This window comes from Schistocerca gregaria, chromosome 8 (genome assembly GCF_023897955.1).
Source record: "Schistocerca gregaria isolate iqSchGreg1 chromosome 8, iqSchGreg1.2, whole genome shotgun sequence".
In the NCBI taxonomy this organism is placed as follows: Eukaryota; Metazoa; Arthropoda; class Insecta; order Orthoptera; family Acrididae; genus Schistocerca; species Schistocerca gregaria.
In genome coordinates, this window is record NC_064927.1 from 456951236 (window position 1) to 457527951 (window position 576716).

At 43.0% G+C, this 576716-nt stretch overlaps 1 protein-coding gene across 3 annotated transcripts; it reads right to left on the reverse strand.

Moving 5' to 3' along the window:
- Positions 1-23446: 23446 nt before the first annotated feature.
- LOC126284582 (fatty acyl-CoA reductase wat-like) lies at positions 23447-249702 on the reverse strand. 3 transcript variants are annotated; one of them, XM_049983603.1, is made up of 10 exons: positions 249493-249702; positions 163622-163669; positions 96811-97151; positions 83732-83971; positions 74911-75062; positions 63618-63727; positions 54003-54195; positions 49363-49614; positions 33160-33417; positions 23447-25203 (listed from the first exon to the last, which is right to left on the reverse strand). In XM_049983603.1, the coding sequence occupies exons 3-10, from the start codon at positions 97126-97128 to the stop codon at positions 25104-25106; spliced, it is 1623 nt and encodes a 540-aa protein (XP_049839560.1). In that variant the 5' UTR covers positions 97129-97151; positions 163622-163669; positions 249493-249702; the 3' UTR covers positions 23447-25103. The 3 variants fall into 3 exon arrangements, with proteins under 3 accessions (XP_049839560.1, XP_049839562.1, XP_049839561.1); XM_049983605.1 differs by having other exon boundaries at positions 49363-49611; positions 249493-249597; XM_049983604.1 differs by lacking the exon at positions 163622-163669 and having other exon boundaries at positions 249493-249597.
- Positions 249703-576716: the final 327014 nt, after the last annotated feature.

The following is a 576716-nucleotide window of genomic DNA, read 5'->3' on the forward strand; positions in this document are numbered from 1 at the left end:
ACACTGGGCACAAGAGAAATTACGGGGCGATGACAGATTTATTACACGCCTTCTATTCAGCGACGAAGCGTCATTTACCAACAGCCGTAACGTAAACCGTCATAATATGCACCACTGGGCAACGGAAAATCCACGATGGCTGCGACAAGTGGAACATCAGCGACCTTAGCGGGTTAATGTATGGTGCGTCATTATGGGAGGAAGGATAATTCGCCCCCATTTTATCGATGACAAATCTAAATGGTGCAATGCATGCTGATTTCCTTGTTCTACCGATGTTACTACAAGATGTTTCACTGCATGACAGAATGGCGATGTACTTCCAACATAGCTCGCGTGCGATTGAAGCAGTATTGAACAGCATATTTCATGACAGGTGGATTGATCGTCGAAGCATGGCCCGCACGTTCACCGGATCTGACGTCCTTGGATTTCTTTCTGTGGGGAAAGTTGAAGGATATTTGCTATCGCGATCAACCGACAACGCCTGACAACATGCGTCAGCGCATTGTCAATGCATGTGCAAACATTACGGAAGACGAACTACTCGCTGTTGAGTGGAATGTCGTTACACGTATTGCCAAATGCATTGAGGTTGACGGACATCATTTTGAGCATTTATTGCATTAATGTGATATTTACAGGTAATCACGCTGTAACAGCATGCGTTCTCAGAAATGATAATTTCACAAAGGTACATCACACTGGAACAACCGAAATAAAATGTTCAACCGTACCTAAGTTCTGTATTTTAATTTAAAAAAAAACCTACCTGTTACCAACTGTTCGACCAAAATTGTGATCCATATGTTTGTGACTATTACAGCGCCATCTATCCGGTCCCTATCAATGGACCACCCTGTATATTTTTATAACATATTACATATATAAATATGTATGTAAGATCTAAATGGGACACATTGTTACAAAAATCTTGAAAATATCTTGGCGGGTTTACGTCAAATTTTTACACGATACTCAATTCAACACTCAGAGGTGGGAGAGGAACAGGTGGACAGAGAGAGGGAGGGAGGATGTTTCCTCACCTCCCTGCTTGTTTCTCCCCCCCCCCCCCCATCTGTTCAATTTCCCCCCCCCCTCTCCGTCTGCCCTTGGCTATGATGTGTCATCTTTGTGCCGACATTTTAGTGCAGTGTTTACAGTGAGTGTTCAGTGTTGTGTGTCTTTTCCGAAGTGTTGCGAACGGACATCATTCTGTCGCTGGGTGTGATTTTTATATCTCTTGCGAACAGAAACCAGACTGTCGCCATGTTTTTTAATTGTCTGTCTACTATCTTCCCTGTCTGCTTCCTGCGTATTTTATTAGCTTTGCCAACCCTTTGCTTTATGTTTTAACTTTCTCCAATTTTCCGCCGTTTTACAATTTAAGTCGCCGTTTTATCGCCTGCTTTTATTGTTTCTTACCTTCTTCTTACGTTTTAAAAAAGTCTGTAGGCTGCAGAGCAGCAAATAAGCTGCTGCCAGCCCGCCCACCTTCGGGGGGGAATCGAAATACAATAAAGGAAAAAGAGAGGATGTAAAATGTCGACAGATGGAGGGGGCAAGGAATTTAGGATGTATATTCAGCTCACATACATGTTTGGCAACTACCATTGCTATGTTCGCTACTTTATATATAAATGAGTAATGCGAATGTGAACTGATTCGTTCCGAATCATTAATAGTACAAATGAGTCATGGAACATGAAACTAACTAACTAACTAACTTTGGGCCTAGATTGATACCAGGTTCTTTGATTTCTGAAAAGCGTTCGGTTCAGTTAGAATATTTTACACTGTATCATGTATGAGGTGTTCTCCCCCTTTCATTCGTATATAGAGCACGGCAAGAATTCCTCTGTGCACACATAAAAAGTCTGGAATTGAAAGAGGAAGCTATATATATGTAAATTCCTCACTAAATACTAGTTTTTCAAACTTCGTAAGTAGGTTTTTGCTGAGTATTTCCGTTTAAGGACTTCCTAGTAGACAGAAGTCATTACGTACTTCTTAACAGAGAGAAACGGTCAGAGGTGAAAGCAATTTCTGGAGCATCCCATGGGGATGTTATGGGCCTGTTGGAGTACACAATAAATACATTGCGTTAAAAAGGAGTATACTACATTTTGGGAGGTGGTAGTAGGGGACAAATAAGAAAAAAAACGTGTAGTAAACATTCACTCTAAAATGCGTACAATAAAAGCTATGAACACTTGTTCATCTTCGCTGCTGTGAAAATCACTGCTTCTACTGCAGACTTATAGCTACTACGAACGGCCAAAGAACTGTAATAAACAATGAGCAAAAAAATGAGAGAATATTATTCTGTTAGCGTAAAACAGAAGAGCTTCTATTGTAATGTGCTTGCTCGATGGTTGCTTCCATTCGCCTGACCATAACAGAAGATCATGTTTGTCGTTTCCTTGGGGAACAATAAGAGGCTTCCATTTTGATAAGATCTAGATAAAACTGCAACGTATAAGCATTTCAAAAAGCATAAACTGGCTTCATAACCACTAATATAGTCGTTGCTCTTACGCAGAACTTTGAGTACGGTTAACAGAGCAGCAACTCTAAAAACTAACAGATGTTTATGCTGTATAATTCGACAACAACAGAGAAAAGAAACATCCTGCCAGATTCAAACTTTGTGCCGGACCGAGACTCGAACTCAGGACCTTTGCCTTTCGCGGGAAAGTGCTCTTGCCCGCGAAAGGCAAAGGTCCCTAGTTCGAGTCTCGGTCCGGGACACAGTTTTCATCTGCCACGAAGTTTCATATCAGCGCACACTCCGCTGCAGAGTGAAAATCTCATTCTGAACAGGGAAAAGAGTCTTCCTTTGTTTCTGTATTCTGTTGATCGTTCGTAAGAGCGAAGATCTTGCAGCAGAAGAGACGTGTTTCGGTAGCGAAGATGAACTAGCGTTCATAGCTCTTGAGGTATTTATTTGGAGCTCATGTTTATCGGGCGATGTTTTCTTGTTTTGATCCGTACTACCACCTTTTAAAATAAGGAATAATTTTTAACATCTTTTACAAGAATAGCTGTGGAACGTGGTTTTAGGTTGTTCGCTAATTGTCCTTGTGTATAAAGAAGACGCCCGAAAACTTCAGCTATACGCCGAAAGATTCGATGTCGATCGACACTTAGCGCAGAATGGTGAAATATCAATATAAACAAGTGTGACGTATTTTGTGTAAATTAGTTTAAAACCTAAATATTTTCAGTTACAAGATTGTCAGCTAGTTACTGGAGTTTTTTTTCTTTTTTTTCTTTTCTTTCTTTTTTTTCTTTTAAGAGAAAGATGTTATTGGACCAAACTGCTTAGGTCATCGGTCCCTAAGCTTACACACTACTAAATCTAACTTAACTAACTTACGCTATGGACAATACACGCACCTATGCCCGAAGGAGGACTCGACTCTCCGACGGGGAGTTATGTGTTATGTAACCAGAGCGACTTCGAGTGTAGTAACCACAGGAAATTATTATACTGAAGTCAGATGCAAATCAGATTCATTGGAAAAATCTTAAGAACATGCAATTTTATCTGTAAAAGTGGTAGCTAATAGAAGCCACCTATGACCTACCTTTGCATATTACTCGGCAGTGTGGGGCCGTTACCAGGTAAGACTGTGAGAGAAGACAAGGAAGAGTGACGGTCATGGAGATTGCGTCTCAGCATACAGACCACGTCGTTCTTTCCCACACATACCTCGTGAAATATTCACTCCGTTCAAATCTTATAAATACGACTTCATAAGGCGGTTTACCCGAGTCATGCATCTTAACACTGCTTCTTTGTAACGATGTTTGCCTGGATCAGCCATTCTGACATGGGTATCATGAAGCTTCGCAAGTTACTGCAGCTAAACGCCGGGATGGTTATTAACGATGGGCTATGCCTGTACCTTTCCCACCACACTGAAGGGTCAGTTTCTCCGTGCAATCACTCACTAAAGTAAGATGCACATAGAAACTTAATGGCAACGGCTTGCGAAGGTTTTTGACAGCTGTGTGAAGGTCGACCACTGACAAAAACAAAGGCCCTTGGGAACACATAGACCCCAAACTACAGATACAGTTTGACGCCACACGCAACCAAACTGATGTGGAGTAAATAAAGGCTCACATCTTGTAGAGCTCCCCAAGGACTGGACTGACTCACCTGCCACTCACTATTGTTGGTCATGGGTATGTATTGACGCTAGGCAACACCATGTTTTGGTGTCTGAATGTTTGGCACTAGTCAGATTAAACTATTGCTTTTAATCAGTCATAGTATAACATTATTTGTTTATGGTACATTTAAATTAAAATTTTTTTTTTTTAAATTTTCGCATATTGGTACTGTATTTTCTGTAGATGTAAAGTAACGTGTGCTATACTGGACTTTGAAGTTCTTTGCATTGTATGTGAGTAATATAAGTAAAATACTATGTAAATTGTCTATTACGTTGAATAATTTTCTGATGACATTTTGTATTTAAAAATATTTGTGTGTATAAATTGATCATGTTGATGTAAATTTGGCAGTTGAAGAAATGGTCACGCTTAGGAACAATGTAAGAAATAGGTGTTATGTAAAAACCAGTGTGCTTTTGTTTGAAATGAATGTGGCTCTGGGGAATGGAAAAGTTGGCAAGGGCGAATTAGTGCGTTACCTAGAGCAAGCGCGGGAAGTAAGTCACACAGTCTGTAGGCAGCAGTGATTGAGGCAACACCGTTGTGGAGCAGGGGAAGCTTTGCCTGCAACTTTGCACAGAATGCCTCGGATGTATACTGCAAACGGTTTGCGGCATATCTGCGGGTTGTTAGGCTACTGTATGTAAAATTGAACGACGCCAAGAAGAGAAATTGAGCCCATACAGCAATGTACTTGCAGGCCGTACCATGGGTAGCGTAGCCGTCATAATTGCTCACCACACCCAAGCCTTCAGCCATCACATAAGATTTTTTTGTATTTTTTCTTTTGCACAGCGTGAAATATTAATTTAAACTGTTTAATAATCACTCTTGAAATTTAAAGAAACTGGTTCTCCCTGTTATTTCATCCTAATCATACACTTATATAGGGTTCCTTCCTGGTGTTTGATTAATCCGCGTATCCTGCTTTACAGACTTCCGAAGTGCCAAGTTAATATAAAGAGCCGCCATTTAAATTGTTTTTATGTAAATAATAAAAAAGTTTTCTTAACTACTACAAAGTATAGTAGTAAAAGTTTGATTACGTAAAATTCAATCTGAGTGAAGCCAAGTTACTAGAATCTCTTAAATGACTATACAGAATTTATTCAAAGAGTAATAGCATTTGAAAGTAAAGACGTTTACTTGAAGTGAAATGTCAGGTATAAAAAGTGTGTGCTTTAGTGTCTAAGTATTTTAGTATTTAGGTGTGTTTATTATGGAAAGTTCTTTTCTTTAAGGTCCCCCCTGGCCAATTTTTTTAGCTTCCTTGAAGTTATCTACTGGGCTTCTACTCTTTTACTTATCCATTAGACACAACACACTGTCAAATCCTGTAAAAAGGGTGGATTTATTGATTAGCTTTTCCTTTTAACAGGACTATCCTCATATAGTGTACTTCATTTGGAAACTAAACTAAATTGTAGTGAGAGAATTATACGTGGCAACGTAGAAACAGGGTTTCTGTTATTTAAGTAAAAGCATGCTCAATTACAATAGTAGTAGGAGAGTTATAATAAGCTTTTTTAAAAAAAGAGTATTTCAGTCACATGTGTGAAACAACTAACATGATTACGGCTGGCTATAGTCCGTATAGTCCGTATTTAGTTATACGGGGTGAGTCAGGAGCAAACGTACATGCTTTTGGGGGGGGGGGGGGGTAACAGTATTGGTGATTCTGAACAAAAAACTTCAAATGAAGTTATGCCCTTTCCTTAACCGTATCTGTCATAGAGCTGTTTGAAAAATCACAGGTGTCAGTTCTTCACCAACACTCACATGAGAACAGAACCAAAGCGACATTAGTCTACGTAGTGTTGTCTTTGCTGGGCATTTCAATGCACACTTCTCTTGCGCGTATTATCAGCGACGAGTTCATGGAGTCATTTCTTAGCCAGCGATCTCATGTGACATTATTCCACTAGATTATTGTGTGTGTATTTGTCTTAAGAGCGTAGTCTATAGACAAAAAGTGGACACTAAGGAAGAACTTGTCGCTCGTATTTTACATGCGTGCGCTCAAGCAAAGGACTATACGAATGAGTTCAGATCAGCATCACAGCTGCTTGTCTAAAACAGCTGCAAAATACATTGAGTTTCACAGTGGACCTTTTGCACATCTTTTGTGACGAAATTTTCACAACTAAACAAGACATCAGATCACAGTATTTCCTTCACTATCATCTGTTTTTGTCCTGTTCCCCATTATTTTCGTCATTTTCCTCGGATATTATTAAGAACAGGGCACGTGTTCATATGACGTTTGTGTGCTTGAAACAGAGCGGGCGTGAGTCTCGCGTGTATAACAAGCAGCATGGGTGGGGGTAGGTGGAGGGGGGTGTGATGAGATTCAGAGTAGAGTTCCGCCTTTGTCGTCATCGCAAGTGGGCTTGCTTACCAGCGACCCCAGTGTGTGGACGACGCACCAGATGGAAAAGTACTTACAGCGAACACCGGACAGTTGGCTGACCCAGTCGAGGTTAAGTATCATGCACTGAGGGGACCAAAGACATGGGATACGTCCTAATATCGTGTCGGACCTTCTTTTGCTCGGCGTAGTGCAACAACTCAACGTGTCTTGGACTCGAAAAGTCGTTGGAAGTTGCCTGCAGAAATACTGGGCCTTGCTGCTTCTATTTTTTTATTTACTTATTTTTGATTCATCATTTTCCTGACTGGTTTGATGCAGCCTGCCACGAATTCCTCTCCTGTTCCGACCACTTTATCTCAGAGCAGCACTTGTAACCTAAGTCCTCAATTATTTCTTGGATGTAGACCAATCTCTGTCTTCTTCTACAGTTTTGATCCTCTACAGCGTCCTCTAGTACCGTGAAAGTTATGCCCTGATATCTCAGCAGACGCCGTATCACCCTGTCCCTTCTTCTTGTCATGTTTTCTGTATGTCCCTTTCTTCGCCGATTCTGCAGAGAACCTGATAGTCCTTACCTTATCAGCCCACCTAATTATCAACATTCGTATGTAGCACCGCATCTCAAATGCTTCGATTCTCATCTGTTCCAGTTTTTCCACAGTCCACGTTTCACTACCATACAATGCTGTGCTCCAAACTTACATTTTTAGAAATTTGTTCCTCAAATTAAGACCTATGTTTGATACTAGTAGACTTCTCTTCGCCCGGAATGAACTTTTCACCAGTGACAGCCTGCTTTTGCTGTCCTTCTTTCTCCATCCGTCATTGGTTATTTTGTTGTCTAGATGTTAAGTTTCTCGCTGTTCTCATTTCTGCTACTTCTCATTACTTTCGTATTTTTTCCATTTATACTAAATCCATATTCTGTACTCATTAGACTGTTCATTCCATTCAGTAGATCCTGTAATTTTTCTTCACTTTCACTGCCGCTATAGCCGTTCATAAATTCGGAAGTGTTTCCGGTTCAGGAAGCTGTGCATAAACTGACCTCTCGTTTATGTCCAATGACAATGTTTAATGGGATTCACATCGGGAGATAAGGGTGGCCAAACCATTCGCTCGAATTGTCCAGCATTATCTTCAAATCGGTAACCTGGTGCACTGTCATCCTTAAAAATTGCGTCGTTGCTTGGGAATATGAAGATCATTATTCGCTGGATATGGTCTCCAGCTAGACGAACATAACCGTCTCCAGTCAATGATCGGTGCCGCTGCACCAGACAACACAGTCCATTCTATCCAAACACAGCCCACATCATTACGAAGCCACCACCAGCCTGTACAGTGCATTGCTTGGGTCCATGGCGTCATGAGGTCTGTGTCACACTCGAACCCTATCACCAGCTCCTTCCAACTGAAATCGATATTCATCTGGCCACGCCACGGTTTTCCATTTGTGTACGGTCCAACCGATACAGTCTCGAGATCAGGAGAGGCGTTGCAGGTAATGTTTACATCTACATCTACATCCATACTACGCAAGCCACCTGACGGTGTGTGGCGGAGGATACCTTGAGTACCTCTATCGGTTCTCCCTTCTATTCCAGTCTCGTAGTGTTCGTGGAAAGAAACATTGTCGGTATGCCTCTTTGTGGGCTCTAATCTCGCTGATTTTATCCTCATGGTCTCTTCGCGAGATATACGTAGGAGGGAGCAATATACTGCTTGACTCCTCGGTGAAGGTATGATCTCGAAACTTCAGCAAAAGCCCGTTCCCAGCTACTGAGCGTCTCTCCTGCAAAGTCTTCCACTGGAGTTTATGTATCATCTCTGTAACGCTTTCGCGATTACTAAATGATCCTGTAACGAAGCGCGCTAGCAAAGGCACTCGCGTCGGTCGTCTGCTGCCATAGCCCATTAACACCAACGTTCCCCCACACTGCACTAACGGATACGTTCGTCGTTACGTCCCACACTGATTTTTGCGGTTATTTCACGCAGTGTTGCTGTTCTGTTACCACTGACAAGTCTAAAGATGCCACTGCTCTCCGTTGTTAAGTGAAGCCCGCGGCCAATGCGTTGTCCGTGGTGAGAGGTAACGCCCGAAATTTAGTATACTTGGCACACCCTTGAGACTGTAGATCACAGAATGTTGAATTCCCTAACGACTTCCGAAAGCCGGCCGCGGTGGTCTCGCGGTTCTAGGCGCGCAGTCCGGAACCGTGCCACTGCTACGGTTGCAGGTTCGAATCCTGCCTCGGGCATGGATGTGTGTGATGTCCTTAGGTTAGTTAGGTTTCAGTAGTTCTAGGGGACTAATGACCACAGCAGTTGAGTCCCATAGTGCTCAGAGCCATTTTGACTTCCAAAATAGAATGCCCCATGCGTTATCTCCAACTACTATTCCACGTTCAGTCTGTTAATTCCCGTCGCGCGGTCATGATCGCGTGGGAAACCTTTTCACATGAATCACCTGAGTACAAGTGACAACTGCGCCAATGCGTTGCCCTTTTATAGCTTGCGTACGCGATGCTGCCGCCATCTGTACATGTGCATATCGCTTTGGAGTGACTTTTTTTCAGATTAGTGTACATTGGCTACGCATATTGAGATTCGGACTCCCTTGTGGCCAGGAGCGACTGAACATGGCTGATACAGCTAAGTAGTCGGCGTAAGATACTGGATTAAGTGTGATCGAAGTAGCGTACTTCTTCTCTAATAAAATTTACACATTACATAAAATAAAAACAAACACACTTTTTGAGTAAGAGGTCATCTTCATATTTAACGGAACATTTCATTGCAGAAGCAAATAGTAGGAGTTCAACAAAGTAACGGTTCTAGAATGAAATATTCACTCTACAGCGGAATGTGCGCTGATATGAAACTTCCTGGCTGATTAAAACTGTGTGCCGGACCGAGACTCGAACTCGGGATCTTTGCCTTTCGCGGGCAAGCGCTCTACCGACTTTTTCTTTATGATTATAAATCAAGATACTCTATAGAATTTTCACCGAAAACAACTAAAAAAATTTCTGATTAATTTACTTTTTTAAATTTATTCACCAGACAGACAGTTATTAGACGAGCAAGGACAATGTTATTTCAACATACAAGGAAAACATTCGTGTCGTAATCTTCTATGGACACGGACAGATAAAAATAAAAAAGAAAGATTGGTTTTGAACACGTGGTGCAAAACTGTGAAACCACGATGCTAGCAACCTTTTTTTTTTATTTTATTTTTTAATTATGTGGAATTACCATCAGTAACATATAAAATAGAAAGGGAATTATAGGAATTAAAGAAAACGCCCTCCTGGCAGAACAGACAAAGCAGCATCCGCGTCCCGCCAACTTGTGGGTAGACGCACACCGAATCCCAAGGCAGTCAGGCATGTTCCAGGCACGTCTTCACGAAGAATATTGCATTTTCCGGTACATGGGACTGAGTCCTGGTATTACACACTCTCATTGAAGTCATCTTCTCATACCTGGGACACCCCAGCTGCAGGGGGGATCGAAGAAGGCACTACCCAAAAAGTTGGCATAGTACTGACGGTATCGCGGATGGTGCATGAGAAAAGTAAAGCGATCTTGCAGGAGTGTCCAAAAATAAAGAACACTCTTATCACCTTCATGGAACAAATAAGAGATCGAGAGACCTTTTATCCAGATCACAGCGTTGGTCTTCGTACTTGGGAAGTATGTCTCATCTGGGAACAGAAGAGATTTCGGTGTAATGGCATGGGGAGCCGTACGTAGAAGAAAGGCAAGTATCTTCTGAATCAGCTGCCACATCTCTGCAGAAGATCCACACATCAGTCGATGTTCGTCCGTATCAAGCGTTTGACAGCGAGGACACAGCGGCGAATCTGTCATTTTTATGGCATGTAGACGAAGTTGTGTCATGTATTTTCCATTAACGACCAAATACCAGGTCGCACGTGCGCTCGTGTCTAGGTATATATGGTGTACAGAACGCCATACCACGGGCCATGCGATCGTAGGATATCGCCTTTCCACAACATTCCGAGTGTGATTTCTCATCATGATTCGGTAAACATCACGTGCCATACGGGGTCTGGTACTAGGCAAGTCGGCATGGACATAACTGTATTCGATGAAAAAGGTCCGGATATGTGAGAGAGGGGAAGAAACATGGGCTACTGCAACGGGTGCCACTCGAGAGGGAGGGGCCACTTCATCAATCAGGCTTCCCGATAATCCGTTTCGGCGGCGGATCCACGATTTAACCATCGTACTTACATAAAGGGCAGCTGCTCTCGCTCGGACGTTGACAAGGCCGAGGCCGCCATCTCGAGGAGGAAGTGTCAGCGTGTCGTAGCGGACTTTGAAGATAAGACCCGCGCTAACAAAGTAGCCGAACGCCGCCTGAAGTCTGTGTGCCATTGCCTTTGGCATCGGTAAAATCTGTGCTAAATGGGGTAGTCGCGAGACTAGATGAGTGTTAACAAAATCCACCCTTTGTAACATGTCCAATGCTCTCAGGAGGTTGCCACGAACGTTCGTGCGGATAGCTTGAAGCAGGCGTTTGTAGTTAAATGAGATCGTGCGCTGTATATCACGCGTGAAGGTGATCCCCAAACATTTGAGCTTGTCCACTAATGGCAATGGTGCCACACTCTCAGCTGGAAGGCCTCTACCGACGGACATAGCACTAGATTTCGTCAGGTTCACACGGCTGCCCGCAGCAGCCCCGTACTGGTTGATCCACGCCAGTGCCTCTCGCACTTCATCCTCCGATAGAACCAAGAACACCAAGTCATCTGCATAGGCGCGGCAGATGAAAGAAGTCCCCCTCATTGTTATGCCTGTCAACCGGCTCCTCAAACCGTGTAATAGTGGCTCAAGGGCAATGGCGAAAAGCAGCGTCGACAGCGGACATCCTTGACGGACCGACCGCATGAAGTTAATAGGGCCCGCCACACGGCCATTGACCAGCACCCGCGACGTGGCACCTCGGAGAAGCCGCAAGACGAGGTGTATAAACCTGTGGGGAAAGGCCATCCGTCGGAGTACGTTTTCGAGAAAGTCATGACTCACTCTATCAAAGGCGTGGTCGAAGTCCACTGTCACTAAGGCACCACGACTGCGACATGTCATGGTCAGGGCTATAACGTCACGGTAATCGCTGAGTGCCGTCTGAATGTTACTATCACCTCCAAAGCACGTTTGATCCAGAGAGATAACTTGAGGGACGACGCGCCTAATGCGAGCGCCAAGAATCCGGGTAAAAATCTTGAAGTCACAATTTAACATGGTCAGCGGCCGATAATGTTCCACTCCTCGACCTCCCGATGGCTTGGGGACCGGGATAAGCAAGCCTTCTACGAATTCGGGTGGGAGAGGAAAGTCAGGGTTCATCAGTTCTTCATACATCGCAGTCCAGCGTGAGCCCATGATGTCATGAAATGTGTGGTAAAACTCCAGCGGGAACCCATCTGGACCTGGGGCTTTGTTTGCCGCACCCTTATGAAGAGCATCGGCGACGTCATCAGCCGTAATTGTCGCCGTGAGAATCTCCGCAGCAGACTCGTCCAGGGTATCTGTCAAGGAACGGAGGACATCAGACATTACCGCCACGTTCCGGTCCTCTGCTGCATAGAACTCGTTGTAGTGATCCACAAAGGCTCTTACGATGTCATTCTGGGACGTCAATCGACGACCATCTGGCATGTCGAGGGCGTTGATCAACTTTCTACGACACCGCTGCTTCTCTCGGATAACATGATGCATGGACGGGAGCTCTCCTGGTACACATTCGTGACATCTTGCGCGTACTACTGTGCCTTCAAGGCGGTGACGCATAAGAGAAATTATCTTCGCCTTAATACGTTGAATTTCAACCTGTCGTTGAACTGAGGGGGCAAGGTTTGAGAGTTCCCGGAGAATTGTGAAATAGTATTCCATGGTATGTCGGTGCCATAACATTTTATCGCGACCGTAATTCATCATAGAACGACGTAAAGCAGGCTTGGCGCAGTCGATCCACCACCGAAGTGTTGAAGGATACGCTGGAAGGCGTCTCACACAGTCGTTCCACGTCGTCTCTACGACCTGCCTACATTCCGGATCCTTGAGATGGGCCACATTCAGCTTCCACAGGCCTCGACCGCGCCACACCTTCTGCCTCTGGAGCGAAACAGTGCAAATGTAGGCGATATGGTCGGAAAAGGCGGTAGGCCATAACTCAGCGTCAAGCGTGGCAGTTACGAGTCCTGGGGACACGTAGACACGGTCAAGACGACTTGCTGAATGGCTGGTGACGTACGTATACCCAGGCCGATCGCCATGCACGCGGTCCCAAGTATCGGTGAGTTTCAGTTCATGCACAAGCAGCTTGAGTTCCTGGCATGTGGTGAAATGGGGATGTTGGTCCTTTTGGGATAACACACAATTGAAGTCGCCGCCAAGAACAATATGGTCGTAGCGTCCGACAAACAAAGGAGCGATCTGTTCTGAATAGAATCGCGACCGCTCCCGTCGCTTGGCCGTGCCCGAGGGAGCGTAAACATTGATGACTCGAACACCGTGGAAAGTCACAGCAAGACCCCTAGCTGATGGTAGGTAAATCACGTCATCTACGTCAATGCCTTCCGTTAAAAGAATAGCTGTCCCACTGCCACCGTCGGCACACGGCGTGAGGTAGGAATCATAGCCATAGACATTAGGAAACGTCGCCAGGCGAACTTCCTGCAAAAGGGCAACATCTAGGTCCGACGCCCTCAACATATCACGGAGCAATTGTAGTTTGACAGGGGTGCCAATGGTGTTGACATTGATGGAGCCAATCCTGTAGGCTTGTCGTAGAATTGGGACTACAGGGACGCTCATGGAGGCACGAAGAGCAGCAGCGAACAAGAATGTTGTCCCAGTAGGCTGCACATCCCCATCCTGTAACCCTGTCGATGAGGAGTCGTGGGCTGGAGCAGCGGCATTCGCGGCTGTCTCACTAGTTGGTGTTTCGTCGGCTACATCGTCAGACCACGCAAGGGTGCGTGGATGGTGTGCGTCCAGTGGAGTACCAGCAGAGTCCTAAGGCAGTGTCACGTCGGTGGTGGAAGAGTTGTCCTGGCTCAGCTGTTGTTCAACGTCCATAGGTACAGCGCCTGGTGCATGCAAGGATGGTTGTACGTCCGACGGAGTGCAAGTTGGTGCTTCCACCACGGATTCGTCCTTCGGGGGAATAACTTGATAATTTTGATCTTCATCGTCTTGAGACTGCGTCCTGCAGGTGTCAGACGGGGCGATCCGCCGTTTCCGACGTCTCTTCGGCGATCGTTGCTTGCGCACGTGATCTTCAGTGTCCGAAGACGCCTGGGGATCCGGATGTTCAGGCACAAAAGCATCGGTAGGCACAATCATGGAGTCAAGGGCCATCCCCTGTCCTTGAGATTGCTCACCACTGCACACGTCGGGAGGAGGAGGCAAGGGCGTCGGTCCGTCCGCAACAGCCTGAGGCAGTACCGGAGACGACGATGTACCAGTAGTAGGAGCCAGTGGTGTTCGCGGTCGGGGGTCGCTATGGAGAGCTTCGACAAACGTCAGCGGTAGCGACGTCGGAGCGGTCATGGCCGGCAGGTCCCCAGGCGGTAACTGTGTGATTCTGCGCTGCAGACAGCTGGAACGGAGGTGTCCTTCTTTGCCACATCCCGAGCATGTCTTCGGCTGTCCATCATAAATAATAACTGCACGGCAGCCACCAATATATAAGTAGGACGGCACATGTTTGGTTAGTTCTATGCGGATCTGCCGTACTCCATTGAGAACCGGGTATGTAGTGAACTGAACCCACTTCTCAGCTGTGTGGCTAATCACTTTTCCATATGGATGGAATGCAGATACCACTACCTCTGAAGGCACCTCGAAAGGGAGTTCAAAAACACGTATCGTGCGCAGTCCAAGTCCCGCATGTTCCACAGTTACGTCACCAATGTGTCCATCAGAGTGACGGAACTTAAGACCACTTCGAGTTGCATCTAGAATATTTTCACATATGTCTTCGTTGACCAATTTCACGTATACCACACTGCTCACTATAGAAAGGTGGATGCCAACAAGATCGTTGCAGTCAATCTTGACTTCATCTCTGATAAACTGTTCGATTTCCAGTGCTTTTGGTCGGGCATATTCAGGTGCAAAGCTAATCTTCAATGTCGATTTTCGGTGGGCATAAGCCATTCTCTGTCGAATGAAATATAGCGCGCTAAGACGGCAGAATCACGTAAACAACTCCGCGAGCGAGCTGCGCGGCGAGGACGTAAACAAGACGTCCGTGCCGCTAGCGTGCCGAAAGGCGACTGCGCCGACTGAGCTACCCAAGCACGACTCACACCCCGTCTTCACAGCTCTAATTCCACCAGTACCTCGTCTCCTACCTTCCAAACTTCACAGAAGCTCTCCTGCGAACCATGCAGAACCAGCACTCCTGGAAGAAAGGATATTGCGGAGACATGACTTAGCCACAGCCTGGGGGGTGTTTCTAGGTACTGGCGGAAATAAAAGCTGTGAGGACGGACCGTGAGCCGTGCTTGTGTAGCACAGTCAGTCGGCTTTCAGCCGTGATACCGCGCGGACGGGCTCGGCGCGCCGGGCAGTGCTCCGCAGGTGTTGCTGTTTACCCGCCAGCGCGCGGTCGCGTCGTTCTCTTGCCGTATAGTACCTGTACTGACCCGACATGGCGTTCTCATATCGAAAAGCTACAATCAAGCTAACGCATCGTACACGAGACCGAAGGCCCATGAAATTGAACGATTTCTCAGAGACATCATGCACATAGAAGCACAAGAACTGATAGGAATTCATCTGTCTATTGTAACCAGCACAGTGTACCTCAAACTGATTGACGATGCGGCCTGCGACAGATTACTCCAACGATCTGCGAACGGCTTTCGCTCCTGTCACGCAGACGGTAACGTGAGCGTGGTAGGAGTTGACCATGCTGGTCTGGGGGTGCGTACCGTGCGCGTCTTTGAACTACCGTTCCAAGTTCCTGCCAACCTAGTCGTTGATGCGCTGCGGCCATACGGCACAGTTCTGAGTCACACAGAGGAGAAATGGAACACATTAGAAACGTACCCTGTCCTTAACGGGGTACGACAAGTGCGCACAGAACTTAAGAAGCACGTTCCATCATATATTTTCGTTGGTGGCTGCCGCGCAATTGTTATATATGATGGACAACCGAGGACCTGCTCCGGCTGCGGCCAGAAGGGCCATGTTAGAACTGAGTGTCTGCAGCGACGCCTCGTTCAGGTGCCCCGCAATGAACTTCCCCAACGATCCACTATGACCTCTCTCCCGCTAACGTATGTGGAGGCGGCACGACATGATGTGATGGATGATCAACACATGCCACCTCCTCAAGCCGCTGCCAGCTCCGTTGGAGAGTCAACCCCGTCGACGACGACGCACCCCAACGGTGTAGAGGTTCCTACAGCCTCTGCCCACCGCAGCGTCGTGGGTGCCCAGCCACCGTCACTGTCGGGATCGGACACAGGGGTTCCTAGCGACCGATACTGTGTCGAGCCCCGCCCTCCAGTGGATGTCGAATCTCGGACCCGAAAGCAAAAATCACCCAAGCGACACAAGAAGAGGCGATTGTCAGCTGAAGAACAGGACAGGGATGTGCAGCCGGCGGAAGACATCGACTTCATTGACTCGCCCACAAGTGCAACGCACGCCAGTGGCATCATTCCCCAGAAGGTGCCTGAAGACAAGGAACACACTCCTAAATCTGGTGGCCCAGAAAACGAGCCGCACTGCGTCGACTCCCAAAATGTGGGCTCCTGTGAAAGCGACCAGCCCCCAATGACATCACAATCGTCTCTTGGTGATTGGGCAGACGATATGGAGGCAGATGATGCACAGCACACATCGATATCTCCACCAGAGCCCATGGCTGACATTGATTCCGGAGGGCTCTGCCAGTCAGGGACTCATACGGCACAGTAATGCACAGCGTGCTGATGGATGGCTGTGTGGTGTGTGAGATCACTATGGGATTGCACTGCCACACTGCCTCCGCCACTTGATATGTCTCAGTCATACCGAGTGGGAACAGTCAATGTAAATGGTGTCCACTCCACTGTCAAGACCCGCATGTTACACGACATGATCAGAGCGGCAGACTTGGACATTGTCCTTCTCCAGGAGGTCCGTCCCGAGCTGCGTTTAGACCTATATGGCTACACCATGTACAGCCTACCCGTAGGCGATGGCGCAGGAGGAACGGCCATCCTTCTCCGAGATGGCATAGACGCAACGGACGTGACGTACTTGCCGAACGGGCGAGGCATCGCGCTCACACTTGGCGCAGTCCGCCTCATTAACGTCTACGCTCCCTCCGGTAATTCGCACCGAGGTGACAGGCATGTCTTCTATTCGGAGGAGGTAGCCCCACTTTTGCAAGGAAATATGGACCATTACATAGTGGGCGGCGATTTTAACAGTGTTCTGCGGCCCGAGGACCAGATACCGCATTTTGTCCCATGTCCGGCTCTACAAGCATTGATACGTGACCTCGCGCTCCACGACACATGGCTCTTACATCATGGGACCCAGAGTGGATATACGCACTTTACCAGCCATTCTGCCAGTCGTCTGGACCGGATATACGTCTCGCGTGCCCTGCGCACAGCAACCCGTGATGCAGAACTCTGGCCGACGGCCTTCACGGACCATCTCGCGTACATCTGCACTGTCACCTTACCCCGACAACTCACAAGGCGCAGCAGGGGCCCGTGGACGCTGAACGTCTCCCTCCTTCGCGAGGAAGCATGTCGGCGAGCAGTCACTGACACGTGGCGTCGATGTATCAGGCGCCTGCCCATGTATGCTTCCACGTTGCTGTGGTGGCTGGGATGTGTCAAACCTGCACTCCGAAAGACCTTGATGGTCTACGGGCGTGACAGATCGAACTGGCAAAGGGCAACATCGGAATTTTACTATACAGCGTTACGTGAGCTGGCGACGCAACCACCGTCTCCCGAACGTCAGATGTCCGTACAACGTATCACAGTTCGTCTACTTCGCATCAGGACGGAGCAGCTAGAAGGTGTCCGCATCCGTGCGCGAGTGCAAGACTATATCGCCAACGAAACAGCGTCAGTGTATCACATTGTGCGCGAGAGGCGCCACCGCAAACGTCAGCTCATTACGGCGGTAAACACGGAGGAGGGCGGCCGCGCAGTGACACAAACGGACGTCGCACACACGTTCGCCAGACACTATGGGACCTTGTACATGGAAGATCCGCGGAATGTACGTGATTATGACGAGCTGTTGCACGATTTTCCCGCCCCTAGGGACGTGGCGCCCGATGATAGTCTGCTGTTGCCCATTACACCCGACGAGCTGACATCGGCCTTGGCACGTGGAGCACCGAACAAGTCGCCTGGACCTGACGGTTTACCCCTGGAATTCTACCGCACTTTTTACCACCTAATGGGTGACAAGTGGGTCCAAATGTTTCAAGACCTGATCCGCCCTGATTTCACTGTCCCCACAGAATTCACAGAAGGCATATTGATCCCAGTACCGAAACCGAATGGTGGTTGTAGGTGGCAAGATTTTCGCCCCCTCACGCTCCTCAACAACGACTACAAGATCTTCGCCCGTATCCTCCGCGCGCGTCTCCACACCGTTATCGGGAAAGCCATTCACACCGATCAGACATGTTTAGGTGGTGTCAGCAACATTCATACGGCGTTAGCAGCATACCGCGACGTAATTGCTTTGACGGCGACCTGCAAAATACGAGGCGCCCTTGTCACCGTCGATTTTGACCACGCATTCGACCGCGTCGACCACGGCTTCTTACGCGCAGTTTTGCAACACATGGGCCTCTCTCCGGAGTCTGCACAGGTGGTCCTTCGACTGGTCCACGGAGCGCGCTGCCGCATGATGGTCAACGGTTTTCAGGCTGGTCACATTGTTGTTGGACGGTCAGTGCGACAAGGGTGCCCCCTGTCGGGTATATTATTTGCTGCAGCGCTTGAACCAGCTTTACATGGTCTACGGCAGCGATTATCTGGTATCTCCTTACGGGACGTGACCTTTCGTTGTGGTGCATTCGCCGATGACGTGGTGTTCCTGGCCAGATCAGAGGATGAAATGCATATGGCGCTACAGTGGCTACGCCAGTACGGGGCGGTCGCTGGGAGCATCATCAACGTGAAGAAGACAAAATACATGGATGTCGGAGGGGGGCTTTCCCACACAACGGCAGTGCCCTTTGACAAGGTGCCCGTACTCAAGTGTTTAGGAGTGCAATTCTATAGCAATGTCCGCCGCACGGCGGCGGCTACGTACCGTCGGCTCCTACACCAGACACGTGCTCTGCTGCAGGACAACAAACTGCGGCGCTTGGATATGCTCCTCAGAACACGTTATGTCAACACCTATCTTGTCTCAAAACTGAACTATTTTGCGCATATCCTTCCCTTGACGGCTACGATGGCCGACAGATTTCAAGCAGCATATGGACATTTCGTAAGCACCGGTCTTGTTTTTAAAGTCCGATACGCCACCCTGACACTACCGCAGCGGGCTGGCGGTAAAGGTTTAATTCATGTATATAGCCGCGCGCGATCGCTTTATCTCAACACTATGCGTCGCAAGTTGACCGCTGACCACGCCACTCTGACGGGCACCCTGATAGCGGAAGTGGCACCACACTCTCTACATCCCCCGGTTTCTGTAGGACACATTTCACCGGCACTCACCCACATCAGAGAGTTCTTTCTTGACTTCAGCTACTTAGGGTCAGAACTTCCGACGACACGGAAGTCCGGCACAAAAGACTATTATCGCCTCTATCAACAGCGGCAACCTGTAAATACGGTCGTCCACAGACATCCTGAAGTTGCCTGGAACACCGTGTGGCGAACGGTACACACGCCTTTTCTACCTACGACGGTGCGTTCATTGTGGTATGTGGTTGTGAATGGGAAGTTCGCAACTCGTCAGAGGCTACATTCCATACATCTGACGGACGACCCCTTGTATCCGACATGCTCAGTTACTGACTCGGATGCGCACCGTCTGACGTGTGCCGCGACCAGCGAGTGCTGGCTACTGACGCAGCGCATGCTCGCATTACTCTTGCGGCGATTACCGGAGTCAGTCTCCCCTGACGAAATATTGCGCCCCGACGACGCATACTTTCCATCAACCAGAACGAACGCCCTTAACTGGCTAAAAGGCATGGCCGTTTACTACATATTTTGCGATGCTCCCAAAGGCACACTCGACTTTTGGTCCCTATTGATGACAACACATGCAGCTTTCAGCCGCCACCCGAAGTACAGAACTCGTTTCGCAAATTATTTAGGTTCATTATTTGCGGATCCTCCTTCTCACTGGGGCGTTCCGGGTATGAGACGCTGAAAATGAAGAATCCTGGAGCATATTGATCCTCTACGGACGGAATAGGGGGGAACCCCTCCCAACAGACGAGAAGACGACTCGGACGCTCGGCTACGGCAGCTGTAGGATCTTTCTTTGTCATGAAAAAAAAAACAAATAAATAAATAAAATAAAGAAATAAATAAATAAAACTTCGACAAACCCACTACATCCTCTTCCTGATCCTTCGATCCTCGAGGAAAAAAAAATAGCACACAGTTTTAATCAGCCAGGAAGTTTCAAAGTAATGGTTGTATTACATTGGATAAGGAGTAGGTTTTTTCGATAGATATATAGTCAGGAGACCATAGAGGATGTAGAACATGCCATGAAACAAGAATATGTGATACATGTTTACAAGAAAGGCGAGACACTAATGTTTCTTGCATAAATCCGAAGTTAAATGGTCTTCATGGATGTGGAATAAGTCAAAAATGTCTAAAATATATTTTCATTCCAAAGATAATAACAGACTTTCAAAAAACATGGAAATGTATAATAAACTGGTGTGAAACACTCTGGCAGTTTAGCACTGCGAGCCAGACCAGAGTCGCGCTGTCTGTGGCGCCCTGTCACGGTTCGCGCGGCTCCCCCCGTCGGAGGTTCGAGTCCTCCCTCGGGCGTGGGTGTGTGTGTTGTCCTTAGCATACGTTAGTTTAAGTTAGATTAAGTAGTGTGTAAGCTTAGGGAGCGATGACCTGAGTAGTTTGGTCCCGTAAGACCCCACAAATTTCCAATTTGCCAGATCAGGACTCCACTCCAACGTGGAATCTGAGCTACCAAAGCATGACTAACGACTTACCCTCAAAGCTTTACTTCCATCATTACCTCATCTCCTACCTTCCAAACCCCACAAAAATTCTGCTGCACGCCTTGTGTCGCTATCACAAATGGAAGAAAAGATGCTGCAGAGACATGGCTGAGCCACTGCCTAGTCTATCGTCTCACACATGTGGGGAGGAGGGACGGGAAGCGATTGGGGAGGGCCTCCATATTTGTGACGTAAGAGAAAACTGTGCTTAGATGTGTGTGTACGCTTTGTCCGAAAGCACATAGACCAGCCGAGACTTGTTCTAAATTTAGGAGTGATAACAGAAGTGAAATCATAATTAGACTTGCTGACGACTGTGCATGTACATTGGTGCAGTTTCCAAGTACGTCGTATTTTTCTGTGCAGCAAATGGATGTTTACTTTCTCGTACATATTGAAACTTGTTCACATCTGCAGTTCGTTGGGGGGTAGATTTTGATAAATAACACAGAAAGTTTTGGTTTCTTTTAGTTAGATTATAGCACGCACTCTCTTACCTTCTGAGTTTACAACACAGTTTTGAGTTTCAGTAGCTCACGTCCACTGTCAGCTTATGGAACATATACTGTCAGCTCCTGGTGTTGAAATATGAGTTGTGATCCAGTAGCTGAAACCCACCGCCACAACAGTCGTTTTTCTAATGTATTTAGGGTTACAATAGTCACCGTATTGGGGTAATAGTAGTCACCTTGTCAACTGACCTTCACTGTCCAGCGGCATCCACCATGCACTTGTGGCAGTGGTAGTCATCATGACTTTGGTAATGGCTGACAACTTGTCAACTGGCCACCGTTGCCCCAGTACTGTCCACCATGTGTTCACAACATATGGAGAAGTTTGTTACAGTTTCCTGTAATGATGGTGGCGTAAGGGGCGATTTGATACGATTTTGCTGTACCACTGTGTCGAACAGTGCAATTTGCTACACTTTTACTTTAACATCTCGATGTATGGGGCATTATGTTACAATTTTTCTGTAACATGCGAAATATGGGGCAATCTGTCGCTATTTCATTTTATGCTTATCTGTAACCAAATATAAAACGGGATATTTTGTTACAATTTTGCTGTAATGTGACCATGTATGGGAACAAAGTTCATTTAGTCTCCACTACGCAATGCTCAAGTTAGGGTTATCAACAGAATTTGACAATCGTTTTATATTGCAAGGTAAAGTTAATGCTCTAACACAGAGTTGCTGTACTGTTGGGGTGACTTTGAAAAGTATTTGAAAGTGGGTAGTTGAAAGCATGAGAAACCTCATTTTTTGCCTGTACGAATGTGAACTACTAATGTCCACTACCCTATTTTATCCTAGTGTTATGTAGTATCCACTGTGTGACTCAACGTATAAGGCAGTGTTCAACAAGTGCGCATGAAGTCGTAAATTAGATCGCTAGTACCAATAAGTGAGCCAGGCGTGTCTTTATAAATAATACAGACAATTTTATTTAAGTTTGGTAAAAAGAGCGAACTATTCTCACCGACAAGGACAGCTTGCTGGAACGGCAGTGGAGTGGGCACTGTTATGAAACTTCTTAGCAGATTAAAACTGTGTGGCAGACCAGGACTCAAGCCCGGGAGTTTTGTCTTTATGGGAAGATGCTCTACCAACTCAGGTATAAAAGCATGACTCAGATCTGCCGCCGCAGATTTAGTTTCTACCATACCTCAACTCATACCTTCCAAAATTCACCAAAGTTCCAGTCATACCTTGCAAGGTTAGGATTCCTGGAAGAAAGTTAAATGATAAGACGTGGCCTAGCCACAGAATGGCGGATTGTTTCCAAAAATAATTTGCACTTAGCAAAGGAGTGTGTGCTGATCTGAAACTTTCTGGCAGATTAAAACTCTGTTTTTGATCTAAAAAGGCCATGGTTCCTTGTTCCAGTCCCGGTCAAGCACAGAGTTTCAATCTGCCAGAAAGTGCCAATCAACACAAACTCCACTATGCTCATGTGAGGTACGTGTATTCTCTTCAACTGAAAGTCCTTTCAGTAACAGAAACTGTATGCTACTGATAATTTTTCTTAACTACTTTTTATTGCGTTTGATCAGGTCAAATACTTTTAAAAATTTAGGCAGTAATATTATTAGTCGGTAGTACATTATTATTGTTTTGTAATAACATCAGTGTAATGTATAATAGTAACTGTTTCCTTACAGATGAAGTCCATTATTTTTATATCACTGTAGGGCAAATGTGGATTAATATTCATAAACTGCAGTACTTTGTGAATGGTGATTACATTTTATCCAACACTTAAGCTCTGATGTGCACTTCGCTACAAAACTGACATTTAGTGAACTACAGTTATCCATAAATGGATTTATGTTGACTGTTTGCAAAGGAGAGTGGCGATATGAATTACATTTAGCATGCCATACTTTTGTCTACCTCCTGCAATTATTTTGGTATACAAACCACAAACTATCGAAAAGGAAAATATGTTGCTGCACATTTAACAAATAAAATAATTCATTTGAAACCAATAAGACCTGACACAGAAAACTGAAAGAAATAATAGAAAAATGCCATATGCTGTGAATACCCATCATCTTTTATTTCCATTGCTAATCGAAACATAGGTCTGACATATTGTTATTTAATATGTGCAAAGAGGCAGAATACAGGAAACCAAAGAGTATTCTGGGCTAATAACTATATTATAAAGTGATGCATACAGTTAAACCAAATAAGAAATTCACTTCACGGCCAGTAACAAAGATCACAAGGGTATTGTATTTCTCAGAGCAAGTAGATCAACAAGATGATGGGCAGAACAGGATAAATACAGTTTGTGATATAATTTAATTAATTTTATTTTGCAATTAAAATAAGAATTGTGTATTAAACTGTACAATTTAATTTACAGCATACGATGTATATAATCCTTACAATGATTTATGTCACTAATTTTGGGCAATGTACTACAATTTTTGGGTTTCAAGATATTTACACCTACTTAAATTACACGCAATAGAATACAAGTTATGTTTAAGGATATAATGAAACATGGAGGACTCAAGAGAGTGGTGATCAATACAAGATATTTTTGTTGATTATAGCGATATAACTCAGTACTTGAGAGATAGTCAACAGAAAAAAAATCTTCTTCAGGTACTGTGTAAACGCACAGCATGCTGCCAACCAACGGCTAAAAAAAAAAGTGCTTCTTGAAATGTTGCACATAGTCAGTGGATTGAACCAATTGGCAATCCAAGAAGAGTTTAATGATTGTTTATTTTTCCATATACCATCAAGAGACAAAACATTACACAAAAAAGCATTTCTTTAGAAAAGGGCATTTTGTAAAAATTTCTTGTATATTCTATAGACAACCTTGGCTTATTATACCAACTGACAGCCTCATGTTGCACAAATCTTACTTTTAACTCATAGTTTTAATGTAATCATATATTGGTTATATTGTACAGCTGTTTTTAATTTAACTGTGGATAGTAATTTGTTTCCTTTAAAATTCAATTTTCTCCAGGGCTTTAGTGACTACCTAGAAAAAAATTCAGGCAGTAAATTGATTAATTATTTGTTGTGAGCTTTGTTCTGAATAATGCACGCTTGTAGTTGATGAAATCTATAGAATCCATTGTCTGTGTATGTAGGGTGTAAGTTATTTTTCTGTATTGAAACTGACTTTTCAGATTGGGTGATATTTACTATCAACTAAGAAAAGTTAATATAGCCACATGACTATTTTTTTCTCGTCGCAGTAGAAGTAAGTTTTGAAGAATGCAGTGAAACATCATACAAAACGTATAGCTGCTATTCAGTGGTAAATGCATGAGAATAAATTGACAAAATCATGACAAGAATCATCAATGATATTGCCAGAAGTGAATCTGGACCAAATTAATGAATGAAGTAAACGTATTTAATAGTTCGTTTATCTAGGCTCACCTGCGTTATCTATTGAGTTTTGTCAGCTCAGAATGAGTAATCACTCTGCACTAGTGTGTTTCAGTGTGGTAATGTGTGAATCTTGCCCGTGTGTGCTACTAGGCGACACACTGTAACTGAAGTCCTCTCAGCTGAGTACAGTTTTTCTTGCTGATTAACTTCGAGGGACAGAAACAATAGCACAAATTCCTTCAGCAGTAGGGTCGCGTTTTCCTCTCTTCCTCCACCATCATCAAGATTATTTTCGGCTGCTGTTTCTTTGTGTTTGCCACAGAATATTATCACGCTTTTAGTCAATAGAAAAATTGAGTCTTCAGTGCTTCATTTCATGAAATGTTCCCGAAAACGTTTAGTACAGAAGTCTATGTAGCTCCACCTGCCCTTTGTCAGCGGATGACGGAAATGATGCTGTTACCGGCTCTCCACGCGATGCTAGCCAGTAACAGGAATATCAGTGTGTTTACTGCTCTGTGTAACCACAGCAACCTACGAACAAAAACAAAATTTTAGCTGAGAAATAACAAAATTACTTATTCAGTCATAGATCCATATGTAAATTAAGAATTAAGTTACAGAAACAAATGGAAAGGCTATTTTGGCTGCATTAAACTTGATAGAACCACATTTCATGAAACCAGCAGATGCAACAATAAAAATAGCTCCCAAGAAAATAGTTCTCTCTCATATTCAAATTTGTACAGCTACAGACTCATAACACTCTATGTTACAGATGATAAAACCTCATGTGCAGATGAATTAAGTAATGTTTGTAAAAATGACTACTACACTGAAGTGAGTCGTATTTTGCACTTTAAAAATTAATGTTTACAAATTTCGAACATGACAATTACGTATGGCAGTATGATAAACAATGCGTTAGGCGAGAACTTTGAACGTTTTGAATTTGGAGTAGTATCGTTGCGAAATAAGGAGTGAGTGCCACGAATATGATACATGAACTGGAGTGGCAGTCATTAAAACAAAGGCTTTTTTCCCTGCGGCAGAATCTTCTCATGAAAGTTAAATCGCCGAGATTTTCTCCGCTCAGGGACTGGATGTTGTGTTGTCCTAATCATCATCATTTCATCCCCATCAACGCGCAGGTCGCCTAAGTGGCTTCAAATCGAAAGACTTGCACCAGGCGAACGGTCTACCCGACGGGAGGCCCTCGACACACGACATTCATTTCATTTTTCCTCAGAGTGTGAAAACATTTTGTTGGCGCCCATCTATATGGGCGAAAATGATCATCAAAATAAAATAAGAGAAACCACAATTCACGTGCTAGGATTTAAGTGTTTGTTTTTCCCGCGCGCCATTTTAGAGTGGAACGGTACAGAAGTAGCTTCAAGCTGGCTATGCCAGGAACTTAATTGCGAATTCCAGAGTAATCATGTAAATGTTGATGTAGAGATAGTAAATGATTACGGTACTACTACACTGCTTATAAACAGAGCGAGCTGTTTAATGGTGTGCTTTCGGGTGCCCTGTCGACTTGTCCTTGTTTTATTCACAATGCTAGGTGACAAACCCGGCATGGTCCGGGTATGCATTTTGTCACTTTTCTATTACAAACGAAAACAGAACAAAAGTGAATTTTCTTTGTAACGTAATATCGAATAACTTTCATTTCCGTGTTTTCGCGAAAACACCTTTGAAAATGGGAAACAGTTTCTGTACGCGGGGAGCAGCTGCCTCGCGTGTCTCCCAATGCTATTTTGTAAGCGTCTCTGTGCCAACTCCTCGTCATGGCTCTATAGTCAGCCATGTTCTTGCCTACAGACGTTTGCGCTTAGCATTGAATGCTGGCGGAAGTTCTACCAGGTGTCAGGGGTTTCCGTAAGTTGACTTGACTGTAGGAGTATCTTAATGGTAAAGATTAAATGTATTAAAATTTCATGCATGATGCGGCATTTTTTCATGCATTTCAGTGTCTGTGACGTCACATATATTCAACTACGTGTCGTACTATGATATATTTATGTGTGTATATGTATAATACCTCGGCGAAGATCAGTTTGGATTCCGCAGAAATATTGGAACATGTGAGGCAATACTGACCCTACGACTTATCTTAGAAGAAAGATTTAGGAAAGGCAAACCTGCCATTCTAGCACTTGTAGACTTAAAGACCGCTTTTGACAATGTTGACTGAAATACTCTCTTTCAAATTGTGAAGGTGGCAGCGGTAAAATACAGGCAGCGATAGGCTATTTACAATTTGTACAGAAAGCAGATGGCAGTTACAAGAGTCGAGGGGTATGAAAGGGAAGCAGTGCGTGGGAAGGAAGTGAGACAGGGTTGTAGTCTCTCCCTGATGTTATTCAATTTGTATATTGAGCAAGAAGTAAAGGAAACAAAAGAAAAATTCGGAGTAGGTATTAAAATCCATGGAGAAGAAATAAAAACTTTGAGCTTCGCCGATGACATTGTAATTCTGTCAGAGACAGCAAAGGACTTGGAAGAGCAGTAGAACGGAATGGACAGTGTCTTGAAAGGAGGATATAAGATGAACATCAACAAAAGCAAAACAAGGATAATGGAATGTAGTCGAATTAAGTCGGGTGATGCTGAGGGAATTAGATTAGGAAACGAGACACTTAAAGTAGTAAAGGAGTTTTGCTACTTGGGGAGAAAAATAACTGATGATGGTCGAAGTAGAGAGCATATAAAATGTAGATAGGAAATGGCAAGGAAAGCGTTTCTGAAGAAGAGAAATTTGTTAACATCGAGTATAGATTTAAGTGTCAGGAAGTCGTTTCTGAAAGTATTTGTATGGAGTGTAGCCATGTATGGAAGTGAAACATGGACTATAAATAGTTTGGACAAGAAGAGAATAGAAGCTTTCGAAATGTGGTGCTACGGAAGAATGCTGAAGATTAGATGTGTAGATCACATAACTAATGAGGAGGTACTGAATAGAATTGGGGAGAAGAGGAGTTTGTGGCACAACTTGACAAAAAGACGGGACCGGTTCGTAGAACATGTTCTGAGGCATCAAGGGATCAAAAATTTAGCATTGGAGGGCAGCGTGGAGGGTAAAAATCGTAGAGTGAGACCAAGAGATGAATACACTAAGCAGATTCAGAAGGATGTAGGTTGCAATAAGTACTGGGACATGAAGAAGCTTGCACAGGATAGAGTAGCATGGAGAGCTGCATCAAACCAGTCTCAGGACTGAAGACAACAACAACAACAACAACGTATATTCAGCGGAATATGCAGATACTGCCTGCGAAACACGTTGCGAATACAATTAATAGCACAGAGGTAGTACATTTAATCGTTATGTGATACAACATACGAGTATCTCCTGACTATGAGTTAGCAGTTGATGGCTGAAGTGCTGACATCACAGTTACAAATAATCTGCGTAAATCTTTTATGTTAAACACTGACGCAGCGTATGTATGGGTCGTGATAATACCTTTAGCATCAACTAAGCACTGCAGATGTCGCACTGTAGTGGCGGAACTGGTAGCTACACAGTAAATAAGATCATACGCACGGCTGTAGGTGTTTCATTTTCTTGCAGCAGTGAATGTTCGTGGTTCCGAAGATGTGCAGTCAAAGGATGGACATGCAGACACGTGACTACGGCACAGCGATTGTTGCCTTGCAGTAAGGGATGTGGGTACCAGGTTTGATTGAAATCGGCCCAACAGTTTAGGAGGAGAGGTGGAAAACACACGAACATACATACAATCGTTTTTATGATACGTGTGTGGATACTGACTACCGACCCATTCTTCACGGGCAGAGTTTTGCTGTTATGTGATACTCATTGGCTGAACGTTAACCACACGTAACTATTATTGTCCTCGCGCCACTATATCTGAGTTCGATTCACGAGACCCATCACATCCTTTGACGCTCTTTTATTTTTTTTACAGCCCTCACTGATGTACTGTGAAATGAAAACTGTCTCTGCCATTTCCAGCTCTGGTAGATGTGATGGCCGGCGAGATCTTAATAAATAAATTGATTGCTGGACCCGAGGCATAGTTTAAATTGAAACCTCTGTTCCCGTTTACGAGATATTCAGGTATTTTTATTTCGTTAGACTCCTCGATTATAATACTGCCGCCGGTCGAAGTGGCCGAGCGGTTCTAGGCGCTTCAGTCTGGAACAGCGCGACGGCTACGGTCGCAGGTTCGAATCCTGCCTCGCGCATGGATGTGTGTGTCGTCCTTAGTTTAGTTAGGTTTAAGTAGTTCTAAGCTCTAGGGGAGTGATGACCTCAGCTGTTAAGTCCCATAGTGCTCAGAGCCATTTTAACCATTTTTTTATAATGCTGCCCCATAAACTTGTCGTTTTTACCAAATCGTCAGATCTAACGGCCGTTGCTGCCAAAGTCAAGAACGAGATTGAGATTGAGACTGATAACGAGGAAGAGAAGCTCATCTGCCTTATGCTGGCCCAATATCCGAGAATGTCGGTAGACACCTCCGGAAACACGACATCCACTAAGAAAAAAAATGTTAAAGTGTGAGTGAATGCCTAAGGGACCAAACTGTTGAGGTCATCGGTCCATAGACACACTCGCTACTTAAACTAAATTATACTAAGAACAACACACTCACCCATGCCCGTGGAAAGACTCTAACCTCTGGCGGAAGGGGCCGCAGAATCCGTGTCATGGCGCCTCTAACCGCGCGGTCACCCCGCGCGGCCTCAACTAAGATAAAAAGTCTTGCTTGCAATATTAAAGGCAATCTAGGTCTCCCTAAACTGGACGTGTATCGCATTCCATGAGATTGTGGTGTGCCTTACATGTGGCTGTCAAGCAGAAAGTAGATGGGAGATGCAAGTAACATCATTGACACAATCGATCAAAACAACCAAGCAAATTAACTGTCGCGGGGCGCTGCCTCGAATATAATGACGAAATAAAACACTGAGACAGGTATCGAGGTGCAGACTCCAAGTTTCTGAGACCCCACAATCGAGAAGTCTATCGGAATAAATAAATAAAAATGTGAACCAAATTAATAAACAGGGAGGGGGGTTTAAATTTATGCAAGGCTTGGGTCCACACATTCAGTTTATTAAGATCTTGGCGACCATCCATTCACCAAAAATGGAAAACGATGATAGAATTTGCGCTACACGGAATATCAGTACGTGACCTGAGAAACAAAGGAGTAGGAAAGGACGTAGCGGATTCGGGAATCGAACTCGGCTATAAATAGCAGCGCGAGGCCAAGAACAGTCGACAGACTGGTTGTGGTCCAGGCGACGAGTACACGTAGTAGCAAAACTTAAGGCCACCTGAAGAAGACGTATGTCGAACAGGATTTCTGTTTACGTGAACTTTTAAAAAAATGGTTCAAATGGCTCGGAGCACTATGAGACAGACTACGTAAACCTAACTAACCTAAGGACAACACACACATCCATGCCCGAGGCAGGATTAGAACCTGCGAGGGTAGTAGCAGCGCGGTTCCGGACTGAAGCGCCCAGAACCGCTCGGCCACAGCGGCCGGCTTACGTATACTTTCACTTCATTCAGTTCCCCACAAAGTGTCCGGCTGTCTGAGGATAAAAAAACCCTCTTCAGCCACAGCCTAGATATATTTATAAGATGATTGAAACACGAATGAAGAAAGACAATAAATGGTGTTTTTTTTAAGCACGTGGTCGTCAATATTTACGATTCTTACATGAAATGGATAACAATAAACAATTTTTTTTTTGAAAAAGGTCATAGTCTTGGAAAGTATCTATGATTTTCAAAACTTGGTTGATGATTTTATATTACAGTTAAAATATACAGTAGTTACTGGTGATAATGCGAATAATGCTATGGTGTAATGGAGAATATGGTGATACATGAAACTGACGATGATCATGACGAAGGTGGAATGATGACTGTGACCATGGGGGCTTCCAGAACGGTAGATAGCAACTAAAAGTGAGCAAGGGGGAGGAAGAAAATGGAAGGAAGGTGTAAGGTGGAGGACTGTAGACCAGGGATGGGAAGAGAGGTATATCTCGGGACGGATTTCGTCCTGGAGAGTGGGAGTTGTTGATATTCCGGCGTGATATGATGGACACGACACGTAGGCGGATGGAAGGTGTTATTATGGATGTAATGGCGGAGTAGGGTACGTGCATTGGTAATTAGTGGATGGGACACTGGTGCCGCGACTGAGATCTGAGGTTTATGTATTGGATTAGAAAGTGCTCTAGGAAGAGAGGAAGATTTGGCAAGTGCAGGAGTTGATACAGGATGCAAGGTGAGAAAGGTAGGCGGATGCAAAAGGCGAGGCGAAGCGCGTGTCTTCCCAGTATTTCAAGGTACCTATAGAACTTAGGAGGGCGGAGATCCAAGCTACGGGGAGATATAGGAAGATGGGGCGGATGAGGAATTTATAGGCAAGTATATTGATAGAAAGATGTAGACCCCAAGTACGACCTGTTATTAGTTTTAGTCGGTTTCGAGATTTGTGCTACATGGTACGGATGTGTTGCACTCCATGTTAGTTTTCTGTTAGGGTTAGTTCTAAACGCTTTATTGCGCTGTTCAGGGGGCGAGTTGGTTGCTGATACAGAGATGGAAACTGCACGTTTGGCATGGAGGGAATTTGCATGCACATGCATGGTTTGGTTTAGCGGTGAAGCCCACCTTCACTTGGATGGGTTCGTCAATAAGCAGAATTTGCATATTTGGGGGACTGAGAATCCGCATTTCGCGATCGAGAAGTCTCTTCACCACCAGCGGGTGACTGCGTGGGGTACAATGCCCAGTCACGGAATAATCGGCGCGATATTCCTTAACGGCACGGTGCCTTGGCTCAAATGGCCCTGAGCACCATGGGACTTAACATCTGAGGTCATCTGTCTCCTAGAACTCAGAACTGCTTGAACCTAACTAACCTCAGGACATGACACGCATCCATGCCCGAGGCAGGATTCGAACCTGCGACCGCAGGGGTCGCGCAGTTCCAGAGGTAAGCGCCTAGAACCGCTCGGCCACACCGGCCAGCCGCACGGTGACTACCAACCGGTACGTGAAGGTTTCGGAAGATGATCTCATCCCCATTATCCAAAGTGACATTGATTTTCACGAGATGTGGATCATGCAAGTCGGAACTCGATCCCAAGGAAGCAGGAGAACGTTCGATATCCTGGAGGAACACTATTCCGGCTCTGGGGCAGCCAGAGGCCACTGGAATGAGCCTCCATTGGCCGCCATATACTCCGGATCTGAACATACGACTCCTTTTTGTGGGACTGTATTAAAGGCAAGGTGTACAGCAATAAACCCAAAGCAATTGCTGAGCTGAAAACAGCCCTTCAGAAGGTCATAGACAGGATCGATGTTCCGAACCTCAGTGGGTCATGCAGAATTTCGCTATTCGTGTACGCCACATCCACATCATCCCCAATCTCGGCAGGCATATCTAACAAGTTATAACCTAAATCCGAATACCAGTAGTGACGAAACTTCCTGGCAGATTAAAACTGTGTGCCGGACCGAGACTCGAACTCGGAACCTTCCCCTTTCGTGGGCAAGTGCTCTACCAACTGACCTCGTCTACTACCTTCCAAACTTCACAGAATTTCTTCTGCTAGACTTGCAGAACTAGCATTCCTGGAAGCAAGGATATTGCGGAGACGTGGCTTAGCCACAGCCTGGGTGATGTTTCCAGAATGAGATTTTCATTCTGCAGCGGAGTGTGCGCTGATATAAAACTTTGTGGCAGATTTAAACTCTGTGCAGGACCGAGACTCGAACTCGGGACCTTTGCCTTTCGCGGGCAAGTGCTCTATCAACTGAGCTACCCAAGCACGAGTTGGTAGAGCACTTGCCCGTGAAAGGCAAAGGTGCCGAGTTCGAGTCTCAGTCCGGCACACAGTTTTAATCTGCCAGAAAGTTTCAAATCAGCCCACACTCCGCTGCAGAATGAAAGTCTCATTCTGGTATCTGTAGTGACGTTTAAATGTTGAATAAAGTTTCAGCCCGCCGAAGTTTGTAACTAATTTTCTTTTCCATATAGTTCAATGATTGTCACCCTGTAACGTTAGTGGGAAGAGTGGTCGGTCAGTGAAGTAGTAGTAGCAAAAACCAGTCTTGATAGCACAGTCATTTGTTAAAATATGACCGGTTTCGGCCTGTAGTAGTAGGCCATCTTCAGGTAATGCACCACCCGGCTGGCGATGATGGCGCTTGGAACAGCTGTGTTGAGCCCAGGCGCAAAACTGAGTATTTTTGCTAGTGGGGCGGCACAGCTGTTCCAAGCGCCATCGTCGCCAGCTGGATGGTGCATTACCTGAAGATGGCATACTACTATAGGCCGAAACCGGTCTTACTTTAATAAATGACTGTCCCATCAAGACTGGTTTTTTTACCAGTTATGCTACAATTTTGGACATCAGATGGACGGCCGTTCCTGAGGACGGGAGCGGCGAACCGCTCGAACTCCAGCGCGAGCTGACCTCTTCCAGCGCCTCCTGGCGGCGGGCACCGTGTCCATCTCGTCCTTGAGCAGCAGGCGGCGCGCGCCGCGCACGTAGTGGTAGAAGTACTCGTCCCAGTTGAAGCCGCGCATGTCGAACGGCAGCAGCCGGCGGTCCTCGCTGGACAGCCGCGCCCACAGCGCCTTCGTCTGCGAGTTGTCAAAGTCCCAGTGGTGCGTCGCAAACGGCGCGCAGACGTCGATGAAGCGGTGGATCTTGCGGTAGCCCCGCATCAGCCTGTTGTCGGGGCAAAACACAGGGGCAACGAACACTGCTGCCGATCAAAAGTCATTGGACAAATATATTATAATACAACTGACATGTGATTATATTTTCACGCAGTTTGGGTGCATAGATTCTGAGAAATCAGTACCCAGAACAACCACCTCTGGGTGTAATAACGGCCTTGTTACGCCTGGGCGTTGAGTCAAACAGAGCTTGGATGGCGTGTACGCGTACAGCCGCCCATGCAGCCTCAACACGATACCACAGTTCATCAAGAGCAGTGGCTGGCGTATTGCGACGAGCCAGTTGCTCGGCCACCATTGACCAGACGTTTTCAATTGGTGAGAGATCTGGAGAATGTGATGGCCAGGGCAGCAGTCGAACATTTTCTGTATCCAGAAAGGCCCGTACAGGACCTGAAACATGCGGTCGTGCATTATCCTGCTGAAATGTAGGGCTTCGCAGGGATCGAATGAAAGGCAGAGCCACGGGTCGTAACACATCTGAAATGTAACGTCCACTGTTCAAAGTGCCGTCAATGCGAACAAGAGCTGACCGAGACGTGTTGCCTTGGCACCCCATACCATCAAGCCAGTATGGCGATGACGAATACACGCTTCCGATGTGCGTTCACCGCGATGTCGCCAAACGCGGATGCGACCATCATGTTGCTGTAAACTGAACCTGGATTCATCCGAAAAAAAAAACACGTTTTGCCATTCGTGCCCCCTGGTTCGTCGTTCAGTACACCATCGCAGGCGCTCCTGTCTATGATGCAGCGTCAAGGGTAACCGCATCCGTGGTCTCCGAGCTGATAGTCCGTGCTGCTGTAAACGTCGTCCAACTGTTCGTGCAGATGGTTATTGTCTTGCAAACGTCCCCATCTGTTGACTCAGGGTTCGAGACGTGGCCTCACAATCCGTTACAGCCATGCGGATAAGATGCCTGTCATCTCGACTGATAGTGATACGAGGCCGTTGGGATCCAGCACGGTGTTCCGTATTACCCTCCTGAACCCACCGATTCCATATTTCGCTAACAGTCATTGGATCTCGACCAACGCGAGCAGCAATGTCGCGATATGATAAACCATAATCGGCATAGGCTACAATCCGACCTTTATCAAAGTCAGAAAGGTGATGGTACGCATTTCTCCTCCTTACACGAAGCATCATAACAACGTTTCACCAGGCAACGCCGGTCAACTGCTGTTTGTGTATGAGAAATGGGTTGGAAACTTTCATGTCAGCACGTTGCAGGTGTCACCACCGGCGCCAACCTTGTGTGAATGCTCTGAAAAGCTAATCATTTGCATATCACAGCATCTTTTTCCTGTCGGTTAAAATTCGCGTCTGTAGCACGTCATCTTCGTGGTGTAGCAATTTTAATAGCCGGTAGTGTATATCATCTTTTTCCTTCCATCACAATGATTCTATCGTAAACCTTCTCTTAATCTAAAAAAAACCGCAAAACAATTTTTCCTAAATTGTTTGACATAATATCTGTATTAGAACACGGCCTTCACTTTCCGAATAAACATTTTTCTTCCTGTAGGATTTTCTGCTATTGATTAAATTTTTTATAGAGGCATTGGATTTGTGCATGACATTAAGCATTGATACTCATGCGGTCTTCAGTCCAAAGACTGGTTTGATGTAGCTCTCCACGCTCCTCTATCCACCGCAAGCCTTTTCACCTCCGCATAGCTACTGCAGCCGACATCCATTTCAACCTGTTACTACATGCAAGCCTAGTTATCCACAATTTTTGCTCCCAGCACTTTCTTCCACTATCAGATTAACTATTCCTTGATACATCAAAATGCATCATATGTATCTATCCCTGAGCCACAAATTTCACTTTCCTCTAATTCGATTCAGTACCACTTCAATGGTTGCTGAAACTACACATATAATCATCAGCATTCTTCTGTGACACCATATTTCAGAAGGTTCTCTTTGTGTGTGAGCTTCTTGTTATCCATGTTTACTTCCACGTAAGGCTGCACTTCAGATTAACGCCTTCAGAGAACACTTGATGTAATTCGATGTTAACAATTTCATCATTTCAGAAACACATTTGTTGCTATAGTCAATTCGCATTTTAATAGCGTCTCTACTTCAGCCATCACCACTTAGTCGTCAATTACAAAAATACAACTGCTACTATTAGTGTCTAGTAACCTCTTATAACCCCCATAGCAGTGTCTGATTTAACTGGACGCATTCCACTATTCTTGTTTTAATTTCGTTGATATTCATCTTGTAAACTAATTTCAAGACACTGTCTATTCCATTCAGATGCTTTTTTAAGTTGGTTGGTTTGTGGGATTGAAGGGACCAGAATGCTGCGATCATCGGTCCCATTTTTTAAGTTCTTTGCCATGTCTGACAGAATTTCAGTAGTATCGGCAGATCCTAAATTTCAATTCTATTTCTTCTCGCTTAACTTTAGCCCCCTTTCCAAATTTCTCCTTTTTTTACAGCTTGCTCATTGTACTAATTGAGCAATATCAGGGGTAGGTTACAATCCCGGTTGCTTCTCTTTCCAGCCACTGCTTTCTTTTCGTATCCTTCGACTCTCACAACTGCAATCTGGTTCTGTGGTAGCTGTATATAGTTCTGGGTCCCCTGCATTTTATCCCTGTTACCTTCGCAGATTCAAAAAGTGTGTTCCAATCAACATCATCAGAAACTTTCTCTGAGTATACAATGCAATATACAGTGGTATGCCTCTGTCCCATTACTTATTTTTAGCTACCTTTTCTATTTATATTAATTATGTTAACTACTCTGCGTTCATTAAGAATATTATTAGTCACCAGATGTATACATATTGTATAAAACTCTGTCCCAGTTTCAGATTTACGTATTTTATAACTTCCATGTTAACATTATTTCCAGATGCTTTTCAGTTTCTTCAAATACGCCACACTTAAGATCTCTATTGATATAAATATACTGAGGACTTCAACTGAGACCTATTTTCACCTGCAGCATAAAGGAGATTACCATACTGAGGTCCCACTCAGCTCTGTCTGTTTACTTTATCTGCAATCGATTTCTAGGCCATTAAGGGTTCATCTCAGGCATCACCCTATCAATACAAAATAAGTTACAGTTTTAAATATCGTATTTAAGATATATAAAGTACAGAGGTACATATAAAGATAACATCCCTTCAACGGTAGCAAAGGTCTAAAGCTGTTTCAACACCTCACCTTATGAAAATAGTATATTTAATAGTAATACATCAATGACGTGAAAATGGTGGAGAGTAAAAATGGTGGAGAGTAAAAATGAGTAAGACAGCATTGCAAACCCAGTACTCTAATCAATGAATTGTACAGATTGAAAGAAGATTCAAAGTGCCAACAACACCTCCCACTGAGGTCTCGCTAGCCATATGCAAAAAATAATGTAATTATTAATGGTTAGGGTGCTTTACCTTTAATTAGGGCTAAAACATCCCACACGTCTTTTGTTTCTACATCTATGTATATACTGCAAATACGGTAAAGCGTGCTTTAAGCATTCTACTTGTATCGAACGACGTTTATCGTTAGCTTGCAGTTCCGTTCACACAATTCATTTGACAAAAGTAACATGATATTGCTGTGTGTATAATATTTTCTATGGCCAGTATCTGAAAGGAGGATAATGGAATGTAGTGTAACTAAATGAAATAACGCTCAGGGAATTAGTTTAGGAAATGAGGCACTTAAAGATGTGTTTTTCTACTTGGGCAGCAAAATAAGTGATGATAGCCGAAGTAGAGAGGATATAAAATGTAGACTGGTAATGGCAAGAAAACTGTTTCTGAAGAAGAGAAATTTGTTAACATCAAATATAGATTTAAATGTCAGGAAGTCTTTTCCGAAAGTATTTGTATCGAACGTAGCCATGTATACAAGAGAGGAAAAAAAATAAACTCCACCCGTACAGGCCGTGAAGGCCCAATGGTACCGACCGGCCACCGTGTCATCCTCAGCCAATAAACGTCACTGGATGCGGATATGGAGGGGCATGTGGTCAGCACACCGCTCTCCCGGCCGTATGTCAGTTTCCGAGACTGGAGCCGCTACTTCTCAATCAAGCAGCTCCTCAGTTTCCTTCACAAGGGCTGAGTTCACCCCGTTTGAAGCCAGGTGTTACAGAATAATTCTGAAGATGAGATGCGTAGATCACGTAATTAATCAAGAGGTACTGTGTAATATTGGAGAGAAAAGAAATTTGTGGCACATCCTGACTACGAGAAGGGATAGGTCGATAGGACACATTCTGAAACAGCTGAGGCAGGTATCAGCAATTTAGTACTGGCTGGAAGTGTTGGGGATAAAAATCCTAGATGGAGACCAAGAGACAAATACAGTAAGCAGATTCAGAAGATTTTACGTTGTAGTAGTTATTCGGAGACGAAGAGGCTTGCTTCTGATAATGTAGTATGGAGAGATGTATCACACCAGTCTTAGGACTGAAGAACAAAACAGCGACAACAACAATATTTTGTATCCTAAATAACGCAGTTTTTGTCGGAGCTCATTCCTTTTATCTTCCCTGAAAAATAATTATTATACACTGAAGCGAGAAAGAAATTGGTGTAGGCATGCGAATTCAAATACAGAGATACGTAAACAGGCAGAATACGGCGCTGCGGTCGGAAACGCCTGTATGAGACACAAGTGTGTGGCGCAGTTGTTGATCGGTTACTGCTGCTACAATGGTAAGTTATCAAGATTTAAGTGAGTTTGAACTTGTTTGAGTCAGTGTACGAGCGATGGGACACAGCATCTCAGAGATAGCGATGAAGTGGGGATTTTCCCGTACAACCATTTCACGAGTGTACCGTGAATATCAGGAATCCGCCAAAACATCAATCTCCGAAATCGTTGCGGCCGGAAAGAGATCCTACAAGAATGGGTCTAACGACGACTGAAGAGAATCATTCACCGTGACTGAAGTCTAACCCCTACGCAGATTGCTGCAGATGTCAATGCTGGGGCATCAACAAGTGTCAATGTGCGAACCATTCTACGAAGCATCACAAATATTTGCGTACCGTTGATGACTGCACTTCACAAAGGTTTACGCCTCGTTTGGGCCCATCAACACCGACAGTGGACTGTTGATGACTGGAAACATGTTTCCTGATCGGACGAGTCTCGTTTCAAATTGTATCGAGTGGATGGATGTGTACGGGTATGGGGACAACCTTATGAATCCATGGACCCTTCATGTCGGCAGGGGACTTTTCAAGCTAGTGGAGGCTCTGTAATAGCGTGGGGCGTGTGCAGTTGGAGTGATATGGTACCCCTGATACCTCTAGATACGACTTTGACACGTCACTGGTACGTAAGCATCCTGTCTGATCACCTGCATCCATTCATGTCTATTGTGCATTCCGACGGACTTGTGCAATTCCAGCAGGACAATGCGACACACAACGCGTCCAGAATTTCTGCAGAGGGGCTCCAGAATCACTTTTTCGAGTTTAAACACTTCTGCTGGCCATGAAACTCCCCAGACATGAACAAATTGAGCATATCTGGGTTGTCTTGCAGCATGCTGTTCAGAAGAGATATCCACTCCTCATACTCTTACGGATTTATGTTCAAATGTTCAAATGTGTGCGAAATCTTATGGGACTCAAGTGCTAAGGTCATCAGTCCCTAAGCTTACACACTACTTCACCTAAATTATCCTAAGGACAAAGACGCACACACGCATGCCCGAGGGAGGACTCGAACCTCCGCCGAGACCAGCCGCTCAGTCCGTGACTGCAGCGCCCTAGACCGCTCGCCTAATCCCGCGCGGCTACGGATTTATGAGCAGCCCAGCACGATTCATGGTCAATTCCGCCCAGGAGTACTTCAGACATTAGTAGAGTCCATGCCGCGTCTCGTTGCGGCACTTCTGCCTGCTCGTGGGGCCCCACACGATATTAGGCACGTGTACCAGTTTCTTTGGCTCCTCAGTGTAATAAGTAGTGCATTTTGGGCGCAGCAAGGATAAAATATCAGAGATGCCAAAATATTGATGTTCATTAACGGTTAGACTAAAATAATGAGATTATTGTTGTTATTATCGTCATATCATCACCTTTCCCATGGTCGATATTTGAGCTACGCCCTTTATCAGTTAAGTCAAATGGCACATATTTATGTAAGTAATGGATGCATATTAAACGCGAAGGGAGCCTCTCAATCATGTCACACCAAACACAAAATGGCCGCGTGCTATGGCTGTGATATGTACGCCAATTTCCGCCGACGAATTTTACTTGCTATGAGACGTTGACACTGAGGTCGTAATTCCTCAGCCTAGCTATTCGGCAACCCATCGTACGGTACTGGTCTACAGGTTTCGGTTAAGGAATGTGCACAGCCGCAGCCGTAACGGTTTGTATCCATACGTGGCGTTGAATACGCGATAAAACACAGCCTGAGAATACGAGCCTGCTGTGTGTTTAACGACTTTGATTACCGCTACAAAAACCTTGGGTCCCGGTATCGTTCCCGGGCGCTGCTCAGAATTTGAATAAAATCAACAACGGGTTTGATGGCCGAAGAGCATATGGGACGAGTCATTCCCATTCTCTCAATAGCCTTGTCAAAAGAGGGAAGAAGAGCAAATAGTTACAAGATACCCTCTCACCCTGGGGATCGATTGATCAGCAATGATAGTCTGCGTGAATATACAAGAATCAAACGACATCAGTAAATTAAAGACACATAACGTGTATACACAGGATATTCAACACAATATATTCATGAAGGGCACTTTACTGGCAAAGAATTTTGGGGCGATAAATCAGCCTCGCATTCAGACCTCTGAGGGGGACGGTTCGCAAGGTATTGTCAGAAGGGTGACCAATAGTGCTGACGCTTTACGTATTGCAGCGTAGAACGTCAGAAGAACGAATTTCGCAGGGAAACTGACGAATCTGAAAAGTGATATGAGAAAACTAAAGTTAGAACTTGTAGGAAGAAACTGAAAGACAAAGAGCGTAGATTTCTGCACAGATGAATGTAGGGTAATAACAACAGCACCAGCGAATATTGTTTTAGGTGTTAGCAAAATTATGAAGAGATAGGTATGCTATATGCTGAGTTACTCTGAATAACTCAGCGACCGAACTATTTTTCTGAGGACTGAAACTAAGCAGACATCAGTTATTATTTTACAGGCTTACATGCCCACACCAGAAGTAGCTGATGAAAAATAAATATACGGAGTAACAGGGGTACTCACAAAATACTTGATGTACGTTAGAGGTTTGACAGTTCTGCGGCACTATAACGCAACTGTATCAGAGGAAATTGAACGCAAATTTAGTGGGGAATGGGGTGGGGGAAAGGAATGAGAGACGAGAAAGATTTACAGAACTCTGCCATAGGTTTCAACTGGTTGTAGCGACCACATCTTCCCAAATTCAGAAGGGTGGAAGATTTATACGGAATTGTCTTGGAGACAATGGGAGATATCAACTGGACTACGTCAGTGTTAGACAAACATTTGGCAATCAAAACCTATAAAGCAAAGAAAACCCAAGTGAGGACATAGGCCATAACCTTGTAGTGATTAACATCAGGCTGAAACAGAAGAGAATAAGAAGAATGAGTGTACAGTGAAATGGAATATAGGAAACTTAGCGGCGGTGATATGAAGTGAAAATTCTGTGAGGCAGTGTGTAACTGCCTCAGTAAAAGTGTTGAGAGTAGCTCAGCAGAAGACGAGTCGAAATAATTCAATCAAAACAGTCCGAAATGAAACAGACAGTATTCAGCTGCATTCTGTTGACGGCACTAAGAACACCACATTCCAGCAACTGTCAAATCGGCTGACGGTAAAAACCAAGGAAAAAAGTCCGTAATATACAAAATGCACCAAAGGAACTCCGTAACGTAGAAGAAGACGAAAGAAAGAATTTCCCGCTCATAAGGAACGTACGGTATTGCTTCACGTGCCTAATGTAAAAATAAATGTCACAGTTTTGACATCAGCGTGTCCATCTTCAGCCGGCTGTTGTAGACGAGCGGTTCTAAGCGCTTTAGTCTGGAACCGTGCGACAGCTACAGTAGCAAGTTTGAATCCTGCCTCGGGCATAGATGTGTGTAACGTCCTTAGGTTAGTTAGGTTTAAGTGGTTCTAAGTTCTAGGGGACTGATGACCTCAGATGTTAAGTCCCATAGGGCTCAGAGCCAGTTTAACCATTTGTGTCCATCTTCCTTTATCATGTCGGGCGGCGAAACACTGAAAATCTAAATCATCATTGGCTTGACGTCATAGCTCTGTTGCGGTGAAACAGTTACGCAAACGACCCCGCTCACCAGAGGACGTACGATAATGCACAGTTGTATCGAACAACTGTCAACTCCTTTGCGAGAGGCTGATATTTCTCAGGTAAGTCCCGGTTCGGAGGCGCGTGCGGTTTTGGGAAACAGCCCGTGTGCACAACCCGTGAGCAGAGAATGAGTTACTATATCCCAAGTATACTACACTGTGCAACAGAATAAAAGGACAACATTTACAAAATTCTGTATCTCCCTCCCATTCCGACGCTTAAGTGCGAAATTTGGTTCAAAGCTATGGACAACCTTTCTCTGTAAAGGTGCAAAAGCGTGGGGCCCTGTGACGTCACCCTCGGGCTCTACGAGGCTTCAAAAAGCGAGGTGTCAACACATGCGGAAAACAGCTCAGAAGTTCATTTGATGTGTAAGGTTGGTTAATGCTCACACACTGGCACCAAATCTCACCAGATTTCTGCCCAATGCCGCCATGGACGTGTCTCCCGATCGGAAGGTCGTCGTAGCTCCTCTTATTTACATTTTATTTTTGACGCCTCTGCGATGAGGGTCAGACCCACGACTATCAACATTGAAATCACGCATTTTTCTTACGAGTGGCCAAGGAAAACATTCCAGATAGCCACTCAGAATCGACACGAAAAGGCCTCAGGGGGTGGCATAAAGAGCGTTGATTCTCCCACATTTTGCGGTCGGAAGCTACAATTCTCTATGCGATAAGAAACAAGGCGATGTTCTTGAAAGCGTTTGACACAGCTGACCATCCTCCCCCCGCCATCCCTGGGCGTTTCATTCCTACTCTGAGGACATCGTGCGGAGGAAGGAGGTTGTAACCCCTTTGAACGTGATCTGAGTCCTTTTGCGTGCAGTTCGAATGCTCCAGCATACAGTGTCGAACCACTATAGACCTTCTACATTTACATCTACATACATGCTCCGCAATCCACTATATGGTGCGTGGCGGAGGGTACCTCGTACCACAACTAGCATCTTCCCTCCCTGTTCCACTACCAAACAGAAACAGCGAAAAATTACCTGTATGCCTCTGTACGAGCCCTAATCTCTCTTATCTTATTTTTTTTTTGTCTTTCCGCGAAATATAAGTTGGCGGCAGTAAAATTGCACCGCAGTTAGCCTCAAATGCTGGTTCTCTAAATTTCCTCAGTAGCGATTCACGAAAAGAACGCCTCCTTTCTTCTAGAGACTCCCACCCGAGTTCCTGAAGCATTTCGTAATACTCGCGTGATGATCGAACCTACCAGTAACAAAATCTAGCAGCCCGCCTCTGATTTGCTTCTATCTCCTCCCTGAATCCGACCTGATATGGATCCCAAACACTCGAGCAGTACTCAAGAATAGGTCATATTAGTGTTTTATAAGCGGTCTCCTTTACAGACCAACCACATCTTCCTAAAATTCTACCAATGAACCGAAGACGACTATCCGCCTTCCCCGCAACTGCCATTGCATGCTTGTCCCACTTCATATCGCTCTGCAATTTTACGCCCAAATATTTAATCGACGTGACTGTGTCAAGCGCTACACAACTAACGGAATATTCAAACATTACGGGATTCATTTTCCTATTCATCTGCATTAATTTACATTTATCTATATTTAGAGTTAGCTGCCATTCATTGAACCAGTCACAAATCCTGTCCAAGTCATCTTGTATCCTGCTACAGTCACTCAACGACGACACCTTCCCGTACACCACAGCATCATCAGCAAACAGCCGCACATTGCTATCCACCCTATCCAAAAAAAAACATTTATGTAGATAGAAAACAACAGCGTACCTACCCCACTTCCCTGGGGCACTCCAGATGATTCCCTCACCTCCGACGAACACTCACCACGAGAACAACGTACTGGGTTTTATTACTTAAGATGTCTTCGAGCCACTCACACACTTGGGAACCAATCCCATATGCTCGTACCTTAGTTAGGAATCTGCAGTGGGGCACCGAGTCAAACACTTTACGGAAGTCAAGGAATATGGCATCCATGGTTCGGAAGATATCATGTGAAAAAAGGGCGAGTTGCGTATCGCAGGAGCGATGCTTTCTAAAGCCGTGCTGTTGCATGGACAGCAATTTCTCTGTCTCAAGGAAATTGATTATATTCGAACTGAGAATATGTTCGAGAATCCTGAAACAAACCGATGTTAAGGATATTGTTCTGCAATTTTGAGGATCCGTCCTTCTACCCTTCTTATATACAGGCGTCACCTGCGCTTTTTTCCAGTCGCTCGGGACTTTACGTTGGGCAAGAGATTCGCTATAAATGCAAGCTTAGTAAGGAGCCAATGCAGTAGCGTACTCTCTGTAAAACCGAATTGGAATCCCATCAGGACCTGGAGATTTATTTATTTGCAACCCATTCAGCTGCTTTACAACCCCAGGGATGTCTATCACTATGTCCTCCATATGGGAATCTGTACAAGACTCAAACGGCGGTACGTTTGTACGATCCTTTGGAAACCATTCGATGAGAACTGAACTTGAGAAAGAAACGTTTTTATGCTTTTTCATCCTTCCTTTTTTATGCCTTTCTATGGTGTGATCAAGGAGGTGGGCACATTAAAATGTGTGTGAGTGAAACGGCATAGTGTCCCTCTAACACCTCCCCCCCCCCCCCCCCTACCCAATTCGGCAACACCCTCGTACGTCAGTTGCGCATAATACACAATTACCTTCAGAAACTTCGGTACGCATTCTTTCTTGCGTCTGCTACAGCAGGTTAACACCATCTGAGGGGTGTCGAAGAGGTTTCCCAACCCATAGGCGCTACAGCAGCTACGAGGCTCAATGTGCGTTGAAATTTCTGACAGGTACAGAGTGACATAGAAAAACGAGAGCATTTCTACAATCCAAAAAACTAGAAGTGATGAACTTAAGAAATTGGGTTCATAGTAATTAATATCTTACAACTTTGCCATTTACGAAACATTAATGCATTTCTCACTTTCTTTAGATGGCGCCCTCCTGTAGGAATACATTCGTGAAATCTGCAACTGAGATTCCTCATTGACCGCTGCAACATCTCAGCTGGGATACTATGAACTGCATCCCGAATTCTGTTTTTTAACTCATCTAGGTTTCCTGGCCGAGTCGTGTAGAATTTGCTCTTGTGGTAGACTCACAAGAAAAAATCACAAACGTATAAATCTGGCGATCTAAGGGGGAAGGGAATGTTACCGAATCGTGAGTTCACACGGTTCTCAACCAATTCTCGCACATATACCATTGATTGCCGTACAATGTGTGATGTTGCCCCGTCCTGTTGAAACTAGGCTTCTTGAAGATTTAGTAAGTTGTTCACCGCAGGTGTAACGAAAGTTCGTAACATCTCCACGTAACGATCGGCATTGACAGTTATTGTGTTTCCCTTTTCATTTGCAAAAGAATTCGGTCCGATAATCCCATGTGATGAAACACCACACCTTACTGTCACTTTACTACCGTGTAAATGGCGCTCATGAGCATTATTATTATTTGTGTTTGCTCAGTAACGGCAGTTCTGTTTATTCACATACCCTGTGAGATGAAAATGCGCCTCATCTGACATCCACAACCTGCCTAGAAATTCATCGTCATTACTTATTTTTGTTATCATTGGTTGACAGAATCCTAATCGTGACCGGTAATCGTTGTCCTTCAGTTGTTGCATCATATGTAGTTTGTACGGATGGAATTTTAAACCAAAATGAAGAATTATGCGAACACTCTCCTGGGTCCTGGGACATTTTAACCACTGCTGCATGCCTACTAATTGAATGCCGTAGGCTCCGTAAGACAGACTCGCGTACAACATCAATGCTCGCTGGAGAACGCACACTTCTTGGACGTCCTGTTGGTTTCTTATTGAGGGCAGATCCAGTCTCTTCAGAGTTATTAATCCAACACTTTATCGCGTGTTTCGACGGAACGACATCATGACGTCCTAAATTATGAAAACGTCGAAACTACCAAAATATCCTTGTTTTTATAAAACATCTTTATGGCTAACGCCCGCTGTTGTCCGTTCGACTGATCCATGATTACTGAAACGGGAGACTGTTTAGTCGCTAACTGTCACTAACACGCAGTGCTGCCACCTGTCCAACGGCAGGCACTACGCATTTCAAACATTCCCGGTATTCTGGGTCACTCTGTACATTAGTAAGGTGCTCAAGTAATGCGGGTGGGTGGTGCCGAGCGCGTTGCCGAACAGGGTATCTTAGACTGACACGTCGCCCCTTCTCTATTCACACACATCTTAATGTTATCCTCCTGCCCCCCTCCCCCCCCGCCATCCCACTGATTACGCTGTAGTAGGGCGCGAAAAAGGAGGGATGAAAAAGACTATGATCCCTTTGCTGCTTCGGGTCATGTTGAGATTCCATCGAACAATTTTTATCAGTCGTTAGTGATTCCAATCAGTACAGCAGAGCAAAAACTGCGGTTGCGCTACGCTCCGAAGGGGTCACATCACGTTCAGTGAGGCTGCAGCCCCACGATATCATCAGAGTAGGTTTGAAACGTCCAGGGGTTGGCATCAGTGTCGGACGTTGTCAAGCACGTCGTCCTGTTGCTCACTGCGCTGCGAACTGTTGTTTTCGACCGCGAAATGTGTGGTAATCGATGTTCCAGAGGCAGGGGTGGTTTCACTGATGCCATTTAAGACACCTGCTAAGTATCGGTGTGTCTGAAATTTCTTCCTCGGCCACCCATAATAACTCTGGACCATTTCAACTCTGGGTATCGACGTTTTGACCTCCTTCCCAGAGGCGTGAAAAGGAAGGGTGAAACGTTAGATCTGGAGTGAAGACCTTCCCTTCGTGTAGTATTGGGTGAATTTTTTGTGACATTATAAACCCATCTTATATCGTATACGAACTTCTGAGCTGTGGCCTCTTTTCTTGCATGCGTCGCACCTTGCCGTTCGAGCTGTCGCCGAACCCGAGGGTGACGTCGATGTGCGCCACACTTTTGCACGATTATAGAGGAACGCTGTACGCATCTTTAAGCCAAAATTCAAACTTACGCGTCTCAATGGGTGACAATAACGTGGTTTAGAAAACGTAATCCTTTTGTTTTGTGGTGCAGTGTAGACAGCCAACAGCAGAGTATTGGACAGGGACAAAGTGTTTTAAAATAGATGGAGGAGAGCTACAAGCAACAAAAGGGAACTGTTGGGGAGGTAGTGGACGACGTAGAAGACCTTTAAGCTCAGCAACACACGTGCGTACAAAGTGTGGAACGCAGCGTGAGTGAAAGCAACTGAATACTCAAAGCAAAAACCTCATAAAAAAGTTTCTAGCTGTTGTGACTCATCTTCAAGAGAAATGTTTTCAAAAATTGCTAATTATTAGGTTACATGTAGATGTTTGGAAGCTATGAACCAACAATGTGAACTTTTTTCTGGGAGTGATGTTGAACCCGTTAGTGAACAGAAAACAGTGATTCTTCGTTCACTAAAGAATTAGACGACTCTAGAAGGAAGAAGAAAATATTATGTCATGTTAGTACTGACTTAAAAGTAAAATGGGAACAACGAAACTATCCCAGCATTCACAAAAGTGCTGTGATCTGCATGTCAACGTCTATTACCTGTTCAACTTATATAAGGCTATTTTATATGACTATATGGAAATATTGTCTTGTAAAATATATAGTTTGCTCCTCACAATGCTCCTCTATCAGAATGGATCCTGACTCCAGAGGAGAGTCTCGTAACTATATTTTCCATTTTCACATCACACTCATCCATACACGAGGCAGGATTCAAACCTGCGACCGTAGCGGTCGCGCGGTTCCAGACTGAAGCGCCTAGAACCACTCGGCCACAGCGGCCAGTACATAAGAAGGTCTCATTTCTAGTCCCACAATTTTGTTCTTCCTGCAGCAGTTACTACTATTAAAACTTATGTAACAATTACTTAGACTAATACTTGTACTACGACGACTTATGACAGTGTTACGTTTTCGAACCTCAGAGCACATATAAGTAATGTATTTTGTAGTGTAGCTCCATTTAATTTCTTCCCCTTCTTGGGTGAGAAAGCCACACACATTTTCCTATTGTTTTTCTAATCATTATGAAACAGATCGCCGTTCATGCTGGATCCAGCAATATCAGGGTGTCTTCACATCGTATAACAATGGATCAGAGTGCGTCACACACGTCATTGATTCTTCTCAGGTACTGTTTTGCACGCACACTACATTTCGCTGTTCCCACTGTTAGCGAGCCAAGTGACTGTAGGGCTATCGGGCACATTCTCGATCGCTACGATGGTGATTTGACAAGTCTCGTAAAAAAGCAAGACAATTGTTTGTTTCTTAAGCAACTCACCTTACTTCTCGACATAGTTTCCTTTGACGGATATGCACTTGGTCCAGCGATCGTACAGGTTTTTCATACTATTGGGAAAATGAGCTCTGTCAAAATCTGCAAAATACTCAGTGACTGCAACTATCACCTCTCAGCAAGCCAACATTTCAAGTTAGGGAACCGGCAGAAGCCACATGGGGTAAAGGATGGTGAAAAGGGTGGACGAGGTGCCAGTTCGAAGCCCAGCTCATGCACGTTCCCCATTTTTATCGCTGATACGTGGGATGGCGCATTATCCTGTTGAAAGAACACCTTTCTTCATACCAACCTTGCTCTTTTTTCAGGCAACGCAAGTTTCAAACGATCCAGCAATGGAACAGAATAGGATCCAGTTACGGTTCTGCCTTTTTCCAAGTAATCTGTGAGGATTATGCCTTGAGAATCCTAAAAACACTGGCCATCACTTCACCAGCTGACAAAATGGTCTTTGCCTTCTTTGGTACACTTTCACCAGCCTTTGTCCATGTTTTAACTGCCATTTTGATTCTTGTGTGTAATGATGGATCCTGGTTTCTTAAACAGTCAAAAATCGGCGCAAAACGTCTTGCGGACTGCCAGTAACCATCTCTAGATGTTGTGCTGAAATGTTGTGTCGGATGCACTTCCGATTGAACGTGAGCAATTGCAGCACTCATCTCGCACATAACTTCTTCATAGTGAATTCTTCTTGCTGGATATTACAAACTCGCTCAGTTGAGATGCCTACTCTTTCAGAAATCACACGAATTTTTATTCAGCCGCCTTGCAGTACCGTATCATAGATTTTGTCAATCGTTTCCTTTGTGGAGACCACAATTGCGTGGCCGAAGAGTGCTCCATATTTAGTTCTTATCTGAACACGTTTAAATTCATTAATCCGAAAGCAAATTTACCCAGCGGTCGAATCCCTCAAATGAAACTGTTTAATAACAGTACTAAAGTCTGTTTTCACCATTTTAAATCACAGTCGGCACACTCACCAACTGAGACATATGTCAACAGTGAACTGTACGCTATACATTGTTGAATTTCATTATACGACCATAGGAATAATCAAGCTTGCCAACATGAAGGCATGACAAAAATGTTCATTTCTTTCATGGAAATTTACTAGTCTTATCAAACCACCTACCATTCTCAACCTCTAAGCTCGTCTAACAATGTAACTTGTCTTAGCTATTGTGTCTGTTGACTACAGTTACGCCTTGCCATTTCAGATACAGCATAGGCTAGAACATTTAGAGTAGCTAAGTCCTCTTTGGAATGTGTTTCTACTTTACAATTTGGATACTCACATGGGCTTCTTACCGACGAGCAGGAGGGCAGTGTCGACGAGCATGGCGGGCACCAGGTGCAGCATGGTCTTCCAGAAGAGGAAGAGGAACCGGTTGGCGACCAGCATCAGCGAGACGTACCACATGGCGTGCACCGTGGGGATCTTCATGCCGTGCCGCATGAAGCTGGCGCGGTACTCGTACCACGTGAGCGGGCAGTCGGCCGACGACACATGGTGGTACACCGGTTGCTCACCCTCGTTCTTGTTCCTGCTGCAGAGAGCGCTGGTTACTCACACGGGCATCCTGGGTACGGGGGGGGGGGGGGGGGGGAAGCGCTGGAAGCGAGGTAGTCCCACTACTGACCAGCACAGAGCTGTGGGAAGGGGAGAAGAAACAACAGTGTGAGGGAAACATTAAAGAGGTGTACTGTGTGCTCCACACATGTGGAACCCACCTTCTAAAACAAAGCAAAAAAGGGATCAACAGAAATTGAAAATCAAGAATGGAGAAAACTAATGACGCTATGTTACCAACACGGCGGCCAATTCCGAAATCGCGATCGTACTTAAGATTCGCATTTATCAAAAGGGTAGAAGGCCATGTGACACGTAAACAATTACACAAGAAAAGCAATTATTATAAATACTAGACATTGTCAACTGGAGAGCGATCATGTATTTAGTGTAAAGAAAGCTTCCGCTATGAAGTTTTTATTGCCGTGATCGCATTTCCGTACACTGGATTACTAGTTTCGGCAGGCCTAAGCTGCCATCATCAGATTCTCACTGTACAGGTTATGAAATCATGCTGTGCGATAAATAGCAGTGGCCGAGCGGTTCTAGGCGCTTGAGTCTGGAACCGAGCGACCGCTACGGTCACAGGTTCGAATCCTGCCTCGGGCATGGATGTGTGTGATGTCCTTAGGTCAGTAAGGTTTAAGTAGTTCTAAGTTCTTGGGGACTGATGACCTCAGATGTTAAGTCCCATAGTGCTCCGAGCCATTGTTGATAAATCGCACGTTTGTTTCTGTACCGTCGTAACGAACTCGTGAGGAAATATAACTCTGTTCTAATGACAACACAGAGTTATAGAGGTGTAGCATGGTAAGAAGTGCCGCCTGTGTCTGAGTTGACAGGTTAGTCCTGCTGCAACTAATAATCCAGTGTACCAACATGTTATCAAGGCAATAAAAACTTCATACCTGGAGCTTTTTTTGGATTAAAAACAACGATGTCTTCCATTTGAGTTTAGCTTTATTCATTATTGAGTTATATCGAATCTTTGCAGAATGACACAAATACTGGTGGTAACACATCAAGGCTAAAGGATGCGTCCGACACATTCTAAGGTTTGAAAAAAATGATTCTGGTTACTAGAACACGACATTATGAAACACTAAAATACTAAAATTGTTTTGATCGAATCTGCGGCGGTCCTTTTCAGGGCGGATACTCGCTGGATTCTGATGATGGTTTTCCACTGTATACTGTGTTATGCTGGTTGTCAGGTGGCTGTAGACTTGACATTCTAGGATGCCATTGGACAATAAAAGATTGCTATGGAACGAGCGCTGTTGCCTATGCTACACTGGCAGGGCGTTGGTAGGCAATAGTGAGTCGGCAGCCTGTATCCAGCTGGTGTAGCTGGATAAAGCCCATCGGTAATTCGTAACCACCCTGCTTGTAACCATCCTCCAAGTTCCTGCTGTTTGGGCTTCCACTTGTTTCGATAGCTTAGACGAGGTTCTTGAAAATTAAGAGTTCGGCCACACTCGTGGTGGTGTTGAGCCCTAGCTGATTCGTTGTGTCACTCGGTACTAAGCAGCGTTCATGTTCTGATACACCAGGGATAATCGGTCCCTTGGTTGCACCACCATAGACTTCATTGCATTCACATCTCTGTTCGTAGATGCCTGCCCTACGGAGAGCATGTACGGAATCTTTCGTGGGCCTCAACAAATCTTGGATCTTGAGGCCAGCCTGGAATATTGCTTTAATGTCTCCGCGACGCAGCACCTTGCCTACACGGTCACTCTTCATTTGTATGTTGTATCTCGACTGTACTCGTAGCTCACTGTATGTCCTTGTTGCTACACCCATTCGTAAGGCATGTTCTTCCGATATCGTTCATTTTATGTTGGACGTTGTCAGTGTTGCTAATCCGGTGAGATTGGGCTCTCAACACCAGTGTTCTTTTGTAATGAAAATGTAACGTGCGTGAAATCTTATGGGACTTAACTGCTAAGGCCATCAGTCCCTAAACTTACACACTACTTAACCTAAATCATCCTAAGGACAAACACACACACCTATGCCCGAGGGAGGGCTCGAACCTCCGCCGGGATCAGCCTGTTCTTTAGTACTGGATGGTAGTGTGACACTGCATGCAGATATCTGTTAGTGTGCATCAGTATTCTGTACACTTTACGTCCAAATTCGTCCCTACAAGCTCTGTACACTTCTATATCCAGAAAAAGAATCGCTTCATTACTATTTAATTCTAGTGCGAAGTGTGTGGTTTTATAAGAGATGTTGAGGTGCAGAAAAAATACACTTGGTTCTGTTTCCCAATATGGCCATATGACGAATGTTGTCCACGTACCTCTGCCCGCAGTTTGGGTGCAGCGGTTCAGAACTATTACCAAAACCGCCGGCGGTCAGACAGTCAGATCGGTACTAACCGTTGTACATCGACGAAGTATCAACCAAAACTGCGAAATAGTTTGTGCTATGTGCTGTCGTCCAGGAGAACGTGCGTGAGTACTTGTGATCACCTCCCCGTTCATGTTGTTAGGGTTTTAAATACTTAGATACCTTCTCTTATTTTCCGCTGCTGTATCCACAGCTGAGGACAAGGAACGCGAACTTCCTCAAAATTAAGAGTCCTGGTGGTGTTCACCTATAGCGGTATGCTGTGCTATCGCTGTATAGAGTGAAAAGATGTACATTCGTAGAACTGGCATGCTTCAATTCTCGATTTCTCGTAATTTTTTTCGTTCCTTACACTTTTGACGTTTAACCTCGGGTACACGCGAATGGCAGCGCAGGCTAGCAAATGGAAATTCCATTGTTGTTGTTGTTGTTGTTGTTGTGGTCTTCAGTCCTGCGCCTGGTTTGATGCAGCTCCCATGCTACTCTATCCTGTGCAAGCTTCTTCATCTCCCAGTACCTACTGCAACCTACATCCTTCTGAATCTCCTTTCTGTATTCATCTCTTGGTCTCCGTCTACGATTTTTACCCTCCACGTTGCCCTCCAGTGCTAAATTGGTGATTCCTTGATGGCTCAAAACATGTCCTACCAACCTATCTCTCCTTCTGGTCAAGTTGTGCCACAAACTCCTCTTCTCACCAATTCTATTCAGTACCTCCTCATTAGTTATATGATCTACCCATCTAATCTTCAGCATTCTTCTGTAGCACCACATTTCAAAAGCTTCTATTCTCTTCTTGTCTAAACTGTTTATCGTCCATGTTTCACTTCCATACCTTCATAAAAATACTTTCAGAAACGACTTCCTGACACTTAAATCAGTACTCGACGTTAACAAATTTTTCTACTTCAGAAACGCTTTCCTTGCCATTGCCAGTCTACATTTTATATCCTCTCTACTTCGACTATATCAGTTATTTTGCTCCCCAAACTTCCTTTACTAATTAAAGTGTCTCATTTCCTAATCTAATTCCCACAGCATCACCCGACTTAATTCGACTACATTCCATTATCCTCGTTTTGCTATTGTTGATGTTCATCTTATACTCTCCTTTCAAGACACTGTCCATTCTGTTCAACTGCTCTTCCAGGTCGTTTGCTGTCTCTGACAGAATTACAACGTCATCGGCGAACCTCAACGTTTTTATTTCTTCTCCATAGACTTTAATATCTACTCCGAATTTTTCTTTTGTTTCCTTTACTGCTTGCTCAATATACAGATTGAATAACATCGGGGAGAGGCTACAACCCTGTCTCACTGCATCCCTTTCATAGCCCTCGACTCTTATAACCGCCACCTCGTTTCTGTACAAATTGTAAATAGCCTTTCGCTCCCTGTATTTTACTCCTGCCAGCTTCATAATTTGAAAGAGAGTATTCCAGTCAATATTGTCGAAATCTTTCTCTGAGTCTACAAATGCTAGAAACGTACGTTTGCCTTTCCTTGATATAGCTTCTAAGATAAGTCGTAGGGTCAGTATTGCCTCACGTGTTCTAACATTTCTACGGAATCCAAACTGATCTCTCCCGAGGTCGGCTTCTACCTGATTTTCCATTCGTCTGTAAAGAATTCGCGGTGGCTGTGACTTATTAAATTGACAGTCCGGTAATTTTCACATCTGTCAACACCTGCTTTCTTTGGGATTGGAATTATTATATTCTTCTTGAAGTCTGAGGGAATTTCGCCAGTTTCATACATCTTGCTCACCAGATGGTAGAGTTTTGTCAGGACTGGCTCTCCCAAGGCTGTCAGTAGTTCTAACGGAATATTATCTACTCCCAGGGTCTTGTTTCGACTAAGGTTCCCTACAGACATCAGTGGCTGTCTCCAGCTCCCTCGTTCGTATTCGTTGCCATTCGCTCAGAGTCATTCTGAAGGTGGTTCGATGAAGTCTTAGGTTAAAGGCTTCACGGCAGAGCGCTGGGCAGGCGGCGCGGTTGGGCCTACCGGTTGGCTGCGAGATCCCAGGCAGCGGCGATGGCCAGGTTGACGCTCATGTCGCAGGGCACGATGTTGGCCATGGCGCGCGAGTCGCACTGCATCACCCGCAGCAGCCCCGTCGCCGCCCCTACCGACACGCCGGTGGGGCCGTACAGGTTGTCGATCCAGCCCGGGTACGGCTCCGTGTTCGTCGACGACACTGCAACACCGCCGCACCTGCGCTGCACCTTACTGCTCTCCAAACATGCACTACTGGCCATTAAAACTGCTACACCATAAAGAAATGCAGATGATAAACGGGCAATCATTGGACAAATATATTATACTAGAACGGACATGTGATTACATTTGCATGCAGTTTGGGTGCATAGATCCTGAGAAATCATTAACCAGAACAACCACCTCTGGCCGTAATAACGGCCTTGATACGCCTGGGCAATGAGTCAAACAGAGCTTGGATGGCTTGTACAAGTACAGCTGCCCATGCAGCTTCAACATGATACCACAGTTCATCAAAAGGAGTAACGCGAATTGTGGCGAGCCAGTTGCTCGGCCACCATTGACCAGACGTTTTCAATTGGTGAGAGATCTACATCTACATGACTACTCTGCAATTCACATTTAAGTGCTTGGCAGAGGGTTCATCGAACCACAATCATACTATCTCTCTACTATTCCACTCCCGAACAGCGAGCGGGAAAAACGAACACCTAAACCTTTCTGTTCGAGCTCTGATTTCTCTTATTTTATTTTGATGGTCAGTCCTACCTATGTAGGTTGGGCTCAACAAAATATTTTCGCATTCGGAAGAGAAAGTTGGTGACTGAAATTTCGTAAAAAGGTCTCGCCGCGACGAAAAACGTCTATGCTGTAATGACTTCCATCCCAACTCGTGTATCATATCTGCCACACTCTCTCCCCTATAACGCGATAATACAAAACGAGCTGCCCTTCTTTGCACCCTCTCGATGTCCTCCGTCAATCCCTCCTGGTAAGGATCCCACACCGCGCAGCAATATTCTAACAGAGGACGAACGAGTGTAGTGTAAGCTGTCTCTTTAGTGGACTTGTTGCATCTTCTAAGTGTCCTGCCAATGAAACGCAACCTTTGGCTCGCCTTCCCGACAATATTATCTATGTGGTCCTTCCAACTGAAGTTGTTTGTAATTTTAACACCCAGGTACTTAGTTGAATTGACAGCCTTCAGAATTGTACTATTTATCGAGTAATCGAATTCCAACGGATTTCTTTTGGAACTCATGTGGATCATCTCACACTTTTCGTTATTTAGCGTCAACTGCCACCTGACACACCATACAGCAATCTTTTCTAAATCGCTTTGCAGCTGATACTGGTCTTCGGATGACCTTACTAGACGATAAATTACAGCATCATCTGCGAACAACCTAAGAGAACTGCTCAGATTGTCACCCAGGTCATTTATATAGATCAGGAACAGTAGAGGTCCCAGGACGCTTCCCTGGGGAACACCTGATATCACTTCAGTTTAACTCGATGATTTGCCGTCTATTACTACGAACTGCGACCTTCCTGACAGGAAATCACGAATCCAGTCGCACAATGAGACGATCTGGAGAATGTGCTGGCTAGGGCAGCAGTCAAACATTTTCTGTATCCAGAAAGGCCCGTACAGGACCTGCAACATGCGGTCGTGCATTATCCTGCTGAAATGGAGGGTTTCACAGGGATCGAATGAAGGGTAGAGGCACGGGTCGTAAAACATCTGAAATGTAACGTCCACTGTTCAAAGCGCCGTCAATGCGAACAAGAGGTGACGGAGACGTGTCACTGAGATGTATAAACAATGGAACCCCATACCATCACGCCAGGTGATACGCCAGTATGGCGATGACGAATACACGCTTCCGATGTGCGTTCACCGAGATGTCGTCAAACACGGATGCGACCGTCGTGAAGCTGTAAACAGAACCTGGATTCATCCGAAAAAAATGACGTTTTGCCATTCGTGCACTCAGGTTTGTCGTTGAGTACACCATCGCAGTCGCTCCTGTCTGTGATGCAGTGTCAAGGGTAACCGCAGCCATGGTCTCCGAGCTGATAGTCCATGCTGCCGCAAACGTCGTCGAACTGTTCGTTCAGATGGTTGTTGGCTTGCAAATGTCCCCATCTGTAATCTTAAGTATCCAATCTTTTCTGAGGTATTCTTGCATTAGCTTTTTCGTGGTCCATGTTAACTTCATTCTCTGCACTGCTTTTAATCAAACTGATACAGTAATAGTTTGTTATTCATGTATGCCAACAGAGGTAGTTGCAATAAATAGGGGTCACCGTAGACAACGATCACTATTTCATTTCATAGTTAGATGAACACCGGGTTTGTTATCTTGTGTGAGTTACAGCACACATCTCCCATGTTGCCTGGGGCCAACCCCCTCTGTTGTTAATTATCTGTTACACGACGTCTTTTTCATCAAATGCTCGTGTGTCCAAGGACAGCGATCAGACTACAGGCGAGGTCAACCAATGCTGATCGTTGAAGGTGCATCCGTAACCTCAGTTGAAGCATTGCTCATAAATGTGGAAAGCGATCCACTGATGTTCGATACACTATTGGCGACAAGTCACTGGGGGTAGTAGCTACCGTAAAACGTCTAAAAGTAGTTGGAACGATCACCTCAAAGAGATAAAAGGAGAAACTGATGACAGGTTGAAATTCATTAGGAGACTCTTAAAGAAATGATATATTTCTTTATTTATCATTTTGTGCAAAAAACACATCATCATGGCTGTATTACTACACAGTCCACAGCATTAATGTGACCACCTGCATAAAGCCTGAATAACCACCTTTGCAGTGCAGACCTGCAGGAAGAAATTCATCGAGGTTGACAGGGCTGTGGAGCCACACCAGCTACAGTTCCATAGGCAGCTGCGCTACGTTTCACGTTGAGGATCCAATCGAAGTGGTCACATAGATTCTCAACTGGGTTTAAATCTGAGAAGTTTGTTGGCCAGGAGAATACGGTAAACTCGTCCTGGTGCTCTTCTAACCATGTCCGTCCTCTGAGGGCTGCGTGACATGTTGCATTGTCCTGCTGGTAGATGCTATCATGCCGAGGAAAAAACTACCTACATATAGGGGTGGACGTGGTCCGCAAGGATGGATGCATACTTGTTTTGCTCCATTGCGTCTTACAGATTGAGGAGATCAACCAGGGACTGCCACAGTTACGTTCTCCAGACCATAACAATCCTTCCTCCGCCTGAGCCCTTCCTACGGTTGTTACAGGGGCGAACTCAACAATAGTCATATGTTCGATGGAATGTACATCTACATCTACATGATTACTCTGCAATTCACATTTAAGTGCATGGCAGAGGGTTCATCGAACCACAATCATACTATCTCTCTACCATTCCACTCCCGAACAGCGAGCGGGAAAAACGAACACCTAAACCTTTCTGTTAGAGCTCTCATTTCTCTTATTTTATTTTGATGGTCAGTCCTACCTATGTAGGTTTGGCTCAACAAAATATTTTCGCATTCGGAAGAGAAAGTTGGTGACTGAAAATTCGTAAATAGATCTCGTCGCGACGAAAAACGTCTTTGCTTTAATGACTTCCATCCCAACTCGCGTATCATATCTGCCACACTCTCTCCCCTATTACGTGATAATACAAAACGAGCTGCCGTTTTTTCACCCTTTCGATGTCCTCCGTCAATCCCACCTGGTAAGGATCCCACACCGCGCAGCAATATTCTAACAGAGGACGAACGAGTGTAGTGTAAGCTGTCTCTTTAGTGGACTTGTTGCATCTTCTGAGTGTCCTGCCAATGAAACGCAACCTTTGGCTCGCCTTCCCCACAATATTATCTATGTGGTCTTTCCAACTGAAGTTGTTCGTAATTTGAACACCCAGGTACTTAGTTGAATTGACAGCGTTGATAATTGTGCTATTTATCGAGTAATCGAATTCCAACGGACTACTTTTGGAACTCATGTGGATCACCTCACACTTTTTGTTATTTAGCGTCAACTGCCACCTGCCACACCATACAGCAATCTTTTCTAAACCGCTTTGCAACTGATACTGGTCTTTGGATGACCTTACTAGGCGGTAAATTACAGCATCATCTGCGAACGACCTAAGAGAAATGTTAAGATTGTCACCCAGGTCATTTATATAGATCAGGAACAGCAGAGGTCCCAGGACGCTTCCCTGGGGAACACCTGATATCACTTCAGTTTTACGCCATTGATCTGAAAAGACCACCTGCCGCTACGCAGTGGACGAGCAGTTGTGGTACTGGCGTGCAAATTCCAGCCTTTGTCGCCGACGAATAGTAGTCAAGATGGGTGCATGAACCATGTGTAGGAGGCGGAGGCCCACGCAGTTTCTGAACGGTTGTTGAGGAGATACTGTTGGTACTGCTATGGTTCACCTGAGTGGTCAGTTGCCCAACAGTTGTACGGCTCCAGAATGAGATTTTCACTCTGCAGCGGAGTGTGCGCTGATATGAAACTTCCTGGCAGATTAAAACTGTGTGCTGGACCTTTGCCTTTCGCGATCAAGTGCTCTACCGACTGAGCTACCCTAGCACGACTCACGCTCCGTCCTCACAGCTTTACTTCTGCCAGTATCTCGTCTCCTACCTTCCAAACTTGTAAGTAGGCTGTTTAGGTTTTTTTATTGGTAACGCCACATAGCGCTCTGTATGAAAAATCACTGGCTGTGCTGTGTGCAGTCAGTGACTGGTTGACATTGTTGTAATACTCGCCGTTGTAGTGTTGGGCAACTGGATGTTAACAGCGCGTAGCGTTGCGCAGTTGGAGGTGAGCCGCCAGCAGTGGTGGACGTGGGGAGAGAGATGGCGGAGTTTTGAAATTTGTAAGACTGGATGTCATGAACTGCTATATACATTATGACTGTTAAGGTAAATACATTGTTTGTTCTCTATCAAAATCTTTCATTTGCTAACTATACCTATCAGTAGTTAGTGCCTTTCGTAGTTTGAATCTTTTATTTAGTTGACAGTAGTGGCGCTCGCTGTATTGCAGTAGTTCGAGTAACGAAGATTTTTGGTGAGGTAAGTGATTTGTGAAAGGTATAGGTTAATGTTAGTCTGGGGCATTCTTTTGTAGGGATTTTTGAAAGTCAGATTGCGTTGCGCTAAAAAATGTCAGGGCCATTCTTTTGTAGGGTTTTTCAAAGTCAGATTGCGTTGCGCTAAAAAATATTGTGTGTCAGTTTAAGCCCAGTCATGTACAATTTTTCTAAGGGGACGTTTCAAACTTTACAGAAGACGTTTGGAAGGTAGGAGACGAGGTACTGGCAGAAGTAAAGCTGTGAGGACGGGGCGTGAGTCGTGCTTGGATAGCTCAGTTGGGAGAGCACTTGCCCGCGCTAGGCAAAGCTCCCGACTTCGAGTCTCGGTCTGCACAGAGTTTTAATCGGCCAGGAAGTTTCAGTTGTACGTCTTTTCGCCCGTACACATCTCCGCAGCCGTCGTTCGGCCCTGTCATCTATGACCCTTGGTGTGTCACAGTTGCCTCGGCGTTATTGTTTTGTGTAGCGTCATTTTGCCATGCACCGTGTACCTTAAGCAGTGTGGCACGTGAACCTTTAGAAACTACGACGCTTGGCCTGAAAACCAATAGTCGTGCCTTATTGGACGTCGAATAAATCGCTCCTTTTCCGCAGTACGCAGCACCTGCACTTGTTGAGAAGACGGGACATTCACAACTGTATACATGATAGTAGGAAAAGGAAGAGAAGGAAACGTAGTAGGTGAATATGGAATGGGGGTAAGAAATGCAACAGGAAGCCGCCTAGTAGAATTTTGCACACAGCGTAACTTAATCGTAACTAACACTTGGTTCAAGAATCATAAAAGAAGGCAGTATACATGGAAGAGGCCTGGAGATACTCGAAGAAATCAGATATATATTATATAATGGTAAGACAGAGATATAGGAACCAGGTTTTAAATTGTAAGACATTTCCAGAAGCAGATGTGGACTCTGACCACAATCTATTGGTTATGAACTGTAGATTGAAACTGAAGAAACTGCAAAAAGGTGGGAATTTAAGGAGATGGGACCTGGATAAACTGACAGAACCAGAGGTTGTAGAGAGGGGGAGCATAAGGGAACGATTGACAGGAATGGGGGAAACAAAATACAGTAAAAGAAGAATGGGTAGCTTTGTGGGTTGAAATAGTGAAGGCAGCAGAGGATAAAGTAGGTAAAAAGACGAGGGATAGTAGAAATTCTTGGGTAACAGAAGATATACTGAATTCAGTTGATGAAAGGAGAAAATATAAAAGTTCAGTAACTGAAGCAGGAAAAAAGGAATACAAACGTCTTAAAAATTAGATCGACAGGAAGTGCAAAATGCCTAAGCAGGGATGGCTAGAGGTAAGATATATACTGCCTACAGGAAAATTATAGAGACTTTTGGAGAAAAGAGAACCACTTGTGTGAATATCAAGAGATCAGAAGGAAACCCAGTTCTAAGCAAAGAAGACAAAGCAGAAAGGTGGAAGGAGTATATAGGGAGACTGTACAAGGATGATATGATTGAGGACAATATTATGGAAATGGATGAGCATCTAGATGAAGATTAAATGGAAGATATGATACTACGTGAAGAGTTTGACAGAGCACTGAAAGACATAAGCCAAAATAAGGCCCTGGGAGTAGACAGAACTACTGACAGCCTTGGGAGACCCAGCCGCGACAAAACTCTACCATCTGGTGAGCAAGATGTATGAAACAGGCGAAGTACCCTCAGACTTCAAGAAGAATATAATAATTCCAATCCCAAAGAAAACGGGTTTAGAGACATGTGAAAATTACCGAACTGTCAGTTTAATAAGCCACGGCTGCAAAATACTAACACGAATTCCTTATAGACGAATGGAAAAACTGGTAGAAGCCGACCTCGGGGAAGATCATTTTGGATTCCGAAGAAATACTGGAACACGTGAGGCAATACTGAACTTACGACTTACCTTAGAAAAAAGATTAAGGAAAGGCAAACCTACGTTTGTAGCATTTGTAGACTTAGAGAAAGCTTTTGACAATGTTGACTGGAATACTCTCCTTCAAATTCTGAAGGTGGGAGGGGTATAATACAGGGAGCGAAAGGCTATTTACAATTTGTACAGAAACCAGATGGCAGTTATAAGAGTAGAGGGGCATGAAAGGGAAGCAATGGCTGGGAAGGGAGTGAGACAGGGTATTTAACCTGTATATTGAGCAAGCAGTAAAGGAAACAAAAGAAAAATTCGGAGTAGGAATTAAAATCCAAGGAGAAAAAATAAAAAATTTGAGGTTCGCCGATGTCATTGTATTTCTGTCAGAGACAGCAAAGGACATAGAAGAGCAGCTGAACGGAATGGACAGTGTCTTGAAAGGAGGATATAATATGAACATCAACAAAAGCAAAACGAGGGTAATGGAATGAAATCGAATTAAGTAGGTTGATGCTGATGGTATTGGATTAGGAAATGAGACGCTTGAAGTAGTAAATGAGTTTTGCTATTTGGCTAATGGCAAGGAAAGAGCTTCTGAAGAAGAGATATTTGCTAACATCGAGTGTAGATTTATGTGTCAGGAAGTCGTTTCTGAAAGTATTTGTATGAAGTGTTGCCATGTATGGAAGTGAAACGTGGATCATAAATAGTTTGGACAAGAAGACAACAGAAGTTTTCGAAATGTAGTGCTACAGAAGATTGCTGAAGATTAGAGGGGTAGATCACATAACTAATGAGGAGGTATTGGACAGAATTAGGGAGTAGTGAAATTTGTGGCACACCTTGACTAGAAAAAGGAATCGGTTGGTAGGACATGTTCTGAAGCATCAATGGATAACCAATTTAGTACTGGAGGGCAGCGTGTATTCATATCCCTTATTTATTCAGCAACTGAAAAGCTGAGTGGATTAACGGAAGATGGTCAGCGAGTGGCTTACGAAACACTTGTTCTAACGACCTTGAGTGTTGTTTATCAAATAAGAGTAATATTACAGAAGTTGCAGCGAAGAGTGGCGCGTTTAGTCACGGTATAGTTTACTCAGAGCAAAAGTATCATGTGGCTGCTCAAAAGAACCCAGTGCCAGTACCGATTTTCATGAAAATTAGTTCTTCAAGCAAAATTTGTATTCATCGTTTGAAAATTAATAGGAGTGAAGATTGACGAATTGCTATCCTGAGTCCATGAATTCAGCAGTAACGAAAGTCGAACAAAGCGGGAAGCGAAAATTTACAAAGCAGAACTGGAAATATTCACTAAACACGATATTCCACTTTATGCAAATCTTACGCACGCGGATGGATATTACCTTCTTTAATAAATGATAAGTTGCAGAAACACTTTTGGAAATCAGGCGGTCAACCAGCCCAAACATCTGCCTCAACCAACGCTCGGCAACGAAGTCTAGCCTACACGCTGACTGACTACTTGACAATATACACTTCAGAATCCAGAGAGTCTCCTTTTTTACATGTACTCAGGAAAAGTGTATATGCTGCCCAGTATCACAGTCAAAACCGCAACTTCTCATAATGTAATAATTTTTCATATACAATAATATTGTACTGTTCTTCAGTGAAACTGCGACAAACGATAATTGACCTCTCAATCAAACTGTCTGTCACTGTAAGTACTCTAAATATTATTTACGTTTTTCGATATGTTCCCCACGTTCTTCGCCTGTAAAACGCGAGAAAAAAACCGATGTAACTAAAATGTTCTTTTGTATCTATGTGGACAAAATATTCTGTGATGTGTTGTAATTAAACAACTGACTACATATTCCTGACATATGTATGGTTGGTAGGAGCTGCGACCGATACGATTACAAGAATTTTATTTATTTATTTTTATCGTATCTTTTCAAATGCTTAACGTTTTCGGCAACAAGTACCATCATAGGTCCTTTCCATGGTTCACAATCAATCTCTCTTACCCTGGTAATTGCATAAGTACTAACCGATAGTTAATTGACAAAACATACACGCTACTTTGGACTAAAGCAAATGATATTTCTAAATAACAAACAATATGAACATAGTTAATGTAATTCATAGTCACTTGTCACGTATAGTTATATTTAGAGTGGCAATCAAGCAACACTTCTCACAAACCATTAGTATTCTCTTCCACTAATTTGACAGGGCTGTCCACCTGAAGAAGAGGAAATAAATCCTTCGAAACGAAGCGTGGAACTAATAAACCAGCCAGCAGCTGATGAGTGCAACAGCTACACGAGATAGAAGAACTGTATTCAAGACTATAGGAATGAGAACTATGCTTACAATGTATAATTCATTCACTTTATTTAGGTTTAAAATCAGAGGTGGCTATCTATGGTTTTTACACACAGCACACAAGTATTGATTGGTGTACGTTGCTTCAGTTTCAAGCTGGCTAGCTGAAATCACTGCTATTTTTGGTTTGACATTTAGAAGAACGATCTACCAACTTTTTTTCTTGAACTTCAAAGAGATAGATAGTACAACAGTATTACAATGCATTATGGAGTATAAAGACTGTATTTAGTACTTTAAATAACTTCTGTACTGTTAATTAAAACACTGACGTTACATCCATGACTGATGTTGTGGATACTTACCCATAGCAGGTCGGATAACTGCTACCGGAAGATCTGAAAATTCCTGGGACACCATTTCTTCCGCCACTGCTTTCGTGAAGACGTATGTGTTCGGGTAGCCACCGAGTAACCTTAAAAAAGACGAAGAAGAATGTAATCATGCGATACAGCTCGACGCTGTCGATCAGTGAATAAGATAGTGGCTTACGGGATACTGAATCCGCATTATAGAAACTCTTCCTATAAGAATTTATTACAGTTCCTATCGTTATCATTTAACCTAATTCCTACAGCAAACTTCACAACTAGGGTAGCAAACTCTCATAAACAGCCCTTGATAATACCTGTAGAAAAAGGTATAATGAACAAAATTATGTTACAAAACCAGCAGTGAATGATAGTTGTGATATATAGGTTAACTGTTAATACTAATCAGAATACAAAATCTACCAACTATGACTTCAAATGGGCAGTCAGTAAGCCAAAAATCTATTACTTCAGGGAAGAATTCAGACCTGAACTGGAATGATGTGCTCATGACATGAATGGTACACGTATTAATAATGTTCCTACCTTATTTGAAAACTTTCACCCAGCGTAACCCACATTAGGCCAAAGCCTGCAAAAATGCAAAAGAAAGTATACTATACGACAAAAAGGAAACATTATCTGTCGGGAACCGAAGGTTATAATTCATTACAAGGTACATTGCAAAATACTGAAGACAGTAACAAAACATCAAAGTAAAGGTATTATGAGAGAAGGATATATCAGGCAAGATAATAATGACAATATTGGACGTAAAGAAGGAGAACCAGAGAAAATGAGCAGATACCTTCAAAAGTGAATGATGTATTGGTAAGAGATACATGTAGTGTTGCAAAATTTTTTAACAAATATTTCGTAATTGTTACTGAAAAAGTGGGGTTTTCAGGTTGAGTAATTGCTGCCGGGGAATATTTCATGCGACTCATCATAATTAACTTAGTAAAAGGAATACAATTACATTAAATTCCTACGGCTCAGTGGCCGGGAGCAGGTCATTGTAGAGGACGCTACTTCAGCGACTTGCGTGTCCCTAACCCATCCCAGTTATCCAGCCGGAGAAAGACGACCTACAGTTTAAAATGGAATCCGAGCCACATGTCGTTCCGGGCAGCTCATCACATCGTCGAGAGGTGAAGGGAGAAGGAAAATTTCCGTGATATGACCGGGAATCCTTCCAGCAGGTTGTCGGTTGGCAGGCATGCACTTTACCGCTAAAGCACCATGCTTGACAGTAATTTGAATATGACCCTCGCCACACCTGAAGTGGTAACGAACAGCATAAAATCTTTAAAATAAAACTCTATCAGCATATTAAATTATTTGTATAACCAGTCGTTGTCACCGGAAAATTTCCCATTCAGCTACAATATCATGCACTTAAGCCTCTTTGTAAGAAAAAGAAATGAACAAATAACATCAAGTTTCAGTTCAGTTTCACTTTTAAGAGGCTTCTCGTCTATTTTAGAAAAAGTAATAAACAAAGCCAATTGACTATAGATGTGTTGTTGTCAGTCACAGATTGGATTTACGAAGAGTTTCGATTTAAAGTAGGCTAGTTATGCATAAGTCCACAGCTCGTGGTCTTGCGGTAGCGTTCTCGCTTCCCGCGCACGGGGTCCCGGGTTCAATTCCCGGTGGGGTCAGAGATTTTTCCCTGAGTCGAGATGACTGGGAGTTGTTGTGTCGCCTTCATCATCATCATTCATCCCCATTACGGTCGGAGGAAGGCAATGGCAAATCGCCTCCGCTAGGCAGGAGTATGGGACCTCATCATTATCATCAGTTATGCATAAAGCGAGAATTTACTTTATTCGTTAGACCAGAAATTACAGACTGACTTTGTAAATCACAGTATCCATTGAATAAAAAATTAGCATATCGGGGCACAACAGGAAATGCTGCAAAATGGTTCAAAGTTTGTCTCACTGACAGGAAACAAAGGGCGTCAGTAAAAAAAAGTCCTGTGTTACCAGCCATCGTCCAAATGGAAACTAATTACATTTGGTGTCCCACAAGATTCCATCTTAGGGCCCTTAATTTTCTTGTGTCAGCGTTCTTTCATTAGCAACATTACCGGATGGCAAGTTTCATTTGTTTGCAGATGATACAACTATTACAATGAATAACAAAAAACGTATAGTATTACGAGAGATCGGTTAATGGAACTCTTCAGGGATATTAATAAACGATTCCTTCCCAGTTTGTGCCACTAAACAAGGAAAAATACTCTGTGCGCAGTTCACAACATGTTGAAGGCTTTCTCCCAGTCCACTTCCAAAATATGAGGACAAGAAAACAGAAGACGTTGACGGTGTCTCGTTTTTGAGATTACTGCCTGATAATAAATTCAACTGGGAGGAGCATAATACTGAACTGCTGTCTCTGTTTGCAATGGAGATGTTGTCAGACGCAGGTGAAAAAAACTCGCGTCTTCGCTTCCACTTCTTAGTATCATGCGGAATCATTTTTTGGGTTACGTCACCAACCCAAGCTCAAGTTTTCCGCTTCCAAATGCGTGTAATACGAATTATTTGTAGTTTGAAATCAATAAAATCCTGCAGAGGCTTGTGCAAGGACCTGATGTTACTATCAACTACTTCCTATTATATTTATCCCATAATAAAAAGCCTCATAAATATTGTATCTCTTTTTCCACACTAACTATTGAATCAATGGTAGAAATAAAAGCAATCTTCACGAAGATTTGAAGTCACTTACTCCAAAATTTGTCCATTTATAACGAGCAACCGTTACCATTAATTCGCCAGCTGCCATAAGAAGTTCAACTACTAACGAAGTTCAGTTAAAGGAGAGTGTAAAGAACTTATTGGTGCATAGCTCCTTCCACTCCATTGACAAATGTCTTAGTAGAACCTACTGGTTCGTGTATTTTAATTAAAATAACTTGAGTGTTACATAGGATCTGACTTCTGGACATTCTCATTGAAGTAATATGATGAATATAAATAAGTGTTGTAAAATGGTTTTGTTTTTCATACGTAGCTACAATAGCATAAGAATTATCGTATGCCCCGCCGCGTCCTGTACATTCAAATGTTTTGTGACTAGTTTATTATCCATTACACTAAAACATGTTCAAGAATTTTTAACTTATTCCACATCGAAGACGACTAGTCAGCTCTGGGTTTGTGGGAGATACATTGGTATACATCTTTCTTTATTTTCTTCTTTTTTTCAATTCGTGTTATGTATTCTGGTTCTATGAGGTGTTCTACATCCATGAGGATCTCCTCACTAGGGGGTCTCACGAACAAAAAGGATAGCTCGTTCTGTTACCATGTGGACTGCAGGAAGAATGTTTGAATGCCTCTGCTCTTGACTTCGCGGTCCATACGGGAGCAGTCTGTGGGGCGCTATAGAATGTTCCTAGATTTCTGACAATACTTTATCTTGAAACTCTTTAAGTAGGAGAAGTTGATGTTTGCCAACTTCAGGTATTTCTCAGCGACGCTCTTCCAAGGGCCAAACAAGGCTGACGCGATTCGTACTGTTCTTCTTTGCATGTGTTCATCTCCCCTCCTGTTAGACACGTTTGGCTGTGTGTAGTATTTGAGGATGGGTCGCACCAGCGTTTTGTAAATAATCTGCTTTTTACACTGATTGTCTTTTTCAACTATCCTACCAATGAACTGTCACTTACTTTACCAACTACTGAGCCTATGTGATCATTCCATTTCGTTTCCCTGGAAACTGTTACACTCAGGCATTTTTATCAGTTGACTGATTCCAGTTGGAGCTCTCTGATACCATTGACTTAAGATACTATGCTCAGTCCTTGTCTGGGGTACAAAATTCATTTTTGACCAAGATTAAATTTAATTTTTGTCCATTCAAGCCCTGACTCTGTTACTGTTGTCAGAATAATGTAAAGAAAAAGAGCCGCCTTTAATTAGATAACGCGAATTTACGAAAAGATTTCGAGCGCTATAAGCTCATCTCGGGGAGTTTGTTATTGGTAATACATACATACATTAATTTAATTAAGTGTATATCAGCTAAAAGATGAAAACTGTGACTACAATTGCTATTGTTACAAAAATTTGTGTTTGGTTCTATTGGTTGATATATTGTCATGTTGTTTATCTACGTCTCCGTACGAGGGCTGTTCGGAAAGGAAGGCGCGTTCGGTCGCGAAATGGAAACCACCCTGAAAATCAAAACTGTTTTATTTGCAGCGATTAGCTACACCTTCCAGCTACTTCTTTACACAGTCGCCGCTCAGACTTAGACATCTGTCATAGTGTTGTACCAACTATCCAATACCCTCGTTATAGAAGGCAGCCGCCGGTGCTTTCCGACAATTTTCTATTCCGGACTGCAGCAGCTCGTCTGTGCCAAAATGTTGCCTTCATTGCCAGCGGTTCATCTGGGCAGAGATTAAAATCAGATGGAGCTAAGACGGGGCTCTGCAGTATGTGACCAAACAGTTCCCATCAAATACGCTGCAGGGAAGTCCTCACTGCCCTTACAATGTGCATGTCATGAAGAAGGGAACTCATGACTGTTACGTTATGTGGGCTTGTACGAAATCAAGCAATCATACTTGGCGGGAGACACTACTGTTCTTGAATCTTTACGTGCTCACTGTGTGCTCAGAACTGAAAATAATGACGTAACGCGACCGACAGGCATGCTAGAGACACTGCCCAACACATATGTACAAAGCTCCATCGGATTTCTACTGTAGTTTCCATTTCGCGGTCGATCGTTCCTTACTTTCCGAATAACCCTCCAGCATGCTCCACGGTGCAAGGCGGATGGTACCACATACTATTACTAGTCACTTCTTTTCTCGTTCCACTCGCAAATAGAGCGTGGGAAAAAAAGACTGTTATAAACCTTCCGCATGAGCTCTAATTTCTCTTATCTTCGCGGTCAATAGGGGAAGTGAACGTTTGCAGCAGTAGAATCGTTCTGCAGTTCACATAGTTCCTCCTCACTTTTCATAAATGCCAGACAAAGAGTATTCTGTCTTCTCCAGCTTTCCTCCACACTGCTAACTGTATTTATCTCTTTGCTCATTGTTTTAACACTTTCGTCGTTTAAATTACTATGCATGTCCGCCTACGTACTGTGCGGTCAGTGTGTGGGAGATTTTTTCTCCACGTGTTGTGTTTTCCTTACGTTCGTATCGTCACAATGGACATTACTATTGAGCTATTGAAATGGCTCAATGGACAAGACCAGAAAGTCAATCAGCTGATAAAAAGAGAACTACAAATAATGAGTGTGCTCTACGACTTACGCCTGCAAACACATGTACAGGCAGACTGTGTACCCGTGCAGTAATGCGGGTTGCCTGCACGGACTGGCGAGGTCAGCTCATACAGTTCCGCCCATCGCATCGGGAAAGGTTCAAACAGCAAACTTTCTTGGGGTAGACGCGTGAAGCATAGGGGATGTTTACTATTCCACGATACTAGCGGTCTCACTGATCTAGGCACTTCATGCATTATCCAATTAGAGCCCATATACTGAACGTGGTTTACTAGTGGCAAGCTTTGTTTCTGATTCCCAGTCATGTAAAGATACCACTGCCGCTGCGACACACCGCTAGTAGTTCAGTATGAACAACAGCTTCATTCAGTTTGTATTCGGCACTGCAGTAACATGCAACGCAGGGGCATACAACACTTTGAAAGAGTCAGGTTAGTGGTTTTACTTTCAGCAGGTCATACAAAGCAAGATCTTGCCGATCGGTTACATGTCGTTAAAAGTGTTGTGTCTAAAGTGTGGAGACAGTACAGTGAGACGGGAAATTTGAACGACAGACCTCGCAGTGGTTGTCGCGTATGACAACACCAATTCAGGATCGTTTCCTCCTACTGTCGGCTGCCAGAAGTATTGGAAATGACTTTTACCGAGCAACAGGGGTTCGTATCTCAGAGCTAACAGCGCGGAGAAGATTGCATCAGGGTGGTGTTCATTCCAGAAGACCAATGAGAAGTTGTGTATTGAGCCAATGGAGCCGACACACTCGAAGGATCTGGGCTATTATTTATATACAATGGACCATTGCAGAACGGAGTAATGTCAAGTTTGCTGACGAGACCAGGACTGGTTTGTGTCACGGCACTAGACGCGTTACGGTTTGGAGAAGCGCTAGATGACACCAGAAACGCCGATACGTTCAGGAAGTCCATCCATTCGCAGGTGAAACTGTAATGTTCTGGGCGGCAATAAAGATGGGACGGCGTAGCCATCTAATTTCCATCTACGGCAATCTTACTGGTCTCCGACACCTCCAGAGACCCTACAAAGGACTGTATAAGGAAATACAGACATGAGTCGGGCGTCCATTCTTTCTGGTCGATGACAATGCAAGACCACGCCGTACTCTAACAGTGTCTCGGTATCTTCAAAGACGCAACATCAACCGAATGCATTGACCAGTGCAGTTCCCAGACAAGAATGTAATTAAGCATGCATGGGACCTGTTGAAGGCGGCCATCGAACAGCGTCGGAATCCACCTGACAATCTTCAGGACTTCATTGAAGTTGCCTTAGAGGAATGGGAGCTCATATCTCAGGATAATTTTGATGGTCTCATCCTGTGGATGCACCGCAGAATAGAAGAACTCATCCATATGCAGTGGATACCTCGCAGAATTGAAGAACTCATCATTTTGAAGCACCTCGAAGAAAACGATTTATTGACACATAGTCACCACGGATTCAGAAAATATAGTTGTTGTGAAACACAACTAGCTCTTTATATTCATGAAGTAATAAGTGCTATCGACAGGGGATGTCAAATTGATTCCATATTTTTTAGATTTCCAGAAGGCTTTCGACACCGTTCCTCACAAGCGTCTTCTAACCAAAGTGCGTGCCTACGGAGTATCGCCTCAGTTGCGAGACTGGATACGTGATTTCCTGTCAGAAAGGTCACAGTTCGTATTAAAAGACGGAACGTCATCGAGTAAAACAGAAGTAATATCCGGCGTTCTCCAAGGAAGTGTTAAAAGCCCTCTATTGTTCCTGATCTATATTAACGACATAGGAGACAATCTGAGTAGCCGTCTCAGATTTTTTGCAGATGATGCTGTCATTTACCATCTTGTAAAGTCATGAGATGATCAAAATGATTTGCAAAATGATTTAGATAAGATATATGTATGGTGCGAAAAGTGGCAATTGACACTTAATAAAGAAAAGTGTGAAGTTATTCACCTGAGTAGTAAAAGAAATCAGCTAAATTTCGATTACACACAAATCTGAATGCTGTAAATTCAACTAAATACTTAGGGATTACAATTACAAATAACCTAAATTGGAACGATCACATAGATAATATTGTGGGTAGAGCAAACCAAAGACTGCGGTTCATTGGCAGTACAGACACAGGTCTACTAAAGAGACTGCTTACACCACTCTTGTCCGCCCTATTCTGGAGTATTGGTGTGAGGCGTGGGATCCTCATCAGGTGGGACTGATGGATGACATCGAAAAAGTACAAAGAAGGGCAGCTCGTTTTGTATTATCGCGAAATAGGGGAGATAGTGTCACAGATATGATACATGAATTGGAGTGGAAATCATTAAAACAATGGCGTTTTTCGTTGCGACGGGATCTTCTCATGAAACTTCAATCACCAGTTTTCTCCTCCGATTGCGAAACCATTCTGTTGCCACCGACCTACATAGGGAGAAATGATCATCACGATAAAATAAGAGAAATCAGGGCTCGCACAGAAACATTTAAGTGCTCTTTTTTCACGCGTGCCGTTCGAGAGTGGAACGGTAGAGACACAGCTTGAAGGTGGTTCATTGAACCCCCTTCCAGGCACTTAATTGTGAATAGCAGAGAAATCACGTAGATATAGATGTAGGCGCACATGTAGCTGTGGGGGCAGGACATATTCACTACTAAAGACTGGTAACCATAATCATGAGATAAAGATTTTCCTATTTTTGTTTTCAAGATGTACACGAGATGTACATTACAGTTCCATCTGCAAATGGATGGACTTCCTGAACGTATCCGCGTTCCTGGTGTCGTCTAACCTACTTTGTTTTGTAATGATTTTTTTTTTGCAAGTAACCAAAATCGTTCTTGTTTTCAGAAGGAACTATGTTTATTTGGTATTGTACAAACCTCAGTCGGTGTACTATAAGAAGTCATTGTAGTAAACTCTTTGATATTCCAAACTTTTGTTGAGGTGTGTATTTTAAGTCACTAATTCTGTTTTTGTAATTTTTTGCCTTTCTACAGACTTGACTCTAGTGGGAGTACGGAAACATCAGAATGAGTGATAAAAAGTATGATGATAGCCCTATGTAGTGAGGAATTCAGCGTTAGACGACACAAGAGGCGGATTTGCCAGTATAAAAGGAGGCGGAGAGCGTGGTGTCGTTAGTAGAGAAGTAGGAACAGAAGAATGGATCCTTCAGGGCAGTTTAGTGACTTCAAACATGGAGTAGTCATTGGTTTTCACTTGAGTAACACATCCAGCAGGGACAATTCAGTCCTTCTAGCGCTGCCCAAGTCGACTGTGGTTGATGTCTTTGTGAAGTGGAAAACGCGAAAGAACAGCAATAGCTAAACCAGCACCAAAGAGACTTCGCGTATTGACGGACAACGACCGCTAAGGAGTGGGAAGGGTAGCTGTATAAAAATCCCATGACGTTAGCGACAGGAAACAAGCGTGAATTCCAAAGTGCTACAAGCCCTTCAGCTAATACAATAACTTAGCGTAGGTGGTCTCTTCAGCGACGAGTGCAGGATTAGCCTGACCCCTGTTGATCCCCTTACAAGGGTGGGAAGGCAGCCAGGTGCTAATCCCAGTTGCAGGAGTGCAGCCTCGGGAGAAGCAGTGGACTGGTCAAGAACTTCTCGTTCCAGTGTCATGTACAGATGCTGGACACCTCCCTCCGCTATAGTGGGTGATTTGAAGTCTCTGCAGTATCTGGATAGGGTGCTACAAACCTACTGCCCAACTCTACCGTCACGTATTTGGTGACGGTTTGGTTGGTTCATTTGGGGGAGGGAAGTGGTTCACCTGTAAAGGAGACCGCATATAAATATCTTCAAAATTTCGCGGCCCCGTCAGCAACTGTACAAATATTAATTTTAATTTTAATAGTTAACAGCCTCAGTTCCACCGTTTACCTAGAATTTACCTAGGTTTCAGTCGGGCTAACCGAACCTTCTTCAGAATAATAGTGACTAGCGTTTGTCCATAGTGGACATCGTCAAGTTGAAACTAAAAATCCACAAATCATCGTCAGACCATAAAACTTGTCTGGAACTGCCTCGGCCCCACTTCGCGACCGCGATGCGGCAGCCAATAGTGCTGTACAGTTTCAGATAATTTTTATAGTCTAACGATGATTTATGGATTTGTAGTTTTAGCTTGACGATGTCCACTATGGACAAGCGCTAGTTACTGTGATTCTCAAGAAGGTTGGATTATCACGGCTGAAACGTAGGTAAATTCTAGGTAAACGGTGCAACTGAGGCTGTTAATTATTAAAATTAAAATTAATAGACCGCGTATAGGTTGCTGTGCGACCTATTCTTGAGAACTGCTAGGGTGTTTGGGATCCGTATCAGGTCAGCAATTCAGAGGCGGGCTGTCAGATTTCTAACCGGTAGGTTCGAACAACACGTAAGTATTATGGAGATGCTCTGGGAACTCAGATGGGAATTCCTGGAGGTGAGGCGACGTTCAATTCGAGAAATACTTCTGAGAACATTTAGAGAACTGGCAGTTCAAGCTGACTGCAGACTGATTCTGATGCCTCCAACATACACTGCGCGTAAGCGCCACGAAGATACCAGAAATTTTGGTCTTATGTCAAAGCGGTAGGCGGATCGAAACAAAATGTCCAGACACTCTGTGACCAAAATGGTACTCAAACAGAGGATGACAGACTAAAGGCCGAAATATTAAATGTCTTTTTCCGAAGCTGTTTTACAGAGGAAGACTGCACTAAAGTTCCTTCTCTAGATTGTCGAACAGATGACAAAATGGTAGATATCGAAATAGACGAGAGAGGGATACAGAAATAATTAAAATCACTTAAAAGAGGAAAGGCCGCTGGACCTGATGGGATACCAGTTCGATTTTACACAGAGTACGCGAAGGAACTTGCCCCCCTTCTTGGAGCGGTGTATCGTAGGTCTCTAGAAGAGCGTTAAGTTCCAAAGGATTGGAAGAGGGCACAGGTTATCCCCGTTTTCAAGAAGGGACGTCGAACAGATGTGCAGAACTATAGACCTATATCTCTAACGTCTATCAGTTGTAGAATTTGGAACACGTATTATGTTCGAGTATAATGACTTTTCTGGGGACTAGAAATCTACTCTGTAGGAATCAGGATGGGTTTCGAAAAGGACGGTCGTGTGAAACCGAGCACGCGCAATTCGTCCACGAGACTCAGAGGGCCATAGACACGGCTTCCCAGGTATATCGAGAGGTTGTAACAATGGAAAATTGTACTGAAACGCAGGAGGATCTGCAGCGAATTGACGCATGGTGCAGGGAATGGCAATTGAATCTCAATTTAGACAAGTGCAGTGTGCTGCGAATACAAAGAAAGAAAGATCCCGTATCATTTAGCTACAGTATAGCCGGTCAGCAAGTGGAAGCAGTTAATTCCATAAATTATGTGGGAGTACGCATTAGGAGTGATTTAAAATGGAATGATCACATAAAGTTGATCGTCGGTAAAGCAGATGCCAGACTGAGATTCATTGGAAGAATCCTAAGGAAATGCAATCCGAAAACAAAGGAAGTAGGTTACAGTACGCTTGTTCGCTCACTGCTTGAATACTGCTCAGCAGTGTGGTATCCGTATCAGATAGGGTTGATGGAAGAGATAGAGAAGATCCAATGGAGAGCAGCGAGCTTCGTTACAGGATCATTTAGTAATCGCGAAAGCGTTACGGAGATGATAGATAAACTCCAGTGGAAGACTCTGCAGGAGAGACGCTCAGTAGCTAGGTACAGGCTTTTGTTGAAGTTTCGAGAACATACCTTCACCGAAGAGTCAAGCAGTATATTGCTCCCTCCTACGTATATCTCGCGAAGAGATCACGAGGATAAAATCAGAGGGATTAGAGCCCACACAGAGGCATACCGACAATCCTTCTTTCCACGAACAATACGAGACTGGAATAGAAGGGAGAACCGATAGAGGTACCTTCCGCCACACACCGTCAGGTGGATTGCGGAGCATCGATGTAGATGTAGATGTAGTAAGGGAGCCGTGAGACCGGGCTGCCGGCCAGGGAGACTCACTTGCTGGCGAGCTGGAGGTCGTGCTGCTGCCCCTCCGGCAGCGCGTCGCACAGTGCCAGCAGCTTGTGGGCGCTGATGGGCGCCTCGTAGAAGCGCTCCAGCACGCGCGGCCGGACGTACTGCGAGTACGCCGTCGACGTGTGCACCACCACCTGCCACACGTCACCAACATATAGCAGGTAGCCAGGCGACACAGCAGACTGTTCGACGAAATGTCACAGACAACAACACATTCAAATACACTACTGTTTGGAAAAAGTTAAACACGAAGACTACGATATGTGATCATATATATATATATATATATATATATATATATATATATATATATATATATAAATCGCTGATATTCTGCCTGGTTTGATACGCCCGCCACACAAATTCCTCTCCTGCGCCGAACTGTCCATCTCAGTGTAGCACTTGCAACCTACGTCCTCAATTACTTGCTCGATAAATTCCAATCTCTTGTCTTCCTCTAATAGTTTTTGCTCTCTACAGCTCCATCTAGTACCATTGAAGTCGTTTTCTGAGGTCATAACAGATGTCCTACCAACCTGTTCCTTCTCTTCTTCTCAGTGTTTTCCGTACATTCCATTCGTCGCCGAATCTGCGGATAACCTCCTCATTCCTTACCTTATTAGTCCACCTAATTTACAAACATCCTTCTTTACCACCACACCTCAAATGCTTCGATTCCCTTCTGTTATGGTTTTCCCATTGTCCCAGTTTCAAAACTATACAATGCTGTGCTCCAAACGTAAATCATCAGAAATGTCTTCCTCAAATTAAGGCATATGTGTGATATTAGTACCCTTCTCTTTGCCCTGAATGCCCTTTTTGCCACTGCTAGTCCCTTTTAGATGTCCTCCTTGCTCCGTCCGTCATTGACTATTTTGCTTCGTTGGTAGAAGAATTCCTTAACGTGATATACTTCCCAAAAAACTATCCTAATGTTAAGTTTCTCGGTGTTTTCAGTTCTGTTAATTCTCAGTACTTTCGTCATTCTTCGATTTATTCTCTATCGATAATCATTACACATTACACATCAAGTGTAGCTATCACTAGAAAACAGTGTTAACTTTCTGTGCCTTAATAACTGAACCTAAAATATTATCTCTGGTTGAAATTTTATTCTGACCCAAATGCAATAACGATCTTGTATTTTACAATTTGTTGAGTGGTATTGTTATTTAGTACTGGCTGTCACATTCCATTCAGCACATCCTTTAATTCTTCTTCACTTTCACTGAGCATATCAATGTCATCAGTGAATCTTATCACTGATTTCCTTTCACCTTGAATTTTAATTGCACCCTTGAACTTTACTTTTATTTCCCTCTTCTGTTTCTTGAATGTATAGACTGAACAGCAGGGGCGAAAGACTGCATCCCTGTCTTATACCCTTTTTATTTTGAGCACTTCGTTCTTCCTTGCCAGTCTTTTTGTTCTCTCTTAGCTCTTGTACATATTGTACATAACCCGTCTTTCCCTATTGTTTACCACCATTTTTCTCAGAATTTCGAACATCCTGCACCATTTCACACTGTCCAAGGCTTTTTTCAGGCCGACATATCCCACGAACGTGTCTTGATTTTTCTTTGGTCTTACGTCCATTATCAACTGCAGCGAAAGAACTGCCTCTCTGGAGCCTTTATCTTTCCTAAAGTCAAGCTGATGGTCATCTAACACATCCTCTATTTTCTCCTGAATTCTGCTGTATGCTATTATTGTCAACTTTGGACGCATGTGCTGTTTAAGATGATTGTGCGATAGTATGGACGTGACCCAATACAAATGATTTACCTTACAGACCTGTGCAAGCGCTGTGACAGCGGCAAATCTGTACGGAATAGCGCCACCACGTGCTGCAGTCACATCGGCTAGACGCCGTGGCATGGGATCAAAGAACACCTGAATATGCTGCTGGGGAATATTCCACCACGCTGTTTGGAGGTCGTCCAAAAGGTATCGAATGTGGCTGCGGGAGGACCTGGATGAACAAATTACCGATCGATCACATCCCAGACGTTTCGATAGGTTACTTACCACACACGAACGGGCAAGCCAGGGAAGCAGTGCCTTAGACGAAGGCTTGCCTATTTCTTGCCTCATGCTGCCGGGCGTTGTGCTGTTGGAATATGGCCCCCAGGAGGGCAGTGCCTCGGGTTTTAAAACCTCCTTTATGTAGCGGTAGCGGGTCATATTTCCTAAGAGTCGAGATCGCGTCTTTTAAGCATTGGCGCCCCAAACCGTCACATTTGGTGCCTGTCCGCTGTGCTGGTCAATAATGTACACTCTTCCCGATCGTATTCGGCACGGCGGCATCGAACACGTATGCGGCCATCACTGTAGGATAAGTTGGAGCAGGCCTCATTTGAAAACACGACATTTTGCCACTCAGCACCCAGAGTCGGCGTTCAAGTGTCCATAGCAGTCTGCTGCGTTGGTGGGTTCTGGTCAGTGGAAGTAGACGGAGGGCCATGCGTGCCGCCAGTCCAGCCCGCAGTTAAAAACCGGCCTTTCTTGCCGCTGTGTGTTTTATTTTTTCCAGAATAGTTTCACCTTTTAATATAAGGCATCTTCAGTGGAATCTGAAATGATAGTTTTCTTTTGATATACGATATTTGTGGATTGTAAAACAGTTCACGGCTTGTTTTTTACGTATTACTCATAGGTTTTGCGTTTTTGGCTGGCACCTGCGTTTAATCGCATCTGGTCTCATACTGGAGGTCGCACTGTAACTTCACTTGCGAAATATAAGCGTGTCTTCGAAGTTACGAATTTTTTTCTTCACAATTTTCATATTGTTAGCGACTACGTAAATAAACATACAGTACGTCCACATATTTCGGCTCCAACGTTACTTCAACACTGTGGTCCAAGCTGTTCCGCCCGTTACAACCAAGCGGACAAAATGACAGTCATCTCGCGCTGTGGTCACCTCGTGTCTTCCATTACCCTGTCGGCGCTGTGTAGGGCTGTCTTCTCTCAACTGGTTCCACGCACTACTCACTGTTGAAGCAGCTTGCCCTGTCCGAGCCTCAGAGTCGCGGAACGGCAGACCCTCCTCCAGGAGACCAATCATTCCGCTCAGGTCGAGCGCGCTCACAAGCCGATGTTCGACCCTGCGATGTCGGCTGGGTATAGTGGCACTTTGCTACACGTTTTCATTTCCTAAGACGACTTCGCAACGACTGAGAGTTGCGAAACACTGACCTGTACGGCCACACAAATGAGGGTACCTTTGGGTCTACGTTCACGCCACCTCCCTGCCATTTAAATCACTTATTATGGTTCTGCTGTTCTAAACGTTCTCCTATCGTGGTATGTTCGAGGCCAGCTCTTCTGTGTGTTTCGCTTTTTACAGAGAATTACTTAAATTCATACGCACTACGCAAAAAAGTATCACTTTTTCGAAACCGTGTAACTTTTTCCTGTTGCACTGCCCGAGCTTGAAATGTGGTTTAAAGATGAGTTCAACCTTCCTCCAACAATACAATCCCAATCGCCGTTATTTAGGTTTTATTTTTAGGCTACCAGTTTCGACAGTACATTATGTCATCTTCAGGCCCGCTTAAATGGAGCAACCTTCGTGTTACAAAATACAGCAGCACTTTTAACTGGTCTCGTGAAGATTATTTCGGGCGTACGTGCTCCTTGGACATCTGTCAGCAACGTAATAATCTTCACGACACCAGCTAAAAGTGTTGCTGTATTCTGTAACACGAAGGTTGCTCCATTTAAGCGGGCCTGAAGATGACATAATGTACTGTCGAAACTGGTAGCCTAAAAATAAAACCTAAATAACGGTGATTGTGACTGTATGATTGGAAACTGATCAGCCGTAGTCCCACACTCCAGACAGATGACGGAGTTACATTCATTCCTCTGTCATGGTACAAAAGTATGGCACCCTGCGACATCACTCTCTTGCTCGACCATGTTTCAAACAGCAAGGTGTCAACATACGCGAAAAAAAGCCACAGGTCAGAAATTCGTTTGATGTGTAGGGTGGGTTAATGATGTTACGTTGGCACCAAATTTCACCACAATTCTGTCCTACGCCACCGTGGACGTGTCAAGCGATGAGAAGGCCGTCACACTCCGTCTTACCCATATTTCACCCCTTCTTTGACGCCTCTGCGGTGGAGGTCAGAACCGCGATGCCCAGCGTTGAAATCACGGGAATGTCTTATGAGTGGCCGAGGAAGATATTTCGTGAAACCATCCCTGTCCTTGCGGCGCTGATTCCCACACTTTTGGCTGTCTAAAACGCCAGTTCGCAGTGCGACGAGCAACAGGACGACATTGCTGCCATCCCACGGGTGTTTCAACCCTACGCAAGCGACATCGTAGGCCTGCCACCGCACTGAACATGATGGACCCATTTGGATTGTAGTGCGGCCGCTAGGGACTGCTCAAAATTATTCGGCAAAATTTGAAGGTGATCAAAAGCAGCAAAGGATGTTTACGCTTTTGCAGCCTCCCCCTCCCCCCCCCCCCCGCCCCCCTGTTTTAGCGTCTTCCTGTAGCATTATTACGGAGGGGTGAAAAACTGACACGTAAGTGGTGTCTAAGAGACTACTTGCCGTCTCGTGCTAGAGCAGCTGCGAGGTACCACTCAGCTGAATGTGTGTCGAAGCGTCTGTCAGGTACATTTCTAACGTGCTCAACGAAGGGGTGTGGGTGGCGGCGAGAACGTCACCGAACTGCGGGGTCGTAACTATTGCCACCAGGAATAACTCCGAAAGTATGATAGGAGCTGAAACTTTTGTGGGACAAAAGTTGCATCGGACAACGGGGGCCATAATACATCGTTGGATTTTTGTTGCTAGGTGGGGTCGCTTCAGAGATACGAAGGTCAGTTTTTTCTTTCTTTCTTTTCTTTTTTTCTTTAATGGGATGTTATAGATTGGTACTTATTGTCTGATAGCGGCTATGGAGACGAATTCAGTCATGTATAAGAGTAAGGTCTTTGAAGGTCAGTCAACGAAGGTTACATAGGTGGCATGAACGTCCATTTGCAGAAGGTGTATGAAGTGATGACCATTGGTATCAATGCAGTTCTACAATCTTCTTATCATGGATTGAGCAGTATTCCTTATCGCGTCACCACATATCGAAGGACATGCTCTGATAATTCTCTCACGCATATATACAGGTGTAGTTGGAACGTCTTTATAAACAATGTCCACTCCTGGAAATGGAAAAAAGAACACATTGACACCGGTGTGTCAGACCCACCATACTTGCTCCGGACACTGCGAGAGGGCTGTACAAGCAATGATCACACGCACGGCACAGCGGACACACCAGGAACCGCGGTGTTGGCCGTCGAATGGCACTAGCTGCGCAGCATTTGTGCACCGCCGCCGTCAGTGTCAGCCAGTTTGCCGTGGCATACGGAGCTCCATCGCAGTCTTTAACACTGGTAGCATGCCGCGACAGCGTGGACGTGAACCGTATGTGCAGTTGACGGACTTTGAGCGAGGGCGTATAGTGGGCATGCGCGAGGCCGGGTGGACGTACCGCCGAATTGCTCAACACGTGGGGCGTGAGGTCTCCACAGTACATCGATGTTGTCGCCAGTGGTCGGCGGAAGGTGCACGTGCCCGTCGACCTGGGACCGGACCGCAGCGACTCACGGATGCACGCCAAGACCGTAGGATCCTACGCAGTGCCGTAGGGGACCGCACCGCCACTTCCCAGCAAATTAGGGACACTGTTGCTCCAGGGGTATCGGCGAGGACCATTCGCAACTGTCTCCATGAAGCTGGGCTACGGTCCCGCACACCGTTAGGCCGTCTTCCGCTCACGCCCCAACATCGTGCAGCCCACCTCCAGTGGTGTCGCGACAGGCGTGAATGGAGGGACGAATGGAGACGTGTCGTCTTCAGCGATGAGAGTCGCTTCTGCCTTGGTGCCAATGATGGTCGTATGCGTGTTTGGCGCCGTGCAGGTGAGCGCCACAATCAGGACTGCATACGACCGAGGCACACAGGGCCAACACCCGGCATCATGGTGTGGGGAGCGATCTCCTACACTGGCCGTACACCTCTGGTGATCGTCGATGGGACACTGAATAGTGCACGGTGTTTGGCGCCGTGCAGGTGCAGCAAATGATCCGTAGACTTTGCACAAGCGTTTGTGAATATTCCTCACTGTTTCTTTCTATGCAATGAGAAATTCAATGGCCGCACGTTGCTTGTAGCGTATATCATGTACAGAAGCAATTTTGAAACTGTCTTGCAGCTACGCTATCTGTTGGAAGTGACGGAAAATTCGCGCGCTCATTCAGGGGCCTTCAGATAATACATAAGTATCGTTTCGCATTCACAGCAACTTTTTAGGCTGAGAAAAATTATGCGGTGCATTACTTTCTGGGCAAGACTCATATAACATACTTGCAAGTCTACTGATGAGTCAAATGGTGCACCATGAATGATGGGAAAAATAATGTGTAAATCAATATGGATCGGCCTACGCTGTTGTTGTTGTGGTCTTCAGTACTGAGAATGGTTTGATGTAGCTCTCCCTGCTACTCTATCGTGTGCAAGCTACTTCATCTCCCTGTACCTACTGCAACCTACATCCTTTTGAATCTGCTTAGTGCATTCATCTCTTGGTCTCCCTGTACGATTTTTACCCTCCACGCTGCCCTCCAATACTAAATTGGTGATCCCTTGGTGCCTCAACACATGTCCCACCAACCGATCCCTTCTTCTAGTCACGTTGTGCCACAAACTTCTCTTCTCCCCAATCCTATTCAATTCTTCCTCATTAGTTATGTGATCTACCCATCTAATCTTCAGCATTCTTCTGTAGCACCACATTTCAAAAGCTTCTATTCTCTTCTTGTCCAAACTATTTATCGTCCATGTTTCACTTCCATACATGGCTACACTCCATACAAATGCTTTCAGAAACGACTACCTACCTGACACTTAAATCTATACTCGAACTTAACAAATTTTTCTTCTTCAGGAACGTTTTCCTTGCCATTGCCAGTCTACATTTTATACCTTCTCTACCTCGACCATCATCAATTATTTTGCCTCCCAAATAGCGAATCTCCTTTACTACTTTAAGTGTCTCCATTCCTAATCTAATTCCCTCAGCATCACCCGACTTAATTCGACTACATTCCATTATCCTCGTTTTGCTTTTGTTGATGTTCATCTTATATCCTCCTTTCAAGACACTGTCCATTCCGTTGAGCTGCTCTTGCAAGTCCTTTGCTGTCTCTGACAGAATTACAATCTCATCGGCGAACCTCAAAGTTTTTATTTCTTCTCCATGGATTTTAATACCTACTCCAAATTTTTCTTTTGTTTCCTTCACTGTTTGCTCAATATAAAGATTGAATAACAACGGGGAGGGACTACAACCCTATCTCGCTCCCTTCCCAACCACTACTTCCCTTTCATGTCCCTCGACTCTTCCAATTGCCATCTGCTTTCTGTACAAATTGTAAATAGCCTTTCGCTCCCTTTATTTTATCTCTGCCACCTTCAGAATTTGAAAGAGAGTATTCCAATCAATATCGTCAAAAGCTTTCCCTAAGTCTACAAATGCTAGAAACGTAGGCTTGCCTTTCCTTAATCTTTCTTCTAAGACAAGTCGTAGGGTCAGTATTGCCTCACGTGTTTCAACATTTCTACGTAATCCTAACTGATCTTTCCCGAGGTCGGCTTCTACTAGTTTTTCCATTCGTCTGTAGAGTATTCGCTTTAGTATTTTGCAGCTGTGACTTATTAAACTGATAGTTCGGTAATTTTCACACTTGTCAACACCGTTTTCCTTTGGGATTGGAATTACTATATTCTTCTTGAAGTCTGAGGGTATTTCGCCAGTTTCATACATCTTGCTCACGAGATGGTAGAGGTTTGTCAGGAATGGCTCTCCCAAGGCTGTCAGTAGTTCTAATGGAATGATGTCTACTCCCAGGGCCATGTTTCGATTCAGGTCTTTCAGTGCTCTGTCAAACTCTTCACGCAATATTATATCTCCCATTTCATCTTCATCTACATCCTCTTCCATTTCCATAATATTGTCCTCAAGTACATCGCCCTTGTATAGACCCTCTAAATACTCCTGCTACCTTTCTGCTTTCCCTTCTTTGCTTAGAACTGGGTTTCCATCAAAGCTCTTGACATTCATGCAAGTGGTTCTGCTTTCTCCAAAGGTCTCTTCAATTTTCGTGTAGGCAGTATCTATCTTACCGCTAGTGAGATAAGCCTCTACATCCTTACATTTGTTCTATGCTTAGCCATTTTGCACTTCCTGTCGATCTTATTTTTGAGACATTTGTATTCCTTTTTGGCGGATTTATGTACTGCATTTTTATATTTTCCCCTTTCATCAATTAAATTCAATATGTCTTCTGTTACCCAAGGATTTCTACTAGCATTCGTCTTTTTACCTACTTGATCCTCTGCTGCCGTCACTATTTCATCTCTCAAAGCTACCCATTCTTCTTCTACTGTATTTCTTTCCCCCATTCCTGTGAATTGTTCCCTTTTGCTCTCCCTGAAACTCTGTACAACCTATGGTTTAGTCAGTTTATCCAGGTCCTATCTCCTTAAATTCCCATTTTTTTGCAGTTTCTTCAGTTTTAATCTACAGGTCATAACCAAAAGGTTGTGGTCAGAATCCACATCTGCCGGTGGGAATGTCTTACAATTTAAAGACTGGTTCCTAAACCTCTGTCTTACCATTATATAATCTATCTGAAACCTGTCAGTTTTATGTACGGCCCACGTATAGAATAGATTTTGAAAGGCAGGAAACGTGGATACAGTTGGAGTACGCTGAGACTGACCTTGAGCTTGGGCATGTCCCGGCAGAGGCGCAGCACTTCCATGGTGCCGCGGACGTTGATGGAGGCGGCGACCCTCATGGCCTCGTCGAACCTGACGGTGGCGGCCAGGTGGAAGACCACGGACACGTCCTGGCACAGTCGCGCGCGGTCCTCAGCGGAGAGGCCCAGCCCCGGCTGCGAGACGTCTCCAGCCACCGCCACCAGCCGGCGCCGCTGTTCCTCGCGCAGGTGCATGAACACCTGCCACACGCCGCGCGTCACACCTTCAAGCACTTGCGTTACTGCTTCCTAAGCCACACGTTTTAAGCAAACTGGGAAAGCATTCAACTAGCAAACCGAATTTTACTTTTCTATGTATTTCTGCACGAATCAAAGTTTGTAAATTTGTCTGCTAACGTCTGTATGATGAAATGGAATGTTTCCCAATTGTAAAGTTAAATAAATATTAGTTGTAAGCTGGTGTAAGAAAGCACGATGGATTAGGCCGATACGGTATTGTCAGAGAGTATTGTGAACTGGCAGTTGCATTATCTCTGGGCTCGCAAGCGTGTAATCGGTTGGGAAGAGTGCAGAGCAGAACGTAGGAAAGTGTTGAGAGAGAGACAGTCGAGTAGACTCGCGCTGCGCCTCTTGTGTTGAGAAATGGTCGTAAAACTGTGGGGCCAAAGCAGGTAATGGCCCGCCTTACACTTGGTTTATAAGGTCGGATATATGACATTAAATGGGTACGGTATAATTACCATAAGAGGATACTAATTAACATGATGAGAACTGCGATCCCATTTGTATTTGTTACAGAGATACAAGAAGAAGAGCCTGTACCACACATTGTCAAGAAAAGATGCCTTACATTTCACCTACGACGTCTGTAGCTGACGTAAGATCCAACTAATTACTTGATCAGACTTGTATACGGATGGCCAGCGCGGTAGTTCATACCGATTTATACCAAAGTGATGACTTTCACTTTATCATAGACAGAATACATAAGTAGGATACCTCCTAGCCATTACTGATGATCTAAGAGAGTCCTGATGATTCAGAAACTATCATGTTGTTTTATTAAAGAAATAATCATAATTAAAATTTAAATAATTCAAAACAATAATTAACTCAAGTGATTCAGTCTAATAAACAGTAATTTGTAAGGCAAAAGGCAGTGATTAACAAAGTAAAGTAGAAGTCCGCGTTACCAAGTAAAACTCATTAAAATATATTTTTGGTTGTACTTTTTCATGGTTAGGTAAGTTTTATTTTTACGCTGTTGCAATCAGTCAGAAATGTGTGTTAATGTCTTGAGCCAATAATAATAGTACTTGCACAATGTCATTTCACCTGTTGTTACTGAATAGTAATAAAAGTAGCAGTCACAAGTAACCAGTAAGTCCGCCCGCCCGGCTAGCCGTGCGGTCTAACGCGCTGCTTCCCGAGCGGGAAGGAGGGCCTGGTCCCCGGCACGAATCCGTCTGGCAAATTAGTGTCGAGGTCCGGTGTGCCGTCCAGCCTGTGGATGGCTTTTAAGGCGGTTTTCCATCTCCCTCAGCGAATGCGGGCTGGTTCTCCTTATTCCCCCTCAGTTACACTACGTCGGCGATTGCTGCCCAAACACTTTCTCCATGTACACGTACACCGTAATTAATCAACTACGCAAAGATTTGGAGCTACACTGGTCTGCTATGAGACGTTCCTGTGGGGGTCCACTGGGGCGGAAACGCACAATAACCCTGGGTTAAATGTGGGGTGGCAGTGGGGTGGGTGGACCAATGTGACCTGTCGTGGGGTTGTGAACCACTGAGGGCTACGGGGGAGGAAGCCTGTCCGTCGTTTCTAGGTCCCCTGTTCAATACAAAACACACAACCAGTAAGTCAGTAAAACCGTATCACCAACATTATCATTCTTTTACAATCGAAAATTGTACTTTGCAAATTACGTAACTATAACTCACAGGGAAGTGATTACTGAATGACGCTACATCATTCACATACAGTTCAAGCTAAATGACACTATTCAGTACTGAATAAACATTTATATTACGTTCTGAGTAAAATTAAAGACAGTAAACATTACAGTGAGTGACGTCACTAGCTTTTAGATTTAGATAACTGTTACTAGTGACGAGCATTCATTGTTCTTTGATTGTTAATAATTGATTTCCATGCGCTGCTACATAACTGAAACGTATTTCTTCACTGTGACGTATTCATTTGAAATCGCGCTAGAGCGATATTACCAGTTATGTGATGTTTAGCACTGCAACAAAACCAATCATTCTAACGTAAGTTTTTCACCAATAACAGACAGTGATTATAATGAAGTAATTTTTCTCCCGTAATGAGCTGCAACAGTTGTTTCCTATAATTCACTAACTAAAAACATAACGTTTCCAAATTTAACTAAATAATGTAAATCCATTCTACTTTATTTTATATTCGTTTAACCTCAATTCAATATTCAATTTTTGTACGGAGCATTCGAGATTCAGTTATAACTGTATGTAATATCTCTTTATATTCGACGAATTACTGTGATACAATTCTACCCTTGAATGACGTTTACAAAATTTCTATCTTCATACTCGCAGAATCCATGCGCAAAATAGTTTCATACAATAGCTATGCCATGAGCGCATAATTATTCTTTGTAGTACTCTCTCTGGTGGTTGTTAGAAGGAAGCTTCCGAGATTGTCTTCATGGCGATTAGCCTCAGCTTTGTTTGAAGAACTGTAATCTGATTATTAAGATTTATGACGGAAGATAACTGATACGAAATTGTACGATTAAAAGGGAAATATATATATATATATATATATATATATATATATATATATATATATATATATATATATATATATATTGCTCCTTCACACAAAAAGTGTGTATTAAACAATTGATAATTAATTATATTCATCGATGTATTGCATAGTTGTTAATCAGAAGGGAACTTCCGAAAACTGGATACGAGCCTGCATTTAATAATCCAAGGGCTCCATTACTTCTTCGGAAGCTTAAACTTCATCAAAGCCGAATATGCGCTTGATCTGAGGTTTCCCGACTGATCATACAACGCTCCCAAAATTACGAGGCATTTTATTTGTACAAATTAGCAGACTGCCGCAAAGCACGAACTTGCAGAGAAGAAGAATCATCGCCTGATTTCATTCTAACAAGTAAAATTTCTGAATCATTTTGAGTGACTGAGCTATGACTGTGTTTCCTATCATGAATGAGTGATTGCTCGGACGAATTGAGAACTAAATAGGTAGGAGGAAAAATTACATGTACATACATTTCAGATATTACATTTATTCTTCAGAGCAGATGCAACAGGAAACTTTAAGTACACGGTCCATTTAAGCCATAATTAGCCGGAAGTGTAGTGGGTGGTTATAAGCTCAAACAGCAAAATCATAACTAGTAGTCAAAGAAGTGATTAGTGACAGAAAACTGCTACTGCTGGCTGCGGACTCAGCGACACATCTCTGTACTGGCAGGCTCATACGTATCCCTTTCCCTGTAGGTCAGTAACTACTCATTTACTCACCAATGGTTCTCCTTCTTGACCTGGTTTCTCTGGTACTCTGTCACTCTCTTCGTCACCTTCAAACGCACCACTCTCGCATCCCACCAGTCAGAACCTTTGTGTCGTTCATGGCACTCCGTCCTTCCACTGCACAAAAGTTTGTGACTACACCAATTATTTCCGATAATCGAGCTTTTTTGGTCTCCATTGGCTGGCACATTAATACTTTCACTAAATCCGTGCGTGAACAAAAAATGGCTCTAAGCACCATGGGACTTAACTGCTGAGGTCATCAGTCCCCTAGACTTAGAATTCCGTAAATCTAACGAACCTAAGGACATCAAACACATCCATGCCCGAGGCAGGATTCGAACCTGCAACCATAGCAGCCGCGTGGTTCCAGACTGAAGCGCCTAGAACTGCTCGACTACAGCGGCCGATCCCACGCGTGAACACTACATTGTAAGAATGTGACAGATCGTATAGATGCGCCGGGGAAGACACAAAATAGAGCGCAACATTTTTATATTTTACATTTCGATCTTCTAAAATTTGGAGAGAAGAATGCTTGCAGTATGCATAAATGAACTTCATTAAGGCTCTCTAGGTACTTACGGAAAAAAATATATATTCGAAATAGTAAATGCTGACCACTTAACAGAATCTATGAACAGGGGCGCCTTCAGGATTTTGGGGTAAGGCGTTGTGATAGCGCATTCAACGGAAGCCTGTGTCGGAGCGCTCAATAGGAAAACGATATTTTGGAGCCAGTCCCTACAAAGGGTCCAGGAAAGCTGTCACGTTATTCTCGTGTTCTTTCGTGATGTATTACGCCGACGGCAGTTCCAGTGTCAGCGAAGAATTCCGAAGCTGATCCAAAACCAACCCTACGCAGCTCCATAAGTTGACCTCACACGTAAACCTTTAACGGGTAAGAATTTCGCCTTTTCGTGTTATTGACGGTAATATTTAAACCACTGATGACAGCTGGATCGCGATAATTAACATTATGCTGAACGTGCTGTAATGCATGGTGAGGTACTGCGAGCCGTGAATTAATATGTATGGCCCACAAGGCATAACCAAGTATTAAGTTGTCAGTGGAATCTCTTTCAGTTTGGTGACAGGCGCTAGTGAACTGGGTGGAAGTCACCGCCGTTCTAAGTAAATTCTGTTTCCTTTTCCATGCTAAATGTGTTTTGGTTGCCCCAGTGATAAAAATTCTTTCCTGATTAAAGCACTAATTTTCCCATCTTCGCCCGTGTAATGGAGAGAGCGCATCATGTGCTCGTTTTTGCTGACAGTAACCAGCAGGTTGGTGTTGCAGAAATCCACCTTCAAGTCAGCGATGCGACAGGCAATACCAAGATAAGTGCGTTTAAGAAAATGGCTCTGAGCACTATGGGACTTAACATCTATGGTCATCAGTCCCCTAGAACTTAGAACTACTTAAACCTAACTAACCTAAAGACATCACACAACACCCAGTCATCACGAGGCAGAAAAATCCCTGACCCCGCCGGGAATCGAACCTGGGAACTCGGGCGTGGGGAGCGAGAACGCTACCGCACGACCACGAGCTGCAGACTGCGTTTAAGACGACGATTATTTGAACACTACACTATCTATCACAAGTGCCCAAGCATAACTCGGAACTGATGTGACTACGAAGGCTTTCCCGGCGTAATAATTGATAATATTCTTCTCGGGTATGCAGCCGGATCATGACGTCTTCATGACACAATATTTCCGCGGTCCAACTGGCCGCCATCTTCAGGTGAGAGTGCTGGTGCACGATCTCGCCGGAACTGACTTCCCAGCGCAAGCGGCGGCCCCTATATAGGCCGCAGAAGACCCACAACGCGTGCGCGAGAAGGTGCCGTAACCGCCCTCTAGCGCAGTAGACATACCCCGCCGCCAGTGATGGAAAGAGGCGAAATCGAGATATCGCTGTCAAAAATTAAAAAATTAAAATAACTAAAACGCGTTGTGCGTCTTCTGCGGCCTATATAGGGGCCGCCGCTTGCGCTGGGAAGTCAGTTCCGGCGAGATCGTGCACCAGCACTCTCACCTGAAGATGGCGGCCAGTTGGACCGCGGAAATATTGTGTCATGAAGACGTCATGATCCGGCTGCATACCCGAGAAGAATATTATAACTCGGAACTGACAACTAGATGTTACGACCGACGGAACCACCACTGTGAAAGAAGGCGGGCAGAATTGTGTCGTCAACAGACGAGTGGTAACAGCAGAAAGGGGCGTTCAGCGTAGCTCAGTAATTTGGAATAAGGATCAGTGATTGGATGTTACATCAGGGACATTCCACTCAGTATAAGGGCAACATGACTCTGAAGTAAACTGTAAACTGCGAAGGAATAACCACAAGTGAAAAAAAAAAAAAAAAAAAAACAAAAAAAACAGGTAGACCTCACGAACTACCGGACAGATACCGTCTAGCATTGCAGTGTCTGGCTGTAAGAAATCGCATATCGTCAGAGGAAGCGCCAAAGTGTTATCAGCTGTCAAGCTAGCTCAGTGACAGTGAGTAAGAAATTCAAAAGAATGCAGAACACTGGCCGAGCAATTTCTCATAAGCCACATATGAGGGGCGTTCAGTAAGCAATGCAACACATATTTTTTTCTGAAAACAGGTTAGTTTTATTGAAGTTTTCAGTATACCAAACCCTATTTTTCCACATAACCTCCGTTTAATGCAGCGGCCTTACACCACCTTACTGGGAGGAACTGTACGCCCGCACGGTACCTCTCTACTGGTCGACGTTCGCACCAACGACTTGCTGCATCAGTGACCTCCCCTTTAGATGAAGAGGACACCATCGGGCGCACACAATTGAGCTCTCTAACTGGAAGAGGACTGTGTCAGCATTACTAACAGAGACGTCCCGTTGTGCAGCGACACGTTTGACAGTGATCTACTTATCACCTCGATTGAGAGTGTCCACACGTTCTAACATCACAGAAGCCACAGCTGTATGTGGCTAAATGACAGCTCTACGTCACAGCTCTCCATCACAGGCGCCATTTTGAAGACTACATACAGCGCCGCCACCTATCGGGACTCCATGGAACTATATGGGATGAATCGGGAATATTGCATGATGTTCCACAACAAATTTAGCATTTTTAAGCGACTCTGGAGAAGAAAAAAGTGTTGGATTACTTGCTGAACTCCGCTCGTATTTATGTAGTCAATGCTAAACGATGCTTGCGGTGATATAGAGAACTACGCCACTCGACCGTGGATGACGGGAAACGAGCGATCGGAGTTACGAATCACGCTGTACCCTGTGACAGTCCGATGGAAGGGTTTGTGTCTGTCTTATGCCTGAGAACGTTAGCTAGGTGCAATGCCGACAGTGCAGTGTGGAGGAGTTGGAGTTAACGTATAGGGTATTATAACAGTCGCTGAGTGCACCCCCTTTCCGAATGGAAGGTAACCGCCGGCTGCTGTAGCCAGGCGGTTCTAGACGCTTCAGTATGGAACAGCGCGACCGCTTCGGTCAGAGGTTCGAATCCTGCCTCGGGCGTGAATGTGTATGATGTCCTTAGTTCAGTTAGGTTTAAGTCTAGGGGACTGATGACCTCAGATATTAAGTCCCATAGTGCTTAGAGCCATTTGAACCATTTGAGAGGTGGCGATCCGGATGGAATAACAAGATTTCCCATGTGAGGAACCAGCCCACCAGTTGTCTAAAGAAAAAATAATAATTTTAAAGTAGCTGCTTTGCTATTTCTTCACATCGACATTCTTACAAAAAGATTGTTGAAAATGACGAGCAAAAATGTAAATGACAAGACGGGTCGTTCCAGTGGCCGGAGACTTGTCAGGGGAAATGATGACGTAATCGGCTAAGGTGGGTACATCACGTAAGTAATCAGGAGGTACTGAATAGAATTGGGGAGAAGACGAGTTTGTGGCACAACTTGACCAGAAGAAGGGATCGGTTGGCATGACATGTTCTGAGGCACCAAGCGATCACCAATTTAGTATTGGAGTGCAGCGTGGAGGGTAAAAATCGTAGAGGGAGACCAAGAGATGAATACACTAAACAGGTTCAGAAGGATATAGGGTGCAATAGGTACTTGGAGATGAAGAAGCTTGCACAGGATAGAGTAGCATGAAGAGAGCTGCATCAAAACAGTCTCTGGACTGAAGAACACAACCACAACAACAACAACAACAACAACAATCGGCGCCTGACGCTACCAACGGCAACTGCGATATTTAGCTTCCCCACGCAATTTTGACAATACAGCTGCTAGGTTGCTGGCGTTTGCACAAAATAAAAAATAAATAGGGAATAAATAAAAAGAAAATAAAAAAACAGGAAGTCAACACATTGTGTGACGAAATCGAACTATAGACCCTTCAGACACCTTTTATTGTAATTGACTGAGCAGTTGAGCGTCGTGGGTCGGCGCAGCTTGCTCCATGAAGTCCACATGCCGTTCTGGAGTCTGAAGATGATCCTTAAGGATTGAAACCGGTCACTCCGATAAAAAGAAATTTGCGATCAAGACTGTTTTTTAATTATATTATATAAGATAGCTCATATTGTTTTCAAAAATTTTATTTACCTTTTGTTGTGCCATTTACGTGCAGTTATGATTGTTAGCAAAGTGGTTATCGCCATGCTTGAGCGTGCATGGTTTTCCTTTGAAGTCTTGCTTTAAGGGGGATAGGTAGGCTGCTAGTTTGTTGATTTACATAATGTGTAATAATAAATCAATACTTAAATATACAGCTCTAAAACCGACAATAGCTTTACAATGTGCAGCTGATATTTTTAGAGGCAGTAACGTCATTTTTCTTGTCTCCGATATATCGATACTGTTTTCCGATATATCGACAGCAGTTAGTGACACCTTTCATACACAGGGTAGTCCATTGATAGTGACCGAACCAAATATCTCAAGAAATAAACATCAAACGAAAAAACAACGAAGAACGAAACTCGTCTAGCTTGAAGGGGGAAACCAGATGGCGCTATGGTTCGCCCGGCCCGCTACATGGCGCTGCCATGGGTCAAACAGATATCAATTGCGTTTTTTTAAAAATAGGAACCCCCATTTTTTATTACATATTCGTATAGTACGTACAGAAATATGAATGTTGTAGTTGGACCACTTTTTTCACTTTGTCATAGATAGCGCTGTAATAGTTACAAACGTATAAGTCGCTGTATCACGTAACATTCCTCCAGTGAGAACGGTATTTGCTTCGTGATACATTACCCGTGTAAAAATGGACCGTTTACCAATTGTGGAGAAGGTCGATATCATGTTGATGTATGGCTATTGTGATCAAAGTGACCAACGGGAGTGTGCTATGTATGCTGCTCGGTATCCTGGACGACATCATCCAAGTGTCCGGACCGTTCGCTGGATAGTTACGTTATTTAAGGAAACGTCAACCACGACTTGCAACAAATGATGATGCCCAAGTAGGTGTTTTAGCTACTGTCGCGGTTAATCCGCACATCAGTAGCTGACAAATTGCGCGAGAATCGGGATTCTCGAAAACGTCGGTGCTGAGAAAGCGACATCAACATCGATTGCACCCGTACCATATTTCTATGCACCATAAATTGCATGGCGCCGACTTTGAACGTCGTGTACAGTTCTTCCACTGGGCACAAGAGAAATAATTGGACGATGACAGATTTTTTGCACGCGTTCTATTTAGCGACAAAGCGTCATTCACCAACAGCGGTAAAGTAAAACAGCATAATATGCACTATTGGGCAACGGAAAATCCATTATGACTGCGACAAGTGGAATATCAGCGACCTTGGCGTGTTAAGGTATGGTACGGCATTATGGGAGGAAGGATAATTGCCCACCGTTTTATCGATGGCAGTCTAAATGGTGCAATGTATGCATATTGTTCTACCGATATTACGTAATGTTCTACCGATGTTGCTACTAGATGTTTCACTGCAGGACAGAATGGCGATGTACTTACAACATGATGGACGTCCGGCACATAGCTCGCGTGCGGTTGAAACGGTATTGAATAGCATATTTCAGGACAGGAGGATTGGTCGTCGAAGAACCATACCATGGCCCGCACGTTCACCGGATCTGACGTCCCCGGATTTTTTCCTGGGGGGAAAGCTGAAGGATATTTGCCATCGTAATCCACCGACAACGCCTGACAAATCCGTCAGCGCATTGTCAATGCATGTGCGAACATTACGTAAGGCGAACTACTCGCTGTTGAGAAGAATGTCGTTACACGTAATGCCAAATGCAGTGAGGTTGACGTATATCATTTTGAACATTTATTGCATTACTGTGGTATTTACAGGTAATCACGCTGTAAGAGCATGCGTTCTCAGAAATGATAAGTTCACAATGGTACATGTATCACATTGGAACAGCCGAAATAAAATGTTCAAACGTACCTACGTTCTGTATTTTAATTTTAAAAAACCTGCCTGTTACCAACTGTTTGTTTAAAATTGTGAGCCATATGTTTATGACTATTACAACGCCGTCTATCGCAAAGAGAAAAAAAGTGGTCTAATTAAAACATTCATATTTCTTTGAGAGGCACCCACATGCCTTGCTCATACTGTGGCATCAAGCAGTCAGGCCTGCAAGATGAGTGGTCTGCCAAGCGAGTGGTTTATTCTTATTTCACAAAACATCAATGACTGATTATGAACTCTAGCACTCACAATTAAGCTACAAATTATTCTCATATTTGAACATTACGCACCGGAAACGGATAACGCACATCTGACTATCAGTAATTTACACAACTCTGATTGTTCACTACGCACTGACAATACCACATTTTCTTTCTTACTCAACGACTTTGATCAACACGTGGCCATCGCACTGAATGTGAATGGCGCACACATTATAAATTCTGGATGTGATGACTAAACACTATTCGAAGAAATTTTTCTTTATTCCGATAAATTCTATTATTCTATTATTACATTTTTATACAGTAATTACACATGAGAAACTCCGCCCAGTGGACATGGCTTTACATTGGTGATTCTCTATCTTATGGTCTTGTAATTATCTAACGCTACAGTGCACTTTCTGGAGAGGATGGTGGATCTTTTGCTATATCTCATACTTCGACTCTCATACCCATCATCACGAAAATTTACTTCAGACTGAGCGGTACAAATGGAACATGCATAATCCACTGTCTCTGAACCTATCTTGCTACTCTACCATGCAAACCACACATACTTATATTACATGATATACATCACACTGGCAACATACAATACAACACAAAGAATAGTCACAACGTTAGAATCACATCACTTTCAGCTTTCCCACTTCAATCAGTACTGATCCCAGTTTCACACGACGTTGCCCCACTTCCTAACTTTTCTTTCCTACTACGAACTCTGGAGGATATATGCACGTATTCCTGTGCAATGCAAGCCAAGTGGCGTTGCTGGATAGAGGGCTGACTCACCTTGCTTCACTCTCAGAATATTAGAGTTTGAATCCAGCGTTACACGGAAATATAACACGCAAAGTAATATTAAGATCATATTCGTCACACATGCGAGTCCTCAACTGATACCATGGACGAGTACTTCTCTTTATCCTTTGTCTCACACACGGATTGAGACTCACATAGTACTCACCACGTGGAAGTGCTCGTCTCTAACTTCAAGTCCTGCACACGCCATTTCTTAAATATTTCCAACTTATAGTACACACGCCAGTAATTCAGTTTAACTTTAGCACTCGGAAGTATTTCAACTTATTGCTACACGTGGTTTCATTGTGACCGTTGGTCACTTCCGAAGATTGCTACGATCCCCTTAATATTACCTGCCTGACATTTAATTCTCCCCACAAAAGTTCCTGAAATAGAGAAATTATTATTCCAAACTACTCTTAAGTATTCCACATGCATACCATTCTATCCACCCTTTTGTCTTTACGGAGCACACCTAAGACAGATCTTACCAACACAAGATCAAGCGCCAGAATGCTGAAAACATGGCCGTTCTTCAGGTCATCTCGCACCTCGGCCGAAGTGGGGGAGCACCTTGCTACCGTATTGGTCAGCCACATTTCAGGCGCTCAAAGCTCAGGTAAATTTCATGTGTTTGGTTCCACCAAAGGTGACCAAAAGGCCGTCTCAAAGATGATCATATATTGCACATTGACTATCTGCGGTTAGTAGACGACCATACATTCATTCATTTCGCAGATCTCACCAAATTGGATGTAGGGATTTATTTTGTGGGAGTGCACATGTGATCAGTTAAATAAATAAACTGTCCTTCTTTCCTACACTGGTATCCGGCTTGGGTGTATTAAGTGAAATTGAGTTATTTTTACAAAAAATGTGTTGTTCTGACAAGAATAACGAAGAATGTTGTACCTATTTTCAATGTCGGGCGGTACTGTACCCTATCATGTTTTTCGTACTACACGAATATGCATCTGGTTTCCCCCTTCAAGCTAGACAAGTTTCGTTCTTTGTAGTTTTTTCGTTTGACGCTTATTTCGTGAGATGTTCGGCCCGGTCACGATCAACGGACCACCCTGTATATCGATATATCGGATACCCGATATTTTAAAAAGTATCACCAGTGCTACGTTAGACAAGAGCAAAAGTAAAGGTCCTTAGCAGAACAAGTGAAAGCTTTGACTTTAATAAAGGTGTGAAGCAAGGGGATAGTCTCTCCACTGTCGTATTCAACATACCCCTGAATAGTGCAGTAAATAAAATCAACAAAAGAGGCACCATATTTATAAAAACTAGCCAGTTATGTGCATACGCTGACGACATTGCTGTAGTAGGAAGAAATACCAATACACTCCTAGAAACATACAGGGCAATGGAAACAGAAGCCTTAAAAATTGGCATCATAGTAAATGAAAACAAAACAAAATATGTGATAATGTCACAATCTGAGGCCAGAAGAACCCATAAAAACCTAAACATCAATGAGAAATTTTTCAATGGAGTGTCCTCTTTTAACTACTTGGGAGCCCTAATAACAAATGATAACTGTATTGGAAAGGCTATAAGGAAAAGAATACAAGCAGGAAACAGAGCTTACTTTGCAAATATGCAGCTTTTCAAAAGTAGCCTTGTTAGAAGAAAAACTAAAATGCTAATACATAATTCCCTAGTCCGCCCAGTTATCACATACGGCTCAGAGGTATGGACGTTGACAGAACAGGATAAAATGCTCTAAGAAGCATTGAGCGGAAAATACTACGCAAAATCTGTGGGCCAATACGGGAGGAAGAAGGCTGGAGAATACGCTACAATGCCGAGTTACAAGAGTTAATACAAGGCAGGGACATAGGAAACTTTGTGAAATCACAGCGAATACGATGGCTAGGACACTTGGAGAGAAGGGCAGAGGATGGAATTCCAAAGAAAATGATGAAAGGTGTGATCCATTCAGTTAGGCGAAGAAGATGGATCGATAAGGTAATAATGGATGTCAGCAATATGGGAGTCCGGGGGCTGGAAAAGAGCAGCAAATAACCGAGAAGTGTGGTGGACTGGCGGCTGTGCGGCGGCTCACCGAGTCCTTGAACATGTCGTCTATGCGCTGCTCGACGGTGCGACCCTTCTTGGAGCGGATGACGGCGTAGACGGTGTGGACGGCAGGGCAGCAGCGCAGCAGCTTCTCGACCAGCACCTTGCCCATGAAGCCGGTGGCGCCCGTCACCAGCACGGAGCGGCCGCGGAAGAACTGCTGCACGGCGCTGGCGCCGCCCACCTGGTGGAGCGCGCTCGCGCCCGCCGGGTCCGACGTGGCGCCGCCCTTGTAGCGGGGGCCGCTGCCGGCCGCCGCCTCCGCGCCCTCCGACACCACCGGCTGGTAGTCGCTCCGCGTCATCCTCGCCACGGCCGTCTCGGCACCTGCAACGCACACACCCCGCTGTCGTAGTTTAGCGGGGCCGAGAGCTCTGACCTTTACGGTTACGTCACCAAAGTCGCGGCACAGTGATGCCCGCAGTATCGCGGACGCACGCTACAAAAGGGCAGCGCATTGGCGGAGCAGTCATTTATACTCAAGTGATTCTTGTGAAAAGATCTCCAACGTTATTATTGCCTCACGGCGCGAATCAACAGACTTTGAACGCGGAATGGTAGCTGGAACTACATCTACATCCATACTCAGCAAGCCACCTGACGATGTGTGCAGGAGGGTACCTTGAGTACCTCTATCGGTTCTCCTTTCTATTCCAGTCTCGTATTGTTCGTGGAAAGAAAGATTGTCGGTATGCCTCTGTGTGGGCTCTAATCTCTCTGATTTTATCCTCATGGTCTCTTCGCGAAATATTCGAAGGAGGGAGCAATGTACTGTTTGACTCCTCGGTGAAGGTATGTTGTCGAAACATCAACAAAAGCCCGTACCGAGCTACTGAGCGTCTGTCCTGCAGAGTCTTCCACTGGAGTTTATCCACCATCTCCGTAACGCTTTCGCGATTACTAAATGATCCTGTAACGAAGCGCGCTGCTCTCCATTCGATTTTCTCTCTTTCTTCTATCAACCCTATCTGGTACGGATCCCACACTGATGAGCAATATTCAAGCAGTGGGCGAACAAATATACTGTAAGCTACTTCCTTTGTTTTCGGACTGCATTTCATTAGGATTCTGCCAATGAATCTCAGTCCGGCATCTCCTTTACCGACGATTAATTTTATATGGTCATTCCATTTTAAATCACTCCTAATGCCTACTCGCAGTCAATTTATAGAATTAACTGCTTCCAGCTGCTGACCTCCTACATTGAAGCTAAATGATAAAGGATGTTTCTATGTATTCGCAGCACATTACACTTGTCTACATTGAGATTCAATTGAAATTCCCTGCACCATGCGTCAATGCGTTGCAGAGCCTCCTGCATTTCAGTACAATTTTCCATTGTTACAACCTCTCGATATATTACAGCATTATCGGGAAAAAGCCTCAGTGAACTTCCGATGTCATCCACAAGGTAACTTATATATTTTGTCCTACGACACTCCCCTGCGGCACACCTGAAACCACTCTTACTTCGGAAGACTTCTCTCCATTGAGAATGACATGCCGCGTTCTGTTATCTAGGAACTCTCCAGTCCAATCACACAATTGGTCTGATAGTCCATATGCTCTTACTTTGCTCATTAAACGACTGTGGGGAACTGTAACGAACGCCTTGCGGAACTCAGGAAACACGGCATCTACCTGGGAACCCGTATCTATGGCCCTCTGAGTCTTGTGGACGAATTGCGCGTGCTCGGTTTCACACGATCGTCTTTTTCGAAATCCATGCTGATTCCTACAGAGTAGATTTCTAGTCCCCAGAAAAGTCATTATACTCAAACATAATACGTGTTCCAAAATTCTACAACTGATCGACGTTAGAGATATAGGTCTATAGTTTTCCACATCTGTTCGACGTCCCTTCTTGAAAACGAGGATACCTGTGTTCTTTTCCAATCGCTTGGAACGCTACGCTCTTCTAGAGACCTGCGGTACACCGCTGCAAGAAGGGGGACAAGTTCCTTCGCGTGCTCTGTGTAAACTCGAACTGGTATCCCATCAGGTCCAACGGCCTTTCCTCTTCTGAGCGATTTTAATTGTTTCTCTATCCGTCTGTCGTTTGTTTCGATATCTACCATTTTGGCATCTGTGTGACAATCTAGAGAAGGAACTACAGTGCAGTCTTCCTCTGTAAAACAGCTCTGGAAAAAGACATTTAGCGTTTCGGCCTTTAGTCTGCCATCCTCTGTTTCACAGGACACTCCATTTCGGAAATAGTTTGGTAACTCTGCGATCCATAGTGTGCCGCGAATACACAGTTTCACCAGGGACCAGTCAGTGACCGACGGCCTTCACTTAACGACCGTGAGCAGCGGCATCAGCGTACAGTTGTCAGTGCTAACATACAAGCAACACTGTGTGAAATAACCGTACAAATCACTTTGGGAGGTACAACGAACGTATCTGGTAGGTCAGTCGGCTATGGTTGCAGACCCCGACGCGAGTGCCTTTGTCAACAGCATGACTTCGCCTTGCAGCGCCTCTCCTGTGCTCGTGACCGTATCGGTTGGAGCTTAGACGACTGGAAAACTGTGGCCTGGTCAGATCAGAAACCGATTTCAGTTGGTAAGAGCTGATGGTAGGGTTAGAGTGTGGTGCAGACCCCACGAAGCCATGGACGCAAGTTACCAGCAAGACACTGCGCAAGCTGGTGGCCGCTCCATAATGGTGCGGGCTGTGTTCACAATGAATGGATGGTTGCTCTGCTCCAGCTGACAGGAAATGTTATGTTCGACTATTTGGAGACAGTTTGCAGCCATTCTTGGACCTCATTTTCCCAAACAACGGTGTCATCTCACTGGGCCACAATTGTTTGCGATTGGTTTGAAGAACATTCTGGACAGTTCTATGGGATGATTTGGCCACCCAGATCGCCTAGCGTGAATCCCATGGAACATTTATAGGACCTAATCGAGAGGTCAGTTCGTGCACACAATCCTACACTGGCAACACTTTCTCAATTACAGAGGGCTATAGAGGCAGCATGGCTCATTAGTTCTGCAGCGGACTTCCAACGACTTGTTAAGTCCTTGCCACGTCGAGTTGCTGCACTGCGTAGGGAAAATGGAGGTCTGACACGATATTAGAGTGTATCCTACGATTTTTGTCACCTCAGTGTAAACATTTCGCTAATCAGTCGGAACACTCATCACAGCCTCTAACTTCTGACATAACGTTACAACCGGCTCCATAATGCTGTATTTACATGGAACTGACTGGGTCCTCTGGTCCCATTGAGCCGATCATTGACTGGAAGTGGTTATGTTCGGCTACTTTGAGACAATTTGCAGCAATTCATGGGCTTTGTGCTCCCAAAAAACGACGCACCATGTCACGGGGCCACAGTTGTTACCGATTACTTTGAAGAACATTCTGGACAGTTCGAGCTAATGAATTGGCCACCCAACTTGCACGTCATGAATCCCATGGAACATTTCTGGCACATAATCGAGAGGTCAGTTCTTGCGGGAAATCCTGCAACGGCAACACTTTCGCAATTATAGACGGCTGCAGAGACAGCATGGCTCAACATTTCTGCAGGGGACTTGTTGAGTCCATGCCACATCGAGTTGCCAGACTAAGCCGGACAAAAGGAGACGGATCACGATATTACAGCGTATTGCTTGACTTTAGTCACCTCAGTGCATATAAAAGGCAATGTTCTGACTGACTGACCCATCATAGACCAGCCCAAACACATAAGAATAGAAAATTGAAATCTGGATAGGGTGTCGATCTTATACTGTAGGTGTCGTTTAGGAAGAGATTTTCGAAATTCCACTCTTAATTTCTAGAATTTGTAGACTTAGAGAAAGCTGTTCACAATGTTGACTCTCTTTCAAATTCTAAAGGTGGCAGGGGTAAAATACAGGAGGCGAAAGGCTATTTACAATTTGTACAGAAATCAGAAGGCAGTTATAAGAGTCGAGGGACATGAAAGGGAAGCAGTGGTTGGGAAGGGTGTGAGACAAGGTTGTAGCCTGTTCCCGATGTTATTCAAACTGTATATTGAGCAAGATGTAAAGGAAACACAAGAAAAATTCGGAGTAGGTATTAAAATCCATGGAAAAGAAATAAAAACTTTGAGGTTCGTCGATGACATTGTAATTCTGTCAGAGACAGCAAAGGACTTTGAAGAGCAGTTGAACGGAATGGACAGTGTCTTGAAAAACGAGGATAATGGAATGTAGTCGAATTAAATCGGGTGATGCTGAGGGAATTAGATTAGGAAATGAGACACTTAAAGTAGTAAAGGACTTTTGCTATTTGGGGAGTAAAATAACTGATTATGGTCGAAGTAGAGAGGATATAAAATGTAGACTGGCAGTGGCATGGAAAATGTTTCTGAAGAAGAGAAATTTGTTAAAATCGAGTATAGATTTAAGTGTCAGGAAGTCGTTTCTAGAAGTATTTGTATGGAGTGTAGCCATGTATGGAAGTGAAACATGGACGATAAATAGTTTGGACAAGAAGAGAATAGAAGCTTTCGAAATGTGGTGCTGCAGAAGAATGCTGAAGATTAGATGGGTAGATCACATAACTAATGAGGAGGTATTGAATAGAATTAGGGAGAAGAGAAATTTGTGGCACACCTTGATTAGAGGAAGGGATCGGTTGGTAGGACATGTTCTGAGGCAACAAGGGATCACCAGTTTAGTACTGGAGGGCAGTGTGGAGGATAAAAATCGTAGAGGGAGACCAAGAGATGAATACACTAAGCAGATTCAGAAGGATGTAGGTTGCAGTAGGTACTGGGAGATGAAGAAGCTTGCACAGGATAGAGTAGCATGGAGAGCTGCATAAAATCAGTCTCAGGACTGAAGACCACAACAACAGCAACCCTTAAGTAGTTGAAACAAGGGATAAAAGATTTTTCTAAAATATGTCGCAATCAAGACAATTTGGAACTCGTCCTACAAAAATTGGTATTTTTTTCTCGGTCATAAATAAAGAAACACTTATTTCAGTACTTTTGGTAACTTAAGTACTATGGGAGTGAAATAGTGGGTGAATGTTTTTTTAAATAAACCATTATTAAAGAACTGGTAAGGTAGTTTAAAAGGTACATCTTTGAAAACTGGTATCTGATTTCTTGGTTACAAATAAAAAAAAAACATGATATATTTCATTATTCAATCATTCTTAAGCGAAATCTGAAACTTTGAATTTAGTTTCTGATTTAAAAATACATAACAAAAATTTTAATTCAGCCCATATAGTTGTGAAATAGGGGATGAAACTTTCTATGAAAATATTTCATTGTGCAAGCATTTTTGAAGCTAAATGTATGAAAGTTTGTGTTTGCCTTCTGTGTTAGAAATTTAAAAAATATGTACTTCTCGGTTTTTGGAAATTCAACCCCCTAAGAGATTGAAATAGAGGGTGGACGTTTTATGAACTTTTTCATTGTGCAAGCTTTTTTAAACCTAAATCTATGAAAACTTGTATTTTGTATCTCCGTTAAGGAAAAGGGTTTCACTGTTTCTGGAAATGCACAGTCAAAGAGGATGAAATTGGGGATAAAAACTGTTTCGTTATGTGAAAGAATTTTTAAAGCTAAATCTTTGAAAATTTGTATTTCACTTCTCGTTTACATTTAAAGGAACATGTGTTACAGAATGAAAATTTCTATAGAAACATCACCACAAGAACCCAAATGACATTATTAACAAAAGGCATGGAGTCCAGCTGCCAGAATAGCTTTTTGTTCAGAAGTAATTTTGAAAAGACTTTTCTTTTACGGCCTTAATTAGCGCAAAAACTTTAAAACGTGTTGCATAACTCACAGTTCTTACAGAAGCTCGAAATACAATGCGAGATGCTTTCAATAGTTTCCACAACGACACACTGTTTGGAAATATGGCAGGAAATATCAAGAGATTCTGATCGCATGGATAGTAGACCAGAGGTAAGACACAGTCAATACCTCCATTTCGCGATAGCGATGGTAATTTTTCTGATGACAGTCCCACAAAAGCTGAGTTACTGACCACGATTTTCTGAAATTGCTTTGCCTAGGAAGACGAAGTATGTATTGTAAAATTCCAACCAATAACATATGGAATATGAGAAACTTAGAAGTCGATAATCTCGGTATAAGAAACCAATTCAGATCATTAAACAAAAGCAAATCTGCTGCTGCAGACTGTATACCAGTTACATTCCTTTCATAGTATGCTGCATACTTAGCAATCACATTCACATGCTTGCTCCACGAAAGATCAATACCTAAAAGCTAGAAAACTGCACAGGGTCACATCAGTACCCAAAAAAGGAAGTAGGAGTAATACGATGAATTACAATTAAAATCACTCACGTCGATTTGCAGTAGGATTTTGGAAAAAATGCTGTGGACGAACATTATAAATTACTTCGAAGAAAACTATCTGTTGATACATAGTGAGCTCTGATTCAGAAAATATGGCTCATGTACAATTTGGTGAGTTATCTCGACATGGGATCTCAGACTGATTTCATGTTTCAAGATTTCCAGAAGGATTTTGATACCGTTGCTCCCAAGCAGCTTCTAATCAGACTGCGTGCGTATGGAATATAGTCTCAATTGTGCGGCTAGATTCGTCATTTCCTATCAGAAAGGTCACAGTTCGTAGTAACTTACGGAAAGTCATCGAGTAAAACAGAAGTGATATCTGGCGATCACCAAAGAAGTGTTATAGACCGTTTGTGGTGTCTAAACTGTATAAATGATTCAGCAGGTCTTAGACTGTTAACACATAATGGTGTCCGTTACCGTCAAATAAATATATTAGAAGATCAAAATCACAATTTGAAAATGATTTAGACAAGATATATATGTCTTCGTACATCCAAAGTTGAAATGGGGGACGGTGGGACGTCAACTGGTATAAATTTACATTAAAAATGAAGAAATTCCTCCAGGTGGTTACTAACCACCTTCTACACGGAGCACGTCCATATCTCACCACTGACTTCTAGTATCAGCGGCACGCAATTGTCGTCAACAAATGTTGAAACTAGTTGCCAAAATAAAATCGACACCTTAAATACAGCTTTAGGAATTTCTTCATTTTTAATATGAAGATGTATATGTGGTGGGAAAACTGGCAATCGTCCGTAAATCTTAAGCTTGAATACTAAAAGGGACCCGTAAAATTTCGGCTACACGCTAAATTGCACAAATCTGAATGCTGTCAGCTCCGCTAAATACCAAGACATTGGTGAATTGCAACGATCACACAGATAACGTCCTAGGTAAAGCGAAATAAACACTGCGTTTTAATGGCAGAAGGCTTAGAAGATACAGCAGGTCTATTTCTGAGATTGACTGCGCTGCTCCTGCCCGTCCTCTGTTATGGTACTGATGTTTGGTATGGAGTCCTTACCAAATAGGATTCACAGATGAAGTCGAAAAAGTGAAAAGATGGGTAGCTCATTTCCTGCTATCGCGAAGTAGGGGAGAGAATGTCACGTGTGCGATACCGCGGGCTGGGATGGCGATCGTTAAAACAAAGGCGTTTTTCGCTGCGACGAGATCTTTTCTTGTGATTTTGATCACCTGATTTCTCCTCCGAATGCGAAAAGGTTCTATTGACGCTCACCTACACAGGGAGGAATTATCATCGTAGTAAAATAAGAGAAATCAGAGCTCACTCGGAAAGTTTTTCAGTGTTCGTTTTCGCTGGCTCTGTTCGAAAGTAGAACGAACGGCAGAGAAATAGTGTGAAAGTTTTTCGGAGAACCGTCTTCCAGGAACTTAAGTGTGAATTGTAGAGTAGTCGTGCAGATGCAATGAGGAGTACCTCCAATTAGATCAGCGATAAGCTTAAATCAGCGATGAGCTTAACACTAAAACTGGAGAACACAAAGTAGATAATGTTGAGGTATTCTGCTATCGTGGACGCAAAATAACGTGTGAGGATGATGCAAGGGGGATATAAAAAATACACTAGCACAGACAAAGAGCACATTCCTTGCCAAGAGAGGTCTAATGGTATGAAACATAGGTCTCAATTTATGGAAGAAATTTCTGAGGATTTACAGTTGGAGCAAGTAATTGTGAGGAGGACGGAGAAGACTCATGGACTGTGTGGCGCTGGAGAAAGATGTTGAAAATTAAATGGACTCACAAGAAATGATTTGGCACTGTACAGAATCTGTAGAGAAAGGAGCATTTGGAAAACACTGACAAGAAGAAGGGATTGGATGACAGGACCTGTGTTAAGACATTATGGAATAACTTCCACGTTACTAGAGGGAGCTGCAGAAGGTGGCGTCCTCACAAAATACCGTGGCCAGTAAATGCACAGACAGCAGGGTGCACACGGTAGAGCAGACTCCGCAGGGGAAATGCTGAGCGCTGGAGCGGACAAGGGGCAGGAGTCTAAGCGCATATTTTTGTAATTATTAAGTTGGTCCTCTCCACGCCCACATTTGCAAGGTGTCCATTCAAAAAGGTCTGTCGCCTTTGCTTTCGTTAGTATCTAACAAGAATTCCGCCGAAAACGCAGCGATTCATTTTCGTCTGGCTTTTTAACCATTTCAAAGAAATATCATAAGTGGCGAATTTTGAATAAAATCTATACATTTCTCTTGTTGCATTGTTAAACATTGCTCCTTTTTCCAAAGCGCAGCAGACTATAAATAGTCTCACCTCACCAACATGTTGTGCAGACACAACTGCAAGAGAATCCTCAAACAGTGGTTTATTAAGTTTTTTAAGTGAGGAGCTGAGGAGAAGTAATGTCAGTATCTTACGAAAAAGCACATCTTTGGTACAAAATGTCTTCACTTATGTTGTTCCAAAACTCAAAGCATTCCTCGTTTCACCATCTACAGGTGGTCCTTAAAAATTACATTCTTTCAGCGAAAAAGTCTGTAATTATTGGAATAACGCTGCAGATACTGAAGTTTTGCGTAACACCTGTATAGAAAAATACTCTCCTCTTTGTGTGCTATCATGTGGCAAAATTTCATTTTGATACCTCAGACGATTTATGAAATAAGACGAATGTTGTGGATTTTCCACTCTGGCTTTATCACTTGCGCGACGTGATGGCCAAAGAGTGTGCTGTGTCGGATCAATTTTCTTGAGACAGATGAGAAAGATACTGAGGCAGAGACAGAGAGAGAGAGAGAGAGAGAGAGAGAGAGAGAGAGAGAGAGACAGACAGAGACCTCCACCCAAGTCTCAAGAAAAATTCTGTATGTTAGATAAATTTGATACACAGTAACATATTGTGTAATATGCGCCAAACGCAAAATCATAGTGACCCCTATGTTGCATTGAAAATTTTTTCGAATGTATTGCAGTGTCTTACTGCCACATAAATATTACAATGACCATGATCATTAACGAAATGATGGGGATATCATCATGAACCTGATGCATAAAGCTAAAAGTCAGCTTTTTTTTGCCGAACATTTTCTGTAAAATCGTTTGAGGAAGATTGCACAGAGCGCGACTCGATTCTGCCATCGCCCACCGACTGAAAGGTGGAAAACACTGCCGGCCTCCCCTTCCGAACAAATGAATGAACTCGCCCAGAGCGTATCGGCCACCTTACCGCGCGCGGACTCTAAAAGGTGTAGGAGAAGAAAGAGGCTGGAAAACATCCAACAAGTAGGACATTGGGTGCAGGCTGTACTATAAAATGAAAAGGTTGGGAAAGGAGAGAAATTTGTGGCGGGACGCCTCAAACCAGTCAGAATACTGATGAGACAGAAAAAAAAAGATCTGTATCATCTGCCGCAAACTGCTGAGTGGCTTCTGGAGTATCGATATGTACGTACGAGGGTGTTCAAGAAATAACTTACACATTATTGTGGTTGGACAAATGCTGCTCTACAGTTCAAAGTTTCACCGTGACATTACACTATTTTTCAACATACGCAACAAGTCTCTGTAAGCAGCGGTCGAAATGTTTTCGTAATCTTTCAGTTCCTAGGCACTAGAAATTCGCTCCTTGGTCGCTGAAGCATTAAAGGAGAGCTGTATGAACGTCCTCTTCCTTGTAAAATCTTGAAACGTCTCTGTGAAGTCGTTTCATAAGGCGCTCGTCGAATTCGGTACAACCTATTCATTTTACTACCTGATTTTAGCTCACTTCATGAACTCTTCCTGAAAGACTGAGCACTCAAATAAGGCCTATTGATTATTATATGTGTGTTTTAATCTGGGTTTCAGTTTTGTTTTGTTGGAATCGCTGAACTGGTCATCGTCTGCTGGGAGCAGACGATGTTGCTTCTCGTTCAAAGGAGAACACAGGATGACCAACTTATGTTTCCAATACCTGAACAGAGTGGTTTACCCATCTTAATCGAGGGCTGTGTCGAAGGCTGTTTTTGTGTGTGAGGTTGGTGACGGGGGGCTACCCCTCTGGTAGCTTCCGCTGCACGAGATGTTAGGTAATCTGGAAAGAGAAAGGGGCACTCTTCGATGAACGCTTGGTGGGTACGGATCGTAACTCTTAAGGGGAGTTTCAGGTGATAGGAATCAGGTTGAGTTAGGACTTCGTTATGTTTAACTGGTGAAATACTTAAGAACTTTAACTTATCTGAAGCGTGTGAAGCGAGTTATTTTTTTAATGATTTTTAATCTTATATTTTGTGGAAATTGCTTTTGTCTTCGTGTGTCGATTTTGTGCCACGCGTTTGGTAATCATTGACCCTTCTGGTCCACCACGGCACCGCAATAGGCTTTATTTTAACAGTTTGAATGTTTAATGAGCTACAATTTCTGCAAGAATATCTTTTCTTTCGTGCGCTTTCTACGAAGCAGCACAACAATTTGAGTCAGAATGCACCACGTGCTCTAGTTCGGCCGTTTGCAAGCAGCAGACACAGCTAGTATGTTAAATAATTATCCCACAGCCTTGTGTATTGGTTAAACCTCTGTCCAGAACAGAGCATGCGTAGAATCGTAATGCAAATCTCACTTAGATATTTTTATGGTATTAAAGCAAAGGAGATGATAGTATAAGTGTCTCCCACCCCCGTCTTCTGTGTTTCTATTTGGTGTAGTGAAATTGTGCTCTGTTTCATTCTCACGTAATTCTTACTTAAATATTTCGAGTCAGGCACCAGTCATGTGCAGTTAGGATGCGCAACCAAATATTTAGTTACAATAAATAATTTATGTGAAAGATAAATTCTGTGGTGTTGATCTTACCCCCTTACTCTGATTTCCAATCCTGAATTAATCACGTTGCTTCATGCACGACATGGAGTGCTATTTATCTGGCTGCTTAAAGAAATTTGGGTACTTTTAATTAAATTATTAAAGTAATTAAAGTAATAATTTTCTAGCTCCGTTTTTTGTAAATGGTTAGGAAGGGCTTGGACTGGTGGCGACCCTGAATTTCTGAATTTTTATCATTATTTGTGTGAGAGAAGCAGCTAGACATGCGGGATAACGTATATAGCTCGACGAGCAACGTCGTAAACATAGTAATACATTACTATCTGTTTCACCCGCATATGTTCTTTCACCCTGCCGACAGAATGGAAATCTCCTTCCCGATCAGCATCACATAGGTCTGTGCGGCCGTGATCAATCTATTGGTACAATTTCTCTACGGCTAAATGCGAATCTCCATTTGGTCCATATACTGTCAGAATTTCACGGTGAATCTGTGTGCAATGTAGGCGTTTTGCCCACTAGGATGTCCAGTGTACTTAATCTCTGGAGTATGTGTTCCAGTTTACTCTCGTTCACTGACGCACCTGTTACCTGTACCGTAGTGGAACTGGGTCTGGAGAAGCCCCGGAACATGTGCTCTCTTCTGACGCTGCGCTTTGTTGCACATGTGGCCTGCCTTAGCATGTGACGACGTGTGTCTTTTACTTTCTGAAATCCCTACGCAGGACGGAACGGGTTTTCACTCTCCAGCGCTCACTCCACTTTATTCTGGAAATATTCCTCCAGGTAACCGTCCTCACCTCACAAGGGAAGGGTTAGCCAACATTGACGTGGGGCTGTACGAGTTTTGTGAGGTCACTTCCTGTTGTTCCGGTTGGGGAGCCACTCCCTCACGCGAAACCGAAAACAAGTTCCGCGACGTTTCGGCAAGTGCTACGGAAGGTCCACCCATTAAGTGGCAAGAGCGCTCTTTACGTTACAACCTGTACTTGCGAGACGCCATATTGAATTTCTCGTTTTCAGCTGAAGCCCACATTTGTTGGCTGTTCGATTATAACATAGAATCCTATGCAGAGACGATGTTTGTAAGCACCAAGCCAGCCGGGGTGGCCCAGTTGTTCTAGGCGCTACAGTCTGGGACCGCGCGACCGCTACGGTCGCAGGTTCGAATCCTGCCTCGTGCTTGGATGTGTGTGATGTCCTTAGGTTAGTTCGGTTTAAGTAGTTCTAAGTTCTAGGGGACTGATGACCTCAGAAGTTAAGTCCCGTAGTGCTCAGAGCCATATGAACCATTTTTGTAAGCACCAACACATTGAGGGTATATCGAAAACTCGTCGTTAGTGGTACCATTTATTACAATCAAATGACGGGATACATCATATTGGTTGTTAGAGAATTTTCGTAATTAGTTACTTTCGTGTTACAGCTCACGTGGTTTTAAAGTATGCCGTTTTAAGACAATGGATCCATCAAAACCTTTCGTTCATTATATTTGTTATAATTAAAAGTCACTTAATAACATGTCGGGAATTAAAGTCTGCAGAAGATCTTATCATAAAATAAACGGTCGTTTGTTGCAGAAATGTAGCATAGCGTGGTTTGTGGGGGGTGCCAAGTTACGAAACAATGTGAAGCGGTTTTGTATCTTGCTATATCCAGTTCTTTTTTATTCTCATGTTCACGTTTTCTAGAAGACTGTGCAAGCTCCTTATTCAATTAGTACAAATATTTGCTGCAGTATTCAGGATTATGTAAATATAAGTGCACCCCGTCGAAAGACTGTGTTTGCCCGACTTTCTGAAGTTTCATAACCTGAATTCTTTACTGACTGGACATGGAACTTTCTTTATTGTCGTATAACATGGTCATGGATATTGAAGTTTTATATACTAGCTGACAAACCAGATATTGCGTGGATGTTTACTTGTATCTGTTCCCGAATGTTCGTGCTTGTGGAATTTATTTTGGCGTTATAAAGCTTCTTTATATACAACTTTTGGAGTAATATGGTTCGGGACATGAGTGAAAATCATCTTCACTTCACCGACATGGGAGAGAGCTATGTAGAGTTGGCAGTACGAAAAGCAACTCACGCAGAGGCCCACACTCCCAAAATGTAGCCTCATGCTTTGTTTATGCCCATGGTGTAACATAAGCGTACTGGGAATTGCATATATTTAAAGTGAAATGGTAAATTTTATGAAACATTCTCGGACTTTTTGACGCATCAGTTCAGGGTAAACCTCGAGCTTACGACAGTTACCTTCATCAGCGTTGTCGGGAGCAACTGACTGTCAAAACTGCTGTTGTGGTGGCCTTACATAGCCCAAAGACAACTTCTGATTGGCCCGTCACGTGGCTGTTTTTATCGATCTGCGACTTTTTATGCTCCGGCCGTACTTTGCCTGGTGCCTTTTAATCCTTGCAGAGCGTGTTCTTTTTTTTTGTCAAATATTTTTTAGATTTTTACCTCCGTTTTACATTCGCCGCTCTTCGTTTGCTTTCTTCTTTTATGTTCTGGCTTTTGTTTTTTCCTTTGTTCCGCCGTGTTTTCTTCTTTATATTGTTTTAAATGTCAACCTCTCTACATTTACTGTCTCTAGGCTGAAGAGGAGTGCATATGCTGCTTCAGGCCCATCCCAGATAGGGAATTGAAAATACAATAAAGAAAAAAAAACACTTCTGATTGATCGGTAATTGCGCCATGCTACTGCAGACTGTGTCAGCGTCTGCGCTGGTGGCGCCACCGCTCGCGCTGTAACGTAAACAACGACTGTCTCTGCCTCTCCTCTGTATCGAGAGCTCGCTTCCATGCACCGATAAAATTACATTCGTTTTCACCAATGAAGATCTTCTCCTACATTCTTATTTCTATAGCCTCTCTGATTACAGAATCCCAGTCCATAGGAGCGTGGGATAGAACTTTTGTTTCGCCAAACAATGTTTTATGTTTGCTTGTGAGGCTATGCTCAGCAACAGCTGATTCTTCCAGTCCTCGATTTTTAATATGCTGTTGATGTTCTGTACAGCGGTCGGAACCGGGCGGACGGAGTGACCAGTGTAATTGCTTCCACACTCATCTGGATAATGTTAAGTTCAAGGGATTCTGAGGTTTTACCTTGAATTGTCGCCGCGGAAAGTCCGAGAATTGTTTTATACAACAGTGCGCCATCCGGAAAAACTTCATTCTCGAAGTGGTACATTGTTAGAATAAGCGGTGTAAAAATTGGGCCGCCTGTGTCATTTGCTTCTATGATGTTCGTTGCAGATAATGACCGTTAAACCCCTGTGAGAGACTATTTCTCAGGAATGAGATCAGAGGAACGCCGCTCATTGCTTTTGGAAGGAGTTTCCAAACAGCGAATTAAAGACTGATGTTCTCAAGGTACAGAAGTTTCAGCTCACGATCTTCAACGTATTATTGACACTACGTAGTCCATAGTCTTTCAGCTGTTCTGGTTTATTCAGAAAGACTCGATCGTTTTCTAGGCATTTTTATTCATTAAAGAGAAACGGAGTAGGCAACCGAATCACAAAGCAACTTTAGTAAATTTTCTCGTAGTAAAGTACATAAACAATACCTATGGAAAGAAGCAGAGGAAATTTTGAAATTTATGCTAAGGTCCGACGGCACCAAACTGCTGAGGTCATCGGTCCCTAAGCTTATACACTACTTAACCGAACTCAAATTGATTTGCGCTAAGGACAACACACCCACCCATGCCCGAGGGGGGACTCGAACCTCCTCCCTCCGACAAGGAGGGGGGGGGGGGGGGGGGGAGAGCCGCGCGAACCGTGACAAAACGCCTTAGACGCGCGGCCAAGAAGGAAAGCAATGTTGTAATGTTTTAAATATTTCGAGCGAATTCAGTCAATCTGTATATCTGGCCAACCTTAGCAGCTGAGATTGTGACACTTAGTTCTGACACTGATATCATCTTCCGAAAATACATGTGTTAGCAGTTAAAAAGAGTGGCAGCGACGTATATTGGTTCTTAAGTGTACTACGGAACTACTGGCTCTTCAGTGGACTGTACCTTAATGATTAAACAGCTAAACTATAAATCTGAATACATGGTTTTAGATAAAACTTTAAGTTACAGTTTTACATTCTGATTTTGATGAAATAAAGCCTATAAGTTGCCCAAAACTACGTTCAAGTTCCCTATCAAAACCCCATGAAAATTCGTCAAGTAGATCTGGTAATTAGACAAACAGACTGGCACAACCGTGTTACAGATTTATTAGTACAGATAGAGATCCTACACATGTAAAGGCATGACGAGCATATAGAGCCGGCCGGAGTGGCCATGCGGTTCTAGGCGCTACAGTGTAGAGACGAGCGACCGCTACGGCCACAGGTTCGAATCCTGCCTCGGGCATGGATGTGTGTGGTGTCCGTAGGTTAGTTAGGTTTAATTAGTTCTCAGTTCTAGGCGACTGATGACCTCAGAAGTTAAGTCGCATAGTGCTCAGAGCCATTTGAACCATTTGAGCATACAGATAAAGGAGGTACTGTGCGTTTTAATAAAGCCCTAATGTTGAAACCGACTAAACGAATAGAGAGAGAGAGAGAGAGGGAGGCATTAGGAGTGATTTAAAATGGAATGATCATATAAAGTTGATCGTCGGTAAAGGAGATGCCAGACAGATTCATTGGAAGAACCCTAAGGAAATTCAATCCGAAAACAAAGGAAGTAGGTTACAATACACTTGTTCGCCCACTGCTTGAATACTGCTTCACCAGTGTGGGGTCCGTACCAGATATGGTTGATACAAGAGATAGAGAAGATCCAATGGACAGCAGCGCGCTTCGTTACAGGATCATTTAGTAATTGCGAAAGCGTTACGGAGATGATAAACAGTGGAAGACTCTGCAGGAGAGACGCTCAGTAGCTCGGTACGGGCTTTTGTTGAAGTTTCGAGGACATACCTTCACCGAGGAGTCAAGCAGTGTAGCTTCCTCCTACGTATAACTCGCGAAGAGACCATGAGTATAAAATCAGAGAGATTAGAGCCCACACAGAGGCATACCGACAATGTTTCTTTACACGAACAATACGAGACTGGAATAGAAGGGAGAACCGATAGAGGTACTCAAGGTATCCTCCGCCACACACCGTCAGGTGGCTTGCGGAGTACGGATGTAGATGTACAGGTGCTTGCTCGGCTGCGACGTGTACCTCTTCGCTTCCAGACATTCCAGAGCGGCCCGGTGACGTGTTACACGCAGTCCTCCAAAGTGGGGCCTGCGAAACTGGTTATAAGCCGGCCCGTACGCGACTGGCTCTGCGTGGCTTAAAGCGGCCGGCGTTGGCAGCGGCGCGTAGCACGGGCGAGAGTCCGCACGCCTTTAACAGGCGGGGTTCGCGAATAAGGCCCGCCGAGGCCGACATCAGCATGCCGCTCAGGGCGAGGACAGGCCATGCCGTTCCTGCCGGGACAGCACGGCGGTGCGACAGCGTGCGTGGCAGCTTCGGCACCGTCAGAATACACCCTGCACTCGGGGGGCGCCAGTGTCGAGACTAGCTGGTACATGGCTACGAAATCCTTCGCGACGGAGTCACCGAATGAGAACATCTCGGCATACATGCCGCCTCATATTCGGATAAAATTCCAAGCATTCGATGGCTGCCTCCATTATCGTCGTCAAGGGCTATGTCTGGCCACAAAACATCAAAAGTCAGAAGTGCAAGGCCCTTGTTACGATACGGAAACAGATACCGACAGTAGCGCTTCGGGTGGCCTGGCAGTGAACTTCGAATTCGGGAAAATGTGGAGCGATAAGCTGTATTCCAAAGAAAACAGTTACGGATACGTGTGAGAATTACCTAACTACCAGTTTAATAAGTCATGGTTACAAAATACTAACGCCAAACCATCACAGAAGAATAGAAAAACTGGTAGAAGCTGATCTCGAGGATGATCCTTTTCGATTCCGGAGAAATGTAGGAACACGGGAGACAATACTAACCCTACGATTTATCTTTGAAGACAAGTTAAGGAAAGGCAAATCTACGTTTACAGATTTGTAGGCTTGGAGAAGCTTTCAAAATGTAGTGCTACAGAAGAATGTTGAAGATTAGGTGGGTAGATCACATAACTAATGAGGAGGTATTGAATATAATTGGAAAGAAGAGGAGCTTGTGGCACAACTTGACCAGAAGAAGGGACCGGTTGGTAGGACATGTTCTGAAGCATCGAGGGATCACCAATTTAGTATTGCAGGGCAGCGTGGAGGGTAAAAATCGTAGAGGGAGACCAAGAAATGAATACACTAAGCATATTCACAAGGATGTAGGCTGCAGTAGGTACTGGGACATGAAGAAGCTTGCACAGGATAGAGTAGCATGGAGAGCGGCATCAAACCAGTCTCAGTACTGAAGACCACAACAACAACAACAACAGGCTTGGAGAAAGCTTTTGACAATGTTGACTAAAATACTCTAGTTGAAATGCTGAAGGTGGCAGGAGTACAATACAGGGAGCGAGGCGTCTGAGGCGCCTTGCCACGGTTTGCGCGGCTCTCCCTGTCGGAGGTTCGAGTCCTCCCTCGGGCATGGTTGCGAGTGTTGTCCTTAGCGTAAGGTAGTTCAAAAATGGCTCTGAGCACTATGGGACTCAACTGCTGTGGTCATCAGTCCCCTAGAACTTAGAACTACTTAAACCTAACTAACCTAAGGACATCACGCACATCAATGCCCGAGGCAGGATTAGAACCTGCAACCATAGCGGTCGCGCGGTTCCAGACTGAAGCGCCCAGAACCGCTCGGCCACTGCCGCCGGCGTAAGATAGTTTGAGATAAGTGGTGTGTAAGCCTAGGGACCGATGACTTACGCACTTTGTTCCCCAAGTAGCTTACCACAAACTCAAACTCAAAATAGGGAGTGATACTCTGTTTACAACTTTTAGAGAACCCAAGCAACAATTACACCCGTCGAGGGCATGAAAGAGGAGCCGTGGTTGAGAAGGAAGTGAGACAGAGTTGCAGCCTATCCCTGACGTTATTCAATCTGTACGTTGAATAAGTAGTAAAGGAAACCGAAGAAAATTTTGGCATCGGACTTAAAGCTCATGGAGGAGAAATTAAAACTTTGAAGATAGCTGATGACATTGTAATTCTGTCATTGACTGCAAAGGACTTGGAAGAGCAACTGAACGAAATGAACAGTGTGTAGAAAGGAAGCTATAAGATGAACATCAACAAAAGAAAAACAATGATAATGGAAATCAGGTGGTACTAATGGAACTATATTAGAAAACGAGAAAATTAAAGCAGTAGACGAGTTTTGCTGTTTTGGCAGCAAAATAACAAACGATGGTCGAAGTAGAGAGGATATAAAATGTAGACTGGCAAAGGCTACAAAAGCTTTACTGAAGAAGAGAGATTTGTTAACATGTATTTGTCTGGAGTGTATCCATGTACGGAAGTGAAAGAGTTTAGAGAAAAAGAGAATAGAGGCTTTCGAAATTTTGTGCTACAGAAGAATGTTGAAGATTGTACGGGTATACCTCGTAACTAATGAGGAGGTACTGAGTGGAATTGGAGAGACAGAAATATGTGGCACACCTTGAACAAAAGAAGGGTTAAGTTGACAGGACACATTCCTAGACAATTTAGTAATGGGGGGAGGGAGGGGGGAGTAAAGGGGGTAAAAGTCGCAGAGGGAGACCGAGAGATAAAGATACTAAGCAGGTTCAGAACGATGTGGGTTGCACTAGTTATTCGGAGATCAAGAGGATCGCACAGGATGGAGTAGCATGGAGAGCTACATCAAACCAATTTTCAGATTGAAGACCACAACAACAACAACAATCTGTATTCATTTTGGCTGTTATCAAGTGGAATTTGTTGCTGATTGTGACCTTATTGTGTGAATTGCATCGTTTGAATGAAATATAAATAGGTAGCTCGTATGCCTTTCAATTTTTGTTCCAATCCGTAATACTGGGTAGAGTAAATGATGCCTTATTTGTTTTTGTTTCATATGAAAGAGACGTTGCTTTCGGCATATGGTTTTCTGTGGACTCATGTCTATTTGTAACTGCTTACGAATCCGTGTGTGAACTGCTCGATTTAAATGCTCTCTATCGCTCGTATTCTACTTTATTTTTCTTCCACCGGTTTTTCCGTGCTCTCACATTTAAGGGAGGCCACCGAAATCTTCATTGACTTTTTCTGAAATGTACTACTTTTGGTACCTGCTAATAAAGTGCGAAACATTTGCGTTACTACTGTCACATTTTTAGCACTTGCAAGGAAGAATGCTCTAGGCGCCAAGACTACAAATTGTAGGGCCTGCTCATCTACATCTGTATCCGTACTCTGCAAGACATTATGAAATGCATGGAACCCAGCGGCACAAAGTTACGGAATTCTGCTACCAAGGCAGCAAAATAACCTCTGTCGGACGGAGTAAGGTGGACGTAAAAAGCAGACTAACACTGGCGAAAAAGGCATTCCTGGCCAAGACAAGCCTGCTACTATCAAATACAGGTCTCAAATTGAGGAAAAAATTTCTGGGTATGTGCCTGTGGAGCACATCATTGTGTGGTAGTGAGACATGGTGTGCGGGAAAACCAGAACAGAAGGGAATCAAACCATTTAAGATGTGGTGCTACAGACGAATGTTGAAACTTAGGTGCACCGGTAAGGTAAGGAATGAGGAGGCCCTCCACGAAATCAGTAAGGAAAGGAAGAGATCAAAAACACTGAAGAGACAAAGGAAGAGAATGGTAGGACGTATGTTAAGACTTCAGGACGTAACTACCGTGGTACTAGAGGGAGCTGTATAGGGTAGACGAACTGTAGAGGACAACAGAGCCTGGAATACATCCAGCCAATACCTAAGTGCATAGTGTTCAACTGCTACTCAGTCAGAAGACTAATAACTCAAAAAAAGTGAGTAATATACTTTCAATGCATTGAAATCGAGCATATCACAATAAGATTCGTAAACAGTGAGACAGGGTTGTAGCCTCTCCCCGATGTTATTCAACCTGTATATTGAGCAAGCAGTAAAGGAAACAAAAGAAAAATTCGGAGCAGGGATTAAAATCCGTGGAGAAGAAATAAAAACTTTGAGGTTCGCCGATAACATTGTAATTCTGCCAGAGACAGCAAACTACTTGGAAGAGCAGTTGAATGGAATAGACAGTGTCTTGAAAGGAGGATATAAGATGAACATCAACAAAAGCAAAACGGGGATAATGGAATGTAGTCGAATTAAGTCGGGTGATGCTGATGGAATTAGATTAGGAAATGAGACACTTAAAGTAGTAAAGGAGTTTTGCTATTTGGAGAGCAAATTAACTGATGATGGCCGAAGTAGGGAGGATATAAAATGTATACTGGCAATGGCAAGGAAAGCGTTTCTGAAGAAGAGAAATTTGTTAACATCGAGTATAGATTTAAGCGTCAGGAAGTCGTTTCTGAAAGTGTTTGTATGGAGTGTAGCCATGTATGGAAGTGAAACACGGACGATAAACAGTTTACACAAGAAGAGAATAGAAGCCTTCGAAATGTGGTGCTACTGAAGAATACTGGAGGTTAGGTGGGAAGATCACGTAACTAATGAGGAGGTATTGAATAGAATTGTGGAGAAGAGGAGTTTGTGGCACAACTTGACAAGAAGAAGGGACCGGTTGGTAGGGCATGTTCTGAGGCATCAAGGGATCACAAATTTAGCATTGGAGGGCAGCGTGGAGGGTAAAAATCGTAGAGGGAGACCAAGAGATGAATACACTAAGCAGACTCAGGAGGATGTACGTTGCAGTAAGTACTGGGAGATGAAGAAGCTAAGCACAGGATAGAGTAGCATGGAGAGCGGCATCAAACCAGCCTCAGGACTGAAGACCTCAACAACAACAACAACAACAAGCAATACAAGTCCACAGAACACCATGTAACGAAAGCAGCTTGTGTTTTACATTAAACAAAAACAAATATTGAATCATTTACCCCACCCAGTATAACGGATGCGAGAAGAACGAAACCAAAATACGAGCGACATACGTACAATGTAATTCAAAGAGTGCATTGCACACGAGAAGCCACAATCAGAAGAACAATGTGATGGAGTCGATTTCTATTAATTATGAAACGAGAAAACATGGACGACTAAAAATCATCCAATAAGAAAGTGAGATGATGGATTCACAAGATTGCAACACTCCAAGTGGCCTGGTAGCGAACCAGTGTCGTGTTACTGGAAGTCAGTATATGAGCTTCACCTCGTAATGTCCAGCTGTCATGAAATTGGAGCGGATCCCGCTTTTATACGCAGCGGATGGCGTCTTACTGGCTGAATTACGTCAGGATGACATCACGGAAATGGCGCTTACTGAGGTGGCACCCTCTACGTCTGTGGATCATGTCTGCACCCTCTATTCGGCGTCGTTTGTAGCGCCATCAATCGCATCGGATGCTACATTGAGAGAAGTCTTCCTCTGTGTTCGTTGTTTATGAAATCCACGCTGTCATGTACTGCTAACAATAAGTGCATAGCCGGTGTCTCTATTGACGTTATCAGCACAGGAACTACACTACTGGCCATTAAAATTGCTACACTGCGAAGATGACGTGCTACAGACGCGAAATTTAACTGACGGGAAGAAGATGCTGTGGTATGCAAATGATTAGCTTTTCAGAGCAGATTGGCGGCGGTGACGACACCTACAACGTGCTGACATGAGCAAAGTTTCCAACCGATTTCTCATACGCGAACAGCAGTTCACCGGCGTTGCCTGGTGAAACGTCGTTGTGATGCCTCGTGTAAGGAGGAGAAATGCGTACCATCACGTTTCCGACTTTGTTAAACGTCGGATTGTAGCCTATCGCGATTGCGGTTTATCGTATCGCGACATCGCTGCTCGCGTTGGTCGAGTTCCAATGACTGTTAGCAGAATATGGATTCGGTGGGTTCAGGAGAGTAATACGGAACGCCATGCTGGATCCCAACGGTCTCGTATCACTAGCAGTCGAGGTGACATGCATCTTATCCGCATGGCTGTAATGGATCGTGCAGCCACGTATCGATCCTTGAGTCAACAGATGGAGACGTTTTAAGACAACAACCATCTGCACGAACAGTTCGACGACGTTTGCAGCAGCATGGACTATCAGCTCGGATACCGTGGGTGCGGTTACCCTTGACGCTGCATCACAGTCAGGAGCGCCTGCGATGGTGTACTCAACGATGAACCTGGGTGCACGAATAGCAAAACGCCATTTTTTCGGATGAATACAGGTTCTGTTTAGAGCATCATGATGGTCGCATCCGTGTTTGGCGGCACATTCGAGGCGTGTATTCGTCATCGCCATACTGGTGATGGTATGGGGTGCCATTGGCTACACATTTCGGTCACCTGTTGTTCGCATTGACGGCACTTTGAACAGTGGACGTTACATTTCAGATGTGTTACGACCCGTGGCTCTACCCTTCACTCGATCCGTGCGAAACCCTTCATTTCTGCATGTTTCAGGTCCTGTACGCGCCTTTCTGGATACAGAAAATGTCCGACTGCTGCCCTGGCCAGCACATTCTCCAGATCCCTCACGGATTGAAAACGTCTGGTCGATGGTGGCCGAGCTACTGGCTCGTCACAATACGCCAGTCACTACTCTTGATGAACTGTGGTATCGTGTGGAAGCTGCATGGGCAGCTGTATCGGTACACGCCATCCAAGCTCTGTTTGACGCAATGCCCAGGCGTATCAAAACCGTTATTACGGCCAGAGGAGGTTGTTGTAGGTACTGATTTTTTTCAGTATCTATCCACCCGAATTGCGTGAAAATGTAATCGCATGTCAGTTCTTGTATAACATATTTGTCGAATGAATACCCGCTTATCAACTGCATTTCTTCTTGGTGTAGCAATTTTAATGGCCAGTAGTGAATTTCCACTCCTTCTGTAAACGCAATTACGGATGCGCTCTTCTAAAATTACGGCTCGGTAGTTTAGACGCAGTATATAACTGGCGTAGTAAATGGGAGGGTTGCCGGTAGTATTGGTAGCAGTGGAAGGGAAAGAAAGAAAAATGAATGTGCGAGAGAGGAACTGGGAAAGGACGGCTTCTCTTTGTTTGTTTGTTTTACACGTAATAAGAACCGCGCATCCGTCAGTATTCATCATTGCATATTTTATATCCTTACAAAATATAAATAGCACTTTATAAGTAAACAAAATTGGCTGCTCGCGTAATGTCTTCGCTTTTATGTAACGAGAACAATTACTTTTGACGCAAGTAAAGTTTACAGGCACATATACAACAAAATATGTAATTATTGATGTTATTTTGCACTCAAAAGTAAGTGGCCGACATGTTAAAGACCCTACCATTTGAAGCCTTTCGGCGCTGATACCAAGAGCAACGATTCCGCTGGTATGTAGCTGCCGGAGAGAACTATTTTTATGGGGACATACTGTTTGAAAAAATAAATAAATAAAAGCTTTCGCAGATAAAAAATCAGTTTCACTACTTTTCACACGCACGTCGTATATTGATTTTATAACTGTTAAGCTATATTTTAAGAGACTGGTTATTTCGCCGTGTTATCAAGCTGTTAAGCTCATTTGTACCCTCGAGAGATCTGGGTAAATGATTTGTGAATTTTGTTTCTACTGTAGTGTTTTAAGGTATGGTTACTGGAGATGAAATTACGTGTTTTAGAAGTGGTTTTGTTATTTGAATAAATGTACAAGATATATAACTGGTCATCCAGTTTAACCGAGTTGTCCTACCTTCTATCCTTCTCTCCAGTTCGACCACAAAGTTTTAAAATAAAGTCCGTTGGAACGATGTCTTTCTTCAACAATGCAACGGATGCGGTGCCGAACTTGACGGGATTTTCAGGAGGGCGCTCACACGTACGGTGTGTGAATTTTGTCCTGGCGATACTTTAATCTGGGTCGGGCCTTACACGTGAGGCACCGCGTAGCGGGGGAACTTTGCACGCTGCTAGCGACTTGGCGGCGCGAGCGCCGGAGAAAGTGGTGACGCGGTTCGACCTTGGAGGCCTTGAGGCGGGCACCCAGGAGCGCTAACGTGGCGCTGTTCTACCGCAGGCGGCTCAGCCGGCGCAGCCCGTGTTGATACTTCTGTGCGGCACGTGTCACGGAGTCAGCACGAGCACGTGATATACACCACGTGATCAAAAGTATCCGGGCGCCTGGCTGAAAATGACGTAGAAGTTCGTGGCGCCCTCCATCGGTAATGCTGGAGTTCAGTACGGTGTTGGCCCACTCATAACCTTGACAGCTTCGACTCTCGAAGGCATACGTTCAGTCAGGTACTGGAAGGTTTCTTGGGTAATGGAGTGCTTCACTGAGGAGAGGTAACGACGTCCGTCGGTGAGACCTGGCACGAAATCGGCGTTCCAGAACATCCCGTAGGATTCAGGTCAGGACTCTGTGGAGGCCAGTACATTACAGGGATGTTATTGTCCTGTGACCACTCCGCCACATGCAGACAGGTGCTCGATCGTGTTGAAAGATGCAGTCGCGTCCACAGCTCGTGGTCGTGCGGTAGCGTTCTCGATTCCCGCGTTCGATTCCCGGCGGGGTCAGGGATTTTCTCTACCTCGTGTGATGTCCTTAGGTTAGTTAGGTTTAAGTAGTTCTACGTTCTAGGGGACTGATGACCATAGATGTTAAGTCCCATAGTGCTCAGAGCCATTTGAACCATTTTTGATGCGGTCGCCATCCCCTAATTGCTCTTCAGCAGTGGGAAGCACGAAGGTGCTTAAAACATCAATGTAGGCCTGTGCTGTGATAGTGCCACGCAAAACAACAAGTGGTGCCAGCCCTCTCCATGAAAAACACGACCGCACCATAACACAATCGCTTCCGAATTTTACTGTTGGCACTACACACGCTGGCAGATAACGCTCACCGTGCATTCGCCATACCCACACACTGCCGTCGGATTGCCACATTGTGTACCGTGATTCGTCAATCTACACAACGATTTTCCACTGTTCAACCGTCCAATGTTAATGTTCCTTACAGCAAGCGAGGCGTCGTTTGGCACATACCGGCATGATACAGGGTGTTTCAAAAATGACCGGTATATTTGAAACAGCAATAAAAACTAAACGAGCAGCGATAGAAATACACCGTTTGTTGCAATATGCTTGGGACAACAGTACATTTTCAGGCGGACAAACTTTCGGAATTACAGTAGTTACAATTTTCAACAACAGATGGCGCTGCAAGTGAAGTGAAAGATATAGAAGACAACGCAGTCATTGGGTGCGCCATTCTGTACATCGTCTTTCTGCTGTAAGCGTGTGCTGTTCACAACGTGCAGGTGTGCTGTGGACAACATGGTTTATTCCTTAGAACAGAGGATTTTTCTGGTGTTGGAATTCCACCGCCTAGAACACAGTATTGTTGCAACAAGACGAAGTTTTCAACGGAGGTTTAATGTAACCAAAGGACCGAAAAGCGATACAATAAAGGATCTGTTTGAAAAATTTCAACGGACTGGGAACGTGACGGATGGACGTGCTGGAAAGGTAGGGCGACCGCGTACGGCAACCACAGAGGGCAACGCGCAGCTAGTGCAGCAGGTGATCCAACAGCGGCCTCGGGTTTCCATTCGCCGTGTTGCAGCTGCGGTCCAAATGACGCCGACGTCCACGTATCGTCTCATGTGCCAGTGTTTACACCTCTATCCATACAAAATTAAAACGAGGCAACCCCTCAGCGCCGCTACCATTGCTTCACGAGAGACATTCGCTAATGATACAGTGCACAGGATTGATGACGGGGATATGCATGTGGGCAGCATTTGGTTTACTGACGAAGCTTATTTTTACCTGGATGGCTTCGTCAATAAACAGAACTGGCGCATATGGGGAACCGAAAAGCCCCATGTTGCAGTCCCATCGTCCCTGCATCCTCAAAAAGTACTGGTCTGGGCCGCCATTTGTTCCAAAGGAATCATTGGCCCAGTTTTCAGATCCGAAACGATTACTGCAACATGCTATCTGGACATTCTTCAGGAATTTGTGGCGGTACAAACTGCCTTAGACGACACTGCGAACACCTCGTGGTTTATGCAAGATGGTGCCCGGCCACATCGCACGGCCGACGTCTTTTAATTTCCTGAATGAATACTTCGATGATCGTGTGATTGCTTTGGGCTATCCGAAACATACAGGAGGCGGCGTGGATTGGCTTCCCTATTCGCCAGACATGAACCCCTGTGACTTCTTTCGGTGGGGACACTTGAAAGACCAGGTGTACCGCCAGAATCAAGAAACAATTGAACAGCTGAAGCAGTACATCTCATCTGCATGTGAAGCCATTCCGCCAGACACGTTGTCAAAGGTTTCGGGTAATTTCATTCAGATACTACGCCATATTATTGCTATGCATGGTGGATATGTGGAAAATATCGTACTATAGAGTTTCCCAGACCGCAGCGCCATCTGTTGTTGACAATTGTAACTGCTGTAATTTCGAAAGTTTGCCTGCCTGAAAATGTACTGTTGTCCCAAGGATATTGCAACAAACGGTGTATTTCTATCGCGGCTCGTTTAGTTTGTATTGCCGTTTCAAATATACCGGTCATTTTTGAAACACCCTGTATGTGGCTTAGGAGTAGCCGCTCGGCCATGAAATCCAAGTTTTCTCACCTCCTGCCAAACTGTCATAGTACTTGCAGTGGTTCCTGATGCAGTGTGGAATTCCTGTGTGATGGTCTGGGTAGATGTCTGCTTATTACACATTACGACCCTCTTCAACCGTCGGTGGTCTCTGTCAGTCAACAGGCGAGGTCGGCCTGTACGCTCTTGTGCTGTACGTGTCCCTTCACGTTTACACTTCACTATCACATCGGAAACAGTGGATCTAGGGATGATTAGCAGCGTGGAAATCTCGCGTACAGACGTATGATACATGTGACACTCAATCAAATGACCACGCTCGAAGTCCTTGAGTTCGGTGGCGCGCTCCACTCTGTTCTCTCACGATGTCTAATGACTACTGAGGTCGCTTATGTGGAGTACGTAGCAGTAGGTGGGAGCACAGTGCACCTAACATTAAAAACGTATGTACTTGTGAGTGTCGGGATGCTTTGAATACAGGACTCGTCACTCCTTCCATAAATCCGAGATCGACCTCGGCTACTGGTCGCACCTACAAACGCATTGCTCTGTTTTACATCTATGTTTATACTCTGCCAGTTACTGTGAAGTGCACGGCACAGGGTGCGTCCTGTTCTACCAGTGAGTTGTAAAGCTACCGTAGACTGTCACAAGTAAGTGTAGACTACAGTAGTTTTCCTAGTAGTGTGGGTCAGTTAAGGTGTAACCGTGTTACAGTTACGTAACGCGCACTGCCTACCTATCAGGCGTTAAAGCATATTGATCGCTTTGTTTACATAAGTGACCAGTGTCTTACTAGATTATTCTAGAAACTGGAAGCGATGAACCATCTATAAACTGAGTGATGGCATATAAAGGGCCACATAACCTACTGATTTTTTTCTACATAAACAACAACATGGTATTGTGGGTCTGCCTTGATGCAAAATACTTTTCTTATTTACTTATTTATTTCCAAACTAGTTTCAGCGACAAATATCCCCATAATCAATGGATTCTTTGATTCTTATTTGCTAAACGTCACAGCATGGTTTTACAGTTGATGCTGCCGTTTCTGACATATTTTCTGCTTTTTTTGTTTTTCCTTTTTTTGCCATTTCTCTCGAAATACAGGGTGAAGATATGCAAATATTTTAATTTGCTATTCTACAAGTAAAACTAAAGAAAAAAGTTCATATTAACATAGATCTGCAAATGTTATTTATGGAGTTATGGCTAATAAAAGATTCTGCCTAAAATTTAGAAACTTTGCTAATATGAAGCCATAGCAAAACTGTACGAGGTTAAAGTAAAGTACGATTTCCATTTATTTTGTTGTTATTGGTCTGGTGAAACTAATAAAACATGTCCCAGACGTGTATCTGCAGTAGATTTCTAAAATAAATGGAAATCGTCCTTTAATTAATACGGATGAATAGGAAAAACAAACCCACAGTTTTCTGATACAGCATAGTGTTCTGCTTGACAAACGTCGTTTAAATATCTAGGCACAACCTGCAATGCGATTTGAAATGGAACGAGCATGTGAGGATTGTGGTAGGAAAGGCGAATGGTCGATTTCAGTTTCTTGGGAGAATTCTAAGAAAATGTGGGTCATGTGTAAAGGGAGCGCATTTAAGACGCTAGTGCGACCTACTCTTCAGTACTGTTCGAGTCTTTGGGATCCGGACCAGGTTGCGTTAAAGGAAAACATCAAAGCAATTCAGAAGCGGGCAGCTAGATGTGTTACTCATAGGTTCGAACAATATTTCGGGAATTCAAATAGGAAACCCTGGAGGGAAGAAGACGTTCTTTTTGAGGAACACTACTGAGAAAATTTACAGAACCGATGTCTAAAGCTGACTGCAGAACGGTTCTATTGCCTCCAACATAAATTGTGTATAAGGACTGCATAGGAAGGAGAAATTTGGGCTCATACAGAGACATACAGACAGTTGTTTTCCCCTCGTTGTGCTTGCCAGTGTAATAGGAAAGGAAATGATTGGTGGTGGTGCGGGGTTCCCTCCACATACTGTCATGTGGATGAGTATCGATGTAGATGTGGACGTAGGTTAATAAACATTCATTACTCCTTTCCCATGCCAGCTAATATGAAAGTCAAGACCTACAACGGATAACAAAGAGAAAAATTAATAATGGGAACACAGGAATATGCTGGTGTATGGTTATTTAGCCCATGAAGTACAGCATTATGAGGGCTGCGGCTGTTGATGAATACAAATAAAAGATTTAATTTTCTCATTTTGAGAAAAATAAAGGGCAATTTGTTTAACTGTTAAAAAGCATTCAACAGCTAATATGGCATAAAATATTTATTTATTTAAGACAACCGGTTTAAACACACTATGCTGTCATCTTCAGGTCTTAAAATCTTTTTGTTATGAAGGAAATTAATTCGTTGTAAAAAATGTTCATTTTATGGTGACTCCATGCACAAGATGTCAAGTGGGCAAAAATAGCACGTTTTACAACAAAAATATTTTAAGACCTGGAGATAGCAGCACACACCGTTGAAACCGGTAGCCTTAAATAAAGAAATATTTTATGCGATCCTGGCTATTGGAAATGGAAATGCCGTGTGGCTATGGTCTCCCGTCGGGTAGACCGTTCGCCTGCTGCAAGTCCTTCGAGTTGACACCACTTCGGCAACTTGCGCGTCGATGGGGATGAAATGATGATAATTGGGACAACACAACACCCAGTCCCTGAGCGGAGAAAATCTCCGATCCAGCCGGGAATCGAAGCAGGGCCGTTAGGCATGACATCCTGTCGTGCTGACCACATTTTTGGCGTGTGTGATCTCATTTTGTTCTACAATGTTCGTTGAATTTGTTCGTGGCGGATGACGGATGACACCAGTTCAGGTTGTTCGTTGATCCGTTCACTCAGTTTTTTTATTACAGAGGGTCGCTAAACCCTCTGACCGAACACGCTGGACCGAACACGCTGAGCTACCGTGCCGGCATCACTCAGCTACCATGGACGTTGAACGGTTATTAACAAATAAAACAATTTTCTACGTCAGACACTTGTTTATTTGGCACTACGCGTTTCCATAGTTCACACTATTATCTTCAGGTGGAAAACTGTTTATTCACATAGCTGACATTGCTGAAGATTACAGACATTCTGTCATAGCAGCAGGCCAAGGACAGTGTATATTATGTCACGTCTCTTGAGGGGCGGTACAGTGGCAAAACGTCTGCGTACTGCTGCCTGACGTATGTGCGCTCCACTGTATGTTAAGTTTAAACTGTCAAAGTGATGAATTACACAGAGATAGTGAGCAGCTAAACGATGTCTCTAGCGAGAATTCTGTTACCACCATCGTTTCGGTTTACCTCCTCTTGAGCCTTTTAATTATTCTGATGGCTTTTGAGAAAGGTTTTGCCACTACGAAAGTAAAACAAAGTTCGTCAGATTGCGGTTTGTTCATAGACGGATCAGACTTGGTGTAATGAATAATGTTTCTGGGTATTAACAACCCGCTTCATAGTCTCTTATGAGTTAGGGTTTAAGTAGTCCAAAGCTGTCACGGCCGAAGGGGAAAAAATGTCTTTTCCAAATTTTGCACTGTTGCTATTGCCTGAAACTGATCGTGCAATTGGCGTCGCGGTGCTAAGTTCTGCCGGAGGTCGCGGACTTAGAGCAACACCGACTCAAAGGAAGGCCTCGGTGCTTGTTGGTGACGTCACGTCAGCTAGGCACGGTCTGTTGCCGGCAGAAGCGCCTGGGCGTGCTTATCACTATAAATCTCGTAAGTAGGCTGTTTAGATTTTGTATATTGGTAACGCCACGTAGCGCTCTGTATGAAAATCACTGGCTGTGCTGTGTGCAGTCTGTGGCTAGTTTCCATTGTTGTCTGCCATTGTAGCGTTGGGCAGTTGGCTGTTAACAGCGCGTAGCGTTGCGCAGTTGGAGGTGAGCCGCCAGCAGTGGTGGATGTGGGGAGAGAAATGGCGGAGTTTTGAAATTTGTAAGACTGAATGTCATGAACTGATATGACTTTTGAAGACTATTAAGGTAAATACATTGTTTGTTCTCTATTAAAATATTTCATTTGCTAACTATGCCTATCAGTAGTTAGTGCCTTCCGTAGTTTGAATCTTTTATTTAGCTGGCAGTAGTGGCGCTCGCTGTATTGCAGTAGTTCGAGTTACGAAGATTTTTGTGAGGTAAGTGATTTGTGAAAGGTATAGGTTAATGTTAGTCAGGGCCATTCTTTTGTAAGGATTATTGAATGTCAGATTGCGTTGCGCTATAAAATATTGTGTGTCAGCTTAAGCACAGTCATGTATAATTTTTCAAAGAGGCCGTTTCAGTCTCTTATTTTTTGGACAAAATGTTTGGTATTGTTTTGGATTGTGCAGTTTTATTTAGATGAAAGATTTTCTTACTATCGTAAAGCTACAAATGAAGATCATAGTTCTGTATTACTGAATCCTGTCGAAACAAACGTAGATCAATATGAGAAGACGCTTTGCCCCATTGCAAGCTTCGGAAATTTTACATTCAAATAACTGTATTTACTTGATCCATTTTGCTATCGAAACTTACCCCAACCCTCTTACAATTATCTCGTTTCTTTTATTTCTTTATTTATTTTCGTTTGACGTCGTCACTGGAAATGTGAACTAATTCACATGTGTAAATGTCCAACTGTTGCCAGTCATTAGTTTACAGTCGTTTTCAACGAAAGTAATTCTAAACAGGAAACAAAATAGCTTCATACATCGAAAATACTGCTGAGCTTAAACTTTTTTTTAAACATGCACATTAGAAAAGATAAATATTCCCCTCTTGCAACTGAAAGGGGAAATTAAAAAAAAAAACATTTTACTTCATAAAACAAGTATCTCTCTTTTGCCTCTTCTTCTGTCCCCTACCCCTCCCGAAACGTGTAAAATATTTCAATGACATTCAGTGCTCCTCACTTCATAGTCAACCAAGATACCTAAAGAAGAGCACCAATATGTACACAGTTTCTCGTAAGAGCAAACCAGTACAGACGTAACTTACTCAGATTTACAAATAAGGTAAAGCAGCACGAATTCTTTTGCTGCTGGACCATGAAGTTGTTTTCGTATGTCAATCCTTAAAACAGGTGGAAATTTATGTTCAGGATTACACTACTTGTTAAGAAGTGTAATGAATTGCACAATTAACTGATTGCAGAAGTCTCACAGAACGATGCGTGTCGGTCAATTACCGCCAATAGTTTCACATTTTCCTGTGCCACAGAGGGAGACACAGCCATTATGAGGATGCCTGCAAGAGACCGGGCGTTCGCCGCGCCTAGCTGACGTGACGTCACGAACAAGCGCCGAGGCCTTCCTTTGAGTCGGTGTTGACTTGGTGGCGGCGTCCCCTTGAACTTGTGGCTCGGTGTGACCCTGCTAGCAGGTGTCTCGGCCGGAGTCCAGCGCCGGTGAAAGGCAGCGCGCAATGCCAGCGTCCGGTAGGGCCCCGCGTGGACGCGTGAGCACGCGTCGAAAGCGACACACACACACACACACACACACAGCGCGGCGTGCCTGGGCGGCGCTAACCCAGTGTCGGCCGGCGCTTCGCGACAACACGACCGAGGACCCTAATCGGCACCTGGGCGAAAGCTCGAGCACTACCTCCATTCACGACAGCAGTGGACGCCGAGTCGTATCGGGTACTCAGGATCCGTAAACTGGTGAAATCTGCTGCTGTTGTTGTGGTCTTCACTCCTGAGACTGGTTTGATGCAGCTCTCCATGCTACTGTATCCTGTGCAAGCTTCTTCAGCTCCCAGTACCTACTGCAGCCTACATCCTTCTGAATCTGCTTATTCATCTCTCGGTCTCCCTCTACGATTTTTACCCTCCACACTGCCCTCCAATACTAAACTGGTGATCCCTCGATGTCTCAGAACATTTCCTACCAACCAATCCCTTCTTCTAGTCAAGTTGTGCCACAAGATCCTCTTCTCCCCAATTCTATTCAAAACCTCCTCATCAGTTATGTGATCTACCCTTCTAATCTTCAGCATTCTTCTGTAGCACCACATTTCGAAAGCTTCTATTCTCTTCTTGTCTAAACTATTTATCGTCCACGTTTCACTTCCATACATGGCTTCACTCCATACAAATACTTTCAGAAACGACTTCCTGACATTTAAATCTATACATGATGTTAACAAATTTTTCTTCTTCAGAAACGCTTTTCTTGCCATTGCCAGTCTACATTTTATATCCTCTCTACTTCGACCATCATCAGTTATTTTCCTCCCCAAATAGCAATACTCATTTACTTTTTAAGCGTCTCATTTCCTAATCTAATTCCCTCAGCATCACCCGACTTAATTCGACTACATTCCATTATCCTCGTTTTGCTTTTGTTGATGTTTATCTTATAGCCTCATTTCAAGACATTGTCCATTCCGTTCAACTGCTCTTTCAAGACCTTTGCTGTCTCTGACAGAATTACAATGCCATCGTCGAAACTCAAAGTTTTTGTTTCTTCTTCATGGATTTTAATACCGACTCCGAATTTTTCTTTTGTTTCCTTTACTGCTCGCTCAATATACAGATTGTATAACATTGGGGCGAGGCTAAACCCTGGCTCACTCCCTTCCCAACCACTGCTTCCCTTTCGTGTCCCTCGACTCTTATAACTGCCATTTGCTTTCTGTACAAATTGTAAATAGCCTTTCGCTCCCTGTGCTTTACCCCTGCCACCTTCAGAATTTGAAAGAGAGTATTTCAATCAACATTGTCAAAAGCTGTCTCTAAGTCTACAAATGCTAGAAACGTAGATTTGCCTTTCCTTAATCTGCCTTCTAAGATAAGTCGTAGGGTCAGTATTTCCTCTTGTGTTCCAACATTTCTATGGAATCCAAACTATACATACATTCTGTAATATTTCTGACTTAGTCAGCCACCATGTTAGGCTCTAAGAAGCTGTTCCCAGAGCAACGGAGATGCAAGAAGTATGTAGATGACGAAATGTGGTGTGAGGTACCTGTGACAGATGTTAGATTCGGTACCATTCCCGTGAGAAAGAACGCCTGCATTATGTTACTGCTCTGTGATTGGCTGCTGTGTTCGGAGCAGGGGCACCATAACGTTAAAGTATAGTAGTTATTATTATTAGTTAAACTACTCATTGGAATGACTTCACTTTTTAATATAATGTCTCACAACTGCTGACAATCAATCAGTCATTTTAGAATTATTAAAAACAATTTAAATCAAAAACAAAAGACTGACGAAATTGCAGACGAAGCACTTCGGAAGCGTTCGGGTCACGCCTTTACTGGTATGGCGTGCGAAGTGTTTCGGGCTGTTCGTCCCTCTGGATTATGCAATCGAGATGTGCAGACATGTTGTCTGTGGCAGGATGTGTTTGCCAGGATTCAGTATTAAAAGATTCACTCCGGTAGTCACGAGGCACAGACACGTGCCACAAATAGTGTAAAGATACATTTTCGTAAACATTGTGTTTGATCATATACTTTGCTGTTTCAGAAGGTGTTGCATTAAGATCATGTAGTCTTGTCGTGTGGTTATATTAAAATACGCGAATGGCATCCCAAAGAAGTGATACATTATTTCAGAACAGGACCTCGCTAAAAGTCAGTTCCAGCCTCAAGATACGGAACCTACGACCTGCGTGCTCTTTTCAGCGTTGGGGACAGCAACTTGAAGACGGCAGGTTAGTGAACTGTAACAGAATCTTCGTATTCCACACAGTGCAGTGGAAACAACCAGGCGAATCACGTGCACTGCATGCACAGAACAAATGTGCACAGTGACACGTCATCTACAGTAATGCAGAAGAGTTAGAGGAGGATGTTTATTATTAACACCAACAATCAATTCATTCTTCCTTTCTTGCCGTAATACACATATCAAGAAAATTTTTGCATCGCGCAGGCTCCCAGAACTCCTGAAGATAGACGTTCACTGTGGATTTTGTATCACAGACACAGTCACTTTGACTGTTCACAGATGCCACTAAACCCGCCCAAAGATGAAACAACCGTGTATGAGCAGCTCCTATTAGACGGAGGGGGTCGACTACCGATCAGTTCTAGTCATTCCACCAGAAAAAAGCTACATGGCTCGTGTTGTCTGTAGTTCAACCATGCCTAGACGTCAATTTCGTTGTTCGATCGCCTTCGCGTTGATTCTTTGTGCCAGGAAGGGCTCTCAACAAGGGAAGTGTCCAGGCGTCTCGGAGTGAACCAAAGTGATGATGTTCGGACATGGAGGAGATACAGAGAGATAGGAACTCTCGATGACATGCCTCGCTCAGGCCGCCCAAGGGCTACTACTGCAGTGGGTGACCGCTACGTACGAATTACAGCTCGGAGTAACCCTGACAGCAACGCCACCGTCTTGAATAATGCTTTTCGTGCACCCACAGGATGTCGTGCTATGACTCAAACTGTGCGCAATACGCTGCTTGATTCGCAACTTCACTCGCTACGTCCATGCCGAGGTTTATCTTTGCAAGCACGGCACCATGCAGCGCGGTACAGATGGGCCCGACAACATGCCGAATGGACCGCTCAGGATTGGCATCACATTCTCTTCATGGATGAGTTTCGCATATGCCTTCAACCAGACAATCGTCGGAGACGTGTTTGGAGGTAACGCGGTCAGGCTAAACGCCTTAGACACACTGTCCAGCGAGTGCAGCAAGGTGGAGTTTCCCTGTTTCTTTGGGGTGGCGTTATGTGGGGCCGACGTACGCCTCTGGTGGTAATGGGTGGAACCGTAACGGCTGTACGATACGTGAATGCCATCCTCCGATCGATAGTGCAACCATATCGGCAGCATATAGCCGAGACATTCGTCTTCATGGACGACAATTCGCGCCCCCGTCCTGCACATCTTGTGAATGACTTCCATCAGAGTAACGACATCTCTCGACTGGGGTGGCCAGCATGTTCTCCAGACATGAACACTATTGAACATGCCTGGGATAGACTGAAAAGGGCTGTTTATGAACGACGTGACCCACCAACCACTCTGATGGATCTACGACGAATCGCCGTTAAGGAATGAGACAATCTGGACTAACATTGCCTTGATGAACTTGTGGATTGTATGCCACGACGAATACAGACATGCGTCAATGCAAGAGGACGTGCTACTGGTTATTAGAGGTACCGGTGTATACAGCAATCCGGACCACCAACTCTGAATGTCTCGCAATATGGTGGTACAACATGCAATGTGTGGTTTTCATGAGTAACAAAAAGGGCGGAAATGATGTTTATGTTGTTCTCTATGCGAAATTCCTTTACGGATTCCGGAACTCTCGGAACCGAGGTGATGCAAATCGTTTTTTGATATGTGTATTATGAAGTCCCATGTCGTGTTTATGGCTAATATCTGGCACTATAGCAGGGATTTTGACAGGGTTTTCACTTATAGACAAACTGATTCACGAGAAACTTTTGTATATATCACTACTTAGCTCTACCCGCGCGAAGATGGGGCGGATAGTTAAAAATCAGTAATTAAGGTGTTTCGTTGGGAATATGGAATTTACGTCCGCGGATCAGTAAAGAGTCATATTAAGCTACTGTGCCATGTACGACCAGAACGGTCTGTATGAGGGGATGCACACGCGATTCTATTTCCACCAGTATCCAGCCTCGGATCTCTGATATTTCCGAAAAGGGGAAAAAACTTGATCGTGGTGCTCCCATCCCTCACCTTCGAGCGTTTGTGGTGTGATATGTAACATTTAAATAAAAAAATCGTTTTTTTTCAAAACTATGTTCATTTTGTAGTGCACATGTTTCTGAAGAGTTTGATATCTGAAACAAATATGTTCGAGGAATGGTGTTAAGTGCGCCACGTCTTTTCACACAGCATTCTTCTATCGCACGTCACTGTATTTCGCTCTTTGGTGTTCAAACGTGTATATTTTGTAATGGAAGCCATCAAACCTATATTCATGACAGTGGAAATTAAAATATCCAGCGGTGTCTCTCCTGTTTCCTGTCGGCCGATTTGACGTCCTAACCTCTTTTGAAGAAATCAGAATCAATACTGGGTGGGATTATTTGTGACCAGGAGAATAAGAGCTCTTCATAAAATCTGCGCTCTTTATTTCATATCGTCTAATAACCTTCTATTTTGCGTGATATAAAATTAAATATAGGAAACGTAAAAGTAGCCGTTTTTTCTCCATAATCTTGTTACAACTTTGCACGGCGAACTTTCCTTTCTGCGAAAGAATATATTACCTCATCAAAGTTAGTCAAACGTTTTGCTACGTAAAAAATCAAAATGTCGTTGTCTAATACTGAAAAAGCTGTTAACACGCATAGTACCCAAGACTGGTGTGGTTTCACGATTTGATTACGTCTATTTTGTCACTGCCTGCTAGATAAAAGGAAATAGGCCTTTCTAATATTACAGCAGTTGTAACACACTTCAAACGCTTTTGGTACAAATGATCATTCTTATGTTCTCCATTTACATAAGCAACATGACAGAATATAATTCACGAAGTACCAATATCAAATGCCTTTTAGGCCTACTAGAAGCAAAATCATAGGAAATAGTTTCACATTTCATTCATACGCTCCAGTTTCTCAAGCTTGAGGTCGAAAAGTAGTAGTATGAAATTTTTATATAAATATTCTCCCATATAATTTGTGTGATGTCACCGTTTTTCTTTCTCCTTCCTCGTTCTAACAAACAATCTTGTCATCACTAATTCTGCAACTATTCTTGCCATTGCCATTGTCAAAACTTATTCTGCTGTTGACTTCGCTAACCCTGTCAGTATCACCGGTTTATTTATTCCGCGTTTATTCTCCGGCTAGGCATTATTACGTGTCCGTAAAACACGTTTTCCGCGGTGTTCCCAGAACAGGAGTTATGCTGTTGTTAACCGGGGACTGTACAAAAATGGTTCAAATGGCTCTGACCACTATTGGACTTAACTTCTGAGGTCATCAGTCCCCTAGAACTTAGAACTACTTAAACGTAACTAACCTAAGGACATCACACACATCCATGCCCGAGGCAGGATTCGAACCTGCGACCGTAGCAGTCGCGTGGTGCTAGACTGTAGCGCCCAGAACCGCTCGGCCACCCTGGCCCGCGGGACTGTACAGCTGGCCCTTAGCAATGGAGAAATCTGGCAAAAATTTCCTGTCAGAATTTCATTTTCTTGGATATACCGAGAAGATAAAATGTATTCTTTCTTACCTGTTATTCGTGTTAGTCGTTTATTTTCACTCAGGTAGTTTGAATCTGTGGATTTGGCTAGTAATTATAACAACAATCATCATTCCCACATACAGTCAACCCCATAAACAAACAGCTATTGGCATTCACCTGTTCGGGTTATTCAGCTCAGCTGGTACAGCCCCGCCCCCTTTTTTTTTCTTCAAGAATTTCAATGCAGATACCAGATACCCCGGTCGCCCCCCCCCCCCCCCCCCCCACGCCCCTCCCCCCTGCAACATGGATTCCGGCAGGTAAGAAAGACAGAGACGGCATCCAGTGGAGCAAGATATGTCGGACTGAGACGGAAGTGTATTGCTACGCTAGGTAAGAGCTTTGTCTAGCAGTGCATGCTGAATGTTTGGTGATGTGAACTTATGATAAACATTTAAGAGATGGTGTTTAAGAGAATCGCTCGGAAGAATCAATGTGGAAAGAAGTCAGACGCTGAAGTACAGTGGGATGACTTTGAAGTTATATAAAGCTGTAGATACTACGATAATGAATATCAGAGTAGACAGATCAGTTTAAGAGGAACAGGCGTATGTGAAAACGTCAATCACAAAGCTAGGAAGACAGATATACGTACAAGGAAGGTAACTGCGAAGAACCTTTTACTAACAGAAGAAACCAATTCAGAGATGAAAGAAGAATATACAAAAATGTTCTGGAAAAGACAGGAATGCAGTATTGCAAATCACTTAGGAATCAAGTAAATACGAAACGCAGGGAATTCAAGATGTAAAGAATACAGAAAAATGAGAGGAAAGTGACAGAAAAATGATCGCTGGAAGGACTCATTGAGTTTATGGAAAAGTCAAAACAACCATCGGTGAAACGAAAAGCAAGAGCTTCAAAATTAATAAGAGTACAAAGGAGAGAGCGGATGGGTGGAAAGAGTACATCGAAGGCCTGTAAGAGGATGAGGAGTTGCTAGATAAGGCTATAGAAGAAGGAGTGGAAGTCGATATGAAAGACCCAGAGCATGCAGCATTATTGTTTAACAGAGCTTTGGAAGACCTGCGATTACAGAAGGGATAGATAACATTCCTTCGGAATATCTAAAGTCATTGGGGGACGTGGCTTCCAAACGACTGTTCAAGTTGGTGACATACCTTCATATGTTCGGGAAAAGATGATCCATTCAGTTACGAAGATAGCGAGAATAGGTAATTGCGAGAACTATCACTGATTCGGTCTAACAATTCATACATCCAAGTTGCTTACAAGCATAATATACAGAAGAAGGGGAAAAATATCTGAGGATCGGTTAGATAACATTTTCCTAAGCTTTCGGGAATGTAAAGGCACCAGGAAAGTAATTCTGACGTTGCGCTCAATAATGGGAGCAATCCGTAAGAAAAATGAGGACACATTCACACGATTTGTCGTCCTATAAAAACTATTCGACGGTGTAAAATGGTGCAACGTGATCGAAATTCTGATAAAAAGTAGGAGCAAGCTACAGTAAAAGACGAATAATATGCAAGAACAAGAAAGACCACCAAAAGAGTGAAATATCAAGAACGAAGCGCTCGAATTTAGAGTGTAAGACAGGGATGTAATCTACTGTTCGATTTATACATGGAAGAAATAAAGGAAAGGTTCAAGACTGGAATTAAAATTCAGGAATAAAGGATATGAATCATCAGATTCGCTGATGATATCGCTGCACTCCATGAAAGTGAGGAAAAATTATAGAATCTACTGAATGGAGCGAGTACAGAATATAGTTTAAGAATAAACCGAAAAAGACTGAAGTGACGAGTAGTAACTGACACAAGATTAGTGATATCATCAAAATTGATGACCACACGGTAGAAGATATGAAGAGATCCTCCTACCTTGGAAGAAAATAACACATGATGTGGTGCTATAGAAGGCTGTTCGAAATTAAGTTCACTAATGAGGTAATAAATGAGGAAATTCTCATCAGAATCAGCGACGGCGTATGGTGAACAGCGACAAAAGGACGAGACAGAATGATAGGATATCTGTTACGTCATCAGCGGATAGCCTCTGTGGTATATACATCCAACACATAACTATGAACGTTGAGTGCATCCGCTTTTCTGAGAGGTTGTCGCAGGAGAGAAATTTGTGGCTAGCGGCATCAAACCAGTCAGAAGCCTGAGGTAAAAAATTTAAAAAAAACTATCAAGCAAGGAATAAGAGAGTCTCAGGTACATATTGTTTTAGTGACGGACATCTATTAACGGCCATACCTAATTTAGCAGCTAAGTGAAGATGGTGTTTTGATGATTGTGTAGTAAGCTTACGCCAAATTCATCTACTGTTCACATCTAAGTGTGCTCTCAGAGAAGAAAAGGTAGAAATCTAAGGCCATTTTACTAGTCGTAATATGCAACTTGACCGCTGTACTTTCTTTCGGCTCATACTGGACTAAGCGGTTTAAAAACGAAGTTGTTCCTCGTCTGTTTCGACTACTTCACTGGACAGTTAAAAATTTAACGTCGTATTACTATATTTCTTGTATTCCAAGACAATAGGGCTTATGAGAGAGTTTGTTTAGCCTTTACAGAATATGGAAGGTGATTCAAAATTATATCTAAAATTATGTTTTACTAAAATGAGGTAAATATGTGGCTATTAACAATGCACCTAACGTGTATGACAACATTAGCGCAGCATAGTTTCTACGTGTTACACATGACCACAAACAAGTCGAGACCACTATGAAAATTAATATTATGGCAATTTTTATTTAAAATCTTATAAATACAGGTTTCATGACCAAGAAAATATACTCCTGGAAATGGAAAAAAGAACACATTGACACCGGTGTGTCAGACCCACCATACTTGCTCCGGACACTGCGAGAGGGCTGTACAAGCAATGATGACACGCACGACACAGCGGACACACCAGGAACCGCGGTGTTGGCCGTCGAATGGCGCTAGCTGCGCAGCATTTGTGCAGCGCCGCCGTCAGTGTCAGCCAGTTTGCCGTGGCATACGGAGCTCCATCGCAGTCTTTAACACTGGTAGCATGCCGCGACAGCGTGGACGTGAACCGTATGTGCAGTTGACGGACTTTGAGCATGCGGGAGACCGGGTGGACGTACCACCGAATTGCTCAACACGTGGGGCGTGAGGTCTCCACAGTACATCGATGTTCTCGCCAGTGGTCGGCGGAAGGTGCACGTGTCCGTCGACCTGGGACCGGATCGCAGCGACGCACGGATGCACGCCAAGACCGTAGGATCCTACGCAGTGCCGTAGGGGACCGCACCGCCACTTCACAGCAAATTAGGGACACTGTTGCTCCTGGGGTATCGGCGAGGACCATTCGCAACCGTCTCCATGAAGCTGGGCTACGGTCCAGCACACCGTTAGGCCGTCTTCCGCTCACGCCCCAACATCGTGCAGCCCGCCTCCAGTGGTGTCGCGACAGGCGTGAATGGAGGGACGAATGGAGACGTGTCGTCTTCAGCGATGAGAGTCGCTTCTGCCTTGGTGCCAATGATGGTCGTATGCGTGTTTGGCGCCGTGCAGGTGAGCGCCACAATCAGGACTGCATACGACCGAGGCACACAGGGCCAACACCCGGCATCATGGTGTGGGGAGCGATCTCCTACACTGGTCGTACACCTCTGGTGATCGTCGAGGGGACACTGAATAGTGCACGGTACATCCAAACCATCGTTCTACCATTCCTAGACCAGCAAGGGAACTTGCTGTTGCAACAGGACAATGCACGTCCGCATGTATCCCGTGCCACCCAATGTGCTCTAGAAGGTGTAAGTCAACTACCCTGGCCAGCAAGATCTCCGGATCTGTCCCCCATTGAGCATGTTTGGGACTGGATGAAGCGTCGTCTCACGCGGTCTGCACGTCCAGCACGAACGCTGGTCCAACTGAGGCGCCAGGTGGAAATGGCATGGCAAGCCGTTCCACAGGACTACACGAGCATCTCTACGATCGTCTCCATGGGAGAATAGCAGCCTGCATTGCTGCGAAAGGTGGATATACACTGTACTAGTGCCGACATTGTGCATGCTCTGTTGCCTGTGTCTATGTGCCTGTGGTTCTGTCAGTGTGATCATGTGATGTATCTGACCCCAGGAATGTGTCAATAAAGTTTCCCCTTCCTGGGACAATGAATTCACGGTGTTCTTATTTCAATTTCCAGGAGTGTATATACTGTTTGCCTGGTATCATAATGTTGACTCACCAAGTATAAGTGAATGATGATCTGCAATCTGGGGTGGTTAGGGTAGATAGTATTGCAATACAAAAAGAAACTGCGAAATTATTTTACAGTACTGGCAGATTTCTAAGTGGCAGACAGAAGCTGCGAAAACAAAAGTTGGGAAAAGCATGAATAACGGCATAAGTGATTAACTAAATAAGAAAATACTGGGCCAACTCTTATCAGAGGAATGTTAGCAACGAATTAAAATACTAACCAAATAAATGTCCCAACAAACTGCTGGATACCTTCCTGCACGCAGGAGAAACTGAACTGCTAAACAGTAACGGCGGTCATCTATGCCTGACGCTTGAAGTACGTTCGAAGTAACTGTGCTGCTTGTCCTCGTTCACGGTTAAGGTTACGGTCATCGACAAGGTTATAGCGTGCAAGTAAAATGCCAACATTAACTTACGTACCTCGCCCTTCCTGTTATCGCAAGCTACGCAAGTACCAGACGTTTAGCAAACAATAGGCATACAATTCAAGATACGACAAACCTATCCCAAACCTGCGTCAGATTAGTTCCTCAGAAAGTCCGTAATTTGATCTCTGAAACGTTCTTCTAAAAATTTTGGAGTAATCTAGCATTCCGAAGATTTTCCATCGGCTTCTCAATGGGAGCTAATGACGTCGTTCATAAATGGCTGGGAACATCGAGTCCAGCTTCTTAGAGCAATTTAGTCATGCTAATACATCCCTCAAAGTATAATGCGCTCTATTGTGTTACAAATACACTGACCAGCCGGAACACTATGACCACCGCCGGCCGCGGTGGCCGAGAGGTTCTAGGCGCATCAGTCCGGAACCGCGCGACTCCTACGGTCTCAGGTTCGAATCCTGCCTCGGGCATGGATGTGTGTGATGTCCTTAGGTTAGTTAGGTTTAATTAGTTCTAAGTTCTAGGGGACTGATGAACTCAGATGTTAAGTCCCATAGTGCTGAGAGCCATTTGAACCATTTGAACTATGACCTCTTACCTAATAGCCTGTATGTCCACCTTTGGCACGAGTAGCAGCGGCGACGCATCGTGGCATGGAAACAATGCGGTCTTGTTAGGTCACAGGAGAGAATTGGCACCACATCTGCACACACAAGTCACCTAATTACCGTAAATTCCAGGGAGCGGTGGGGTGAGCTATTATGCTACGTTCAATCCCATCACAAATGTGTTCGATTGTGTTCTGATCTGGCGAATCAGGGAACCAGCACATCAACTGGATCTCGCCACTGTGTTCCTCGAACCACTCCATCACACTCCTGGCTTTGTGACAAGGCGCATTATCTTGTTGAAAAATGCCACTGCCGTCCTTATATATGATCGTTATGAAGGGGTGTACGTAGTTTGCTACTAGTGTACATACTCCTTGGCCATCACGGTGCCTTGCACGAGCTCTAATGCCCACGTGAATATTTCCAGAAGCATCACTGAGCCGCCGCCATCTTGTCTCTGTCCCGCAGTACAGGTGTCAACGAGTTGCTCCCCTGGAAGACGACGGATTCGCGTCCTCCCATCGGCATCACGAAGAAGGTATCGAGATTCATCGACCATGCAAAGCTGTGCGACTGCGCCAACGTCCAGGTCACGTGCCCATTTCAGTCGTATTTGCGAAAGTCGTGGTGTTAACATTGGCACATGCATGGGTCGTCGGTTGCGGAGGCCCTTCGTTAAGAGTGTTCTGTGTACTGTGTGTTAAGACACATCTGCACTCTGCCCAGCCATTAAAGTCTGATGTTAGTTCCGCTACTGTTCGCCGTCTGTTCTGATTTACCTGTCTGCCCGACCTATGACGTCCGACATCTGTAATGAGGGATGGCCGCCCAACCACACAACGTTTGGACGTGATTTCACTTAGGTTTCGTTACGTGTTGAAGACAATCACCACAGCACTCCTCGAACACCCGACAAGTCGTGCAGTTTCCGAAATTTACATGCCAAGCCTTGGGGCCATCACTATCTGTCCTCGGTCAAAGTCCGATAGATCGCGCGCCTTCCCTATTCTACACAAGGACAGCATTCACCGTGTGGTGTCTGACTGATAGTCATTCTTCGCCAAGTGACGCTGCTATCTCCTGTGCGGGTTTATATCGATAGCACGTCGGTGGACGTAATGTACCAGCTGATCAGGGTATTTATACTAAAACTAAGTATATAAGGTATATAAAAGGAATACAAACGTCTCAAAAATGAGATCGACACGAAGTGCAAAATGGCTAAGCAGGAATGGCTAGAGGACAAATGAAAGGTTGTAGAGGCTTATCTCACTAGGGATAAGACAGATACAGAAAAATTAAAGAGACCTTTAGAGAAAAGAGAACCACTTGTATGAATACCAAGAGCTCAGATGGAAACACAGTTCTAAGCAAAGAAGGGAAAGCAGAAAGATGGAAGCAGTATATAGTGGGTCTATACAAGGGCGTTGTACTTGAGGACAATACTATGGAAATGGAAGATGATGTGGATGAAGATGAAATGGGAGATATGATACTGCGTGAAGAGTCCAACAGAGCACTGAAAGATCTTGGTCGAAACAAGGCTCCGGGAGTAGACAACATTCCATTAGAACTACTGACAGCCTTGGGAGAGCCAGTCCTGACAAAACCATCTGGTGAGCAAGAGGTATGACACAGGCGAAATACTCTCAGACTTCAAGAAGAATATAATAATTCCAATCCCAAAGAAAGCAGGCGTTGACAGATGTGAAAATTACCGAACTATCAGTTTAATAAGCCACAGCTGCAAAATAATAACTCGAATTCTGTACAGACGAATGGAAAATCTGGTAGAAGACGACCTCGGCGAAGATCAGTTTGGATCCCGCAGAAATGTTGGAACACGTGAGACAGTACTGACCCTAAGACTTATCTTAGAAAATAGATTAAGAAAAGGCAAATCTACATTTCTAGTATTTGTAGACTTTGACATTGCTGACTGGAGTACTCTCTTTCAAATTCTGAAGTTGGCAGTGGTAAAATACAGGGACAGAAAGGCTACTTACAATTTGTACAGAAACCATATGGCACTTATAAGAGTCGAGGGGCATGACAGGGAAGCAGTGGTTGGGAAGGGAATGAGACAGGGTTGTAACCTATCCCCGATGTGATTCAATCTGTAAATTGAGCTAGCAGTAAAGGAAACAAAAGAAAAATTCGGAGTAGATATTAAAGTCCATGGAGAAGAAACAAAAACGTTGAGGTTCGCCGATGACATTGTAGTTCTGTCGGAGACGGCAAGGGACTTGGAAGAGCAGTTGAACAGAATGGACAGTGTCTTGAAAGGAGGATATAAGTTGAACATCAACAAAAGCAAAACGAGGATAATGGAATGTAGTTGAATTAAATCTGGTGATGCTGAGGGAATTAGATTAGGAAATGAGACACTCTAAGTAGTAAAGAAGATTTGCTATTCGTGGAACAAAATAAATGATGGTCGAAGTAGAGAGGATATAAAATGTAGACTGGCAATGGCAAGGAAAGCGTTTCTGAAGAAGAGAAATTTGTTAACATCGAATATAGATTTAAGCGTCAAGAAGTCGATTCTGAAAGTATTTGTATGGAGTGTAGCCATGTAGGGAAGTAAAACATAGACGATAAATAGTTTAGAGAAGAAGAGACTAGAAGATTTAGAAATGTGGTGCTACAGAAGAATGCTGAAGATTAGATGGTTAGATCACACAAGTAATGAAGAGGTATTGAATAGAATTGGGGAGAAGAGGAATTTGTGGCACAACTTGACTAGAAGAAGGGATCGGTTGGTAGGACATGGTCTGAGGCATCAAGGGATCACCAATTTAGTACTGGAGGGCAGCGAGGAGGGTAAAATTCGTCGAGGGAGACCAAGACATGAATACACTAAGCAGATTCAGAAGGAAGTAGGTTGCAATAAGTAATGGGAGATGAAGAAGCTTGCACAGGATAGAGTAGCATCAGACCAGTCTCAGGACTCAAGACCACACCAACAACAAGTATAGTGAAACAGAGTTATTAAAAAAGCGGGATTTCAGAAAGTATCTTCATATTTATTCGAAGATATTTTATTTATCTTTGACAAAAGAAAAGTGATCTTCCCAACCTCGGCGTTTTCATACAATCTGAATGCCGCTGTTCAGTGCATGACCGGCGTTACTTTATGGAAGAACTAGTAATTAGTAGGTGCCCGCCAGTAGCTATGATTATACTTATTTGCTTTGTGACGGCTTCGTGCGATGAAAATCCTGAGTAGTGCTACATATACATCTACATCTACATCTACATGACTACTCTGCAATTCACATTTAAGTGCTTGGCAGAGGGTTCATCGAACCACAATCATACTATCTCTCTACTATTCCACTCCCGAACAGCGAGCGGGAAAAACGAATACCTAAACCTTTCTGTTCGAGCTCTGATTTCTCTTATTTTATTTTGATGATCATTCCTACCTATGTAGGTTGGGCTCAACAAAATATTTTCGCATTCGGAAGAGAAAGTTGGTGACTGAAATTTCGTAAAAAGCTCTCGCCGCGACGAAAAACGTCTATGCTGTAATGACTTCCATCCCAACTCGTGTATCATATCTGCCACACTCTCTCCTCTATAACGCGATAATACAAAACGAGCTGCCCTTCTTTGCACCCTCTCGATGTCCTCCGTCAATCCCACCTGGTAAGGATCCCACACCGCGCAGCAATATTCTAACAGAGGACGAACGAGTGTAGTGTAAGCTGTCTCTTTAGTGGACTTGTTGCATCTTCTAAGTGTCCTGCCAATGAAACGCAACCTTTGGCTCGCCTTCCCGACAATATTATCTATGTGGTCCTTCCAACTGAAGTTGTTCGTAATTTTAACACCCAGGTACTTAGTTGAATTGACAGCCTTGAGAATTGTACTATTTATCGAGTAATCGTATTCCAACGGAGTTCTTTTGGAACTCATGTGGATCATCTCACACTTTTCGTTATTTAGCGTCAACTGCCACCTGACACACCATACAGCAATCTTCTCTAAATCGCTTTGCAGCTGATACTGGTCTTCGGATGACCTTACTAGACGGTAAATTACAGCATCATCTGCGAACAGTCTAAGAGAACTGCTCAGATTGTCACCCAGGTCATTTATATAGATCAGGAACAGTAGAGGTCCCAGGACGCTTCCCTGGGGAACACCTGATATCACTTCAGTTTTACTCGATGATTTGCCGTCTATTACTACGAACTGCGACCTTCCTGACAGGAAATCACGAATCCAGTCGCACAACTGAGACGATACCCCATAGCTCCGCAGCTTGATTAGAAGTCGCTTGTGAGGAACGGTGTCAAAAGCTTTCCGGAAATCTAGAAATACGGAATCAACTTGAGATCCCCTGTCGATAGCGGCCATTACTTCGTGCGAATAAAGAGCTAGCTGCGTTGCACAAGAGCGATGTTTTCTGAAGCCATGCTGATTACGTGTCAATAGATCGTTCTTTTCGAGGTGATTCATAATGTTTGAATACAGTATATGCTCCAAAACCCTACTGCAAACCGACGTCAATGATATAGGTCTGTAGTTAAATGGATTACTCCTACTACCCTTCTTGAACACTGGTGCGACCTGCGCAATTTTCCAATCTGTAGGTACAGATCTATCGGTGAGCGAGCGGTTGTATATGAGTGCTAAGTAGGGAGCTATAGTATCAGCGTAATCTGAAAGGAACCTAATCGGTATACAATCTGGACCTGAAGACTTGCCCGTATCAAGCGATTTGAGTTGCTTCGCAACCCCTAAGGTATCTACTTCTAAGAAACTCATGCTAGCAGATGTTCGTGTTTCAAATTCTGGAATATTCCATTCGTCTTCCCTGGTGAAGGAATTTCGGAAAACTGCGTTCAATAACTCCGCTTTAGCGGCACAGTCGTCGATAACAGTACCATCGGCACTGCGCAGCGAAGGTATTGACTGCGTCTTGCCGCTTGTGTACTTTACATACGACCAGAATTTCTTCGGATTTTCTACCAAATTTCGAGACAATGTTTCGTTGTGGAACCTATTAAAGGCATCTCGCATCGAAGTACGTGCCAAATTTCGCGCGTCTGTAAATTTTAGCCCATCTTCAGGATTTCGCGTTCTTCTGAACTTCGCATGCTTTTTCCGTTGCCTCTGCAACAGCGTTCGGACCTTTTTTGTGTACCACGGGGGATCCGTTCCATCTCTTACCAATTTATGAGGTATGAATATCTCAATTGCTGTTGCTACTATATCTTTGAATTTGAGCCACATCTCGTCTACATTCGCATAGTCAGTTTGGAAGGAATGGAAATTGTCTTTTAGGAAGACTTCTAGTGGCACTTTATCCGCTTTTTTAAATAAAATTATTTTGCGTTTGTTTCTGATGGATTTGGAAGAAATGGTATTGAGCCTAGCTACAATGACCTTGTGATCACTAATCCCTGTATCAGTCATGATGCTCTCTATCAGCTCTGGATTGTTTGTGGCTAAGAGGTCAAGTGTGTTTTCGCAACCATTTACAATTCGCATGGGTTCGTGGACTAACTGCTCTAAATAATTTTCGGAGAATGCATTTAGGACAATCTCGGAAGACGTTTTCTGCCTACCACCGGTTTTGAACAAGTATTTTTGCCAACATACCGAGGGTAGGTTGAAGTCCCCACCAACTATAACCGTATGAGTGGGGTATTTATTTGTTACGAGACTCAAACTTTCTCTGAACTGTTCCGCAACTGTATCATCGGAGTCTGGGGGTCGGTAGAAGGAGCCAATTATTAACTTAATTCGGCTGTTAAGTATAACCTCCACCCACACCAATTCGCACGGAGTATCTATTTCGACTTCACTACAAGATAAACCACTACTGACAGACACCAACACTCCACCACCAATTCTGCCTAATCTATCTTTCCTGAACACCGTCTGAGACTTCGTAAAAATTTCTGCAGAACTTATTTCAGGCTTTAGCCAGCTTTCTGTACCTATAACGATATCAGCTTCTGTGCTTTCTATTAGCGCTTGAAGCTCAGGGACTTTTCCAGCGCAACTACAACAGTTTACAACTATAATTCCGACTGTTCCTTGATCCAAGCACGTCCTGTAATTGCCAAGCACCCTTTGACATTGCAGCCCATCCCGCACTTTCCCGAGGCCTTCTAACCTAAAAAACCGCCCAGTCCATGCCACACAGCCTCCGCTACCCGTGTAGCCGCCAGCTGAGTGTAGTGAACTCCTGACCTATTCAGCGGAACCCGAAACCCCACCACCCTATGGCGCAAGTCAAGGAATCTGCAGCCAATACGGTCGCAAAACCGTCTGAGCCTCTGATTCAGACCCTCCACCCGGCTCTGCACCAAAGGTCCGCAGTCGGTTCTGTCAACGATGCTGCAGATGGTGAGCTCTGCCTTCATCTCGTAAGCAAGACCGGCAGCCTTCACCAAATCAGATAGCCGCTGGAATCCAGAGAGAATTTCCTCAGATCCAAAGCGACACACGTCATTAGTGCCGACATGTGCCACCACCTGCAGCTGGCTGTACCCTGTGCTCTTCATGGCATCCGGAAGGACCCTTTCCACATCAGGAATGACTCCTCCCGGAATGCACACGGAGTGCACACTGGATTTCTTCCCCTCCTTAGCCGCCATATCCCTAAGGGGCCCCATTACGCGCCTAACATTGGAGCTCCCAACTACCAGTAAGCCCACCCTCTGCGATTGCCCGGACCTTGAAGGCTGAGAATGATCCTCTGAAACAGGGCAGGCGGCTGCATCTGGCTCAGCCAGAGACAGTGCCTGAAACCGGTTTGTCAGACGCACCGGGGAGGCTTTCTGATCAGCCTCTGGGGACGCCTTTCGCTGCCTGCCACGCCTTGGAACGACCTCCCAATCAACCACAGGCGAGGGCTCAGCCCCACTGCGGGCAGCAACCGGGGCAACCACAGCGGCAGACCGATCTGGGGACAGACGGGATGAGGTTGACATCCCCGTGATACCCGAGTCCGACTCCCCACAGTGGTGCCCATTGGCAACAGCCTCAAGCTGCGCGACCGAAGTCAGCGCCGATTGCAGCTGTGAGCGAAGGGATGACAAGTCAGCCCTCATCCGAACACAGCAATCGCAGTCCCTGTCCATTCTAATTGATGTTTAACAACAGTTACTGAAACACGAGTCCGTGCCTAGATAACGCAAGCGGAACACACAAAGAATGTATCAACTAACCTGTACAAATGCCTAACGACTGCGCTACAATCTGCTGAATTTACGATTACAGTAACTAAAACTCGAAATTGCACCTCCTATACGAAACTCACACGCAATTTAAATAAGAATCTACGAAGTAAACACTAAAGAGCGATGCTACAACTGTCAAATACTATAATACGCCCGAAATATATGAATTAAACAATGCAAGTACCCAAAAACACGCAAAGAAATTAATTAAACTATCTAACAAATAAGTAAGCTAGGGTTATACGACTGGCTGCAGCGGCTGCTTATCCAACGGCGGCAGGGAGCACACTGACTGGCCAACCGACACTGGCCGTTCACAACAAAAACAGAAGACAGACGACTACGCGAATTTGCACTATTCAGGTACTAAGGCGCGATGCTACAACCCTCAAATATATATAAAGGTGGAGTCACCTGTTGTAGGATTAGTGCATTTCATTTGTTTGTGTTTGTACAGTGGTATCCTATTATCCTTGAATATGTATGAAACTTTTTATGTTTCACTGCGATAATATGAAAATTACATTAATCACTGCTTACGTAGGGCAGTTTGTACTTTTTGTAGTCTTTTGCCTCATCGAGTCCAAACAGAATTTAATTTGCACAAATTATCTCTTTAGGTGTTACTTCGTTGCAACTCCTCATTAATCGTTTAGCTTGTATTGCCACTAAGAATTCTGTGACATCACTGCAGATACAGCCCGAATGCTATTCGCATAACGAGTACATTAAACTCGCTTCCTAGAAGAGCGTGAGTTCACAGAAAATGTTCAAATGCGTGTGAATGCCAAAGGCACCAATCTGCTGATGTCTTCTGTCCCTAGACACTCCTTAAACTAACTTAATCTAACACGCTCAGAACAAACTCACACCCGTTCCCGATGGAGGACTCGAACCTCCGGCGGGAGGGGCTGCGCAATACGTAACATGGCGCCTCCAACCGCGCCGTGAAAGTCCACAAGCGACTTCCTCCTCATCTTTTCCTGTTCGTGTGCTTTCTCTGATCTTGAAAACGTCAAACTCTAACTGCACTTCTTGCTTATTTCATTCTCTTCTGCTCATCCTCTGGTGCTGCACTAATACTTGACTGTCTTTCGACAGTCTTCGTAGGAAACGTGAATGCGAGCTCCCTAAAGACAGCAACACTGTCCGTGAACAAATTCTACGAAACTTAACTGATGTTATCTCGTGGTCATACGTTTTGAAACTGTTAAAATTATGTCGCACCCAGGAAATGGAGATTCGAAGCCTTTGAATGTTTTCTCTCCTGTGCCAGCCTCGCAAATTTCTGTTATTTGTCATCTACAACATTCCATTCTCTGACAATCCCAACAACTTTTCTCATCGATGACTTTCCCTGGAACCACAGATGTCTTAACACATGTCCTACCATCATGCCAATGTTCATGTACGGTTTTTCTTGCCGACTGTGCAGAACACCGCTTAATTTGTGCTTATCAGTGCACCTACTATTCTGTAAGATCATACGTCAAACACTTCGATTCTAGCCGTTTACGACTTTCTCGCAGTTGATCGGATATCTCACATGGAGGACATCGTGTCTTTGTTCACATTCTGTTTGATTCAGAGCACGTGGTGATCTGATGCCATCTTCGGATTAGGGCTACGTATATCCAAGGGACCTACGAGTAGAATTTCACACTCACTTCCAAGTATTCATGGTATTTATAACATTATTTCGTTGTAAGATTTGTTTTTATTTTTATTCGATGTTTATCTGTTCTCACTCTGGTAGAACTGTATATCTTATCCACTGGTAATTTTTGAATTATTTCTTGTATTGAAATCTCGTGGTTTCATTAATTTATACATTTTTCTAGTGTAACCAACTTCAGCGACTCGTATTGGCCTCGAAACTGGAATTTTCATGCAGTCTTGTGAAACAGTAGGTCTCCTGCTTACGCTTCAAATTGACTGTTACTGCGAACACGAGTTCCCTGTTACGATTTTGTATAATAAACAATTTCCAGCAACCAGGGTAAGTCGTTGCTGATACCATTAATTCGAAATCGAGCGCTGGGGCTACCTAACTGCGGGTCACTGAATTTAAGACGCATGCTCCATGTTATTGAGTATTAAGCAAATTAGTTAACACTTGAAGGAGACATTTGTCCATGCACATATCAGATCTACATTGTATTCGCAAAGTTGCTGTGCAGTTACAACGTGTGTTGGATACGACACCCAGAGTGGCTATACATGTCTGAACCCGCTTAATTTTACTGGAGAACACTTTCTGTGGATTTGTGATGTGCTTCTCATGTATGCAGTGATTGCAGTTTTTAAGTAAAAAGCGTTGACATAAAGGATGCGTAAACGACTGCGGAACGCTACAGATTTTGCTGCTCCCCAAAGAAAAAAAATCAGGTGAAGTAAGTTCTGGTAATCGAGGGGTCCATAGGTTTTTTGAGAAGACATGTTCCCCAAAAAACTCTTCCGGAACAGGCAGTGGCGCCATGTTGCCTAAACCGCAAGTAGTCGATTTCTTGTGCCTTTACCTGGCCAGTGAAATCGTGGATCATTAAACAAAAACCTCTACTGCTGCGGTTTCACCAAAAGATAAAGGTCCAATGAAGCGCCGTCTGGATATTGCTACCAGTACTCCAGTTTTATGATCTTGCGACGGTGTTTCAAGCACGGCACGAGGATTCTCCGTTGACTACAATCATACGTTGTGTGTGATAACATGACGACAGAGCTGGAACCAGGCCTCGTATGCACAGAAGTTGACGTCAAGATTATCAGTGGTATTCCTCTCAATAATATATGTAAAACATTTGTAGTAACGGATTAACTTTTCATGATCCGTATCTTTCAATTCTCGCACTGCTGTCTCTTTGCACGAGACCAGTTACTGTGTTTTCCTAAACACTTTATATGCGGTTGCAAGCCCGATATTTTTTCGCTTTCCCAATTTGCGCAATGATTTTGCGGGGCTCTGGTGCATAAAGTCGGAAATATCTAACAACTTTTTGTTTAGTTTAAGTGGTCTTGCACTTCGTTCGACATCTAATACTGAGCCTGTCTCTCGAAATTTCTCAGTAAGTTGACGAACTGCATTATGATGAAGAGCAGCTGTTTCCGGGAATGTTTCAGAAAATGCCTCCTGCACTAAATATGTGTATTTATCGCCTTATCGCAACACATGGTCAATAAGAACAATACGTTCCTCAGATGAAAACACCACAATTTAAAAACAAACTGAAGATCTGAACACTACACATCACATTTAGTTTCCATCAACCGAACCAAACAGTTATATGTTACTCAAAAGTAGCGCTAATCGTGAAGCAACTGCGTATGTATCCAAAAAAAGTGTTGTCAGCTTGCGTTCTGCCAGTCTTTCTTCCGAACTACCGACCTAACCTACTTCCGTAGTCCGTAATGCATCGTACAGCACTTTCCATCATGTTCTGTATAACGTACGAATCAAACACTTGTAGTAGTGCAAAGTGCATTTGCGTTCCTTGCGAATAACCTCGCGCCTCCTCCTTTCGTTGCGCTTGGTGTGAAATACCTTTCACCTATCGGCAATGACAATATCAGATCGCTTTATGCATGTGTCAAAGTCATATTCTGGGGTTTAAGTTCAGGGCACACAATGTATCTATTGCACGAGTACTTGTAATTTCACAAGACAGGTGGGAGGCATACACAGTCCGCTCTTCATTTCCGTCCAATACTGTGCTAAAGAATACAGAGTCTCAGAAATTTCTTTCTGGAATTAGCGTCTCAGTTTGATGCTAGTATTCTCGCGAAGTGAAATGTTTCTTATGTTCTCTTTGGATCGTACGTCGCATTTTACTTTACTAGGTGGTTCCAGTATTCATTACCTTTGTTGCAAACATCATTTCTGATGCTCGTCTATACTTCCATCTCTCTTTGGTTTGCTCTCAATCCACAATCTATATTCTTCATCAAGGATAACAATGTCATCGTCGAATAATGCTCATCACGTGTTTATATTCGCATTCGACAGAGCGATGGGAAATTAGTTTAGTGCGGTATTCATTAAGTCGGATAGAAAAACGGGAAGACTAACCAATACACCGAGCGAGGTGGCGCAGTGGTTAGCACACTGGACTCGCATTCGGGAGGACGACGGTTCAATCCCGTCTCCGGCCATCCTGATTTAGGTTTTCCGTGATTTCCCTAAATCGCTTCAGGCAAATGCCGGGATGGTTCCCTTGAAAGGGCACGGCCGATTTCCTTCCCAATCCTTCCCTACCCCGAGCTTGCGCTCCGTCTCTAATGACCTCGTTGTCGACGGGACGTTAAACACTAACCACCACCACCACTAACCAATACACTGACAGCGACAGTGTATCTGGCATGCACACCTCTGTCTGCTATAAGCAGTTTCTTTTGCAAGCTCCTAGGCTTACTAGATATACACTACTACCCATTAAAATTGCTACACCAAGAAGAAATGCAGATGATAAACGGGTATTCACTGGCCAAATATATTATACTAGAACTGACATGTTATTACATTTTCACACAACCTGGGTGCATAGATCCTGAGAAATCAGTACCCACAATAACCACCTCTGGTCGTAATAACGGCCTTGATACGCCTGGACATTGAGTCAAACAGAGCTTGGATGGCGTGTACAGGTACAGCTGCCCATGCAACTTCAACACGATACCACAGTTCATCAAGAGTTGTGATTGGCGTATTGTGACGAGCCAGTTGCTTGGCCGCCACTGACCAGACGTTTTCAGTTGGTGAGAGATCTGGAGAATGTGATGCCCAGGGTAGCAGTCGAACATTTTTAGTATCCAGAAAGACCCGTACAGGACCTGTGACATGCGGTCGCGAATTATCCTACCGAAATGTAGGGTTTCGCAGGGACCGAATGAAGGGTACAACCACGGGTCGTAACACATCTGAAATGTAACGTCCACTTTTCAAAGCGCCGTCAATGTGAACAAGAGGTGACCGAGACGTGTAACCAATGACACCCCATACCATCACGCCAGATCATACGCCAGTATGGCGATGACGAATACGCGCTTCCAATGTGCGTTCACCTCGATGTCGCCAAACACGGATGCGACCATCATGATCCTGTAAACAGAACCTTTATTCATCCGAAAAGAAATTACGTTTTGCTATTCGTGCTCCCAGGTTCGTCGTTGAGTACATCATCGCAGGCGCTCCTGTCTGTGATGCAGCGTCAAGGGTAACAGCAGCCACGGTCTCCGAGCTGATAGTCCATGCTGCTCCAAACGTCGTCGAACTGTTCGTGCAGATGGTTGTTGTCTTGCAAACGTCTCCATCTGTTGACTCAGGGATCGAGACGTGTCTGCACGATCCGTTACAGCCACCCGGATAAGATGCCTGTCATCTCTACTGCTAGTGATACGAGGCCGTTGGGATCCAGCACGGCGTTCCGTATTACCCTCCTGGACCCACCGGTTCCATATTCTGGTAACAGTCATTGGATCTCGACCAACGAGAGCAGCCAGCAATGTCGCGACACGATAAACCGCAATCGCGATAGGCTGCAATCCGACCTTTATCAAAGTCCGAAACGTGATGGTACGCATTTCTCCTCCTACAACGAGGTATCACAATAACGTTTCACCAGGCAACGCCGGTCAACTGCTGTTTGTGTATGAGAAATCGATTGGAAACTTTCCTCATGTCAGCACGTTGTAGGTGTCGCCACCGGATGTGGATGCTCTGAAAAGCTAATCATTTGCATATCACAGCATCTTCTTCGTGTCGGTTAAATTTCGCATCTGTAACACGTCACCTTCGCGGTGCAGAAATTTTAATGGCCAGTAGTGTAGTTATGGTAATTCACCATACCCGCAAAGGTACTATTTGGTTGTAAAGAAAATTTGAAAATAATATCACTTTGAGGTCTCCAGCTTTACAGCACGCGCTACAGGAGCTCGAGGCATGCCAAGTGTTCAAAATTGTTCAAATGGCTCTGAGGTCATCAGTCCCCTAGAACTTAGAACTACTTAAACCTAACTAATCTAAGGACATCACACACATCCATGTCCGAGGCAGGATTCGAACCTGCGACCGTAGCGGCCGCGCGGGTCCAGACTGTAGTGCCTAGAACCGCTCGGCCACCCCGGCCGGCCGCATGCCCAGTGTCTCGAGTACTCACAGTCCGTGGAGCACCACAGTCAAGAGCTGATGCACGCGAAGGAGTCACGGCTCACACGTAAAGTCACTACGTGTAAAGAGTGATTGCATGCTTATGCAAACACACCACTTTCTGGCAGCTGCTGTTGTTGTAGTCGGACTGTAAAGGTATGTGATGTAACTATTGGGTTGGTGTGTAAGTTCGTAGCGTCTTAGTTTCGCACGTTGGGATTCCGGTTGCTAAGGGTGTTCTTATCGATTGTCATTTTTATTTGTATTTCACTGTTGCTATTTAAGTTTACGTATTTTCATTTCGCCATTGGGAGATAGCGAGCAGAGCTGAGGACGCTAAAAATGGAGTGCCTAGCAGAGGAATCGGAACATTTCCGTTACATTCTTCTGTTTGAGTTCAATAGAAGGGAAACAGCAATGGAGGCAGCCGGAGACCTTTGCACCGTGTATGGGGATAATGCCATTGTACAGAGCACGGCAATGAAATGGTTTTCCGTTGAAAGGAGGAGCATTTTGACATTTGTGACTGTGCACGTTCAGGAAGACTCCCGCGGTTTGATGAAGATCGCTTAAACGCTTTGATCTGCAATGATCCGCATCACTGTAAACGAGAACTCGCAAATGTGATGAACTGCCACCACTCCACCTTCGTGCGGCATTTGCATGCTATGTGGAAGGTTCAAAAACCGCTTGTAGGGGTGCCGCATGCTCTAAGCTGGGTGACCACATGTGCGTTTCTGCTCGCTCGTCATCAGCTGGCTCGTGAGCAACACCGATTCTGCATCGTTAATGGTGACGAAATGCAGGAAGATCTGCAGCGGATAGGCACTTGGTGCAGGGAGTGGCAACTGACCCTTAACATAGTAAATGTAATGTATTGCGAATACATAGAAAGAAGGATCCTTTATTGTATGATTATATGATAGCGGAACAAACACTGGTAGCAGTCACTTCTCTAAAAAATCTGGGAGTATGCATACGGAACGATTTGAAGTGGATTGATCATATAAAATTAATTGTTGGTAAGGCGGGTGCCAGGTTGAGATTCATTGGGAGAGTCCTTAAAAACGTAATCCACCAACAAAGGAGGTGGCTTACAAAACACTCGTTCGATCTATACTTGAGTATTGCTCATCAGTGTGGGATCCGTACCAGGTCGGGTTGACAGAGGAGACAGAGAAGATCCAAAGAAGAGCGGCGCGTTCCGTCGCAGGTTCATTTGGTAAGCGTGATAGCGTCACGGAGATGTTTAGAAAACTCAAGTGGCAGACTCTGCAGGAGAGGCGCTCTGCATCGCGGTGTAGCTTGTTGTCCAGGTTTCGAGAGGGTGCGTTTCTGGATGAGATATCAAATATATTGCTTCCCCCTACTTATACCTCCCGAGGAGATCACGAATGAAAATTAGAGAGATTCCAACGCGCACGGAAGCTTTCAGGCAGTCGTTCTTCCCGCGAACCATACGCGAGTGGAACAGGAAAGGGAGGCAATGACAGTGGCACGAAAAGTGCCCTCCACCACACACCGTTGTTTGGCTTGCGAAGTATAAATGTAAATGTAGATGTAGATGAAAGATGGCGTCTCTGTGTTAACCTAATGGAAAGAAAGGAATTGCTAAGCCAAACAAAGTAGCAACCGCGTCCATAAAGACTTCCGCGCATCTACAAAAGATAATGTTGTGCATCTGGTGTAACAGTGACGGTGTGATGTGCTATGAACTGATTCCATCACTGCTCAAATTTATTGTCAACAACTGACACGTCTTGCAAATTTTTGGAAATTTGTGGTAAGATCTACGGGATCAAACTGCCCAGGTCTTCGGTACCTAAGCTTACACAATACTTAACCTAACATAAACTAACTTACGCTAAGGACAACACACACACCCATGCCCGAGGGAGGTCTCGATCCTCCGACGGGGCTAGACGCGCGAACCGCCACAAGACGCCTGAGACCGCGTGGCTACCCCGCGTGGCACACGTCTTGCAGACGCAGTCCAAGAACAGCGATCACAAAGACTGCGTGGAGTGATGCTACTCCACGATGGTGGGTGCCTGCATTCTGCTAGACTGACAGAAAAGTACTATAAAGGAGTGAGAATGGGAAAATCATTCCGCAGCCACCTTATTTTGCCGACCTTGCGCCCTCACATTTTGACCTTTTCCGCACTCTATCGAACAGCATTCAAGGAACTTTCTTTCCGGACAAAAATGCGCCCCGAACACGGCTCGATGGGTTCTTCACCTCAAAACCACATCATTTCTACAGTCGAGGAATCGAAAAGTTACCCCAGAGTTGACATACTGTTGTAAATAGTGAAGGAGAATGTACTACTGATGTCTAACGTCTCTGTTTTGTGTATCTGTTGTCATTATTAAAGACATGGAAAAACTCCACGAACTTAATACACCACCCAATACAACAGGGACCGGCGCCCTCTTGTCAACGAGAGATTTGAAAGAACTACAGTGTTAAAACTTACTTTTTATCGAAAAGTGTGTTCTCTGTCAAAACTTTATCTATTAAGACACAGCCACTAGAAACCTGCAATAGGAATTGTGAAACGTTCTGTATATCGTAATGCTTCAAAGCTGCTGGAGTACTGACCAGTCTTTCAGTTCTGGCGTGCCTGTTAATATGTATAGTTAAATCGGTAATCGGTCTAGACTAATTTCGGATAGCTGTATGGAATGCGCATGTAAAATTTTAAGACATTTTGTTTGTAATGAGGCACAAACAGACGTGTTCAGTGAACGCTCAGCATCGCGTTAAACCCACAATGAGCAGTTTTGTTTGGGCTGGCTCTACCTACATATTCCACAAATGAAATAGTGAATACTTGCAGAAAAATCAAAGAAAAAGCTCCTGATGACCCAGTATACATCGCAAGTAATCGAAACCCATGATACTAACTGGTGGCATGGAAGGAATAGACACAGTAATTTAATTGTTGTACACTCGGACACGGTAAGTTCTCTTGAGAGTAGTATTGCTCTGTATCATAGTGACGATATGTTTTACGTCGTAAATTCACCAACGGCCGTCTTATTAGGCGGTTAACGTACAGTCTTTCAGGCGTCGCTCCTAAAATTACTGGATTGCAGTTATTTCTTGAGTCGTTACAAAAGGGCTGTACCTTTGTCAACAGAGCAGATCCTGATACAGACGGATGTTTGCTTACAGCATGTATTTAATCGTGGAAATTTCTGATAAATATTCCTCCACTCTCGTAAATCGTCTTGTTTGCGCGTTCCCTGCGCTAAGAAAAGCAACGGTTAGTGCCACAGAGTGATAGCGCCATACATCTCAAAAGGAACGTACGTCCCCTGTTGCCTGCACACTTTTACGTGGCGATAAGTCGTTCAGCAGTGTGACTCACACCATCAGCCCATTATCCAGATTTCTGTTTTATGAGGTATCTCTATACCGATTAACAGAAATGCCAAGGCAGTTCCTTAGAAAAGAAAAGGCTTATTTCCTTCACCGTTTGCGCTTTCGAACGTCATCGTTGAGCGTTCCGTGTTCAACGTGTTGCTAAACGCTCAGAAACGATGCGACTTGTGCATACGGCGGGTGTGCCTCAACGTGTTATATGCAATCCCAGTGCGCTCCAAAGGCAGTTGTTGGCTGTATCTGGCTTGCAAATCACACTGTTCCGAAATAAACGAGCGTAAAATTATTTTTCAGCGCTGTTAAACCGCACATTTCCTCCCTTGTCCATCAGCTAGTCATATTATTCTGTCTATATATATATATATATATATATATATATATATATATATATATATATATATATATAAACTTAAGTATACATGAACATGTAATAAGGCAAAAAAGAAAATACCATGTCCAGTTAGTAAGGATATCGGGCTATAAAAGTTTCGTTACAAATAGTGCAATACCAATTTACAATCGTTCTACACATAAGATAAAAATTAATTCATAATTTTGACTTTTTAGTACAACCCTGAGGTAATATCCTTGATCATTGTTCTTATCCAGCAACAGAGTCCTTATAACATGTGAAATACAGTGCTCGAAACAAGAACGTGCAAAATATTATGATTACCTGTTTAATAGTGTGTTGTTCGACTTTTCAAAGACAGTGATCGTGTGTGACATAGCTTCTACAAGTCCTTGACAGGATTCCAGAAGCAGAGGCACCATATCTCTATGCACAGGTCCAGAAATTCCCGTAAATTATGGGATGGTGGTTTACAGACATACAGACACGCAGCTGGCGCCTGATGTGTCACAGTGGATGCAGATTACGCAGATTTGCTGACCAGGACAACAATGTGAGCTCACTACAACGCCCCTCAAACCACTGCAGCACGATTCCGACCTTGCCATACGGACAGTTATCCAGCTGGAACACGTCATCACCGTAGGAGGGGGTTGGGGAGGGAGAGAGAGAGAGAGAGAGAGAGAGAGAGACTTCAAACATGAAGCAATGCAGGGATCTGCAACAATGTTCCCGTAGTTCACTGCTATCACAACGCGTTCCATTACCACCACAGATACAATGGAAGCCCAACTCAACGTACCCCATAGCATAGTTCTGTCCCCATCGAACAGAGCCTGCGGCGTAACGAATGGACCCATCCATCGACCTGATGTAACAACAAAAGAAATTTATTCGACAGGTGACACATTTCTAATGACCCACGGTGAAAACTAAGTGATTCTGTACCCACTGCAATCATAATTGAAGATGTCGTGGGGTCGAACAGGAACACGTAGGTGTCGTGTGATGTGGAACTCCATGTTTAACAATGGCCTTTGAACGATGTGATCCGAAACACTTGCGCCTGCTCCAGCATTGTGCTCTGTAGGCAGATCTGCCACCAATCACTGTCTATCCCGGATTACACAGTGATTGATACTCCAATCTCAGCGTTTTGTGGCGAGACGAGTTCGTCCAAAACCATATGGCCTAATCGTTATTTCACCATCGTTCAACCATTTCCCACAGGTGCGTACGCCAACTGGTGACCAGCTTCCCCGTTTCAGGAGTTCTCATTTCCAATCGCAGTGCCACAATAAAGTGCACTTTGTCAAAACCGCTTATTTCAGTGGATTTCCACATTTGCGTCTCGTATATTCGTTATAATGACTGCCCATTCATCTCTGCTCTGCTTACATTCCTTCCTTACTGCATAACGTATCCGCATCACGACCAGGAGGCATTCAAACTCGCGGTGAGCAGTGGTCATAATGTTTTGGCTCACCAGTGTATCTTAACTCCAAGCAGTGCAAGCTTTCTTGTAGAAAAAGGGAAATCAGACAAACTTACTTCTCAGAGGGAATGCAGTTAGATTTACAAAACAACTGTTATGTAGACTATAATATTATAGAATATTATGTGCTGCAAAACATTACGAAGTGCTTTCCTTTATAATATTATTATCATCATGTTCTGGCTGCTATTCTCCCATGGAGACGATCGTAGAGATGCTGGATGTAGTCCTGTGGAACGGCTTGCCATGCCATTTCCACCTGGCGCCTCAGTTGGACCAGCGTTCGTGCTAGACGTGCAGACTGCGTGAGACGACGCTTCATCCAGTCCCAAACATGCTCAATAGGGGACAGATCCGGAGATCTTGCTGGCCAGGGTAGTTGACTTACACCTTCTAGAGCACGTTGGGTGGCACGGGATACATGCGGACGTGCATTGTCCTGTTGGAACAGCAAGTTCCCTTGCCGGTCTAGGAATGGTAGAACGATGGGTTCGATGACGGTTTGGATGTACCGTGCACTATTCAGTGTCCCCTCGACGATCACCAGAGGTGTACGGCCAGTGTAGGAGATCGCTCCCCACACCATGATGCCGGGTGTTGGCCCTGTGTGCCTCGGTCGTATGCAGTCCTGATTGTGGCGCTCACCTGCACGACGCCAAACACGCATACGACCATCATTGGCACCAAGGCAGAAGCGACTCTCATCGCTGAAGACGACACGTCTCCATTCGTCCCTCCATTCACGCCTGTCGCGACACCACTGGAGGCGGGCTGCACGATGTTGGGGCGTGAGCGGAAGATGGCCTAACGGTGTGCGGGACCGTAGCCCAGCTTCATGGAGACGGTTGCGAATGGTCTTCGCCGATACCCCAGGAGCAACAGTGTCCCTAATTTGCTGGGAAGTGGCGGTGCGGTCCCCTACGGCACTGCGTAGGATCCTACGGTCTTGGCGTGCATCCGTGCGTCGCTGCGGTCCGGTCCCAGGTCGACGGGCACGTGCACCTTCCGCCGACCACTGGCGACAACATCGATGTACTGTGGAGACCTCACGCCCCACGTGTTGAGCAATTCGGCGGTACGTCCACCTGGCCTCCCGCATGCCCACTATACGCCCTCGCTCAAAGTCCGTCAACTGCACATACGGTTCACGTCCACGCTGTCGCGGCATGCTACCAGTGTTAAAGACTGCGATGGAGCTCCGTATGCCACGGCAAACTGGCTGACACTGACGGCGGCGGTACACAAATGCTGCGCAGCTAGCGCCATTCGACGGCCAACACCGCGGTTCCTGGTGTGTCCGCTGTGCCGTGCGTGTGATCATTGCTTGTACAGCCCTCTCGCAGTGTCCGGAGCAAGTATGATAGGTCTGACACACCGGTGTCAATGTGTTCTTTTTTCCATTTCCAGGAGTGTATGAATGAGGTGGTTTTTTTGTCCAGACAGATACCGAGATGGTGATCGCTGGAGTGTATATTATCAGACAAGCAGTCTGGTCACACATAGCCCACGACGCAACCTCGTGATAAAATTGCTGAATTTTGAAAGTGGTTTGGCTACGGAACGTAGTATGTAAGCGGTATCTGCGACTCCCTCACGCCACCCCAGCTAGATATTTCTATAATATCTGTAACGTATTCTGTCTGAATAACATGTCAGAGGTTCTGTGATATATCCACTGAGTAATAAGTGATGACTGTTTGAGAAGGATCACAAACAGCAGTAGCAGGGTGGGTCACTCTGCAAATAGATCTTCGCTGGACCGCAGGTAGTGAGAGGGATGACGTTGGCAGCAGTGAACACTTATGCGTTTGGTCCAGAGGATGACATGACACTTATTTTGATAGACATGTGATGTTAGTATAGCAGTTGTAGAACTTTTCACATGCTGTCAAGAGAGGCATGAGGATGATGGCTCACGCTGGTTTGTGTCCAGCAGTGGCTTGCGCCCTTTGAGCGTCTGTACCCTCCAAATAGGTCTTTGGTCCCATCTGGTCATGTCAGCAAAGGTGTGTAGGTGATCACGTACTTCTAGTGGTATTTCTCAGGTTTCAATATGAGAGGGATGTCGCCATCTCATGCTTGTGGGCACCTGTGCATGGTTTGACAGTTTCCGGTGCATTTTGGCGTCTGGGAACGTGTGTGGTAGCCTCATGTGTGGTCGAGTGGATAGGGGAGGCGGGCAACGTCTGTGCACGTTGTTTGCAAGTCTGTTGCATTATTTTGCGTGCAGGCCTGTATGCTGTGCTATGTGTTATTTGGACAGTTTACGAGTTGATTTCTTGTCTGCACTATTTAGGAGGAGTTTGCATGTCTGTACTGAAATTATTTCGGTAATTTAGGAGTTATCTGCATGTGTGCATAGCATTATTTAGGAGTAGCTTACATGTCTGTGGGCTCTGTGGTGTGACCCCAAGCATGTAAGAGAGTGTGTTTTGTATCAGTGTGATAAATATACTATCTAAACTCCATCGCTAAATATATTGCTCCAAAATAAATAAAGTACACTCCTTCCTTTTCAGCAGCCCAGCACAGGCTAAGTCATTTCCCCTCCAGCCAGTCCACGGAATGGACGACAGCATCCACTGGTTGCAGTATTGTGCACTTGGCCTATACCTAGTGGAGCCATACTGTTTTTGCCATTCCATTCCCCCCCCCCCCCCCCCCCCCCACTGTCTTGGGTTACATCGTGGAATGAAAGACATCAATCTCTGGTGGCAGTACTGTGTGCTAGGTCCAGACCTCATGGTGACCACACTGTTTCCTGCCAAAATCCGCCATCTTGGATAATGGTACTTGGGTCATCGGCTGAGGTCATGATCACCATCTTGGATTAAATCACAGAACAGATGACAGCGCCCTCTGTTGGTGGTACTGTGTACTACTCCTGGACCCTTGTGGCAATCACATTGTTTCCCACCATCTTGGGTAATGGTACTTGCATCATCGGCTGACGTCATGACTGCCATCTTGGATTATGGTACGGATGAGAGCACCCTCGGGTGGTGGTACTGTGTACTAAGTCAGCTTGAGTCCAGACCTCGTGGTGAACACTCTGGATGGCTGTACTGCATCAAACTGTCTAAATAAATAGTGCATGCAAAATAATAAAAACTTATGTGTGGCACAGGTCGAGACCTCTCCCTGCCATTTCCTAGGACAAGGTGGTGGTCGGATGGCTTAGGTTAGAGGAGGTAGCCCAAGTGCCCTTTCTTACCCACCATTTTCTTGGGTTAGTAGAGATAGCTCGATTGACCTATCTTCCCTCCAATATTCAGACTTCCTGCCTATCCCTAGGAAGAGGTGGCGGTTGGATGACTTAAGTTGGTGGAGTTAGTCCAATTGACCTATCTTCCAGCCATTTTCTTAGGTTAGTAGAGGTGTGTTGCATTGTCCTGATGGAATTTGAACTTGCTGCCATTTTCTGGGGAAGGGGGATAGGTTAGTGGAGGCGGCTCAATTTACCTGTCTTCCCACCAAAAATCAAACTTCCCGCTAAAATCAGCCATCTGGAATGATGTCATGGCTGCCATCTTGGGTGACGACATAAGCTGTTGCCATGCCTACACGCCGCCATCTTGGATGACGTCATCGCCGTCATTTTGGAAACATCTGACAACAATGCAGAGTGTACCAGAATCTCACTTGCCCCAATACTCAGGTTTGTTGGGAGTTTATTATTTGCATTTCCAGAATTTGTACATACTATGGATATCTCAAACACTAAGCGACAATTCTGAATTGCTTCCTATTCGCACGCAGCTGCGTCGCTGGGAGACGTGCTTTTTTCGTCATCGCTGTTTGGCAGTGAAGAATGCGAAAGTTCTATCGTTACAGGATTAGTGAGGCAGGAGCCAAGCACAGGACTCGTGGCAGTGCAGACGTAAAGTGCATCTGTGTTTAATTAAAATGATATTTATGTACGAATACTGTGAAAGAGAATAGATGGAATCGATCAGTGATTTAGAATGAAATGTGCTGTAATGAGATTAGAAAAGCATATGTAGAGGTACTATATTTTATTTACTTGCACTGCATTCGCGAGTAGTTCGGAACCAGTGTTGAATGGGACATCCATATCAGGGAACTTAAGATTTTTCATTAAAGATTGAGTAATTTTCAGCTTAAGGTATTTTTCATGTTTATTAATATTTTTCTGACCTTTGTGAAAGTAAGTGATTGATATCAATGTTACTCTTTGTCAGTGTTAATGACTGTTGTAATATGAATTTCGTACAAGTAATATTATGTCAGATAATTTAAAAACAAATTGTTAACGAAATATTTCACCTAAGAGCTCTGTCCAAATCCTAGATCCAATTGAGTTTCACTCAATGATGTGTGTAAAATAGTTTACTTGTTGTATGGAGCGTGACACTAAGCTCTCAGCAACTGTAGTTACAAATTTGCAGCAAGCTCACAGAGAGCAGCGAACATTAAGTTTCCAAGCAAATACACTACAAGACAGCATTGCAGGATCCGTTTGCTACGAAAATTGTCAACGCACAGGGGCCATTTCATGAATAGCATGATTAAGGAGATTACTCATGAAGTTCAGGATTTAATCAGTTTACTATTTTTCTGGAAAGATTGTGAAACAGGGCCGAATTCATGATATACTCTCGCAGGATGATATTTGTTTTCTCTTGCAGTTGGAAATGCACAAAGTCACCCAAAACTACAGAGAAGTTACAGCCAACCAATCAAGGCAGTACGAGTTCAAAACGAAACGAAAATAAATTTTTAAACAAAACTTTCAATCTCCGAATAACAGTTCCAACTCCTTCGTCCTATTACCAAGCTGTCGATTCGCTCATATCGCAGAATGTGCAATATCATTTTTCATGCCGCGGATTCATGTGCACGTACACGGGCACTTATCTGCTTCAAAACCTGGTGTCACTTCTCAGCGGGCTGGCGTAACACATCTGAGGGGGCAACTGAAAGTTATGTCCTTGTTAACAAGTCGCCCGAGCTTTGGCGAGACTCCAGGGACCAGTAGGAAGTTTGGCGACAGAAGTGATTCGCCAGGCGCAGTGGCCGCCAGACGTAACACTCACTCTTAGCTGCCTCTCGTTGCCGCGCAGTGCACCAACTGGCTCCGAAACCTGGACATAACAGAAAAATGGATACAAAATTCTACAAAACTGTTTTCCTTTTAGATTCATTGTGTCGCTGATTAAAAATCCAGTGTCGGAGTTACAAAATTAAAATTAGTGAATCCAACATAGCTGATCAAAAACTATAAATTTAAGAGATTCTAGTAAAACGTCAGGTATAAAGTATTGTGAGGTCGCCGATAACGAATTAGATATCGAAATTGCCGTTATCTTACATTTTTCAATCGAAATCATAATGACATCTGTCGCTGTCGGGTTGTCCAGTGGGAGACGGTTCGAAAAACAAATCTTTTACATCAGGTGGCAGCTGCTCATTTTCTTCAATTGTCATTTTCTGGACTCTCGAGATGAATGGATTGGAAGATGCCAGAAGCCGATGGAATATGACACGCATTGGTTTCTGACGGCAATATTTGGGTCTAAAATCTTCTCGATAACGCCGAGTATCCTTATTCCGAACTTCGTTGCCCACGGCGAGAGTTTCTGCTCCTATTCTACGTAATTTTCAACTCCTACCTTGACCGGAAAGGTCGCTGGATCTCCCTCAACAAAGAACGTTTGGAACATCATGGGCTGTGCCCTCTAACCAGCTCGGGATTTTGTCGATCAAACGCACCAATTGGACAGAATTTGGCACGATGTCTCTCAGGAGGGCATCTATCACCTTTATCAATCAATTCCAACCCAAACAACTGTTTCCATAAGGGCCGAAAGTGGAGCAAGACATGCTCAGTTTGTGAAGCTCTTTCTCCTGAATAAATCATCCATTTTTTTTAAAAAGGTTGTAATTATTTGTTTGTCTGTACATGTGCATCTCATCTACCGATTTCCGTTCCATTCGGGTAATTCCTTCGTTCGTCTTAAAGTGGATTTGTCGCATCTTCACTAGCAAGCTCACTTTCGTGAATGATGTTAGTTCTGCATTAACAACAGACCACGCTTATAAATATTCTTCGTAAAATATAAGGTTCAGTCCGTATCACGTTTCCCTAATGCCATCTACTTCACCATTGTGTTATGATAGTACTGTAACCGTAGTTTTCATATTAAAAATCCACAAGAGTCTGAAGAGTTCCAGTTCATTAATGAATTCTTCCAATTATTCCACTTCCAACAGTGGTGTTTAAGACATTACCTCTAACTGTAGCTAATGAACTCTGGAAACGTTTTGGGTGATTCTCATTTTGTAACGAGTCAGCTGAAATGTCTCCTTTTCCTCATCGTACAGAGATTCTGGTTTTCTGTTGTGAGTCCATCGTACACCTGTCTCTTGAATCGGTACTCATAATATTACGCCCTAGTAGCCAAACGTATCCTATTTCTACCACAACATTTTTCACGACAACGTTATCCCACTACCAGGTGCTATAAAGCAAGAAAACTGATCAATACAGCGCAGTACTGTGTCTACTGACAGCCATATAAAATATTTATATAGTGCTGTAGTATAAGATAACTTAACCCTCCAGTGCCCTGCTTGACATATAATATATCAAGTCTAACAGAGTCCCTCCATGAACCATGGACCTTGCCGCTGGTGGGGATGCTTGCTTGCCTCAGCGATACAGATGGCCGTACTGTAGGTGCAACCACAACAGAGGGGTATCTGTTGAGAGGCCAGACAAACGTGTGGTTCCTGAAGAGGGGCAGCAGCCTTTTCAGTACTTGCAGGGGCAACAGTCTGGATGATTGACTGATCTGGCCTTGTAACACTAACCAAAACGGCCTTGCTGTGCTGGTACTGCGAACGGCTGAAAGCAAGGGGAATCTACAGCCGTAATTTTTCCCGAGGGCATGCAGCTATACTATATGGTTAAATGATGATGGCGTCCTCTTGCCCCATAGTCCCCCATTCGGATCTCCGGGCGGGAACTACTCAAGAGGACGTCGTTATCAGGAGAAAGAAAAGTGGGATTCTACGGATCTGAGCGTGGAACGTCAGATCCCTTAATCGGGCAGGTAGGTTAGAAAATTTAAAAAGGGAAATTTGGTTGAAGTTAGATATAGTGGGAATTAGTGAAGTTCGGTGGCAGGAGGAACAAGACTTCTGGCCGGGTGAATACAGGGTTATAAATACAAAATCAAATAGGGTTAATGCAGGAGTAGGTTTAATAATGAATAAAAAAAATAGGAGTGCAGGTAAGCTACTACAAACAGCATAGTGAACGCATTATTGTGGCTAAGATAGACACTAAGCCCACACCTACTACAGTAGTACAAGTTTATATGCCAACTAGCTCTGCAGATGAAGAAATTGATGAAATGTATGATGAGATAAAAGAAATTATTCAGATAGTGAAGGGAGACGAAAATTTAATAGTCATGGGTGACTGGAATTCGAGAGTAGGTAAAGGGAGAGAAGGAAACATAGTAGGTGAATATGGATTGGGGGAAAGAAATGAAAGAGGAAGCCGTCTGGTAGAATTTTGCAGAGAGCACCACTTAATCATAGCTAACACTTGGTTCAAGAATCATAAAAGGAGGTTGTACACATGGAAGAACCCTGCAGATACTAAAAGGTATCAGATAGATTATATAATGGTAAGACAGACATTTAGGAACCAGGTATTAAGTTGTAAGACATTTCCAAGGGCAGATGTGGACTCTGACCACAATCTATTGGTTATGAACTGTAGATTAAAACTGAAGAAACTGCAGAAAGGTGGGAATTTAAGGAGGTGTGACCTAGACAAACTGAAAGAACCAGATGTTGTCAGAGTACAGGGAGAGCAAGGGAACAATTGTCACAAATGGGGGAAAGAGGTAAAAATCGTAGAGGGAGACCAAGAGACGAATACACTAAGCAGATTCAGAAGTATGTAGGTTGCAATAGGTACTGGGAGATGAAGAAGGCTGCACAAGATAGATTAGTATGGAGAACTGCATCAAACCAGTCTTAGGACTGAAGACCACAACAACAACAACTACAGAGTCAAATACTCGGAGAAGTGACACATCGTGAAAAAAGTCGGGCACGGCCTTTCTGTTATACGTTCCCAGAGTGACGGACAGAATCGGCCGTATATTGCGCAAATACTGCTTAAGGATTACTTATAAACCGACAAACGCCTGTATGGTTGGTGTTGATCTGATGGACATACTACCATCACTACACGAACACCACATAAAATGAAGGAGGTGGTATTTATACATCTTCTGGCACGTTATTAATGTTGAGGTAGTCAACAGATGGCTCAACTACCATAAGGACTGCAAGTTTCTTCAAGCGGAATTTGTGGGTGGACTAGTTTTGAAAGAGTAAGAGAAATCAAAGTGAGAACGCCCAAATAAAGATGACATGTCGAGAAAGAAGTGGAAGCCTTCCACCACAGTTCTACCAGTTGTAGACTGCCAGAAAGAGACTATGATCATTGTCCTGTGTTGAAGTAAACAAGAGAATGAGGCAAGATGGTATCATAGGTTTTATGCGAGAAATGTGATGTATTTTTGTACTTAAGTAAAGACAGAAATTGTTTCAGAAGATTTCACACACAAAAACTGACAGATTGAATTGTCTAGTAATTTAATTTGCTTTTTTCTGTTTTATCGTGAAAAGAAACGAAAAGTTTTGCATAATGTACTCTTTAGTGAATCAGCTAATGTTTTGCAGCATATATCTACGTTACAGTGCAGAACTGAGATATATATGGTAACTTGCTGCTGTATGACAACGATCAGTCATGGACATCATTCTACAGGTATTAATTACAAATAAATGCATTTAAAAGCAAGCAAGTATTAACTGATCTACTAAAGAGACTGACAACATTACTCTTGTCCGTCCTCTTTTGAAGCGTTGTGGAATCCTTACCAGATGGATTTAATATAGTGCATCGAGAAAGTTCGTATAAGGGCAGCACGTTGTGTATTATCGAGAAACAGAGGACAGAGTGTCACGGACATGATGCACGATTGAAACAAAGGTAGTTGTTGCTGATGGAAGTTGTCACGAAATTTCAGTCACCAACTTTCTCCTCCGAAAGCGAAAATATTTTCCTGTCGGCGACCAGTAATGTTCATCAGAATAAAATAAGCGAAATTAGAGTTTGCATGGAAAGATGTAGCTGTTCGTTTTTTCCGCGTGCTATTCGAGAGTGGAATAGATAATTATAGTGCAGGTGGTTAGTTGAACCCTCTGCCAGACACTCAAGTGTGATTTATATCCAATTAGATGTAGATTTACATGAATGTATTCATTCTTCAACACAGACTTCCTTATAAATGAGAATGAAAGAGATTTTGCAACTAGAACCTATAAATCAAATTAAATAGAAACCTTAATATGTCCTGCCTTGCAATTTTTTATACTGTCTATTTTTCAGTGTGACAAATATGTCACATTAAAAGTTTAGGGCGAAAAGATTCAATAATAAGAGGCTTTAGGCGAAATAAAAATTTTTGAAACTGTGGGGAATGGTGTTGGGCATTAAAGGGTTAAAACATCTATGCTATTAGGCACCGTCAGACGTAAAAACCCAGCAGCAAACATGCATTATCAAACATAAAACTCTTTCTTGGACATCTCTTATTGTCGTGTTTCATTCTCAAGGCTAAGTTGTAAGCTAAAGACAGCTGCTTTCACATACCAAATATAGTATTTTCCCGCAACGTATCTGTCGCAGTCCCCAACGATGCTACTCACTATCATAAAGTCTACGAACGTTACACGTTAAGTCCTAGTAAATTCTAAAAACAAATTCTTCATCTGTGTTGCAACATGTGGTTCCATATTTAATGACCATTCGAAAACATTAAACATAATGCCGCTACTTGTAAAAATATCACACGTTTGACAGTTGGTGCGTAACATTCTCAGTGCCGGTAGACAGACCCCTTACACAGATATCTGACTCTGGTACATTCGCTTAACTCACTCTTAGAGACATTGTTTTCACCATCGGCCGTCCCAAACTACACATCTGCCCGAACAGCGGATGCAGTGTAGTAGTACTTAGCGACAATTTACACAACATAGATTCTGTGAATTTCTTTTCTCGAATTTACAAAGTACACAATGCTCGTCATTCCCTCTTCCGTTGTAAGAGCGTGCAAATTGCCTCCACAAATGTTGGTCGCTTATGCTACGAAAGTGTGCACAACACGGAGACTGTCGCCCTGTTTATTGAATGGTTAGTGTGCTGCCGCTTTATGACAGGGACATAGCACTTTCAATTTTGGCTTCCGGAGAACGTTTATTCTCAGTGATTAGTAGCCACACTGACGTCACCATCCACCTTTATGCTAACAGCTCCACGTATACTGATTTGCACGTCTTGTCAGCATTTCACACAACTCTCAATTCGGGTAAATCAAAAAAGTTCCTATGTCGGCATACTGTGCACCTTTTTTTTGACAGACACGAAAGTACCGAAAGTACCCTGGACATTGCACTGCAACTACTGTAATTGTCTACTTTAACTTAAAATTTTACTGCCAAGTCTGCTAAAATCTCATGGTATAGTTGATATGCGAACGAAATTGACCGGTCAATCAGACTACGATTCATCACATGCCAACGAGAGTGTTTGATCAAAATAATAACGTTTGCAATAATCGAGAAGTTAAAATATCACTGTGCAAGATGTAAGAATGGGCAGCTGGAACTGCATTGTTCATCTGATGGCGATGACCATATTACGGGAGATGTCAGAAATTATGACTCCATCAAAAGTTTTAAAATGAAAGCAGCAAGATGCACTTTTATTATGTTATATTGATAGTTGGGGAGGGGGGGGGGGGCTTGATTTGGGGGAGGATACAAAAATGTGAGGTTGTCGGTCTCATAGGATTATGGAAGAATGGGGAAGCAAGTCGGCCGTGCCTTTTCAAAGAAACCATCCCGGCATTTGCCTGAAGCGATTTAGGGAAACCACGGAAAACGTAAATCAGAAATGGCCTGACGCGGGATTGAACCGTCGTCCTCCCGAATGCGAGTCCAGTGTGTTAACCAGTGCGTCGAGTTGATAGTTACAACAGTACACACAGAGGTGACAAAAAGTCATAAGAAAGCGGTATGCACATATACAGATGGTGGTAATATCGGGTACACAAGGTATAAAGTGGCTGTGCATTGATGGAGCTGTATTTGTACTCAGGTAATTTGTGTGAGAAGGTTTTCGACATTATTACGGCCGCAATATGGGAATTAACAGATTCTGAACGCGTAATGAGTTGAAGCTTGACGCGTGGGACATTCCATGCCGAAAATCGTTAGGGAATTCAGTATTCCGACATCGACGGTGACAAGAGTGTGCCAAGAATACCGAATTTCAAGAATTACCTCTCACCAAGGATAACGACCTTCACTTAACGACCGAGAACAGGGGGGTTTTCATTGAACTGTCAGTACTAACAGACAAGCAACAATGAGTGAAATCACCGCAGAAATTGAAGTGGGACGTAAGACGAACGTATCTCAGGTTACTGCTCATTCGGAAAGTGGGTGCACTCAGCGACTGTTATGTGGCTTATAAATTGTGGAGTGCAGCAGTCAGTCGTCCTTTTCTTAGATTTTATTACTCAAATCCAGATTTCGGTGAGACGCTAGCCATTCGCAATGCACTATTTTCTATTCTCGATGCATGCAAGTCCCTGTTGTTCGGGCGTCAGTCACTCTTCTTTGAATATGAAGAAATGTGACTGACGCGCCAACAACAGGGACTTACATGCATCGAGAATAGAAAATAGTGCATTGAGAATGACTAGCCACTAACCGAAATCTGGATTTGCGTAGTAAAATCTGAAATAGGACGACTGATTGCTGCGCTCTATAATTTATAAAACTAACGTATCTGTTAGGACAGTGCGGCAAAATTTGGCCTTAATGAGTTACGGCAGGAGGCGACAGAAGCGAGTGTCTCTGCTAACAGCAGGACATCGCGTGCAGCACTTGCTCCAGAGCTCGTGACAATACCGATTGGATCCTATGCGGCTGGAAAGCCGTGGCCTGGTCAGATGCGTACCGATTTCAGTTGGTAACAGCTGATGGAATCTTCGAGTGTGGCGCAGACCCCACGAAACCATCGATCCAAGTTGTCAACAAGGTACTGTGCAAGCTGGTGGTGACTCCGTAATGGTGTGGGATGTGTTTGCATGGACTGACTGGGTCGTCTGCCAAACTGAACGGATCATTGACTAGAAATTGTTACGTTCCGCTCCTTGGAGAGGACTTTAGGTTTTCGTAGCAGTGCTCCGTGTAACCGGACCGCAACTGTTCAGGAATGGTTTGAAGAGTAAACTGGACAATTCGTGCCACCCCGGTTGCCCGACGTGAATCCTATCGAATATTTATGCGACATAGCCGATATGTCAGTTTGAGCACAATATCCTACACCGGCAAACCTCTCACGATTATTGACAGCTGTAGAGGCAGTGTGGCCCAGTATTTCTGCAGCGGTTTCCAGAGACTTGTTGAGTCCATACCACGTTGAGATGCTTCACTGGGCTCGGCGAAAGGAGGTCCGTAACGATAATAGGAGGTATCCCGTGACTTTTGTTACCTCAGTGTAGTGTTTTCTGTAACTAAACTACATTTGTTGTCATCTAGAAGGTTAGTATGAGTACAGCAATGATTTTGAACACGTGGTACTACCTGAGGTGGTGATGAACTGATTCGCCCAGTCAGCTATGGGGGACTACAGTTTAGCGTATTGTCACAACTAGCTTAGCATTTGTCATAAATACGAATTATTTCGAGGCTTGACTTATGTGAAAGAAGAAAGAAAAGATACTTGGATCAGAGTATGCTATAAACTACACTACTGCCCATTAAAATTGCTACACCTAGAAGAAATGCAGATGATAAACGGGTATTCATTGGACAAATATATTATACCAGAACTGACATGAGATTACATTTTCACGCAATTCGGGTGCATAGATCCTTAGAAACTAGTACCCAGAACAACCACCTCTGCCCCTAATAACGGCCTTGATACGCCTCAGCATTGAGTCAAACATAGTTTATACGGCGTGTACAGGTACAGCTGCCCATGCAGCTTCAACACGATACCATAGTTCATCAATAGCAGTGACTGGCGTATTGTGACGAACCAGTCGCTCGACCACCATTGACTAGACGTTTTCAATTGGTGAGAGATCTGCAGAATGTGTGGCCAGGGTAGCAGTCGAACATTTTCTGTATCCCGAAACGCCCGTACAGGACCTGCAACATGCGACTGTGCTTTATCCTACTTAAATGTAAGGTTTCACGGGTCGTAACACTGTTCAAAGTGACGTAAATGCGAACAAGAGGTGAGCGAGACGTGTAACTGATGTCACCCCACACCATCATGAGAGGTGATACGCCAGTATGGCGATGACGAATACACGCTTCCAGTTCACCGCGATGTCGCCAAACACGGATGCGACCATCGTGGTGCTCTAAACAGAACCTGGATTCATCCGAAAAAATGACGTTTTGCCATTCGTGCACCCAGGTTCGTCGTTGAGTACACCGTCGCAGGCGCTCCTGTCTGTGATGCAGCGTCAAGGGTAACTACACCCGTGGTCTCCGAGCTGATAGTCCATGCTGCTGCAAACGTCGTCGCACTGTTCGTGCAGATGGTTGTTGTCTTGCAAGCGTCCCCATCTGCTGACTCAGGAATCGAGACGTGGCTGCACGATCCGTTACAGCCATGCGGATAAGATGCCTGTTATCTCGACTGCTAGTGATACGAGGCCGTTGGGATCCAGCATGGTGTTCCCTTTTACCCTCCTGAACCCACCGATTCCATTTTCTGCTAACAGTCATTGGATCTCGACCAACGCGAGCAGCAATGTCGCGATACGATAAACCGCAATTGCGATAGGCTACAATCCGACCTTTATCAAAGTCGGAAACGTGATGGTACGCATCTCTTCTCTTTACACGAGGCATGACAACAATGTTTCACAAGGCAACGCCGGTCAACTGCTGTTTACGCATGAGAAATCGTTTGTAAACTTTCTTCATGTCACCACGTTGTAGTTGGCGCCATCGGCGCCAACCTTACTTGAATGTTCTGAAAACCAAATCATTTGCATATCACAGTATCATTTTTCTGTGGGTGAAATCTCGCGTCTGTATTATGTCACATTCTTGGTGTAACAATTTAAATGGCCAGTAATGTATTTTATCTGCGAGTGCGACAGTTACTAATTGCCTAAGAAGCCGAAGTCGGTTCGTGAACACACAGAAATCGTTTCGGAACAAAGAAGAAAATGTATACGTCTGTGATATCAATAAATTGTCAGGGAAGCAGAACATTAAACGAGCTCGATGTGTTTCGTTCATTACTAGGTTGCTTATTAACAGCGAACAGCGTCTATACTGAAAAGGTTAAGTCTGCATAAAACATGCCAACAATGTATAATCCCTTGAGGCCATTCAGACACCGTTCCTAAATACTTCTTTTACTTGTAAATGAGACACCCTACGTTTCTATTCCAGAAATAAGACAATAATTTATCGCCCGGCGTATGAAAATGGCACCTCTATCCGTCAGGTAACGAACATTGGCAAGAAAGAGACGTCAGTGCCTTTAACGAGCTGCAAACAAGATTCACCGGGTTAACGCACGTGCATAGACAATAGCGCTTTCTTGGAAACTACGTGTATGCCGCCATACGACAGCTTCAGGACTTCACATAAGCAATCAGAATTTCATAAGGGACTTGCTAATAGCTGTTTACAGACGGCTGCTGTGCTAGATAAGAGACAGCAGGTGTGTGTCCACGTGAACAGAAACATCGTCATGATAGGTTGTCGACTTTCTCGGGCAATATTCCAGTAGTATATGACTCAGAAGAAGTAATAAAGGAAACAAAAAATAGATTCAGGAGTGTAATTAAAATTTAGGGTGAAACAATACCAACGACAAGATTTCGCTGGTGATATTGCTATCATTAGTGGAAGCGAGAAAGAATTACGGGACATACTGTTCGAAATGAACGCCCTACTGAGCACAGAATATAGACTAGAGTGAGATGAAGAAAGACAAAGGTGATGTGGAGTAGCAGAAATGAGATAAATGATGGAATTTGCATGAAAGTTGGGGACCACGATGTAGATGAAGTTAAGGAATTTTCCTATCTCGGAAGCAAGGAGGGCGTAAAAAGCAAACCAGCACAGGCTTGACGGGCATTCCTAGTATCAAATATACGCTTCAAATTAATAGAAGAAATTTCTAAGAATGTACGTCTGGAGCACAGTATTGTATGGCTGTGAAACTTGGACTGTGGGAAAACCGGAACAGAAGAGAATCGAAGCATTTCAAAGGTGATGCTACAAAAATAATATTGAAAATTAGGTAGACTGAATAAGATAAGAAATGAGAAGGTTATCCGACCAATTGGCGAGAAAAGGAACATGTGTAAAAGACTGGAAGAACAAGAGACAGGATAATAGTACATCTGCTGAGACATCAAGCAATAACTTCCATAGTACTCGAGGTAGCTGTAGAGGGTAATAGTATAGGGGATCACAGAGACTGCAATAATCCAACAAAGAATGAGTCGTGCTCTGAGAGGAAGGAGAAGTCAGGGCATGTCGCATGAAACCAGTCTGATGATTGATAAAAAAAATGTAGTTTAAAAATTGAAACTGTTCGATTTCTTGTCGCCGTTCACATCTTTTGAAATGTTCATTAATCAGTTATACATAACGCTGCTTGAATGGAATTATTTATTGTGATTTTACACTTTTGATGGTGTATAGGCCTTTCACTGATGTTTTCATTATTTTGTGAACCATGAAATTATTCTAGATAAGCTTAAGTATTGTGGTATGAGTGGGACAGCGCATAAATAGTTTAATTCATATTTAACTGGAAGAATGCAGAAGGTTGAAATTAATAGTGATGATAGTCTGCAAAATTCAGCAGAGTTCTCTAACTGGGGAGGTATCAAGAACTGGTCCCACAGGATTCAGTCTTGTGTCCCTTATTGTTCTTAATATCTTATTAATGATTTACCGCGCTATATTCGTGAAGATGCAAAGCTAGTTCGTTTCGCTGATGATACAAACAAGAATTAGCGGAGGGAACTGTAAATTATGCCTTTCAGAAAATTATTAAATGGTTCTCTGCAAATCGGCTCTCACTAAATTTTGAGAAAACACAGTCTATACTCGTACAGTTCTGTACAGAAAATGGCATAAAAACATTGATAAATTAGATTTTGAACAGGAGTCTGTTGCTAACGGAGAATATTCAAAATTTCTGGGTGTATGCATTGATGGGAAATTCAATTGGAAGGAAATGATTGATGATCTGATTCAACGTTTGAGTTCAGCTATTTATGCAGTTAGAGTTATCGTAAATTTTAGTGAAAAAGCTATTAATGCTTACTAAGCCTACTTCCATTCACTGCTTTCCTACAGCTGTGTATTTTGAGGTAATTCATCGCCAAGAGAAAAATTATTCATTACACAAAAGCGTGTAATCAGAATAACAGCAAGAGCCCCTCCTCCCCAAGATCATTTATTTAAGGAACTAGGGATATTCACAGTACCTCCACAATATTCACTTATGCAAATTCTTATTAATAACTTATTGCAAGTCAAAAATAACAGCAAAGTGAATAGCTACAACACTCTAAGAAAGGTCGATCTTCGTTACTATGGATCAAATCTGACTTTGGCACGGAAACGGATGAATTATGCTGCCACAAAAGTTTTGAGCCATTTGACAAATAGCATTAAAACACTGACAGGTAGCCAACCAGCATTTAAAAACGAATTAAAAGAATTTCTGAATGATAACTCCGTTTAGTCAAGAGTCGAATTTTTAGATATGAAGTAGTAAATGTAAAAAAGGAAAAAAGAAAAAAAAATCAATTATATCCTGTAAATAAACCTTATGTTAATCTGAGATGTTCTACATCATTACGGAAAGTCGTGTTCATTATCTGTGGGGCAAGTATTAATATAAAGTAATGTAATGTAATGATATTTCGTCTGTTCTGTCACCCTGTCAATATCATTTTTATGTCTATGACCTCCACTTTTACCCAAGAGCTCGACCTGAAGATGTCAATATTATCATCGTCCATATAGATTACAGTGTGCCTTCAGCAGTCAGATGGGCGCAAAACCTAGAACATTAACTAAATGAGAAAAATTTTAATATTCTACCAAAACTTAAATTGTCCCTGTAAATACTTTAAAGGAAGACACTTTCCTAAGTACGTGTTATGGTTGTGTAAAACTCATATTAGGGCCACCATTACATGCTGCTGTTTCCCACACTGCTGAGTGGAAATAATATGTTGTAAGAACTGGTACTCCAATGGAGAAGTAGCCTGGTAATGTCTAACGTGGCCGGCCGGAATGGCCGAGCAGTTATAGGCGCTGCAGTCTGGAACCGCGCGACCGCTACGGTCGCAGGTTCCAATCCTGCCTCGGGCATGGATATGTGTGATGTCCTTAGGTCATTTAGGTTAGGTAGTTCTAAGTTTTAGTAGACTGATGACTTCAGATGTTAAGTGCCATAGTGCTCAGAGCCATTTGTCTAGCGGGACGAATCAGCAGTCTTATAATTGATTAAATAAAATACTTTTAAAAAAGAGGAAACTATACACGAAAATACTTACTCTAAGCCTTAAAAACAGTTTTATATTGCAGAAGAGGACGAAAATAGAAAGAATTCTGTAGTCACTTTGAGTATAAGTATTAATTTTAGGTTGGCGCATGAGTTAGTAGCGGTTCTGTTTTGCATGTTGGCATCCCAGTTGTTACCGGTTTATTTATCGATTCTCATTTTTTAATTTGTAGTTAACTGTTGCTGTTTGAGTTTACATATTGTCACTGTGGACATAGTGAGTGGAACTTCAGATGCTACAGAACAGAGTGCGAATTGGAGGAATCTCAACATTTCCTACATATTCTTCTGTTTAGTTCAGTAGAGGGGTGACAGAAGCGGAATGAGACAGAGACATTTGCGCCGTGTGTGAGGATAATGCCATTGATCAGAGCACGGCAGGAAAATGGTTTTCTCGTTTTAAGAAGAATTGTTTTGACATTATGACTCTCCACGTTCAGGAAGGCATTTGGGGTTTGATGAAGATCGTTTAAACGATTTAATCCTCAATGGTCTACGTCAATGTACTAGAGAACCGAGAACTGGTAAATGCTATTGAACTATCGTGTGACGTTTACATGCAGTGGGAAGGTTCAAAAATTGAGTATTAGTACCGTATGCTCCAAGCCAAAATCACAAAAATCAGCGGGTGCTCGTATGTATCTCTGCTCGCTCGTCATCAGTTGACTCGTGAAGAGCAACAGCCATTCCTATCCTGTAACGCTATTGGTGACGAGAAATGGTGTCATTATGCTAACATAAGGGAAAGAAAGGAATGGTTGAGCCCAAGCGAAGCAGCAACGTCCCCTGTAAAGACCTGCACGCATCCACAACCAGATAATGTTATACTACGCTAAAAGAATCTTCCGTCGGTTCTTGGTAGAACAACATTATAATAAATGAAAAGCACCAGTTTGCTTTTGTTCTACAATATTACTTTTATTGTTAACCGGTTTTCGGCTTACATCTTCAGACATTTACTGACTATTATCACCAAAGAAGTTACAATGTTTGCAAACAACGTCGGAAGAGAAGTAACATTGTCTGTGTCTGCTGTGTCTGGTCATTTAGGATGACCAGACACAGCTCAACACTTCCCCTCCCCTAAACTTCATATAATCATCTCTATTTTTCATTACTTCCCACACTGTCTCTTCCTACATATTCCCATTTTCCTGTATTCATTAAGTTCTTTTGTTTTGTTAAAGTTGTCTTTGTATTCCACATAGATCGTAGTTTCAATAGTTAAGGCTTTCTTATACCTGGTACTTGTATTACTGTCCATGTTTAAAACCCCGTGTAGTTGTCTCATCAAATATTGTTCATAGTTTACTTTGTTCATTTATTTAATGCAAACTGTTACACAGGCACTGTTTTGATGATAATGTTAACGTTAAAACGCAGTACCACTACATTCTCAAAGATTGTATTTACTGTAGGTTCACTCAAACGCCTCCATTTTTCTGCATTTATTTATTTCTGTTTATCTTTTGATAATGCTTACGTTGCTTATGTATTCTGTAGGTACATTGATAACTGTCTCTTCTATTAATTAGTTTGTGTATCACTCTCCATGTTTCATACCTCCTGATGTAGCCTTGTCTAGTACTAATGTTATTTTATTTTGTTAGTTTTGTTTATTAACAGTAACTGTTATATAGGCATGCTATTCCTATTTTGTGTTAAGGGTTTTCCTGTCTACTCCATTGTTATTTATGTACTGTTCAATTTTCACTCTTTCATTGCATTACCACCAGACTGTCAAAGACGTTACTGTATTTTTCTACATCTACATCTACATCTACATGCATACTCCGCAAGCCACCTGACGGTGTGTGGTGGAGGGTACCCTGAGTACCTCTATCGGTTCTCCCTTCTATTCCAGTCTCGTATTGTACGTGGAAAGAAGGATTGTCGGTATGCTTCTGTGTGGGCTCTAATCTCTCTGATTTTATCCTCATGGTCTCTCCGCGAGATATACATAGGAGGGAGCAATATACTGCTTGACTCTTCGGTGAAGGTATGTTCTCGAAACTTTAACAAAAGCCCGTACCGAGCCACTGAGCGTCTCTCCTGCAGAGTCTTCCACTGGAGTTTATCTATCATCTCCGTAACGCTTTGGCGATTACTAAATGATCCTGTAACGAAGCGCGCTGCTCTCCGTTGGATCTTCTCTATCTCTTCTATCAACCCTATCTGGTGCGGATCCCACACGGTTGAGCAGTATTCAAGCAGTGGGCGAACAAGCGTACTGTAACCTACTTCCTTTGTTGTCGGATTGCATTTCCTTAGGATTCTTCCAATGAATCTCAATCTGGCATCTGCTTTACCAACGATCAACTTTATATGATCATTCCATTTCTACTTCAGTCTAGACGTGTTACGTCTCTTCCAATGTTGTTTGCATAGATTGTAACCTCTTTGGTGATAATACTCAGTAAATGTCTAAAGATGGCCTTGTAAGTCAAAAACCGGTTAACAATAAAACTAATATTGTAGAACAAAAGTAAGCTGGTGCTTTTCATTTACTTTAATATTATACATCTGGTGGAACAGCAACGATGCTGCCCCTAAGTGTAACTATCGTCAGTGACATTTATTGTGAACAACTTAGATGTTCTGCAGACGCAGTCCAAAACCAACGACCAGGAGAACAGCGTGAAGTGATTATACTGCTCGATAACGCTCTCCCGCCTCCTACACTGACAAAAAGCACTTATAGGAGTCGGACTGAAAATTCATTTACCACCCACCTTATTGACCTGACTTGACCTTCAGATTTTCACCTTTTCCGCTCTCTGTGGAACAACCTTCAAGAAACTTCCTTTCCCTGGATGAAAATGCTCTTCGAACATGGCGCGACGAATTCTCCTCCTCGAAACCAGATGATTTCTACAGCCGATGAATCAAAAAGTTGTCCTAGCGTTGGCAGACTGTTGTCAATAGTGAAGGAGGATGTATTATCCATGTCTAAAATCTTTGTTATCTGTTTGTGTTGTGTTTATTAAACTTACTGAAGAACGCTATGAACTTACGCCGCAAGGAAAAACGCTACGACATTACGAACATGCAAATAGGCGGATATTAAGAAGAAATGGGTGTACTTCAATTTGTGAGCAACATTTATTTATAGTTAAATAAGAACCACATGTGCAACGGCGTGCCCAGTTTTTGAACAAGAGAGCCGGCCGTTGTGACCGAGCGGTTCTAGGCGCTTCAGTCCGGAACCGCGCGACTGCTACGTTCGAATCCTGCCTTGGGCATGGATGTGTGTGATGTCTTTAGGTCAATTAGGTTTAGGTAGTTCTAAGTTCTAGGGGACTGATGACTTCAGACGTTAAGTCCGATAGTGCTCAGAGCCATTTGAACCATTTGGACTGCCACAGGTACATGTATCCATAAGAGCCCTAGTTCCTCTTATCTTCGTGGTCCTTACGCGAAATATACGTAGGTGGCACTAGAATCGTTCTTAGTTAGCTGCACATGACGGTTCTCTAAATTTTCTCAGTAGTGTTTCGCGAAAAGAATGTCGTCTTCTCTCCGAGGTTCCTCATTTGCGGTCACGAAGCATCTTCGCACTACTCGAGTGTTACTTGAACTTACCGCTGAGACATCTGATGTCCGCATTCGAATTGCTTCGAAGTCTTGCTTTAATCCGGCCTGGTTTGGATTCCAAGCACTCAAGCTGTAGTCGAGAATGGGCCACACTAGTCTTCTATACGCTGTTTCCTTTTTATATGACCTACACTTTCCTAAAATTCTCCAAATAAACCGCGAAGTCGACCATTCGCCTTCCCTACTATAGTCCGTATAGGAGGGGCGTTTGGAAAGACTGTGCAAAAATAAAAACTACTTACGTGTTTGGGATAAACCTTCTTTGCTTTTAACCATAGTCTCCTTTTAGACTTATACACTTCGTCCAACGCTGTTCTAATTTGTTTATCCCTTCCGAATAATAGGAATTGTCCAACTCTGCAAAATAGCTATTAGTTGCTGCAATCATCTCCTCGTTTGAATAAAATCTTTGTCCCGCCAGCCATTTCTTCAAATTGGGGAGCAAATAGTAGTCCGAGGGAGCCAAGTCTGGAGAATAGGGGGCACGTGAAACGAGTTGCACCATTAATTTTGCGACCACAACTGCTGAGGTGTGTGTTAGTGTATTGTAGTGATGGAAAAGGACATTTTTGCGGTCCAGTAACCGGCGTTTTCTTGCTGCTCAGTTTTCAAAAGGTCCAATAACGATGAATAATATTTACCTGTAATAGTTTTACCCTTTTCCAGGTCGTCGATGAGGATTATCCCTTGCACATCCCAAAAGACAGTCACCATAATCTTTCCGACCAAGTGACTGGTCTCCGCCATATTGCTGCAGATTGCCACCTTGGTAGCCCATTGTTTAGATTGTTGTTTGGTCTCAAGAGTACAGTAACGTATCCATGTTTCATTCACAGTGACGAAACGATGCTTAAAATCTTGCGGATTCTTCCTGAACAGCTGCAAACCATCCTTGCAACACTTCACACGATTCCGTTTTTGGTCACACGTGAGCAATAGTGGAACCCATTTTGCGAGATAGTTTTCTCATGTCCAAATGTTTATGTAAAATATTATGTACCTGTTCATTCGAGATGCCCCCAGCAGTAGCAATCTCACACACCTTAACTCTTCTGTGATCCATCACCATATATATCATGGATTTTATCAATGATTTCTGGAGTCGTAACCTCAACAGGGCGTCCAGAACGTTCAGCATCACTTGTGCCCATATGGGCAATCCGAAAATTCTGAAACCACTTATAAACTGTTCTAACCGAAGGTGTAGAATCACCATAATGTTTATCAAGCTTCTCTCTAGTGTCATGAGGCGTTCTGCATTTCATAAAGTAATGTTTAATCACCACACGAAATTCTTTTTCGTACATTTGTTGACAGTCACTCGGCTTCCTTGATTTACACGAATGCCTAACGCAAAGTAATATGGTTGAAACTTGGTGTGCGATCTTTCCAGAGAGGCTACTAACTAAACATGACCTCGATACGCGCCGGTGGTGCCATCTCTTGGACTTTGCTCGGACTTTTCAAACGTCCCTCGTATGACCGTTTGATTTCATATCGCTTTACAACGTTACGCATATTCAATTAATCGACGTAACTATGTCAAGCAACACACTACTAATGCTGTATTCCAATTTTCCAGTATCGTTCTTCCTATTAATCTGCATTAACTTACATTTTTCTGCATTTAGAGCAGGCCCCCGTTCATCAAACCAACTAGAAATTTTGCCTAAGTCATCCTGTATCCTCCTACGCTCACTCAATGACGACACCTTCCCGTACACAACAGCATCATTAGCAAACAGCTGCAGACTGCTGCTCACCCTGTCCGTCAGCGGCATCATTTATGTACATAGAGAACATGTCTTCCTCAACTGTAAACACCCCGCATGCTAACAGTGAGTTGCACTGCCGTCATGTCTGAGCCACGTCTACCGCTGCCATGCAAATGACCAGCAACGTAAACAGCCTGCTGACGTAGGAAGGGCGCCACAAATGGTCTACATAATGAATGCTCTACGACATGCCCTCTTACGTACGTATTAACTTTTAAACCCTGATTTTCCTTCTTTCATGATGCATGCTATCTTTCAATATTTAAAAAGAACATGTTTCGTATTTTCACGTTAAAATGTTTTTTGGCTTGTTTCTACGTAAGATGTTTTATGGTGTGCATTCTGTAGTTTTAAATAATATCTTACTACACAGTTTTCTATTGCTGTTATCCTGACATCCAAAATTAAAGCAACAAACCGCTATTTTAGCGTCCTTTGTCTAATTCGTAATATAATCATACAAACTATCAGTAGATGTCCGTACGGTCGTGTTCTCCACGGAGGATGGTATTCCTGTCAGCGGACAACCATGCAAACGATGACGTCAGGGTAACTATTCTAACAACCCTACCACAACAAAAGTCAAAAATTAATTATGATTGTAGTGTTGCTCACGCTGCTAAATATTCGATTTTCGGTCAACAACAAAGTTATATTATGTGGCAGGTGTCATTAGAGCACAGTTAATAAAGTCATTTCTTGAAATAATGGATAAACTAAGCACTGGTCTTTTCGTGTTTGCCACGCTGGTCTCGTTGTGAACTCATGGCTCAATCGTCGAAAATCTAGGTAGTGATGATTCCAAGCTCGGATGCAAAGAGGCGTAGGTGTTATTCTGCGATATTCAAAAGTTTTATAGGTCTGTTTCATAAACCATTCTTGAGCATTAAACTTTTGCAAGTTAGGACAATGGTCATGTAAAAAAAAGTAATCAGCACTCCGAATTTAAGTTACACTTCTTTTTTTATTACTTTTGTTGCAACATCACTTCACAGTATAAAACATACTTGAAAATATCTTCCTCACTGTTAAAGTTCTCATTTCACAAACTGTCTACAATTTGCGTCTTTTCAACATGGCGACCAAACCTTGACTCTCTAATAACCGCTTACGCGCCCAAAAATCAGAGTTACAAGTACGCCAAAGATCATAGTGACAAAAGAAAGAATACACATAAGAATAGTAGCATTGCAATATAAACATATCGATGTATCAAAGTACCTCTACATTAATGAAATCAAATCCGAATGTTGTCACAGAAATATGTTAATTATTTTACAGAACCACAGTAGAATATTGCTGGTATCGAGAGGTTGAGGTGAAGTGCCGTAATGGTTACGGAATTCAAGTACCACTATACTGTCAAATGGGGTAGTGCTTTCGGATGACCCTACATCCAGAATCTCTGAGTGTACAGTCATAGGCGATGCAGTATGGCACAGAGAAGACGCCTATCAGACTGTCTGTGGAGGGCCATAGGAAGAATGGAAGCAGGACTGATGCGGCCACATGGCTTGATGTGAATCGTTCTGTTGTTTCTCGGGTGTGGCGACAGTTTATAGAGAACGAAAACGTATCCCGAAGAACAAGGCAGGGCCGACAACTTGTGACCTGAAAACGAGAGGACCGTTATTTGGCTGTAAGGGCATAACAGCATCGCGTTAGTACTTCACGGCAACTGGCATTTGACCTCGCAGCATCCATTGAACGTGTTGTATCGAGGCAAACGGTGTACAGACGGCTTCGGCAGAGTGGTCTTTATTGTCGAAGACATGCTCTATGTGTACCTCTAACGCGTACTCAGAGAAGGGAGCGTCTAGAGTGGAGTCGCCAACAGGCGACCTGGAACGTCGAACAGGAGCCATTTTTCTTTTACATATGACTCCCGATTTGGTCTGGAGAGAGAGTCTCAACGGATTTGCACTTGGAGGGAACGCGGAACACGATTTTTCGACCAAAAATTGTGGAAAGAGACTGATATCGAGGAAGATCCCTAATGGCGTGGGCAGCGATTGTGTTGACCACTCGAACATCTCTTCATGAAACTGTACACGTGAATCGGCAGGGTTTAACTGCTGTCAGCTATCTTGATTCCGGAACATTCGTAATTTCGCGCCAACAACGTGTTGGAGCGAAATGCTGTTGGCATCCCTGCACACACCCGTCTTGGGTGTGTAGCTGCCAGAAGTTTCATTGTTGTATATCTGTTGGTTCTTGAACAGTGCTGTTTGAGTAGAATGTTGTGTCACATAGTTTGGAAATTTAGAGATAGCAAATGGCTCTGAGCACTATGGGACTAGAACTTAGAACTACTTAAACCTAACTAACCTAAGGACATGACACACATCCATGTCCGAGGCAGGATTCGAACCTGCGACCGTAGTGGTCGCGCGGTTCCAGACTGTACGAGATAGCAGCGTTAGAACAACAAGTCTGCATTAAATTGTGTGAGAAACTAAAGAACATCTTTACACAGACTCATCAATTGATGCAGGGAGCCGATGGTGATGAGTGCTTAAGCCGTACTCGGTGTTACGGATGGGATTTAAAAATAGCAGGACGGAAGTTAAAGATGACCCTCCTTCAGGACGCCTTCCGATTTCTACATGTCAGGAACGTTAGCGAAATTGTGCGTGCCAGTCGAAGACTGATTGTCCGAGAGATTACAGAAGACTGTTACATTTCAGTTATATCGTGTCATGAAATCCTTACACAGCATCTTAGAAGGCATCAAGTTCCCGCAAGGTTCGTCTCACGGCGCGTGAGTCCAGACCGCAAAGACATTCGCCTCGCGGTCTGAGAAGGGCTTTTGGATCGAGCAGATGAGAACGAGATGCTCCTTATGAGACTCAGAACTGGTCATGAGACGTGGGTCTACGGTTATGATGTTGACACCGAGCTTCAGTCTTCACAATGGTTCTGGAAAGGTTTTCCGAGACCCAAAAAAGCTCGTTACGTCAGGTCAAATGTCAACGCCATGCTGATAGTTTTCTTTGACTTCAAAGAATGATAATCGATGGTAATACCGGGGCGTATTGCGACGCCTGCGAGAAAATGTGAGAAGGAAAAGGCCTGAGTCTAAGGCGCTGTACTCATGGACTGTGCGGCTGGTCCCGGAGGAGGTTCGAGTCCTCCCTCGGGTATGGTTGTGCGTGTTTGTCCTTATGATAATTTACGTTAAGTAGTGTGTAAGCTTAGGGACTGATGGTCGTAGCAGTTAAGTCCCATAAGATGTCACACACATTTGAACATTTTTGAAAAAGCCTGAAATGTGGCGAGACAATTCATGGCTCTTGCATCAATATAAAGCACGGGCACATTCATCCCTGTTGGTGCGTGACTGTTGCGGCAAAAAACGAAATCACTGTTCTGCCTCATCCTCTGTAGTCTCAAGAACTGGTCCCTGCAGACTTTTTTTTACTTCCAAAGTGGAAGACCCCGTTGAAAGGACGAATATTTGCAGCTATCGACGAGAGAAAAGAAAATTCGCAGACGGCGCTTCGTGCAATCCAGCAAGAGCCGTAGCAAGCCTCCTTCCGGAAGTGGAAACGGCGTTGGGAGTGCTGCATCAATTGTGGACGAGTGTATTTCGAAGAAGACCAGGGACAATAAGTAAAAGGTAAGCGTAGAAAAATTTTGTGGACTATGTTCCGTCACTACATGTCTCTTCACGCGAGACAGTACGATGATCTGCACAGTAATACAAGAAATAATCTCATAGTCACAGGCAATGGCCTTTCCGCAGTGGATGCTCTGGTTCCCGTCAGATCACAGAAGCAAAGCATTGTCGGGGCGTGGTTGGCACTTGGATGGGTGACCATCCGGGCCGCCACGCGCTGTTGCCATTTTTCGCGGTGCAGTCAGCCTTGTGATGCCAATTAAAGAACTGCTTGAGCTACTAGTACCGGCTCCGGTCACAGAAAACCATCGTAACGTGCGGGAGAGCGGTGTGCTCACCACCCGCCCCTCCTACCCGCATCCTTTTTGAGGATGACACGGTGGTCGGACGGTCCCGATGGACCACTTGTGGCCTGAAGACGGAGTGCTTCTCTCACAGTCACAACGAAGGGCGAAGTTCAGCAACAGCTAAATCTGACGCACAATAAATAAATAAATAAATAAAACAAATGAACAAAAAAATGGTTCAAATGGCTCTGAACACTATGGGACTTAACATCTGGGGTCATCAGTCCCTTAGAACTTAGAATTACTTAAACCTAACTATCTTAAGGACATCACACACATCCATGCCCGAGGCAGGATTGGAACCTGCGACCGTAGCGGTCGCGCGGTTCCAGACTGTAGCGTCTAGAACCGCTCGGTCACCGAGGCGGGCAAAACAAATGAACACATACTACTTCTACGCGCTGTGTATATTTACTGATTTCGTTTATTACGTAGGTTTTATGCAACTATAATAAACTGAAGAGCGAAAGAAACTGGTACACCTGCCTAATATCGTCCAGGGCCCCTACGAGCGTGGCGTGGCATGGACTCGACTAATATACGAGTGCTGGAGGGAATTCACACCATGAATCTTGCAGGGCTGTCCATAAATCCGTAAGAGCACGAGTGACTGGAGATCTCTACTGAACAGAACATCCTCAATAATGTTCATATTTGGGGATTTCGGTGGCTAGCGGAAGTGTTTAAACTCAGAAGAGTGTTCCTGGAGCCAATCTGTAGCAATTCTGGACGTATGGGGTGACGCATTGTCCTGCTGGAATTGCCCAAGTCATTCGGAATGAACAATGGGCATGAATGGATGCAGGTGATCAGGCAGGATGCTTACGTAAGTCTCATCTGTCAGAGTCGTACCTAGATGTATCAGGAGTCCCATACCACTTCAACTGCACACGCCTCACACCTTCACAAAGCCTCCACGAGCTTGAACAGTCCCCTGCTCACATGCAGCGACCATGGATTCATGAGGTTGTCCCCATATCCGTGCACCTCCATGCGATCGACACAATTTGAAACGAGACTGGTCCGATCAGGAAACATGTTTCCAGTCATCAACAGTCCAATGTCGGTGCTGATGCTCCTAGGCGAGGCTTAAAGCTTCGTGTCGTGCAGTCATCAAGGGTACAAGAGTGGGCATTCTGCTCCGAAAGCCCATATCGATGATGTTTCGTTGAATGGTTCGCACGCTGACACTTGCTGATGGCCCAGCGTTGAGATCTGCAGCAATTTGCGGAAGGGTTGCACTTCTGTCACGTTGAGCGATTCTCTTCAGTCGTCGTTGGTCCCGTTTTCACAGGATCTTTTTCCGGTTGCAGAGATGTCGGAGGTTAGATGTTTTTACGGGATTCGTGATGTTCACGGTACACTCGTGAAATAGTCGTAAAGGAAACTCCCCTCTTCATCGCTACCTCGGAGATGCTGTGTCACATAGGTCGTGCGCCGTTATGACACCACGTTCAAACTCACTTAAACCTTGATAACCTGCCATTGTAGCAACAATAATCGATCTAACAACTGAGCCAGACACTTGTTGTCTTATATAGGCGTTGCCGACCACAGCGCCGTTTTCTGCCTGCTCAAATATCTTCTTATTTGAAGAAGCATGCCTATACCAGTTTCTTTGGTGCTTCAGTGTATATTGATGATGTCGACGAAGACTCAATTGATGCGATGTTTCGAGCAAGCTACAAAGATGCACAAATCATTGCGACAGCTGGAACGCCGTTCTCAGAGGGTCCCTTGGTGAAATCACGCCTGCTCGCCGTCGTCGAGTGCTTAGCGCCAGCAAAAATTAAGAAATCTGAAGGAGTTTGCCTCTCCAAGAAAACATGCTCTCTTCGGATCCGCGATGTGGGCACAGATTTGAAAAATCTACTAAAGCAGAAGTGGCAGACTTTTACAAATTTTTCGTTAGCCCTTGACGAAACCACAGATGCAAGAGACATTGCTCAGCTCACAATATTTGTGAGGGGCTTTAGTCCGGAACTATAAGTTTTCGAGTATCGATTACACAACCATAGGCCACGACGTAAATGACGTTGATGATGATGTTTTAGTTTGGTGGGCGCTCAACTGCGAGGTCATCAGCGCCCGTACAAATACCCAAATTTTATACAGTCAAATATTTTTTCTCAGTCCAGTCTAGCCACTATTACGAATGATGATGATGATGAAATGATGAGGACAACAGAAAAACCCAGTCCATGGGCAGAGAAAATCCCCAACCCGTCCGGGAATCGAATCCGGGACCCCCGTGATCCAGAGGCAGCAACGCTAGCCACTAGACCATGAGTTGCGGACATATCTGACATTGTTTTTGAATTTGTAGAAAACATGTGCTTGCCATGGGACAAGCTCTGTTCTGTGGAAGCAGAAGCTGCACCGCAAATGGTTGGGAGCCAGCAATGTTATGTGACTCGTCTGAAGGGGAAAAACCAAGGGGGAATTTCTGAACGAAATATCAAACATACACTGTTTTGTGCACCAGGAAGCCCTTTGTGCTGAAAGTGCGATATGCACCGAAGTTATGCACGTTGCAGTGAAGTGTTTAAATTTTGCGGGGCGCCAAGGTATCAACCAACACCAGTTCAAATGCTTTTTACACGACCTGGAAGCAGCATGTAGTGATATTCCTTGTCTCTGCGGAGTACGGTAGCTTAGCAGAGGAAGTTCTCGGTGTGTTTTACGCAGTTCTGGAAGAAATTGCACTCTTGGTGCAATTAAAGGAAAGAGGCAACCATCACTCAGTTACGAGACATCGGTTGCGGACCTAGCCTTCCTAACTGACATTAAAAGTCATTTAAATAGCAGGGATGCCTCACTTCAAGGAAAGGATCTATTAATTGTTGAAATATGCGATAAAAGTAATGCATTCGTGAACAAGCTTAATCTTTTTGAAAGGCAACTTCGTAGCGGAAACGTAATTCTTTTTCGAGCGTCCTTCATCCCTCCACGACTTAAAGAAATACGTTTTGGTGATTATCAACGCAACATCGTGCAACTACGTCAAAGATTTGAGGCGATGCTTCAGGACATGCGATCCCAACAAAAAAGTTGAAACTGATTATCACTCCATTCTCAGTTTACCAGATACAGTTTTTGCAACTACAACTAATAGGTGTGCAAAACAGCACACTGCTCAAGGACAGATATTACAACGCCACGAATTTGGAAAGACGTTTGGCCCAACATATGATTGTGAACAACTGTTTTTATAGGAAGACTTAAAAACTGTAGAAAGGTCCCAGTTGCACGACCCAAAACTTAAGAGAATTCTGCGTCTTGATTCAGCTCGAGGACTGACTCCCAATACTTCATTAATCTGGAATAAACGAAAATGTACACTACTGACCATTAAAATTGCTACACCAAGAAGAAATGCAAATGATAAACGTATATTCATTAGACAAATGTATTATATTTGAACATTTTCACGAAGTATGGGTGCATAGATCCTGAGAAATCAGTACCCAGAACAACCACCTCCGACCGTAATAACGGCCTTGATACGCCTGGGCATTGAGTCAAGCAGAGCTTGGATGCCGAGTACAGGTACAGCTGCCCATGCAGCTTCAACACGATACCACAGTTCATCAAGAGTAGTGACTGGCGTATTGTGACGAGACAATTGCTCGGCCACCATTGACCAGAAGTTTTCAGTTCGTTAGAGACCTGGAGAATATGCTGGCCAGGGAAGCAGTCGAACATTTTCTGTATCCAGAAAGGCCCGTACAGGACCTGCAACATGCGGTCGTGCATTATCCTGCTGCAATGTAGGGTTTCGCAGCAATCGAATGAAGGGTAGAGCCACGGGTCGTAAAACATCTGAAACGTAACGTCCACTGTTCAATGCGAACACGTGGTGACCAAAACGTGTAACCAAAGGCACCCCGTACCATCACGCCGGGTGATACGCCAGTATGGCGATGACGAGTACACGCTTCGAATGTGTGTTCACCGCGATGTCGACCATTATGATGCTGTGAACAGAATCTGGATTCATCCGAAAAAATGACGTTTTGCCATTGCTGCACCCAGGTTCGACGTTGAGTACACCATCGCAGGCGCTACTGTCTGTGATGCAGCGTCAAGGGTAACCGCAAACATGGTCTCCGAACGGATAGTCCATGCTGCTCCAAACGTCGTCGAACACTTCGTGCAGATGGTTGTTGTCTTGTAAACGTCCACATCTGTTGACTCAGGGATCGAGACGTGGCTGCACGATCCTCTACAGCCATGCGGATAAGATGCTGTGATACGAGGCCGTTGGGATCTAGCACGGCGTTCCGTTATACCTTCCTGAAACCACCGATTCCATATTCTGCTAACAGTCATTGGATCTCGACCAACGCGAGCAGCAATGTCGCGATACGATACACCGCAATTGCGATAGGCTACAATCCGACCTTTAGCAAAGTCGGAAACGCGATGGTACACATTTCTTCTTTTTACACGAGGCAACACAACAACGTTCACCAGGCAACGCCGGTCAAATGCTGTTTGCGTAAGAGAAATCGGTTGGAAACTTTCCTCATGTCAGCACGCTGTAGGTGTCGCCACCGGCGCCAACCTTGTGTGAATGCTCTGGAAAGATAATCATGTGCATATCACAGCATCTTTTTCCTGTCGGTTAAATTTCGCGTCTGTAGCAGTTCATCTTCTTGGTGTAGCAATTTTAATGGCCAGCAGTGTATTTCTCAAATTAAATAAAATGTTTTTGTAAATAATGATGAGTTATCCTGTACTGCCTTGTACGTGGTTTCCTCCCTAGCCAGTGTTTTGAGCACAGTGCAGCGTGTAAGCTGCATGCCCAGCCGTGTCCACCTGTGACATTGCGCACGTGCGCAAGCTGTTTACTCGCTCCTGCTCGCCACTGCCCGCGAGTGTCCGGCTCATCGCAGATGAGCTGTCGAGCTGGAAGAGTCTGTAGGCCTATTAGCCTTCCGCATTTACCATTTTCTTAAGCGCAGTAAGATGGCAACACATCCGAAACACAAGAAACACCTCTCCCCTCCACCACTTCTACAGTACCTCTACATCTACATTTATTCTCCGCAAGCCACCCAACGGTGTATGGTGTTCATTGTTGGAATGACACATGATGGCAGGTAACGTTCTCAAGGCATTCGCCACACCCAAATGCTTCCATCGGATACCACCGGGTATACCACAAATCTCTCTTTTCTATTCATCCACTGCCCAGCGGCTTTGCTCTGTACGCAACCTCAAGGTTCGGAAGTCATCCAATACAGAAATGCGTGGCTTATTGAGAAGCTGTCCAATCACTGTACCCCAGTCTTTTTAACTACCTACACACAGTCACTGTGCTGGCTGGGTTGATCATAGCACTTTGGAACTCGCGAGTGGTTCCTTCCGCTAATTTCATGCGACTTTCTACTACCACCCTCCGCAATGTTCGACGATCTGCTTGGTGTCGGTTTAGCCACGGTTGTTCACGTTTCCCGTTCACAATCACGTAACCAACAGTCTACTTGGAAAGCTTTAGATGGGTTGGAATGACCCTTACGGATATGTTAATCAGGTGGCATCGAGACTAGTCAAATTTCGAAGTCACTGACCTACCCATTCTGATGTTACTCCTTCTCTCTTGACAACACGAACTGGCCGACGATTTTTGTTTTTACAATGGCATGACATATGGCTCCCGATTCTGCAATACACATGGTGCCGGGATACTTTTGATCATATAGTGTACATGCAGAACACTGGTCTTTCAGTTCGTAATACAACGCATCTTGTGCATGTTGCTTATACCATACGCTGATCCACGGGTATTGGCCATATTTTATTTTATATTTGTCACGTAAAGGAGAAATGGTTATAATTTTTGTGTGTTAAGCTGTAGTTCCTGAGGATAAGGTATTACATAAAGGGAATTGTGATTTCGTCCGATTTTTAATTTCTTTAGACTGCAAAAATTTTGGCATCACTTTTCTACTCAGGCAGGATGAAGTGATCCTTTCAATCCTCCGAATCGGGCACTGTTCCCTAACAAGTAGCTTCTAACTCCACTGAGAAATTCCCGCCACCCTCCTGCCGCCCCCAAATTATGTGACGCAGCGTGCAAATCGCTGTATGCCATATTTTAATTGAGTGCTTACTCTATCTTAATTAGAGGGTGGAAGCGAATTTAGGTTGGTGGTATCCGTCCTCTATTTTAGATGGGAAGAGGCGAGTGTCGTCCAGGTGTGTAAGGTTTTGTGATGTGTCCAACTCCGACCTCGGCTCTTAGGCTGGAGGTTTTAGTGCGTTGCCGAGTGACTGGCTCATCCATTTTCTGCGTGCGATCGACCAGCCATCGCCTCCTACTATGTTGTTTTAACTCCTTCTACCACTTTCTCTGGGTTCAGTTTAAGTTTCAATTCTGACACGGTACTTTCTTTTCGTCCTTCATTGTGGGTGCACATATGATTCTCTGCGATTTCGTTGCGCCGGCCGGAGTGGCCGTGCGGTTCTAGGCGCTACAGTCTGGAACGCGTGACCGCTATGGTCGCAGGTTCGAGTCCTGCTTCGGGCATGGATGTGTGTGACGTCCTTAGGCGAGTTAGGTTTAAGCATTTCTAAGTTCTAGGGGACTGATGACCTCAGATGTTAAGTCCCATAGTGCTCAGAGCCATTTGAACCATTTGATTTTGTTGCTTTTAATTTCTGTTGCTGTTTCTGCTCTTGTTTAATCTAGTTTGCTGCCACTCGTTGCTTACTACTTTCGTCCGGGCACTAAAAGACGTTGCGCTGTGCTTCCAGACCCACCTATCCATCCATTCATTCATCTGTTCTTGTTCGATCATCGCCATTCCTTTACATCTGTACACAACGCAACCGGTTGGACCAGCTGTGGAGTTTGTTCAGCGGGTTGAGTGGGTCATTCGTCGAACTTTTCTGGGTGCAAATTTCACAGGGAGCAAATCACACGGGGCGCAGTTAACAGGTGACCATCTAATATACGAGGGGCGTTCGAAAAATCCGTGCAAAAATAAAAACTTATTACGTGTTTGTGGTCAACAATTTTTATTTTTCGACATATTCTCCTTTTATACTTATACACTTCGTCCAACTCTGCTCTAATTTGTTGATCCCTTCCGAATAATAGGAATTGTCCAAGTCTGCAAAGTAGCTACTAGTTGCTGCAATCACCTCGTTTGAAAAATCTTTGTCCCGCCAGCAATTCCTTCAAATTGGGGAACCAATAGTAGTTCGGGGAGCCGAGTCTGGAGAAGAGTGGGGATGTGAAATGAGTTGGAATTCTATTTCCATTAATTTTGCGACCACAACTGCTGAGGTGTGTGCTGGTACATTGTCGTGATGGAAAAGGACTTTTCTGAAGTCCAATCGTATTTCATTTCGTCCTTCATGTGGCAACTTAACTAATTTTATCACAAGCTCGGGTTAGGAGAGGAGGGGGCAGGGAATAGACAGTGCCCTTTTCAAAGGAAGAATGCCGGTTTGACATGAAAGATTTAAGGACTCCACATCTGAATGACAGAAGAGAGGTTTGAACCTCCTTCCTCTCTGATGTGAGCGCATAGTCTTACCACTACCTCACACATACCGCTCGTTCTGGGTTCCGAGACATGTCTTAGAGGTATCGTCACACATTCAGCAATAGATGAGAGTACATTTCGTGAAGGACATTCAGCAGCGTAAGTGCATAGAAGTTATGAACGTGTTTTTAAGCATTTACCTATTACAAGACATTTTATGCCACTGTTTGGATCAGACCCGTGAAGTAGGGGGGACTAAGGGAAGCAGAAACTGCCAGAGAAGGTTTTTCTCTGACAGATATACAAGGAGGGTTTAATAAGTAATGGAACTTAAGTTCTTTTTCCCCGGAAAATTTGGGTTTAAAAATGTAATTTTGTTTGCGAGATCCTTGAATATTCAACATTCCCACGTCGTTTCCTGTATTTTCAGTAATCCCGGTAGATGGTGGCGCTATTACGAGTTTTCACAATAGCGTCTGCAGCTGAGGTGCGTTATTGAATTTCCTTTCGTGGTAAACCATACTATATCACAAACATTTGCAAGCATTCACAGAACTTCTACGGACTCCGAGCAGTGGATAAACCCACGGTAAGGTGGTGGGCGAAGCGTGCGTCATCAGTAAGGAGAAGGAAATCTGTACGATCTCCCACGTGCAGTAATAACAGACTTGTTCGCTAGCGATCGTAGTCAAAGGTTTGTGGCAGTTGAGTTCCCCGAAGCCGCCTCCAGCGGCTGAGTCATGGGGTTTTCCTTGTTGCGCCGCTGCGGCGTGCAATCACAATTTAGGCAACAGGCAGTAACAATCATAAAACAAACAGAGCCCCGGCACTAGCAGTGACATCTCATACTAAGAACTAGTAATACGGCAAACGACTCTTCGGAGGAGAAAGCTCGAAGAACTTTTACTCCCGAGGCTCCTTCTGCCCCACGACACGTTGTATCTTGAACACTGCACAGAAGCAGTAATGTGTGGGTCGTTGGTAAAGGGACCAAACAGCGAGGGCATAGGTCCCATCGGATTAGGTTCAAATGGCTCTGAGCACTACAAGACTTAACATCTTATGTCATCAGTCCCCTAGAACTTAGAAGCACTTAAACGTAACTAACCTAAGGAAAGCACACACACCCATGCCCGAGGCAGGATTCGAACCTGCGACCGTAGCGGTCTCGCGGTTCCAGACTGAAGCGCCTAGAACCACTCGGCCACAAGTGCCGGCCCATCGGATTAGGGAAGGATAGGGAAGGAAGACGGCAGTGCCCTTTCAAAGGAACCATTCTAGCATTTGTCTGAAGATATTTAGGGAGTTCTCGGAAAAACTAAATCAAGATGATCGGACGCGGGTTATAACTGTTGTCCTCCCGGATGCGAATCTAACGTGCTAACCACTACGCCTCCTCGCTTGGTATTAATCTTCTTACAGTGTGTAGACTAAAGTGCATTCTCTTCTTTGTGTAAAGCTATAATCAAAGTATTTTATAAATCAGATGTATTTTCCGTATACCCCATGTATAAAACTAAAAATGTAATCTATTAAGTTGTTGTTGTTGTTGTTGTTGTTGTTGTTGTTGTGGTCTTCAGTCCTGAGACTGGTTTGATGCGGCTCTCCATGCTACTCTATCCTGTGCAAGCTTCTGCATCTCCCAGTACGTACTGCAGCCTACATCATTCTGAATCTGCTTAGTGTATTCATCTCTTGGTCTCCCTCGACGATTTTTACCCTCCACGCTGCCTCCAATACTGAATTGGTCATTCCTGGATGCCTCAGAACATGTCCTACCAACCGATCCCTTTTTCTTGTCAAGTTGAGCCACAAAGTTCTCTTCTCCTCAATCCTATTCAGTACCTCCTCATTAGGTATGTGATCTACCCATCTAATTTTCAGCATTCTTCTCTAGCACCACATTTCTAAAGCTTCTATCCACTTCTTGTCTAAACTATTTATCGTCCATGTTTCACTTCCATACATGGCTACACTCCATACAAATACTTTCAGAAACAACTTCCTGGCACTTAAATCTATACTCGATGTTAACAAATTTCTCTTCTTCAGAAACGCTTTCCTTGCCATTGCCAGTCTACATTTTATATCCTCTCTACTTCGACCATCATCAGTTACTTTGCTCCCCAAATACCAGAACTCATCTACTACTTTAAGTGTCTCATTTCCCAATCTAATTCCCTCAGCATCACCCGACTTAATTCGACTACATTCCATTATCCTCGTTTTGATTTTGTTGGTGTTCATCTTATACCCTCCTTTCAAGACACTGTCTATTCCATTCAACTGCGCTTCCAAGTCCTTTGCTGTCTCTGACAGAATTACATTGCCATCAGTGTACTTCAAAGTTTTTATTTCTTCTCCATGGATTTTAATACCTACTCCGAACTTTTCTTTTGTTTTCTCTACTGCTTGCTCAATATACAGAGTGAATAGCATCAAGGAGAGGCTACAACCCTGTCTCACGCCTTTCCCAACCACTGCTTCCCTTTTTATGTCTCTCGACTCTTATAACTGCCATCTGGTTACTGTACAAATTGTAAATAACATTTCGCTCTCTGTATTTTACCCCTGCCACCTTCAGAATTTGAAAGAGAGTATTCCAATCAACATTGTCAAAAGCTTTCTCTAAGTCTACAAACGCTAGGAACGTAGGTTTGCCTTTTCTTAATCTAGCATCTAAAATAAATCGTAGGGTTAATATCGCCTCACGTATTCCAATATTTCTACGGAATCCAAACTGATCTTCCCCGAGGTTGGCTTCTACCAGTTTGTCCATTCGTCTGTAAAGAATTCGCGTTTGTAAATGCATAGAATACGCCCGCCCGGTTAGCCGGGGGAAATCGCCCGGTGGACTGGTGTCGAGGTCCGGTGTGCCTGCCAGTCTGTGGATGGTTTTTAGGCGGTTTTCCATCTGCCTCGCCGAATGCATGCCGGTTCCCCCTATTCCACCTCAGTTACACTAAGTCGGCGATTGATGTACAAAGACTTTCTCCACGTACGCGTACACCGTAATTACTGTACCAGGAAAACATTGGGGTTACACTCGTCTGGTGTGAGGCGTCCCTTGTTGGGGGGGGGGGGGGGGGGGGGGGGAGTGGACTCCACTGGAGGCCGAACTGCATAAATAACCCTGGGTTCGGCGTGGGGCGGCGGTGGGGTCAGTGGATTGCTGTAGCCTGTTGTGGGGTTGTGAACCACTGTGGGCTACGCCGGGGGCGATGCCTCTCCGTCGTTTCAAGGTCGCCGGTTCCATACAATACAATACAATGCAAAACAATGTACAGAATAATGTACTCAACCAGCAAAGAACTATATTGTATTTCTGTTAAATTTATTCTTCGTGTAAAGCTAAAGTCCATTTGTTCCATGTCTCATCTGCTCAATCAGCTTATAATCCGAAAAACACCTGGTGTCTATGTATCTCCGGTGTCACACAGAATATACCACAACAACCATTAGTTAGACAAACAAACAGGTATTTAAATATCATGTAGTTTTCTGAGATGCAACGCTCTAAGTACTATATCGATACAAGGAAACACAACAAACCTACATAAACACACATCGTATCAGATGAGAACAGCTCGAACTTCTACTGACACCTTCTCGTCTGAAATAGATAGAAATAGGCTAGTATCAACCAACAAACAAGTTAGACTATATCACACGTTTAAATGTTGCATATCAATTCCCTCTACGTATCGCAACTTATTTCTAGCTGACTTAGTGTATTACATTTTTTCTTTTTTTTTTTAGTGTATACGTTGTACAATTTGTATTATCCTCCATTACGCAGAACCAAATTTTATAGAACCACTTTAACAATCGCCAAGTATTAAGTTGTCTGTGACTTACAGATATTTTTATACACAATGTTCTTTTTATTGTTTGAAATAACATTAAAAACTGCATACCATTAAGACTGTAACAATAAGGAGTCTTTTGCGGTTAGATTCAGTAGCATCCGACCAACCTTACATTTAAAGGCGATGGCTTGCTCTGTGCTGTTAATGAAATAAATAAATACGCAATGTAGAGGTTCTTATTGGGCTGTGGTGGACAGCCGAGTGCAGTTGTATTCCATTTAGTGTTCTCCCACGTAACGGAGATGCTTGGAGGAGTTCGCTTCGTTCTTCGACCGTTTCTTTAGTAGCAGGCAACTTAACTAATTTTAGCACAAGATAAATTGAGCATCGGCTAGAGTGTTACATTCTACCACCAGTAGTAAGATGTTTCTTGTTGTACGTCTTCGCATGCTGACGCCTATACGATTTTGCACGGAGTTTAGTGTAATTTGTGTTCCTAGTTAAACATGTGCATCGTGAGTGTTTCCGCAATGACGTAGGTACTCGAGTTGAGTTTGTTTCATATGCGTATGGCTTGCAGTATTAGTCATTAATATTTGTCGGCTTGATGTGCACCAGTGAGCCCTCCGGCTGGGGTTAGACCCCATGTCCAGGGGAAATCGGTTTTCGGTCGCTGTACGAGGTTTACACAGTGACGTGCGCTTCCTAACGGGACATTTACGGGGTGACAGTTATTGAACTATATGAAAAAGGCAAATTAATTACAAACTACGGTGTGCACACACTTTATTCAACATGTAAATGTTACTACTGATATTCGGATGTAGGTTACGACGGGTTCGATATGCGTGCCATCATTAGCGATGAAGTGGCGCAGACGAATAGCGAAGTTCTGCATGACCCGCTGAAGTGTCGGACCGTCGATGCTTTCGATGACCTCCTGAATGGCTGTTTTCAGCTCAGCGATGGATTCGGAGCTCCTGCTTTACACTTGGTCTGTAATGTAGCCCCACAAAGAGGGGTCGCATGAGGTCAGCTCCGGAGGATATGGTGGCTAATCGAGGCCCATTGCCAGTGGCCTCTGCGTACCCTAGAGCTTGTGCTCCTCCAGGACATCACTCTCCTGCGTCGATGGGGTCGAACTCCGTCTTGCATGAACCACATCTTCTCGAAATCAGGAACACTTTGGATAATGGGGATGAAATCATCTTCCAAAACCATTACGTACCGTTCGGTAGTCACCGTGTCATCGAGGAATACCGCAGCGATTATTCCGTGACTGGACAGTGCATACCACACAGCCAAGCGTTGAGGGTGAAGCGACTTCTCGATCGCGAAATGCGGATTCTCAGTCTCCCAAATGCGCCAATTGTGGTTATTTGCAAACCAATCGAAATAAAAGTGTGGTTCGTCGCTTATTCAAATCGAATAAACCACACTAATTCCCATCATGCCCTGCGGCCAGCCGTGCAGTTTGAGCGTCCTAACGCAAACCTTTCAGAAGTTATGAAGATTTTATTTCATATAGTTCAACAATTGTCACCCTGGAGGCTTAGAACTCGACAGTTCATTTGCTGATACTTTGTACTGTCAGCTGTATACTAATATCTGATTTATGCAACCTGATTGAAATCGTATATTGGTTTTATGTAGCAGTGATCGAATCATTCGCATAGTGTGCTTCTAGGCACATGCAACGGAACCAGCACAGAATCAGATCCATGTAGTATGCCCCTGGAACTGTTGTTGATGAATTATTGCCACATTGGTCACATGCCTTAGTATCGCACTTACAGGTGCTCGGTGAGAGCTGTGTCTGAGAGAGAATTAACAAATTTGCTTGCTGTTTCGTATTAAATTGTTTTAATCTCTTGATTGTCCGTTTATTCGACGAACGTTCGTGCATTTAGTTACGTTGACTCTTTGTGCTAGTCTGTGTTTGCCTGCAGTATTTGCGTGGTTCAAAGGAACAACATCCATGCTGCTTGTGCTAGGTAAACCTTTCGTACTCCCAATAGGTCTGTTCATTGTACGCAAGGGCGTGAATTTTCGGTTGTGCTTTTCGTTGCGTCTAAGGGACAACGGACGTGTGTTCGTTTTCGTAGCTATCCGCTGTCCTCAGTACCTACAGCGTGGGTGTTTCTAAGTAAATTAGCCTAGAGCGCTGATTATTATAGAAGGCACCGCCGTGCGCTTGTGTTATAATATTCAGTTTTGAACAGGGAAGTGCCAGTCTACTTATAAATGGGTTAAGTGCTTGCTGTAAACTGAAAACGTAGATTAAGCTTCGGTTAGTATCTGTTGCCGTAAGAGGGGTACCACCCTAGAGTTGAGGAATATTGAACGAAAAATGCGTACTGGCAAAATTTTAAATCACTTTTACATTGAGGGCTCTGTCTTACGTATCCAGGGTATAGCTGAGAGCATGGTCGCCATCGTCTTCTAATATGTAGTGAATTTTAGCGCTATCTTTGTACGTGGAAGTGTTCTGTTATCAATACGGTTTCGTAATAGTAGTGCGTGATGCCTTCCCCGTTCCCATTTTATGAGGTCAAAAATTTTGAATTCTTTATTGAATGATTATTCAGTGTATTTAGTTCAGGTCTAGAATATTGTTCGATGGGATGGTTGTCGGAAAGTGGTGTTGGGTGAAGTGAGATCACCTTGGTTGCACAGACTTCCGCTTCAGAGCTTCCGCTTTCCACTGGTCGCGTTCTCTCAACAACTCAGTTTCGCGTATCGTCGTTTATGCCGACGCTGTGCTCGACGAGATGGTCAGGTTCTCACACCTCTCAATCCAAGGACGTGGGGTGTTACTAAGCGATGTCACATCGCAAGACTTGTTAATGAAATCTGGACTGGCAAAATTAAAATAAAAAGACTGAAAAATAAAGTCGTAAACGAGCCAGTGCTCCTCTCCCCAACCACATTTCTTGGCGCCACAATGGATTCTCTACTTTGAGCCTGAAACAAAGTCGCATTCCATGTAGTGGTACTACACAGCGTCTCTTCCGAAGAAGAAGTATGGAACAGGACTCGTTGCTGTTGTAAGGTCGTGACAACAGTCCTCTGAGGTTGTCCTGTTCCTCGTCCTCCCTCGTGCTCAAATGATCAACTACGGAATCTGTTGTGAGTCTCTCAGGAAACTGAAGAAATGATTACAGCTTCCTCGTGTTAGCAGAAATGTGAACTCACTTTTTCTCTACTATAACAGGGCCACAGACAAGCCTGCGCACCCGAGAGGAGATCGCAAACCTTCGTTGGACCTATCTTCCTCCTTCGCCCTAGAGTTCGCTTGCCGCCCTTCTTCTTTGACCCACCGAAGGATGGAGCCCGGGGGCGAATCACTGCAACTATGACGGCGATGTCACTGGCGCAGCAGGAACTTATCTGAGGCACATACCAGCGGGGTAACCGTGACGGTACACAAACAGGCTCTCACAATAAAGTTCGATACGGCCACAGCATTGAGTGCAGATAGAACAGAAAACCTAGGTTTTACATAAAGTATTTGGGAACAATATGGTATAAGCATACCGCTTAGAGAAAAAAAAAGTGTTCCGTTAATTATTGAAGTACCCTCGCAGTATTCTTCATTCGGAACGACCTTCGTCAGAGGTCACTTCAACAGTTGCAAAATTCGAGCCTTGTGTACTACAATACGCAACGTATCTAGATATTAAATGCACCTGACGGTCGAGAATAGTGGACTACCTCCCCAAATCACCGTAAAATTCTTCAAAGTAGAGGTACAGGAAAAAAGTCAACAACAAGGAAAAACAGAGTACTCACGTAGAGCAGAAACACTGATGCCACGATAATACGCATGTAACGCAACGGAAGTAGGAAATCGGAAGTCGAACGCAACTGACATTTCGACAAGACCTCACAATGACCTGGTGTTAGCACATTCGATACGGACACACGCAAACATAATCATTGTGTGCATATAGGCGGAACTGCTTTTAGAACATCGCTTTTCCCAGACCTGCGGCCAACGAACTTAGTCGGCCTTCAGTAGAAAGACGGTAACCATGCTTGTTGCGGTTATGTGCCTGCTATTCGCCAAATCATTCCCGACCTTTATTCATGGCGAGTAATTCACCTTACATCTCACCACATCCGTTTCTATTTTACGATACTTTTAATTCTCTTTACTCACTCATAAAGCCTACACAGGCCAAACCATATCAAGATAATGTAGTTATATGGAATCAATGTCTTCTCTCCCCAAACTACCAACGTTTCTGCTTGAACTGAGACGAGGTGAGGAAATTCTAGCTTAAATTTAAACTTCTTTAAAAATGCATTCGCTTAAAAAGTCTATAGACCTTTTGTGCACTAGGAAATTGAAATCTTCCACCACGAACACACCGTGCGACATCTATATCTACTCCGACAAATGCCCAAAAGTGTTGGCGGAAGCTACCGCTATCATTTGTTCCCTTTCGCGAACGATGCGAGAGAAGAACCAATGTCGGCAAGCTTCAGTGTGAACTTCAGTTCATCCGACATTCTCGTCGTGGTAAATCCTCGAGATCTATGCGGAATGTAGTAATACTCTCCCCCGCTGATTTTTTAAGGAATCGAGCTCCCATGATTAAATAGTTCCAAGCGTCTGAGTACCTTCGTATGAGTTTAAGCACGTATAATATTTATGGCTTAAGATGCAGCACCCTAATTATGATGATTTTGTTAGTTTCATGGCCTTGCCTGGGCGCTACAGCGTGGAACCGCGCGACCGCTACGGTCGCAGGTTCGAATCCTGCCTCGGGCATGGATATGTGTGACGTCCTTAGTTAGGTTTAAGTAGTTCTAATTTATAGGGGACTGATGACCTTAGAAGTTCAGTCCCATAGCGCTAAGAGCCATTTGAACCATTTTGTTAGTTTCAGATTATTCGCTGGATACGTATTTTAAGAAAAGCTAATTTTCCTCGCATTTCAATGTTTATTACGACACATCTCCAGTGATATTACGAAAGATTCATTACAATTCGCTGATGAACAACTAATTTTGGCACAAGATAAAGAAGGACTACAGCACATTACAATGAAGTTAATAGAGAAGTTTAAGAAATGGTGATTTCAGGTAAACTGGAATATCGGTAAAACAAAATATGTGGTAATAGGAGATACAAATCAGGATTTGATACTGGAAGAAGGGATGGGAACTATGAAACACACTGGGGAGTACAAATATCTATGAGTCAATATCACACAAGGCGGAAAACCAGACACAGAAATTAATTCAAAAATAAATGCTTCGAAGTTTTCTATTGGAACAGTAAATGGTATTTTATGGGAGGAACAGATTAAAAGGAAACAAAAAGAAAAATCATCAACGCAATTGTCGGAAACATTACGACGTATAGCTCAGAAGTATGGACAGGCAAACTGCAAATAGTAAAAAGCCTGATGGCAACGGAGGTTGACTATTGGAGGCGGTCCGCAGAGATATCTAGGCGAGAAGGAATCAGAAAGGAAGCCGTCAGGAAGAAAATTGATGTTAAAAATTCAGTTTCAGATTTCATAGAAAAAAACAACTGTTATGGTACGGACACACGAAAAGGTTATCAAAGGAGACATTATCACAGAAAATTATGGAATGGGAGCCATTAGGAGGAAAAAAGGAAGACCGCCGATCACATGGATTTAAGGAAGTCACAACTTTATCAGAACAAGAAATACTGCCCGCATCTCGTGGTCGTGCGGTAGCGTTCTCGCTTCCCGTTCCCGGGTTCGATTCCCGGCGGGGTCAGGGATTTTGTCTGCCTCGTGATCGCTGGGTGTTGTGTGATGTCCTTAGGTTAGTTAGGTTTAAGTAGTTCTAAGTTCTAGGGGACTGATGACCATAGATGTTAAGTCCCATACTGCTCAGAGCCATTTGAACCATTTGAACCAAGAAATACTGAAGAAAATTTATGGACAGATAGACAAAAATGGAGGATGCAAATCAAATTTAGTCTGTAATCTTGGGGTACCGGAAAACGTAAAATGTTACATTGTAAAACCAGATAATAAATATCTCCAGAAAAATGTGTCTTACAGGAACGAAGACAACAAGCAGAAAACTCATCGAAACTATACAAGTAGCCCGTTTGGAGACTTTGCAGAGGATGTTGTCGTTTACAGTCTAGTAAAGTCATCACAACATCAAACTATATTGCCAGATCATTTGTACAAGACAGCTGTACCAGACGAAGTGTGAAATTCTCCGCATCAGTACTAAAATGTATCCGTTAAATTTCGGTTACGCGATTAACCACAGAAATTTAAAGGTTGTCGGTTCAGTCACATACAGCGTCAACTGAAACAGTCACATAGATAACGTTGTGACGAAGGCGAATCCGAGGCTGCTTTTTATTGGCAAAACACTTAGAAGATGCAGTAGGTCTACTAAAGAGACTGCCTACACTACGCTTGTCCGTTCTCTGCTAGAGACTCGCTACTTCGCGAGTTTCACCGCCGCGCGGGCGGCGCTGAGGATGAAGATATCTACTTCGCCTCCGCCAATTGTCGCCCGAGTACAGTCCGCCAACGAGCAGACGATAATGGACAGAAGCCTAGTAGGAACACAGAAGAGCAGCTCTCGCCCATTTGGTTATAGTTCATCGGCCAGGGCTGACAGACAGGGAACGTCGTTTAGCGAACTTTTAGAAGTGAAGAGGTAGTTGTTATAAACCGCATTTGCTATGTACTGTGAAGTCTACCTACGATATTTGCACTTAGCCATTGAGGGACTTTTTTGTGTTATATTACCTACAGTTTTGCAGACTTCATTATTCAAATAGTCTCAAAGATAAGAACTCATAGACGCATAGACTATGTTACTAATTTTTTGGAGTATTGTAGGAGCTTTGTTCTCCTATCCTGTTACCTAACCCCAGGGCATAGGTGTGTAATAGTGGCAGGGAGAAAATGTCTTAGCGGTGTACTGCACCGGAAGCCGTTACACGAACTCACAAACTCGGCCTACCGTAGCAACACTGGCAACTCGGCATCCACAGCAGTAGCAATTCTATTCAATACCTCCTCATTAGTTATGTGATCTTCCCACCTAACCTCCAGCATTCTTCAGTTGCACCACATTTCGAAGGCTTCTATTCTCTTCTTGTGTAAACTGTTTATCGTCCATGTTTCACTTCCATACATGGCTACACTCCATACAAACACTTTCAGAAACGACTTCCTGACGCTTAAATCTATACTCGATGTTAAGAAATTTCTCTTCTTCAGAAACGCTTTCCTTGCCATTGCCAGTATACATTTTATATCCTCTCTACTTCGGCCATCATCAGTTGTTTTGCTCCCCAAATAGCAAAACTCCTTTACTACTTTAAGTGTCTCATTTCCTAATCTAATTCCCTCAGCACCACCCGACTTAATTCGATTACATTCCATTATCCTCGTTTTGCTTTTGTTGATGTTCATCTTATATCCTCCTTTCAAGACACTGTCCATTCCGTTCAACTGCTCTTCCAAGTCCTTTGTTGTCTCTCACAGAATTACAATGTCATCGGCGAACCTCAAGGTTTTTATTTCTTGTCCATGGATTTTAATTCCAACTCCGAATTTGTCTTTTGTTTCCTTTACTCCTTGCTCAATATACAGATTGAATTACATCGGAGGCAGGCTACAACCCTGTCTCATTCCCTTTCCAACCGCTGCCTCTCTTTCGTGTTCAACGTCTCTTATAACTGCCATCTGGTTTTTGTACAAATTGTATGTAGCCTTTCGCTCCCTGTGTTTTACCCCTGACACCTTTAGAATTTGAAAGAGAGTATTCCAGTCAACATTGTCAAAAGCTTTCTCTAAGTCTACAAATGTCAGAAACGTAGGTTTGCCTTTCCTTAATCTATTTTCTAAGATAATTCCTAGGGTCAGTATTGCCTGAGTCAATCAGCCAGTCAGTATTCCAGACATAAAGGTACATAAGACAGCAAATTTAACACTGGCGAAATAGATCGTTCAGTTCCCTTTGGTAAGAACAATGCCGATTTGATGCCAAGCTAGGGGGATGTTCTCAGTCCGCAATGATATCGCCCTCAGTGGGATGTTACATTTAAATCTTGATTTCTTCCTTAATAACGAGATAAGTGAAATATACAGAAGCTATCTTGCTAAAATGTACCACAGTCTCCTGCGGAAATTAAGCGATAAGGTTTAAATGTGGACGACGTGAAGGAACTGTGACGTGACTGAGGAAGAATGCACTGTCGGTGGCTGCGAGTTGTTGATGGCACGCCGTCTCTCGTAGACCGCACAATACTGCGAACGTTTCTCGTGATTGTATGCAGCTGAACATCGTTAATAGGTCACTGGTCTGCAGACGAGTGCCGAAGCGTCCCGGGCGTTGTGTGGCTACCAAATATCTGTCACGTTATTTGTTGTTTCGGGAAATGTGTACAGCTTTAGAATACCAACAAATTTCTAAACTACCTGTATACTGCAGCCAACATAAATTTTCGATTGTCTTAGCAACCATAAGCGTTGACTATTTTTCGGGAATTGGAAATTTGTGGTAGGTCCTTTGGGACCAAACTGTTGAGGCCATCGGTCCATAAGCCTACACACTACTTAATATAACTTACACTAAGTTAAACTAAGGACAATACACAGACACGTGCCCGAGGGAGGACTCGAACCTCCGACGGGTGGCGCCGCCCGAACCGTGACAAGGCGCACGGCTTCCTAGCGTGGCACAATATTTTTTTTTTTGTATATCCAAAATTATCTAGGAGCACGTTGCTCTAAAATATGTCGCATTAGTCTGCTTCTGAGATCTACATGATTTTGTGACAAGAGATCACTTATTCTGTAAAACAGAGAAAGAGTTATACGACGCTTTTATTTATTTATTTATTTATTGTTCCGTGGGACCAAATTAAGGAGAAGTCTCCATGGTCATGAAACGAGTCAATACATGGAATTATAACACCATAGTAGAAACAGATAAAATGAAATATATAAAAAAAACATATTCAGGCGACAAGTCGTAAGCTTAAATAAAGAAAATCAACAATGTAACACTGGAATTTGCTTAATTTTTTAGCTCTTCCAGGAGCTCCTCGAGAGAATAGAAGGAGTGACCCATGAGGAAACTCTTCACTGTAGACTTAAAGGAGTTTCGGCTACTGCTAAGATTTTTGAGTTCTTGTGGTAGCTTATTGAAAATGGATGCAGCAGAATACTGCACTGCTTTCTGCACAAGAGTCAAGGAAGTGCATTCCACATGCAGATTTGATTTCTGCCTAGCATTAACTGAGTGCAAGCTGCAAACTCTTGGGAATAGGCTAATATTGCTAACAACAAACGATATTAAAGAAAATATATACTGTGACGGCAATGTCAGAATTCCCAGACTATTGAATAGGGGTCGACATGAGGTTATCGAACTTACACCACATATAGCTCTCAGAGCCAGTTTTTGAGCCAAAAATACCCTTTTTGAATCAGAAGAGTTATCCCAAAAAATAATACCATACGACATAAGTGTAGGAAAATATGCAAAGTAGACTACTTTTCGTGTTGAACTGTCACTTATTTCAGATACTGTTCTAATGGTAAATAAAGCAGCATTTAGTTTCTGAACAAGGTCCTGGACGTAGGCTTTCCACAACAGCTTACTATCTATCCGAACGCCTAGGAACTTGAACTGCTCCGTCTCGCTTATAATATGCCCATTCTGTCTGATCAAAATATCGGTTCTTGTTGAGTGAAGAAATGGCTTAATGGGAAGAAAATGTTAAGCATTTTACCAACAAGAACGAAACATTGATTCTAGTACAGTAGCACATAAATGCACGTCGAAAAGAGCTGTCAAAATTTCAAACATCTGCCTGAACGGTTCCAGATGTAAAGGCACATAAAGACAGCAAATTTAACACCGGAGAAATAGACCTGGAGTACCCTGTCCTTCAGCATGACAATTCCAGACCACACATGAGATCTACTACATGTTCAACAAGCCGTCGCCTTGGATTCACTCTAAGCGATCATTTCAAATTGTTATAATTTCATTAGTAGTTACATAACTACATCGAAAGTTAGCCGTTACACTCTCTAGGCCTCCAGGTTTTGAGTGACAGTAGCTAAAATTTCAAATAAACCCACATACATTTTCGCAACCTGTTTGGTACTTTGGCAACTGCTGCTCTCAACATGTCACTTGGAACAGTTTTGAATAGAGCAGTGATTATTGCTTCGAATTCATCTGTGTGTGTACATCTACATACATTCGAGAATTAATTTGCAGTTAGCGGCCGAGTGTGAGCTGATTTGAAATTTACTGGCAGATAACAACTGCGTGCTAGACGGGGAGTCGAAGCTGGCACCTTTGTGTTTTGCAGGCGAGTGCTCTACCGACTGAACTATCCAAACACGACTCGCGACACTCTCAGAGCTTAACGTTCGCCAGTAACTCTCTCCTACTTAAAAGAAGTTGTCCTTCCTCCTAACTTAAAATCAGGATTGATGATCACAAAGTAGATGAAGTTAAGGAATTCTACAAAGTTAAGGAATTATACTACCTAGTCAATGACCGACGGAGTAAGGTAGACATCAAAAGTAGACTAGCACTCGTGAAAAGGGCATTCCTGGCTAAGTGAAGACTATCAGTATCACATATAAGTCTTAATTTGAGGATGACATTTGTGAGACTGTACGTTTGGAGCACAGCATTGTATGTTAGTGAAACATGGATTGCAGGAAAACCCGAACAGAAGAGAATCGAAGCATCTAAGATGTGCTGCTACAGACGAATGATGAAATTTAGGTGGACTGATAGATAAGGAACGAGGAGGTTCTGCAGAGAATCGGAGAGGAAGGGAATATGTGGAAACCATTGACAAGAAGAAGAGACAGCGTGTCAGGACATCTCTTAAGACATCAACGAATGTCTTCCAAGGCACTAGAGGTAGCTGTCGAGGGCAAAAACTGTAGAGGAAGTAGAGGAAGGCAGAGATTGGAATAGATTCTGCAAATAACTGAGGATGTAAGTTGCAAACGCTACTCCGAGATGAAAAGGTTGGCACAGGAGAGAAATTAGTGTCGGGCCGCGTCAAACCAGAGAGAGGCTGCTGACACACACACACACACACACACACACACACACACACACACACACACACAAAGAAAATGTCGTCTGGTGATGCCCAGTCGTCGCAGGAAACAGCATCACCACTGGGGAACATTGTACGACAGCATGGACGTGATAAGCTAGAATGGCCACAATCCTTGACAGTAGAGTGATAATGCAGAGTAACCATGGTTTGGTTCAAAATGGTTCATATGGCTCTGAGCACTATGGGACTTAACATCTGAGGTCATCAGTCCCCTAGAACTTAGAACTACTTAAACCTACCTAACCTAAGGACATCACACACATCCATGCCCGAGGCAGTATTCGAACCTGCGACCGTAACAGTCGCACGGTTCCGGACTGAAGCTCCTAGAACCGCTCGGCCACATCAGCCGGCGCGGTATCTATGGTGCTCATGGAATACCGCGATATTACAGATCAAGTCATTACCGAACAGCCGGCCAACGTGGCCGAGCGGTTCTAGGCGCTACAGTCTGGAACCGCGCGATCCCTACGGTCGCAGGTTCGAAACCTGCCTCGGGCATGGATATGTGTGATGCCCTTAGGTTAGTTAGGTTTAAGTAGTTCTAAGTTCTAGGGGACTGATGACCTCAGAAGTTAAGTTCCGTAGTGCTCAGAGCCATTTGAACATTCGAACCATTACCGAACCTTCGCCATGTTTCACACTTGGGAGCTTTCAGTCTGCATCGTAGGCTTGGGACGGCGTACACTGGACTTAAGTTCGACCAGAAGTTGAAAACAGCGTGAAACAAGACCCACCCAACCGAATGACTTTCTTCCATGGTTCCATAGTCCCGTTTTTATGGCTTCGACACTCCGTTTTCCCGTTACGGGAGTTTGCAACAGAGATGTGTAGATCTGGGATTCCAGCTCGCCATGCAGTTCTCAGCTAATGGATCTCTCTTCGTGTTGTTCTCGTGCTGATAGGGTTCGTGAATGCGACATTCGGTTCTGCAGTGACTTTGACAGCTGTCGTCCTCTTAGTTTTCGTTACAGTCCCCTTTAGTGACCATCTGTCATTTAGTGGATGATTTTTTTCCGCTTTCCCTGTATGTGGTATAAGTCTTCGATAGGTTGTCTCACGAAACATCACACACTTAGGCTACGTCGGTTACGGACGCAGTCACCATACGAGCGCCAGCAGTTTTCCCACGTTCGAATGCAATGAGATCTCAAATAACACACAGATCTGACCGCGAGGGACACTGGCAACGTCTTGAGAGCATTGCACAGGTTTTGTTTGTGGTCAAATACAACAGCGCAATTTGCTTGATTGGCTAGCATCTTGCGTTTACGTTCAAGCATGCACACTTTTGTCCATCCTCCTATCTCAATGATTGTGGGCTCACTGAAATCGTAACTGACAATGTCGTTGTGTCAGCGCTACAAAATTTGGGGTTCAGCTTTCTGCGGAGCCCCATGTACAACATTATGTTCGGAGCGGTGTGGTCTGAAACGTGCCAGCACGAACATTGTTCTCTGTCTCAGAACCGTCACAGGTCGCCAACTATCCTTCTTCGTACAGGGCGTTTCAGGATTGATAGCCTATAATTCACGCTTGGACAGTACAGGCCAAAAGTAGCTAAAAGGCTCCAATAAACAAAGGACAGTAAATCAACAGTTGCCGAGGTATCGCATTACTTCGAGTTAGGAACCAGCTGTAAGCGACCGTGATACTGCGGCATTTACGTTGGTGTCTCAAGGTTTGGGATCAACCATCAGTTTGTTTACGTACGCGCAGCTACTTCCGTTTCCCCCTCCGTGCACTGTGCCGTAACGGCCTCACAATCAGTTACGAGCGTGAAGGCACCATGGACAGAGGTTACACCGATGAAGAGTACGCTGACATGCATTTCATGCATGGCAAATCGAATGGCAGTGCCCTTGAGGCTGCACGATTGTATGAAGAAGCTTTTCCTCTCCGCTGGCAGCCCAACAGCCGTACATTTAACCGGTTACATCAGCGCCTTAGAGAAACCGGGAGTTCTGTACTCCATGTACGACAAGGTCGACCCAGGTCCATAGCACCCGATGTTGAGGTTCAAATGGCTCTGAGCACTATGGGACTTAACTTCTGAGGTCATAAGTCCCCTAGAACTTAGAACTACTTAAACGTAACTAACCTAAGGACATCACACACATCCATGCCCGAAGCAGGAGTCGAACCTGCGACCGCACGGTGTTACTCACTGTACACGAACATCCGTGTACTTCAACAAGGAGGACTGCTGCCCAAGAGCGTGTCTTGAGTCAAAGCAGCGTGTGGTGTAATTTAAATCGGCAAGTACTTTATCCAAATCCGTTGGAATTCGATTACTCGATAAATAGTACAATTCTCAAGGCTGTCAATTCAACTAAGTAACTGGGTGTTAAAATTACGAACAACTTCAGTTGGAAGGACCACATAGATAATATTGTTGGGAAGGCGAGCCAAAGGTTGCGTTTCATTGGCAGGACACTTAGAAGATGCAACAAGTCCACTAAAGAGACAGCTTACACTACACTCGTTCGTCCTCTGTTAGAATATTGCTGCGCGGTGTGGGATCCTTACCAGGTGGGATTGACGGAGGACATCGAAAGGGTGCAAAAAAGGGCAGCTCGTTTTGTATTATCACGTTATAGGGGAGAGAGTGTGGCAGATACGATACACGAGTTGGGATGGAAGTCATTACAGCACAGACGTTTTTCGTCGCTGCGAGACCTTTTTACGAAATTTCAGTCACCAACTTTCTCTTCCGAATGCGAAAATATTTTGTTGAGCCCAACCTACATAGGTAGGAATGTCATCAAAATAAAATAAGAGATATCAGAGCTCGAACAGAAAGGTTTAGGTGTTCGTTTTTCCCGCTCTCTGTTCGGGAGTGGAATAGTAGAGAGATAGTATGACTGTGGTTCGATGAACCCTCTGCCAAGCACTTAAATGTGAATTGCAGAGTAGTCATGTAGATGTAGATGTAGATGTAGATGTCTATACCGACTGCAAGACGTCAATAATGCAGACTACCCTCATAGAGGAAATTTCTGCCAATGGGTGCAGCAACAGTGTATCCTGAATCCACTATTTGTAAGCAGTATTCTATTCACGGCAGAGGCTGAATTTACCCGTGACGGTATTTTTAACTACCATAACTACCACATTTGAGGTGATGTCAATCATAACGCGACACACTTATCACGACATCAACAGCGTTGTTCGTCGAACGTCTGGGCTGGACTGTTATGAGTCTGTATAATTCGACCACACTTCCACCACAGAAACTAACAGGACAGTAGTACATGCTGTTTCTGCGGACTGTAGTTCCAGATGTACACGATGATGTCCCACTGAACCAACATCTGAACGTGTGGCTCATGCATGACGGTGCTCCAGCATATTTCCATTTACGAGTGCGCCGTCTTCTACCTCGGACGTATGGTCAACACTGGATAGGTAGAATAGGGCCTGTGACATGGCCTCCCAGCCCTCTGGATTTTAAATCCCGTGGATTTCTGTGGTGATGGTGGTGATAAGTTCCTCGGGGACCAAACCGCTGAGGTTGTCGGTCCGTAGACTTACACACTACTTCGTCTAACTTAGACTAACTAACGCTACGGACAAACATATACCCATGACCGAGGGAGGACTCGAACCTCCGATGGGGGGAGCCGCTCGAACCGTGACAAGGCGCCTTCAGACCGCACGGCTATCCCGCGCGACTGGGTTTCTGTGTGTGGGTCTACGATACCGAGGTCAACTGTCCTGAGGAATTATGCTTGCGAATTGAAGCAGCCTTCCAGCATTTAGCCTACATAATTCCACAGGTTCGCCTGAGAGGATTCGCAATTCACTTCAGAGGCGAGATCAATGTTGCATTCAGAAGCATGGACAACATTTCGAACACCTACTTTAACTTTTAGAGATGCCTTGTCTCCCTAGACGCTGATTAACCGCAACAGAAAATGTGTTGTATCTCGACAACGGCTGATTTGTGGATTCGTGTTTATCGCAGCTTGTTAGCTACTTTTGGCCTTTACTTTCCGTGTGTGAATTATTGACCAGCACTTCTTATCCACCCTGTGTAGTGGTTATCCCTCCGTCCTCCAGGTTCTGTGATGTGGTAGATGTCCAACATCTTGTCGCCTGCTTGTGATTTCACCGTCCTCCAACCGCTTACCATAGATGGCGCAGACCCGACCAGCTTCGTCGATTCCGACATCGTAACTCCCTTTAAGTCGAAATCAACAGTCGAGATCGCAATAGTATTTCTTTATTGACCGGTTTCGGCTTACATACAAGCCATCTTCAGAATATTTTTGCTCCATATGGCTGGTGCTGACGGCTCTTCGGATTTGTCGTGGTACCACGACCCAGTTCTGAAGATGGCTTGTATATAAGCCGAAACCGGTCAAGAAAGAAATACTATTGCGATCTAGACTGTTTCCCCTTGCTTCCAGCCGTTCGCAGTACCACAACAGCAAGGCTGTTTTGGTTAATGTTACAAGGCCAGATCAGTCAATCATCCAGACTGTTGCCCCTACAACTACTGAAAAGGCTGCTGCCCTCTTCAGGAACCACACGTTTGTCTGGCCTCTCAACAGATACCCCTCCGTTGTGGTTGCACCTACGGTACGGCTATCTGTATCGTTGAGGCACGCAAGCCTCCCCACCAACGGCAAGGTCCATGGTTCATGGGGGGAGGCAGAGTCATTACGTGCCTGCTAAAGTAACAAGCAGCAGTGAATGTCGTGGTGAGCGGTGGTCGTAACGTTTTGGGTCATCAATGCATGTGCGGAACACATTCACAGAACTCATCCGATACACGGTAGTCAGTCATTCGTCTTTCCTACGGCGGATCTTATGTGCTCGCCGCATTAAATGCATTAATGCCAGGCCAGGCCAAAAGTAGCTAAAGAGCTCCAATAAACATGCGACCGTAAATCAATCGATGCCGAGGTATCGCATTAATTAGTGTTAGGAGCCAACTGTAAACGAACGTAATACCGCGGCTCGCCTAGATATTCAGTCGACGTGACTGAGCCATGCTCAGTTATTAGTGGTGCATTGGATCATAATGTTTTTCCTTCCCATCCTTCGTCTTAGTTTTTTGATTTCTGTTACTATACGTCTTCCTTGCCACCAGCTGACGCCGTGACAACACACTGTGATCGTATTTTCCTGGACGGCAATTTCTCTACGTGTTCGGCCGTCCAGATCGAGGTTATCCGTGATATCCTTAAACCCCCTGCGGTAAATATTAATACGGTCCTTTGCAAAGGAGATGGCGGACTTACTTTCCCACTTCGAGATTCTTTGGCCCTCTACTTCAAGGGACCAGAACTCGACCTTAGGTCTGAGCAGCATGGCGATTATTCTCGTCGGAAACGATAGTGCGCTGTTGGCGACATCATTAGAGAAATATAAGGTGCACCAACCACACTATGCTTGACAATTGCTAAGGACTCTCTGACACTTGCTAAGAACGACTGTCAATTGCTATGGAGCAACCGACAACTGTTTAGAACACCCGGTCAGTGACAGCAAGAGGAAGTGTAGATTGCGAGACGTTTCATCTGCAGCGGAGACTGTGCACGAACGCTTTGTATGCATTTGACAGTTCACGAAGTATTGAGTCTGACGAAGGCTGTTGTGGAACCGATTAGTGCGACATTCCGGGTGGTATGCACCTTGTCTCTAAGAGTGCTTACGATCGTAGACGAGCAATTCTCGAAAACGGCCAAAGTGGCAGTATTGTGGCCATCGTAAAGGAGGTGTCCGAAATTGTCATCTCACGATCTAACAAGGCCGCTAAAGGTGGAAATGCGATGCCAAAGTATGCCAGTGTTCATAGACGGACCACCATACCGGACGGGGATCAATGTTTAGCCCTAGTGGTGAAAATGAACAGATATCTGAGTCCTACGCAGGTCACGCACACTTCGCAACCGCTAGAGTGTCCATGCCAGAACCACTTCGCTGCAATTAAATGAGGCTGATTTGTATTCTCGGATGTATGAAAAATACATCCCACTACCAATACGTCATTGTCGTAAAATATTCCTTTGTTTAGAGAACATGTTGGTTGCGGTTAGCAACGGTGGTAAAGTTCAATGTTCTCCGACGAATACAACTTCACTGTAGCACGTGATTCTGGCCACCAGTTAGTGTGGAGAGTCAGAGAAACGGGAACACGTTACACGCCACATAAAAATACCTACGAACGTCATCGGTATAGCCTAGGCGTTATGGCGTGGCAGGCTTTACGCACAATGGCCGAACACCGCTGCATATCTTTTTTGAGGAACCGTTAGAGCTTAGCGGTACTTCAGGGAGATGATTTTGGATCATGTCCGTTTGTTTAGGGATGCGATAGGTCCCCATTTTATGAACAACTTGCCTACCCACTAAGGACCGCTGAGGTGTCGGACACACTGAAAAGTGAAAATGTTGAACATATGGAATGCCTGTGTACTCACCATACCTAAATCCTATATAGCGTGCCTGCGATGCTCTTGCCAGACGCGTTTCTCAACAGACACCCCCTCCCCCAACCGTGCAAGAAATGGTAACCGCCTTGAGAGAAGAGTGGGACGATATCACCCAAGAGTTACTCCACAGTTTGGTAGCCAGCATGAATAACAGGTGCTTTAGTGCTCGAGGAGGGCATAATCCTTACTGAGAGTCCGATATCGACCTTTATATTGTGACTCTGACCTTTGTCAAGTATGAACGTTATTTATAACTCTTACACTGGTTTTCCATGTCGTGAAATGTAAGCCATTTTTCGTTATAAATATGCTACTTTGCCTCTATTATGTATGTGCTGTGTTTCGTGCTAGCAACTGTCAAGCAGTGTATTATAAACACCAAAGTATATCTGCTACGTTTTCCCAACCAGACAACTAAACCGACTTTTTACGAACTTCCAGCATGGTGGAGTGGCTTGTGTCAGCAACTTCTGTTAATCAGTAGAACGAAAAACCAGTCCAAAGTTGCAAATTTTTACTTTTTATTCACTCGATGACTAGTTTCGGGCTGAGACCAGTTTTCAAATCATCGTAACACAGTCGAAAATGGCATTTCCGATTATGTAAAAAATGTGCAGTGAACGCTTACAATGCATACAGAATTGTCTTTATGCACTGTAACTGTTCATTACACATTTTTGGCAACTTCGGAAATGCCATTTTCTACTGTGTTAAGATGATTTGAAAATGGGCCTCGGTAAGAAAGTAGCAATCGAGTAGATAAAAAATAAAAATCTGCTACTTTGGACTGGTTTTTCGTTCTGTTGAACCGATTTTCATGAAATGTGGTATGGAGACAGCTTGAACTCTGGGTAAGAACGCAAGCTGCTTTAAGAAAAACGAACGCTAGTAGGGTGAAGCAGGAAAAGTGAACATAAAATATGCTAAGAATTATTAAATTTGTTGTACAATGTATAGCTGCCTCAATAGCACGATGCATAGATGCGAGGTCCTTCAGTATGTTATACGCGAGTAGGTTGCAGAAGACGCTTTCGCGGAAGTCACGACTTGTGATGTTTATTAATTATTCCATGACCGCGCGAATCCAATATTTTCCCGTGCGCTGCCCATAAAAATCCAGTAGCAGACGCTACAAAACGGGCTTTGTTCGCCGAGGAGAGATCACAGGAAAAAATTTGTGAACGCAAGTACGAAGGAGAATGTTACTTTCTTCGACATACATACCGCGAAAAAACTGGTATAAATTAGGCTATATATTAGAACTGCAGTAGATGTACACTGGTCCGTGGAATTTTGTGGTACTAATAAAATAAATGAATAAATGAACATATGGAGATATAGTCAAAGATAAACACTTCTATTTCTGTGTAACATGTCACACAATGCGACTTTTAATAGCTCCGGAGTGTGAAACTCGTAAGATACACAGACGCTAACCTTGGTGTACACTTCACCTTCTCTACCTGAGGTATCTGCATAGCATTAATTGGCGCCGTCAGTTCAGTTCTGCGTATAAGACCTTCCTCCAAGGTTTCACAAACACTCAAATAAGCGCTCGGCCTGCTCTTAGCACCTTTGTGGCAAAAGTGACTGCTGCTGTTTTCTTGTATACAGGTACCCCCGGCGGCCTTCAGTTTGGCAAGTGCTTCGAGAAAGATGATCTTTCATCTGACCACATCTGAGATCCGTAAGCTGTACTTGTTTTATGCTCAGCATGTATTATTTAAGCTCTCATCTACATGTTTCAGCTATATTACGCACAACGTCCAATGTGAAAAGTCCACCTTAAGTCTTCGTTTTTATTTTACGTTGACGTCTTTCGCAACCTTGGGCGCCCACTCCTTATGATGTACAAGAGCCTAGAAACTTGTTTTGATGTGAAATTATAAACCTATGACGCTTGTGTTCACGCGACAGCTGCAGACGTCACTTTGTGGTTTCATGGACTCCTTAAGTTTCTCGTCTCAATCGCCTGCAAGAAAACCACATTGCTTTCTCAACATCAGGTAGGTTTTATATTGCACCAGCCAGAAAAAGATGAGTGGATAGAGCTTTTTTTCGCAGGGACGTACTGCAAGGATCTGTTCTCAACAAAGTTTTAAATTTAATTTAGTGTTCGTGTGGCAAAGAGTCAAGAAATTACGCGAATATTTTAACCAAAGTGATAAACAAACAAAAACCGTTCAGAGTGCTTAGTGCAATAGTTTTCGGGGTGGGAGGATACGAGCTCTATTCCGGGTATTGCTCAGATTTTTTCTGAACTAGGAAGGTTACCAACAGCGTCCCCCAAGCCCCGTGAGACCAGATAAGGATGGTGATGATGATGATGATGTTTTGGATTTTGGGTCACTCACCGGCGTGGTTATCAGCATTCGTACAAATTCCCTAACTTTTCACTGTCCGGTCTCGCCGTTTCCGGAATGATGATTAAATGATGAAGACACCCAATCCCCGGACAGAGAAAATTCCCTACCCAGCCGAGAATCGAACCCGGGACGCCGTGATCCAGGAGCAGCAGCGCTAGCCACTGGACCATGAGTTGTTGACACCAGGCGAGGAGCTACTTGAATAACCACAATAGGACTTGGTGACATGCTGATCCATGTCTCACGACCATAGATCGCTCTTCGTACTTCGTACTGACTCTTAGGCAGAAATCCGACAGTCGTAACAGACCTAAGGCATAATGTGTGAGTGTTGTTTACCTTCACGACTCTACCAATCCTATGATGTAAGAGTGTTGCATAATATTTCGACGATTAATGTAGTCACCTTCTTCAGGAAAGGAGGGCTCTCTGTAATCTGCAGTGACGTGTGGGAGGCCCTCCAGATGACCACGCCTCCTTTTCAGCACAGCAGCGCTCTCACACAGTGTCGAGCATGCAAGAGCTCCTCAATCCAGTTGGCGACCTCATCAGAAAGACTCAACATTACAGTGTCCCCTAGAACTTAGAACTACTTCTTTTTTTTTCTTTAACAGTAAGGAACTGAAAACTAGTAAGTGCACTCGTTGCGTCGAGTTGGGGACGCACGTAACTAAAACCATGCTAATAGTTGTAGAAAAAGGCATAAAGAAAGATAGCAAAGTGCGGGGCGAAGGAAACCATGAAACAAAACTGAAGGGTGGAATCCATACCACCGTTAACCAGTGCTACAACTTGCACCGGATGGGAAAACTAAAACTGCGAAGAACTTTTCGCACCGGGGACAAAAAGAGGAAAAGGGACAAATACTGCTACAGAGTGTGAGGGTTCACAACGAAACTCTCCATCTGCTGTATCATCCAGGTATGACTTCTCGTAATGATGAAAGTAGATCCCACGTTGTACCGTTTAGTGTTGTATTATCGCATTGTAATTTTAGCTTCTCTTACCCGTGATGTTCCAGCTACGTGGAGGGTCGTGGAACGCACTCCACAAAAAATTGGAAAAATATTGTCGGTACTTTGGATTACGGAGGATCTTGCAATGTCGTTCCTGCAAATAGTTCCAAAAGTCTAAAGTGTCCTTAGTGCCGTCTTGAAACAAATAACGCACTGCATGTCCACGAAGCCGCGTCGTTGCATTAGTTTTAGTGCGTGGGTAATACGTTTCATCCGGGAATAAGATAGTCTTGGGGTCGATATGATTTAAATCGGCCGCGGTCCGTTAGTATACGTCGGACCCGCGTGTCGCCACTATCAGTGATTGCAGACCGAGCGTCGCCACACGTCAGGTCTAATCTAGAGAGACTCCCTAGCACTCGCCCCAGTTGTACAGCCGACTTTGCTAGCGATGGTTCACTGTCTACATACGCTCTCATTTGCAGAGACGACAGTTTAGCATAGCCTTCAGGTACGTCATTTGCTACGACCTAGCAAGGCGCCATATTCAGTTACTATAAGAACTATCTTCAAGAATGTATTCTGAACAGATAATATTCTGAATCATGTACCGTCAAGAGCGACGTTCATCATTAATGGATTAAAGTTAAGTATCAAAATAATTACGTCCGATTTCTGAATTCTAATGCCTTGTCATGTTCCAGACCTCAGGTCAGTATAGTTCTTCCCTCCTCCCGCCAGCCTGCGTGAGCTAAAACGCGTGCATTTCGGCCTCCAGTCGTAACACGGTGTTGGCTCTTCTGCTAACACAAAACCACATCATACCAGTAAGAAGACTGATGACTCAAAAAATGTAAAGTATAATATGTGGTGGGTTCCTAGGATCCTGTCCATATTTCACGAACTAGACGTGTACTCTTTTAGCCCGCTACCTTCTGAAAGAGAAGTGGTCATCTGTTACAGGCTTCACTGTCGCTTCCTACGTATCCTAGCGTTACAGCAAAACTTTCAGTAGACCAAGTTCGTGAAAGTCAGCGAAATACAAGAAGAATTAACAGTTTCTAATCGTAACACTTTGCGAGCAGGGATAATCAGAAGAATGTCCAGAGAGACGTTAATTCATACTGTCATTGCCGCGACAGAAAATCCTTAAGTGTCTCTTAATGTCATGGAAATATACTCCTATTGCTCGCTAGTACATGCTAAGATGATCATCTCTCACACGCGGGCTTCGTCGGTAGCAGACACGCATTAACATGTGACCACTCGCGTTGACGGAGGACAGATAGCGTTGTAACGTTGGCTCACGTATCTATAATTACTTCACAAAGTGCCCGAGGGTGCATAATTATGGAAATTCTCGTCATTTTCCTACTGCCGGCAGCGTCTCCACTTTCGTGCAGTGTAATGACCACGACTCACATTCGAAGAAATACACAAACCGTTGTCATGCCAAGCCTGGTTCATTGGTTACGCTTGAACCATTATTCCGAATATGACTCTTCATATCTGTAATTTTAGTTACGGAGTATAAGTATCACTTTTGCGCGAGATCAGTCTTATACCATACTGACTTTGTACCCGGATAGGGCGAGCGCAATTAGTTGCACCACGTGAACTGAAAAGTGGTAGTGTGTTAAGTTTAACAGGAGAAATGTCGTATGTTGTGAAATGTATGACGCCATTCAAGGGGAGACACTGTAAGAGAGACAGTCCTTAGTGATGATGACATTCGAATGTTGAAGTGCACTGAAAGAACCGAAGGCCAGAATTTACACATGCCTAACAGGCTGTTTCTTGCAGCCACAGTCCGAACTTCACAAAACTAACACTTGCATCCACATTGCAATATACAAAGCTGCAATCACTACAGAGAGAACGTTAGAAGAACATAGATACTTCATGCAACATAAAACCAGTGGTACTTGAAACAAAGTCATATACCTGACAAACAATTGGGAACGTAAAAGCTGACACTTGCGTCTGTTTTGCCCATTTATTGTTAAACATGGAGGTACTTTGCCCACCAGTAATTATGTGCTATCCCCATAGAGCGATGTTATCTCTCTATGCACGGTTTCCACGAAGGATTTCAGACTTCCGAATTTCCCCCGCGACTGATGCCTATTCATTAAATGTTCTGTTAGGCGTTTTGACTAATCTACAAACGAAAAATGTGTAGTTATTTTACGTTTTTCATATACATGAGGTCCATATCATGTAGGGTCTGTTGAATTAACAATAGCTTATCAGTTCCTTCTTTTAAAATAATATGTGCAGTGTTCATATTTATAGCGTGTTCCACGTCTTCCAGGATCTCCTGTGTGCCGATGGAACCAACAGTGATCTAACCCTAATGTCTGCAAGTAGATATTGCCACGCTCAGGCCGCTAGCTGATGAACTAGCGAAATTACGCCGCTGTCTTTTTCCGAACACAAGGAGTGACTAACAAGTTTCCGTCTGAGGATGTTGTCCCACCTTATATGCGAGTATATGAGTACCGACATGAAGACAAGGGATTAGTGTGACATTCGTGCCTTTCCGACGTGAATGCGATAAATGCGGAAACGTGAACTATGCCGACATTATAACCAAATGCGTCCAAAGCGGACCATAGTGCTGTTACTCTTTTCTTGATCGGAGAACGAAGATTGGGAATGGGGCAGCGTGTCCGTCGAAAGACACTGTTGTGGAATGGTGCGCAACTAGGGTTGATACTGCTTCATGATAACGTACGTCCTCATATCGCAAATGTCGTAACGCAGAAACTACGCCAACTCAAGTGGGAGAGCCGCGCGGGATTAGCCGAGTGGTCTAGGGCGCTGCAGTCATGGACTGTGCGGCTGGTCCCGGCGGAGGTTCGAGTCCTCCCTCGGGCATGGGTGTGTGTGTTTGTCGTTAGGATAATTTAGGTTAAGTAGTGTGTAACCTTAGGGACTGATTACCTTAGCAGTTAAGTCCCATAACATTTCACACACATTTGAACATTTTTTTTTTTTTTTTTTTCAAGTGGGAGGCGAGCCTCCGCCCTACAGCCTTGATCCCTCCGCACGCGGTTATCATGCCTAAGATTCCTTAAAAAAGGTTTTGAAGGGTCGACCATTCGTGTCGGACGAGAAGATGCGGCAGGCAGTTGTAGACTTCTTCACGCAGTGGGACATGCGTTTTACCAGACAGGTATAGTGAGAAACTGAATAAAGAAAAGTGTGAAGTTATTCACATGAGTACTAAAAGAAATCCGCTAAATTTCGATTACGCGATAAGTCACACAAATCTGAAGGACGTAAATTGAACTAAATCCTTAGGAATTACAATTACAAATAACCTAAATTGGAACGATCACATAAATAATGTTGTGGGTAGAGCAAACCAAAGACTGCGATTTATTGGCAGAACACTTAGAAGTGCAACAGATCTACTAAAGAGACTGCTTACACTTGACATGTTCGCTCTATTCTGGAGTATTGCTGTGCGGTATGGCATCCGTATCAGGTGGGACTGACGGATGATATTGAAAAAGTTCAAAGAATGGAGTCTCGTTTTGTATTATTGTGAAATAGGGGAGATAGCGCCACAGATATGATACGTGGGTTAGAGTGCAATCATTAAAACAAAGGCGTTTTTCGTTGCGATGGGATATTCTCATGAAATTTCAATCATTAGTTTTCTCCTCCGATTGCGAAAACTTTCTGTTGGCACCCACCTACGTAGGGAGAAATCAGGGCTCGCACAGAAAAATTTAAATTCTCGTTTCTCCCGTCCGCCGTTCGAGAATGGAACGGTAGAGAGACAGCTTGGAGGTGGTTCATTGAACCCTCTGCCAGACACTTAATTGAGCATAGCAGAGTAATCATGTAGATGTAGATGTATCGTCTGCCTGGTAAGTCGTTGGGATGATTACTTCAATGCCCACCGTTATTTTGCCGGATACCGGTTGTGGCTTGTACGTCATTGGAACGGAAAGTTTTTGATAGCCGCTTATTAAACCACGTGTAGGCTGCAGTTTGAGCTGCTGTTGATACCTCAAACGTTTTTGCCGTTTTTGCCGTTGTGCTTAATTCGAGGTCGGACGACTCCATAACTCTAGTCTTAACCTCCTTGTCCGGTGCTAATCTTACAACTATGTCTCCAGTTGCAGAATCAGCGCGTCAAACCCGGCAATTAGTACATTCAAATTTGTATTACCGAGCGAGCCCTTGCAAGTCTGCTGTCCTGGAGTCGTAAAACTGATCACTATGCTTCCCGTATTGAATAAATCACCATCACAATGACAGAAGAAAGGTTTGGTAGCAGAAATGTTCACCCTGTAAATTATACAATTCGTTAAATTCTAATGCCTCAGGACCCGCACGTGGACATAGCTTTTGCACAACCTCGTACAAACTACTGCTGGTGCTAACAAGAAGAGATCCCCGATCCCCAGCGGTGTAATGATGCAGTTTAAGACCGCAGGTATCAAATGGTTCAAATGGCTCTGAGCACTATGAGACTCAACTGCTGAGGTCATAAGTCCCCTAGAACTTAGAACAACTTAAACCTAACTAACCTAAGGACATCACACAACACCCAGCCATCACGAGGCAGAGAAAATCCCTGACCCCGCCGGGAATCGAACCCGGGAACCCGGGCGTGGGAAGCGAGAACGCTACCGCACGACCACAAGATGCGGGCAAAATAATTAATAGCTAGGCTGAAAGGCTCAAGGCAAACGTGGATAGAACAAACATATGTGTGAAATCTTATCGGACTTATCTGCTAAGGTCATCAGTCCCTGAGCTTACGCACTATTTAACCTAAATTATCCTAAGGACAAACACACACACACCCATGCCCGAGGGAGGACTCGAACCTCCGCCGGGACCAGCCGCACAGTCCATGACTGCGGCGCCTTAGACCGCGAACAAACATAAAAGGTGCAGTACCAACGGCTGAAGGCCACAATTTTAAATTTTAAAATTTTAAAATATATTACCATAATCATTTAAGGCATAAGGCCGCATTGTTTTCGCTTAAGGGGATATTTTAAGAATAAGGCCCACAGATGATTTTCAGAAAATTCAAAATACCTTAAACCTTTAAGTTTTAAGTGGCTGACAGCACAAGATAGCACAACAACAGTAACTTTCGGCAAAATATCCACTTGCCAGAATTCAAACTTATTTATACGGGTCGAGGCCCCCTTGATTTACATAAATCACAATAATTTTTTTTTTCCTTTAAAGCATTGGCTATAATAGATTACCAACAGACCATTAAACACCCGCGAAAAGGACAGTATACTGCACGGTACTCTGACGCCTCTGGGTGGGGGTGGGGGGGGGGGGAATGGGCCTTCCCTCGAAATATTAACGTTCACTTAGGTGAGACAGGTGGTGGGCCCAACCACAATTGATCCGTCAATAACCCAACCAAGAGACAGTCGCGAACCGACGGCCATAGGACTCGCTGGCCACCAATCTGTACATGAAAACTCGAAGACCAAACTGTTATGGACGTGATTATCCACAATAAAATATGTATTAAGCTGTCAAAACTACACACCGTGTTGGACAGCGACAACAGGTAAGGAAAGGACACTGCCTAAAATTACGTTAGTGGCCAGGGTAGGTAACGAGAACACTAAAGGCCTCAAGGCAGAAAATTCCGCTGGTGCACCTGAATTATAGTGAACCAATATAGTTAATTCCACGACACAGTGGCTCGATGTCACCACTACAAACACTCGGTGTTGCTCACGGGAAAAGCTTCCCAACAGCGAACCATCGAAACGAATTACACAACATGAACGGGTACTTAAGACACAACTCAACTTTGACATCCTGGGTCAGTGAACCACGAAGCCCGTAGCAATCGGGCAGCTCCACACACGCTCCGGCACTGCGCAGGGACCGCCAGCGGACCCAGCCGACTGCGCTGTAAGGAGATACCCTCCCAGGTCCGCACCAACCGACCGACTGCCCAAAAACCCCCCGGCAGGAAACTATATCCACAAGACCAATGATGGTACACGGTGCAAATATCGATACACATCGCTGCTGCCACACTTGGAAATGAGGAAGAACCACAGCATAACCGCAACAACGGCGGGAAACAAGTTCAAGGAAACGCATAGTTCGGAGTGAGCACGGCTTAGGCTGCAGTGTGTGATACCTGCGATCTTAAATAACCGTATACATTCTGGAATGAAATTTTCACTCTGCAGTGGCGTGTTCGCTGATATGAAACTTCCTGGCAGGGTAAAACTGGGTGCTGGATCGAGACTCGAACTCGGGAATTTTGGCTTTCGCGGGCAAGTGCTCTACCACCTGAGTTACCTAAGCACGACTCACGACCCCTCTAAACAGCTACAATTCCGCCAGTACTTGCAAGTTTCTCAGGAGAGATTCTGTGAAGTTTGGAAGGTAGGAGATGAGATACTGGCGGAATTGAAGCTATGGGGACGGTCGTGAGTCTTGCTTGGGTAGTTTAGGAGGTAGAGCACTTGCCCGCGAAAGCCAAAGGTTCCGAGTTAAAGTCTCGGTCCGGCACACAGTTTTGATCTCCCAGGAAGTTTCAACCATATACATTGTTTCCCACCTCTAGGGACCCTCCTTTAAGTAACAAAGCATCTGGACGGTGAGATCGTCTTTCTTACCTTGCAGCACAGCATAACCCTCCCTCTCCACGGTTGCATCACACGACAAATGGTGGGGATGGCAGTGATAGCTGTTCCGCATGTGTGCGTCCCACCGGCTACATTATCGCGTTTGGGATCAGCTACCCATTTTGCCTGAGCGGCTTCTGTGTCTGTTACTGTTGTCGTTGCTGCAGACAGAGCTCCAGAAACATCTTATGCATCGTTATGAGCTTATTCGCGCGCGAGATTCAGCCTCGTTGCCACTTTAGTAACGTACTACTCACGTGTGGGAGTGGAAAGAGTCGGTTTCTGAGAAATGGTAAAGGGTCAAATGACCGAGCGGTCGACGGCGAAACCAGTACATAAATTCAAAAGGACAAGCCGAGAGTAATTCTAAACTTGAAGCCAAAAACCATCAACAGCTTGCTACCAAAGATAATCGCGAATCTCTCGCCCGCTGCAAAGTCCCAACCGACTGGAAAAAAGCACAGGTGACTACTGAACGGACCTGCAAAATTATAGACCAATACCCTTAACATCGGTTTCTTGCAGAATTATTGAACACATTTTCGGTGCGAATGTAACAAGGAAAAACTTCTGTCCACGAATCAACACGGTTTTTGAAAGCATCGCTCGTGCGAAACACAGCTTCCCCTTTTGTGAGTCTCATTGCACACTGTTAAGAAAGGCAAGAGAACACGAAATAAGTTCCCAGATACGTGAGTGGCTCGAAGACTTCTCAAATAACAGAACGCAATACGTTGTCCATGGCGGCGAGTGTCCATCAGAGACTAAGGTGTCTCCAGGAGTGCCTCAGGGAGTTGTGATAGGACCATTTTTATTTTCCATAAACATAAATGATCTGGAGGACAGGGTGAGCGTCAGTCTGCAGATGTTTGCTGATCGTGCTGTGGTGTGCGGGAAGCTGTAGTAGTTGAGTGATGTAGCAGCACACACGATGACTTAGACAAAATGTATTCTTTTTGTCATGAATGGCAACCCTCTATAAACGTAGCAAAATGTAAGTTAATGCAGATATGTTGTAAAAACAAGCCTGAAATGTCCGAATACAGTATGAGTCGTGTGTAGCTTGACACGTAACGTTTTTAAACGATATGAAATGGAATGAGCAGGTAAGGATTGTAGTAGGAAAAGCGAATTGCCAACTTCGGATTATTGGGAGAATTTTAGGACACTGTAAGGAAGACTGCATATAGAACACTAGTGCAACACATTCTCGAGTGCTGCACAAGTCTTTGGGATCCGTACAATGTCGGACTGAAGGAAGGCAGCGAAGCACATCAGAGGCGGGCTGCTTGGTTTGTTACCTTACCGGTAGGTTCGAACAACACGCAGGTGTAAACTGAAATGGGGATCCTGGAGGGAAGACGACGCTCTTTTCGAGGAACACTGCTGACAAAATGTAGAGAAGCGGCATTTGAAGCTGACTGCAGAACAATTCTCCTGCGCCCAACATACATATCGCGTAAGGTCCACGAAGATTGCAGAAATTATGGGTCGTATAGAGGCTTGCAGACAGTCGTTTTTCCGTCGCTCTATTTGCGAGTGGAACAGGAAAGGATAGTGCCACAGGGTACTCTGCGTAACGCACCGTACGGTAGCTTACGCAGAACATATTTAACGTAGATGTTAATACGAAACGAAGAGAAAAACCAAAAGCAAGCTGATAACTGTGTGAGAAAATAACGTCAGGGATCGGAAGACTTCGCATACATCAACACAACGAGACGAGGGAAGCGCGCACACTTTGCTCCCAGCTTACGCCGCTATAATCTTCTTCCACGCTGACACGAAATTCACGCTGCCCCTGTGTGGACGCGAAACCAAACAATTCACGACGGCCTACACTGTTGCCTACATCTTAAGTCTCGATGTTTGCGTCCGGCGATGATACTAAAGGTGTGGATGTAGATGTAGTGGACGTAAGTATTTTTATTAAATGAATGCCGATAATCCCTAATGATTGACTGAGACTAAAAATTAAAATTTCGAAATTAACAAAACTGCTGAACTGTTATTTCACTCTGGGCACTCTTTGTTCTGATAACTGTCACGGACCAGAGGTGGTCCAGCTCTAAACTTCGTGGGCGTGATTTCTTTTTTCCGAGACAGATATGCTACTGTTCGACTTGAATCATTAGAAATGGCTTATGAAACATTGCAACTGTGAAAACAATGAATTTATTTATAAATAACTTGTCTACTACCAATGACGAGTTTCTTTTATGTAGGCCAACTTACTGTACGACGCCTTTCGGGATACGATTCCCATTTTCAAGTGCATTTTTCTCTGTGTACCAGTCAATTTTTGGGTAATGTTTTTGCCGATTTCTCTTAATATTTTTGATGTGTGAAGGTCTGCATTGTATTCTTGCTTTTATGTTTTCTTGTCGTCCTTTTGTGCAGAGTCTATTACGTATTAAACATTGCACACAATTTTCCGGCTCACAGTATCACCGAGAATAACAAACGTACATAAACGAACAGTAATAACGTTTGTTATTCTCGATGTACAGCGTGCAGAAAAAATTGTGTGTGGTGTTTAATATCTGTCACACACTGCACAAATGGACCTCAAGAAAACTCAGAGACAACAAAACAATGCAGAATTCACACTTGAAAAACATTACGAAAAAATTGCATAATGCACAGAGAAAAACGCACATGAAAACGGTACTCACTTGCCGAAAGGCATTGTGTAAAACATAAGTACAAGAAGATCGTGACTGATAGTAGAAACGTTAGTTATAAACAAACCCACTGAAGTGCAAGAGGAGTGTGAGGTGTGTCAGGCACACTTCTGTGCTGTACAGCGATCCTGAAATCATCGGTTTCTATGTCGATTTCCAGAAGTTTTCATCCCCGAGGAAACCTGAGGAGAAGCTGTGAAGTTCTGTATCGCTAATCTGTGCGCTGTTGTGTTAGATTATATGCTAAAATTCTCTGCAGTGGCTCATGTAATAGAGGCTCGTCACCTTATTGTCAAGGTACGTTCACAGTAAGATACCTGTATCGCAGCTTGTACGAGCGCCACGTCAATTTGCTATGTCGCGATACCTCATTTTATGCATATGTTCGCCTAACTTGTACGCGGATGTCCTCCGTATACAAGTGTGCATATACCTTTTGTATATAGCTTTTTCGCGATATTCTCGGCAATTTCTCAGAAGCTGCACATGCACAGTGGCAACATTCCTTGGCGCCTTGCTGCCGTGTTTGTTTACAAATGCCTATTTTATCTTCAGTGTTCTGTAGAGACTGTTGTTGTATTCGTTGAGTTTTGTTGAAAACATCACTGATTCCGACTTGGAATTAGGTGATGATATTGATCCCGACACGACCGTAAACTTAAACGAATAAATACCCTAAATAAACAACACAATCGCCTAAGAAAAATATTAATCTGCATAAAAAGAACATACTGACAGCATATTGTAAAGACAATTATCAGAGGTTAAGGTTTCGCTATTAAATAATCTAGAGTAGATATTAGATTTAGGTGAAGAGCTGTGATTTTCTGTCGGCGGCTTGAGGGACAATTCCAAGACACTCAACGTCGTATACTTTTGGTGAAGGGACATTCTTCCACTATCATCTTTCCTATTTTGTTTTTTATTCTTCCGAAAATTATGGTTATGGTTTATTTTCCGATTTCCCAATTTTTTTTTTAATTTCATAAATGTGTACTAGGGCCTGGCTTTTGTTTATCCATCTTAAATGGAAGAATCTTGTTCATTTTAGAAAAAAATTTCCAAATTTATGTCTTAATAAATTCCTCCTATCTTCTATTCAAAAATTGTTAATTTTGAGATTTTTAGTTTCTTAATTACTTTTACGTCGTAACTATTTAAAGCTGCAATATTATTAATCCTTATTAAAAATAAGAAATAAATAAGTTTCACATTCTTTATATTGTGAAAGTACGACCCTTCTTAGTAACAAGGTGGCAGGTCGTTTGTAAATTCCAGCAAATAAATAATAAATAATAATAATAAGTATTCATTTCTTCATGCAAAAGGGCAAGTCCACCAGCACACAAAAATGTAAAGTCTTCCACATCATTTCGGGAAGGCATCGCGAATACCGAACATCTCTGCACCACCGAGCACACTGATACAAATCGCCATATGCAAACGCAAGATGTAAAATTGCAAGTGGCGCGGTCAGACAGTTCGGGATACATGCCCCGGAGACGTGTATGTATGTCTTGTATTCTTGTGCCGATACAAATCGCAGGTGTAAACTTTACGTACTGTAAACTTCTTCGCATTAGGCCTGGCAGTCCAGCACTCGCCTGTCACATGGAAAGAGACAATAAGCTTAACTGATGACGTCGCTCAATAGACCTTGTATCACCCTGTCAATAATGCAAAACGATTTCAGATAAAAATACAGTGTTAGTTGTGGAGGCTTTTACACTACTGGCCATTAAAATTGCTACACCACGAAGATGGCATGTTACAGACTCGAAATTTAACCGACAGGAAGAAGATGCTATGATACGCAAATGATTAGCTTTTCAGAGCATTCACGCAAGGTTGGCGCCAGTGGCGACACCTACAACGCGCTGACATGAAGAAAGTTTCCAACAGATTTCTCATACACAAACAGCAGTTGACCGACGTTGCCTGGTGAAACGTTATTGTGATGCCTCGTGTAAGGAGGAGAAATGCGAACCATCACGTTTCCGACTTTGATAAAGGTCGGATTGTAGCCTATCGCAATTGCGGTTTATCGTATCTCGAAATTGCTGCTCGCGTTGGTCGAGATCGAATGACTGTTAGCAGAAAATGGAATCGGTGGGTTGAGGAGGGTAATACGGAACGCCGTGCTGGATCTCAACGGCCTCGTATCACTAGCAGTCGAGATGACAGGCATCTTATCCGCGTGGCTGTAACGGATCGTGCAGCCACGTCCCGATCCCTGAGTCAACAGATGGGGACGTTTGCAAGACAACAACCATCTGCACGAACAGTTCGACGACGTTTGCAGCACCATGGACTATCAGCTCAGAGACAACGGCTGCGGTTACCCTTGACGCTGTATCACAGACAGGAGCGCTTGCGATGGTGTACTCAACGACGAACCTGGGTGCACGAATGGCAAAACGTCATTTTTTCGGATGAATCCAGGTTCTGTTGACAACATCATGATGGTTGCATCCGTGTTTGGCGACATCGCGGTGAACGCACATTGGAAGCATGTATTCGTCATCGCCATACTGGCGTAATACACGGAGTGATGGTATGGGGTCCCATTGATTACACGTTTCGGTCACCTCTTGTTAGCATTGACGGCACTTTGAACACTGGACGTTACATTTCAGATGTGTTACATCCCGTGGCTCTACCCTTCATTCGATTCCTGCGAAATCCTACATTGCAGCAGGATAATGCACGACCGCATGTAGGAGGTCCTGTACGGGCCTTTCTGGATACAGAAAATGTTCGACTGCTGCCCTGGCCAGCACATTCTCGCCAGCACAATCTCCAGATAGCTCACCAACTGAAAATGTCTGGTCAATGGTAGCCGAGCAACTGGTTAGTCACAATACGCCAGTCATTCCTCCTGATGAACTGTGGTATCGTGTTGAAGCTGAATGGGCAGCTGTACCTGTACACGCCATCCAAGCTCTGTTTGACTCAATGCCCAGGTGTATCAAGGCCGTTATTACGGCCAGAGGTGGTTGTTCTGGATAGTGATTTCTCAGGATCTATGCACCCAAAGTGCGTGAAAATGTAATCAAATGTCAGTTTTAGTATAATATATTTGTCCAATGAATAGCCGTTTATCATCTGCATTTCTTCTTGGTGTAGAAATTTTAATGGCAAGTAGTGTATTTTTAAATTTCACTGGCGTGTTTCACCTATGGTAGACGAAAAACGTCATTCAAATTTGAAAATAAAAACTTCTGCAACTAAGACTGTATTTTTGTCTCCAATCTTAACACTGGTTGCTATATTAACCGCAGCGATGGGATGGAACAAAACGATTTGGCACACGTGTTCCACGTGGTTTCCACAACTGCTCGCCAAGGTCTTGGTATTATATGTTCACTCGGAGCTCCGTGTTATATTCCAGTCTCTCTATATAAAAGAAAAGCTTTTTATTGCTGTATATCGAAATGAAGGGGAATGTAGCCCTGGCCAATAACAATACATTTGAAGGGGTCTCGGATATGTCTGAAATCTGCTTTTATTTGCTCGGTTTTCTCAGTTTCGCGACAGACTGTCGAAATCGTTCACCTTGGTAACCACGGCCAACCACGTATGACAAACCGGCAGAGGATGCTGGACTCTTGTTTGGCCTTGGTAAGGCGGGTTGTGCTGACTGCAGAGCAACTCATTGCGATATACGGCCGCAGGTGAGTTACCTAATCGCCCTCGCAGATGCGCTACAACCGGTAACTCGCCACTGCCCCTTTCTGTTCTTTCCGCCCACAGCTGCTATCCGAGAGCAACTTTTTGTGTGTCGCAGGATACAAGTTCTCACAAGGTCTGAGCTTTGTGTTTACTGTGCGACTGCTACTAGGGTATTACGGAAGACACTCGGTATTGTTTCTACATCCTGTTGTAAACTAACAATACTGTGCAATAATCAGGATGTATCATAATAAATAGTGGGAACTGGCAATGACTGAATTACAGCACAATAGAGACAAAACAGTTACAGTAAGAGCGCGTCCGCGAACGAGCTGCATGTTTGGGTATCGGCCGCCACTGGTTGGTTTTGCGCGACCCACCACGAACTCCTTTCCGGTGCCAATCTGTGCATCTCAAAATACCACTTGCAACCTAAGTGTTCAGTTATCTGTCCTCCCCGCAGTTATTGCCCATTACAGCTCCCTCTAGAATCATGGATACTCCCTGATACCTTAACACATATCCTGTCAACCAGGTCCCTTCTTCTTTTCAGTGTCCACCACATGTTCCTTCCTTCGCTAATTCTGCGGAGATCCCCCTCATCATTTATGAGTCTACCTGATATTCAACTTCCATCTATAGCACTACATCACAAACGCTTCGATTCTCTCCTGTTCCCGTTTTCCCCCTGTCCACGATTCACTGCCATAAGACGCTGTGCTCCAAATGTGTAGTGTCAGAAATCACTTCTTCAACGTAAGGCCTATGTTTGATACAAGTAGAGTCTTCTTGGCCAGGTGGTCGTGGTTGTTGGGATGTTTAAGGGGAACTACACAGCTAAGGTCATCAGTCCCCCAGCTTGGCCAGAAGATCAGTGTTTGTTTTTATTATTTTTTAAAGTAAATCTTCTGTTTATTTACTGGCTGACTAGGCACACAAGGCACGTGTTTGTATTTAGGATACTGTTGGAGTGGACGAATCTGTTTACGCCACTTCATTATCCCCCATGATGTGTTGCATGTGGCAATAATATTTTATATACAATGTAGAATTTCTTATTATTGGATTAGACTCTGTGTCATGCTGGCTAATTCGTCGTATATCTTTGCTTTTGGTACTCTGCTTTTTATGTCCTCCTTGCTTCCTCCGTCACGGGTTGTTTCCAGATCAAAATTTTCACTCTGCAGCGGAGTGTGCGCTGATATAAAACTTCCTAACAGATTAAAACTGTGTGCCGGACCGAGACTCGAACTCGGACCTTTGCCCTTCGCAAGTGCTATACCATCATTTCTTTTTTTAATCTCATTTTTTTGCTACATTTTTCGTTGACTTGTTCGTTGCGGACGTGCGATGACAGCCGTTTAGTTTGTTCATTGATCCGTTCACTCAGTTTTTTTTTTCTTACAGAGGTTAGGTAACCCTCTGACTGAACCCGCTGAGCTACCGTGCCCGCATCCATCTGACACACGGCCCTTCGTCACAGCTTTACTTCCGCCACTACCTCGTCTCCTACCTTCCAAACTTGACAGAAGCACTCCTGCGAAACGTGAAGAACCAGCACTCCTGAAAGAAAGGATATTGCAGAGACATGAATTTGCCACAGCCTGGGGGATGTTTCCAGAGTGAAATTTTGACTCTGCAGCGGAGTGTGCGCTGATACGAAACTTACCCGTCTTTCCCTACAGCTCACCACTATTTTTCTTAGAATTTCCAATGTCTTGCACCATATTACGCTGTTTCTAGGTCAACAAATCCTGTACACTGATAAGCCAAAACATTATGACCACTGCTCACAGTGGAACTGCATGGCTCTGGTGGCGCTACGCTCATGTGACGCGGTAACGAAAGTATACAAGCGGAGTAGACACGGAAAGGGGATAAGCTTAGCGAAGATACGGGCTGAAAATGGGGAAAACCATCGGGATAAACGACTTTGACAGAGGGCAGATTATTATTACACAGAGCATGTGAACGAGTATTTCGAAAACGACGAGGCTCGTCGCATGTTCACATGATACCGTCGTAAACATCTACGGAAAGAGGTAAAAGGACAGTGAAACTACCACTAGGCGCTAAATGGTTGTACGTCCACGACTCTTCAAAGAACGTAAGGTTCGGAGGCTCGTCTGCTGTTTAAAGTAGTATAGATGGTGATTTGTGGCATCTCTGTCGAAAGAGCACATTACTGGTGGACGCACAAGTGTTTCGGAGTACACCGTTCATAGTACAATGTTCAACATGGAGCTCCGCAACACACCACACGTATCTAATATGAATGGGAATTGGTTATACGTCTTAGCCTCCTTCTCGCCCATGTCTTTGTCCATCTCCACCGCCCCCTCTCTTTGTCCAGTCTCCTCCTTCCTTCTCTCTCTGTCCATCACTTCTGCTCCCCTTTCTCTGTCCATCTCCTCCTTTCCGCTCCATAAGTCCATTTCCTCCCATCGCTTTGTCCACCTCCTATTCCTCCCTCTTCCTGATCTTGAGCCTCATGCCGATAGCATACCTTCCGAATTAGTTCTGTCGGAAGATCGTGCTTTAAGAAAATTTGTTAGTTTTCAGTTGACTCATTACTGGTTATGTCGATAATATCGATTTACGGTGTTTACTAAATAAATACACTGTAATGGCATCAGCTTTGAACATTATTCCGAATGATGTAGCTTCCCGCTTCATCATTTAGAATCACAGGAAGTAGAATTGCACTTAACAGAGATTCCGACGGCGCTGATATTGCTTGTGCGATAGACTTCGAGAGCATCTGGGTGAAACAGGTAGAAAGACTCCTACACGACGACTTTCTATGATAGTCCAAGGACGGATGGAAAAACACGGCCAGTCACACTGCACGCATCTTATACCATGCTCTACGGACTCACTGGCTTTTATTGGGGTTTAGTAGAAGTGGGGAGTTCTTACAAGCTTCATATGCTCCACTGTCTTCCCGACCGCCCACAGCTGTGGACAGTACAATGAGAAGCGGGTTGTTAGGCGGAGCTTAATGACAAAATGTAGGAAGGTGACGGAACACGCTACATTGTCTCCCAGCTTTCATCAGTCGGTAAATGACGTCATGAGCTTGCGGTACTCCGACAGAAAGCCGTTAAAAGCCTAAGTACAGTCCCTGCCCGACGGCCGGCCGCTGTGACCGAGCGGCTCTAGGAGCTTCTGTCCAGAACCGCGCGACTGCTACGGCCGTAGGTTCGAATCCTGCCTCGGGCATGGATGTGTGTGATGTTCATAGGTTAGTTAGGTTTAAGTAGTTCTAAGTTCTAGGGGACTGACGACCTCACATGTTAAGTCCCATAGTGCTCAGAGCCATTTGAACCATTTGAACCCTGACAAACCTTCACACTGGCGTGTCATCCATCGCTTCACATCAGCAGCAAAACGTGCCATAGGTCAAGTATGTATGTACCACAGACGCCAGCGATTGCCCATAGGTAAATTTGACCCCAGTCATATGGGTAACTAAATGAAATGCTTGCATTTAAAGTAAATTTGTACCAACTAGGACAACACTTCATACTAAGTCAGTGGAGATTGGTGACCAGATATTACCAATTATCTCGCAAACCGCTCGTTTTCGGTCTCATGTTTACCGCAATGTTTCTGCTTCTGTTTCACCCGTGCTAGTTTTAGCTACTAATACACTCTGCATGTCAAACAAAAAACACTATTTTAACTGAATTCCTCCCTTAAATATAACGACAATACTAGTTCGCTATGCCTTTCACCGGGGAGTGCACAGCGGCTTGCGGAGTAAATACAATGGTGTGACAAACTTAAGACGAAAGTAAGTTCCGCACGATGTGCCACTGCCATAGCTCGATGAAACTATGGCCATTTATAGAAAGAAATGCTACTGTATAGTTCAGGAGGTAAGTCAAAGAAAAAGGAAATGAGACAGGAATGACGCTTGGACACTAAGGTCAAATCAATTCGTGATGGACATTACGAAAGACTGTGGTAGGGCGTCCCATCCCTTCACGAGTTCGTGTTTTGGAGGACAACAGTTCAATCCCGCGTCCGGCCATCCTGATTTAGGTTTTCTGTGATTTCCCTAAAATCAGGTAAATGCCGGGATGGTTACTTTGAAAGGGCACGGCCGACTCCCCTCCCCTTCCTTCCTTAATCCGAAGAGACCGATGACCTCGGTGTTTGGTCTCCTCCCCCAAACAACCCAACCCCAACCCCCAACCCTTCACGCGTACGGTCGAAAACTGCTGGATGGTCGTTGATGAAAGTGGATGTACTGCAGTGTGACTCTCCAACGCAAACTTCCATCGACACCATAAGATTTAAGTTGGGGGACGGCCAGGTGAATCCATTTGCCGAGTATCCTCTCATCCCGAGCTACTCAACCTGTGCTGTACGGTGCGGTCGCGTATTGTCATCGAGAAAACTGAAATGAGGGCCGAATGCACACTTGAAAAGAAGCACATGGGGAAGGAACACAGTGTCACAATAACATTGTCAAACATAATCGTTTTGGTGGTGCAGATGTTACGGTGTGGGGAGGCATAATGTTGCATGCACGTACTCCCCTCCAAATGCTTGAACACGGCACCCTCACTGGTCCGGGTTATTAACAAACTGTACTCCCTCCCCACGTGCCGGTGGATCCGGCCCTGATTTCATTTCTGAGCATAAGAATGCACTATCGCATCGAACAGCGCACGTGGAGGAGGTCTTCGAAGGAAAAATAGACTGGTGCAGCCGTTGCTCCGACTTCAGTCCAGTAGAATACTTGTGGAATACGTTGAAGAGACGTATTGCAGTATGCCTACAAGCGCCATCGATCACTCACAAGTTGTCAACAGATACGGAGCGCTCTACCACAATAACTCCGCATCTACCTTACAAACTATCATCGGAGCATGTTGCAAAGCATACGTTGTTGACCGTGGTGATCACTCACCCAGTTACGAACACTGTCTCGCCTTCTGTAATCTCCAGGGGCCTACCATGAATGGCGATGACTTCACTATAATTATTGTCTTTGAACAATAATGACGTTTTCGTTCGTCTCATTGCCTATTTATTCCAGTTACCTTCTGTGCTATAGTACACCAATTCTATCTAAGGTCGAAGTTTCGTCGAGCCATGTTATCTGGCAGTGACACATTACGCGAACGCTTCTTTCGTACTTAAGTCCGCCGCACCAGTGTATCTGGATCGGACTTAGCACTTCATATCATTGACCATAGTAGGCAATAACTAAGAAAAAGTGTTACCCGTTTCTGATTTCATTCCGCCATCAAAGCTTCAGTCCGCCCGTAAATCTCACATACTCGTATATTGCCAACTGCACAGAAGCACTCTATCGGCTCTTCCAGGGCTGCTAGCCCAGGAAGGTGTGCAAGAGAGCGTGTGCTACGCTCCAGGAATAAGAGACGCTGGCACACCTTACGCTGTGTATGAGCGTCGTGAGTCGTTCCTAGGTAGCTCAGTCGGCAAGAGCAGTGCCCGCAAAATGTAACGGGCGGCTTTGGAGCCCGGACAAGCACACAGAAAGATTCAGAATGGCGCACACTTGAAAGCAATTCAGGAGTCACCAATAATATATTATTCCACCCTCACTTCTTACGTATGAGGAACTTAAGGTATTCCTGAAACAGTTTTTAAGTACAATTTATAGTCAAAACGATATAGAAATATGAGCCCAATACATCACTGAGGGTAAAAACATAACTGACTGTAACCAACACAGCCTTAAAAAAAAGTAAAAAAACATACACTCCTGGAAATTGAAATAAGAACACCGTGAATTCATTGTCCCAGGAAGGGGAAACTTTATTGACACATTCCTGGGGTCAGATACATCACATGATCACACTGTCAGAACCACAAGCACATAGACACAGGCAACAGAGCATGCACAATGTCGGCACTAGTACAGTGTATATCCACCTTTCGCAGCAATGCAGGCTGCTATTCTCCCATGGAGACGATCGTAGAGATGATGGATGTAGTCCTGTGGAACGGCTTGCCATGCCATTTCCACCTGGCGCCTCAGATGGACCAGCGTTCGTGCTGGACGTGCAGACCGCGTGAGACGACACTTCATCCAGTCCCAAACATGCTCAATGGGGGACAGATCCGGAGATCTTGCTGGCCAGGGTAGTTGACTTACACCTTCTAGAGCACATTGGGTGGCACGGGATACATGCGGACGTGCATTGTCCTGTTGGAACAGCAAGTTCCCTTGCTGGTCTAGGAATGGTAGAACGATGGGTTCGATGACGGTTTGGATGTACCGTGCACTATTCAGTGTCCCCTCGACGATCACCAGAGGTGTACAGCCAGTGTAGGAGATCGCTCCCCACACCATGATGCCGGGTGTTGGCCCTGCGTGCCTCGGTCGTATGCAGTCCTGATTATGGCGCTCACCTGCACGGCGCCAAACACGCATACGACCATCATTGGCACCAAGGCAGAAGCGACTCTCATCGCTGAAGACGACACGTCTCCATTCGTCCCTCCATTCACGCCTGTCGCGACACCACTGGAGGCGGGCTGCACGATGTTGGGGCGTGAGCGGAAGACGGCCTAACGGTGTGCGGGACCGTAGCCCAGCTTCATGGAGACGGTTGCGAATGGTCCTCGCCGATACCCCAGGAGCAACAGTGTCCCTAATTTGCTGGGAAGTGGCGGTGCGGTCCCCTACGGCACTGCGTAGGATCCTCCGGTCTTGGCGTGCATCTGTGCGTCGCTGCGGTCCGGTCCCAGGTCGACGGGCATGTGCACCTTCCGCCGACCACTGGCGACAACATCGATGTACTGTGGAGACCTCACACTCCACGTGTTGAGCAATTCGACGGTACGTCCACCCGGCCTCCCGCATGCCCACTATACGCCCTCGCTCAAAGTCCGTCAACTGCACATACGGTTCACGTCCACGCTGTCGCGGCATGCTACCAGTGTTAAAGACTGCGATGGAGCTCCGTATGCCACGGCAAACTGGCTGACACTGACGGCGGCGGTGCACAAATGCTGCGCAGCTAGCGCCATTCGACGGCCAACACCGCGGTTCCTGGTGTGTTCGCTGTGCCGTGCGTGTGATCATTGCTTGTACAGTCCTCTCGCAGTGTCCGGAGCAAGTATGGTGGGTCTGACACACCGGTGTCAATGTGTTCTTTTTTCCATTTCCAGGAGTGTATTTATCAACTGGATGCTTCCTTAATTTGTTAGTTTATGGAGAAGCTTAACTCTGAGTGATGCAGTTCTCAATGTCTTTGTTTTTGTAAAAACAAAAATGTGCCAATATTATTTGTAAAAATTTCACTGTTTTCATTATCTATACATAAAGTAAACATTATTTAATTTTGTCTCGTGTTGGTTAATTTTGACTTAGTCGTATGTGCTTATGTGCCATTGTCCAAAACTACTTGAAATAAACTAAAATAAACAATGCTGACACAACTGTGCGAAATTCGATGGCTTAATTTGCGCAGATAAATCTCGTGCACCCCGTTGGAATATACACAAAAACGATTCACGTGTTGTCTGTATATGATGCTTAAATGATATTTCTCATGTGATGACTGTGAAAGTGTTCTAAGCCATAGTTTTCATATGAATATTTACATCCACCTAGTTGAGGCAGAAACTGATATTTGTAGGTATAACACAACGAAAAATACATCCGTAATATAATAACTATTATTTCCTTTGCCAACAACTAAAATAACTAAAACAACGTGTCTAGCACTAACCTTTCACAAAAAAACTGATATTTTAGAAATCACAAAGTAAAGTTCTTTATTACTGCAAAAGCTCGAGACACTCTCAAACGATTATACTGAATTTTAAGGAATAACGAACTGAGACAATCAGAGGTGTTCCTTATAGAAAAATAAATTTTAGTAATCAAGTATAAAAAGCAAGTCATTTGCGCAACATTATAACAAACTTATAAATGGATAGAAACAAAGTCTGAGTGCCAGACTAGAAACCTAAAGGTGTTGGGTTCGATCCTTAGTAGAACTTATAATTCTATCTTTTACGATTGACACTGGTGTGTTTATGTGAAGAATGCAAAATTGCGATACAGTTCGGAGCACAAGATAAACGGCGTGTTCTCGAGCAATTGGATATGTTGCTGTTGTATTCATCATTATGAAAAGAGGTTTGATGTAGTTCTCCAGTCCAGTTTATCTTACGAAAGTGCTTTCACATCATCATAACAAAGACACACAAATACACCTTACATCCGTTTTGCTTACTGTATTCAAACCACACTCTTCCTCTACAATGTTTATCCCCTTACTAACCCCAGCACCCTGAGGCATGAAGGAAATGTCAGTTTGGTAACGAAAAAAAACGGTGTGGGGTAAAACTTGGGGGGGGGGGGGGGAGGGGGAGGGAGACCAATACTAGAATGCAGTAAGTGGGTCCAAGTGGATGTATTAAGGGGACCAGAATATAATGTCGTTTCTACATATGTCGATACTCATTTGTTATTTATCAGCTCATTGTGTACTTCAAATCGCTCCAAAGGCAGTTTTAAGGCTGGACGGACTTGTTTACTCGTGAATAATTAATTTTTTTCAGTTTACAGTAAGGCGGACATCCAAATACCAAAAGAGGTTCATATCCGGCATCGACTACTTTTTGCGTTTCGCGAAGTTACTAACGCAACAGTTGCTATCAAAAACATGCACAATACTTGCCCAAGTGCATTAGTCGTTCAAAATGTCAAACGTGGTTTTTTAAGCTCAGGTCCGGTGAGTTTGGTCTTTCAGACTCGTTTCGATCACGAAGACGAACCAGCCTTGGTCGACCATCCAAGAACATTTGCAACACGCTGGTAAAGACAAACAGCGCCAACCGATCCACCACGTGCAACTTATTGCGTCAGCGGTACAATACAGAAGCCGTGTTTGATCGCTTGATCACTGGATATGAAAAATCGGTCCTCTATGATAATCCAAAACGCAAAAAGCAGTGTCTCTCTTCTAATGAATTGCCTCGAAGTGCAGGTAATCCACGTTTAAACGCCAAAAAGGCGCTTTTGTATGTTTGGTGGAGTATTCCCCAGGTCGTTGATTTTGAAGTGCTGAAACCTGGACAAACTGTTAATTCAGACCTTTACTGTGAACAACTGGATCGAGTAAATCGATCTTTAATTTCTATATTGCAGTACCAGTGTTCGTAAGAATAATGATTCCATGCGGCGACTACAGCCGTTATGAAATACCTGAAATGTATTCGTCGTTACGAATACGATAAAGGAATGACGACAAGGAAAATTTGCACCTGACCGGAACTCGAACCTGAATTTCTCGCTTTACGAGAGCGGCCGCCTTAACTGGCTTGGCTGTCCGTGCAAGACTCAATGCCAGACCAAAACTTCCATATTTTGTCGTTGCTGCGTCATAACCTGTACTCGTACAGATATTACGTAACACTCGTACAAGGGAGGACAGTTTTATTTGAAAGTCGCTGACAAATATTGTCAGATGAATACGATGTTGCAGTGCCTCTGTTATTAAGAAGAAAGATGCACTGCTCCTTCAGACAAGCATGCCGTGAGTCGTACACGCATAACCCAAGCGATTAAGGCAGTCCCGGTCCAGCAAAAATGTTAATTGCCATCTCATTCCCTTATCAATGGTTATCCGTATTCGCAACTGCGAATACATTTCGAGCAATCTTTAACTGAAAATTGCACAGCGATATTCAACAGAAAAGGCGTTCTTTTTCATCATGACAATGCAAGACACCACTGCAGCAGACAAATCCTAGAAATGATGAATTAGCGTGGGACCCGCCGTACTCGCCCGATGCTGCACCATCGGATTCCCATTTATTTCGGTTGCTTTCCAAGTGGCAAAAACTGTGAAAAATTGGGATGACATCCAAAATGCCTTCCTCAGAAATTTTTTTCTCCAAAACCCATTGACTTACACCAGTGTGGCTTTACAAATTTGCATGTTGTTGTTGTGGTCTTCAGTCATGAGACTTGTTTCATGCAGCTCTCCATGCCACTCTATCCTGTGCAAGCTTCTTCATCTCCCAGTACCTACTGCAGCCTACATCCTTCTGAATCTGCTTAGTGTATTCATCTCTTGGTCTCCCTCTACGATTTTTACCCTTCACGCTGCCCTCCAATACTAAAATTGTGATCCCTTGACGCCTCAGAACATGTCCTACCAACCGATCCCTTCTTCTAGTCAAATTGTGCCACAAACTCCTCTTCTCCCCAATTCTATTCAATACCTCCCCATTAGTTATGTGATCTACCCATCTAATCTTCAGCAATCTTCTGTAGAACCACATTTCGAAAGCTTCTATTCTGTTGTTGTCTTAACTATTTATCGTCCACGTTTCACTTCCATACATGGCTACACTCCATACAAAGACTTTCAAAAGCCACTTCCTGACACTTACATCAATACTCGTTGTCAACAAATTTCTCTTCTTCAGAAACGCTTTCCTTGCCATTGCCAGTCTACATTTTATATCCTGTTCACTTCGGCCATTATTTTGCTCCCCAAATAGCAAAACTACTTTACTACTTTAAGTGTCTCATTTACGAATCTAATTCCCTCAGCAACACACGACTTAATTCGACTACATTCCATTATAGTTGTTTTGCTTTTGTTGATGTTCGTCTTATACCCTCCTTTCAAGACACTGTCTATTCTGTTCAACTGCTTTCCCAAGTCCTTCGCATACCAGATGGAAAAAGGTCGTTACTGAAGGTGATTAGGTCATTTATTAAAAATAAAAATATGTTAACAATTCATCGTTTTAATGTAATGTAAAGAAAGACATTTCTTTCCGTTTCCCCTGATACTGAGTTGGTGCCTACGTTCGTAGCGTTTTTTCATAAATTTGATAAAAACAGCACAGACACATAACGGAAACTGTGGTCATCAATATAACATGGTCTCCTTCACTATTTGCAACAGTCCGCCAACCATGGGGTAGTTTTTCGATTCCGCGACTAGAAATCACGTGATTCTGAGGCGAAGAACTCGTCGAGGCACATTTTCGTGCGGAAAGGAAGATGTTTGCTGGTTGTTCGACAGGTAGTGGAAGAGATGAAAATCTGAGGGCGCAAGGTCCGGTGAATAAGGTGGGTGGGGAGTGAATTCCGCACAGTTGACAAAATGGTAGATATCGAAGTAGACGACAGAGGGATAGAGAAACAATTAAAATCGCTCAAAAGAGGAAAGGCCGCTGGTCCTGATGGAATACCAGTTCGATTTTACACAGAGTACGCGAAGGAACTTGCCCCCCTTCTTGCAGCGGTGTACCGTAGGTCTCTAGAAGAGCGAAGCATTCCAAAGGATTGGAAAAGGTCACAGGTCATCCCCGTTTTCAAGAAGCGACGTCGAACAGATGTGCACAACTATAGACCTATATCTCTAACGTCGATCAGTTGTAGAATTTTGGAACACGTATTATGTTCGAGTATAATGTCTTTTCTGGAGACTAGAAATCTACTCTGTAGGAATCAGCATGGGTTTCGAAAAAGACGGTCGTGTGAAACCCAGCTCGCGCTGTTCGTCCACGAGACTCAGAGGGCCATAGACACGGGTTCACAGGTAGATGCCGTGTTTCTTGACTTCCGCAAGGCGTTTGACACAGTTCCCCACAGTCGTTTAATGAACAAAGTAAGAGCATACGGACTATCAGATCAATTGTGTGATTGGATTGAAGAGTTCCTAGATAACAGAACGCAGCATGTCATTCTCAATGGAGAGTTGTCTTCCGAAGTAAGAGTGATTTCAGGTGTGCCGCAGGGGAGTGTCATAGGACCGTTGCTATTCACAATATACATAAATGACCTGGTGGCTTTTTGCAGATGATGCTGTGGTGTATCGAGAGGTTGCAACAATGGAAAATTGTACTGAAATGCAGGAGGATCTGCAGCGAATTGACGCATGGTGCACGGAATGGCAATTGAATCTCAATGTAGACAAGTGTAATGTGATGCGAATACATAGAAAGATAGGTCCCTTATCATTTAGCTACAAAATAGCAGGTCAGCAACTGGAAGCAGTTAATTCCACAAATTATCTGGGAGTACTCATTAGGAGTGATTTAAAATGGAATGATCATATAAAGTTGATCGTCGGTAAAGCAGATGCCAGACTGAGATTCATTGGAAGAATCCTAAGGAGATGCAATCCGACAACAAAGGAAGTAGGTTACAGTACGCTTGTTCGCCCAATGCTTGAATACTGCTCAGCAGTGTGGGGTCCGCACCAGGTAGGGTTGATAGGAGAGATAGAGAAGATCCAACGGAGAGCAGCGCGCTTCGTTACAGGATCATTTAGTAATTGCGAAAGCTTTACGGAGATGATAGATAAACTCCAGTGGAAGACTCTGCAGGAGAGACGCTCAGTAGCTCGGTACGGGCTTTTGTTAAAGTTTCGAGAACATACCTTCACCGAAGAGTCAAGCAGTATATTGCTCGCTCCTACGTATATCTCGCGAAGAGACCATGAGGATAAAATCAGAGAGATTAGAGCCCACACAGAAGCATACCGACAATCCTTCTTTCCACGTACAATACGAGACTGGAATAGAAGGGAGAACCGATAGAGGTACTCAGGGTACCCTCCGCCACACACCGTCAGGTGGCTTGCGGAGTACGGATGTAGATGTAGATGTAGAATTCCCAACCTAAATCCCGTATAGTGCTTTTTGTCAGTTTAGCAGAACGTGTGCGGGCGTTATCGTCGAGTAGCACCACTTCAGTTTTGTTGGTCGTTGTTGTTGCAAGTCGTCTCAGCTGTTGACGATAAACGCCAGTAGTGATGGTTACGCCTCGGGGAAGCAGTTGGCAGTACACCGTACCGTCACTACCCCACCACGATCAGGTACTGAAGCTGTGAGGACGGGGCGAGAGTCGTGTCGGATAGCTCAGTTGGTAGAGCACTTGCCCACGAAAGGTAAAGGTTCCGATTTCGAGCCTCGCTCCGGCACACAGTTTTAATCTGCCAGGAAGTTTCATAATTTGCATAACATTATCTTTTCTAACATATTGCGCATACATAGGGAAAGAAATCCACTACTGTACAGCTACACTACTGGTGGCAAACAGCTGGAGACAGCGTCTGCCGTAAAATATCTAGGCGTAACTATCCAGAGTGACCTTAAGTGGAATGACTATATGAAACAGATAGTGGGAAAAGCAGACACCATACTCAGATTCATCGGAAGAATCTTAAGGAAATGTAACTCATCCACGAAAGAAGTGGCTTATTCGCCAGATTCTTCAGTATTGTTCATCTGTCTTGGATCCCTACCAGGTATGACTGATAGAGGAGATAGCGAAGATCCAACGAAGAGCGGCGCGTTTCGTCACGGGATCGTTTAGCTGGCGAGAGAGCGTTACGGAGACTCTAAACAAACTCCACTTGCAGACGTTACAAGAGAGGCTTCGTACATCAGGGAGAGATTTTCTTTTGAAATTTGGGACAGCATTTTTCAGGAGGAGTCAGACAACATGTTACTTCCCCCGACATACATCTCGCGTAATGACCACTAGGAGAAAATTCGAGAAATTAGAGCCAATACAGAGGCTTACCGAAAATCACTCTTCCCTCCCACTATTCGCGAGTGGAACAGGGTTGGAGGGATCAGATGGTGGTACCGAAAGTACCCTCCACCACACACCATTAGGTGGCTTGCGGAACAGAATGTAGATGTAGATGTGCAGAGGTCTTTTTATGGAGAATTGCTGCTTCGTTTTGCCTCAACCATCCTTTCTTTTCCTTTTGTTAGCCTAAAGATATCATTTCACCTAAAGGTGAGGGACAGGAATGGTCTGCACTGTTCACGAGCCGATTGATGATGAGCAAGCAGGTCTGTACATACAGCCTCCCTCCGAATTTTATGATTTTGGATTAGAGCATGCGGTGACCATACACAAGTCGACTTTTGAACCTTCACCATTGCTTGCATGTCGCACAATGGTAGAATGATTACAGTTCATTTGCCAGTTCTCCAGTGAATTGACGTGGATCGTAATGTATTAATGCGTGAAAAACGATCTCATTTTTAAACTTCGAAGGTCTACCTGAACGTGGAGAGTCACTTATGTCAAAACAATCCTTCTTAAAAAGAGAAAACAATTTTGCTCTCCAATGGCATTATCCCCACACACGGCGCAAATGACTGAGCGAGCTAGCGCAGTGGTTAGCAATCTGGACTTGCATTCGAGAGGACGACGGTTCAATCTCCCGTCCGGCCATCCTGATTTAGGTTTTCCGTGATTTCCCTAAATCGCTTCAGGAGATTCCTGGCATGGTCCATCTGACAGGGCACGGCCGACTTCCTTCCCTAACCCCATGAGACCGATGACCTCGCTGTTTGGTCTCTTCCCCCAGCCACCCCAACCCCACGGCGCAAATGTCTCTGGCTGATTCCGCTTTTGTAACCCCTCTACTGAACTAAACCGAAGAATATATAAGAAATGTTCCGATTTTTCCACTTGGCACTACATTTTCTAGCTTCCACATCTCTACTTACTGTCTCCGAATGACAAGATAACAATATGAGAATCAAATAGTGACAGTGAGCTACAAATAAAATAGCCAACAAACAAAACAAAAACGCTAGGAACTTTTGAACCAACATAATATCACTTTAAGACAATATGAGGTCCGTTTATCTGATCTTCCACGTTCTTGGCCATCTCTGACGGGATCACAATGTCGTCTCCAATTCCAAAGTCTTAACTGACTCTCCCAGAACTGTACTTCCTTTCCGAAATTTCTTCTTAGTTTCCTTTGCTGCTTACTGAGTGTTCAGATTGAGCTACACAAGTGATGGGTTGCCATCGAGACTCTCTCTCATTTACGGCCGTCGTCTCGTATAAGTTAGTTCTAACATCTGCAATACATTGAGCAGACAGCAAAGAAATCTTGGATATGTGATAAGACTCCAGGGGTAAATTGGTTCAAATAGCTCTGTTCACTATGGGACTCTGAGGTCATCAGTCCCCTAGAACTTAGAACTACTTAAACCTAACTAACCTAAGGACACCACACACGTCCATGCCCGAGGTAGCATTCGAATCTGCGACCGTAGCATTCGAGCGATTGCGGACTGAAGCTCCTAGAAGCGCTCGGCCACCACTGCCGGCACCTGTGGTGAGTCACGGCATCCAGTACCTTTGCGAATGGCACTGTAAACCCGTCGGAGAAGGAATATACCTTGCATTAACAGGTGAATGGAAGGGATAGTGTCTTGAAAAGAAATTATAAAATTGTCATTAACAAAATTAAGAGACATGTAACTGAGTGATGCCCCATTAAATTATGCTTTGGTGAGGTAATAATGTTACTAAATCAGACGCTAAAAGCCGCAAATAAGGGCAGCAAAATAAGTGACGTGGGAGGGGATATAAAATGCAGAGTTGCAACAGCTATAAAAGTGTTCCTGAAAAAGTGGAATTTGCTAATACTGAGTACAAACTTAAACATGAGGATAGCCGAGCGGTCTAAGGCGCTGCAATCATGGACTGTGCGGCTGATCTCGGCGGAGGTTCGAGTCCTCCATCGGGCAAGTGTGTGTGTGTTTGTCCTTAGGATGATTTAGGTTAAGTAGTGTGTAAGCTTAGGGTCTATAACCTTAGCAGTAAGTCCCATAAGATTTCACACACATTTGAACATTTAAACATGAAGTCTTTCATGAAGGTGTCAGTCGTGAGTGTAGCGTTGAACGGAAGTGAAACTAAACTGTAAACGTTGCGTATAAGAAGAAGAAAACTGAAATACTGTGCTACAGATTAAAGCCGAAGATTAGATGAGAAGATCGAGTAACTAATGAGGGAGCACTGCACAGAGGGAAATGAAACTGATGAGACAACTTGGGAAAAAATGAGTAAAAAAATAAATAAACCGACCACGAGAGGGGATCGGTTGGTAGCACACATCCTGAGACACGAATATTCATCAGTTTTGTAATGAAGGACATAGCGCAAGATAAAAGTTGTAGAGGGAGACCAATGCTGCAGTACAGTAAGTAGGACAAAGTGGCTGCAGTCTGCAGTAGTTATGTAGAGATGAAGAGGATTACACTGGGTACAATAGAGTGGAGACCTGCCTCAACCCATTCTTCACACCAAAGACCACAACAGGAATGGTCTGGTCATTGTGCTCCTTGTCGATTTATCCCCGATGACTTCAGAACCGTTAGAATTTACGTGGGTAACGATGGAGCATGTTAAGGACCATCCATGAGCAAGCCGCTATCGACAGGGGATCTCAAGTTGATTCCGTGTTTCTAGATTTCTGGAAAGCTTTTGTCACCGTTCCTCACAAGCGACTTCTAATCAAGCTGCGGGCCTATGGGGTATCGTCTCAGTTGTGCGACTGGATTCGTGATTTCCTGTCAGGAAGGTCGCAGTTCGTAGTAATAGACGGCAAATCATCGGGTAAAACTGAAGTGTATCAGGTGTTCCCCAGGGAAACGTTCTGGGACCTCTGCTGTTTCTGATTTATATAAATGACCTGGGTGACAATCTTAGCAGCTCTCTTAGGCTGTTCGCAGATGATGCTGTAATTTACCGCCTAGTAAGGTCATCCGAAGACCAGTATAAGTTCAAAAGCGATTTAGGAAAGATTGCTGAATGGTGTGGCAGGTGGCAGTTGACGCTAAATAACGAAAGTGTGAGGTGATCCACATGAGTTCCAAAAGAAATCTGTTGGAATTCGATTACTCGATAAATAGTAAAATTCTCAAGGCTGTCAATTCAACTAAGTACCTGGGTGTTAAAATTACGAACAACTTCAGTTGGAAAGGCCACATAGATAATACTGTGGGGAAGGCGAGCCAAAGGTTGCGTTTCATTGGCAGGATACTTAGAAGATGCAACAAGTCCACTAAAGAGACAGCTTACACTACACTCGTTCGTCCTCTGTTAGAATATTGCTGCTCGGTGTGGGATCCTTACCAGGTGGGATTAACGGAGAACATCGAAAGGGTGCAAAAAAGGACAGCTCGTTTTGTATTATCACGTAATAGGGGAGAGAGTGTGGCAGATATGATAAGCGAGTTGGGATGGAAGTCATTAAAGCAAAGACCTTTTTCGTCGGGGCGAGATCTATTTACGAAATTTCACTCACCAACTTTCTCTTCCGAATGAGAAAATATTTTGTTGCGTCCAACCTACATACGTCGGAATGATCATCAAAATAAAGTAAGAGAAATCAGAGCTCGAACAGAAAGGTTTAGGTGTACGTTTTTCCAAAAAAATGGTTCAAATGGCTCTGACAAGGGAACCTCCCCATCGCACCCCCCTCAGATTTAGTTATAAGTTGGCACAGTGGATAGGCCTTGAAAAACTGAACACAGATCAATAGAGAAAACAAGAAGAAGTTGTGCGGAACTAAGAAAAAAAAAGCAAAATATACAAACTGAGTAGTCCATTCTTCCCTCGAGTGAAAATTATACTCCCTTTATTTTCGCAAAGTTATGATCTGTCCGTTCGTTCATTGACGTCTCTGTTCACTGTAATAAGTTTAGTGTCTGTGTTTTGCGACCGCACCTCAAAACCATGCGATTAGTAGACGATAGGTCGTGCCTCTCCGATGGGAACCGAAAACATTTGATCGCAAGGTCATAGGTCAAACGATTCCTCCACAGGAAAACACGTCTGATATGTTCTATACGACACTGTTGACGGCATGTGCGTCTCATGACAGGAATATGTTGTCGACCCACCTAATTTGTACACTTGGCGAATGAGTAAAAAGATTCTTCTACCTTGCCCAATTTAGGTTTTGTTGTGGATGCAATAATCACTCCCAAAAATGTGATGAAAACGTAAGAGTTTGTCACATAAACTGCAACAAATGAATGCAACAGTTTCACAGTCGCACAGTTTTCCCTATGCTCTGTTAAAACATATGTTTTTAACGTTTTCAAATTTTTCCGTGTGTAGATCGTCAAATCCTGCATATGTCCAAGCAAATCTGAACATGTCCTGGAATTTTGGAGAGCGAAGTTGATTATGTGTGAATAGCTGAACTTTGCTAATTGAAACACGATCACTTAAACAATACTGCTCTGTGTACCTGTGCAGCTTCGCAAAATCATAGAATGTTTTCACAAAGTTACATCGCATCGGACGGACGGACAGATAATAATTGTCTGAAAATAAAAAAATTAAACTTTCCACTTGAGGGAAGACTTGAACCAAGGATTTCTCGTTCCGCAGCTGCTCACGCTAACCACGGGGCCACAGCGCTCACGAGCTCATATCATTCTTGATGTTGTCTACCTTGCACATGGACTATTCAGTTTGTATATTTTGATTATTTTTTTTTCATAGTTCCACACAAATTCTTCCTGTTTTCTCGATTGATCTGTGTTCCGTTTCTCAAGGCCTATCCACTGTGCCAACTTGTAACTAAATCTGAGGGGGGTGCGATGGGGTGGTTCCCTTGTGTGCAATATGGGACTTACCTTCTGAGGTCATCAGTCCCCTAGAACTTAGAACTGCTTAAACCTAAGAACAGCACACAACACCCAGTCATCACGTGTTCGTTTTCCCCGCGCGCTGTTCGGGAGTGGAATGGTAGAGAGATAGTATGACTGTGGTTCGATGAACCTTCTGCCAAGCACTTAAATGTGAATTGCAGAGTAATAGTGTGGATGTAGGTGTAGAAGCACAGAGATGTGCTAAGCGGCCGTGGCCATTGCCCGCAGCGCAGCCGCCGAATTACCGTACCTGTAGGAGGTCTCCGCTGTGCTGGTAGGTGAGGTGAGAGCCCGTGGCGCGCGGCTGTGGACAGCGGCGTCGAGTGCACTGAGCGCCGACTAGCGAGGCGAGAGCCGCGCGTCGCTATTTACACGGCCCCCACCTGCCGGGCCGCTAAGCCACAGGGGGGCGTAGCTGCTCCGCCCCCACTGCGTCCCGCTGCACGATCCGGGGGCATTCGCTCACCTAGCCTGACGAGGAATAATACTGGCGAGATCGGGCAGACTCTTACGTAACGCTCACAGCATCCACCTTGCGTCGACCAGGGAAATTCCCCAAAAATTATACGTGGTGCGGCTCTTAACTTCTGTATCTACACGGTTGTTTTGTTACTGACAGGTGCTTGGCAGAGTGTCCGTATAATCGCTTTCAGATTGAACTCGGCAAAAAATGTCGTGGAATACCTCCTACACCGTTTAGGAACTTGCCCGGCGTGGGGCAGCAACTCGACCTGACGTGGACACAAAAAGTCGCCGGAATTTTCCTGCAGAAATATTGAGCCATCCCGTTTCTACAGCCGTGAATTGCGGAAGTGTTAGCGGAGCAGGTTTTTGTATACGAACTAACCTCTCGATTATGTCCCACAAGTGTTCGATGGGATTCACGTCAGGCGATCTGAGTTGCCAAATCATTCGTTCGAATTGTACAGATTGTTCTTCAAACAAATCGCCAACAATTATGTCCCGGTGACACGGGGAATTGTCATGGGAACACGAAGACCACGAATGGCTGCAAATTGTCTCCAAAGAGCCGAACATGGCCTTCGTGCGGATGCATACATATTCCCCGAACTCTTACGGGACTTGGTAAGAATGTCTTCCACGAGTAATGAGTGCGTTGGGGTGGGACACTACGAATGTAGTTCGTGGACATGCAAGGTGAGAAGGTGGGTCTCGCGGGAGGCGTGCGTGAGACAGTCGCACTATCCACCGTGCCCTCGGCGGCTCAGATGGAGAGAGCGTCTGCCATGTGAGCAGGAGATGCCGGCTTCGAGTCCCGGTCGGGCCACACATTTTCACCTGTCCCCGTTGATATATATCAACGCCTGTCAACAGCTGGAGGTATATTGAGTGAATAAACAAATGCAGGCACGGTAGCTCAGCGTGTTCGGTCAGAGGGCTGCGTGCTCTCTGTAATTAAAAAACTGAGTCAAGAAACCAACGATCAATTTGAACGGATGTCTTGTGACGGCCGCCCCGACCAAACGCAGCGAACTATTTCGAACAAAATGAGTAAAAAAAAAACAAAAAACCCTAGGACGCCCAAGCCTTTTTTTCTTACTTGGATGCCTGGGGGGGAGGGGGGGGAGGCAGGGTTCGGCGAGCCTACAGGTAGTAAATAAGTTTACTGACGAAAAATTACAACTTTCAAAATGGTTTATGTATTTCAACTAAGGCATCGGTTTATAAATGTTTGTTAATTATTATAATTATTGGAGTGAGTGAATAAAAAATTGACATATTACAATTCAAAATTCAGATGTGTTCATATACAATAGACTACTCTGAGTCCTCAACTTCAAGGCAAGAGACACACTTCACAATTTTTTCTGAATGTGTGTTACACACATGTTTATGACACTGTCCACAATACTGTTTTGATTTACTTAGAATGTTGTACTTCTGCTTCTTTGTTTTAGCTTTTCTTACACAAATATAGCACCAACCTATCCTTGCAGGAGGCTGACGTGCTTCTGTTGTCACTTCTTTGATTTTCTTTTGTAGAATAGTCTCCATTGATTGAACAATTTGGTTAGATAACCCTCTTGCATTGGCACTTCTTTCTTCTACTTGCAATTTCACTTGTTCCATCCCAGCTTGTAGAAGATAAAGTTTCCTTTTGTTGTGTTTCTTTTCATTCCATCTTGGATGTTGCTGGATGAATATGGTGGTTGCATTGATAGCACAAATGTCGACGAGAAGGTAAAATACAGATAGAGGTCACCTCTTTGTTCCCCTCTTGCAGGTGTACATACGCACCATTTGATCAATGGTATCAATTCCGCCTTTAGTGGAATTATGACATGTATTTATCTCGGTTTTATTCTTCTCTCCTCCAACAGTGACCTTATCTTGGTGCATTGTTGACAACATCAGTAAGTTCTTACTTGGTTTCGTTTTTGCTGTGTAGGACACCAAAGTTACTGGAGGCCTACGTGTTGGGATGTGCACTAACTCACTGCAAGTTTACAAGATAAATAACAGCTGACTGACATCAACAATCACTTCCTCTGAAAGTAAACCGAGTGTTGTGAATATCAAGAATACCAACCAACAAGAAACTAACTTGCATTGTTGTAGAGATGAGAAATACGAAATTCTACTAAGGGAAATTTTCTATAGCATGGAAGCATGAGGGCGGGGGAGGGGTTGTTGGACCCCTAATAAGTTTATTTATTTTTTCTTTCAAAGCAGGAATTTTCTATAAAATATATTTCATAAAATAGCCAACAAACAATAACTCAAAGGGAATATGTAGTTTGAAAGTTACTTGGGGAAAAGCAGGGGGCATAAAAAAATTGTGGGTTCAACGAACCCCCCACCCCCCTTAGGCGTCCTAGGGTTAACATAATTGTAATGACGATTTCATGTTAATGATCAGTTCAGTTGGACCAGAGGACACAGTCCATTCCATGTAAACACAGCCCACCAGTTGGACGATGTCTTGTCGACAGGTCAATGGCTACGTGGTGTCTGGCCACACTCGAAGCATGCCGTCAGGTCTTACCAACTGAAATCTGGCCTCATCTCGCCAGGCCACGGTTTTCCAGTTGTCTAGGGTCCACCGGTAGGGATACGAGTCCAGCAGAGGCGCTGCAGGCGATGTCGTGCTGTTAGCTGAGGCACTCACGTAGGTCGTCTGCTGCCACAGCCCATTAACGACAAATTTCGCAGCACCGTCCTAACGAATGCGGTCGTCTTATTGATTTCTACAGCTATATCAAGGAGTTTTGTTTGTGTGCTAGCACTGACAACTCCATGCAAACGCCTCTCATGTCGGTCATTAACCATTTCAGACCCTCTGGCTACAATTGCGTACATTAAATTTTACTGTGTCCTGGCTGCAGCAGAAATATTTTTTACCAATGTTAACCTGAAGCATACATTTGTGAGTGTTCAGTTTTTCCATCATGTACGAGTGCTGACAACTGTTAGGCTTCACTGTGAAAATATCAGCAAGACAGTGTAGCAGATGAGGAACAACTGTATACACGGTTGTGGTTGGTTCGATATATTACACCGTATAATCGAATATTTTTATTGTTATTTTGCATTATAATTATTGAATGAATATTTTACTAATTACTACAATATAGAAAATTTGGAAATTAGTTATTTCGGTCAATATAATGAGGTCAAATATACGAAATATGTTTTGAAAACAGGCACAGAATTATGTATAAAACTTGCATATAAAATTTTTAAAAAGTCATCTAAGAGCTTTACCATATAAATAAAAATTTTCCTTCCTCCAGAAAAAAGTCGGGTCTGAAAGGGTTAAGTGGAGGCCGTCGACCGTGGTTGAGAGGTGGTGCCTGAAATTCGGTAGTCTCGCACACTCTTGACATTATGGATCTCGGAATATTTTATGTAAAGTATTGAAACCAGACGGCCGTTACAACACTTGAGGGGCACGAAATGGAAGCAGTGCTTCAAAAGGGAGCGAGATAGGGTTGTAGGCTATCCCCAATGCTATTCAGTCTGTACATTAAGCAATCAGTAAAGGAAACCAAAGAAAAATGTGGAGCAGGAATTTAGCTTCAGGAAGAATAAATAAAAATGACGTTTAGCCGATGACACTGTAATTCCATTAGAAACACCTAAAGGCTTGGAAGAGCAAGTGAACGGGATGGACAGTGTCTTGAAAGGATATAAAGTGAGCATCAACGACAGCAAAACAAGACTAATGGAATGTAGTAGATGGGTTTTGCTATTTGGGCAGGAAAATAACTGATGGTTGCCGAAGGGGAGAGGATATAAAATGAAGACTGGCAATGGCTAGAAAAGCTTTTCTGAAGAAGAGAGATTTGTTAACGTCGGAAACACACTGAAATCTTAGGAGGTTTTCTCTGGACATATTTGTGCGGAGTGAAACCATGATGGAAGTGAAACATGGACGATAAAATGTTCAGACAACAAGAGTAGTGTCAGTGTCGTCGTAACTGCCGCCTGCTTCACGTCTGCTGTGCAGCGAGCTACCTTAATTTAAGTATTAACTGTATTTTTCTTACTTGTCACTTCTTCTTCCGTGTGGATTTTTGCTTTTAGGAAGCTTTAATTGTCGAGTAATAGTGTTCCATAGATTTCGTGTTTGTTTTGAATACAGTCAGAGAGAGTCCCTTTAGTCAGCTGTAGTGCCAGTAGTGCTAGTGTTTGTTTTCAATACAGTCCAGAGACAGGTAGTGCTATTTTTATTGTTTTCTACAAGAAGTGGTTAGCAATCACAGTTTAGTCAATAATCAGCCGCCTTTAGTGAATTAGCAGTCTAGTTAAAAGTTGATTAACTCTCTACAGCAAATTGATTCCTTAGGATGGACAGGATGTGTGACAGATGTGTACGGACGCAGGAGGAGCTGGCCACTCTTCTCGAACAGCTGAGCGTGTTGATGGCCACGGTCAGCCGTCTTCAGGCTGCTACCTCGGAGTGTAGCGGCAGTGGGAAGTCTAGTGCGTCGCATGGTACACCCCAGGTGTGTTACATGCTTCACCCACTGTCCCTGCTGTCGAGACATCTTCGCGGGTACCGGGAGCGGTTGGGTCACCCTCTCCCCAAGGGGAGTGGCGGGTTCAGCGGCGTTCGCGGCGCACGAGACGGAGGGTAGATGTGGAGGCTGGCCGTTTGGCATCGCCCGCTCTGCCTGTGAGTGGACATGTGGCTGCTCCTTCATCAATGTTCGAGCAGGCACACGGGGGGAGGGGGGGGGGGGGTTATTAGTTATTGGGAGCTCCAACGTTAGGCGGGTGATGGAGCCCCTTAGGAAACAGCGGAAAGGTCGGGGAAGAAGGCCAGTGTTCACTCTGTCTGCTTGCAGGGGGGCCTCATCCGAGATGTGGAGGAGGCCCTGCCGGCGGCGATAGAGAGCACTGGGTGAACCCGACTGCAAATTGTTGCTCATGTCGGCACCAATGACTTCTGCCGTCTGGGTTCAGATGTCGTCCTCAGTTCGTACAGGCGGTTGGCGGAATTGGTGAAGGCGGAAAGCCTCGCTCGCGGGGTGGAATCAGAGCTAACTATTTGTAGTATCGTTCCCAGGACCGATCGCGGTCCTCTGGTTTGGAGCCGAGCGGAAGGCTTAAACCAGAGGCTCAGACGATTCTGCGGAGATCTGGGGTGCAAATTTCTCGACCTCCGCTATCGGGTGGAGAAATGTAGGGTCCCCCTGAATACGTCAGGCGTGCACTACACGCCGGAAGCAGCTACAAGGGTAGCGGAGTACGTGTGTAGTGCACATAGGGGTTTTTTAGGTTAGAGAATTCTCTCCCTAGGCCCGACAGGACGCCTCCTGAGACGCGGCAAGGTAGGAGTAGGCAAAATGCAACAGGGAATAACAATATTAATGTGCTAATAGTGAACTGGAGGAGCGTCTATATAAAGGTCCCAAAACTGATGTCATTAATAAACGGTCACAACGGACATATAGTATTAGGGACAGAAAGTTGGCTCAAACCAGACGTAAACAGTAATGAAATCCTAAACTCAGATTGGAATGTATACCGCAGAGACAGGCTGGACAGTGAAGGGGGAGGCGTGTTTATAGCGATAAGAAGTGCAATAGTATCGAAGGAAATTGACGGAGATCCGAAATGTGAAATTATTTGGGTGAATGTCACGGTTAAAGCAGGCTCAGGCATGGTAATTGGATGTCTCTATATGCCCCCTGGCTCATCAGCTGTTGTGGCTGAGCACCTGAAGGATAATTTGGAAAATATTTCGAGTAGATTTCCCACCATGTTATAGTTCTGGGTGGAGATTTTAATTTGCCGGATATAGACTCGGAGACTCAAACGTTCATAACGGGTGGCAGGGACAAAGAATCCAGTGAAATTTTTTAAAGTGCTTTATCTGAAAACTGCCTTGAGCAGTTAAACAGAGAACCGACTCGTGGCGATAACATATTCGACCTTCTGGTGACAAACAGACCCGAACTATTTGAAACAGTTAACGCAGAACAGGGAATCACCGATCATAAAGCGGTTGCGGCATCGATGATTTCAGCCGTAAATAGAATTATTAAAAAAGGTAGGAAGATTTTTCTGTTTATCAAAAGTGACAAAAAGCAGATTACAGAGTACCTGGCGGCTCAACACCAAAGTTTTGTCTCAAGTACAGATAGTGTTGAGGATCAGTGGGCAAAGTTCAAAACCACCGTACAATGTACGTTAGATGAGTATGTGACAAGCAAGATTGTAAGAGATGGAAAAGAGCGACCGTCGAACAGCAACCGAGTTAGAAAACTTCTGCGGAAGCAAAGGGAACTTCACAGCAAACATAAACATAGCCAAACCCTTACAGACGAACAAAAATTACCCGAAGCGAAATGTTGTTTGAGGAGGGCTATGCAAGAGGCGTTCAATGAATTCGAAAGTAAAGTTCTATGTACTGACTTGGATGAAAATCCTAAGAAATTTTCGTCTTATGTCAAAGCGGTAGGTGGATCAAAACAAAATGTCCAGACACTCTCTGACCAAAATGGTACTGAAACAGAGGATGACAGACTAAAGGCCGAAATACTAAACTTCTTTTTCCAAAGCTGTTTCACACAGGAAGACTGGACTGATGTTCCTTCTCTAGATTGTCGTACAGATGACAAAATGGTAGATATAGAAATAGACGACAGAGGGATACAGTTGTTGTTGTGTTATTGTCTTCAGTCCTGAGACTGGTTTGATGCAGCTCTCCATGCTACTCTATCCTGTGCAAGCTGCTTCATCTCCCAGTACCTATTGCAACCTACATCCTTCTGAATGTGCTTAGTGTAGTCATCTCTTGGTCTCCCTCTACGATTATTACCCTCCACGCTGCCCTCCAATAGTAAATATGTCATACCTTAATGCCTCAGAACATGTCCTACCAAGTGATCCCTTCTTCTGGTCAAGTTGTGCCACAAACTTCTCTTCTCCCCAATCCTATTCAATACTTCCTCATTAGTTATGTGATCTACCCATCTAATCTTCAGCATTCTTCTGTAGCACCACATTTCGGAAGCTTCCATTCTCTTCTTGTCCAAACTATTAATGTCCATGTTTCTTTTCCATACATGGCTACACTCCATACAAATACTTTCAGAAATGACTTCCTGACACTTAAATCTATACTCGATGTTAACAAATTTCTCTTCTTCAGAAACGCTTTCCTTGCCATTGCCAGTCTACATTTTATATCCTCTCTACTTCGACCATCATCAGTTATTTAGCTCCCCAAATAGCAAAACTCCTTTACTACTTTAAATGTCTCATTTCCTAATCTAATTCGACTACATTCCATTATTCTCGCTTTGCTTTTGTTGATGTTCATCTTATATCCTCCTTTCAAGACACTGTCCATTTCGTTCAACTGCTCTTCCAAGTCCTTTGCTGTCTCTGACAGAATTACAATGTCATCGGCGAACCTCAAAGTTTTTATTTCGTCTCCATGGATTTTAATACCTACTCCGAATTTTTCTTTTGTTTCCTTTACTGCTTGCTCAATATACAGATTGAATAACATCGGGGAGAGGCTGCAACCCTGTCTTACTTCCTTCCCAACCACTGCTTCCCTTTCATCTCCCTCGACTCGTATAACTGCCATCTGGTTTCTGAACAAATTGTAAATAGCCTTTCGCTCCCTATATTTTACCCCTGCCACCTTCAGAATTTGAAAGAGAGTATTCTAGTCAACATTGTCAAAAGCTTTCTCTAAGTCTACAAATGCTGGAAACGTATGTTTGCCTTTCCTTAATCTTTCTTCTAAGATAAGTCGTAAGGTCAGTATTGCCTCACATGTGGCAACATTTCTACGGAATCCAAACTGATCTTCCCCGAGGTCGGCTTGTACTAGTTTTTCCATTCGTCTGTAAAGAAATCGCGTTATTATTTTGCAGCTGTGGCTTATTAAAATGATTGTTCGGTAATTTCCATATGTGTCAACAACTGCTTTCTTTGGGATTGGAATTATTATATTCTTCTTAAAGTCTGAGGGTATTTCGCCTGTTTCATACATCTTGCTCACCAGCTGGTAGAGTTTTGTCAGGACTGGCCCTCCCAAGGCCGTCAGTAGTTCTAATGGAATGTTGTCTACTTCGGGGGCCTTGTTTTGACTCAGGTCTTTCAGTGCTCTGTCAATCTCATTTTTGAGACGTTTGTATTCCTTTTTGCCTGCTTCATTTACTGCATTTTTGTGTTTTCTCCTTTCATCAATTAAATTCAATATTTCTTCTGTTACCCAAGGATTTCTACTAGCCCTCGTATTTTTACCTACTTGATCCTCTGCTGCCTTCACTACTTCATCTCTCAAAGCTACCCATTCTTCTTCTACTGTATTTCTTTCCCCCATTTCTGTCAATTGTTCCCTTATGCTCTCCCTGAAACTCTGTACAACCTCTGGTTCTTTCAGTTTATCCAGGTCCCACCTCCTTAAACTCCCACCTTTTTGCAGTTTCTTCAGTTTTAATCTACTGCTCATTACCAATAGATTGTGGTCAGAGTCCACATCTGCCCCTGGAAATGTCTTACAATTTAAAACCTGGTTCCTAAATCTCTGTCTTACCATTATATAATCTATCTGATACCTTTTAGTATCTGCAGGGTTCTTCCATGTATACAACCTCCCTTCATGATTCTGAAACCAAGTGTTAGCTATGATTAAGTTGTGCTCTGTGCAAAATTCTACCAGGCGGCTTCCTCTTTCATTTCTTAGCCCCAATCCATATTCACCTACTGCGTTTCCTTCTCTCCCTTTTCCTACAATCGAATTCCAGTCACCCATGACTATTAAATTTTCGTCTCCCTTTACTATCTGAATAATTTCTTTTATTTCATCATACATTTCTTCAATTTCTTAGTCATCTGCAGAACTAGTTGGCATATAAACTTGTACTACTGTAGTAGGTGAGGGCTTCGTATCTATCTTGGCCACAATAATCCGTTCGCTATGCTGTTTGTAGTAGCTTACCCGCATTCCTATTTTCCTATTCATTATTAAACCTACTCCTGCATTAACCCTACTTGATTTTGTGTTTATAACCCTGTAGTCATCTGACAGAAGTCTTGTTCCTCCTGCCACCGAACGTCAGTAATTCCCACTATATCTAACTTTAACCTATTTTTAAATTTTTAAATTTTCTAACCTACCTGTGCGATTAAGGGATCTGACATTCCACGCTCCGATCCGTAGAACGCCAGTTTTCTTTCTCCTGATAACGGCATCCTCTTGAGTAGTCCCCGCCCGGAAATCCGAACGGGGGACTATTTTACCTCCGGAATATTTTACCCAAGAGGACGCCATCATCATTTAATCATACAGTAAAGCTGCATGCCCTCGGGAAAATTTACGGCCGTTGTTTCCCCTTGCTTTCAGCCGTTCGCAGTACCACCACAGCAAGGCCGTTTTGGTTATTGTTACGAGGCCAGATCAGTCAATCATCCAGACTGTTGCCCCTGCAACTACTGAAAAGGCTGCTGCCCCTCTTCAGGAACCACACGTTTGTCTGGCCTCTCAACAGATACCCCTCCGTTGTGGTTATACCTACGGTACGGCTATCTGTATCGCGGAGGCACGCAAGTCTCCCCACCAATTGCAAGGTCCATGGTTCATGGGGGGATAGAGAAACAATTAAAATCGCTCAAAAGAGGAAAGGACGCTGGACCTGATGGAATACCATTTCGATTTTACACATAGTACGAGAAGGAACTTGCCCCCCTTCATGCAGCGGTGTAACGTATGTCTCTAGAAGAGAGTAGCGTTCCAAAGTATTGGAAAAGGGCACAGGTCATCCCCGTATTCAAGGAGGGACGTCGAACAGATGTGCAGAAGTATAGACCTATATCTCTAACGTCGATCAGTTGAATAATTTTGGAACACGTATTATGTTCGAGTATAATGACTTTTCTGGAGACTAGAAATCTACTCTGTAGGAATCAGCATGGGTTTCGAAAAAGACGGTCGTGTGAAACCCAGCTCGCGCTATCCGTCCACGAGACTCAGAGGGCCTTAGACACGGGTTCACAGGTAGATGCCGTGTTTCTTGACTTCCGCAAGGCGTTTGACACAGTTCCCCACAGTCGTTTAATGAACAAAGTAAGAGCATACGGACTATCAGATCAATTGTGTGATTGGATTGAAGAGTTCCTAGATAACAGAACGCAGCATGTCATTCTCAATGGAGAGAAGTCTTCCGAAGTAAGAGTGATTTCAGGTGTGCCGCATGGGAGTGTCATAGGACCGTTGCTATTCACGATACACATAAATGCCCTTGTGGATAACATCGGAAGTTCACTGAGGCTTTTTGCAGATGATTCTGTGGTGTATCGTGAGGTTGTAACTGAAATGCAGAAGGATATGCAGCGAATTGACGCATGTTGCAGGGAATGGCAATTGAATCTCAATGTAGACAAGTGTAATGTGCTCCGAATGCATAAAAAGATATATCTCTTATCATTTAGCTACCAAAAAGTAGTTAATACCATAAATTATCTGGGAGTAAGCATTAGGAGTGATTTAAAATGGAATGATCATATAAATTTGTTCGTTGGTAAAGCAGATGCCAGACTGAGATTCATTGGAAGAATCCTAAGGAAATGCAATCCGAAAACAAAGGAAGTAGGTTACAGTACGCTTGTTCGCCCACTGCTTGAATACTGCTTCACCAGTGTGGGATCCGTACAAGATAGGGTTGATAGAAGAGATATAGAAGATCCAACGGAGAGCAGCGCGCTTCGTTACAGAATCATTTAGTAATCGCGAAAGCGTTACGGAGATGATAGATAAACTCCAGTGGAAGACTCTGCAGGAGAGATGCTCAGTAGCTCGGTACGGGCTTTTGCACGAACAATACGAGACTGGAATAGAAGGGAGAACCGATAGAGGTACTCAGGGTACACTCCGCCACACACCGTCAGGTGTCTTGCGGAGTATGGATGTAGACGTAGATGTAGATATAGAGGACAGAAGCTATTGAATTACGGTGCTGCAGAAGAATGCTGCAGATTAGATGGGTAGATCACGTAACTAATGAGCAGGTACTGAAGAGAATTGAGTAGATAAGAACGCCTTGAACAGCTAATGTTGATGTATAAGTGAAGAGAGATTTTTGTAGTGGTGTTCCCGATCTTATTCTAGTAAGAAATAGCTTGTCCTCAACAGAGCTTTATTTGATGAGAGGAGGTTTCTGATTCTTTTATGTGGAAGGATTGTTGTGTGCCAGCCGCTGTGGCCGAGCGGTTCTAGGCGCTTCAGTCCGGAACCGGTTTGCTGCTGCGGTCGCAGGTTTGAATCTTGCCTAGGGCATGGATGTGTGTGATGTCTTTGGGTTAGTTAGTTCTAAGTCTAGGGGATTGATGACCTCAGCTGTTAAGTCCCATGGTGCTCAGAGCCATTTGAACCATTTTTGATTGTTGTGTGTTTGCATTGAGGTGTTATGGAAGACTCAGTTGCTTTGTTTGATGGGGAAATGGAGGCCAGAGATTTCGAATTGCTATGTTATTATATTAAAGCCCAACTCAGTCTATTGATTGTCGAATATTTCATGGTATGAAGAAACAATAAAAATAACCAAGAACAGAATTATTTTTCACTTGAAAGTGCTACTTCTAGTTTCGACAAACGTATTTGACAATTTCAAAGGGGAACGTAAAGCTAGATAGCCTCGGAAAGCCGGGAATGGTGATCTCTGGTACACCAAAAAAAACTTTAAACTGATAACAGATAAAGGGGCAGTGGTAGTAAATTTTTTTATTTTTAAATAGGAATCACGAAATCAGAATCGTTGACAACACTGTGGAACTCAGTTTCAGTTGGTTTACTCTTGGAAAGGCAATTAAGTATGGCAAACATAAAATTCAGATTTTCAACGTTTTATTTTGTTAGTTTTAGCTAATACTGTTTATAAGGCAACAGAATAAAAACCGGAGCACTTACATGGAAAAGAATGAGTCTAAGAAAGTTACTGATTCGTTAAGGCCAAAGGAAGACTTAGCTGTTTTACATATTAAAAACAGATAATTACAGACTTGTATTTAACACAGCAAAACAGGTCAGGGAAACCATCGAGGCGTTCACTCGGGAAATACTAGGGCATGCGGATTATTCTCCAGAACTGATTCCGATTATCATTTATTTGCATCACTGGACACGCTATCGCTGAAAAGTGTTTCAAATCGTATGAAAACGTACGAAAATGGCTCGCTGATTGATTCGCTTCAAGAGAAGACCTATTTTTTTGGCCTGGCATTCATAGCCTGCCGGAGAGGTGAGAGAAATGCGTAAATAGCAAAGGAGATTATTCTGAATAAAATATTGTTTACCTGCTTCAGACAACAGACGTGTAGTTATTGCAACCAAATTCCGGTTTCGTACTTCTGCAGCTGGTATGCTGTTTAAATTTTACGTCAGTCTGAGCAGTGGTTCTCTCACTAAAGCGTTTTGAAACTCGAACTTTAATTATGTACACCCTTTGTAAACAGCTTCTCGTTTTACCTTATGAGGCTGACAGGATCTCGTTCTAAGCCCTTCGTTCAAATCAAATGGCTCTGAGAGCTATGGGACTTAACTTCTGAGGTCAGCAGTCCCCTAGAACTTAGAACTACTTAAACCTATCTAACCTAAGGACATCACACACATCTATGCCCGAGGCAGGGTTCGAACCTGCGACTGTAGCGCCTAGAACCGCTCGGCCACCCCGGCCGGCTAAGCCTTCCGTACCTCCAACGGAAGTGGAACCAGGGTCAGCGAAGGTGTTAGGTAATAGAAAGTGATTCACAATGTATACAAGTTGCGTTTAATTACAAGTTGGAAATGCCGTGTGGCTGGGGCCTCCCGTCAGGTAGACCGTTCAGCTGGTGCAAGTCTTTCGAGGTGGCGCCACTTCGGCAACTTGCGTGTCGATCGGGATGAAATGATGATACGAAGGACAACACAACACTCAATCCCTGAGCGGAGAAATTCTCTGACCGAGCCGGGAATCGAATCCGGGCCGTTAGGTGTGACATTCCGTCCCGCTGACCACTCAACTGTCAGGGGCGGACAATTACAATTTCAATGTTGGGTTTTACGCTGAAAATTTCTAGGGACCGAATGTTCGTAAAATGAAAATGCCTCACGAGTCGAAGGTCTCCTTGCTTATAAATGCAACCTCGCAGCTAGACATTGTCAGATAGAGCAGTTATGTAAACGAATGCACTAGAGTTTTACGCAATAACCAAGTCCAGTTTCGTGCATGCTTGATTCCCAATAGAACCAGTTCTCTGCAGCCAAACAGCAATTGAACGGGTTTTGTTTCTTCAGCCGCTAGTCTTCCAAGGATTACCGCACTGCTTCTGCTGTTAAGTCTGTCCTTTGCCGGCCGGGGTAGCCGAGCGGTTTTGGCGCTACAGTCTGGAACCGCGCGACCCCAACCTTCGCAGGTTCGAATCCTGCCTCGGGCATGGATGTGAGTGATGTCCTTCAGCTAGTTAGGTTTAAGTTCTAGGGGACTGACGATCTTAGAAGTTTAGTCCCATAGTGCTCAGAGCCATTTGAACCATCTCTCCTTTGCCTGAGATCCACTGAGGCGATAAAAAGCGTGCGTTATCTCCTAATTCGAGTCGGACCTCCATTTGTCCAGCATAGTGCGGCAGGTCGACTTGGAATGGACTGAACAAGTCGCCGAAAGTACCCTGCAAAAATAATGTGCTGAGCTGCCCCTATAGCCGTCCACAATTCCGAAGGTATTGCCAGTGCATGTTTTTGTGGACAAACTGAGCTATCAATTACGTCCCATAAATGTCCGATGGGATCTATGACGGGCGATTTGGATGACCAAATCATTCACTCAAATTGTCCAAAATGTTCTGTCATGGCGCAGTGTCAACCATAAAAATTCCATCCTTGTTTGGAAACATGACGTCAATGAATGGCTGCAGATGATCTCCAAGTAGCCGACATAACCATTTCCAGTCAGTGATCGGTTTCGTTGGACAAGAGGATCCCGTCTATTCCATGAAAACATTATGGAGCTACCACCAGGTTGTACAGTGCTTTGTTCACCGTTTGGGCCCATAGCTTCATGGGGTCTGGGCCACGCTCGAACCCCGCCATCAGGTCTTACCAACTGAAGTCGGAACCCATCTGACCAGACCACGGTTTTCCATTCGTCTAGAGTCCAACCTATATGGTCACGAGCCCAGGAGAGGCGATGTCGTGCTGTTGGCAAAGGCACTCACGTTAGCGTCTGCTGCCGTAGCCGGACTGACCTAGCAGATACATCCGTTGTACGTCCCACAGTGATTTCGAACGCTATTTCACGCAGTGTTGCTTGTCTGTTAGCACTGACAGCTCTACGTAAAAGTTACAGCACTCGGTCGTTAAGTGAAGACTGTTAGACACAGCGCTGTCGGCGGTGAGCGACAGTGCATGAAATGTGGTATTTTTGGCGCACTCTTGACACTGTGGCCCTCGGCATATGGAATTTCCTAACGATTTACGAAATGGAATATTCCATGCATCTCTCTCCAAGGAGCAAAGCCTGTTAATCCCCGTCGTGCGGCCATAATCACGTCGGAAACGCTTTCACAGGACTCACCTGAGTACAAATGACAGCTTCGTCAATGCAATCCCCTTTTATACCTTGTGTAAGCGACACTACTGCCGCCTCTGTATGTGCATATCGCTGTCCTACGTCTTTCGTCACCCTGTGTACACCGTTCAGAAGACCTCTCAGGTAGCGGCTTGGAGGCTTCTTCCGTTTTGTTAGCTTTACAACAGAAATAATTTTCAGCAAGTTTGTTAAGAACACTTTATAATCTAAGGATGGAGGTTCGCCTAATATTTTAATATGTACTGTAGAGCTTTGAATTCATGATACCAAATCCACAGCTTTTGCGTGACTTTACAAATTCAAAATACCGGGTGATCAAAAAGTGAATATAAATTTAAAAACTGAATAAATCACGGAATAATGTAGATAGAGAGGTACACATTGACACATATGCTTGGAGTGACATGGCGTTTTATTAAAACCAAAAAAAATACAAACGTTCAAAAAATGTCCGACAAATGAAGCTTCATCTGATCAGAATAGCAATAATAAGCATAACAAAGTAAGGCAAAGCAAAGATGATGATATGTCCACCTTCATTTCTCGAGGATAGCTGTAGTCGAGGAATAATGTTGTGAACAGCACTGTGATGCATGTCCGGAGTTATGGTGAGGCATTGGCGTCGGATGTTGTCTTTCAGCATCCCTAGAGTTGTCGATCGATCACGATACACTTGCGACTTCAGGTAACCCCAAAGCCAATAATCGCACGGACTGAGGTCTCGGGACCTGGGAGACCAAGCATCACGAAAGTGGCGGCTGAGCACACGATCATCACCAAACGACGCACGCAAGAGATCTTTCACGCGTCTAGCAATATGGGGTGGAGCGCCATCGTGCCGGCCGCGGTGGTCTCGCGGTTCTAGGCGCGCAGTCCGGAACCGTACGACTGCTACGGTCGCAGGTTCGAATCCTGCCTCGGGCATGGATGTGTGTGATGTCCTTAGGTTAGTTAGGTTTAAGTAGTTCTAAGTTCTAGGGGACTAATGACCACAGCAGTTGAGTCCCATAGTGCTCAGCGCCATTTGAACCATTTTTGAAGCGCCATCGTGCATAAACATCGTACGTTCCAGCAGGTGTTTATCAGCCAGGTTAGGGATTATGCGATTCTGTAACGTATCGGCGTACCTCTCAACCGTCACGGTAGCAGTTTTGCTGTCCAGCACCACCTGTCGGACATTTTGTGAACTTTTTTTGTTGTAATAAAACCCCATGTCATTCCAAGCATGTGTGTCAATTTTTACCTCTCTATCTACATTATTCTGTGGTTTATTAAGTTTTCAAATTTATACTGTCTTTTTGATCACCCTGTATTTTTTGCATTTTATGAATTATCCTCACTCGTTCGATCTCTTCTGCACTATCCATTTTAGTCGATCGATAATCTGCTGTCGGTTTGATGACCACATCATAGACCGGGCGCTGTTTATGCCGAAACTTAATTTCTTAGGGCACCAGAATCTCAACCGGGCATTTTGCGACTGAAACAGTAGCCACAGTCATCCACAATACACGTCTAGTATTCATGAACATCTAATGTAAGTATACTGTTTAGGTTTTTATGTTAGTAACGCCACGTAGCGCTCTGTGTGAAAATAACTGGCTGTGCTGTGTGCATTCTGTGACTGGTTGGCATTGTTGGAATATTCGCTATTGTAATGTTGTAGAGCTGGATGTGAACAGCGTGTAGCGTTCCGCAGTTGGAGGTGAGCCGCCAGCAGTGGTGGATGTGTGGAGAGAGATGTGGAGTTTTGAGAGCGGATTATCTGGATGTGTGTCCATCAGAGACAGTAAATTTGTAAAACTGGATGTCATGAACTGATATATATATTATGACTTTTGAACACTATAAAGGTAAATACATTGTTTGTTCTTTATCAAAATCATTCATTTGCTAACTATGCCTATCAGTAGTTAGTGCCTTCAGTAGTTAGAATCTTTTATTTAGCTGGAAGTATTTGCGCCCGCTGTATTGCAGTAGTTTGAGTAACGAAGATTTTTTTGAGGTAATTGATTCATGAAAGGTATTGGTTACTGTTAGTCAGTGCCATTCTTTTGTAGGGATTATTGAAAGTCAGACTGCGTTGCGCTAAAAATATTGTGTGTCGGTTTAGTGATGATAAGAATAAGTAAAGAGAGAAATGTCTGAGTAAGTTCAGTTTTGATCAGCTGTTTGAAAATCAAATATCGTAGAGGTTTACCAGCACAGTAATTCATAATTTTTCTAAGGGGACGTTTCATAATCAGCCACAATACACGTCTTGTATTCATGAACAGGTGGTAACGCCTTATTGATATTGTGGTAATATAAGTGAACACAGAATCTGCCTGATGCCGACTAATACATTCGACGCCATTTTTTACATTGTGAGTGTGCTCAGTGTTTATATTGCATAAATTTTGTGTGGTGTTAACCTTCTCTGGCGTTTTCTCCACGGTAATCTGTAGGGCAGTCTCGAAATCGGAAGTTCAGACATCAAATGAACGTGTTATGGCCATTCTGCGACGCCTGTAGACATATCCCAAAATTAGAATCTTTTACCATACCACTCTGTACCCGTGTTCCAGGGGTAGCGTCTTTGAGTAGTAATTAAAACGTCCTCGGTCCCAGGTTCGAAACCCTCCACCGCTGAAATTGTGATTAATAATGAGCACTGGCCGCTGAAGGTTTCCGGCATCAAAAGTGACACTCATTCTAGCAACGACCTTGACAAAGAGGGCGGAGGGGCGGACAGAGGTCCAGGTCATTCTCCTATTGTTGAGGTGGGAAACTACCCCTAAAGGCAGAATAATCAGCAACGATCAACGATGTGGGGACCCAGAAGGGACTGGAAAATACTGCATTAAAGATGCGTAACGTGTATCCACAGGACATGTGGTCTGTAACTGAAAAAGTGTCATGATGATCTCCATTGGCAAAAGATTCGGGAATAGTCCCCCATTCGGATCTCCGGGAGGGGACTGCCAAAGCGGAGGTGACCATGAGAAGAAGACTGAATAACCAACGAAAGGATAACGTTCCACGAGTCGGGACATGGAATGTCAGAAGCTTGACCGTGGTAGCGAAGCCAGAAAATCTGAAAAGGGAATTGCAAAGGCTCAATCTAGATACAGTAGGGATCAGTGAAGTGAAATGGAGAGAAGACAAGGATTTCTTGTCCGATGAATATGGGATAATATCAACAGCGGCAGAAAATGACATAACGTTTGGAGGATTCGTTGTAGGGCAGAGAGCGTGTTACTGTACCAGTTCACTGGTAGGGTGGTTCTTATCAGAAACGACAGCAAACCAACACCGACAACCGTAGTTAAGTAGATATGTCGACGCTACAAGCTGAAAATGAAGAGCGAGAGAAAGAACATGAGGATATTGAAGGCATACTAGAGTACGTAAAGGGAGATGAAAATCTAATAGCCATGTGGGAGTGGAACGCAGTTGTAGGGGAAGGAGTAGAAGAAAAGGTTACAGGAGAATATGGGCTTGGGACAAGGAATTAGAGAGGAGAAAGACTAACTGATTCTGTAATATATTTCAGCGAGTAAAAGTGAATACGCTGTTCAAGAATCACAATAGGAGGAGCTATACTTGAAAAAGGCCGGGTGATACGTGAAGATTTCAGTTAGATTATATCACGGTCAGACGGAGTTTCCGAAATCAGATACTGGATCGTAAGGCGTACTCAGACCACCATGTACTAGTGATGAAGAGTAAGCTGACGTTTAAGAGATTTGTCGGGAAGAATCGATAGGAAAACAAGTGGGATACGGATGTACTAAGGAGTAACGAGATAAACATGAAGTTCTCTAAGGCTATGGATATAGTAATAAGGAATAGTTCAGTAGTTAGTACAGCTGAAGAGGGATGGACATCCGTAAAACGGGCAATCACAGAAGTTGGAAGAAAAACTTACGTATAAAGAAGGTAATTACGAAGAAACCATGGGTAACAGGAGATGTACTTCAGTTGAAGTATGAAAGAAGAAAGTACGAAGATATTCAGGGAAATTCAGGAATACCTGTATGGAAGCTAAGACGAAATGGCTGCATGAAATATGTGAAGAAATCGAAAAGAAAGGACTGACTCAGCATATAGGAAAGTCAAAACGACCTTCGGTGAAATTAAAAGCTAGTGTAGTAATATTAAGAATGCCACGGGAATTTCACTGTTAAATGCATAGGAGAGAGCTTATAGGTGGAAAGAGTACATATAAGTCCTCTATGAGGGGAAAGATTTGTCTCATGCTATAGAAGAAGAAACAGGAGTCGATTTAGACGAGATACGGGATCCAGTTTTAGAACAGGAATTTAAAAGTGCTTTGGAGAATTTAAGATCAAATAAGGCAGAAGAGATGGATAGCATTCCATAAAAATTTCTGAAAGTGTTGGAGAACGTGGCAACAAAACGACTATTTCCGTTGGTACGTAGAATGTATGAGTCTGGCGACATACCATCTGACTTTCGGGAAAATATGTTACACACAATTCCGAAGACTGCTAGAGCCGACAGGTGCGAGAATTATCGCTCATGCATTCTAATTGCTCACAAGAATAATTTCCAGAATATGGGAAAAGAAAACTGAGAATGTGTTAGGTGACAAGAAGTTTGGCTTTAGAAATGGCAAAGGCACCAGATAGGCAGCTCTGGCGTTGTTGGTATAGTAGAAGCAAGACGAAATGAAAATCAGGACGAGTTCTGAGGATCTGTCGCCATGGAAAAAGCGTTCGACAGTGTAAAATGGTGCAAGATGTTGGAAATCCTCAGAAAAATAGGCGTATGCTATAGGGAGAGACTGTTACTAGGCAATACGTACAGGAGCCGAGAGAGAATAATACGGCTGGACGACCAGGAACGAAGTGCTCGGATTAAAAATGGTGCGAGACAGGGATATAGTCTTTCGCTCCTACTGTTCAGCTTGTACATCGAAGGAGCAATGATGGAAATAAAAGAAAGGTTCAGGAGTTGTATTAAAATGCAAGGTGAAACGTTATCAATGATAAGATTCACTGATGACATTGCTATCCTAAGTGAAAGTGAAGAAGAAATATACCTCTCCTACTGCAATTTTATGCTTTTTCATCAAAAAAGACAAATTGAGGAGTGCACTTACCGCATCAGATTGGAGGCTAACTGTATGGAGAGAACTGACAGAACGTAATATATAGCCATATTCGCAGCAAAAGACAAATGGCAGCGTGTGTGTGTGTGTGTGTGTGTGTGTGTGTGTGTGTGTGTGCGAGAGACAGAGAGGGGAGAGAGAGAGAGAGAGAGAGGGAGAGAGAGAGAGAGAGAGAGAAGCCTACGAAATAAAATCAAAGGGCGGAATCAATATCAAGTCACTGGTACTGCATTGTGCGCTGCATTGGAATAAAAAACAACTGAGGATCCTTCTTGGCTTAAGACGAAGACATAAAAGGGGAAAATACACAGCACAGTGCAAATAGCCATGTCTAAACTACCGTATCACTTTATCATCTAGATATGACTCCTTGTGTTGACTAAGATATATCCCACGTTGAATCGTGCATTGTTCAATCATTATTTTTAATTCTAGTTTCTCTTACCCATCTACGAGGAGGTTCGTGAAGGGCTATCCATAAATAATTGGAGAAATATTGTCTATGTTTTGAGTACGGAGGATCTTGCAATGTGGATCCTTAGTGCGGTCTTGAAACAAATAATGTGCCCATGAAGCCACGTCACAGCATTAGTTTTGTTCCTTGGGTGATACTTCTCATCTGGGGATAACAGAGTCTTAGGTTCAACATGGTTTGGTGTCACCAGAAAAAAGTACTCCGTCATTTGCTCCACCAGACGCCACTCTGCCACCGACGCACCGCAGCTAAAACGGTGTTCATCGTTGTCTTGGTCTTCACAGACCGTGCACGGTGGTGTATCAGCCACAGGGCTCGCGTGTAGTGTCGATCTGTTCACCAATTCGCCGCTAACCATGGTAAACCATGTCGCAGTTACGGCCGTGTCCAGCGTTAACATGGTTACAACAGACGTTTGGATGCTTCTTCTCCACCCTGTTATATCATCGTCCTCGCTGCACAACACGATACACCTCTCGTGCCGTCGCCACTCGAATCGTTGCTAGGGCCAGTCCGACGTAACTGAGATCTAGGTGCAAGAGACCGATACAGAAGACTGAGGGAGGACGAGCTGTATCGACACAGGTGACATGAGGGATGTGATATACCTTCTGCATTTCTTTGTGAAGGTATAAGCGCGCAGGAGGTCGGGCCTGCAAGTCAAGAGAAGAAAATGCAAATATTCAGAACAAAGGAAAGATTCCTTCTAATTTACTTATTAGTGTGTAAAACGATACCAAACATGGAATCAATAAATGAAAACTGAAGGTGAATTGTGCATTTAGTTGTCAACTATATTATTGTCAATGTCGAAGTCTATGTAAAATGTATGTATGTACTGTTTTCTATGTGTAGTTGTGAACGTAAAAACGCGCGGGAGGTCGGTCCTGCAAGAAAGGAACAGGAAACCCAAATATTCAGAATAAATTAAAGATTCCTTCTGATTTGCATATTAGTGTGTAAGAGGGTGCATGTCATGGAGTCCATATATGAAATGAGTATGTATTGTAAATTTGTATGTCGACTTTATTATTGTCAACGTTTTTGTCTATGTAAAATGTATGTACTATTGTCAATTTTATGTGAAATTTTATTCTTGAAAAGGAACCATTTATGTATGTATGTGAAGTGCAACGCGACGGACGAGTAAAACACTCGCACGTATGAAGTAATACAAAAATGTTAAGGCCTAATAATAGTGAAAATAACAGCTGAGCCGTAGTAAGAGTAAACGCTACAATGTGGCGAAGTGAATACAGTGAGTGTGATGCGTGTGCGATGGAAAAAATGAGAGAAAATCCGTATAACCACGAGTTGTGGTGTGAGGACCGCTGAACTACAATGAACAACGGAAGACAATGCCGAGTTCTGCAGTGCGGCCCTTACCTCACCTTGCTGTGCGAAAACCTCGTCCAGGCGCGAGGTGATGTATTGGTGTTCTTCGGGTTGAGCGTTGGAGCTGAATCCGTCGTATCCAGTCTCCGGACTGGAGGGCATATACAACACCGACTTCATGAGCCTGGAGCGACATTACGATGGATGCGCGGGCAGTGCTGCTGCTCACGTGGCGCTCGCGTCACTGCGACGGGCGCGGTAAACAATGAGCTGCTGCTAGCCATAAGCGCAGCGAACAATGAGATAGCGTGTGCTGAAGAGACACCTTCTCAGAACGACCAATGAACCAAAAGCCAGTGAGAAAAACAATGTTTAAAACATGGTGAGGACAATTTACGAAATGTAAAATTTTTCCCCTGTCCATACAGCTTAACAAGTATAATGAAAAATCACAGACTAAGACGTTAGCCCGACATGGACGTACGATTATGTAATATAAATATATGTGAATGTCGTTATGTGATATAAGTGTATGTGAATGTATTTACATGTATGAATTTGTAATGAACAAGGAAATGAACTTCGTAGACTTACTTGTAGTAGCTTAAGGGTATTAAAACTCCATTGACTTGCACCAAATGACTCAACATGAACCCCAAGGTAAATAAGGCTACTGTATACTGTCTCACTAAATAAAGAGACTTATTCCCGACAGTATACAGTAGGGGGGCAATTGTGATATACCTTTTGCATTTCTTACTTTTATGTTTTCATCCTCTTTAAAAGCAAAGAGAAAAGATGAGGTGGTAGTAGCCCAGCGTAGAACCTGTGCCTACCATCAGGTATTTTTGACTTTCAGATGTTAAAAGACAGAGCAGTTTTGTTCTTGTACGTGTTGTTGGAAGGAAGGGTTCGCTCAGTGAGTGAACGAGTGAGAACAGCCATTTTTTAGCGAGTAATTGCAGACCGCCATTGTGTGTATTTTCTATGTGCATCGAACAGAAATATAGTAGTGTTTTATTAACAGAATATTTGTGAGAGTTATTATTATTTCAAGTAGTAATGCAATAAGAAGAACGGAAGCCCACTTGTGTACTTCGGAAAATTTACGAAGATCCGAACATAACAACAGGGCCACAGTCAAGGAGACGGCGATTGGACATAATATTAATAATTGGTACGCATAAAATACTATGAAGTCGATTTATTTATATAAATATAAACTAAAATGATTCCTTTCCCGTTACAGGCAATGCCTAGCTTATTGTGCTTGTCCTTCATGCCAAAGAATTAATCTCTTTAATTCATCCATTTTAAAAAAGCCACACATTCCAACATTTTATTATCATTCATTCCCTATCCTATTATATTATCATTTTATTATATTATAAAGTGGCGACAAGTGACAGGCACGATACGTAGTGGGCAAAACTGTGAGTACTAGTATTGTTAGGAAAATGAATATACATGTACGTTAACAATTTCTTTATGTTCCATGTACGATGATGATGTGACGGAGACGGTGATGTGATACTGAAAGGAAATAATAAATAAATTAGAAGGAAGAGGACGACAATACTAAGAACGTACAACAAAGCAAAATAGAGGACGTAACAGTTACAAGACAACAATCAGGTAGGACCGCGCAATGCATATAGAAAATGCGTTCCCAGTGAGCATATTAGAAAACCCAAGCACATATTTCCTAAAATCCAGAACCTAAAGCTTCAGAGATTAACGCTATTGTATTCGAGTAGAGACAATGACATTTCTTTATTAGTACTGAAAATATATTGACCGAACAACAATTGAGATTACAATTACATACAGCTGTATATGCATTTTTAGCGTGAGAAGTACCAGGAAAGTGAAATCTAAAGAGAGAAAATACTGATTTTGATAACTGTAGTGCCTTAAGAGTTTCTATAATGGAGAGTCAAAACAATAAGGAAATGTCATTCGAAAATCAAAATGCCAATGTAGTGGATGTGCATTTACAAAACGCAACAATGAGTGGTTTAGAACCGTTAAGCGGTGATTATTTGGATGCTGGGCGCAACATGCCATTGTTGGATTCGACGCCAGTGAATACAGAACATTTCATTACCAGCAATACTTTGATTACAATAGACGAAATTAATGACAACTCAAGGCAGGAGAATATTTTAAATGAACGTAGTACGCGTAGTACAGACGCAGATGCTGACAGGCGTAGGCCGGAAATGAATAGAGAAGATATGCAAGCATTATTTCGAGCTTTAACAGAAACTATACAAACTAACATGAACACAATTAATTCAAAGATGTCGAGTTTAGACATAATACAAGCAGACATGACTAACATGAAAGCAGACATGACTAACCTGAAAGCAGACATGACCACAGTAAAGTCCGAGATCGCGAAGGTAAATACAAACATGACGCACATTTTAGGCGAGGTACATAGTTTGCGCACAGAACTCAATAACATGGATACGAAGTTCACACAGCAGATTTCGCAAATCTCCACGGAGGTGGATAGGAAAATTAATGAACAAGTGCAGATTTCAGTTCATGATATGGGTGAGAAATTAAAAGGCATAATGAGAGAAAATTTTGAGACACTAACACACACATATCGACAGGAGCTATCCGGTATTAGAGAAACCGAAGAGAATTTACAGGCAATGCAAAAGAATACGCAGGTTAACGTAGACAATGTACAATCAGAAGTAGCGAAACTACATTCTTTCTATGACGACTTGCCAGAAAATGTAGAGAAAATCACAGTGGAGATAGGGTTACTCAAGTTAGAACACAAGAGAATCAACTCAGACATTGTGCAGCTTTACGAAACGGTAAAGATTAATACAAAGGACGAAAACACAACGTTCGCAGAAAAATGCGTACGTGAAAAGCTCACTTATGTGGAAGCGGTAAAGGAAGTAATGGGGGAAAAGGAAGAAGAAATCTTAAAACGCATAGAACAGGATATCCGACAGGTAGAACAAAGGTTAAGGGACGAAATAGTTAGCAAACAAAGTACGGTAATATCATCGCCGGGGGCGGTAAGCGGAGCGCTAAACAGCCATCCGCCAGTGGGAGGAATCAGTGGCGCGGACAACAATGCCCAACCCACGCCGCGCGACCGCATGTCGACGCACGACGCGAGCAACGGGCAAAATTTTTGTGAAACAAATATACCGTCACTGCAGGGAAATGCTGTTCCGCCCTCCTGGACAGCGTTGTTAATGGATGAGAGCTTAATAAAACATCGACAGTTTCCCGTATTCTCAAATGAGAAAAAGCGAACACACCCGGTAGTGTTTGTCCGAGCCTTCAGAAATGTACTGCCGAGGACTTGGACAGAAGCTCAAAAGATCAAATATGTAGTAGGACATACCGAAGGTGATGCCCTTTTGTGGACTACGGAGATGTCAGAACTTTGCGAGACATACGATCAGTTTGAGAATGCATTTTTAGATAAATACTGGTCTACAGCTATCCAGGAGAGGTTAAGACGAGAGGTATTTAACCCAGTACCATATCATTCAAAATTAGGGGGGCTAAGAAACTATTTTGAAACATATCTAAACAAGACCCGTTACTGGAATAATCCGATCTCTCATGTAGATGTATTGAAAATCTTAAAGAACAAGTTACCTGCAAATGTTAGGGAAAAATTAGTAACTGTTCCCGAATATGATCTTGAGTATTTTCTTTCAGTGTTCGACTCAATAGATCTGATTCATGAGGATGGTAGGTAGGAGGTTTGTCACTCTATGACGAATAAACCGATTGGCGCTCGGTTCCTCTCCAGCTAGGGGGTACAATATTTATATTTTCGTTACCCTCTCCCTCTTCTACTGTCCTGTTTAGTCAATAAGGAATGTTCAATTTTCTTCTACTATCTAAAATGCAGAGATGAGAATGCAACCTAGTCGGTAGAGATTTTTCTGGTAATTTTGGTATTGAGCTTTCTTAAGACTTAAATATCTATAGAAACACAAGAAACTTTTTCATATTCCTTAAGAGAACACTAAATATATGGGAAGAAATAAAACAATTGTACACAATAGTGGACGAGTGAAAATCATTAGATTACGTAGTTACAATACATAAAAATAATTAAACAAGAGCGATGGAAAAAAAAGGAATTCACAGCGCGCGAGCTTTGAGCTAGCGGCACGAGCGATGAAGAGTACTGAGACGCGCAGCCGCGCTTGAAGCGGAGTGTACTTATAACAATTACATACGAAGCGGCTAACAGCTGATCGTAGGGGTCGAGTAGGCAAAAAGCATGGTTGAGTTCAGTGTCCTCAGCTAGATGCGCAAAGACACACTGCGCATCGCGACGGAAACCATTCTAGAATTTAAGCGAATCGGCATTCACGCTGCGCTGCCAACTGGACAAAACAGAAGCGGCACGAAATGAAGTACCTATCAGCTCATTACTCTAACGTAAATCAGTTACACAAACAAAACGAACACAGACATTTATCCCCAAGATGGAGACTATACTGTAAAGAGCACTAATTTTAAGAGTATATCATTAAGTTAAGCATACGTAGTTTTAAGAAAAGGACCGCATCGGTGCAAGTAAAGTATAAGGAGCGTAGAATACGCCATAATTGTGAACTTAACATAGGCTATTGAATGTACATAGTTCGAAATAAGTATGAGTATTCAAAGGAGAAGAAAATATACACAGATATTCCTATCAGACTATATACAACAGTATTAAGACAAGTTTAAAAGAAAAGTAACAACATGTACACTTAAAAGAACACGATTAGCACTGAACTTTATTGAGAACTAAGCGGATTACATACAGCACGCAAGTCAGCGACGATGGGAAACGTAGAATGAAATATACACATAGAAAAGTGCGTGTGACGGAGACGTAAACTACAAAATAACATATCGTACGAGATTTAGCGAGAGGAGCAATTGTGCACTTATAAGACTACACTTCTTTACAGACAACATTAGAATTAGCGAGCGTGACGTATAGGGAGAATACATACCCACAAATTTGCTATTACAGAACTCACTTATGTTAGTTGCTATTAATTACATGGTACCTTATACGAAAAGCATAAGCAGCTGAGTAAAACTGTCAACATGAATCGTACAACTTGCGGGAGATAAGCTAAGTAAATACGAAAACCAACCAATACGCACACAACGTAATTATACGAACTAAAACAAAATAACTGAGGTAAGTACTGTATGTTTAAAAAAGCAATATACAGAAACAAATTAATTTCACTGCTGGATAATACTTGGAAGTAGAGAGAGTGAAAAGTTTTAGATTCGATTGGAGGTATTAATTAGTTAATCTACGTTTGTGGTGACATAACATGCATGAATGAATCTAGGAAGAGAATGAAAGTGTATTAGAGTAATATGAGTTTATTTATATTTGTGAGAAGAAATAAATAGGGCGGTGGTTCTAGTGTAAGAACCCTGTAGGTAATACATGAGTATAAATGGCGATTTATGTGGAAGATTTTTTAATGAATAATTACATGGATATACGGCGATGAATATGAAGATTAATTTTGCAGTGGTACCTAGGAAAGGGCCACGAAGGCGACGTAAGAAAGAATAGATTATATAGTTTTAAGTCTTAGAATGAATGGTTGTATGAGTGTGGAAAGCACAGTATGATGATGTATGTACGGTAAGTAATTATGAAAACGACCATCTTGAAGAAGCAGTGAAGAATAAAGAAGAAACAGTGGAGTCCATAGTAACAAAGGTACACGCTACATTTAAAGTACACTAAAATACAGTGATCTGCTACACAGGCGTCAGAAAGTAAAACAAATTAGTATGAAAAATATTTCTTTAGCGACTAACTGTTACAGCTTGAGCAACTATAAGGTGAATATTAATGAAAATATGATATGCGATTCGTATGAGGAACGAGCACAAAATGCAGTGAAACAACATTTTCTACACTGAGTTCTTGACACACGCAGAAGCGAAAACAGAACTTTAACATAAGCACGTTCTTCTTTCGCGGGAATGAATTATAGGTGGAATTACACATGGCAAAAATACAGTAAAAGTATCGGCCACACGCTACAAAGGGTAAACACGTACATGTCGTCGCATCAATAAGGCAGAAATATGACTTGAAATATGTGTACATGAATGTGTAATATTACGACGATTAACAAGCAGTGATGAAGTCAGGATTGTCAAAGGAAAAAACATCCTACACACTCGCTCACAAACGAGCTCTTGTAAATATTGCACGTAGTATGGTGTCTATCAAATGCCAAGGATAGAATAAGTACACTAACGACGCACTACAAGTAGCAATCTTAGAAGTAGCTTGATCTCTGAAGCAGATCTTAGCAAATCTTCTTTTTCCTTGTAGTGAGTAGTGCTGGAACGTATTTCCTATGTGTTTTTGTGAAGGTATAAACGCGCAGGAGGTCGGGCCTGCAAGTCAAGAGAAGAAAATGCAAATATTCAGAACAAATGAAAGATTCCTTCTAATTTACTTATTAGTGTGTAAAACGATACCAAACATGGAATCCATAAATGAAAACTGAAGGTGAATTGTACATTTAGTTGCCAACTATATTATTGTCAATGTCGAAGTCTATGTAAAATGTATGTATGTACTGTTTTCTATGTGTAGTTGTGAACGTAAAAACGCGCGGGAGGTCGGTCCTGCAAGAAAGGAACAGGAAACCCAAATATTCAGAATAAATTAAAGATTCCTTCTGATTTGCATATTAGTGTGTAAGAGGGTGCATGTCATGGAGTCCATATATGAAATGAGTATGTATTGTAAATTTGTATGTCGACTTTATTATTGTCAACGTTTTTGTCTATGTAAAATGTATGTACTATTGTCAATTTTATGTGAAATTTTATTCCTGAAAAGGAACTATTAATGTATGTATGTGAAGTGCAACGCGACAGACGAGTAAAACACTCGCACGTGTGAAGTAATACAAAAATGTTAAGGCCTAATAATAGTGAAAATAACGGCTGAGCCGTAGTAAGAGTAAACGCTACAATGTGGCGAAGTGAATACAGTGAGTGTGATGCGTGTGCGACGGAAACATCAGAGAAAATCCGTATAACCACGAGTTGTGGTGTGAGGACCGCTGAACTACAATGAACAACGGAAGACAATGCCGAGTTCTGCAGTGCGGCCCTTACCTCACCTTGCTGTGCGAAAACCTCGTCCAGGCGCGAGGTGATGTATTGGTGTTCTTCGGGTTGAGCGTTGGAGCTGAATCCGTCGTATCCAGTCTCCGGACTGGAGGGCATATACAACACCGACTTCATGAGCCTGGAGCGACATTACGATGGATGCGCGGGCAGTGTTGCTGCTCACCTGTCGCTCGCGTCACTGCGACGGGCGCGGTAAACAATGAGCTGCTGCTAGCCATAAGCGCAGCGAACAATGAGATAGCGTGTGCTGAAAAGACACCTTCTCAGAACGGCCAATGAACCAAAAGCCAGTGAGAAAAACAATGTTTAAAACATGGTGAGGACAATTTACGAAATGTAAAATTTTTCCCCTGTCCATACAGCTTAACAGGTATAACGAAAAATCACAGACTAAGACGTTAGCCCGACATGGACGTACGATTATGTAATATAAATATATGTGAATGTCGTTATGTGATATAAGTGTATGTGAATGTATTTACATGTATGAATTTGTAATGAACAAGGAAATGAACTTCGTAGACTTACTTGTAGTAGCTTAAGGGTATTAAAACTCCATTGACTTGCACTAAATCACTCAACATGAACCCCAAGGTAAATAAGGCTACTGTATACTGTCTCACTAAATAAAGAGACTTATTCCCGACAGTATACAGTAGGGGGGCAATTGTGATATACCTTTTGCATTTCTTACTTTTATGTTTTCACCCTCTTTAAAAGCAAAGAGAAAAGATGAGGTGGTAGTAGCCCAGCGTAGAGCCTGTGCCTACCGTCAGGTATTTTTGACTTTCAGATGTTAAAAGACAGAGCAGTTTTTGTTCTTGTACGTGTTGTTGGAAGGAAGGTTTCGCTTAGTGAATGAACGAGTGAGAACAGCCATTTTTTAGCGAGTAATTGCAGACCGCCATTGTGTGTATTTTCTATGTGCATCGAACAGAAATATAGTAGTGTTTTATTAACAGAATATTTGTGAGAGTTATTATTATTTCAAGTAGTAATGCAATAAGAAGAACGGAAGCCCACCTGTGTACTTCGGAAAATTTACGAAGATCCGAATATAACAACACGGCCACAGTCAAGGAGACGGCGATTGGACATAATATTAATAATTGGTACGCATAAAATACTATGAAGTCGATTTATTTATATAAATATAAACTAAAATGATTCCTTTCCCGTTACAGGCAATGCCTAGCTTATTGTGCTTGTCCTTCATACCAAAGAATTAATCTCTTTAATTCATCCATTTTAAAAAAGCCACACATTCCAACATTTTATTATCATTCATTCCCTATCCTATTATATTATCATTTTATTATATTATAGGGAGAGCGGCGCCAGTACCTCTAATGACAACCAGGTCGAACTGTCTTGACGGCAGTGCTATTAATTTGACTAACGTGCTTACAAATAGAGTGACCGCCAAGGCCACTCCGATTCGGGGAAGGGTGAGAGTTTCATATTTGATTTTGAAAAGCATACCAGAACTCACGAAGGGCGAGCTAACATCACCCGTATAGTCCGAATATGGGCGATGGGGCGATTCGCAGAATGCGCGACGCCAAATGTGTGTTAACATACTGAGTCCTTTGGAGGATGTCCAGTGCCCGTAATTGACTGCAGGCAAACCGTGTCCGGAAATTTTGTAAAAGTCGTGAGCAGTTGTGCGACATATATCCTGAGTGAAATCAATGCCCAGGCATTCCGTGCAGTCTCGAGTTGTAAGATGGGGGGGGGGGGGGGGGGGGAGGTGACACAGTCAACAGGCTGCCCGACCCAATTACTCGTTGTTACAGATATGGTGATTCCAGAATGAGTTTTTCACTCTACAGCGGAGTGTGCGCTGATATGAAACTTCCTGACATATTAAAACTGTGTCCCGAACCGAAACTCGAACTCGGGACCTTTGCCTTTCGCAGGCAAGTGCTCTGGCAGAAGTAAAGCTGTGAGAACGGGGCGTGAGTCGTGCTTGGGTAGCTCAGTTGGTAGAGCACTTGCCTACGAAAGGCAAGGGTCCGAGTTCGAGTCTCGGTCCGGCACACAGTTTTAGTCTGCCAGGAAGTTTCAGATCTGGTGATGCTGATACGACCACTGGAGGCCATTCCAAATGTAGCAATCCAATCCCGTGCGTTGCCCATGTGGTCGCCGCAGCTGATCACAATAACTATGTCGTCAGCATATGCTTTACATCGGAATGTGTAACGTCATTCCCGTTAGCCGTTGGTGCATGGCGCATAATAGTAGCTCCATGGCCACAGCATAATAGAGCAATGTAGATAGACGGCAGCCTTGGTGTACCGACCGAGAGAAATTCTAAGGAGCTCCGTAGGTCGTCCGTTGACGATCATCTTGGAGTATGCATCACGGAGGAGTCGGAGTCGCATCGCAACAGCGATAACTGGCCGCGGGTATCACATACGTGGGAGGACCACTTCCAGATAGTCATGGTCCACTCTATCGAAGGCTTGACCGAGACCAATTGATGCCTGCGCACCCTTCAGACGACATGCCCCTCGCCAGTGCGATCGAGTCACGGTATTCACCGAGCTCTTTTTTTATGTTATTGGCACCATCTAGCGACATTTGATCGGGTGAGATAACTGGGTCCAAGGTGTGGTCTATTTGTCTCGCCAGCAGCCTGGAAAAGAAATGAACGTCACAGTTCAGGAGCGTTAGCGTGCGGTATCTTGTATTTGCGGTATGGACGGTTTGTGAAATGGTATAATCATCCCTTCCACAAAGGTCGTAGAGAGCGGCAAGTCTGTAGAGTGCAGTTCGTGACAAATGTCAGTCCATCAGGTGGCTAAGAAATGGTAAAAAGTGCGATATAATTCTACGAGGAGGCCGTCAGGGCCTGGAGACAAAGCCGCCTCCATTGCAATGGTAATGCTACTGTAAATCTTCTCACAAGGTAACCTCCCCATCGCACCCCCTCAGATTTAGTTATAAGTTGGCACAGCGCATAGGCCTTGAAAATCCGAACACACATCAATCGAGAAAACAGGAAGAAGTTGTGTGGAACTATGAAAAAAATAAGCAAAATATACAAACTAAGTAGTCCATGCGCAAGATGTGCAACATCAAGGATACTTTGAGCCCAGCAGCTGCGTGGTCCCGTGGTTAGCGTGAGCAGCTGCGGAAGAAGAGGTCATTCGTTTAAGTCTTCCCTCGAGTGAAAAGTTTAGTTTTTTTTATTTTCAGACTATTATTATCTGTCCGTCCGTCCGTCCGATGCGACGTAACTGCGCCGTAGTATCGGGACGCTACACCTAAACGGAAAAATTTGATAACGTTAAAAACATATGTTTTGACAGAGCACAGGGAAATCTGTGCGACTGTGAAACTGTTGCATTCATTTGTTGTACTTTATGTGACAAACTCTTATGTTTTCATCACTTTTTTGGGAGTGATTATTGCATCCACAAGAAAACCTAAATCGGGCAAGGCAGAAGAATCTTTTTACCCATTCGCCAAGTGCACAGATTAGGTGGGTCGACAACATATTCCTGTTATGTGGCGCACATGCCGTCACCAGCGTCGTATAGAATATATCAGACGTGTTTTCCTGTGGAGGAATCGGTTGACCTATGACCTTGCGATCAAATGTTTTCGGTTCCCATTGGAGAGGCACGTCCTTTCGTCCACTAAACGCACGGTTTTGCGGTGCGGTCGCAAAACACAGACACTAAACTTATTACAGTGAACAGAGACGTCAATGAACGAACGGACAGATCATAACTTTGAGAAAATAAAAACGTAAACTTTCCACGCGAGGGAAGTTTTGAACCAAAGACCCCTCGTTCCGCAGCTGCTCATGCTAACCACGGCACCATGGCACTCCTGGGCTCAAAGTATCCTTGATGTTGCCTATCTTGCGCATGGGCTACTCAGTTTGTATATTTTGTTTATTTTTTTCATAGTTCCACACAAGTTCTTCCTGTTTTGTCGATTGATGTGTGTTCAGTTTTTCAAGGCCTATGTACTGTGCCAACTCATAACTAAATATGAGAGGGGTGCGATGGGGAGGTTCCCTTGTCAGAAACACCTACCAACGCCGTCGGATCAGCATTCTGAGCCAATAAAGCTGGGAATAATCGTCTCTGAACGCAGCGCCTATGTCGTGAAAAGAAATGACGACATTCTCCGTGTATCAGTGCTCTTCAGCGTCGTTTACTTTTACGAAATATATGATACATAAACGGGCGTTCACTTTCCATCCCGTCCTGTGTCCTCGATCGGACTACTACACCCCCTACATGGCGTCGCGTGTGAGCGATGATCTGAAACCTAGCGGGGTGGGTCGCCGTTTCTCGTTCCGGAGATGGTGTCATAGTATCACAGCCCCGCAGTGCGTTATAGTGGGAAACAAGCGTATGTTTACACTAAGGAGCGTGGTCTCGACCACTGTTTATCAACGTTCTTCGCAGGCCCGGTTTGGGGCAGTCAAACCGCCAGGAGATCGTAGTAGGATTTGCACTGAGGCCGATTTCACACGGATGCCAAGTATCTACAATGGCCTGGCGCTAGTCCAGGTAAGACAGATGAGTGACGTATAACTTAAACCGACTGCGGCTTCTCCACACTCGTTGTGAACGAAGGGTTGTAAAGACATTGCTTTCCCCGAAAGTCGATAATTTTTTTTCTTTTGTGCATTAACTTGTCATAGTACGTGTGTATCATTTATTTAAACTATTCTTTATTTCTTAATACGTCACATTGTTTCTTCGTTCATTTTGCGACTGTTTTATATTTTATATTGTACGAATATGAACGTTCTGGTTTTATATGCTTTGTAAATCTTTGGTTAGGCTAGGAGAAGTACTGTGTCAGAGAGAGAGCGAACGACTATGGATAGAGAGCGTGCGAGCCGTTGTGGTATCGTGGCCGGTTCGCGGGTGGAGAAACGTTGCAAAGACGTTGATACGCGGAGGAACAATTAATTACAGTGCGTCCGCTGTGTTAATAGGAGAATGTGCATTATGAAGTGAACAGTAAAACCTGAAAAGTATATCGAGTGTTTGCGGTGACGATTTTACATACTGTCTGAACTTGTGACAATCAGCCGTGAACCAGACGCCATTGTCGTGTGGAGACACTAACTGTTAGAATTGGGTAAAAGTGGAACAAACCAAAATGTTAAGTAAAAGAAGTTTGCTGTGATTTGATCAAGAAACATTTATTATATCATCCAAACTGTCTTAAAGAGGACGACGTAAATTGAACTGATGTTTAACGGACTGTTGTAGTGATAAACACGTGTGACTGTTTTCCTGTGGCAACACAGTGAAAGAACGGTTCTAAGTATTGGCATTAACCGGCTATATATCGTAAATACTAAAGTCATTGCGTAATTCCGACCTACCCGCACCGCGTTATTAATAAACTTTTAATAAGAAAACGTCGCGCTCCAAACGTCAACGCACACACTGGAACTATTATTACCGCGCCAGTGCTAGCAGCTCATTCGACTACAACGGAGACGTGGACCACCGCCATAACTCGAATATTAATGAAACAGAAGGATCCATCATTATCTTCGCGCCACAGACCAGGACTAATTTCACACATCGTCCGCGCGGACCACCGCTGACGTCATCGCAATACCTGCAGCAGCAGTTAAGACATTAAAAGAAAATTATTACTCTCTCTCTCATTTCAAAATTAAAGACATTTGCAGTTAAATTATATATTTTAAAAATACTGTCACAATATAAAGGTTCAATTTGGTTTAGTTCCAATAAATAGTTTCCCCATTATTTCGTCTTGTTGACAGTGTTGAAAACCCGCCAAAGTAATGGTCAATTAATAAGTTTCTTTCAAAATTCTTCTCAAACATTTTGCTGTTCATCATAATTTTATTTTAATGTTTGTGTGTAACTTCTTTTGGAGGGAGTACATATTTTATTTTTTTGTGCAGTAAAATTAGCTACCATAGAATCACGTACATTACCAGCTGATGCTGTCCGCCATTACTGCTTGAAAACTGACCAATAGTACTTTTGCACCTGTCAGCTTCAAAACTAAATTACGTATTTCGTGGGCATCTAGCAGATGCGCGATGTCTGTGTTGACCCCTATAATAATATTTTTTTCCTTTTGCAGGTTTACAGGAATGTTATTGACTTTAATTGTTCATTTGGCCCCCGTTAAAGTGATTTACTGCATCTATATAATAATTGTACTGAATAACCTAATTTCTTTTTTTAATATGTAAACATTGGCATACCATATTTAGTTTAAAATTGACGTCTTATTAGCCCCACATAAGATTCTGCACGTTCTGACAATGACTATGCCAATTTTTTTTCGCCAATGACTAACAGGGGTAGTCAGATTCCTTGTATAGGTCATGTTTTATTATTTAAAAGGTTTTATTTTCAGAAGTAGAGAACCAGTTTCTTTACAGGGTGATGCCACGTATGTAAGCCGAGTGGTCCGAGAAAGCAGCAGGCCACAGTTCCCCAACCAGTGTCTTAGTGGCAGGAGGACGTGAGACGTAAATCCGGTCGGTGCGACTTGAAGAGCGACTCTCGGAGTGTATGAACCAAAGTCGATGGCCGTGGACACGCTCCGAAGGGTTCACCGCCTGCGTGTCCGTGATTAGCGTCTCGATTTCCAGGCACAGATTATGTCGTGGGAGCTGGTCTTTTGGTGCCAGGACGCAACTGAAGTCATCGTGGCGGCCTCGGAAGAAACCGCGAAAGTTCGAGACGTCTGTCAGTGCTAGAAGTTGCGCAGATACTGACAAGCCCTATACCCAGCACTTTGAATGCCGCTGCTTGAGGCCCAGGTGAATAGTGAATGTCGCCCGCCATTGTTCCTTCCCGGTGAAGTATAACAACACTGCTGCCTGTGGGGGAGGTATGGGACACGACACACATGCATCATAGCCATACGTGCATCGTCTATACAGGGTGTTACAAAAAGGTACGGCCAAACTTTCAGCATACATTCCTCACACACAAATAACGAAAATATGATATGTGGACATGTGTCCGGAAACGCTGAATTTCCATGTTAGAGTACATTTTAGTTTCGTCAGTATGTTCAAATGGTTCAAATGGCTCTGAGCACTATGGGACTCATCTGCTGTGGTCATTAGTCCCCTAGAACTTAGAACTACTTAAACCGAACTAACCTAAGGACATCACACACATCCATGCCCGAGGCAGGATTCGAACCTGCGACTGTAGCAGTCGCACGGTTCCGGGCTGCGCGCCTAGAACCGCGAGACCACCGCGGCCGGCTCGTCAGTATGTACTTTACTTCCTCGATTCACCGCCATTTGGCCCAATTGAAGGAAAGTAATGATGACTTCGGTGCTTGCGTTGACATGCGACTCATTGCTGTTCAGTGCCAGCATCAGGCACATCAGTACGTAGCATCAACATGTTAGTGTTCATCACGAACGTGGTTTTGCAGTCAGTGCAATGTTTACAAATGCGGAGTTGGCAGATGCCCATTTGATGTATGGATTAGCACGGGTCAATAGCCGTGGCGCGGTACGGTACGTTAGTATCGAGACAGATTTCCAGAACGAAGGTGTCCCGACAGGAAGACGTTCGAATCCATTGATCGGTGTCTTACGGAGCACGGAACATTCCAGCCTATGACTCGCGACTGGGGAAGACCTAGAACGACGAGGACACCTGCAATGGACGAGGCAATTCTTCGTGCAGTTGACGATAACCCTAACGTCAGCGTCAGAGAAGTTGCTGCTGTACAAGTAACGTTGACCACGTCACTGTATGGAGAGTGCTACGGGAGAACCAGTTGTCTGCGTACCACGTACAGCGTGTGCAGGCACTATCAGCAGCTGATTGGCCTCCACGGGTACACTTCTGCGAATGGTTCATCCAACAATGTGTCAATCCTAATTTCAGTGCAAATGTTCTCTTTACGGATAAGGCTTCATTTCAACGTGATCAAATTGTAAATTTTCACAATTACCATGTGTGGGCTGACGAGAATCGGCACGCAATTGTGCAATCACTTCATCAACGCAGATTTTCTGTGAGCGTTTGGGCAGGCATTGTTGGTGATGTGTTGATTGGGCCACATGTTCTTCCACCAACGCTCAATGGAACACGTTATCATGATTTCATACGGAATACTCTACCTGTGCTGCTAGAACCTGTGCCTTTACAAGTACGACTCAACATGTGGTTCATGCACGATGGAGCTCCTGCACATTTCAGTCGAAGAGTTCGCACGCTTCTCAACAACAGATTCGGTGACCGATGGATTGGTAGAAGCGGACCAATTCCATGGCCTCCACGATCTCCTGACCTCAACCCTCTTGACTTTCATTTATGGGGGCATTTGAAAGCTCTTGTCTACGCAACCCCGGTACCAAATGTAGAGACTCTTCGTGCTCATATTGTGGACGGCTGTGATACAATACGCCGTTCTCCAGGGCTGCACATTGCCGGCCGCGGTGGTCTCGCGGTTCTAGGCGCGCAGTCCGGAACCGTGCGACTGCTACGGTCGCAGGTTCGAATCCTGCCTCGGGCATGGATGTGTGTGATGTCCTTAGGTTAGTTAAGTTTAAGTAGTTCTAAATTCTAAGGGACTAATGACCACAGCAGTTGAGTCCCATAGTGCTCAGAGCCATTTGAACCATTTTGAATCCAGGGCTGCATCAGCGCATCAGGGATTCCATGCTACAGTGGGCGGATGCATGTATCCTGGCTAACGGAGGACATATTGAACATTTCCTGTAACAAAGTGTTTGAAGTGACGCTGGTACGTGCTGTTGCTGTGTGTTTCCATTCCATGATTAATGTGATTTGAAGAGAAGTAATAAAATGAGCTCTAACATGGAAAGTAAGCGTTTATAGACACATGTCCACATAACATATTTTCTTTCTTTGTGTGTGAGGAATGTTTCCTGAAAGTTTGGCCGTACCTTTTTGTAACACCCTGTATATACTTCCTGGAGAAAGGCTGTATCTGTGGCAGTTCTCAAGATAATCCGAAACAAGTATAATTTAGTGAACGTCCATATAATGTTGATTGTGATAGTCACAACATGATAAGTTTGAAGTCTGTTCATCGCACCTGTGTTGGACATCAGCACCAGCATGAATGGTGTGGCCGCGGTTATGGCATGGTGTCTCGTCGCGGTCACTGAGAGTACAAGGGATCAGCAGTGGTGTCCGACACAATTGGAAATACACTCCTGGAAATTGAAATAAGAACACCGTGAAATCATTGTCCCAGGAAGGGGAAACTTTATTGACACATTCCTGGGGTCAGATACATCACATGATCACACTGACAGAATCACAGGCACATAGACACAGGCAACAGAGCATGCACAATGTCGGCACTAGTACAGTGTATATCCACCTTTCGCAGCAATGCAGGCTGCTATTCTCCCATGGAGACGATCGTAGAGATGCTCGTGTAGTCCTGTGGAACGGCTTGCCATGCCATTTCCACCTGGCGCCTCAGTTGGACCAGCGTTCGTGCTGGACGTGCAGACCGCGTGAGACGACGCTTCATCCAGTCCCAAACATGCTCAATGGGGGACAGATCCGGAGATCTTGCTGGCCAGGGTAGTTGACTTACACCTTCTAGAGCACATTGGGTGGCACGGGATACATGCGGACGTGCATTGTCCTGTTGGAACAGCAAGTTCCCTTGCTGGTCTAGGAATGGTAGAACGATGGTTTGGATGTACCGTGCACTATTCAGTGTCCCCTCGACGATCACCAGAGGTGTACGACCAGTGTAGGAGATCGCTCCCCACACCATGATGCCGGGTGTTGGCCCTGTGTGCCTCGGTCGTATGCAGTTCTGATTGTGGCGCTCACCTGCACGGCGCCAAACACGCATACGACCATCATTGGCACCAAGGCAGAAGTGACTCTCATCGCTGAAGGCGACACGTCACCATTCGTCCCTCCATTCACGCCTGTCGCGACACCACTGGAGGCGGGCTGCACGATGTTGGGGCGTGAGCGGAAGACGGCCTAACGGTGTGCGGGACCGTAGCCCAGCTTCATGGAGACGGTTGCTAATGGTCCTCGCCGATACCCCAGGAGCAACAGTGTCCCTAATTTGCTGGAAAGTGGCGGTGCGGTCACCTACGACACTGCGTAGGATCCTACGGTCTTGGAGTGCCTCCGTGCGTCGCTGCGGTCCGGTCCCAGGTCGACGGGCACGTGCACCTTTTGCCGACCACTGGCGACAACATCGATGTACTGTGGAGACCTCACGCCCCACGTGTTGAGCAATTCGGCGGTACGTCCACCCGGCCTTCCGCATGCCCACTATACGCCCTCGCTCAAAGTCCGTCAGCCGCACATACGGTTCACGTCCACGCTGTCGCGGCATGCTACCAGTGTTAAAGACTGCGATGGAGCTCCGTATGCCACGGCAAACTGGCTGATACTGACGGCGGCTGTGCACAAATGCTGCGCAGCTAGCGCCATTCGACGGCCAACACCGCGGTTCCTGGTGTGTCCGCTGTGCCGTGCGTGTGATCATTGCTGGTACAGCCCTCTCGCATTGTCCGGAGCAAGTATGGTGGGTCTGACACACCGGTGTCAATGTGTTCTTTTTTCCATTTCCAGGAGTGTATGTCCCCTTCACAGTCGTCTGCCGTGTCGCCATGAGATGCCGTATATGGGATATGTCAGCCGCTGCATTTAGCGCGGACTCCGGAGTCATTACAGGTTGGTAATCTGCGGCGGGTATCTCCATGCAATCCTGCTTTACGGGGGGCTACGAAAGGATTATAGCCAGTGCGATCAACAGGGCGTGATGATGCTACGATGATTGTATCGCCTTCACTACCGGCAGACTGTCCACATTCCATTTCAAACATTTGCAACAAGCAGTCGTCCGACGGGGCACATCCACGTTTCTTGTGTCTTTGCAGGGAATGTGTGTTCTTGTATTCGAATGGGGATGGATCTTTCTGACCGCTCTGTTGTCGGGAAGAAGGCTACGGTCGGCACCGCCCTTGCGTCAGTGTCCATCTGTATCCCCCTGCAAGGTCGTCCGTTGATTGTCTTCTAAAAGGGGCGCCTTGTTAGTGGATGGGTCCAGCACTTCTGACTCCACCATGTTCGCCCTGTTGGGCGGGTCTTTCTGACGAGTGCGGCCGACGCTGGATGGGGAGGCTGTCCGTCCCAAACCTGGATAATTGAGGGGGAGGGACACGATTGCAGGAAGAGTCGCAGATTCACTTGTAGGGATCTGAGCAAGTCGCTGTGCATTCCACACGCAGATTTGATTTCTGCGTGGTATTAACTGAGTGAAAGCTGCTAACTCTTGGGAATAAGCTAATATTGCTAACAACAAACAACATGAAAGAAAATATATACTGTGAGGGAAATGTCAGAATTCCCAGACTATTGAATAGGGGTCGACAAGAGGTTCTCGAACTTACACCACATATAGCTCGAACAGCCCGTTTTTGAGCCAAAAATACCCTTTTTGAATCAGAAGAATTACCCCAAAAAATAATACCATATGACATAAGCGTATGAAAATATGAGAAGTAGACTGCTTTTCGTGTTGAACTGTTACTTGTTTCAGATACTATTCAAATGGTAAATAAAGCAGCATTTAGTTTCTGAACAACACCCTGAACATGGGCTTTCCACAACAGCTTACTATCTATCCGAACGATTAGGAACTTGAACTGTTCCGTCTCGCTTATAATATGCCCATTCTGTCTTATCAAAATATCGGTTCCTGTTGAATTGTGAGTTAGAAACTGTAAAAACTGAGTCTTACTGTGATTTAGCATCAAATTATTTTCCACAAGCCACGAACTTATTTCATGAGCTACATTATTTGATAATGTTTCAATATTACACACAAGATCCTTCACTACCAAGCTGGTGGCATCAGCAAACAGAAATATTTTTGAATCACCTGTAATACTAGAAGGCATATCATTTATATAAATAAGAAACTGCAGTGGCCCAATACCGACCTTTGGGGAACACCCCACTTAACAGTGCCCTATTGGGACTGAACATCACTACCACTCTCAATATTGCGGAGAATTGCCTTCTGCTTTCTGTTCTTAAAGTAATGTGCGATAGCTGAGCCCCATGTTATCGACAGAGAATACCGCAGTCTGGCCATTGGACTGTTTGAATTTAAGATTTTTTCTATTTCTGTGCGTGATTTTGTTGCAAATGTTGTTACAGACTAACTTGATGTGAACGACACTCCTCGTAATTTGAGAGATGGATACTGATTATGTCCTCTGGATCAGTTTTAACGTCGTCCCATATAAAACTATCTACTTCAGAAGCTCAAAGCCGTGCATGATCAGGTAGCAGACTAATATTTATGGCGGCTTGTCTTTAGGAATGACCCATGTTACGTTTACTGTGAAGGATTGTGAAGTAGCGCCGATGAAGTAATAAACAACTGCGCACATATGTAACTTTACGGGTGGGGCGTAAACAGTACATTCATGCTGCTCCACTACTGAAGGCAGACTAACTGCTTCGGCTATCCGAGCACAACTGACACCCAGACTCAAACTTGCACATGCCGTTCTCGATGTGTCATGCATATGCGAAGGAACATTGTATCGAGCTTATTCACAACACAGGCTCCACAAAACCGTAAAGTTCCATGCAGAAGTACCATCAAGAAGGCTAGTAAGAACAGGTAAGCAGCCGTTAGCATTAAAACGTATCTTATAAAAAGGCGTTTTATTCTGTATTTTTTGTGAATAAATGTTCAAATTGGAAAAATTCTTGTGTCACGAGTAATATATATAATATCAAAAATGTTCAAATGTGTATGAATTCCTAAGGGACCAAACTGCTGATGTCATCGGTCCCTAGAGTTACACACTTCTTAACCTAAGTTAGACTAACATACGGTAAGGGCAACACACACACCCCTGCCCGACGGAGGACTCGAACCTCCGGCCGGAGGGACCGCGCAATCCGTGACATGGCGACATAAACCGCGCGACTACTCCGCGCGCCTATATAATATCGATGATTAACTGACGGGGTTATTAAAAACCTTAAAGACTATATGTACGAGACGTAAAAAGGAAACTTCTGTGAAGAACTACGATCACTTATCTAAGGAAATCTATGGAAAGAAAATGAGTTTGGAGGTAAGCGGAGACTGCTTACGATTTAATTCTGTTTTAACATTCGATGTAGTTATAGGTATGTTGTCGAAAGCTCGTTGTTATAGATTTTTACTGAATAATATTTTTTTCATTTGTCTGCAGTTATTGTAGCAAACCTGTTAATATCACCATACTGATTTGTTTAACGATTTTACATTTTTCATCTAAGGAAATTGTGCTTACATTCTTTGGAATTAAAGCAACTGATTGCTTATGGCGTCGTGTCGTTTAAATACTTTTATTCTTCGCAAGCCAAACATGAATGTTCTTACGAATTTCGATCGAATATTCGTGACCACTTTTTACGTGGAGGTCACAATAGTATTTTACGATAACGAGCCTCCTAAAAGTGATGGTGCTCAATAACTAGTATGGGTGATACATCAAAAGAGTATAAGCGATCGCTTAAAGGTTTGAAAGTAATCATGATTCAGTGCTATAACATGACTGATTATATATGAATGTGTCTAAAACCCCTAACCGCAATTCCAATGTGTCACTTCAGGAGACTCTTATATTCATGCACAGCATATTTTTTATTAATTTAAATAAATATCTCAATTTATTTGACTGTAAAAGATACGTTACAACTGGTAATTCGCAACTGGACGTTCTTGTGAATACTGGAACTCATCTACGTATACACTCCTGGAAATTGAAATAAGAACACCGTGAATTCATTGTCCCAGGAAGGGGAAACTTTATTGACACATTCCTGGGGTCAGATACATCACATGATCACACTGACAGAACCACAGGCACATAGACACAGGCAACAGAGCATGCACAATGTCGGCACTAGTACACTGTATATCCACCTTTCGCAGCAATGCAGGCTGCTATTCTCCAATGGAGACGATCGTAGAGATGCTGGATGTAGTCCTGTGGAACGGCTTGCCATGCCATTTCCACCTGGCGCCTCAGTTGGACCAGCGTTCGTGTTGGACGTGCAGACCGCGTGAGACGACGCTTCATCCAGTCCCAAACATGCTCAATGGGGGACAGATCCGGAGATCTTGCTGGCGGTACGTCCACCCGGCGTCCCGCATGCCCACTATACGCCCTCGCTCAAAGTCCGTCAACTGCACATACGGCTCACGTCCACGCTGTCGCGGCATGCTACCAGTGTTAGAGACTGCGATGAAGCTCCGTATGCCACGGCAAACTGGGTGACACTGACGGCGGCGGTGCACAAATGCTGCGCAGCTAGCGCCATTCGACGGCCAACACCGCGGTTCCTGGTGTGTCCGCTGTGCCGTGCGTGTGATCATTGCTTGTATAGCCCTCTCGCAGTGTCCGGAGCAAGTATGGTGGGTCTGACACACCGGTGTCAATGTGTTCTTTTTTCCATTTCCAGGAGTGTAGGTGTTTCAAATAATATCTTTGTTGGATGTATGAGGGCTGCAATGCAAACCACAGTAAAACTCAAAAATGTTTTATTTGCAACAGTTTGCTTCACCTTCCAGCTACTTCTCTACGTAGACGCCGCTGCGACTTAGACATTTGTCGCAGCGTTGTACCGATCTCCCAATACCTACTTCATAGAAGGCAGCCACCTTTGCTTTCCACCAATCGCTGCTTTGGTCTGCAATTCACAGCCAGCGGTTCATATAAGCAGAGGTGAACATCAGAGGGAGCCAAGTGTGGTGGTGATTAAACAATGTCCATGAAATCGCTACAGGAGTATCCTCACTGCCCCTGCAGTGTGGGGTCGAGAACGCCATGAAGAGAATGCATGACGGATACGTTATGTGGGGTTGCATGAAATCAGGCGAAATATCGGAAGAGGCACCCGTACTTAACAGGAGATGATTGTTCTAGGCATGTTTACGCTCTCAGGACTGAGAACAACGCAACCTAGACTTACTGCCCAACACATCTGTGAAAAGCTTCATCTGATTTTCACTATTGTTTCCATTTCTCGACCTATCAGATCATACTTTCTGAATAGTATGGAGCCGGCTGAAGTGGCCGAGCGTTTCTAGGCGCTACAGTCTGAAAGCGCGATGGCTACAGTCGCAGGTTCGAATCCTGCCTCGGGCATGGATGTGTGTGATGTCTTTAGGTTAGTTAGGTTTACGTACTTCTAAGTTCTAGGGCACTGATGACCTTAGACATTAAGTCCTATAGTGCTCAGAGCCATTTGAACCAATAGCATCGAAATACGCCAACTTGATATCTAATAAGAGAAAGAGACTACATATAAATAACCACTAGGAGATGGAAGAAACAAGACAAGAAATACCCATTTGCATTTACATCCAAATGAGGAATAGTACATTATAGTACAAAACTACCCTGATCAACACAACAAGAATATCATGAAAGGACGTACTTGTTTTATCTCTTGCTATCAAATGTCACGAAACTTGAAGCTCTGGAGTGACGATAATTTTTTTTTAATTTGAAGACTTAAGAATTTTAATTAGTATAATTGTTGGGTTCTTAGGGATCGTGGCATTAAGATGACTGATGACGCGTTTCACGTAGTTAGAAGGTCGGCGCGATGTTGTCTTCTCTAGTAATGTCGCGTGCCTCTTCTCGAAGGCTCAGGATGAATTTTAGTGTTGCTAACTGCATTACTTACGTGCACGCGACCATGTGTGAAGTGAAAAAAAAAAAAAACACTACTGGCCATTAAAATTGCTACACCAAGAAGATGACGTGCTACAGACGGGAAATTTCACCGACAGGAAAAAGATGATTTGATATGCAAATGATTATCTTTTCAAAGCATTCACACAAGGTTGGCGCCGGTGGCGACAGCTACAACGTGCTGACGTGAGGAAAGTTTCCAACCGATTTCTCATACACAAACAGCAGTCGACCGGTGTTGCCTCGTGAAACGTTCTTGTGATGTCTCGTGTAAGGAGGAGAAATGCGTTCCATCGCGTTTCCGACTTTGATGAAGATAGGATTGTAGCCTATTGCGAATGCGGTTTATCGTATCGCGACATTGCTGCTCGCGTTGGTCGAGATCCAATGACTGTTAGTAGCATATGGACTCGGTGGGTTTAGGAGAGTAATACGGAACGCCATGCTGTATCCCAACGGCGTCATATCACTAGCAATCGAGATGACAGGCATCTTACCCGCACGGCTGTATCGGATCGTGCAGCCACGTCTCAAACCCTGACTCAACAGATGGGGACATTTGCAAGACAACAACCATCTGCACGAACAGTTCGACGACGTTTGCAGCAGCGTGGACTATCAGCTCGGAGACCATGGGTGCGGTTACCCTTGACGCATCCGTGTTTGGCGACATCGCGGTGGACGCACATTGGAAGCGTGAATTCGTCATCACCATACTGGCGTATCACCCGGCGTGATGATATGGGAGGGGGGGGGGGGGGTGCCATTGGTTACACGTCTCAGTCACCTCTCGTACGCAACGACAGCAGTTTGAACAGTGGACGTTACATTTCAGATGTGTAACGACCCGTGGCTCTACCCTTCATTCGATGCCTGCGAAACCCTACATTTCAGCAGGATAATGCAGGACCACATCTTACAGGTCCTGTACGGGCCTTTCTGGATACAGAAAATGTTCGACTGCTGCCCTGGCCAGCACATTCTCCAGATCTCTCACCAATTGAAAACGTATGGTCAATGGTGGTCGAGCAACTGGATCGTCATAATACGCCAGTCACTACTCCTGATGAACTGTGGTATCATGTTGAAGCTGCATGGGCAGCTGTACCTGTACACTCCATCCAAGCTCTGTATGATTCAATGCCCAGGCGTATCAAGGCCGTTATTACGGCGGGAGGTGGTTGTTCTGGGTACTGATTTCTCAGGATCTATGCACCCAAATTGCTTGAAAATGTAATCACATGTCAGTTCTAGTATGATATATTTGTCCAATGAATACCAGTGTATTATCTGGATTTCTTCTTGGTGTACCAATTTTCACGGCCAGTAGTGTATAATTTTTCTATTTCATCAACTGTGTTACGACGAGAAGTTACAAAGTAGGAAATATGGATCATACAGACGAAGTACAATCTTAGCAAAACGTTGAAAACAGCTGTATAGCCAAGCCGACTGTCGAAATTACAGGCGCGGCCGTCATCGAAACGGAAGTGTTAGCACATCCACCTCCAAACGAAAAAGTTCAAGAAACATCTCCGACAGCAGATCCGTTTGTAATGATGTATCAAAAGTTAGAGGCTATGGTGAGCAACAGTTCCGATAGGTTAGCGAAAAGTTTACACAGTGTTGACAAAAATCGTGGGATACCTTCTAGTATCTTAGCAGACCTCCCTCTGCCCGGCGTAGTGCTGCAACTGGACGTGACACGGAGACAACAGGTGGTGGGAAGTCCCCTGCAGAAATATGGAGCCATGCTGCCTCTATAGCCTTTCATAATAGCGAAATTGTTGTCTATGAAGGATGCCGTGCACGAGTTGACCTCTCGATTATGTCCCATACATGTTCGATGGGATTCATGGGTAGCCAGATCACTCGTTCGAATTGTCCAGAATGTTCTTCAAACCAATCGCGAACAATTGTGGCCCAGTCAGATGATGTCGTCGTTCGTGAACGTGAAATCCGAGAATGGCTGCAAATAGTCTCCAAGTAGCCGAACATAACATTTTCAGTCACCTGGATCAGAAGACCCATTCTGTTCCATGTAAACACAGTCCACACCATTATACAGGGTGGAAAGTATTTAAACCGACAAACTCTGGGAGGTTGTAGGGGACATCAAAACAAATATTTTGTCCTAATGTATTTTTCCCATGAGTAGTATTTAAACCGGTAGAAGACGAGTTCTCTGGTGGCAAATTAATTAAACCAGCAAACATTTTTCCATTTTTTTTATGACCAAGAGACAACACATTAACACAACCCAATTTCAATTACAGTAGATTTTAAAACATTCCTCCATTGACACGTAAACAAGGGTTACACCGTAGGATCATGTTCTGTCTGACACGGGCAAAAACCCCAGGAGTATCCTTAATTGTTACTGTTGTTGCTACTATCCGGGCAACCAGATCCCCTTCTGATGCGACAGGAGTTGCGTAAACAAGGTTGCGCATCTCTCCCCACACAAAAAAGTCCAGAGGGGACATATCTGGGGATCGAGCAGGCCGCGGTACAGGACCACCTCTGTCAATCCATGTTTCTGGCAACCGTCGGTCCAGGAATCGACACACAATAGCACTGAAATTTGCCGGCGCCCCGTCATGTTGGAACCACATGCTTTGTCTTGTAGGGAGCGAGACGTCTTTCAGGAATTCTGGCAGAGCTCTGGCGAGAAAATTGTAATAGTGCCTACAATTTATGGACTAAGTAGCAGATACGCTCCAATTAAACAGTCCCCGACAACACCGACCTACACATTAACGAAGAACGGCACTTGATAAGCGCTAGTAGCTGTGGTAAGTGGGTTAGCCTCACTCCAAACATGCGAATTGTGCATGTTGAAGACTCCATCACGCCCGAACATTGTTTCATCGGCAAACAACACAGAGGATGGAAATGTAGGATGCATTTCACACTGTTCCAGGTACCACTGCGAAAACTGTGCTCTGGGTGGATAATCAACTGGTTCCAGGTTGTGGACACGCTGTAAGTGAAATGGACGTAACAACTGCTCTCGAAGGACTGCTCTTACATTCGTCTGATTCGTTCCCATGTGACGTGCAATTGCACCAGTGCTGATTGAAGGATCCCGCTCTACATGCTGCAAGATAGCTTCCTCAGATTGCAGCGTTCTTACCGTGCGACGGCGTCCGTGTCCAGGTAATCTGCTAAATGACCCAGTCTCAAGCAGACGTTGGTACACAGCAGCAAAAGTCGTATGATGCAGGATACGGCGATTAGGATATTGTCGTTGATAACTCGCTGTGCAACTCGTCCGTTGTGGTGCACTACTAACCATATCAGTGTACTCACTCCACGTGTATCGCTCCATTAGTAAACACAGACAATGCACGACTACACTGGTGGACAGCACTTGCCTACAACTGAAGAGCGTAATACGCCCTCTAACAATTGAAGAGCGTAATACGGCCTCCACCGGTTCAAATAATCCTCATAGGAAAAAATGACATTAGGGAAAAATATTTGTTTTGATGTCCCCTATAACCTGCCAGAGTTTGTCGGTTTAAATACCTTCACCCTGTAGAATGACCACCAGCTTGCACAGTGCCATATTCGAACCTGCGACCGTAGCGATCGCGCGGTTCCAGACTGTAGCGCCTAGAACCGCTCGGCCACCCCGGCCGGCGGTGATGCCTCAAATTTCGTATTTTCGAGGCATTCCTGACTTTGCGGCTCTCGAAATATTGAATTCCTTAACGATTTCTGAAATGGAATGTCCCATGCGTCTAGTAGCAGCTACCATTCTGTTTTCATAGTTTTTGCAGAGTTTTCAAAGTTGCTGCAGAGTGAAAATCTCATTCTGTAAACATCCCCTAGGCTGTGGCTAAGCCATGACTCCGCATATCCTTTCTTTCAGGAGTACTATTTCTGCAACGTTCGCAGGAGAGATTCTGTAAAGTTTGGAAGGTAGGAGACGAGGTACTGGCGGATGTAAAGCTGTGAGGACGGGGCGTGAGTCGTGCTTGGGTAGCTCAGAGTACTTGCCCGCGAAAGGCAGAGGTCCCGAGTTCGAGTCTCGGTCCGGCACACAATTTTAATCTGTTAGGAAGTTTCTTGTTTGATTCCCGTCGTGCGGCCAAAATCACGTCGGAAGGCTTTTCACGTCAATCAGCTGAGTACAAACGACAGGTCCGCCAGTGCACTGTACTTTTACACCTTGTGTACGTGATACTATTGTCATCTGTGACTGTGCACATCGCTATCACATGATTTCACTTCAATATAGATGCATGATGAACGAAAATGTTAACAATGTTGCAAAGCAGCTATCAGACCAAATTAGAATAATATTTGATCTGGTATCTAAGAATAAATCGGATCAAATCAAAACAACGCTCGATTAGGTAGCGAAGGAACAGTGCGATCAGATCAATGCAAATTTCACGGAATTATGTTCCGAAATTACCTCACAATAGATGCGTGTCAATGACACAACAATTACTGAATGACCTGGACGTCCGACAAAAGGCGCAAACCACAATGGAAACATCGGTACAATACGAACTGGCACGGTGCTGCAGCTCAAAAATATTTCTGCAACCTGACTTATAATTGAAATAAATGGTTATACGTATGTTTTTGGATAGGGTCGGCCTTTAGCAAATTTTGTTTTGTAACCCAAACATTTTTCACGGCAGTTGCAGCATCTTCAATGGTCTTTTATTTTCCATCTGTTAAAGATAAAGAGTGTTCTTTGCTGTTTGTATACGTGTAGCTATTATTTTTAAATTGTAATTACAGATATTTAAAAAACCACATAAATTACGAATTCATACCTTTTTACCACATGGTGTGGCTTTTTTTATGTGTTGTGTTTCTACAGTGACCGTTTTGTTGCACACTTTCTCATCTGCAACCACTTATATCTCAAAGTAGACAAATTGTTTAAGCTAAAATCATGATTTCAAACTTGTTATTTCTATGCTAGAAATTATTTATGTGGTGTGCGTACTGTAAGACCTTCGGTACACACACCATCAGATTATTTGACTTGTCGCTCTAACGAAGTAGGCGAGTGTCAGCAATATGTCTTGTGGTCTTATGGCGTGTTTATCTTCTGCCGTTAGTTCAGACGATAGAAATGCCACTTGCATGCTTAGAGTAGCAGACTGATGGTGACCAACTTTAAACAGAACTTGATTAATTTTCACACACATTTATTAAAATAATAATCATAGATATTGATTCTGGATGCTGTTTACAATTGACTATCTGCAGTTCCTTTGGTCTTGGTACGTTAATCTTATTCTCACATATCTCTGATACTTGACAAAGTGTCTATACATTTCTCTTCATGGCTATGTACAGGAATATGGTAATCTTATTAGGCACAGACTGAAACTTGACTATAGACTGGTACAGACTAATGGAGACTGGTACAGAGTGGTACAGACAAATGCAGGCTGACTGATCGGAGGTCTGTACACTCATTATAATACCTCGAGCGTTCAGGTATCACTGCGCGAGTGTGATCCGCGAGGTGAAAAGGTTCTAGGTTAGCAGCAATCTCATTGGCTGCGTTACATATTAATACGCGGATCGGCGGAAGCAAAATTTGGTCCGTCTCTAAGATAGCGCCATCTCATAGTGCGGAGACGTACGAGCGCCTGCGCTGTTGTGCTTAGCGGGGCGCGCTCTAGTGGGAAAGTTGTGTACGCGCTGACTACGCGGAACTATGTACACAACAATTTAATTCTATGTGTGTATCTATTTACATAATATTTCACTTACATTTTCCTTTTAGTCATCTTCATCACTGTCAAACACTATGTATTGAGTTGCCACTGTCACTGTGACTGTAACTGTTTCACTGCTTTACCAGCTGTAAAAACAAACACGGCGGGCAGTGGAACAATTGAAGGTGTAAAAACAAGATGGCTGACAGTGGAAGAGTTGAAGGTGTTCCTGGCAGTTCTTCTGAATCTTTCAGAAGTGCCTGTGAATTTTGTGTGTGTGTGTGTGTGTGTGTGTGTGTGTGTGTGTGTGTGTGTGTGTGTGTGTGTGAAAAGGGAGAGAGAGGGTGACAATAGTTTTTTTTAATGGTTGTAGCTCCATCATAAGTTACATTGAGAAGCATCTATATTTTATTTCTTGATGGTGACTAGTTTCGGACACCTGTGTTCGTTTTTAAACCATCTCTACTGTAAATGTGGCAAATACATGCGATAGCCTTTGTGCAGAAACCGCCCCTATAGTAATCAAAACGGTATATGGCGACCTAAGAACAGCAAAATATGGAGGTGCGACCATTTATTTCAACTGGTACAAAGCTAACAGCTCAGTTCCAGAATTTAGCTGTGGAGCAAGAGGGTAAAATTAAAGGGAGTTTTGACGAGCAACACCAGGAGTTGGCGAGTGAATCGTTCAACAGTGAATTACGTGCCGCTACACGATGTGTGAGTCAAGAAGTGGCGCTCGAGTACAGCGCCACTAATGATTTAGTACAAAATGTATTTATACAGATAAAGACTGAGTTAAACTACGAAATACTGAACAGTAACTGCACAGGTCAATGACCTATAGCAAGACATACCAGTCGTGAAAGATATTACACACGATCCATCATGGGGAAGCTTATACACGTGTGGCGCGTTTGAAAATGCACATTTATCTGGCTGACAGTATATTCACTGAGCCTGCTAAGACGTAGGCAGTTCCATAACACTGTTTAGCGGTGTGTTAACCAATACTGGAACGATCAACAAAAGATAAAATTATTACAACTTACATACAAGGAGATTCTCCCTTTTGGATATGAAAACAGCCAAAAAATGCCAGACTTACGAATGATTTGGAAGAGCTTTCTCAAATAAACGCTGGACTTCGGAAAGAAGTGTACGACCCTGAGCCCTGTAACATGAAACAGAACAGTTTAAAAAAAGAACACTGAAGAGCCAAAAAAAGTGTTACAGGCATGCGTATTCAAATACAGAGATATATAAACAGAACACGGCGCTGCGGTCGCCAATGCCTATATAAGACAAAAAGTGCCTGGCGCAGTTGTTAGATCGGTTACTGCTGTTAGAATAGCAGGTTACCAAGACTTAAGCGACTTTGAACGTCCTGTTACAGTCGGCGCACAAGCGACGGGACACAGCATCTCCGAGTTGTCAATGTAGTGGGAATTTTCCCGTGCGACCATTTCACGAGTGTACCGTGAATATCAGGAAACCAGCAAAACATCAAATCTCCGACATCGCTGCTGCCAGAAAGAGAACCTGCAAGAACGGGGCCAACGAAGATTGAAGAGAATCGTTCAATGTGACAGTAGTGCAATCCTTCCGCGATTTATTGCAGATTTCAGTGCTGGGCCATCAACAAGTGTCAGCGTGCGAACCATTCAACGAAACATCATCGACATGGGCTTTCGTAGCCAAAGGCCCACTGGTGTATCCTTGATGACAGCACCACACAAAACTTTACGCCTCGCCTGGGTCCGTCAGCGCTGGTATTGGACTGGTGATGACTAGAAACATGTCGCTTGGTCGGACGAGTCTCGTTTCAAATTGTATCGAGCGGATGGATGTGTGAGGGTATGGAGACAACCTCGTGAATCCATGAACCCAGCATGTCAGCAGGGGACTGTTCAAGCTGGTGGAGGCTCTGTATTGGTGCGGAGCATGGTGATATGGGACAACTGATACATTTAGACACGACTCTCACAAGTAACACATACGTATTCATCTCATCTGATCACCTGAATCCATTAATATTCATTGTCCATTCCGACGAGCTTGGGAAATTCCAGCTGGGCAATGCGACACTCCACACGTCCAGAATTCCTACAGAGTGAGTCCAAGAACACTGAGTTTAAACACTTCCGCTGGCCACCAAACTCCCCAGACAAGTACATTATTGAGCATGTCATGGCTGCCTTACAATGTGCTGTTCAGAACAGATCTCCACTCCCTCGTGCTCTTACTGATTTATGGACAGACCTGCAGGATTCATGGTGTCAGTTCCCTCCAGTACTACTTCAGACATTAGTCGAGTCCATGCCACGTCGTGTTGCGGCACTTCTGTGTGCTTGTGGGGGCTCTACACGATATTAGGCAGTGCATATCCAACATTATCTAAACGGAAAGAGATACTGGTAGGGATCCATGTCTCACAAACACATTATCAGACTGTTAAAATTGAAATGGCACATACAAAGGAAAAACTAATCCATCCTCAGGAGGCGAATTTAGAGCAGTTTATTTGTCCTTAGTTTGCTGGACTTCATAAACAAAGTACTGCACAGCTCTTGCTATGGTAGTGGATATCAGGAGCAGTAAAGCCCTGAATAAAGAAAGTATAGCCAACTCAGCGGTAGCCTCCATTTTGTATCCAAGTGGCTACAGCAACACTATGGAAAGAACTATTAAATTCTCATTTATGAGATAGTGAACAGGGCTATATGTGCATGTTGTATCTTAGTGCACAAGATAAATAATGAACTACAGATTTTATTTCCTGGTTTCTACTTGAAATATCAACTAAATTCATCTATGCTGATGACATCGCACTGGTTACACAGAGCAGTAATTTCGGAGATGGTGAACGAATTCTTATGGAGGATCTGGAGAAGATGTCAACTTTCTTTAAGACCTGGAGATTGATCCCAAGCCCATCAAAAACTGAAGTCTCTTGTTTCCATCTAGCGAATCGTGCTGCGAGCGACAGACTAAGAGTTCTGCTCAATGGACAAACGTTGAGGTACAATCCTTTCCCAAAATATCTCGGAATCACTCTAGATAGAACCATGAGCTACAAAGAGCACATCACCAAGCTTTCTCATAAAGTTGCTGCAAGGAACAATATACTACATAAGCTCAGTGGTACAAACTGAGGAACCTCTGCTGACTGTCTGAGTTTAACTGGCATCAGTCTTGTGAACTCTGCTGCTGAGTACTGTGCACCTTTCTGGTTGGAAAGTGTACGTGTGAAGAAGGTACACACAAAACTTAACGACACAATGCGCTGTATTACTGGTTCCATCAAATCAACCCCATGCCACTGGTTACCTGCACTGAATCACATCCCTCCACCTCACTTAAGGCGGAAACAAGCTCTGCTGAGAGAGGCCAAGAAAATCTCTGCATCACCCTCTCTACCACTGCACCAGTAAGTCTGTCATCAGTCACAGCAACGATTGCGATCAAGAAGACCATCAAGCGCTACTGCAGGACAACTCATCGCGGATGGTTTTGATCTAAATGAAAGCTGGAAGCATGAATCGTCAACAAAAACATTGGGAACAAGAGCCCATCACCTTGATCCCACAAAGGAGCCAAAAGGGTTTGACCTACTGAGGAACCTCTGGTGCCGCCTCAACAGGTTAAGGACTGGACATGGTTGTTGTAGCTACTTCAGGTACAAATGAGGCTGGATAAGTTCACCAATGTGTGAATGTAATCAAGAAGAGAAGACAATTGAAAATTTAGTCCAACGCTTTCCACTTCATTCATACCCTGGAATTCCCGACGACTTGTTCACTCTCACACCCAGATTAATTAATTGGTTGAAAAACACGGACTTTAAGGTTTAATCTTGTCTTATATCATATGTATATTGTATAAAATCACTTGCCTTGTACAACTTGTAAGTAGGCTGTTTAGGTTTTTTATTGGTAGCGCCGCCGCCAAGTAGCGCTCTGTATGAAAATCACTGGCTGTGCCGTGTGCAGTCTGTGGCTGGTTTGCATTGTTGTCTGCCATTGTAGTGTTGGGCAGCGGCAGCTGGATGCTAACAGCGCGTAGAGTTGCGCAGTTGGAGGTGAGCCGCCAGCAGTGGTGGACGTGGGGAGAGAGATGGCGGAGTTTTGAAATTTGTAAGACTGGATGTCATTAACTGCTATATATATTATGACTATTAAGGTAAATACATTGTTTGTCTGTATTAAAATCTTTCATTTGCTAACTATGCCTATCGGTAGTTAGTGCCTTCAGTAGTTTGAATCTTTTATTTAGCTGGCAGTAGTGGCGCTCGCTGTATTGCAGTAGCTTGAGTAAGGAAGATTTTTGTGAGGTAAGTGATTTGTGAAACGTATAGGTTAATGTTAGTCAGGGCCATTCTTTGTAGGGGTTTTTGGAAGTCAGATTGCATTGCGCTAAAAATATTGTGTTTCAGTTTAAACACAGTCTTGTATAATTTTTCTAAGGGGACGTTTCATATGTCGACCCTTAGCCGAGGATACCTCACTGGAATCTTCTGATTCTTTTCTTGTAGTTTGTGTAGTTAGTGTAGCCTTTGTTTATTGCTACTGCGTAATTGTAGAAAGAATTTCCTCTGTAGTTGTAGTTTTTCATTGTTGTTCAGTAAAACAGTTGTGGCATGCATGTAGATTTGCACCAAGTATTTCGCAGCTACACTTGCAATTAACTAGATATTATTTTCAGTGCTACGTTAATGTGTTCTCTTATTTTGCTCTTCAAATTGTGGTTTTCTGTGTTGTCGTGTGGAATATTGTGACAATAATGGCGTGTGAAAAACGTAACACTAGGCTCCAAAGTAAACTGAGAAATAATAGTGACGACGAGCGTAGCTTACCAGCACCACTGTGTAATGAATTAACAGACATTCTAAGTAGTAATTTGATCACTATGCATAGGGAAATGCAGCGGCCGTCAAATAATGGTGTAGACAGTGAAACAGGTAGTGAACAGGGAAGCATTATCGATCGATCGGTCGGCAACAGCTCGCCTCAGGAATCGGGAATGACAGGACACAATCTTGCAAATGCTGCAGATTCAGGTTTTGGGTCCTCACCGTTTTCTAAAATAAGTCAAGACACATTTTCTTCTTGTCAAAATGTGAATGTTGCCGGTGCAACTTCACTACCGAAAAGCACTGAGGAACATGTTTCAGACCCCAGTGCATTGTTATTACAATTAATGCAACAAATGGGACAAAAGCTTCAAAAGTTAGACACAATGGAACAAAATCTTCAAAAGTTAGACACAATGGAACAAAAGCTTCAAAAGTTAGACACCATGCTTGAACAAACACGTGAAGATTTAACTAATGAGTTACATAACATTGAATCGAAATGTCAAAAAGTCTGTAATGACGTAAAAACACAAATTTGTGAGCATTTTCAACTTATCTTTCGCGGCATGAAAATGTATTACAGAATCACGAAGCAGCCATAAAAGAACTGCAAACTATTGTTCATGAGAATCACGAGACCTTGCAAGCCAAAATTGACTCAGTTGCATGTACCGATTCGGTTACGCAACTTGCAAAAACTCAGGAAAACTTAAAGGACACAGTAGATAGAATCACGAGACCTTGCAAGCCAAAATTGACTCAGTTGCATCTACCGATTCGGTTACGCAACTTGCAAAAACTCAGGAAAACTTAAAGGACACAGTAGATACGATTTCAACACAAATGGACACTCTGAAATTTGGTTCAGAAAAACACACTGAGCAAATAAATACACTATCGGAGAAAGTAGCCGAACTTTCGGATCAGTTCATTAACTTATCTGCAAAGGTAGATGATGATCTGAATGACACAGAAGAGTGTGAACAAATTAGGAAATTCAAACAAAATCAGAATCAAATTAATACGCAACACCAAAGAGAAATCCGGAAAGTACAAGATCAGTTGACACAGGTAATACAAGAATTACGTATTTCAGAGGACACTCGCGCTCCAATACGGGAAGAGGGACATAGAAATACGGAACAGCCACAAAATAATAACACAAGGCACTTCGAAAATTATGAAAGAAATTGGCAAGGTACACCGAATTTTGAGATGGAACCGCCGAAACGATGTAACAATGACCGACATGCGACTCGCCGACATGATGATTTTGACTATAAGCTGTTCATTACTACCCGTAAATTCAAAACATTTAAGAATTCTGGCAACGACATTCATCCACAAGCGTGGCTTCATCAATTCTCTCATTGTTTTCCTCCCAACTGGTCATTAGAACACAGATTAGAATTTATGTGTGGCTGCTTGGAGAATGAACCAGCTGTAAGAATGCGATCGGTCATTCACGATTGCCACAGTTAAGGAGAATTTTACCATGCCTTCCTTTCAGCATATTGGTCTCAAGCCACACAAGACTGAGTAAAACATGGCCTCATAATGATGAAAAATTTCGAACAATCTGAATTTTCAAGTCTTGTGAAATATTTTGAAGACATGTTACATAAGAATCAATATCTTTCAAACCCATACAGCTCCACAGAACTGATCCACTTTTGCTTAATGAAATTGCCTGAACATTTACGACATATTATTTTGGCAGGACGTTGCGAAGACGACATTGAAGCTTTTCAGGGACTCTTACAAGAATTAGAAACTGACACAGACAGTCGAGGGATGCGAAAACAGGAAAACAATCACTACAGGTCATATCCGTCGCAATTCCGCGATGAAAGAAATAATAACTGGACACGACAAGGCTATTCTTACAACGCAAAACGTGAACAAAACAGACACCACCCATATGACAACCACTGGCAGAGTAATAGTTACAGAGGAAGATCGCATTTCTGTAGTAATGAATATCACAGAGACAATCAGAGAAACAGGCAATATGGGAACCAAAATAAATATTATCAGGGGAGACAGAATAACTTTAGACGCAACGGTCCAGCGCGCAGTTACGATTCAGGGAGAAATTCTCCACTACATGACCGACAAACAAGAAACTATGTAAACTACCGACAAAACGACAGACCTGAATTGCATCAGAACTGGCGAGCTTCAAACAGGGCGGGGTCCTCTCGTCAAGGTAAATTTGTAGAAGTTAGGTCTCCTAATCCCAATAACGGTGCGCCCCAACAAAGAGACAGACAAAGACTCGCACCGCAGGCAGCCGCGTGCGCCGGCTGGCTCAGAGAAAAATAACATAGGCGCTAACCTTGGGAAAAACTCCAGTATTCTTTACCGACGTATACCGCATGATAATCGCGTTCAAGTTAACTCTGAGCACTAGTAAGAGTAAAGGATTGTACTACATTTCACATGTAAAACCGTTTAGTGAAAGATAATCTGCTTTTTGACTTTGGCTTTGCCATAAAACATTTCACTTGACATTTCTAGTATGCTTTGTCACACTGAGAAACTGTTAACATGCAGCAATATTTGAAGTTAAATATCCAATCAAGAACCAAGAGTACTTATTTAAACAGAAATTACGAATGCATTGTTATAGTGAACTGACGACACAGTGTTGTTATTTGTACATTCTTGCTTGTTAGTTGCATGGTTACGTAACGACTATAAGGCTTACATGCTTAGAACATATACTGCCAATGAGATTTTAATGCAACATTTTGATTTAGTTGAAAAGACATTCTTTATTTGAACTACTTTCTGTGATATTAAAGATGACTTACCATTTGATTTCTTTGATAGCTACACGATTATATCACGACGCTACTAATGTGTGACACAATTTACAATGTGCTTTTGCGGTGTATCTGTTTTATATCTGCACAGTTTTCCTGAATTCTTCTGGAAAGGAAAACATGTTTTAGTATTAACTTTGTGGTATAGCTACAATGAGACAGCCTTTTCTGTAGCACAACAATACGTTACAGTACAGTACTTACTTCAACACGGCAATAAGCGTAGTAACTACGATATCTATACGCAAAGCATTTCACTTTTGTTTATCATGAGGTAAGTACATTGACTTCTGCAGAACTTAGCTTTCGGAGGACGATAACTACGACACTTCCACAGAGATTATCTTACAACAAGACGCACAGTTTAGCGCTACAGTACACGTATTTGAGTGATTAATTTTGTACTTAAAACATTTATTTTTAAAGATTTTTGAATTACAATGATACAAAGGTTTTCCCTGATACATTTCATTCCATTGCTGTAATCTGTAACACCTGAGGATATAATTACATTAATCCTCAGGGGGGTACACTCTTACTTTGTGTACCATGTGTGGCAAGCACAAGGAGCCCTAGCTAATATGGTATTTGCTTATACAACTTTACACATCGGTACCATATTTCTGTAACACAGAATTACACAGCTATCTGATCATTTAACTGAGAGAAACAAACATTTATTATACTACATCAGTGATAGATGTTTACGTAATTACACAGTTGGATAACTTCACACTTATGAAATTGTGTTTTGTCTGTACTTTGTGAGCTGTTCACAATTTTCGGAAGCAATGTGATACTATGAGAGCTTTGAATGATGTATTTGGTATGCGATCATGATTTTTAAAGTACGTTTGAGGTAGATGACACATTTGACATGAGCAGAGAATTTTTTAGGTTTTGTAATTATTGGAGGAAGCTACGACGATTTTGAGAGTTGACTGAAGTGTTATGATGTTATTATTACGACGACGATGTGAATTATGCTGCTGAGGTATGTTTAAGCTGATGCTATATGAGTTATTTGGTTATGCTACATATCTGTTATGATTAAATATTGAAGAAGTGTCGCCGAATAAGGTAAGGAATAATGAGTAGTGGTTAGGGACTCTGGTTTGTGAAAAGGTGGTTGGAAACCAAGAATCGTGCTTTAAGAGTTATGAAATGTATGTAAATGCGTGAATGTATTACAATGCCGACGGAACTTTTTTGGACACTGTTATATCAATAGGATTTTGTTTCTACCTATGTGTAACGCAAATTCTTGACCTGTGAAAATTTCTTTATATGAGACTGCCACTGTAGTGGAAACTGCTGTCGTAAATATTTCGTTAAGAAAGTTAAGTGACCACGTGCACGTAATGCGTCGTGGGAACCCAGCTGCACGACAGCCACCTGGAAACAAGCCATTAGTGTGTGCCTTTCAGAGGCACAAGAAAAAAAAGGAGGCAATTATCCTGGCTATTGACATTCCTTTGTAGAAAGCATCGCAAAAACGACACGCTCATTACTTGGAAGAGATACTTATTTACATCTGCACACCTGATAATGACAAGCGTCTTTCTACGAGAGTTGAGAGAATTTATACTAACTTGTGAAATGTCACATGACTATTGAATGATATTTTTATGCTTTTCCTTTCATAGTTGCTTGTTTCATTTGACATCTGTTTTCCAGCTGTGTTACAGCATTGGTTTTATAAAATAAAATTAAATGCATTTGCTAATGTGAACACTTTCTCTCAACAGATCTATTAAATAATTATTTTATGATCCACATTCTTCGAAAAAGGAGCTCTTGGAATGGAAAGAGCAATGAGAAGCGACTAATAACAGTAACTGTATATATAATTTTCTTTACAAGTGCTTGCTAATTTGTTGTAGCATTAGTTTTTGTGGTGCACCACTTTAATTACATAGACATTAAGATGTGATTATAACTTTCCCTTATCTGCATTGTTGTCTTTAGTATACTATTTTTTCTGCTTGTGGGGTTTGTCATGTTTAGATGTAAGTTATTACATTTATTGTTGCTTGCTTTGCAAATCTGCATTTTTTTGGGTCATTGCTGTTTGTGTTAATTTGTTTTGTGCTGCTGCATTGTGTCGTCCCTTAGTTTAGCATCTGAGCTTAGTGGGTTTAAGTTAGGGTAGGGTAGACTATATAAGAAACTAACTATGATGAATTGGAAGAAATGCATTGAGAAGCTATAAGAAATGATTTGGCCAAAAAAGTAGTGTACAGTGCACTAAAACTATTTTTGAAAGAGGATGTGAACAAAATACAGAAAGCATGCTTGGATAGGATATTTTTGGTGGAAACAAATGTTGAGATATGACGAGAGACCTACAGAATGAAGTTTTGGATTGGACTGCAGTACCAAATGTTTCACTGAAAACAAACCCTGTCCTTTCCTTTTGTGTATCCCACTATGTGTTTGTCTACCCTTGTGTATTTATTTTCTTCCTGTCTCTGTGTACTGTTTCATAGAATTTTTTTCTTCTAATACTAAGCTACATTCACTATGATGAGGAATACTGTTATCCTCTAATATAATTTGTATTAATAACATGTTATTTACTTTGTAAAGATGTTTACACATTATTTATTCTGTTTTGTACTAATGCTCATGTGTGAAGTTGATGTTTCAAAAGTTATTCTGATCTTTTATGTATGTACTTATGTCATAATTTCTGTAACACTGATGTATTTGTTATTTCGATTCTTTTGTAAAGCCTGTATTACTGCAAATGTTATCTGCATTATTACGTTTTTAATGATGTATTTTGTACCTTTGTTATTGTATTCTTATGTTATAAAATTGTAATTGACACCAGTTCATCAAATTAAGTAACTTGTAAGTTACATTTCACGTACACGTTTCTGTTGGTCATAGTATATGGACAATATGTGAGAAGTAGCGACTGATAGTGTTTGCACGTGTGTTAATAATTCAGTAAGGGACTGGACAACAGCATTGTTGGTTCTAAGGACATTTCAAACAAATTCTTTGTGGGTGGACAAGTGGTGGTTTATGGACTTGCTATATTGTCCACAAGACTCTTCGATGGTGATTGTGCACCTGCACAGTCGCAACAGTTGGCTGCTAGCCATCTCTACAAGGACTGAAGTGGGTCTGCACCTTCGATGGCCCACCAATAACATTATTTCTACATTGACTGCAGTGGGTCTGTACCTCTGGTGGCCCCCCAATACCCTAATCTCTACCAGGACTACAGTGGGTCTGCTCTGTGATGACCTACCTACCAATAGTCTTTAACTTCGACTGACTCTGCTGTGGGTTTGCTCTGTTGTGGCCCATTACCTGTCTGCATGTCAAGAGTCAGCACTGTCTTTCCGTTGGAAAGACAACATTACTTCTTCCAGACTGCTTAGAAATCCACTACTTCCAAGTGCAATTTCTTTTATTGCTCAAACTTTGAGAAAAACACTGCAATTTTACTGTGATGAACGATCAGGACTGTCTTTATGGACTGTGAGAAAATTTTAGCTTTTGACCAACATTGTATCAATAAGTGTGTGCATTTGATATCTTTGTTATTGTAATGATGAAAAATTTTATCAAATCATTATTGGCCAGTGCCCAAAACAATTTGTAAAATTTTTTATGGGGGCTATGTAAGTAGGCTGTTTAGGTTCTTATATTGGTAACGCCGCCGCCACGTAGCGCTCTGTATGAAAATCATTTGCTGTGCTGTATGCAGTCTGTGGCTAGTTTGCATTGTTGTCTGCCATTGTAGTGTTGGGCAGCGGCAGCTGGATGCTAACAGTGCGTAGCGTTGCGCAGTTGGAGGTGAGCCGACAGCAGTGGTGGACATAGGGAGAGAGATGGCGGAGTTTTGAAATTTGTAAGTCTGGATGTCATGAACTGCTATATATATTATCACTTTTGAACACTATTGAGGTAAATACATTGTTTGTTCTCTATCAAAAGCTTTCATTTGCTAACTGTGCCTATCAGTAGTTAGTGCCTTCAGTAGTTTGAATCTTTTATTTAGTTGGCAGTAGTGGCGCTCGCTGTATTGCAGTAGCTTGAGTAACGAAGATTTTTGTGAGGTAAGTGATTTGTGAAACGTATAGGTTAATGTTAGTCAGGGCCATTCTTTTGTAGGGATTTTTGGAAGTCAGATTGTGTTTCAGTTTAAGCACAGTCTTGTATAATTTTTCAAAGGGGATGTTTCAAACTGTATATTGTATAAAATCACCATACGATTAAATAAATAAATAAGTTTGTAGCATTTTTCAATAAGCTTAATAAACACGACAGATACTCCTAACAGAGACTTTGTTGATCAATAATATATTGTTCTTCACTCTTTACAACACTATGTCAAAGTTGGGGTAACTTCTAAAGTCTGTGACTGTAGAAATCATGTGGTTTTGTGCGATGAATTCGTCGAACCATGTTCAGAGCGCATTTTCATCTGGAAGTTCCTTGGAGGTTGCTCAATAGAGGGTGGAAAAGCTGAAAATCTGAGGCTGCAAGATCAACTGAATAACGTGGGTCAGGACTTCTTACTGCGTCAGCAAAATGTCTTAGTTGTTGGCAATAATTATCCGCAGTGATGGTTATACCTCGGGGAAGCAATTCGTAGTATATCACACCTTCGCTGTTCCACGAGATGCATAACATTGTCTTTTGTGGATGAACGCAGGTCTTTTTATGGGGAGTGGCTGCTTTGTTTGGGCTCAACCAGTTTATCGTCACTAGTAACGATACACGATAACAATCGTCGGTGTTATTAACAAGCCAGCTGAACATGACCAAGCAGAGATGCAAATGGCCAACCGCTGACTTTTGTGACATAGAGCATGGGGTAACCGTACACCCGAGTTTTGAGCTTTCTTAACTGCATGCAATTGTCGCACGATAGCGGAATGATCACAGTGCATCACATTTGCCAGTTCACAAGTACAATGGCGTGGAACATTATGGATCAATACGTTTAAACGATCTTCACCAAACCCTGAAGGTCTTTTTGAGCGTGTATTCACTAAGGAAAACGACCCTCCTTGAAAGGAGGAAACCATTTTCTTGCCGTTCTCTGTCCAGCGGCAATATCCCCATACATGTCGCAAATGTTTCTGTCTGCCTCAGATTCCGTCACCTCTCTGTCGAACTCAAACATAAGAATAAGTCGGAAATGTTCTGATTGTTCCACTTGGCACTCGATTTTCAAGCGTCCACAGCTCCACTCACTATCTCCAAATGAGAAAATGACAAAACGTAAACAGGAATAGCACCAGTGAATTATAAATAAAGAGTAGCAATCTATAGATACACCCTTAGCAGGCCATTAAAATTGCTACACCAAGAAGAAATGCAGATGATAAACAGGTATTGATTGGACAAATATATTATACTAGAACTGATATGTGATTACATTTTCACGCAATTTGTGTATAGATCCTGAGAAATCAGTACCCAGAACAACCAACACTGGCCGTAATAATGGCCTTGATCTGCCTCGGCATTGAGTCAAACAGAGCTTGGATGGCGTGTACAGGTACAGCTGCCCATGCAGCTTTCACACGATACCACAGTTCATCAAGAGTAGTGACTGCCGTATTGTGACGAGCCAGTTGCTCGGCCACCATTGACCAGACGTTTTCAATTGGTGAGAGATCTGGAGGATGTGCTGGCCAGGTCAGCAGTCGAACATTTTCTGAATCCAGAAAGGCCCGTACAGGACCAGCAACATGCGGCCATGCATTATCTTCCTGAAATGTATGGTTTCGCAGGGATCACGTGAACAGTAGACCCACCGGTCGAAATACATATGAAATGTAACGTTCACTGTTCAAAGTGCCATCAATCCGAACAAGGGGGGACGGAGACGTGTAACCAATGGCACCCCATACCATCACGCCGGGTGATAGACCAGTATGGTGATGACGAATACATGCTTCCAGTGTGCGTTCACCGCGATGTCGCCAAACACGGATGCGACCATCATGATGCTGTAAACAGAACCTGCATTCATCCGAAAAAATGACGTTTTGCCATTCGTGCACCCAGGTTCGTCGTTGAGTACACCATCGCAGGCGCTCCTGTCTGTGATGCAGAGTCAAGGGTAACAGCAGCCATAGTCTCTGAGCTGATAGTCCATGGTGCTGCAAACGTCGTCGAACTATTCGTACAGATGGTTGTTGTCTATAAACGTTCCCATCTGTTGACTCAGGGATCGAGACGTGGCTGCAAGATCCGTTACAGCCATGCGAATAAGATGCCTGTCATCTCGACTGCTAGTGATACGAGGCCGTTGGGATCCAGAACGGCGTTCCGTATTACCCTCCTGAACCCACCGATTCCGTATTCTGCTAACAGTCGTTGGATCTCGACTAACGCTAGCAGCAATGTCGCGATACGATAAACCGCATTCGCGATTGGCTACAATCCGACCTTTATCAAAGTCGGAAACGTGATGGTACGCATTTCTCCTCCTTATACGAGGCATCACAACAACGTTTCACCAGGCAACGCCGGTCAACTGCTGTTTGTGTATGAGAAATCGGTTGGAAATTTTCCGCATGTCAGCTCGTTGTAGGTGTCGACTCTGAAAAGCTAATCATTTGCATATCACAACATTTTCTTCCTGTCGGTGAAATTTCGCGTCTGTTGCACGTCATCTTCGTGGTGTAGCAATTTTAATGGCCAGTAGTGTAATATCAAGCGAATGAAATGACAACTTCTTTAAGTCTGTCACTGATATTATGGCATTTTATTTTCTTCGCAATACTGATGAAATTTTATGGTACTTACTTTTGTGACAACTACGCTAAATGTGATATCATTACACTATATGATGCTCATTCTGTTAGTTTGGCTGAGATTTTTGGGAACTGCAGACAACACTGAAACCCAAATAGATACTTACGTAGATCTTTAGTACTTCTGTTAGTTTTCCACATCACGAATCATTTCACATTTACATAACATAATTAGCGAAAAATACAGGAAAGAAGTTACTTGGCTGGTGACTCCTTCTGAAAATAACATCAGCGGCTACCTCATGCCTACAAAAAATGGTTCAAATGGCTCTGAGCACTATGGTACGTAACTCCTGATGTCATCAGTCCCCTAGAACGTAGAACTACTTAAACCTAACTAACCTAAGGACGTCACTCACATCCATGCCCGAGGCAGGATTCGAACCTGATACCATAGCGGTCGCGCGGTTCCAGACTGTAGTGCCTAGAACCCCTCTGCCACCCCAGCCGGCTCATGCCTACATTTGCACTGACAAATTATGTAGTGCTGTCCATCTCTGCCTCATGGTTACATTCCCTCAAAAGAATGTACATCCTTTTGTCAAAATATATATGTACACTTTTCTTTGTGGCTGTGTGACAAGCAGAATACTATGAGGGAGTTTTTTGGTTGCTATACATGCATCTCCTTTAGTTACCTGAAGTAGCTTAGTTTCCAAAATTTGTTTCACATTGACACATAAAACCTTTCCTGCCATTTGTATCATATTTGTCGCTGCTTTCGATACACATTATAAGGTGTCGTTGGTATTGTAGTTTTGAGTTCCGTTAATCTGCAAACTATTTTATTATTCAAATTGTTCGCTTACTGAAAGTGGTACACGGTGCACATCCTATAAGACGTATTTCTGCTTAACTGGTCTTACCATTCTACCAGCTACATAATTCAGAGTATGCTCCACCATCTCTGAAATCTCATCTACGTCGCTTCTGTCCAAATTTGCATTCACAGGCTTGGCTGCATTGTTTTTGGTCTGTGACTCATCATTAAGTACGCCTGTGTTCCAGGTAGTTGATGAAGAGCTGAGCTTTTTTTGTCTGACATTTGTCGTGACGACTAGAACGAAAATACTGTTACACAGCGATAATCCGCAGAATTGTCTTGAAACTGAAGGAATCTCGGAATGGATTATATGTTCGAACCACGCCGAACGGTTTTTCCAAAGCATCGTGGCTAGGCTGATACCAAATGCTATTGTTTTCCAGGTACCTCTTTTCCAAAAACTTAAATTCGCAAACAGAGTAATAACACTCGTAAGGAACTGCTGCGCATCATCTAGTTTACCTACAACAGCTTTGCACATTGCAATTTTTCTGTTCATTCAGGACATTAACTTAAACCAATTGAAAGTTATGTCCATAATATATGCATTTAACAGAGCAGAGCCTCGAAATACCTCTTGTTCCACTGCATGTTTAACTGCTGCTGGAACACTACGATTTAAAAGTGGTTAAGCACAATCAACTTTAATTTTATTGTAATGCCCTGGTCTTGCTACATTTCTCGTAGGTTCCAAACAATGTTCAATTTTTTTTTTGTCTGTCAAAATCATATTTCTTTACACCAAGCTCAATGGAGTCAATTGTAAGTGGCAATTACTGTCTCCAACGACTCGTTTTGGAAGCATAATGTGGAATCAGGTACTTCAGAGTAAGAGTTACATCAGGCATGAAATACAGTTTCTTAAAACCATCCTTGTGATTCGCCTGAAATTGATCAGCTATAAAATGAAGCTATTAAATGAAATTAAATGTGAACGTTTAATAAGATGTGCCATTTAAAGCTCTTGCAACTGCATTACTAATAAAGTTCACCTAAGAAGACAGTAGTGTTAAGCGAAGAGAAGCGGAAGGGAAAAAGAAAAAAAAAATTTCAACATTGATCGATGTTACGAACCTTGCATTTAAAGCCCATCACGCTACCAATTTCGCCACAAGTGCTTACACTTTATAAGTATTATGTAATGACGTATATACACTCCTGGAAATTGAAATAAGAACACCGTGAATTCATTGTCCCAGGAAGGGGAAACTTTATTGACACATTTCTGGGGTCAGATACATCACATGATCACACTGACAGAACCACAGGCACATAGACACAGGCAACAGAGCATGCACAATGTCGGCACTAGTACAGTGTATATCCACCTTTCGCAGCAATGCACGCTGCTATTCTCCCATGGAGACGATCGTAGAGATGCTGGATGTAGTCCTGTGGAACGGCTTGCCATGCCATTTCCACCTGGCGCCTCAGTTGGACCAGCGTTCGTGCTGGACGTGCAGACCGCGTGAGACGACGCTTCATTCAGTCCCAAACATGCTCAATGGGGGACAGATCCGGAGATCTTGCTGGCCAGGGTAGTTGACTTACACCTTCTAGAGCACGTTGGGTGGCACGGGATACATGCGGACTTGCATTGTCCTGTTGGAACAGCACGTTCCCTTGCCGGTCTAGGAATGGTAGAACGATGGGTTCGATGACGGTTTGTATGTACCATGCACTATTCAGTGTCCCCTCGACGATCACCAGAGGTGTACGGCCAGTGTAGGGGATCGCTCCCCACACCATGATGCCGGGTGTTGGCCCTGTGTGCCTCGGTCGTATGCAGTCCTGATTGTGGCGCTCACGTGCACGGCGCCAAACACGCATACGACCATCATTGGCACCAAGGCAGAAGCGACTCTCATCGCTGAAGACGACACGTCTCCATTCGTCCCTCCATTCACGCCTGTCGCGACACCACTGGAGGCGGGGTGCACGATGTTGGGGCGTGAGCGGAAGACGGCCTAACGGTGTGCGGGACCGTAGCCCAGCTTCATGGAGACGGTTGCGAATGGTCCTCGCCGATACCCCAGGAGCAACAGTGTCCCTAATTTGCTGGGAAGTGTCGGTGCGGTCCCCTACGGCACTGCGTAGGATCCTACGGTCTTGGCGTGCATCCGTGCGTCGCTGCGGTCCGGTCCCAGGTCGACGGGCACGTGCACCTTCCGCCGACCACTGGCGACAACATCGATGTACTGTGGAGACCTCACGCCCCACGTGTTGAGCAATTCGGCGGTACGTCCACCCGGCCTCCCGCATGCCCACTATACGCCCTCGCTCAAAGTCCGTCAACTGCACATACGGTTCACGTCCACGCTGTCGCGGCATGCTACCAGTGTTAAAGACTGCGATGGAGCTCCGTATGCCACGGCAAACAGGCTGACACTGACGGCGGCGGTGCACAAATGCTGCGCAGCTAGCACCATTCGACAGCCAACACCGCGGTTCCTGGTGTGTCCGCTGTGCCGTGCGTGTGATCATTGCTTGTACAGCCCTCTCGCAGTGTCCGGAGCAAGTATGGTGGGTCTGACACACCGGTGTCAATGTGTTCTTTTTTCCATTTCCAGGAATGTGTAATCATTGTTAAAGAAGCTACACTGAGAGAAATGTTTATTTATTTCAAATACTCTAACAGATTCACGTGAAAATGTTTTTTTTTCATTTCAGTTCTATATACCCATATTGTGTATCTTTCCGCAATTCTTTTCCTTCTTGAATTCGGAAAGAACCTGCGACCGTCTTGTGGCCTCGAACAGCAGTTTACTGTACAACACTGAGGCATTCTTAACCATGGAAAAGCTGATACGTTTTATTACGCTCTTAATTTAATATAAAATTTAATATAATATAATCGCTAATTAGATTTATTCTCCCACTTAGTTTCATGTACTACTTGGGTTTAAAATGGCTGCTTTGTGCCGTGTGATGTTCAACTGACTAATGGCAGCGCTCATTTGTCGGAAATCCACAACTAAAACGTTGTAGCTACCTTCTTTATTCTGGGCTTTAGGCAGCAGCCAGTGGCGACCACAACAATCACACTAGAAAAGCTGGGTGTCATGGCAGCGGCTCGCAGCTACATAGCGGACCTGTGACTGTAAACAGACCTCAACACCAAAATTATAGTCCACATTTCGGCAAAAAGGCGGGGAAAATGATCACCTTTTCAGCCCGGTATTCAACAGCAATTGCAGGTAATGGCAAAAGACACTGCAATTCATGGAGGCATCACATGCAAAGCAACACAGGTTCGCCCCACTTAAGTAACACAAACATAGACGATGGGTATCAACCTAATCCAAATAATTTTTCCAACAGGTTGGGACCAGGAAATCAAAACTCGTCGTCACTGCAAAACCAGCCTTTGAGAATGAGTTGCTGTCAAGTGGTCGAAGGAAGCACTCGAAATACGGATTCACGATATCCATAAACTGAAGGCTGCAGTATGTCAATATGGGTCCACCTCAATGTCTATACATGAAGTGCATATGGGCCCTGAAGATGGCATACTGAAATGCCGAAACTGAAGGTCAAAATAAAATCTCAAGTACGCACGGTTGTTTGGCTATCTTGCTTGATAAATATTTGAGAATATTGGAGGAGATGAAAGATCAGGCTGCATTGACCCTGAGCTGGTCGAAAACATAAACACCACCGTACTTTGCTCTCTGGTGCATCTCATGAGGTGGAGAAAGAGCAGCAGACCCAATTGCAGCATAGATATGCTGAGGTCTAATGACAACATGGACGTTTATGAGGAGCTATGCAATGACACTGATGCATGCAAACGGCAAATGGAAAATTTGGTCCAATTGGCTGTTGGCGTAATTGTAGTTCCCACCATTATGGTGATAGATAAAGGTGCAATGGTAAATATTACGGCGAACAATTTTTTTGATAAGATCAGTGAGACCCACTGTATACCCACTTTTACAGTGCTGAACTGCAAAGTTTCAGGAGCATTCGCACTAGATCGCAAAATGTGAAATGGCATGTATAGGTTAGATTGAATATAGATAATTAAGCGATAAAATGCACAGTCTTAATCGTTAAAGGCGTATGTGCGAGTTGCATAATTGGCTTAGGTTCATCTGGACATGAGCAAAGACTTTTGCATTGCTAGAGACGTATCATGTTCAGGTCGTGCATCTTGTTTATTTAAGATTGTGCAAGAAAATGGAACATCTAAAGTACGCGTAATAGGTTTTGCCGGCGGAGTGGTAACAGAGTGTGGGAGGTCATATTCAGAAACAGAATTAGAGGCTCTAGTGATGGTCTTGGCTTTCAATAAATTTTATGGCATAAACGTAAGACACGTATAAGTATACTGTGATCACATAGCTTTAAGCTTTCTACTTAGCTGTAAATTGCTACACCCATATTTACATAAACGGTTGCTATCATTGCAGGAACAAAACTTCGAAATATTACACATAAACAGCAAGGATAACATTCTGACTGATACTTTGTCTAGATTACCTGAAGGTTTGCAAAAATTTTAAGAAATTGTGGAACAACAATCCAATTTAAGGTCTACCTAATTAAAGACCCAAAACACAGACAATATTATTAAGGCATCTGTCGTAATATGGGAGGTAAGGACAACAACCCCAGACTGTTCAAAATAAATCAAGCACTACCGCAAAACACTTCAGAAAAAATTGCACAGTACTATGAAATTTATACCAAGAGTCTATTCCAGAGGCGCAATCCTAATAGTAATCTATAGTTGTATTTGTTCCATCAGAATTACAAGAAAATTGGATGTGGTGTACACACTATGCCTGAGAACATTTTGGTGTTTCAAAATGTGCACACACGACAGATACAGATCGCTATTTTCCAAATTTACATAGGAGAGTACAACAGATTATACAAATTTGTTTAAATACAAGTAAGAAAACACAGAGTTAAACGCTGTTCTCACAGAGAGACCATTGAAAACCATATCGATTGATGTTGCACGACCCCTACTGCAGGTTAGAGGAAGTGTGAAGTACTTTTTTAGACATTCGTTAATATGTCAGACTGCATACCATGAAGTCAGTAACAGCTGCACCCTTTGTCAAAGGAACTACAAGCGAGTACAACACGCAGTTGGTTATGCCGCTAGCGGTCTTATGTGACAAAGAAAGTGGAATACAACAAATCTTAATATCCAAATTTCGTTCGGAAAGTAAACCCACAATTAGAATATCCAGCCACTTAAATAGATTTATACGTACATACACACCAAACAAACAAAGTGGTTAGAATACCTAGTAACCTTTGAAGAAACAGTCAGCAACTTAGCTCACACATTGATAACACGAACACAAGCAGGATCTTTCTGAAAAAACGTGAGAGAAATGAGTGGTTAAACCATGTACCACAATTACAGCGAGAGGACGAATCATGGGAGGAAAAGGGTCAGGCAGATCGTGTTATCACTGACCAAAAGTTCTCAGAAAAGAAAGGAAGCTTATGACAAAAAAATCAGGTAAAACACAAGAATTTAATACAGGGGACAACATACTCCTTAGAACCCATTCAGAGTCTTCCCCAAAATAGAAAAGGAATACGAAATAGCAACTGATGGAAATTGATCCATGAGAGTCGTAAGAATTCCTCACGAAAGATGTTACTTAATAGCATATCCAGACTCGAAAAAAATTTAAAAGATTGTATCCTCACGAGGATGTAATCAACTACATACAGCAAGACTGAAGGGGCTGCTAAGTGCTATACTACCTACTGCACTCCCCTGACTTAAGCCCTCGTGAGTTCAACTCGATTTCTAAACTGAAGGAAACACATCACGGTATTCGCTTCAGAACTGCTGAAAATTCGTCGGGAAATAGACCGCACCGCTCGAACTGTCAACACAACTGGCACTGATAAGAGTATCCTACTACTTCAACATCGCTGGCAACGGATTAAACACAACGCTGGTGACCACTTTGAAGGTCAGTAAATCTTTGAAACACGTATCTATTTTGTTCGAGCTGTAAATAAAGAGTTGTCACTATTAAAGTTCCAACCTTCGTATAAGTGAGACGGCACCTCATTATCAATAAGAAACTGTTTTTGTAATAAAAATAACAGGATACTGACTTCTAAAAAGCACGCTAATGTTCGCGATACGAACTAAAATCGCCACTAACGAACAGTGATCAAATCAGTACATGCAGACGCCTGAAACAAATAGTCTAATATATTGTAAGACAAAGCCATGCTGCCTGTACAGTCGTCCTCAATTGCGAAGGTGTTGCCGGTGAAGGATTCTGTACAAGAACTGACCTTTCGATTATGTCCCATAAATGTTCGATGGTATTCATCTCGGGCGATCTGGAAGGCCAAATAATTCGCTCGAATTGTCCAGAATGTTCTCCAGTTCCAACGCAAACTGTTGTCGCCGGCTGACATGGCGCACTTCCATCGACTAAAAAATCCATCGTTATTTGGGAACATGAAGGCCGTGAATGGCCGCAAATGGACTCTAAGTAGCTGATCATAACCATCCCCAGTCAGTGATTGGCTTAGTGCGACCATAGGACCCCGTCGATTTGTTCAGTTGTTGACAACTTGGATCCATGGTTTCGTGGGATCTGCACCAAGCTCGAACCCTACCATCAGTTCTCACCAACGGAAATCAGACTCATCTGACCAGGCCACGGTTTTCCTGTCGTCTAGCGCCCAGGAGAGTCGCTGAAGGCGATGTCGTGCTGTTAGCATAGACACTCGCTTCGGTCGTCTGCTGCCATGAAGCCAAATTTCGCCGCACTGCCCTAACGGACGTGTTCGTCGTACGTTCCACACTGATTTCTGCTGTTATTTTATACAGTCCTGCTTGTCTGTTAGCACTGGCAGCTCTTCGGAGTGGCCCTGCGGTTCTAGGCGCTACAGTCTGGAGCCGAACGACCGCTACGGTCGCAGGTTCCAGTCCTGCCGCGGGCATGGTTGTGTGTGGTGTCCTTGGGTTGGTTAGGTATAATTAGATCTAAGTTCTAGGCGACTGATGACCTCAGGAGTTAAGTCGCATAGTGCTCAGAGCCATTTGAACCATTTTATTCGCAAACGCCTCAGCTTTTGGTCGTTAAATGATGGTCGACGGCTACTGCGTTGTCTGGTGCCTGGAATCCGATGCGTCTAGCACCAACTAGCATTCTGTGTTCAAAGTCTGTTAATTACCGTCGTGGTGTCTTTGTTGTTGTTGCGGTCTTCAGTCCTGAGACTGGTTTGATGCAGCTCTCCATGCTACTCTATCCTGTGCAAGCTTCTTCATCTCCCAGTACCTACTGCAGCCTACATCCTTCTGAATCTGCTTAGTGGATTCATCTCTTGGTCTACCTCTACCATTTTTACCCTCCACGCTGCCCTCCAATACTAAGTTGGTGATCCCTCGATGTCTCAGAACATGTCCTACCAACAGATCCCTCCTTCTTGTCAAGTTGTGCCACAAACTGCTCTTCCCGCAATTCTATTCAATACCTCCTCATTACCTGTGTGATCTAGCCATCTAATCTTCAGCATTCTTCTGTAGCACCACATTTCGCAAGCTTCTATTCTCTTTTTGTCCAAACTATTTATCGTCCATGTTTCACTTCCATACATGGCTACACTCCATACAAATACTTTCAGAAACGACTGCCTGACATTTAAATCTATACTCGATGCTAACAAATATTTCTTCTTCAGAAACGCTTTCCCTTCCATTGCCAGTCTACATTTTATATCATCTCTACTTGGACCATCATCAGTTTTTTGCTCCCCAAATAGCAAAACTCCTTTACTACTTTAAGTGTCTCATTTCCTAATCTAATTCCCTGAGCATCACAAGACTTAATTCGACTACATTCCATTACCCTTGTTTTGCTTTTGTTAATGTTCATCTTATACCCTCCTTTCAAAACACTGTCCATTCCGTTCAACTGTTCTTTCAAGTCCTTTGCTGTCTCTGGTAGAATTACAATGTCATCGGCGAACGTCAAAGTTTTTATTTCTTCCTCATCTATTTTAATACCTACCCCGAATTTTTCCTTTGTTTCCTTTAGCGCTTGCTCAATAAACAGATTGAATAACATCGGGGAGAGGCTACAACCCTGTCTCACTCCCTTCCGAACCACTGCTTCCCTTTCACGTACCTCGACTCTTATACGTGCCATCTGGTTTCTGGGGGGGGGGGGGGGGGGGGTGTATTGTCTTTATCACGCAGAAAACATTTTCACTTGAATCACCTGAGTATAAATAACAACTCCGCCAACGCACTGCCCTTTAACACCTTGTGTACGCCATACTACCGCCTATCCGCGTATGCGCATCTCCCAGTATCGCTATCCCATGACATTTCCATCTACGTATAAGCGCACTGGCGCGGAATTATCGTTTCCCTATTCAAAAAGTGATTATTCTTCAAACACATACAACATTCGAGGGACTACCGATGAAGGTGGCTTCACCAGATATGAAAAATTCACTAATTTACAATATACATTCAGTACCTGAAGGATGTCACGCGGTCTTTAATTGTTTGTGGTACCGAGCAATTCTTGTAACAGGGAGTAGCGTGGGCTGCTGGAATGCGGAGGTTCTGAAAGGCGTCCTTGATGCCCAAAACTGTTGTCAAACCAGTCGCGAAACCAGTAAGGTGCCTAGCAGGTTTTCGCAGTTTACGTGTTTCTCTGACCTCGGTGACGAAATTTATTGTTGCTGCAAGGACTTGGGCCCATAAATAAAATATGACTTACACGAAGAATGAGAGCTCTTCATTTTCATTGTGAAGTTCATTAGTCGGAATTCGGTTTGAAAACTAAAATGCCTTTCCTCTGTCTATTTATCTGTATTGTTTCCCATGAGATGTCATTATCTACATCTACATCTACACACATACTCCGCAAGCCATCGTTCGGTGCGTGGTGGAGGGTACCCTGTACCACCACTAGTGGTTTACCAGTCGCGTGGTCTGAGGCGCCTTGTCAAGGTTCGCGAGGCTCCCCCCGTCGGAGGTTCGAGTCCTTAATTTAAGTTGCCTAGTGTGTAAGCCTAGGGACTGATGAGCTCAGCGGTTTGGTCCCATAGGAACTTATCACCACCACCACCTTTCCATCTCCACTCGCAGATAGTGCGAAGGAAAAACGAGTGTCTATATGACTCCGCATAATTTCTTCTTTTCGATACTATATTATACTGTATTGTGCTTCCGTAGCTATGAGAAACATTGAATAGAATTTCTCTCCGACGCCGGTCGAAGTGGCCGAGCGGTTCTAGGCGATTCAGTCTGGAACCGCGCAGCTGCTGCGGTCGCAGGTTCGAATCCTGCCTCGGGCATGGATGTGTGTGATGTCCTTAGGTTAGTTAGGGTTAAGTGGTTCTAAGTGTAGGGTACTGATACCTGAGATGTTAAGTCCCATAGTGCTTGGAGCCATTTGAACCATTTTTTCTCTCCGACTTGTTTGAGGTCATTCTTCATCCATTCGTATTTCGTGTCAAAATCTGTATCTCTGTTGACCTACCACACACAATATCTACAATAAAGTCTGTTTACGCATGCAAACCTGTGCTTCTTTTCCCGTATATTTTTTCCTCTTTTACTGCTCTTCTAAGCTAAATATTTTTAGAGACACAAACAGATGTCCACATATTTCCATTCGTAAGCATGCATGTTCCACCACTTAATGTTTCTAGTACCTTGTAATTCCAAAAATTAGATAACTAGCACATTTCATCAATGGCACTCCGTGATGGAAGTTTCAGTACAAAGGTGATATTCTCTTAACTTGTGTAAGTTGGCTGTTTAGGTTCTTATATTGGTAACGCCGCCGCCACGTAGCGCTCTGTATGAAAATCACTTGCTGTGCTCTTTGCAGTCTGTGGCTGGTTCGCATTGTTGTCTGCCATTGTAGTGTTGGGCAGCTGGATGCGCAGTTGAAGGTGAGCCGCCAGCAGTGGTGGATGTGGGGAGAGAGATGGCGGAGTTTTGAAATTTGTAAGACTGGATGTCATGAACTGCTATATATATAATCACTTTTGAACACTATTGAGGTAAATACATTGTTTGTTCTCTATCAAAATCTTTCATTTGCTAACTGTGCCTATCAGTAGTTAGTGCCTGCAGTAGTTTGAATCTTTTATTTAGCTGGCAGTAGTGGCGCTCGCTGTATTGCAGTAGCTTGAGTAACCAAGATTTTTGTGAGGTAAGTGATTTGAAACGTATAGGTTAATGTTAGTGAGCGCCATTCTTTTGTAGGGATTTTTGAAAGTCAGATTGTGTTGCGCTAAAAACATACTGTGTGTCAGTTTAAGCACAGACATGTATAATTTTTCAAAGGGGACGTTTTAACTCTGATGACCTTTAAATTAATTTTATGAAGAAAGGACTATTCAGTTATGACCTAGAACGCAGTTATGGCTCTGCATTGGAGAGAGCACTGTTGTAAAAATTTTGATGTACACCATGTGCTGGTACGGGAATCGTACATGGACATGGAACTTTGCTTTTTGCCACCATTACCTCACAGGCGAAAACTTCCGTTTGTTTCTCTGAGCGGAAACCTGTTTGTGTGTGTACTCTTAAGGGACCAAACTGCTGACGTCATTGGTTCCTAGACTTACACACTACTTAACTGGACTCGAACCTCCGGAGGGAGGGGCCGTGCAATCCGTGACATTGTTCCTCAAAGCGCGCGGCGGAAACCTCCTTCTCAACACTCTTTCGACGACAGCAAATCACTGTGTAGAGCCACCTGTACGATGGAGATAGAAATACGCTGCCTGACAAAAACGAAAGTGAAGCACCATGAAGGAAGGAGCAAACCGAAATGAATATATACGGGTTCAGAGGGTATTTAATGTTTCAGTGCTTATAAAATCATAACAATATTTGCAAATAACTTGTCAGAATGGGCCCACGTAAATGTACGATGTCTTGCAGTCCTGCTGGGCAGGCCGGGGTGGCCGAGCAGTTCTAGGCGCTACAGTCTGGAAACGCGCGACCGTTACGGTCGCAGGTTCGAATGCTGCGTCGGGCATGGATGTGTGAGACGTCCTTAGGTTTAACTAGCTCTAAGTTCAAGGGGACGGATGTCCTCAGCAGTTAAGTCCCGTAAAAAAAAGTCCTGATGGCTTCGATAACGTCAGTGATGCGTGTGGGAAGGGTATAATGAAGCCACTGTATTCTTTCCTGAGTGATGTTGGCCCACAAATGTTAACGGTCCTTGATTAGCTGAATACTGACAACGGCACGCAGTTGACGTACCAGCTTGTCCCACACACTTTCTATCGGTGTCAGATCTTGCTCGCCACGGAATTATCTCAGCATCACGCAGACGGTACACAGACATGCATTCCGCGTTCTGCCCATCTTCAGGTGACCTGGTGACAAATACATTTTTTTGAATCCTGCAAAATTACACACGTGTGTAAAGGGATCCTCTGTACTAAACCACCATATACACTCCTGGAAATGGAAAAAAGAACACATTGACACCGGTGTGTCAGACCCACCATACTTGCTCCGGACACTGCGAGAGGGCTGTACAAGCAATGATCACACGCACGGCACAGCGGACACACCGGGAACCGCGGTGTTTGCCGTCGAATGGCGCTAGTTGCGCAGCATTTGTGCACCGCCGCCGTCAGTGTCAGCCAGTTTGCCGTGGCATACGGAGCTCCATCGCAGTCTTTAACACTGGTAGCATGCCGCGACAGCGTGGACGTGAACCGTATGTGCAGTTGACGGACTTTGAGCGAGGGCGTATAGTGGGCATGCAGGAGGCCGGGTGGACGTACCGCCGAATTGCTCAACACGTGGGGCGTGAGGTCTCCAAAGTACATCGATGTTGTCGCCAGTGGTCGGCGGAAGGTGCACGTGCCCGTCGACCTGGGACCGGACCGCAGCGACGCACGGTCGCACGCCAAGACCGTAGGATCCTACGCAGTGCCGTAGGGGACCGCACCGCCACTTCCCAGCAAATTTAAAAAAAAAAAAAGCTGCTGACAGAATAGTGTATAAATTTTGTAACTGAGAACATTATTTGTGTTTGTAATGATATATCAGTCATAACGGCAGTGCCACCTAGCGCGGACTAGTTCTCTTAAGGGGACCACGCCATGGTAAACAGGTCGAAAAGAATCTATTTTCGGTTTTCATCATATTTCCATAGATTACGGTTTTATTTAAGCACTCTGAGTAGGATTTTGCTGAAATTTTTTTTTCTAGTATTTAAAGAGCGTTTTCGTACCATGTGTGTTTATGTGCCACGCCCTCTTTTCTGGCACCCTCTGTCAACCCACTCACTGCTAACTCTAAGCCATATGGAGATGCCATTATTAGCAAAATAGAATGTGTACGCCATGTTAAAAAACGTTTGGAAACAATGCTGCGAAAGCTGTTGATACGAGAGGAAAAATTTAGAAGAGGGAAGCCGGACGTCTGACCGAGCTGTTCTAGGCGCTACAGTGTGGAACCGCGCTACTGCATCGGTTGCAGGTTCGAATCCTGCCTCGGGCATGGATGTGTGTGATGTCCTTAGGTTAGTTAGGTTTAAGTAGTTCTGAGTTCTAGGGGACTGATGACCACAGATGTTAAGTCCCATAGTGCTCAGAGCCACTTGAACCATTTTTTAGAAGATGGAAAATTATTGACTGGACAGGGCCAGTTAACTAAAACTGCAATAGAAAACATGCAGGTATACTATAGGCAGGAAATTAGCACAATTAAAGAAACTCTGGAGGCAATAAAGAGACATGTTTGGGCCATATTCTTCCACACTTCCTCCTCGACTGATGATAAGCCATGTCATGGATTTTGTCCATCAGGAGAAAATTCGTGGTGGAGATACAACAGGGCTTAGGCAACTGGAGAATCCTATTCTCACCAGCATTCTCTTCCTGCTGCTGTTATTCCAGCAATTAAACCTGTTTTCAGAGGCTTGGCTCATCCTGACCTTCTAAGAAAATGTCTGCATGGGCAGACACAGAACCCAAATGAATGTTTCAACAGCATAATTTGGAACCCTGTAAGTAACAAATTTCAAAATTTTTTTTGTTTAAAGTCAGTTTCCCACAAACTAAAATTTTCAGTACATATGCCCCATTATATCAGAAACTATCATAGATAAATGAATGAAATGTTCAGAGACTCTGCATAACATAAAAATTCCCTTGCAGTACTACATTCATTAATATTCCCTCACTAGAAAGTTCACAAAAAATATGATTTCCTCCACTTTCGCCGTAGCCTATACTTCGCAACCAATATCTCTGGCTATTCTCTGCATTGAGATCTCCGTTCCAGGCACCGTTAAGATTTTCACTTAAGAACCGAAAAAACAAGCACTGTTATAGGTTTCGTATTCAAGCGGAGACGACGGTGGTATTTCAGTCCGTAATATCATATCCGTAGGGCCACTGTACAGACTATGTGTAGTGGGCATAATAAAACATGGTGATAAACCTGCAATGACAAGGCGTTAATAGGAACCGTTGAGGCCATAAAGCAGGTTAAAATTCATTGCTGTTTGTAGCGAAAATTTTGGGATCGTGTACTACTGTCGCAATTTAGCAGAGTCCGATGTCACGAAGTTTTAATCTGATGCCAATTTAATTCCAACAAAGTTGGATAGTCCAGTTCCTATTATTGTTGTTCATATTAGTTGTTACTGCCCAGCCCAGCTCGTGATTTTTACTAAGTCCCACATGCGAGTAGCTCTAAAAAGTTTATTAGTGTCGACGCACTTTAGAGTATCGGCAGTATTAGCGAAAGCGGTTGAATCGGAGCCCAAAACTCCATACCTCGCCGCCGACCGCGGTGGTCTCGTGGTTCTAGGCGCTCAGTCCGGAGCCTCGCGACTGCTACGGTCGCAGGTTCGAATCCTGCCTCGGGCATGGATGTGTGTGGTGTCCTTAGGTTAGTTAGGTTTAAGTAGTTCCAAGTTCTAGGGGACTGATGACCTCAGATGTTAAGTCCCATAGTGCTCAGAACCATTTGAACCATTTTTTCCATACGTCGCCCACTGCTACCAGTTCCGCCAACCAACTACGCTGCCTCGACAAGACTCCGTGGGATCAGCAAAACCAGTAGCCTTCATCTTTTGTAACCGCCTTCCTATAGTCTGTCCCAGGTCCTTGGCTCCTTACCTCATAGATCTGCGCCAGAACGCAGTACAAATTATTTAAGTACGTATCTTTCGTAAAAGCTAAGTGTCGTTTCATATTTGTTACCAGGGCAAGGAAAAAAGACAAGTTCGTAGATTATATTTTATGAACTTAACTTTTTGTAATGTTATTCGTAACTGTGGTACTTCATTGTGTAAAAAATTTATATCATTTGATTAGTACTTAAAGACGGCTGGAAGGCCTGTGTGGTTAAGGTGGCAAGTCGTGCACTGAGCTGATGTTTCAGAATTCTTTACTAAAGTCTGGAGTTAACGACCCTTCGTGATTAACAAAGTTACTTTCCAAATATCGGAATATTACAAAAATGAATGTATATGTACAATAGTACAGAGTCGTTGCTGTTACAAGATGGTTGGCTCTACACTTCTAGACTAAGACTGCAGTCTAGCAGACCTTTACATTCGGACTGACCTTGTCAGGGTCCACATAACCCTACGTCCAGCGCCGCAGTGAAGGTTTCTTGTTCCCTCCCTACATGATCAACCCTACGATGCTAGCAGCTACGTAATTCTGCTATGAGACCCTGAAGACCACGCTATGCTGCTGCCACTCTCTGTCAACCTTGTCATTGAGTGAAGTTTGGAGCAGCACATTAGGAAGTTCGCAAAAAATATTTTCCGCAGAAAAAACTTAATATTTTTTGATTTTGTGGCACAACTTGAGCAAAAGAAGGTATCGGTTGGTAGGACATGTTCTGAGGCATCAAGGGATCACCAATTTAGTATTGGAGGGCACCGTGGATGGTAAAAATCGTAGAGGGAGCCCAAGAGATGACTACACTAAGCAGATTCAGAAGGATGTAAGCTGCAGTAGGTACTGGGAGATGAAGAAGCTTGCACAGGATAGAGTAGCATGGAGAGCTGCATCAAACCAGTCTCAGGACTGAAGACCACAACAACAACAACAATTAATTTATAAATGTATTTCTTAAAAACTATGAAATGGATAAAGTAGATTTTAGTACAGTTGACTCTGTTAGCATAATGTAACATACAGTAAAAATATTAAGGCCCTGCATCCAATAGTTTTTTTTTCAGAAATGGGTCAAATACTTGCCTAAATTAACGTGGGTTAGATAGGCAGGGTGTAGTCCCCTTAAGCGGGAACGGCCTCCAGCGTTAGTAGAACATGTTTAGGTGAAAACTCATTTTGCTGTCTGGAACTGTAATACTTACGTCGTTTCTGACCTTACTTGACAACTTCATCAAAATTGTATTGTCACTTTGTATCAGAAGGGTATTACGTCTGAAATGTGATGTAGTTATATGTTCGTTTAGTATAGGGGATCCATTTACACAAGTGTGTAATTTTACAAGACTGTAAAAAATGTGTTTGTCACCAGGTCATCTGAAGTGGGCAGAGCCCGAAATGCGTAATGAATAAAAATGGGCCCAGAAACATCCTGCGACTATTATTTAGCTATTTTGAAGCCATACCAAATGGGTCCCCACACTGTGACGCCAGGATTAACACAACATTGGAAGAATGGAACTTCTCCTGTGGTCAGCTCTGCACTCGCCGACGACGATTACCGGTGTAATGCGGGACCACGATTCATCGCTAAACGCAGAGACACGCCGTTCATGAGCAGTCCATACTCTCCGGCCACGTCACTACACGGAGCGTAGCCTTTTGTTTTGTAGTGCCAACGATAAACTGCGCAGGGTACGGTAGTTCCCTAGTCGGCTGCTGCTAGTCTCCGACCAACGGCGCGGGATGAAACACAGTGGCGCAGGGCGGCCATTAGCTATTCTCGGGTGGCAGGCGCTGGTGTGAAGGGACTACGAAATGTTTGGTGCTCAGTACGGCGATCCTCCCTCGTGGTGGTCAGACGTATTCGAGCGGAACCTTCACGAAGGATAAGCTTGCTCTCATGTTTCCATGCTTTCCAACAACAACCCATTGTTGCTTACAACTGCCCCAAAAACATGGATGCTTCACCATTCGGCGAGCTGGCCAAATGAAGACCCAAAATGACGCCCGTTTAAGACTCTGTCAGGTGCTGATAACGCTGCCTCACACGAGTACACATCCTTCACAGTGATCACTCAACATATGACGCTCGCCCCTTATATACCCCGCGAGGCTTGCTAACAACACCAAACACGAGCAATAGTTACGCACTCTGTTGGCCGTTCTATCTGGTACAGGGAATGACAACTCTAATCATTTACATCACTGCCGAAGGTGGTGTGTACGTGTACGAAGTTACACTGACGTCCGACGGCGTCCTCCGGGTGTTTCAATTTATGTGCGAGGCAACCTCTGAGAACAGTTCAGTAAGCTGTGCCGGGTCTCCAGTAGTGTATGGGGCGATGCGGCTTCTATGCAGTATTCAGCCTGTTAGCAAGCCTAGAAGTGTCATCCTGAGACCGTGCACTCTGTGTCACTACGGGGCAAGTTGTGTTGGCGGTCCAGAAAGTTACCCACTGTTTGGTGTACACCAGTGTGACTTCACTGGAACATTCAGCAGCAATTTTACACACAAGCCATTGAATATCTGCCTTCTAGCAGCCATCCGACGCACAATGAGCCCAAACCCAAAAAGCTGGCCAGGCGTCGAAAACTTTATAAATTTGGCTGAAGGTCTGGACTAGGGGGTTTTAGATGTCGCTGATTACGAATTCGAAGTCAAAATTTTAAAAAAATGGCGGCTCCAGTATTGCTAAAATGGCACCAAGTCAAATAATGATGAAAATCTTTCAAATTTCCGGCATCGAGTTTTTCAAGGTGACTGATTACGAAGAATTAAAGGATTCCAAAAATTCGATGTGGTTGGCTACTTTGCGGAATGTCAATTCGATTCGTACAGAATCGACTTTCTAGGAGTGTTCAACGTTGCTCATAATGAACTCATATAAAAATTATGACCGAAAGCGAAATCTCATCTAATTGCAGTTAATTTTTGGAGATGTTTTGAAGAAATTTATAAGGAACAATTTCAATTCGGTTTAAGAGCCGGGATCGGCAACGATTTTTAGTTATTGCTTTTTTTCAACAGGATTTCTCAGAACGCGAACCCTAAAAATACCACTCTTTTCATTAATGATTTATTATTTCGTACATAGTCAACAACAATTTCGAGCAACAAGATAAAATTATACTTACTTCCTGGAGAAGAATCCATTTTGCAGAATCCAAACCGTTGACGTTTCACGATTCTGCGCGCGTCTGAACTTTGTGTTACTTTCGACGCTGCCGGCCGAGGTGGCCGAGCGGTTCTAGGCGCTACAGTGTGGAACCGCGCGACCGCTACGGTCCACGATCGAATCCTGCCTCGGGCTTGGATGTGTGTGATGTCCTTAGGTTAGTTAGGTTTAAGTAGTTCTAAGTTCTAGGGGACTGATGACCTCAGAAGTTAAGTCCCATAGAGCTCAGAACCACTTGAACCATTTGAACTTCCGACGTGCTACGAGTAAACAATGCGGCAGGCCAGACGCTCACGAACGGAATGCGTTCCTGAGCCAGGTGCATTCGATTCCCCTTTATTAACGGTCATAACACATACGAAGTGTACAACTACAACTGTTGCAACCATTAAAAGTCCCTACAAAAAAAACTTTTTTTCTACTTTTGGCCAGGTTTTAGGATTTTCGCCCAGTGTGCGACGTAAACAACACCAGACAGTGACTGCTGGCGAAAAATAAAGTCTCCGAGGCAACGGAAGGAGAATCTACAGAATAGCACAGTCTTCCTGAAGGCAACTGGAAGGTTTATGTCAAACCATAGAGTAAAGAACCGTCTCCAGTCGATCTGATCCCCAGACGCCCATTCGAACAGTAGCCTTCCGTGTCGGAGGGAAGGCCTCATGGAATGAAATCTGGACCAGTGGAGCCGCGTTAGCCTTCACCGACGACAGAAGGATACGTCTGACGCCTGCTGATCGTCGTAAAACAGTCTGCAGATGGCCAGGCACAAATGCACGTCTCAGGCAAGCCGACCCATAGGTTCAGCAAGAAGCAGGCTCATTTATTTTTAAGTCGGTAATATGTAGGTATGTCTGACACTTGCCATCGCTGTTGAGAGCAGTTCGAGCCCTGAGTAGTATCGAGGCAGGATCCACCAATCTATGTCTATTGGACACTGTTAACTATGGGGGGGGGGGGGGGGGGGGTACAGGGTGGCGGCAGAAAGGGCATCCGGCCATCCCTAAAACTGACACTGCCAAATCCATTGTACCCCGCCGACCCTGCGATCGCTGCAGGACTATAGCGTAAGCGAAAGAAAAAAAAGAGGTATATTTGGAAAACGCTGTGATACAAAGAGAGATTTCAGTTACATTACCCCATGGTGAGGTACAGATACCAAAATCAGATATTGGATTGTAAGGTGTACACAGGAGTGTATATAGACTCAAGCCACAGTTTAGTAGTGATGAAGAATAGACTCAAGTTTTGTAGTCAGGAAGAATCAATATGCAAAGAAGTGGGATACGAAAGTACTCGGGAATGAAGGCTCTAAGGCTATAGATACTGCGATAAGGAATGGCTCAGTAGATAGTTCAGTTGAAGAGGAATTGACGTCTCTAGAAAGATGCTGCAGAGAGGTTGAAAAGAAAAACACAGGTACATAGAAGGGAATTGCCAAGAAACCATGGATAACGGAAGATATACTCAAACTGATTGATGAAAAAAGGAAGTACAAAAATGTTCACGTAAATTTAGGAATACAGAAATAAAATAAATAGGAAGTGCAGGGAAGCTAAGGCGAAATGGCTGCGTGAAAAATTTTAAGGAATCGAAAAAGAACTGATTTTCGGAAGATTAACTCAGTGTATACAAAAGTCGAAACAACCTTCGATGAAATTAACTGTACGGGTGGCAACATTAAGAGTGCAATGGGAATTCCACTGTTAAATGCAGATTAGAAAGCGGATAGGTGGAAAGAGCGCATTTAACGCCTCTATGAGGGGGAAAACTTATCTGATGTGAGAGAGGAACAAAACAGGAATCTGTAAAGAAGAGATAGGAATACAGAATTAGACTCAGAATTTAAATGAGCTTTGGAAGTCTTAAGACCAAATAAGGCACAAGGGATAGATAAACATTACACCAGAATTTCTAAAACCATTGAGGGAAGTGGCAACAAAACGACTATCCACGTTTTTTTGTGGAATGGATGAGTCTGGCGATATACCATCTGACTTTCGGCAACATATCATCCACACAATTCCCAAAATTGTAAGAGCAGACATGTGAGAGAATTATAGCACAATCAGAGTAACACCTAATGCATCCAATTTGCTGTCAATAATATGCAGAAGAATGGAAAAGAGAACTGAGGATGTGTTAGATGACGATCAGTTTGTCTTTAGGAAAGTTAATGGCACCATAGAGGCAATACTGAAGTTGCGGCTGATAACGGAAACAAGACTAAGGAAAAGTCAGGACACATTCAAAGGATTTGTCGACCTGGAGAAAGCGTTCGACAGTGTAAAATGTTGCAAGATGTCCGAAATTGTTTGAGAAACCGTGGTAAGCTATAGGGAGGGATGGGTAACACACCATATTTTCAAGAAAGTAGAGGATACAATTAGAATGGAAGACCAAGAACGAGGTTTTCGGATTACAAACGGTGTAAGATAGGGATGTAGTCTTTTGTCTCTAGTGTTCAATTTATGCGTCGTAGAAGCAATGTTGGAAATAAAAGAAAGGTTCAAGAGTGGATTTAAAATGCAAGATGAAAGAATATCAATGATGATATCTGCTGATGACATTGCTATCCTCTGTGAAATTGGAGACGAGTTACAGGATGTTGGTTCAAATGGCTCTGAGCACTATGGGACTTAACTTCTGAGGTCATCAGCCCCCTAAAACTTAAATTACTTAAATCAGCCCCCTAGAACTTAGAATTACTTAAACCTAACTAAGCTAAGGACTTCACAAACATCCATGCCCGAGGCAGAATTCGAACCTGCGATCGTAGCGGTTGCGCGGTGCCAGACTGTAGCGCCTAGAACAGCTCGGCCACCCTGACTGGCAATTACAGAATCTGCTGAAAGGAATGAACAATGTAATGAGTACAGAATATGGACTGAGAGAAAACAGAAGAAAGACAAAATTAATTAGAAGTAGCACAAATGAGAACAGAGAGAAAGTTAATATCATAATTGTTGATCACGAAGTAGATGCAGTTAAAAATTTTTGCTACCTAGGCAGCAAAATATCCAGTTACGGACAGAGCATAGAGGATATAAAAAGCAGCAATGGCAAAAGGGGCATTCCTGACCAAGAGAAGTCTACTAGTATCAAACATAGGCCTTAATCTGAAGGAGAAATTTCTGAGAATGTACGTTTGGAGCACAGCATTGTGAGAAAAGCTGAAAGGAAGAGAACAGAAGCATTTGAGATGTGGTTCTACAGAAGAGTGGTGAAAATTAGATGGACTGATAACGTAAGGAATGAGGATGTTCTGCGCAGAATTGCAAAGGAAAGGAATATATGGGAAGCACTGACAAAAAGAATGGACATGATGATTGGACATCTGTTAAGACATCAGGGAATAATTTCCATAGTACTGAAGGGAGCAGTAGAGGGCAAAAACTGTATAGGAAGACTGAGATTGGAATACATCGAGGAAATAATGGAGGACGTAAGCTATAGGGATATAGAATCTGTTGCCCTTCATGAGATATCGTATGTGACAAGGGAAATATGAGTTTCATACGAGCGATGTTTTCTAAAACCTTGCTGCTTCGCGGATAGAAGCTATTACGTCTCAAGGAAATCGGTTTTCGAAATGAAAATATGTTCAAGGATTCTGAGCAAGCCAGTGTTACGGATACAGGCCTGTAATTTCGAGCGTCCAATCTGTTACCTATCTCATACACGTAAATCACGTGCTCTTCTCTCGAGTCGCTTGGGAGTTTTGTCTGGATGAAAGAGTCGCAATATACGCAAGCTAAGTAAGGGTCAGCCGCCCTGTAACACTCTTTGTAAACTAGGAGTCAATCCGGATCTGGCAACTTATTTGCTTGTATGTATATACAGGGTGGTCCACTGATTGTGACCGGGCCAAATACCTCACTAAATAAGCATCAAACGAAAAAACTACAAAGAAGGAAACTTGTGTAACTTGAAGGGGGAAACCAGATGGCGCTGTGGTTGGCCCGCTAGATGGCGCTGCCAAAGGTCAAACGGATATCAACTGCGTTTTTTTTTTAAGGAACCCCCATTTTTATTGCATATTCGTGTAGTACGTAAAGAAATATTAATGTTTCAGTTGGACCACTGTTTTTTGCTTTGTGATAGATGGCGCTGCAGCGCGGGATTAGTCGAGCGGTCTATGGGCGCTGCAGTCATGGCCTGTGCGGCTGGTCCCAGCGGAGGTTCGAATCCTCCCTTGGGCATGGGCGTGTGTGTTTGTCCTTAAGATAATTTAGGTTAAGGAGTGTGTAAGCTTAGGGACTGATGACCTTAGCAGTTAAGTTTCATAAGATTTCACACACATTTGAACATTTTGTAGATGGCGCTGTAATAAAAACATATGGCTCACAATTTTCGACGTACAGTTGGTAACAGGCAGGTTCTTTAAATTAAAATACAGGACGTAGATACATCTACATCTACATGACTACTCTGCAATTCACATTTAAGTGCTTGGCAGAGGGTTCATCGAACCACAATCATACTATCTCTCTACTATTCCACTCCCGAACAGCGAGCGGGAAAAACGAACACCTAAACCTTTCTGTTCGAGCTCTGATTTCTCTTATTTTATTTTGATGATCATTCCTACCTATGTAGGTTGGGCTCAACAAAATATTTTCGCATTCGGAAGAGAAAGTTGGTGACTGAAATTTCGTAAAAAGCTCTCGCCGCGACGAAAAACGTCTATGCTGTAATGACTTCCATCCCAACTCGTGTATCATATCTGCCACACTCTCTCCCGTATAACGTGATAATACAAAACGAGCTGCCCTTTTTTGCACCCTTTCGATGTCCTCCGTCAATCACACCTGGTAAGGATCCCACACCGCGCAGCAATATTCTAACAGAGGACGAACGAGTGTAGTGTAAGCTGTCTCTTTAGTGGACTTGTTGCATCTTCTAAGTGTACTGCCAATGAAACGCAACCTTTGGCTCGCCTTCCCGACAATATTATCTATGTGGTCCTTCCAACTGAAGTTGTTCGTAATTTTAACACCCAGGTACTTAGTTGAATTGACAGCCTTGAGAATTGTACTATTTATCGAGTAATCGAATTCCAACGGATTTCTTTTGGAACTCATGTGGATCATCTCACACTTTTCGTTATTTAGCGTCAACTGCCACCTGCCACACCATACAGCAATCTTTTCTAAATCGCTTTGCAACTGATACTGGTCTTCGGATGACCTTACTAGACGGTAAATTACAGCATCATCTGCGAACAGTCTAAGAGAACTGCTCAGATTTTCACCCAGGTCATTTATATAGATCAGGAACAGTAGAGGTCCCAGGACGCTTCCCTGGGGAACACCTGATATCACTTCAGTTTTACTCGATGATTTGCCGTCTATTACTACGAACTGCGACCTTCCTGATAGGAAATCACGAATCCAGTCGCACAACTGAGACGATACCCCATAGCTCCGCAGCTTGATTAGAAATCGCTTATGAGGAACGGTGTCAAAAGCTTTCCGGAGATCTAGAAATACGGAATCAACTTGAGATCTCCTGTCGATAGCGGCCATTACTTCGTGCGAATAAAGAGCTAGCTGCGTTGTACAAGAGCGATGTTTTCTGAAGCCATGCTGATTACGTGTCAATAGATCGTTCCCTTCGAGGTGATTCGTAATGTTTGAATACAGTATATGCTCCAAAACCCTACTGCAAACCGACGTCAATGATATAGGTCTGTAGTTAAATGGATTACTCCTACTACCCTTCTTGAACACTGGTGCGACCTGCGCAATTTTCCAATCTGTAGGTACAGATCTATCGGTGAGCGATCGGTTGTATATGAGTGCTAAGTAGGGAGCTATAGTATCAGCGTAATCTGAAAGGAACCTAATCGGTATACAATCTGGACCTGAAGACTTACCCGTATCAAGCGATTTGAGTTGCTTCGCAACCCCTAAGGTATCTACTTCTAAGAAACTCATGCTAGCAGAGGTTCGTGTTTCAAATTCTGGAATGTTCCATTCGTCTTCCCTGGTGAAGGAATTTCGGAAAACTGCGTTCAATAATTCCGCTTTAGCGGCACAGTCGTCGATAACAGTACCATCGGCACTGCGCAGCGAAGGTATTGACTGCGTCTTGCCGCTTGTGTACTTTACATACGACTAGAATTTCTTCGGATTTTCTACCAAATTTCGAGACAATGTTTCGTTGTGGAACCTATTAAAGGCATCTCGCATCGAAGTACGTGCCAAATTTCGCGCGTCTGTAAATTTTAACCCATCTTCGGGATTTCGCGTTCTTCTGAACATCGCATGCTTTTTCCGTTGCCTCTGCAACAGCGTTCGGACCTTTTTTGTGTACCACGGGGGATCCGTTCCATCTCTTACCAATTTATGAGGTATGAATATCTCAATTGCTGTTGCTACTATATCTTTGAATTTGAGCCACATCTCGTCTACATTCGCATAGTCAGTTCGGAAGGATACGTTTGAACATTTTATTTTGGTCGTTCCAATGTGATACATGTACCTTTGCGGACTTATCATTTCTGAGAACGCATGCTGTTAAAGCTTGATTACCTGTGAATACCACATTAATGCAATAAATGCTCAAAATGGTGTCCGTAAACCTCAATGCATTTGGCAATACGTGTAACGACATTCCTCTCAACAGCGAGTAGTTCGCCTTCTGTAATGTTCGCTCATGCATTGACAATGCGCTGTCGCATGTTGTCAGGCATTGTCGGTGGATCACGATGGCAAATATTCTTCAACTTTCCCCACAGAAAGAAATACTGGGACGTCAGATCCGGTAAACGGGCGGGCCATGGTGTGGTGCTTCGAAGACCAATCCACCTGTCATGAAATATGCTATTCAATACCGCTTCAACCGCACGCGAGCTATGTGCCAGACATCCATCATGTTCGAAGTACATTGTCATTCTGTCATGCAGTGAAACATCTTATAGGAACATCGGTAGAACATTAGGAAATCAGCATACATTGTACCATTTAGATTGCCATCGATTAAATGGGGGCAAATTATCCTTCCTCCCATAATGCCGCACCATACATTAACCCGCCACGGTCACTAATGTTCCACTTGTCGCAGCCATCGTGGATTTTCCGTTGCCCAATAGTATGCCGGTTAACGTTACCGCTGCTGCTGAATGGCGCTTCGTCGTTAAATAGAACGCGTGCAAAAAATCTGTCATCATCTCGTAATTTCTCTTGTGCCTAGTGGCAGAACTATACACGACGTTCAAAGTCTACGCCATACAATTCCTGGTGCATAGAAATACGGTACGGGTGCAATCGATGTCGATGTAGCATTGTCAACACCGACGTTTTTGAGATTCCCGATTCTCGCGCAATTTGTCTGCTACTGATGTGTGGATTAGCCGCGACAGCATCTTAAACACCTACTTGGGCATCATCATTTGTTGCACGTCGTGGTTGATGTTTCACATGTGGTTGAACACTTCCAGTTTCCATAAATAACGTAACTATCTGGCGAACGGTCCGGACACTTGGATGATGCCGTCCAGGATACCGAGCAGCATACATAGCACAAGCCCGTTGGGCATTTTGACCATAATAGCCATACATCAACACGATATCGACCTATTCCGCAATTTGTAAACGGCCCATTTTAACACGGGTAGTCTACCGCGAAGCAAGTATCGTCCGCACTGGTGGAATGTTACGTGATACCACGTACTTATACGTTTGTGGCTATTACAGCGCCATCTATAACAAAGTGAAAAAAGTGGTGCAACTACAACATTGATATATATTTACGTACTACACGAATATGTAATAAAAATAGGAGTTCCTAGTTTTTAAAAACGCAGTTGTTATCCGTTTGACCTATAGCAGCGCCATCTACCGGGCCAACCATAGCGCTAACTGGTTTCCCCCCTCAAGCTAGACGAGTTTCGTTCTTTGTAATTTTTTCGTTTGATGCTTATTTCGTGAGACATTTGGCACAGTCACTATCAATGGTCTACCCTGTATATGTACGTAGGTATATATGAATGCAAGTGTATTTATATCTATAGACGTATGCATGTGAATGTGTACGTGTATACAAAGTGATTTTTTCTACTGTGTACAAACTCTACGGATTGATCGATGAGAGGACACCGAACAAAAAAGGTCTAACAAATTTATGCCCGGAAATGCATCGGTTCAATGCTAGAGGCCATTTAATCAATCATACTTTGTTACAGCTACTGTGGTCCAATACGCGCCGTACCGTGCAGCCACAATTACAGTACGAATGGTTTCCTGCTAAATTGTGGTACTGATCCTCATACGTCATGTCGCCGGGCGGAGTGGCCGAGCGGTTCCAGGCGCTACAGTCTGGAACCGCGCGACCGCTACGGTCGCAGGTTCAAATCCTGCCTCGGGCATGGATGTGTGTGATCTCCATAAGTTAGTTAGGTTTAAGTAGTTCCTAGTTCCAGGGGACTGATGAACTCCCTTAGTGCTCAGAGCCATTTGAATCATACGTCATGTCCTAGCGCCATCTGCCTCAGTAATTGGTAATGTTGTGTCCGATTCACTTCTCTTGCTGACTCACCTTGAAGTGGATGTGATACAGCGCTGTATACAATGGTTCCGTATTCGAACGAGAGTTTCTCGACATGGCGTTTACTTCCAGAAAGGCAAATGGCAAGTGGTCGCATAAGGTTGTATCAGGATACCTATCACCGCCAACAACAACCACAGCATTCAATGTTTGCAACAATGTTTCGCCTTAGTCTGAGACAGGGTCGTTTCAGGAAACAGGAAATCATGAAGGACTAACCCGAATTGTTCGGACACCAGTGATTAACCTTGTGGAAGGCGACTGCCGTGTCAGTACCAGGCAGCTGGTCGACCAGTAAAGGGCAAGTCAGACAACCGTGTGGAACATTCTCCATGACAATTGTAACTACCCTTATTACTTACAGCGTGCGCAAGGGCTTAACAAATCGGAAGCAGTTTTGTCACTGGTTTCTTCACCAGGCGTTCACGATTCGGGGATTTGTGTCATCCAACCCATTCGGAGACGAGGCCACCTTTACGCGATGTGGTATTTTGAACTTTCATAACAGTTACCTGTGGGATAGTATGTGGTGACAGCGAATCATTAGCTTCGGTACATCTGGAAAGTGTGGCCTGGGGCAATTGGCGAGCGTTGTGTGAAACCAGTCTTGCTACCCCGTCGCCTACCAGGCCGGAACTTTCGGCGTTTCTCGCGGGTGACTTTGATTCGAGGGGTTATGTGGCTGCTACATGATGGTGCTCCAGACCACTTCGTCGTTAACGTCCGGACGCATCTGAATCGTGTCTTCCTGGTCGATGTATCGGACGAGGGGGGTCCAGCGGCGGATCTCAACCCTTGCGATTTCTTGTTATGGGGCCATATCAACATTTGACACTGCTCGGATGCAGCCTGGCCGATGTGAACAAGCTACGGCGCCTACACGCATGCATTGAGGTACACGGAAACCATTTTCAATACATACTGCATGGTACAGCTAGTATTAGAGTGCAGTTTTTTGACAATGTATGATAGAACAAATAGTCTCTACCACGAAAATCGAGAATTTCCGGCCATTAGTTCATTAGACATCGATCAGTCCCTAGAATTTGTACGGTGTAAAAATTACCATGTATATATATGAAGGTACATTTGTACATATGTACACTCCTGGAAATGGAAAAAAGAACACATTGACATCGGTGTATCAGACCCACCATACTTGCTCCGGACACTGCGAGAGGGCTGTACAAGCAATGATCACACGCACGGCACAGCGGACACACCAGGAACCGCGGTGTTGGCCGTCGAATGGCGCTAGCTGCGCAGCATTTGTGCACTGCCGCCGTCAGTGTCAGCCAGTTTGCCGTGGCATACGGAGCTCCATCGCAGTCTTTAACACTGGTAGCATGCCGCGACAGCGTGGACGTGAACCGTATGTGCAGTTGACGGACTTTGAGCGAGGGCGTATAGTGGGCATGCGGGAGGCCGGGTGGACGTACCGCCGAATTGCTCAACACGTGGGGCGTGAGGTCTCCACAGTACATCGTTGTTGTCGCCAGTGGTCGGCGGAAGGTGCACGTGCCCGTCGACCTGGGACCGGACCGCAGCGACGCACGGATGCACGCCAAGACCGTAGGATCCTACGCAGTGCCGTAGGGGACCGCACCGCCACTTCCCAGCAAATTAGGGACACTGTTGCTCCTGGGGAATCGGCGAGGACCATTCGCAACCGTCTCCATGAAGCTGGGCTACGGTTCCGCACACCGTTTGGCCGTCTTCCGCTCACGCCCCAACATCGTGCAGCCCGCCACCAGTGGTGTCGCGACAGGCGTGAATGGAGGGACGAATGGAGACGTGTCGTCTTCAGCGATGAGAGTCGCTTCTGCCTTAGTGCCAATGATGCGTGTTTGGCGCCGTGCAGGTGAGCGCCACAATCAGGACTGCATACGACCGAGGCACACAGGGACAACACCCGGCATCATGGTGTGGGGAGCGATCTCCTACACTGGCCCTACACCTCTGGTAATCGTCGAGGGAACACTGAATAGTGCACGGTACATCCAAACCGTCATCGAACCCATCGTTCTACCATTCCTAGACCGGCAAGGGAACTTGCTGTTCCAACAGAACAATGCACGTCCGCATGTATCCCGTGCCACCCAACGTGCTCTAGAAGGTGTAAGTCAACTACCCTGGCCAGCAAGATCTCCGGATCTGTCCCCCATTGAGCATGTTTGGGACTGGATGAAGCGTCGTCTCACGCGGTCTGCACGTCCAGCACGAACGCTGGTCCAACTTAGGCGCCAGGTGGAAATGGCATGGCAAGCCGTTCCACAGGACTACATCCAGCATCTCTACGATCGTCTCCATGGGAGAATAGCAGCCTGCATTGCTGCGAAAGGTGGATATACACTGTACTAGTGCCGACATTGTGCATGCTCTGTTGCCTGTGTCTATGTGCCTGTGGTTCTGTCAGTGTGATCATGTGATGTATCTGACCCCAGGAATGTGTCAATGAAGTTTCCCCTTACTGGGACAATGAATTCACGGTGTTCTTATTTCAATTTCCAGGAGTGTATATAGGATCGTATTTACGGATAAGTATAAAAATTTTTTGAAGACTGCTATAAATTTATTTCATATTTAATCTTTATTCAGCTTCCTTAGAGGCCATCTAATCCCAACAGTCTGTCATACTGACTCACGGCTAGGCGCGTACGCCTGCACGCTTAAGAGGAGACGAAAGGCAAGTGGGCTTCAAACATTCGATTTTTAGATTTTAGCATATTTGAAATGCCTGGTCTTCCTGCGTGAAACAGTTTTTGTTTTATATAAATACGCCAATTTTTTCTTGACAGATGATATTTTTCCTGACGGTCTGTGCAATCTGGGGACAGTGACAGCAAGGCTTGCGACCTGGTATGTGGAGAACAGCCCTATGGTCCTAACGTCACAATTTCTAAACTGGAGTGCACTGGGCATGTCCAGAAGAGAATGGGGTCCAGGTAGAGAAGATTATTGAAAGAAAAGTCAAAAATAGTATTGGAAGATGGTAAGAAGATAGGTGGTAAAGATCGCCTGACAAAAGTTGAAATAGATAGATTACAGAATTATTATGGCTTGGCCATAAGAAGAAATGTAGGGAATTTAGAAAACACAAAAAAAGATGTACGGGCTATCTTTTTCCATAAGCTTCCCACAAATGAAAATTCAGTTCATGGTCTTTGCCGGAATGATCCTGACACTTGGTGCAACAACAGGAGAAGTGCCAGATATGACCACAAACATTCTTTACCTGCATCAGTAATGAATGAAATTAAACCCATGTTTAGAGACCTTTGCAAAGTACTATGTTGAAGAAATGTCTTCATGGGAAAACACAATATTTAAAAGAACGTGTGAATTCTGTCATTTGGACACGGTTACCGAAAACAGTATTTGTTCAGCTTGTTGTTGTTGTTGTCTTCAGTCCTGAGACTGGTTTGATGCAGCTCTCCATGCTACTCTTCCTGTGCAAGCTTCTTCATCTCCCAGTACCTACTACAACCTACATCCTTCTGAATCTGCTTACTGTATTCATCTCTTGGTCTCTCTCTACGATTTTTACCCTCCACGCTGCCCTCCAATACTAAATTGGTGATCCCTTGATGCCTCAAAACATGTCCAACCAACCGATCCCGCCTTCTGGTCAAGTTGTGCCACAAATTTATCTTCTCCACAATCCTATTCAATACATCCTCATTAGTTATGTGATCTACCCATCTAATCTTTAGCATTCTTCTGTAGCACCACATTTCGAAAGCTTCTATTCTCTTCTTGTCCAAACTATTTATCGTCCATGTTTCACTTCCATACATGGCTACACTCCATACAAATACTTTCAGAAATGACTTCCTGACACTTAAATCTATACTCGATGTTAACAAATTTCTCTTCTTCAGAAACGCTTTCCTTGCCATTGCCAGTCTACATTTTATATCCTCTCTACTTCGACCATCATCAGTTATTTTGCTCCCCAAATAGCAAAACTCTTTTACTACTTTAAGTGTCTCATTTCCTAATCTAATTCCCTCAGCATCACCCGACTTAATTCGACTACCTTCCATTATTCTCGCTTTGCTTTTGTTGATGTTCATCTTATATCCTCCTTTCAAGACACTGTCCATTCCGTTCAATTGCTCATCCAAGTCCTTTGCTGTCTCTGACAGAATTACAATGTCATCAGCGAACCTCTAAGTTTTTATTTCTTCTCCATGGATTTTAATACCTACTCCGAATTTTTCTTTTGTTTCCTTTATTGCTTGCTCAATATACAGATTGAATAACATCGGGGAGAGGCTGCAACCCTGTCTTACTCCCTTCCCAACCACTGCTTCCCTTTCATGTCCCTCGACTCTTATAACTGCCATCTGGTTTCTGTACAAATTGTAAATAGCCTTTCGCTCCCTGTATTTTACCCCTGCCACCTTCAGAATTTCAAAGAGAATATTCCAGTCAACATTGTCAAAAGCTTTCTCTAAGTCTACAAATGCTAGAAACGTAGGTTTGCCTTTCCTTAATCTTTCTTCTAAGATAAGTCGTAAGGTGAGTATTGCCTCACGTGTTCCAGTATTTCTACGGAATCCAAACTGATCTTCCCCGAGGTCGGCTTCTACTAGTTTTTCCATTCGTCTGTAAAGAATTCGAGTTAGTATTTTGCAGCTGTGGCTTGTTAAACTGATTTTTCGGTAATTTTCACATCTGTCAACACCGGCTTTCTTTGGGATTGGAATTGTTATATTCTTCTTGAAGTCTGAGGGTATTTCGCCTGTTTCATACATCTTGCTCGCCAGATGGTACAGTTTCGTCAGGACTGGCTCTCCCAAGGCCGTCAGTAGTTCCAATGGAATGTTGTCTACTCCGGGGGCCTTGTTTCGACTCAGGTCTTTCAGTGCTCTGTCAAACTCTTCACGCAGTAACGTATCTCCCATTTCATCTTCATCTACATCCTCTTCCATTTCCATAATATTGTCCTGAAGTACATCGCCCTTGTATAGACCCTCTATATACTCCTTCCACCTTTCTGCTTTCCCTTCTTTGCTTAGAACTGGGTTTCCATCTGAGCTCTTGATATTCATACAAGTGGTTCTCTTTTCTTCAAAGGTCTCTTTAATTTTCCTGTAGGCAGTATCTATCTTACCCCTAGTGAGATAAGCCTCTACATCCTTACATTTGTCCTCTAGCCATCCCTGCTTAGCCGTTTTGCACTTCCTGTCGATCTCATTTTTGAGACGATTGTATTCCTTTTTGCCTGTTTCATTTACTGCATTTTTATATTTTCTCCTTTCATCAATTAAATTCAATATTTCTTCTGTTACCCAAGGATTTCTACTAGCCCTCGTATTTTTACCTACTTGATCCTCTGCTGCCTTCACTACTTCATCCCTCAAAGCTACCCATTCTTCTTCTACGGTATTTCTTTCCCCCATTTCTGTCAATTGTTTCCTTATGCTCTTCCTGAAACTCTGTACAACATCTGGTTCTTTCAGTTTATCGAGGTCCCATCTCCTTAAATTCCCACCTTTTTGCAGTTTCTTCAGTTTTAATCTACAGTTCATAACCAATAGATTGTGGTCAGAGTCCACATCTGCCCCTGGAAATGTCTTACAATTTAAAACCTGGTTCCTAAATCTCTGTCTTACCATTATATAATCTATCTGATACCCTTTAGTATCTCCAGGGTTCTTCCATGTATGCAACCTCCTTTCATGATTCGGAAACCAAGTGTTAGCTATGATTAAGTTGTGCTCTGTGCAAAATTCTACCAGGCGGCTTCCTCTTTGATTTCTTAGCCCCAATCCATATTCACCTACTGCGTTTCCTTCTCTCCCTTTTCCTACTACCGAAATCCAGTCACCCATGACTATTAAATTTTCGTCTCCCTTTACTATCTGAATAATTTCTTTTATTTCATCATACATTTCTTCAATTTCTTAGTCATCTGCAGAGCTAGTTGGCATATAAACTTGTACTACTGTAGTAGGTGTGGGCTTCGTATCTATCTTGGCCACAATAATGCTTTCACTATGCTGTTTGCAGTAGCTTACCCGCATTCCTATTTCCCTATTCATTATTAAACCTACTCCTGCATTACCCCTATTTGATTTTGTGTTTATAACCCTGTAGTCACCTGACCACAAGTCTTGTTCCTCCTTCCACCGAACTTCACTAATTCCCACTATATCTAACTTTAACCTATCCATTTCCCTTTTTAAATTTTCTAACCTATCTGGCCGATTAAGGGATCTGACATTCCACGCTCCGATCCGTAGGACGCCAGTTTTCTTTCTCCTGATAACGGCATCCTCTTGAGTAGTCCCCGCCCGGACAGCTTATAGCCCTCAAATTTGGTGTTTATGATGCTATTTTATGCTTCAGTGATGATGTAATTAGAAAATTGGGTGTTTTGGAATTACTGGGCATAAAATCTAGTGGAAATCCTGCAAAATCCTTGGTGCAAATAGATAAAGACAGAATCTGCAAAGCAGATATTGCTAATTTAAAATGCATGAAAGAAGCCAGACAGTAAAGGAGAGGGACCAAGAAAAGAAAAGACGATCAGAATGATTCAGATGATGCTCAGTATGGTACAGGAAAATATTAGTGATACGTAATTCTCATCAATAACTATACTAGAATTGCAATATTAAACTTTAAATGGATTCTTGTTAAAACTACATTATTTTTTACTTTTAGGTACCATTAATTGATAAACTAATGGGGTTAGAAACATGAAATTTGGTCAATTTGTACTGCAGATGGTAATGAAATATTACAAGTAAGCCGGCCGCGGTGGTTTCGCGGTTCTAGGCGCGCAGTCCGGAACCGTTCTACTGCTACGGTCACAGGTTCGAATCCTGCCTCGGGCATGGATGTGTGTGATGTCCTTAGGTTAGTTAGGTTCAAGTAGTTCTAAGTTCTAGGGGACTAATGACCACAGCAGTTGAGTCCCATAGTGCTCAGAGCCATTTTTTATTACAAGTAAATTGAGAACCACAAAACAATCAGAAACTGTTTTATAATAATTAATGTACATATAAAAGTTAAATTTTACTAGTGAATGAATAATTTTTTTTCTTCAAAACCATAAGAGATATTACTTGTAAATTGAGGTGTATTTGTTATATATAAGCATTAAAAATTTCATTGTTTTATCACTTATAGTTCTTTTGATAAGTGAACTTATTCAAAGGGTAAAATAGCATTGGCAAAATAGGGACAAAAATTGCCTTCCGTCTCCCCGTAACAAGTGTGGGCGAGTCGGCGAGTACGTAGCGACTGCAGCGCCAGCGTACTCAGACTCGGCGTATTTGCGGAACCACGCCGGGGAGGAGCAAAGCTCTTACAGCAGTGACATAAGAACGGCGCCTTGATTTATGCGGTATGCATCCCGATTCGTACTTGTTCCGTGTCTGATCTCTGAAGAACCAGTACTGGGTGACCTCAGGTGAGCTTTCTTTGGAACTGGGAGAGGCTTGAATAGCAACTTCGTGAACTGCATACCAATGAGGAAGCAAGCAAATTCAAAGAATGCCTTAGAGCAACACAGGATTGAATGTTATCAACTAGTTGATTTTGATTTCACAGATGTGCAAAGTATGCACCTTCGAAGAGACTGACAGATGATGTGAGACTTCGTTACATTAAGGGGGAACGACAGGGTGACGGACGAAAATATTCTTCAAAATCAGGATTTTTTTTCTCCGTACCGGAAAGTAGTAGACAAATGGGGTTTGCTGCGATGAATAAAGCCTACATTGAAGATCGTATTGGCATTTTGTATTGAAAAACATTAATATCTTTGAGCCATGCTCCGGCTCCCGTTGTTGGTGTTGTAGGTTTCTGTCCTCTGTTGGAGGCCAGACTGCATCGTTTAGTTGACATGGTTGCGGTTGTTTGTCTTCTTATTGTGTTGACTGGCGCCACTTGCTTTTGCAAGCGTTGCCTGTCAGCTAGTGGCAGCAGTGGCATTATCGATATTTAGTAACTCTAGTCCTATCTTTGGGATGACGTCTCTGTTCTTCCGTGTCGTGTGAGTGAGGAGTTCGGTTGGGGACGCAGGAGGAGCCAGCTCCGCACAGTGGGAGAACACGCTGGGACCGCTGGCGGCGCGCAGGGACTGCCGGATCGAAGGGCTGTGGTCACGAGGGTGCATGACCTCGTCGAAACCGGATCCACCAAAATTATCATTAGTCACTCGTTAGACTGCCACTGGTCTGAGTTACCATTTTCTGGTGTGAATACAACTCGTGGCTGCCTTTCTTATCGCTCGAGAAAGTGTTTTTGGCCTGACCTACTCACATGGGAACCTCCTTATCACCCCCCTCAGATTTAGTTATAAGTTGGCACAGTGGATAGGCCTTGAAAAACCGAACACAGATCAATAGAGAAAACAGGAAGAAGTTGTGTGGAACTATGAAAAAAGTAAGCAAAATATACAAACTGAGTAGTCCATGCGCAAGATAGGCCACATCAAGGAGAATGTGAGCTCAGGAGCGCCGTAGTCCCGTGATTAGCACAAGCAGCTGCAGAACGAGGGGTCCTTGGTTCAAGTCTTCCCTCGAGTTAAAAGTTCACTTTCTTCATTTTCGCATAGTTATGATCTGCCCGTTCGTTCACTGACGTCTGTGTTCACTGTAATAAGTTTAGTGTCTGTGTTTTGCGACCGCACCGCAAAACCGTGCGATTAGTAGACGAAAGGACGTGCCTCCCCAATGGGAACCGAAAACATTTGATCGCAAGGTCCTAGGTCAACCGATTACTCCACAGGAAAAGACATCTGATATATTCTATACGACTCTGGTGACGGCATGTGCGTCACATGACGGGAATATTTTGTCGACCCGCCTAACTTGTACACTTGGCGAATGGGTAAAGAGATTCTTCTACCTTGCCCGATTTAGGTGTTCTTGTGGATGTGATAATCACTCCCAAAAAAGTGATGAAAACATACGAGTTTGTAACATAAACTGCAACAAATGAATGCAACAGTTTCACAGTCGCACAGTTTTCCCTGTGCTCTGCCAAAACATGTTTCTAACGTTTTCAAATTTTTCCGTGTGCAGACCGTCAAATCCTGGATATGTCCAAGCAAATCTGAACATGTCCTGGAATTTTGGAGAGCGAAGTTGATTATGTGTGAATGCCTGAACTTTGATAATTGTCTGAAAATAAAAAATTAAACTTTTCACTCGACGGAAGTCTTGAACCAAGGACATCTCGTTATGCAGCTGCTCACGCTAACCACGGGATCACGGCGCTCCTGAGCTCGCACTCTGCTTGATGTTGCCTATCTTGCGCATGGACTACTCAGTTAGTATATTTTGCTTATTTTTTTCATAGTTCCACACAACTTTTTCCTGTTTTCTCGATTGATCTGTGTCCAGTTTTTCAAGGCCTATCCACTGTGCCAACTTATAACTAAATCTGAGGGGGATGCGATGAGGAGGTTCCCTAGTCAGAGGCCGATTCCTGGAGCACCGTCTGTGACTGGCCCTTGTGTTTTTTTTATTGTGTTATTATTTTATTATTGTATTACCAAGTTACCATCATTTATCTCACCTGTTTGGTGATCAGTTGCTTGTCCTTTTGAAGTAACCTTTGCTATTATATTTGCTGTTTTATTGTATGTTGTTAAATTTTTTTAATAACGACCATTCTTGGCATTAAAGGCCTTCAGCCGTGACTGTGGTTACTTGCCTTAAAATTGTAATTGCGACCACATTATCTTGTTTTCAAAACGTTATTTTCTGTGTCCGTATTTTATGTATGTTTGTTAAATTTTTTTAATAATCGCCATTCTTGGCGTTTAAGGCCTTCAGCCATGAAACAATTTTCAATTTATTGCCATAAGGCCTACAGCTGTGAGTGTCGTTATTTGTCTTAAAATTCTAATTTGGCAATTATATTTTGCAGGGAGCTTTAAGACCTTTGGTCACTTGTGTTTTATATTTTAATAACTGTAATTGGAAGCTGCAAAAAGTTTAAACAATTCTTAATTTATTTCCATTAAGGCCCCCCTCCGTCAAACAATTCTTAAATTATTGCCATTATTTTCATTTGTAGTTGATTTTAAATAATTGTGTGTGATTAAAAGAAAGCCGGCCGGAGTGGCCGTGCGGTTCTAGGCGCGACAGTCTGGAGCCGAGCGACCGCTACGGTCGCAGGTTCGAATCCTGCCTCGGGTATGTATGTGTGTGATGTCATTAGTTTAGTTACGTTTAATTAGTTCTAAGTTCTAGGCGACTGATGACCTCAGAAGTTAAGTCGCATAGTGCTCAGAGCCATTTGAACCATTTGATTAAAAGAAAAGCCTGCCAATAGTAACTGATTACGGCCCCGACCACAATCGTAACCGAATCCTGCTTTCCTTGACTACCAGGTTTCAATCTTCAGAGCGTAACTGAGATTTTCCCGAGGCAGCTCTGAAAGAAGGTAGATCGAAGGATGTCGCTATAACTCCGGTTGTGGTTATCTGAAACATGAAATTAACATAACACCCTGATATTTACACATGCACTTTTCGTTCATCGTAGGGATTTTCACAAAAAAATCTTGACGAAACTATAGATATTTGAAAAAGATGGCCATTTTTGAAGCCTTTTTTTTGGCCTAAATATACTAAATATCAACATAAAAAAATCTTCTACAATGAACTGAACATTTGCTTCAAGACAGAGCAAAACTCATTAAAATCGGATGAACATTGTTGCATGGGCGAAGACAACCATGCCGAAAAGCATGGGTCTGAGAAAAACGCGTTTAAAGCTTGACAAATATTTGTCGTATAAAAAAGGGAAAAGCTTGAAACTTACGCGATATGGTTCAAATGGTTCTGAGCACTATGGGACTTAACGTCTATGGTCATCAGTCCCCTAGAACTTAGAACTACTTAAACGTAACTAACCTAAGGACATAACACAACACCCAGTCATCACGAGGCAGAGAAAATCCCTGACCCAGCCGGGAATCGAACCCGGGAACCCGGGCGTGGGAATTACGCGATATCATCGATGTCTGATCCATAATAATTATCGTCCCAGCTAATGTAAGGCCGCTTACTGCTACTCTGACTTGATAAGCCCTCATTTTCATCCTCAAAGCCCTTTTCGTAGCCGAGCGCATCGCCTCTGCCGTCTCTATCTTTCATTGCCTATTTTTATTTGAAGGGCATTTGCCACGTGCATTAATGCAGTATGACCCACATTGAATAGAGATTGGACCAAATTTGAAGCACTGTTGACTATTTCACTTCGGCTGGATGTTATTTTCGGAGCGTATCTCCAAATGAGACTACTGAAACTTTCAATCACATTTTGAATAAAAGCACCCAAACAATGCTCCAGCAAATCAGATTGCCTCGAAACCCTAAACACCTCACGGGCCTAACGAGGGGGAACGTGAGTTCGGAACCGGTTCTCTAACGCCGAGCCGTGCGGTGCACGCCCTACTTCAAACGCTCTTAGAATCGTTCATGTTAGGAGTTCGCTCATAATATTTTGGGAAATAATTCTTCAACGTGTACATTCGAATACCGTGATAAAAATATTTCGAGCATTCTCTACCGTCACCCTTTCGCTCCGCTTAGCTCTGTGTGCCGTTTGGTTCAAATGGCTCTGAGCACTATAGGACTTAACTTCTGACGTCAGCAGTCCCCTAGAACTTAGAAGTACTTAAACCTAACTAACCTAAAGTCATCAAACACATCCATGCCCGAGGCAGGATTCGAACCTGCGACCGTAGCGGTCGCGCGGCTCCAGACTGTAGCTGTGATGTCAGCACCAGACACTACACTTGCTAGGTGGTAGCCTTTAAATCGGCCGCGGTCCGGTAGTGTACATCGGACCCGCGTGTCGCCACTATCAGTGACTGCAGACAGAGTGCCGCCACACGGCAGGTCTAGAGAGACTTCCTAGCACTCGCCCCAGTTGTACAGCCGACTTTGCTAGCGATGGTTCACTGACTTCTACACTGTCATTTGCCGAGACGATAGATAGCATAGCCTTCAACTACGTTATTTGCTACGACCTAGCAAGGCGCCATTATCTGTTGCTATTGGTATTGTGAATCATGTAATGTCAAGAGCGACGTTCGTCATTAATGGATTAAAGTTAAGTATTCCACCAGCTACGTCCGTTTTTCTCAATTCTAATTCCCTTGTCATGTTCCAGACGTCACTCTAGCATGCGTGAGCTGAAACGCGTGCATTTCGGCCTCCTGTAGTAACCCTGTGTTGGCTCTCCTGCCAATCACAACAGTAGCGCCTAGAACCGCTCGGCCACTCCAGCCGGCTCTGTGTGCCGGGCCGTCTCTAATGCGGAACTTCGTCGGTATAGCTCAGACAGACAGACAGACAGAAGATCCAACGGAGAGCAGCGCGCTTCGTTACAGGATCATTTAGTAATCGCGAAAGCGTTACAGAGATGATAGATAAACTCCAGTGGAAGACTCTGCAGGAGAGACGATCGGTAGCTCGGTACGGGCTTTTGTTGAAGCTTCGAGAACATACCTTCACCGAAGAGTCAAGCAATATATTGCTCCCTCCTACGTATATCTCGCGAAGAGACCATGAGGATAAAATCAGAGAGATTAAAGCCCACACAGAAGCATACCGACAATCCTTCTTTCCACGAACAATACGAGACTGGAATAGAAGGGATAACCGATAGAGGTACTCAGGGTACCCTCCGCCACACACCGTCAGGTGGCTTGTGGAGTATGGATGTAGATGTAGATGTAGACAGGACGGGCGCTGCACGCAGAAGAGAAGGCCCAGCACACAATTACAATCTACTATGAACTGTTCAAAACAACGCACATTCCGGTACAGAGTGACAGGTTCTTTCTGAAAACAGTCTTCTACGTTGTGGCTACGCCGTTATTCTGCCACGTCCATTATTCCAGGATTGCCAGTCCAGCAAGATATGCAGAACAGTGTCTGTGTAGTGCAGAAAGTAAGACTCTAGTACTCGCAAGATACGAGATTTAAGAGAACAATCTGAAGTATGCCTAGGTCGCCGATTCTGTTAAGGCTACTGCCACGCTAACAGCAAGTGTTCTATTCGACTCCCTTTCCAGTACAGAGTTTGAACTGGCACACACATAGTCAAAGCAGCGTGTAAACTGCATATTTGAAAACAATACGTTTTCAGTTATCTAAGGCTTCCGTAATTGTTTCTTCAAAGTAAAAGTCGAATGATATTGAAAAACAGACGTTATCCCATAAATCTCCTCTCCATGCGAACATTCCTTCCCTGACTTCTCATTCTTATTGCCACCATTTGACACCTGCAGATATTGAAACACACTCGGCTCTCTCTGTTTTTCAATTCAATTTTTATCAGCCTCACGATCACAGCACTTAAGCTTGCATTTTCTAAGTCTCTTGTAATGCCGTAAATCAGACAAATACATCTAATTTTGCCTTGTTTTTCCTTCGTTTCTAAAGCGAACTGGAAATGTATTTCTCTGGTACTTTGTTTCTGAAGCGAAACTGAAATTCAATTTATTCTACCAGCCCGTACATTACTCAAGTCAGCAGTTTATTGAAGGGGATATCTGACAATCGTTCCGAGAATGCCGGCCGTGGTGGCCGAGCGGTTCTAGGCGCTCCAGTCTGGAATCGCGACTGCTAAGGTCGTAGGTTCGAATCCTGCCTCAGGCATGGATATGTGTGATGTCCGTAAGCTAGTTAGGTTTAAGTAAATCTAAGTCTAGGGGACTGATGACCTCAGAAGTTAAGTCCCCTAGTCTTCAGAGCCATTTTTGTTCCGAGAATTAAAAGGTTACTAGCCGCTGCTTTTCTTCGCTAGCTTGATAACACTTTTCAGGTAACCTAATGGCATATCTCTGTTTTCAAATGTTTTAGGATTGGGGAATTGATTTTCTGTTCTGTTTATACTATTCGAAAAAGAATAAGTAACATTACCCAACGTACATCAAGGAAAGCATCCAGAGATTTTGTGACGACAGTGTGTCAGTGGTCATAGACATGGACACTGCTTTGGTGTTCTCAGAACAGACTTAAGGATATTTTTGCTGAGAAGGTTCTTGAGACTCTAGTATGCCTCTTTTAGAATAGACTTCTTCAGTAGATGCGGATTATACTAGAGGCACATTGCCTGAAAAACAAGAACAGTAAACAAGTCTACAGCTCATTAAATTACCCACTTGTTTCGTCAGTATTCCATATCAAGGGATAAATACAACTGCTCAACAGAATTAAAGGGTCACTTCTTCGAAACTCCGTAATTGTCTCCCATTCGAACGCATAATGATAAACACAAAATCAGCACCAGCGTTGACACACATATAATGTATGGTACTAGTCATCTTGTTAACACCGCTACTGGTCAAAACAAACTGCTGTACAGTGGCCACAAAATTTTTGTGTCGCCAGCTCACCAAATATTTCTACCGTAGGCGTACACATACGTATTATTAAACAATATAATTGTAAGATACAAACTAAAAAGATAAATACAATCAAAAAATCCTGTAGCTGGTTTACCAAGTGTGCAAGTCGTTACAGTAATAAAATGCAACAAAATTAAACACGACAAAAGTGAGATTGTTAAAAAGGAAATAGTGACAATAATTCTGATATTCTATTGTGGAGAATTGTAGATGATAATATAATGACGTACGTAAGAACAAGCTAACGAATTACACAGTATAATATAAAAATAATAAAACAGATACAGAAAGAAGCCAAATGAATGAAAACAGACTGCAGTAAATTGTCAGTGCCGTATGTTGGTGTTACCTCCAAAATGCAGCATAGACAAGAAGAGGATAGAGAAACGTAACCGCCGGAGGGCCCCTCGTACCCTGCAATACGCAATTCCAAGAAAAGAATGATAAATCACCGTACCACCCCATTAACAAGATTATGTAATTAATGAAATATATAAACAGAGAAGGAACAACAAAACACGAGAGTTATACACTTACTATAAGGAAACGAAGCAAGTATGGAAAGCATTCTATACTAGGTAAAGACAGAGACAATTTTCAAATCTGAGTCAGATGTGCGTACAGCATTCCTCTGTACCCTGCGACGTCATGCTTGGGCTCGACGAATCCTAGTATCCACAGGCGTTTAGCCAACAACGCCCCTTCTTCTGCATCAGTGCGGGAATATTATCCTATGACTATGGCCCGCCAATGGTAGCCATAAGAATTTTAACCAATACTACCACTTCTCCGTCACAAACGCGAGAAAACTCTCCTTTATAAGAAGACGAGACACTCGTCTCTGACAGTGTTCTAGCAGTAGTGGACGCCGGAAAGTTCCGAGGATGATCCCAGCAGAGGGGTCGAAACGTCGATCATTTTAGAGGAAATATGACGCGGCCTAATAAACCAGAAGATTTTAACTTAAGAAATTCATGTGACATGTAAAGTGGGTTAATGATGTCACATTGACACCAAATTTGACCATAATTCTGCCCAACGCCAATTCGGACGTGTCACAAAATAGGAAGGTCGTCACAGTCCTTCTTACCCACATTTCATCCCTTCATTAACGGCGACGCCCAGCGTTGAAATCACGTAGGTTTTTTATGAGTGGCCGAGGACAACATATTAGATATGTCGCGCTCAGTATGTAAACCGAAAGGATTCAGGGGATTATCATAAAGGGCGCCAATGAAATGATACCTTTCCTCGGGACATTGATTCTAACACATCTCGCGGTGGAAAACGACAGTTCGCAGTGCTATGCTTTTTCAGTGCTCCAGTGTCGTGATCACGGAGGAGCGTGACATTGGCCCGTGTGAGAAAAAAATGGCAAAAGTTCCCTTTGAGACTCCAGTTCGACAGGATCATCAATAGCAATCGCCCACATTTACTGCGTATTTTAAAAATGTACCTCTGCAACGAAAATCTGCGAAATACTCCCAGGCGTCTGCAGCCAGGTAGCTGACCTCAGAATGTGTGTTAAATTGGTATCTATCTGCAGGTGCCTCGGGCTACTCTGCAGGTGATCTTTTGGATAGAGTGGATAGCAATGTGCGGCTATTTGCTGATGGTGCTGTGGTGTACGGGAAGGTGTCGTCGTTGAGCGACTGCAGGAGGATACAAGATGACTTGGACAGGATTTGTGATTGGTGTAAAGAATGGCAGTTAACTCTAAATATAAATAAATGTAAATTAATGCAGATGAATAGGAACAAGAATCACGTAATGTTTGAATACACCATTAGTACTGCAGCGCTCGACACAGTCACGTCGATTAAATATTCGGGCGTAACATTGCAGAGAGATGTGAAGTGCGACAAGCATGTAATGACAGTTGTGGGGAAGGCGGATTGTCGTCTTCGGTTCATTAGTAAAATTTTGGGAAGATGTGGTTCATCTGTAAAGGAGACCGCTTATAAAACACTAATACGACCTATTCTTGAGTACTGCTCGAGCGTTTGAGACTCCTATCAGGTCGGATTGAGGGAGGACATAGAATCAATTCAGAGGCGGGCTGCTAGATTTGTTACTGGTAGGTTTTATCATCACGCGAGTGTTACGCAAAGCCAGCCGTGGTGGCCCCGCGGTTAAAGGCGCTTCGGTCTGGAACCGCGCGACCGCTACGGTCACAGGTTCGAATCCTGCCTCGGGCATGGATGTGTGTGATGTCCTTAGGTTAGTTAGGTTTAAGTAGTTCTAAGTTCTAGGGAACTGATGACCTCAGATGTTAAGTCCCATAGTGCTCAGAGCCAGTTGAACCAGTTGTTACGCAAATGCTTCAGGAACTCGGGTGGGAGTCTCTAGAGGAAAGGAGGCGTTCTTTTCGTGAATCGCTACTGATAAAATTTTGAGAACCAGCATTTGAGGATGACTGCAGTACAATTTTACTGCCGCCAACTTGTATTTCGCGGAAAGACCACAAAGATAAGATAAGAGAGATTAGGGCTCGTACAGAGGCTTAGAGGCAGTCATTTTTCCCTCGTTCTGTTTGGGAATGGAACAGGGAGAGAAGGTGCTAGTTGTGGTACGAGGTACCCTCCGCCACGCGCCGTATGGTGGATTGCAGAGTATGTATGTAGATGTAGATGTAGGTTGCCTCTGTAAAGGCACATTTATAAAATTCTCAATTAAAGAAAATTAATGAGCGCATGGCATTGTTGGTTGGGTTGGGTTGTTTGGGGAAGGAGACCAGACAGCAAGGTCATCGGTCTCATCGGATTAGGGAAGGATGGGGAAGGAAGTCGGCCGTGCCCTTTCGAAGTAAACATCCCGGTATTTGCCTGGAGTGATTTAGGGAAATCACGGAAAACCTAAATCAGGATGGCCGGACCCGGGACTGAACCGCCGTCCTCCCGAATGCGAGTCCAGTGTGCTAACCACTGCGCCACCTCGCTCGGTGGCATTGTTGGCCGAGAGGCCCCAGCCAGGGAAGTTTGGCCGCCGAGGGCAAGTCTTATTTCAGTCGGCGCCACACTGGACGACTTGCGTACCGGTGATGAGGATCAAATGATGATAAGGACAACACAACAACCAGTCCACGAGTAGAGAAAATCTCCAATGCGGCCGGGAATCGAACCCGGACGCACCGCAGGCGAAGCAAGCACGTTACCACTCAGCTAATGAGGGAGCCTTCTCAATAAATATGGGCAGGTCGCACCGAGGGTTTTTCCGAACTGAGGGTCTTAAAGGGACTCTTCGCCGTTTCATTCTCTCGTATGTCAATGGCGCACTCGTCTCTGATCACAGCACAGGAGGGCGTGAAACAGAAACACTGAAAAAGAATAAGGATCATTTGCAGCTTCGGATCACGTTCAAATTTTGTCGAATGATTTTGAACGATCTGTAGTGGTTTCGCCCTGTACGTCAGAACAATGATTGCCGGCGCACTGCACTACAAAGCGGTGCGACCACATCCAGTGGAGTTGCAGCCTCGTGACGACCAACGGGTACGGTTGAATGTCGTAAGAGTTGTTAACAGCGCCAGAGTTGTGAAGAACGTCCTCCTTTAGCTCATCACACTGCGAACTGTCGTTTTCAACCGTGAAATGTGTGGGAATCAACGTCCCAAGAATATGGGACGCTCTTCACGCCACCACCTCGCTTCGATTCTTAGTAGATAGTGTCGGAAGTTCCTTGCGGCTTTTAGCGGATGATGGTACAGTATACACAGACGTTGCAGCATTATGATTGGTTCAAATGGTTCTGAGCACAATGGGACTTAACATCTATGGTCATCAGTCCCCTAAACCTAACTAACCTAAGGACAGCACACAGCACCCAGTCATCACGAGGCAGACAAAATACCTGACGCCGCCGGGAATCGAACCCGGTCGCGGGAAGCGAGAACGCTACCGCAAGACCACGAGCTGCGGACAGGAGCATTAGAAAATTGCAGCGAAATGCAGGTGCAGGGAGTGGCAACTGACTCTTAACACAGACAAATGTAATGTACTGCGAATACATAGAAAGAAGGATCCTTTATTGTAGCGGAACAAACACTGGTAGCAATTAGTTCTGTAAAATATCTGGGAGTATGCGTACGGAACGATTTGAAGTGGAATGATCATATAAAATTAATTGTTGGTAAAGCGGGTGCCAGGTTGAGATTCATCGGGAGAGTCCTTAGAAAATGTTGTCCAGCAACAAAGGAGGTGGCTTACAAAACACTCGTTCGACCTATACTTGAGTATTGCTCATCAGTGTGGGATCCGTAGCAGCTCAGGTTGACAGAGGAGATAGAGAAGATCCAAATAAGAGCGGCGCATTTCGTCACAGGGTTATTTGGTAACCGTGAGAGCGTTACGGAGATGTTCAGCAAACTCAAGTGGCAGACTCCGCAAGAGAGCCGCTCTGCATCACGGTGTAGCTTGCTGTCCAGGTTTGGAGAGGGTGAGTTTCTGGATGAGGTAACGAATATATTGCTTCCCCCTACTTATACCTCCCGTGGAGATCACGAATGTAAAATTAGAGAGATTCGAGCGCGCACAGAGGCTTTCCGGCAGTCGCTCTTCCCGCGATCCATACGCGACTGGAACAGGAAAGGTAGGTAATGACAGTGGCACGTAAAGTGCCCTCCGCCACACACCGTTGGGTGGCTTGCGGAGTATAAATGTAGATGTAGATGTAGCGGAGATGTGTGTGAAATGTTTTCCCCGGACACCATATGAAAACCGCGTAATTTCAATGTTAGGCTTCGCATTTCTGACTTCCATCGTAGAGGCGTCAAAAGAAGGGGTGAAATATGGGTAAGAGGCGCTGTGATGACCTTTCTATCGTGTAACATGTCCACGGTCTCGTTGGGCAGAATTGTGATGAATTTGGTGCGATTGTGACATCCTTAACCCACCATACACGGCACATGCAACTTTTCAGCTCTGGCCTATTGTTTGGATGTGTCGACACCTTTCTTTTTGAAGCGTCTTTTGCACCAATAGAGAAGAATGTTGCAGGCACCTTTGAAACAAATTTCAAACTTATGCGCTCGAATTGGACGCAATTACGGGTTTCGAAAAAGCGTCATTTCATTCTGTTTCGCAGTGTAACACTACCTTTTTTTCCTTCTAAAGATTATCTACATCTACATCCATACTCCACAAGCCACCTGACGGTGTGTGGCGGAGGGTACTTTGGTACCTCTATCGGTTCTCCCTTCTATTCCAGTCTCGTACTGTTCGTGGAACGAAAGATTCTCGGTATGGCTCTTTGTGGGCTCTAATCTCTCTGATTTTATCCTCATGGTCTCTTCGCGAGATATACGTAGGAGGGACTAATATACTGCTTGACCCTTCGGTGAAGGTATGTCGTCGAAACTTCAACAAAAGCCCGTACCGAGCTACAGAGCGTCTCTCTTGCAGAGTCTTCCACTGGAGTTTAGCTATCATATCCGTAACGCTTTCGCGATTACTAAATGATCTTGTAACGAAGCGCGCTGCTCTCCATTGGATCTCCTCTATCTCTTCTATCAACCCTATCTGGTACGGATCCCACACCGGTGAACAGTATTTAAGCAGTGAGTGAACAAGTGTACTGTAACCTATTTTCTTTGTTTTCTGACTGCATTTCTTTAGGACTCTTCCAATGAATCTCAGTCTGGCATCTGCTTTGCCAACGATTAATTTTATATGGTCATTCCATTTTAAATCACTCCTAATGCCTACTCCCAGATAATTTATGGAATTAACTGCTTCTAGTTGCTGACCTGCTGTATTGTAGCTAAATGATAAAGGATCTTTCTTTCTATGTATTCGCAGCACATTTGTCTATATTGAGATTCAATTGCCATTCCCTGTACCATGCGTCAATTCGTTGCAGATCCTCCTGCATTCCAGTACAATTTTCCATTGTTACAACCTCTCGATTTACTGCAGCATCATCTGCAAAAAGCCTCAGTGAAATTCCAGTGGTGTCCACAAGGTCATTTATATATACAGGCTGATCAAAAAGTCAGTATAAATTTGAAAACTTAATAAACCACGGAATAATGTAGATAGAGCGGTAAAAATTGACACACATGCTTGGAGTGACATGGGGTTTTATTACAACAACAAAAAGTTCGCAAAATGTCCGACAGATGGCGCTGGACAGCAGAACTGCTACCGTGACAGGTGAGAGGTACGCCGATATGTTACAGAATCGCATCATCCCCAGCCGCCTGGCTGATAAACATCTGCAGGAACGTACGATGTTTATGCAGGATGGCGCTCCACCCCATATTGCTAGATGCGTGAAAGATCTCTTGCGCGCGTTGTTAGGAATGATGGTGGACATATTGAGTATTTCCTGTAAAGAACATCATCTTTGGTTTCTTTGTTATGCTAATTATTGCTATTCTGATCAGATGAAGCGCCATCTATCGGACATGTTTTGAACGTTTGTATTTTTTGGTTCTAATAAAACCCCATGTCATTCCAAGCATGTGTGTCAATTTGTATCTCTCTATCTACATTATTCCGTGATTTATTCAGTTTTCAAATTTATACTGACTTTTTGATCAGCCTGTATATTGTGAATAGCAATGGTCCTACGACACACCCCTGCAGCACATCTGAATTATAGCAAGCGGCCTACTTTATTTTTTAAGTACTCTCCAGAGAACACTTCAAGATACGTTGTAATTTTGAAAGGACGAGGAACTGGAAAGAAAAACATATAGAATACAGAAGAAAACTGATTCTCAGCTAACCTCAACCTCAATTTCTTTCATATAAGAACTGGAAGTTCCAACATCAAAGATCTTCTAAAAATGCACTCACCGTTATCGCTAGGAAAAATGTAGCACTTGAAACGATATATTTCTTGAAGGTACTTTTCTCTACATCTGAATCACTGAATCTCTGCTGTACAACTTATATGTTCTGGAAACATAACGGCATTAGAGTGTGAATTATCTGAACTGACTTTAGCTTAAAAATGCCTTTTTTGAGCGCTGTAGACGGGGTACAGCTGGTACCAGCAAGACCTGCGACAATTACGGCTGACGCAAATCATGACAGTCGTGTGATATTTGTGTGCAGGTCGATTGAATGGAACCAGTGCGGTAACAAGTGTCAACATGGAGGCATGACAGACGGCTTACAGAGCTATTGTGTCTGTAAGTGCCCTTGACCACGCAGAAAATAAAGCAGCTCAATGTCACTACATGAATGGGTAACCTCTCACAGCCATTGACATTGTATCTCATCTTCTTTATTTTTTTCTATCCGTGTTACTGTCTACGAAGTGTAACACTACGTAACCATTAACTACAGTTCGCATGACGCTAATGAATTTACAGTACCGCAAACCGGGTATACTTTGACCGGTGTGGTTACTTTGACCACTCATACACAAAAGTTATATAGATCTCTGCTGGCTCCCAGTTGGGTGTTTACTTATAACTATGTACGACAAAGGCGTATTAAAATCTAGTTGTACAAAATCTGCCGATATGAGTCAACTGCAAAGCCATCAGTGTTTTCAAGTATATCATGTACGTCAATAAATTCTCAAAACACACCACTGATTAATTTGTTTGCATTTGTAAGGTTACATGATTTTTCAGTTTTGGGGTTACTTTGACCACACAATGAAGGCTTTCACGACCGGATGTTTCAGCTGCTGACTTTTTCCGGGTTGTATGGCCGTGGTCCATGGAACTCTTCACGGCAAGACTCAGCACAACCTCGAGCACCTCCGAAGATGTCCAACGTAGCTTTGGAAACGTCAGGGATTGAAGAGTTCCATGGACCACGGCCATACAACCCGGAAATGTTCTCAGCAGCTGTTACTTGGACCACTGGGTACTGTTACCACGAGATTATAGATACACAATTTTCTAAACAGTGTTGATGTCTTTTCCGGTATGGAACTAAGGAATACAACCTTTGAATACCGGTATATAGATCAAGGCTCATTTGTAAGTCTTAATGTGACTACAACCAAAAGAAACACATGTAAGTCGTATATTGCTCAACATGCACGCTGTTACGTTTCAGGTAGCGATTCAGATATAACATTTACCATTAAATATCTTCGGAAACAAGGAACGAAATTTTTTTGGGCACGGGTACCAGATATCGAGCCAATAAATGAAGAACGGATAACCTTACTTCTAACCGAACTAGGTGTTTCGAAACGGGCATTTAGGTTTAAGATCGATTAAATTTAAGATATTATATTCAACTAAATATAAAGCCAAGTAGGTAAGGAGTTTTGCTATTTGGGGAGCAAAATAACTGATGATTGTCGAAGTAGAGGGGATATAAAATGTAGACTGGCAATGGAAAGGAAAGCGTTTCTGAAGAAGAGAAATTTGTTAACATCGAGTATAGATTTAAGTGTCAGGAAGTCGTTTCTGAATGTATGGAGCGTAGCCATGTACGGAAGTGAAACATGGACGATAACTAGTTTGGACAAGAAGAGAATAGAAGCTTTCGAAATGTGGTGCTACAGAATAATGCTCAAGATTAGATGGGTAGATCACGTAACTAATGAGGAGGTATTGAATAGGATTGGGGAGACGAGGAATTTGTGGCATAACTTGACTAGAAGAAGGGATCGGTTGGTAGGACATGTTCTGAGGCATCAAGGGATCACCAATTTAGTATTGGAGGTAAAACTCGTAGAGGGAGGCCAAGAGATGAATACACTAAACAGATTCAGAAGGATGTAGGTTGCAGTAGGTACTGGGAAATGAAGAAGCTTGCACAGTATAGAGTAGCATGGAGAGCTGCATCAAACCAGTCTCAGGACTGAAGACCACCACAACGACAACAACAACAAATATAAAGCTATGTGTGGGATATTCCATCCTTGTACCTTTCATTGTATTTATGATTTTTATAATGGATCAAACTGTTTGATTTACGTACCCACTAGATTTTTTTCTTCCATGGGGCTTAAGAAACTTTTAAAAATTTCAGATCAGTGTATTTATTTCTGGATGGTCAACGTTTCATGATATTTTTGAAATATTAATCACAAACGTAATACTGTAGTATTTGTCTGCAGAGTGCAGCCGTCTGCAAATTGTGGCACACGTCAGTACCAGCGATATCTGTCGCATGGGTTCTGAGGCCATTCTAAGTTCATATAGGCGGCTGGCGGAGGTGGTGAAAACTGTTGGCTTCACGCACGGCGTCCAAGCAGAGCTGGCAACTTGCAGTATTGTTTCCAGAGTCGATTGGGGCCTTTTGGTATGGAACCGAATGGAGGGTCTCAGTCATAGGCTACGTCGACCCTGCGACCCTGTGACGTCTTGGATGCAGATTTATAGATCTGCGTTATAGGGTGGAGATTTGTAGGACTCCCCGTAAGAGGTGCACTACACAAAGGAAGCAACTACTCGTCTAGCACAGTACTTATGGAGTGCACACGAGGCTTTTTAAGGCTAGATGGTAGTTTGAAGTAATCTGATGAACTCTCTCCAGTCGATTCTTAGCAAGGGAAGTCAGAACGTATCCAGAGTAAACACACTTCGACTGTCAAACTTTTATCAGTGAACTGTGCAAGTATTCGTTACAAAGTTCCCGAATTTACTGCCCTACAGGAAAGTTCTCGCTCTAAGATTATTCTTGGGGCCGAGAGCTGGCTGAAAACCGAAGTGGAACGTTCTGAGGTCTGAGGCCATGGAGGGGGGGTTTTCATTGCAGCTGACAAAAATATTGTCGTTGTTGAGGTCGAATAGATTGCGACAGTGAAGTTATCTGGTCGCTTATAATAGATGTAGCTGAAACCAAGTTAATTGTTGCATGTGTTTACGGGCCATCCGATTGCGTTGTGTCAGATATAGAGTCATTCAAAGAATGTCTACCATCAGTAGCGCGTAAATATACACATTAAGCAATGCTAGTTGTAGGCGACTTTAACCTAACAAGTATAAACAGATATCTATGGATTCATTACGGGGGGGGGGGGGGGGGTGCAGACAGACAGTCGTGCGAAACACTTTTGGACATGTTTTCTGAAAACTTGAGCAGCTATGACGACATCCCACACACATCAAAATATCTCAGGTCTTGTAGGCACAAACAGGCTGGATCTTACCGACAATGTCAGTACAAAAACGGGCATTAGCGATCGTAATGTCATTATAGCAACTATGATTACGAGAGTTCATAAATCAATCAAGAAGATTAGGAGAGTACTTCTGCTAGACGAAGCAGATAAGTAGTTGTTAGCATCTTACTTAAAGAGGAAATTGACGTCACTTGGTTCCAGTAAGATGGATGCAGAGAGATTATGGGCAAAGTTCAAATGGCTCTAAGCACTATGGGACTTAACATCTGAGGTCATCAGACGTCACACACATCCATGCCCGAGGTAGGATTCGAACCTGCGGCCGTAGTAGCAGCGCGGTTCCGGCAAAATTCAAGCGTAAATCTTGTTGTGAAGAGTTATGTGCTTAGCAGGTTGATAAAGAATGATAAAGAGTCACCATGGTTTATAACGAAATTCGGAAGATGCTGAGGAAGCACAGGCTATCGCCCTCTCGGTTTAAAAGAGAACGCACAAATGACAAGCAAAGTTTAGTAGAGATTCGTGCGTCTATGAAAAGATCTATGTGCGTAGCATACAACTACTGACACCGTCATACCTTAGCGAAAGACTTGGCAGAGAAACCGAGAAAATTCTGGTCCTACGTAAAATTGCTAAACGGGTCCAAGGTTTCCATTCAGTCCGTTGTTGACCATTCAGGTGTGGCAGTAGAAGACAGCAAAACGAAAGCCGAAGTTTTAAATTTCGTGATCATGAAATCCATGAAATCGTTCACGCAGCAGAACCTGTGACGTCTCCGGGCTAGACATTTGTAAAATCTGTCTAATATATGCAAAAAAAAAACATTTATTGTGCTCTTATATTTCATTTCTGTATCAACAGTTATCGATTATGTGGATTCTGTATAAAATAAATTATCATTTTGCATTTTTATGTTTGTATAATATTATGTATGTAATTTTTTGCAAATAATGTCTGTGGTCGGCGAGTGTGGAAACCGACACAGACAACGTTAATTAAAAATATAACAAAGATATATATATATATATATATATATATATATATATATATATATATGGATATTAAATTGCTTATAAATAGTGGAGGCTTAGACATTACTGTCTCTGACTTCTCGTAGCCGTGAATGTTGTAGGAGAGTGTGACGCTCTCTAGAACGCTTAGTTCGCTTTCATTTGTTTTTTGATCGAGAAAGACGCCATTGGGCACTGATATGTAAAAACGGTTTGCACTTTGAACTTTATGATAGTTCTGAATATAGAAATTGTTAAAAATACTTGTAATAATTTGTAGCTCGCTTGACCAGTATTTCATCTCACATTTTTAGCCCTTTTCAGCGAGTTTTTTGTGACGCAGTGCTGTGCCACGATCGCGGGAGCCGCAGCCGCGGCTAATTCAAACTATAATTAAATGAAAGCAGTTTTCCCGCAACTAATCGGGCAGGTAACTGTACATTAAAATTATTTCTTTCAGCTTCCCGGAGACCACAGTGGAGAATTGCAGATTTTAATATGCCATTTTCAGATGGACAAGGGCAACTGCTGGTACAATATCAGTGACGGAAATAATTTACGTAAATCAGGGAGTTAAAACTTTACTTGTGTGAGATCAAAGACTGCTGTGTTGAAATGTGATCTGGCTAATAATATTAAAATGATTTTCATTTTTAGTTTCATGCTCTCGTGTTAGCCGTGGCAATCAATAGTGTTCAAATATTAAAAAATCCACTGGAGCTTTTATGTCTGGCAAACATTGCATATTGTAACTTCTGTGCGTGTAATAAGAGTAATTTTCAGTGCATTTCAGAGACTAAAACACAGTCGATGGAGAACTCAAAAAAACGGTCTCCTTCAATGAAGTGTACTGTCACTTATTTTATTTAATGTGTACACTAACGATCAACCACGACCTTAAGGGTGCTGATGCTTCAAATATAATGATGTGTGTGTGAAATCTTGTGGGACTTAACTGTTAAGGTCATAAGTCCCCAAGCTTTCACACAACTTAACCTAAATTATCCTAAGGACAAACACACACACACCCATGCCCGAGGGAGGACTCGAACCTCCGACGGAACCAGCAGCATCTATAATGATGACCTTGCTCTTGCTCCCCAGGGCAATCGGTTTGAAGATGCAGAGATAATGCTTACACACGGTCTACAACAGCTTAGTACTTACTATGAAAAGAATCAACTCGCACCATTCCTAACAAAACGCAAGTGTGTTGATTCCCTCTGAAACATAAACAAGTTGACAGGAAAGTTGAAATATTCTGGAATGGAGTTGCTCTAGAATGTTTTTGCCACCCCAGGTATTTGGGTGTCACTCTCGACCGTACACTGACCTACTAGGAACATTGTCTGAAGCTGAAGCACAAAGTATCCTCCAGAAACTGCCTTCTTCGGAAATTGGCGCGATCGAACTGGGGTACACATCCACCAACATTAAGAACAACAGCGATTGCCTAATGCTATTCTGCAGGATATTATGCTAGCCCAGAGTGGTACAATTCAGTACATGCAAAGCAGGTTGATGTATCCTTAAATGACACCTGTAGGGTTGTTACACGCTGCCTAAGGCCAACCCCCATAGATAAAGTTCAATGTCTGGCTGGGATTGGTCCATGTGACATCAGAAGAGAGGTCGGCGCTAACATAGAGAAGCATAAATCAAATACAGTGATCTCACTTCCACTCTTTGGACATCAACCTGCCTAGCCAAGACTGAAGTCCAGGAAGAGTTTCCTAACAACCTCACAGCCCCAGAAAGATCAGCTGCGGCTATCCGACTCACCAAGTGGAAAGAAAGATGCCAACACCTGACAAACTGGATGACACCACAAGAATGCCTGCCGCTTGGATACATGGAGAAGTGGGTCATCTGGAAGTCCTTGAACAAACTATGGACCGAAGTCGCAAGATCGAGGGACAATCTCCTCAAGCGGAACTACCAACACAACACCGTGCGAATGCGGTGAATAGGAGACAATCCGGCACCTCTTCAAGTGTAACTAATGCCCAACCAGCTGTAGCATGATGGACGTAAAGTCTGCAGCACGCAGCGCTGTCAAAGTTGCCCAATTCTGGGCGAATACTGTATAGTTTTCTTTGTATGTATTGTATATGTGTTCATTTTAGTGTACCTCTGTCACTTATAAAGAACACCAGGCAGAAGGCCAGCACTCCGAGTGCGACTTAAAACTATGTGTCTTCAGTGGGATAAAAACACACAGAAACTGTCTCGTCGACGACTGTTCATTAGTCCGGGTATTCTGACTTTGGCCACTCAATAAATACAGAGGGGTCCAAAAAAATGTATCCGCTGTTTAAAAGCCCATAACTTGCAATCTAATTGACGGAGTTGTCTCATTTTTGGCGAAGGTGTAGCTTAAAGTCCAACATAAAGGTATCACTGCAGGTCACCATTAACATCCACACACAAACGATGCCCCCGAACTCCAGCACGAACTAGAGACTGCAACGTGTTCAGTTGGATATTTGCACATGAATGTACGATATATTCTCGAAGTTCATCCAATGTGCGTGGCTTTTGTCGATAAACGACGTCCTTTAGTGTTCCCCACAGGTAAAAGTCCAGAAGAGTTAGGTCTGGGGAACGTGGTGGATACTCCACAGCACCTCTGCGGCCTATCCATCTTCCTGGTAGATTTTCGTCGAGATACGCCCTAACACGATTTTGGTAGTGGTCTGGGGCACCATCCTGTTGAAAGTAAACTCTTCTGTCTCCATATACGTCTCGGATGGCAGGTAAAATGTATGTCTGAAGCTTCTGAAGGTACACCTCGCCGGTAACTGTGCCGTCAAAGAAGAATGGCCCAATGAAGCGCCGGTAACACAACCCACACCACACATTTACTCCTGGCAAATTCACGGCTTTGTCTTTATTGACGTTCGGATTTTCGGCGGCCCAGTAGATGCAATTGTGGCGATTTACTGTACCATTGAGTTTGAACTGTACCTCATCAGACCACACAATCATCACTGCAAACTCTTCATCGTTGCTCACTTTGTTAGTAAACCACTCGCAGCACTCCATTCTACGATTTGAGTCGTCCTCGTTCATTGCGTGTAGCAATCGTGGGATGTAGCACTTCCACTTTGTTCACTCCAGTTTCATGGGCACACTGTCTCACAGACTTCTGTGGTGAGCGAGTGAATTGTTGTAACACATGGCGGGAGTTAGCTGGATTTGTTACTGTTACAGGTCATCCAGATCGTTGTTTGTGTACATCTTTAACACGGCCTTCAGCTTAAAATTTGTCTCGAATGCGACGAATCGTTAAACGTGTCGGTGGCTCTGTTTGATACTCATTTCGCCATTGCCGTTGAACCTCATTAATGTTTTCGTACTTAAAATACTACTTCACAACTGACTTCCTTTCATCGAATGTAAGCCTTGCGCCAGCCATGTTCACTCGAGTAACTAGGTGCAACTAAGCACAAAACACTATCTGGCGACTGTCATCAGACAAAACAAAACAACGCGATACAACGCTTGTGTGGTGATTGCCGGAACTACAAACTGTTTCTCTACCAAAGAAGAGACAACTCCGTGAATTAGTTTGCCAGTTATGGACTTTTAAACAGTGGATACATTTTTTGGACTCCTCTGTATAGTCTTTACTGTCGTTTCTTGTTAACAGTATCAGCTTATTCCGCAGAACTTACACCTTTTACTTAGTTAATACTAGGCAGAAATCCAGTTTGCATTTGACTCTCCTGCAGAAAGGAGTGCTGTATACTGCTGTATCAATATCTAATAAGCTACCACAAAAGTTTAAAAATCTTAGCACTAATCCACGCGCATTCAAATCTAAACTGAAAAGTTTCTTCATGGTACCCTCCTTCTAATCTGTCGAGGAGCTCCTTGAAAAATTAAGCTGATTCCTGATTTATATTGTTGACTGCGTTTACATAATACTCGACTTGCCGTTTTTTCATATTTCTAAAAATTTTATTTTATCCGTTATTGTAATTTCATTTACTGCCACGTTCCATGACCTTGAACATTTGCACCTCAGTTTGTTCCTACGGAACGAGACGTGTAAAATAAAAAAAAATTAGTAAAGAGGAGTGTGCGTGTGTCCAAGGAGTCGCTCTTTCGCCTCCTTACAAATGATGCAAAGTATCGAGTTAAACGACAGCTCAATAAGGTGTTGAAAGCCTACCATTTTTGTTGCTTTTACTATTGTATGGGTAGAATTCGACTTACATGAGATTACTGTTTATTGAAGATAAGGAATCGTTGACTGACGATGGTATTGAAATTTCTGTTGTGGCAAACTCTCTCTGACTCATTGCCTGCTGTTAATAACCATTGCAGGCGGCCCGATTATTTATGTACTCAGTTAATTATTTAAATCTTGAATTGAACAACTAAGTACAACGTATAACGCAGTGGTAGGAGGCAATCAATCAAACGAGGTAGCTGAATGAAAGCATTTGCACCATTGTCTCGCACGATCAATAACCTCATGGATTTGCGTTGTAGAACGACTGATTCAGTGTTATTTTGGGAGTGAAGTTATTCACGATTGCATTATCAGCTGGGGTCAGGTGACAAATAATTAGCATGAAGAACGATGGTGATTATCATTTAAAGTACAATTTATCGTGGCACTTGTCCCATAGCTCAGTGAAGATCAAACCTTATATATTATACATTTTATGCGCTGAGGGCACTCAGTATTGAAGCCTAAGCGGACTCGTACGTTATTATGCGTGGGACTGGGAAGAAAATTATGTAGCTTCTGGCCTTAAGATGGTTCTCACACATAGCTTCCATTCTCATGCTAGCCGTACACTAGCTGATGGCTACTGTTTCGAATAATGATACACACAATGTGGCGAATGTGGGGCTGAGCGGTTTTGGAGGGCATAACCAAGCCGTAACTTTAAAGATATCATAACATTGGGCAAGTGGAGGTCAAGCAGATAAAAACACACGTGATAAAATACCTGTAAGTCATTAATACATCAAAGCAAATCCTTCACAAGATCGTGTATTTAGCATACTTAAAATACTACAAGATCTATCAATCTGCGGTGACTGTGCAGGCAGCGCCACACGTACGTACTCACCATGTAGGATGGATCGTAGATTAATAGCAATATTTCACATGCAACACACACAAAAACATGTTCCGAAATTACACATGAACATCTGCTACTCATTGACTGTGCAGATATCATCATGAGGGTGATTGGAAGTCAGCGGCTCAAACAGGTACTCACCATAAGGGATCGATCGTTGATTAACAGCAAAACTTCACATGCATCACACGCAAATCTTATCCTTAACTATCTTGGGTTGCGGATGTCCCTCCTCTGTGCAGTTATGCTCACATACGAACATGGAGACAATGACCAGGAAAAAAATATATTTCCACACGCACGAATACTTATATATTTCACACTATTCACTCGGTTATAATCCTTACCTGAAACCAATAGGTAAAAATTCTTAATCTTAATTGTAACTGTTGCGATCAAAGGACTGACTGATGCACAATGGGTGAGGCCCAGATCACACAGAAAACAAATATTAAATATTCTGCAGAAAAAGTTAACGAAACTACGTAAACCCACACGGAGCAATCATTTCATGTGCTTGAGGAATTACAGGATTAACTTAATGCTACTAGACTTGAAATGAGCTCCACGTGCTCGTTATAAATGTAAATCCCGATCACTGAATTTTCTTGATACATAATTACACTACTGGCCATTAAAATTGCTCCACCACGAAGATGACGTGCTACAGACGCGAAATTTAACCGACAGGAAGAAGCTGCTGTGATATGCAAATGATTAGCTTTGCAGAGCATTCAGCCGCACGGGATTAGCCGAGCGCTCTAAGGCGCTGCATTCATGGACTGTGCGGCTGGTCCCGGCGGAGGTTCGAGTCCTCCCTTGGGCATGAGTGTGTGTGTTTGTCCTTAGGATAATTTAGTTTAAGTAGTGTGTAAGCTTAGGGACTGAAGACCATAGCAGTTAAGTCCCATAAGATTTCGCACACATGTTTTTGCAGAGCATTCACACAAGTTCGGCGCCGGTGGAGACACCTACAGCGTGCTGACATGAGGAAAGTTTCCAGCCGATTTCTCATACCCAAACAGCAGCTGACCGGCGTTGCCTGGTGAAACGTTGTTGATATGCCTCGTGTAAGGAGGAGAAATGCGAACCATCACGTTTCCGACTTTGATAAAAGTCGGATTGCAGCCTATCGCGATTGTGGTTTATGGTGTCGCGATCTTGGTGCTGGCGTTGGTCGAGATCAGATGACTGTTAGCATAATATGGAATCGGTGGGTCCAAAAGGGTAATACGGAACCCCATGCTGGATCCCAACGGCATCGTATCACTGGGAGTCGAGATGACAGGTCTCTTATCCGCATGGCTGTAACGAATCGTGCAGCCACGTTTCGATCGCTGAGTCAACAGATGGGAACGTTTATAGACAACAACCATCTGTACGAATAGTTCGACGACGTTTGCAGCAGCATGGACTATCAGCTCAGAGACCATGGCTACGGTTACCCTTGACGCTGCATCACAGACAGGAGCGCCTGCGACGGTGTACTCAACGACGAACCTGGGTGCACGAATGGCAAAACGTCATTTTTCGGATGAATCCAGGTTCTGTGTACAGCATCATGATGGTCGCTTCCGTGTTTGGCGACATCGCGGTGAACGCACATTGGAAGCGTGTATTCGTCATCGCCATACTGGCGTATCACGCGGCGTGATGGTGTGGGGTGCCATTGGTTACACGTCTCGGTCACCTCTTTTTCGTATTGAAGGCACTCTGAACAGTGGACGCTACATTCCAGATGTGTTACGACCCGTGGCTGTACCCATCATTGGATCCCTGCGAAACCCTACATTTCAGCAGGATAATGCACGACCGCATGCTGCAGGTCCTATACGGGCCTTTCTGGGTACAGAAAATGTTCGACTGCTGCCCTGGCCAGCACATTCTCCAGATCTCTCACCAATAGAGAACGTGTGGTCAATGGTGGCCGAGCAACAGTCTCGTTACATTACGCCAGTCACTACTCTTGATGAACTGTGGTATCGTGTTGAAGCTACATGTGCAGCTGTACCTGTACACCCCATGCAAGCTCTGTTTGACTCAATACCCAGGCGTACCAAGGCCGTTATTACGGCAAGAGGTGGTTGTTCTGGGTACTGATTTCTTAGGATCTATGCACCCAAATTGCTTGAAAATGTAATCACATGTCAGTTCTAGTATAATATATCTGTCCAATGAATACCCGTTTATCATCTGCCTTTCTTCTTGGTGTAGCAATTTTAATGGTCAGTATTGTACAAAAGGTTGGTCTCAACAAAACCCTGTTTAAGATGCTGCTGAAACAGAGCGTACTAGTTATTTCAATTACGATACATCTCGTATTCTGAGTTTTACCGCACAACCTCAAGGAGATCAAAATAGAGTCTGTCCGTCTTGTAGTCCACCTGGAAACCAAATCGCAAAAAAATGACGGATTGCCCGTTAACGATCATTCTGTTCATCCCTGAGGGAGAGGAGAGGAGGCTCCTTCCAACCTCGAAGATACAACCATCATAGTTGCATCTTTGATTATTCGCTCCAACTCACGAAACCACGTTCAACACAGTCACTCATTCCTTAACTGAGACCAACATAATAGGTATGAGGACAGGATGTGGAACATGAAAGAAAGAAATTCAGTCCTGTCCATCCTTTCGTCAGAGGCTCTCGGCACTCGAACGAAAATGTAATGGTGACCAATGTGTCATTAATGACGAAAAGCATAGGGTGCCTTGTAATGGGGCGGAACAACCAGTTACATCTCAGTGTGTAAACCGCATTGTGTGTGGAGGATGCAGTTAAGGCGGTGCTTCTATTGTGTTTTTGTGGGTTCGTTTCATACCAGGAGCTGGGCCCACTAATTGAGGTTACCGTGAGCCTGAAGCACGTCGTAGATTTCTTCTCACTTGAATATGCTGTGGACCTTCATGCCTTCCAAGATGACAATGGCCGTATTGACGTGGCAGCATCCGTATTTTTCTGATCTGACGAACATTCACACAGATACTGTAGCACCCACTGACTGTCTCTAGAAATCACCCGATCTTAGTGCAGTAGGGAGTGTCTGGGACTATTTGGAAGGGTGGAAGGGAGAATGAAACGTTGTATCAACATCGGAGCGATTTGGTAGCTCTGTGTGATTTAATAACTCTGGTATACACGCAAAATCCATGCGAGTTAAAAATAATTAATTCCTTTTATTTCGAGGTGAAATAAACAAATCTGATGGTAATAATGTTAACTTAGCTCCCATTCTCCTGGAAAAACAGGAATTAATTTTATGATAGGGAAAATTTTGCACTATTGGTAATTTTTTATTGTTTCAAATAAAGGCTAAGTATGCCATATTTTGTTTCTAGACAAGCCACTGTGTTTGCACAAATGTCCTCTGATTTGCTTAGATAACGAATCTGCACTTTCTTCTCAGTAATTTCCTGTGTTTGAAGTTAAATTTCACACCTAAATAAGAAATCAAGTGGAAATGTTTATTTACCTTCATCTGTGCAAAAGACTTACAATCTACATCTTCTTAATCAAATTTATTTTGTTTACATTTAAGATTAATTCAGGTTTCAGATGCCACGTAAATTTGGTAACAGCGTGAATAATTTTTGCTATGTGACTTTTGCTTTTCAGAAATGTGAGCTGACTCCATTAACAAAGACAGTATTAATAAAGGCTGTAAAACAGGTGAGCGTAAACCTTGGGCACCACGTACTTTCTGCAATACATGTGCAGTAGATCTCCGTTTTTGGTTAAACAAAACAGTTGTCAGTGCCATTTGCAATCCCGTTAACTGGCGAGAGCCTTCAAATCATGTCAATGACTGTTGTTTCAGTATGGTGCTCCCTCTTTACCATAGAATGTTGAGGAAGAAAAAGTGGACCATCACATATTCAGCTTTCAGCTTTATAAGTAGCACATGGAGTAGCTCGCCCGGGTAGCCGTGCGGTCTAACGCGCTGCTTCCCGAACGGGAAGGCGTGCCGGAACCGGCACGAATCCGCCAGGCGGATTAGTGTCGAGGTCTGGTGTACTGGCCAGCCTGTGGTTGGTTTTTAAGACTGTTTTCCATCTTCCTCGGTGAATGCGAGCTGGTTCCCCTTATTCCGCCTCAGTTACACTATGCCGGCAATTGCTACGCAAACACTGTCTCCACGTACGCGTACACCATAATTACTCTACCACGCAAACATTTGGGATTACACTCGTCTGGTATGAGACGTTACCACGGGCTACACTGGAGCCCGAACCACACAATAACCCTGGGTTCGGTGTGGGGCGGCGGTGGGGCGGGAGGACTGCTGTGGCCTGTTGTGGGGTTGTGAACCACTGAGGGCTACGGAGGGACGAACTCTCTCCGGTCGTGTCTAGGTCCCCGGTTCAATACACAATAGACGCACCCACACACACACACATGGAGTACGTTAGCTGGTTCTTATCCCTTCGGAACTCAATGAAGAAATTTCTTATCCGGAATTACCAAAAGGTAAACCCGAACTTCTTGGCTCCAGGCTTGAGCAATGCAATCTTCTGGGGAAAAATATATGTGAAAGTGACTGGATACAGACATCGAGTTAGAGACTTAGCGTCATTCTTTGAAATGGAAAATAGCCGTGTTGCATGCTGTAATGCAAATAGTTTAATGGCATCGTTCAGAATTGGGCATTATCATTGACTGGCCTAAGTTAAGCTTCAAAGCTCTTTTGCAGCAGAACGAAACCCGCTGCCGTCTGTTCCTGTAGGTCATATTATACATATGGAGGAGTCTTTGAAAATGTTACGTTGCTTCTTGAAACATGAAATTATTAAGTCCATCAGCAGCAAATACGTATCAATCTGAAGGTTACCACTGTCACGCTAGGAATGCAGTTGGAATATACCTACTATGTACTGCCGCTTCTTCGTGAATGGGACAGTCGCGAACAAAAATCACACTATATACGAAAAATCTGCCCCCAAAAGTAAAATGAAGGAGGCTGGGAAAAAGAATATACTTTCTTCGTTTCTCGTGATAAAATCTTAGTCACCTTTAACACAATGCTAGCACTTATTAAGACTTCAGTGACAGCGATTAGTCAAGAAGGAGAAGCTCTCAAGTATTTAAAGACAAAATTTCCACACCCCTGTGACACTAAGATTAAAGAAGGAATTTTATGTTGGATGGCAACGTCGAGAACTGTTTAAGGATGGAACATTTAGTAGGGTCGTTGAAGAAAAAGAGAACGCAATTTGTTTTTTTCTTTTTTTGAGTCAACAGTCTTCTGACTGGTCCGATGCGGCGTATCTCAGAGTAGCATTTGCAAATTGCGTCTTTAATTATTTCCTCGATTTATTCCAATCTCTGTCTTCCTCTGCAGGCTTTGCCCTCTACATCTCTCTCTAGTACCGTGGAAGTCATTCTCTGATGTCTTAACAAATGTCCTATCATTCTATCCGTTCTTCTTATTCGAGTTTCAGACATATTCCTTCTACATCTACATCTACACCCACATCCATACTCCGCAAGCCACCTGACGGTGTGTGGCGGAGGGTACCCTGAGTACCTCTATCGGTTCTCTCTTCTTTTCCAGTCTCGTATTGTTCGTGGAAAGAAGGATTGTCGGTATGCTTCTGTGTGGGCTCTAATCTCTCTGATTTTATCCTCATGATCTCTTCGCGAGATATACGTAGGAGGGAGCAATATAATGCTTCACTCTTCGGTGAAGGTATGTTCTCGAAACTTTAACAAAAGCCCGTACCGAGCTTCTGAGCGTCTCTCTTGCAGAGTCGTCCACTGGAGTTGATCTATCATCTCCGTAACGCTTTCGCGATTACTAAATGATCCTGTAACGAAGCGCGCTGCTCTCCGTTGGATCTTCTCTATCTCTTCTATCAACCCTGTCTGGTGCGGATCCCACACTGCTGAGCAGTATTCAAGCAGTGGCTGAACAAGTGTACTGTAACCTACTTCCTTTGTTTTCGGATTGCATTTCCTTAGGATTCCTCCAGTGAATCTCAGTCTGGCATCTGCTTTACCGACGATCAACTTTATATGATCATTCCTTTCCTCTCCGATTCTGCGAAGAGCTTCCACATTCCTTACCGTATCAGTTTACTTAACATTCGTTTGTAACACCACATCTCAAATGCTTCGATTCTCTTCCGTTCCGGTTTTCCCACAGTGCATGTTTCACTAACATACACTGCTGTACTCCAAGCGTACATTCTCAGGAATTTCTTCCTCAAATTAAGGCCTATGTTTGATACTAGTAAACTTTTTGTCAGCGCTAGTTTGCTTTTGATGTCTGTCGTGATCCGTCCGTCATTGGTTATTTTGCTGCCTGGGTAGTAGGATTCCTTAACTTCGTGGCCATCAATACTGATGTTAAGTATCTCGCTCTTCTCATTTCTGCTACTTCTCATTACTTTCGTCTTTCTGTGAGTTACTATCAATAGATATTCTGTACTCATTAGACTTTTCATTCCATTCAGCACCTCATGTAACTTTTCCTCACTTTCCCTCAAGATAGCAATATCATCAAGGAATCCTATCATTGATATACATTCACCTTGACTTTTAATTCCACACTTGAAACTTTATTTTATCTCCAGCATTGCTTCTTCGATGTACAGATCCAACAACAGGGGCGAAAGACTACATCTATGTCACATACCATTTTTAATCCTAGCACATCTTTCTTGTCCTTCCACTCTTATTACTCTCCCTTGGCTCTTGTACATACTGTATATTACCCGTCTCTCACTATAGCTTACCCTTATTTTTCTCAGTATTTCGAACATTTTGCACCATTTTCCATTGTTGAACGCCTTTTCCAGGACGACAGATCCCCTGGACGTATCCTGATTTTTCTTTCGTCTTGCTCCTATTACAACTACAACGGCAGAACTGCCTTTCTGGTGTCTTTGCTATTTCTAAAGCCAAGCTGATCGTCCTCTAACACGTTTTCAATTTTCTTTTCCGTTCTTCTGTACATTATTCTAGTCAGCAACTTGGCTGCATGAGCTGTTAAGCTGATTGTGCGATCTTTCTCGCACTTGTCAGCTCTTGCAGTCAGACAAATCTTCTCCCTCGTAGAGGACTTCAATGTACTCTTTCCAGCCGTCCGCTCTCTCCCTTGCATTTAACAGTGGAATTCCCGTTGCACTCTTAATGTTACCACCCTTGCCTTTAATTTCACCTAAGATTGTTTTGACTTTCCTACACGCTGAGTCAGTCTTTCAGACATTCATTTCTTTTTCGATTTCTTCACATTATTCATGCAGCCATTTTGGCTTAGCGTTCCTGCACTTTCTTTTTATTCCATTCCTCAGCAACGTGTATTTCTATATTCCTCAATTTCACTGAAAATTTTTGTACCTCCTTCTTTAATCGATCAACTGAAGTGTTGCTTCTGTTACCCATGGTTTCATCGCAGTTACCTTCTTTGTATCTATGTTTTTCTTTACAACTTCTGTGATTTCCCTTTTCAGAGATATCCATTCCTCTTCATCTATACTGCCTACTGAACTATCTATTATTGCTGTATCTATAGTTTTAGAGAACTTGAAGCGCATCTCATCATTTCTTAGTACTTACGCATCCCAGTTTTTAGGGAATTGAGTCTCACTGACTAATCTCTTAAGCTGCAGCCTATTCTTCATCATTATACATTGTGATCTAAGTCTATATCTGCCCATGGGTATGCCTTACAATCCAGTACCTGATTTCGGAATCTCTGTCTGACCATGATGTAATACAACTCAAATCTTCCAGTGTCACCCGACGTTTTCCAAACTATACCCCTTCCTCTTGTGCTTCTTGAACAGAGTTTTCGCTATTACTAGCTGACATTTATTTCAGAACTGATTTAGTCTTTCTCCTCTCTTATTGCTTGTCCAAGCTCATATTTTCCTGTAACTTTTCCTTCTACTCCTTCCCCTACAATTGAATTTACGTCTCCCATGTCTGTCAGATTTTCATCTCTCTTTGCGTACTGTATTACCGTTTCAGTATCCTCATTTACGAGTACTTTCTCCATCTCTTCATCTTCAGCTTGTAACGACGGCATGTATACCTGAACCTTCGTTGTCGGTATTAATTTGCTGTCAATTCTGATAAGAACAACCCTATCACTGGACTGTTCACAGTTACACACTCTCTGCCCTACCTTTCTATTCATAACGAATCATACTCCCGTTATACTATTTTCTGCAGTTCTTTACTGATCTGACCAGAATTCCTTTTCTTCTTTCCATTTCACTACACTGGCCCCTACTGTATCTAGACTTAGCTTTTCCTTTTCCATTTTCAGATTCTCTAGCTTCCCTACCACCCTCAAGCTTCTGACATTCCACGCCCCGACTCGTAGAACGTTATCCTTTCGTTGGGTGTTGAATCGTTTTCTCATTGTTATCTCGCACTTGGCACCCCCTTCCCCCACCCCAGAGATTCTAATGAAGGATTATTCCGGAATCTATTGCCAATGGAGAGATCATCATGACACTTTGTGAATAACAGGCCACTTGTCCTGTGGATAAACGTTATGTGGTTTCCATTCAAACGTTATGTGGTTTCGATTCCCTTCTGCATCCTCATGCCGTTGGTCCTTACTGATTTTTCCGCCTTTAGGGCCAGTTTCCCACCCCAGAGACAAGAGCGTGCCCTGAATCTCTGTCCCCGCCTCCGCCCTCTTTGACAAGTTCGTTGACAGAATGAGGGTGGACTTCTTATGCCGGAAGTCTTCAGCTCCCAATGCTGATGATTAATCTAAATTCAAGCGGCAACGGGTTAAGAATCTGGGACCCAGAACGTTTTGATCCCTAATCAAAGACGCTACTTCTAGACCACATGTACGCAAGTTAGGGGGCATTTAAAAATGTTGTTCAGAACGGCTCGGAGATTATTTGTAGCCAAACTAGGGAATTACAGTCCCATGCACGCAAGCAGCTGCGCTTATAGTGGCATGGACCGCTGACGAATGGTGTCGACATACGTTCGGCGATGAACTGTGGTTCTGCACCACCCTGGATGACTATTGTCGGCGAGTATGGAGGCTATCTGGGGAGAGGCACCGTTTTCCAATGTTTTATAGAGGCACGGCGGTGTCTCAGTGATGGGACCCATCGTGTTTGACTTCGGGTTGAAAGCTGGACGTTAGTATTTCCTTGGAAAGTTGGCTACTGATTCTGCTGTGTTGTTTGCATACACAAACTCTGAGTCTGAGATATTATTATCGCGTGCGGTAGCGAGTGAACAGTTGTAGAGAGTAGTCGCACGCAACCTGAGCTGGAGAGAAGCCGCGTGACGGATGGGTTCACAGTCTGCCAGTAGCGCCGGAGGAGACTTTGGTGTTAATCGAGGATTTTTGGTAGTCTGCCATTTTCCTGCACGTAGTTGTTGCTTGCCTGCACACTGGAGGGGTTTGGTCAGATTTGTGTATGCATACACTGACAGTAATATTCCTGTCTTCGTTGTGACCAGATACATGATTGTTGATTATAGACGTTGTGGAATAATTAAAGTAGTTGCTAACCAAACTACTGAAGAAAAGGAAAAGTCTGAGTAAAGTCTGTCAGTGTTTAAAATGCCAATTTTCAGAATCGCTCTCCTCAGTTAGGATAGGACAGGAAAGGAAGTCGGCCGTGCCCTTTCAAAGGAACCATCGCAGCATTTGCCTGGAGTGCTTTTAGGTAAATCACGGAAAACCTAAACCAGGATGGCCGGACGCGTGATTGAACCGTCCTCCTTCAGAATGCGAGTCCAGTGTGCTACCAACTACACCACCTCTACCGATTTTTGTGGGTTTCTTTCATTTTATTTCACCGCTTAAGGCTTGTTGCCAAATTCCTCCTGATCGTTCGATTTATGCATACAAAAATGGCCGTAATTGTGTCAGTAGTTGTGACCATACACTGCTCTACATGGACCGCAATATATCTTTTGAATTATCTTAGCATGTTGATGTATGAAGAATATTCACGCAATTGTTGCGACAAAATGAGGTGAGTAGTGTGCTCCGTGCAGGAGCAATACTGTATTAACTGTTAGAAGATGTTAGAGAATATATTAAAAATCGCAGTCATATAAAGACATAAAAAAAAATTTTACATCATCTCGGTTCCGAGAGTCCCGCAACCTGTACAGTAAATTGGAATAGAGATCAATATAAACAACACTTCCGTCGTGTTTATTGACCGTGATAACCACACATTGCATGTTGTACCACCACACAGCGAGACCTTCAGCGGTGCTGGTACACATTGCTGTGCACACTGGTATCTCTATTACCCAGTAGCACATCCTCTTGCATTGATGCATGCCTATATTCTTCGTGGCGTACTATCCACAAGTTCATCAAGACATTGTTGGTCCACATTGTCCCACTCGTCAACGGCGATTCGGTGTTGGTGGATCGCGTCGTCCATAAGCAGCCTTTTTCAATCTATCGCGGGCATGTTCGATAGGATTGATGTCTGGAGAACATGCTGGCCACTCTAGTCGAGCGATGTCGTTATCCTGAAGGAAGTCATTCACAAGACGTGCACGATGGGGGCTTGAATTGTCGTCCATGAAGACGAATACCTGGCCAATATGCTGCCGATACGGTTGCACTATCGGTCGGAGGATGGATTCACATATCGTACAGACGTTACGGCGCCTTTCATGACCCCCAGCGGCGTACGTCGGCCCCACATAATGCCACCCCAAAACAGCAGGGAATCTCCACCTTGCTGCACTCGCTGGACAGTGTGTCTAAGGCGTTCACGTTTCCGACGATTGTCTGGTTGAAGGCATATGCGACACTCATCGGTGAAGAGAACGTGATGGCAATCCATTCGGCATGTTGTTGAGCCCATCAGTACAGCGCTGTATGGTGTCGTGGTTGCAAAGATGGACAACGCCATGGACGTTGGAAGTGAAGCTGCGCATCATGCAGCCTACTGCGCACAGTTTGAGTCGTAACACGACGTCCTGCGGCTGCACGAGAAGCATTATTCAACAGGACGGCGTTGCAAAAAACAAGTCAACTCTTAAGCTGCGTGGTTACATCTGTTAAAAAATAATATACAATACATATATTTTGATTTCGTCGCGGTGATGCGCTGTTGTGCGCCGTGCTGTCCTTCAGAATCACATGCTGTACGGGACAGATTTTACACGAGGTATAAAAGGATAACAGGGAGCAACCAACTGACACGAATTGTATGCTGGGATTATACGTCGATATGGATAGGGCTCGCAAATCTTAAAACGGGCGAGGCAGTAGATGCGGTATTACTGAACTCTTAGACTATACCGCACCGCACCAAGCAGCAGTACGGTTGGGTAGACAAGAGACAAATGAACAACTGTTGCAAGGCAACTGCAGCATAGCCAGTAAGAAAATATTTGAGGCTTTGAACACTGGGGAGGGCCACACCGAATCACAGATTGACGTCCCAAGCTAAAGTATGAAAATATTATCGGTGGTTTCGTCACGACAAGTAGAACCGTAAAATATCAAAGAAGTGAACTGCAATTAACACGATTCATAAGCGTCCGAGTGAAAAGCTCCACAGTCAATCTTTCCGTTACTGCAAACACTTAACGGTACCTGCAAAGTTCTTTCGTGGCCACTACCAGAGTGTCAAATTACTCATTGTATCTGTAGATAACAGAGTTTAACACGCTGGGGGCTGACAGAGGTTTCTTAATAAGACAAGCAATGATTCAGTCCCTCACTTGGCTGCACCTTTGATCCAAAGCAGTCATTTACTTTCAAGCACCTAAACAGATGACAACGCCGATATCAACGCTCTCCTCCCAAGCAGCGCTCTCACTGGAGTCTGCAGTACCGAAGCAAAACTTACGCCATTCACGTCTGATATATGCGCCACCAACGTGCACAGTTCTAGATTTCTTACGTTCACATCATCCACCAAACTTGTAATTCTTCATCGGAATCCAAGGGCAGAACTAAGAAATCATTTCTCAGGGCTTGAATGACCACACGATGGCCTCCATCGAGACAACACCGGCCCTCCACACAATTATCTTAGAACCCCAGACGTTCCGTCCCCAATCGACTGCTTCCGCGGGGCCCACCGACCAAACTGCTTTGCCCTCCGACACCGACGTCGCTCCTCGTGCACAGTCCAGAGCTAACTCCCAGCAACCCTATTCTTCCTCGTTCTGTCGCCTCGCGACGGGCGGGAAGCCAACTCGCCAAAGATATGCAGTGACTAGAGACTACAATCCGATCTCGATATTCACATCGCAGCGAGTACTGAGAAGGCGGGAGATTTCAAACAAAAAAACAAAAAAATTAAATATCGAGCGATACCGGCTCGTAGACACATCAAAAAAGTTTTGCATCACTCCGGTTCCTAGATATTGTGTCACAGACACAGTCTCTTTGACTGTTCAGATATGTCACTAAACATGACGAAAGATGTAAACCATGCATGAGCAGCGCCTATTAGACGGAGGGGGTCTGACATCCTATCAGTTCCAGTCATTCCACCAGGAAGGAGGTACACGGCCCGTGTTGTAGTTCAACCATGCCTATACGGTCAGTACTGCGGTTCGAACGCGTCCACATTTTTACTTTGTGTCAGGAAGGGCTTTCAACAACGAAAGTGTCCAGGCGTCTCGGAGTGAACCAAAGCGATGTTGTTCGGACATGGAGAAGATACAGAGAAACAGGATCGATGACATTCCTCGCTCAGTCCGCCCAAAGGCTATTACTGCAGTGGATGACCGCTACATACGGATTATGGCTTCCTGCCAGGAAGGCCGCAGTTCGTAGTAATAGAGGGCAAATGATCGAGTAAAATTGAAGTGATATCAGGTGTTCCCCAGGGAAGCGTCCTGGCACCTCTACTGTTCCTGATCTATATAAATGACCTGGGTGACAATCTGAGCAGTTCTCTTAGGTTGTTCGCAGATGATGTTGTAATTTACCGTCTAGTAAGGTCATCCGAAGACCAGTATCAGTTGCAAAGCGATTTAGAAAAGATTGCTGTATGGTGTGGCAGGAAGCAGTTGACGCTAATTAACGACAAGTGTGAGCAATTCAACTAAGTACCTGGGTGTTAAAATTACGAACAACTTCAGTTGGAAAGACCACATAGATAATATTGTGGGGAAGGCGAGACAAAGGTTGCGTTTCATTGGCAGGACACTTAGAAGATGCAACAAGACCACTAAAGAGAGGGCTTACACTACACTCGTTCGTCCTCTGTTAGAATATTGCTGCGAGGTGTGGGATCCTTACCAGGTGGGATTGACGGAGGACATCGAAAGGGAGCAAAAAAGTGCGGTTCGTTTTGTATTATCACGTAATAGGGGAGAGAGTGTGGCAGATATGAAACGCGAGTTGGGATGGAAGTCATTAAAGCAAAGACGTTTTTCGTCGCGGCGAGATCTATTTACGAAATTTCAGTCACCAACTTTCTCTTCCGAATGCGAAAATATTTTGTTGAGCCCAACCTATATAGGTAGGAATGATCATCAAAATAAAATAAGAGAAATGAGAGCTCGAACAGAAAGGTTTAGGTGTTCGTTTTTCCCGCGCGCTGTTCGGGAGTGGAATGGTATAGAGATAGTATGATTGTGATTCGATGAACCATCTGCCAAGCACTTAAATGTGAATTAAAGAGTAATCACGTAGATGTAGATGTATTTCATTTGGAAGGAAAAGCTTTGTAAACCTGATTGACTATAACATCTATGCTTAATTATTTGTTATAATTCGTTGGGTGTAGAATCCATCACATGTAGGGAGGTGTATGGTGTAAAGTGTTAATAAGGAAGGAAAATATTTTGTGGTACGGTGCGCATCATAGAGGATGCGGGGTTTGAGTGTACGTTGATAGTAATCAGATTTTATTGCATTAAAGTTATTTTAATTAAAATTTTGTGATCAATATTTTATTGCCTTTAGACATCACAGGTGATATCTAGGAAAGTTTTTGATAGTGATGTGTGGCGTTAAAATCTTTTATTTAACCTTGCATTATGCAAATTGTATTTCTTTTTTCCTTTGCTTAAAAAGGAATTTTGAGTTTTAATCGTTGTAAATTGACTCTGAGAGCTGTTCTTCGATCTGTTATTATTCAAGAGATTATTGGTTAAATAATGCTTCAGGAACTTTCATTAAGAAACTAAACTATATTTAGGATCTTGCTGTTCATGATAACGAATGTTCACTTGCTATTTTACAATCAAGGTAATGAAGTTGCAAAATTTTAAAGGTAAAAAAAAACTTTTATTAGAGTAACGGTGCCTTCCCGTACTCCCCACATCTGCGTATTCAAGGTATTGGCCTTCGGGCGTTGTCTGATGTTTCGCTCGTATCTATCCCAGCTAAAGCCTGCAGGGCCATGTCACTATACAAGAGAATTCGCTTTTTCACGTTTTATAGGAAGAGTAATATGCAGGGTGTCCATAAAGTCCCTTATCAACTTCAAAATTTTATGACAGCGGCAGTTGTTGAAATATATTAACAAAATTTCTTTTATTGTAATCATTCTTTACTAAAGTTTTATATATACCAAAATTTTGTGTTTCAGATACTCTGTTGATGGAAGGAACTGAACATCTATAAAATGTCTGCTCCTCAAGAGAAGGCACAATGTGTGTCCTGGTTCATTGAGACAAAATCGGATGTTCAGACTAAATGAAGTATGAGATCCACCATTGCGCCCTTCAATCCATGCATGGCACAAAAAATTATGGAGACAGGGACAATGTTGTATAAAGGGAGGAGCGGGTGACCAAGAACATTATAGAAAAACATCGATCGCGTTTTAAACGTCTTCACTCGTTCACCTGTGAGTCCATCCGCACTGCTGCCAGACAGTTGCAACTACCACGCTCAACTGTGCATAAGGTTCTCCACCTGAACTTACGGTTGTACGCTTACGAAGTACAACTGTTACAGAGACTTAAGTCTAATGAGAAGCCAAAACGGACAAAGTTTGCACTCAACATGCTGGAACGCCTTTTGGAGGATGAAGCATTCCTCAAGCGAGTTTGTTTCAGTGACGAGGCAAATTTTCATGTTTCTGGGACATTAAACAGACACAATGTGAGATTCTGGAGATCTAAACACCCCCATGTAACTAGGGAGCTTCACCGGAATTGCTCGAAAGTGAATGTGTGGTGTGGAATCATGTGCAACCGAATAATTGGCCCATTTTTCTTTCTTCTTCAAGGAGTCAACAGTTACTGCAAATTTTTACCTCGACCTTCTGACCGAAAATTTATCACCACAATTGATTGACTTACAATCATCATTTTCCAGCAAGATAGTGCACCACCACATTGGCGACTGAATGTTAGTCGGTTCCCCAATGAAATATTTCCAGGCAGATTAATTGGGAGTTGTTGTTGTGGTCTTCAGTACTGAGACTGGTTTGATGCTGTTCTCCATGCTATTCTATCCTGTGCAAGCTTCTTCATACCCCAGTACTTTCTGCGACCTACATCCTTCTGAATCTGTTTAGTGTATTCATCTCTTGGTCTCCCTCTACGATTTTTACCCTCCACGTTGCCCTCCAATGCTAAATTTGTGATCCCTTGATGCCTCAGATCATGTCCTACCAACCGGCCCCTTCTTCTTGTCAACTTGTGCCACAATCTCCACTTCTCCCCAATTCTATTCAATACCTCCTCATTAGTTATGTGATATACCCATCTAATCTTCAGCATTCTTCTGCAGCACCACATTTCGAAAGCTTCTTCTCTTCTTGTCCAAACTATTTATCGTCCATGTTTCACTTCCATACATGGCTACACTCCATACAAATACTTTCAGAAACGACTTCCTGACACTTAAATCTATACTCGATGTTAACAAATTTCTCTTCTTCAGAAACGCTTTCCTTGTCCTTGCCATTGCCAGTCTACATTTTATATCCTCTCTATTTCGACCATCATCAGTTGTTTTGCTCCCCAAACAGCTAAACTCCTTTACTACTTTAAGTGTCTCATTTCCTAATCTAATTCCCTCATCATCAACCGACTTAATTCGATTACATTCCATTATCTTGATTTGTTTTTGTTGATGTTCATCTTATATCCTCCGTTCAAGACACTGTCCATTCCGTTCAACGTCTCTTCCAAGTCCTTTGCTGTCTCTGACAGATTTACAATGTCATCGGCGAACCTCAAAGTATTTATTTCTTCTCCATGGATTTTAATTCCAATCCGAATTTTTCTTTTGTTTCCTTTACTGCTTGCTCAATATACAGATTGAATAACATCGGGGAGAGGCTACAACACTGTCTCACTCCCTTCCCAACCGCTGCCTCCCTTTCATGTCCCTCGACTCTTATAACTGCCATCTGGTTTCTGTACAAATAGTAAATAGCCTTTCGGTCCCTGTATTTTACCCCAGCCATCTTGAGAATTTGAAAGAGAGTATTCCCGTCAACATTGTCAAAAGCTTTCTCTAAGTCTACAAATGCTAAAAATGTAGGTTTGCCTTTCCTTAATCTTTCTTCTAAGATAAGTCGTAAGGTCAGTATTACCTCACGTGTTCCAACATTTCTACGGAATCCAAACTGATCTTCCCCTAGGTCGTCTGTAAAGAATTCGCGTTGGTATTTTGCAGCTGTGACTTATTAAACTGATTGTTCGGTAATTTTCACATCTGTCAACACCTGCTTTCTTTGGGATTGGAATTGTTATATTCTTCTTGAAGTCTGAGGGTATTTCGCCTGTCTCATACATCTTGCTCACCAGGGATAGGAGGGATGGGCCAATTCCTTGGGCACCGCTCTCGCCAGATGTCTCTCCCTTGCACTTTTTTTAATGGGAGTATGTAAAAGATATCGTGTATCTAACAGAGATAAGGGTCATTGCTGACTGAAGCAAAGGATTCGTAATTGCACCACTGATGACGTTATGCTACAGTGAACATGGCAAGAAATCGAGTACCGTCTGGATGTGCTTCGTGCAACTAAAGGCGCCCATAAAGAGGTCTATTAAAAACTGTAAAAAGTACTTTTATAAACACTGAATACAATAAAAGAAATGTTGTTAAAATATTTCAACAACTGCGGTTGTAATAAACTTTTGAAGTTTTAAAGGGACTTTATGGGACACCTTGTATTTTTACTCAGTCAGAATGCTAATATTGTCAGAGATAGAGCTTTACACATTTCCGTAAGTATTTCACCAGAACTATAATCATTACAAATACTGAAGTAAACAAATGTTCAAGGTCATGGATAATAGTGACTGAGAGAACTCCGACGGCTCAACGGAATGTCACGGACTTCTGCGTCATCACCTGACACATCTACGGTACTTGTCTTTATGCACTGTCTCCTTGTGTTGAGGTACTCCACTGGTCAGCAAGATTCCTAGAACTCTCCGCAGAAGCACATGTGGGGGATCATCTCGGTCATCAACTACGTCTCAGTGCTAGTATCCAGGATATTCAAGCTAGGTGCAATAGTTGCGAGGCAGTTCGGCCCAGGAGAGGACAAAACGGCTTTGACTCCCAGTGAAAGCATCCAGAGCAAAGTGGGTGCAACATCATACCGATTTGTGGGCTCGTACTGCCCAGTACTTCGTAAATTTGACTCGAATCTGTAACCACTGAAATAACATCGTATTCCTTCTCAACCCGTAAAGTTTCTTCCCATTCCTTCTTCCCTTTCTGGGTGTTTCACTGTTTGTCAGGCAACGCAGTTGAAGCAAGACAACTTTTATGCCAGTGTTTTTCCTTGCACATTCATTACACCTTTATCCAACTCACTTACCTCGGTTTCCCACTTTTTCCATTTCCCCCTCCCCCTCAACGCCACCCCTTCTCTCTCACTGTGTGTGTGTGTGTGTGTGTGTGTGTGTGTGTGTGTGTGTGTCCGCACGCTTATAGCCTTGCGTACGCGAGCTTGTGTGTGCGTCACTGGCAATCTACGTTCCATTACACACAAGTAGTCGGATAACACATCGATTATTGGTTTTTACTCGTTACTAATTATGTTTCTAAGACGCATTAACTACAGCTTATTGGTGAGCTTCACAACCTTCACGTGTACTCATTTGCATGAATGACTCGTGCAAGTATTATTTTCGAAATACTGGTGTCCAAATACTAGGAACAAGCAGTGTTAGTCTCAGAACGATCCTGTTCGTTAGTACGGCAGGAAATGTACAGTTCAGCGTTTACCTAACGAGTGTTGTTGCAACACAGGGAAACAAGTCTTAAGTTCTCCCGGCAGAAATATTTGTTTTGTAAATAAATCCACCCTTTCTTGCTGCCCTGTGATTTATTTCACCCAGACGCGTTTCTCCTTTTTTTTTTAAATTCTAAATAAGCTATCTTCAGTGGGATCTAGAACAATACATTTTTGTTTTCATATGTGTTATTTTTAGATTATCAAGCAGTTCATGTCGCGTTTCTTATGTAAACAAGTAATTACTGACAGTTTGTTGGCATCGGCGTTTCCTTTCATCTGGTCTGTAGGTCGCACTACCGCCTCATTCCCGAAACATGAGCACATTCGTATGTTTAGAATTTCTTTTTTTCGCTCTATTCACCATGTTTACCTTTATTTTCGTTGTGCGCTACTAATTTTTTTTCACTAGGTATAGATATTTGTTCGATAAGTGTGTTTCTAAAGACGTAAATATTGTGAGTTCGTTATCTGTTTCCTCCTGTTTGGATTGTTTACCTACGTGTTGCCAACCTAACGAAGTGTGTACTGAAAACTGACGTCTATTGAATATATATATGTGTGTGTGTGTGTGTGAGAGAGAGAGAGAGAGAGAGAGAGAGAGAGAGAGAGAGAGCGTGTGTGTTTGTGTGTGTGTGTGTGTGTGAGAGAGAGAGAGAGAGAGAGAGAGAGAGAGAGCTGAAAAGGGTGTATATGTTTTTTATTTACAAAACAAATATTTTTGTGCTTGTTGCGGAGGATGGACGCGCAGTCAAACTTGTTCTCGCGGCAGAGGTTTCATCGTAAGGATATACTCCGTCAAGATTGTTAAGTATAAAGGACGTATAGTATTCGTAAATTGCACAACAGAATTATTCATCAGTGGCACTCTAAGTTCCTAATTCCCATGTCGGAATAGGTTGTTAAACTCTGTTCTTCGTAAAAAGAATACAAAATACCACAATGGCCTGTGGAAAAAGGTCATTTTCCCTCTTAACTCTGTGTTGTGTTTTGGAACAACCATTCCACCCTCATGTTTCTGTTCCATTTACTGAGCCGCTAGGGAAGATATATGAGACACAAAGAATATCTTATACAAGCAGGCGCAGGCATTTAGGTTTCGTGGCGATAGGTACATCCTAATGACTTCTGCCGTAGCAAAGTTTGTAATTTTTTTAGGCTTAAGCTACGAGTTTCATTTGCCTTGATCTCAACGTAGCGTCAAAAAAGAACGCTTATGTTCACAAATACAGGGAATGGAGAAAAATGCGGAAACACCGCGAGAAATTGAATCTTGAACATAAATGCAGATACTAGACAAGCTCTAAGTAGGCTGTTTAGGTATTTATGTTGGTAACGCCACGTAGCGCTCTGTAAGGAAAATCACTGACTGTGATATGTGCAGTCTGTGGCTGGTTAGCGTTGTTGAAATATTCGCTTGTGTGGTGTTGGGCTGTTGAATGTGAACAGCGCGTAGCGTTGCGCAGTTGGAGGTGAGCCGCCAGTAGTGGTGGATGTGGGGAGAGAGATGGCGGAGTTTTGAGAGCGGATGATCTGGACCTGTGTCCATCAAAGAGAGTAAATTTGTAAGACTGGATGTCATGAACTGGTATATATATAACGACTTTTGAACACTATTAAGGTAAATACATTGTTTATTCTTTATCAAACTATTTCATTTGCTAACTATGCCTATCAGTAGTTAGTGCCTTCAGTAGTTAGGATCTTTTATTTAGCTGGCAGTATTGGCGCTCGCTGTATTGCAGTAGTTCGAGTAACGAAGATTCTTGTGAAGTAAGTGATTCATGAAAGTTATACGTTATTGTTAGTATGGGCCATTCTTTTGTAGGGATTATTGAAAGTCAGATTGTGTTGAGCTAAAAATATTGTGTGTCAGTGTAGTGGTGATCGGAATAAGTAAAGAGAGAAATGTCTGAGTACGTTCAGTTTTGCTCAGCTGTTTGAAAATCAAATAACGTAAGGGGTTTATCAGCACAATCATTCATATTTTTTTCTAAGGGGAGGTTTCTAAGCCTGCAGGCTATGCTGTTGTATTTGACCTGCGCAGTGCCATCAGTACGGCGAAACTGTCAGTCGTTGTTAGAACGGTATTATGTGTAGTTTTGAGTGCATTATGTCGGAGCTAAGTGAATTCGAATGTGAATAAATTGTGGTCCCGTTACCAAGGGAGCCAAAGTGCTTGGTGTTTCAAGAGGCACCGATCGAAGATTTATACAGCATGACGGGAAAATAGAAAAATATCAGCCGCTAAGTCAGAATGCGGGCGAATGTGAGTGTTGAGTGATCATGACAGATGGTCATTGAAGCGTATTGTGAGGAAATACAAGAGGACAACAGCTGTAAAAGTCGCTGCAGAGCTGAGTGTCGCACTTTCTAATCGTGTCAGCACAAAAGCAACACGAAGGGGGCTCCAGAAGCATCGAACTGGAGGGCGAGCTGGAATTCCAAAACCACTCATCAGTGAAGAAGACGTCCGTAGCAGCAAAACGTGGTACCGAAGCAACGGAAGAAAGTCATTCGGTATGATGAGTCTTGCTTAATTGTTTCCAACTTATGGCCGAACTTACGTCCCATTAATGAAACATGGTGGCTGTTCGGTGATTATTTGGACAGTTGTCGTGGTATTCTACGGGCCTCAGTTTACTGTGCCAGGTCCTATTACTGCCAGGGATTATGTGACCATTGTGGACGACCAGGTCCCTCCCATGGAACAGTATTTGTTCCCAACGGCGATGCAGTGTTCGAAGATGACAGGGCACTTGTTCACACAGCTCTTTTTTTTTGGGTCATCAGTCTACTGACTGGTTTGATGCGGCCCGCCACGAATTCCTCCCCTGTGCTAACCTCTTCATCTCAGAGTAGCACTTGCAACCTACGTCCTCAATTATTTGCTTGACGTATTCCAATCTCTGTCTTCCTCTACAGTTTTTGCCCTCTACAGCTCCCTCTAGTACCATGGAAGTCATTCCCTCATGTCTTAGCAGATGTCCTATCATCCTGTCCCTTCACCTTATCAGTGTTTTCCACATATTCCTTTCCTCTCCGATTCTCCGTAGAACCTCCTCATTCCTTACCTTATCAGTCCACCTAATTTTCACCATTCGTCTATAGCACCACACCTCAAATGCTTCGATTCTCTTCGGTTCCGGTTTTCCCACAGTCCATGTTTCACTACCATACAATGCTGTACTCCAGACGTACATCCTCAGAAATTTCTTCCTCAAATTAAGGCCGGTATTTGATATTAGTAGACTTCTCTTGGCCAGAAATGCCTTTTTTGCCATAGCGAGTCTGCTTTTGATGTCCCCCTTGCTCCGTCCGTCATTGGTTATTTTACTGCCTAGGTAGCAGAATTCCTTAACTTCATTGACTTCGTGACCATCAATCCTGATGTTAAGTTTCTCGCTGTTCTCATTTCTACTACTTCTCATTACCTTCGTCTTTCTCCGATTTACTCTCAAACCATACTGTGTACTCATTAGACTGTTCATTTCGTTCAGCAGATCATTTAATTCTTATTCACTTTCACTCAGGATAGCAATGTCATCAGCGAATCGTATCACTGATATCCTTTCACCTTGTATTTTAATTCCTCTCCTGAACCTTTCTTTTATTTCCATCATTGCTTCCTCGATGTACAGATTGAAGAGTAGGGGCGAAAGGCTACAGCTTGTCTTACACCCTTCTTAATACGAGCACTTCGTTCTTGATCGTCCACTCTTATTATTCCCTCTTGGTTGTTGTACATATTGTATATGACCCGTCTCTCCCTATAGCTTACCCCTACTTTTTTCAGAATCTCGAACATCTTGCAACATTTTATATTGTCGAACGCATTTTCCAGATCGACAAATCCTATGAACGTGTCTTGATTTTTCTTCAGCCTTGCTTCCATTATTAGCCGTAACGTCAGAATTGCCTCTCTCGTGCCTTTACTTTTCCTAAAGCCAAACTGATCGTCACCTAGCGCATTCTCAATTTTCTTTTCCATTCTTCTGTATATTATTCTTGTAAGCAGCTTCGATGCATGAGCTGTTAAGCTGATTGTGCGATAATTCTCGCACTTGTCAGCTCTTGCCGTCTTCGGAATTGTGTGGATGATGCTTTTCCGAAAATCAGATGGTATGTCGCCAGACTCATATAATCTACACACCAACGTGAATAGTCGTTTTGTTGCCACTTCCCCTAATGATTTTAGAAATTCTGATGGAATGTTACCTATCCCTTCTGCCTTACTTGACCGTAAGTCCTCCAAAGCTCTTTTAAATTCCGATTCTAATACTGGATCCCCTATCTCTTCTAAATCGACCCCTGTTTCTTCTTCTATCACATCAGACTAATCTTCACCGTAATAGAGGCTTTCAATGTATTCTTTCTACCTATCTGCTCTGCTTTTAACAGTGGAATTCCCGTTGCAGTCTTAATGTTACCACCGTTGCTTTTAATGTCACCAAAGGTTGTTTTGACTTTCCTGTATGCTGAGTCTGTCCTTCCACAATCATATCTTTTTCGATGTCTCCACATTTTTCCTGCAGCCATTTCGTCTTAGCTTCCCTGCACTTCCTATTTATTTCATTCCTCAGCGACTTGTATTTCTGTATTCCTGATTTTCCCGGAACATGTTTGTACTTCCTCCTTTCATCCATCAACTGAAGTATTTCTTCTGTTACCCATGGTTTCTTCGCAGCTACCTTCTTTGTACCTATGGTTTCCTTCCCAACTTCTGTGATGGCCCTTTTTAGAGATGTCCATTCCTCTTCAACTGTACTGCCTACTGCGCTATTCCTTATTGCTGTATCTATAGCGTTAGAAAACTTCAAACGTATCTCGTCATTCCTTAGAACTTCCGTATCCCACTTCTTTGCGTATTGATTCTTCCTGACTAATGTATTGAACTTCAGCCTACTCTTCATCACTACTGTATTGTGATCTGAGTCTATATCTGCTCCCTTACAATCTAGTATCTGATTTCGGAATCTCTGTCTGACTATGATGTAATCTAATTGAAATCTTCCCGTATCTCCCGGCCTTTTCCAAGTATACCTCCTCCTCTTGTGATTCTTGAACAGGGTATTCGCTATTAATAGCTGAAACTTGTTACAGAACGCCCGCATCTCGTGGTCGTGCGGTAGCGTTCTCGCTTACCACGCCCGGGTTAGATTCCCGGCGGGATCAGGGATTTTCTCTGCCTCGTGATGGCTGGGTGTTGTGTGATGTCCTTAGGGTTAAGTAGTTCTAAGTTCTAGGGGACTGATGACCATAGATGTTAAGTCCCATAGTGCTCAGAGCCATTTTGTTACAGGACTCAATTAGTCTTTCTCCTCTTTCATTCCTTGTCCCAAGCCCATACTCTTCTGTAACCTTTTCTTCTACTCCTTCCCCTACAACTGCATTCCAGTCGCCCATGACTATTAGATTTTCGTCCCCCTTTACATACTGCATTGTCCTTTCAATATCTTCATACACTTTCTCTATCTGTTCATCTTCAGCTTTGCGATGTCGGCATGTATACCTGAACTATCTTTGTCGATGTTGGTCTGCTATCGATTCTGATTAGAACACCCCGTCACTGAACTGTTCACAGTAACAGACCCTCTGCCCTAACTTCCTATTCATAACGAATCCTACACCTGTTATACCATTTTCTGCTGCTGTTGATATTACCCGATACTCATCTGACCAGAAATCCTTGTCTTCCTTCCACTTCACTTCACTGACCCCTACTATATCTAGATTGAGCCTTTGCATTTCCCTTTTCAGATTTTCTAGTTTCCCTACCACGTTCAAGCTTCTGACATTCCACGCCCCGATTCGAAGAACATTATCCTTTCGTTGAGTATTCAATCTTGTTCTCATGGTAACCTCCCCCTTGGCAGTCCCCAATGGAGAGATCATCATGACACTTCTTCAACTACAGGCCACATGTCCTGTGGATACACGTTACGTGTCTGTAATGCAGCGGTTTCCATTGCCTTCTGCATCCTCATGTCGTTGATCATTGCTGATTCTTCCGCCTTTAGGGGCAATTTCACACCCCTAGGACAAGAGAGTGCCCTGAACCTCTATCCACTCCTCCGCCCTCTTTGACAAGGCCGTTGGCAGAATGAGGCTGACTTCTTATGCCGGAAGTCTTCGGCCGCCAATGCTGATTATTTATCAAAATTTAGGCAGTGGCGGGGATCGAACCCGGGACCGAAGACGTTTTGATTATGAATCAAAGACGCTACACCTAGACCACGGGTACGTGTTAACACAGCTCACATCGCCAATAATGGTCCTGTGTGTTCGAGGATGAAATGCCGATCTTCGCTGGTCACGACAGTCACCAGATCTCTACGGGATGAGTCACTAAGTATAGCCATCTAGAATAACTCTCAAAGTATGATAGTGGCTGAAAAGTTTGTGGGACAAATGTTGCATGGGACAACTGGGGCCATAAGATGACGTTCTTTTTTTTGTTGCTAGGTGGGGTCGTGTCAGAGATATAAAGCTCAACTTTGTTTTTTCAAGTGTGATGCTATAGTTTGGTACTTATTTTCTGATAGCGGCTATCGAGACGAATCCAGTGATGTGTAACAGTAAGGTCTTTGAAGGTCAGCGAAGGTCACAAAGGTGGCATGAACATCCATTTACAGAAGGTGTTCAAAATGATGACCATTGGTATCAATGCAGTGTAGAAATCTTATCATGGATTGAGTGGTGTTCCTTATCACTTTGGCACTTCCCGAAGCACAAGCTCTGTCAATTCTCTCTCGCATATCTTCAGGTGTAGCTGGAACATCTTTATGAACAATGTCTTTTACGAATCACCAGAAGAAAAAATCCAGAGGCGTCAAGTCTGGTGAACGAGCCTGCAACGACACATCTCCTCCGCGTCCAATCCAATGGTTTGGGAATTCTCTCTGCAACTCATTCCTAGGCATCGGCGAAAAATGTGCCGGACACTCATCGTGTAGATATCACATTCCGTTCCTCGTTCCTAAAGGTATTTCTTCCAATTACAGACCAAATGTTGCTTGCAGGAAAGTGGCGAACTTCCTGCCATTAAGACTTCCGTCGATGAAATAGGGGCCTCCAATTCTGTCCTCCAGAATCCCACACCATACATTCACCGCCCACGGTTTTTTTTTTTTGGGAGCAAATTGCCGCAGCCAGCATTGATTTGTAGTTGCAAATTAATGAAGCCTCGTCAGTAAATAAATTAATAAATCTAGCATCCCTCTGAATCTGAAGTTGAGCCCATCGGCAGAATTCAATGCGACGCATACAATTCGCAGCAGTTAATTCTTGGTGGAGACTGATATGGCAAGGACGAGATTTAATGTGATGCAGAACACCAACAACACTACTCTGGCTCATGCCAGAATCCCTAGAGATTTGACAAGAGCTACCACAAGGATCTCGAACCACATGGGAAGTAGTACCAATTTCGGTTTCTTCGTTAGTAACCTTCCTTTGCCGGATATGTTTCCGATGCGTTAAAGATGCAGTTGGCCTCAATTTATCATACACATAGTTAAATGTACGACGGGTAGGGTGAGCACGTTGAGGATGTGTATGTCTCTAGCTCTCACTGAATTTCGTTGGCGTGCTCCGTAAATGAGAAGCATATCGACTTGTTCTTCGAAGGAGTACATCATTCACATTTGCTTGATTCGACGATACTGGTCTTACCGTTCCTATTATTGTTGTACTGCGAAATCGTCGACTGGTCAATAGGACGTTACATGAATACGCTGTAATCGGTGAACGTTTGCTATTTGCACGAGATACGAGAGAGAATTGACAGAGCATGTGCTTCGATAAGTGCCGATGGGTTAAGGAATACCACTCAATCCACGATAAGAAGATTGCAGAACTGCATTGATACTAATGGTGATCACTTCGAACACCTTCTGTAAATGGACATTCATGGCACCTTTTTTACCTTCATTGACCGTCAAAGACCTCACTGTTACGCATCATTGGATTCGTCTCGATAGTCGCTATCAGAAAGTAAGTACCAAACTAGAGCATCCCACTTACAAAAAAACAAATTGACTTTCATCTCTCTGACATGACTTCACCTAATTTTCTGATGTTGCACGTTGTCCCATGCAACTTTTGTTCCACAAACATTTCAGCTCCTATCGTAGTTTCGGAGTTATTCTTGATGGCAATAGTTAGTGACTCACACTGTATATTACTGCGCCTTTGTGGAACGTTTCCGAGAGAAGGGTGCATGGTCACTACCCGCTTCCATTTTGGTTAGCAATGGTGGCATCGTTAACTGAAAATGCCATTGATCCATAAAACTTCGCGTGTGCATCCGAATAAATTTTAATTTATGTGGCCGCACGCCCGAAATTTTATAGATCAGTCTTTGAGCCGCGAAAATATGAAGATGTACGAAAAAGCCATTATTTCGCAGAAAGAAACGTATAAGACTCACTTGAAAACCGTACAGGACCTCCTGCATTTATACATTCCGAGCAGACAGGAAGCTGATTTGAATACCAATGGTTTTCCGACACGGTATTGGGGATGGCAATGTGTTGTGTTGTTTCGATATTTTTGTCCACTTCCTGTACGTATTCATATATATTCACAAGGTAATTTTCCATGGTCTGAACGACGACTGTGAACATTTTCGTAGGTAGATGGAGATAGCGCTTCAGTTCCAACAGGAAGAGTGTACTGTTGCCTAAGTAAACTAACTGCCAGTGAAGTAATAACACCCACAAATGATAAAAGTAATAAAATAGCACCCGTCTGGAAAATATCCTATCAAATGATAGTTAAATAAGTATTCAGTCTTCGTGCACTGATTCACCTTCGTAAAGGTATGCATTGTTTGTCTTGGGTTGGTAAGTTGTCATCCTGATTTATCTTAAAGGATTCATTTTGATGAGCCTCTCGGAGTGGAAAGAAGTCTGCCGTAGTATAACAAGTACGTCTTGTAAAGGTTAGACATTCCGGCGGAATAAACCTCAGACGTAATGTCCTCTTGAAATGTTACTTATTGCGATCGGCGGCAGCTGAAACGTCGAGAAAAAAATTACGCATCTCACCTGTACCATACTTTTTTTATAACATTCCGTTAAAACTTCTAGATATTTTCTGTAAACACAACATTTACGTTAGCACTCATTTTTATTGCTGATACGTGTTATCAGGTTGACGTTAAGTTGTTATAATTGTAGAGAATCTGTTACATAAAGGCAGCCAAGAACGTAGTGTTTCAGAGACAAAACATTAGCTCATATGAGATCATAGGCAACTTGTCGTGACAGTGCAATTGTCTAAATAATAACCAGAGTGTCAGTCAATGGCCGATTCGGTAGGTCGTTTATACTATCTTCATGCTATTCATTCCGTTCAATGCTTTTTTACATAACGACAGTTTTATTATTGTTTTGTTCCGCAGGATATTTTATAATAAAATGTAAATTTCCAACTAACAAATGAACCTTTCTTATCGCTATTCCTGGAATCTCACCTCAGATTATGATTTACTTTTATTGCCGTAGGCTACTACTTTATTATATAGCTAACGAATGAGATTATTTCGAGTACATACATTTATGCAATTTAATATATTTAAGAAAGGTACTTGTCTTTACATTTTTTTTGCCATGTTGCATGTGAAAGTTTTTGTGTGAACTGAATTACTTTATGTTAACTGTAGTATGTAGAATTTTGCGGGTTTTGCTTAAAAAGAGGACAAACAGAACAGACTTGATTTTGGTGTGAAGAGAATGAGAACATTTTGGTTGAACGTGTGAAAACATGGATGCAGCGGAGTAAGGGAACAGATATAAGGGCGCGCAGGTTGAAAATTATTTATGTAGTACTTCATCTTCGTGTGAAGATTCTCTAGGACACTTAATAAATGCTTTCTTGTTATTAAGTACATATTCCTCGTCTTGTGCAATGACACATTTAATTGTAATGATTTTATTACGTTAAGTATTTCTAATGTAAGAAGGGAAGAGTATGTGGAGACACAGAAGTCAGATGCTCATAAATGAACTCTTACCTATACCACGAAAAAAATATTTTAATTTTTGTACATTTATACATTTTCCTTTCTTTGGGTGTACTGTGTCTTTTCTCTCATTTGTAAAGCGTTGCTGATAAAGAAGGACCAATGAAAATCTCCTTTAAATTCTTAAGTGAATAACTTATCTAAGGCCCCCACACAACGGCACAGCTTTCTATACTATTTTTTATGCTTAATATTAATCTCAGCAAGCTGAGAACTATCGTTTGCCACTTTCTCAAAATCACCATCATTTTTCTTCGTGTCGGTGCACAGACTGTATATTACAGATGAAATTTTCGTTGAAATAAGTTACTGAAGGCAACTGATTAAGCTACTCTCATGTCTTATCTGTATTCTAATTCTCTGAGGTATATGTTTTGTACTTCCTAAACAATCACCTTATCTGGGAATGCAGGCATTCTAAGGGAATTTCTTTGATAAAATCTTCTCAGGTTATCGGCTGAATCGTGGCGTCGAGTTGTCGCAACGTTTCGACGAGTTTCTAACTCGTCATATTCAGGCTGTGTTTCGTGTTCGTCCGGATTATTCCTTTCTAAGCCTGGGAGCCCTCTGTCACTGGTCGAGACCTCTCTTCCGGCGGCGGCATGTGGTTGGCCCACGCGTTCGGCACTCGGCAGAGATGTTTGCGGTCCAGCAGCTATAAAGGATCGATCCGGAGGTGGACCCGACACGTAGTCTGAACATGACGAATCGGAACCTCGTGGAAACGTTTCGACAACCCGGCGTCATGACTCGATTAATAATCGGAGAGGATTTCATCAATCAGCTTATCTGGTAACTACAGAAACAGACTTTGTTACCGTTCTCTTCTGTATCTACCTCTAGACAATTATTGGTGTACATATCTTACATGAGACTGTAAATTGTCTCACAAAATTTCACGCGAGCAGTAAAACAAGTCAATCTGGAAAATGTTGCAGTCTCTGTCCTTCAAAGAGCTTACAATTGCGCAGCATGTGTAAGATAATCAGCCAGCGGCCGACCTTCTGACGGTCCAGTCACTAAAGGAATGCCGTGCCGCAAGCCTTGGACGTCTCTACAGATATGCTGTCTTCTTGTCACTGTCAGATCCAGTTCTGCACAGCGGCAAGTGGTCTTGTACTGTGGCAACGTTCTGAGCGGGATGCTGTACAGTACAGCAATGTGTCGGAACCCTGTTGTACCATAGCAAACATTGACGCATGCAAAATATGCTGATTTGGCCCATTATAAATGATTTTTCGAAAGCTCACGATTGTGAAAACAATGGGTAACTTTCGTGCCACCAGTCACGATTTTCTTTTATTCATATTTAACAAAACGCGTTTTGGAAAATGAATCCCATTTTTAAGTTCAAAATGGTTCAAATGGTTCTGAGCACTATGGGATTTAACTTCTAACGTCATTAGTCCCCTAGAACATAGAACTACTTAAACCTAACTGACCTAAGGACATCACACACATCCATGTCCGAGGCAGGATTCGAACCTGCGACCGTAGCGGTAGCGCGGTTCCAGACTGTATCGCCTAGAACCGCTCGGTCACCCCAGCCGGCCATTTTCCTCTTTGTACTATAGCATTTTTACGTAACGTTTTCGATTGTGAGGTTCTGCTCTGTTCTGTCGACATTATATATATATATATATATATATATATATATATATATATATATATATATATATATATATATATATATAAAGCAATTTTTAGCTATCGATTTTTGTATGCAGTTAGTGGCGAAATTTGGAAGAACTTATACTTACAGCTTTTTTATGGTCCTTTTGTGCAGAGTTTCAACATCACGCCCAACTTTCAGTGCATAGTGTACATCGAGAATAACTTACATAAACAAATAGTTACAAAGGTGTTTTCAGATGCCGCTGACTGAGATGATGATGCAGGTCTTCCCCGGAGTATGATATGCTTCTGTACAGTTGCAACCGGTTAGCTGTTACTTCCAATGCATTGAAGCTCTTACATGCACATTTGCTGAAGTGCAGCTATGTACAACATGTTGATCTGTGTAAATGGTTTTTATGTACGTTATTGTCGATGTATTCTGTGCAGTGAAAGTTGTGTGTGATATTTAACATGTGGGACTGTGCACAAATGGACCATAAAAAACTTTAAGTACAAGTTCTTATAAATTTTGCTATTAACTACATATAACAATCAAAAAGTAACTAAAAATTGCTTCGTTTTTTATATATTTTGCAGTTAAGTCAACAAAACGTTGCAGAACCTAACACATCGAAAACATTACGCAAAAATGGCCAAGTACAAAATGAAAACACGCTTGAAAATGCGTATTACTTCTCTAAACGCGTAATTTATTACCCGGACCCAATGTAGTTGGTTGGTTGATTTGGGGGGAAGGGACCACACAGGGATGTCATCAGTCCCACTGGATTAGGGAAGGATGGGGCAGGAAGTCGGCCGTACCCCTTCAAAGGAACCATCCTGGCATTTGCGTAGAGCGATTTAGGGAAATCACGGGAAACCTACATCAGGATGGCTGGCTGGATGCGGGTTTGAATTGTCGTCGTTGCGGATGCGAGTCTGTAGTGGTAACCACTGCGGATATCCAGTGCAACACAACTTCATTTGACTCATACAAGTATAATACCTGATTTTGGATGCGTTATGGTGAGCAAAGACTGACGCTGAGGGGACTGTATTCCTAGAATGCAATCTTTCTACAACTGACTCGTTCTTTTTCTTGCTTTATGACTTGCAGTCCCATTTCGGCGTTATAATAATATCTGCGGCGATCGAGGCATTTTCTATGATCACTGGTGGCCATTAACGCTTACATACTTCTTCACCGCTCTATCCAACCGTTTTTATCACAAATATCTATGACCAGATACGCTGTTTTAGAAACCGCTATTGGCGCAAACCAATGTTAAGAAATGGTAAGTGCATTCTTGCTTGCTAGGGAGCATAATGCTTTCAAGTTAGTAATTTTTTTTACTTTCGATTGTCAACAGCCTCTTCTCTTTTGTAATTTAATTCGTTAACAAATGTTGTCGCTCATGTTGCTCGTCTTTACCACACAACACTTGGAAGTAAGGCAGTCATTCTTGGTAACAGTCTCCCCTCGTTTATGTTTGTTAACTTTTTTCTTCTCTTCCAGCTGGATAGAAAATTTTAACTTTTACTATGCACTTACGCACTTTTGCCCTCATAGGATAAATATAATGCTTTTGGGAATCTGGTGGTCCATTATTTAGGACAAAAATGGCTCTGAGCACTATGGGACTTAACATCTGAGGTCATCAGTCCCCTAGAACTTAGAACTACTTAAACCTAACTAACCTAAGGACATCACACATATCCATGCCCCAGTCAGGATTCGAACCAGCGACCGTAGCGGTCGCTCGGCTCCAGACTGTAGCGCCTAGAATCGCACGGCCACTCTGTCTGGCGCCCGATTAAAATTACTTAACAGTTGACATCTGTTATATGCCCCTACAGCGTTGCCACATCGGCTGCCGGCTTGCTTTCAGTTATGGGCAACACACAAACACGCAAAACACCGTGGCTCACTTTACAAGTGTGTTGTTATCGTGTAAGGCAGAGCGACTTTCTGAAATGGCCGCCACGATGTGTGTCGGTAATGCGAGGTGCTCTGTCACCAGTTAATTTTAAATGACCAATAATTCAGCCACGGTAGATGACGCATTTTGTAGCCAAGAATTTAAAAACATGTCCTAAGCTAACCACAACCTCGTGACCCAGTTTTTTATCTCAGAAAACACAGTGTAACAATCTGCAGCACAATTGAAATATCGGTCGTTTCGTTCACAACTTCACAACTATTGAAGCTAACCTCTAGGAGTCAACTCAAGACAGGACAAATACAGTTTCTGCGCTAAAAGCTACCATTGATTACCTCAAATTACCCTCACACTGGCTACACGAGCTGCCGCATTACCAACGATGTGCAGCCCTCGTTGGCAGTTAGTTGCAGATTACTGCCGACGCAGGCAGATTCCAAACGAAAAAAGAACGACACGGAGAAATATAGCAGCAAAAAAAAAGGCAATAAGATGATGAAAATGACGTGGCAAATAATTAGATGTAAAAATACGTTTAAATCAGTTGAGTAAATATAATAATAAAACTCTTTTGGTCAGATTTAGAAACAAAAAAAAGCTCTATTTGTATCTATGACCTTCCACTTGCCAGGTTGATATGCTAACCATTGTGCTACACCGCAACCGTGGAATAAGTAATTGTTTGAGTGTGGTGACCCATTTGAAACGATTAATTGCGGCCTTCAAAAATTTAGCCTGACGCGATGTCGTGTGAAGTTTTCCTAATGTAAACTGTTCTCTGTGATCAGTATCTGTTTATGTGAGGCTAGATCGCCTCTTGTGCGAAATTGTCCAGCAGTGTTTGGCTACTGCCGTCTATAAACATGTGTACGTCATCAGTATCGTGTGTGTTTGTGTGTGCGTGTGTGTGTCGTTTTTGTATGGTTATCAGATGAAATACGAAATAAAAGTGCCGAACCCGTGATTCGGGATCCAAACACACCAATAAAGAATGTCGGACAAAGTTTGGCAGTGTGGCAACGGGGAACGGTTCGGGCATGGCATTGGGTGGTCTCATTGAAGGAAACCACCTCCAGCCCGTGAAATGTCAACTACCAAGTAATTTTAATCGAAATATAGTACTAAATTTCAGAATATCAATGTCGAATGCTCTGTGAAACTCACATTACAGTGTTGTGTATAATATCATTCATATTACATCTCCTGCAACGCTCTGCGGCGAGCTATGTGTTGATACATTTAATACTCGCGTGGTCTTGTGTGTATGTCGCCAGTGATGGTGCCGATTTGGCGAGTAGGATCAACTGCAACAAAAAAATGCTATTGCACTTCCGAAACTAAGGGAAACTATGTTCCTTTTGCTAGCTTCTGATTCTGAGTTAAGGTGTATCGGCTGTATATAGGATAAAGCAAGAGTAATAATTATTCGTAGCACGAACGTGCTGCTACTCTAAGAAAAACGAAGGTTGAGGCAATTTGTGAAAGCCTGTTTCACGTTTATGGTTTCGTGTAATTCCCCACATACTGAATACTTGGCTAGAAACAGGCCCCTCCTTATAAACATCATTTTAAAAGTTCCATTCGCAAGCCAGGGAACAAGATTAGCGGGCTCTGCTTGGGCTCTTTGCGAGTGGATCCGGTTACTACAAAGACGTCAATACAGTACGAGCAAAAGCGAACCTGCAGAATTAATTGACCGGCGCAGTACTGGAAACTTACCGGACGGTTTCCACTTCAGGGCTTCTATTGATACGAACTAAACGGCGCATTGATCGCTGGCACGTGCTTCCGTGTAAAGCAATAACGGAAAATGCGCGTTTGACTAATTCGATCTGCTAGAACAGCAGCGAAAACTATCCTTTGGACAAAGACGCAGCTATGCATTACTTCCAGTTGCTATTACTGAACTGCACAGATTATATACAGAGTGATTCTATGATGACGTCCCAAACTTTCAGGGATGATGGCGAAGGGTTAAATTATCGCTCTGAGTTAAGGGACCCTGCTCAAGAAACGACCTAGCCAAAAGTCATAAGCGGAAATCGTTTGAACTGCGTCGGTGAAATACGTGTAACGGTAACGTTGTTGCTGATACAGTAGGGTACGCAACTCTTAGAAGTGGTAGTATAGACCAAAACAAGAAAAAACTTTCTAGTAAACGTGGCTTCTAAAATTCATAGCTTAAGAGCTATGAGCACTTGTTCAACTTCGATACTTTGAAACACATTCCTTCTCCACCACGCTCTTCAGTTTCCGTATTTTAGAGGTAGTATAAAACAAAACAAGAAAAAAAACCTTAATTAAATATGGGCTCTAAAACGCATGCATTAAGAGCTACGTGCATTTGTTGAGTAGAACAGATGCGTTTCACAGTAGCGACGACGAACAAGTGCTCATAGCACTTGAGGTATGCATTTCAGAGCATTTGTTTACTAGACATTTTTTTCTTGTTTTGGTTCATACTGCCACCTCTGATAATTGCCCCCTACAGTATTAGCAATAACTGCATCGGTACACTTATGCCACCGTCAAAGATAAGATCGATTTTCGCTTATGGCTTTTGGCTAGGTAGTTTCCGGAACAATCTACCTTACCTCAAATCGATACATTTACTCAGTTATTTATAGTTACCTTTTCGGTGCTTGTCCTCAGCTGCTTGCTCATCTGTGGTAGTAATGCACGGTTCTGATGGACCACACTTGCAAGTTACAAATTTGAACTTTACAGAATCCAATATTTATGTTGCTTCTGTCTGTTTGCTCCCTGTTGATGTTCACCATTTTCCATGCTTGTTCCGGCACCTCATTTGAACGTCATCTATTCTCTCTCTCTCTCTCTCTCTCTCTCTCTCTCTCTCTCTCTTATTCATCCGCCCCCCTCTCCCTGTCTCTTGTCTCTTTAATGCTCACTGCGTCTCTATATCGCTGGAACCTTTCCTGAGACAACTGCAGCACAGGCTGACAGGCATTACCATTCAAGGAACAAAGGCCGCGGTAGGTGCTTACGCGGACGACGTAGGTGTAATCATCAGAGACCAAGCAGATGTGACGCAACTAGAGATGGTACTTGCAAAATATTGTTCCGCATCAGGTGCGTGGGTAAATTAGAACAAAAGTAAATTTCTATATATAAAGCGGCTTACTAACTTGCGCATTGAGTGGGCGAACCAGTTTAATGAACAAAAAGGTTTTGGAATAGCAATGACAACTTCCCTTTTAAAAACGATAGCAATAAATTGGCGGGAGGTGCCAAGAAATATCAAGGGAGCTTTGATTGAAAACTGTCAACGTAGCATAGACCAGTTCCAGAAATAATGTTTGTCAACACGTATATTTTATCCAAGGCCTACTGCATAGCACAGATTCTCCCCATTCCATTAATCGTGGCGAAGACGATCATGTTTTTGTGGAAAGGAAATTGTTTCGAGTGCCAGTGAAGACAGCAGTTTTTGATCCAAGCAATGGAGGAATGGGACTAACCGACATCAAGTCTAAAGCGCTGGAATTGTATGTGAAACGAACATTGAGCCTAATGTGTAACAATCCAGGGTGCATTACAGCAAAACTATGCGATATTGTCAGGCCGGAAAGTGTAGAGCCGCCGATAAATATACAAAAAACTTATACGTATTAGGGAGTATTATCTTGAACTAAGCTATGGCAGAAAAAATCTTTTAAACTCCCAAAACGTTACAGCAAAGGCGATTTTAGCTGAAAGACGGAAACATGAAAGGTAAAATGACATAAAACTTAATATGCTGGAATAGCATGGAATGTGGTCTGGAAAAACATCAGTAGTGATGTTCTTTCATCTGACGTGAGAACAGCGTGGTACAAGGTAGTCAAAAACGTCATCAGCACTAATGAGATTCTCTTTGCCATCGGTTTAAGTGATACTAACCTCTGCAGCAAATGCAACCTCGTTGATAGTATGCCTCATCGTTACACATGTGGAGATCGGATTATCAACTGGAGGTGAACCAGGTAGAAAATTGCTCAAATAACAAGAACTTCAGCAATGTACGGACTAATATTTTTTCATCCCCGGAAGAAAGCTACTACCCTCAGGTAAAAAATAACGCAGTGATTTGGTTAATGAGCAAATATACAAGTTACATTTTCAACAATATTGGGAGCGATGAATATATTGAATACAAGATGTATATGGTAAATGAATTCGAGAAAACTTGTAAATATCAAGGGCAACGGCCTTGCCGCAGTGGATACACCGGTTCCCGTCAGATCACCGAAGTTAAGCGCTGTCGGGCGTGGCCGGCACTTAGATGGGTGACAATCCGGTCCGCCATGCGCTGTTGCCATTTTTCGGTGTGCACTCAGCCTCGTGATGCCAATTGAGGAGCTACTGGACCGAATAGTAGCAGCTCCGGTCAAAGAAAACCATCATAATGACCGGGAGAGCCGTGTGCTGGCCACACGCCCCTCCTATCTGCATCTTCACCTGAGGATGACACGGCGGTCGGATGGTCCCGTGGGCCACATGTGGCCTGATGATGGGGTGTGATTTTTTTAAGTATCAGAATCACAATAAGAAATATGGTAACATGCTTCGATTTGTCTTCAACAGAAAGGGTATAGGTTAGGAGCTGGATTCCTCGTGGAGAGGGAATGGGTTGTGTCACATTCCCGACCCTAACCTCAACTGCAATTCATACATGAAAAATAAATCAGTAGTACAGCAGATACAAGAATATGACGGCCAACATCTGGTGTCTGTTTAAAGGAAGATCTTGTACTCCCTAAGGATGCGTTTAGAAGGCTGAAACTGACAAAAATAACAAGGCAGTGAAGGATTTTGCGGTGTCGCTGTTCGGGACTGCTCTTTTGTCCGTGTAATTTACACTTGGAGGAACACACATCAAGGATTTACCGAATGATTAATTTGGGTCTGGGAAATGATGATGTGGAACCTCAGGCTGCAGAAGAAGAAAATGTGCAAGCTGAACTGGCACCAGTTGAACACACTGTCACAGTGAAGGTGCTAAATGTGTGCTACTGCTAAAGACTGAATATCATTCCTCATTCTTTGAATGCTGTAATTTATGGCTGCAATTATCTGTCACCTTATTTATGTCATTTCATTGTAAGCTAGCCAATTTTGTCACTGTTTTTGTGAAATAAAAAAAATGTATGTCTCTGTGTGTGGGTGTTCATTTTAGTTTTTCATCTGTTTGCCTTGTCTTTCTTACATGATTTCTTTAATGTGTTAAATATGCCATTGCATAGTGCAGTGCAGTTCTTTACAATCTGTTTTCTTTCTACTTTTGCGTTACTTATATGGAAATTTTAAATTTGTAGACTTTTTTTTAGTCTGAATATGTTCTAGTTGGGATAATGTTCTGTGTGAGCTATTACTTTTCAGTGTTCACAAATGTTACGAATATGGCTTGTGAATGTGTGTCTTATCTATACCGGCTGATTGACACGAGATACGTGTAGGTTGTGAGTTGCCTGATCTGTAGAATTGTATCCTGTGTCCTGAGATTTTTCTGTGTCCCTATTTGTAGTCGCTGTTTCTCTAAAATGTTGTCTGTTCTGTGGAATATTTTGTTATTGTAGGTTGGTATGAGCCATTTTGTTTTGTGTGTGGATTCTTGTTCTGCTGCATCCAGTTGTTGTCATTATCTGGGTGTTGGTTTCTTCTATATTTCTGTCTGGGTTCTTGTGTCTGGTTCTGTGTTCACTCACTGGCTGCGTAATTTTCGTCGAGTTTCTTTATCATAACCATTAAACACCGCTGTCTGGTTTCTTGTGTTTAACTCTTGTGTGTATTTTTCTTTATGACTTATCTGTTAATGTGTCGAGCATGATTCTGAAGCTTGCTTGGTTGTGTATCGATAGGTGGTTTGATTGCTTGTGGATAGTGGTTGTACTGGTTGCGGGTTTCCTATTTATTGTGAAATCGTGTGTTGTGTATCATTTGTTTGGTGAGGTTCAAAAAATTTAAGTTGTTTCCTCTTTCTATTGTGAAATGAATTTTATGATATGAATTATTTGGTGCAGCAGTTTTGTCATTAACATGACGAATCTACGTTATGTCGTTGTCTTTTTTGGTTTCGTTACATGTCTAAACATCTCGTTCTCCATATTGCTAGTCAATGTATAACAGCCCACTAATTGATGATCCCATTGGCAGTCTTTCATGCTGTAAGAGAGATTCGTTGTTGAACGCAAGGTAGTTTTGCTCACTTTTAGCCTCACTCTGGGTGCTTTCTTTTAAGACGTTTTGTGATAATGACGATTGTTTCGTCTATTTGAACAGAAGAATACTGAAAGTAGGATGAGTTCTGGCGTTACGATAAACGTCCGCACGATTATGAAAAACGGAAGAGCAGAGAGGATTGTGAGACGACGTCAGCCAATAGTACGCTCTCTAGGACGACACCAAGACAGGAGCGGCCTCTACACGAAGAGAATGTAAGCGCCGTGCCACCTAGCCTTGACGCAGTGGGAGGCGAGCTGTCATACGACGCTATAGCAATGACTTACGAACTGAATTGTTTTGCTTGCATTGAACTTGTATACACCGACGGACACTGATTATTTGCAAGTCGCCATTTGCTTGCGACATACCTTCGCGAATACGCCAAGTTAAGTATTGTCAATTCAACTTACTGAAATAAACTCCATTAATATTATATCTAGCGGTCCTAGGTACCTTATATTAGACGAGTGCGCAGGATACTACATAAAGGTTCTTATTATGTTTGACGTGGGTATTTTAGTTTTGTTTCTTGCGGTTAGGTGTTTGTGTTTATCGCACAAGGGTGCATCAGTTAACATAATATTTGAGGCCTAGTGTATTTGGCTATTTAAGGGCGCGTAGTTATCAACGGTTTTGAGAGGGCATTTTCAGTTCTTGGAGAAAGGTTATCACAAAATTGTGTAGTATATGTACAGTTGCAATGGATATGTAGTTACCCTGTACCAGGCTGGTTTCGCTTTCACCGTTAGGTTCTTACATCACGTGTACACCTTTGGCATATGTCTTTAACAATAATGAACAATTCTAGTCGGATCATTTCTGATATCTGGAACCGTTTGTTAAATTTATAACCGTGCTGCATTGTATTATATTGTTTGAAAGGAGCGAAAGGCGCTTTTTAGATATCCTGTATTTTTTTACATAAGACCACAGCCACTTGTTCTGTGACTGTAATCCATGTTTGTTCTGTGTTTGTTTTATATGGTTATACATTTCTGGTCTGGAGCAGAAAAAAATGGAGGTTTTGTCATGTGTGTTCTGTCGGCACTTCGTAGAATATTGTTTTAAGGTTACTTTAACTAATACATAAGAGTATCATAATCTTGTGTGTTCATTGTTTTAGAGTTGTTTAATTTTCAAATATAGTCATTGTGTTGTCGTTCTTTGGTAAACGGGGTCTGAGGATGGCGGTTATGTGCCGTCGAAACTAGTCGTGTGATAAAGACATTCTCAGGATACAGTTATGGTGGTGTTTTTTCTCATATGTATCATCAGCTGAGGTCCCTCATCCATACAATAAGATGGAAATCCCAAAATTGATGTCTGTTTCTGTCTTCATTAACAAAGTAGCATTGGATCTGCAGATCGACACTGATTCCTCCATTACAATTATCGAATGGCCTACATATGGGAATCTGGGAGCACCAGCATTGAAAATTTTGACGCCACTCTCTGTAGCTTCAGTAACGACCTCATCTCCGTCACGAGAGCCATTTCTGCCCAGATCCTGAATGCATCAAAGACACTCATGGATTGCATGTTGGTAGTAGGCAAACATGCTCTTGCAAACTCCTGGGTCCAGACCACTTTCGTGCCTTGGCTTTACAGATCTGCAACCCAGACCCCACTGTTGATGTCGTGGATAGTGGCCCTTATGCAGAGGAGTTTTTTTTTCAAATATTCATCGGTTTTATCGGGATCTGGGTAACGAACTTCGGAGCATACATGACCCTTTTTCAAAGGTCCGCAAGGCCCGTTCCATACAATTTGCTCTGCGAGACTGGCTCCTCCAGAAATTGCAACGACTTCAAGATGAGGTAATTCTAATGCTGGTTTCCAGCAGGAGATGTGCTGCACCCAAAATGATTGTGGAAAAGCTGGGTCTATGGTGATTTTAGTGCTACACTTAATTCCCAAGTAGTGATGAACTCATACCTCATCCGCTAATTGGATGGCTTCCTCACTAAACTTAGTGGTGGTAAGACGTTTGCCAAGACTGACCTATGGGAGGGCTACCTACAGCTGCCGCTGGACTCAGCTTCTCGGGAAGTGCTTGTAATCAACATGCCTTTTGGGTTGTTTCAATAAAATCGCCGCCACTCGACATCGCGAGTGTTTCCACCATTCTTCAAAGATATCTTGAACAATTAATCCATGACATTCCTGGTGCAGCTAATGACCTGCATGACACACTGGCCTGCGGCATGCCTCTTGAAGACCGAGCATCCTACTTGGATGCTCATTTTCTCCTTTTTGATGAAGTTAGGTTGCAGTGTAACAAGGGCAAATGCACCCTCTTCGTTCGATAAGTGGAATATTTGGGATATGTGCTTAGTGTTTCTGGAATGTACCCCTACTTCTCCCCCCCCCCCCCCCCCCCGTATGTAAAGGCTATTCAGAGATTGCCGATGTCCACAGATAAATCTCAGTTGAAGTCAGTGCTTGGAGAACTCAATTATTACAGACTGTTTAATCCACGTGCCACAACACTCGCTGCCTGGCAAAAATGTTCCATGCAGCTTGTCACCACATTGTGATAGAGCGTTCCGTGCCCTATGGCACGCACTACTGCAGCGCACCCTCCTGAACCCACATGACCCAGCCAAGACCCTCATCTCGGTGACTGACACGTGAGATTATGTTGCAGGGGCAGTCTTCTCACACGTGGTGGATGGCACGGAACGACCAATTGCTTTTGTTCTGTAGAAGTTGAATGGTGTACAGCACAAGTAAGATCAGATCGAGGAGGCGGCTTCAGCGATTATCTTCAGATTTAAGAAGTTTCACGATTACATTTATTGTCAACAGTTCAGCCTTCTTACTGATCATAAGCCACAGATCCCACTGCTCGGGTCCACTGCCCTGTCCCTAGCAAGACAGCATTACAACTACAATGCTGGGCACACTTTCTATAGCGCTACACATATGAGATCCAGTTGTGCTCCATGGCGCAACATGCTAATTCAGAGTTGCTTTAAAGGCTGCCCATTGGACAAGCCCCAAAGTCCTTTATGTTTGACCTCTGCTTAATCCAGTATTACTACTCAGGGCACGCATTGGTTGAAAGCACCGATGATGGCTGTTAATCAGTTGAAATCGATTTGCAAAAGTGAATAAATAAAACATGATTTTTGCGACTGGTTGCTGCATGTTTGGTAACTAGGTAACTACTACGAACTAAAATTTAAATCCGCGAACCCATCTTAAAAATGCTTACCGTAAACCCTTAAACAAAATTTATGATAATAAACTGATATCAATTCATATTTTGCAACAGGACTTAAAGCCTGTAGTAACAATTACAGTAAGACCCCTAGTCACGAACTCACAAGTTTTACACAGATCACTTTCACTTGTGGCACAATTTAAGACTTACTGAAGTTCTGTACGGAAGTATCAGAGAATTTCAAAACAAACTTAGGCGCAGAGTGCCTTCATACGAACGCCAAATAAGGAGAAGCGAATTGTTCCATTACAAAAGGTGACTTAATTGTCAGACTGAACTTCGGCATTAGAATCTACCTAGAGCTACCTTAGTGGGCTTACAGTGCAATCCTATTTTATTTCTCACCTCAGTCCGGCGTACATGTATTGGCGATACATTATACACATCATTAAACTGACTTGATAAAACTTAAAAACATATACGTTTTCTGGGTTTGGTACCGCGTCATATTGTAAAAAACTACTGCTGCTGCAGAAAAAAAACCAAAGTTTCGGCCACGATTGCAGCAGCCTTCAACGCACCATTAGACCCAGAAGAAGACCGCTGCAATCGTGGCCGAAACGTTGGTTTTTGTTTTCTCCAGCAGCAGTAGTTTTTTACATTATCACGTGGTACCAAACCCAGAAAACTTTTATGTCGACTGACTCTGGCCGCGGAAGTCTACGCAATTATACCTAAAAACATAAGTTACCACTGGTCTCACTCGTACGTACAACGCAAATGACGGCCACCAGTGAAGACTCAATAACAACGTTTACAACTTCAACAGATAAAATAAACAGATCACCAGCTATTGAATGGTGTAAACAAGTACTTGTCCATAAATGAAACCATGGTGCAGGGACAGCATAGTGAAGGCTGTACAGATCTTCCAGCTTTGCAAAAACAAGTGTTTCAAATGGCTCTGAGCACTATGGGACTTAAGATCTGAGGTCATCAGTCCCATAGACTTAGAACTACTCAAACCTTACCAACCTAAGAGCATCACACACATCCATGCCCGAGGCACGATTCGAACCTGCGACCGTAGCAGTCGCGCGGTTCCGGACTGAAGCGCCTTGAACCGCTAGGCCACCACGGCCGGCCTCCAGCTTTGCTCTGACCGACAATTTCTGCCAGACAACAGATACTGGCTGCGAAAGCATAGACACCGTTCACTATAAACACGTCTACGGACACCATTACAGTCCGATCAGCGAACACTTGAATCCAGAAGAGGTGGTTCTTTTCAGAAAACGGCCCACAGCCCCGATGAGGCCGTACTATCACTCCAGGTCCAGACAAGACGTTTTCCCAACACCGGCCCGGCTCGCCACCTCCCTCGTGTCGCTGATAACCCAAAACCTCTTCGCCGACCCGCACGAGGCTCCTAGCGGACCACATTCACACGACGAGAGTTACTCTGTGGCAAAGGTAGGCTATACCACCGACTCAAACAGAGGGGCACAAAGACGGGAAAATACAAAGTTTCGGAAGGGCTCCACGCATGGGCTCCACGCACGGTTAATGTCGGATATTCTTGTTTTCAAAAATCGCAATTTCTAGATATGACTTTACGACACAAATGCTGCTGCCACACTCAAATAAGCACAGATTTAGCACTCACAAAATTTTGACATCTTCAGACATGGCACAGCTATCGATGTACGCCAGGCTCCACGGCCTGTTTGTTTCTATTTCGTTCCGTTCTTTCCATACTACTTAGTACCAAGGTCATCCACACAACCGCGGGTTTAAAGCCCAAAGTGGATTCCCCACTTTCCTTTGTCAAAAGTAATACACAATGTGTTCAAAAGAATCCGGACGCCCCCAAAAACATACGTCTTTCATATTAGGTGCATCGTGCTGCCACCTACTGCCAGGTGCTCCATACCAGCGATCTCTATAGTCATAAGACGTCACGAGAGAGATGAATGGGACGCTCTATGGAACTCACGGACTTCGAACGTGGTCAGGTGATTGGGAGTCACTTGTGTTATACGCCTGTACGCGAGATTTCCACACTCCTAAACATCCCTAGGTCACTGTGATAGTGAAGTGTAAACGTGAAGGGACACGTACAGCACAAAAGCGTACAGGACGACCTCGTCTGTTGACAGAGACCGCCTACGGTTGAAGAGTGTCGTAATGTGTAATAGTCAGAAATCTATCCAGACCATCACAGAGGAATTCCAAACATCACGTTTCACTGCAACTACTACGACAGTTAGGCGGGAGATGAGAAAACTTGGATTTCGTGGTCGAGCGGTTGCTCATAAGCCACACGTCACGCCGGTAAATGCCAAACGACGCCTCGCTTTGTGTAAGGAGCTTAACCATTGGACGATTGTACAGTGGAAAAACGTTGCGCGGAGTGACGAATCACGGTACACAATGTGACGATCCGACGGCAGGGTGTGGATATGGCGAATGCTCGATGAACGTCATCTGCCAGCGTGTGTAGTACCAACAGTTAAATTCGGAGGCGGTTGTGCTATGGTGTGGTCGTGTTTTTCATGGAGGGGGCTTTCACCCCATCTTGTTTTGCGTGGCACTATTACAGCACGGGACTACATTGATGTTTTAAGCACCTTCTTGCTTTGCACTGTTGAAGAGCTATTCGGGGATGGTGAATACATCTTTCAACACGATCGAGCACCTGTTCATAATGCAGAGTCTGTTTCGGAGTGGTTGCACGAAAATAACGCCCCTGTAATGGACTGTCCTGCACAGAGTTCTGACCTGAATCCGACAGAACGCTTTTGGGGAGTTTTGGAACGCCGACTTCGTGCCAGGCCTTACCGACCGTCATCGATACCTCTCCTCAGTGCAGCACTGCCATTTCCCAAGAAAGCCGGGCGGTGTGGCCGTGCGATTCTAGGCGCTTATGTCTGGAACCGTGTGACCGCAACGGTGGCAGGTTCGAATCCTGCCTCGGGCATGCATGTGTGTGATGTCCTTAGGTTAGTTAGGTTTAAGTAGTTCTAAGTTCTAGGGGACTGATGACCACATATGTTAAGTCCCATAGTGCTCAGAGCCATTTGAACCTTTTTTTTCTCCAAGGAACCTTCCAGCACTTGATTGAACGTATGCTGCGAGAGTGGAAGCTGTTATCAAGGCTGTGGGTGGGCCAACACCATATTGAATTCCAGCGTTACCGATGGAGGGCGCGACGAACCAAGTTTCCGGATTCTTTTGGTCATCATAATTACGCAAAACATCTATTACTCTTTTCCTTTCTTAAATCAATATCTATTATTAAATTTACTTGTAACAGATTGTCAAAGACAGTAAACATCGTTAGAAAACAGCGATATATTTAATATAGTTTCAGAGCATCGATTTCTGTGGTTACAGTTTGATCGAAAAATTTTAATAAATTTTTTGGTCCAATTTAAGCTGTTACGTTACAGCAGCACCTGCTGAGGACAACGAGTGACGTTGTCGAAATATTGCCTACGGACGACAATGATATTCAGCAGAACTCCCGATACCTCAAGATGTCAACAAATCGCTAGGAAGGCTTCAAGAATTACAGCACAACGTAATTTGTATATTCTGTCGTACTTATATTGAACATACGTAAGTTTCGTTTTACTTATCCTATTACGTAAAATACCTGTATTTCCATCTGTCAGTGCGTTTGCAAAGGCACTTTCAGATCCGGTTGAGAATGGCCTGTATGTGAAGGCCGGCACCAGTCGTGAACTTAATGAATTTCTTATTAGCAAAGGGGGAGGCTTTCCACTGACTGATTAAACAATAATTACAGGCGGTGGCGGTAAATGTAGTCGTTCCAGAACTTTTGTAGCACTGCAGCGCCTACCTGAATTAAAGTAACCTCTTATTTGTCGACCCTCAAGGATTTGCTCAGTCAGATTTTTCTTCGAACCTCCGATCTTCTACATCTACATCAACAATTCGCAAGTCACCTGACGGTGTGGGGCGGAGGCTGCTTCTTGTGCTACTAACTAATCATCCTATCCCTGTTGTGTAGGTTCTCTACATGGCCCACGCATATAAATAAATATTTGCACCGTCCTCTGCGGCAAAGTTATTGTAGGGAGGTGTGATTATCTGAGTAAGGTGACAGAAAATGGAAGGTTAACATATCAATTACTTTGTGTACCTCATTTTTGTTCGCCGATCTCGGTGTCTGTCTGTCTTTTGAATTCGCGCGATGAAGACGTATGTAATTGCGCTCTCCCAGTGTTGTGTTAATAAACGTTATAATATGCGGAAGTCGCAAGTTTTCATTCTCCTACCGAGCTACGTCTTCAAATCCACCTCTCGGCGCGACGAGGACTTGTATTTTTAAACTGATCTTTTCGGAGACGAAGCCAACACGAAGAGAGAATAGGCACCACAGCCACACACGCGTTATAATACATGGTTGGGGAGACGAGGTAAATATCAAGCCGTGCACCGCATCTCAAAGGAATTAATCTTCAAGCAATGTTTCAGAACTGCCACAATGTTTGCTGACACACTCGCATCCATACATGCGAGAATTTCTAAAATTACTGGTGTGGCTAAATGTGCATTAGCATAATCACTTCAGCTCTGCACAATTCACATTATCACTCACCCAAGCCACTATATCTGGCGACCATGACAGGACAATTTGCTGGGCAATGATCCGCTCGCGAATGGAGCGTGGGAAGAATGATTGTCGATAAGCCTCTATATCAGCTCTAATTTCTCGAATTTTCTCGTCGTGGTCATCGCGGAAAATGTACATGGTGGAAAGTAATGTGTCGTCCCACTCTTCCCAGAAAGTTCTCTCTAGAAATTTCCGTCGTAAATTTCTTCATAATACGCAATGTCTCTTTTCTAACGTCTGCCACTGGAATTCGTTGAGCATCTCTGAACGCTCTTGCACCGACTAAACGATCCTGTGTCGAAACGCGCCAATCTTTGTTGGACCTTCTCTATTACTCCTATCAGTCCTGTCTGATACGGGTCGCCAACTGGTGAGCAATATTCAATAGACCGTCAAACAAGCGGCTTGTAAGCCACTTCTTTCGCGGATGAGTCACTGTTCCTTAAGCTTCATCCTACGTGCCTCAGTCTGGCATATTCTTTCCACACTGTTTGTTTTATATGGTCATTCCATTTAAGGTCGCTCTGGGTAGTTGTTCCTGGGTAAGGCATATACTGTTTCCAGCATTATGTCATCAATAATGTAGTTGTACAGTATCGGATTTCTTTTCATATTTATGAGTAATGTGTTACATTGGTTTCCGTGCAGGGTCAAGTACTAGAGACCGCATCATGCATCAGTCTTCTGTAGGTCATATTTGCAAATCAATACTGTATTCTGGCGTTGCTACTTTCTTACAGACAAACGCCTCATCTGATCTGAAGACCTTCTGACTCTTTCTACTAGATCATTTACACATACTGTAAACAGTAACGGACCTAACGCACTTTCTCGAGGTACTGTGGAAATTAACTTTACATGTGTAGGTTTTGTTCCGTTTACAGCAGCGTGTTGTTCTTTCTGCAAGGAAGTCTTGAATCGAGTCACAAATCTGGTCCGATACTCAGTACGCTCCTATTTTTTTACACTAAACGGAAGTTCGGAACGGTGTCAAATCTCTTCCTCAACTCAAAGAACATGGCATGAACATGGGCTCCATTGTGTACAAGCGACAGGGAGAGCTAAGTTTGCGGAATGCATCTTTATCTTTATCTTTATAGAGAAGATTCCCTTTCTCCAAAAACGTCATAATTCTTTACCATCAAAGACGTTCCATACCTCTGCGGCCTCAACGACATAGGACTATAACTATGTGCATCTGATCTACGATCCACGTTGAACACATGAGTAACTGGCATGTTTTTCGTGTAACTAGTTACACAGTGCTCGGTAGCTGCCTTGCTGCAATGAATACACCGGTTCCTGTCAGATCACCATAGTTAAGGGCTGTCGTGCGTGGCCGGCACTTGGATGGGTGACCATTCGGGTCGCCATGCGCTGTTTTCATTTTTCATGGTGCACTCAGCCTCGTGATGCCAACTGAGGAGCTCCTCGGCCGAATAGTAGCGGCCCCGATCAAAGAAAATCATCATGACGACCGGCGACCGGGAGAGAAGTTTGCTGACCACACGCCCTCCTATCCGCGTCCTCGACTGAGGATGACACGGCGGTCGGATGGTCCTGATGGGCCTCTTGTGGCCTGAAGACGGAGTGCTAATTACCCTTCGTTGCTCCAGTGAACCAAGATAAACTGCTGATAGAAAGGCAGCAAGTTGTTCCTTCTAGAAGCTTACACTGAAGATCCAAAGAAACTGGTACATCTGCCTAATATCATCCAGGGCACAAGCGAGCACGCACAATGGCCGCAACAGGACGTGACATTGACTCGACTAATGTCTGGAGTAGTGCTGGATGGAACTGATAGCATGAAACCTGCAGGGCTGTCCATAAATCCGTAAGAGGGCGTGGACATCTCTTCTGAACAGCATGTTGCAAGGCATCCCAGATATGCTCAATAATGTTGATGTTTAGGGCGTTTGGTGGCCAACAAAAGTGTTTAAACTCAGAAGAGAGTTCCTGTAGCCACTCTGTAACAATTCTGGGCGTGTGGGGTGTCACATAGTCCTGCTGGAATTGCCCAAGTCCGTTGGAATGCACAATGTACATGAATGGATGCAGGTGATCAGACAGGATGCTTACGTATTTGTTACCTATCAGAGTCGTATCTAGGTTTATCAGGGGTCTCACAACACTCCAGCTGCACATGCCCTACACCATTACAGAGCCTCCACCAGCTTGAACAGTTCCCTTTTGATATGCAGGATCCATAGATTCATGAGGTTGTCTCCATACGCGTACATGACCATCCGCTCGATATAATTTCAAACGAGACTCGTCCGATCAATCAACATATTTCCAGTCATCAAGACCCCAACGTCGATGTTGACAGGCCCAGGCGAGGCGTAGAGCTATGTATCATACAGTCATCAAGGGCATACGAGTGGGCCTTCAGCTCCGACAGCACTTATTACTGTTTCGTTGAATGGTTCGCTCGCTTACATTTATTGATGGCCCAGCATTGAAACTGCAGCAGTTTGCGGAAGGGTTGCGCTTCTGCCACGTTGAACGATTCTCTTCTGTCGTCGTTGGTCCCGTTCTTGCAGGTTCTTTTCCCGGCTGCAGCGATGTCGGAGATTTGATGTTTTGCTGGATTACTGATATTCACAGTACAGTCGTGAAATGGTCGTACTGGGAAATCCCCACTTCATCGCTTCCTCGCAGATGCTGTGTCCCATCGCTCGTGGGCCAACTATAACATCACGTTCAGACTCTCTTAAATCTTGAAAACCTGCTACTGTAGCAGCAGTAACCAATCTAAAAACAGCGCCAGACACTTGTCTCATATAGGCGTTGCCGACCGCAGCTCCTTAGTGCCGTGAACATCACATTCTAAACTCGGAGGATTTTATATAACGCCTGGAACCAGCTGACTTATTAATAGATTTCGATGTGGTCTATTTGTTCACATGACTACCTCTCTTGGAATCATTACAACTGATACGAACTAAGTTGGAGGAGGACATGTTACATCTACTCAAACACGTGCTTACCTCGACTTACTATTTATTTAATGAACAATATTTTGAGCAAAGTGACGGTGCTGCTATGAATAGCCCATTGTCTCCCATAGTAGCCAACGTTTTTATGGAAGACTTCAGAGAAAAAGCACTTCAATCAGCGGTGTTGAATCTTGAAGGTTTCTGGAGATATTTGGACGACACTTTTGTAGTTCGGTCACATGGAGCAGCAACGATTCCAGCATTTCTGGAATGTCTTAACTCCCTTCCCATTGAAATGGAGGAAAATGGAGACATCCCATTCTTAGATGTCTTGGTCCACAGAAAATAAGATGGTTCCTTGGGTCACAGTACGTTTGGTACCTGTATCTACGAGAAACGAGTTTCCATCACCCATCTCAATGCAGTGGCGTCTTACGGACTCTCGTTCATAGGGCTAGAAATATTTCAGGTGCAGGGACCTTATCAGTAGAGCTTAGCCATCTTCGCTGTGTGTTTGTACAAAACGGGTACTATGACAAACAGATTTTTAATGCAGTTCAATCCGCACCCACTAAAGCTCAGCCAGAAGAAACGTAGAACTCCACGGGGACTATTATTCTACCTTGCGTTGGTGGCATGTCCTTTAAGATTAGCGGGGTGTCCAAGAAACATCAAATAAAATGTGTCTTCCGCCCTATATCGTGAGTGTAAATTATGCCGGGTTCTGCTAAAGACAGCCTGTCTTAGGAGACCAGGGCTATATAAAGCCCCGTGCTCGTGTGGGAAATTGGACATTAAGAATTGATGTGCTGAACATAGACGTAACGCCAGACTGGGTCAGCCAGAGAAGTCTGCTGTAGCTAAACACCGCCTTGACGCGGGACACAGCATGAACTACGGAGAGACGAAGATCCCTTCGTCGGCTTGCACTTACTGGGGCTCCATCATTAAAGGAGACATCGTCATTCGTATAAGTAACGACCTGAACAATAGAGACACGGGATCCAAACTCAGCAAGGCATGGGATCCAGCATTGGCCGTAAAAAGACACCGTCGCCCGCAGACAAACGAATCCGAGTCAACACAGACGGAGAATCGGAGTCCGCAAACTGAAAGCCGCACCGAGCGAGGTGGCGCAGTGGTTAGTACACTGGACTCGCATTCGGGAGGACGACGGTTCAATTCCGCCTCCGGCCATCCTGATTTAGGTTTTCCGTGATTTCCCTAAATCGTTTCAGGCAAATTCCGGGATGGTTCCTTTGAAAAGGGCACGGCCGATTTCCTTCCCAATCTTTCCCTAACCCGAGCTTGCGCTCTGTCTCTAATGACCTCGTTGTCGACGGGACATTAAACACTAACCACCACCACCACTGAAAGCTGTCAATGCGAAGGCTTTGGTCCGTTTTTCCGGCAGGAGCAGTGGGTGTCGCTGTGCCAAATGATTCGTCTATGATGTCATTGTAGCCCTACCTAGCGAGTCAGCGTATATATTGGCGAGCCGTTGCACCAACTCGTCAGTACGCACCTGAAGATGACGAGCAGCTGTCTCGTTCAAATATTGTGCAGACCCCACAGCATTATCCGACGCGATTCCCGTGAACCAATGAAGCATCTTACATGTCTCTCATCTGGTCCTGATGCGTTTCCGTTATTAAGTGATTGTAGTTGTTTTCCTACTCCGCGGTCGGTTATCTCAGTATCTGCCGTCTCTACGTCCGTACTATGACTGAAAGGAGGGATCATATTACGATCTTCCGCGGTGAAACAGTTTCGGAAGGCGGATTAACTATTTCGGCCTTCTCTGTGTTACGATTTTCCCTGTCTTTCAAATCTACAAACATATAGCATGCTCTCTCCATTTACTCCTTTTCATCAAGTAGTGTGTATCGCGCCACTGCTGTCAGAAATCTCGTCTCTATGCTTAATCTCCTTTTCATGCATCCTTTAGTGACTTGCCAATATACACACGATGCCTCAAAGAATTGAACGCTCGTGTATAAACCAACTACAAAATTCAGACTATTTTGCAAATGAGTTAATGCGTTTAATATTTGTCGTTAAACATGCAAGCGGGAGAGAATTAAGAAAAGGTTTGAAAGTATGTTTGACGTCTGTTGGAAGTCATTAAGCGCTCCCATTATCAAACACTGAGTCTAAGCTGGGTAGTTTCCGATCCGTTTTGAATGAAAGCATGTTTCGATTCACTTCAATGTGCATAACGTCGTATCTTCTTAAGTATGTGAAATACAGTTATATAATTTTGCATTTATATTCAATGGTATATTTGGATACTGTCTGCAAAATGTGATAAAGAAGTAATAAATGGAAATATTAAATATTTCTGCAGCAACAGCAAAAATGTAGTAAGCTATATACATTTTCATTTCATCAGTTGCTGGGCGGAGCTGACGAAGAAAATGTTTCACAGCACTTTGAAAATGTGTGTAAAATTTTTTGCACGTAGCCAAGCGCTCTCATTGTTAAATACTGGGTCAATATATAGTCTGGGTTAATGCACACGGTGAGCTGCTCTGCCTCAAGATATGTACTCATTTTATAACGGTAATATTTGTCTTGCTGCGTTGAACTTTTCGCGTAAGGTTAAGAGGTATAATCAGCAGCTTATGTCGCATTTTAAATTTAGTCGCTATTTATGCGAATCTAGTATCGCCTTTGTCGAAATTCGACCACTTGTGTTTATAAAGTAAAGAAACTCAATACTTTTAATATGAGTAATTGGAATTTATTCGTATGCAGTAGTTAATTCTGTTTCATTATTCGCCAGATGCCAAATGTCCTTACTATGTTCTCTAATATAAAATTTCAAACCATCGAAAGATCGCACTCTACTTGTAACATATAACAGACCTTGCGTAAAAACTCGTTGTCCTAATAAAATCCCAACTTGTTTGAATGTTTGTCCTTGTGTCTTAAGCTAACAGCAAATACCAGAATAATTGGGAATTGTGTTTTAAACTTGAAAGTTGAATAGTGCCCTAACAAAACATATGTACACAAGGAACCAAACACCCTTATTTCGTGTGATAGCATTTAAAACTTGGCAATCAATAGAATTAGTATGTGGATATCTGACATTCATTATGGTTCCATTAACTACTCCTTCTTTTATGTTTATATTTCTAACAATAACAACAATTCAGTTAACTTTCAATCGTAATTTGTGTGGCTGTGAACCACTTACAAACAAAGAATTCAAGACCTCTCCTAGATAGTAATTATTAATTTCTTATTCAATACCAAAAATTATTTTATCGCAGTTGTGATGAATTTTGCTTCGCTTGCCATAACATTAAGTTATTTATTATTGCAGAATCTTCACATTTTGGTGCTAAAAAAACTGAATTTGACATTGATTGTGATGAAATGTTTTCAGTAATATTGCCATAAATGTTATTAATGATATTTTGATCAGTGACAAATGGCTGTGGTATTCGAACAATATTATCACCGAACTGTAGAAATTTGCTTTCTTGGTCTTTACCAATTTGTTTAAAAGAAATCCACAAACTCTTCTTCTTATGTCGAAGTTCTCATGTTTTGAGTTCAAATAACGTCCTGAAGTTTATGGAACTCATTCCACATTGTAATGCAATTCTCAACTAAAGTTGCACTTTATCCATGTGGAAAAACTGGCAAAATCTGTCGAAAACCACAGCACAGACAGCAGTTTTACCCCCAAAAGTTTCATGTTTACTACATAGATCTGTACACAAATCCCTAAATAATCTATCTATAAATTTCAATACTTGAAGTGCACACATGGAAATTTCAGCAATAAAAATCAATGAACATTGAACATAGTTACTTGTTGATGTTATATTGAGCACTGAATTTTTTCAAAACTGGAATGGGTAATTTAAATGCATGTACAAGGTTCTATCTCCAGCAGAGGAGTTGAACCTATGCCACTAAAGGCTGTTACAATGTAACGAAGATTCAACGAATTTGTGAATAATTACTGTTCATGTGAATGTTCTGTCGTAACAAAGATGAGCAGTGAAGCAAAATCACATTTGAGCCACTGCGAGGATAGTGAACATAATGAATAACACAGTCACTTATAGTACACTGATCACAGTTAGTTCCTTTACAAAGTTTATTAAATTGTAACTCTCCATTGATTGGATCTAGAACATCTCATTCCAGAAATTCTGGTATTAACACAGGAACAGGTAATCCATGTAATCAGCATGTCAAATTATGAACTTTCAAAATATCTATTGCTAATAATGCTCTGTTCGAAAGAAATTATGTCACTGTATTGCTTAAGAAATCTCCACAAACAAATATTCTAAATTCAAGCCGCAATAGTAAAGCATCTATTAGTATGTTTGTTGTACAAATTACACCAGATAAATTACACATTTGCTTTGATGAATTCAGAACCTGTGCTTCATTTAAACATTCACACAATTCACTGTCATTTGAAGCAATACTGTGAACATGTCATGCTTCACCAAAAGCACTTAAGTTCTAATATCTCCAAATGATTTAGTAGCCGGCCGCTGTGACCGATCGGCTCTAGGCGCTACAGTCTGGAACCGCGCAACCGCTATGGTCGCAGATTCAAATCGTTCCTTGGGCATGGATGTGTGTGATGTCCTTAGGTTAGTTAGGTTTAAGTAGTTCTAAGTTCTAGGGGACTGATGACCTCAGAAGTTAAGTCCCATATTGCTCAGAGCCATTTGAACCTTTTTTTTTCATTTAGTACCTCAAACGTGAATTAACAGCAAATGTAAATGAGAAAGCTCTACAGCCCTTCAAGACAATATTAGTACACACATGCATATAATAACTTCATCAACACCACTTACTCTCTTCCTCCATTTGCATTGGTTTCATTTCATGTAAAGAACGATAACAACTGGCTTTTTCACGTTTCGAACTACATGCTATTATTGTTCTACTCTCAAATAAACATTCTGCCTACATGTTAAATAAATATCAAGCGTAATGGTGGTTTGTAACTGAAAATGCACTGGAAATTCACAAATACGTCATACCTCTTCAGATGATACGATATAACGACCATTCTTAAAATTTTTCACTTCATCAATCTTAACTTCTTAATTGTCGTGTATTCTTTCATTGCCTGCTTCTTTAGCTGCACTATCATATACATTACATACAAATTTACACATGTATTTAACATGTTTAACTGTAGTGCAAACTTCAACATTCACATGTCAATCAAATTTAGCAAGTAAATCTGCATTGCATGGTACGATATAACAATTATCAAGCGATTTTCCTCAAACATTAAACCTAACACCATTATCACTCCATCTGTGCAATGTATGTCCATTAACTTTTGTCGTGTGATTTCACAGAAATCTTTAGGAACTTTTTTTGTGTATTTGTCATCTCTCGTACATACAGAATTAGGATTAAATGCACTACATGGCCCATATATCATATTTTTTCCAACACATTCGTATTGTTACATGTGTTCCAACATCTGTAGTTTTTCAATATCACAAATGTCTACTCTTACATCGATTTCACATAAAGTAATTAAAATATGGGCATGTAGCTACCATACTCTTTGAAATACAGTTGTGTAAATGACTCAATTTTACCAAAGTATGTTTCGTGACTACTGCTTCAATTAATTACCTCAATTTGACCTTGAATATTCGCACAGTAATTTCTGGATGGAAATTAACAGATTCCTGTGGATCAATGTTGTTAATAATTTCCAGCTCATTAGGATTGCAAGTCATTGTTACAAATAATGAAGGATTTCTGCAATGCTGGACAATGGACATGGCATCCAAATATTTTGTGATAGATATTTCTTGGAGAGCCGGTAAATGAAGGCAAATAATTCTTCCAATATTTACAATCTCATTCAGATTTAGTTGTAAATGATCGCATAAGTTACTATACATTTCTGACCTTAGAAAAGACTGCCTTTTGAAATGGAGTTTCGTAACTTGAATTTGTACATTCATATCAACAATCCACTGAAAAAGTACTTCCTGCTGATATCATCTCTGATTGAAAGACGATAGCATGTACTTACAATACAGTAGCTTTATTTCTAGGCTGTCTCACCACAGTGGATGTACTTGGTACTATGGAACAAATTGGCATGTCACCCAGTGTACCTGTTAGGAAATAACAATGGATATGCTAACAGATCCAGTGACCAGTCTAAAACCGGGATATTTATGATTGTACCAGAGTTTTTCTTTTAAAAAAACATTGTATTTGTTTCTAATGGTAGCTCACCATTAACTGTGACAAAAATAGTAGCCACATCAGTTTGAATTACATCATTGTACGCTCGAGGTCTAAAGTTTTATTAACCTTATACCCATACAACGGCTGAAAGCAAGGGGAAACTACGGCCGTAATTTTTCCCAAGGGCATGCAGCTTCACTGTATGATTAAATGATGATGGCGTCCTCTTGGGTAAAATATTCCGGAGGTAAAATAGCCCCCCATTCGGATCTCTGGGCGGGGACTACTCAAGAGGATGCTGTTATCAGGAGAAAGAAAACTGGCGTTCTACGGATCGGAGCATGGAATGTCAGATCCCTTAATCAGGCAGGTAGGTTAGAAAATTTAAAACGGGAAATGGATAGGTTAGAGTTAGATATAGTGGGAATTAGTGAAGTTCGGTGGCAGGAGGAACAAGACTTCTGGTCAGGTGACAACAGGGTTATAAACACAAACTCAAATAGGGGTAATGCAGGAGTAGGTTTAATAATGAATAGGAAAATAGGAATGCGAGTAAGCTACTACAAACAGCATAGTGAACGCATTATTGTGGCCAAGATAGATACGAAGCCCACACCTACTACAGTAGTACAAGTTTATATGCCAACTAGCTCTGCAGATGATGAAGAAATTGAAGAAATGTACGATGAAATAAAAGAAATTATTCAGATAGTGAAGGGAGACGAAAATTTAATAGTAATGGGTGACTGGAATTCGAGTGTAGGAAAAGGGAGAGAAGGAAACATAGTAGGTGAATATGGATTGGGGCTAAGAAACGAAAGAGGAAGCCGCCTAGTAGAATTTTGTACAGAGCACAACTTAATCATAGGTAACACTTGGTTTAAGAATCATGAAAGAAGGTTGCATACGTGGAAGAACCCTGGAGATACTAAAAGGTATCAGATAGATTATATAATGGTAAGAGAGAGATTTAGGAACCAGGTTTTAAACTGTAAGACATTTCCAGGGGCAGATGTGGACTCTGACCACAATCTATTGGTTATGAACTGTAGATTAAAACTGAAGAAACTGCAAAAATGTGGGAACTTAAGGAGATGGGACCTTTATAAACTGAAAGAACCAGAGATTGTACAGAGTTTCAGGGAGAGCATAACGGAAGAATTCACAGAAATGGGGAAAAGAAATACAGTAGAAGAAGAATGGGTAGCTTTGAGGGATGACGTAGTGAAGGCAGCAGAGGATCAAGTAGGTAAAAAGACGAGGGCTAGTAGAAACCCTTGGATGACAGAAGAAATATTGAATTTAATTGATGAAAGGAGAAAATATAAAAATGCAGTAAATGAAGCAGGCAAAAAGGAATACAAACGTCTCAAAAATGAGATCGACAGTGCAAAATGGCTAAGCAGGGATGGCTAGAGGACAAATGTAAGGATGTTGAGGCTTATCTCACTAGGGGTAAGATAGATACTGCCTACAGGAAAATTAAAGAGACCTTTGGAGAAAAGAGGACCACTTGTATGAATATTAAGAGCTCAGATGGAAACCCAGTTCTAACCAAAGAAGGGAAAGCAGAAAGGTGGAAGGAGTATATAGAGGGTCTATACAAGGGCGATGTACTTGAGGACAATATTATGGAAATGGAAGAGGATGTAGATGAAGATGAAATAGGAGATACGATACTGCGTGAAGAGTTTGACAGAGCACTGAAAGACCTGGGTCGAAACAAAGCCCCCGGAGTAGACAACATTCCATTGGAACTACTGACGGCCTTGGGAGAGCCATTCCTGACAAAACTGTATCATCTGGTGAGCAAGATGTATGAAACAGGCGAAATACCCTCAGACTTCAAGAAGAATATAATAATTCCGATCCCAAAGAAAGCAGGTGTTGACAGATGTGAAAATTACTGAACTATCAGTTTAATAAGCCACAGCTGCAAAATACTAACACTAATTTTTTACAGACGAATGGAAAAACTAGTAGAAGCCGACCTCGGGGAAGATCAATTTGGATTCCGTAGAAATACTGGAATACTTGAGGCAATTTTGACCTTACGACTTATCTTAGAAGAAAGATTAAGTAATGGCAAACCTACGTTTCTAGCATTTGTAGACTTAGATAAAGCTTTTGACAATGTTCACTGGAATACTCTCTTTCAAATTCTGAAGGTGGTAGGGGTAAAATACGGGGAGCGAAAGGCTATTTACGATTTGTGCAGAAACCAGATGGCAGTTATAAGAGTCGAGGGACATGAAAGGGGAGCAGTGGTTGGGAAGGGAGTAAGATAGGGTTGTAGCCTCTCCCCGATGCTATTCACTCTGTATATTGAGCAGGCAGTAAAGGAAACAAAAGTTCGGAGTAGGTATTAAAATCCATGGAGAAGAAATAAAAACTTTGAGGTTCGCCGATGACATTGCAATTCTGTCAGAGACAGCAAACTACTTGGAAGAGCAGTTGAACGGAATGGACAGTGTCTTGAAAGGAGGATATAAGACGAACAAAAGCAAAACGAGGATAATGGAATGTAGTCGAATTAAGTCGAGTGATGCTGAGGGAATTAGATTAGGAAATGAAACACTTAAAGTAGTAAAGGAGTTTTCCTATTTGGGGAGCAAAATAACTGGTGATTGTCGAAGTAGAGAGGATATAAAATGCAGACTGGCAATGGCAAGAAAAGCGTTTCTGAAGAAGAGAAATTTGTTAACATCGAGTATAGATTTAAGTGTGAGGAAGTCATTTCTGAAAGTATTTGTATGGAGTGTAGCCATGTATGGAAGTGAAACATGGACGATATATAGTTTGGACAAGAAGAGAATAGAAGCTTTCGAAATGTGGTGCTACAGAAGAATGCTGAAGATAAGATGGGTAGATCACATAACTAATGAGGAAGTATTGAATAGGATTGGGGAGAAGAGAAGTTTGTGGCACAACTTGACCAGAAGTAGGGATCGGTTGGTAGGACATGTTCTGAGGCATCAAGGGATCACCAATTTAGTATTGGAGGGCAGTGTGGAGGGTAAAAATCGTAGAGGGAGACCAAGAGATGAGTACACTAAGCAGATTCAGAAGGATGTAGGTTGTAGTAGGTACTGGGAGATGAAGCAGCTTGCACAGGATAGAGTAGCATGGAGAGCTGCATCAAACCAGTCTCAGGACTGAAGACAAGAACAGCATAACCATACTATTTTTTCTATTTTCATTTTCCACTCTCGCACAACAATCTTCCATCACAGTGAAAGAATGCACAAAAGGATCTGTGCGTTCTAATTCGATATCGGTTTCATGCATTACTTTGTTAGGAATATTGCACCACTGATTTTATTGTTAATTCAATCTACAGAGAATAGCAGTGTCGATGTCATAAAAACGTAAATCCACATGAAAATGTGAATGGACATACATACAAATCGTTGGACCTGACCTACGATAAAAAAAAGGTTATGTATCTTAAAGTGATACATTCCGTGTAAGAATGTATCTGAAATTTTGGCCTCAGAACTGACCACGGTAAATACTGCATTGTCGTTAGGAATATTATTGAAATAAATCCTTGATTTATCTGGAATTCTTGGGTTATCTGAAGTGTGTTCTTCATAAACTACACTGAAAAATAAATTTTCTGTTAACGCCGACAAATTATCCTTTCCCTTGACAACACTATGTGAAAGCCGTTGTATCACGTATAGTAACCTCGAATAAGAAATATGTTGCATTACAAAATCTGCATTGCAGATACATCTATTTGCTTTTACCATAATTGATGGCTAAGTACACATATGATATTTCATTGTGCACATCTATGGCAAAGTACATTTCGAATTATATAAATTTCGTTGGCCCCCTTGTATAATTAATATTAAAAGTCGTTACTTCAATTTTAGTGTCCATGTATTAACATTATGATACCGAAAATCAAATTATTTTGCCCCTGAAGACCGTTAGACAACCTGCAAATACTTCCGGGTTTCATACGCATGTACAGTCGCTTATGATATAGTTTCAGAACAATTGGAAATACAAAATGAAATTTCATTACTTGCTGGAATACTGTATGAACAGACTCTCCTACGTTGCAGCTCTTAAAAAAAGACTTACAATATTCAGCACAAAGTTCTAGATGATGGGCGCAGCTGCGACGTCGTTATCAAATGAAAGACATCCAACAAGTCGAAACTAAATCTATTTACAAAATTGCCCAAATGCTACAAAAGATTGACGAAAGGTCGAGAAATTAAGTATGGGGGACGCTGCCCGATACACGTTGAGTACAGCATCGTGAGTAAAGCGTGTGTCGCCTTTTCCCGTAGCCTCAGCCGTCTCTCTCGCGTGTTCCTGTCCGGTTGTCCGGTGGACGTGTAGTGGTCTCGTCTTCAGACGCGCGAAGCACTTGACTCCTCCAGAGGTACTCGAAGCTGTGACGCAGCCATTTGGCCACGGTCAATTAAAGCTGTGGAGGGCCCGAGAGATGCTGTCGTGTCGGCAGGATGTTTGGCGGAATGTTGCAGGCTGAGAGTACACGCTGTTCATCCTCCTAAGTATCCCATAAAAGGCCCACGGTGATGTCACTGATGGAAATAGATAATATTTTTCTCTTAATTTACAGAACGATTTCGGTGGTGCTGAGGTTTTAGCTTCACCGAAAGCTTCCGAGATAAAAACTTAAACGGGAATTAACAATTTCCAACTTTAATTATTTCTGCCTACCATCCACAATGATGAGACACTGGACTCGTATAAGGGACACGGTAATTTCGACGCTAGTCTGATCAAGATTTAGTTCTACACGAGTTGCCTAAATCTCCTGAGCAGAATTCCGCGATGGTAATGTGAGGCTAATCCTTTTCTTGAAACTCGCTATTTCACTCTCTAAGTGAATTATCAACAATACACAAACTGATACTTTCACGTGTATGCATGCACACACAAACACACACACACACACACACACACACACACACACACAGACACGCAAGCAAGCAAGATAAAAAACATATCTGGACAAATTCAGATTTCATGGCATCCAGTCGAAAACAAAGCAGTGAACAAAAGACAGTCAACAACGAATCTGAAACAATGACATGCAGTTAAACATGTGCCTAAGGCACACCAACATATTAACAACCAAAATTCGCCAAAGAACTCCATAAAACGCAGGTCATCATCATCAGTTATCTGCTATATTAGCAGGTCCTTTGCCTCTCCATTTTCTGCGATCCATTGCTTCCATCTTAAGGCTGCTGTATGTTGTACCGTCCATCATGTCATCCAGTATCTGGAATCTCTCCCTTCCTCGCTTCCTTTTCCCTTCTACATAACATTCTAAAACTGTTTTTACCAGTCCGTCATTCTTTCTTAATATATGCCCAATCGAAATTCTTTTTCTTCAAAAGAAACGCATGTAAAGACTGTTAAAAATCCACACGTTATAAATAACAAACCGCACCAAATACTTTCCCAAATAAAAGCCTCACGAAATTCTACGGATCGCAACAGGTCACTATCTCTGAAAACATAAAAACAAAAAATATACTTTAAGACAAAACTATGCACCACGAAGGAATTATCTGAATGGGATGGTAATCGACAGATGTGACATGCATGTACAGACAAGCAAATGATAACAATTTCAAATATATTGGATTATTCATTCAAGAAAAACAGCTTCACAAATTGAGCCAGTCAATAATCTGTTGATCGGTCTCTGGACCTTATGCAAACAGTTATTCTGCATGATTGATATAGTTTCTGGACGTACTACTGAGGGATATCGTGCCAGATTCTGTCCAATTGACGCGTTAGATCTTAAAAATCCCGAACTGTTTTTTTTTCGAGGGGGGGGGGGGGGGGGGAGGCGTCCCCATAATGCTCCAAACGTTCTCAGCAGGTGAAAGATCCGGGTCATTGCTTTCAAACACAAAGACAAGTAGTAGAAACTCTCGTCATGTGAGGCGGGCATTGTATTGCTGACAAGTAAGCTCCAAATGGCTTGGCGTAAAGGGGGCCATAACGAGGAGTAGAATATCGTCGACGTACCGCTGTGCTGTAAGCAGGGGTCCTGCTGTGAAATGATGTGGCACCCCATACCATCTCTTCTGGCAGTCGGGTCATACGGCGGGTGACAGATTGGTCTTCCACCACTGTTTTGAATGTTCACAGACATTTCTTCGCTGGTAACTGGAGCCTGTAATCTCATTCACTGGAGCATAATCGTCTTTAGTGATGAGTCCTGCATCGAAATGAGCTCCGATGACCAGCGAAGACGTACCTGGAGACGCCCCAGACAGAGTTTCTACTTTTCGTCTTCGTGATTGCCAGACCCTGCCTTGGCCAGAAAGGTCACCAGATCCCTCCCCAATTGAGAACGCTTGGAGCATTGTGGAGAGAGCCCTCCAACTAGCTTGGGATTTTATCCAACGCGCCAGCTGGACAGATTGTGGCACGGTATCCCTCCGTCAACCAATGCCAAGCCGAATAACTGCTTCCATAAGGGCCAGGGATGGACCATCGCATTATTGACTTGCTCAATATGTGAAGCTACTTCTCTTGAATAAATCATTCAGTTTCTCTGAACCTGCAATCATTTTTCTTTTTTTTTTTTTTTTTTTTTTTTTTTTTTGCTTGTAAACGTATGTCATCTCTAACGATTTCCGACCCATTCAAATGTATATCATCTCTACCGATTGTGAGTTAACGAGCATTGCGCTCTCATTTAAATATATGGCCAAAAGAGTCAGCGTAGAGTAATTCTGAAACGAACCCTGTTGTCCAGGACTGCGTGCCACAAAGGCCGCAGATTCACCACGTGATAGGGAAACTCACAGGCGTCTATTATCTATTGAGGCCTAAGCACTGTAGTGTGCGAGTGAGACAGACGAGAACCTACGTCATAGGGAAACCCAGCAGAAGCCTTTTGTGGCCGAGGAGGCGTAGCAGTGTTAAAATCGCGGACCTAAGATTGGCCATAAACGGAAACAGTTATGAAAACTATTTAATTGTGTAGTAATGCAGGGAATCAAGTCACAGTAATTTTAATCTGCCATCCTCCATAAATTTTCATGGTGATCCCAATAAAGATTGAGTATTGATCGTATCTATAATAGTTTAGGATTGACTGTTAAAGTGAAATTCACAAGTTTTGTAACAAAGACCTCAATGCTAAAATCTGAACGCTTTAGTCGATCTTAACAATCGGCATTTCATATAGAAGCGCATCATTAAAATGACAAATGTTGTAAATATCAATTCCGTAACTTTATTTGTGTAAGAGATATAGTAAATTAAATTTATCAGTATTTTCATTTAAGCGTCAGATCAGCATTTTCTCCACACAAAACACATTGAACGATGACAGCATGACACCTTATTGAATTATTAGGTACTAGAATATTTGTTGTAAGGTTTAGTGCATAACAGTTACTTTTCTTCTTTATTTATTTATTTATCAGAAAGCACATTGGTGCAAGGCTGCTGGCCGTGACATTCAGAGTTAAGAAGGAAATTGTATTGGTTTTATCTAAAAGAATTAAACATTTATTATGTAATGGATATTATTGTTTATTTAGAACATGAAAGTGGTCAAGCTTATTGAAATATGTAAAAATGTAAAATAATGTCGAATAAGCTTGTAGCCAATCAGATGGACGGCTTCATAAAAGGGAACTGCCCTAGTCAGTTGAGTGGGGATATTCGTCGCGCGGGAAACGCGGCTGGGGAGGGGCAAAGGGACAGTGTGGGTTCAGACGCGAAAGCGGGCAGTTCGGCTGGAGACACCAAAGGGTACAGTTCGGACGCAGACGCGAAAGCGGACGGTCAGTCTTTAGGCAGCCAGGGAGTGAAGCAATTTAGAAAATTTAGCGTTGTGTGGTATAGAAGGACATAGTCCCTGAGCGGTGAGCAGCCATGCGCCTGATGTGCACTCTTAACTTTTCGCGTAGATAACTTGTATTCCGCGATGTGTTGTGAATGATAGAACTTTGTCAAACGGATATGCGCTCTTATGTAACAGTACCATACGACCATTTTCACTATTAGTTTGCTTTAAGAATGAACATTATTCTAACCAAATCGTAACTATGTGGCCTACATCATTTATGCGTCGTTCATTTAGTTCGTTATTAAATGTTGCGTTAACTTTGTATTTCGCAAACTTGCCAAGAGCCAGACAATTTAGCGAAAGGTTCACAAGTGTCTAATTTAGGGCGCCTAGTGCGACACGTGCGGTTCATCCCCTGGACGAGTTTGAGGCAAGACATTTCGACGAAGAGGAACAGCATGTGAGCCCGAAAATCTTTGGGACGTTAGCTGGCACGATTTCTGTCCCATTCGGCTAATACCTTGGTGTTGCGTCGTTTTTCTTTTTTTTCTTAAAGTGTATTTAGTAGGCAAATAATAACAGAGTAGGTCTAGAACAGATAAGCTACAGCAATGGCATGCTTTAAAAAGCCATTATTTTACCAGAACATACAGTTCACAGGTTACATTCTAAACAAAGTTTATTTCATACGTTGTCCTAACATTCCCATGTTGCAGACGACACGCTCTTTTAATACAGACCTGTAGCTCATGTCTTTTGGAAGCCACGCAGAAAAAATTATGTAAAAGTAGGTTGTTGTTGTGGTCTTCGGTCCGAAGACTGGTTTGATGCAGCTCTCCATGCTACTGTATTCTGTGTAAGCCTCTTCATCTCCAAATAACTAATGGAACTTACACCCTTTTGAATCTCCTTTCTGTATTCATCTCTTTGTCTCCCTCTACAGTTTTTACCCCCCACAGTTCCCTCCAATACTAAACTGGAGATTCCTTGATGTCTCAGAATGTGTCCTATCAACCAGACCCTTCTTTTAGTCAGGTTGTGCCACAAATTTCTTTTCTCACAGTTTCTGTTCAGTACCTCCTCATCAGTTAGCTGATCTATCCACCTAACCTTCAGCATTCTTCTCTAACACCACATTTCAAAAGCTTCTATTCTCTTCTTGTCTAAACTGTTGATAGTTCACATTTCACTTCCTTACAAGCCTACACTCCAGAAGATACCTTCAGAAAACATTTCCTAACACTTAAATCTATATTCGATATTAACTCATTCCTCTTCTTCAGAAACGCTTTTCTTGCCATTGCTAGTGTACATTTTATATCATCTCTACTACGGCCATCATCAGTTATTTTGCTGTCGAAAAATCAGAACTCGTCTATTACTCTAAGTGTCTCGAATCATAATCTAACTACCTCGTATCACTTGATTTAATTCCACTACATTCCGTTATCCTTGTTTCCCTTTTTTATGTTCGTCTTACATCCTCCTTTCAAGACAACGTCCTTTCCATTCAACTGCTCTTCCAAGTCCTACGAACTACGTATGTAAGAACAAGAAAACCTGATTTAAACATATTCCTAACTTACATAATATATCTGTGTATATTTCCAGAAACATTAAAAGAAAAATCCATTGAAGTTGCCACAATTTTGGTGAAACATGTTCCGAGGTTAAATAAAACAACAGTGTGTTCTAGCAAGAAGGCGAACACTCTTTAAAACTCATTTCTGATTTATACATGTTCGACTCAAAAAACAACCTTATAGGTTGCAGATCGCCCGCGGAGTTTAGTAAATCTGAATGTGTATCATCAACTCCTACTAACTTGTTTACGTCATTCTGAGCTCCTTAGAACTCCGAGAGCGTGACTGTATCCCCGACTTCATCTACAGAAACTTCTTCCTCCTCCCCCTATCACGTTTGTTCCTCCATCACGCAGATCTCCGATGTAGTCTTGCCATCTGCTTGTCCTTTCTGCTGTAAAGTCTATGACACGCATTAAGGCTTAGTCTTTGCCATATCGTCGAGGTGTATTTCGTATCTTTTTGACTGTTGTCTTGCTTGAAGCATCCTATAGATCAGTGTTGCAAACAGTGATGGAAATCGGACTGCTAAAAAAAGTGTCCAGTATTTGAGTACCGAAGTGGGTGGGGGGAGGGGGGCGAACTATTTTTTATGCAGAAAAGTTACGGATTTTTTTTAGGTCTCTATATTAAATATTATTTGTTAGTGGTCTGATAGCGTCATTGTATAAAATAGTCATCGAGACTGCGAAGTTTATGTATATGCATACAGTGACAGATCGAATGTTATAATACTACGGAGCGTGAAGACCAATGGACGAGCAACACTGGAACAACTAAATTGGAAGCCTATTCATAATCCTCATTGACAGGGTTGATCAAGGGGATCACGGTTGCATCCCTCCATCAGTCCTGTGTACAATATTAGACTGAAAACAAATTAAAGAGGGTTTTTGTAGAACGTTTGTAACCGAAGGAGCTATGAATCCATCGTCAGAGAACAGGTTTCGCCTTAAATGTTTGCTGTTATTTCCGAAGAGAATAGCATCTGTCTGTGAGACCTAAGGCAAAAAATTTCCGCTGAAAGAATACAATCAGGACTTCAAAGAACTACCGAGGCTCCAACAACATAAAATCTGCGCATTTATGGTGCCACGTTCACTACACCCAATGTCTTAGTGTCTTCCATTATCTGTTGTATGTGTTACAGACTCTTTTCTCCAATCTAGCTTTCGCCCTCTATCGTTCCCTTAGTTTCCGCGAAAGGTATTCTCTGGTGTCTCAACAAATACTGTTCCTTATTCCTATTAGTGTTTTCCGCATATTCCTGTCCTTGGAAATTCTGCAGGGAATATTTTTATTTCCAATCTAATTAGCCACATTTAATTTGTAATTTCTGAGAAAGTACGCTTCGAGCACAGTATTGCGTGCTAGTGAAACATGGACTGTGGGAAAACCGAAACAGAAGAGTGTCGAAGCATTAGAGATGTCGTGCTACAGACTAATGTTGAAAATTAGGTGGACTCATAAGGAATTAGGGGGTTCTGCGAAGAATCAGAGAGGAAAGGAATATGTGGAAAACACTGACAAGGAGAAGGGAGAGAACGATAGGACATATGTGATGACATCAGGAAAAGACTTCCGTGGTACTAGAGTGAGCCGCAGGGGGCAAAACCTGTAGTGGAAGACAGAGGTTGTAATACATCCAGCAAATAATTGAGGACGTAGGTTGCAAGTGCTACTCTGAGATGAAGAGGTTGGTACAGGAGAGGAATTTGTGACAGGCTGCATCAGATTGGTCAGAAGGCTGAAGACGCAAAAAAAAAAAAAAAAAAAAAAAAAATACTGTAGCTTCTTTAACACCACATCTCAGACCCTTCGATTATCTTCTTTCGCACTTCATCAACAACGTATGATTCACCCTGTAACGTTCTTTTTTAAAAAAGAAAATATTTCTTTGCGATATTTGAAAGAGTGCCTTTGCACATAAGAAATTAAACACTGAATGATAGCAGATGCATACAAATAAATGAAATTGTCTTACCTCTAAAGCAGCAAAGGTGCAATGCATTATATTCTTGTCGCTCACAAAAAATATGAATGCTAGCAACAGACTCATCAGTGTGCAATGCTGGCCTTGTTACTTGTACATGAAATTATTTTGGCTGATAAACGGGAACATTTAAGAAAAACCCAACTTCTTTGAAAAACATATGACCTGGACAGGGAGGCAGTGCTGATTGTGGTGAATTACTAACACTGATTTTTAGCAAAATTATATTGCAAATTTTGTTCTTTAAAAAACATGTAACAATTGAAATTACATTACATATATCATATTTACTAATTGACCCACAAACAATAAGATTTTTACAGCAAGCATTATCTAACCTCACTAATTCAGCAAAAATGCAAATCTCAAATTACACATAACTCTTTTAACAAATCTTGGCAGCATTACAAAAGTGAAATATTTAACTAGCCTTTTTATCGGTCAGTTTATGTACATTCTTCAGTTACTCAACAACTGACAATTATCTGTCAACTCATCTATAGTAACGTGCTACGAAAAGAAAATTGTAATTTTTTAACTACTTTACCTTGCTTGTGAGAAGACTTCCGCTTACATGTTCTCGTGATCCCTATATTAATCTAACACTTGGTGGCTTCACAGAGCACACCACAAAAACTTCCTAGTCGATCGTCTTTCCCTCACAGACAGCTGCCTACAAATGTGCGCCAAGCGCTCTCTTACTCCAACACTTAAAGTCTCAGACGAGAAGCAGTATCTTTGGCTCTGTAGTCGTGAACAGTTAGCGACCTGCGTTATAAAGCCTGTCAGAGACATGCATCGTTTATAAAATAATGTACTCGTTTTATTTTAGTTTACGTTAATATTATTACCATATTCGGGTGCCACACACAAATGGCCCCAGTTGACTCCTTTCACAACCATCCAACATGAGTTAACAGATTTGGCACATGTTTGTAAATACCTTGAACAACAAATGTGTGGTAAATTTATCTCATTACTCATAAGCAGAAATCTTAAGTAGTATAAAACCATTACAAAAATCTAACTGTATAACCTCATTTAACTTGAAACAATTGAGAGTTCCCAGGTGCACTAGTTTTAATCATAATCTGGTTATAATATGCGTAAATTGTCTCATAAACAAGGTTACTGACAAGTAAATCATGAAAAGCAAAATCAGTGTACATTCATAAATGGCAAACAATGGTATAGGATTGGGAAAGGGAAACGAAGAGTCATGCCTGAAGCCTATTAGCATGTTGAAGTGACTACATTGCAGAGTTCATTGCTTTTTGTAGCCGGCCGTAGTGGCTGAGCGGTTCTAGGAGCTACAGTTTGGAACCGCGCGACCGCTACGGTCGCAGGTTCGAATCCTGCCTCAGGCATGGATGTGTGTGATGTCCTTAGTTTAGTTAGGTTTAAGTAGTTCTAAGTTCTAGGGGACTGATGACCTGAAAAGTCCCATAGTGCTCAGAGCCATTTGAACCTTTTTTTTTTTGTTTTTTGTATTTTGAAGGTTTAACAACAGTAGGGACCATTGTGCATTGCATTCAAAGTACCAAGACATCTGAACTCTGTATTATGTTCCTCAGACATGCACAGAGATACAAAAGGTACCCAGCAACAAATTTCCAACACCCATAATTAGAAATTATCATAGAGTCGTTAATGGAATGACCAGCATCATCACTGCTCTTCATAGTAGATATTCTTCTGAGATCCAAATGACAAATATAGTCACTTGTGTTGAAGTATGAATACCGGTAATATATTGCTCCAATACCATGAACCGAGGTAGGAGACTGGATAGTGTAAGATATGGAAAAGTAACAAAGCTAACATAGTGGATCATAGCCAATACATTGAATAATCTATCTGATCAGAAAAAGTTCAGTATCCTACTGGAATTACATACTGGATTAAGCAACAATCCTTTACATCAGAGTGAATAGACAAAATTGAAATTGAACTCTGAATAAGAAACATCAATAAGTGTGACATATGGCTGCCAATTAGACACAGAATAACCTAACATGACAGAACATCACTGGTTCATAGCATTATTCCAAGGCTGTCAGTGGCCTTGTATATGCAATATTGAGACATTATTACTTAAGAAAACCAAGCAGGAAAATCAAAAACTGAAGGCTCCAGGTGGCCTTGGAATTGGAATACATACAAATATTAATAACTAAAATAATTGTATAGAAAATATTAATCAGAGGCTCCAAGTGGTCTTTCTGCAGATATAAATGCTGATATTACTAGCAATAAAATGTTACAGAAATCACCTTTGTAGCTCAAAGTTCCTAGTTTTACATGAAATACGTGCTAACCTTAACAACTAAAAATGTGACAGATTTTCTCTGTGGCTCACAGTCGCCTAGTTTTACATGGCATAAACATCAAAGCTGAGAAGTATCATAAAATATCAGATACCAATAACTTTATGTCACTCAGAGGCCTATGCGTAATTCATAATGAGAATACATAACTCAACATGGCTTTTATAAGAACAAAATGCATAAATAGCAGGATTACATAAAAGTATGGCTCTATATGAGTACATATTAGACAAAGATAATCATAGAATCAAACTATGGCATCGTATGAGTAAAGGCACAATATTTATAGGTCGTGTAGCACCCTCGGGGCTTCATAAATTTCAGTCTGGTAAATGACCTACTTCTCTATCAACGTGCATAGCTACAGGGAATGACATGGGAACGATTAATAATCGCAGCGCACGTTGTCTGTAAAGCAAATGGTTAACAGTCAATCATCATTCGTCTTGAAATAAGAATTGATATGGCGAAAGCAAAGAAAAATGTGATAATAGTATATGCAAGCATAAAGATAGGAGTACTAAGTGCAATATAGCTTGCTGACTAGATAAATTTAATATGTAACAGTAAATCATGAGAGAAAAACGCAAAGATGTGATTGAATTCCAGAATCAGTGAAACCTGGAAATGTGATTATTAACCTGAAAAAAAAGACAGTCATGCATGCTAACATAAGAAGGCAGTATCATACGCAATCCCATAAGGAATGGTAAAAAAACTTTTTTTAGGTGTAAAGCTTCTGTGACAGTCTTCCCCAAGGACCTCCATTTATGTGGACAAAGCAAGATAGATTTTCCTAGAAAGTAGTCAAAATACATATTAATATTGTACAATATCATTATACAAGAATCATCAATATATCAATATAAGCCTCATTATTGGAGTGCAGATTAGGGCATGAACACTCATTTAACATCAACATTCCATCATGATTCCATAAATTTGATGCAGCACATGGCATGAACACTCATTAAATATTCTGACTATACTCTTATATCTAACACACAATGTGGAGGAAAATATCCTTAATCCTAAACCTTTATAGTCAATCTGCTTAATTTACCTAGTCCACTAACAGGGAAATGTTTATAAAGGACTACCAGGAAACAGTGCGAGCAGTGTCAATGGAGATTAGTATCCCACATAAGTTCCTTATGTCATGCTTTCTATGTAATCCATTTCCTGCACACCTTTACAGATAGGACATTTCGCACTTTCATGTGCTTCTATTTATGAACAAAACGTCTCGTTTGGATACAATAAGACTTCGATACATTGGTTCAGCAAAATATACAAAATGGATGAGTATGCAATGGACATAAGTCACAGAGTACATTGATTTCTTAAATCTACATAGCTGAAAGGAAGTAAACTAGACATCATCAAGTACAAGAGATATGTAGCAAATCAGAGCACGCCGGCCAGAGTGGCCGAGCGGTTCTAGACGCTTCAGTCTGGCACCGCGAGACCGCTACGGTCGCAGATTCGAATCCTGTCTCGGGCATGGATGTGTGTGTTGTCCTTAGGTTAGTTAGGATTAAGTAGTTCTAAGTTGTAGGTGACTGATGACCTCATATGTTAAGTCTCATAGTGCTCAGAGCCATTTGAACCATTTTTGAAATTAGAGCGCAAGACTGGACATAAACGAAACATAGCAACATTAATAGTGACTAACCTAACAAAAAATGTAATAATAATTCATCAGACAATAGCGTAAAAGTCAGTAGTAATAGCATCTTGCACAGGGTGTGCAATAGTGGCAAAGTGGAGTAGCATAGCATCATAAAAAATTGCACCTTACATGGTGTCAGTAAAGACATATTAGCATCAGAAACAAAAATGTTCAAATTGGTGTGAAATCTTATGGGACTTAAGTGCTAAGGCCATCAGTCCCTAAGCTTACACACTATTTAACCTAAATTATCCTATGGACAAACACACACTTCCATGCCCGAGGGAGGACTCGAACCTCCACCGGGACCAGCCGCACATATCAGAAACAAATGAGCATAACATATATAGAGGCTATAAATAAAAGGGCACAAATTCCTATTATTAAAAAAAATATATATTTGAGTTATAGTTTGCAGCGGTCAGACCACCCAAGGGATGTGATCCACTGGACACATGTCAAAATAAATGGTGTCTCTTTCAGTTGTGGTTTCCTTGCAATGCGTATGAAAACGGAAAAAATAATGCGAGGCCTACACTTACGGTAAGAAAACCGACCTGCAAGATTCTCCCTACTGGGCATGTCGCTACCTAATACAATGCTGAATAATGAAGGAAACGTGATTTGCATAAGTATGGTAAATGTGTCACATAAAAGTGGTGTGTTTTATAGGTGTGTGGACTCGCTTGTAGAATCAAAATACGCATAAATTGAGATTTGCTGGTAATGCAAATAACGACTTCTGTAAGCAAATGCTAAATATTATTTTTCCTGAAAAGTAGCAAAAAAGTTTATACAACGGTGAAAAGTGTTAAAAATGTTTATATAAATAGCATTTGTGTGATGTCTTCCGAATGCCAGGCGTCGAACTCAAGAAATAATTTTATGTCGGCAAAATTGCTGCATGACAGTAGTTTAAATAAAGTAGCTGGTTACATAGAAATTTCGTAGAATAAATGCCATAAAATGTTCTTTTTAAATCCTTGCTGCTGAAAGTAGCGTGCGTATAATGTAGTTCATAATCGCAGCCGTATTCTTGGTGCTAAAACTTATCTTACTGGTATTTCAGTAATTTCTCAAAAATGGTTCAAATGGCTCTAAGCACTATGGGACTTTAAGATCTGAGGTCATCAGTCACCTATACTTAGAACTACTTAAACCTAACTAACTTTAGAACATCACACACATCCACGCCCGAGGCAGGATTCGAACCTAAGACCGTAGCAGCAGCGTGGTTCCAGACCGAAGTGCCTAGAACCGCTCGGCCGCAGCGACCAGCAGTAATTTCTCATTATTGCTATACGATGGAAATAGAAGTTCATGAATATCATTCAGGTGTTGCATAGTTACAAAAGACGTAAAAAATTGGACAAATTCAATGTAACAGTGTCGAACTCGTGTGTAACATCGCCGTCCGGGAATGCAAAATCGTATAAAAGTAATTTACGTGATGGCAGAACCTGCTATGTTGTATTTACATAGCGCAATATAATTGATTCAAATGGTTCAAATGGCTCTGAGCACTATGGGACTTAACTTCTGAGGTCATCAGTCCCCTAGAACTTAGAACTACTTAAACGTAACCAACCTAAAGACATCACACACATCCATGCCCGAGGCTGGATTCGAACCTACGACCGTAGCAGTCGCGCGCTTCCAAACTGTAGCGCCTAGAACCACTCGGCCATCCCGGCCGGCCAATATAATTGATGCAGCTCTGTGTTTGACTTGGCGTAATATTTTTTAGATGAATGTAGACCTGATTAGTTTTGGAAATCGATGTTTTCAAGTAAATATGCTTGACAGTTTGGTGCTGGTGGTTTTGAACCCTGGTTATTTTATTGTGGACTGATTTGCTGCTGATAACTTTGCGATTAATTTCGAAGGATCTGTGCACTGCTGTTAAATCAGATAGGCATCGCGGGTAAAAGGAAGTAGCTTTGACGTCAATGGGCTTGATATATGCGTAGCAGAGTTTTGTTTTTGTCGCCGTAGCGCTACATTGCTGAGAGCTGTCGCGTGTCATTGTACGACCCGACAGTATTGTTGAGCGCGCTGCTGCTGGTTTGAAGGACGGCGTGGCAGTTACCTGATGCGGATATCACACTCCGTCTGTCCGTGATCTCCTATGTTTTCATGCTGCTTAACACAGGTCATGGTTAATTTCTCAGTAAAATTTTGCTATGTATTGTCGATGGTGTTCGCAGTACATTCATTGAACAGAGTATTTCGTTCAACCATCATTTTATGAATCTTATCAAATCGTTCACTGAACATGTGCATGACATTTTGAAGCATTGCTTCCTAATTACTTTGTATTTATGCGTCAGGTTTCAGCCATGTTGTGCTTTGTGATGTGGAGAAATCATCAAAAACCACGGACGTATCTTTTGTTGCATTATCTGCATAATTACCGCTTACAGAAGCGGACGGATTTTTAAAAACAGATTGAATACTTTGCACTATTATCTCCTCTGACACGCTATTGGCGATCTGATTGAGTGTACTAGAGACGGAATTCGATAAACAATCAAGCTTTGAATTGTGTACGTCAGCCATGTACACATCAGTGGCTCCACAATACCGGAATCTACCGTCTGATTGCTCCTCAAATTAGTGGGTAAAACTATAGTGTCAGGAACGTGTTCATTGTTTTGAGAGTCGGTGAGTTCATTGTCTGTTGTGCACTGCAAATTAGTGACAGGAGAATTGTCACTGTTATATTCAATATTGTTACAGCTAACCGTTAAGCTTATGACAGTATTGTTAACAGTCAAATTACGAGTCTGATTGGAAATAACACTGCGCGGCATCGTAAATAAAATACAGAGTACAAAACCAAAGACGAAAATATTAAACTATCGTCAATAAAAAACATGGCGGAGCGAAAGAATGCCGAAAAACTATGGAAAAATTTTGTACAAGTTAGTAAATTGCGTGGCGCTAAAAATATCTAACCACTATGATCGCTATGGAGTGCTTGAGAGAACAGAATAAGTATATATATATCTGACTACTTTAATTTCAGAGGTTTAACAACGCGAATGACTGGCAGTGCTGTCACCAAGTGTAACGTTTTATTTAAAATAATTACTTTTCTTGTTTTTTAATAAATTGGATGACGGCGAGTGCACACAAATACTATACAGCAGCAACGGTGGAACGCGGTATAATCTGATCTCTCATTTAAAAAAAATAAATGAATGCTAGCTACAGGCTCAGCAATATGCAATGCTGGCCAAAATACTTGAAATAGTCATGAAATTCTTTTGCCTGCTAAACAAGAACATTTAAAAAATCCTACTTCTATGAAAAATATATGACCTGGACAGGGAGTAGGTGCTGATTGTGGTGAATTACTAAAACTGAGTTTTTTAGCAAAATTAAATTGCGAATTTTGTCCCTCACTGATCTAGCATAAATGCAAATCATCGAATTACATATAGCTCTGTTAACAAGTCTTAGAATCACTACAAAAATGAAATATCTAACTAGCCTTTTTATCAGTCAGTTTACATACATTCGGGGGTTACCCACAAATTGACAATTATCAGGCAACTCGTCTATACCAACGCGCTGGCAGAACGAAAATCGTAATTATTTAACAACTTTACGTTGATATTTTAAACATAGCTGCACAACAGCAACGGTTCCTCGTAATAAAATTATAAACAGCCGACCAGTTGCAATGGATAAAGAATTCTTTACCTAGGTTTCGACAAATATAAACTTGTCTTCTTCAGAAGGTGACCTAAGGACAATGAACATCATAGCTTACATTAGAAAAGTATTAAACTTAAGCCAAGAATACATTTTAACACAAATTAGCGAACTCTTGCATTACAGAAGTATGATAACGACGTCGTTATCACATTTATATTTGTCGAAACCTAGGTAAAGAATTCTTTATTCATTGCAACTGGTCGGCTGTTTATAACTTTACGTTGCTTGTAGGAAGACTTCTGCTTCCATGTCCGCGTGATTCCTAGACTAATCTAACACTTGGTGGATTCACAGAGCACGCCACAAAAACTGCCTACACCATCGCCTTTCACTCACAGACAGCTACCAACAAATGTGCGCCAAGCGCTCTCTTACTACAAAGCTACTATCTCAGACCAGAAGAAGTATCTTTGGGTCTGCGGTCGTTCAGTCATCGATCCGCATTAAAAAGCCTGTCAGAGACGTGCAGGGTTTATAAAATCGTGTACTACTTTCATTTGAGTTTAATTAAAAATTATTATCGTATTCGGTTGCCAGATACAAATGTGCCCCAGTAGATTCCTTCCAACCCAAAAAACTTTCTCCAGAGGAACATTGTCAAAAATTTCTTTCTCAAACCAAGGCATATGTCTGATGTTAGTATTCCTCTGGCAGAAAATGTTCTCTTTGCCTACGTTACTCTGCTTCCAATGTCCTCCTTACACCGTCTATCACGCGCTATTTTGCTTAGGATGCACCAGATTTCTGTAATCTACTACGTGGCCCCTATCTGAGATATTCAGTTTCCCACAATTTTTATTTCTGCTCCTTACTTTCGTCCTCTTTTTACCTGCAGTCCATTATCTGTGCTCGCCATACTGTTTATTTCGTACAACGGATCCCGTAATGCGTCTTCACATTCACAGACGATAGTAATTTCACCTGTAAGGGTAACTACTGATACCTTTTCACCTTAAATTTTAATCACATTCAATAACCTTTCTTTTATTTAAAATGTTTTGAAATATAGTGCTCTAAAACAAAAGCGATCGCAAAGTGTAACTAGTTTTTTTTCTTTTATAATATAAACAGGCTAGACCGCTGTGACGATACTGATCAGTAACATGCCACTACGCGACCTTTAGTAATTGCGTTATATGTTGCATTATCCGTTGCACTGATCGTGACTTGGTAGGAGGAGGACAGAGCACATGTAGCCGAAGTTCTGCGTTGGCTAAAATCCCCCGCAGGTGGGACGAGTGGAGGGTGACAACCCACACGGTTGTGGCTCCCAGTGGTTGAATAGGGCATCTCGAGATGCTCTCAGAATTTTTCGTATGAGCAAACTGAGTCGCGTGGAACAGCCGGCCGATACGGCCAGTCTCTCGCCGTACCGCCAACCACTTTTCTGCTTCGTGTTGGGCTGTTCTTCGGGTGGTTCGAGAAGACCTTGAGAAACGCAGTTGCTCATTTCCTGGAAGCGTAGCAGAGGGGAAACCAACATCATATTTTGGCACACAGCGTGGGAAACGAGCGAATTTTCGCACAGTACACATGCAACGAACAAGGAGACAGCACTGCCTATTGCGAGCGTCTAGTTAGTCTACGCCAATACAACAAGCCCGAACTGAAAATTAAGGCAAACATTCACTGCGTAGTGCTGTGGAAAAAGAAATTCACGCCTGTCATGGTCTTAAACCCAGGGATCGGCTCTCTCTGCGTGTGAGAATGGATAGGGAGTAGAGGAGCATGTGGGTTGCTAGGCAATCCTGTCTGGCACTGCAGAGCGCGGTAGCAATGGAAATACTATCGATGGCAGTGCTGCTGAAGCAGAGTTACTAACACAGCCTTCCGAAGTGGCTTCACCAAAGAAGAAGTAAATACTCCAGAATTCGAATCAAGAACAGAGGCCAACACGAGTCACTTATAAGTAGATATCCTCGGAGAAGCGAAACAACGTAAATCACTTAATAGAAGCAAGTCTTTCGGTACAGACTATGTTCCAGTTAGGATTCTTTCAGAGTACGCTGTTACAATAGCTCCCTACTTAACATTCATATATAACCGTCCGGTCGACGAAAGATCCGTATAGAAAGACTGGAACGTTGCACAGGTCACTCCAGTATTCAAGAAAGGCAGTAGGAGTATTCCACTAAATTACAAATCCATGTCATTAACGTCAACGTGCAACCAGATTTTAGAACATACATTGTATTCGAACATTATGAATTATCTCCAAGAGAATGGTCTATTGACACACAGCCAACACGGATTTCCACGAAGTGCTGAGTGCTATAACAAGGGATTTCTGAATGATTCTGTATTTCTAGATTTCGAGAAGGCTTTGGCACCGTACCTCACAAGCGACTTGTAATCAAATTGCTTGCTTATGGAAAATCGTCTCAGTTATGTGACTGGATTAGTGATTTCCTGTCAGAGAGTTCACAGTTCCTAGTAATTGACGGGATGTCATCGAGTAAAACAGGAATGATTTCTGGCGTTCCCCAAGATAGTATTATAGGCCCTCTGCTGTTCCTTATCTATACAGGGTGTTACAAAAATGTACGGACAAACTTCCAGGAAACATTCTTCACACACAAACAAAGAAAAGATGTTATGTCGACATGTGTCCGGAAACGCTTACTTTCCATGTTAGAGCTCATGTTATTACTTCTCTTCAAATCACATTAATCATGGAATGGAAACATACAGCAACAGAACGTACCACCGTGACTTCAAACACTTTGTTACAGGAAATGTTCAAAATGTCCTCCATTAGTGAGGATACATGCATCCACTCTCTGTCGCATTGAATCCCTGATGCGCTGATGCAGCCCTGGAGAATGGCGTATTGTATCACAGCCGTCCACAACAGGAGCACGAAGAGTCTCTACATTTGGTACCGGGGTTGCGTAGTTTGATGAAAAAAAGAAGACAATATATTTATTGTGTAAAAATGTGAATGGATGAAAAAATTGGGAAGAAATGGCTTTAAATATTTATGTTATTTACTCTTTCAGTACGAACATTGTCGTAGAACCCCTTATTTACGTGTGGTAATAAAAATTCATTTAGACAGAATTAAGCACATTTAAAATTACGTGAACCTTAGCAACCCTCTCATGCTGATAAATTCAAACTAACTGATTAATAACATTTATTTGAAACTTTTTAAATTAATTTTTTTGCGTATTTCGGCCTTCGCACAGATTTTCAAGATGCAGTGGGTTTTTAAATATTTACTGAATTCTTTCTCGGCGTTAGCTATGGAACACAAGACTGTCTCTGTTAGCATAAAATGGTTAAATACTGCCAAGCCGACCTGAACGTTTGATAATCATTGACAAAACACACTTCACTAAACGTTTACGTTATTTGCTTTAGAAATAGAAAGAACCAACAGATTAGCAACTTCAACGTTAATTATCCGCCTATGAATGCACAAATGTAAAACCAGTAATAAATTCAGTCAGCCTCAGGATCGCTGTAAAAGAAAAATATTTCGTAATTCAATGCTAAATTTACCTGCTCCCGATTTACGGGTTTGGTTAATTTTATAGTGGAACAATTTTTTAAATGGTGCAGCCGCTGCAAATCGTTCGGTCGCGGCACAGCCCAGCAACACCAACGATCATCGCTAAAAGTGCCGAAAATTCTTTAAAGAAATATTATAGCTGACATGGGCAAGCTAACTTACATTAGTAATACACAATTTTAATAAACTGTAATGTATTTAGACCATAACAATAATTGAAATAACACACCTGTACAATTTCTCCTCTAATGGTGGCTAAAGATAGATACAGACAATCGAAGTCTACTCATTCATATAATGCTACATCACAGGTTCCTCTCTCTCTCAGCTCTCGAGGAAGACGACAAAGAATACACATTATGTAGCGCTATTTATATTATTGCTGATTCTGAATGTCTCTTTGTAATCTTGCAACATTATTTTCCTCTGTGGCTATATTTTACATTTTTTCATCGCAGATATTAACGTATTTCGTAATTACATTATGAGTATAGAAATATTACATCGTAAATACATCGAGAACATTATTACAGAACACGCCCGGGTTCCGGGTTCGATTCCCGGCGGGGTCAGGGTTTTAATCTGGCTCGTGATGGCTGGGTGTTGTGTGCTGTTCTTAGGTTATTTAGGTTTAAGTAGTCCTAAGTTCTAGGGGACTGATGACCATAGATGTTAAGTCCCATAGTACTCAGAGCCATTTGAACCATTTTTCTTATTACAGAAAATATTACAATAATAACCAACGTCCTTTACACAAAATTAAATAACATTTTTTGTTAAACCATTACAGTACGTACGAATTGCTTCATAGCGCGTACATAGTACAAATAAAATGTCATCTCAGTTTATTAATTGTGTGTGTGCTGCCAGGGAACGTTACAGTAGACAAGAGCTTTCAAATGCCCCCATAAATGAAAGTCAAGAGGTCAGGACAGCGTGGAGGCCATGGAATTGGTCCGCCTCTACCAATCCATCGGTCACCAAATCTGTTACTGAGAAGCGTACGAACACTTGGACTGAAATGTGCACGAGCTCCATCGTGCATGAACCACGTGTTGTGTCGTACTTGTAAATGCACATGTTCTAGCAGCACAGGTAGAGTATCCCGTATGAAATCATGGTAACGTGCTCCATGGAGCTTAGGTGGAAGAACATGGGGCTCAATCGAAAGATCACCAACAATGCCTGCCCAAACGTTCACAGAAAATCTGTGTTGATGACGTGATTGCACAATTGCGTGCGGATTCTCGTCAGCCCACACATGTTGATTGTGAAAATTTACAATTGGATCACGTTGGAATGAAGCCTCATCCTTGAAGAGAACATTTGTACTGAAATGAGGATTAAAACATTGTTGGATGAACCATCCGCAGAAGTGTACCCGTGGAGGCGAATCAGGTGCTGATAGTGCCTGAACACGCTGTACATGGTACGGAAACAACTGGTTCTCCCGTAGCACTCTCCATACAGTGAAGTGGTCAATGTTACCTTGTACAGCAGCAACTTCTCTGATGCTGACACTAGGATTATCGTCAACTGCACGAAGAATTGCCTCGTCCATTGCAGGTGTCCTCGTCGTTCTAGGTCTTCCCCAGTCGCGAGTCACAGGCTGGAATGTTTCGTGCTGCCTAAGGCGCCGATCACTTGCTTCGAATGTCTTCCTGTCGGGACACCTTCGTTCTGGAAATCTGTCTCGATACAAACGTACCGCGCCACGGCTATTGCCCCGTGCTAATCCATACATCAAATGGGCGTCTGCCAACTCTGCAATTGTAAACATTGCAATGACTGCAAAACCACGTACTGATGTGCTTGATGCTAGTACTGTAGAGCAGTGAGTCGCATGTCAACACAAGCACCGAAGTCAAAATTAACTTCCTTCAATTGGGCCAACTGGCGGTGAATCGAGGAAGTACAGTACATACTGACGAAACTAAAATGAGCTCTAACATGGAAATTAAGCTTTTCCGGACGCATGTCCACATAACATCTTTTCTTTATTTGTGTGTGAGGAATGTTTCCTGAAAGTTAGGCCGTACCTTTTTGTAACACCCTGTATAAACAATTTAGGAGAGAGTCCGAGCAACCGTCTTAAGGTTGTTTGCAGGTTATGCTGTCGTTTACCTTGCAGTATAGTCATCACAAGTTCGAAACAAATTGCAAAAATATTTAGGAAAGGTATCTGTATGGTGCGAAAATTGGCAATTGACCCTAAATAATGAAAAGTTTGAGGACATCCACATGAGTGTTAAAAGGAATCCGTTAAACTGCGCTTACACGAATGTAAAGGCCGTAAATTCAACTAAATACCTAGGAATTGCTATTACGAACAACTGAAATTGGAAAGTCCACACAAAAAAATGTTTTGGGAAAAGCGAATCGAAGACTGCCATTTATTGACTGAGCATTTAGAGAATGCAACAGATCTGCTGGAAGATATTGCCTACACTACGCTTGTCGTTTTTCTTTTAGGTTACTGCTGCGCGGTGTGGGATTAACTGAGTAGATCGAGAAAGTTCAGAGAACAGCTCGTTTTGTATTATCGAGAAATACAGGAGAGAGTGTCACGGGCGCGACAGAAGATTTCGGGTGGACATCGCTAAAACAAAGGCGTTTCTCGGTGCGGCGAGATCTTCTCACGAAATTCTAACACCAGCTTTCTCTTCCGAATGCAAAAATATTTTGTCGGCACCGACCTTCGTAGGCAGAAACGATCATCATAATAAAATAAGTGAAATCAGAACTCGCACGGAAAGGTATAGCTGTTCGTTTTTTTTTTCACGTGGTTTTGGAGACTGTAGTAATGGAGAATTGTTGTGAAGGTGGTTCGATGAACCGTCTGCCAGGCAGTTAAGCATGATTCGTAGAGCATCCATGCACGTGTATATGACGTTACGACTGGTGTGCAATCCGGCCTTGCGCTTCCTGCTGCTGCTACGAGTAAGTGACGTCAACGGCACTTCCGTAGTCCGTGCAGCTCTCAGCTTGTAAGTACCTCCTGCAGCTTGTGTTGTTGATATTTGGTTCAGAGTTTGTATAACGAAGATTGTATTCCGAGTATTGCCATTATTGTTGCTTTTGTGAGCTGCCCAGGCACGTAGTCTGGGCAAGAAGTTAACTGTTTTCCAAATAGCTTTTAGGTATCATCTGCTTCCAAACATTAATTCCGAAGTCAATTTTTAATTAATTTCCACGAATAACTGTGATTCCTCGCTGTACTTTGTGCTCAGTGATTTCAATTGGTTGCGAAAAGATCTACTTGCCAGCACTTGATGGTGAATCGCCGGCCGCTTGACCAAGCGGTTCTAGGCGCTTCAGTCCAGAACCGCGTTTCTGCTACGGTCGCAGGTTCTAATCCTGCCTCGAGCATAGATGTGTGTGATGTCCTTAGGTTAGCTAGGTTTAAGTAGTTCTAAGTGTAGCGGACTGATGACCTCAGATGATAAGTCCTATAGTGCGTAGAGCCATTTGAACCATTTTTGGTGGTGAAACAAATTAATTTGAGTCAATAAACTCTAGCTCGTTTTAACGATTATTTTCATGCGTGCTGTCCTACAACTACTCTGATGCGGCGACCTTCCCTTAATTTAAACAAATATCATTAGATGGTTTTATACCTCTGAATTGTGTGCTCCTTGTATGGGTATTCCATTATAAATGTGCCACTACTTGGACCATTACTGATTGAACAGGGGAAGATAACTGCTTCATTTTCGGTTTACATAAATATTTTTATTAATTTTCCTTATTGATAAATTGAAATTCTCCTGATTCTGCACGTAGTAAAGACATTGTTCTACTTTGTATTATTCTATCGTGTTATAATTTCACAAGGTACAGATTTGCTGATGGAATTAATCGTGTTCCGAATTCATGAGAGCGGTAGGCAGACTTCACCAATTACTGCTGAATCCCGAGAGGATTTACTGGCAAATTAAAGTGTGCTTTGAGAAATTAAGTGGGGAGCTCTGGATACTTATGCGACGGGAAGGACACATCATGCTGTCGTTGTTCTTCACGTAATCCTAGAACAGTTCATGCTCCGTGCCACCACCTTCACCGGTCAGCACCGGTATTTCTTCTTCTCCTTATATTGTAGTCATATCACTCTTATTGTTATGTAAATTTTTTACTTATCTCTAGCAACAGCTGTAGCCGAGCGGTCTAGGCGCTTCAGTCCGGAACCGCGCTGCTGCTACGCTCGCAGGTTCGAATCCTGCCTCGGCCATTCATGTGTGTGATGTCCTTAGATTAGTTAGGTTTAAGTAGTTCTAAGTCTAGGGGACTGATGATCTCTGATGTTAAGTCTCATAGTTCTTAGAGCCATTTGAACCATCTAACAACTGTGTTTACATACCGAGCTGAAGATGAGAAAACCTTCATCGAAAACGTTCACCTTTCTAAAAAAATCATTATGTGCAGTTTAAACTGTCTTACTTTTATTTCCGTTCTTGCTTCCTCGATACGCAAGTAGGAAAACTGCAACCCTGCCTCATACTCTTTTTAATCCATCCTATCGAGAGAGGTGGAGCAGTGGAATTGAATTCGGGAGGCCGACGCTTGAAATCCACTTTTAGGTTCTCTGTGATTTCCTCAAATCGCTCCAGGTATATGTCGGAGGTCTCCCTCTGAAAGGGCACGGCCGATTTCCTTCGCCATTCTCGAAACAGTCCGAACATGTTCTCCGTCTCATATGACGTCGTTGTCAGCGGGACGTTAAAATCCTGATCTTCCCTCCTTCCTTTTTTATCCAAGCACTTATATCTTGGCATACCGTTTTTATCGGTCCCTCTTTGTTCTTACATGTATTGAATTATACAGGATGATTTTTTTTCATGGTGTACAAACTCTAGCAATTGATCGATGTGAGGATACGGAACAAAAAAGATCTAGTGAACTTATGTCCGGAATTGCGGACACAAGTGGTTTCCTTACTAGAGACCCTTTATTCAATCATACAGGGTGACAATTACTGAACTATATGAAATAAAATCGTCATAGTTTCTGAACGGTTTGCGTTAGCACGTTCGAGCTGTGCGGGGCATGATAGGAAGTACTATGGTTTACTTTAGCGACGAAGCCCTCTCATTTAGATGGGTTCGTGAACAAGCAAAATTATCGCATTTGGGGGGGGGACTGATAATCCGCATTTCGCGATCGAGAAGTCTCTTCACCCTCAACAGGTGTGCAGTGCCTAGTCACGGAACAATCGGTGCGATATTCGTTAGTGGCACGATGACTGCTGAATAGTAAGAGAAATGTTTTGTAAGATTTCATCCACATTATACAAAATGACCCTGATTTCGGCAAGATGTGGTTCACCTGAACACATGCGACTACTTTTTGTGGGGCTATGTTAAAGACAAGGTGTAAAACAAGAACTCAAAAACCATTGGTGAGCTCAAAACAGCCGTTCAGGAGGTCATCGACAACAGCGATGTTCCGACACTTCAGCTGGTCTTGCAGAATTCTGCTATTCGTTTGCGCAACATCATCGTCAATGATGGCAGGCACGTCGAACATGTCATAATCTAAATCCGAATTTGTGTAGTGACGTTACACGTTGAATAAAGTGTGTGCACGCCATAGTTTGTAACTAATTTACGCTTTTTTTAAATATAGTTCAGTAATAATCACCCTGAACTTGTTACGGGGACTGCGATCTAATACGCGCTGTACCATGCAGCCACCACTGTTAGAGTATGCGTGGTTTCCCCCTAGAGGGTGGTATTGTTCCTCATGTCTCATACCCTAGCTGTCACAGTATTGGTTCATGTTGTGTCCGATTCACTTCTCTTGCTGACTCACCTTGAAGTGGATGTGTTACAAAGTTGCGCACAGTGTTTGTTACAGAGACTGCTGCCTAACAAGCACTGTAGCATGCAGCCACAGTTACAGTACACTTAGTTTCCTCCTAGAGGATGGTACTGTTCCGCATACATCTTGCCATGGTGCTATCTGCCATAGCAATTTTTGATGTTGTGTCCGAATCACATCTCCTGCTGACTCACTTTGAGCTAGCCGCGGTGGCTGAGCGGTTCTAGGCGCTTCAGTCCGGAACCGCTCTCCTGCTACGGTCGCAGGTTCGAATCCTGCCTCGGGCAGGACATGGTGTTTGCTTAAGGAAAGCAAATAACAACGGGCAACCCTGCCTCATACTCTTTTTAATCCATCCTATCGAGAGAGGTGGAGCAGTGGACTTGAATTCGGGAGGCCGAAGCTTCAAATCCGCTTTCAGGTTCTCTGTGATTTCCTCAAATCGCTCCAGATATATGTCGGGAATCTTCCTCTGAAAGGGCACGGCCGATTTCCTTCGCCATCCTCGAAACAGTCCGAACATGTTCTCCGTCTCATATGACGTCGTTGTCAGCGGGACGTTAAAATCCTGATCTTCCCTCCTTCCTTTTTTATCCAAGCACTTATATCTTGGCATACCGTTTTTATCGGTCCCTCTTTGTTCTTGCTTGTATTGCCACGAGACCTATCCCCGCCGACAGAAATCACAGCATTCAATGTTCGCGACCGTGTTTCTGAGACAGGGTCGTTTCAGGTATCTGGAAATCTTGAAGAACGTACCCACAATGTTCGGATACCAGACTTGGAGGAAAATATGATTAATACTGTGGGTGGCGACCGCCGTGTCAATACCAGGCAGTTGGCCCGCCAGACGACCATGTGGAACATCCACCGTGCTTTACAGCGTGTGCAAGGCTTCTAGCGACAGACTTTCCACATCGGGAGCTGTTTTGTCACGGGTTTCTTTACCAGGCAACCACGATTCTGGGATTTGTATCATCCATCTTATTCACAGTGAGGTCATCTTTACGTGGAGTGGTATCTTCAACTGTCACGACAGTCATCTGTAGGGTAGTATGCACAACCCCCATGGTATGGCGACAGCAGTGAATCATCAGCGTCGGTGCATCCGGAATGTATGGGTCGGGATAATTGGCGACCGTATTTTTGGATCAGTCTTCCTTACATGTCCTCTAAAACACCGGAGCTATCGGCGTTTCTAGCACGTTACTTTGCTTTCCCTGCCGGAAGAAGTGCCGTTGGTGATGCGGAAGGTCATGTGGCTGCTACATGATGGTGCTCCACTCCATTTCCCATTTCACCGTTAACGTACGGGCGCATCTCAATCGTGTCCTCCCTGTTCGATGGATCGGACGAGGAAGTTCAGTTGTATGACCTGCTCGTTCGCCAGCTCTCAGCGCAGGCAATTTCTACTTATGGGTCCATCTCAAAAGTATCGTATATGCAGAGTCCATTCCAGATGTAGAGACACTGGAGTAGCGTATTCATGTTCCCTTTGACACTGTTCGGATGTAGCCTGACTAATGTGAACGTGTGAGACAGAACACGCTACGACGCATACATCCATGCGTTGAGGCACATGGTAACCATTTTCAGTGATGATGATGTTTGGTTTGTGGGCCTTCAACTGCGCGGTCATCAGTAAAAAGTCCCAATTTTTTCACACTCTAATTTTCTACAGTCCAATATAGCCACTGTCACGATTGATGATGATGATGATGTTGAAATGAGGAGGACAACACAAACACCCAGTCCCCGGGCAGAAAATCCCCATCGCGGCCGGGAAACGAAGCCGGGACCCCTTTGATCCAGAGGCAGTAACACTAGTCATTAAACCACGAGTTGCGGGCACCGTTTTCAACACATACTGTAAGTATGGCCGCGAGGTGCATCGCGTATTAGACCGCAGTCTAACAATGTATGATTGAGTAAATGGTCCTTAGCATGGAAACCATTCATTTCCGGACACAAGTTCATTAGACCTTTGGTGTTCCGCATGGTGTAATCGATTAATCCCTAGAGTTTGTACACGGAGGAAAAAAATCAACCTTTACATTACCAGTACTTTTCGGTATTTCAGACTAAGATCGCTTTTCATTGCGAAAAGCTTTTCTGGGTCGACTAATCTTACAGTGTGGTATATCTGCAAATGCTCGCGAATGCTATCGGCATCTGAACTTCTTGACTGGAGTTCCATTAGTTATTGTGTAAGTCGAGAGCTGCTAGCATTCTACGAGGTAGCAATTATTTACCATAAGGCAACACGAAAACGTGCTGATCGCCTGAACTATATTCCGTTGTGGATGGGTTTCGCAGAATACTTCATAGTTGTGGGACCCCGTTCTCCATATTTCATTGCAGTTCCACCCTTGTCAGTATGAAGCATCAACGAAGAAGTTGCCGGTAAACGTCTCAGTCACTACGTAATGTTATTTACTCGAGTCAGAAGTTTATAATGTATATAAATTACTTCATGCCGCGCGGGATTAGCCGAGCGGTCTCGGGCGCTGCAGTCACGGACTGTGCAGCTGGTCCCGGCGGAGGTTCGAGTCCTCCCTCGGGCATGGCTGTGTGTGTTTGTCCTTAAGATAATTTCGGTTAAGTAGTGTGTAAGCTTAGGGACTGATGACCTTAGCAGTTAAGTCCTATAAGATTTCACACACATTTGAACATTTGAACAATTATTTCATACAGATGCTGTGAGTTTTAAACAAATTGTGCAAAATCGCTTAGAGGGAGAAACATGGCTGGTGTGAAGTCTTCACGGTAAACAGTGACAATGCGCTGGCTGCTTGAATGCTAAGGCGGACGTTGAGCGCGTCACAAACACTTCAAACGTATGGAATAATTACGAGCACATAGTCAGTGTCAGCAATTCAAATTCGTCATGATACTCGAGTCTCGGAAAACATTGCTTTCACTGAGTAACTGTGACATCACCATAGGCACAAAAAATCTACTGCTCAGTCTACTTCGGTGGAGGCGTCAGTGAGTTGTGATGATTTGCAGATTAAATTACAGTAAGTAGTAGGGAGAAGGGAGGTTAGTGTTTAAGATCCCGGTGGCAACGAATTCATTACGAGCAGGAGCAGAAGTTGTTTGAGATAATGACAGAGAAGAAAACTGACTCTTAACTTGGAAGTAATCGTCATCAAAAGATCTTAATCGACTTAAAAAATGAAGAAAAACCTAAATACGTGTGACTGAATGTAAAACTGAAAGCCCCTCCGTCAAAATGGTAGCCTTAACCACTGTGCAATATTTTTCATTCCGCTGAGAAGTGGGATTGTAGTTTCAAGCTGTTAATTCTTAACTGTGTTCAGACTGAAATTTGTTCAGCCATAAATAGCTAGGTAACTGAGAGCATCTGCTTTATTTACAGCCCTTCACTCAGGATCGCCTGGGTCTTCAGGTTCGTTCATCATATCAGATGATTCAGGAATGCCCGCACTATGTAATTCATGATGAAAATAATGGAAACTGCCCCAGTTACTTATGTTTTATGCTTAACACGACGTATTTATTCCCATTTTCAATCGCATTTGTTTACATGAATATGTTTGATGATGTTTGCATGTGTGATTTTCTTGCTCGAGCTGCTACATAGGGCAAAGTGACAGTAATTTTCAAAGTAGATACAAAGTGCATATCAACTATTCCACACATAACATATAACATCAGCAACAGCAACGTATGTAAAACACTGGACACCCATTCGGAAACATGTAAGAAGATGTTAAGGTACTCCACCACTTCCATGCTTCAGATTTAATGAAGGAGTTTCAAATTTCTGTACAATACAAAAATAAGGAGAAAAAATTCTCAACGACAAATTATACAGTGAGTCAGATAAATACCGTAAATGTTTCCTCTGGATATGATAACTGTAAAGATTTTCTTAAGTATGTACATTTTGTCATTAGAAAAAAAGTCATCAATAATTTAGCAGTCAATAGTGATAAAAGTACTTTTTATAATTTACAGATTCTTTACGCAGCCACAGTGTCGTAATATGTTTGTAACCTGTTGTTGTAAAGACTTGCGTATTCCGTGTAATGGGAGAGATACAATACCCATAAGTAGTCAAACAAAAATACAATTTCTAACATCAGCGTTTAAAAACACTCAAAGATTCATTTTGTCCCACTTTCTGACTGCAGTCTAACTTCAAATAGATACAAGAGAGGCAGAAAATCACACATGCAAACATCACCAAGCATATTCGTGTAAGCAAATGCACAAATGCACTTGAAAATGAGAATCAGTTCTCGAAACGCGTTGTGCTAAGCACAAAAAAATTATTAACTGGTGCAGTTTTCATTATTTGAATCGTGAACTCTTAGGTTTTTCTTCCTTCTCACTGTTTATTACTGTTATATTTGACAGTGAGGAAGGTGTCGTTTGGTATGCTTACATACTTATTAGTGCAATTTATGCATTTGTTTTGAAAGATTAATACTGAAAACTGCGAAGTAGTTGACTTTCTACTGTATTTTGTATCTCAGTACAAAGATAATTTTTAAACATTGATTAGTAACAAAGGAAAGCCTAAAATAACCCAAAAGCAAAAATATTTTTGTTGATATCGTTGTTGTTTTCAGTTAGAAGACTGGTCTGATGCAGCTCTCCACGCTACTGTATGCTGTGCAAGCCTCTTCATCTCCGAATAACTACTGCAACCCACATCCTTTTGAACCTGCTTACGTGTTTATCACTTGGACTCCCTCTACAGTTTCTTCCCGCCCTTCCCCCCCACTTCCCTCCAATACTGAATTGGCGATCCCTTAATGTCTCAGAATGTGTCCTATGAACCTATCCCTTCTCCTAGTCAAGTCATGCCACAAATTCCTTTTCCCTCCAATTCTAATCAGTAGCTCCTCATTGGTTACATAATCTACTCATCCAATTTTCAGCATTCTTCTGTAGTACCACATTTCAAATGCTTCTATTCTCTCTCTGTTCATCATCCGTGTCTCACTTCCTTACAGGTTTACACTCCAGACAAATATACCTTCAGAAAATACTTCCTAACACTTAAATTTACATTCGATGTTAACAAATTTCTCTTGTTGAGGAACGATTTTCTTTCCATTCCTAGTATATACGAGGGTCAGTCAAAAAGTAATGCCTCCTATTTTTTTCTACGTTTAATTGTCAGGAAATTTAAATGCAATTACGTAGGTTGAAAACCACAACATTGAGGATCATTTTGTCATTTTTCAATGTAATCTCCGCCCATCTCTACAGTTTTGGTCCATCTTTGAACAAGGGCATGTATCCCAGCACGGTAAAAATCACAGCTCTGCTTCCTAAGCCATTGACGCACGGATGTTTTGACGGCCTCCTCATCTTCAAAATGAATCCCACGATGAGCTTCTTTTAGTGGCCCCAACAGATGGAAGTCTGATGGTGCCAGGTCAGGGCTGTATGGGGGATGAGGCAAAACTTCCCATCCAATTTTGACAATCTCGTCAGAGGTGTGACGACTGGTGTGTGGTCTTGCATTGTCATGCAAAAGAACAACATCTGCCATTGATTTTGTTGGGCGAACTCGCTGAAGACGTGCTTTAAGTTTTTTGAGGGTTGTGACGTATTGAACAGAATTTATTGTGCATCCCTGCTCCAAAAAATCAACTAGAATCACACCCTCTGTATCCCAGAAAACTGTTGCCATAACTTTCCCTGCCGATCGCACAGTTTTGAATTTTTTCTTCCTCGGCGAGCTTGTGTGACGCCACTCCATTGACTGCCTCTTTGATTCGGGTTCAAAAAAATGCACCCATGTTTCGTCCCCGGTCACAATTTTTTTCAGAAACTCATCTCCCTCCAAACGGAAGCGCTGCAAGTGTTGGGAGGCTATTGTTTTCCTTGCCTCTTTATTCCGATCGGTTAACATTCTTGGAACCCACCGTGCAAAAACTTTTGAGTACCCCAATTGTTTAATAATCGTGATCACACTGCCTTTACTAAGAGAAATAATGCGACACACTTCATCTGCAGTCACCCGACGGTCACCACGAATGATGTCATCAACTTGCTGAATGTTGTGTGGAGTCACTGCACTCACCGGCCTGCCGCTCCGCTTTTCGTCAGTCAACGGTGTTTGCCCTTCAGCTTCCTTACAACGACGAACCCATCGTCTAACAGTGCTGACATCCACTGTCACAACACCATACACCTTCTTCAGTCTTTCATGAATGCGTATGGGCGTTTCACCTTCTGCATTCAAGAATTCAATCACACAACACTGTCTCAAACGAACATCGATGTCGGCCATCTTACAAACTTCTGCTGTGCTGCCACCTGTTGACACAGAAAGTTACTACTGCAGTGGATTAAAGAAGAAGGTTTGAGGAATGGCGCCAAATTCAAATTTTTCACTTAACTTAATTTTTTTAAGTAGAAAAAAAATGGGAGGCATTACTTTTTGACCGACCCTCGTATTTTATATCCTCTCTGCTTCAGCCATCATCAGTTATTTTACTGCCTAAATAGCAAAGCTCATGTACGCCTTTCAGTGTCTTGTTTCCTAACCTAATTCGCTCAGCATCACCTGATTTAATTCGACTACATTCCATTATCCTTGTTTTTCTCTTGTTGATGTTCATTTTGTATCCTCCTTTGACGAAAATGTCCGTTCCAGTGATCTGCTCTTCCAAGTCCTTTGTTGTCTCTGTCAGAAGTACACTGTCGTCGGAAAACCTCGAATTTTTTTATTTGTGGAACATTAATTCCCTCTCCAGATTTCTCCTTGGTTCGTTTTACTGCTTCCTCATTGTACAGATTGTCCGCTCCCGGTAGCTGAGTGGTCAGCGCGACAGAACGTCAATCCTAAGGGCCCGGGTTCGATTCCAGGATGGGACGGAGATTTCCTCCGCTCAGGGACTGGGTGTTGTGTTGTCATCATCATCATTTCATCCGCATCGACGCGCAAGTCGCCGTAGTGGCGTCAAATCGAAAGACTTGCACCCGGCGAACGGTCTACCTAATGGGAGGCCTTAGTCACACGACTTTTACATTAATTGTACAGATTGATTAATATCCGGGATAGACTACAACTCTGTCTCACTGCCTTCTCAATCATTGTTTCCCTTTCATGTCCCTCAGCCCATATAACTGCCGTCTGGTTATTGTACATGTTACATATAGCTTATTGTATTGTACATGTTATATATTGCTTCCTGTATTTTACTCCTGCTACCTTCAAAATTTCAGAAAGTGTATTCCATTGGATACTGTCAAAAGCTACCTGCAAGTTTACGAATTATATCCACCTGTCCAGAATCAGTAATTCTCGAAAGGACCCTTAGGCTGCGGCTAAACCATTTGTTCGCAATATCTCTTCCTCCAGGAGCGCTAGTCTAGCAAGGCATGTAGGAGAGATTCTGTGAGATCACAAACGGTGGAAATTGCTGGGACAGCTGGGACTCTGACGGCGGGTTTTAAGTCATGCGTGGGTAGCTCAGTCTCTATGGACGTGACCCACAATAGGATTCGAGTCCTTGTCCGTCACAAGTTAAGTATTTCACTTTCTGCTAAAGATTGTTAAGCATGTGAGACTCTAAGCCGACTGCTGCAGAGTGCAGAGACAGGCTGGACAGTGAAGGGGGAGGCGTGTTTATAGCGATAAGAAGTTCAATAGTATCGAAGGAAATTGACGGAGATTCGAATTGTGAAATGATTTGGGTGAAGGTCACGGTTAAAGCAGGCTCAGACATGGTAATTGGATGTCTCTATAGGCCCCCGGGCTCAGCAGCTGTTGTGGCTCAGCACCTGAAGAATAATTTGGAAAATATTTCGAGTAGATTTCCCCACCATGTTATAGTTCTGGGTGGAGATTTTAATTTGCCGGATATAGACTGGGAGACCCGTTCATAACGGGTGGCAGGGACAAAGAATCCAGTGAAATATTTTTAAGTGCTTTATCTGAAAACTACCTTGAGCAGTTAAACAGAGAACCGACTCGTGGCGATAACATATTAGACCGTCTGGTGACAAACACGCCCGAACTATTTTAATCAGTGAATGCAGAACAGAGAATCAGCGATCATAAAGCGGTTACTGCATCGATGATTTCAGCCTTAAATAGAAATATTAAAAAAGGTAGGAAGATTTTTCTGTTTAGCAAAAGTGACAAAAAGCAGATTACAGAGTACCTGACGGCTCAACACAAAAGCTTTGTCTCAAGTACAGATAGTGATGAGGATCAGTGGACAAAGTTCAAAACCACCGTACAATATGCGTTAGATGAGTATGTGACAAGCAAGATTGTAAGAGATGGGAAAGAGCCACCGTGGTACAACAACCAAGTTAGAAAACAGCTGCGGAAGCAAAGGGAACCTCACAGCAAACATATACATAGCCAAAGCCTTGCAGCCAAACAAAAATTACGCGAAGCGAAATGTAGTGTGAGGAGGGCTATGCGCGAGGCTTTCAATGAATTCGAAAGTAAAGTTCTATGTACTGACTTGGCAGAAAATCCTAAGAAATTTTGGTCCTATGTCAAAGCGGTAGGTGGATCAAAACAAAATGTCCAGACACTCTGTGACCAAAATGGTACTGAAACAGAGGATGACAGACTAAAGGCCGAAATACTAAATGTCTTCTTCCAAAGCTGTTTCACAGAGGAAGACTGCACTGGGCTTCCTTCTCTAGATTGTCGCACAGTTGACAAAATGGTAGATATCGAAGTAGATGACAGAGGGATAGAGAAACAAAATCGCTCAAAAGAGGAAAAGCCGCTGGTACTGATGGGACACCAGTTCGATTTTACACAGAGTACGCGAAGGAACTTGCACCCCTACTTGCAGCGGTGTACCGTAGGTCTCTAGAAGAGCGAAGCGTTCCAAAGGATTGGAAAAGGGCACAGGTCATCCCCGTTTTCAAGAAGGGACGTCGAACAGATGTGCAGAACTATAGACCTATATCTCTAACGTCGATCAGTTGTAGAATTTTGGAACACGTATTATGTTCGAGAATAATGTCTTTTCTGGAGACTAGAAATCTACTCTGTAGGAATCAGCATGGGTTTCGAAAAAGACGGTCGTGTGAAACCCAGCTCGCGCTATCCGTCCACGAGACTCAGAGGGCCTTAGACACGGGTTCACAGGTAGATGCCGTGTTTCTTGACTTCCGCAAGGCGTTTGACACAGTTCCCCACAGTCGTTTAATGAACAAAGTAAGAGCATACGGACTATCAGATCAATTGTGTGATTGGATTGAGGAGTTCCTAGGTAACAGAACGCAGCACGTCATTCTCAATGGAGAGAAGTCTTCCGAAATAAGAGTGATTTCAGGTGTGCCGCAGGGGAGTGTCATAGGACCGTTGCTATTCACAATATACATAAATGACCTGGTGGATGACATCGGAAGTTCACTGAGCCTTTTTGCAGATGATGCTGTGGTGTATCGAGAGGTTGCAACAATGGAAAATTGTACTGAAATGCAGGAGGATCAGCAGCGAATTGACGCATGGTGCACGGAATGGCAATTGAATCTCAATGTAGACAAGTGTAATGTGATGCGAATACATAGAAAGATAGGTCCCTTATCATTTAGCTACAAAATAGCAGGTCAGCAACTGGAAGGAGTTAATTCCATAAATTATCTGGGAGTACGCATTAGGAGTGATTTAAAATGGAATGATCATATAAAGTTGATCGTCGGTAAAGCAGATGCCAGACTGAGATTCATTGGAAGAATCCTAAGGAGATGCAATCCGACAACGAAGAAAGTAGGTTACAGTACGCTTGTTCGCCCACTGCTTGAATACTGCTCAGCAGTGTGGGATCCGCACCAGATAGGGTTGATAGAAGAGATAGAGAAGATCCAACGGAGAGCAGCACGCTTCGTTACAGGATCATTTAGTAATCGTGAAAGCGTTACGGAGATGATAGATAAACTCCAGTGGAAGACTCTGCAGGAGAGACGCTCAGTAGCTCGGTACGGGCTTTTGTTAAAGTTCCGAGAACATGCCTTCATCGAAGAGTCAAGCAGTATATTGCTCCCTCCTACGTATATCTCACGAAGAGACCATGAGGATAAAATCAGAGAGATTAGAACCCACACAGAAGCATACCGACAATCCTTCTTTCCACGTACAATACGAGACTGGAATAGAAGGGAGAACCGATAGGGGTACTCAGGGTACCCTCCGCCACACACCATCAGGTGGCTTGCGGAGTATGGATGTAGATGTAGATGTAGATGTAGACTGGGTGAAACCAGCTGTAAGCTGGTGGCCAACGTTGGTGTCTCTGTCGTCCCTGCGACAGGTTGAGCTGAAGTCTTCGGAGACCTGGAGACAAGCAGATCGGTGGTGACACAGTTGTGTTACAAAACTACCCTCCAATGTACTTGACATCGTAGAATCTTATGACGTGTTCTGATCTCAGACAGAATGGCCTCCTCCATGAAAACCAAGAAGAATTCCGAAAAAATCAACCGTGTGAAGCCCATCTCGCAGTTTTTCACATGACATCCTGAAAGCCACGGATCATGACAGTCCAGTAGACACAGTATTTCTCGATTTCCGAAAATCATTTTCTAATTACCACATTTACGGTTATGATTGATAATACGATCTTTTGGGGTATCAAGCTAAATTTGTGGCTGGATTGGGAATTTCTTGATTTTGCGGATACAGTATTCTAACTTGGATGTAGGAGTAACTTCGGGTATGCCTCAGGGGAGTGTGTTGGAACCATCACTGTTCGTGCTGTGTATTAATTACTTGGCAGAAAATATTAATAATAACCTCAAATTTTTTGCGGATAATTTTGTAATCTAAAATAATGTACTGTCTGAAAAAAATCGCCACATACACTCAAACAGATACTGATAATGTTGCAAAAAACTAATGACACTGAACCACATTAACTGTATTTTATTAGCGCTACCGCCTTCGACGTAAGCCGTCATCTGATACGAAAATCGTTTTAAACATTTGATTTGTTATGAATACTGAAACACAAAACATTGAATATTTTTATCCATATGAAGCATGTAATGAAAAACTAATTGTTACCATTTACAATTTCAACAGTCGTCCTATTCATATGAGATGTAGTAAATGCTAGGAATGAGTTTTTATCGCGTGTTTCATGTGGATTATAATATTCAATGATTTATGTTTCAATATCCATGACAAATGAAATGTTTGAAGCGATTTTCGAATCAGATGGCGCCTTACGTCGAAACCCGCAGCACTAATAAAATCCAGCTATTCAGTTCAGTGTTATGAGCTTTTTGAAACGTATATCGACTGCTGAAAATTTCCTGAAAAAACCTATGAGATAATGATAATATTTGAAACTGGCGCAAAGATTGGTGACTGGATTTTAAAGTTCAAAAATGGAAAACTCTGCACTTCACAGGACGAAAGAACGGAATATACTACGATTATTGTAGCAACAACTCACAGCTGAAATCGGTCAGCTCACACAAATAACTGGGTGTAACACTTTGGAGGGATATGAAATGGAACGTTCTAGTAGGCTCTGTTAAAGGTTAATCAGGTTCAGAATTGCATTTCCATAGGTAGTATTCTATCAATAAACCTATCATTCTGCAATGGAGATTCCTTAAAAGAGACTCGTGAAAACGCATCCTAGAAGAGCACCCGTAATAAACAATACTAACAGGAGATGCTGAACATATACCGAGAAGGACGGTACAAATGATCACAGGTTTGTTTGACCCGTGGGAAAGTGCCACAAATTGTTACGAAACTGATCCGACAGATACTTGAAGGCAGATGCAAACTATCTCGAGAAAGCCTGCTTACACATTTCAAGAAACGGCTTTAAATTGTTCCTCCAGGAATATACTACAACCACCACTGTATCGCTCCCGTAGGGATCGTGAGGACTAAATTAGATTAATTACAGCCGTCCCAGAGGCATTTAAACGGTTTCCCACCCTGTGTACGTGAAAGGAACGGGAAGAAGTCCTAATAATTGGTGCAATGGGTCGTACTTTCTGCTACGCACTTCAATAGTTTGCAGGGTATGGATGTAGATGGAGACGTATGTTATGCTTGGAGCTTCACAGTCCCGATGCCAATTGGGATCTTAGCAACGGCTTGCCATATTATTCAGTGGGACTGACGGAAAATCAATACTGAGACCTACAGAGGTGGCTACTAGCAGTTCAGCCGTGATAAAATCAAGTAAACAATTAAAAGGTCAATTTTAAAGCATCTTTATCTAGTGAAAAGGGTCAACTGATCCGACGAAAACTTGAGGACTAGTCTGGCTTAAAGAAAGGTAATTAGGTACTTTCTATAAAGTTAATATCTGCTAAACAAAACGGACAGTGACGAACAAGATGTCAATTGATGGCGTTTCTCAAGGTATGGAATAGTCAGAGTATACGACTGATGGACTTCCATCATAAATTAAAAGCTAACTAAAACAGACGCAAGCAGACACAACATCAAATAAGATGATTTGTAAATGCATAGTGATAATAATAATAATAATAATAATAATAATAATAATAATAATAATAATGAGAAGAATAAGAGTAAGAATAAGAATAGCAAGTTTTAAATTTTTAAATGGACATACCGCCATTTGACTGTATTGTTTTTTATTTAATTACGACATATATGTTAATGACATAAGCTAAATCACTTGAAAATGGCACAAAAGGCCGAAATCTGGATCGTAATTAAATAAACAACAATACAGTCAAATGGCAGTGTTTAAAAATGATTGTATGACTGTTGCTCAGCAACATCAAAAACTGTTACAGTTTAAACTTATAGGTTTACCAGTCACAGGCGTGCTCTGCCAGGGACACGACTGTTGTACATAATATACAGATAAAAGAGTCGCAGGTCGCACACAGTCTGTTACACCCATCGGATAACCACGTCTTCAGATCTGCGAAAATTACAGTATTTAGCTGCATCAGATGAGGTTTATCACCAAAAGACAGTTTATAACGTACTAACTTACAATGACCACTCTACTGGCAACACTTCAAAGGTTTAAAAGTATCACTCGTCAGACGCAAAAGTATATACCTTGAAACTGTAATGCATACTGTAGGCTTACTGGCTGAGTGTTTGATCAAAGCACAGCTCTAAAAGTTACCAAATCTGATCGGGACGTAAGTCATGTCGATGACGAAGTACTACGATAATCTTCTGCAACACCTCGTTGAGCAACTGGCAAAATACTTTCAAACTGGATTTCACTCTGATCATTAATAAATTCTGATGGTTTCTTATGTTTTCTGTAAATATCTCCCGTTCCGTCAGCATATTTAACAACGAGAATTTATTTGCTGTGTAGATTATGCTCATCCTGTTCTAAATTTCTCCTAATGTATGTTGTTGCGTTAAAAGTTTCACCTAATGTCTCACGGTTACAATCTGGCTTACTATTTTCTACACAGCATACATGCAAAAGCCTTCCTACGAAGCCGATATCTACATCTACATCTACGTGATTATTCTGCTATTCACAATAAAGTGCCTGGCAGAGGGTTCAATGAACCACCTTCAAGCTGTCTCTCTTCCGTTCCATTCTCGAACGCCGCGCGGGAAAAAGGAGCACTTAAATTTTTATGTGTGGGCCCTGATTTCTCTTATTTTATCGTGATGATCATTTCTCTCCATGTACGTGGGTGTCAACAGAATGTTTTCGCAATCGGAGGAGAAAATTGGTGATTGAAATTTCATGAGAAGATCCCATCGCAACGAAAAATGCCTTTGTTTTAATGATTGCCACTCCAATTCACGTATCATGTCTGTGGCACTATCTCCCCTATTTCGCGATAATACAAACGAGCAGCCACCCTTTGTACTTTTTCGATGTCATCCGTCAGTCCCACCTGATGCGGATCCCACACCGCATAACAGTACTCCAGAATAGGGCGGATAAGCGTGGTGTAAGCAGTCTCTTTAGTAGACCTGTTGCACCTTCTAAGTGTTCTGCTGATGAATCGCACGCAGTCTTCGGTTTGCTCTAACCGCAATATTATCTATGTGATCGTTCCAATTTAGGTTACTTGTAATTGTACTCCCTAAGTATTTAGTTGACTTTACAGCCTTCACATTTGTGTGACTTATCACGTAATCTAAATTTAGTGGATTTCTTTTAGTAATCATGTGAAAAACTTCACACTTTTCTTTATTCACGGTCAATTGCCACTTTTCGCACCATACAGATATCTTATCTAAATCATTTTGGAATTCGTTTTGGTCATCTGATGACTTTACAAGAATGTAAATGACAGCATCATCTGCAAACAATCTAAGACGGTTACTAAGATTGTATCCCACATCGTTAATATATATAACGAACAATAGAGGGCCTATAACAGTTCCTTGGGGAACGGAGGAAATTACTTCTGCTTTACTCGACGACTTTCCGTCAATTACTACGAAGTGTGACCTTTCTGGCAGGAAATCACGAATCCAGTCACACAGCTGAGGCGATGTTCCATAGGCACGCAGTTTGGCTAGACTACACTAGTGAGGAACGGTGTCGACAGCCTTCCGGAACTCTAAAAATATGGAATCAATTTGACATCCCCTGTCGATAGCACTCATTACTTCATGAGTATAAAGAGCTAGTTGTGTTTCGCAACAACGATATTTTCTGAATCCGTGCTGATTATTTGTCATTAAATCGTTTGCTTCCAGTTACTGCATAATGTTCGAATACAGTATATGTTCCAAACCCCTACTGCAAATCGACGTTATTGATATGGACCTGTAAATCAATGCATTACTCCTACTTCCCTTTTTGGGTGTTGATGTGACTTGAGGAATATTCCAGTCTTTAGGTACGGATCTTACTGTGAGTGAGAGGTTGTATTTAATTGGTAAATATAAAGCTATTGTATCATCATACTGTGAGAGTAACCTGACTGGTATGCAATCTGGACCAAAAGCTTTGCTTTGCGACACCGAGTATGTCTACTTCTATGTTTCTCACCTTGGCAGTTGTTCTTGATTGGAATTCAGGAATATTTACTTCGTCATCTTTGGTGAAGGAGTTTTGGAAAACCGTGTTTAATAACTCTGCTTTATTGGCACTGTCATCAGTGACTTCATCGTTGTTATAGCGCAGTGAAGGTACTGATTGCGTCTTGCCTCTGGTGTGCTTTATGTATGACCAGATCCTCTTAGACTTTTCTGCCAGATTTCGAGACAGAGTTTCGTTATGGAAATTATTAAAAGCATCTCGCATTGAAGTACGCGCTATATTTCGAACTACTGTAAAACTATGCCAGTCTTGGGGATTTTGCGTTCTTTTAAATTTGGCATGCTTTTTTCGCTGCTTCTGCAACAACGATCTAACCCGTTTTGTGTACCATGGGGGATCATTACCATTACCTATTAATTTATGTGGTATATATCTCTCAATTGCTACCGATACTGTCTCTCTGAAATCATTCCACAACTTTCCTACGCTTACATGGTCAGATCGGGAGGAGTGAAGATGTAAGGTGTCAGGCAAATCCAACACCTTCCATGAAAACCCTGACATGATAAGCAAATCCAGTAGTATGTCACATAGCTCCGAATAAATCGTGACATTAAATTAACCAAAGTAATACGAGTAACGAGTGAGCAAATGGAATACCACAGACTAACACAAGAATGCCTAAATGCATGTCGTACCTTCCCACCATGAGACCGACGAAGTTCCGAGGGGAGAAACGAGAACAGAAGCCGAGAGCAGAACCGTGTTAAGCTAGAAGGCCCTACGATAAGGGACGGACTGGACACTCACGCCGCCAGCCTACCTGTACGACTACCACCCGCACGTTTTAGCGTGAGACTTTTTCGCGTCTCAGGTACGTCAAGGACCACCCTCCAGCCCATGTTAAAAGATAGAGCCCTCCAGAAGAACAGTATAGATCTTACGATAACGCTAAAAGGACCACACCAGCTGCAGGTTTTAGCGTGAGACTTTTTAGCGTCTCTGTTACGTTGCAAACTTTAAAAACATTGCCCCACCACGAAAAGTATAACGTTTCTCATTGGATAGACAGAATCTTTGTAGGCAGAGCTTAAGGTTAATGTTGAGACCCTGATTGGTCAGATAAAAACACAGCCAGATAGTCTTTTTTTTAAAACCAACTTCGGTAAATTGTAGTAAGGAGAAGTGAGGAGAGTTAGTTCCGAGACGGCGAGCTGCATGGCTGGTGCGCCGGCCGCTGTCGCCCTGACGCTGCCTAAACACCGACAAGGTAATGAACACACGCGATGCCGCATTTTTGAGCGCATAAGGCTTCACTCAGAACTGCAGAAGACTCATCTGTTACACCCCTTTTTTGCGTAATACTAGTGTCGATCGTTAATTAAAACTCATGGTGTTCACATTTGCCACTTGAAGAACAGATCTGAAACGCGATGATTTTTCTTTTATATAGTTATTGAGAAGCCACATCAGCCACTGTAATTTACGACAAGTTAGATAAGTAATTAAAGATAATTGAGGGTCACTGTAGACCATTTTGATAGTTTTCTCTTTTGTGAAACTTAAATTAAACCTAGATTATAGATGTGATATGGCATAGGTCATCCTTCGATCCATTGTAGAAGTTGGAAACCCATTCAGGGAATATTCGTTCACATTTTTGTTGAACGCAGTTGGTTTTTACCATCCTGTATTAAAACATCTCCTTTTATCAACAGCGCAATTTATAAACAATGTTTTGTGAGTAGAATAAAATTTCCAATGGTAAACGTAGCTGCTTTTTCAACGTTATTTTACCAGCTAACTAAAAATAGGAAAGCCTTGAAGCCCTTCCACTAAATTTAGTTAGTATTAAGTTCTTTTACAGGGAGTGCAGTGGAGCTGACGCTGAGATCATTGAGTATTTGGTTATATCATGGCTAGTCTCACTGAACTCTTCTGAATTCTACATGTCATGTGTGGTCTGGCGTCTCCTTACCAGCAACAAGTCCCTGGTTCAAACTAGTTAATTCCCTAAAAAACACGCTCAGAGCGTCGTTGCGCGAAAGTGGTAGGGAGACACGATATAGAACAAACAGACACCACCATGAATGTTTAGAAAGAGTGTCTCTTAAAACGGCGTTAAGACCATTGTTCTCAGGTTTTTTAAATAGATATACTTTTCGTTTCTTTTTGGTGGTCGTTGGAGTTATGGCATTCAGCCTAGCAGCAACTGCCTTGTGGCCGCTAATACCTGTTTCCGTCACGATACTCATTATTTGTCCAGGATTATTTGTTGTTAAGAGGTCAAGTATGGTTTCGCAACCATTTACGCTTCGAGTGGGCTCATGAACTAACTTTTCAAAATAATTTTCAGAGTTAGCATTCAGTACAATTTCGGAAGATTTTATGCCTACCGCCGGCTTTAAACGTATAATTCTTCCTGTATTTCGAGGATAGGTTGAAGTCTCCACCGACTATTGCTGTAACATTGGGGTACATATTTGAAATGAGACTCAAGTTTTCTTTAAAGTGTTCAGCAACTATATCCTTAAAACGATCCTATTAATAGTTTAGTGCGATTGACAAGTACAACCTCTACCCATACTATTCCGCAGGAACTATCTACTTCAATTTCACTACGAGTCAAACTACTTCTGACAGCAATAAATACTGCACCACCAACTGTATTTAATCTATCCTAACTGGAAACTATTAGATCGCTTGAAAAAAATTTCGGATGCACCTATTTCTGGCTTTAGGCAGCTTTCTGTACCTATAACTATATGAGCTTCTGTGCTTTTATTAGCGCTTGGAGCTCTGGTTCTTTCCCAATACAGCTACGACAATTTACAACTGCAATACCTATCGTTTCTACGACTAACTTACCGTGTTTTACCTGTCCCCTTTCAGACGGGCGCCCTTTCTGCGGTTCCCTGAGGCCCTCTAACCTAAAAAAACCGCCCAGTCCCTTCCACACAGCCCCCACTACCCGTGTAGCCGCTTCCTGTGTCTAGTGGACTCCTGACCTATTAAGCAGAACGTGGAAACCCACCACCCGAGTGCACATTGGCTTCCTTCCCCCCTTGGCAGCCATGTTCCTAAGTGGCCCCAGTACGTGCCCAACGTTGGAGCTCCCAACTACCAGCAAACCCACCCTCTGTGAACGCCCAGCCTTGCAGGCCGAGAAGCTCCCTCTAGAATGGGGTGGACGACTGCATCCCGCTCAGAGACATCTTCACCCACAGAAACGCTTCAAACCTGTTCGACAAATGAACTGCGGAAGCCCTACGATCGCCCCTCAGAACGTTTTTCGCTGCCTCTCAGACTCTGGAATGATCTCCCACTCGACCACAGGTGTGGGGTCAACCTCAGTGCAGGCAGTACCTAGGATGGACACAGCAGTGGACTGACAGGGGGACACATGGGACGTGCTCGACGTCTCTCACATCCCAGCGTCCGACCCCCCACAGTGATGCCCCTTGGCAGCAGCCTCAAGCTGTGTGACGGAAGCCAAAGCAGCCTGGAGCTATGAGCGAAGGGTCGCCAACTCAGCTCACATCTGTACACAGCAGTCACAGTTCCTATCCATTACTGCAGTCGCTCCTGTTTGAAGCTCCTAAAATATGTAACAAACAAATGGTGTACTCTGCTTATTACCAGCAGGAATTCGAAGTGCTCTCTCACTAACGGTCTAAACGAGACGGAGGTACACTAACCGAAACAAACAAAAGCCTATACGATACCAGGGTCGAAACAACGGCGGTACTGTACGCTACGCCGTTATTAAAGTAAAACCTTGTGCCTAGTAATCACTCGAACACCCAAAAAAATTACAAAAATCATCTAGTAAATGCACAGGTATCTGTACATAAGTTGCTCCTGTTGCAAGCTCGTAAAAATATACATGAAAGGAACGGTGTAATCGCCTTATTAACAGCAGGAATTCGAGGTGCTCTGTCTCTGATTCTCTATGCTTCCGGTTTGTGTGCGATCTGTGGCTGAATATTTGTGATAGATTTATGTTTTTTTTTATATAATTACTGACTCAATAGCAAATATAACGTTAATTTTGTCAGTTATGAACAAAAAATATAAGGTAGACACAATTGCGAGCATGCCACAACACATTTGACGAAAAATCTTCTCAGAATGCTACATTATTTGCCTGTCTAGTGCTAATTGTAAACTAATTTCTTTTATAGTACAAAAGTAACATCAACTGAGAACTCTTGATTAAAAGTTTATTAAAATACTTGATTTGAGAAGAATTCAGCTGCTAACTGTTTGATCAGCGTTTCAACATACTTCTTTCGGTGCGTTTAGACTTAGAGTAACTTACACACTTAAAATTTTGTAGCAACATTCCTTATTAGTGTTACGGAATGAGTGAGTGCCCAGATACGTTATCGGCGTAGATATATGCGAAGATTGATGAAACAGAAGACGGTCACGAGTGCAATGAAGGGAGGCAGTAGAGCCGCACTTTTTAGCTAGAATCTGGGATTCTTGATTGTAAAGACTTAAGACAGATATCATTTATATGTCTTCTGCACATAGTATATTTCTGGCTAAAAGTAACAGGACTGAACAGGACTGAAAGAGCGTATTGGGAGCCACACTTCGTGCCTTTAGAGATTGCAGGAGTGTGGGCTCTAGTGCAGAGACTGTTAATTGATTTGCGGTATTCACTATTACAGTTCAACAACTTATCCCAGTATTTTAGAATTATATCGAGCGAAGCCCAATACTTCAAATTACAGGTCAGCTACCCGCTGAAAAAGTATTTCACGAACACATTGTTGCCATAAACTCCGTATGATAATCCATTCACTGTGGGTCACAGCTAATCACAGTTAATATATACACGTCTTGATGCTATAAAGGTGATTGGCTATATGGTGTAATAATTTCACCATAGGTCAGCGTGTCGCATTCTGCGGTCTGACACGGTAGAAAACCGTTTACTTTCATGGAAACGCAAAAATATTAAGGAGTCGTAAATGCTCTAAATCTCAAACAACGGCACGACAAGTCGGAGCTGTCCATTACTTGAAAGTGCTTGTGAAGAACGTTTCTCTACATGTCAGTGAAGATCTCTTTTTTTGTAAAGAAGCAAAGAGAGAGAGAGAGAGAGAGAGAGAGAGAGAGAGAGAGAGAGAGAGAGAAAGTTTTTTTTTCCATTTTTCTTTACCGAACAGGTTCCACCTTTGAAACTCTGTTATTGATCGTCTGCAAAATACGTTCCAGCCGTTGCCTCAGCCTCTTCAAAAATTTCCCTGGACGCAAAACTAAATTTGGAAATATTAGGCAGTAAAACGTTCCAAAGACTTCAAACAGCTCGTCGATGAAGCTCGAAGTTCCATGGCACCAAAAACTTTACGTCCCGTCCGCATCATTTGGAAGACCCGTTGGGTTGCGTATTCATGAAAATTCTCACTCGTTTGAACACCTTGCTTGACTGAACATTCCACAATCAGAACAGCTGTCTGAACACAGCTAATTACGTACAGAATATTGCAACCACTGCTACATGTTCTAATTGGAACATTGTAACTCACTACTGTAACTCTCTGGAACATAACAAGATAAACTACGTTCATAACTATGCAGAAAGAGTAACGTTTCACATGTTTACCTGTCTAAATAAATATTTCTTTCACGTATTATTTTGAAAGCTACAGAAAAATCACTTTACCTGAACACCTCATCTATAAATAAACGGAGTAGGCCCCAAGTTTTACCGTAGATACTCTGTTTGGTACGGGTCCCGCACACTTGAGCAATATTCTGTGATGTCCTGACTGGGAGTTTTGTAAACAGTCTTCTTTTCTAAATTGATTTTTCCCAGTATCGAACCAATGAACCATAGTGCGCCTAATGCTTGAGTTGGGATTGAATTTACGTGATCATTTCATTTCGTATCCACACAAATTTTTACACCAAGTTCAGTCTATGAATTGATTGTTCCCAACTGTGTCTCAATGGTTTTGTAGTTATTCGTTGATATTACATTTTTGCATTGTTTGAAGCGCGCAATTTTACGTTTACGAACGTTTAAAGTAAGTTACCAATCTATGTACCACTTTGCACACAAACATCTTGTTATCTTAATTAATAACATGAACAACATGGGTTCCAATACATCTCTTTATGGCACACCTGGTATGTGCATACCATTCCAATGGAAATAGTGAAACGTACAATTTTTTGATCGGTCACTTTACTAGCAACAGACTTTCATTATACGGTGCTGAAATTTAACGATAAATTTTATTTTCAACATTTAAGGATGCGTTGGCGCAAACGAACGTTGTCGTATAACGAGAGAGCGCTGAAAGGTAATGCTTCTGATTTTTTTATTCCATTCTCAGCATCGGTTGAGGTTTTACAAGCCATTCTTATACTCGGTCGACTTTTCCGTTTCGCTGACGCACGCTTCAATCTTCTGCCTCTAGAAGGCTCTGAATTGCAGGCTAGAGGGCTCCGAATTGGAGTGTGTAACGTAAGAATGTCGGTGCGTGAGAAAAAGGGTGCTCTAATCGATTTTCTAGCCTTATAAAAACTGAAACGTTCGTGCAGACATGGAGCATCCTATTCTTTAGCATGACAGCTGCGACATCTGCTGTAGGTTCATTCCCATCGATTATCCTCCAAACAGTCCCGACATGGCCCCTTTACATATTCATCTCTTTCAAAAACTTAGAGAGCAAGCAGATGTGAGGTTGTGGCTCCGTCAGAAAAGTCAAACATTCTACAGTGACGATATCAACAAACTAGGAGAAATGTGTTTTTCGCCTGGGTGACTACGTTGAGACATGAAAAATAAAAATGTATAATGTTAATAAACTTCGTTTTTTTCAACAAGCCCTAAGAGTTTTCACATAAAAAATTCGGAGGCATTACCTTACAGCATGCCCTCGTAGAAGATAATTGAAGTGATATATGTCCCCGTAATATCATACATAGAAGCAAACAGACAGAAAGTCGGACTATACAATTTGCACGATGAAATGTGTATTAGGCGACAGCAAGGCAATAACATAGAAATGACGTGAAGCAAAATCTACGACAGACTTTATAGAAGCTGAGCATCGCTGTTGCTGACCAGAAGCAAATGCCAAAATGATTTTATCAGCAATTTTTTTCTGGGTTTAAAGAGAAGCAAAGAGTCATGTTAGATACGTCAGACAACTCTGATGATGAATCTTCATCTGAGTGGGGAGAAATTAACACTGAAGAGAAATTAACACTGGTGTTCCACAGGGTTCAGTTTTAGTGTATTCCTATTCTTGCTACACATATAATGGACTTCCCATCTTACACTCAGGAAACTGAAATAGTGTGCCCTCTCCCGATGATAAAAAGCATCAACCGAAAAAGAGCTGCAACAGCGGAAGGAGAGATAAATGAATCATTAATATTACGCAGGACATATGCGTGAAACGGATTATTCAAAATTACTGGGTCTGCATACAGATCAGACCTTGAACGGTAAGTCACAAGCAACAGATTTCCTCAGACGCTTGCATTCAGAAATATTTGCTCTATGTTTAACTGCTTATTTAGGTGCTGAATTAGAAAACCAGGTTATCATGTGGGTAAGAAAAATATTATACATCGTTTCCTATTTAATGATTAGTTGAAATTCTAATAACCACTTGCAGGTAATGATAGCTTTAAAAAGAAACTGGAATAATTTCTGCTTGAAAACTACTACTTTATAGGTTAGTCGCAGAATAGACAGGGTCTTTAGGTGATTGGGTTATTTTTATTAAATGTTTGTTTGTAGTATAAGCATGTTCTTAATGAGAAAATGTTTTTTTTAAACGTTCTGACACGCTCCACACCATATCCAGTTGTCACAAATATGATCGACGTCAAATGCGTAAAAGTAAACAATACGTACTAAGATGGGGTACTGCCATTTTTCTTGCAACAGGAAGAGGAGGAAATTGTACTGGTCCACTACGTATCTTCTGCCATAAATTGCACTGTGACTTGAAGTGTACAGATCAGAGGTGTACACATTCAGCTTTTAACCTCCCCATGCTTGCCTGTTAGAAATACAGGCAAGCTGCAGTACGTTGTCAGCAGAACAGGCAGGCTTTTGTTCATTTTGCTGCTACCATCGTTGTGATAAACGAGCTGCAGTGAAATTCCCTTGGCAAACGTATACCTGGCTGGTCACCTTGTGTTGATAGAGCAACCTGTAGTCAGGTTCAGCAAGTTGGACGGGTCGCGTGAAGCTTGTCAGGCTAGCAGAAACCCAAGTTCGTCTGCTTCAGTACACTTGTACTCCTGTATCTCCACTGCAGAACGTTCAGCTGCTTCAATGGTTGCCGCGGAGATGAGGGTAAGGCAGGATGGAAGGATGATTTGTACAGATATAAATCAGTTTCTTTGAAAAACGTAATAAATAAAAATCAGCCACTGACCACGAGTAGCCACATTAGGTACAGCAATGTGACCGTTAGTCGTGAAAGGCGAAGAGGCAGCTAGGTTGGGAGCGTACGACCTTCACTCAGTAGCATGGCGCCAAAGTTTGTCGTCTTATCAGTGACGTCAAGTCGCCTCCGGCCATGTGGCCGAGCGGTTCTAGGCGCTTCAGTCCGGAACCGCGCGACTGCTACTGTCACAGGTTCGAATCCTGCCTCGGGCATGGATGTGTGTGATGTCCGTAGGTTAGTTAGGTTTAAGTAGTTCTAAGTTCTAGGGGACTGATCTCAGATGTTAAGTCCCATAGTGCTCAGAGCCACTTGAACCACTTGAACTTTGTTTGGTAACAGGAAGTACATGAATGGCTGCAGATGGTCTCCAAGCAGTTGACCAAAACCCAGACCCAGTCTGTTCCATATAAACACAGCGCACATCATTATGGAGCCACCGCCAGCTTGCACAGTGCATTGTTGACAACTTTCGTCCATGATTTCGGTGTATGTTCGGCACATTCGAACCCTACCGTGAGGTCTTACCAACTGAAATTGGGACTCATGTAGCAGGCCACGGTCTTCCAGTCATATAGAGTCGAACCTATAGTAGAGGCTCTACAGCCGACGTCGTGCTGTTAGCAAAGGCATTCCTGTCAGTGGTCTGCTGCCACAGCACATTAACGCCAAATGTCGCCATGCTGTCCTAACGGGTACGTTCGTCGTACTTTCAAAATGGTTCAAATGACTCTAAGCACTATGGGGCTTAACATCTGAGGTCCACAGTCCCGTAGACTTAGAACTACTAAAACCTAAGTAACCTAAGGACAGCACACACATACATGACCGAGGCAGGATTCGAACCTGCAACCGTAGCAGTAGCGAGGTTCCAGGCTGAAGAGTGTAGAACGGCTCGGCCACAAAGGCCGGCTCGTCGTACGTCTCACATTGATTTCTGCAGCTATTTCATACAGTGTTGCTTGTCTGTTAGAACTGACAACTCTACGAAACGCCACTGCTCTCGGTTGTCCATGGTGAGAGGTAATGCCTGAAATTTGGTATTTTCGGCACGCTCTTGACACTGTGGATCTCGGAATATTGATTTCTCTAACGAGATATGATATTGCGTGAAGAGTTTGACAGAGCACTGAAAGACCTGAGTCGAAACGAGGCCCCCGGAGTAGACAACATTCCATTAGAACTACTGACAGCCTTGGGAGAGCCACTCCTGACCGAACTCTACCATCTGGTGAGCAAGATGTGCGAGACGGGCGAAATTCCCTTAGACTTCAAGAAGAATATTATAATTCTAATCCCAAAGTAAGCAGGTGTTGACAGATGTGAAAATTACCGAACTATCAGTTTAATAAGTCACAGCTGCAAAATACTAACGCGAATTCTTTACAGACGAATGGAAAATCTGGCAGAAGCCGACCTCGGGGAAGATCAGTCTGGATTCCGTAGAAATATTGGAACACGTGAGGCAATACTGACCCTACGAGTTATCTTAAAAGAAAGATTAAGGAAAGGCAAAACTACGATTCTATACTTAGAGACGACTTTTGACAATATTGACTGGAATACTCTCTTTCCAATTCTGAAGGTGGCAGGGGTAAAATACAGGGAGCGAAAGGCTATTTACAACTTGTACAGAAACCAGATGGCAGTTACAAGTGTCGAGGGGTATGAAAGGAAAGCAGTGGTTGGGAAGGGAGTGAGACAGGGTTGTAGCATCTCCCCGATGCTATTCCATTTGTATATTGAGCAAGCAATAAAGGAAACAAAAGAAAAATTCGGAGTAGGTATTAAAATCCATGGAGAAGAAATAAAAAACCTTGAGCTTCGCCGATGACATTGTAATTCTGTCAGAGACAGCAAAGGACTTGGAAGAGCAGTTGAACGGAATGGACAGTGTCTTGAAAGGAGGGTATAAGACGAACATCAACAAAAACAAAACGAGGATAATGGAATGTAGTCGAATTAAGTCGGGTGATGCTGAGGGAATTAGATTAGGAAATGAAACACTTAAAGTAGTAAAGGAGTTTTGCTATTTGGGGAGCAAAATAACTGATGATGGTCGAAGTACAGAGGATATAAAATGCAGACTGGCAATGGCAAGGAAAGCCTTTCTGACTGAGAAAAATTTGTTAACATCGAGTATAGATTTAAGTGTCAGGAAGTCGTTTCTGAAAGTATTTGTATGGAGTGTAGCCATGTATTGAAGTGAAACATGGACGATAAATTGTTTAGACAGGAAGAGAACAGAAGCTTTCGAAATGTGGTGCTACAGAAGAATGCTGAAGATTAGATGGGTCGATCACATAACTAATGAGGAGGTATTGAGTAGAATTGGGGAGAAGGGGAGTTTGTGGCACAACTTGACTAGAAGAAGGGATCGGTTGGTAGGACATGTTCTGAGGCATCAAGGGATCACCAATTTAGTATTGGAGGGCAGCGTGGAGGGTAAAAATCGTAGAGGGAGACCAAGAGACGAATACACTAAGCAGATTCAGAAGGATGTAGGCTGCAGTAGGTACTGGGAGATGCAGAAGCTTGCACAAGATCGAGTAGCATGGAGAGCTGCATCAAACCAGTCTCAGGACTGAAGACCACAGAAACAACAACAACAACGTTTTCCGAAACGTAATGTCCCTTGTGTCTAGAGCGCCAACTACCTTTCACGTTTAAAGTTTGTTTATTCCCATAATCACGTGGGGAACCTTTTCAGGTGAGTCACCTGAGTACGAATGACAGTTCCGCCCATGCACGGCGCTTCTATATGCTGTTCACGCGATACTATGCCATCTACATATCTGCACATCGCTATACCATGACTTTTGTCACCTCTGTGTATCTAACTGAAAAGGTACGCCGGCCGGTGTGGCCGAGCGGTTCTAGGCGCTTCATTCTGGAGCCGCGCGACCGCTACGGTCGCAGGTTCGAATCCTGCCCCGGGCGTGGATGTGTGTGATGTCCTTACGTTAGTTAGGTTTAAGTAGTTCTAAGTTCTAGGGGACTCATGACCTCAGATGTTGAGTCCCATAGTGCTCAAAACCATTTGAACCATTTGAAAAGGTACCTGCTAAAGCTCTAAACTTTGTAATGTGTTACCGAGAGCTTGCATACATTTAAACGAGTAGTTAAAAATTAATGAACTAGTCTGAAAGAGTTACCCGCTGCCCGCAACAGACATCTGCTGGCGCTTGCAAGACCTGCAGTGTCACGTGCTGTGACGTAAACGCCAGCTGCCTGTCTTGTACGTGTGAGCCTCAGTCCACTACGGTTTAAGCCCCCCCTCCCCTCCCCCCATCATGCGTGCAGCTGGAGTGATCAGCAGACGCTATTGACCGGGTCACGGCGGAATTACCAAACAATAGATCCGTGGTCACGTGGCATTCAGAAAGCTAGTGTACCGACTGAGCCACAATAGAGTTTTTTTCCGCAACATAGCTACCACGAGAACAAGTACTTTCTATCAGAAACACAGGAACTGTGTAGTCAAGACTTCGGCTATGTTCGAACCGAAGGGGTCAGCGGCAGGAAGTACTAACCCACGAAAGCGCAGGTATGAGGTATTGCGCGTTTATTGCGCGTTTGGTCAGATATGTAAATCGTAAATCACAATGCAATTATCTGCAACATTTTCTAAGAATTGTAACACTATCTTGAGCCCGTCCGGCTAGCTGAGGTCCGGTGTGCCGGCCAGCCTGTGGATGGTTTTTAAGGCGGTTTTCCATCTACCTCGGCGAATGCGGGCTGGTTACCCTTTTTCCGCCACAGTTACACTGTATGGGCGATTGCTGCTCAAATACTGTCTCCACGTACGCGTACACCATAACTACTCTACCAAGCAAACATTGAGATTACACTCGTCTGGAATGAGACGTTCCCAGGGGGGTCCACTGGGGGCCGAAGCGCACGATAACCCTGGGTTCGGTGTGGGGTGGCGGTGGTGTGAGTGGACTGCTGTGGCCTCATGAGGGGTTGTGAACCACTAGGTATCTGGGGGGGGGGGGGGGGGGGGAGACGAAGCTTCTCCGTTCTCCGTCTTTTCCACGTCCCAGTTCAATACATACATTCTTACATACATATACATACACTATCTTTTTAGCTACGTTATCTGCCTTACAGCTAAAAAAAACTGTTTCTTGTAACACAGTCCCTACTACTGTGGGTTAGCCCCGCATTCATCAAAATTTACCTGGAAAACTTTTGACAGCAAATACGTGACTTTTACTGTGCTACGTCAGAGAGTACTATCTCAGAGACTATAGGCTTCTGCAAAAAAGTTTTCCGACTGGGGAAAGATTCTAAAATTGCCATTTTTGACAAATTTCACGAGGAATATCAGAGACAATAAGTTTCGTATATGTTTCGTAGCTATCCACTCAATATTTCGCAATTAGATTAGTTTTATACATGAAAGGTAAGGATACCTGTTATTATTAACGTAGAACATGGACGACGCCTTTTTGATTTAAAGATCTCAATTTCAGTTCTCACATCATTAACATTTGCGTACCCAACAAGACAGGTAACGAAACTAGAAAATATACACAAAAATATTTTCATTCATGAACCAAAAGTATTAATTAAAACTAAAAATTTAAAACCTGCAAATGGAGCATTATCAGGTCGATTAACTAAATGTCGTTGGATACCAACAAAAAGAAACAGCAAAAATATCAATAATACACTTCAGGTTCCAGAAATAGGAAATAAACGAGAAATGCTTATTCATTTTGGTGTCGTCTCCACCAGCTTTTTTTTTCTCTTTTTTCCCCCAGAAATTCACATCCAATCATGTGAACGAATTTTACATGTCTTCCAATATTTTATATCGTTAAGCATAATAGAAGTTGATTCTGTGAAAAATCCAATAAAATTTTGAGAAACTAGTCACCTGAAAGCTGCTTTTTTTGTTTTTTGTTAAAGTGTGACTCAGGAAGACCATTCAACGCTATGAATGCAGGAAAGTTTCCAAAACAGACATAAAATTGGTCGTTAGAAGCCACTCTTGTCACCCAAGGATGAACCATGTCAGTCTTTGTCTATTCAGTTTGTCACGTTATTGCGCAACAAGGGCAACTGGAAATATTCAGGAACTATACGACAATGTTGTGCTGTGTTATGCCGCATATAGTTTCTGTTGGTTCCAACTGCCGGAGATAACATGGCTTCGATCTCTTTTTTTTATCTAGAGCAGACGTGTTCAATGTTTCAAGTTGACTGTGCCACACTGGAAGAAGACGAGTGTTTTTAGGTCGAACATATTATGCTTAACACTAACAATATGAACTGATAGGGTTTTAGGAGCGGCTGAAGGTACGTATTTAACATACTATGCGATTTATAATTTCTGATCTATGATTCTTTATTGCAAAATAGCAACATGGAATTTATTTGACATTTTATATGTGAGATTTGATTCATAATTTTATATAAGATAATTCGGGGAAAGAAGTGAGTTGGGGGAAGACGCAAGAACCGAGTGATTAGGTGAACGAACAACTAGAGGGCAGCATCTCCAATGTCAGAGCGTGTGGCCACCATCTGTGAATTCTGTGCTTGTGAATGTCTCTGTGTTCATCGGATTTGATCTCCTGGAACTGAAAACTACATTTTAACAGTGGTAGATACACATTTTACAATATTGCGCGGTCGATTCTTAAGGTTTGGGGACAGATTCATTGGATTAAACGTGATACTGCTTTAATGGGTGTATCATGTGCATCTTGGAGAGCACGTGCTAACGTGGAAGAACCACGTGGAAGCGCAGTACACGAATACATCGTTGTGGCACCCTCCTCCAGCGCTTGATATAAGATGCCACGTACTAAAGAGATAAAGTTTCATGAATGTTGCCTGATACATAATAACATTATTATTATATATATATCACAGAATTAACGTAAAACAATTCACATCAACACACTGAATATGTTGCTTTATAAGATGACCATTAGTGACCTGCAGAAGCCGGCCGATGTGACCGAGCGGTTCTAGGCGCTTTAGTCTGGAACCGCGCGACCGCTACGGTCGCAGGTTCGAATCCTGCCTCGGGTATGGATGTGTGTGATGTCCTTAGGTTAGGTTTAAGTAGCTCTAAGTTCCAGGGCACTGATGACCTCAGATGTTAAGTCCCATAGTGCTCAGAGCCACTTTTGATCTGTAGAAATCGCCATTTTAGTGTAAATAATGCCTTAAACTAAACATAAAATGATTAATAACCATTTTAGAAACACAATGTTTATTCATGTCTTTAGTTAATTATTCATCATGCCTCAAACAGATCAGGGGGGACGCGTGAGTGTGAAACTCAATAGGCAGCTTGGTCAGGAGAAGATCTGGAAAAAGCTTGTGAAGCAGGGAACAGTGGCTTAGTGAAATTGAGACGCAGCAAAAGCATTTAAGGGGAGTGTTGAGACATCAAATTTTGTCAAATGATCAATGGACCTTCAGATTAGTGTTGTTTATTCTTGAATAATTGCTTGTTTGGCTTAAATGAGCTCCATTTTACAATATTTTTCACCATTATTCATAGTATGTCTAGGAATAGAAAAATGAAAAAGTCTTGTTGAATATATTCAAAGTCTTCAGAAGACAGGTTTCCTACCTACTTGAGCAGACAACCGATGTTTGGCCTTTTCATTTGCCGATAACAAAAACACAGGATGAGTCACACAAGACGTGGCTCCCCTTTTACTTCGTGAATGGTTACACTTATGGAAACGCGGTTTTCGGCAAATGTGAGAGCTCCAAGGGGCACATATGTTTTTGTTTGATTAATATTTTCAGTGTTGCTGTCAGCTGAGATACGAAGTAAGTAGGATTTTTTTTTAATTGACCCTTTACTTAGGTAAACGCCCGTTGTGAACAGGTATGGTGGCCATAAAAAATTCTCGAGCTTCCATGTTCAACGTGGACAGGACGCTATCGAGGAAGCTGTCAGGTGGTGTCGTCCAGCTTTTTGTGAAGCCCGAGGACTTCAAAACAATTATAGGAGGAACACAATATTTATGGCGGCTCTGAAATGATCTACGTTTGGACAGAAAAGCAATTCTCTTGGTTTAGCCAGGGCCCCTGGTCAGACATGCAGTAACATTCAGGTCGTCCAGGTAAAGATCTCTATGATAAATGTGTTGCTCACTTTAGAGCTTCATGTAAACTGAAAGTAACCTGCTGTCTAAACTGGCTGCGAGAAAAGACAAGTCGGGAGCACAACCTCTCCTCCTCTTTGTGTGGTTATTTGCAAGTCCGTGATTGGCTGCTTCTCCTAAAAAAGAGAAGAAATTGTTAACTTTTCTAAGGATTTGCCGATGAGTAGAGCATTTCAGTTAGAAGGAAGACATGGAGCTCGTGGAGTCTTGTGACCGATACGAAATGCTTGTGGGGGCAGTTGCGGGATTGCTTTTGCCGCGTTTAATGGGTTTGATGGAAAGTGAGGAGAGGAGACACTTATTGTTCTGATTCAGACTCCTGTCTGGAGTGGGTCTTCTGATTCAGACTATAGTCTGGAGAGGATATTGGTCTTGACTTTTGTTACGAATGGGGTGCGCTTGGGCCACCTGTCCTGAGTGCGATTCCGTACTAGCACAGGTTTTGAGTGGGGAGTCTGTGCTTAGCTGTAACAAAAGTTCAGACCTCAGTCATCTGTGACAACTAGTTGTGCCGAGGGCAATCTTATTCGTGACACGTCTGCTATTTGTACATTTGAACCCCTTGAGTGTCACTCGCTGCAGTCTGCCGAACTTTCACTGGTCCATTAGAGAGTAATTGCGACACGTCTAAGAGACTGCTAACAGCGCCTTTTTATGTTTCGTGCTCACGATAGGGAGTTACAGGCAACACACACTGTTGCTCTGCAGACGTCGGAACCGTGGCTGTCACCTAAGACAGCGCCACACATCGAGAAAAAGGGTACTAAACAGCTGCTGTGGTTTGTTAGGGCAAATCGAGACCACAACTCGGCACTTGTTCCCAGCTGCACCAATGTTGTGTAACTTCTGTGTATAATAATTCCATCAGGGTCTATTCAGCGTCAGATAAAATCAGATTGCGTTATTCATATTTTGAGCCAGAGTTAAATGTTGAATCAGACAACCCTTAGTATTTGCCAGCCAACCGCCGCACACGGTTGTTAATTGTTCGTTGCATATTTGTGCTGTCATCAAACAATGTTTTATTTTTGTCATCACGCTTAACACGTATCTTTATCCAATTTTTAATCAATAAACTTGTGTAATTACTCTTATAAAAGATCAATCCCTTGTTGATATATTAATCAGCCACCAACAATTGACAAAGATAATGAGAGGGCCACTGTTTCATTAATACTATTTCAGCATTCATTTCAGTTAGATTCACACAGTTTGGCGAAGCTGTCAGAATCTTGAATTGATGGTACCTTCTGTGACCGTCAGACGCCATTTCTTGACTTGGCTTCTGTTTTCACATGTTGAAATTCAGTTGGTGCACTGAGGTGAGTCAGTTTCATGTAACCATAATAATTGTTGGCCCTAAATATCTTGATAACTTGCACAATCCTGTGTGTGTTATTGGTTTGTATTTTTCACACATTTGGTGCTTTGATTTTTGTGTCACTTGATTGTTCCTGACGGAGAACGCGTTGTGTTATCGTGTGGGATGGTAGATTATCTGTGGCCATTTATCGTATTCATTTCAGATTGGAACGGTGTGGCGCTGCAGCGAGGAGCAATTTAAATCTGTCTGGGGATAGAAAACCTGAATGTACACTCACTAGAAAAAGGCGTGTTGGCTTCCAGAGTGGTCGGAATATCCGATACTCGTCATAAATCGATCAGTGTCAGACCGGTAGCATTAATCAAGAGAAAGTTGAGAAGAATTCTCAGTCGCATGTAGTAGCTGACATTGTGGGTACGTCGAATGCAGAATTTTCTGATTACGACGAGGTGGTTCAGTCAGACAACCAGCTCGAAGATGAAACCGCACCACAGCGCCGTGTAGAATTACACTAACTTACCTTTACTGAGAATAGGGGAGCATACTCACGAAAAACGTCGCAGAGCGATGAAATCGCTTTCGTCTAGTCCTGGGGGTATTAGCAGAAGATCTCAATTTCGGATCCTCTTGCGATTTATGCACTAAGCGAAGAAGAAGAGACAGGAAGCTGAGGAGAAGATGCAACAGACAGAGATAAAGAGGCAGGAGAGGGAGAAGATAGCCACCAAGGAGATGAGGGACTTAATCCCTAAGGAGGTGGAAGAGATACGGGTGGTAGCTGAACAGCTTGTTGAAATTATAGAGCAGGTTAAAAGTAAGTCGGGGGTTTAGAGAAGAGGCAGAATGTGTCAAGAAAACATTAAGTGAGACGTGAGAGGTCGCGAACGAGGCAAAAGACGATGCCAGGGCGGCGAGTTAGTCGTCCAAGGTGCACACAAGGCTGCTTTGTTAGCTAAAGACTCAGAAAAAGGATCATCCAGGAAATGCAAAAAGAAATTAACGAGAACGCGACGCTCACCGAGCAGATCGAGAGCAAATAGTCACAAATATCAGATGTTAAGGCAGAGCAGACTCGGATCATAATACAACAAAACGAGTTAGCAAAAGACGTCCACCAAGCACTTCAGCGGGTTGTGCCGTTAGAATCACAATCAGGAAAGTCAGCACTCCCAATGATCATGGAAGGAGATAAGAGCATACGTCATGCTATTTCTATGCGCAGAATGAAGCAACTTCACAGGCACTAAGGCGGATCCTGCAGGAGAACAAGACAGGGTGTGTGCCTCTGGAGACACAAAGTATGGCAGAAACTGATCCATAATTGTGCACGTCTTTGGCGAGCGGAAACATTACTCCGTGAATCTGACGACACAAGATGTGGCATGCTGCAGAAATGGGGAAAAATTCGTTTCCGAGAAATAGCCAGCCATTCAACCACAAAGATGTCTTATCCATTCAAAATTTCCAAGTGTAAAGAGAATAAAAAATTCATTATGTCCAAAAAGATGGATAGCTCAGTCTTTTTGTAAACATTGTATGGTAACAGCATCATAACCACTAACTGGACCACCCATTCTTACTAATCTATTTTTAAAGCAACACAAGTCTCACTTTGATGAAAAATCTTAATTAATTCAGTCTGTGATAGTTTAATTAAATTTTCTATTTTTAGATCTATTATATTTCTTTACTTCTCCTAGTTCATGTCCATTAATTTTTTATTAATTTATAACCATATCTGTAATTCATATTTAGTTAAATGTTTTATTTTTTCTAATTTATTTTTAACAGCTGTTGTATTAATTTTTTATTCTAATCCTCCATCTCTTTTTCCTTAGATTTTAATTCTAAGATTTTTTTAGTTATCATATTATTTTTATTTCATTTCCAAAAATGTTCAATTATTAAATTTACAATATGATTAAATTTAGCATTATCAGATAACAGTTTTAACTTCAATAAACAGAAATAAACAAAAGCAAATTTATCAAAATTTTGTCTTCTTTGAGTATTGTAATATAGACCGTTTTTCCCCAAATAATTACTTAATTCTCCTGTTATATTAGCACCAATTGAATAAATAAATTTAGTATTAGTTGCCCTATAATAACAAATCCATTGAGTACCATCACTGTTAGAAATATCTAAATTAACTATACCACATTCAATTTTTTTATTGCTATGTAATTCATAAATCATAGAAACACTTCTAAAATGTTTAATTTTTAATTTTTAGCATGACTTTCTAATTCAAAGTTTGTTAAGGAACTCTAAGTTTTTCCTATTTTCTGAGTTTTTCACCCCAGTTCGTTTCTTTTCCATTGCTACATTATCTCTTTCTTGGTCTTCTAATTCTTTATATTTCTGCTTTTTACCTATTATTGTTTTTGCTACACCAGCTATTCCACCAGTTATTCTACCAATACTAATTAAATGTCATAACAGAACCCAAAGTAACAGTAAAAATCCCCCTCCGTGTTTTGTTAATCCAGAACTCTTGTTTCTTTTTATAATATTTTCAATAATCTTTTCACAATTCGAATACCTATTGTTACAAGCAAATTTCCTCCAGATTTCTATCTCATTTATTCTTGTACACATCAAAACTACTCTAATTAAGTGTTTGTTATTTAGTTCAATTTTAATTTCTTTATGTTCAGATCTAACACTTAGTAACAGGTTATAATCAATCATGAAATTGTTCAATTTAATAGATAAAAAATTATATTGATTTCATAAAAGTAGTATTTAAAAAAAGTTATAAATCTATTCTATTTGAAGAATATATAAACTTATATTATATAAAACCCCGCAAAACTATTGTATTTAAAACAATTTGTAAGTTCATTTCTAATGCAACTGTTACAACAGTGCCACTGAAATACATCAAATTATTATTTTCGTCAGTTATAGTTATTTTTAAATATTGAAACTTTTTGGCAAAGGAAAATACTTTTTATAACTTATTGGACCACTGATTTAAAAGAAGCAATACCAAATGTTTCTCAATGATAATAATCGTTATATTTGAAAAAAGTTCCATCGGATAAATTAGAATTAATTCAAAAAGAATTTGTTTTTGGTAAACTAATAGGAACAGCTTTTTATTAACTTGAATAATTTGATTATTAAAGCCTGAGATTTTTCCAATATTTTCCTTTTAGCACATATAACTTAACTTCACTTTCAATAATCATTCTATTTAAATTTTGATATGATTTAATATGTATATTCGGTTTCTACTATGAATAAATTTTTGTTTGTTCTTTAAACAATATTAACCAGAAGGAATTTTTACTGGTTCACCATTTGAATATAAATTATTATTTTTTGATATAATATTTGAATTTGAGAAAATTGTACAAAACTAAAAAAAGCAACTTTTTTTATAAATATCTTCTACACATACAGTTAACCTTTTCTTTGAGAATTGATGAACTAGCATTTAACATAATTAGGTTACTCACTTATTACTAATAAATTACTATTAAAATAAATGAGTCATTACTGATTTAGTTGGCACAATAATCAAGAAACAGTGTTGGCAACCAAAAATAAGAATTTGATATAAAAAATTAAAAAATAAGTTATATCAAACTCTACTCAATATGCAACAATTGAACCAAATGGATGTGGAGAAAGTACATCAATGACTGCCAATTATATTTTAGCTACAGGATGGTTAAAATGGGAAAAGTAAATCATTTACATATTTATTCTAAACGTTTAGTTCAAGCAAAATATGGCAGAATTTATAGAAATGTGTAAAAAATTGAAGATAAAAGTAATGAGAATATTAATAAGTTTATTGTAAATAATGAAGTAATTGTACAATTAGTTGAATGTCAACATATTCCATTTGTTGTATTTGATAATTACATTATCGAAAAATCAAAATATATTTGAAGAATATTTTTTGGAGGAAGACAAAACAATATTTATAGCAGAAGACAATACCTTTAAGAGAAAATTTAATTTTTAAAAATATTTTGAGACAAAATGATATAAATTGATATCAAACTAATTATGAGTTTCTTGGCAGTGATTTAAAAATTGATGATTATATACAAATGTGTAGTAAAAGTTGGAATGAAAATAATTTTTTGTTTATTACAAAAGATATGATTAGAAAACCTTATGAAGGAAAATATACATACAAAATTAAAGATTTTTTAAAAACTTATAAATAAATGATAAACACAAACATTGAACTTTAAATAAAAAACATTAAATATTTAATTTCAAACATAACATTAGAAATAATATCACTAATATTTTTCATCCTTAATAAATGTTTGCAATATATAAACCAAGAAGTTGTTGAAAAAGCTAAACAGAACAGAAAAATAAAGGAACAATTAGAAAAAACAATAAGAAATGGGAAAACAATCTAGATTTGAATATGTAAAATATAAAAAAGAAGATCAGTCTATTATTGATACAATCTAAGGTATAGGACATGGTGTTTTAAAAGCAATTGTAAAAAATAAAACTGTTGAATACAAATTGTTCATCATCATCATCATTATTTTGAAGAATTTAATAACACACCAGGACTCAAATAATGTGATAGAAAGTATACTCCAAACGAATCAGAAATACAAGATTTATTGGATAAAAGACGAGGTTAAAGGAAGGGAAAAGTTGAAAGATCAATAACAAGCAATTTAGGTGGCTGAATACTAAAATATATCAATCATAGTGAAGATAAAGGTTCTAGATTAAGACCTGAAGAAACATTTAAATGTACTGGAATACTGCCAGTAAAATTTGATGCAGATAAATTAACAGTCAGTGATGGGACATACGAAGGCACAGATGGATTAATGAATCTCTTAACAAAAGAACAGATTACTAATATTGATATGGGTGAAAGATTTTATGCTCATGAGTCATCAAGTTATGCAGATATATCAGTCAGGAGTATTGTATTCTCATAATAATCCAAATAAAATAAAATCAACTATAGGTTATAAACATAAAAATTTCATAAAAGTTAATGCCAATGTTTATTTTCCAAAAATATTACCAGTACATTTAGAGTCAAGTGAAGATGAATAAATTGTTGAGGGGCTTCATTCAAATAATTTAAAAGAACCAACTGGATGTATTTGGATGAATTATGTTAAACATTTTAATGATAGATTAGCAATTATTCATGGAGAAGTATTAGATGGAAGGAATAATATTTATAATAAAAATGTTGGAATAACAAAAATGTTAACAAATAAATTTCTAACCTAAATTCCATCTTAACAGTCCTTGGAAGGACCAATGGTACCAATTGAAAGCTGTGTCATCCTCAGCCAATAGGCATCACTGGATGTGGATATGGATGTTGTGAGGTATGTGGTCAGCACACCACCCTCCTGACCGTTGTCAGTTTCCGTGACCAGAGCCTCTACTTCTCAGGTAAGTAGCTTCTCTATTGACCTCACAAGGGCTGACTGCACCCTTCTTACCAACAGCACTTGGCTGACCTGAATGGCCAAGCCAGATGGCACTTAACTTTGGTGACCTAATTCGAATCATTGTTACCAATAAAGAAAGGCCATTAGCAACAAATAAACTTAAAGACAGTATTGTTAACAATCTAAAAGGAGCACCTATTTAATTAATTTTTGAATAATTTACCTTACACATATTGGAAATCAGAAAAAAGGATTAGTTAATTACCATCTGAAATGCATATTCCTGGTTCTAATTATTGTGGTCCAGGAACAAAATTAGAAGAAAAAATAGCTAGAGGCGATGTACGACTAAACACATTAGTTGAAACTCGTAAAAATGATGTGATAAAAAGTTAGAGATAAACATCAAACTGGTAAAGAACTTCAATTAACGGCAAAAGAAAGACTGTGTGCTGAAGATGCTGCATTTGGTGTAAGAGTAGCAACAATGGCAGTTAGAGGAATGATATATGGAAAATCAAAATTAGGAATGGGCCTCAAGGATAGTGGTTGGGGATTATAAATTTTATAATTATATTTAATGAACGATTTTATTACATTTTTAGAAAATTTTAATCTTTATAAAAAATTTTAATTATGTTCCTATAAGATGTTTCCATTAAATTTTTATAAAAACCTTTGTAAGTGAACAAAATTGAAAGCTATCATATTTAATCTATTCCTGTTATTTAAAAAATTATAGATAATTTAAATATTCATATTAGAAATATAGAAATTAATATAAATATTTGAGATGGTTGGGTTCATCCAAATCATGCTCAGTTATATATGAGGTTGAAAATTCTAAAAGTTGTGGTTTAATCATTCTATATATGATATAAAATCTAATGAAAGTTAATTGATAATGTTGCCAATTTAGCAACAAAAAGAAAATAATGTTTTATCAAGAATAAAATATCCTTTTATCTCTTCATCAGTTTTATTTAATATAAATTTGTATCTTACTGATAAAATTTGTGTGAAAGTGCATATACCTAATAATGATAAAATAAAAAATAAAGGAAAGGAAGTGCTTCATGCATTAGAAAGTGTTGACAGTTTTTTTAAAGAGGAGATTTTACTGTTAGTTTTAGTTTAAGTTCTAGTGCTGAAGATCCTGTTCCTAGATGGTCTGATAAAAATGATGCTGGAGTCGAAATAAAAGATGCATTACCAAATGAAGTGTGTGTGTGTGTGTGTGTGTGTGTGTGTGTGTGTGTGTGTGTGAATGTTTTTGGATCCAATACGCACTCAATGGGAGGTCATCAGAGCCCTTACGCTTATCAAAACAAACTAATGTGAAGACAAAATTGCTGCACACTAATGAATACAAACATGAGCTAAAACAAATTAGAAAGAGGGAAAGCAGCTATATATAAAATTAAAACACAGAGAAAACTAAATACAGAAACACTAAAAGAAAATTACAGGGAAATGTGACTGGCAGACCGCTTACAAAAACTTGGGTGAGCTAGTCATCCTGTTAACACACTGAAAACATCTCCCTAAAATCTTGTTAAAAATTTTGGACAGTTCACAAAACTTTAAAACTCGAACGACATTCGTTTGAACATTACTTACAATAGGGGGGCAGATCCTTCAGCAAATCTGCTGTGTTCTAGAAGTTGGAAAATAAAACACAGTCCTGTAAAATGTGGTGCACATTTATCTGTATGTCACAAGCACCATACATTAGAGGATCCTTGCGCCAGAGCAAGAAGCCTGGAGTCATAGGGCTGTGGCCTATGCAGAGACGAGTATGGGGGACCTCATCCCTTCTACAAGGATGGAAGGAAGTATGCCACAGCCGAAATATTGGTTTCACTACATCGAGCTTATTGTCAGCCACTTCCATTCACTCATCTCCCAATCGATGAAGACTTTGTACCTCAACAGTGCGGTAATAGTATGCAGTCGGATGATACACTGAAATAACTGAAGATCACGACATGCCTCCTTGGCTGTTAGATTCACCCTTTCATTTCCTGCGATACCCATTTGCCCTGGTACTCAGCAAAAGACACCTCCTTCCCTCAGATGTTATAGTTAGAGGGCAGCCTGAATGGCTTTGTCTGCTGGGTACAAATGTTGAGGACAGTGAAGGGCTCTCAGAGAATCTGGATAGGCAAGAAAGTCAGCACTGGAAAAACATCTCATATGCTCCAGTGCCCTCAAGTTCGGATATAATTCTGCACCAATGTCAGTAAATTCTTGAGACAGTCGGACCTTGATTGCAGTCTGGGATAACGACAGGACAGCCAGCAGAGTCCCTCTGATTAGATCCATCTGTTAAGGCAGTTATATAGCTGTGGTGTTCAAATAAATGTTAGAAACCTCAAATTCAGAACAGAATCAGGAGTGAAGTCTTATTTGTACTGCACTAAATCTAAACTAACACTGGGCCTCTGCAGTATCAAGGGTGGCAAATAGTTACAACCCTGGTTTGGGGTTGCACTTGGAAAACATGAAGTGACTCCAGCACACACTACACACAGATCCCAAACGTCATTGTGGCTCGGACGATTGGAGAAAAGGAGTTCCAGAAGCACATGAGCAATAGTATGGTATGTGGGTGAAGTTAGAATTGCAAGGTACTTACATACCTGACACAGAATGAAGAGCTATCACAGGATGGTAAGTAGTAGTTCCCCGCTCTCAGGACAGAGACTGAGTATGAGACTGGCTCTACAAGCACCTGAGACCAGCCCAATCTCCTCATGGTGGACAGGGTCAATGATCTTCAGACAGGAAAGCCTAGCCATTCCATACACTGTGCACCGAAATTACAGTCTTGGACGCGCAAAAGACGTAAAATTGGAGCAGGCGCACCCTGTCTGTTCCACAAAACCAGTGGCTAAGGCACAAGATGATGTTCAGTGCCTTGAGGGTTCTGTCTTTCAGTTCTCTCAGGTGCGGCAACCACAACAATATGCAGTGAAAAATGAGGCCTAGAAACCTCAGTGAGTATCTGAAATGTAGGACAGAGAACAGTGTCCCTCATATGCAAGACAGGTAAACTGAAAATACAACGAGAACGATTAAAATGAATACATACACGTACACTTATCTGTAGAAAGCTGGAAACCCAACTTTGCAGTCCATTCCTCTAACCTCTGCACAGTAAACTCGAACTGACGGTTCGCTATTGCAACAGTGGAAGAGGGACAGAAAACAGCGAAGTCGTCCACAAATGAGGAACACTTTACAGGTCTCTTTATGGCATAGATATGATACTGTGTGTGGCTATGGCAAAGACGGTAACACTTAAGACACTGCCCTGACAGACACCATTCTTCTGCTCAAACGATCTGACAACATGTCACCACCTCTGGACCTAAAAAAAGCGCTTAGACAGGAATAACCGTATGAAAATTGGGAGGTGGCAGCGAGATGTCCATTGATGGAGTTGATAAAGAATACTGGGTCTATAAGTAGTGTTGTACGGCTTGTTGATGCCAAAGAACATAGCCAGACAGTGAAGAAAAGACTGCGGAATTCCGACTCTAGTATGGTGAGGTTGTCAGCAGTGACCAAAATCTGCAGAGTCCATACTGAGAGCGGCTAAGGAGTTACCTGGTTTCTAATAACCAGACAAGACGGCGGTTAACCATTTGCTCAAGTGTCTTTCATACAAAGCCCGTTAAAGTGATACTCTGGTAACTACTGGCACATGTGCGGTCCTTTCCTGGTTTTACATTTAGACATCAAAATTACCTCTCTTCACGAGTTGAGAAACATTTGAGGAGGATTTACTTTGACTCTGCTGACAAATGCCGAAGCATGCAGTACCGTATTTCGTTATGACCACTTGGTGAAAGGGCATTGGAAGACCAAGAATTGTGTGATCAGTCCTCCTGTCTGCAGTCGCACAGTAGAAACGAAACGCCAGATCCTGCCTAGCATCGGCAGTAGTTTTTGCACAATGCTCTGCTCAAATGGCTCTGAGAACTATGGGCCTTAACTTCTGAGGTCATCAGTCCCCTAGAACTTAGAACAACTAAAACCTAACTAACCTAAAGACATCACACACATCCGTGCCCTAGGCAGGATTCGAACCTGCTACCGTAGCGGTCGTGTGGTTCCAGACTGTAGCTCCTAGAACCGCTCGGCCACCCCAGCCGGTGCACAGAGCTCTGCCATCTTCTGAATGAAGTCTCTGGGCATTGTTTGGAGACACTCCTCTTTCAGCATTGCTGATATTGGTAAACGGATATATTTACATGGAATCTCCCTGATGGCTTGTCATACATTTGTGGAAAAACTGAAACGCTTCATGGAGTCTTGGAACGCTGCCATGACCTTTAGTTGCTCTCCTTCATTACATGCTGAGCCACAGCTTCCGTGACCTGGAACTCTGAGAACACTGAGGTTGTTTGCTACTGGGCGGTACTCAAACAGTCGAAGAGCCACACACCTGTCCTGAATTGCTGAGCAGCACTCACTCATCGACCAACAAACAAGGTTCCTCCTAAGATGACCTGAGGACTTTGGGATCAATAAGTCAGTGGCACGATGGATCACTTGTGTGCTGTGCAGCACCCATTCATGGGCACTGTTGCGGTGTTCACACACAGAGAGATGGCTGAACAGCCACGAGTTACCCCTGCTGACCCGTCATTTTGGTGGCTTCTGTGTAGGTAACACTCGAACCAGGAGATGAATGTGGAGTGGGAAGTGATAATTAGAACTAACGTAGTAAGCAACTTCCAAATGAACAGAGTGTGCAAGAGATGGAGAGCACAAAGAGAGGTTGATTGCTGTGCTGAGAATGACCCTGTAGCAGTACAGAAATGACTGGTAGTGCCTGTATTCAGAATGCACAGCTCGTGAAGCTCTCCAAAACCCGACCCGAAGGGCAAGTACTGGTCAACCCTACAATACATGATGCGCATTGAAGTCTCCTAGTAGGAACAAATGATCAGGGGACTTATTCGATAAGTGATAAGACCTGTTAGAGCTTCAGAGTCAGTCAAATCGTTTGAAGTTAGATGTAGAGAACAGACAGTGATCCTCTGACTGGCATGAACTGCAACTGTAACCACATGTAGGTCAGTAGCTAAGGGGGGGGGGGGGGGGGCAGATGAGTGGTGTGCATTGTTCACAAAGTGACCTCTCACTTAGCCTTTTCCGCAGTTAGTTCATTCTTATGATGCGATTCCTTCACACGCAAGCATAGAGGGCATTCCTGTGCTAGCAATTTCAGTTCCTCTATGCGTTCTGAACCCATTAATGTCCCGCTATAGGATGGGAGTCATCTATCATGGGAGGAGCACTTTCGACCTCACTTTCTGTCATGGAGGCGAGCCCACAATGGGTAGCTCAGTCTTGGAGCGAGAGGACTGCTCTAGGCTGGCGTTAAGGTCCATCGCCTCTAAAGAAGAGAGATACCTCAGAGAGGATGACATCGACCTCGCCTGTCTGTTTACTTCCAAATTCGAGCATTGGTGGACGTTATGCCTTTGACTTTTTGCCCTGGGTAGGCTTCGGAGCAACATCTTCGTTTGTGGTGGTGGCAGCACTGGATGGTGTTTCAGACTGAATCTTTGGAGGGGCAGGGAGCTCCAAAACGTCAGAAACCATGGATTTTTCTGAAGCTCTGGATGGAGAGAGACAGGATTCGAAATGATTGCAGCAGTAGATATGAATGGACATGAGCAGTTACCAATGCTGACGCTAGCAACCTCCGGTTGTGTAGCATCATCAGTTTTGTGCACTGGCTGTTTGAGAACCAAAGCAAATGAGGTAGTGAACGTAATTGGGTAGGCTTCCGCGGCCAGAGTCAGTCGACATAAAATTTTTCTGGTTTTGGTACCGCGTCTACTGCTGCTGGAGAAAAAACCAACGTTTCGGCCACGATTGCAGCGGCCTTCTTCTGGGTCTAATAACGCGGTACCAAACCCAGAAAACTTTTATGTCGAGATAGTGAACGTTGGGTGCAGCGTGGCTTTGTACTTGTTTTTGTCCTCACTATATGGGATGCACTTCGTAGTCTTAATTTTTTGCACCTTTCGTTCTTCAATATATACTCAGTCCTGACTCCAGACAGTGTGAGACCCAGGGCTAGTCACACACTTCGAAGGAAATGTATAAGCGACTCCTTCATGGGTGGTCTTACACCACTTGCCCCAAGTCTCCATGACACCCAGGAGTGGTATATCGAAATCGCTGACATTTTAAACATCACATTGGATTGGCGACATAAGGCCACGCGCTTAGGCAAAGAAAACCTGCCTTAACGTGTTATTAAACATCAGGATAAAGCAGTAAGACTTTACAAGACCCCCACCCACCCTCTTCATGGTACTTTCATGTCAACTATTCCTTCTGGAGGCCACTCATGTTTCAATTCCTCCTTGGAAATTTCCACCAGATTCCTCTACATCACAACACCTTTGCTGTAATTCACGGTGGTGTGTGGTTCAGTTGTGATCGTATATTCCCCAAGACATTGCGCTTTCTGTATGTTCTTATCTTGTTGGGAACTATATGTTTCCACTAATAGTATCCCATTGCGCAGTTGTCTAACCGATTTTAAATTGCCACCAGTGCCTTGTAACCCTTTTAGAATATAGAAAGGCCAAACTTTCTCGAAGCTGTCCTCTTTCCTTTTTACTATTAAAACATATTCTGACTACCAGCAAGCATTCTGTTACTACACTCCTGGAAATGGAAAAAAGAACACATTGACACCGGTGTGTCAGACCCACCATACTTGCTCCGGACACTGCGAGAGGGCTGTACAAGCAATGATCACACGCACGGCACAGCGGACACACCAGGAACCGCGGTGTTGGCCGTCGAATGGCGCTAGCTGCGCAGCATTTGTGCACCGCCGCCGTCAGTGTCAGCCAGTTTGCCGTGGCATACGGAGCTCCATCGCAGTCTTTAACACTGGTAGCATGCCGCGACAGCGTGGACGTGAACTGTATGTGCAGTTGACGGACTTTGAGCGAGGGCGTATAGTGGGCATGCGGGAGGCCGGGTGGACGTACCTCCGAATTGCTCAACACGTGGGGCTTGAGGTCTCCACAGTACATCGATGTTGTCGCCAGTGGTCGGCGGAAGGTGCACGTGCCCGTCAACCTGGGACCGGACCGCAGCGACGCACGGATGCACGCCAAGACCGTAGGATCCTACGCAGTGCCGTAGGGGACTGCACCGCCACTTCCCAGCAAATTAGGGACACTGTTGCTCCTGGGGTATCGGCGAGGACCATTCGCAACCGTCTCCATGAAGCTGGGCTACGGTCCCGCACACCGTTAGGCCGTCTTCCGCTCACGCCCCAACATCGTGCAGCCCGCCTCCAGTGGTGTCGCGCAGGCGTGAATGGAGGGACGAATGGAGACGTGTCGTCTTCAGCGATGAGAGTCGCTTCTGCCTTGGTGCCAATGATGGTCGTATGTGTTTTTGGCGCCGTGCAGGTGAGCGCCACAATCAGGACTGCATACGACCGAGGCACACAGGGCCAACACCCGGCATCATGGTGTGGGGAGCGATCTCCTACACTGGCCGTACACCTCTGGTGATCGTCGAGGGGACACTGAATAGTGCACGGTACATCCAAACCGTCATCGAACCCATCGTTCTACCATTCCTAGACCGGCAAGGGAACTTGCTGTTCCAATAGGACAATGCACGTTCGCATGTATCCCGTGCCACCCAACGTGCTCTAGAAGGTGTAAGTCAACTACCCTGGCCAGCAAGATCTCCGGATCTGTCCCCCATTGAGCATGTTTGGGACTGGATGAAGCGTCGTCTGACGCGGTCTGCACGTCCAGCACGAACGCTGGTCCAACTGAGGCGCCAGGTGGAAATGGCATGGCAAGCTGTTCCACAGGACTACATCCAGCATCTCTACGATCGTCTCCATGGGAGAATAGCAGCCTGCATTGCTGCGAAAGGTGGATATAGACTGTAGTAGTGCCGACATTGTGCATGGTCTGTTGCCTGTGTCTATGTGCCTGTGGTTCTGTCAGTGTGATCATGTGTCAATAAAATTTCCCCTTCCTGGGACAATGAATTCACGGTGTTCTTATTTCAATTTCCAGGAGTGTATATCCGAAATATTTAGAATTTACTCCCGAGTCATGAGGACTGGCTACACGAGCCCTCTTTTTTTAACTAGGTGTTAGTACCACCCATCAGCCCAACCTTTCTGCTGGGACGAGGAGAAGGAGATAATTTCGAGAGTTCCATCTCGTTCTCATGAGCAGCTAGGGAAAGAAAAGTCCATCGAGACACGTAAGCATTATACAAGTGAGGTTCGGTAGTGTCCCCGGAGGTTGCTCGATAAGACTGTTCCACTTCAGTAGCCATCCATCTCATCAGCATGCAGCACACATTCAGGTTATGGTTTTTTTTATGAAGTTTTTACCATTCTCGCGATCTGGCCGATCAAGTCAAGATCCCCATTCTCTGCGACACATAACGTTCCACTGCCGCACTTCACAGTGGTGACTGAAACATGTGCAGACTTCCCTGTGATATGGAACTTTCGGCGCTCGCCAGTCCCTTGCTCAGGAACCCCAGGTTCGTCATGTCCTTAGCCAGAAAACAATTGCTGATTCTGCGAGGACCTGGACCCTCAGCAGCACATGTGGAATAAGGGGAAATGTGAACACAGAACGCTGTCACAGGATCAAAGTCCAAAGAACAGTAAAAGAAAACCTACAGCAGGTTAAAAAGAACAAATAAAGCCTCCATATGAGTAGGGCTGAACCCGTGTCCTGCTAATGCTTGACTTTTTCAAAGAAGAAGGAGGCCCAGCCTTCGAAGAAGGTAGAACTTCTGGGAAAAACATCGCAAAAAATAGGTCATCGGCATTCATTGCCATTGGTGCAACGCAATGGATTGAATAGAAAATGGTTCACATAGCTCTGAGCACTACGGGACTTAACATCTGAGGTCATCAGTCCCCTAGAACTTGGAACTACTTAAACCTAACTAACTTAAGGACAAACACACATCCATGCCCGTGGCAGGATTCGGACCTGCGACCGTAGAAGTCGCGTGGTTCCGGACTGAAGCGCCTGGAACGGCGGCTCGGCAACCGCGGCCGGCGGATCGAATAGAGTGGTGGTGGAAATCGGTAGTTGACGAGAACTGTTTGTCACTGACAACTGATAAACAACGGTTTAATCTAACGCTGATTGTCACAGCAAATCAGTAGCAAAACTAAAACCCAGTCTGATCCCACTCAGCCCCTGTTGCGGGGAGGATGTGGGGGAAGGGGGGGGGGGGATAATTCACAAGAAAGCTAACTGTCGTGTTTTTACCCACCGTACTAGTGAGGAGCACACGTCTTCGGGGCAGCCGTAGGTAGAACTGAGACCAGAGGACTGAAGGCCCAGAGCTGGCAAGCCCGTGTCTTAAACAAAGGCCAGCATCATCTCAAAGGGCGGAACCCGGGGTAAGTGGTGTTACTAAAGATAAAGAGGAACAGAATACCCTAACACACAACAGTACAGAATCTAGCGAAACAAACGCGCGCACTACAACCTGTAGCTGAGCTATGACTACCAGAATTGACCACACTTCTGACGATGATAGACCAGTTGTGACATATAGGTGAGATTCCATAAATTTTGAACAAGAGCCACCAGACCATGACGCAAACGAACAGGAATTTAGAACAGTTAAATCCGGTTTGGAGCGAGAAAGCGCGCAACCACTGCAAGAAATTAATAAGAAGCAGTCTGCGAACCTAACGTCCAACAAATACGCCGACACAGGTGAGCAGCCATCAATACCTGGCCAAGCAAACAAGAGAACGTTTATCCTAAGCTCCGGTTACAACGTTACAATATTTCGGGCGTTATCTACCGATTAACACGGAATCGAAACGACGTGTAGACTGCCCCATCAAGGCGATTTTTAACGTGGACCCAGTCAAATACCATTCTGAGTCGCTAGCCAACCAGAGAATCGCGTTGAGGTTCTCCGAAATGAACAGAATACCCGGTTACACTCGCCAAGATCCATCTGACAAAACATTGAAGGTGGTGCTAAAGTGTTTGCCGTCCGAGATACTGGAAGGATTCAAGTGGTTCAAATGGCTCTGGGCACTATGGGACTTAACATCTGAGGTCATCAGTCCCCTAGAACTTAGAACTACTTAAATCTAGCTAACCTAGGGACATCACACACATCCATGCCCGAGGCAGGATTCGAACCTGCGACCGTAGCGGTCGCGCGGTTCCAGACTGTAGCGCCTAGAACCGATCGGCCACCCCGGCCGGCCCGGTAAGAACACAAACACAGTCCGAACAAATGAACAACAAGTACAAAAATTAAAACCAGGTCATTCTCCCTATTAGAATACAGTAAATAGGTCATTAACGGTAAAAACAGAACTGAAGAAACATGTCGAAGGCGCAGTCAAAGCAATTATCGAAGTTGAACACGTCAGATATTATTTTGAAAGCATAGAAAACCGAAGGAGAGTTTTAAAGCGCTTTCAGTGAAAGAAGATGCCGTTTTACACTTACTTGTCGTTCAAAAATAGGGCTTTAAAGATGGCGCTAGAGTTCTTACCAGCCGTTTTGAACGTTCACAGATTTTTTGATTCAGATAAACCTGAAAGCGTGAAGCAGCAACTGCTGTATAACATTTGTTTGAGAGCAAATTTATACAATTGCAGCCACTGCCGATAACAATAACAATAATAACGTAATAGTGACATCCGATCTGATTTTACTATATACTGATTGAAATGGCATAAGTGAGGAGTATGCTACTATTTACTGCCCGTGCAGAATATCGTGGACAACGGCCTTGCCGCAGTGGATACACCGGTTCCCGTCAGATCACCGAAGTTAAGGGCTGTCGGAAGTGACCGGAACTTGGATGGGTGACCATCCAGACCATTTTTCGGGGTGCACTTAGCCTCGTGATGCCAATTGAGGAGCTACTTGACCAAATAGTAGCGGCTCCGGTCAAAGAAAACCATCATAACGACCGGGAGAGCGGTGTGCTGATCATAAGCCCCTCCTGTCCACATCATCATCTGAGAATGACACGGCGGTCAGATGGTCCCGATGGGCCACTTGTGTCCTGATGACAGACTGTAGAATACCGTGGCCGGTAGATGCGCAGTCGGCAGCACGCGTGGGGAGAGTGGTGGTTGTACCACTCACGGGCAGATGCCGCACGGGAAATGCCGAGAGCTGGTGGGAAGGTGCCATTGTGAACTGAAACCAACATTCACATTTCTCGTAAATGTTAAATAGAGGCCCTCTACGCCCTCACCTGCATACTGACCATTCAAAAAGATGTTAACTCCGCTTTGATTACTATCTAAAAAGAATTCCGCTGAAAATGCAGCGATTTATTTTCGATTGGCTTGCTAACCATTCGTAACTTTCAGGGAACTGGCACGAGTGGCAAATTTTGAGTAAAACCTACACATTTCTGTTGTCTTCCTGTTAAAATTTACTTCTTTTGCCAAAACACAGTGGAGTTCACACAGTGTCACCTCACTAACATGTTGCGCAGACATAATTGTGAGAGAATTCTGAAATAGTGGTTTATGAGGTAGTTCTTAGGTGCCATCGATAGCTAGTGAAACGAGAAATGCTGTGGGTTTAGGAACAACATAAGTGAAAACACTACACTTTTATTTTATTCTGAAGATGTGCTTTTTCATAAGTGACTGTCCTAACTTTTCCACATTTCCTCACTTAATAAAATGAGGAACTGAGGAAAGGTTAGGACAGTCAGTTTCAAAAGAAGACTTTTTTAAATAATTGCGGCAACATTTGAGATATTTCATTACAAGTTATTGTACTAGTGTTTTAGAATATACTTGCCACCTCTTTCCTAAAGCCCTGTCAAGATAACAGTGGTTCACATCACTGCTATCACAATTAACAACACGAAAGAAATGATAAATAAACCAGGCAATAAGAAACGAAGGTTTCATGAGAATCATGATCCAACCACAGAGGTATGAAGATAGAAACAACATCAATACACAATATGTCAACTGCAACTTGAGGTGAGAAGCGTCCTAAATATGCTCTGTAGAAATTGCTGTAATTTTGTGCCTTATTTCACTGCTGCCAATCCTGCTGATTTATTGTCTAGTTTGAAACACGATTCCTGAAGTACATTCTAGTAACCGTGATACGAAGTCTGGCACATGAGCTGTGTGTATGTATGTGTATGTGTGTGAGAGAGTGTGTTGTTGTTGCAGCCATTCCGTATCACATTTCAACGAGAGCATCTTTTAGTGAACTTACATGAACTGTTTTAGTTCCGTCTGATATTTAACCACAACACATTATCGGCCCGAAAACTAAGTACTCAGTATTGCACAAGACACTGCCTATGTACTGCTTTTCCCACACTGAACTTAATGTGGTCCTTACACTCTACCACAAAGGTGTGGTTCCTGAAGAGGGGCAGCAGCCTTTTAAGTAGTTTCAGGGGCTACAGTCCGGATGATTGACTTATCTGGCCTTGTAACATTAACCAAAACGACCTTGCTGTGCTGGTACTGCGAACGGCTGAAAGCAAGGAGAAACTACAGCCGAATTTTTTTCCCGAGGGCTTGCAGCTGAACTTTATGATTAAATGCTGATGGCGTCCTCTTGGGTAAAATAGTTCCCCATTCGGATCTCCAGGCGGGGACTACTCAAGAGGACGTCGTTATCAGGAGAAAGAAAACTGGCGTTCTACGGATCGGAGAGTGGAATGTCAGATCCCATAATCGGGCAGGTAGGTTAGAAAATTTAAAAAGGGAAATGGATAGGTTAAAGTTAGATATAGTGGGAATTAGTGAAGTTTGGTGGCAGGAAGTACAAAAAATGGTTCAAATGGCTCTGAGCACTATAGAACTTAACATCTATGGTCATCAGTCCCCTAGAACTTAGAACTACTTAAACCTAACTAACCTAAGGACATCACACAACACCCAGCCATCACGAGGCAGAGCAAATCCCTGACCCCGCCGGGAATCTAACCTGGGAACCCGGGCGTGGGAAGCGAGAACGCTACCGCAACGACCACGAGATGCGGGCGGTGGCAGGAGGAACAAGACTTTTGGTCAGGTGAATACAGGGTTATAAATACAAAATCTAATAGGGGTAATGCAGGAGTAGGTTTAATAACGCATAAAAAATAGGAGTGCGGGTAAGCTACTACAAACAGCGTAGTGAACCCATTATTGAGGTCAAGATAGACACGAAGCCCAAGCCTACTACAGTAGTCCAAGTCTATATGCCAACTAGCTCTGCAGATGATGAAGAAATTGATGAAATGTGTGATGGCATAAAAGAAGGTAGTGAAGAGAGACGAAAATTTAACAGTCGTGGGTGGCTGGAACTCCAGAGTAGGAAAAGGGAGAGAAGGAAACATAGTAGGTGAATCTGGACTGAAAGGAACCTAGTCGGTAAACAATCTGAACCAGAGAACTTGCCTTTATTAAGTGGTTTAATGTTATTCGCTACGCCGAGTTTGTTTACTTCTAAGTTACTCATGTTGACAGTTGCTCTTGATCCGAAATCTGCACTATTTACTTCGTCTTCTTTGGTGAAGGAATTTCGGAAGACCGTGTTTAGTAACTCCACTTTAGTGGCAGTGTCATCGATAGTATTTCCATTGCCATCGCGCAGTGAAGGTGTTGAGTGTGTCGCGCCGCTTGTGTACTTTACATACGACCAGAATCTAATTGGACTTTCTATCACAATTCGGTAAAGGAAACAAAAGAAAAATTCGGAGTAGGTATTAAAATTCATGGAGAAGAAATAGAAACTTTGAGGTCCGCCGATGACATTGTAATTCTGTCAGAGACAGCAAAGGACTTTGAAGAGCAGTTGAACGGAATGGACAGTGTCTTGAATGGAGGATATAAGATGAACATCAACAAAAGCAAAACGAGGATATTGGAATGTAGTCTAATTAAGTCGGGTGATACTGAGGGAATTAGATTAGGAAATGAGACATTTAAAGTAGTAAAGGAGTTTTGCTATTTGGGGAGCAATATAACTGATGATGGTCGAAGTAGAGAGGATATAAAATGTAGGCTGGCAATGGCAATGAAAGCGTTGCTGAAGAAGAGAAATTTGTTAACATCAAGTATAGATTTAAGTGTTAGGAAGTCGTTTCTGTGGTCATCAGTCCCCTAGAACTTAGAACTACTTAAACCTAACTAACCTAAGGACATCACACAACACCCAGCCATCACGAGGCAGAGAAAATCCCTGACCCCGCCGGGAATCGAGCCCGGGAACCCGGGGCGTGGGAGAATAGAAGCTTTCGAAATGTGGTGCTACAGAAGAATGCTGAAGATTAGGTGGGTAGATCGCATAACTAATGAGGAGGTATTGAATAGAATTGGGGAGAAGAGGAGTTTGTGACACAACGTGACTAGAAGAAGGGGTCGGTTCGTAGGACATGTTCTGAGGCACCAAGGGATCACTAGTCTAGTATTGGAGGGCAGCGTGGAGGGTAAAAATCGTAGAAGAAGACCAAGAGATGAATACACTAAGCAGATTCAGAAGGATGTAGGTTGCAGTAAGTACTGGGAGATGAAGAAGCTTGTACGGGATAGAGCAGCATGGAGAGCTGCATCAAATCAGTCTCAGGACTGAAGACCACAACAACAACAACAACAACAACAACACCCCTCTACCTGCAGACCTCTCAGAGGTGAACTCGTGAATGCCGTCTGTACAGGACTTAGTGACAGTCTCCGCCCAATTTCTGTTCGGCGGATGTCGGAAGCGCTAGTAAGAGATTGGTCACTTCTCACCACAGCAAGTCTTTGCATATATGAAGTGTCCAGCAAGTGTAAATTAAATTATTACAGATAAGTACCTTATCTGAACGTGAGCGACTTTACAAAGTGTTTTCAGGGTACCGTGTCACTTCCATGGGACATTTCTACCATGGCAGATGATCATCACGAAACATATGTTATCGGCCATGTTGCAAATTCTGGCTGAAGTCACTTATGCGACTGAGATCCCCCAAGCACGACTTTTCGACCCGCATGGAACTCGAGATCCACAGAATGGAAAACACCGATCACAAATAACTGTCATAATAGACGGAATCATGAAGTTCTTTGCCCCCCAAAATGGCTGATAGACGAAAAATGCTACAAAACTTTATACTATGAATACTGAACGCGAACGGAGTAATCAACAAGAAGACAGAATTAGAACAGCTGCTAGATAGACAAAAGGTTGACATACATACCTCAACAAAAGTTTGGAATATCATAGAGTTCACTACAATGACTTCCTATAATACACTCATTAAAGCGCGTACTATACCTTATTAACAAAATAGGTATAATTCCTTCCAAAAACGAAAGATTTTGGTTATTTACGAAATATCATAACATAACAAAGCAGGCTCTCTTCTAAGCGTACATCTAGTAAACAAAAACAGTGAAATTCTTTTTCTCATGAGTATGTTCTCCCTGCACACAGATGAGTTCTTCATCATCTTGATGATGATGATGATGATGAGGATGATGATGATGACTGGAGCTTAAGAGCGTTCAACGGCGAGGTCATTATCGCCCTTATAATCATTAAAACAAACGAATGTGGATAAAGTCCCGCAAATTGTTCCACTCTCACGGACTTGAATCTACCACTCAATTAGTCTATCTTAGATGCGCTAAACCATAGGAGAAAGAGTAAAAGTAGCTACACATGAGATTAAAACACAAGTAAAACGACAAGAGAGGTAAAAGAAAGAAACAGGTAAATGTCACTGGCTGACCACTTACAAAGAATATGGGTGAGTCAGTTACCCTAGTAACACATTATAATCATATCCCTAAAATCTTAGGAAAAATGTTGGACAGTTCACAAAACTTTAAAACTAGAATCACATTCGTTTGAACGTTACTTAGAAGAGAAGGCAGATCCGTTGGCAGTTGGAAAATCTGCCGCGGCTTGCTGGTCGGAGAGTAAAACACAGTTCAATGAAATGTGGCGCACAGTGATCTGCATGTCACAAGTATCACACATTGGAGGGTCCTCTCGTCGGACCAAAAATACGTCGTAGGCCTCTGACCTGTGTGACGATGAGTAAGGAGGACCTCGTCATGTCGACGTGGCTGGAAGGAGGTACACCACGACCGCATTGTGGGCCTAACTAGAACGAGTTTATTGTCAGTCATTTCCAGCCACTCATCCTCCCATCAGTGCAAGACTCTGGGGCTCGGTTGCGAGGTTATAGAATGCAGGGGTGTGGTACGCTGAAATACCTGAGGACCACGACACATCTCCTTTGCCGCTGGATGAACCCTTTCGTTTCCCGCAGTTCCCATATGCACTGGTACCCTCACGAAGACAACTCGTTCCCAATCGTTGTAGTTGGAGGAGAGCATCCTAGAACAGGCAAGTAATTTAGCACTGGAAGAACGTCTCGTCTGCTCCAGTGCCGGCAAGATCGCATATAATTCTACATCAATTACAGTAAAGTCTTGAGGCCGTCGGACCTTGATGGCACGATTCAGGGAAACGACAGAGCAACCAACAGAGTCCTCCAGTTTCGACCCATCTGTAAAGACAGCGACATAGTTGTGGTGCTCAGATTAAATCTCAGAAAATATCATATGGAAAACAGAAGCAAGAGTCAGTCTCTCCTCTGCTGCACCAAATCTAAAATTAACCTGAGCCTCTCCACAAACGGGGTGGCAGTCGGCTAAAATCCTGCATTTGGGGTCGTAGTTGTGCCACACCAAGTGACTGCAGCACAAACTGCACGCAGATCCCAAAAGTCATTGTGGGTCGTGGATGGTTGGAGGGAGGCGTTCCAGAGGCAGACGAGGAATAGTATAGAAAGTGGATGAAGTCGGGGCCGCGAGGAACCTACATGTCTGACACACAGTGAGAAGCCGCTGTTGGATGGTAAGTGATGGTTACTCGGTCTCAGTACAGAGACTGGGTGTGGGACTGGTCATATAAGCACCCATAGCCAACCGAATCCATGGTGGACCGCTTCAATGATACTCAAATAATGAGTCCTCAACGATCCATACACTGTGAATCCATAGTCGAGCCACGAATGCATGGAAGCCCTGTAAAAGTGGGGCAGACGAGCCCTGTCTGCTCCCCAAAATCTGTGACTAAGGTACTGAGAGATGTGGCTTTCGGTTTCTCAGAGGTGACAACCGAAACAATTTGGAGTCAAAATTGAGGTCCAGAAATCTCACTGAGTCTCTAAAATGTAGGACGGTGTCTCTCATATGCAAGTCGGGTAAATCAAAAATACGGCCAGAACGAGGGAAATGAACGCACATGCCCACTTATATGTAGATAGTGAAATCCTTTCTGTACAGCTCACTCGCCTAACCACCGCAGAGTAAGCTGCAGCTGACGGCTCGCTATTGGAACACTGGAGGAGGAACAGAAAACAGCTAAATCGTCCACAAATGAGGAGCACTACCGTTCAGGACTCCTTATGGTAGACGTGATACTGTTTGTGGTTATGGCAAAGAGGGTAACACTGCCCCAAAGGATACCATTCTCCTGCTCAAATCGACCAGACAGCGTGTCACCAACTCGGATCCTAAAACACCGCTGAGACAGAAAAGACCGTAAGAATATGTGGAGGTGGCCACGAAAACTCCATTGATGCAGTTGTGCGAGGGTACTTCAAATGGTATTGTATGCCTTACGGATATCAAAGAAGATGCCAATGCAGTGGTATTTACGTAGTAAAGACTGCTGGATAGCCGCCTCTGGTGGATTCAGATTGTGGACATTGGACCAAAATCTCCGGAATCCACACTGAGTGCGGCTAAGGAATTTCCTGGACTCTAATAACCAGACCAGACGGCAATTAACTATTCGCTCCAGGGTCTTTCCCACACAGCTCGTTAAGGTGATGCTCATGTAACTACTGGTAGATGTGCGCTCCTTTCCTGGTTTGAGGACTGTCTACCATATAAGGTTAAAACATTCGAAGAGGATTTCTTTTAGCACCACTGTCAAAAGCACGCAGTACCGAATTTGGTCGTGACTGGGTACAGCTTAACGAGTCTCAGACAGTGCCGATTCCAGCTCCCACGCAGAGAAAGGGGAGTTGTAGGACTCAGAACTGTTGGATCTGAAGTCCAGCTTGCCCCTCTTTACAATCGCTTGGTAGCGGCGAAACGCTGGATCCTGGCTTGCATTGATTATAGATTTTTTGCAAAATGCTCTGCCAGCGTCTGAGCGATATCTGCAGGTGTTCTGTGGAGACACTCCTCTTTCGGTACTGCTGCTATTGCTAGACGACTTTGATTACCAGAAATCCTCTAGATGGATTTCCATACTTTCATAGAACAAATGGAATGGTTTATAGAGTCTAGGAATGCTAGCCATGATCTTTTCTTGCTCTCCTTAATTAGACGTCGAGTCTTGTCTTTCACGATTTGAAAGACAATGAGGTTTTCTGCTTTAGGGCGGCATTTAAATCATCGAAGAACCACACTCTTGTCCCAGATTGCCTAACGGCTCCAGACCAGACGGTCGCCCCCTAAGACGACCTCAGGACTTTGGGATGGACAAGGCAGTGGCATAATGGACCACTCATGTAATGTGTTCCACCAATACTTGGACGCTGTCACGATGTTCAGGCATGTCCAGCTGGCTAAACAGCATCCAGTTAGCCCTGCTGATAATACATTTTGGTGGCTTCTCTTCAGGTTGTGATCCATCCAGTAGGTGAATGCAAAGTGGGAAATGGTCACTGGAATTAAGATCATAAATGACCTCCCATTGAACAGAGTCTGTAACGGCTGGAGAGTAGAAAAAGAGATCGATCGCTGAGAATGACTCAGTAGTAGTACAGAAATGAGTGTGAGTACATGCATTGAGAATGCACAGCTCGTGAGATGTCATGAGGCTATCCAAAATGTGACCCCGAGGGCAAGTAGAGGACGAGCCCTCAAGACATGATGGTCGCCCAGTAGGAAAAATAGTCACTGGAGTTGTATGAGAGTCTCACGTTCTATTGCTCCTTGTGGAGAAAGATACAGCGAGAAAACAGTGATCCTCCAACACCCATGAATTTCGACAGCAACTGCTTGCATTTTAGTAGTCAGGTGGTGAGCAGAGGAATGATGTGCTTTATTGACAAACACAGCAACGCCTCCCTTGGCTTCGTCCCCAATCAGGTCATCCTTTCGGTATAGTGTACAGCCTGTAGCACAGAATCGTCAGTATCTTTAAAATGTGTTTCTTGTAAACACAGGCACATGGTCGTCTCTGGGCTAGCAATTTCAGTTTTCCCATATGTGTCCTAAACCCATTAATGTTTCGATGGAGAATGGGAGCCATCTATCACGGGGGTAGTACTTTCACCGTGACTTTCTGCCAGGCAGGGTAGCCCACAATGGGTGGAGGCTCAGTCTTGGAGCGAGATGATTGCTCCAGTCCGACATCAATGCCCACCCGTTCTAAAGAAGATTCGAGAGAGACATAAAAGAGGATGACGTCGACATCATAGGAGTGTGTACTTGCTGTCTCCGCAGAGAGCGACTCTCTGCAAATCGATTTCGATTTTTTGGTCTAAAGCGGCTTTGGAGCCACAACCTCCGAAGTGGAAGTGGAACTAGCAGCTTTAGGTGGTGGGTAAGACTTTTTGCTCTTGTAGGGGCAGGAAGTTCCACAATGTCAGCAACCACGGCCTATTCTGAAGTTCTGGGGGAGAGGCAGGCTTCAAAGAAACTACAGCACCAAAAGTGCATTGACAAATACAGGTTCTGGTGCTCACACTAGCAACCTCCGTTTGTGTACTGGCATTGGTTTTCCCGACTGGCTGTTTGAGGTGGAAGAAAACGTGGCAACGAACATGGGCGGCTGTATGGACTTCTTGGCTTCAGGATACAGGATGCGCTTTAACGTTTTGGTTTCCTGGCTCTTTCATTCTTCAAAGAAAACTCTGCAGGCCCAACTTCAGACAGGGTGATATCCAGAGCAGGTAACACACATTGGGAGAGAGAAACAACCGACTCTGTAGTGGCCAGCTGTACCACATTTGCCACAAGTGGCTTCTCCTTGACAACCGCTAGTAGTGTGTCCAAAGCGCTGGCATTCGCTTTGGGTTTGGGAAATACAGCCGTACACTTTGGCGTAGGAAAACTGGCGTAACATTCTCCGGTAGCTTGATGCTATTAAAAGGATTGAAGAGTCTTATTTGACAAGATCGCCATCCGCCGGTTTCGTAATGTTTTGCACATCGACAGTGCCCTCCTCGGACCACCCAACTTTCATTTCTTCTCAGGGAATGTCAGTTGGATCCCTGAAAGTTACAACACCTTTCTATAGTTCACAGTGTTGTACAATTCAGTTTCTATACTCCCCGAGGAATTGAACTTTCTCAAGGTCCTTTTCCTGTTGGGAACTAGATGTTTAAACCTTTTTGCAAGCGCTTAACAGATCTTAAGGTTCCAGCAACGCCTTCTAAACCATTCTGCATGTAAAATGGTGAAACGTTCTGGGAAACATCGTGCATTCTGTTACTACTGACTGAATCACAACGACTGGCTACAGGAGCCCTCTTGTTAGACTGGGTGTTTGTGCCTTCCGGCGGCCCACCATTAGCACTGGGAGGATCCATTTCGGCCCCACTAGCAGCTAAAGAAAGAAGGATGCTGTTGTGGTTGGCAGGAGAGGCAACGCCATCATCCTAGAGGAGGCCAAAAGGCACGCGTTTTAGCTCACGCAGGCTGGCGTGAGGTCTGGAACAGGACAAGGGAATTAGAATTGAGAAAAACGGGCGTAGCTCGTGGAATACTTAACTTTAATCCATTAATGAAGAACGTCGCTCGTGACAGTACATGATTCACAATATCAATGGTAACTGAACGTGGCGCCTTGCTAGGTCGTAGTAAATAACGTAGCTAAAGGCTATGCTAACTATCGTCTCGGCAAATGAGAGCGTAGAAGTCAGTGAACCATCGCTAGCAAAGTCTGGCTGTCCAACTGGGTCGAGTGCTAGGAAGTCTCTATAGACCTGCCGTGTGGCGGCGCTCTGTCTGCATTCACTGATAGTGGCGACACGCGGGTCCGACGTACACTACCGGACCGCGGCCGATTTAAAGGCTACCACCTAGCAAGTGTTGTGTCTGGCTGTGACACCACATTCCTCCCCCGCAAATCGGCGTACGGTTGTGGCATAAGGCTTCCGCCCGCCATGGGGAGGACCCCATGTTGACGTATGCGACGAGGTGGAGAGCCTAACAACAGGCGAGGCTGTCCCACCCGCACCCTGCCATTCGAACTGCGGGGAGCTAGGAAACGCCTGAAAACCTGCTCCAGGGTGCACGCCAACATGCGGTGTATGCGCCCGTAGAGAGACAGGAGGGGCCGAAGGGTCGACCTCCATCGGGCCGGGGCACCCGACGACCGAAGACGACATATGGTCCGGAGCGGGCAAGAGCTTCATCTTGGAGGACAATTGGTCACGGGAAGCGATCGGCGGCGCGTGACCCAGGGAGGCGCCCGGCTGTTGCAGCGACTCGTCCACTGCGGGCGTCGCCGGCGGAAGAACAGGCGGCGGCGGCGGCGGTGGCGGCGGCGCGTCGTCATGGGGCAAAATGGAAGGCAGCGTCGGTAACACCTGGGGCTGAGGCGAGCCAGTAGATGGGTCCCCGGGGCGCTGACCAGACTGCACCGTCGCTGAAAGCAGACGGCGAGCGGCAGATCCCGTGCGACGACAGAGGCGCAGCTGATTGAGATGCCGACGCACCTCACCAGAGGCCCCCAAAACCAGATACATAGCGCGTCCGACGCAGCGAAGAATGCGCCCTTCGAGCCAACGCCGTGAACCTCGGTAGTGGCGGTAGTAGACAACGTCGCCTGGAGCAAAAGCAGGTGTCTGCCGCTGTACAGGAACCTGATGCGGCGGATGTAGCAAAGACATCAATGTTCGATGATGACGACCGTGGAGCAACTCAGCCGGCGAGCGACCATCTCGGGGCTGAGAGCGATACGAGGACAAAAAGAGCAATAACGCGTTCTCCCGAGAATGCGACTCTTTCAACTTCAACATCTGTGACTTGAAAGTCCTGACCAATCGTTCAGCGGCACCGTTTGACTGTGGCGAAAACGGCGCGGACGTCAGATGTTGAATACCATTGGCCTTGCAGAGTACCTGAAATTCTGCGGACATGAATTGTGGGCCATTGTCGGAAACAATAGTCTGTGGAAGACCTTCAATGCAAAAGGTAGCAGATAACGCATGGATGGTGGCAGATGACGTCGTGGAAGACATCCGGACAACAAAAGGAAAATTACTGAATGAATCTACCACAACCCACCATCGAGCATTCCAGAATGAACCAGCAAAACCGATGTGTAAGCGTTGCCAAGGGGAAATGGCTTTTGGCCATGCAAAGAATTTCCGCGGTGGTGCTGATTGTTGTTCGGCACACACCATGCAAGAAGAGCACATATTCATAACCGCGGCATCGATTCCGAACCAAGTACAGTGCTGACGAGTTAGTTGTTTCGTTCTCACTATACCCCAATGTCCTTGGTGGAGAAGCTGTAAGACAGAGGACTGTAACGAACGTGGTACCACGACCCTGGACTCATCATTATCAGAACGCAACAGCAAAACACCACGTCGTACAAAAAGTCTCTCCTTGTGAGCAAAAAATCGGCGAACCAACGGGTCCCCGATCCGTGACTTTGACAAGGGCCATTGCGTAGCAACAAAACGCAGAACGGGAGCAAGGACAGGGTCGGCAGCTGTGGCTGTAGCTACACGACGAAAATCAATCGGAACCGATTCGACCACGTCATCGGTTTCCGCATCAATGAACATGCAAGCCAGTTCGGAGGAATCGAATGCCCTATCCTCAGCAACAGGCAAGACCATTTTGTCGCAAGACCTGAAATAATGTTCTGAGATTGACCAAATGTTCTTCTTCCGTCTTTCCGGAGATCACAATATCGCCCAGATAATTTGCTGCAGTTGGGAGCGACGCACAAACACTTTGTAGACATTGCTGAAACAATGCAGGGGCGGATGCACACCCGAATGGCAGTCATTTGAATTGATACAACCCAAGATACGTGTTAACCACCAAAACCCGCTGGGATTCTTCGTCCACCGGTATTTGCAAGTACGCATCTGGTAGGTCCAACTTCGAAAAATATTTACCCTGGCACAGTTTGTCAAAAAGGTCTTCCGTGCGGGGTAAAGGAAAAGTTGCAATCACTAGTTGTGGATTCACTGTTGCCTTGAAGTCCATACAAAGTCTCAATTTTCCCGAAGGTTTTGGCAAAATCACTAAGGGTGATGCCCAGAGAGAAGCCTGCACACGTTCAATTATACCTTGTGATTCCAAATCGTGTAATGTTTTTGCGACCTCATCACGCAATGCTTGGGGAACATTGCGCGCTCTGAAAAATGTCGGGTGCCCGTTTACTTTCAGTTCCAAATGTGCGTCATAGTTCTTAGCGCAACCGAGGCCCGGTGCAAAAACGTCTGCAAATTCTTCACATAGACGAGAAACACTGTCTGAAGGCACCGTCTGGTTCACTGATAGGACCTGATTTACTATAGACAAGTTAAACAACTGAAATAAATCGAAACCAAACAAGTTCACTGCAGAAGAAGAACGAAGGACGTAAAATGACACAAGTTTTGTTTGTCCTTTGTATGTTGCAAGAAGGCTGCACTGTCCTAACACAGGGATCTCTTGACCTGAATAGCTAGTTAACCTAACATTTGCGGCACGCAACGGAGGTGTGCCCAGCAGTTTGTAAGTATCGTGATTTATCAGTGAAACTGCAGCTCCGGTATCGAGCTGGAATGGTATCACTTCGCCGTTAATGTCCAAGTCTACAAAAAGTTTATTGTCCTGCTGACGACAAGAGCGACTGTCTCGTGCAACGTGAACTGACACTGGTACATAATCACTTGCGACTTGACGGGAGTTCCGGCTACGTCGACGCACACTATTTTTGGGACGAACACAGTCACTGTTAGAGAGAGTGGCACTGCGCGGAGTGGAATGAAGTACATGAATTTCCATGGGCAAATACTTAACTTTAATCCATTAATGACGAACGTCGGTCTGGACGGTGCATATTTCACAATATCAATAGTAACGGATAATGGCGCCTTGCTAGGTCGTAGCAAATAACGTAGCTGAAGGCTATGCTAACTATCGTCTTGGCAAATGAGAGCGTAGAAGTCAGTGAACCATCGCTAGCAAAGTCGGCTGTACAACTGGGGCGAGTGCTAGGAAGTCTCTCTAGACCTGCCGTGTGGCGGCGCTCGGTCTGCAATCACTGATAGTGGCGACACGCGGGTCCGACGTATACTACCGGACCGCGACCGATTTAAAGGCTACCACCTAGCAAGTGTGGTGTCTGGCGGTGACACCACAGATGCACTCAGACAGAGCTCTACATATCTGAGTAGGCCTTACACAACTAAGGTGTGGCATGTTCCCCACTAACGACTGTTCCACCTCAGCAGCCACGTATCCCATCAGCACGCAGCACACCTTGAGATTGAGTTTTTTTTTATTTTTTATAGAGGTTTATGCCAGTCTCGCGATCCGGGCTTTCAAGCTAAGATCTCCATTCCCTAAGGCACACAACGCTCCACTACCACACTTCACAGTGGTCGCTGAAACATGGCCAGAGCTTACAGTGACAGAGAACTGGTGGCTCTTACCAGTCCCCATCTAAGGAACTCCATGGCCGCAAAGCCCATACTCAAAAAATAGATGCCGAGCCTCTGAGGGCACCATGCTCTGGATTAGACCACCAAGTTTATCTTCGGTTCTAAGGACCTATTCCTCAGCCGTGACTCCAATGAGATCCTGAAAATTGTCAAGTGGATTAGGACATAATGCAATGGCCACCTTCAACAGGTCCTACGCACTCTCAATTGCATTCATGTCAGAGGACTGTGCTGAGCAATGCGTGGTTGATGTTGCATCTTTGAAGATACCTAGACACTACTAGAGTATGGTGCAGTCTTGCATTGTCATTGAATAGGATGAAGTTGTCATTGACTTCATATCAGCAGTGCCTTACAATCGTGTGTGGGATCTCTTGAAGGTATGACAGACCAGTCAAATTGCCGTAGATGAGTATTAGAGAGGTCCCTCGTCCCATAATTATTGCCACCCAGAACATAATACTTCTACCAGCAAGTGGATGGACTTACTGAACGTATCGCCGTTCCCGGTGTCGTCCGACGCTTCTCCAAACTCTGTCGTGTCTAATGTCTGGTTGTATGTGCAAGAACCCAGATCCTTCGATTGCGTCGGTTCCGTTGGTTCAGTGCAAAAGTTCTCATTCGTCATCTAGAATGAAGACCACACTGATGCAATCTTCCACGCACTGGCTGGTCTGTGACATGAATCCCTGTTGTCCAGGAGAAGTCATTTCAAATATTTTTGGCAGTTGATGTTCGTCGTTTGCGAGCCGACAGTTGGAGGAAACAATCCTGTATTGATGTTGTCATTCGAGACTGGCCACTGCGAGGTCTATCGTTCACATTTCCCGTCAGTCTGTACGTTCTCCACATCTTACTAGATGCCATTTTGAGTGACATGCAACCGTTAGGCAACATCTTGCTGTGTTTGACATGCTGAATGTAAAGCTGTCTCTATCAGAGTGTTGTGTTGCTGCAGTGCTGAACACAAATGGAATGAAACTGTTGTTGACACTGGATTGCCGCGGTATTCCGCTGCGGTAACGGTACGTTTACGTGACTGGGGAACATCACAAAGTATGCCAGTTGTAAACACCGCCCAGTATATGAGCCCTAACTGAATAATGCATGAAGTGGCTAAGTCAATGAGACCTCTGGTATCGTAGACTACATTTTACGATACTATTCCAGGCTTTTATTGAGCAGTGTACTACTAGTAACGGAAAGCCACCTAAGACATTCGCAAAGGTTCCAACTGAGAAAAATTATCGGGTACAATAACGAGAGAGTAGGACGAAGAAGAAGAGGGACATCAGTTTTCTTGAGAAATAATATTGTACATCATAAGGAACACTGCTGGCACTCACGAACTCAGAAGCTACTGCTGTGACAGTACTTACAGCATGTAGTAAAGTAACGATAATAGCAGCATACTTAAGCCCAAACTCACCACTAATTCAAGAGGACTTCTTCCGGATACTGAACGTATATGACACGATCTTGATGGAGGAAGACTTAAACGCGAAACACTATGCGTAGAATTGGCGCAAAACCAGTCCTAGAGGAATGCGAATCTATGCATTGGAGGAAAGATTATAAGCAGTAACCGCAGACCAGACCTGTTATGCTAGAAGGGACAAGAATGGAGCACAGATCTACAAACTTAATATCTAACCATGATCCAGTCATGGCAGTCTCTTTAAAAATGAGACGAACTGGGAAAAATGTGCGTCCTACTAAAGTAATAACGTAAGACCAACTATGTAACTTGACCCAAATGTAGATGTAGACGAAGCGATAAATGCCCTAAACTACAAGATAGAAATTGCGTTTAAATAAGTCTGTGTCACAGCACAATAGAACATCCCTATCAAAACACGTTCTCGTCACTTCAAAATCAAAGAACGAAACAAATGTAACAAGTTGCATAAGCCACAGGACGAAAGAGAACTTTGCAGGTTAACTCGACGACTCCACCTACGCCCTGTACTGGAGGAACGAAGGATGATAAAATTGTATGGATCAGATGGTAGAGCACTTGCCCGCGAAAGGCAAAGGTCCCGAGTTCGGGTCTCGGTCCGGCACACAGTTTCAGTCTGCCAGGGAGTTTCATATCAGCGCACACTCCACTGCAGAATGAAAATCTCATTCTGGTATGGATCAGTTGCTGTTGAAGTCAAACAAATATTGTAACGCAGCTAAAGCACTACAGTAACCAAAACCACCGGAAACTACGATCGAAAGAGCGATTGGGCTCATGTACGACACGTTATTCAAGGCTGAAATCTTTGCCGAGACGTACGAAGCCCAGAATACAACCGAAATCCGGAACATCGACAGTGAACAAGCGAGAGGAAACAGAATAAGACAAGAGCCGGAAAATATCAGAAGAGCCCCATGTGTGCACAAACCGCTACTTCACAACGACCGCAGAAATAAGAAAAATCATCTGAAATCTCGGTATAAAATTTGGACCTGTTCCCCATGGAATAACAAATGAACCTCTGATAACCATGCTAAGGAATCCTACTGTTCTACTGACAAGGATATTTAATCAGTACCTCCTTCACAAAATACAAAAATTTTCGAATATTACAAATCCCAAAACTAGGGAAAGATTGAAACATCCCGAATACCCACAGTCCAACAGGCCTGTTGCCTACCCCATCAAAAGTTTTCGACAAAATAATTCTCCAAAGAATATGCCAACTGCTCAGGCCTGTTGCCTACCCCATCAAAAGTTTTCGACAAAATAATTCTCCAAAGAATATGCCAACTGCTCAGGCCTGTTGCCTACCCCATCAAAAGTTTTCGACAAAATAATTCTCCAAAGAATATGCCAACTGCTCAGGCCTGTTGCCTACCCCATCAAAAGTTTTCGACAAAATAATTCTCCAAAGAATATGCCAACTGCTCAGGCCTGTTGCCTACCCCATCAAAAGTTTTCAACAAAATAATTCTCCAAAGAATATGCCAACTGCTCATTGAACAAGAGGTAACACGAACTGATTAGTTTGCATTTCAAACAACTCAGTCTAAAATAAAATGCAACTTTTTAAGGACGCGGAAAATACCACGTACAACACGAATCGTGTGTACTACACTGCAGCACTGTCTCTAGAGACAGAGAAGGCTTATTACAATGTCTAAATGACCCACTTGTCACCAAAATAAGTGCGTAATTAAAAGTCATTCCTGGCCGTCGCATCAAGCTAATCGGCAACATCCCACAAGACGGGCCGGCCGGAGTGGCCAAGCGGTTCTAGGCGCTACAGTCCGGAATCGCGCGACCGCTACGGTCGCAGGTTCGAATCCTGCCTCGGGCACAGATGTGTGTGATGTCCTTAGGTTAGTTAAGTTTAAGTAGTTCTAAGTTCTAGGGGACTGATGATCTCAGAAGTTAAGTCTCATAGTGCTCAGAGCCATTTGAACCATATTTGAACCCACAAGAGGGAAAATTTTTCATATAAATAAGCGTACAAAAATCACAACAAAAAAGTTAGAGGGAGATATCCCCCAGAACTCGATACCCTAGCTGGCCGTCCATTTTACACGTAAATGATATTGCAGTTTGCAGACGACACAGCTGTCCTAATCAGAACAGAAGGCTTAATGCAGCTGTTATTAGGATGCAACATCGGCTGGACTCTATTCAACAATGGGTGACCGAGAAGATAATCAAGCTAGCCACGCACTGGAGATTTTCCGTCTCACGATTTCTTTGATGCAAGAATGAAACACGATGGCTAGAATATGAGTGCGCGCACCCACAATCAAGCAGTAGCGAAGATTTAAAAGATGCAACTGGTCCTGTCTCACATGCGACGCATTAGTGACAGATAAATGAATCACATGCACTCTGCACAGTAGCGACACTTCTTCTCAGTCGCCCTCGCAGACACAGTCTGTGCACCAGCAGCAAGGGCAGCCGTGCCCATCGGCAAGGGGGCGGCGAAGGGGAGCTCTAATGGTAAGGAAAAAATATAGTCTAGTCAGGTGTTCTTCTTTCAAGAAAATTATTTAAATGTCAGTATTATGCAGGTGGTGCCTCAGTATTGTGTAGACTTTCTTTAGCTAGAGGCCCCCAATATTGCTGTGCTATCAGTGGGGCTCCTTCATTGTGTTGTAGTTACTTGGAGAGTGGTGCATCATACACAGGAATATCCCACTTAGCTTTTTCCCCTCCTGCAGTCTCCCCCCCCTTATTGCAGGCCAACTGATTTCGCCACATGGAAGTGAGGGGGGGGGGGGGGGTTATCAGCCCACACACATTATATCCTATTTCAGTTGGAGGCAGTCAACAAGAGATTAGGAGCATTGGCCCTCCCACTGGAGGTGCCAAACCAACTACCCCAACGCCTAGCTGGTCAACCAGCCATGTTGTGTATCGTATGTACTGCACAGCATTCCACTGCCTGGAGTGCAATCATACTTTCCCCCAAAGTCCGCCCTTGGTGTACACCACCACCAACAACAACACTTGGCACTATTTTGAAAGAAGGGTGGTACATGATTCCCTTCAAAACCACACAGGGCCTCTATCTATTAATTCCAAATGATGAAACAGTATTGAATACCACTAGGTTTCCTTTGTCCATATTAGTCATGGTAATGTGTTGTCTGCCTGTGTTCCAATTAGAAAAATCTATCAAGCAGTTTTTAAAGCATTATATAATTTCTGAACCTTAAAATGGTCGAACATCTGTCCATATAAGATCAACCCCATCCCAAATTCTGCTGCTCATATTCCTATGATTACTATCATCATAATAACATGTGCTATCTTCACCTCCTTTGAGTTTGTAGGTGGTTGAGATTTATTCCATTTGCATAATTTTGTCAACATCAGAAATGTCTGTGCATTTGTGTTAAGTATGTGGATACTTGAAGAGTTGAAGAAGTGCGTAAACTAGAACTTAAAATGAAACCACTTTTCATGGTTACGTTTCAGATACTTAATTTGCTGATAATCACTGATCTTGAGTGAGGTATGTAACTCAGCTTTGTTGTCTTCTCCATCTGAAATAATATCTGGATCCGATTATTAAAAAAAAAAAAATATCATGAAGCCAAAACAATCAAAATACTTTTAAAACTTGTTTTATTATATCACAAACCAACATGTAGTGCCTAAAAGATGACGTGCAGCTGAGCATACCATGGCTATTTCTGTTGCTTCCAACAATTACAAATTTGTACTGTAAATAGTTTCAATCACAATTACTTCAGTTTACAATTAAAATTTCGGTAGTTTTACAATACTGGTTATGAAATTTGTGTTTAGAAGCCATTCTGATGTTTCTAAATTAGTATGTCAAAATTTTACAATCTTCAAGACAAAATTACATGAACTATGTATTTATAGAAATGTTTTAATTATTTTTGCTGACAGTTTTATGAATATAGATGAGTTTTTGTTCCTACCACAAACCCTATGTCTTTAAAATTTAGGTGTATCAAAGTTACTATCACTTTTCTACATACAGTTTTTGTGAATGATAAATTGGACTTAGAGAAAGCTTTTGACAACGTTGACTGGAATACTCTCTTTCAAATTCTAAACATGGCAGGGGTAAAATACAGAGAGCGAAAGGCTATTTACAATTTGTACAGAAACCAGATGGCAATTATAAGAGTCGAGGGACATGAAAGGGAAGCAGTGGTTGGGAAGGGAGTGAGACAGGGTTGTAGTCTCTCCCCGATGTTGTTCAATCTGTACATTGAGAAAGCAGTGAAGGAAACAAAAGAAAAATTCGGAGTAGGTATTAAAATCCATGGAGAAGAAATAAAAACTTTGAGGTTTGCCGATGACATCGTAATTCTGTCAGAGACAGCAAAGGACTTGGAAGAGCAGTTGAACGGAATGGACAGTGTTTTGAAAGGAGGGTATAAGATGAACATCAACAAAAGCAAAATGAGGATAATGGAATGTAGTCGAATTAAGTCGAGTGATGCTGAGGGAATTAGATTAGGAAATGAGACACTTAAGGTAGTAAAGGAGTTTTGCTATTTGGGGAGCAAAATAACTGATGATGGTTGAAGTAGAGAGGATATAAAATGTAGACTGGCAATGGCAAAGAAAGCGTTTCTGAAGAAGAGAAATTTGTTAACATCAAGCATAGATTTAAGTGTCAGGAAGTCATTTCTGAAAGTATTTGTATGGAGTGTAGCCATGTATGGAAGTGAAACATGGACGATAAATAGTTTGGACAAGAAGAGAATAGAAGCTTTCGAAATGTGGTTCTACAGAAGAATGCTGAAGATTAGATGGGTGGATCACATAACTAATGAGGAAGTATTGAATAAGATTGGGGAGAAGAGAAGTTTGTGGCACAACTTGACCAGAAGAAGGGATCGGTTGGTAGGACATGTTCTGAGGCATCAAGGGATCACCAATTTTTTATTGGAGGGCAGTGTGGAGGGTAAAAATCGTAGAGGGAGACCAAGAGGTGAATACACTAAGCAGATTTAGAAGGATGTGGGTTGCAGCAGGTACTGGGAGATGAAGAAGCTTGCACAGGATAGAGTAGCATGGAGAGCTGCATCAAATCAGTCTCAGGACTGAAGACCACAACAACAACAACAAATTGGACTTCTGTTTATATTGATTGTGACATACTTTCAGTTTGTGATTTGATATCTTTATAAATTAATCACAGTTCATCTCTACTGGTCTTGATACATGTCAAGTTGACTTAATCTCACAAATACAGTAATGAAGTAGTGATATGATACAAGCTCTCACACTACATAACTTTGCGTAAACTTCACAACCTAGTATCGGATATTTACCTATAAGAATCATAGTTTTCATTAAATGTTACCCTATTCTGTTACAGTAGAAACTATTGAGGTGATGTTATTTTTTCACAGTTTGTATGTAATAGTGCACTGTAATTGGCTTGCCAGTATCCTGCTGTTTCGTAAGATTGTGAAAGTGTCGGCCTGTGAGAACTGGAGCTGGTTATCAACCTACCTATAGTGACAATAAATGTGGAAAACGTCACAGTAATTATAAATTCTGTGGTGACATTACTGGAATAGTTTTCATATCACCAGTTTCAAAGCAAATCTTCAAACTTTCTTTGATGAGACACTGAGGGTGGAATAAAGGTTTTGTGAGTAGATCATGTTCCAGCTATCTTCAAAGTAATTGCCAAAACATTGATATGATACAAATCAACTCATTGTTTCTCAAAATAGTTTCCTTTAAAATGGTATATCATTTTGTGCGCAGTGTAACCAAATAGGGACACATTTTATGCTGTGATGTTGTTACCTCATAAACTGTTTTCTAAGGATTCAGTGTCTTTTTGAGGTTACGAACATTGCTTTACATCTTCTTTTTTTTTGTGACTACAGACACTGAGACATTTATTTGCTGTTTTGTTTCTTCAAATAAGTATTCGATGTGCTGTATGACAGGTGACATCACTATCATGAAGAATGTTGTGCTGATGTCACATGCTTTATCTGATTTGCTCAATCAATTACACCAAACAAATTGTTGTAACCAGAATGAGATTTTTCACTCTGAAGCGGAGTGTTCACTGACGTGAAGCTTCCTGGCAGATCAAAACTGTGAGCAGGACCAAGACTCGAACTCAGGACCTTTGCCTTTCACGGGCAAATGCTCTACCAACTGAGCTACCCAGGCACAACTGATGACCCATCCTCACAGCCTCAATTCTGCCAATACCTCATCTCCTACCTTCCAAACTTCACAGAAGTTCTTCTGCTGACCTCGCAGAGCTAGCACTCCTGGAAGAAAGGATATTGCAGAGACATCACTTAGCCACAGCCCAGGGCATGTTTCGAGGATGAGAGTTGCACTCTCCAGCAGAGTGTGCACTGACATGAATCTTTCTGGCCAATTAAAACTGTGTGCCAGACCAAGACTCGAACTCGGAAACTTTGCCTTTTGCGTACAAGTACTCTACCAACTGAACTACCCAAGCACGACACACAACCTGTCCTCTCAGCTTCAATTCTGCCATTACCTTGTCTCTGACTTTCCAAACTTAACAGAAGCTCTTCTCTTCTCTGGTAGAGTACTTGCCCACGAAGGGCAAATGTCCTGAGTTCGAGTTTTGGTCCAGCACACAGTTTTAATCTGCCAGGAAGTTTCAAATTGTTGTATGCCATGCAACATTAACAATTCTATGGTCCTGTAAAGCAGTGGTCTTGACAATCCCAATGTGATCAGAGAAACAAGTGATCATTTTCTTGTAAGCACATAAAGAACAAACCTCTGTCAATCTTGATTTGATCAGAGCAACTGAACAGTTGCTTGCTGCTTTGTTTATGAAATATACTGGACTTTTGTCTTTTGTTAAGATTTTATATCTGCATTTTGCTTTTTATTGGTAGAATTTTTTAAACATTTCCTTACATGAGTTGACACTTTTCTGTAACTTCAGTTAAATTTTGAGGAATTTATCAGAAACTGATCTTTTTCAGAGCTAAGTGGTAATCCAAAATCAAATGTACTGAGTCTCATTATGTCTAGGGATTTCTCACAGTAAGTCACATGCTTCCTTCACATTGCACAGAGTGTTGCTTTTTGGAACGACATGTAGTCTTTGGTCCATTTTCACATAACTGTTGATAGAAGAACGCCTGTGACGAAAACCTGCAAACCAATTGTAAATAGTCGTTTCTGTTGGTGGTTAATTATCAGAAGTCATATGATGTGGTATGAAGCATTGTTGTTGGTTAAGGCCAATACAAAAATTGGAAACCATCATCTAACAAAAAGAGTGATATGAAATTTCTATTTTTCACAACACTGTTTTCTTAAATGCATATTGATGAAAAAGTTTCTCACCTGGTTTCTCATCAGCTGGTAGAAAGAGTATGGTACAACTAGTGTTGTGGTGCAGTTGGGTCCATTTGGTTGTCGTGACACTAATCTGTAGCAATATCCCAAGGTGTACATCAAACAGAAAGAAGATAGTATGGTCGAGAGTAGACATATGAAATTTCTATTTTTCACAACACTGTTTTCTTAAATGCATGTTGATGAAAAAGTTTATCACCTGGTTTCTCATCAGCTGGTAGAAAGGGTATGGTACAACTAGTGTTGTGGTGCAATTGGGTCCATTTGGTTGTCGTGACACTAATCTGTAGCAATATCCCAAGGTGTACATCAAACTGAAAGAAGATAGTATGGTCGAGAGTAGACAAAGACAACAATTATAAATGCCAAATAAAGGTTGTGGGAACAGAATGATCTGTAGTTTAGCCTAATGTTTACGTTCACACCATTTGTAATCCATGAATTTCAGACAAATGCCAGTTCAACAGTAATCATTTCAGTTTCTCTTCAGTTTCTGAGCTGCTACTGTTCCAGCAATAACAATTACAAATTTTAAAACAGGGGTGATTATGCTTCTCAGTAAGTGCTGCCACTCAGGTTTATAATTTGTGAAGTGTTTATAAAGACTCAGGATAACCTTCATATTTTCTGATGTCTTACAACATTTTTGTGTTCATATCATTTCTCTGATTTCTTGCTTTTATTGCTAACATGGCATACCAATTCTAATAACATGTATGGTTTAGCTTACATAAATCACAAATACGACCACTCATAGGAAATACGATAAAGCACATTTGTCCAGTAGAAGAGGTGCAGATGACAGAAACATTTAGTTATGAGTAAGATGAAAAAGAAATCATATTTTGAAAAAAAAAAATGTAATTTTCTATTTGGATGCTGCTATATTTCAATAGAATTTTAGTCTTCATAATAGGTCTCCTGATCCACTCTGTTTGCATTGTCATTCATGATAGACACATATGATTTTCTTCTGTATCACTTGAGACCATAGCAGCTGTGTAGATCTGCCTCACTCTTTTTTATTTATTTATTTAGTTGTTTCATTTATTCAGGGATCACTTAACAATGATGCAGGATTTCTTATAATAACACAATGAAAATAAATAGCTTCAGTACACATACACACAGAATGTATAAGTATGTTTTACGAGGTTTAAGGTATGTGGTTGCTTGTGGTCTTGTTGGAGGAAGCATTCTGGCCACTGTCTGAATGATTTAGGAAAACTGCAGAAAGCTAATATTTGGATGACCAGACAAAGCAAACTCCATCATCTCGAACATGAAGTCAATGTCTTAAAATATGAATTTCCTTATTTTGTTGGTCCCTGTTGTACAATGTTCTTTAGTCATGTCTTCTGTCAGTTATATGATCTATGTTACTCCTGTGATTGCACTACAGTAAGCCATCAGTCACAGGGTTCAGATTTAGTAAATCCAAGAATCCTGCAATCTGACAGATTGCGACAAGGCCTGGATTCACTTCAGTGTGACAACACAATGGTGCACATCTCAGTGAATGGGGATCATGTCATAACTGCCTGTACACCAGCATAACAATCCATTAAACAAGGAGATATACTTGGAAAAATCCCACAGACATGGGAAGATTGCAGCTGGATTATATCATGGTATGCCAGAGATTCCAAAACCAGATATGGGATTGTAAGCAATACCCAGCAGCAGAGAGACTAAGCTCACAATTTAGTAACTATGAAGTGTAGACTGATGTGCACAATAATTGTCAGCAAGAATCAATATGTAAAGAAATCAGATGCTGAAGTACTGAGGATTGGTGAGGTGTGTTTGAGGTAGTATAAGGCTGTAGATGCTATGACAAAACTTTCCCAATAGACAGTGCTGCTGAAGAGGAGTAGACTTCTTAAAAAGATGCAGTCACAGAACTTGAATAGACAAATACAAAAACAAGAAAAGTAACTACCAGGAAAATTGAGTAACAGAAGAAATTCATGAACTGATTTTCAACAGGAGGAAGTACAAAAATATTAAGAGAAAGAGAGCAGTACAGAAGTGTCACTTACAAATGAAATAAGTAGCAAGTGCAGGGAAGCCGAGGCAAAATGATTGCATGGGAAATTTGAAGAAATCTGAAAAGAAATGGTTGTCATAATGACTGACTGAGCATATAGAAAGTTAAAAGTTTAAGTGAAATAAAAAGGCAGGCAACAGTGAAACTACGATGGAAATTCTTGTGCTAAATGCAGAGGAGAGAAGAAATTGGTGGAAAGTGTACACTTGCAGGCTTATACCAGAGAAGGATTTGGCTGATAGGATAGATGAGAAATGGGAGTTGATATGGAAGGCATAGGGGATCCAGTATTACAGTAAGAATTCAGCAGAGCATTGGAAGACTTATCAAAAAAGGTGGAGGGATAGAAGACATTTCCTCTGCAATTTCTAAAACCATTGGAGAAACTGGTTTTCAGATGACTATTTAGGTTGGTTTATAGAACTGATGAGAACTGAGGTATGCCATGAGACTTTTGGGAAATTTATGTACAGAATTCTGAAGACAGAAGATAAGTGTGAGAAATAAACACAATCAGTTTACTATCTTGTGAAATGCAGTTGATGACTAGAATAATACACAGAAGAATGGGACAGAATATTTAGAGTGTGTTAAGTGAGAATCAGTTATGGCTTAACAAAGGTAAAGGCACGGAAGAGGGAGTTCTGACATAACATTTGTAAATGGAAACTAGACTTAAGAAAAATTGAGATTCGTTCACAGGATTTCTTGACCTGGAAAATAACCATAAACGTAAAATGGTACAGGATATTTGAAATTTTGAGAAAAATACGTATCAGCTACAAGGAGAGATGAGTAATGTATGATATGAATATACAATATGAACAAGAACAAAGAGGGAACAACAGGAATGGAGGACTGAGAAGAGGAGCCTCATTAAAAAGAATGTAAGATAAAGTTTCAGTCATCTGTATAAGAAACAATGGTGAAAATAAAATAAAGGTCCAAGAGGATTATTAAAATTTATGGTGAAAATATATCAATAATGTGATCCACTGATGACATTTTTGCCCTCAGTGAAAGTCAAAAAGAACCTGTTAATAGTCTGACGAGTACAGAAAATGGATTGAGAGTAAACTAAAGTATAAGAAAAGAATTGAGGACTAGCAGAAATAAGATTAGTGACACACTTAATATCAAAATTGGTGAACACAAATTAGGGGAAGTGAAAGAATTCTGAAACTTTCTGGCAGATTAAAACTGTGTTGCCCCTCCCCATAGCTTACTTTATCCTACTTATTCTGTAAGAATTCTGCTGCCTTGTTAGTAAAATAACAAACAGCAGTTGAAGATGGGGGATATAAACTGAGTCTACCAGAAGTAAAGAGGGCATTCCTGGCCAAAATAATGCTACTAGCATTAAACATTAATCTTAATTTGAGGAAGAAATTTTTGGGAATGTGCTTTTGTGCACAGCATTGTATAGGAGTGTGTCTTAGACTGTGGGAAAGTTGGAAGGAAAGGTGTCAAAGCATTTGAGATGTGGTGCTATAGAAGGATGTTGAAAATTTTATATTCAGATTATGTGGTCCTTTACAACCAATACACATAAGACTGGAATACCCCAGGCATTTGGTCTGTGTATCACATTTCATTATTGGGAGCAATGGTATCCTCCTGTGGGCACTATGGTTTCACTGTCACTGTATGTAAGTAACTTCTGTCCACAGTACTTACAGTGCTAAGGTGATGGGTGTTGCCAAATGCCATCATGAGAAGCGTCAGGTATGCATGAGACTGGACACTGAACAGTGGTTTCAAGTTGTCCTCTTCAGAAGCCTCTCCCGTGTTTCTGTAGACTTATGACAGCGCATCCTCATCCTAATTTCTGATTAGGTAAAGAATAGCAGGAGCTGTTGAGAAATAAAAACACTTTGTAAACCTCTTAATGACAAATTCAAATGTCTGTGCCACACACATTCTTGTTTTGTCTGACCCAACAACCTGGATTGTCAGTGGCACGTGGCACCACCTGGGCAGCTCACAGATTTTTTTTTTTTTAAGGGACTTTAATTACATCTGTCCTAGACTACAGTAGATTGGGTAAATCTGCAGTGCTGTCACTGTATGTTAGGTACATGTGGATGGAATAACAACAATATGAAATGGATAGATCGTTATTCAGTATAGATGAGCGATTGAGCAGCAGATAGGCACTTTGGAAAAAAAGACTGTTAGATGCTATAAGCTGTCAGAGTAATCGCTTCATCAGATACAGACAAAACACACCCCCCACACACACAGTGCCATCTCCATGTACAAAGGCCCGACTGCCTTGGAAGTTATCAGTGATCTGAGCTGGGGTGGGTAGTGGTGGTCATACAGAGCAGGTGTGAGACAGGCAGGGAGAGCACATCAGCTGGGCCACCCAGGTGCTGAGCATGCACTCCAGCATGATGTTCCTGACTTAAACTATTATTTCACAGCAGGTCATGGGCTCCTCCCACTGACACCAGCTTTTCGGAACTGCACTAGTGGGAACATTCTCTGCAATGTATCCTTTGTTCCTGTAACCTCCCTGGCCTTGACCTTCCCTAGTCCCCATCCTCCACCTGCCTCTATCTCCTTCCCTGCTCCCACTCCTGCCTCACATGAACATTTCATCCCCAAGCACATATGATAGACCTTTCCCCTTCTGTGCTTATGCCTTCTCTTTAAAGTGAGTAGCAATCAATCCATTTTTTCTTCATATGGGATTGATAAAAGCTGCAAAATTTAGCGAAAAGTACTTGCTGCAACAAATCTCATAGGTATCTCATTGGTGAAATTACTCTTCTCCTTGTCGGTGAAATGGTGCAACACATTCTCAACCCATTCTAAACTCAGTGAATTCCATTCATATATGGAGTGTGGAAAGAATGGCTGCTTAAATGCCTCCATGCCTACTGTAATTAATCTAACCTTTCCCTCATGACCCCTATGTGAGTGACACATAGGGGGTTGTAGGATGTTCCAAGAGCCATTGCTTAAAGCCAGTTTCTGAAATTTTGGAAGTAGGTTTTCTTGGAACTGTTTACTTCTATTTTCAAGAGACTGCCAGTTCACTTCTTGCAGGATCTCAGTACACTCTCCCACAGATCATACAAACCTGTGGCTGTCCATGCTGCTCTTCTATGTATACATTCAGTATCCCCTGATAATCCCATCCAATACAGGACCTACACACTTGAGCAACATCCAAGAATACCTTGCACGAGTGTTTTGTAACCAATATCCTCTGTAGACTGATTGAATTTTCCCAATATTCTGCTACTTGCTTTACCAATGACTGAGTCTGTGTGGTCATTCCATATCCGTAGAAGGTGTTATACTCAGATATTTGTATGAACTGATGGATTCCAATTGTGACTTGTTGCAACACAATTTTCTTTTTAAATGCATCCCTGTTAAATCAGAAAGAACTAACCTTGCAGTTTCTTACTGTGAGCAGTGTGCAATCAAGTCCACTTACAATGTGAAGTCTGCTATCCATTCTAGATGTTCCTATGTTTGTTCCTTCACTCCTTTTTCTTTCAGAAATTGAACAATAGCAAGATTTAAATCAAAAAATTGTTCAAGGCATGCCCGTTGACTTCACCAATGCACTTTTCAGTAATATATGAAGTCTCCATACACTTCATTGATTTCCACTGACAACTGTTCCAACTGAAAATCAATAATGGGTGTGTCTTCAGAAATTTTACTATTTGTACCACTAGTTTCTTCATATGCTCCATGCTGGCAAATTTATTACAAAGTGCTTCTTGATGTACAGAACAATGAATCCTATCTGTGGATCATTGTAACGTTTTGCTCTTTCATTACCATGAAAAAGTTTAAATTCCTTCTACATGGTAGTATAATGTCATTTCACAGGAAATAAGCAATACCCATCATTTATGCAAACATAATTCTCATTCCTCTCCTTTGTCATCCCCATTCATTTTAAAGGATTTTCAAACAAGTAGCAAAGGGTAAACAGCACTGGCACTACAGCTCTGCCAAACTCAAAGTTGCACCGACCATACAATGCCGCACCATAGTGCTAAATGAAATGTTGTGCTGTTCTAGGTACTTCTGAGAAGAACCGAGCAAAGCTGAGTGACAAGCTGGGCCCTGGCCTGCTCACACTGCAGCATTAAGTTTGGCACATCATGTCTGGATCTGATGTAGATGGAAAGAATAAGAAAGCTAAGAGAGTAATAAATGAAAGTAGTTGAGAAATTCAAGATGTCATTGCAAAATACAACCCGGAAACACAATTGGTTTTCCTGAAAATGCCAGTAAATGAAGTATTTCTGAACTCTGGGTTGCAGTTGGTTGATTGATTTTCATTTGATTCTGTAATACTAAATTTCTTCATCTATGTCTATACTTTGCAAATGACTGAGGTGCATGGCAAAATGTACATTCCATTGTACCAGTTGTTTGGGTTTCTTCCTGTTCCATTCACATGTGGAGCATGCGAAGAATGATACTTTGAATGCTTATGTGCATCCCTTAATTATTCTAATCTTATACTAATGATTCCTGTGTGAATGATTCGTAGGGAGTTGCAGCATATCCCTAGAGTAACATTTTCTTGAAATTTTGTTAATAGACTTTCTCAAGATAGTAAACATCTATCTTCGAGAGTCTTCCATTTCAGTTCCTTTAGTATCTCTGTGATACACTTGGGTGCAGTGAGTATACTTGCAATACATGTGCTCAAATATTCCCAGAATATGAAGCAAACCTAAGAAGATTAACATAAGGACAGACAATTTTCTTTCTTCTTTTTCGAGTTCAGCTTGGAGGTGACAATGATAATAATAGAAGGTAACTGGGTGCTCTTTCTGTTGCCACCCCTTCCCCTCCCCCTCCCCCTTCTCACACCCTTTCTTCCACTGTAGTGGAATTTGTGTACCCCATCTGCCTGTGAATAGTGTTAAGCCATGTAAATATGTGAGAACATTCTCAAAATTCTTGCAAATCATGTACCTGAGGCAGAACATGAATACTAGCCCACTATTGATGATGTTAAATGTAAAATGAGAGGTTTGAAATACGAAAATAATTATAGCACTGAACAATCAAACTTTCTAGTGTGATTAGTAAGAAAGACTAGTTTTTGCTGACATCAAGAGAATCAGAAAAGTTAAAATAAAAGGTTTGAATTAATTTCCTATTGATTTTTTTGTGATGGAGGTTTGCTGGCCATGTTGTGTGCTCATTCCAATCATTGATGATTTGTGTCCTATTTTCCAATGGATTTCAGATTTGTTTTCAGTGAACTGAGTATCTTCTACATTTACTCTCCCTGTCATAGTTTGATTTATATTTTGTTTCTAAAGAGACAATCTTTGAATATATTTACTGCTTCATAATTATCACTTCACATTTTGTAGATTAACTTAAAATGATTATCTCATTGAATTATGACCATATCCAAGAGATAATTTTTTAAGAAATTTATCAGGAAATGTTTCACTACTTGACTTGAAAAGTTTTTCAAATCAGTGAAATCATTATATGGTAATTCCGAAACAACATAAAATGAAGGATTTTTCATCAGTGGTGCATGTTGAAGTGGCATGTACATTAGCTCTAACATGCTTGCTTTCCTTATCTGTTTTTCGGATACTGAGTATGTTCCATATGTTTCATTTTGTGTGTACCCTTTTATAAAGTATTTATGGGTAACCGACTTAATTTTCTGGAATTTGTACAAGATGCACAAGTACATGATAACTGTATATATTTTTTTCTGTCAAGGGCAGCAACTGTCTGAATAAAATATGGGATACCAGTTCGATTTTACACAGAGTACACGACGGAACTTGCCCCCCCCCCCCCCCCTTCTTGCAGCGGTGTACCGTAGGTCTCTAGAAGAGCAAAGCGTTCCAAAGGATTGGAAAAGGGCACAGGTCATCCCCGTTTTCAAGAAGGGACATCGAACAGATGTGCAGAACTATAGACCTGGTCTCTCATTACCATAATGACATCACAAGGGTTCTTCCTTCTGTTAATTCTTATTTGTAGGCCATACTGTATCCCAGTAGCCACTTCTCTTCTCTTAATATACAAATGTGTATTCCAAAATCATGATCACAGGGAAGGCAAGAGTGGCTGGGGACCATGAAGATGCATATTACTGTTGAAAAATAGGCTTGCATGATGTATCTCAGACAGGACAGATCCATCTTCATGTTTTTATCCTGACCACTAGAGTTATCACTGAAAATAACAAATTCTTCACTTCTAGTGGTATTTTCCTTTAATATAGTGCAATGAGGTAACTTGCAATTTTAGCAGAGCCTCATTTTCCAATATCTTCATCTGAAAGATACATTCAAGCTGTTCTGTCGTTTGCATTGTGGATACCACAATTATAACTCCATTATTTCTTCTTGTACAGTTGGATTCCAGAATTTATTTTGGGTGTGGGAAGTGCTTGCTGCATGGCTATGACAACAGCAGCAACTATAGGTGCCTTTTGTCAACCATTTTTTTTAACAGTGTTTGTGACATCATATCTCTACACTCATGCAAATTCTTTTCCTGTTTTAATCTGTGATATTTTCAGGATGAATGTCTTGTCTCATCATCTCCTGTTGTTGCTTCATTTTGGCACAGCAGTTGCAGGTGTCTGATTAGGAGAAGTAAATCCAAGATTAAATTCTATGTTAAAGATGTAACAGCCAAATGAACGAGACACTGAATCAGATATCCTTCGTGTCTTTTCCTGATGCCCACAGCAGTCTACACTAATGATTCCAGTTCCTGTAACCTTGTCGTGAGCAGTACACATATATGTTGTGAAAATCAACTGTAAAAATATTGTAACTCTTATTTCCATGATTCACTTTATAATTTACTGTGTGGAGTCTATGACATGACCTGTCTTTTACACACTTACCATTGGTTTATTTAAATAACTCTTCTGTAAGTTGTAATCCCCTGTGTCCCAATATGTTTGATAAATTTCATCAATTTACCTTGGCCCAGTTTCTCAAAACAACCACGCTGACAATCAGGCAGTACTTCTTTGGCCTATACAGCATTGTATGTTTTCACATTCAAATTGTTTACCTGTACTGCCCAGCCCTCCTCTTCCTCTTCTCTTTTTCTGTACTTCTCTTCTTCTTGGACACTCAACAAATTTTAATTCGAGAACTACAAGCCACCATATTGCATGTTACAGTTGTCTTCACATGGAGCAGACTGAACTCAACATATACACAGTTCCAGTCAGCTAATTGGCTCATATGCCTGTGTTACTCTCGTGACTTAAGTGCTATACAGCCATTCAGGCTACTGTCAAATGGCGAGTTCATTTATATCCAGGGTGTATCGTCCATTCACACTTAGGAGGCACAAAATAGTACACTTCATACAACATGTTGGTGTCTACATCTCAGTTATTCTAAGGGCCAAAGGGCCTCATATTACATATCAGAATGTTGTTCATGATAGTATTTTAAGTATTGAAATGCTTTGTTAAAATAAGGTAAATACATTTAAGAAAGGAAACATTCAATGTAGTTCAGAAATTATGTTTTGTTTACTTGAAATCAGACACACAAGTTGACAGAGTCAAACCCTCATTGCCACCTTCTGTTTCCTCTAAATGTGCCTCAACTGGAATCTCTTCTCAGACAGCAACTGATTAATGAGCTCCATTTCATTGTAAGTTATCTTGCTCAGCATCAGCAATTGCTAGCAGGAATTTCATTTTTTTTTCTTTTTCTTTTTTTTCTTTGTTTTCTGTGGTACCGAGTCTTTGCAGCAAAGGCACCAAAGACAGCATAAGATGTTTGTCTTTACTGTAACTTTGTGCTAAGATTCAGAAATTGTCATTGACAAATCCACTGGTTCTTTCAAGTCTTCTGAAATGTTACGCTAGTATACATTTCATTTAATGTAGTCAAAAGGAAAAGCACCTGATCGAAGTACTCTTACTTCCCCCCTCCCAGGTTGCCCAGACTTTACATCTCTCAGGTCATTACATTCATCTTTGAAGGTTGTTCTCAAATTTTACCAGTAATTCTATAATTTAGTTGCTAGAAAAAAAATACATATACTGTCCTCACTTATACACAGTTTCAACATACACAGATCAACCAGAACATTATGACCACTTACATAGTAGCCAGTATGTCCACCTTTGTCAAGGATATCAGCAGTGATGCATCATGTCATGGAAGCAATGAGGCCATGGTAGGTTGTTAAAGGTAGTGGGAACCACACCTCCACACACAAGTCACCTCATTCCCCCAAATCTCAAGGAGGGGCGATGAGTTCTTACACTACGTTCAAACACATCCAAGGCACATCCAAGGTGTCTTTGACTGGGTTCAGATCTGACTAGTTGGTGGGCCAGCACCTCTACTGGAACTCATCACTGTATTTCTCAAACTGCAACGTCACATTCCTGCCCATGTGAGATGGCTCATTATCTAGTTGAAAAATGCCACTATTGTTGGGAAACGTTATCATCATGAAGGGTGTATGTGGTCTGCAACCAGTGTAAGATACTCTTTGACCATCATGGTGCCTTGCACAAACTCCACTGGACCTGTGAATTCCCACGAGAATGTTCCCAAGAGTGTAATGGAGCTGCTGCCAGCCTATCTCCATTTTTTAGTACAGTGATCACGGAGCTGTTCTCATGGACGACTACTGATTTGCAAACTCCCATCAGCATGATGATGAAGGTATCAAGATTTGTCAGACCGTGCAATGTTCTGCCACTGTCTCAATGTCCAGTGCCATTGGTTACGTGCCCATTTCAGTTGTAGTTACTGATGTGATGGTGTAATTTTGGCACATGCATGGGTCGTCGGCTGTGGAGACCCTTTGTTAGGAGTGTTCTGTGCACCAAGTGTTCAGAGACACTTGTACTCTACCCAGCATTAAAGTCTGATGTTAGTTCTGCCACAGGTCTCTGCCTCTTCTGTTTTAGCCATCTGCCCAGCCTACGATGTCCGACATCTGTAATGACAAGTGGCCACCCATGGCTTCTGGACGTGGTTTCATCCCAGTTTCACCATGTGTTGAAGACTCACCCCACAGCTATTGCTGGACAGCCAACAAGTTGAGCAGTTTTCAAAATGCTTGTGCCAAACTTCCAGGCCATCACAGTCTGCCCTTGGTCAAACCCAGATAAATCGAGCGCATTCAACAAGTCTACATAGCAGTCGTTCCTCATCAGGTGACAGGTGACTTCATGCTGCTATTGCCTGGATGGGTTTATGTCGACAGTAGCTCGATGATCATAATGCTCTGGCTAATCAGTGTGTATGGAAACTATCAGTATGCCTCGTAGAGACAAAGTAAGAATTGATAAGTTGAGGAACTGTCTCCAATACTGAAAACTGGCTAAATATAACAAGAGGATTTTGTGAGTGAATTTATTGTCTTGGAGCTATAGATGAAAAGCACATAGACATAAAGAAACCAAACAACACAGGATCATTGTACTACATCCAATGGTACTGCTCCCGATTATGGATAGTAACTACTGTTTTGCAATTTTTTTTCAATGGTCTGTATAAAAGCATGTGGTGGTTGTAGTGATTCACAGGTTTTAAAAAACTTGACTGTTTGGAAATGACTGTTAAATAACATTTTAAACATTCCTGACATAAGTCATTTACCACTCAACAAAAATGGACCAGCAATGCACAATGTTTTTGCTGGTGATGCAGCATTGTGTGTATCAGAACTTGAGTTGCGACCTCACATAAAAATTAATCTGACACACCAGAAACAAATCTTCATTGCAGACTATGTGGATCTCACAGAATTATAGTATGCTTTTGGCATTCTTGTACATAAATGGAGAATAACACACCAACACATCAACACATATCCTATTCTGTAAGACAACACAATGGTAAACAGCGGGGGAAGGAACATTTCCCTATTGAAAATTATTTCTTGGATATTTCTGCAACAAATGAATGTGCTTCTCAAGTGACTGAAGATAATATTAAATATTTTTTTGAGTAGTTTACTTCACCAGCAGGATCCGCTCCCTGCCAACAAGAGCACATACAGACACTTTTGACAGTAATGTTTTCTAAACTTGTAATGTTAACTCACATTCTGAAATATTTATATGTAAAATAACTATATTTCAACAATGCATGTACAGATATAATAAAATGATTTGTCGAACAGTTCAACACATAAATTTATCCACTAATACTGTTGCTGTGTTTAGTAAAAATTTACCTACCTGTTTGCATTTTTCCACAAGAGGTTAGTGCAGGCCATCTTGGTGTCAAAGTTTCACAGATTTCCAAACAACATCTCTCTTTTAAATATGGATCACCATAACACGTCTATTTTTGTTGTACAGCACATGTCGACATTTAATGAAAGAAATTATTTTGTTGGTATAGACATTTTCCATTTGTAGAAATTGTCTCACAGTGCATTAATTAGCCAAGCAAAAATGACAAATGCACAGCAGAGCATGCAAGCGAAGGGCCCATCAAAACTGGCACATGTGCATTCAAATATATCTCTAAGATAATGAATTCACACAAAGGCAATTTATCCAGACAATTATGGCCCTCAACAGAAAAATAGATATACAGCTATGATGTGCTTGTGCATCTTGAATACATTCCAGAAAATTAAGTCAATTACTTGTCAATACTTCATAAAAGGACATATAAATGGAACACATTCAGTAACTGAGAAACAAATAAGGAGAGCAAGCCGACATGTGTCACATCAACATGTTCAGCTGATGAAAAAAATCCATCATTTTATGTTGTTTCTGAATTACCACATAATGATTCCATTGTTTTTAAAAACTTTTCAAGTCAAGTATGGAAACATTTAGTGATAAACAAATATCTTTAAAAAATGAGCTACTGGAAATGTTCATGCTTCAATAAGATCATAAATTTAGGTTATTCTACAAAATGTGAAGATTATGAAGAAGCAGATATATTCAAAGATGATCTCTGCAGGAATAAAATATAGATCAGACCATGGCAGGGAGAGTAAATGGAGAAGTTACTCAATTCATGGAAAACTAAAATGAAATCCACTGTACAATAGGACATAAATTTGAATGACTGGAATGAACACACAACATGGCCAGGGAATCTCCATCACAAAAAAATCAACAGGAAATATGTTTCAACTTTTTATTCACCCACTAGCTTTATTGTAAGTCAAAAATATGTCCGCACAGCTATAATAGGCCAATTACCTATCTATAGCAGTTTGACGTTAGTACTGGAGTTGTTATTTGGAGGCTGGTAGAACATTAGGGTTCCAATATTTTGGTATTTGACAAGGCAACGGTGGGGTAAATATCACTACAAATAACATTACATTAAAATCAGTGCATAAAAAAAGACTTGGATTCGTCTGTGTCGCCCAAAAAATTGTGTTGATCAACAAAACTATAGCCCATATGACAATGGTCCCCCCCCCCCCCCCCCCCCCCAAGAACCATGGATCCTGCCGTTGGTGGAGAGGCTTGCGTGCCTCAATGATACAGATAGCCGTACCATAGGTGCAACCAAAATGGAGGGGTATCTGTTGAGAGGCCAGACAAACATATGGTTCCTGAAGAGGGGCAGCAGCCTTTTCAGTAGTTGCAGGGGCAACAGTCTGGATGATTGACTGATCTGGCCTTGTAACATTAACCAAAATGGCCTTGCTGTTCTGGTACTGCAAACGGCTGAAAGCAAAGGGAAACTACAGCCATAATTTTTCCCGAGGGCATGCAGCTTTACTGTATGATTAAATGATGATGGCGTCCTCTTGGGTAAAATATTCAGGAGGTAAAATAGTCCCCCATTCAGATCTCTGGGTGGGGACTACTCAGGAGGATGTCGTTATCAGGAGAAAGAAAACTGGCATTCTACGTATCAGAGCGTGGAATGTCAGATCACTTAATCGGGCGGGTAGGTTAGAAAATTTAAAAAGGGAAATGGATAGGTTAAAGTTAGATATAGTGTGAATTAGTGAAGTTTGGTGGCAGGAGGAATAAGACTTTTGGTCAGGTGAATACAGGGTCATAAACACAAAATCAAATAGGGGTAATGCAGGAGTGGGTTTAATAACGAATAAAAATATAGTTGTATGGGTAAGCTACTACAAACAGCATAGTGAACGCATTACTGTGGACAAGATAGACACAAAGCCCACATCTACTACAGTAGTACAAATTTATTTGCCAGCTAGCTCTGCAGATGACGAAGAAATTGACAAAATGTACGAGGAGATGAAAGAAATTATTCAGGTAGTGAAGGGAGACAAAAATTTAATAGTCATGGGTGACTGGAATTCATCAGTAGGAAAAGGGAGAGAAGGAAACATAGTAAGTGAATATGGATTGGGGCTAAGAAATGAAAGAGGAAGCCGCCTGGTAGAATTTTTCGCAGAGCATAACTTAATTATAGCTAATACTTGGTTTAAGAATCATAAAAGAAGGTTGTATACATGGAAGAACCCTGGAGATACTAAAAGGTATCAGATATGTTATATAATGTTAAGACAGAGATTTAGGAACCAGGTTTTAAATTGTATGACATTTCCAGGGGCAGATGTGGACTTTAACCACAATCTATTGGTTATGAACTGTAGATTAAAACCGAAGAAACTGCAAAAAGGTGGGAATTTAAGGAGATGGGCCCTGGATAAACTGAAAGAACCAGAGATTGTACAGAATTTCAGGGAGAGCATAAGGGAACAATTGACAGGAATGGGGGAAAGAAATACAGTAGAAGAAGAATGGGTTGCTTTGAGTGATGAAATAGTGAAGGCAGCAGAGGATCAAATAGGTAAAAAGACAAGGGCTAGTAGAAATCCTTGGGTAACTGAAGAAATATTGAATTTAATTGATGAAAGGAGAAAATATAAAAATGCAGTAAATGAAGCAGGCAAAAAGGAATACAAATGTCTCAAAAATGATATCAACAGGAAGATCAAAATGGATAAGCAGGAATGGCTAGAGGACAAATGTAAGGCTGAAGAGGCTTATCTCACTAGGGGTAAGATAGATACTGCCTACAGGAAAATTAAAGAGACCTTTGGAGAGAAGAGAACCACGTGTATGAATATCAAGAGCTCAGATGGCAGCCCAGTTCTAAGCAAAGAAGGGAAGGCAGAAAGGTGGAAGGAGTATATAGAAGGTTTATACAAGGGCGATGTACTTGAGGACAATATTATGGAAATAGAAGAGGATGTAGATGAAGACGAAATGGGAGATACGATACTGCGTGAAGAGTTTGACAGAGCACTGAAAGACCTGAGTCGAAACAAGGCCCCCGGAGTAGACAACATTCCATTAGAACTACTGACGGCCTTGGGAGAGCCAGTCCTGACAAAACTCTACCATCTGGTGAGCAAGATGTATGAGACAAACGAAATACCCTTAGACTTCAAGATGAATATAATAAAGCCAATCCCGAAGAAAGCAGGTGTTGACAGATATGAAAATTACCGAACTATCAGTTTAATAACTCACAGCTGCAAAATACTAACACAAATTCCTTACAGACAAATGGAAAAACTGATAGAAGCCGACCTCAGGGAAGATTAGTTTGGATTCCATAGAAATGTTGGTACACGTGAGGCAATACTGACCCTACGACTTATCTTAGAAGAAAGATTAAGGAAAGGGAAACCTACGTTTCTAGCAATTGTATACTTAGAGAAAGCTTTTGACAATGTTGATTGGAATACTGTCTTTCAAGTTCTGAAGGTGGCAGGGGTAAAATACAGAGAGCGAAAGGCTATTTACAATTTGTACAGAAACCAGATGGCAGTTATAAGAGTCGAGGGGTATGAAAAGGAAGCAGTGGTTGGGAAGGGAGTGAGACAGGTTTTTAGCGTCTCCCCAATGTTATTCAATCTGTATACTGAGCAAGCATTAAAGGAAACAAAAGAAAAATTCGGAGTAGGTATTAAAATCTATGAAGAAGAAATAAAAACTTTGAGGTTCGACGGTGACATTGTAATTCTATCAGACACAGCAAAGGACTTGGAAGAGCAGTTGAACGGAATGGATAGTGTGTTGAAAGGAGGGTATAAGATGAACATCAACAAAAGCAAAACGAGAATAATGGAATGTAGTTGAATTAAGTCGGATGATGCCAAGGGAATTAGATTAGGAAACGAGACACTTAAAGTAGTAAAAGAGTTTTGCTATTTGGGGAGCAAAATAACTGATGATGGTCAAAGTACAGAGGATATAAAATGTAGACTGGCAATGGCAAGGAAAGTGTTTCTTAAGAAGATAAATTTGTTAACATTGAGTATTGGTTAAAGTGTCAGGAAGTCGTTTATGAAAGTATTTGTATGGAGTGTAGCCATGTACTGAAGTGAAACGTGGACGATAAATAGTTTAGAAAAGAAGCAAATAGAAGCTTTCGAAATGTGGTGCCGCAGAAGAATGCAGAAGATTAAATGGTAGATCACATAACTAATGAGGAAGTATCGGATAGGATTGGGGAGAAGAGAAATTTGTGGCACAACTTGACTAGAAGAAGGGATCGGTTGGTAGGACATATTCTGAGACATAGAGGGATCACCAATTTAGTATTGGAGGGCAGCGTGGAAGGTAAAAATCGTAGAGGGAGACATATTCAGAAGGATGTAGGTTGCAGTAGGTACTGGGAAATGAAGAAGCTTACGCAGGATAGAGTAGCATGGAGAGCTGCATCAAACCAGTCTCAGGACTGAAGACCACAACAACAACATGACAATGGTTGCATTTCCTTAAAAAATATGCTTGATTTTCTGTCATTAGTAGCCCAATTGGCAAAATATGGCCCAGTATGGTCACTTGGGTGGTACTTAATTATGAAAACCAGTTCCAACGTGGAACGATGGGAAGGGGTTTGTGAAGAGCAGAATGGGTATGTGACTACAACACATTCTAAAGTTTGTTTCTAAAAGATTTTTTCAGCAGACTGGAATTCCTCTGAGGCAGCGGTGCCCTGTATATGTCCCTCCCCCTTTCATTCAAAATCTATTTACGCTCATGTACTACTGTAAGAACTGAATCTTCAAATATGCAAGCATTCATACATTATCAAATGGCTAAACAAGCAGAATCAAAGAAAAAACATGATCTGTCGGAAATCAATCTTTTGTTGTGAAGCATTTTATTTCATTTTAAAACAGTGCACAATAACCACTTTTTCAAATTCACCACCAACTTAGAGCAGCTCTGCGTGTTGAGTTACTGACCTAGCAATCCATGGATTGGAGAGGCGAGGTGGTTTAAAACCATCCAGCGACAAGCTTCAGAATGGTTTCCTGTGGTTTCCCAATTTGTAATTTAAGCAAATGCTGGGGTTGGACCCTTACTACAGGGCACAGCCTGTTCCTTCTGAATACCTTTCTTTCCTGACAGATTACAATTCTATTAAAAATGTAGCCCTCTGCTTAAATGAAAGATCCAGAGTCTTGCGTCAGTGGGAGAATTGAGTGGTTGGAACTGGCAGACAGTAAGCTCTGTTTAATAAAGCCCACAACATGTCCATGGTGTACCTCCTTCCAGCCATGTCATTGGGATGAGCTCCTGCTTACTCTCCTCTGCATAGGCCACAGTCTATGATGCATATCTTCTGGCTCCGGTGAGAAAGTCCCCCACTGTGTGCCATGTTTTATTGGACTTTGATTCATTTTCTGACCAGCAGGCTGACTAAATGGTTCAAATGGCTCTGAGTACTTTGGGACTTAACATCTGAGGCCATCAGTCCCCTAGGCTTAGAACTACTTAAAACTAACTAACATAATGACATCACACACATCCAAGCCCGAGGCAGGATTCAAACCTGCGACCATAGCAGCAGTGCAGTTCCGTACCTAGAACCGCTCTGCCACAACAGCTGGCGTGGACTGACAGATCTGTTCTCTGTTTTAAATAATGTTCAAAGGAATGTAGTTCGAGTTTTATAGTTTTGTGAACTGTTCAATATTATTCTCAAGATTCTAGGGAGATGTTTTCAACATGTGAACATGGTGACTGGGTCACTCATACTTTTGTAAGTGGTCAGCTGTTACATTTCCCTGTGAATCTTTTCTAGCTCCTTTATAGTTCTACTCGTGTGTTAATCTCAAATATAGCTACTTTTACTCTGTCTGCGTCATTTTACCACATGTGATATAGATTGATTGTATGGCCAGTTCGAGTGCATGAGATTTTATCACATTCATCCGTTTTAATGAGTGTTATGGTGCTTATAACCTTGCTGTTGAGTGTCCATAAGCTTAAATTAAAAGAGCTGCATCAATGGCAGTAGTGGGGTAATAGGGGTGCCTCCCCAATTTTGATATCAAATTGATATTCAAATTAATTAATTTCCCCATTAATTACTCCCTCACAACCCCGGATGACGTCATGGGTTTTCCCCGTCCAGTGTGTGAGTCCCGCTGCCTGCCCCTCCCCTCCATTCCCCACCTGTCCTACTGGCAGTAATTGCGAATTTTTGTGGAAAATTCAAATTTTGGCGGGAAATTAAAAAATGGTGGGGATTTAAAAAATGTTGGGAATTTTTTTGTTCCAAGGCTTTGTTGACGTCCCGCCCCACCCCTCCACCCGGGAATTGGAGGGAAATTCGAAATGGTGGTGCCCTTCCCGGAGCTCGAACACTGGTCCTTCTGGGCAGGAAGTCCAAGTGTACCCCCCCCCCCCTCCCCCCCCCCCCTTCTACACACGTATTTGTCAGTCTCTGTCCGTCTGCAGAAGAGGAAAGTTATTTTAGTGTACTTTATTTATTTTGGGTGGGAAACTGAAGTAAAGACTGTCCCTATATATGCACTTGATCACAAATATGTGGCCTGATTAGTCGTCTATCTGCATAGTACTACACAAGGAGCACCTAAAATCGCAATACAGCTCGAAAACTGATGATGCCAGACACCTGGTGTCATACTGTTGGGAAAAAAGATTGACAGTACCACTCGAAACTAGTGGACATATTCAAAATAAATAGTAACTGCATATAGTATGACCCATTTACCTACAAGTCGAAATTAATATCTCTGCTTCATTTGTGAACTGTTGACAATATAGTTAGAATGGAAGGTAATATCTTTATTGTTGGTGGGAAAATTGTTCAACTGATGAGATGTTACTGTTGGACAGAGAGGAGTTTACTCATTATGTTTGATGTAAGTGTAGACCTGAGAACTGGGTCTGTAGCTTCCTACATGAGAAGAGGAAGGAGGTGATAATGGATGAATGTAGAGGAAATACCTTTCAGCAAGTGATGCAGCAGGATGGACTGAAGATGTATTTCACAACTCAGAGATTATTGTTTCTGCTGGCGCTGGTCGTGTTTCTGAAATGATCTGTCAATCCACAGTGCAGGAGGTGATTTTGCACCCCCACAGCCATTCCTTATCACTGACTGTGCGAGTGTCTCGTGCTCTGATGTTGTTGTTTTCTACAGACACGCCCCGCTGCATTACTCAACTATCACCCTGCAACCCAGGTGCTCGAAATTCAAGTAAACCTTGCTCTCTTTATTTCTTACCCTATTCCACTGACACCTTGGTACTGCTGCTGAGCAATTTGTACGCTGATACGTAGCAAGAAGCGACAGAGCATCACTGAAGCGTTAGGAAAGTCAATACACGCTACCACACATCGGAAAATGCTTACTGTTCTAATTACACATACGAGGTGAGACAATAAAGTAATGAGACTGATTTTCTTTGCAAGATGTGGCAACCCTGCAGGCTTGCGTAGGCACAATATCTTTGATCTTGGTGTATAAACTGCTTCTGGTCCAAGCGGCACATCGTTGCAACTGCTCAGCTGTCAGTTGTGCTGTAATAAGATAACACGTATTTGTGTCTCTTGTAACAGAAATGGAACCACAAAATATTGCACAATAGTATACCATTTCTTTTTGCGTTAAATTGGGTGAAAACGCGACGACAACTTACGGTAAGCTCCAGAAGGCTTTTCGAGAGGAGGTTATAGCTCAAGTTTTTCGTTGGCATAAAATCTTTAGTGAAGGCAGGACGGATGTTGAAGATGAAGACCGCAGTAGACGACCACCAACCTCACGGACAGATGTCAACTTGGCCAGGGTGCGTGAACTCGTATAATCTGATTGAAGATTGTCCGTGAAAATGATTGCAGAAGAACTGGACATCAATCGAGAAACAGTTCGTCTAATAATAACTGAAGATCTTGATATGAGAAAGATTTGTGCAAAAATGGTCCCCAAAAATCTCACACCACAACAGTGAGCAACACGGGAAAATGTGGCAGCCGATCTGTTAGAGCAAATGGAAATCAGTACAGAATTGTTGAGCTGTGTTATAAATAAATGGTGATGAAAGTTGGTTTTTTCAGTACTATCCAGAGACAAAACGCCAAAGTTCGCAATGGTACTCATAGGGATCACCCAGACCAAAAAAAAGCTCGCATGTCAAAGTCAGAAGTGAAATGCATGCTTGTGTGCTTCTTTGATTCCAAGGCAATTTTTCATTAAGAGTGGGTGCCTCCTGGACAAACAGTTAACCAATATTACTACAAAGAAATTTTAGAAGGACTTCCTAAAATAGTTCTTCGTGTCCGTGCCAAGATTGCTGATAATTGGATTCTGCATCACGATAATGCGCCATTCCATACTGCTCTGTCAGCACAGCAATTTTTAACCTCAAAACAAATTTCAGTACTACCACAGCCACTTTATTCACCAGATATCGCTCCGTGCGACTTTTTTTTCTATTTCCAAGAGTCAAAACGGTGGTCGAGGGACACCATTTTCAAAGAACACAATATGTCTAAAAAGGTGTGACGGGGGCTTGGAGGATATTACAAAAGTTGGGTTCCAGAAACGTTACCATCAATGGCAGAAGCGCTGGAAAAAGTGTGTGCAATCAGAAGGGAACTACTTTGAAGGAGACAACACTAAACTTGACTAAACGGTAAGCAACATTTTTTTTTCACATCAGTCTCATTACTTTATTGTCGCGCCTCGTAGAAATTGTTGTGAAAAGGCCAGCACTCATAAACAATGGTTCATAATGCAACACACATACTGGGAATTGAGAAAAAACAACTACGACGAAAATTGACCGCAAAAAATTACACCAGGAGAGAGGGATGGCACCTGCACGTGTGTTCTCCTCGACATGCGATCCAGTCTTACCTCCCTTCTTATCACTCCTCATACCTCCACCTCCCCACTGTGGGCGCCAACTGCTGTAGCTGAGAGCACAATAGCACAATCTTGAATGGTGTACCCCGACAGAACACATGGCTGGGGGCGGTCAACGCTATTGATGCCGACAAAAGCTAACTCCAGTGGCCACAGAATAAAGCAAGATAAATGATGGCCATCCCGATGGCGTATTGTTTGTCTAAAAGGGCAGCTGCAGCTGACTATGGGACATGCCACCACACCAGCAAAAGCATCCCAAGTAGGCACACTCCGTTCTTAGAGAGAGAAACATTACAGTGTAACAATTGTGTTTAAAGTTAATGCCCCCCTTATAAGAAAGCACCTATTTTTAAAAATTCAAACATAATTAATTTCCTGTTTTCTTTTAGTTTCATGAGCAAAATCGTTATAGTGTTTTACGTTCGACTGCAGGATACAGTGCATAACACTCTCTCTCTCTCTCTCTCTCTCTCTCTCTCTCTCTCTTTCTCCTCCCGCCTCCCGTTATATTGAGGAAAAAATGCGGCATTGCTGCCGATAACAGATGAGCAAACTGCAGACATTGGAGCTCTATAGTGATACAGTACGTCAAACAGATATATTAACATATCTCACATGTCCACCCTGCATAAAACCGAAAAAACTTCCATTACATTGCTTCAGAAACTACCTATCACTGCAGAATGTTCCCGTTATTTTGAACCTTCATCAACCTAAAGAAAAATCGAGAATTTACCTGGTAACAGTTATTTAACTACATGAAAAAACGTAAATTAGTTACAAACTACGGCGTGCACACACTTTATACAACATGTGCACGTCGCTACAGATATTCGGATTTATGTTGTGAAATGTTCGAAATGCCTGCCATCATTCGCAGTGATGTGGCGCAGAGGAATAGCGAAATTTTGCATGACCCGCTGAAATGACATGCTGTCGATGACCTCCTGAATCGCTGTTTTCAGCTCAGCAATGGTTTCGGGGTTATTGCTGTACACCTTGTCTTTAATACAGCCCCACAAAAAGAAGTCGCATGTGTTCAGATCCGGGGAATATGGCGGGCAGTCGCGGCCCATGTCACTGTCCTCTGGGGCCCCCAGATCCAGAATACAGTTCCAAAGCGCTCTCCCAGGCCATCAAACACTCTCCTGCTTTGATGCGGTAGAGGTGCGTTGTGCATGAAACACATCTTGTCAAAATCAGGGTCACTTTCGATAATGAGGGTTAAACGGTCTTCCAAAACCTCCACGTATCGTTTGGTACTCACCATGCCATTAAGGAATATCGCACCGATTATACCGTGACTCGACATTGCACATCGCACAGTCACCCGTTAGGATGAAGAGACTTCTCGATCATGAAATGCGGATTCTCAGTCCCCCAGATGAGCCAGTTTTACTTATTGAGGAACTCATCCACATTAAAGTGGGCTTCTTTGCTATGTGGTCTTCAGTCCTGAGACTGGTTTGATGCAGCTCTCCATGCTACTCTATCCTGTGCAAGCTTCTTCACCTGCCAGTATCTACTGCAACCTACATCCTTCTGAATCTGCTTAGTATATTCATCTCTTGGTCCCCCTCTACGATTTTTACCCTCCACGCTGTCCTCCAATGCTAAATTGGTGATCCCTCGATTTCTCAGAACATGTCCTACCAACCGATCCCTTCTTCTAGTCAAGTTGTGCCACAAGCGCCTCTTCTCCGCTATTCTATTCAATACCTCCTCATTAGTTATGTGATCAACCCATTTAATCTTCAGCATTCTTCTGTAGCACCACATTTCGAAATCTTCTATTCTCTTCTTGTCTAAACTATTTATCGTCCACGTTTCACTTCCATACATGGCTACACTCCATACAAATACTTCCAGAAACGACTTCCTGACATTTAAACCTCTACTCGATGTTAGCAAAGTTTTCTTCTTCAGAAACGCTTTCCTTGCCATTGCCACTCTACATTTTATATCCTCTGTACTTCGACCATCATCAGTTATTTTGATCCCCTAATAGCAAAACTGTGATGTCACCGCCAGACACCACACTTGCTAGGTGGTAGCCTTTAAATCGTCCGCGGTCCGGTAGTATACGTCGGACCCGCGTGTCGCCACTATCAGTGATTGCAGACCGAGCACCGCCACACGGCAGGTCTAGAGAGACTTCCTAGCACTCGCCCCAGTTGTACAGCCGACTTTGCTAGCGATGGTTCACTGACTTCTACGCTCTCATTTGCCGAGACGATAGTTAGCATAGCCTTCAGCTACGTTATTTGCTACGACCTAGCAAGGCGCCAATATCCGTACTATTGATATTGTGAATAATGTACCATAAAGAGCGACGTTCGCCATTAATGGATTAAAGTGAAGTATTCCACCAGCTACGTCCGTTTTTCTCAATTGTAATTCCCTTGTCATGTTCCAGACCTCACGCCAGCCTGCGTGAGCTAAAACGCGTGCATTTCGGCCTCCTTTAGTAACCCTGTGTTGGCTCTTCTGCCAACCACAACAAAAACTCCTTTACTAATCTAAGTGTCTCATTTCCTAATATAATTCCCCGAGCATCACCCGATTTAATTCGACTACATTCCATTATCCTGGTTTTGTTTTTGTTGATGTTCATCTTATACCCTCCTTTCAAGACACTACCCATTCCGTTCAACTGCTCTTTCAGGACCTTTGCTGTCTCTGACAGAATTACAGTGTCATCGGCGAACCTCAAAGTTTTTATTTCTTCTCCATGGATTTTAATACCTACTCTGAACTTGTCTTTTGTTTCCTTAATTGCTTCCTCAATATACAGATTGAATAACATCTGGGATAGGCTACAAACCTATCTCACTCCCTTGTCAACCACTGCTTCCCTTTCATGCCCCTCGACTCTTATAACTGCCATCTGGTTTCTATACAAATTGTAAATAGCCTTTCGCTCCTTGTATTTTACCCCTGCCACGTTCAGAATTTGAAAGAGAGTATTCCAATCAACATTGTCAAAAGCTTTCTCTAAGTCTACAAATGCTAGAAACGTAGGTTTGCCTTTCCTTAATCTTTCTTCTGAGATAAGTCGTAGGATCAGTTTTGCCTCACGTGTTCCAACATTTCTACGGACTCCAAACTCATCTTCCCCGAGGTCAGCTTCTATCAGTTTTTCCATTCGTCTGTAAAGAATTCGTGTTAGTATTTTGCAGCTGTAACTTATTAAACGGATAGTTCGGTAATTTTCACATCTGTAAACACCTGCTTTCTTTGGGTTTGGAATTTTTGCTAAATCAAACCATAATAATTCCCATCATGCCCTGTGACCAAACGTGCTGTTTGAATGTCTTACCGCAAACCGTTCAGAAGTTATGACGATTTTATTTTATATAGTTCAATAATTATCTTCCTGTAAAATCCGTTAGTTAGCTTATTCCCGAGAAATAGCAGTTTTCCACTCAATAGTACTAGGCAGAAATCGAGTCTGCATTTGGATCGCACCTCCTTTACTCTTGTGCAGAAAGACGAGCAGTATTTTGGTGCATTAATTTTCAATAAGCTACCATGAAGTATTTTCCAAGTAAGACGACGAGTTCCTGGGTAAAAGAAACAAAAGTGATGTGTTATATTGTTGATTATGCTACTTTTTTTACTCATCAGCTCGTAATTTGCATAAGATTCGTATAAATATTATCTATTTCTAACGTTTCTGATGTTAATTTCATGTTCGCTATCAATTTGGTTCTAACGAACTGGACGCATAAAATAAAAGAAATAAATTACTTTCGAAAATGAAATTTTCAATCTGCAGCGGTGCGTGCGTTGATATGAAACTTCTTGGCAGATCAAACCTGTATGCCGAACCGAGAATCATACTCGAGATCGTCGCTGTTTCTGGGCAAGTACTCTGTCAGCTGAGGTATCCAAGGACTCACGACCCGTCCTCACAGACTTACTCCTGCCAGTACCTTATCTAATACTTTCCAAACTTCATAGAAGCTCTCCTGCGAAACATGCAAGACGGGCACTCCTCGAAGAAAGAAATTTGCGGAGGCATTGCTTGGCTACAGCCTGGGGCTAAGCCATGTCTCTGCAATATCCTTTCTTCCAGCGTGCTGGTCTTGCATGTTTCGCAGGAGAGCTTCTGTGAAGTTTGGGAAGTATTAGATGAGTTACAGGAGGACGTACGGCTATGAGGTCCTTCTTCTCGGCGGAAGTCTCCCGGACACCACAGCCCATTTACGCCGCTGTTGTTATCACTGTACTGTTCCCCTAATTATACGCCGCTAACTGTCCGCATACCCTCTTACAGCAAACAACAGTAATCGCGGCGTGATGCAGTTTTCAACAATATAGCGGTCTCTTGAACGTCTCATGTCGTATCTTAGCAACAGTCTGAGACGACTCGAATGGCGAGCAGCATGAATGGAGCTGTCAGCATTCACCAAAACTTCGAAAAATCGTGAAACGCAATAGGGACACGGGCAACAATAGCGGTCTCTGGCAAGCTATGAAGCAATATCTGATTTCTGCCAATGCTTGGCAACCAAAACACAGGCTTAAATCTATTGCACCCTTCTGCGGACGCATGACAATAATTTGCATGTCACATTTGTTGAATGAATATGGAGCTCTTCGACACAGCAGTTATATTGAAGGTAATTTAAATTTGCAAATCAGTCGTCTATAGCAGTTTTGTTGGAGAGACTTTAACTTCATAAATCTTGTAATCAGAGTTACATCGCAATACTACACATTAGACATGGTGAGACTAAGATGCCCATGCCACCAAGTGTATTCGCTCGTCTGGATGACTTTCGACAAGTTTGATAGTACATCGCCATGCTGCCGTGAAATACACGTATTCCGTGGCCCTATCGTCAGAAATAACAAATTTTATAAGATTTTTAACGTATTTCAGATGAATTTCGGGCATTAAGTTACATTTTGAGTGAATTCTACTGTACGATTCCGTCTGTAACCTTGTCCATCGACATCCCGAGTGGGGGATCCTACGAGTTTACGATGCGAAGGATGCAAGTGGCTTGTTATTAAACTTTATCTGCGGTTCTCTTGGTAACTGACGTAAACTATGCTGTTTATTACAAATATATCGCGATTTACGAGGGTATAGCTAGGCAGGAACTTAGGTGCACAGCTTAAGTTGCTGCGAGTGAGGTGATCAGCAATTTTATGTATACAATCTTGCTTCTCACGAATATTTGATTTTTTTTTTCCGAACGTGCGACGATTGCCGCGAGTGAGACTAGGCAGCAACCTAAGAGGACAATTATACAGGCCAGTTCTAGCTCTTCATTCTACACTTCGTTATTTTTGGTGATTTTTCAGTAAATGTTAGTTTTTATTTCTTTCGAGATTTTTTATTTATTTAGTGTCTATATAGGTCACGTCTAGCTGTCGATTCCAACGTTAGTTACGTTTCTCGTTTTCTAGTAGCATATCGAATGATATGAAAAAGTTAAGCCCTTGACGAAATAATTAGCAGCAAATAAAAATCGTGAAAAATAACACAACCTAGAATCAACAGTTAGAGTAATAACACACATTTTAATTCTCAAAGAATGCACAGTACACACCTACAGCAACAACAGTAGTACAGAAGGTAACACCAAATAGAAATCGTACAACGAAGCACGAGACACATGTTCCTTTATTATGTCATTTTCATTTGGCGTGGGTCCCTAAATCGTTTAGTATTTAACTGTATGGTATCTCTTCCTTTACTACTGCAAAAACTTGATACATAGCAGACCTCGGAATTGACAACTAGAACTGACATATATAGCTCTATTCTAGTTATTGATTCCAAGAGCTATTGTTTCTTTATTTGTGTAGTGAGTTTTCTATCAGGAATTCTGTGTTGCTTTCTCTTTATTTCCTGCATATGTCCAGCTTACGTTTCCCATGTGTTACTATTTATTTCATTTCATGGTTGTTGTGTCATATTTTAGTTTGTCCCCTTTCAAAACTTCCACTGCCATTACATTAAATACTTGTTATTAAGAACTACCGCTATTTCATAATATTACGAGTTTACTAAGCGTGATATTGCAGTGAACTTTATACTGGCGTAAACTATGATAATAATTCAGGCAATGAGAACTCTTGTGGTTGGCAGGAGAGCCAACACCGTGTTACTACAGGAGGCCAAAATGCACGCGTTTTAGCTCACACAGGCTGGCGTGAGGTCTGGAACATGACAAGCGAATTAGAATTGAGAAAAACGGGCGTAGCTGGTGGAATACTTAACTTTAATCCATTCATGAAGAACGTCGCTCGTGACAGTACATGATTCACAATATCAATGGTAACTGAATGTGGTGCCTTGCTAGATTGTAGCGAATAACGTAGCTGAATGCTATGCTAACTATCGTCTCGGCAAATGAGAGCGTAGAAGTCAGTGAACCATCGCTAGCAAAGTCGGCTGTCCAACTGGGGCGAGTGCTAGGAAGTCTCTCTAGACCTGCCGTGTGGCGGCGCTCGGTCTGCAATCACTGATAGTGGCGACACGCAGGTCCGACGTATACTACCGGACCGCGGCCGATTTAGAGGCTACCACCTAGCAAGTGTGGTGTCTGGCGGTGACACCACAAGAACCATAAGGCCCTAAAGCACATATGCAAAGTTTTGAGAAAAATAGGCATTTGTAAGGTAACCACCAGTCTCACTGGTTTGACTTGTTTTTAACTACGTATCAACATCTCATATTTCCTATAAAAATCGTTTAGTATTTATTGTTGTTATTACTATTGTTAATCTACACAATTTTCATATATAGGCTAGAGGCAATTGTGTCTTTTTAACTGTAGCGTAGTTTGTAATCAGTGTAAAACTAGAATCAGAACATAAGGAACACACACTTAATGCACCACATACACAGTTATGATCTATCCCAACACTTCACATGCCTCGTTATCATCATTTTCATTAAGCACATTCTCTGACTTGAGGTTCAGATAAAACTATCTATTCAATTTAGGCACGAAATCTAGTAGTCAACGTGTTTCAGGTTTTATAGAGTACTTGAAGTGTTTGTGTTTCAACGTTGATATTTGCCATTCGCCTATGTATTGGGGCACTTGATTTTGCAAGGCATCTGCAAACTGGGGAGATCACCAAACTGTGGTCTCCCTCGATGTTACTTGAAGCAAATGGTGGCCTCCCACGACTCCAGTGAATGATACGTCACTTTAAACAACAGTTCAAGGAAACCTGTTAAAAACTTCATCATTGCAAAATTTCTTTAAAGTACATTGTTAACATGAACGCCAGTTTTCGGTTTGGTAGTGTGGTCGGTAACACACTTAATGATTCTTAAATCCTCAACATCCGTTTTACAAACTGGAATGCTGAGACCATGGAACGTGATGTTACGGTGCAGCATCTCTACAATATCGGAGAAATCGTAAATGCTGAGATGTATATAGTTTGTGGGTCCAGCACTTAAAGCTTGTTCACCGTAAGACTAATAGATGTCAGGAGCATCCATTCATGTTAAAACCTCAAAGTGGACGGCGGTGTGCTTCAAGCCCTTATGGTTCTTGGCGCTTCAATTTATTTCAAACATGCATGTTGGCTTTTGTCCTGTTGTTACTTTCTTTGTCGTTATCTCAGTTTCTTCGCTATATAATTCGTGGCTTTGTAATTAATTCCGTGAACTGCGGTAGTATATCGTATGTACATGTATTCTTTTTTTCTCTGTGATAGATTCGTTAGTTTACGAATAAGCCTTGTTGACTTCTGGTATACCCTCGAAGTAACGATTTTGACTTAGGCATGACGTCATTCGTCAAAGCCGACAGGTGCAAATGGAAACAAGAATTTATCCTCTATTTTCGGCAGAACGCTGATTTGCCTTTTAAATCATAGCTGCCTAATTCATAGACTGAACTGTCTTTCGAGATTGTTTTTTTCTGCTTACGTATTTTTAAATAAGGTGGGCTTTATCGTCTTTGTGTCAGTGCAGTTTGTGTCCTTAATACCAGTACAACGCTGCCACATTTCCTTGACTTCTCGTCTCCTTTGTAATGAATTGGTAGAGATCGCTCGAACTCGAGATTTTGATGTATGATTCATTTCTCATTTAGGTCATACTGTGCGCCATAGGTCATTCGCCACAGTCGTCATTGCTTATACTGTGTTTCATTTCGATTATACCTAATTTATAGGAGTGAGAATCACTTATATGTGATCTCTTACGCGGTTATCCATCCCGTGATCTGACACAAAAAGATGGTTGCTCGACGAGTCCATTAAGTGCGTCCCACACGAGTGATATATCGTCTACCGAGTCGAGAGGAATCATCGCCTGCAAATCGGTCACGCAACACGATTTACCTTGCAATTTCAACGAGTATTTCGAACGCCACTATGACAGGAAGTCCTACTATCTAAATTTAACTGCCATGTTTAGCAAAACTTCGTATGTCGATTAATGCTCGTAAGAAACAAGAGTTGAAATCTGTAAACTTGTTTTGGAATGTTTCAGGTTGGAAACTGTAACATACCAACTACTATCGTGTTCATATTTAAATTATCTGCTCTCCCTCATCTTTTTCCTGGCTTGCATCTCATATCTTCACGGGGTCAGTATATTGATCTGTTAGTGGCATACGGTGATAAGATTAATTACCTCTGTCAGTGTACATGTCTTAAATCGATTTTTATGTTATGCTACATTAATTGTTGTTAATTCAGATACCTCAAAATTGCCCTGGGAACGAAATGCTCATGACAAATCAAACGTCTCCGAGCAAAATACGTGTTTTTGCTAACTCAGGCGCATTTTTAAGACATAATGCCAAGGGAAAAAATTGTAAGTACAAGTTTACAGCAAATTTTTCCCTCTGCAGAGTTTATTGTGGCTACTTTAACCGAAATTACCACTATAAAGGTGATAGATTGCGATAAAGATTTTGTCGAGGTTTCTGCTGGTTTTTCGTCGTGGCCAGACGAGCACATGCGCTCCAATGTCGATTACTTGGATTTTGCAAAGGGTAGGAGGAAGGGGGGAGTTCACATATACCAAGAAACTGAAATTTACGGAATAACTGCGGCCGCAGATCGCTTATCGGACTGAACTCTACAGGATGTCCCAGCAGGAATGGAATATTCAGGGATATTATAGGACCGATCATTCGAAGCAACAAGTCTAGTAAACATGGGCTCTAAAATAGCCTTAAAAGATATGAGCACTTGCTCATTTTTGGTTCTTGAAGCACGTCTCTCCTACTGAACAAGTATTCATAGCTCTTATGGTAAGCATTTTAGATTCTATCTTTACTTGGCAATTTTTTTCTCGTTTTGGTACATACTAGCTCCTACTAAAATTTGCAAAACAGAGAACTTGCAGTAGAAGAGATTTGTTTCACGGTATAGAGTATGAATTTCTCATAGCTCTAAATGTATGCGTTTCAGAGCATATGTTTCGAATGATCGTTTCCATCATACCCCTGAATGTTGACCACTCCTCCTGGAACACACTGTAGATTTGCGTATGTCGTCTATATTCTATCGCAAAGAGCTAAAGCAAGAGGAACCAGTTCACCCTTTAGAATATTGTACCCCGTCCTATAGCGCCAAATGGGTGTCAGCAACACAACTCCAAAGCATCATCACAGCGTTCTCGACTATAGATCATTGTCGTGCCACACGGTGTATGATGAACATAAAACTGTCGTCAGCGTCCAAAAATTAAATGTAATCAAAATCGTGCCATGTGTTTCCTGATTCTCAGATCGTAGAAACGGAAGCGACCAAATATTTGCGAAATGACTGGAAAGGCAAGGCAAGATGTTACAGCTTTAGGCCTAACGACAACGCATCTAACGTTTCGCCCCTTGCGAAGCACAATCAATAAACATAAATGTAATTTCAGTTACTGTATCGGTTCTCTCTACGGGTGAATGTGATGGAAGAGAGAGAATCCTAAAAGCTATCTGCATTTCGAGCACATGTGTCACTCATACATGTTAACGGGTATAATATAAATGTCACAAACTACGCGCGAGCGTTTCAGCACATTTCATAGCTCGTCTGGAAAGAAGTACACAGCATAAAGATTCGAAACTGCTACTGGGCACAACCACAGCTGTCCACGCTCTCTTACTTCCTGGTGAGACTACAGCCTAACCATAGTCTAGTCCAACACGTACAGTGACGTCACTGCTGCTCGGTTTTGTTATGCACTATGGACAGCAGCGTTCTAAGCGGACAGAAAGCTAAGCCTCTGAATACGATAACGGATGAACGCAAATAGTATCTTTACATTGATTTTACAAAAGGCAGCATATGAAGTGCAGTAAAAATCGACATTAACTAAAAAATTGCACCATATTTGTTTCTACTTACTTACCTACGGATCCTGAAAGGTATGAGCTGGTACTTAACAGGACAGCTTATTTACAATTGGCTTGTAACACACAGTCAGTAGCTAGTGGTCTTGTCATGTACCCAAAGTACATGTATCGCATACTTGAGAAAAAATCCACCACAAAAACTCCGATTCTCCGCTATAGACCTACAGACAGTTCACCCCCAATACACATGTCTAGCTCAGAGGCCTTATTTCCATATGTCGGGCAATATTCCATTGATGCCAGTTATACTGATGAGTTAAACTTACACCTATTCATTGCAGTATTATGCAGAAGACTCTTCGAATCACCTCCCGTACATACAAGACAAATCGTCCATTGTATAACGGACTGCGTGCGGGTGTGGATTAACATAAAGTACGTCATTCTTTTCTCTCCGCCAACGTCAGCCACGGTTGTGGGCCTACGAAACTGTCAACGACAAAGTGGTGACGCGAAAGGAACTCGTATTGCATTAAGTGTGCTCTACAGGATATCCCTGAACACCTTTCCGTGTGCGTCGATCAAAAGAAAATGTGGTTGGGGTTTCGCAGAAGATTGACCCATATTACCCACACAGTATCTTTAGCAATACTACTAGAAAATGTGTTACGAGCAGACTGGCACTTCTTTCCGACTGCAGAGCTATTAAAAAAGAAGTTAAACGGAATTATGAAAAACTTGTCTGCAATTTTTTGTAAACTCTCTCAGTAAAGTAGAATTAAGTTCTTACACGAGGGGTTTTTTTCTTCCCTTCGAAGAAAGTCTTATCGCTTCCTCTCAAGAAAAATTTCCATCATTTCTCATAAAGAGTCTTTCACTGTGTTTTTTACCAACATGTTTCAATTGTCCAATTGTTTCTTCAAGAGACATGGCCATTGGTTCTTTCAGATGAATATTCTTTCCATTTCTCTTCCAGAGTAGTTGACATAACGTCTTTCTTTCCATAATGAAGTTTCTTAGTTCCTCAAGAGAAGATTTATCTATTTGTCTTTCCATGAAGAGGTTATTTTATTTATTTACACGAAAAAGGTATTTCTATGTTCATCGTGAAGAAACTCATCTTCTAACACTACGAGTTACTTAAAGAGTCCGGAAGACACCTCAGAACAATTTCTTCGCTCGAGACTGGACGTATTTGTTGTCCTCATCATCACTTTATCATCATCAAAAGGCAAGGCGCCTAAACGGCGTCAACTAAAAAGATTTATATAAAATGGCAGAAAATCCCTGGCAGTACTTGCATACGCACTTTTCAATTTTTCGTAACGTACATATATGTACTGAAGAATGTCGCTTTCCTTTAAGAGCAAAAAATGACTAGTAATCAGCAGGAGACCTGATTTTTTGCAGAAGGACATCGTGTAAGAACACAACAACGTGAAGTTTTGTTCGCTACACTTCCAACCAAACCAGTGAATGCGGAACATAGGAAATATCTACCTTATTTAACGTACCAAATAAGTCATTACAACTTTAGCAGAAGAGAAACCACACAAACGTGATAATAAAACGACAAAAGCAATGAAACTATTTTCCAACTCAGAAGAAACCGCATTTTTTTGCTACTTCTGAGCCGAGCCATAAACAGCAATAATCTTCTTCAGCACAGTCGTCGTTTGAAGAAAAATTAATTGCAATGAAGTAGTATTCGTGTATTAAAAAGTCGAGTAAAGTGTAAGATAGTGTTAAATATTACACTCCACATAAATTAGTTACGTCTAAAGGAAAGTGGCAATCTCAATAAGAACAGGCTGCATAAACATGTGCTTCTCATACATGAAATACTGTGTTTATGTCGTATTGCTTTCAGCGGAATAAGCTACAATTATTCTGTATTCGAAAGTGATTGTTCATGAATAAGCTGTTCATCGAACCTGTGAGATATACCTCTTTGTATATTTATTTCATGATAATTCACATCTCTTGATAGTTTACTGACGCTTAGAACGCAAAATATGATAACTATTTCTTTAATTAAGTAGAAATATAACTGAAAACAAACATTAATTTCACTGCTGGCTTTCTTGCCGTTACATCTACATCTACATCTACATCTACATCTACATGATTACTCTGCAATTCACATTTAAGTGCTTGGCAGACGGTTCATCGAACCACAATCATACTATCTCCCTACCATTCCACTCTCGAACAGCGCGCGGGAAAAACGAACACCTAAACCTTTCTGTTCGAGCTCTGATTTCTCTTATTTTATTTTGATGATCATTCCTACCTATGTAGGTTGGGCTCAACAAAATATTTTCGCATTCGGAAGAGAAAGTTGGTGACTGAAATTTCGTAAAAAGGTCTCGCCGCGACGAAAAACGTCTATGCTTTAATGACTTCCATCCCAACTCGTGTATCATATCTGCCACACTCTCTCCCCTATAACGTGATAATACAAAACGAGCTGCCCTTTTTTGCACCCTTTCGATGTCCTCCGTCAATCCCATCTGGTAAGGATCCCACACCGCGCAGCAATATTCTAGCAGAGGACGAACAAGTATAGTGTAAGCTGTCTCTTTAGTGGACTTGTTGCATCTTCTAAGTATCCTGCCAATGAAACCCAACCTTTGGCTCGTCTTCCCCACAATATTATCTATGTGGTCTTTCCAACTGAAGTTGTTCGTAATTTTTACACCCAGGCACTTAGTTGAATTGACAGCCTTGAGAATTGTACTATTTATCGAGTAATCGAATTCCAACGGATTTCTTTTGGAACTCATGTGGATCACCTCACACTTTTCGTTATTTAGCGTCAACTGCCACCTGCCACATCATACAGCAATCTTTTCTAAATCGCTTTGCAACTGACACTGGTCTTAGTTTTACTTAGGGGCTGTTTATGTTGGTTAGGTCGTGGAGTTACTATGTTGCACGAAAACAATCAAAGAATAATTTAACTCGTGGCGGGAAAAACAAACTTGTAGCGAACGTCATTAAATTTTTACTGTCAATAGTCTGCATCGATTACATCTTGTTAAAAAATCATATGATTGTTTAGGTGAACTATCAAAATTTAAAATTTAAGTACTCGTTTTTCCCGCAAGCCGTGCTAGAGTGGAACGGTAGAGAGACAGGTAGAAGATGGTTCACTGAACCTTGTGCCAGGCACTTAATTGTAAATAGCAGAGTAATCACGTAGATGTAGATGTAGAAGAAGTTTACCTCTCTTTATCCAGTATATTTACAGCAATGGTCCTCCACTTTTATCTGGTCATTGTCGTTTCGCTCCTCATGTAGAAAAATGTTCGATGGAAATGGAAATGCCGAGTGGCTAGGGCCTCCCGTCGGGTAGACCGTTTGTCCGGTGCATGTCTTTCGAGTTGACGCAACGTCGGCGACTTGTGTATCGAAGGGGATGAAATGATGATGATAAGGACAACACAACACCCAGTCGCTGAGCGGAGAAAATCTCCGACCCAGCCGGTAATCGAACCGGGCCCGTTAGGTATGACATTCCGTCGCTCTGACCACTCAGCTACCATGGGCGCGCTAAATGTCCGATAATCGAACCTGTATTTTGGATATAGCGTCATTCTCACTAAGTCGAAATTAAGTACATGTATGAAACTTCCTGGCAGATTAAAACTGTGTGCCGGACCGTGACTCGAACTCGGCAAAGGTCCCGAGTTCGAGTCTCGGTCCGGCACACAGTTTTAATCTGCCAGGAAGTTTCATATCAGCGCACACTCCGCTGCAGAGTGAAAACCTCATTCTGAAGTACACGTATGTACCTATAGATGACTTTAACTTCATTTGCAGTAAGTTTCTCACACTGGTCGGTCTTTCATCCTGCACTCTTGAGCCTTCTTGAATTACGCTATTCACAACCTTCATCATTCCTTCAGCAGGTATTAAACAAAAGTAGCTTTTCCTCTCTCTGTAGCAAAACGCTTTTGTTTTCTCCACGTACGCTGATAAACCAAAACATTATGATCACTGTCCATCGTGACGTTGGATGACGGCTGATGGCGTTGCGGCACATGACACGGTAACAAAAGTGGAGCAGACACGGACGGGGATCAACCTAGCGAAGATATGGGTAGCAAATACGGAAATATATTGAGATAAGACATTCTGAAAGGGCAGATTATTATTATTATGCAGACCCTGTGAACGAGAATCTCGAAGTCGGCGAAACTGGTCGATTATTCAAAGTGCTACTGCCGTGAGCACCCGCGGAAAGAGGTAGACGGACAGTGAAACTGCCACTAGGGGCAAAATGGCTGGGCGTCCACAGAATGTGAGGTGCGGAGGCTCGTCTGCTATGTAAATTAGGGTAGATGTTGGTATGTGGAACCTCTGCCGAACGAGCACGATGCTGGTGCACGCACGAGTGTTTCAGAGCACACCGTTCATCGTACATTGTTGAACATGGAGCTCCGCAGCAGACGTGTTGGTAGGCTGACCCAACGACATCGTCAGTTACGATTGCAATGAGCACGGGACCATTGGGATTGTTGGCTCTTCGAGGGAATGACATTTTTGTTACAGTAGGAGAATGGTCGCCTCCTCAAAATCGTCGTCGAGGTGAACGGCAACTCGAAACGTATAGCGCGCCATGGACTGAGGCTGGTGGGAGCTGTACAGGGTGTACCAAAAAGGAATCATCCGAATTGGAACTCTATATTTCTGAAACTAATAAACACATACAATGAATATTTTGTTTTTCGATTCGATGAACGGGAAAGTCAAGAAGCTTTTCTTTTTTTTTTTTTTTTAATATGCCCCTCTTGACATGTGCAGCGTATGTTAATGCGGTGTTCAAATTGTTCGCACACTGCAGCGAGCGTGCCTTAAGGGGAGCCGTACCGCCCAAAATGACAAAATTTGACCGTTCGCCTAGTGCAAGTTGTTCGATTTGACGCCACTTCGGCGACTTGCGCGTCGATGGGGATGAAATGAAGATGACTAGGACAACACAACACCCATTCCCGGAGCGGAGAAAAATCTCTGACCCAGCCGGGAATCGAACCCGGGCCCTTAGGATTGACATTCTGTCGAGGCTCAGTACAAACGGTATTAGTTAAACTTCTCAGGTGTAAGTATATAAAAATTAACAGTCTTAATAATCTTTTATTTCTGAACGTGGATTTGTAACTCGTTTTCACAGTCTATGATTTCGTTTCTTCTTTTTTATCCTGATGATCTTCAGTTTCATGGTCTGATGTGAGACGTTGCTGTGCTTCCACATCCTTTCCAGAGACACCTTCTCTCATTTCTTTGGTCATAGACTTTGGGAAATTCCACTCCTGTACTTTGGATGATGATGTAAGAATGTGTATCTAACCAGGAACTAAAAGGGTGCCTGCTGATATAAGGAAAACTTTCTTCCACTGGTCAGATGATTGATTTTTGTATGTCAAAACACCAACAAGAGCAGCAGATAAAAATCCTGGAGTCACACAAACCATATTACCAATGCCCATGGGTACACTGGAGAAATTGGGACTGAGGTCAATGTAAGTAGGTAAAGCATCATTTGGTTCAGCTCCACTCATGGCAAGAGCTGCTGTGAGATAAATAGTGGCCATAATTGAGTTACAGCCAGAGAAGGCCAACCCCAGCATAAATATGCCTTGCAGAGTGTTCATTATAAAACCTGCCACCCTTCGAACTCCAGTAACTGTTAGTTTTCCACTTGATAGCAAGTAGTCACACAAATAACCAACCGAGATGGCTAAAATCATTCGACAAACATGAGGAAGACCAGAGAAGAAGCCAACCTTCTGCGCACTCCATCCATGAACATTGCGGAAATATGTAGGTGCTTGAGCTAAAAGAGTGAACATTCCCCATATACATCCCCATGCAAGCATTATGTTCGCTGGGAGCGGCCAGCTTGTAAGAATTTTACACCATGGAATAGGAATCTTCTTTTCATAAACACTGTCCCCAATGCCATTCTGGATGTGTTTGAGCTTTGACTCACTAATTCTGGGATGATCTGCTGGATTGTCATACATAAGCAACCACCAACCGATGAACCATATTATACAATTGTACCAGTTACATAAAACACTGCCTGCCAGTTGAAAAAGTGAAAGATCATCCCACAGAGAGGGAAGGTCAATGTGGCACCCACAGAACTACCCATGATTGCACTCATAAATTTCCCCCTTTTGTTGGTAGGTATCCATCTCGAGATCATGTAGGAAGAGATGGCCAGCAGAAACCCCCACAAATTCCTTGGAAAACCCTGAGGGCTACCAGGACCCTGTAGTCAAGTGATGCAAAGTGATGGTATTAGCAGCGTTGTAGCGGAAATAATAAGATTACTGATGCCAAACACTTTCTTTGTGCCATAATGCCGCCCCATCATTCCTCCAGGTAACTGCGCTGCCCAGTAGAACCAGAAAAATGCTCCCAGTAAAACGTTTTGCTCTTGTTCGTCCCAGTCAAATCTGAGCTAAAAAACATGAATTAAATTGGTTCAAGCAAACTTTTCAAAGTAACAACATAATAAACTGCTCAAAAGACGTCTTGCAGCACCCTCGTGAATTGCATACTGTGTGTGTGTTTATCGTTAATCACTTTTCAAATGCTCTTGAGCACAGAACGACCGCGATGATTCGACACCGGATAATCCGGCAGACCCGATGCAGCAGTACGCATCAGAAGCTTTCCGGTATATTTATGCTCGGCGCGGTTGGCAGTACAGTCGGAATGCGAATGCGATATTTCGACTTCTGACCACTCAGCTATCGGGGGCAGACACTATGCAAATTATGAAAATATGGATGTTTATGCTTAATTTGGTGTTGGTTTTATTGAAGTATTCGATTATTTACTATTTTAAATAAATATTTGATAATAATCATGCAATGACATTTCCGAGAATTTTGTTTTACATCATTTCGCATACTGGCATTTTTCTCTGGAACTATATAATCTAGAAGGCTGTGGTTTCTTTTGTTTTGTAGAGAACTGTCTGTTTCATAAGTCGCCTACACTGGAGGTACTTCGCAGTAAGCTCGTTGAATTGTACATTCGTTTGTGTTTGACAACAACAGTTACCCACTAGCGGCGTTTTAGTTTCTGTGTTTCCTGTGATAGTTTTCGTCATGACTAAGCCAAAAGGAGTGTTTAAAAAAATACGAAACTAAGGAAACAGATACTACAGAGTAAATGTAGGAGCAGTAAAAAGAGTGGTTAGCGCCGAAGGGCGTGATAATTTGGTTGTAAATAGTGATAGCCCATCTACTCCTCAGAGTGCTTCCAAGAAAAAACTGCTGGGTAATGATGTAAAATACAACGCAGCTTCAGACAGTGAAATAAACTGCAATACCCTTATTAATCTCCGTATACTTATTTCAGCTTTGTGTGAAACAGTGTGTTGTCGTATATATGGAGGCAATATTGAAATTTCTGAAAAGCTACCTCAACGCAATGGTCTGGTGTGCACTTTACAAATAATGTGTTTGAGCTGTAAAAGCGAAAACACTTTCAAGACTTAAGAAGTAAGTGTAAAGAAAGGACTTTTTGACACTATTCTAAGATACTTCTGTGGACTTAGATGCATAGGAAAAAGCCATTACGCTGGTAAGATTCTTTGTGGCTTGCTGAACCTCCCTAGTCCCCCTACAAAATCTATCAAATACAACTCCATAGTAAGAAGTAGTGTCAAGGCGAGTGCTATGGAGTCAATGACTACCGCAGCAGAGCAGGCTGTAGCAGAAAATGGTAATTCTGACATAGCAATATCATTCGACGGATCCTGCCAAAAAAGAGGTTTCCAGTCAAAGAATTCATGTGCATCTATTATCAGCATCGACAATGGGAAAGTGTTGGATGCTGATGTGTTGACCATGTACTGTCAGGGTTGTAGGCAAGCAGGCAAGAGTAATGAAAAGCAAACTAAGCATGAAATGAATTGTCAGAGAAACTAGTTGAGGCATGGAGGTTTCTTCTGCAGTGAAAATGTTCCAACGTTCCCAGCATGACCGTGCTGTTCGCTACATGAATTTTCTTGGGGATGGAGACTCACGATCGTATAAGGCAGTCGTGGAGAGTAACCCCTATGTTGATTTGTCAATTATAAAACTAGAGCGCATTAATAATGTGCAAAAGAGGATGGGCACGAGACTATGTAGACTCAAACAGCAGTTGCGAAGTACCAAGTTATATGATGGTCTAAGTATAAGACGTCAACTGACTGATAAACAAATTGACCAGATTACACAATATTATCGTATGGCTATTAGAAGTAACAGAGATAATTTAGATGGTATGAAGAGAGCTGTTTTGGCAATTTATTTTCACAAGCTGTCTACAGATGGTGAACCAATACACAACCTGTGTTCCACTGAATGGTGTAAATACTTGAAGGCAAAAGAGGAGGGTAAAGTAGACACTTTCTCGCACAAAATTACTATACCAAATGCTGTTATGCTTGCCATGAAACCTGTGTTTCAGGATCTTTCCCAACCAGAGCTGTTGAAGAAATGTCTCAAGGGCAAAACACAAAATGCGAATGAACCATTTAACAATGTTGTATGGTCAAGGAACCAAAAAATGTGTTTGTTGGAAGGTCAGTCTTTGAACTTGGTGTTTCAGATGCTGTTTTTAATGATGGCTGTTCTGGAAGGCTACAGGTTTTGGAATATCTTGGCATTCATAAAGGTTACAACACCACTAAAAGTGAGATGGACCAACTGCAAATCATGAAGGCAGAGATTGCAAAAAACAATATGTCAAAAGAAGCCTGATCCAAGAGAAGGAGGGCAGCACTGAGTGAGGAAGATGAAGGAGGAGATGTGTATCAGTTCGCTGTGTATTAAAAGTTTTTCTTTAAACGCAATTTTCTCAACATGACATTTATCAGTATAAAAGCCCTTTTGCTCAGAAACTACTGAATCTACATTAATGAATTATTTACCACATAACATAGATAGTACAATGATGTTGTAGCTCTACTTTAGTAGTATTTACTGTAATAGTTAAAACACAAGAATTAAAATTGTGACAATGTACACCAAAAAATTATATGTTTAGGGAAAAATTATTACTTTTTTTCAGTTGTTATTTGAAAGTGATTGTAGAACAATACAGTCACATGGTAGAACATGTGATAAAAACACCACATTTATATAGTCAACAGTTCATGAGAAAACAGGGCTTTTATATAGCCAATTTAACAATGTCGAGATAGGGCAGTACGACTCCCCGTAAGTTACAGTTCTCACAGCTGCTGTTATGCGATGTCTCAATTCATTCATTGAGTCAGAGTCTTTTATACGAGGGTGGTTTGAAATGTTCTTGAAATCACCACGAGAGGTCAGCGCTAGCGCAACGAGTTGTTCACGTGATACTCATTGGACTGTTGCCTGTAAACACACGCCACGTCAGTGCTCTTGGAAGAGAGTTGTGGCGGTGACGTGGTTGTGCTGTTGTTCCCGCGTAGTGATTTGCGAAGATAGGAAAAATCGATATTCGAGCAAAGAAAGGTATGAAGGCAAAGGACATTCATGCCGATTTCTAGAATAAACTGGGGGACTCTGCTCCTTCATATTCAACTGTTGCCAAGTAGACAAGTGAATTTAAATTTGTTCAGGAGAGCTTAGATGATTACTCTGCTCCTTCATATTCAACTGTTGCCAAGTAGACAAGTGAATTTAAATTTGTTCGGGAGAGCTTAGATGATAATCCGTGCAGGGGTCGGCCAAGATATGTTACTACTCCAGAAATCACTGCAAAAGTGCACAAAAGGGTCATGGCGGATCGCCAATTGAAAGTGCGTGAAATTGCTCACACTTGCCAGACGTCATCTGAAAGGGTATATCACATTTTAACTGAAGAATTGGAAATGAAAAAATTATCTGCAGTATGGGTGCCATGACTCTTGACGCTGGATCAAAAGCATGGCAAAATTATGCTAACTAAGGTATGAATTGTTGCCACACCCGCCTTATTCACCTGATATGGCTCCGTTAGACTTCCATCCCTTTCCAAAACTGAAAATTTTTCTCGGTGGACGAAGATTCACTTCAAACGAAGAATCGACAGCCGCAGTTGGCAACTATTTTTCAGGCCTGGAGGAAACTCATTTTCGAGATGGGATCAAATCACTGCAACATTGTTGGACCAAGTGCATTAGTCTACAAGGAGACTACATTGAATACTTAAAAAAGATTCAGTGATGTAAGTACTTCTTTTCTATTCCGTTCCAAGAACTTTTCAAACCACCCTCGTAAACCCCCACAAGAAATAATCACACACAGTGAGGTCTGGTGACCTTTGTGACATTACAGCCTTTATCACTGCGATTTTTAACATGTAAAAGTTTTTTTTTCTGTAGTCGCGTCAGTATGTGCGAACTTTTAACATATACCAATGAATGTTGTAACCAGATATCTTTGCCACGCTCCTGAAAAGCGCACAATATCACGATAGCTATAAACTGTTATACGCTGCTATCGATCAGTAAAAAAACGACGCACCTATGTTTCAAAATAACAATTGCCAATTTTTACTTCTGCAGGGAGCCGAGCCGCTCTCTAGCTGTTCTTCTGTGAATGTGTTGCGAGTCGGACGCAAAAGTATTGTGCTCCATGCTGATATAATCATTTTATTGTAACTTTAAGAGTTTAAGTGATTAAAAATATATGTAGCCACAAACAAGCGAGAATGTCTATCATGAAAATTCGCTCCACCGCCACAATGGGTGGCCATGTTAATGTAAGTTTCCGTTTCATAATATAATACTTGAAGCCTTGAAGTTTATTTAATTTCAAAGAAAATCTCTCAACCTTATTTTCATTAATTATACTTGTGATAATCTTTTCTGTTTAAAAGATTTATGCAGCTTATGATCCAGCATGTGTTCTGTCGGAACAGGAGGCTGTCGTGGCGACATCGTTATAGTATTTATTCCAAGTTCTTTCAGTTCCGTTTAATTGTTCGTACAAATCCAATTAGTCGGTCCCTTAGGTTTCTTTCATGTAACTTCTGTCTGTTTTCTCCGCGCGATCTTCCCCCGAAAAAAATTCTGTTCATTTTTTAGTAATTTTCGATATCGCGAATGAGAAAAGACAGCCGCCTCCTGCTCCGAACGGAACACCACGACTTTTCTAACGTCGGAGAGTACCGCACGAATTTTCCGCTAAAAGGTAATAGAATTTCTTAAAGCTGGATCAATTACACATGTTACTGCTGTTCTCCGACAAATCTGGTGTGATAAATAGTAATTTATTCTGTCACGGCAAAAAGAACCAATTTTACTTTTACCAAAGCAACAAAGCTTTCAATTAAATTACTAAAAAAAATCATACCATCTTGGAGGCAAGTAATGTAAGGGTGAATCATCTATTCCAGTGTGACTGATCCATCGTTCAGTAACACTTTGATTTAAAAATTCCTGCACTTCCAGAAGCCAGTTTGCGGTGCCCCATGCGGTTAGTGAATGAAGTCGTTCAAACCAGTCTCCAACTGCGTCAAAAGAAAGTTGTCAAGCATATCGAGATATGTGCTTCCTGTATCAGTGCTATCCGCAAAGAAAAATGGACCATACACCTTTTCTTGTGAAACTACAGAAAACACATTAAATTTTGGAGAGTCCCTCTCACGAACAACTTCATGTGGTTGCTGCGTATCCCGTATTCTCACATTATAACGGTTCACCTTTCCATTCAGATGGAATGTTGCCTCGTCACTAAACACTAAGCGTGGAAGAAAACTGTCATCCTCCAACTTACCAGATGGAGAAATTACAGAACTCCACGCGTTGTCACCTTCACGGAGAGCTTGCAGTTACTGAATTTTGTATGGTTTCATGTGTAAATGTCGACGCAACATACGCCAGACGGACATCGGGGGCATATTGAGTTGTCGGCTGCACGGCGAACGGATTTCTGCGGTCTCCTTGTCAAATTATGACGGTTGCTTTCAACGCCTGTGTCAGACAATCGGGGACGGCCCGGTGATTTGCCTTTACACAAACAACCTGTTTCTCGGAATTGTTGATGCAATAGTCTAATGCTCTATGCTATAGGAGGATCCATATCATACGTAGTACGAAGGTCGTGCTGAACAGTTGTTACTGACTCGCACTGCCCTAAACGTAGAACACAGAACTCTTTTTGTTGTCCCGACATCAGGTTTAGTAGAACTGAAGTGGGCGCACATTGGGCGAGAACCATGTAAAACTCGAGAATTTGCTCTTTCCAACAGTATGTTGTTCACACACGTATCTCAAATAACATAAAAGTTACGGTTTTTTAAAAATTGGATGATTCTTTTTGAAACACCCTGTATTACGCTATCGTCGACATTCTCCTGTGCTTGCGTGGGACCTGTGGTACTAATCTAAGGTATGCTGACAGCTGCGAAACACCTGCACCCCTTCATGCTTAATATCTCCTCCAACGGCGACGTCATCTTTCAGCAGTATAACTGTCCGTGTCTCGGAGCCAGAACTGTGCTATAGTAATTTGAGGAGCATTATAATGAACTCACGTTGCTGTCTCGGTGACCAAATTAGCCTGATGTAAATCCTACGGAATCCTTCTGGGTCGCTATCGGGTGCCATCGCAGCGTACGCAAATCAACGGCAGTTATTCATGGGAATTGCATGACCTGTGCGTAGACACCTAATGCCACGTACCTCCACGAACCCACCAACAAACTGTCAGATTCCTGATACGCAAAATCAGTGATGTTTTTCGTTCCAAAGACTGGAAAACAAGTTACTAAACAGGTGGTCATAATGATTTGGCTTATCAGCATATGCTCACTGTGCCCCAGAAAGAACTGCTTACTCTGTCCCACACAACGGCAACACAATTGAACAGATTTATTCAGTCACATACAGGTGTTATAACTCTGTATTCAATACGGTATGAAGAGACGACACCTATATAACTGCTTACCTTCTTGATATTTGGTTTCTACAAAATGAGGAAGTACAAATCATCATTATAGACGTCGTAAAATTAGCAGAGGAAGATAGTAAAACACGAGACTCAAATTTCAGTACTCCAGCATCGTTCAGCCTTATAGTTTTCAGTCTTCTAGACGCTAAGAAAGAGTAGGGTACATGTGCAAAACTTTGATGGTATCCTGTCAATCACTGGTTTTATGTAATCAATTGCTCACTGTGTACCACTGCTACACTGTGCCCAGTCTCCCCTACGCTTAAACGCTTTTTGGTGATTGGCTGCAGAGAGTTGGGCATTTAAAAGGCATTATATGATTCTTGCTCCACCTGATCCTACCGACAGCCCACAGAAATTTACAGGTGTAAGGCCAGCGTGACCCCTCGCAAAAAACAAGCGCTTTCCTTCTCTTAGGGTAAACGTTGGTCACAAATAGTGCTGCTCTATTTGGGGTATACTTGTACAATTTGATCTGAAACTTGGAAGTGACTAATGAAATTACTTAAACGGACTGCTGGATGTCAAGTATTTGCTACCGACCACTATGAAAACGTTCTGAGACAAATTATGTTACTCAATGTGCATTGTCAGCATTACCGGATCTTATAAAATCGCGATCTTACCCTCACGGCTTGTCCTCTTCTACACCACATGCAAGGGATCGGAGCTAGAAGAGAGGGGATGGAGATCATGTTAATCTCGGGGAAAAGGGGCACTGACAACAGGCATCATTTCTTAATAAAGAAAAGGGAAAACTAGGGAAAAAAACCCTTTTGATAAACGTTTTAAACTTAACAATGCACTTTCATAACACTACAACTTTTTAATTTAGTTATAATCTCCTCGGGTTTCTTCATCTACATCTATACTCTCCAGACCAGACTGAGGTGCATGGCAGAAGGTACGTCCAATTGTACCAGTTATTGAGGTTTCTTCCTGTTCTATTCATGTATAGAGCGCTGGAAGAATGATTGTTTGTATGTCTCTGTGCAGGAAGTAATTATTCTAATCTTATCCTCAAGATCCGTATGTGAGAGATAAATAGGGGGTTGTAGAATATTCCTAGAGTAATCATTTAAAGACTGTTCTTGAAACTTCGTTAACAGAGTTTCTCGGGATAGTTTACGTCTATCTTCAGTATCTCTGTGACACTCTCCCACGAATCATACAAACCTGTGACAATTCGTGCTGCCCTTCTCTGGCATACGTCGAGTAACACCTGGGTATGGCAAGGGTCCCACACATTTGATCAATATTCTAGAATGGGTCGCACAAGTGATTTGTAAGCAATCTCCTTTGTAGGTTGATTGCTCTTCTCCACTATTCTACCAACAACCCGAAGTCTACCAGTTTTTTCACTCACGACTGAGCCTATGTGGTCATTCCATTTCATATCCTTACTAAGTATTACACCCAGGTATTTGTTTGCCCTATTCCAACAGAGACCTATTGATATTATAATCGTAGGATACTACTTTTTTGTTTTGTGAAGCGAACAGTTCTACATTTCTGAACATTTAAAGCAAGTTGCCAGATTTCGCATCACTTTGAAAACGAATCAACATCTGACTGAATGTTTACGCAACTTCTTTAAGATCGTACTTCGTTATGGATATCTGCATCTGCAAAAAGCATAATGTTACTATTAATACTACCTGCAAGGTCATTAATATGCAACAAGAAGAGCAAAGGTCCCAACACACTTCCCTCGGGTACACCCGAAGTTACGTTTACATCTGACCATGACCCTCCATCCATTCAGAATAACACAGGCACTGCACTACCATATTTGTCTGCCGACACCGGGCAAGGGCCTGTCAAGTAAAATGTCTCCATTGTACGGGAATATGCGTAATGGATGTACAAGTGCTGGTTGTAGTCACGTCGGTGACTACATATAGAAGTTTGGTTCTGGCTGTGCACCGAGTTCGGATAGCCAAATGGTAAAGCGACCTCTCGCGAGAAGTGGGAAATCCGGGTTGCACCCACGGTCTGGCACATTATACAGCTGATACCTGTCCATATTCACAACTGCGAAAGCATTTCATGTATTTCGTTACGTCTGTAGTCGCCGCAGCGCCTCTTCCTTCGGACATGGATACATTTCCAGTTAAGTAGTCAATTCTCTAAAAAGCTTATAGCGTCATTTAGAATGACAATAGAGCAGGATTCCTAAATTCCGGCACTGCATTTGTATTGTTACCCACAAGGCTGAGTTTGTGGCATGAGCAAAGAAGTTAAGAAGACCATTAACATTTCTTTCTCAAAATGGCTGTACACCACTCTCTCTGCCAGCCATTGTGGAACAGCTATCGATGCGAATCCTACACAATCTCATACGATGAGCAGTTAACCCCCCCCCCCCCCCCCAGTGATGGAGACACCACGTTCTTTGAAATGAGGCTGGCCTCACAGAACGCCGAGTATCTTGTGTCGAATCGCGACCAGCACTGAACGTCTTGCACCATTATACATCGACAGTTTTCGACAGACATGCTGCCCCGTACACATTCTTCATTCTCTGATGAATGTCTACCGGTCTTCGTCCTTCGGGGCCGAAGAAAAGAATAACAACAGCATGTTCGTCCAGTTTGGACGCATTTGGTGATAACGTCGTCATAATTCCACTGTTCAAAGTGCCGTCAATGCGAACAAGAGGTGACCGAGACGTGTATCCAATGGCACCCGATACCATGACGCCTGGTGATACGCCAGTATGGCGGTGACGAATACACGCTTCCAATGTGCGTTCACCGCGATGTCGCCAAACACGGATGCGACCATCATGATGCTGTAAACATTACCTGGATTCATCCGTAAAATGACGTTTTGCCATTCGTGTAACCAGGTTCGTTGTTGAGTACACCATCGCAGGCGCTCCTGTCTGTGATCCAGCGTCAAGGATAACTGCAGCCACAGTCTCCGAGCTGATAGTTCGTGCTGCTGCAAACATCATCGAACTGTTCGTGCAGATGGTTGTTGTCTTGCAAACGTCCCCATCTGGGGTTGTAGCATCGCGCCTTAGTACCTGAATAGTGCAAATTCGCGTAGTCGTCTGTCTTCTGTTTTTGTTTTGAACAGCCAGTGTCGGTTGGTCACAGTCAGTGTGCTCCCTGCCGCCGTTGGATAAGCAGCTGCAGCAGCAAGTCGTATAACCCTAGCCTACTTGTTTGTTAGATAGTTTAATTAATTTCTTTGCGTGTTTTTGGGTACTTGCATTGTTTAATTCATATATTTCGGGCGTATTATAGTATTTGACAGTTGTAGCATCGCGCTATAGTGTTTACTTCGTAGATTCTTATTTAAATTGCGTGCGAGTTTCGTATAGGAGGTGCAATTTCGAGTTTTAGTTACTGTAATCGTAAATTCAGCAGATTGTAGCGCAGTCGTTAGGCATTTGTACAGGTTAGTTGATACATTCTTTGCGTGTTCCGCTTGCGTTATCTAGGCACGGACTCGTGTTTCGGTAACTGTTGTTAAACATCGATTAGAATGGACAGGGACTGCGACTGCTGTGTTCGGATGAGGGCTGACTTGGCATCCCTTCGCTCACAGCTGCAAACGGCGCTGACTTCGGTCGCGCAGCTTGAGGCTGTTGCCAATGGGCACCACTGTGGGGAGCCGGACTCGGGTATCACGGGGATGTCAACCTCGTCCCGTCTGTCCCCAGATCGGTCTGCCGCTGTGGTTGCCCCGGTTGCTGCCCGCAGTGGGGCTGAGCCCTCGCCTGTGGTTGATTGGGAGGTCGTTCCAAGGCGTGGCAGGCAGCGAAAGGCGTCCCCGGAGGCTGATCAGAAAGCCTCCCCGGCGCGTCTGACAAACAGGTTTCAGGCACTGTCTCTGGCTGAGCCAGATGCAGCTGCCTGCCCTGTTTCAGAGGATCATTCTCAGCCTTCAAGGTCCGGGCAATCGCAGAGGGTGGGCTTACTGGTAGTTGGGAGCTCCAATGTTAGGCGCGTAATGGGGCCCCTTAGGGATACGGCGGCTAAGGAGGGGAAGAAATCCAGTGTGCACTCCGTGTGCATTCCGGGAGGAGTCATTCCTGATGTGGAAAGGGTCCTTCCGGATGCCATGAAGAGCACAGGGTGCAGCCAGCTGCAGGTGGTGGCACATGTCGGCACTAATGACGTGTGTCGCTTTGGATCTGAGGAAATTCTCTCTGGATTCCAGCGGCTATCTGATTTGGTGAAGGCTGCCGGTCTTGCTTACGAGATGAAGGCAGAGCTCACCATCTGCAGCATCGTTGACAGAACCGACTGCGGACCTTTGGTGCAGAGCCGGGTGGAGGGTCTGAATCAGAGGCTCAGACGGTTTTGCGACCGTATTGGCTGCAGATTCCTTGACTTGCGCCATAGGGTGGTGGGGTTTCGGGTTCCACTGAATAGGTCAGGAGTTCACTACACTCAGCTGGCGGCTACACGGGTAGCGGAGGCTGTGTGGCGTGGACTGGGCGGTTTTTTAGGTTAGAAGGCCTCGGGAAAGTGCGGGATGGGCTGCAATGTCAAAGGGTGCTTGGCAATTACAGGACGTGCTTGGATCAAGGAACAGTCGGAATTATAGTTGTAAATTGTTGTAGTTGCGCTGGAAAAGTCCCTGAACTTCAAGCGCTAATAGAAAGCACAGAAGCTGATATCGTTATAGGTACAGAAAGCTGGCTAAAGCCTGAAATAAGTTCTGCAGAAATTTTTACGAAGTCTCAGATGGTGTTCAGGAAAGATAGATTAGGCAGAATTGGTGGTGGAGTGTTTGTGTCTGTCAGTAGTGGTTTATCTTGTAGTGAAGTCGAAGTAGATACTCCGTGCGAATTGGTGTGGGTGGAGGTTATACTTAACAGCCGAATTAAGTTAATAATTGGCTCCTTCTACCGACCCCCAGACTCCGATGATACAGTTGCGGAACAGTTCAGAGAAAGTTTGAGTCTCGTAACAAATAAATACCCCACTCATACGGTTATAGTTGGTGGGGACTTCAACCTACCCTCGGTATGTTGGCAAAAATACTTGTTCAAAACCGGTGGTAGGCAGAAAACGTCTTCCGAGATTGTCCTAAATGCATTCTCCGAAAATTATTTCGAGCAGTTAGTCCACGAACCCACGCGAATTGTAAATGGTTGCGAAAACACACTTGACCTCTTGGCCACAAACAATCCAGAGCTGATAGAGAGCATCATGATTGATACAGGGATTAGTGATCACAAGGTCATTGTAGCTAGGCTCAATACCATTTCTTCCAAACCCATCAGAAACAAACGCAAAATAATTTTATTTAAAAAAGCGGATAAAGTGCCACTAGAAGCCTTCCTAAAAGACAATTTCCATTCCTTCCGAACTGACTATGCGAATGTAGACGAGATGTGGCTCAAATTCAAAGATATAGTAGCAGCAGCAATTGAGAGATTCATACCTCATAAATTGGTAAGAGATGGAACGGATCCCCCGTGGTACACAAAAAAGGTCCGAACGCTGTTGCAGAGGCAACGGAAAAAGCATGCGAAGTTCAGAAGAACGCGAAATCCCGAAGATGGGCTAAAATTTACAGACGCGCGAAATTTGGCACGTACTTCGATGCGAGATGCCTTTAATAGGTTCCACAACGAAACATTGTCTCGAAATTTGGTAGAAAATCCGAAGAAATTCTGGTCGTATGTAAAATACACAAGCGGCAAGACGCAGTCAATACCTTCGCTGCGCAGTGCCGATGGTACTGTTATCGACGACTGTGCCGCTAAAGCGGAGTTATTGAACGCAGTTTTCCGAAATTCCTTCACCAGGGAAGACGAATGGAATATTCCAGAATTTGAAACACGAACATCTGCTAGCATGAGTTTCTTAGAAGTAGATACCTTAGGGGTTGCGAAGCAACTCAAATCGCTTAATACGGGCAAGACTTCAGGTCCAGATTGTATACCGATTAGGTTCCTTTCAGACTATAGCTCCCTACTTAGCACTCATATACAACCGCTCGCTCAACGATAGATCTGTACCTACAGATTGGAAAATTGCGCAGGTCGCACCAGTGTTTAAGAAGGGTAGTAGGAGTAATCCATTTAACTACAGACCTATATCATTGACGTCGGTTTGCAGTAGGGTTTTGGAGCATATACTGTATTCAAACATTATGAACCACCTCGAAGGGAACGATCTATTGACACGTAATCAGCATGGCTTCAGAAAACATCGCTCTTGTGCAACGCAGCTAGCTCTTTATTCGCACGAAGTAATGGCCGCTATCGACAGGGGATCTCAAGTTGATTCCGTATTTCTAGATTTCCGGAAAGCTTTTGACACCGTTCCTCACAAGCGACTTCTAATCAAGCTGCGGAGCTATGGGGTATCGTCTCAGTTGTGCGACTGGATTCGTGATTTCCTGTCAGGAAGGTCGCAGTTCGTAGTAATAGACGGCAAATCATCGAGTAAAACTGAAGTGATATCAGGTGTTCCCCAGGGAAGCGTCCTGGGACCTCTACTGTTCCTGATCTATATAAATGACCTGGGTGACAATCTGAGCAGTTCTCTTAGACTGTTCGCAGATGATGCTGTAATTTACCGTCTAGTAAGGTCATCCGAAGACCAGTATCAGCTGCAAAGCGATTTAGAAAAGATTGCTGTATGGTGTGTCAGGTGGCAGTTGACGCTAAATAACGAAAAGTGTGAGATGATCCACATGAGTTCCAAAAGAAATCCGTTGGAATTCGATTACTCGATAAATAGTACAATTC

Excerpts from the sequence above, each read along its gene's own strand:
- LOC126284582 (XM_049983603.1), bottom strand. The coding sequence starts at position 97,128 with ATGACGCGGAGCGACTACCAGCCGGTGGTGTCGGAGGGCGCGGAGGCG. Across the intron at positions 63,728-74,910 it reads GACCTCCAGCTCGCCAGCAA|GTTACTCGGTGGCTACCCGA; the intron begins GTGAGTCTCCCT and ends GTCTTTTTTAAG. Across the intron at positions 33,418-49,362 it reads CTCGTCGGTAAGAAGCCCAT|GCTGATGCGGGGCTACCGCA; the intron begins GTGAGTATCCAA and ends CCCCGACAACAG.